Source organism: Lynx canadensis, chromosome B4 (assembly GCF_007474595.2).
Source record: "Lynx canadensis isolate LIC74 chromosome B4, mLynCan4.pri.v2, whole genome shotgun sequence".
Taxonomy (NCBI): Eukaryota; Metazoa; Chordata; class Mammalia; order Carnivora; family Felidae; genus Lynx; species Lynx canadensis.
Window position 1 is genome coordinate 13,302,949 of NC_044309.1, and position 510,116 is coordinate 13,813,064.

General features: G+C 42.2%; 5 protein-coding genes across 6 annotated transcripts; 3 read left to right on the forward strand and 2 right to left on the reverse strand.

The window, feature by feature from the left end:
- Window positions 1–152,455: 152,455 nt before the first annotated feature.
- FAM107B (family with sequence similarity 107 member B) lies at window positions 152,456–388,039 on the reverse strand. The gene is made up of 5 exons (XM_030323365.1): window positions 387,626–388,039; window positions 292,239–292,299; window positions 164,890–165,073; window positions 156,238–156,388; window positions 152,456–155,256 (listed from the first exon to the last, which is right to left on the reverse strand). The coding sequence occupies exons 1-5, from the start codon at window positions 388,037–388,039 to the stop codon at window positions 155,140–155,142; spliced, it is 927 nt and encodes a 308-aa protein (XP_030179225.1). The 3' UTR covers window positions 152,456–155,139.
- A 26,317-nt stretch (window positions 388,040–414,356) lies between these two features.
- LOC115518411 (protein SET-like) lies at window positions 414,357–416,106 on the forward strand. Its single transcript, XM_030321887.1, is given in 2 exon segments — window positions 414,357–414,605; window positions 414,607–416,106. Coding segments are annotated over 2 exon segments (870 nt in total). The 5' UTR covers window positions 414,357–414,371; the 3' UTR covers window positions 415,243–416,106.
- Window positions 416,107–440,502: 24,396 nt separating this feature from the next.
- Window positions 440,503–460,531, reverse strand: CDNF (cerebral dopamine neurotrophic factor). The gene is made up of 4 exons (XM_030322477.1): window positions 460,229–460,531; window positions 448,250–448,377; window positions 446,805–446,946; window positions 440,503–441,166 (listed from the first exon to the last, which is right to left on the reverse strand). The coding sequence occupies exons 1-4, from the start codon at window positions 460,329–460,331 to the stop codon at window positions 440,988–440,990; spliced, it is 552 nt and encodes a 183-aa protein (XP_030178337.1). The 5' UTR covers window positions 460,332–460,531; the 3' UTR covers window positions 440,503–440,987.
- A 183-nt stretch (window positions 460,532–460,714) lies between these two features.
- Window positions 460,715–504,659, forward strand: HSPA14 (heat shock protein family A (Hsp70) member 14). The gene is made up of 14 exons (XM_030321306.2): window positions 460,715–460,877; window positions 462,139–462,219; window positions 462,293–462,375; window positions 470,733–470,781; window positions 470,916–471,021; window positions 472,291–472,381; window positions 473,126–473,230; window positions 474,670–474,831; window positions 475,752–475,907; window positions 482,180–482,282; window positions 498,370–498,582; window positions 498,984–499,157; window positions 502,052–502,122; window positions 502,990–504,659. The coding sequence occupies exons 1-14, from the start codon at window positions 460,821–460,823 to the stop codon at window positions 503,066–503,068; spliced, it is 1,530 nt and encodes a 509-aa protein (XP_030177166.1). The 5' UTR covers window positions 460,715–460,820; the 3' UTR covers window positions 503,069–504,659.
- Window positions 460,723–468,934, forward strand: LOC118517745 (zinc finger and SCAN domain containing 29). 2 transcript variants are annotated; one of them, XM_036064187.1, is made up of 5 exons: window positions 460,723–460,877; window positions 462,139–462,219; window positions 462,293–462,375; window positions 464,394–465,122; window positions 465,636–468,934. In XM_036064187.1, exons 4-5 carry the CDS (start codon window positions 464,561–464,563, stop codon window positions 466,157–466,159), a joined length of 1,086 nt encoding a protein of 361 aa, XP_035920080.1. In that variant the 5' UTR covers window positions 460,723–460,877; window positions 462,139–462,219; window positions 462,293–462,375; window positions 464,394–464,560; the 3' UTR covers window positions 466,160–468,934. The 2 variants fall into 2 exon arrangements, with proteins under 2 accessions (XP_035920080.1, XP_035920081.1); XM_036064188.1 differs by lacking the exons at window positions 460,723–460,877; window positions 462,139–462,219; window positions 464,394–465,122 and having other exon boundaries at window positions 462,323–462,375.
- Window positions 504,660–510,116: the final 5,457 nt, after the last annotated feature.

Consider the following 510,116-nt stretch of genomic DNA (forward strand, 5'->3'; position numbering starts at 1 on the left):
GTCTGCCTCTAACGTGTTGGGAAGACAGACAAAGCGGCTGTCTGGTGGCTTCCCCTGTGGACGGGAAAATAGCTACTCTACATGGTCAGAGCTTTTGAAACCAGAGTATGAATGCCACCTTCACAAAGGGCATGAAAGAGTTAAATCTCAAAACCCGGGACTACCAGAGGGCGAGGAGTAAGAGGTAGGCAGGATTCAACCATACGCCAAACAAGAAACTCCAGAGAAGTGCTGAGATGCGGTCTCTCCCAGTTGACCGGGGAGGTTTTCTCTTCCTGACACCAGCCAAGGCAGATGCCCAAGCTGGCTCGCTCGACACTCAGTCCTGCTTCCTTTTGCACCTTCCTGCATCACAGAGACTCAAATGTCCAACACTGCATTTCTCAGACCCTCCCGCGTCCAGGTAAAGGAGGTCTGGACCCTCAACGTATCTTTTTAGAGGACACAATTTAATCCACGTCGGTCCTTTTTCCTTTTTAAGGGAGGATTACGGTTCACTCCAAAGCCTTACTGGAATGGCTGTGTAGTCTGTGGTCGCTGAGTTAATTGAGTTGAAAAACATTTCAACTTTCACTCAGTAGAATGTGTCCAGCGTCTCAATTTATCCTTTTGTTGCCTTTGAAACAACTCAGACGTTCCCAAGCCCCTATGGTATGCAAGAACTCTACACTCAACACTAAAAACTACGAAAGAGAATATAAAGAAAAATTAAATGAATCAGGGAGCATGCTACGTTCGTGAACTACAGGACGTGATATTATAAACATCATTTTTTCCCCTAAGGAGTCTATAGATTTAATGCAATTCCAAACAAAAGCCCAGAATTTTCCTTTCTTTTCTGTTTCAGAATTTGACAAGCTGATCCTAAAATCGTTAGTGTAAATACAAAAGGCCAAAAAGAGCAAAAGCCATCTTGAACAAGGTAGATAAAGCTTCATAACTTCCACCCCTGGACATTCAGACCTATTTAAAGCTATGGTAATGAAGATAACATGAGAATAGAAGAAATCCAAGAATAGAAAAACCGACCAATGGAGAAGAAGGTCGAGACAGAGCCTTATATAGACAGCCCCATGAAAACATTCTCATGACCTCAAACAGGCAAAGATTTCTTAAATAAGACACAAAAGAAACTGAAACTAAAGGAAGAATTGATAAATTGGACTGTAGTAAAATTAAGAAATTCTGCTCATCAGGGGCGCCTGGGTGGCGCAGTCGGTTAAGCGTCCGACTTCAGCCAGGTCACGATCTCGCGGTCCGTGGGTTCGAGCCCCGCGTCGGGCTCTGGGCTGATGGCTCGGAGCCTGGAGCCTGTTTCCGGTTCTGTGTCTCCCTCTCTCTCTGCCCCTCCCCCGTTCGTGCTCTGTCTCTCTCTGTCCCAAAAATAAATAAAAAATTTGAAAAAAAAAAATTAAAAAAAAAAAAAAAGAAATTCTGCTCATCAAATTTACTGTATAGAGAGTAAAAAGACAGGGGCACCTGGGTGGCTCAGTGGGTTAAGCATCTGACTTTGGTTCAGGACATGATCTTGCAGTTCATGGGTTCGAGTCCCGCGTCTGGCTCTGTGCTGACAGCTCAGAGCCTGGAGCCTGCTTCTGATTCTGTGTCTCCCTCTCTCCCTCTGCCCCTCCCTCGCTCGCATTCTCTCTCTCTCTCTCTCTCAAAAATAAACATTTTTAAAAATTTTTGTAGGGGCGCCTGGGTGGCTCAGTCGGATGAGCGTCCGACTTCGGCTCAGGTCATGATCTCACAGTCCGTGAGTTTGGGCCCCGCGTCGGGCTCTGTGCTGATAGCTCAGAGCCTGGAGCCTGCTTCCGATTCTGTGTCTCCCTCTCTCTCTGCCCCTCCCCCGTTCATGCTCTGTCTCTCTCTGTCTCAAAAATAAATAAACATTAAAAAAACATTAAAAAAATTTTTTTTTGTAAAGAGGTAAAAGACAATTCACAGAGAGAAGTTATTTCCCATACATGTCTGTGTCAAATGATTCATTCCAGAACATACAAAGGATTCTTACTAATCAGTAAGAAAACGACAGATAAGGAGCAGCTGGGTGGCTCAGCTGGTTGAGCATCCGATTCTTTTGGCTTAGGTCGTGACCTTGTGGTGTGTGAGATCAAGCCCTGCATTGGGCTCTGGCTGGTGGTGCAGAGCCTGAATGGGATTCTCTGTCTCCCTCTCTCTGTCTGTCTCTCTCTGTCTCTGTCTCTCAATCTCTCTCTTTCTGAAAAATAAATAAAAAAGAAAAAGATGACCTTGTAGAAAAGCTGGCAAAGACTAGATACCAATGCTTCACAAGAGAAAATTCCAAATGGCTAGAAATGTACTGAAAGTGTTCACTATCACTAGATGTCCAGGAAATGCAAATGACAGCTACATTGTGATGTCATTACACACCCACCAAAATGGCTAAAAGAAGAAAAACGGGCAATATTAAGAAGTGACAACAACTCTGAGCAAGTGAATCCCTTGCACCCTGCTGAAGATGATGTAAATTCAAACAGCCATATGGAAAACCATTTCAGAGTATCTACTAAGTTGAACACACAACAAACACTCCTGGGAGGCTAGTGATGACTCTAGACCTTGATCTAGGTGTCAACTTTAGGACAATTCATGAGCTGAATAACTTTGCTACGTGTACTTTCCTTTACAAATATTCCCTCTGAAAAGTTTTCTTTTTCCTCAATAGCCCTCTCGGATACTGCCAAGCAAAAGCCCCTAAACTTGGAGGACCTAACTGGATGGTCACGAGGACTTCGGAGCCTAGAGACATTATCCCAGGTGTCCCAATTTGGGTGTCCCAAGAAGCAGGTCCTGCATCAGGGATATTTAGCAAGTGGGCCCAGGGAACACTGATAAAGGAATAGGGAAGTGAGACAGAGAAGGGAAGGAAGTCTATAAAGGACCCAGTATCAAACAAGTTCTCACTAAGATCAACCAAAGCTCGTTCCAGAGAATACTTGGAGAGACAGTGAGGGGCAAGAGAGCCAGCGTTTTCTCACCAACTCCCATTTGTCATGGGTTCAGAGATACCCACCCCACCCCCAGCTCAGTAATTCTTGGACATTTCTGCCTTGCCCTGAAAGGAGGTTGAGTGTGTGCCCAAGACCAGGAAGAAGTTCAGACAGAACGTGTAAGCAGCCTTTGCTGTATGAAGCAATGCCAAGGGATATGGGGGCTTCACCACGAGTGTCTGCTTCAGTCTAGCATTTACATCATTCAGATCCATTCAAACCACAAGTTAAGTTGCCGGTGTCCTTAAGATGGTGGCCACCTACAATTAAAAACAACAAAAGAGGGTTTCGACGTGAGGGTCAGTGGGACAAGAGGCAACATCATCACAGTTGGTGTCAAAGCAAATTAATTTTCATCTTCTTCCTGTTCCACCACCTGTTCTAGATGCCTCTCATCCTTGGGCAGCATTTCAGCTGCTCCAGTCTGCTTGCGTGGGGGGAAGCCCCAGCCCTCATTCCTACAGGGATCTGAGCCCCTGGGCACAGTGCCTTTGTCAGGCTGTGCTTGTCACAATTGTCTGTTGATAGTAATCACCAATTATGAGGCACCAAGAGATACCTGGTGAACCCTCTGGGTTCCAGACACACCCTTCCCTGCCCCCTTATGTCAGAACAACCCTATCTCCTCTTGATAATCAGGGTCAAGGTCACTCGTACAGTAACTCCTTTGCCTGCAGGACAATTGGCAGGAGGAGCCCCAAATGACCAGGAGGGAGCCATACCTTTAGTTTTAGTGGTATCCTTTCCAGGCGTGCTCTAGAAGAATCTCCTTACCCTCAAAAGAGCCTGAAGTTGTGGGACTAGGAAGGAAATTCCCCAGTAGGTCACGGAGATTGACAGTTAGAGAGGGGCTAATTGTACATCCACTCCTGATTCTATCTTCCAAGGACAGAGCATCATATAATAACCATTGGTTCAAAGTACCTATTACATCTTGAAAGAAATCTCCCCAAACCCGCAGGGTGCGATCTCCAGGCTGGTACCTTAGCTGCCACTTCAAAGGACCACACCAAAATTCGGGCTGGCAGTCTCTGGCAGATTCAGGACAGCGGGACCAGTGGATCCTGGGTCACTTCCTTTGCAATAAAATCGGTCCTTCATTCTCAGGTTACTCAAGATCCCAAGACAGTTCACCAGACACTGAGGAAGCCCTTGGAGAAATGTAATGTCTGAGGCACCACAGGCAGAAAAGGCAAACACATATCTAGAATATATGTCCACAGCAACCCAGAAGAAGTGATGACTGTATTCTAGAAAAATATATCTGTGTTATAAAGGATTAAAAAAAAAAGGCTGTGGAAATGTTCTAGATGCAACGGACTAAAGAGGCATGACAAACACAACACTTGATCATAGACAGGATCCTATATTGGAAGGGGCATGAACTATAAAGGCCAATATTGGGATAATTGAGAAAACTGGAATACAGATGGTGGGATAGATGCGAAGACTGTATCAATGTCAAATCTACTGAGGTCAACTGTACAGTTTTGTGGAGACGATTTTTATTCTTAGCAAACACATCTCAAGTATTTAAGGGTACATGGCAGTGACATAAACAGCCTATTCTCAGATGATTCAGGAAAAAATAATATTATGAACACAGAGAGGAGGGGAGGGGCAGAGAGAGGCACAGACAAAGCAAGTGCCAACCAATAGGTGAATCAGAGTCCAGAACATACGGGTGTTTTCTGGACTTTTTTTTTTTTGCATCTACTGTGTAAGTTCAAAATTATTACCAACTCAGAGATGGGTTAAGCCCTACTTGAGTTTAGGAAACAGACCGTCACAGAGAACTTTCTACACTCCATGTCTGGGGAATACAAGTGTGACAAAGTCCTGGCCACCGTCCTTCAGGAGCCTCTCAGTCTAGCGCAGAGGGAGAAACAGCCCCCGATTCGGGAGAGTTTGTCTCAGTGAAGTTTGCATTCATCTAGGACCGAAATTTCTCCCTCATTCATAGCAACGGACATTACCCCTCTCCCGTCTTATCAGCTCCTTCTTACTGGCCTGACCTCCTCTTGAATCGTCCCTCTCACAACTTACTACGCGTGGCCACCTTTCCACACCCGACTAATTGGATTTGTCTTTATTGCGGTCATTACCAAGAGGTCACTGGAAACCGAATAAATCAACACGTTCTGATTTGCAACTTCCACCCGCAACTTACAGCAGTGTTTTACAAACCAACTCTGAAATTCATGCCCCTGTCAGGCCTCCAAGAATGAAGCCTTTCTCTCCACGGATTCGCAGCAAGTGACGTGACTGGGCTTGAAACCTGAAACAGGCACTTGTCCGAAAGGATTGTTTGCTTTAAAATGGGGTTCGCCACAGTCAGGTCGTGGGTGCTGAGCTTCCCTCTAGAAGTTAAGTTGTAACTCAGTTTGCAAACAGCATGTTTACTCTACCAGGAGGGTAGCCTTTTCCTCCAGCAGAGGTAGGCCTCAGGACTGGCCTCCCCACCTGGAGGCTGGGTTCAAAGCCATCTGGATCTCACAGGGGCTCATCACTGCCAGCGAAGCCTGAACTCTGCAGACTTCATCGTCCTCTGTTGCATTTTCTTTTTCATTTTTTTAAATGTTTTATTATTTATTTTTGAGAGAGAGAGAGACAGAGACAGAGCATGAGCAGGGGCGGGGCAGAGAAAGAGGGAGACACAGAACTTGAAATAGGCTCCAGGCTCTGAGCTGTCGGCACAGAGCCCGATGGGGGCTCCAACTCAGGAACGGTAAGACCGTGACCTGAACCGAAGTCAGACGCTTCACTGACTGAGCCGCCCAGGTGCCCCTGTTGCATTTTCTTAAAGAAATAACGTTCAATAGCATCCCCATCTGGTACAACACATCGTGACTCTCTCCTACTGTCCAAATGTTTTGTCCTCCAGCTTGCAGATGCGGACTGGGGGACTGCTCAGCCTCCCTAATCATGAGAGCGAGCTCCCATAAGAAGTGTCTCTGTACAAATCTCTATATATTGTCCCGGTTCTTTCTCTGGAGAGCCCGAATGACCCAGACAGCCCCAAGTATTGCACGTCGGAGGCTCTGCTTTCGGCAACGGCTGGGTCTCTGCTGCTCTTTTGTCGGGACCCATCCAGGCTGTGACAGACCACAAGCATGGCGGCACAACAGCAGTCCCCACCACAGTGACTGTCACAGAGCTGCGGCTCCTGGTTCCATGACGACAATTACTACTACTGCTACTACCACTACTGTTACTACCGTTGCTACTGTTGCTACTGTTACTGCTGTTGCTGTTACTGCTGTTGCTTGTGTTACTACTGTTACTACTGTTGCTTGTGTTACTACTGCTACTATTACTACTGTTACTACCATTGCTACTGTTGCTGTTACTGCTGTTGCTATTACTGCTGTTACTGCTGTTGCTTGTGTTACTACTGTTACTACTATTACTAGTGTTGCTAGTGTTACTAGTGTTACTACTGTTACCAGTGTTACTACCGCTACTATTACTATTGTTACTACCATTGCTACTGTTACTGCTGGTACTACTGCTACTTTACTACTGTTACTACTATTGCTACTGTTGCTATTACTGCTGTTACTACTACGGCTGGAGAGCTGCCATATCCCAATGTCCGAGCACTCTGCAAACACATCCATTCAAACTCTATGCTATCAACCCACGTTCCCCAACATTTTCATTTCATTTCAGGGCAGGACCCCTCTGCACACCTTCAAAATAACTGAGGGCCCCAGAGAGCTTTTGTTTATGTGGAGTTTCCATAATAGAACTGAAAACAGAGAAATTTTTTAAAATGGCTACTGAGTTTCCATAATATTTTCCATAGTAGAACTTCAAACTGAGACCATTTTTTAAAAAAAATAGCTACTTATTAATTTATTTAAAATAATGAAAATTTTCCATTATCCCAATGACTCCATTTTTCAATGCAAATATATTTCAGTGAGAACAGTGGTACAGCTTTACATTTTTTACAAAACCTCTTAAATGTCTGCCTTAAAAGGAGACAGCTAAATTCTCCTACCCGCTTTTGCATTCTGGCAGTTGCCATACCACACATCATGGAGCTTTTCTGGAAAACTTCACCATATACTCATGGGAGAAAGATACTAAAAAAGGCAAATATGTCCTAGTATCACTGTAAAGAATAGTTTTGTATAGGGGCGCCTGGGTGGCTCAGTCCAGTTAAGCGTCTGACTTCAGCTCAGGTTGTGATCTCACAGTTTGTGAGTTCGAGCCCCACGTCGGGCTCTGCGCTGACAGCTCGGAGCCTGGAGCCTGCTTCGGATTCTGTGTCTCCCTCTCTCTCTGCCCCTTCCCTGCTTGAGCTCTGTCTCTCTCTCTCTCTCTCAAAAATTAACAAGCCTTAGGGGCGCCTGGGTGGCGCAGTCGGTTAAGCGTCCGACTTCAGCCAGGTCACGATCTCGCGGTCCGTGAGTTCGAGCCCCGCGTCGGGCTCTGGGCTGATGGCTCAGAGCCTGGAGCCTGTTTCCGATTCTGTGTTTCCCTCTCTCTCTGCCCCTCCCCCGTTCATGCTCTGTCTCTCTCTGTCCCAAAAATAAATAAACGTTGAAAAAAAAAAATTAACAAGCCTTAAAAAAAAAAAAAAAAGAATAGTTTTTCCAGAGGATGTATACTAAAAATTCTTGGATTGTTGCCAAGACTCACCAGCTAATTAGTGTAACATGACATCTACATAGTAATGCTAGTTATTATCATTATGTCTGTTTTCTAGATAAAGAAACTGAGACAGAGAGGTTGAACTGTTTGCTAAGGGTCATAATGATAGAAAGTAGGTCATAATGCAAGTATCAAACTAATTTCGTCAGAATTTGAATCCAAGCCTTAACTCCAGGGCATTCTAGGTGTTTTCCATCCCTGCTCTTTTTCTCCACCATCAGGTGCCAATGTGAAGGCAAGAGAATGGAGCTGAGGAGGATGTTCTTCAAAAGAAGGACCCCGGAGAAGGGTGAATTGCTAGCACCTCGTCTAATGTAACTAAGTGACAAGTGGATTAATAGGAGTCTGAAGACGCGCTTCCCCACAAAGGCTGGTATCGCACATCAATCTTAGGAAGCTCAGACTAGAAGATCTTTGATGTAACACCACCCCCTGATGAAACAGATGAGTCAGCGGAAACCCATGGAAACTGCTGTTTACGTCAGATTTCCCCAAGCATGGCTTGCAAATGAGATACTTAAAATAAGTTACGCATGCTTTCTACTTATTTTCTTCTCCTTCAACCCCTGGTAGTTGCCCAAGGAGCGACCAAGAGCCCCACTGAGCCTGCAGGGCCGGGAGAGCATCACGCAAGGGAAACCTTCGCCTCTCTGGCAGCCATGGGTGGCTTCTCCTGTCCTCATGGTACGTTCTCCCCTTCAGTCTTCATCACTCTCTCTCCTGGTCTCCCTTGCTGATCTTTCCTTTCTAGTCCTCTTCGTGGAAACCCACGGAATTTCAACTATATGTCTGATGACCCCAAGTCTCCATCTATAGTCTCAAATGCCCCATGAGCTTTGGACACATGACCGCAGAATACCTGCACATTTTTCCTCCGTTCTTCCACACACACACACACACACACACACCTACTTGTGACCAAAACACGTATTTCATTAAACACTCAGTTATCAAGGGGTAAAGAATTTTACCTTTTCAACAGCTGGCCAGAGGGCCAGATGATCTTCTAATTCCAGACTTCCTCACTCACATGAACCATCACAGTAGACTTCTAACCGGCCCCTTGCCTCCAATCACGTCCTTATTTAACGAGGTCCTTGTGAAGGAACAGGCACAGGCTCAGGGAACAAAAGCCTACACCCTTGTCCTCCTTCACGTCACATCCATCGTGGTCTAGTCTAAGCCCTTTTCGGCCTGAGGTAGTAGAGGAAACTGGTTATGTGGATGGGTTTTAAAGACAAATCCCTGTTCTGGTCACTGACTGTAGAAACCATAGAAAGCTAACTCATCAGTACTTTGGTTTCCTCTGTTATAAAACCGAAGAGTGACTCCTAACTCACAAGGTGACTTCCAGAATTAAATCTAGAAACAGTACATTATAGAGCACATAGTTAAGTGCTCAATAAAAGGCCATCATTATTACTGGCTACTTAAAACCCTTCAAGAGCAGGCCATCCCAACAGAAAGTACCTGGAGCTCCCTGGGATGGCATTCAAGGCCTGCCCCACCTGTGTCCTCAGCCTCGTCACTGTCTGCGTCTGCCACGATCACAGTCCCCACCGGACCCTATGGCTCTCGTAATGAATCTCTCTTCTTAGAATGCTCAGCTCACCTTTCCCGTGTGTGTTCTCTCTCCCCGGTGCCCTGGGTGCCCTTCCTGTGTGGCACTGACCCTGAATGCCCAGGCTGAAACACAGTGGAAAGATCACACGTGCCTACATTGTCTGCTTGGTAAAGGGCTGCTGCCCCAGGACCACCAAGTACCCCCTCCCCACCGCCCCGAGCTCCCTCTCCCCACGACGCTCCTTAGCTGGAGAGTGGTGAAGGAGGGGACTGCCCTCGTGACAATTCTTGCACACAGGCGACCAGATGTCCTCAGGACTCCAGGTACGACCCCCTAAGGCCCCTGTAACCACACTGCAGGAAGGGGTTTAATCCATCTGCAAACCCAGCCCCGAGGCCGTCCTGGTGCCTCAGCAGCACTGGTCAAAACCTGAGCTCTGTGGACTGGCCACGCTCTCCTCCTCCATGTAGGGAGCTGGGAGTTGGCTCCTGGAGCCCAGGGCAGACCAGGAAAGGGGGCCTGCAGGTGTCCGGAGGTCTCATGGGGCGGCTCATCGCTCCAGCTCCTCCCCTCCCTTCCTGAAGGGGGAGGACCCTTCCGGCACGACTGACAGCTGCTTCCCGTCAACTGAGCCCTCAGGAGGTGGCACCCACACAGCCAGGCCACCGAGCTGAACAGGCCGAGCCCCTCGTCATCAGTCATAAACGGAAATACAAGCCATCATCTGGTGCCGAGCACTCTCGGTCTCATCCAATCTACATAATGCCGCCTCCAGGCCGGTCGGCACAGTCCGTTTTAATGCAGCTCGGTCCACGATTTTGGGGACAGATGGAGGTATCTGCTGTTTTCAGATTAGTCTCCAGTGCCATTCTGAAGTCATCAAATCTTTCCCTGCCCAAACTCCTACACCTTAATGTTGAAATATTTCCTGTTTTACCACGTCCAGGAAACAGCCGGTGTCCCCTGAACAGAGTCCGTTTCCAGTCAGTGGTCTGCCCTCCAGCCTGGCTGGTCAGCTCTGCTCCTTCCTCCTTCTACGAAACGCTGTCGGAGCCCCTGGCCGATGGTGGAGGCCCCCACGGCTGGCCGGTTTTGGTGTTCACGACTGCTGTTCCCCGTGGGCACCCTGCAGGTGCCGGGGGAATACTCAGGGACGGTGTCATAGACAAGCGGACTGCTACTTGCCAGGCTTCGGCTACAGCACCGCGGAGAGGAAAGGGCTTTGGTGCCAGACAGACCAGAGTTCAAATCCTAGGCCTGTTGTTGACCACCTGTGTGACCTCAGGCAATCTACGCAATCCTCTCTGAATTCCAGTTTCCGTTTCAGCAAAAACTGACCTAACTCTACCCATCTCACAGCCTTTTTGGTATAAAGATGAAATGAGATGCCCTATATATAAAGTACCCGGCACATAATAGGCCTTAGATAAATCTCCCGTTCCAGGAGTCCTTCCCTTCAACTACAGTGGCATTAACTGGTATCATTAACATATGACTCAAAGGGTCAGACTCTTACTCAAACTGAGTCTCTTGGTGCATGCTGCTTAGTCAATCGGTGATGTAGATGAGGCCTAGACACCAGCCGCCTCCTAAAACATAAGAATTCGTGGCCATGCAAACTCTCCCCCTCCCTCTTGACTGTAGGGTGACCTAGCTCCTCCACTATAGTTGGAAACCTTCACATCCACCAGAAAGATTCTGCTTGAGGTCTGCCACATATGGTTGCACAGGCTGTGCACTGCACAATTAAGGAAGGGCATTCATACAAAAAACTATGTGAATAGTATCTCTGGGTGAATAGTACCTCTGGAATTTTGATCCATGGATCCCCGGAATTTTCCAAGAGGAGAGGGATACACCTTCTCTTCTTAGGTAGAGCCAACAAGAGGGAGAGATACTTCACACTGGCAGCCAGGTGTGATGCTGCAGAGAGCTGACTCGCATGCTGGCCTCCGAAAACAAAGTAGACATTGAGTGGCTTCAGATAGCTACTCAGCCAGGCAAGGGCCACATTGTAACCACCCAGTTAGTGAACAACTATGAAAACTCTACTCTGAGGGACTGTGATAGACTGTTGCAACCTCCCTGTCCCCCTGCCTTTAGGCACCTGCTCTCGCCCTGGCTCTGGGTTTGGCCATGGGACTCGCTTTAGGTGATAGGACAGTAGAAAAATGTGACAAAGGCAACGACTAGAAACTGCTAATGCCGCACTGGTACCCTCGGGCCCTTGCAACCAGTCTGTTAGCAAGCCCAGCCCAGCCCGGAGGATCAGACACCACGTGGAAAGGGACCCCAGTCGACCAGCAGTCCAAGGGAGGGTTGTAACAAAGCCACCCCCCACCCCCGGCTGGCCCTCCAGCTAACCACAGACACATGTGTGAACCCGCTGAGCTCAGCACAGCCCAGCCTGGACCAGAATCACCCGACTCGCTGAGTGCGAGTTGCCCGCCTGCAAAGTGATGAACTCAATAAGCAGTTATTGTTTAAGTCAATAAGCTTTAGGGTAGCTTGTTAGGCAGCAAAAGCTAACTGAGACAGGTACATGGTGGGTTCTGCAGAGGACCTCCTGGGACAAATGAGAGAAGAAAGAAATTCCAGAGCCCGTAATCCAGCAGGGGAGTTAAGATCTGTGCAGGTCAAGAGGCACACCGGATTACAGCCGAGAGTCAAACGAGGGTGAAGCTCTCAGCGAAGGGGAAACTTGAATTGTCCTCAAGATACGCCACTTTGTCAACCCAGCCGACATTGCCCGTGTGTTTTACAGGGTCAGGCACTGCCCTGAGGGCAAACGTCATGTGGAGCCCTGTCCTGCCACCACATCTTCTAGGTCAGGGCAGCGCCGTCACCCCCGTTTGCAGATGAGGTTAAGCAACGCCCAAATTCGCACAGGAGCAAAGCACAGAGCCAGAGTTTAACTCCAGGCAGCCGCACTCCAGGACCCACAGTCTGCATCCATAGTTGCCCTAAATTCAGGGGCAAGGCACGCAAAATCCCACATGTGCCTTCAAAGGCCATTCTGGTAGCCTGCCTGTCAGCTGTGAGACACGTCCATCCAGGAGCCGCCCTGTCATCACGTAACGAATACTTTAAACTCATCTCACTCTTCCTGCTGATGAGAGTAAATGCCAAATCCCCTTTTGCAGCACCAATTCTGGGGGCGGCAGGTAAGGAGAGGCACCACATGGGAACCCAGTGTCTGGAGGTGACAGTAGCCAGGCGGTTGGGGGTGGGGGGGGGGACAATGCTTCCATCATCCGAGGATGGGGAAAAGATAGGCAGTAGCATTAACATAAGAGGTAAGAGGCAAATGCTTTGACGTGGGCCTGTTGGCCTTCAGGGCAAACAAGGAAAAGGAAATCATACCAAAGTCTTTCCCTCACAAATCTCTGCACAACTAGCAAAATCGTTTCACATGTGTTATCTTTAATCTGGGGACGAAACTAGATCTGATTTCTGCTTCTGTCTGTGCTCTGCGGGAAATACAATTTTACTTCTCCATACCTATAAATAGAGAAGGTAAACATAATTCACTCACATGACTTTTGGAGGGGAGGGTGTGCATACTGATGAGCCGATGTTTCACATGTGCTCGGAGACTCTCAAGAACGAAAGACCAGACACACAAGAGCAGTCAATACTTAGTGGGCAGTTACAAGTGCCAAGAATGATGCTATTTGCTCTTCCTACATTTTGTCGGGTGATCCTCTCAACAGGCTGTGAAGAAGGGACTACGAGTTTCCTCATCTTAAAGATGGGAAAGTGGGACTTACTGAGAACAAATAGCTTATCTGATGTCACAGAGCTGGTCACTTTCAGCCATTCTGTAATATGGGCTTGATTGAAACATATGATACCAAGCCTGAACGAGTGGGTTTTTGATGATTCCAAAACCAAAACCTTGTACCAAACAGATAGGAAGGATATGGAGATATCCACTCAAAACCATTGCACAGACTGGAAATATTCACAGGCTAACCTCGGGGTTCCTAGCTTGAGATAGAGCTGGTCAAGAGAAGTTAGATATTGAGAAACACAGTCCCAAACCACTGAGGATAACACACAGTGAAAACGTAAAACCCAAATTAACTGCTATCGGATTTGCCTGTGTGGAACAGCAACAAAAAAAAAAAAAAACCACCCTCTTTTTTTCTAGTGTTTATTTATTTTTGAGAGACAGAGAGAGAGAGAGAACGCACATAAGCAGGAGGGGGGCAGAGAGAGAGAGAATCCCAAGCAGGCTCTGCACTGTCAGTACAGAGCCTGAAAAGGGGCTCAAACTTACCAACAGTGAGATCATGACCTGAGCCGAAACCGAGAGTCAGATGCTTAACCGATTGAGCCACTCAGGGGCCCCAGAACAAAAACTCTTGTTGTGACTTATACTACGTCATAAATTTATTTCTCCCTTACATAAAGGTAGGCACTTAAGTCTCACTGTTCTGCTCACTTACACATGTGTTTTCCATCGGGTCCAAGATGGATGCCAGAGTCTAGCCATTGTATTTGCATCCCAGCCATCAGGAAGAAGGAAAGGAAGAAAAAGGCACACCCCCTCCCTCGAAGGAGGGAAACTTCCTGAAAGTTTCACACATCACTTCCACTTATATCCCATCGGCCAGGACTTACTCACACGGATTCATTCGCAGAGGAGGAGGGGTAATATCATTTATTCCAAGAGGTCATGTGCTAAGCAAAGATGGGAGATGGGAGAAAGGAAGAAAGACTTTGGTAGCACGCTAAGCACCGTATGTCACAGAATGACCAATCAGGGTCTTTAAGCGCGGGTCACTCCTCTCCTGTCTTTGACATCCCACCAACCCCACGTCAACAACTAGCAGCCGCTCCTCTGAGCACCACACATCTGGTACTTTCCCCGCCTGTGGCTACAAGTACAATGTGTTGTCACCAGCTGTTCATTCACCCGCCCCCTCCGCTAAGCACACACACTTCCGGGCAGCTCTCCGATCATCTCTCCCTCTTGGAGCCCCCCGTCCCAGCCCCTGCCAGCCACAGATTGGTGTTCAAAATTTATGTGATTATCACAACTCTTTGCACCTCCCAAGGCCATTGTCGGAAGCCTGTCAAAGAAAGAAAAGAAAAGGAAGAAAAGGAAGAAAAGGAAGGAAGGAAGGAAGGAAGGAAGGAAGGAAGGAAGGAAGGAAGGAAAGAAAGCCAAGCCTAAAGAAGGTTATCTTCTGTGCATTGAAAAAAAGCATCTTTTCTAAGGAAACAGACCATCAAGACAGCCGGGGCAGATGAGATCACTGTCAGTGGAATGATATGTCACACTCACAGTGGACCACAGGAAGCACCTGGTGTGAAAACTCACTCTGGCTTTGCTCTTTTTACAAACACAGTGCATCTGAACCCAGTGATTTTCTTGGCATTTACAAAAAAAGGCCATTTCTGCCTGGGGTTCGTACCAGTACAAAGCTTTTAGCGGAGCTACAGACAAAATGACAAAGTCCCCACACTGGAGGCACTTTCGTGGAAACGTTCAATGCAGCCACACATGCCACTCCGGGAGCTCTGAACACATCTCAGCACATCACACTGCTGGGCCATCCGTGGATTGGGGTCCCTGGGTGCGAAGGGACGGGAGCTGCCTCTCTGGACCTCAGCAAATGTGCTGGGGCGAGGCTGTGGCCCACGTCCACCAGCATTTGCCCAACATACACCGTCTGTGAGCCCAGAGCCCCCATCTCCCACTCGAACGAGCACAGACACCCCCAGCTCAAACACCCTCCTGACAAAAGCTGGTCGTCAGGGAGCATACATATATTTAGTAGCATGTCCAAGGTCATAAAAAGACCAAAGACAAACATGTGTCGAGGTCTAGAAAGACCTAAGAAGAGGGGCACCTGGGTGGCTCAGTCGGTTGAGTGTCCAACCTCAGCTCAAGTCATGATCTCATTGTGTGTGAGTTTGAGCCCCGTGTCGGGCTCTGTGCTGACAGCTCAGAGCCTGGAGCCTGCTTTGGATTCCGTGCCTCCCTCTCTCTCTGCCCCTCCCCTGCTCATACCATCTCAAAAATAAACAAACATTAAAAAAAAAAAAAGATGTCAAGAGAGTCAGTGCCTCCAACTCTGCCACAAATAAGCCTTAAACCCGTAAACTTGAGTGCTGTGGCCTCAGTGAGCAAACACAGGGGACATTTTCCTCTCCGGCTACTTGTACCATTCTGTCCTACTTGGCTTGTAATGTGCATCAAGGCCCAGATGACAGTCACTTATGAAACATTTCATTTCCATGGTGACCTAACTGCTGATACTGTCACAAACAATACACATTATATAATGAAATACATTTAGATATATAAATATACTTCTATATACACACACAGGGGTAGAGATACATACGGTCTATGCACTCATGCTCATGTAAAATATACACACATATATTATTTTGTGTGCCTTCGATGCTGATCACTGCATGGTTTTTCTAGAAAGTGCAAGGCTGGGGGCACCTGGGTGGCTCAGTCGGTTAAGCGTCCGACTTCGGCTCAGGTCATGATCTCGCGGTCCGTGGGTTCGAGCCCCGCGTCGGGCTCTGTGCTGACAGCTCGGAGTCTGGAGCCTGCTTCGGATTCTGTGTCTCCCTCTTTCTCTGACCCTCCCCTGTTCATGCTCTCTGTCTCAAAAATAAATAAATGTTAAAAAAAAATTTAGAAAGTGCAAGGCTGTAACATACTAAACTCTATCTCTCGTCCTAGGTACACTTTCCCTTCAAGGCATAGTCCTGTAGTAAAGAGGGGGTGAGTGAGAAAATGACAACAGCTGTTAACACAACTGTGACGCCCCTGAGATGATGCTGATCAAGGAAGCACCAATAAGCAGTTCAGGGTCTGCAGCTGGAGTAGGAGGAACCAAGGACTGGAGGTCCCAATCCTCAGTTCCAGTTCTTTCTCCCTCCCCTTGCAGCCCAGAGACGTGTGGAGGTGCGTCCCTCTCGGTGACACAGCACGTTTCCCGGGCTGATCACGAGAGTAATCAGACTGATTGCTAGACGCAGTCTGATGTCTTTGCACGACGTCCACGTCTCATCAAAGCTGAAGCAGCCTAGCCTCCCCGGCAACGTAGGAACAAGGAAAGAGGGGGTCACAAGAAGATGATTCTAGGGGCGCCTGCGCAGCTCGGTTGGTTCAGCGTCCGACTGTCGATTTCAGCTCAGGTCGTGATCTCACGGTTCACGATCTCGAGTCCTGCATCAGGCTCTGGGCTGACAGCTCAGAGCCTCCTTGGGATTCTGTCTCCCTCTCTCCGCACCCGCCCCCACTCACTGTCTCTCAAAAATAAACACTAAAATAAAAAGATGATGATTCTATGGGCTCTGATGATATTCCAGATCAAAGTTGCCTGAAGCCTAGAACACCAGGGAACTTCCCAACTGCCTTCCTCTGAAGGTTCCTGGATACGAGCCAAATTAATAGTCTGATCTGAACGGTTATTTGGACTAGGTCTCTGGAACCCAGTCTGGGTTCAGATTTTGCTGTCTGCTCTGACCCTAGTTTAGAGAAAGGACGGAATTGATGGTAAAAGCCTAGGTCTGTTTCACAATATAGATAGCCAGCCACTCCCCAGCTCCTACCACAGTTGTGGTTACTGAACTATTTACAGTCATCTGATCTATGGCCCCGGGAAGCTTGAAGTGCCACTATCCACGTGAAATGCAATAAAAGTTCTCCAAGGTCAGCCATTTCCTGCATTCTCCAAGCAAGGGATGCCAGAGCTAAAGTTCTGCACACTTAAGTCCGGGTCCCCAACCATCGGGTTGCAAATCCCCGGCTCGGTCTCAGCACCCACTCTGACTGGCTGTGTCAGCACGTTTGAGCCTCTCCTTCCAGAAGTCCTTTCTTTTCAGGCCTTTTTGAGTGCTGTCTGCCCAGGATTCCCCTCCTACCTGACTGACTGGTCCTTTGGAGGGATCCTCCTCTCCGAGCCTCTCCCCGTGACGCATTCCTGTTCAGTCCTATAGTCTGAATGAAACCATCTACAGACAGGGGCCCTCCAATTCCTACCCCACACCTCGCTTCTGGGCAACAGGCTCACAGCCCAGCTTTGCCCCTTGGATGTCTCCACCTGGACAGCCCAGGGGCCTCTCAGACTTCAGTCATTCTATATGGCACAATGAGTATCTGAGCCTTACCCAGATGTCCCATTGTAGGAAATGCCACACCCTCCACTCAAACCTACTTAAGCTCAACCTCAGGGTGGGGTGGGGGGGTTATTCCTGGGCCCCTCTTTACCCCAAATTGCACACTGAATTCAGCAACAAGCCCGGTCAGCTGTGCCTCGAGAACATGTCCTAGGCTCATCCATTCCCCCCTGCATTGCGACTACCAGCCTAATGCAAGCCACCAACCCGTCTGCTCTGAACGGCCTCTTCCTCCCCACTGAGCCCCCTGTTCTGATTCCCACCTTCCTTAAGTGCATTCTCTCCCCTCAGTGAGACAGCAATGTTCTAACAGTGCAAACCAGCTCTCTCTTCTGCTTACCCCTTCGGTGGCCCCCAGGCGCTGCAAGAATAAAGCTAACATTCACGAGCGTGTTGAGGGCTCTGCGATCCGAGCCTGCCTCCTGTCCGATGTCCCCACTTTCTGCCCTGCTCCAGCACAAACCCATATCCTCCCAGGCTCTCTAGATTTCCAGTGTCTTCCTTCTGAGCGCCTCTTCCACTGGTGCTTTGCCAGTGGACCACAGCTCACCGTTTTGGGCACAGCATCACCTTATCAGAAAGGTCTGTCCCGGCCACCCCGGGTGACATGCTACATCACGTTGCCCTGTTTATCCGTGCTCTTCACGGATTACCTGGCTTGTTTGCGACTTATTGGTGGCCTGCCTCCTGTACCCAGTGTCTACTCCGTCAGAGAGAGTCCTGTTTCCCTCCTTTACTGCTCTATCCATGCCTAGCACAGTGCCTGGCTCATAGTAGGTGCTCAATAATTATTTGTTGAGTGACTGATGTCAGGCACCTAAAAAAAGAAAAAAAAAAAAAAAACCCACCCAGGTCTTTTGTTCTTCCTCCTCACGCTACATGGTGGGCATTTCTTTCAATAAATTCTCCTAGTATCTCATTAAATGGTGCTTTATTCACACAGTGAAGATAAATGGGACGGTTTACTCTTGAGGGTACATTATAACAGAGCCATTAACAGTTACTAATTATATACCACTTGGCCCCCCTTCATGGCCCCGGGAGGCCCCAGGAGAGCATCCGTCACACCCCAGATGGGCATCCCCACTTACAGCCAAAGTGGCAATGTGAAATGAGCCCTCCTACCAAGTCACATGGACAAGCCCCACAAAACAGAAAACACCCCTAAAATGGTCTCTATCTCCCTGAACCGGCCTTGACCTGGGCAGCCTGGAGCGTCTCCTTGTGGCTCCCCGGGGACGCGGCATATGCTGCCCTCTTACGGTTTGGGGCTCCTACCCCACTCTTTGGCTCCTACCTCACAAGGTTCCCAGCGGCCCCTCCCCCCCCCTCACCTGTGCTTTCTGACGCTCTCATTTCTGCCCCGTCCCTGATGCAGGCTCTCCCTAGCCCTCACCCGGCTGTCCACCCTGCCTCTCGTACCTCATCCATGTGCGTCCAGAATTACCTTCCTAAAGGACAAAGGACACCTCTTCCCTCACCTCGGTCAGGTGTCGAGCGAGGTGCAGTGGATGTCAAGGAGGAATCAGAGACGGCCCTGTCTTCAAGGACGACAGTGTGACGAGTGCTGCTGGCTGCCCCAGTCTTTCTCAGGCAGCCCCTGCTCAGTTGTCCAGCCTGGTTTCTGGCCACGCAGCCCACCTGAGCCACTCCGTTCGCTCTGCCCCTCACTCCCTTGTGTCCCTAAAGCCTCCGTCCAAACCCCATCTTGTGACTGTTACCAACCTTTTTTTTTTGCAAGTGTACTTATTTGAGTGAGACATGGCACAAGCAGGGGAGCATCAGAGAGGGAGAGAATCCCAAGCAGGTTCTGCACCATCAGCACAGAGCCCAATGTGGGGCTCGAACCCACGAACCGCAAGCTCATGACCTGAGCCGAAACCACGAGTCGGACATTTAACCGACCGAGCCACCCAGGCGCCCCGGTGTCCCAACCTTTCAATCTGGGCTAAGTCCCCTTCCTTCTCTGATGTCCGGTGGTTCCTCAACATAATGCTGCTGAAGGTGTTTTCTGGTTGCTTCCATTGTGCATTTTATTTAAATCGCGTGTTTTCTTACCTGTCTGCCCCACTCCGTGATGCGTCTGGAGGGCAAGTCTGTATTTGAATCCCCTGTCTCCCCGGGGGGCTTCCACAGGGCCTGGCAGGAGGAAAGCCTCAGTAAGAAGCGTACTCAGTAAATGAGCCACAGGTCTACAGAGCACAGGAGGACGGGATTCCTCGCCCTGGTTATTAGGTCGGCCCCGTAGCTCCGGCTGGAGCCCCTCAGTTACTTAAAGCGTGTGCCCCATCCAGGGAGCGCCCCTGCTCCCCGCTTGGGTCGAAAACATCACTGCTCAAGCTCTCCAAACCACTACACGGAAGCCTGCCTTCAGTGATGAAAGGCACCGGATCCCCATGCTGGGCTCATCAATTCTACAGCAGGTGAACCTTTCCAACGTGATGCTATTTAACTCCAAGAAAAACGTGTGTTCTCTAGAAACCTGCTCCACCCGTGCGTGCATCCTGGGAGACCCTCACCGTGGCAGGACTGGCATTAGGGGAGGCGGACTCCCCCATGAGAGCACTGAAGACAGCCTCGAGCTCCCCTCAAGCTGCCGATGGGGGTTTTTGGATACAACATTCTACAGTTCTCTTAACCCTGTAGTTTCCGAGGAAACAGCCCTGAGTCTGCACCTCAGCCCAGGCTGATGTGAATTTCTTTACCCACAGTCCTACTTTGCTTTGAGCCCATCAAAACCCCGTGTTGCTTGAATTTTAGCTGAATCCTACCATTTCCCCAAGTCTTATTATAACCTCCCCACTTCCTTTGTGTGATGAGGTCCTCCTTGGCCCCCCCCCCCCCCCGGAGCAACCCCCTGTGAGCTACACTCATCATCAGCAAATCTCACTGTGAGCTACACATTTTTCCCTGGTGATCTTTAGCTTAATTATTTCCGACATTCCAGGGAAAGCAGTCCCTGAAAGCACACAGGAATATGGCAGAAGGTGAAGCATTCCCTCGGTACAGGAGACAGGGTGCAAGACTTATTATATACAATATTTTATTGTAATATGCCGGGGGGGTTGGAGTCTGCGTGAAAGTCCAGTTCCCCCGCTTACTAGTAAGCAGGGTGTTGCTCAAGTTGTCAGGTGTCTGTTACCTTGATTCTGGGGTGTTGTGGGGATTCAATGAGATAATGCCACAGAAATGCCTCTTATGGTGCCTGTCCTATATCAACCACCCGATAATGTTAGCTATTCCTATTTGTAAACTAGACATGGACTGTGAAATGGAAAAAAAAAATCATGAAAAAATAAAAATAGCAGCTCTGCTCAGGTTGTAGGATTTGGGTGGTTTTCTTTTGTATTCCATCTTGTTTTCCTTTTCTTCTGCCGTTTCCTCTTTCTCCTGGGCACAGCGCTAAACCACAGGCCTGCTGCTTCTGCAGATTTCCCGTCACAGTGAACGCAACCGTGTGGCTCCAGCCAAAACACCTGCGGTCAGGCGTGGTCCTCTCTCTCCTGCCTCACATCTAAATGAGGAAATCCTGTTGGCTCTTCCGTCAGAACGCCACTATTTGTCGCCAGCTTCACCTCTGCATTCTGATGCACTTGACCATCACCCTTGCCTTACTTACTGAAACTGCACCCTGACTGGCCTTCCTGCTTCCCCCACCACTCCACTACTGCGCACGCTCCATTCAGCAGACATGAAGGGCCTTTCAATGTATAGATCCTACTGCGCCCCTCGTCTGCTCAAAACCCTCCAATGACATGCCCCTCACCACAATCTTTATGATGGCTTACACGGTCCTACACAATCTGACCCTGGTTACCTCTCTGAATTTCTCTCTCTTCACACCGGCCACACTGGCTTCTTAGCTCTTCTCTGAAATACCATGGGTGCTCTACCTCAGGGCCTTTGCACATGCCGTTCCTTCTTCCTCCAGATTTCCACATGGCTCACTCCCTTCCTTCAAATCTATGCCCAAATGCCACCTTCTCAGAGATGTCTCCCTGACCGTAGTGCGCGCACACACACACACACAAATGGCAAGTTCTCCCACCCCCACTACACCCTATCTCCAGTCTACTTTTTTCCTTCATAGCCTCTATTGCCACTGGACATACAACATATTTAACTTTCTTTTTGTTTATTTCTTATCCCTGCCACTAGAAAAAAAGGTCCCATGTCATCAGGGGCTTTGTTTTGCTCACTGCTGTATCTCCAGCACATAAAACAAAGTGAACATAAAATAGATGTTCAATTAATACTTTTAATGAGTTGTATGCAGGAAATCAAGGTGTTTATGGGCGTTAGTTAATTGCCATGTGCTCCTGAGTAACAGAGACAATATTCTTTTTCTTTGTGATCACATGAAACAATAGAAAGAATGATTTGTCTCCCAGCCACATCAGGACCAGGGACTTTTCAGCTGCTGCTTCTGCACAAAACAGCAATGGTCTTTAACGAATCCCCAGAGGTCATGGGCTCACATGTCTGTGTTCACACGCACACACACCCTGCCATACCATAGTCTGTAGACAAAAAGCTCGCAAAAGGGGGTAAGCAGTCTATTCCCAGGCCACAGCGAGCAGCAGCTACAATTAGTGCTATTTTAAGAACTCTATATCAGTTTGCTCCATGACCCTGAAGAGCTGTGCTTAGTGTCTTCGTGCAGAGACTCTCAAAGAACAGGCCCAGATGAGCAGCAGGAGCCGCGTCTCCTGGGAACTTGCTGGAAATGTGAATTCTTGAGCCCACTTCGGTCCCCCTGCCTCAGAAGTTTTGGGGGATTGGGCCGGGCCCTCTAGATTTTACCAGGCCCTCCAGGTGCTTCTGACGCACTAAAGTTTGAGAACCGCTGCCTTAGTGGGTAAACAGGAGCATATGAGAAGAACAAAACGTGTAAAAAGCATGTAAAATTGTCAAGTGCCATGTTAAGTCTAATGTCACGTTCTGACTTGAATGTATCAGGCTGTATGAAAGTGCAGTAGCATCGGGAGGTGAGGGGAACTGGCTCTCAGGAGAGCAGAAACCCTATTGCTTCCCCCTCACTGATCTCTTACCCCCACCCAGCTGTTCCTGTCGGGCTGGTGTGCAATGAATTCACAGGGTCACCAGCTTCCCAAGGAACCAGCATTTCTGCCATATCACAGCAATCACTACCACTGCCTGTACTAATTGGCCTGCCCTTGTCGGGTCCTTTAAGAATCACAGGGACCAAAGAGGCCCTGGAAATTAAATCGCCTTTCACAGGCTCAGAGCTGTCTCAGACCCACCCCCACCCCATTCCAGCCTCAGCATATGGGAAATATGGGACACCATGGGAGCGGCATGAAAATATAGGCCATTGCCGAAGTTTGTGGGAGGAAAAACAGAACCCAGGCCTTCTGCTCTAGTTACACTACATTTTTAGCTCATAGTGAACAGGGACTTTTGTGGTTAATGATGTCATCAGCATCCACCCACACCGCTTCTGGACCCAGGAGCCAATGCAGCTGAAGAATGTCACACAATCGCCCCGAGTAAGGCGTAGGTTCTTCCTAAAATGTCACTCCTTGCTTGATATCCACAATGCCTTCCTACTGCACTTAGAATAAAATCCTCAACTCCTCAACAATAACAAAACAACCCAGTTCAAAAATCAGCAAGGGGGGCGGGGGCGCCTGGGTGGCTCAGTTGGTTAAGCATCTGACTCCGGCTCAGGTCATGATCTCAGGGTTCGTGAGTTCGAGCCCTGCGTCGGGCTCTGTGCTGAAGGCTCGGAGCCTGGAGCCTGCTTCAGATTCTGTGTCTCCCTCCCCCTTTGCCCCTGCCCTGCTCATGCTCAGTCTCTCTCTGTCTCTCAAAAACAAATAAATATTTAAAAAGAAAAAGAAATCAGCCAGGGAGGTAAATAGACATTTCTCCAGAGAATATACACAAATGGTCAATAAGCATGTGAAAAGATGCTCAGCGTCACTAATCATTAGAGAAACGCAAATCAGAACCATGGTACGATACCACCCCACACCCATTACTATGGTTATTATTATTTAAAAAAAAAAACACATTGTAAATGTTGGTGAGAAATTGGACCGTTTGTACATTGCTGGTGAGAATACCAAATGGTACAGCCATTATGGAAAACAGTATGGTGGTTCCTCAAAAAATTAAACATGGGATTAATATGACCCACCAATTATTCATAATATACACCCACAATAATTGAAAGCAGGGATGCAAACACATATTGGTAACACCACTGTTCAAAGCAGCATCAAACAAAACGGTGGAAACAACTCAAATATCCGTTGACAGATGAGAAATGGATAAACAAAATGTAGTATATGCATGTAATGGAATATTACTCATTTGTAAAAAGGAATGAAATCCTGATACACAGTACAACACAGATTAATCCTGAAGACATCATGCTGAGTGTAACAAGCCAGACACAAAAGGACAAATACCACATGATTCCTCTTATGCAAGTTTCCTAAAGTAGTCACATTCATAAATAAAGAAGGTAAACCAGTGGTTACCAGAACTTGGGAGGAGGAATGGGGAGTTAGTGCTTAATGGATAGAGTCTCGGTGTGGGAAGATGAGAAAGTCCCAGAGATAGATGGTGGTGATGATTGCACAACAATGTGAATGTACTTCATGCCACCAAACTGTATACTTAAAAATGGTTAAAATTATAAATTTGACATCATGAATATTTCACCACAAGAAAAATTTTAAACCTGACATCCTCTCCTAATTGGACCTCTGCCCATTTCTTCAACACTCTCTCACACTACTCTCTCCCTGCTCCCCATGCTTCAGCCACTCCATTCTTATTTCAGCTCCTCAAACATGCCGAGCTCTTTCTTGCCTCAGAGTCTTTGCACGTGTCTTTTCTTCTGTGAAGAATGTTCTTCCCACAATTCTTTGCAGCTATAAGTTCTTCTATTCCTTTGAATCTATGGTGAAAACTTACTAGAGGTTCAGCAAGCTGCTTCACCTTCCTCTGGGGGGCAGAGGGAGACTTTACCACCCAGCCTCCCTTGCAGTTAGATGTGTCAGATGATGGAGGGCACAAAAAGCAGCCATCATTTATGGGCTTACCACCCCCTCTGAGGAAACCACACTGCAGAGGAGCACGGTGACCTCTGACAGGTGTGTTGAAAACTGAGGAGCCACAAGATGGAAGGGGCCAGTGTCCCTGAATCACTGCAGGGAAGAGTCATCTGCCAATTAAATCATTTGGATTTTATGTGAATGAATAAAAAAAAAAGTCTCTGAGCCATTACATAATCTGGAGTATTCCTCTTATGGTTAAAACACTAATCTTTATTCTCAGGGGTATTCTCTGTCCCAACGACAGAAAGCTTTACCCCTCCACCATTCTCTGGATCACTGTGTTGTTTCTCGTCCTCTTTTTGCATTTTGTAATTTATTTATTCATTTTAACACAGTGATGTTGGCATGTCTCTCCCACTAGATATGCAAACTGTGCGTCTGGATTGTTACCCTAGTTACCGCTGCCTAATACAGCAGGACACAATAGCACAACCTGCACGAATGAGCAAAGGTCTCAATTCCAGCCTAGATGTCAGTGGCACTTGTCCCTTCTGTCAGGCTCTCCTCTGCACTCATGCCATCTTACAGAACGTGTCTTCACCAGTCCTCTCCTTGATGGTCATCCCTTAACGGCGAACCGTTTAACACGCTGTTTCATAACGCTGCAGCTCGTGGCCCAGCTGTCTGTCCCCCTCACACTGAATTTGTCCACGCGTGTATCTGCATTCCCAGTGCCTAGCATGTAGGAGGCAGTCAACAAAAGGATGTGAGACTGATTTAATCTCAAGGCAGAGGCAGAGCACAGAATGCAGCATTTGCAAAGTTTGGCCTATTCCTCGTCTAGACGAGTTTCATGAGTCACCGCACCCCAGGGATGGAGCGTAGTCTGGAAAGAGCCCCGGTGGGGGGAGCAGGAGACATGGGCTCAGAGCCCACTTAGTCTCTAGCTCACTGTATACCCTCTGGCAACTCACCTTATCTCTCCCAGACTCAATCTCTTATCTGTAAAAAAAGAAAAAAAAAAGGGGGGGGGGAGGATTTGGGCTAAACAGCATTGAAAGACTTTTAATTTTAAAATGACATTATTTAAATCCGGGAAGCCAAAGAAGAAATCGAGAACAATGCTCTGTGCAAAGTCAGAAGCCACTAACCACATGCGGTGATGGGGTGCTTGAAATGGGGTTGGTCCAGAATGAAATATGTGGTAAGTATGAAATGCATACTGGATTTCAAAGATTTAGTATAGGGGGAAAAAAGTAAATATCTCGATAATTTTTATATTGATTACAGGTAGAAATGATAATATTTTCGATGTAAATTTAATATACCTTCAAAACTAATTGTACATACTTGTTTGTACTTCGTTTTTTAAATTTTTTTTTAATGTTTACTCATTTTTGAGAGAGAGGGAGAGAGAGCATGAGTGGAGGAGCAGAAAGAGAGAGAGAGAGAGAGAGAGAGGGAGACACAGAATCCGAAGCAGGCTCAAGGCTCTGAGCTGCCAGCATGGAGCCCAATGTGGGGCTTGAACCCACAAACCGTGGGATCATGACCTGAGCCAAAGTCAGATGATTAACCAACTGAGCTACCCAGGTGCCCCTGTACTTCTGTAAATGTCATTACTAGAAATTTTTGAATCACACATGTGACTTGCATTGCAGACCACACCATTCTGTGCCATCGTTTATACTGTAATCCAGCCATAATCCAAACTAAATGCATAGATCATTGTTTCTACATCCTTTCTTGAGTTTCCCAGATCATTGTCAAACAAATCCAAAAGAGGTGTACCAAAGTATAGGTATCTGTAATGGGACTCCATTATAAATGTGTGCCCATGTAAACAGTACCCAGTTCTGTTTCATAACCAGTCTAAGTCAAAACTATTAGTGAAAAGGAAAACACCTGAAGCAATGGAAAAACTGTAAGGCTGACACAACCCTGATGTGGACCGTGAATGATCCCAGAAAAAAGGATACCTTTTCTAGATAGTGGGTAGCCCTACTTGCTCTCCCAAGTCCCAGATGGAATATCTGTATTACGGGGAAAGTGAGGAGAATATTGACCTTGTGTTTCTCTGATTTCAGCAAGGACCAAAATCTGAGCTGAGCTGAAGGCTGGGACCAGGGAGAATTACAGAAAAGAGGAAACAGTGATAAGAAGTGTGGGTAAAAATAAGTGTTCATATGAGAAATGAGAAATTTGAGGGAAGCCTTGTCCATATTTTTGCTTCTGTATCCCCAAGCTGCCTGGTTCATATTGGGCACTCAGTAAACATCTGCTAAAGGAAAAACACGTCCAAGAAGTTTGTTATAATTATGAAATAGGTACAAGACTTAGTTATCCACTTGTTTCTGAAAAGAACACTGGGTCTATAGAAGTGTCACGGCCAAGAGGAGCAGACAACTGAGAGAAACGGCCAAGATCATGGAAGCTTTGGCCTCATTTTGTCTGCAATAGCTTGAGAGGTGGGCCAAAAAGCCTGTGAGTGGAAATCAGGGCCAAAATCCCACCTGGCATGAAAGGGAAGGGAAGCCCCCTAGGTGCAGTCATAACTAAAAAAGAGAGGAGAGAAAAACTCCAGGAGTTGAATTTAAAAGAAAAGCCAACACTGATGGTGAAATTTCCCAAAGGCAAATTAAAGAACAAAGTCCTTCCCGCACCAGGTCTAAGTTGGGTCAGTTCACAAATGAGACTCTCAGGTATTTCTTTGATCTTCTTTTCCAAGGCCGCTTGGACAGCTCTCGCCCATAACTTCTCAATCCACGCAGTGTTGTGATCTAAAACCCATTTACCGCACTTCCCGGTGACCATGTTGACACCACACAGCTAATCTCCAGGAATTGCCATGTTGAGGACAGACAAGGCACCAACGGTGACATCTACCACTCATCTACTCCACTTCTACCAGAACCTTCTCACCCAGAGACACCAGAGGAGTAGGCATAAGAAGATACATGTCAAAAAACCCTCAGCAAACAGCTTATTTTCTCCTCAGATCTACAAGCCCAATTGTTCTGCTGGCGGCATTAGTAGGCCACTTCTCTTGTCCTAAATAAATAAATAAGCTTTGCAGAAATGAACAGATGGAGGAAAATTTCAAAGCAGCATGTGGGCGTTTCAGGCTCAAATCCCATTAACAGATACCAAGATTTATAACAGCAGCTCCCACACAGAGCTTTGGAAATTTTAAACTTGTGTGTAATAGACTGGGCCCCTCCTCCCCCAAATTGTCTGCATTGAATTCAGAGACATGATGTTCCCTCACTTGGGTTGAGCCCCTTTCTCCAAGCTAAAGAATTCACGTTGCCACTCATGAAGTACACGTTAGGAGCACAATGGTGGGAAAGGGACCCACCGTGGGCAGCACCAGGTGGCATCATTTACTCTCCTTTTTTGTTCTTTCTCTTCCAGGAGAGTCATCCGATTTCTGGAGGCGTGGCGGGTTGATTGGGGTACATTGGAACCTGACTCAAAGGAATGAATACTACAAGCATGGGTGCTGTCAGGAGCCCAAAGCACATGGTTGCTGTATTTCAACAAAACAGGAAAACATAGACCCAAGTTGACATCAAAATATTGAGGCACCACCTAGCACTCTACCTAGCAAAAGCATCAACACGGTTAAATGTAGGAGCGCTGACAACACTGACTCCATCTCTGGTCCACCATCGTGTTCTCCCCTCTAGCATATGGATGGTGCCACTTTAGATAACTATCCTGTGGCCCCACCAACCATGCCCCCCACTCCATAAAAGCTGGGGATTAAGGTCCAGACTGGGCAGAGAAGAGCTGTGTAGTACAGTCTGGATCGTCTGTCTGCCCATCTCTGTCAATAAGTTAACCTGAATAAAACCATGTACATGGCATGGAGTAGCTTGTTTTGTTTTTCAGTATTAAAGTGCCCTCTCAGTCTGGGAGATACATTACTGACCTTCCTCCACCTTCTAACAGTTAAGAGACCACCCAGCAAGCAAAGTGAGGGGATCACTCCAAGATCATCAGAAAAGAGCCCAGGTAGGCACTCAGAAGTAGATGGAGGAGACCCCAGGGATTCCTGGCTGGCACAGGAAGGATGTGTGGACTGTGTTCACAGAGGGAGCTGTTGAGCAGAAGCTGTTGTTAATAAAACCCATTCTTGTTTCATGTCCCCCTCAGACGGCTATAGGAGCAGAAACCTGAATTGCCTTAGGGTAGAAAGGAAGGTTCCTCGTTAATTCATTGACCTGTTCGGAAACTTAGGATACTTGGGGATAAAAAAAAATCCATAATGGTCATGATTCAAAGTTGAAGAAAGCCTGTAAGATTTCCTTCTAGCCTCATCGTTTCACATATGTCCCTTGGAATGACTGGCTCCCGAAATGCCAAGCGAAACAGTGTTATGGCCGACTATGAGGCCACCAGGGCATAGTAACAAGAGTCAGGGTTCCAGGCACGTCTGCTTTTACACCCAGTAAAACCAGCATCCAGGCTACATACTGATATACAGAGGGTTCCATCCTATTTCAGGTTAAACTTCCTCAAGGAAACTTTCCCTGACTCCAGTCTCCCTGCTAGATGTTCCCAGAGCACCCCGGTTCTTCCTTAGGGCATTTTACCTACCAGTAATCATGCATTTAATTAGCTGCCATTATGTACTTAATGTCTGTCCTTCCTGCTAGACTGTGAGTTCCGTGAGACTGTAAAACATGTCTATTTTTCTCATCCTGTATCCCTAGAGCTTAAAAAATATATGTCAACCAACTCTGTACTAACAGCCAAGAATAGTGTAGGCATTATTTCTTAAATAAAAAACTGAATGAATAAATGAATAAATCAATAGCATTTCATTAAAGGGGGGATGATTTACGAGGTTTCTTCAAATAGGGAAGCACTTTGTGTGAAAAGATATAGCACAAACCCCTAGTCCTAGACCATGGGATCCAAAAAATGTTAACAGAATTTGGTGGGCTGGTTCAGGTCACTGACCTCGACATGTTTCAATAAGAAGCCTCGGGTGAAGGTGGTGAGTCAAAAACTCAACTCCAATGTTTGTCAAATGCATATTTCTCCAATTTAGTGTATCTTCAGCAGCTCAGGGTAAGCAAAGGCTATCTTGATATGTTTTGCTGAACTGGATTCATCAGGGAAATTAAGACATCAGCTTCTAGCAATGATCACTTTTGGGTTTAGTAAGCCTGATGGGTATTGGTCAAGAATTCAGGATGCACACCGCACTGTTTAAATGACATTGAGTCCTGAGGACCACAGGAGTCCTCGAAGGAATTCATTCCACACCAGCACACATACACACTATTTACTAGGCTATATTTATGCTAAAAGGTCTAGAACATGGTAGTCCTAAAGATGTTAGCTGATTATAGCAAATGCCCTATATTCATCATGTAACCTTGACTTCCTGCTGTATTCTGGGTAAAATCAATCAGAGTTCCAGTTGGATGTAGACAGACAATTGACCTATCCACAAATATTAAACTCACTGGGTTTCAGTGAGGCTGTTGTGTCTGATTTAACAGGAAGTATATGCATCTCCTTAGTCACCCACGTCTGCTCGATGGCAGTCATAAAACCAGGTATCAGCGTCTTGGGTTCTGATTGGTAGAATGCATCCTATAAATACAGTACTCTCATGTAAGCTTAAGAGCAAAGTTTGACAGTCCTCATCTTAAACCATGTAAACTCTCCTATATCCTCCTATCATCCAGGAGAGAGGAGTACCCCCAAGAAAGTCTAGACTTCCCACCTGTCTTGGGGTGACAGGCTACCTGTGAAATAATGAGCATTTATGATTGTGGACATAAACAAGATATTATTTTACTTATACAGTTGCCTCTCAAGGAGGAAATTCTGGATTCAAGGAGGTCGATTCTGAAATGTTTTCCTTTTTTTTTTTTAAATCTTTATTTATTTTTGAGAGAGAGGAAGACAGAGTGCAAGCGGAGTAGGAACAGAGAGATAGGGAGACACAACATCCAAGGCAGGCTCCAGGCTCTGAGCTGTCAGCACAGAGCCTGATGTGGGGCTCGAACTCACCAACCGTGAGATCATGACCTGAGCCAAAGTCGGACGCCCAACCAACTGAGACACCCAGGAGCCCCTGAAATGTTTTTCTGAACAGCTAGAGAACTTACGTAGTTTATATTATTGTGGCCGGTAAAACCAGAGAAGTTTAGTTACTAGTGATTAAGTGAAATTTCCTATGACAGAGTTTATAAGTTTAAAGGAACAAACCAAGTTTCCTTTAACAATTATCTTTCAACTTTGAAGTTTATGCAGGCTGATGATTTTAGGTTTCAACCTTGGATAATAATGATCCAAAAATAAATAATCTCTGAAGGAAAAGCCAGATCTCACCTAACAGAGTCTATGCCCTTCATTCATCAAAATTTAGGAAGAACCATCTTTATATCTACAAGAGTCAGAGCATGTGAAAATTTAAACTAAAAGACAAGATTTCTTCCCTTGACTGAGGGTCATTGGTCCATTGTATTTTAAGAACCGCCAAATATAAGCATTGCTTGATTCAATCTTTCTTATCTTGCTGAGAAATGGAATTGCTTAGCCCTGCACTTTGAATTCTTGAACCAGTTTTATCAATAAAGTTCATTCCATTTCAAGTTTTGACCCCATCAAAGCCATCACAACCTTATTTCTTATTCTTACAACTTTATTTCTATGTCTTCTAGTTTTAACCAAGACTGAAATAATGCAATTTTAAGTTGATCTTTTTTTTCCACAGGCTAGTTTTAATTTAATTTGAGGAAATAATGGAGACATGATATTTACACCCTAAGGGCTCTAGAACAGTTTGTACCTGCTATTTTAAAAAGAGCTGCAACATTGTATTTTCCACTAATTAACCTGCATAGCATGACTTTCTGGAAAAGTCTTGCTTGACTTTCATGTGGCATCAGGAGAGCTGAGGAAGGAGGCTAAGTATCCAGCAATGATCTAGGGAATGCTTTGTTGGGCAGTGCAGGGATAGTAGGGAAAAGGAAAATATATTGAAAAGTATCAGGCTGTGTTTTACACTCAGAAGAAAATTGTATAAGAAAGGATCCCTGGAACCCAATCAATACACTGCTGTGTTGGCTGGATGGCTTCCTGTCTCTCTCCAGGAGAGCAGTATTCTGATGATCATTTTCCATCAAAATGTCCTGATTTTCCATCATTCTGTTCATTCACAGTGCCAAGCTTAGCAATGTATATGAACTTAGCCTCCTTCTCTTTACCCTCTCTTATCGATGTCCCTTCTCCTCATTCCTCACACCACTCAGATGTCTCATGCTATCGTTTTCCCTCTTTCATCCTTCCAACAAAATCTAATCTCAGGAAGTGATCGGATAAACTCATGCACATTTAGGTAGACATGCCTGAAAGCAGATGAACTGGTCACCCCCCACCAGGTGCCCTTGCTCTTTGATAAAAGAACAGGTTTAGGTTAAAAGAACGATCCTCTGCTGGTCAAATTTCAGGAGTCCTTGATATATGGTGGCCAGGAATGGACATCCTGGTGACCCTGGCACCACGCGTCAGGAGGCCCCATACTCTATCATCCTCATGTTGACTTGTCTGGTATCCATTTCCCTCACCAGCCAAACTCACAGTGTTATTAGTTACATCAGCTTTGAAGTTCCCTCTAAGATCCCGAAGACTCCAAGTTCTGGCATCATAGAAGAAGGACAGCAAGAAAAATCAGCTTCCTAAGTTTCCTGGATTCTAATCGTGGCATAATCAGTCGCAGAACTGATGACGTCAATGGTTCCCTCCCTTTCTGGAAAAGAGTGGAAAGAAAGCACGGGCCTGGGGAAAGTGATTGTAAAAAGAAAAGTGTTGAGGTCTTACAAAATGTGGTTGTCATCTTCAAGGCCAGGGGTCAGGAAGGAAGGAAGGAAAGAAGGAATCACTTGAGTACTTAAATCTGCATCAACAAGACAGTGATAAAAATGACGCTGTGACCACAAGCAGCAGGCTTAACTGACCCATCTGCTGGGCTCTCCATCCCAATCAGCAGCTGTTCTAATTCAGTGGCTGGCGGTCTACCACCAAGCTCACTCGATGATGTGCCAGGCCCACAGCTGCACAGCTGATGATGTCACGCCAGGAGCTGGCCAGCCACCTCCCCTGCTGTGGAACACTGCCTACAGCAGGCTGAGCGAGGCTGGCAAGGCCGGCCAGCCGGCTGTATCTGACGTCGCTGCTGTGGATGGAGCCCACCTTTCTTTTGCCTCCACCCATCGAGTCTGGGCTTCAAAAGAAAGGAAGATGCAAATTCAAACAGTGCAAAAACGAGAGGATTTAGCACCATGTCTTGCGCCATGCAAAGAGGGGACTTTCTCATAGGAGAGTCCTGAAGGAGGTTCGATGAAAAACGTTTGGTTCATTTTCATGAAAACATGAAGCTTCCTTTCTTTATGTAAGATATGTAAGCGGAGGTTACTTTGTTTGTAGTAGCTGGTACCAGGCAAACACGTGAAAGAAAGTTAGTAATAAACACATTTGAGTCCATTTTCTTTTAAAACTTTAAAACAGGCCATCCTTGTGGATGTATTCTGGGCTTAACTTCACTTGGCCAACTATTGTGTTATCAGAAACACATCAGAAATAATGGCCTCCCACCCCCGGCTCTCACTTACTTGATAATTACCAAAAGGGGAATTTCTGAATGAAGTTCCAGTCACTTATTCAGTCCTAACAAGTGAAGGGACTTTACCAGGGCAGCACATTCCCACGCACTACCTCATCTGATCTCAGAAAGCTTGTGATGAAGGCAGGAGAGATGAGTTTAAGTCCTACAATACACAGAAACAACAATAAATGCTCTACGGTTACCTCAAAATCACAGTTACCAACTTACCAACTTAACAAAACTAGATTTATAACACAGGTTATCTCACTCTCTCTCCAGAACCATCCACCACACCAAGCTGCTTCCCCAAGAATTTTTCAATCTGGCAGAACGTAAAAGAAATGCAAATAATAATAATAATAATAATAACTAAGACAAATCTTTGAAATATGCCTCCATGAACAGTACAGTTAATAGAAGCCAAAGGACATCAGAAGAAACAAAGCCAGTAGAAGGCTGAAATCACACAAGAAGAATTCACGAAGGACACAGAACATAAGTTGGGACTTGAAAATGTGTAGAATAAGTAGAGCTGGAGACAAGTAGAGAATTCTGGTGTGCAAGAAAGCAATGAGAGCGATTTCAAGCTGGTAAGGAACCACTTGGCCAGTCCAGTCATAAAGAACAATTTGTAGGAGAATAAAGTGAGGAGGGTCAGATAGCAAAGGCCTTGTAGAAAATGGGGAGTCACAAAGCATTTTCAACAGGGGAAAGGTACAGAGTCTATAGAGACATTCTGACCCATTGGAAGTCCCATATTATTGTCTGGAAACTCCTTGATTCTATGGCTTATGAAACAAAATCAGGGACAGACCAGACTGAGCTGTGGACAGCACCTAGACATTTCCCACTCAAGTCTAGCACAAGATGATGAGGTTGTGAGGTAAGGTAGAGGTGGTAGAAAGGAAAAGACAAGATGGGTGACAAGGTGCACTGAGAAGTGAGAGTCATCAGGTTTTGGTAATGGATTATATATGGGAGTCAAAGCGACTGACATCAATGTTGCCCTGGTTCTAGCCCCTGCTCTACCGCTGATTATCAGTGTGACTTTGGATAAGGTCAAGAGAGGTTTTATGAGCCATCAATAATCCTGTGGACTCATGTATTTTCCTATCCCACTAATTTCTGTTTAGCCACAATTCTTGACCCACAACACCTTCACTCAGCTTACATGTTTCGCTTTCATCAACATGGGGTTGATGGAGAACTTGTGAAATGCTGTTACCTTGGTTGAAATGAGAAAATTAAAGTTACTGTTAATAGCTATTTAGCACCCATATTTAGGCACTGTGTGCTACCTTGCATAATCTAATCAACTGCTGCCTTTCTCTCCCCAGTCTATCAGTGCCTCCGAGTCTCACTTCCTCTCTACTGGTTTCAACTCTATGGTTGGTCACCTGAGCTCTTCTCTCTCTCACTCAGTTCTTCTTCACCCAGCGCCTCTTGCCTACTTCCCCACCAAACCCTCATCCTTGCATAGGTACCATGTTCTACCTTCTCCGCTTCTAAGCACAAAGGGTAACAGTCAGGAAGAATGAAGATTGGACAGTGTGTCCACCATCTCATGATCCTCACCTGAAGAAGGTCCTTATCTTGGCCAATCAGTCCTTTACTTGTTGGCTCACTTCCTTTCCCCTCAGTTAACAATTCCAAAGGACAGCCCTGTTCACTAATAAGCTTGTCAATACCCACTCACATCCTCCTCCTCCAGAACTCTCCATTTTGACTCTTACTGTACATCTTCTCCCAGTTCAGTCTTCTGACTCTATTTCTGTCATTCACAGGCTCCTCTGCCCGCACAACAGGAATATATGTTCCAAGACCCCCAGTGGATGCCTAAAACCACAGGTAGTACCGAACCCTATCTGTGCTATTTTTTTTCCTATACATACAAACCTATGATAAAGTTTGATAAATTAGGCACAGTAAGAGATTAACAACAATAATAATAAAATAGGACAATTATAACAACATGCCATTATAAAAGTTATGTGAATGTGATACCTGTCTGAAAATACCTTATTTACTGTACTCCTTCTTCTTTTTGTAATGATGTGAGAAGACAAAATGTCTATGTGATGAGATGAAGTGAGGTGAAAGACACAGGCATCGTGACATAGCATTAAGCTACTACTGACCTTTTGACATCAGAGGGAGGATCATCTGCTTCTGGAATGTGGTTGACTGCAGGAACTAAAACTGTGGACAGCGAAACCATGGATTAAGGGAGACAATGTAGAAAATCTGAATGGACCAATTACTAGTAAGGAGATTGAATCAGTCATCAAAAACTCCCAACAAATAAAAGTCAAGGACCAGATGGCTTCACTGGTGAATTCTACCAAACATTCAAAAAAGATTTAATACCTATTCTTCTCAAACTCTTGCAAAAAAAAAAAAAAAACAAAAAAAAACTGATGGGAGATCTTGCTTCTAACCTAATTTTACAAGGATAGAATTAACCCAACACCAGAACTAAACACAGATATTACAGAAAAAGAAAATTACAGGTTAATGTCCTTGATTAACATAGATGTAAAAATCCTCAACCAAATATTAGCAAACTTAATTCAACAGTACTCCAAAAAGATCATACACCAGGATTAAGTGGGATTCATTCCAGGGATGCAATGATGGTTCAATGTCCACAAATCAATCAACATGATATACCACATTAATAAATAAAAGACGAAAGTCATATAATTATCTCAATGCACGAAAAAAAAAGCATTTGCCAAAAACCAACATCGATTTTTTATTTAAAAAAAAAACCCTTAACAAAGTGGACAGAGAAGGAATGTACCTCAACATAATAAAGGCCATATATAACACATAGCTAATATCATACTCAATGGTGAAAAGCTAAAAGTTTTTTCTCTAAGATTAGATAAGAAAACGATGCCCACTCTCCCCACTTTTATTCAGTATACTATTAGAAGTCCTAGCCACAGAAATTAAGCAAGACAAAAAAATAAAAGCCATCCAAATTAGAAAGGAAGAGATAAAACTTTTCACTATTTGCAGATGGTATGATACTATATATAGAAAACCCTAAAGACTCTACACACACACACAAAACTGTTAGAATAAGTGAATTCAGTAAAGTTTCAGGATACAAAATTAATATACACAAATCTGTTTCATTTCTATATGCTAATAATGAATTATCAGAAAGAGAAATTAAGAAAACAATTCCATCTACATTTGCATCAAAAAGAATAAAATACTTAGGAATAAATTTAGCCAAGAATGTAAAAACCTGTACCCTGAAAACTATCAAGATATTGATGAAAGAAACTGAACACAATACAAATAAGTTGAAAGATATTCCATACTCAACAGTTGTCACTGTTGGTGGGAATGTAAATTGGTGCAGCCACTGGGAAAAACAGTATGGAGATTTCTCAACAAGTTAAAAATAGAACTGCCATATAATCCAGCTATTCCACTCCTGGGTATCTACCCCAAGGAAATGAAAACACTTATTGGACAAGATATATGCACCCTCACGTTCACTGCTACATTATTTGCAATAGCCAAAATATGGACACAACCTGTGTCTATCAGTAGATGAATGGATAAAAAGATGCAATACACACACACACACACACACACACACACACATGCAATGGAATTCTACTCAGCCATAAAAAAGAATGCAATCTTGCCATTTGTGACAATATGGATGGATCTTGTGGGTACCATGCTAGTTGAAATAAGTCAGACAGAAAGACACATACCACATGTTTTTCCTTATGCTCGTGACCTAAAAAACAAAACAAGCAAAACAAAATAAAACCCAGATGTACAGGAAACAGATTGTGGTTGTCAGAAGGGAGAAAGGTTGTGGGAGGTAAAGTGTGAAATGGGTGAAGGGGATCAAGAAGTAGAAATTTCCAGGTATAAAATGAAGACGTCATGGGAATGTAATGTATACAATAGAGAAAATAGTCAATAATATTGTATTGACTTTGTATGGTGACAGATGGTAACTAGACTTACTGGTCTGATCATTTTGCAGCATCTACAAAGGTCAAAACAATATGCTGTATACCTGAAACTAACATAATATTTTATACTTCAATGACAAAAGTAGGTGTTTTGTCCTCAACTTGCTCTTATCTTCAAATGATTTAATCTACTCCCATTGTGTGAGCTTATTTGGAAATAGCATCTTTGCAGAGGTGATCAGTTAAGATGAGATCATAGGGAGTTGGGGTGGGAGAGGCTTAAATACTATATGACTGGTGTCCTTATAACAGAAGGATAAGAAACAGATACAGATGTAGAGGAGAAGGCCATGAGAGGGAGATTGAAGGGATGATTCTACAAGTCAGGGGACACCACAGATTGTAGGTAAACACCAGAAGCTAGCATAGAAGCATGGAACAAGTTCTCTCTAGAGCTTTTGGTAGGAACCAATCCTGATGATTTGGGGGTCCTAGCCTCCAGAACCATGAAAAAATAAATTTCACCCAGGTTATGGTTCTTTGTTACAGTTCTAAGAAAGGAATATAGATGTTAGTAACTCACAAAGCTATTATCACCACCTTAGTTCTCTCCCCAAGCCCCAAACTCATGTTTCCAACTCATGTTTGTTTTCACCTGGCTCCTTCAACCTGAATGTCCTATATGTGGACATCCCCAGCAGAAATCGGGATCTTCCTGTCAAAATCTGCTCTTCTCTCTACCCCTCATCCATTCAGTGCCACCACCATTATTCCTGTCACCCAGGCTGGAGATATGGAAGGCAATTTTTAAATATACTTTTTCCTCACAGTATTTAGTAGATAAATTCAGGTCTTCATTATCTTTTGACTGAGTTTCTACAAAATCCCCCTTGTCTGATCTCCTGCCCCCATTCTTACCCCCTCCATTCAGTCTCTTTTCCAATAGTCAAGAGCGTCCTGTACAAAGTAAATCTGACTCTACATTGCTTATAATAGTCAAGAACCCTCAAGGATATCCTATAGGATAAGCATCATGCTCTATAATTAGCAGAGCAAGGCTCTTCATAATCTGCCCTCCTTACTTCTGGGGACTCCGTGAACTCTCCCTGTCTCCCTCTCTGTACTGCAAGGAGCCTGTATTGACTCTAGGTCCCTATATTTGTTGACTTGCCCCTGTGCCTTTGCTCATGCAGTTGGTTGCTCATGAAACTTTTGTGTTCAACTTGATTCCTTCATTGAGATTTGACTCACTGTCACTTCCCTCAGGAAGCCTGAAAGGACATAACCACTCAACGCTTCTCTTTTCTGTACCCCCGCCCCACCCCTCTCTAAACGTATAATACTTTGAAAACAGCTCAAGCTTTGGACTCATTATATTGTTTTATAATTTTTAAATTTTATGTCTATTCCTCTCCAGACTAATGGCTCCACAAGGACAGAAACAATGTCTTTTTTCAACTCTCTATCTCTGGCATATGGCACACAATAAAGCTGGGGACTAGGTATGTCATCAATTCATGTTTGCTGAATGAATAAATGAATGAATGAGGGCCCAACTTATTTACCAGTCACAATACATGTTTCATTTTGATCAGTCAAGTGAAGTTTTTCCAATCACATCATCTCTCTCTTTCTACCATTTTCCATCCCTTTAAGTACCAGAGACTATGGTGGGTTAGTACAAAGTTCAATCAAAGTCAAGTCTATGGGTTGAATCTCTTCCAGCTTTGTTCCATTTCCAGTGCCCAGATATCACCCCAACCAGTTGAATGGTGGCCCCCCAAAAGGGTATGTCCGTGTTCTAGAATTGTGAGCATGAATATGACCTTATTTGGGGAAAAGGGTTTGTGCAGACATAATTAAGCTGAGCATGTCACAATAAAATCACAGAGGAAATAAGTCCTGGGTTATCCAGGTAGGTCCTAAATCCAATGACAAATGTCTTTATAAGAGATATACACAGGACAGTCACATAGAGAACAGAAGGCCATGAGAAGATGGAAAGAGAGTTTGAAGTGATGTGGGAGCAAACCAAGGAATTTTGGAACCACCAGAAAATGGAAGAGGCAAGGAAGGAGCCTTCAGAGGGAGCACAGCCCAGCTGTCCCCATTACTATGGACTCCTAGCTTCCAGAACTATCAGTGAATAAATGTCTGTTGTTTTAACCCACCAACTTTGCTGTAATTTCTTAGGACAGCCCTAAGAGACTAATTTAAGATGGCACAGGCCGGGGCGCCTGGGTGGCTCAGTCGATTAAGTGTCCAACTTCGGCTCAGATCATGATCTTGCGGTTTGTGAGTTTGAGCCCCGGGTCGGGCTCTGTGCTGCCAGCTCAGAGCCTGGAGCCTGCTTCCAATTCTGTGTCTCCCTCTCTTTCTCTGCCCCTCTCCCACTCACACTCTGTCTCTGTCTCTCTCTCTCTCTTTCAAAATTAAATAAACATTAAAAATTAAAAAAAAAAAAAGATGGCACAGCCTATCTTAAATATTTCAAAGAGAACATCGGAGAACCCAGGCTATAGAACTATGGGCTACCCTTGGTGGCTAGGGAGTCCCCAATCCTGGAAAAACAATTAGAGAAAATGTTGAGTCAATAATAAAAGTTATTTTTATTAGCACAACAGAACAGAATAGTTTATATTTATTGAGCTCTTATCAAGTACCAGTCACTGATTGCACCATTTCACACCTAGAATTCATTTAGTCTTCTCGACAATCCTGTGAGGTAGCTGGTGATATTATCTCCATTATACAGACAAGCAAACTGAGCTCAGAGAGGTTCACTCCCTTGCCCAAGTTCTCACAGAAGTGAGCAACAGAGGACACTCGGCCACATCTTTGCATCAAGTATAAAGAAATGCCAGGGAGAGAACATTCTCTCTGAGTTGGAGGGCCTGGTTCTCATCTCAGATGTCCTTGGGCAGGCTTCCCAGCCTCTCTGAGCTAGGCTGAAACTCTGGCCCATCTCCCTGATTCTGACATTCGGGGGTCTCCCAAATCTGTTCTAGTTCTGAAATGTTATGATTTGCAAACCAGGTTTTTCCTATTAACAGTGATTTGCTTTTACATTTGCGCAATGCCCTCCTGCCAGAATCTGGACACCTGGTCTGCTTTGCCACTCAGGGAAAATAACCAGAAATGCAAAAGAATCAGCAATTTTCCAAGCCATACGGAGGGGAGGGGAGAAATGTACCTCACATTTTAAAATGTCCTTCTTCCGCTGCAGCCAGGCCTCACTGACAAAGCCCTAGGATTGCCAGGAAACCAAGCTGCCTCTCATTCTTATATTTAAATTTAATTTAACCGTAGCATTACCCTGCATGTCAACAGTTCAGGACAAATTGATGGATTCTAGTTTAACCATTTAGCTGTGCCAGTGGTAATACATTCAATCATGCATTAAATTAAAAATGACACTTGGAAATATGTATATCCTGGGCCTCGGTTCTATGCACCAAATAGGAAAAGATTTAAAATGCTGTCTAGTAGAGGATTACCACTGAAGAAGCATGAATCTCATTACTTCAGGCTGCATGGAACACATTTGCAAAGCTCTGTTTCAAAGGCTCTCTGATGGTAGCAGCTTGGTTGTCTGGCTGGCTGAACATGCCATTTCCTTCCCATAGGAGAAAACTCAGCTGCTGCCAAAGCAAAGATGTTGTCAGTGTCCCCCACCTCCTCACACCCACCGTGATTCCTGGGCAGCCATCCATGGCTCCTGTGTCACCTGTCCGTGCTATCCTCTCCCCCCAGTACTGCAGTCCTACCCTTCACAGACATTAACGAACTCGGCCACAAACACACATAACTAGAAAATAACAGCAGCTACCATTGATTAAGTGCCTACTATGTGCTAGTCACTTTGTCATTCAACAGCACGACAAAGTAGGTATTATTTGCTTGTTTGGACATATATAAAAATTGATGCTCAGAGAGCGTAAGGTGCATTCTGCAAGGTCACACAGCGCTTAATGGCAACATCAGCATTCCAGTTCTGTCTATTCTAATTTCAGTGCCCAGGCTCTTAATCATGGGCAGCACTGCTATTTAAATCATCATTCCTAAAAATGTGCAATAAAACAAGCTTCTGTTCACCTTTCGTACCCATCCATGAGCCCAGATGAGCCTAGGATACAGGCTAGGTGAGAACCGCAGAGCAAAGAGCATGGGCTCGAGATTCTCCCGCTCTGTTTGCTGTGCCATTTCCCTCTGGGGGTGGCAAGCCTACACTCCTAGACTTTGGAATCTTTATGGGCAAGGACCAGACATTTGTCTCCTGTGCCCAAAGCTCTGCCACATGCCCGGCAAAGAGCAGGTGCACACAGCTAAGTGTTGGGCTACCCTGACTTGGGCACCGGGAAAAGAAGGAAGAGAAGGAGGGGCACCACCACGGTAAACAGGAGAAGGTGGGCAGGGAACCTGCCTATCAGAGGACCACAATCATCAGCAATTTAATGGTGAGAGAGAAAAAGCACATTTCCAGTAGTAGAAAAGCATTTTTCCTGAAAGGTAAAGTAGCTATTACCAGAACGATGGCAGCCTTCAATTCTTTCATTTTCCCAAAGTTTACTTTTTACTTTGAATCACACACACACACACACACACACACACACACACACACACACAGCATGCCTAACAGCAAATTTTCTCAATCTTAAGTACACACTTGGGTCCACAAGTAGGCAAAAGAGAGTACAGAGAGCAAAGGTAAGGACAGATGATCTAAACTCCAACTTGAGTTGTTACTGGGTCACTGAATCACTCAATTCCGTCTGCCTGTTTCTCCACATGGCCACACTGCTGTCACCATGGCAAAATACAAATAAACCTTATTGCTTCATAAAAAGTTCAGTCACAGAACCCAATTAAGTCCGCTGTTCCTGAAACAATCTGATCTTCTAGGAAATGAACACAGATCAAGTCCGAAGACTTCTGTCACCCGACTCCACTTCTGTGCGTTTGTCTCCTATTGTGTGTGCTCTACCCTGCTTTCATCTCCTGCTGACGGGCTGGCAAGCTCTATTCCCAGCAGAAGCCACACAGACACCCAGTTTTTCATTTATTTAGCACACACCCTACTGAGAAATGCCCATTAGCGGGAGCTTTACCATGACCTAACCTTGCACAGTTCTGGGTTGAGCTGGCATTGGCTGTGAGGGGACAGCCGCAGGATGAGGCTGAAATTAACCTGATTGCAGCAGTTGGCTTCTGAGTGTGTTTGCATCTGCTGTCTTAATGGACTGCGAGGGCTGCCAGGTTGTCTTCCAGAACCTGCCGTCAATGTCGAAGGACACAGGCAGACAGCCCAACGGGAGCCTGGATGCTACCCTTGGTTGGTTATCCCACTCTGTCAGGCATGTCTATCTGGAAGAGTTTGGCTTCTTTTTATTTGAAAAATAAAAGAACCCTTTTTTTTTTAATTTTTTTTTTCAACATTTATTTATTTTTGGGACAGAGAGAGACAGAGCATGAACGGGGGAGGGGCAGAGAGAGAGGGAGACACAGAATCGGAAACAGGCTCCATGCTCTGAGCCATCAGCCCAGAGCCCGACGCGGGGCTCGAACTCACGGACCGTGAGATCGTGACCTGGCTGAAGTCGGACGCTTAACCGACTGCGCCACCCAGGCGCCCCAAAGAACTCTTTTTTTAATTTTTCAAAAAATTTTTTAATGTTTATTTATTTTTGAGAGAGAGACAGAGTGTGAGTGGGGGAGGAGCAGAGAGAGAGGGAGACACAGAATCCAAAGCAGGCTCCAGGCTCTGAGCTGTCAGCACAGAGCCCGACGCAGGGCTCGAACCCACAAACCATGAGATCGTGACCTGAGCTGAAGTTGGATGCTCAACAGACTGAGCCACCCAGGCTCCCCTAAAAATAAAGAAACTCATAAATATGGGCTGAGTTGGTTCACTTAGAACAAAACTAAACATTTCCATCAGCTCTGTTTCCTGGGGATCATGTTAGTATCTTATCCTCTGTAGGAAGGCAGCCTCTTCCACAGAAGGAACTCCCCACTACAGAGCTCATTAAAGCCTCCTCATGAGAGCACTTGACCACCGACAGGGGTTCTGTCTGATCAAATTGAAATTGCACATTCTTGGGGCACCTGGGTGGCTCAGTCGGTTAAGATTCCACCTCCTGATTTAGACTTGGGTCATGATTGTACGGTTCATGAGATCAAGCCCTGCGTCTGGCTCTCTCTCTCTCTCCCTGTCTCTGAAAAATAAAACAAACATTTAAAAAAAGAAACTGCACAGCCTTGGTTTCTTAAAGTTGCAGCTGTTATATTCAAAAGAAAAAGAAAAGCAATAGCTATTGTTTATTGAATATTAACTATATTCCAAGCCTTATAATAAATACTTTAAGTAGCCCTATAATTGTCCCCATATTACAGGTGAGACTTTGCCAGGGTTGCATAGCTAGGAATAGAGGAGAAGAGCCGGAATTCAAACACAGGTCATTTGACTCCAGGCATGGTCCTTCCTGGATGGTTCCTGTAAGGGAAACAGCTTCTAGTCTCAGAAACCAAACAAAGAGGTAGAAAGTCTGGAGAGGTGGGTGCTCTTCTGAATCTCACTCTGCTACTCCACTAACTTCCAGCCTTTTCAACGTTAGAATCCCTTTGTGGTTCTCCAAAAAATATATGGTCATCACTATATTCTTAGTACACAGTAAATAAGGCAAAAAGCTACGATAAATTTAATAATGTTTATAAACAAGTTTGTATCTGATTTCTTACAACAAAATCCATGAATCTCACATATGTACATAAGTCATTATTATCCAGGCAACTCACAATGCTTAGGGCACATAAGGATTCTTGGATCCCTTAAGCTAATTTAGAAAGCCACAGATAGCACTGATTTCTAACAGCGCTCCTTGTCTCATGGGTGCCCAAAATAGATGGTGGAAGGATGGAGATGCATTCTGGCTTAAAAATAACTACTCAACAACAATAACAAATGAAACACATTTAAATGTTTAAATAAAGGGGTAATTTAAGGAGACACTGAATTTCCTGTCAATGTTCTCTTCTTAGGATCTGGCACAAAGTCGGCCTGCAGGAGAATTGGAGGTTCTGGGCTAGGAGAGGAAGTATCCCTTTAGAGAGTTTCTAGAGCCTTAAAGAAAGGACGCTATGTCTGAAATGAGCTCTTTCCCTCACCTGGACAGAATGCCCAGGACTACCCACTGATGGCCTGGGGTCAACCTGGATGCTGTTCTATTGTTATGCCTTGTTGTCTTTTGCTAGGACACCAGGATCTGGTCTAGCAGATGAGGTCACCCTCATCGTGTCACCACACTGCGGAAGAAAATCTCGAATCGATACACCCCTTCTTTTGGATCCAATCTGCCATGGCTCGGATCTAACAAAAAGCAAAGAAGCTTCTTTCAAATTGTTATTATTCTCTTGATGGAATGGCTTTACTTTCCCAGTTTCTCAAGCTCAGATGGCTGTGGGGAGGGACAGGCCATCTACCCCCCACACAGCTGCCTGAGCACAAAGACACAAGATCCAGTGGCCTTCCCACTGTCCGGTATTTTGGATTCCCTTATTTTAAGATGTGTTTTGAGTAATTCCTGGCATCAAAAGAATCGCTACCTTCCAAGCAATACATGAATCACTGGGAGGCTCACCCTCTGCTGGAGGTGTAACTATTCTGAAATCAATATGGGCAAGTGAGTGCGTTCTGAATGTATTTGACGAAAGGTCTAGAATTTAATTCCATATTATTGCCAATGACACTTATCCCAGGGATAGGAGGCTAGCAAAGGTGTCCGTGGCCAGCCTCCATCTAGTCATGCGCCTGTGTTCAGAGAGGGTTCCTTCTACAGAGTATGATACACCAGTCCACAAATCATCATGCGAACTCAAAGAACCTTACCTGCTAAGTAGACACCTGGGAAAGCATTTCTGGCCCTATCGCTTCTCACCTCCAATTCTCACACAGCAGAAGTGCAGCTCAGATTTTGAGTTCTATCTCAGCAATGTAACCCAGGTCCCAGTAAACTCTAGACTTGCCATGGCACTCATTTACTGAGGTCCTGAGAAAGACCTCAGGATGATCACAGAAAGGACTCTGATTCTGGGTGACTCTACTAAGTCCTTTTCTCCTGAGCAGTTTTATAGCAGGCCTTGACTTCTGAATCTTCACAAACTCCCTGCGAGACTTAGAATAATAACATTCTTATGTCTGGTTTTGTTTGCTTAGGGAGATCTAAGAGATTTTTAAGCCCCTTGAGTTCAAACAAGCCAGTCGCAGCAAAGCTACACCTAAATTGGCATTTTGTCCCTCACCTTTTCTGCTGAACATCTCATGGGAGAGACTTGTGATCGGGCCCCAGATGGAAGGAATTGAGAAGCGATCCTGAACCCGAAGGCTGTTTAGGATGGGAGGAAAGGGGTCAGGTCTTGGGGTCAGCCCACTGGACATGGGTTATGGGATACGAGCTGTCAGCACTTGGTTAACTTAAGCAGCCTTGCTAAGTTTTGAGTACCTTGCCTGCAAATGAGATTAAATGGCATCATCACTAGACAGTTGTTATAAAGGTTAAATACATTAAGGATGGAACCAATGGGCTTTTGTCCTCCAACATGGATCTAGCTTACAGCAGAGCTAGTCTCCTGTCACTTTGATTTAACAATTCTTACGTAGTCCTGTCCCTCACTGTATAACTTTGGATCAGGGTCACAATGAAAGAAGAATAACCAGATAGGAATTTCTATCCTTGTTTTTCTCTCAAACATTTAAGGCAGGTCAAAAAATTAGTCCATCAACTCTTAATAGGCTACCAAATCTCCCAAGATTCACTCTTCTTTCACACTAACCGAATTCACCCCTCCTGCTCCCTTTTCTGCCCCCAGTTCCCTTGTTCCTCCATAAAAATCGCCTCTATTCCCACCACCTCCAAGAAATATTTTCACAGGAACCTCTGCATGTGGCTTTTGTCCTTTTCTTCCTCGGAAAAGCAGGGTTGGAAAAGGTCAGGGAGTTGTGAACTCCCACACATTAATAACATTTAAACCATCTTAGAGAATTAAAACAAGATGCTTTATTTTCTCAAGTATCATCCTGGTATTATATATAGTTTTTAAATTTCCCAGGAGTTTATATAAAACATGTTATATGGTCCATAAATTGTAATATTAGCCCTTGGATGGCATGGGAAACACTGTAATTTTTTCCTGGCCATCAAAATCATAACTAGTGTCACAGCCAACACAGTGCATTTTACAACCCTCTCTGGATTTTTTTCATTCCAATTCTTATGTATATTTTAACAGTCATTTGACCAAGGACTCCTTTTCCATCTTAACTGGAAACATATTTTCCACTCTTCATATAGCCGTGCTGAACTTTATAAAACAAAAATATTTGTTATTCAACATACCAACACCACAGGGAACAAGCTTGAAGACTAAAAATATCACAGAAAATTTAGATTTGTTCATTATGTTAATTCGCAAGGGAGATGATGACAATAGTCACAGGTGTGTGTAAACAGCACCCCCCCCCCAGTTTTTTTTTTTTTAATAAAAACCAATAACCTACTGCTATTTTTAAATTCTAAAATTAAATGGAAGAAATGTCTTGACCTAAATTTTCTGGAGCCCAGACCCTCTCATTTGGCTTCTTGCTGCGTATTGTTCCCACATGTTGCTTATTTCCTTGATTTCTACCTTTACACCACTCTTGTGAATGCTTCTCACCTCCCTGTCCTTCACCCCATCCAAGGTCTTCAACCCATCTGACTTCCTGTGGGTGACTATCTCTCTCTTCTCTCTGTCTGCCCCTTTGGTCTCGTCCCCTCTAGTGACCCCTATGTCCCTAGAATATTCCCAGGAGATTTAAGGTAAAACAGATACTAAGAACAAAAATATAAACCCTAGCTACATTTTCACCTAAAATTCTTTGCTAAAAACACTAAAACTTTAAGTGGAGACGCTCCTAGGCAGAAAACCCACTTCTCTGCACTACAAAGCGAGGAAGTTACTGCTTTGAGTTGAGATGAAAACAAAAAGAGGTTAAGCCAAGGTGAAGAATTTGTCACTGCCAGAATTCCCAGTGTCAGCCAAGAGGGTGGAGAACCAGCCATGAAGGATGTGGAGTGTCAGGCTCTGGTTTGTCCTAGCTTTGTCCTTGAAGCAGTGTCACTTGTCCAGGCAGCAGCTTATCTCGCGGAATTAAATCATCTTCAGTACCAACACATTTGTTATTCTCGCTCCGTTTCCCTTCGGCCATTGGGCAAAAATGGCACAACCATGCCACCCCACCTTCGGCTGAGCCACCTTCAGCAGGGAGATCGCCGGGAGTGAGTAGCAAATCGGGACGGCTCCTTACCAGCAAAAGCAATCAGCCACATCATCACACAGGTGCCAGCCTGTGTCCGAAAAACACAGATGTCCTTGGAAATAAAACCAGGGAGAAACAACAACCAGAGATTTTTTTTTTTTTTTTTCAGAGTCAGGGGATGATGGACCATGAAAAAAGATGTATTCTCCTTGTGGATTTGAATTTCCTAATTCAAAACAAACTGTAAATAATTTTATGACAGATTTCAGAATATCTGAAGTTGTCAGATAATGGAGGTTTGTGATTGTTTTTTGTCATCACAGTTCTATTCTAAACTACACATCATTTTAAGTAAATAAATAACTTGGTTATTACACCTATGACAGGTGAACTGCTACTGGCCTCTGAGTCTCCCTCAGACATCCTGTGGGTGTGTTCTGATTACAGCAGAACTCAGAAACACAGTTTTTTTGTTTTTTTTTTTTTTAATTTTTTTTAACGTTTATTTATTTTTGGGACAGAGAGAGACAGAGCATGAACGGGGGAGGGGCAGAGAGAGAGGGAGACACAGAATCGGAAGCAGGCTCCAGGCTCTGAGCCATCAGCCCAGAGCCTGACACGGGGCTCAAACTCGTGGACCGCGAGATCGTGACCTGAGCTGAAGTCGGACGCTTCACCGACTGAGCCACCCAGGCGCCCCAGAAACACAGTTTTTAATCAAGAGCATTTGGAGTGCCTATCTGTTCCCTTTGCTACAATTAAAGGCCTGGGAACAATCCCCACTGACAGCAATTATTCCCCCTGTTCAGGTAATTTCAGGGCTGAGCAGACATTTGAGATGCCATGTCTTCCTTCGGATTTCTCCCAAATGACCTGACTTACTCAAAGAGTGAGGATTTTCTCAGATTCTGTGCCCTCCCGTTGAAAAGCTTATGATTAGAAATTTTTTTAATTACTTTATTTTTTAAAAAATTGTGCTTGAGGGCACCTGGGTGGCTCAGTTGGCTAAGCGTCCAACTTTGGCTCAAGTCACGATCTCGCGATTCGTGAGTTCGGGTCTCACGTCGGGCTCTGTGCTGACAGCTCAGAGACTGGAGCCTGTTTCCGATTCTGTGTCTCCCTCTCTCTCTGCCCCTCTCCCACTTGCGCTCTGTTTCTCTCTTTTTTTCTCTCTCTCTCAAAAATAAATTAACATTAAAAAAAATAAAAAGTAATAAAATAAAATAAAAAACTGTGCTTATAATCAAAACAGAAAAATGTTAAATTCAAAATGTATATACCAGACAGTTGTCTCAGATTTTCTCAGACAATGTACACATTGACCCCAAAATATTACAACAAATGGAATTTATAGGGACTGTTAACAGAAAAAGCTGTTGTCTTTACTCCTGTCAGATCTCAGTGTGTGTCTACTGTGCCATTAAGACTCAGAGCACTGGGGCGCCGGAGTGGCTTAGTCAGTTAAGCATCTGACTTTGGCTCAGGTCGTGATCTCATGGTTCGCAAGTTCCAGCCCCACATCAGGCTGTCTGCTGTCAGCACAGAGGCTGCTTTGGATTCTCTGTCTCCCTCTCTTTCTGCCCTCCCCTGCTCGTGCTTGCTCATGCGGTCTCTCTCTCTCTCTCTCAAAAATAAAATAAACATTTAAAAAAAAAAAAAGATTCAGAGCACTCAGGAGCCTGCTGGTTACCTATGGAAGTGCATCAGGGATCACAACAGTACCTATCTCATAGGATCAGGGAGAGGAATCACTGTGTAATTATATACACAAGAGCTCAGAATAACGACCAGCACCTACTAAGCACTGCATGAGTAGTCGTTATTGTCTTGTTGGAACCACAAAGCTCCACAGCTCAGTATCCCCTACTCACACTCCCAGCTCAGGCATAAACCCTAGAAATCTGTATTACAGAGAAGCTGGTTTACTCCACCCCCAGGGTCATCTGGCCTTGGCTTATTCTTCCAACTAAATGCTTATTGAAGGCAGTCTGATCTGGGTTTAAATTTTGGCCTTCTTGCTCCATATTCGGAGCCCAGTTCATCTGTTAAAGGAGGACATGACCTGCCCCATAAGGCTGTTTCGAGCTTCTGAGTCAATGTGTGCAAAGATTACGGTGCAATGCTTGGTATCTCACAGGTGCTTTGTAAATGGCAAATAATAGCATTATTATCATTATGATTTCTAAAGCTAAAGATGGCACTTAGTTTAACGGGAGTTCTTTTGTTTCCCTGATTTCCTCCCCTTGATCTTACACGGAGGGCATTTGAGAGAAGGCTCTGAGAACTTTCCTGCTCTTCCCTAGAGGAAGCAGCCAGTGAGAACTCCTCTTTGGAACAGATAAAGCTCTGTAGGAAGGTGAGGTGTGTGTGGTGACTTTAGTTTCTCAGTCTGAGTCCTGGCAGGTTCACAAGAGCCTTGTAGAGTACCCTTGGGGAATGAACAGCTCGCTAAATGCGACAGTGCCATTGCACAGTAGTGGGAGAATCAAAACAACTACCCAAGTTCAGGCCGCGCTCTGTGTATTACTACGCATTCCCCAAACCAAAACTACCACTCCCAGCTACACCCAGAATAACCTGAAGTCTAGCAAAATAAATTGTACCAGGTGAAGTGCCCTTGGGAAGTTACTTTCTATCTAAGTGTCAGCTTACCTTGTGTGGGCTTCATTTGACTTAATTATTTGATTTATGAATGGTCAATGTTATTGACCGTCTAACTGCCCATAAACCCTTCCACTTAATAAAACAGTGGGCTATTAGCCCGCTCTAGTTCAATAAACAAGCATTGAAGGGGAGCAGTATCTGTGGGCACAACTAACATGAGGCAGCCAGACTACCCCGGCCGCATGAGCTATCTCCCAAAAAGGGTGAAGATTTCACTGTGGATCTATAGGTGCCTCATTTGAATTTACATAAAGAAATGACTGTGTGATTGAACTCTTAGTTCCTCTAAATAGCAGCGAACATTTGAAAGCTTCAAGAACACTGCTGAAAATGTTACCAGGTTTATATACACGTATGTAAAAAGTATATTCATCTTATGAGCTACTCAATGTCCCAGCACCAAGCCAAATACTACAATAGAAGTAATCTACTCACGCGGTGCTAGATTTCCTGCTCCTGTAAATAACGCATGGTAAATACAGAACACAAGGAAAAGAAAGCCGCTGGGGATACAAGAGTATTCAGTCCCCACGAAGGAGATTAGGGGTTCCTTAAGTGGTCATCTCGGCATGAGCTCAAGGTCCGTGTATTTTCTCCCTTTGAAAGTTCACTGGGCTCACATCCTACAAAAAGATGTAACTCTGGGCCATCATCATAATGAAAGTCTCCCCTGCTCTGTTAGGTTTCTACACTCCCATTCCTTCCACTAAAATCAAACCGAAACCTAGGAGTCCTCATTTTAAGCACATACAACAAAAATCAGAGTTTAATAACTTGTCGCTTGCTGCCTCTGAACAGACTGCGAGTTCGGTCTTGCAATATAAGAGCACATTAAAAATTCTAAGTTTCTAAATTTCTAATTCTAAAATTGTAAAAATTCACATGTAAAATTCTAAAAAAATCTAAAACATTCTTCACTGGAAGTGATGCCTGAGACTTGTTTATGAAACCCACGACAGCGCGCAAACAGAAACTCGGTTCTGCCTCACTCAGCACAGGGTCCTGAAGAAAGCCGCTAGCAAATGGCGGGGTGAGAGTGTCCAGCCACACTGCACTCACTACTCGTGGTGGCAAATCCTTGTTCTGTTCTTTTTTTATTCACATGTCTCCCACAAGCCCCTGAGTCTGTATGGGTACCTAGGAGGGCTAGAAAGAGGCTGGGAAGGGGCCAGATCTTGGTGAACATCCTGGCTAGGGCAGGACTACTCCCGTAAGATGGGCTCCATGCCAAGGCAGAATTAACATATAAGTATCACAGCCCCCTGAGAAAACCTGGTAACCTGAAAGCCATTGACATACACAGGAAGCTGAGAATCTCTGAGTATTTTGTTTCCTTTTGCTGAATATTTACAAATTTTATTATTTGTGACATTGTGAATTGATCCAATACTCTTGGGGCAATGATATTCACTGTTTTGTATGGATTATCAGTTAAACACATAATTTGTACCCTAATTTGGGTTTTGAGGTATTACATGGTTGCTAATCATGAAAAAACTGAGGAAAAAATTGCAATGCATGTGACCTATAACACAAAACTTACATAACAGGAAGAGGAGGAGGACGGTATCAGACATGTGTGGGTGATGACATCTATAAACTTCCCATGTTGTCATAAGAAATACAGATTCCTGAAAGTGCTTGGAAGATGGTCTTTTTACATTTAGCTATGCAATACTTTAATTTACTGAAACATAAATGAAACCTTCAAGTAACGGGAATGTTGCTCATTCCACTTCTGAATGGAAGGGTAAATGAAAACAAAGCTCATATCAGGGACTTACTTTATAACTTATTCTGTACTACCCAGAAGTACATGTACGCCATACACATTCCACATATCCAGAACTGTCAACTCTGTAAGATGGTCGGTCTTCAAACATTAAATGAGTGCTAGAACAGATCCCTTTGCCTTCCCAGGATGTGACAGCTTGCCAGAGCATTTTAATTAATCATGACCTTTATGACCAAAGAAAGCCATGAGTACATGTCTGCTCAGTGATGATCCACTGAACTCCACAGGCAGATCTAAAAAGTAATAACCCTATAAATGTCTAGTTCAATAGATGTCCTATAGCTTAATCAACCTGGAGACAGAAACTCATCATCAGACACTAAAAGTGGTAGGCAAAAGCTTAATGAGAAACATGACATTTATAGAAGTCTCATGGTATCTCCCAGAAATTATTTATTCACCACAGAGGGAGCAAAAGTAACATTCAAGGGAGCAACCTCACCTTAACAAGCGAGCAAAATGACCATCACCAAAATTGGGACAAAAAGGCATGTGCCTTCTGATACAATGCACCAGGAAGGTCTCAACATCACTTCTTTTTTTTTTTTTTTTTTTTTAACGTTTATTTATTTTTGGGACAGAGAGAGACAGAGCATGAACGGAGGAGGGGCAGAGAGAGAGGGAGACACAGAATCGGAAACAGGCTCCAGGCTCTGAGCCATCAGCCCAGAGCCCGATGCGGGGCTCGAACTCGTGGACCGCGAGATCGTGACCTGGCTGAAGTCGGACGCTTAACCGACTGCGCCACCCAGGCGCCCCTCAACATCACTTCTGTGCTATTCCTGCCAAAATGCAGAACCCAAATCTAGTCAAGAAGAGATAGAAACAAGCCAAATAGAGAGACATTCTATCAAATAAATGACCTCTATTTTTCAAAAATGTCATAATCAAGAAGATAAAGACAGGCTGAGAAACTATTAGATTATAGAAAAATAAGCTAGCACAAATAAAGGCCATCTTTCTCCTTGGATCATCAGATCCAATGCCAGGGGGAGAAAATGGTTATAAAGGACATTATTGCCACTAATGAAAAATTTGAGTATGTTTGGACTACGGACTAAATAACATTATATAAATGGTAAATTTCCTGATATTGATAATGTATGACTATGTAACAGAATATTCACATTTTAAGGAAATGCAGACTGAAGTATTTAGGGATAAAAGAGGATGGTGTTTCCAACTTTTCCTCATGTAATTAAAAAAATGTGCACACTGCTAGGAATTTACCCAAGGGATACAGGAGTACTGATGCACAGGGGCACTTGTACCCCAATGTCTATAGCAGCACTCTCAACAATAGCCAAATTATGGAAAGAGCCTAAATGTCCATCAACTGATGAATGGATAAAGAAATTGTGGTTTATATACACAATGGAGTACTACGTGGCAATGAGAAAAAATGAAATATGGCCCTTTGTAGCAACATGGACGGAACTGGAGAGTGTGATGCTAAGTGAAATAAGCCATACAGAGAAAGACAGATACCATATGGTTTCACTCTTATGTGGATCCTGAGAAACTTAACAGGAACCCATGGGGGAGGGGAAGGAAAAAAAAAAAAAACAGGTTAGAGTGGGAAAGAGCCAAAGCATAAGAGACTCTTAAAAAATGAGAACAAACTGAGGGCTGATGGGGGGTGGGAGGGAAGGGAGGGTGGGTGATGGGTATTGAAGAGGGCATCTTTTGGGATGAGCACTGGGTGTTGAATGGAAACCAATTTGACAATAAATTTCACATATTTAAAATAAATAAATAAATAAAATATAAATAAATAAATGTGCACATGTGCATGCATGGAGAGAGAGAGAGAGTCAAAGAAGGAATGGGTAAACTGGAAATAATTAGTGATTTCAGGCAAAGGGTATTCAGAAATTCCATGCACTATTCTTGAAACTTATCTCTAAGTTTGAAATGTTATGAAAATAGTGTCAAGGAAGAAGTCACAGCTAAAAACCAATTACATCCACAAATATTTATAGGTGTCACAGTATGCCCACTGGATGAAATTTTAAATTTTCCCTAATGTACTCTATCTCCTTTAGAGGACACTACACATCATCTGAAAGATGTGTAGAATCACTAAGTGGACACTCTTAGCCATGTCAGTGTAGGGTAACACTTCTCCAGGCTTCTCCTAGAGGCCACGATGTGGACAGACCTAAGGGGACAGGATGGACTAAACACCTACTAGAGGAAAGCACAAAGAACTGTTCCAGAGAGGTTATAGAATATCAAACGTCTTGTTATTCAAATTAAATGTCTCGTTTAAATACATTTGGAAAATACCCTCAAAACAATAATGTAGCCCGTATCTTTACAATGTGAATCCCTAAGCTGCCTTCACATAACTTGTAAAAATATAGCTCACAACAAAATGTCTCTGCAGTAGCATTGACATTTTGTTCAAATGCCGAGTTGTAACACGCTTTTCCCAAAGTCAGAAAAAGCACAGCTAAAATCTTCATCTTCAAATTCATTCACTCATTTAGTCAATGAGCTTGTATAATCACCTAGCGAGTGGTCAGTACACAAAGGCTCTTGAAACTCTCTTTCCCATTACCTGGCTGAAGATGCATTTACCGGCTCTCTGATAGACCTGTCAGACTCACACACCCCAGTCATACTCCCTGATCACCCCACCGCCCTCCCATACTGCTCCTCTTCTGTCTTTCCCATCTCAGTAAACAGCAATGTCATTTTTCTAGTTGTTCAGGCCAAAACCTAGGACACAGCCTTGACTCCTCTCTTCTTCTCACACCCAGCACTTAAGCCAAGAACAAATTGCCTCCTTTCTACCTTGAAAATATATTTCAAATCTAACCATTTCACACCTCCTCCATTTCTACCTCTCAGAACTGAGCACCAGCAAATCCCACCTGGATTATTAAAATAACATCTACCTGTTCTTCCAGATTTTACCCTTGCCCCCCACATTCTGTACTCACACAGAGGACAGGATGATCTGTTTTATTTATTTTTTTTAATGTTTATTTATTTTTGAGAGAGAGAGAGAGAGAGAGAGAGAGAGAATGAGAGAGCAGGGGAGGGGTAGAGAGAGAGGGAGACACAGAATCTGAAGCAGGCTCCAGGCTCTGAGCTGCCAGCACAGAGCCCCACGCGAGGTTCAAATTCACAAACTGCGAGATCATGACCTGAGCAGAAGTCGGACACTTTACCGACCTAGCCACCCAGGCACCCCCAGAATGATCTGTTTTAAAAAGAAGGTCAGTGCTTTAGTCTGCCAGGGCTGTCATAACAAAGTACCACCATCTACAGAGCTTCAACAACAGGAATTTATTTCTCAAAGTTCTGGAGGCAGAACATCCAAGATCAAGGTGCAGGCTGGATTGGTTTCCCCTGAGGCCTCTCTCCTTGGCTTGCATATGGCCGTCTTCTCCCTGTGTCTTCACGTCGCCTTTCCTCTGTGTGTATCTGTGTCCTAATCTCTTCTTCTTGTAAGGATACCACTCATCTTGAACCGGGGTCCATGCATATAACATGATTTTACCTAAATTAACTCTTTAAAGGCCCTAGCTCCAAATACAGCCACATTCTGTGACTGGAGGGCTAGGAACTTTAACAAGTGGATTTCAGGAGGACACAACTCAGCCCTTAAGAGCCAGCCTACACACTCCTCTGGAGTCTTCAGTGGCTTTCCTGACCACTCGGCACAAAAGCCAAAGTCCCTAGCACGACCTACCAGTCCTATGGGATATGACCCAAGATCCCTTTGAACTCAGTCTCACCCTTGCTCACTGCCCTCCTGCCACCCCGGCCTTCTTGTTGCTCTACGACATGCCAAGCACACCCCACCTCAAGGTCTTTGCGAGGCTGCCCCTCCTGCCAGGATCTATCTTTCCCCAGATATCCACATGGTCTTTATTTCCTCCAGGTCTCTGAACAAATGTCACTTTACCAAGGGGAGGCCCTCCCTGACCACTCTACATGATATAGCAAACAACCCTCAATATGTCCTACCCCTTCTTTATTTTCTCTGTAGCCTGACCACCACCTGACATTATTTACATTATTCATTTATTGGCTTCTAATCTCTTCCTCCACTCAAATGCAAGTTTCTTCAGGCAGCAAGGAGTCCAGCTTGTTGACCACTGTACCTCTAGCACTTAGGGTACTGCCCGACTCTGAGTAGGCACTTGGTAAATATTTGTTGTGCAACTGAATAAAGTCACTTATTGTATTGGCTTGCATTACACTTTGGGAGAAATATAAAAACAACTCGCACGTTCCTGCTTTCAAGCAGAAGACTTTATAGTCTTGAGTGTTAAGAAATCACTGATTACTTCTGGTTGTTTTTTTTTTTTTTAACGTCAAGAACTACAGAGGGAAAAGCAAAATTCTCTTTAGTTTTGCAAAGTAACTAAAGAGTATTTTCTAGCCTATGCGTTTTCTTGAGACATCTAACAAGTTCTCTGACAGCATGTACTTCTTTATTAGTTTATGAGCCATAGAGGAGACATTTAAAAAATAATTACGCCTGGTGAATGGTGTAATTGTCGCTCACTATCAAACTACATCTGCCACAAAACATGTCACTGCTCTAAGGGTATTTTTAGGTCTCCTTTTTTTTTTAAACTATAAATATGTACAACTCAAATGGCATCCGCCCACTCTTATTCATTCTGCCTGAATAATTCCTGTTTACGCCACTGGTTCCAAAGTTTAATCTCTCTGAAGGGATCTCCATGGGCCCAAAGGGAGCTGTGTGAAAGACCCTAATAGGTTGTATCACTTCATTCAATGCTATTTAGTGGCAGCAAAAGCTGCAAGTCTGAAGTGGAAAGGAAACCCTTAATTCTACCCCTAATTATTATGATTCAGTAAAAGCTCTGACATTTGCTCTGTATACTGGGGACTCTTGCTGTCTTCCACCATTCACAATCAGCATGCTGGGAAGGCACTCTGCAGTAATGAGCTGAACTCCTGGACTGACAAAAGCCATTCTCTCGGCCCCACGCTCTACCTCCAGCCAAAGTAATCTCCCCACTCGTCAGGCCATTTCAGCCCCCAAGCCTTGCCCAGGACGGTTCTGTTACATTGAAGCCTCTTGCTTGCCTACCTGCTCAGCTAACTCCCAATCATTTTCTCCTTTCTCTGGGCTTCCACAGCACTTAACTCAGACCTGAATATTAGCATTAATCGTTGTATCAGTGGGGTGAGGCTAGGTTATGCTACACTAACAATGAACTCTGAAAATCTTGGTTATTGTATAAGCAGAAACTTATTTACCGCTCAAGCAAAGCCTACTCAGGTAATAGCAGGATACTGGTCCACCACACAAACTCAGAGATCCTGGCTAAGAAATGACGAGTCACTTTGGCCCTGCCTAACTGCAAGAGAGTGGGTATGCCCAGGAAAAGATATGGATAAGCATTACAAGTCTGACTGAAGTAGGGCGCCTGGGTGGCTCAGCCGGTTAAGGGTCCAACTTCGGCTCAGGTCATGATCTCATGGCTTGTGAGTTTGAGCTCTGCGTCAGGCTCTGTGCTGACAGCTAGGAGACTGGAGCCTGCTTCGTGTTCTGTGTCTCCCTCTCTCTCTGCCCCTCCCCTGCTCATGCTCTCTCTCTCTGTCTCTCAAAGATAAATAAACATTTAAAAAATAATTTTAAAAAACAAGTCTGACTAACGTTAATTTTTATGTACTCCAGTCATGGTAAATGTCTCCAGCAACAGAGTGTGAGCATCTTAATTGGAGGAATCATAATTCTTCATCTCACTGCTATATCCCCAGTTCTGAAAACAGTACCCATAACCTAGAAGGTACTCCATAAATATTGAATAAATTGGGGCGCCTGGGTGGCGCAGTCGGTTAAGCGTCCGACTTCAGCCAGGTCACGATCTCGCGGTCCGTGAGTTCGAGCCCCGCGTCGGGCTCTGGGCTGATGGCTCGGAGCCTGGAGCCTGTTTCCGATTCTGTGTCTCCCTCTCTCTCTCTGCCCCTCCCCCGTTCATGCTCTGTCTCTCTCTGTCCCAAAAATAAATAAAAAACGTTGAAAAAAAAATTTAAAAAAAAAATATTGAATAAATTAATGAATAATTTATACTAATTAAGATCAATAGCATGGGACTGAGGAAGAGCTCAGTCTCTCCAAAAGCACATGGCCACTCAGTATCAGAAAGAAATCAAGGTTTGTTAGGAGAGTGAAGGAGACAAAATGTCTGTGAAGGAAGCACCAGTGTTGACTCCAGCCCTTCATAAATACTTGTTGATTGAGTAAATGATTCAAAGGATGAGCGGGTAGACAGGTGGGGGAGTGTAAGGGTGAATGAATGGTTAGGGAGACCCAGCCCCATTGCCATTGACCCTAGTCTTGCTCATTATCATCAAATTACAATGGTCGCTGTAATGAACATCACTGTCTACAATCTTTTTTTCTCCCTCTCAATATATTCTCTATATTGATGTCAGAGTCATCCTTCTAAAATTCAGATTTAATCATGACATCACCCTAATTTTCTTTTAAAAATGAGTCCAGGGCACCTGGGTGGCTCAGTTGGTTGAGTGTCCAACTCTTGATGTTGGCTCAGGTCCTGATCCTGGGGTCATGGGATCGAGCCCTCCATCAGACTCCATGCTAAATATGGAGCCTGCTTGGAATTCTCTGCCTCTCTCTCTCTCTCTCTCTCTCTCTCTCTCTCCTCTCTTTCCCTTTCCCCCGATCACATGCACTCCTCTCTGAAAAAACAAAGCAAAATTTTAAAAATGAGCCAGTGATTCCAGCATCTAATAAAAGAAAAATACCCAAAGTCCTTCCTATAATATTCAAGATTCTTTACAATTGCACCTCTACCATCCATTGTCCTCCCACACAGACCAAGTTAGCTTTGTCCATACTAGATTGTTTGTTATTCCCTGTAAAGGATGTGCATCTTCACATCTCTGATTCTCTGCTCATCCCTTTTCCTATCACAGGAGCCTAAGTCAACTGGTATTTCCTTCATGAAAACTTCCCAGGCAAAATTCACCACTCCTTCTGTTTTCTCCCATTACACCTGGATTATACTTTTTAAAAAATACTGCAGTTAAGATAATAAGCCTTGTATTTGCATTACACATAAGAGCTGAAAAAAGGACACGCTAGTTGTGTATGTGAAACTATTAGACATTGGTTTCTTGACAGCAAGGACCATATCTGATTCTCTTCATTAAGACACTGTATTCTGCATTGTAAACACTCCATCACTCATTCTCCATTCAAAAAATACTACTGGGTGCCAATTATGTGCCAGGCACTGAAGAAGACAATTAACATTTCAGAAAATAAATTAAATCCTGAGTAGAGTTCCACACACCCAGAGCCCTTTTGTCATTTTCACATAGTACACAATGCCATGTGATGGTTATACCATTAATCTAATGGCGTCATCATTGTGAATTCAGTGTCTTGTCCAGATGCCTAGAGCACTCTTGATACACAATCTTAAAAGAGTGAAACAGACACCCTCTTTGTGAAATACCTCCCTGATAATATCTTACATTCATTTCTCAGAGGATTAGATTGCCACTCTCTGAATTTTATGGAAGTTTCTATTGGCCAACCAGACCTTTTGGATATGAACTTGCATTGGTTAGAAGATGCAGAAGCTGGGCTCTCTGTTGCTGTGCATTTATTTGCTGCACACAACCCCATTACTCCAGACGAAATGTTTGCAATGTTTTTAAGATGATCCTTAATCTTTTCAATGGCCACATAAAATAGCTCTTGTGCACACTGGGCTTTCATTTTATTTCTTTGTAAGGCATTGATAGAGAAAAATGTGAATGCTTTCAAACCGCTTCTATTTTCTTCACAGTATAGAAGTTGGGTGTCGAAACATACACTGCATTTCCTCCCCATGGATTTAATAGCACAGAGCCGGCACTCACTATAAACCATCCATTCTCCCTTCAGACCAGGCCCCGAAACTCCCATTAAAGTTAATGGAGACAATTATGCCCACAAACCAAAGGGAAAATCAACCCCTTCATTTGTAAATTAGCCTGATTCCAGTAGATTTTCTATGTCAAGCCAAGAAAGAAAACATGAAAACATGTCAATCATGACCTTCTATTTAATTGTCTGAAATAAATGTTCATCTGGGAAGTCTCCCATTCCTTCCAGGAAGGAAAAAAGAGCAAACCCAACAGCTCTTTGGGACATTAGTCCGTGAACTTGTCTACTATTTCCTTCCCAAGCCTTTTTGGTAAATGGTAAATGGCTGTCTGTTGATTGCTTTGGAGACCCCATAAATCTATATAGATCAAGCCCCACTCTCTACAAGCCATTTCCTATGGAGATAGATTGGTTAGCTTTCACTGGTGCCAATTGTTTATTAGAAAGAGTGAAAGTGGACATCTCTTTCAAGATTGTTTTTAAAAAACTGAAAGGTGTGTTTCCCCTTTCCAAAAACAACTGTGCCTAACTTCAGTTCTCACGTATGAACGTCATAAGTTGACTTCCTATGATAGGGCTGAAATATCCAAGAATACTAGCCCAGAATAGTACATATAATAAAGTAAACTTTGGAGTGTGTTTCTTTCTGGGAAATATACTCAGCAAGCTTTTAGTCATCATTTAGATATAGGGACTGCAGGGAGACTTCTGATACAACAGTCAAGACTCACTAATTAGCATTCTGAACAGTGTACAAGTAACTCCACTGTTGGGTATTTACCCAAAGAAAATGAACGCACTAGTTTGAAAAGATATATGCACCCCTATGTCTTTCTGCAGCATTATTTACATCAGCCAAGATATGGAAACAACTCAAGTGTCCATCCGTAGATGTATAATAAAGAAGATGTGGCATATATACACAATGGAATATTACTCAACTATAAAAAATGAGATATTGCCATCTGCAATAACATGGATGGACCTAGAGGGTACAACGCTAAGTGAAGTAAGTCAGTCAAAGAAAGACAAATACCATATAATTTCACTCATATGTGGAATTTAAGAAACAGAACAAATAAAAAAAGGAAAAAAAAACCAGACTCTTAAACACAGAGAACAAACTGGCAGTTGCCAGAGGAGAGGTAGATGGGGAACAGGTGAAATAGATAAAGGGCATTAAAGAGCACACTTAACTAGATGCGTAATGTATAGAATTGTTGAATCACTCTATTGTATACCTAAAACTAATATTACGCTGCATGTTAATTATACTCAATTTTAAAAAAGAGTTTCACCTGCCCATTTTGCCCTTTGAGTACAACTAATATATTTCAAAAGTGAAATCAGCTGTGGAGATCTAGTTCCACCTACAGACAGCGGGAGCCCATGCATTTCCCCTGGGACATTCCGTCTTCCTCTTCCTACAGCTGGCCTTGGCCCCTCTCCTGCATCACAGCAACTTAGGGCATAATGCACAGGTCCGTGCATTTTATTCTGTTTGGGCACTTTACCTTCACTAAGAGATGCTGCCCCAAGTTGGTAAAGGTGCTATAGCTGTTTGGTCCTGAGAGCCAGTGTTCCCAGTGGGTCAACTAAGAAAGTTATATCCTCTTGTTCTCATAATTCTCTTCTTTACACTTCAAAAAAAAAAAAGTTTTAAGGGTGCTTCGTGGTTCAGTTGGTTGAGAATCTGACTCTTGATTTCGGCTCAGATCATGATCACAAGATTGTGGGATCCAGCCCCACATCGGACTCCACACTGAGCTTGGAGCCTGCTTAAGATTCTCTCTCACTCTCTCTCTCTTTCGCTCTTGCCCTCTCTTCCCCATTCATTCTAGTTATCTCTCTCAAAAAAATTTTTTAAAAAGTTCAAATCACATATTAAAACTATAAGAGATAATATAAAATGATATATGTAACATCTTTCCTAAAGATACACAATTGGAATGAAATTTAAGGGAAAAAAAGACTTTCAAAATGCAGTAAAAATGATCACAGCATTATTTACACTAATGAGAAATGGTGTCTGTCATTTTCACCAGTGATGTCCAATGCCTGTGTAAAGTTTATTATAGTCGTTAAATATTTATTAAATTAATGAATGGCAAATAAATTATGATAATTTCCTAGTTTCAAACTTTAAGAAATATAATGCTCCAATGATGCTGGCAGTCAGATGGTAGTTTCCTTAGCAGGGATAAAGTATAGACTGGGAACAGGCATCTTGGTTGATGCTGGAGGTATTGATCTGGGTAGTAGTTACATGGAAATACACACACTATATGTACAAAAATTCATCCAGATGAATGCTTCAGATTAGTATTACATTTTATGTATATCTATAATATCCTCAGTTTAAAAAAAAAGTAAATGATTACAGCATTATGCTTCTGATCTCTGTGAAAATCTGCTTTGTTCTCCATTCAGAAGACTCTTTGCTACTGTTTCAGGGGGATCCTTTATTCTTGAACCTATTTATCGATTTGATTAGTTTTTACATATTGGTCCTATTTCCCACTAGTTCCTCCGTAACATGATTGAGAATTCCCTGATAACTGTTTGAATTTGTTTTGTTTTTCTGGGGAGGGGGGAAACAGTTTGAAGATTCAAAATAAAAACCTGAAAGAACATCAGTACATAAATTTTCAAGCACATTTAGATATGTCACAACAGATTTCTTAAAAACAATATAAAGTTGGGATCAACTGAATGGCTCAGTCAGTCAAATGTCCAACTCTTGACTTTGGCTCAGGTCATGATTTCACAGGTTCATGAGTTCAAGCCCCAAGTCAAGCTCCTTAGAGCCTGCTTGGGATTTTCTCTTTTCTCTTTCCATCTCTCTCTGCCTCTTCGCCCCCTCCCCCTCAAGAGATATACATATATAAAGTTGGTCATCATTCAGTGTTTTTGGAATCCTAAAACATCTAATTAAGGAAACACCAGTTTGTCTCCAGTTTGCAATACTGATGGGCCCTTTTTTCAAGCAACTTTCCCCTCTTCCTAGAGAGCATCCAACAAGCTCACAGCATAGTTATTAAGGGAATAAACTAATCAGGAAAGATATCCCATTACCCATGTGACTTAAAACTCATCACTTAGCCCCTTCATTAGGTTTCATTTTTCTCTTAAAACAACCAGGGACTACCATTAGGTCTATAAGGTAACAATTGACTCTATCTTTCTATATTTCAATGAAAGAAGAATTTTAATTGTATTAGAAGCACTTCTGAAGTCTTCAATTTGATTTAAGGGAATAATACCTAGAAAAACAGACATTTAAAACTTTTTGTCTATGTAAAAATGGTTTTGCTTTTATTCCTAATTCAGTGATGGCAATGATAGTTGTCTCATGTGATTAACATTCAACAAATATTAGAAGCAAAGAACTTTACTGTTTTTTAAATTGCACCAAATTGAATAAACCTCGCTGGATCTCAATAAATATTAATTAATGTCCTTGGAGCTATTAAAATTAATTAACATCTCCAGTGCCCCAGAGTTTATGCATCACTACAAAGTAAGTGGCTTATCTCCATTTTAAAACTCTGCACTATCTCTAAAATTTTCTTAAAGTTTATGATTTGGCGACCTTTGACATTATAAGTTAAATATTAATATTCTGACCAAGCTAGGTGAAAACCCAGAAAAACTCAAAATGAAGACTAAAACTCAGCTTTGAACCTGCTTTATGATCATAAAGGGCCAGAAATAAAGGAAGCACATCAGGTTAAGCTTCTCTACTTCTATGCTAATCTGCTGGCAGGATTAGTTTAGTTGCTTTAGAAGAATAATGAGCTCAAGATAATGTCTTAACCTGAAGCTGGAATTTACTAATATTGACTAAGTGTCACCATGAACTACATGGACTTATGTTGCTGAGCCAAAGACACCCACCATTCACTCCCCATCAATAGCCCCTTCTTAAAGAATCTGCCTCACTGCAGCTTAGAAGATGCCACTCCACTCACCTCCACCATTTGGACTGGGAAAGGCAGAACCTGATCTATGGCCATCAGCTCCTCCCACACCACAAAGGCATGTGCAACTGACAAACAGAGCTTGAATCAGTCACATGGTGTTGGAACTAACATTCATGTCAAGTTAGACCCACAAAAGTTACTGTCTTAGTTCCCTTGGGCTTCTACCACAGAACATTATAGGCTGTGGAGCTTACAAACAACTGAAACTCATTTCGCACAGTTCTGGAGGCTGGCAGTCTAAGACAGAGATGCCGGCAGATTTGGTGTCTGGTGAGAGCCACTGGTTCGTAGACAGCCTTCTCACATCACGTGCTGGAAGGGGTAGGGGAGCTCTCTACTATCTGTTTTCCAAGGGCACTAATTCCATGCAAGGGTATCATCCACATGACCTCATCATCTCCCAATACTTAATCATTACCTCTCAAGACCTCATCTCCTAATACCATCTCATTGGAGGTTAGGTCTCAACACATGAATATTGTGGGGACCCATTCAGTCTATTGCAGCTATGGAGGGCATAAACTAGGAGGCTGGCTGAGAAAGAAGGTTAACAAAGCAGGGACCATAGGAGATACAGAGATAAGATGATTAAAAGTGCCCTCAGGGTGCCTGGGTGGCTCAGTAGATTAAATGTCTAACACTTGATTTCAGCTCAGGTCTTGACCTCAGGGTCGTGAGTTCAAGCTCCCTGTTGGGCTCCACACTGGGTGTGGAGCCTACTTTAAAAACAAACAAACAAAAAAATGTCTTCTACATATTTCCAAATGACCCCAGGGTGGCAGGAGAAGGCTGCCCATGGATCTTGACCTTTGATAAATTGGCTCCCATTCATTGCAATGAAACAATTCCTAATAAAGATGGTGGCTAATAAATATAAGAAGAGCAGAATCATGTTAATTCCTCCCCAAAGCACTCAACTCAATAATATGAGTTATCTATCTCAGAAAGCAAACCTGATGCTCTTTGCTTCATCAGGCATGATGATTGGAAATGAAACCTAAGATATTATCCTCCTAGTCTTGTACAAAATCCTGCACTGAACGTGGGTGATGACAACTGAAATCAACAGGCAGGTGGTAAAGTTAGCCTTTGATAAAGGGCACAGTAAGAGACACTAAGAAGAAAACGGGCCTTGGTCTAAGGATGGGGGATAGGAACAGCAGCCCTGGAAGCTCATGACCTCAGAAACATAGGGTGAATGCACCTTTGTAGCCCATCCTGGAATACCAAGGCTCAGAGCATCACTGAAAGCTGACACTGTGAGCACTGGCTGGTCCAGGCGCTAGTTAGAAGATGTTATACAAGGGATGCCTGGGTGACTCGGTCAGTTAAGGATCCGACTTTAGCTCAGGTCATGATCTCACGGTTCATGAGTTTGAGCCCCTCATCGGACTCTGTGCTAACAGCTCAGAGCCTGGAGCCTGCTTCAGATTATGTGTCTCCCTTTCTCTCTGCCCCTCCCTATCTCTCTCTCTCTCTCTCTCTCTCTCTCTGTCTCTGTCTCTCTCTCCCTCTCTCAAAAATAAATTAAAAAAAAAAGAAGATGATAGACAAGTAAAAGCAAGTACTGCTTCATAACACGATGTCCATAAGAACTGTGGTCCCAATAGAAATACAGTTTAGAAACAAAGAATTGTGCACTTGTCCTTCCTGCTTCCACCTAGGATGCTCTCCTCCCAGGTGAGCACCAGGGGTTCACTCACCTTCATCACGCTGTGTGGAAACTCCGCTTCTCTGGAGGTCCCTCAGATCGGCCCATTTAAAATGGCACCTTCAGGTGGCACCTGGCTGGCTCAGTAGCACACTGTGGACTCGACCTCGGGGTCATGAATTCAAGCCCCACGTCAGGTGTAGAGACTACTTAAAAATAAAATAAAATGGCACCTTCACTCAGAACTTAACTGCCCTTCAACGTGGTGACTAGGAGGATCCCAAACTCACTTTGTCTCACAGACACACCAAATCTACAACTGCCTGCAGAACAATTTTCTCGGAAAAATAACCCAGCGACTAGCTGGGTGACTCCCACATGGAAGCAAGTGGGAGAGGCAGGGACTTGGGGATACGAGCTAGCCCTAAACCTCTCAGTCACAGAGATGATGGCTTGGAGAGGAGGATTACAAGAGAAGAGTGCGTGGAGAACCTAGGAAGGGGAGTTGAGAAAATGTGAGAATTATCTGGCCCAGAGATGTTAAAGAATCAGAGAGCTCTCCCCTGAACAGAAGTTAAATAATCTTCTCCTTTCTTCTTTTTTCCCTCTCTCAATTTTTTCTTAACTGTGGTAAATACACCTAACATGAAATGTGCTATTTTCACCTTTTTAGGTGTACATGTCAGTGGCATTAGGCATATCCAAAGGGTTGTACAACCATGACCACCATTCATCTACAGAGCGGTTTTTTAATCTTCCCAAGTGTAACCCTGTACTCGTTAAACAACTCCCTCCTTCAACCACTGGCCACCCCCATTCTACATTCTGTCTCTATGAATCTGACCACTCTAGGTACTTCATACACGTGGACTCACTATTTTTCCTTTTGGGACTGGCTTATTTCACGTCTCACAAGGTCTATAAGGTTCATCTGTACCACAGCCTGTATCACAAGTCCACCACTTTTGCAGGCTGAATAATATTTGATTGTATGTATTCACCACATTTTGTTTATCTATTCATCTGTGGACCCCTGGATGCTTCTACCTTTTGGCTATTGTCATAATGCTGCTGTGAACATGAGTACACAAATATTTTTAACTTCTTTTGGTATTTACCCTCTGTTTTTTGTTTTTAAAGCCTATAGGTTCATGTTCAAGACTTGTGATGAATTCTACTGGCAGGAAAAGATCAATCAGACTTTGAACCTATGGTTAATCCTTCCCCTTTCACATGGTAGTGATGTTTCACTCATGTAGGGACTTAATGGCTGCATCAGAGTGCCTGGGTGGCTCAGTCAGTTGAGTGTCTGACCAGCGCAAGTTATGATCTCACGGTTCATGGGTTCAAGCCCCACATCGGGCTCTGTGCTGACAGCTCAGAGCCTGAAACCTGCTTCAGATTCAGTCTCCCTCTCGCATTGCCCCTCTCCCACTCACACACTCTCTCTCTCAAAATAAATAAACATTAAAAAAAATCCTTTTTGAGGGGCCAAGATGGCGGAACAGTAGGGAAGTTGTTTTTACATCTCTTGTCCTTTAAATGCAGCCAGATCCACACTAAACCATCCTGCACATCTAGAAAACTAATTTGAGCATTAACACAACAATCTGAAAAACCTGAACCACAGAACTCGGCAGGTATGCGGCCTGGGGAGGTGAACTGGGGGAGAGAGAAGCCACAGAGGGCAGGGAGCTGTTTTTGCTTGTGGAGAGAGGATGGAGATGGGGGGAGAATATGGGAAAAGCAGCTCAAGAGAAAGTGGAAAAGTGGAAACAGCCACAGGGACTGAATAAAAAAGGGAGAAAGGAGAAAGGAGAGGGTTTAAATTCCATTAAGACTCTATAAACAGGGGAGCACAGGGTCTGCAACTCCACAGTTCCATACCCGGTGGTGCTCTGGTGGGAAGGGTGAATCCCCAGGAGCAGAGTGAAGTCCGGGTGGTCCCAGACACGGGGAGAGGCACACGGGGAGAGGAGGCTCCCCTGTTGGGAGGACATCTGGTAGAGGCTGTGCAGCTACCCCACAGGCAAAGTTCTCAGCGGACCTGGGAGAACAACCACATTCTCTGGCACTGGAACAAGGTCCTTAAGGGGGAAGCCTGGCACCGGATATGTGCTGTGATTTTCCATAAACCCTGAAACACTGCTGCTACAAGATGGCTAAACGTTTTCTGGGCTGGGCCAGCACCCAGCTGCAGTCTCTGGCATTGGCAGCAGCGTGGTCCTGTGAATGTTCCTGGGGGCAGGCAAGCACCAGGCCATTGCTCAGTAAGACCCTCCCCCAGAAGGTCTGAGTGGCTCAAAGCCACAATCACTCAGAAGTGTGGGGTCGGGAAACACAGCCGCGTTTGAGATAAAACTCTGGAGGGAGGTGCCACCTGGCAGCCTGATGGCTTGGTCACAGACAGTGTAGAAGAAGAGAGTGAGAAGAAGCCAGAGACAAAGTAGGGGTGCTCAACTGCCAGTCGTGGAGAGCACACAGTTCCAATACTAGAGACTGGGTAGCTGGGTGACGCCATTTTCACCCCACCAGAGCATAGGTGTACACGCCTACAAGCACCACAGCAACCCACCCCAGTAAGCTGAGCAGTGCCATCTAGTGGAGAACGGAGACATTACACTAAGCCCCACCCAACTGTGCCAACAGCGCTCTTGACAAATACAAGTCTCTCTTCCTACTTAGTTTACAGATTATAAAGTGCTTCATAGCTTGACTTCTCCAGAAAACCAGATGTAATTTCAATCGTACTTCATTCTGTTTGCTGCTCCTTTTATTCAACTTTTTTTCTTTTTCATTTCTTTTCTTACTCTTGAATACAGAAAGAGAAAGACTATTTTTGTTTTCCATTTTTATTAAAAAGCTTTTTCTTTAATTTTTTTCTACCATATTTTTTCCTTTTTTGTAAATTTTTAAATTCTATTTTACTTTCATCATTTAATTTTATTCTATTTTATTGTATTAATTTTTTTAACTTTTCAGTTTCCTTTTTTCCTTTTTTCTTTTTTTTTATTTTCTTATCTTTCCATTTATCTCTAATCTATCAGCTTTTTTCAACAACCAGACCAAAACACACCTAGGATCTAACATCCTTTATTTTATTTCTTTGTGTTGTTTTTAATTTTTTAATTTTTTTTTTTAGTTTATTAATTCCTTTTCTTCCCCCAAAATGATAAAATGAAGGAATTTACCCCAAAAGAAAGAACAAGAAGAAGTGACAGCTAGGGACTTAATCAACACAGATACAAGCAAGATGTCTGAACCAGAATTTAGAATCACAATAATAAGAATTGAAATAAGAATTGAAAATAGATTAGAATCCCTTTTTGTGGATATAAGAAGTAAAAGGTAGTCAGGATGAAATAAAGAATGCTATAACTGAGCTGCAATCTCAAATGGATGCCACGGTGGCAAGGATGGATGAGGCAGAGCAGCGATTCAGCAATATTGAGGACAAAATTATGGAGAATAATCAAGCAGAAAAAAAGACGGAGACTAAGGCAAAAGAGCACCAATTTCAGAATTAAAGAACTCAGTGACTCATTAAAAAAGGAAAAAACATCTGAATCATAGGGGTCCCAGAAGATGAAGAGAGAGAAAAGGGTCACAAAAATTTATGTGAGCAAATCACAGCAGAAAACTTTCCTAACTGGGGAAAGACACAGACATCAAAATCCAGGAAGCACAGAGGACTCCCATTAGATTAAAAAAAAACTGGCCATCAACTGGTGTATCACAGTCAAATTCACAAAATACTCAGGCAAGGAAAGAATCATGAAAGCAGCAAGGGAGAAAAAAGTCCTTAACCTACAAGGGAAGACAGATCAGGTTCACAGCAGACCTACCCACAAAAACTTGGCAGGACAGAAAGGAGTGGCAGGATATATTCAATGTGCTGAATCAGAAAAATATGCAGCAAAGAATGCTATATCCAGCAAGGCTGTCATTAAAATAGGAGAGATAAAAAGTTTCCCAGACAAACAAAAATTAAAGGCGTTCATAACCACTAAACCAGCCCTGCAAGAAATTTTATGGGGGTCTCTTCTGAGGGGAGAAAAGAAAAAAGAAAAAAAATACCAAAAACAACAAAGACTAGAAAGGACCAGAGAACAGAAAGAACCAGAAAACTCCAACTCTACAGGCAACATCATGGTAATAAATTCATATCTTTTGGTACTCACTCTAAACATCAATGGTCTAAACACTTCAATCAAAAGACACAGGGTAACAGAACGGATAAGAAAACAAGATCCATCTATATGCTGTTTACAAGAGACCCATTTTAGACCTAAAGATAAGGTTCAGATTGAAAATAAGGGGATGGAGAACTATCTATTATGCTAGTGGTCGCCAAAAGAAAGCCAGAGTAACCATACTTATATCAGACAATCTAGAGTTTAAAATAAAGACTCTAACAAGAGACAAAGAGGGCATTATATCATAATTAAGGGGTCTATCAGCAAAGAAGACCAAACAGTTGTAAACATTTATGATCCAAATGTGGCAGTACCCAAGTATATAAATCAACTAATCACAAACATAAAGAAACTCATTGATAATGATACCATAATAGTAGGGAACTTCAACACCCCACTTACAACAATGGATGGATCATCTAAACAGAAAATCAACTAGGAAACAATGCCTTTGAATGACACACTGGACCGGATGGACTTAAGAGATATATTTAAAACATTTCATCCTAAAGCAGCAGAATACACATTCTTCTTGAGTGCACATGAAATATTCTCCAAAATAGATAACATACTAAGACACAAATCAGCCCTCAACTAGTACAAACAGATCGAGATCATACCATGCATATTTTCAGACTACAACACTATGAAACTCGAAATAAACCACAAGAAAAAAATTTGGAAAGATAACAAATACTTGGAGACTAAAGAACATCCTATAATGAATGAATGGGCCAAGCAAGAAGTTAAAGAGGAAATTGAAAAGTACATGGAAGCCAATGAAAATGATAACACCACAACCCAAAAACTCTCAGAGGCAGCAAAGGTGGTAATAAGAGTGAAGTATATAGCAATCAGGCCTTGCTAAAGAAGGAAGTTCTCCAATACACAACCTAACTTTACACCTTAAAGAACTGGAAAAAGAACAGCAAAGAAAACCTAAAACCAGCAGAAGACAGGAAATAATAAACATTAGAACAGAAATTAATGCTATCGAAACCAAACCAAACCAAACCAAAACAAAACAAAACAAACAAAACAAAAACCAGTAGAACAAATCAATGAAACCAGAAGCTGGTTCTTTGAAAGAATTAACAAAATTGATAAACCATAGCCAGTTTGATCAAAAGGAAAAAGGAAAGGACCCAAACAAATAAAATCAAGAATGAAAGAGGAGAGATCATAACCAGCACTGCAGAAATACAAACAATAAGAGAATATTATGAGCAATTATATGCCAATAAAATGAGCAATCTGGAAGAAATGGACACATTCCTAGAAACATATAAACTACCAAAAGTGAAACAGGAACAAATAGAAAATTTGAACAGATCCAAAACCAGTAAAGAAATCGAATTAGTAATCAAAAATCTCCCAAAAAACAAGAGTCCAGGGCCAGATGGCTTTCCAGGGGAATTCTACCAAACATTTCAAGAAGAGTTAACACCTATTGTCTTGAAGCTGTTCCAAAAAATAGAAATGGAAGGAAAACTTCCAAACTCTTTCTATGAAGCCAGCATTACCTTGATTCCAAAACCAGACAAAGACCCTACTAAAAAGGAGAACTACAGACCACTTTCCCTAATGAACAAGGATGCAAAAATCCTCAACAAAATACTAGCAAACCAAATTCAACAATACATTAAAAAAATTATTCACCACGACCAAGTGGGGTTTATACCTGGGATGCAGGGCTGGTTCAATATCTGCAAAATAATCAATGTGATTCATCACATTAATAAAAGAAAGGACAAGAACCACATGATCCTCTCAATAGATTCAGAGAAAACATTTGACAAAATACAGCATCCTTTCTTGATAAAAACCCTCAAGAGAGTAGGGATGGAAGGATCATACCTAAAGATCATAAAAGCCATATATGAACGACCCAACGCTAATATCATCCTCAATGGGGAAAAACTGAGAGCTTTCCCCCTAAGGCCAGGAAGAAGACAGGGATGTCCAGTCTCGCCACTGTTATTCAACATAGTATTGGAAGTCTTAGCCTCAGCAATCAAACAACACGAAGAAATAAAAGGCATCCAAATCGGCCAGAAGGAGGTCAAACTTTCACTCTTTGCAGATGACATGATACTCAATATGGAAAACCCAAAGGATTCCACCAAAAAACTTCTAAAACTGACTCATTAATTCAGCAAAGTTGCAGGATATAAAATCAATGCAAATACATCTGTTGCATTCCTATACACCAACAATGAAGCAACAGAAATAGAAATCAAGGAATCAATCCCATTTATAATTGCACCAAAAACCATAAAATACCTAGGATAACCAAAGAGGTGAAAAATCTATACACTGAAAACTATAGAAGGCTAATGAAAGAAATTGAAGACACAAAAAAAATGGGAAAATATTCCATGTTCCTGGACTGGAAGAACAAACATTGTTAAAATGTCGATATTACCCAAAGCAATCTACATATTCATTGTAATACCTATCAAAATCACACCAGCATTCTTCACAGAGCCAGAACAAACAATCCTAAAATGTGTATGGAACCAGAAAAGACCCAGAATAGCCAAAGCAATCTTGAAAAAGAAAACCGAAGTTGGAAGCATCACACTCACAGACTTCAAGATGTATTACAAAGCTGTAACCATCAAGACAGTATGGTACTGGCACAAAAACAGACACTCAGATCAATGTAACAGAATAGAGAATCCAGAAATGGACCCACAAACGTGTGGCCAACTAATCTTTGACAAAGCAAGAAAGAATATCCAATGGAATAAAGACAGTCTCTTCAGCAAATGATGTTGGGAAAACTGGACAGCGACTTGCAGAAAGATGAATCTGGACCACTTTCTTACACCATACACAAAAATAAACTCAAAATGCATGAAAGACCTAAATGTAAGGTCATCAAAACCCTCGAGAAGAAAGCAGGCAAAAACCTCTTTGACTTCAGCTGCAGCAACTTCTTACTCAACACATCTCTGGAGGCAAGGGAAACCAAAGCAAAAATGAACTATTGGGACCTCATCAAAATAAAAAGCTTCTGCACAGTGAAGGAAACAATCAGCAAAACTAAAAGGCAACCGACAGAATGGGAGAAGATATTTGCAAATGACATATCGGATAAAGGGTTAGTATCTAAAATCTATAAAAACTTATCAAACTCAACACCCAAAAAACAAATAATATAGTGAAGAAATGTGCAAAAGACATGAATAGACATTTCTCCAAAGACATCCAGATGACCAACCGACACATGAAAACATGCTCCACATCACTCATCATCAGGCAAATACAAATCAAAACCACAATGAGATACCACCTCATACCTGTCACAACGGCTAACATTAACAACTCAGGCAACAAGAGATATTGGTGAGGATGCAGAGAAAGAGGATCTCTTTTGCATTGGTGGTGGGAATGCAAACTGGTGATGCCACTCTGGAAAACAGTATGGAGGTTCCTCAAAAAAACTAAAAATAGAACTACCCTATGACCCAGCAATTGCACTACTAGGCATATCCAAGGGATACATGTGTGCTGTTTCGAAGGGACACATGCACCCCCATGTTTATAGCAGCACGATCAACAATAGCCAAAGTATGTAAGGGGCCACTCATCAATGGATGAATGGATAAAGAAGATGTGGTATATATACAATGGAGTATTATTTGGCAATTAAAAAGAATGAAATCTTGCCATTTGTCACTATGTGGATGTAACTGGAGGCTATTATGCTAAGCGAAATTAGTCAAAGAAAGAGAAATATCATATGACTTGACTCATATGAGGACTTTAAGAGACAAAACAGATGAACATAAGGGAAGGGAAGCAAAAATAATATAACAGGGAGGGGGACAAAACACAAGAGACTCTTAAATATGGAGAACAAATGAGGGTTACTGGAGGGGTTGTGGGACGGGGGATGGGCTAAATGGGTAAGGGGCATTACAGAATCTACTCCCGAAATCATTGTTGCACCATATGCTAACTAACTCAGATGGAAATTAAACAATAAATAAATAAATAAATAAATAAATAAATAAATAAATAAATAAGAAAAAAATTTTTGCATTTCCCTGCTGACGTGTGATGTGGAGCATCTTTTCCTATGCCTATTTGCTATCTGTGTATCTTCTTTGGTGAGGTGTCTGTTAAGGTCTTTGACCCATGTTTTAACTGTTTTTTTGTTTTGTTTTGTTTTCTTATTGTTGAGTTTTAAGAGTTCTTTGCATATTTTGGCAACATTCCTTCATCAGATAAGCCTTTTGCAAATATTTTCTCCCAATCTGTGTTTTCTCTTCTCATTCTTTTGACATTGTCTTTTCAAAAGCAGTTTTACATTTTAATAAAATCTAACTTATCATTTAAAAAAAAAAGCTTTTTTTAAATGTTGTCTGCATTAACAGATGAGGCCCAGAGCCTTGGCAATTTAACAGAATAAAGGACCACTGCAGGTTGCCAGGGACTCTTTTTCACCTGGTGACTCAGGGATTAAGGATTCTGCTATTTTATGGTGCTGCCATCTCAACAGTGGACAAGGTCACCGTACTAGGGAAAGAAAGGGATCATCCTGACTGTCCTAGCCCTGACACAGTCCGTTGGCCAGAACTAGTCACACGGCCCAGCCTAACTGCAAACTGTTCTAAGAAACATACAGGAATAATGAAGTAATTAGTAAGCAGTGGCCACAAGTACTTGGGCTTGGCTCATCATCACTACATCATAGAGACCCATTAAAAGAGAAAATGAACGGGAAGAGCCTTTTCCTTAATTTTTTTAGAGAGAGAGTGTGAGCATGAGCAGGGGGGAGGGGGAGATGGACAAAGAGAGAATACCAAGCAGGCTCTGCACTGTCAGTGCAGAGCTCGATGCAGAGCTTGAACACACAAACATGAAATCATGACCTAAGCAGAGATCGAGAGGCTCATGCTTAACCAAATGAGTCACCCAGGCTTCCAGTTATGCTCCAGTTGAGCTCTAACAGTCCTGTAATTTTTTCTGGATTTCAAAACCTCCTATTTGGGAAAATAAATGAAAAGGCTGAGAATGGAGTTGCAACCAAAAGATTGAAAGAAATCTCATCCCCAAAGCCACGTCAATTACATGATAGTGTTTGTATGTTGCTTCAGGAACCAATGTCCATCTTGGTACAAAGTATGAACTAGGCTAATTCAGACATGAGTGGACATGCATCAGAAAAAAATAACTGGGCCCTGGTGAAAAACAAAATATATTTCCAAAGCCTCAATCCCCTCTTTACTGCACTTTCCTATAAATAATTATGATTCGAATAGTTATGTTTCATTAATAATTGTAACATTTTCCAAAGCTATTATGTGCTTGGTCCAGAGACCACTTTGACCTGCTTCTAGTCATCTGCAGCAGGGGGAGATTTTTTCCTTTGAGGATTTCTTTTTTTAACTGGGATGAGGGCAAAAAGGGATTAAGGTAGGTAGTTAAGCGTAGCTTTCATCCTTGGGGAGAAGTCATGGCTTCTCTAAGTGTCCCCCATCCATTCCTAATGACAGTCATTCAACAAATTTTTCTCGAGTACCCATCAAGCTGATAGATCACATCAGCGATCAAAACAGACAAACAGCCCTGTTCTCCGGGAGCTTCCATTCTGGAGGAAATTATAAGGTTTTATTTTAGACTCCTTTTGATTATTCGACCTACTTCTGTTTAGCAGAAAATTTTGCCATAGTGTTGAGGATCGCAAAAGGGTTTTCAAATTTTTTCTGGCTCGTACTTAGAAATCACCACTAGAAGTTCATCCGAGTTTCTACTCACGATATTAAAAGCATTGTATTCGTACCAGAAATGTAAAATGAGAGAGTCTTCTGTGGTAAGGAACTATGCTAAGAAGCGTGAGGGGATATAAACATATGTATAAGACATCTGCAAACGTACCCTTTGGTGTTTACACCCACACCATGGTTTCAAAGGAAAATACTGTCATCTCTATGTTTCAATAGCTGGGCCATGTCATACCATCAACAGCACCTCCACTAAATTGCAGAGAGTGGTGCTTGTGGTTCAGATGTGTGCACGATGGAAACCAAAATGGGAATCAAAGAGCAAATGGCAATCTTGGTGGCAGTTTGGATGGAGGAACATTTAAGCCTACTCTTGAGAATCAAGGTCCTACAAGAGTGAAGACCCACCCAAGGTCACCAAAAATCCAGAGACAGAAATGAAATGCATACTTCCTGTGGCATCTGATCATCTGAGACCAGATATAATTCTATTTAGATCCATCATTGAGAACTATGCTCTATGACAAAAGGCAGTCCTGGAGGAGGTGACAGGGTCATCTTGGTTTACATGCAGTGCAAGTCAGCCAGAGCTAAAGAGAGTGGCCATGTTTTTGCAGGAAGTGACAGAGTTTGTGCTGGAGGTGAAAGCAGGAGAGCATGAAGTCAGATACCCTGGTTAACTGAAAACACTTGGCCACTTTTTGAGTTCCAAACCACATTCCACAACTTCTTATTTTCAGTTATGTGGCATAATCTTCAATTTTCTATTTTTGTATTTCTTCTAAGTTTTAATTCCAGTCTATTAACATACAGTGTTATATTCGCTTCAGATGTACAATATAATAACTCAGCACTTCCACACATTACCTGGCGCTCATCACAAATGCGCCAATCCCCATCACCTACTTCACCCATCCCCCCCCACCTCTCCTCTGGTAACCTTCAGTTTGTTCTCTCCAATTAGGAGTCTGTTTCTTGATTTCTCTTTCCCTCTCTCTCTCTCCTCTCTCCTCTCTTTCTCTCTTTTATTTTTTCCATTTGTTTTGTTTCTTAAATTCCACATATGAGTGAAATCATATGGTATTTGTCTTTGACTGACTGATTTTGCTTAGCGTTATACCCTCTAGTTCCATCCATGTTGTTGCAAATGGCAAGATTTCATTTTTTATGGCTGAATAATATTCCATTGTATATGTATGTATACCACATCTTTGTTATCCGTTCATTGATCGATGGACACTTCGGCTGCTTCTGTATCTTGGCTCTCGTAAATAATGCTGATATGAACATCGGGGTGCATGCATCCCTTTGAAATAGGGCTCCTGTATTCTTTGGATAAATACCCAGTAGTGTGATACTTGCATCATAAGATAGTTCTATTTTCAGCTTTTTGAAGAACCTCCATACTGTTTTCCACAGTGGCTGCGCTGGTTTGCATTTCCACCAACAGCACCCAAGTGTGCCTTTTTCTCTAATCTCAATTTTCTATTTTTAATGTTGGCAAAAAGGAGTTGAGAATCCATCTGTGAACTTCTGAGGTTTTTCTAGACTTCAAAGGGCCTTAAGAATAATACTTCAATGAGTTAGGAATAAATGACTCAGAAACACGGATTGACTTTACTTTAATATCACAGATTAACACAAAGTGCATTAAAATAGTTGGCCGTACTCTGGGCTCTAGAGTAGCCAAACGTCTGGCAAAAGTATGGCAGCATGAACAACACCGGTCTCCTCCCGTACCACCCTGTGTTCATATGCATCTCTCTCTGTTTTTGCCTTTCATGCTGCCGGCAACACATGCTAGACTTCAAGTACATTTTAAGGAATAATAGCCAACGGCTTGGAGGACCCCTACTTCCATTTCCCTGGAAGAATTGGGATTCCCGCCAAGATGCTGTGTTCAGCAAATATGAACAAACAGAGCAAAATCCACTGTGTTCTCAGCCTCATTGAGGGAGTGCATTTTAGAGTGTTTCACTTAATTCCAGCTTTCTGCTTCTCTGAGAAACAGATCAGGGCAGCTGGTGACAGGATCAGCTCCATCATTTGAGGAGCTCAGAGTAAAATAAACACGCGAGTCCCTTGTTCAATAAGCATGAAGAGTTTCAAGATGGCGAAAGAGAGCATTAAAAGAACTATGGGGAGCGTGGCCGTGAAGCCAGCCCTGCAGGGTGGTGATGCACTGAGATGTTTTCTCCCTTCACATTTCTTATTGCAAATGAAAATAAGATGGAAGAATATTCAGTGCAAACTCAGATTAATAATGAAGCATGACATGAGCTGATGATTTAAGGATTTGAATTTCCCAAGCACTGTTAACTATAATCAAGTGATGGGACCAGGTATCACCAAGGATTTCAAATGGCAGCATAGCAAGTGTGAAAAGAACTGAAGTTGCAGGTGAAACCAACCGGGTTTGAATTAGCAAAAAGGAAAGCAGTTCTGGGAAAGCTTATGGTTCTTCAGGACCTTGTGCTTTTCCTTCAGGGACTCTGAGGAAAGCCACTGACGCAAGGAAAGGAATTCTCTTTAAAACTGATAGCACCGTTTTATGACAACAGCAAGGAATGCCAAATAGCTCTGGGATGCTTAACATGTGGGAAAATCTCTGCTTCTGCAATTTCTTAAAATGTTTTCTTTAATTATTTAGAGAGAGAGTGTGTGAGTGGGGGTGAGGGACAGAGAGAGAGAGAAAGAGAATCTTAAGCAGGCTTCACGTTCAGTAGAGCCCAATAACATGGGGCTCAGTCCCATGACCGTGGGATCATGACCTGAGCTGAAATCAAGAGTTGGACGCTCAACCGACTGAACCACCCAGGTGCCCTGCTTCTGCAAGTTTTAATTTTATCATACTCCTTATTCTCTATTCTTCCCTCATCATTTCCAGAGAGCAACAAATACACAAAGTAACAACTTGGGCACAGAGAAGTCACCTTATAACAATCCCTTGTAAAAACGGTTTTGGAGAATCATAGAAGGTAAATGCAGGCATTACCCATAAGCATGTCTTTAAAAATAGTCTGCACACAGCATAAGTTTATGTATTTGTTTTTGAAAAACAAATCTTTTTTATCCTGTCGATGAAAAATTGAGCAGTAATGTACAGCACAAAAGGTAAGCCCCTTAGTTATTTCACTCTCCCCATTTATAGGAGCCGTTTATATCTTTCCTGTTTTTCTGTAAGATTGGTCATATCACAAAGAACATTTTATAAGTTCCGTAGTTTTCAGTTTATCATTAGTCTTTTTTGTTTGTTTGCCTGTGGTGTCTATTAAGACTTGCTTTCAAACGAAAAAAGAAACAAAACAGAATCTGTTTTACATTCTTTACACACAGTTCTCGCTCATTTTAAAAGAGAGCTGATGCTATTTTTTTTTAGCTAGGCAGCATGAGGTTGGTTGTTAAGAATTCCATTGTACCATGTGTTTCATTGTATTTATTTGTGAAGATGGATGAATCTGTTTTCATGCGTATATCAAAGAATTATCAAGAAATAAGTAACCAGTGCTTCAGGTATCGCAGATAACAAATGTTCATTCAATAAGCAAACTAGAAAAATTCAATATGCCAAAGGCTGGGCTTTAGATAAAATGTCGATTTAATTCTATTCAACAAACATTCATTAAATATCTATGAGCTGCCTTTACCAACATAGGTACCGCAGATCCGAAGATGAATTTGATTTGACCTAGGCCTTCTGCTACTTTGCTATAATTATAGGCATAAAATAGGCTCCTGGGTGGCTGTCGGTTGAACATCCGACTTCGGCTCAGGTCATGATCTCAACTCGTGAGTTCGAGCCCCGTGTCAGGCTCTGTGCTGACAGCTCAGAGCCTGGAGCCTGCTTTGGATTCTGTGTCTCCCTCTCTCTCTGCCCCTAACCCACTTGCATTCTGTCTCTGTCTCTCTCAAAAATAAATAAACATTAAAAAAAAATTTTTTTTAATTATAGGCATAAAATAGCCAAACACTGCAGGCTGAATGAAATACTAGAAAGAAAGAGGCCTGTGCTGCCATAGCGGACCCGATGACTTAATAAGTCTTTCATTTCAAATCTATGCCATTTCATAAATAGCAAAGCAGTGTGTAACAATTCAAGGACTTTATTCCCTCCATAGACTCCACTAGGGGACACTTCTTGGCAGACTGGAAAGTATTTCAAACAACATAATCTACACTTGTCAGATCGAGTGAGCAAGGGCCATGGGAGGACACATTTATTTTCCTTGACTTTCTTCTCCAGAGATTTTTTCAATTCTTTGCAAATTTACAAGATTTGGTAGCTGGTGGCTGACCTCAGAGCAACAGCAATGAATTAGGCAAATTTGGCTGTGAGCACCATGGGGACATCTTCCTTAGACTTAAACCATCCCATTAAACCCTCTAAGTTCGAAGTGAGAGCCGAGTCAGGGAAGTTGAGGATGTCTATCAGTTGCTACAAAGAAAAACTTAAGTTGGAAGTAAACACTGTATCTGAGCTAATCTTCATTGCTTTATATTTTAATAAAGTTAGGGGACATAAATAGAGACTTTCTTCATCACCACAGAATCTACTGCATTTGAAGGCATGTTGGCAAAGTTGGAGGCAGGAGGGATGTAGGAGGAGGGACGGGGCCAATGGGGGGGCCTGTGGGGGTGTAGGGAGTGTGGGCACATGGGTATGTGTAGGTGGTGTGGGGGGAGTGGAGGGGTACACCTGTGTCTTGGGGAAAGGAGGGAGAAAAGTAAGGCAGAGAGAGAGAGAGAGAGAGGGCAGTGATGCCTAGACCTACAGAGGCAAGCTGAGAAGATGGCAAAGTTGAAAGAAGTGAGTGTGCAGACTGTTTAGTTCTATTCCTTTGTGCTCAGTGTCTCTCCTACATCCTTCCTCTGGCCTTGCTTAACCCCCAGGGTGGAGTCTGCACTGATCAGGCTTGAGTAGAGTGAATAGAGCAGAAAGCATATGACTTGCCATCTTAGTCGGGTTAGGCTGTCATAACAAATCCCACAGATGGGGTGGCTTAAAAAATACACATTTATTTCTCACAGTTCTGGAGGCTGTTAAGTCCAAGGTCAAGGTGCAAGTTGATTCACTTCCTGGGGAGGGCTCTCATCTGGGCTTACAGACAGCAACTTTCTCCTGTCTGCACGTGGCCTTCTCTCAGTGCTGACCCACCATGGGTGTCCATCCTCATGACCTCATCTAACCTTAATTATTGCCAAAGGCCCCACCTCCCAATACCATTACATTGGGGGTTAAGGCTTCAACACATGAAATTGGGAGGGACACATTCAACCCACAACACTTGGCTTCTGCCTTCTACTATATTTTTCCATCATCCTCAGACTCCTGGACCTTTTCGATTATCTGGACTTACCTGGAAACATAATATCAACCTTACCCTTCCACAAAGTACTAGTGTTCCCCTGACCATTTTTAGGACACTTTCAGTGAGTAAAGAGAGAAACCAACTAGAGCTGGCTTAACCTAAAAAATCTTACAATTTTGTAAACTATACCTCAATAAAACTAAAAAAAATATTGACAATAATTTAAATAACTAACTAAATAAATAAATGTAAGCATCCTCTTTTTTTCCTTGCATAAATTATTTTATTTATTATTATAATTAGATCTTCACAGAGTTGTCTTCTCACTGTCTGTTTGGTTAACATAAAATTAAATTAAAGTTAGTTGCCGAGGGAACAATAATTATATATTTGCTTTAACAGAAATAAAAGAATATTTGTCTTAAAATGCAAGATCGTTATATAGCCTTTAACCATGCACTTTACAGTATAAAAAATTTTCATTTCAAAAGTGAAAATTACTTGCACTGTTTGAACTTTAAGGATTGGAAAGTTTAAGTGAAATATCAGCTCCTTAACGAAAAAGCAAATTGATCTAGGATATGTCTCCCCTGCAAGAGGGAATTTAGATTACAATTAACACAAAAATCATGTACCAGGCTTCTGCAGGAGATTCTTCAGCATCCCTTACTCAAAATCCCAGTAGGCTGAATCTAAAACTCAACTTCATACCATTAAAAAAACAACTCAAAATGAATCAAAGACCAAAATGTAAAATCTCAAATATAAAACTTACTGAAGAAAACATAGGAAAAACCTATTTGTGAACTTTGGTCAAAAAAATGAAAATATTTCCCAGGTAGGGCACAGAAACATAAACCATCAAAGAACTACAGGATAATTTGATTTAATAAGTTAATTTTTTTTTTTTAATTTTAAGTAGGTTTCACACCCAGTGTTGGGTTCAAACTCACAACCCTGAGATCAAGAGTCACATATTCTACTGACTGAGCCAGCCAGGTCCCCCAATAAATCAAAATTTAATATTTTTACTCTTTAAAAGACACTATTAGAAAATAAAAAGGCAAGTCATATCCTGGAGAAAATAAATATATGCAAAAAATATATCCAATAAAGGACTTTTAATGGAATATATAATGAACTTTTACAATGCAATGAGAAAAATCAACTAGTAAAAAACAATATAGGCAAAAGATGAAAACAAATACTTCACAGCCTTAAGAATGACCAACAGCCCAAAGAGGGGGAAAAATGTTCTACATCTCAAGTCATTGAGGAAATGCAAATTAAAACACAAGAAGGTACCACAACATGGCCATTAGAATGGCAAAAATCTTTAAAAACTGACAATATTTTTACTGGTGAGGATGCAGACAACCTGAAATTCTCATTCTTTGCTGTTGAGAAATCACTTTACACACCCACTTTGGAAAACACGGTTGACAGGGTTTAATTAAGGTAAATATACACCTGTCACGCAACCTAGAAAACCTCCTTCTAGCTATTCACCTAAAACATGACAATGTATTCCACACAAAGTCTCGTATACAATGTTGATAGCTATTTCATTCACAATAGCCTCCCAGATTGGAGACAACTCAGACATCCGTCATGGTGTTAATGAACAAATAGTGATGTATCCATACAATGAAATCCCACTCAGCAGTGAAAAGGCATGAACTACTGAGCCATACAACAACATGGGGAAATCCTGAGAGCATCATGCAAAGTACAAAAAGCTCAGATACTCAAGACTATAATATTATTCCATTTATGTTTAGTTCTAGAAAAAAATATAGAGACAGCAGATCAGCAGCTGCCAGAGGCTGGGGAGGAGGGGAGCAATTGAGTACAAAGACCCATGGAGGAACTTTTTGGGGCGCTAGAAACATTTTGTATCTTGAATGTGGTGGTAGTTCATGCTTATATACATTTGCGAAGACTCATCTCAGTATACACTTAAAATGGGTGAATTTTTATTACATGTAAATCACAGCTCAATAAAGCCCATGGCGCACACACGCAATGTAATAAGTACATGTGCAAAACAAAAGCAAAAGAATACACATTATGTTGTTTAGAAAGGTTGCCTATGAGAAAATGAGGCAAATGGGAGTGGGGAAATGGAAGTAAAAATAACAGAAAAACAGAAAGGGTGGCGGGAAGAGAGGTAGATAATAGAAGAGTTTGCATGAACCAATAATAATATATATTATTAATTATATATTAATTTATATTATATGTAATAATTATATATCATTTAATTATATATTAATTAAATATATAAAAATTATATATATGTGTATATATGTGTGTGTGTATACACACACACACACACACATATATATGTATGTATGTATGTACATATATATATATATATAAAAGCCCAGACGTGCTATTGCAGATCATGGAAACAAAATGGATTATTCAAAAATGGTGGTAGAACATCTGTTATCCATTTAGGGAATAACATTTGACCTATTCTTCACAATATACACAAAAATTAATCCCAGGTAGAATAGCGAATTAACTGTAATGAACACAGTTCCGTAGCTTTAGGCAGGGAAGGCATTCTGGCTCAATATGCAAAAAGGACAAACCATAAAATGAACACTGACAATGCTGACATTCTAATTAAGATGATCTCTTTATCAAACAAAAGTCTAAAGATATTAAACATCAAACCACAAGCCAGAGGATATGCAGTATAACTGACAATTAGTGCTCAGCATCTATAAAAGAACTATATAGGGGCACCTGGGTGGCTCAGTCAGTTAAGGGTCTTACTTCAGATCAGGTCATGATCTCACGTCTGACGGGTTTGAGCCCCAGGTTGGGCTCTGTGCTGACAGCTCAGAGCCTGGAGCCCATTTCCGATTCTGTGTTTCCCTCTCTTTCTCTGCCCCTCCCCCACGCGCGCGCGCGCTCTCTCTCAAAAATAAACATTAAAAAAATTTTTAAAAAGAACTATGTAAGCTATATAACAGCATCTATAAAGAAGTGACACAAGGGGCGCCTGGGTGGCGCAGTCGGCTAAGCGTCCGACTTCAGCCAGGTCACGATCTCGCGGTCCGCGAGTTCGAGCCCCGCGTCGGGCTCTGGGTTGATGGCTCAGAGCCTGGAGCCTGTTTCCGACTCTGTGTCTCCCTCTCTCTCTGCCCCTCCCCCGTTCATGCTCTGTCTCTCTCTGTCCCAAAAATAAATAAACGTTGAAAAAAAAATTAAAAAAAAAAAAAGAAGTGACACAATATTAACAAAGAGAGAACAGAAACATGGACAAAATTATGAACATTTTCCCAGTAATGAAAACAGAAATGATCAATGCTTGAGCATGCAAAAGTACTCAACTTAAATAGTAATCTAGGAAATATAAATAGAAACAACATGAATACCAATGTATTACACACACACACACACACACACACACACACCCCCCAACCAAACATTTTAAAAGTTATAGAATATCAAGTGTTGGCAGGTTTGGAGAGCAATGGAAACTTTTATACCTTGCTAGGGTGTAAATTGTTATATTTTGGGAGGCAATTGACATTATTCGGTAAAGCTGGAGAGGCACACGCTGTATGCTTCTGTGATTAATTCTACTCCTAGGCAATCTACTCTAGAGAAACTCTGGCACGGGAGCACCAGGGAGCCTGGTCAAGAATGCTCCTAATAGCGCTATTTGTAATTCAAATGCACACAACAAAACAAAGAAACTAGAATCAATGTCCTTCCAAAGGAAAATGGGTAAATAAATGGTGGCCCCTTCATTCTATGGAATATAGACCAGTTAAAATTAACTAATTACAGGGGCACCTGGGTGGCGCAGTCGGTTAAGCGTCCGACTTCAGCCAGGTCACGGTCTCGCGGTCCGTGAGTTCGAGCCCCGCGTCGGGCTCTGGGCTGATGGCTCAGAGCCTGGAGCCTGTTTCCGATTCTGTGTCTCCCTCTCTCTCTGCCCCTCCCCCGTTCATGCTCTGTCTCTCTCTGTCCCAAAAATAAAAATAAACGTTGAAAAAAAAATTTTTTTTAAATTAACTAATTACAATTACATACATAAATAAGTTTTTTTAAGAATGCATCTATGAAACATGAAATGCAAAAAAGGCAGCCACCGAAGAATGAAAACAGTAGGATACTATTCATAAAACGCTCAAAAATACAAAAATGAAGCCATTTAAGTCTAGGGATTCATACTTAGTAAAACTGTAATCAAAAGCAAGGGAATGGTGAACACAAACATTAAAACAGTATTTATTGCTAGGGGCTAACACAGAGGAATATGATCATAGAATTCTCATAATGCTCCTTTAAAAAAATTTTTTTTATGTTTATATATTTTTCAGAAAGAGAGAGAGAGATGCACAGAGTGTGATCAGGGGAGGGGCAGAAAGAGGGAGACACAGAATCCAAAGCAGGCTCCACGCTCTGAGCTGTCACCACAGAGTCTGATGTGGGGTTCAAACCCACAAAGCACAAGATCATGACCTGAGCTGAAATCAGATGCTTAACTGACTGAGCCACCCAGGCACCCCGAGTTCTCATAATATTCTCAAACTGGACGATGGGTATATAGTTATTAATCATCCTTCATATCTTAAACAGAGATACAGAAAATCTTTTTTTATGTTTAAACTATATCACACTTTTTATTTTATTTTTTTCAACGTTTATTTATTTCTGGGAGAAAGAGAGACAGAGCACCAGCAGGGAGGGGGAAAGAGTGGGAGACAGAATCCGAAGCAGGCTCCAGACTCTGAGTTGTCAGCACAGAGCCTGATGAGGGACTCGAATTTGTGAACCATGAGATCATGACCTGAGCTGAAGTTGGACACTCAACTGACTGAGCCACCCAGGTGCCCCATCACAATAACTTTTAAATTAGCAAACAAAAATATTTTTTGAAATGAAGGAGGAAATGAATAGCCATGGAATATAGATGGATCAGAAAAGTTTCACTTCTGTACCAAGCCTACCTTCAGAACATTTTGTTACAAAGTGCTATGGGGCTTCGGGCTTTTTCTGTAGACAACTTTTAATTTCTCATAGTCTCAACCTTGGCTTTAGGGCTCTTGGCTGCAGGCAGGAGAAAAACCCAATATTTCCCCTCGTTGACATTTTCTTTTAATCAAAATATATATTTTACGTCTCCTTATAAGAGCAGACCCTGTGTGGGCGCCCCTTTGGGTTGGAAAAGCAGTTTATTTCTCAACGGCAAACAGATTTGTCAGCCATTCCTACATCACAAATGTCAGGGTGCCCATGTGGAAAGAAAGAGGGGAAAGGGGAGATGGCTGCAATATTTATTTGATGATCCTCTTTAATTATTGATATGCTGAAGACCCAAATGTATACAGACTTCTTTTTCAATAATGTGTGCTATGGAAAAAAAAAAAAAAATCCTTGTAGCCTACTCTGTCATTACACAGAAACCATCCATTTAGAAGTGCTCTGAACTCTTTCTTCCAGAAACAGCAATAACTATTTTGTCCGTTGTTTCTACAACCACGAGAAAAAGGAAATGTATATGTAATGGCATACTGTATATAAATTATTTTGAATATATAAAGGGATAGCTATGTAAGCTATTCCCAATTATTATTCCCCCTATCCCCCGGGTAAAATAGTGAGGCCAAACCAAGGCAAGTGAGTTGCCATAGGTTAGACATTGCTTCAGGGTTAGAAACGTATGTACAAGTCTCCTTCCAGATCTGAAGCTGAAAAAGTAATCTTTAAAAACAAAATAAAGCAAGCCCCAGAACTCTTTGTGCATTAAAGTCTTGCAAATTGTTAACAAATCCAATAGAAGTTGAGCGACCCTGGCTGGAGTGTAGAGGATTTGGGGACTGTTAGCTCCATCCCTGCCCTGACAAAGGGGGACCGATGGCCACACCTGGAGACTCCTCCTGACCTTGAAGGTTGCTGAAAGTGAGGGGGAGGCCTAAGTTGGGGGATCTCCTGGCAATCGGGTCCCAAATGTTATGATGTTCTGTTGTTCCCAAACATGCAGTCACTATCTTCAAGGCTGGGTGGCTGAGTCAGGGCAGAGTCCAGGGTCTGACCACCTGGAGCGGTGCCTGGCACAGTGGGCACTCCGTGATTATCCACCGTGAACAAACAAACCAGCGAATGAATGAGTATTGAGGGAGCAGCGCTACCTTCCCCACTCCCCCACGTGGCACCTAAGCCCTGGACCCTCTCATAGCCAGTCTGCAGTGTTTACACCAGGTGAATGAACGTGAAAGCAGGACGCCCCATATGTCTTTTCACACTGTGGTGTGGAAGCAGGTGTCCCCGCATTGGAGGATGCTTTCCTTCACGGATGCTGAATGTGTTTGTTCGCTTGTGGTACCTTATGGCCACCACCTCCTCCCGTGTCGGAGCTTTGAGTGACGGCTCCCAGACCCTTGGGAGGGACGAGGGAGGCTGGTGCTGCTGGCCCACGACCCCCACCGGCTTGCAGGGGGTGAGCGAAGGTTCTGCTCTCGACTGGAATAGGTCAGTGAGGCTGGGCACGGGTGCAGGGACGTGTGACAGGAGCTGGCTTTAAAGCCACAGTAATTGACAGAGAGATCTAGTCACGGGCTGGGTAAGAGAGGGGACAACAGGGGAGGAAGCAGGCAGGACAGGGAGAGAGGCTCAGGAGGAGGAGAGAAGAGGAACGATAAAAGGGAGGGGGGTGTCTGTCTCCCTTTGATCATGCTGAAGACGCCACCTGGGCTGTGGTTCAAACGCTGAGCTAGGAAAGGATGTTGACATCTTTTAAGTTCATTCCAGCCCCGGAAGCTGCCTCACTGTGGAAATTCATGTCACTTGTCTCTCTGCTGCCTTTAAATTCACTACTTGCGCTGGTTGCCTTCCCCTGCCTTGAATCTTAACACTCTACCTCCAGTACACACATGCGCACACACACACACACACACACACACACACACACACACACAGGCACACGCATACTCACACCTGCACACATACACGAGACATACAAAAACACATATACACACACAAATACACATGCGTGCATACATGCAAGAAAACACATGCATACATGGGCCACACATTAATGCATGCACACGCACAAACATACACATAATATGTGTACATGCATGTACAAACACACACATAATCCCTCAAGCACATACACTTACCCACATACGTGAACACACACACACACACACACACACACACACACACACACAAAGAGATACACAAATAGGTGCATACGCACATACTGTGATATTTAATGCTCAATCACACTTCATTCCAGTAAAGGAAACAGAAGAGAAAGCCAAATGCAGAGGAGTTTCTGGATCTGATATCCCAACCACATGAATAGAAATGGGTCCTTTTGATTCAGCTGAGACCTCCCTGGAAGAGCTGTGTGGGAAATCTGTTTCAGGAAGGAACAAGTCTTTGTGAGCCTCCAAGTGGACCAGTCCTGCCTGGCTCGTCCAGTAGAGTCTCCCCCTCAGACATGGAGGGCCCAGCCCACCCAGCAGGACAAGGACAAAGGAGCTTTTTAAAGTCACATGTCGAGGACTTGTAGCCTTAGCTTCCTTGCCTGGAAGGCACACCCTTCCAGGTTGAGAGAGGTCAGCTAACCAATCTCCAGGCCAGCTCAGCATTTTGGTTTACAGTCAATACTGGTTATTCAGAGTGGGTAAGCTCTAGAAAGTCACCTGACCTCTGAATTAGTGAATACTAATTCATTGCCTCTAAGGGAAGTATGTGTGTGTCTATACCTACATCTCACAGAGATTATAATCTTACATCCTAAAAACAATTCACCCTGGTAGATTCTATTTTCTCTGCTTTACAAAAAGAGAAAATGAGGTTCAGAGTGTTAAATGACTTGCCTGAGGCCATCCCATTAGCTGGGATTTGAATTCTATCCACGGGAGTTCCAACATCTGAAACTCCTCCTTCGGGCATTCCTCATTCACAATAGAGACACTCTTTGGTTTTCTGTTGCTATTTTTAATGTTTATTGATTTATTTTGAGAGTGAGCAGGTGAGGGGCAGAGAGAGAGAGGGAGAAAGAGAAAGCCAAGTAGGCTCCATGATGTCAGAGTGGAGCCTGACTCAGGGCTCGAAGTCATGAACCATGAGATCGTGACCAGAGCCAAAACCAAGAGTTGAACGCTTAACCAACTGAGCCACCCAGGTGCCTTGAGATGCTCTTTGGAAGCCTCTGGTGATGGAGCAAGCAGGACGGCTCCTGAGAGAAAGCAAGGATCCCACTCTTCTTCTAAAGGGTGCTGGTCACATGGGCTATGGCATGGCCTCTTTCCGTTTTAGGAAGACTAAGGAAAGAGGCTGAGAGGCATGGGGAGCCTGGGTGACTCAGTCAGTTAAGTGTCTGACTCTTGATTTTAGCTTAGATCGTGATCTCACAGTTCGTGGGTTCAAGCCCCACATTGGCTTCTTCACTGACAGTGCGGAGCCCCCTTGGGATTCTCCCTCCCTCTCTCTCTGCCCCTTCCCTGCTTTCTCTCTCTCTCTCTCTCTCTCTCTCTCTCTCTCTCTCTCTGTCTCTCAAAATAAATAAATAAACTTAAAAAATAAACTTAAAAAAGTAAAAGGCTTTATGAGCAAAGACATGGTAAGCTGGAATTGAAAGGAAGTATGGGGAAATTAGTGAGTAGCTGACAGGGCACCTCAGATCACAGAGTGGCCCAATGCACCCCAACTAAATGAGGGCGGAGAAAACTCTAGCCACCAGCAAGCCTGGGCCTGGGGAGCGTGCCCGTGACTAAATCTCCTCACTTTGTGGAGAGAATTGTCAACAGGCCTGCTCAGGGTGGAGAATCTAAGGGACAGAAGGAGGAAGGGGTTTGCCCACACAACAATTCCCCCTTCGTTCCTCAGGTTCCTCTGAGATCAGGCAGGGATCAGACATACCTCCCTTCGAGCAGCACTTCCTGGGCTGGTTCCTTCTTCAAGGGAAATGTTGTGAACTGAATGCTTGTGTCCCATCAAATTCATAGGTAGAAGCCCTAACTCCCAGTGTGGGGGTATTTGGAACTGGGGTCTCTGGGAGAAAATACGTTTAGATGTGGTCACAAGGGTGAGGCCCCCACGATGGGGTAAATGCCCCTATGAGAAGAGGATCTCCCTCTCTCCTCATACACAAAGAAGAGGTCATGTGAGCATGCGGCATACAAGATGGCGACCACCTACAGGCCAAGAAGCAGGCCTTCGCCAACTACATCTGCCCACACACTGACCTTGGATGTCTAGCCTCCAGAGCCATGAGGAAAAACTGTCTGTTTCTGAAGCCTCCCAATCTGTGATATTTTGTTATAATAGCCTGAGCTGACTAAGACAGGGACCTCTCTGCCATCTGGAAACCAAGGATTCTCCCTACAAGGCACAGTCTGACTGACCACTCAAAACATACACCTTAAGGTTTTAAATCCACAGGTGTTTAACAAAACATTCCTTTCGGTGTCACACCTTCAGCTCTAGCACCACAGAGGGCACATGTGGGCGCACGACACATATTTGTTGAATGAATGCAATAAAGAGAGGCGTTTAACGTCACCAGTTCTCCTAAGACACAACAGTTGGGATGTTTATGGTCATTAGCTCCAAAACTAGATCCCAAGTGAGTGTAGAAAACTAAAAAAAATACGGTCACTGTCACTTTGATGACTGCCATTGTGACCCCCAAATTGGATCCCCTCTTAGATTTGACACATGGCCCATATCAATACGTGGTACCTCAGAGAGAAGGAAAACCCAGCAGCTTTGCCTCACCTGTGATGGAAAGGTAAAGTACCCAAAGGACCCCGGCTATGAAAATTACATTTTAATCTTCATTGCATAATTAATTCAGAGTCAATTATTTCTCTGTCCAGAAGAGTGAATGTATTCTTCGAAACCCTACAGTGGAAAAGCATTCACGACATGCCCTTTTACTTCTAACAAAAGATAATTTGCACATGCTCTTTCCTTGGGAGAATATCATTTAAACTAGAATAAGCTTCCTTAAAAAAAATTAAAAAGGAAATGAAAGAAAGAAAATTAATGAGACAGACATTCAGAAAAAAAAAAAACATCACTGGAAGATTCCCCCATCCATGCCAGAATCATCATATCCATAGGAACTACGCTCAGAGTATCATTATTATACCCCCTACACCTGTCACTATTTAAAATTTAGAAGACTTAATAAAAATCACTCATCAAATGTTCATAGCAGTCACCATGGGCTGAGTTTCCATCCACATCTGTGAGTCTCAGATGGGAGATGGTCCCGTAAGGCCGCAGAGGCCACATTGCTTTATTCATCGCACAGGTCTCTTGAAGGGAAGGTACTATTTCCTTCATGTGATTGTGGTCAGCTGCCTTTGGTGCCACATTTATTCAGTCTGCAGAGCCTGACTGTGAAACAGAACTGCCTATAGAATATATTTCCTTCTTACTCCAATGTCCGAAGTGTTAAAAGAAAATTGCTGACTTTGTGGATGTAAAACGTTGGCCTAGGAGTATGTGATGTTGAAATACGGCTTTGGAAAACTATACCGCTAAAGGAAAATTACATCCTGACTCCACATGGCCAAGGAAGGCAGAGTAAGAACCAGCAAATGATTATCCTTAGAGCAACAAGGAACCATAACCCTGCTGTCCACGTGGTTATACTCATTTACACTTTTCAGATTGTTCTCCAATTCCACCTCCACCACCAGGCCCAAGCTACTACCCCCCTCACCTGGGCTGTACAGGAAGCTCTCACTGACCACCCCACTCCCCATCAGGGTCCAAATTAGGTGAGGCAGGTGCTCACCTTGGATGCAAAACATACTGAAAAAAATGCAGGGGTCAGGATAAATTCTATTTCAGTGCAACAGTTTTTAAAAATCTAATTTAGGGGGCGCCTGGTGGCTTAGTCGGTTGAGAGTCTGACTCTTGATTTTGGCTTAGGTCATGATCACGGTTCGTGGGATCGAGCCCCGTGTCAGCCTGTGTGCTGACAATATGAAGCCTACTTGGGATTCTCTCTCTCCCTCTCTCTCTCTGCCCCTCCCCCGTGCTCTCTCTCTCTCTCTCTCAAAATAAATAAACATTTTTTAAAAATCACATGTATTCATGATGAACAAAATACAAGAATTATAAATAAAGACATGACATAACAGTGCCACACAAAGTCATACTGGAAGCCAGGGCAGAAGGAAAAATGTTCACCTCTATCCACAGGTTTTTATGGAAAAGTGTCAATAGTAATGTTTATCAGAACATTAATGTAGTTGAAAATATTGAAACACTGGAAAGTTAGAGGAATTAAAACTTGCAATGCTATTTAAAGTTTAACTATTTTACTTCTATCCCAAACAGAATTTATTATCACTTTAGCTTTCTAGATATACTGGAAGGGAACACATCTGTAGTATTTTCCAAATCTACTTCTTTGTTCATTTTCTTTTCTGTCGGGAGTTGTAAGCGACACCAAATGGGAGAAAGTGACTTTTAAAGAGTGTTCCGTGAATGTTAAATTTTAGAAAAGATATCAATAAATTTTCCAAATATTTCTATCTAAAATAATCATGTGAGTTTTAGCACACCCACTTGCCCACTTCTCAGCATTTTGCAACTGCTATAATGTCCTGAAAACCTAATCATTAAAAAATATATTAAAAAAATTAAAAAAATATATATATATATATAAAAACATGAACATCAGAGCAACATTTTCCCTTTTGCCTCAGGCCTCAGTATGGCTCAGGGTGGCACCGTTGGATCCTATCTTTACTTAAAATTTGTGGGGTGCCTGGGTGGCTCAGTCGGTTAAGCATCCGACTTAGGTCACGATCTCACGGTTTGTGAGTATGAGCCCCACATCGGGCTCTCTGCGGTCAGCACAGAACCTGCTTTGGATCCTCTGTCTCCCTGTCTGTTCCTTCCCTGCTTGCACTCTCTCTCTTCAAAAATAAACATTAAAAAAAAATTACAATTTGTATACATTGCACATCCTGGGTTTTGGGGGGCATTAATTTTGAGTTTTGAAATTATTGCATCAAAATATCATTTATCCTGATGACTGAGCTTTTTGTACCTCCTTATGTTTTGCACCTGAGGCAGGCCCCTCACTCACCTCACCCAAATCACAGCCCTCCCCACCCACGCTACTCTCCAAAGAGCAGAAAGATGGAATCTCTCAAAATTAAGTAAGAGCACAGTATTCCTATGCTTAAAACCTCATACTAGGTTCCCCGTGTGCTTGGAATGAAATCTAGACCCCTTACCCAGGACTACAAGAGCCTGCACAAGTGAGCCCCTGGCTCCCATCTCTCTCTCCAACTCTACTTCCGTCCTCTCATCACTGTCCAGATTTGCTTCCACTGCTCTGCACACACCAGGTTCTCTGCTTCAAGACCCGTGCACATGACTTCCCCTCCCTGGGGACTTTCCCCCCCGTTCCTTCACATGGTTACACCCTCCTCATCCTTTTAATCCACATATAAATGTCCTCTCCTCACAGAAAGCTTCCACACTCACCTTGTCTAAAATAAGTCTCCTTTACTAAAGTCAGCCCCCACATAAGTCCATTTTATGTGTCAACTTGGCTAGGGTATGGTGCCTACTTGTTTGGTCCATCGCCAGTCTAGATGTTGCTGTGACGGTATTTTTTTAGATACGAGTAACACTGGCAATCAATTAACTTTAAGTAAAGCAAATTACTCTCCCTGGTGTGGTGAGCCTCATCTAATCAGTTGAAGGCCTTAAGAGCAAAGACTGAGGATCTCCAGAAAAGAAAGAATTCTGACACAAGACTGTAACATAGGAATCCTGCCCGAGTTTCCAGCATGCTGACCTGCTCTGTGGATTCTGGATTTGCTAGCCTCTATAATCCCATGACCCAATTCCCGACAATCTCTCTCTCAATAGTATATATATTATACATCTATATCTAACATATATATGAAAGGCATAAATATGTTCTCTCTCTCCCTCTCTCCTCCCTCCCTTCATATATAACATATATATATAGAATATTATACATAGGGGCACCTGGGTGGCTCAGGTCAAGATCTCACAGTCTATGGATTCGAGCCCTGCATCGGGCTCTGTGCTGACAGCTCAGAGCCTGGAGCCTGCTTTGGATTCTGTGTCTCCCTCTCTCTCTGCCCCTCCCCTGCTGGCACTCTGTCTCTCTATGTCTCTCAAAAGTAAATAAACATTAAAAAAATTTTTAAATAGAATATCATATATATTTTAATATAATATTTATATCTTATACATATCATATATTGTTTATATAAGGCATTCATATAATATATTTATATGATATAATATTATGATTATAATACAGTATATTATACTACAGAAATACATTATATATATGTTCTTGGGCGAACCTTGACTAATATACTCACCCTCTCATGTCTCTTTGGTTTTTCACAGGAGTTAAATATTTCATAAACATATAGTTAAGGTGTTCATTGGTTTCAGCTGTGTATTTGTTAGTTTCCTTGATGTTTTGATGCTGTGTCTCCCCTGTGAGACTGTAACCCTCTGCGGACGGGCTTCATGTCTGTCCTGTCCAGCTCGGAATCCCCAGGTCCTTGCACAGTTCTTGGCACAGAGAAGCAGGAAGAACCTGGTGCCACAGGCCAGGGCTCCAAGGACAGGCCCCCTCCCCGGGGTGGGGAGGAGGGATAAGTAAGAGAAGGAAGCCCTGTGGCTCCAGGTAACGTAGGAAATCAGTGTCCAGGCACAGAGACCTGGAGGGGCCGGTCCCCAGAGAATCAAAGAGAGGCAGCATTCAAACAAGAAAAACTTACAGTCATGGGGACTAGAAGGGCAGATCACTGGAGGCTGATCCCCAGAACGCTGGAGCCACCAAACTGCTGGGATGATCTCCCAACCGGTGTCCCTGCTGCTGCTCTTGCCCACTGGTGCCTTCTCCAGCCATCAGACGTGGTGAGCCGGCTTAACACCCTGGATCCTGTCACTGCCCTGCCGAAGGCCCTCCCAAAGCTCTCCATCTGGCAGGGTAAAATTCAGATTCCTTACCGCGGCCCTCAGGGCCCGGCGCCATCTGACCCCCATAAGCCTGGCTCCCAAACGACCACACCCATCCTGCTCCAGCCCCACCTGCTTCCCCGTAGGGCCTCCGGTCCCCAGGCAAGGTCTGGCCTCGGGTCCTCACCGAGAACACCCTCCCTGCAGATATGCCCACGTTCTCTGCTCCCCCGTTCCCCTCAGGTCTCTGCTCACACGTGGCCTTATCAGAGAGCCCCGCCTGACCTCCCTGTAGAAAGTGCCAGTCTTCCGTGACTCCGTCTCCCGTGAGAACGCTATGTGTCCTAAGAGTACTTCCTGTAGCCTTCATATATCCCTCACTCATCCATCTCTCCCACTAGAACGTACAAGTAGGGAGCGTCTTGCTCACTCACGTACCCCCGGCATATAGCACGTGTCTGCCACATCGTAGAGGCCGCATGGCTGCACCTTCCTGCGGGCAAATCCCAGAGGCTGGGGGCTGGATGGAGATGACACTTATAGTATATCTGGGATCACACTTAAGTCAGCTAACCATTAGTTAGGGACTAGTGGAGAACAAGATAGAAACCAGAACATGGGAGAGGTTCCTGGGTCTAGAAGCAGAGGAATGAAGAGCACCATTGGAAAAGCTCCACTGTGACCCTCTATCTCCATCCCCAAAGGATGAGGACAAAATCCACCCTGCACAGGGCACCCCACGCTGCCAACTCCCCTCCTGTCAGGCACTCACCACAGGCCAGGAACCAATGTACCGGGTGGCATGGGGAGCAAAGTTCTGAGCAGAGCAATGGGGCTCCTCAGACGTCATCACACAGGCCTTCCCCGGTGTGGCCAGGCCTCTCCGCCCAGCTCTGCAAGCTCCCAGCTCCCCCTTGGTCATTTCTAGCTGGATAAATGTTGTTAAAGAAAAGGAAGCAGAGTACAAAATGCGGTTGCTCTAACTTTTACTTTCTTTTTTTCATTCCTATTGACAGCCTGAGATTTTGTCAAGCACGAGTGAGAGAAGTCAGGTCGTGCCTACCCTGAAGTCGTGAGCAATCCTGCACTCTCGGGCCCTAACACTTGTAAAGCTTGTGAGACTGTGGCTAAGATAGCACCAGGGTGGTTTCCTGGGAAATGTGCTGTGTGCCCCGCCCCCCAGGGATGAAAAGCAACAAAGACTGAGCTGACATCATTCCTTTCCTGAGAGTATGCTTATTTTCTCTGTCAATCTGAAGGTCAGACTTGGCTGATAGGCATGGGGGAAAATAAAGCCATGGTATTTTGAGGATCTGGAACGCATCAGAACTGGGATCAACCAGGGAGATGGCTGGCTTTGGCCTCACACTTTCCGTTTTTGCTATCCTGGGTTGTTATCTGATACACCTTCTTCAAGAAATACGAGGATGAAAAAGGACCCAAGCCCTACCAGAAATTTCCCTTCCCACTTAAAGCAGATCTGCCAAAGACATAAGCATCAAGATACTGCCATCAAGAATGGCATTTCACTGGGTTTAATTTTAAGGCAGAAAACAAAACCCCAACAATAACACTTGAAATTCAGAATGAAAGAAGGGAAGTTATTTCAGGTAGGTAATGAAAAGGATTTTCTGTCTTGGCGCTGGGGTGATGGTGGTGTCACCGATTTGTTGCATTGTCCTCCCCAGCTGCTGTTCTGGGTTTCAAAGGAGGCAGAGGGACCCATCTGGGCCCTCCCAACTCTGCTCTTGGCCTTGTGGGAGAAAAGGGAGGTGACAAGAGAGTGAGGAATTACTGGGACAGGACCTGGGAGAGGGTAGAGGTCCAGGGACATCAGCTGGTATTTAGGGCTGATTTCCCCTAGAAGTATTTGCCAACTTCTATGGCCATTGCTGAAAGACTGAGCATTGCTTTTGATGGAGAAAAAGGGCTGGGATCCAGAGTCTGACAACAGGGACGTCCTGGTGAATGCCCTCTCTTGGGTCAGGGCTGTGAAAGGCTCCAGCGTCAGAGCAAAATAATGTGGAGACACAGATTGGGAGTCATCTGAATGATCCCAATCCCTGAAATCATAGGGAGAAACTCTCAGATGGTTCACGTCACCCATCCTAGTGGCAAAGAAAGATACAATCCCTCTTGGCCTCACAGTATTTCTGCGAACAAGTCTAAATTCACAATCAGAAATAACCCGGCACAGATAATGATGAAGCAACATGAATAAAAATGAGCAGAAACAACAAACAAGAGAAGCAGACCTACAGGATTCTGGACACTGGAGTTATCAGACACAGACTTTAGGATAAAACCTTTCAAGGGGAGAAACAAGACTGAGAATTTCAACAGAGAAGGCAAAACTGTTTGAAATGTAAAAGGAACAAATTAAAATTAAAGAATTAAAACCTGCAATAACTTAAATTGAAAACTCAAAGAACGTAACAGCAGATGGGGTAGGTGAAGCAAGAATTAACAAATTACACGTAGCTGACAACAAAAGTTCCAGAATGAAACACAGAGAAGGACAAAAAATACAGGAAGAAAAAAAACAAAGGTAGGAAACATACAGGTTGCTGGGTAATGGTCTATGGCCATGTAAGTGGAGTCTCAGAATGAGATTGGAAAGAAAATGGAGAGAAGAAATATTTGGGTAAAACTGTCTCAAACTAATAAAAGATATGGGGCCACAAATCTCAAGCCCTGCAAATTCCAAACAAGAGGATGGAAGGAAGGAAGGAACGCTCGCCTGGGTACATATTAGTAAAACCACTTTAAAACACTATATAAAAATTAAAATCTTAAAATCAGTCTGAAAAGAAGGGCAAATTATCTTTAAAGGAGCAATAATTAGACGGGAAAGAAAAAGAAAAGTAAGGTAGAAAACAAAGAAATGAAAAGGGCTGCCAACTCTGTCCAGTGGAAGCATCCATCGAGAAGGGGAAGAAAGACATTTCGCTGCAAAAAAAAGCAGAGAACTCACCCCGAGCAGGCATGCACTATGAGAGACACCGAGAGCATTCTCCAGGCAGAAGAAAAGTTATCCCAGATAAAGTTCACTGTTGTAGGAAGAAATGAGGCAGGTTGAAAAGGGTAAATCTGGGACGCCTGGGTGGCTTGGTCGGTTAAGCGTCCGATTTCAGCTCAGGTCATGATCTCGTGGTTTGTGAGTTCAAACCCTGCATCGGGTTCTGTGCTGACAGCTTGGAGCCTGGAGCCTGCTTCAGATTCTGTGTCTCCTTCTCTCTCTGCCCACCACCCCCCCACACTCCATCTCTCTCTCCTTCAAAAATAGACATTAAAAAAAGTTTTTTTAAGAGAAGGGTAAATCTGTGAGTAAATATGAGTAACTTTTGACAAGTTATAAACCCAAAAAAAGTTTTGTGGGATAGAAAATAGAGAACTCATATAGGCTACCATGATCACCTATAAGCTGGAAAGTGTTATAAGGACCTTGTCTCACCCAAAGAAAGGTAAAAGCACCAAATATTAATTAGGCTTTGAGAAGTCAAAGATTATGTTGTAAAACCTAAAATAAGCACCAAAACGATAATAAAAAGTATGAAACAAAGAATGTCACTATTCATGCTAATGGCAGGATGTTTTCTAAGCATCTTCCCTAAGGAATTTTCCTGAAATCCAAGCAAAGGTCAATGTACAAACTTGTTCGCTGAAGTGATTATGAAAAATGTTGGATCAAATGTTCAGTGATAGAAGTCTCTGGGATGGATGATGATATAGCCATTTAACATGATGCCCTCAAGTAATATTTAATGGCACTGAAGAGACGCTGTACATATAACAGTAAGTAAAAATAGCAGAAATAAACATTGTCAGGAGAGCATGACCAACCAAATTCAGTTTCTAAAGTACACATACATGCACAGAGAAGACACTATTAAAAAAATAGTAAACAGGGGCGCCTGGGTGGCGCAGTCGGTTAAGCGTCCGACTTCAGCCAGGTCACGATCTCGCGGTCCGCGAGTTCGAGCCCCGCGTCGGGCTCTGGGCTGATGGCTCAGAGCCTGGAGCCTGTTTCCGATTCTGTGTCTCCCTCTCTCTCTGCCTCTCCCCCGTTCATGCTCTGTCTCTCTCTGTCCCAAAAATAAATAAACGTTGAAAAAAAAATCTTTATTAAAAAAAAAAAATAGTAAACAAAATACAGCTATTGTCCCTAGTGGTGAAATCACTAGTGATTTTTCCTTTTTATTATTTTTACTGATTTTCTGCCATAGTGTATATTACTTTTATCATTAGTAAAAAGTTCTTTTTTTTTTTATTTTTTTAAATGTTTTTATTTATTTTTGAGACAGAGAGAGACAAAGCATGAGCAGGGAAGGGGCAGAGAGAGAGGGAGACACAGAATCGGAAGCAGGCTCCAGGCTCTGAGCCATCAGCCCAGAGCTCAATATGGGGCTCGAACTCACAGACCTTGAGATCGTGACCTGAGCCGAAGTCGGACGCTCAACTGACTGAGCCACCCAGGCGCCCCAGTAAAATGTTCTTAACAAGCAATAAACTGATTGGTTTCCTTTAAAAATAAAAGGCATTCAGATACCTCTTCCTCTTAGACAAAAGGGAACTCAGGCAGGATATGTGAAAATAATATAGCTTTCTCCCATTTTGGCTTTTTAAAGCCTTTTTAATAAATTAGGGGTATCCAATAGCAACTATAGCTTTTACCCAAGTAGCTCTCTTTACATGTATATTTAGTCAATTTTGTACATTCACTCAAAGCCTCACCCTTCTTTTTAATACTTTTTTTTTTTTTTTTTTGCTTCTTATACTTTAGGTGAACACAGAAAAAATAAAATAGCTATTTATTGGTATATTGGGATTCTGGGTGCTTATTTTTTCAAATCCCTGTTACTGCTATTGTAACATGGTTCATGAGATTTTTTTTTTTTAATCTCAGCTCAGTTGAGTGGCTCCATGGTCACCTCTGGAAAGGTTAAGTGCCGTCTTCCCTAAGCTCCCATCAATCATGCTCTCAGAGAGAGATCTTTGGAACTGCAAGTGTGACTCACTAGGACCAGCCATCTGTGACCTGGACTGGTGTCCTTCATGGCTCGTGAAAATCAACAGTATGTCATGAAGTCATCCTGGAAGAAGACAGACCGTGTGCGCTGAAACCCTGGAATGGGGCCCAAACTTTAGAAGGGAGCATCGGTCTGCTTTGGTACTAACGTTTTCTCCATTTTCAAGCCCTGCTGCAAGTTCATTTCCAGGGCAGGTCACTGAAGATTAGGAGAAAGACGCCCTGGAAGGGCTCAGAGGTTTTTCTTAACTTCCTGGATTTTTTTTTTTTCTCAATTTCCCTATCCATAATTTAAAAAAAAAAAAAAAAAAAGGACCATTATCTGAAGTTAGATACGTAAACAAAATTGATTTAAAAGCATTAAAAATCAGGGGCGCCTGGGTGGCTCAGTCAGTTAAGCCTCCAACTTTGGCTCAGGTCATGGTCTTGCAGTTCCTGAGTTCAAGCCCCATGTCAGGCTCTGTGCTGACAGCCTGGAGCCTGCTTCGGATTCTGTGTCTCCCTTGCTCCCTGCCCCTCCCCTACTTGCGCCGCATGCTTGTTCTCTCTCTCTCTCTCTCTCTCTCTCTCTCTCTCAAAAATAAATAATAAACACTAATATTCTTTAAAAAATAGAAGCAATAAAAATCAGAATATGCCAAACAGGCATCCTTCTGTCCTCATTGTTCCTCCGAACAGCCAGCAGGAATGTCATACCTGTGATTGCTCACAGTGGCTTTCCTAGGACACAGCATTCCTAACAGAGCCAGTTAGAGATCAAAGAGAACGAGTGGTGCCCACTACCTATTGGACAGACAGAGCAACGCAGCCAGGGTCAAGGTCTCACAAAATGGTCAAGCACGCCCTGGGAGCCAGCCTGGAGAAGTGCTATAGTGCCCCACTTTTCACATGGCTCCTTCCTCCACCTCCCAAGAAGGGATTCATGGGTAACCATGAAAACCTTCACAAAAGAACTACAAATATTTCATTAAAAAGAAAATGTATGCAGGTCCCAGCTTGATCTGGGGTTTATATTTGTTGAAACTATACGGTGACCTGGCAAGACAGACTCACTATTTGCACTGGGTACTGAAGCGTTTCCCGGGAGAGAATTCATTCTGGAGTGGGGGGGTTGGGGGGAGAAGGAGCCAGGCATGGAAAGCAAGGGTTCTAGGAGGGGCACACTGGCTCTTACTTGGGTCTAAGGGAGAAAGAAGGCTACAAGTAAAACCAGATAGCCTTTTTCATTAATATCTTTGTAAACCTTTATGTTGCAAGCATTATAGATTAAAGACACACACACACCACACAATAACAAAGAGAGAGGTGTTGGTTCTAGCCTGTCTTGCCACAGACCACCACACAGCTTTGGCACCAGGAGGGTCCCAGGAATTAAGGGCAGTACCCAGGAAAAGATGTGATGGTAACAAAGGAAGACCATAATGCCCAGCAAAAATAGTAGGACCTCAGATGCACCCAGGAGGACACTGCATGCCCAGAACAGAGACGGTATCCAAGGAGCAGACTTAATCCAAGGGCAAGTATGGCACACCCCAGGGAGAAGGGGAGAACCTTGCACTGAAATGGAGGTCAGTGTGGGCGGGGGGAGCAGAGGGGCAAGGGGGCATCGGTAGGAGATAATAAAATCTGAGTTATGCCTTATAATGTGACCCCATTAGACACACAGGCTGGTGAAGCTCAGGGAAATGCAGGCTATGAGACTATCTGAGGCTGTAATTATCAGCCCATTTATTTTCACTGGTGACAGGGACAGAAGTGCAGTAATTGGACGAGAGTCACACAAAGACTCAGACAAATTGTGTTCCACTCTCTTCCATATTTTACAGGGAACACTTACAAACAGATGAACTCTGGAACAGACTACGGCTCGTTACTTTTGACAGGTTGTGCCAGAAAACATGTATCGCCAAGTGATTCATCACCATTTATACCCAGATCATAAATCTTTATTTTCCAAAAGCTGTGCTTTGGATCCAGGGCGGACCATAGTGTTTATTCTTTTTTGTGGGCAAGTCGGAAGAATAGCCTCTTGACGTCTTTCCCTATGGATTTTATCGTTTCTCTGGGAACCATTTTATGCACTTTCTTGGGACTTGTTTCCCAGCCAACTAAAAAAAAAAAAAAAAAATACAGTTGCTATAATCACGGAAAGATTTTTCACAAGTTGGTTTTCAAATACCTTTGGGGTGACTGTTGGCTTGACACCCTGCTAAACTATAGTGCCTTGGTTCATCTATTACACAGAGTTAGAAACTGCCTAAGCCAGAAATAAACTTTCTGAAATTACTAGGGAAGTGGAATTACTATTTTTAAAACCTTATTTTTTTAAGAAAAAATTTTAAGACCATAAATTATCATAAGACCATAAAGGGAAAGAAATGAACTTCAGTTTATCACTTACCAGCTATCAGGCCCTTCATAGGAATGAAATAAGCCTCATTTAATCCTCCTGAAAACCCTACCAAGGGGTCATTGTCACAGCACTAAGGTTCTTTTCTCCATAGCTAGAGATCTCTGGGGTCCTAGGGTAATTTAAAGATTGAGACCAATCTGGCCCCAAGTGTTCCACGGAGATTTTGTTGATATGATGTCCCCCAACACACACACACATACACACACACATACTCCCAAGCCAGTGGCAAAGCCCTGTACATTTGTTTTGAAAATGCTTTTTTTTTTAAGTTTAGTCATTTGTTTTGAGAGAGAGAGCAAGGGAGGGGAGGAGAAGGGAGGGGCAGAGAGAGAAGGAGAGAAAGAATCCCAAGCACACAGGGCTCAATCTCATGACCCTGAGATCATGACCTGACCCCAAATCAAGAGTCGGACACTTAACCAACTGAGCCACCCAGGCGCCCCTCAATTTTAATTCTAAAACATTCCTCAAATCTCTCCCTTCTCCCTTTGCCATGACCGGACTCATGATTATCTTGTCTGTCCCAAGAGTCTACCCTCCTTTCAGCTCTGTGTGTTAGACCCATATTCTTTCCCGTGGGAGCCAGCCTCCAAGATGACATCCCAATGATCCAGACCTCCCAGTATTCACATGCTTACCAAACCCTTCTCATGCTGAATTGGAGCTGGCCCTGTGTGACCCCTTGACTAAAGGAGTACTAACAATGACCTCTAAGACCGGGTTGTAAAAGGTCTTGCAGCATCTTCTCCCTCAATTTCTTGAATCCCAGACCCAGCAAGTAAGGAGTCAGCCATCCTGAAGCAGCCAGTAATGGAAAGGCACATAGGGAGAGAGCCAATGAAGAGAGAGATCCTAGACGGCCTCAGCTGTTCTAGTCATCCCTGCTGATGCCCCAGATGTTGTGGAGCACAAATGAGTCGTCTCTACTGACTTCTGTCCAAATGGTAGACGCATGACTGTTACAGGCTAAATTGTGTTCTCCCCAAATTCACAGGTGGAATCCCCAAATCCCAGTACCTGAAAATATGCCAGTATTTTGGGGCATCTGGTGCCTCAGCCAGTTAAGTGTCCAACTTTGGCTCAGGTCATGGTCTCGCGGTTCATGAGTTTGAGCCCCATGTCAGGCTCTGTGCTGACAGCTCAGAGCCTGAAGCCTGCTTCAGATTCTATGTCTCCCTCGCTCTCTGCCTCTTCCCGGCTCATGCTGTCTCTCTCTCTCTCTCTTTCCCTCTCAAAAATAAACATTAAAAAAAAAAAAAAAAGAATATGCCTGTATTTGGAGACAGGGCCTTTAAAGAGGCAATTAAGTTAACATGAGGCCATTATGGTGGACCCTAATCCAGTATGACTAGTGTCCTTACAAGGAGAGGAGATTAAGACATTGACAAGTAGAGAGGAGACTGGCCATGTGAGGATACAGGGAGAAGATGGCCACTGAAGAGCCAGGGAGAGCAGCCCCAGAAGAAACCAACCCTGCCTATGCCTTGATCTCTGACTTCCAGCCTCAAGAACCACACACATAAAAAAAATGTCTTCGTTTCACCCACCAGTCTGCAGTACTTTGTTATGGCCGCCCAGCACACCAGTATAGTGGTGATACATGAATATTTTTGTTTTAAGCTACTAGTTTTTGGCATAATTTGCAACATAGCAATTTATAACCAGAATACCCTAATCTCTCAGAAATGATTTTTTTTTTAATTTTAGAAAAAGAGAGAGAGAGAGAGAGAGAGACAGTGTGTGCACGAGTGGGGGAGGGGCAAAGGGAAACAGAGAATCCGAAGCAGCCTTCATGTTCAACCTTGAGCCAGACGTGGGGCTCGATCCTACCACTCTGAGATCATGACGTGAGCCAAAATCAAAAGTCGGACACTCAACCAACTGAGCCACCCAGGAGCCCTAGAAATACTAATTTTCAAATTACCGGCACAGTAGAGGCTCTATGATTCCAAAATATAAGCATTCCATATAGAAAGAGTTTGTAATGTTTTGAAGCCAACATTCTTCTTACTGAGGCTTAATTGTTGCTCTGCTATAATCCCAGTGAGGGGGGAGTGTGGTGGGCTTTTCCAGCGCCTGCCAAACACACAGCTCAGAAGCAAGGGAAGCTGTGAGGGAGAACCCTGCCTTGGGATTCCAGCCTTCCAGCCTGCAGGAAAATGGAGAAGTTAATTGCCAGGCTATAAAAACGCAATGACTGTTAGGTCCCTCAATGTGCTATCATCGATTAGCATCATGACAACAGCAGAATTAGGGGAAACAAATGTGCTTTACAGCCTCCTAGCTGAAACTCTGCAAAAGGTTAATTGGATTCCATTTCAGAATCTGCGCACCTCATAGGAGGTTGTACGTGTTCATAACCAAACAAGGTACAAGATGCTGGAAAAATCCAGCTCGTTCTGGATCCAAGGTTGCACCTTTCCCCTCCCTACATTAATCAGAATGCCACTGTCACATTTGGAGCTTTCTTTCCCCAAAGTTTCAAGCCATTAGCAATTCACAGGTGTTCTTGCTCATTGATTTGGAAATCACAGAGGCCCCTGAGTTGTGTCTCTGTAGGGAAAATAAAAACAGTAAGGAGTCAGCGAAAGAATTTCCTGAGTTATTTCACTACTGTAGGAGGGCCCAGGGTTGCCAATAACATGTGAAACACATTAACTTCCTCCCAGTTTGTGGCCAGGTCACAGCCAGCTAACAGACTCTGCCAAGACCCCAAGCAGAATTCCAGGGTGGCAAACTAACACGTCTATAATCTGACACACAGCCTTTGAAACTAAGGCGTCAGAAATGTAACGTCATTCCCAATGAGAGGCTGTGTCTGTGGCGTCACCCCCACCCTGACCCTTTGTAATTTGGTTGGCCACACTCCAGGCAAAGGGGTTTGGCTTTAAGGGGGTTCTAAAATCCACTTGCAGACCCTCAGCATTCTCTTGATGTAGCCTGGTTTGAAAGTAGTCAAGAATCTCTCTGGAACAAGCCAGGGCACTGGTGATATACTGGCACACCTCAGAGATGCCGCGGGTTCGGTTCCAGACCACCCCGGTAAAGCAAGTGTCGCAATAAAGAAAGTCAAATGAAGTTTTTGCTTTTCCGGTGCATAAAAAAATTTATGTTTACACTATACTGTAGTTTATTAATTGTGCGATAGCACTGTGTCTAAAAAAACAATGCACGTACCTTAGTGTCCAAAATATTGTTAAAAAAAATGTTAGCCATCATCCAAGCTTTCAGGAAGGGATTAGTAATCACTAATCACAGATCACCATAACAAGTGTAATCATGAAAAAGTTTGGAATGTTGTGAGAATTACTAAAACGTGACACAGAGACACAAACAGAGCAAATACTGTTGGGAAAATGGCACCAATAAACTTGCACAATGCAGGGTTGCACAATGCCAGAAACCTTCCGTTTGTGAAAGAACACAGAATCTGTGTCAGGGGGCAAAAATTCCTGTCCCCCTTCAAGGTCCTTCTAGCTGGACTAAGAATCAAATTGGCACAGATTAACAGGAGAAAATCAAATTTAATACCATACATAAGGGGCGCCTGGGTGGCGCAGTCGGTTAAGCGTCTGACTTCAGCCAGGTCACGATCTCTCAGTCCGTGAGTTCGAGCCCCGCGTCAGGCTCTGGGCTGATGGCTCAGAGCCTGGAGCCTGTTTCCGATTCTGTGTCTCCCTCTCTCTCTGCCCCTCCCCCGTTCATGCTCTGTCTCTCTCTGTCCCAAAAATAAATAAACGTTGAAAAAAAAAATTAAAAAAAAAAATACCATACATAAGGCACAAAGGAGTGCAGGACGGGGGGGGGGAGGGGGGAGGGGGGAGGGGGGGAGGGGGGAGAGGGAGGGGGGAGGGGGGGGTAGCTCCTGGGTGGCTCACTCGGTGAAACATCCAACTCTTGATTTTGGCTCAGATCTCACCATTGGTGGGTTCAAGCCCCGTGTCAGGATCCGCGCTGACAGCACGGAACCTGCTTGGGATTCTGCTTGGGATTCTGCATTGGGCTTGCTGCTGTCAATGTAGAACCCCTTCTGGATCCTCTGTCCCCTTCTCTTTCTCCGTCTGTCTCTCTCTGTCTCTCTCTCTCTGTCTCTCTCTCTCTCTGCCCTTCACTCCCTCCTCAAAATAAATAAATAAACTTAAAAAAAATAGTATACATTCAGGGAATCCACATAGACCTGGAAATTTCAAAGACGGGTAAAACGAGATATATAAGCTATTCTGATCTAAGGGGAAGGAAATAGGGGCCTGGGACTTTAAAGGGAAGAAATGCAATTCATAGGTAGTTGAAAAAGAGCAAGTGTTTGGCAAACGAATGTTTGCTGGGCCACTCACAACCCATGGGACAAAGAGAGGACTTAGATCAGCGGCCATGCTAGGCTTCTCCCTGCCCAGCATACCTGGTTTCTATCAAAATGTCGCTATCTATGGTGATCGCTCTCTTCCCAGAGCAGGTCCTCTACATTGTTTTTAGGCAGTTGTGGGGGAAGAGTTTTTCCTGAATCTGTTGGGTTTTGATTGCTTTTTAACTCAAAATAACCTTCATGCCAAAGTGGCTCATCTTGGGGTGACCCTCCCTTGCCACTACATCTGCAAAGTGCAGTAAAATGAGTTTTGCCTGGATATAGAATTGCATTGAAAAGTTGTATAATTTTCTAACACTTCCCGCCCCTTCTCAACTCTCCATCAGAAGAAAGCTCGCCTTGACCAAATATTTGCTGGTTTGTATTTCCTTAGTGACACATATCGTGCCAAGCCCAAAGCCACCGGATTTGGCAAAAATCTTTAAGAACTCAGCCACCGGATGTGGTTAGGTCAGTCATGGGATATTCCCTGGTCCTGAGTTGGGAAGGCTTGAGGTCAGGGAGCACTGAACGTAGAACCAGAAAAGAATGGAGACCCTGAGATTACCTTTAGACCTGGACAGTCAGGGTCCAGGCCCTGAGACAGGGGATCACAAGGCTGAGAGGATATCACCCCATCAGCAACCATAGCTCCACAACTTCTAGGCCCCAGAATTCCATGATCAGATTGCCCAGAGCCCACAAGTAGGGCTGCCACTAACTTCTTCCCCAGTCCTGGGCTCTGCAGGGTAGCCCGTGCTGCCCGTGTGCATCACCGGGGACACAGTGCCAAGGGGCAGGTGCACACAGGGAAAGGGGGGTGTAGGCCCCTTGTGGTACAGATAGAGAAGGGGGCGGCCTCTTTCCCAGGCCTGCAGTGGTGCAACTGGGAGATCATACAAAGTCAGTCCTGAAAAAGCTGTGTTTGCTTTAGCAACAAGGAGGCTCCAGGGAACCCTTCCTTCTTCACCTTTGCCTTCTCTTCCTTACTGACTCCATCAGCACTGAGACAAAAACCTGAAACTTAATTTTCTTCTTTCCTTGAAAGTCATCTTTCTAGTCTTTACTTTATAACGTAAGTTCCAACGTGTCCCGTCGTTTCAAAGCAGTGTTTATCCTTTTCGTGTGCTCCTCTACGGGTTTCTTGTTATGAGTCATTGAGCCTTGGTGGAAAGAATAAGGATTCTTTCCTTGATTCTCCTCTGCAGCACATACAGTTGTATGTCAGTAAAGAAGGTGCAGGGGCACTTGGGTGGCTCAGTGAAGCGTCTGACTTCGGCTCAGGCCCCGATCTCACGGTTGGTAGGTTCGAGCCCCTCGTCAGGTTCTGCGCCGACAACTCGGAGCCTGGAGCCTCCTTCAGATTCTGTGTCTCCCTCTCTCTCTGCCCCTACCCATCGCTCCCCCTCTCTCTCAAAAATGAATAAACATTTCAAACAACATTTTCTTTTTTTAATAATGAAGCGTTCCATGGCTGTGAGGAGCCCTGACTCTTAAGGTGTGAAACCAGCCCCGGATGAGGCACAGCCTGAGCTCTGAGACCCTGGCAACCCTTGAGTTTATTCCTATATCCTTCCTGTCTGAGAAAGTTAACTTGTATGTTGGGACCCGCAAAATGGAGCTTTCCTTCCCTCACCCGCCACCCAAGTGGGCCGGCTCACATCACAAACCTAAACCTAAGTCAGCTTTCACTTATGGGAAACACCTGTCAAGGAAAGCTAACATACACCAGTCTCACTCCTGTGACTCAGCTTTTGGCTAGCTCACCTTGCTGTAGAAGATAGGACCTGCTAGCCTGTCATGCCCTTTCCTAACACTTCATACAACTTGTTCTTGCCCCGAACCCCTCAGCAAGCATGTTCTGTTGTTCGTGAGGCACCGTACTCCCCCATCCATGGACTGTTTTGCCTTGAATAAAGGACATCAAGCTCATTACTAATTGTCTTAGTCTTGTCATTGGACAGTTTTGGTGCCAAGATGGGACTCAGAAACGGCTGCTGAAGTTCCCAGGGACCGCTCTTAGATACAGGTGAAGGTACCTACAAAGCCCTTTTGATTCTCTGCCTTTTAGGCTGCTTTCCAGGATCTCCCAAAAGCTTCTCTCAGATCGAACTCTGTTTAATTTGTATTCTGAGCTCCTTAAGTTTGTCTTAATCCCTCCAACTCCAGATTTTCCAGGTGAGACGTAGTGAACTCACAACACTGGGTTTGTGTTGAATCTCATTTACCAGGTAAATGCCTTCAAGAGGTCCTCACAGATCTCAGAAACTGTGCGCAGGCAGCCACAAACAGTAAATCTAGTTGAATTAGAGAGGATTCTTTCAACACGGAAAATCATGGATACCCCTCAGTCTAAGAAAACAAGATGGCAGCCATCAGAGGACTCACAGAGACTTGAGGCTAAGATCACAGCATAAACTGTTGGGGGACTTGGAGAAATAAATTTAGAGGAGAAATCTGGACATTTTTGACTATGTCAAAATCTAAGTAGGCCTAAGTCAGGACTATTAATAGCCACGAGGGCATCCACCACTATAAAGAAATCTTCTTGTGAAAGAAATAATAGATCTATTGCTCATGGGAGTCTGACAGCCACAGCTGCAGAATTGGTGGGCATGGGTCAACAACTTAAAAGCTGTTAGAGTGTTTGCCACCTAACTTTAAGGTCTCGGTGCTAGAATAAATTGCTCATGAAATGGGTTACATTGACAGTAGGTTACCTGCCAATCTCAAGAAAGTCTTTGTGCAACAGGGTACACTCTAAAACACCACAAAATCCCTAACTCAAGGGCACATCCCCTTACGTATTAAGTTGGCTCCAAGAGACCCAAGGCTTGGCTAAAGAAATGAGGTCCCCAAGTTTCAAAGAATTAAATGTGTCACCTTTGAGCACAACTGCTTATTTTATGTCTAAGAACTGTGGTCCTGGAAGTTGTACAGATCTACAAAATGCAAAATCTTAGCAGAATTACAATGGCTATTATGGGGAATGTTCTAATTAGACACGTTCATTTCAGACGTACATTTAAAACCTACTGAATGGGAGGAAATATTTGCAAATCATACATCTGATAAGGGTTAATATCTAAAATATATAAAGAAACCATACAACTCAATATTAAAAAAATAAATAATCCCAATAAAAATGGGCAGAAGAGGGGCACCTAGGAAGCTCAGTTGGTTAAGCATCCCACTTCAGCTCAGGTCATGATCTCATGGTCCATGGGTTCAAGCCCCACATCGGGCTCTGTGCTGACAGCTCAGAGCCCGGAGCCTGCTTCGGATTCTGTGTCTCCCTCTCTCTCTGCACTTCCCCCAGTCGCACTCTGTCTCTCTCTCTCTCTCAAACGAACATCTAAAAAAATTTTTTTAAATGAGAAGATCTGAATAGATGTTATTCAAAAAAACAAAATGAAACAAAAACAAAACATCCAGATGGCCATCAGGCATTTGAAAAGATGACCATTAAGGAAATGCAAATCAAAACCACAGTGAGGTATCACCTCACACCCGTTAGAATGGCTGTTCTCAAAAAGACAAGAAATAAGTGTTGGCAAGGATGTAGAGAAGGGGAAACCCTTATGCACTGCTGGTGAGGATGTAAATTGGTGCAGCCACTATGGAAACAGTATGGAGTGCCTTAACAAATTAAAAATAGAATTACCATACAACCCAGCAATTTCACTTCTGGGTATTTATGCAAAGAAAACAAAGACACCAAGTCAAAAAGATATATGCACCCCCATGTTCACTGCAACATTATTTATGATAGCCAAACATGGAAATAACTTAAGTGTCCATCAGTGGATAAGTGGATAAAGAAAATGTGGTATATATACACAGTATTTTGAATATTACATAGTATATAAATATTATTCAATATATATTGAATATTATTTAGCCATAAAAAGAGAATGAGATTTTGCCATTTGCAACAACATGAATGGACCTTGAAGGCATTATGCTAAATGAAATAAGTCAGACAAATACCATATGATCTCCCTTATATGTAGAATCTTAAAAAAAAGAAAAAGAAAAAAACAAGTTCATAAACACAGAGAACAGATCACTGGCTGCCAGAGGCAGGAATCAGGGATGGAATGGGTGAAGAGTACAAACCTCCCAGTTATAAAATAAGTAAGTGATGGGCATGTAATGTACAGCATGGCAACTATAGTTAATAATACTGTAGCGCATGTTCGAAAGTTCCTAAAAGAGTAGATCTTAAAAGTTCCCATTACAAAAAAAATTTTTTGTAACTATGTACGATGACAGATGCTAAGTAGATGTATTGTGGTGATAATTTTGCTGTGTATCCAAATACTGAATAACTATGTTGTACACCCGAAATTAATACAATATTATATGTCAATTATACCCCAATTTTTTTTTTGGTTAAATTTTTTTTTCAACGTTTTTTTATTTATTTTTGGGACAGAGAGAGACAGAGCATGAACGGGGGAGGGGCAGAGAGAGAGGGAGACACAGAATCGGAAACAGGCTCCAGGCTCCGAGCCATCAGCCCAGAGCCCGACGCGGGGCTCGAACTCACGGACCGCGAGATCGTGACCTGGCTGATGTCGGACGCTTAACCGACTGCGCCACCCAGGCGCCCCAATTATACCCCAATTTTTTAAAAAGGGCAGTGGTGGTTATACTCAGACACCAGCTGCCTTTTGGCAATAAAGACATTCTGGCCCCGCTGGTCTGAGTGGGTTGAAGTCAAAATACTGCTCGGTTTTTGGTTGTTTCCTGCTTTGTAGATTGATTCATTTCATTCTACTTTCTTCAAATTTTCCTCCTACCATTTTTCAAAAATGAGAAATAAAATATTCTGTGAGATTTCTATTCTGCTTTCTTTTTTCTCTCTTTTCTTCTCTTTCCATCTGTATATTTGTCTTTTATTTTGACACTGACATTGTCCAGTGCCTCATCGGTTTACATCGTCACTTTATTCACTAAAAAAGGTTTTCTACCTTTTTTCAAGAATGCCAATGAAATTAACCTAACTTATTCTCTTAAATAATTCTACTTAGCTTAGGGATGTTTTCAAATTAAAATAAAAATTTTCTTAATAGTGATGCTGAGATAGAGAGAATGAATCAGAGAGTGGCCAGTGATTTAAAAAACTTATCCATTGAAGATCCGACTTCGGCCCGGGTCATAAGCCTGCGCTTTGTGGGTTCGAGCCCCATGTGGGGCTCCGTGCTGATGGGCTCAGAGCCTGGAGCCTGTTTCAGGTTCTGTGTCTCCCTTCCCTCTGCCCCTCCCCCATTCTGTTGCTCTATCTCCCAAAAATAAACATTAAAAATAAATAAATAAATAAATAAATAAATAAATAAACAAACATTAAAAAATAAAATAAAAAACTCAATCTATCTTTTGCTGAAAGTAGTAGAAAGAAACTTGGTTCAGAAAGAATCTGAATCTATAAAAGAATCCACACAAATAGCTGTCAAGTCATTCTTGCTCAGTGTAGAGCAATTTCCTAGAGATCAGGAGACCTAGTTCTTAATTTTGATCTTAGTTCTATCCTTTGGAGCCTTCTAACCCAGTTGACTATATGGACTTAGAGAATCCGTTGAACCATCCTGGGGCTCAATTTCCCTATCTACAAAAGGAGACATTGGATACAGAGTAAAATTCTCTCAGGTTGTCAAATCCTAAATTAGGTCTTTACATTATTTTTCATGGCCTGAAACATGACCTTGATTACCTTTTTAATTTGATGGAAGAATGTAAAATTTTGCTGTGATTAGTTTTGTATGGGGGGAAATGGCCCCTTAAGTACTGGGGAAAAATTACAAACTGCTCCCAAATCAACAACAGAATGGGGTACCTATTTTAGTTGGCATGAAGAAGTTTCCAAAAGGCTTCAAAATTCCAAAATAGCTTCATGGAAAAACTCATTGCAAAAAGCTAATGAAAAATTAAAGACACAAGAGGTATCTAAACCAAAGACCATAAGGCCGATGTGACTCTCAACTCCCCTTTATCCTCCTTTGCCTGAGTACTTACAGACTACTAATCCTCTGTCTCAACTGTCTTTCTACTCTGCAGAGACTACATGACTGTAGTTAGAAGTCTGCCCAGTTAGTGGTCTTACAGGCACCCCATATCTACACTCAATGGAGGGGCCCCATAAGAGCCCTTCTCAGACTGAGAGGACTCCAAGGGATTCTCTTTTAACTGCTACCAGTTATTCCCTTACACAGCCAAGGGGAAACTCAAATTGAAATTAATGGAAAACCTTGCCAAATTCTGGTAGATACCAGGGCCACACTCTCCGCTCTATCCCCCACTTGCTCCAGACCCTATAGGCGAGATCCTGGGAAAACTGGCAGAAGTGGGCAAAGGGTGAGAATCCTTACGAGAGCCAGCTCTCTCAAACCTCTGCTGTACCCAGTGAAGAGGAAGGTAAAATTTCACATCCCTTCCCTTCCAAATTCAGACCCACTGGTTATTGATCCTTTCTCTCCCAGGAACACTGTTGCCTTCTGGTTTGTCTCGTGTTGTGTCCTGAGAACTTGGCTTGGCAAACATCACGTTGGGGGCTCCAAATATAAGACCAGACAAAAATGTGGGTCACAGCCCGCCTGCGGCTAGATTTGGCCAAACAGAAATGTGGATTTTTCTCCATTTGTGGCTGGCGTCCTCTCAACTCTTTCTAGTTCTTGGGGGAATTGTCTAAATCTTTCTTTCTTCAGGTGATCTTGGGCAGTGTCTCTGGATCTCGAGAAGGTACGAACTTGTGCACCCTCTCTGAGGATGCCTCTTGCATCCAAGGGGTTGTTCAATACTGCCAGAATATTGACATTTGTTTTGGGTGAAACCTGACAAGATATTTGAAAGGATTTTTAAATAGCTCTATGGTCAGAAATTGGCCAGATTGAAAGCTGATAATCAGAGCCTAATAGGAACTTTTTTTACATCTTCTTCCCCTAAGCTAAATTAAGCTATGTACTCACCCAGAAGGAAAAAAAAAAACCAAAAAACAAAAAAACAAAACAAAATGAAAACAACATTCCAAAGACAAACAGCTCTAAATCGAGAACATAGTAATGTTTTGATTTCCATCTTACTTGGAGATCTTCTCTCTGATATAAAGAAGCAAACTAAAGATAAAATGTGGAGTCGGTGGGTCCACCTGTGATGTCACTCAGATGACAACCCAATCCTGAGAAATTAAAAATAACTGTCCTTATCTTACTGCATCACCTTAAGATTAAAATTCAGCTCATTCAAAGCCCACCTATGCTTTTTACCAATCCCAAAACCTCCCCAATTCATCTCTAAAGGCTTGGAGATGTTATAAAATTCTGAGTTTAGGGAACAAAATCCTTCTTGGAGGGGCTTGTGTTATTTCCCTGTGCCTTTGAGATGTAAATCTTCTACCCAGTTTTCTCCAGGAACTGAGGACCATCTTTTTGCAATGCAAACTTCAGGGAGGTAATTCTTATGGGAAGGAAAAAAAGAGAGAAGAAAAGGAAAAGGCAATTTGGAAATTTGGCAAATGAAAAATCCTTATAAAGTTGAAGCCATCTGAGCAAATAAGCTTAATTTATTCTATTTGCTAGGAACACAATTTGGATCCAACCGTTGTTTTATAAATTAGTGAGTTTTACATTATCGTACCTGTCTCAGGGTTAAAATTTTAAAACAAGGCTATCAGATCTATTTTCATTTGCCTACTTATGTATGTCTATGTATGTATGTTATAAACATGTGATTTTTCTTCTACCTGGTATTGTCAAAGTTAATTTGCAAAGAATTCTATTTGATTAGCTTAAAGAAATTAAACATTTATATAAATTAAGTATACACTCAGGGCACCAGGGTGGCTTAGTCAGTTAAGCTCAGGTCTTGGTCTCAGAGTCATGAGTTCAAGCCCCACGTTGGGCTCCACAGTGGGCATGAAGCCTACTTAAAAAAAAGAAAAAATCAAGTATACTCTTAGAAATGTAGAAACTAATGCCAATGTTCAAGTTCACATGCTCTAGTATAATCTTCAGTAAACAGGAGCTAGTTTGTTAGTTTAATTAAAACAGGCATGTCTTTAGAGCTATCAATATTAAATATAATCCTGCATGATACTTTTATTGTAGGTTAACTAACAATCAAATAAGTTCATGTTATCTCTGTTACAAAATTTGTCAGCAAAAAAGATGAGTTAAAGTGTTTAGCTGTTTAATGTCTCACGAGTCTTTCATGAGTAATCTAAACATAACTGTTAAGAACAAGTAAATCAAATAGATATAAGTAAGATACAAAGTTTATAAACTTTTCAGCAATAATTATGCTCTTGGGATGTCTACTTTAAAAATATGGTAACTTGAAACCTTAAAGTTATACTGAAATAAATAATTAAAAAAAATTTTTTTAATGTTTGTTTATTTTTGAGAGAGACAGAGAGAGACAGAGCCTGAGCAGGGGTAGGGCAGAAAGAGAGGGAGACACAGAATCTGAAGCAGGCTCCAGGCTCTGAGCTGTCAGCACAGAGCCCAATGTGGGGTTCAAACTCACAAACACCAAGATCATGACCTGAGCCGAAGTTGGACACTTAACCGACTGAGCCACCCGGGCACCTCTATACTGAAATAAGTTAAATAATGAATATTCCTTGAATATCTAGATCATTTCCACATAAGATAAAATACTGAAACATTAATTACAAAACATAGGTTTATCCACTTTTTGGTTTCCTTTTACAGAGGAACTAAAGATATTTGAGTCTATTCATAAACACGTTTTACGCCACATTGAAAAATTTACTACAAGAATGTATTTCTAGAAATTTTATATATATCAATTTGCCAATCCACAGAATTGTAGTTTGATGGTCTACAAGTGCTTACTTTCTGGTTTTCGCTAGAAATTAATGATTCTAAGGGTTAAGAGTTCTCATCAATATATGTAATTAAAACTACTAGAAAAAATAAAGTTATCAACTTTGTGCAAGGAAAGTAAGATGTGTTTTTGGTAAGAAAATGTCTGAGGTATGGGTATGTGTTTTTTGTTAAGGGGAAAAGAGAGTAATTTTGTGCTAAAGTAAAATTACTGATCCAGAATGAGAAAAAGAGGGGAAAATGAAGACAAACTTGAATGGATATTAAAAATAAACTGTAAAGTATTTACGAGAAAGGAATCTTGGGAAAGGAATGCTAGGTGTGGCTAAGCTGGCTAAGGTTGGAATGGATTTATTTAAGTTTTTAAAAACAAGCTTAATATAAAAAGTACACTGGAACAAAATTAGAATTTGGTTTTCTCTCTGTTAAAAGGACAAAGTTCTTGAATTATTGAACTATTGAACTATTGGTCTGTTCTGCATAAGAGATTGTGAAAGTTTGTTTTTTTTTTTTTTAACCTTTTGAGTAATCTACTTGGACAACAAAGATTTTGTGTCTTAGCAAAATAATTCACTGGGCTTCCTATTGTCTTTCTTAGGTAGGATTACTTAACAAAACCCAATCTTCTCAATATTAAAGGAGCTGAGTTTTGTTCATCACTATGTAACCTTCTGTATTTGCCTCTAACATCTTCTACTGTCACTTTAATTAAATAGGCAATTAAGTATTACTTTCTAATGATCTGTGATCCTATTTAGTCAAATGTTCAAACCTTCTGCCATTTGATAGCTTCGCCAAACCAAATTCTGAATGGAGTCTTTCGACCTCAAAGTAACTTTGAGATATCCCAGAGAGTCCCTGGAAAATGTCAAAGGATTTGCCTCTCACCTTGTAAAGGAGAGATGTCAAACTAATTAAATTTATTTGGTATGTTAAATTTCATTGGTAGCATTGTCAAATAAGAAGTGATGATAGACTTTAGGTTACATGCGTTTGGATATATGTTCCTAATATGGGTATTCCAAAAATTGGTTAAAGTCTAGAAATTTGTCAATATTCTTACTGTCCAACTATTACCCTAAATTATTGTATGCCACAGAAATAACTAGACTTCCTTATCAAATGAATTCCCTCAGATTTTTTTTTAATAAAGTTTACCTTTTTTTAAGCGTATTTATTTCTTTTGAGAGAGAGTGTGTGTGTAGGAAGGGCAGAGAGACAGGAAGAGAGAGAATCCCAAGCAGGCTCCATGCTGTCAGCCTAGAGCCTGATGCAGGACTCAATCTCACAAATCATGAGATCATGACCTGAGCCTAAATCAAGAGTTGGCCACTTAACCGACCGAGACACCCATGTGCCCCATCTCCCTCAGATTTTTAACCATGGGCATTTTTAAGTCATTTGTCATTTACAGACAGTTATTGTTTCACTGTAATGCTTTTGCAAAAGTGACATTCATGGAAAGAACGCTACCAAGAGCTCCTGAGCCCTGACTCCCTGCCAAATTACAAGACCTTGAAACTTAGGTACATATTTCGCAGCTGAAGAACGCCCACGTGACACCGGGTCTGGTGCAAACACTGGAGGGGACCTCAAAATCAGGCTCACTAGGATGAGAATCCACTGGAATCACAAAGTAGCCTCCTTCCACCCAAGACATTAGAACAAGAATCCTGGTCCCTTCCCCTCTCATCACAAATCCCCTTCTCCTTTTGGTATCTGCTTTGCTGTTCTTTCTCCTTCCACCACCTGGAAAATTAATGCTGTCATCCACATTTCTGGAGCTCACAGAGAGGGGGAAACCTATCTGCTTGATGGGTTTGCCACCAAACACCCCGGTCAGTCCATAATGCTGGTGATCCCGTTGTTCTGCCTGTTACACACTTTTGTCTGATTTCCAATGGCTGTTTTCCTGGTCCACACCAAGCCCACTCTCTATAGTGTCGGACCCCCCAAACCTGTCCCCTGTAAGTGAATGCCCCTGCTTCCAGTTAAAAACTCCGAACTTGAGAAACTTCCCATCCCGTCTCTGTAACAGAAAGAGAAACTGGTACAATGCCGTCTTGTGGCCTATAGACCCTTCGATCGGACTTGCCTCCAGGGCCTGTAATCTTTCCGGTTCAGAGCGTCGGCTGGTTGCCATGCACTCTGCTGTTTCAACAGCCTCCACCATGGGACACTTTTAGGCACTGTGCTCCTCCTGGGCTTACCTGTATCTGTGGAGGACTATCTCCCCCCTACCTCCCATTGATGGGCAGCTCGATGTTTAAATAGATGGAAATGGTTGGAAGGTTGGTCCACAACCAAACCTTCGTGATGGGCTACACTTCTCAACCCATTTCACAGACTCAAATGGGAATTGCCAGGAGGCATTCATGGTTCAAAATTCACTTCCTTTGGCAGATCCCTACTACCCTGGCTCAGAGTAAGTATCTATGAGGCTATGAGTAGGAACCTCTCCTTAACTCTTGAAGGTATTGTGGAATCTCTTGCTGCAGTAATAGCTGTCCAACAAAAATCCCTAAACTCTCTGGCCAGAGTTGTCTTTGACAATAGGATAGCCTTTGACTGTCTTGTAGCTGAGAAAAGGGGTGTTCTGTGCTGTGGCCAACACGTCTGACTGCACTTGGAGTAACACATCTGGGGAGGTTGAGAGTCCACTAAATGAGATCACTGGATAGGCCATTTGGCTTACAAAAGCGAGTCCTTCAGGGGCGCCTGGGTGGCTCAGTCGGTTGAGCAGCCGACTTCGGCTCGGGTCATGATCTCGCGGTCCGTGAGTTCGAGCCCCGCGTCGGGCTCTGTGCTGACAGCTCAGAGCCTGGAGCCTGTTTCGGATTCTGTGTCTCCCTCTCTCTGACCCTCCCCGTTCATGCTCTGTCTCTGTCTCAAAAATAAATAAATGTTAAAAAAAAAAATTAAAAAAAAAAAACAAAACAAAAGCGACTCCTTCAACAGGGGCCTTTCTTTGATCTATTTGATCTAAGTTAGTTTGGGTCACAGGCACTGTGGCTTCAGAATACCCTCCAAACGTTGGCTATTATCCTGTTTATGGTCATTCGAATAGTCTCCCTGATACGCTGTGTTCTCTCAAAAGTTTTATATGCATATGTGCAGCCACTGGTGACCAGACAAATGATCTCCCTTCACCTAGCATGCCAAAAACAAGATGAAGAAAATGGTCACTTAAAGGACAGAGACCTTGATATCCGAACCCATGATTTCCAGTTGGGGATCCAACCAGACTCCAACATCAACAAAAAGTGATAGCTCAGAGCGGCACTAATATCTTAAATTTTGATCAATACTCTCAAAGGGGGGAATTGATACAGTTAATTTCATATACTGGAACCCACAAAATAGAGGCCACCCCAGTGGCCTGGCCCACATGGCAAATCTAAACCCAAGTGAGCCTGGCTTACAGAAAACAGCTGTCAAGGACAGCTGATGTACAACAATCACAATCCTCTATCACAGCTTTAGCTAGCTCACCTTCTGCTGGCCAGGACCTGCTAGCCTTAAGAGGAAATCCCTGACCTCCTAGTCTATCATGCCCTGTTTCCACATTGCCTCTTCTAAGACTCTAAAACTTGCTCTCGTCCACAATCCCTCAGGAAGATCAATACTCTCAAAGGGGAGAATGGATACAGTTACCGGGAAGAGTGTGCTACCGCTTGTGAGGTTCCATTCTCCTCCATCCACGTCTTCCCTTGAGTAAGGATGCCCAAGTCGTTATCACACTGTCCTAGTTTTGTCATTTGCCATGCCACTATGAGGGACGGGGGAACACCGTTCCTTGCTTATATGCCACCGTGATAATTCAGTGTAAAACTAGCAACCAAACCCAGATTGCCTCCCAGATGGGGATGAGATAAAAAGAGCTGAATAAAGTCACATGGCTAATTCAAGAGCCAGATATAAATAGAATAAAATTAAACTGGGCCTAGGATTTGGGGGCAGAAAATAGTACTTTTCTTGTGGGTCCGCCAGAGCCTCGGCAACGCAGGCCTGATGTGTAAGATCTAATTTGTGATGCCACAAAGAATTTACTGGTTCAAATTTCCTCTGCTCCTCACTTTTTGTTCCAAGCCAGAAGCCACCGAAGTTGGCAAGGATCCTGGGAAGGGCCACTGGATCATATGCAGAGAGGGACCTCTAGTGTTGAGCTACTTTCCTGCTACCCAGCAGGACTAGATCTCCTTGTGGATTTATCTATTTATCTAGGATTATCACAATACTGTTTCTCGGAGCAAGCCTGGCTTTAAAGGTTTAATATAAGCGTTTGTCTGGGGCGCCTGGGTGGCGCAGTCGGTTAAGCGTCCGACTTCAGCCAGGTCACGATCTCGCGGTCCGGGAGTTCGAGCCCCGCGTCAGGCTCTGGGCTGATGGCTCGGAGCCTGGAGCCTGTTTCCGATGCTGTGTCTCCCTCTCTCTCTGCCCCTCCCCCGTTCATGCTCTGTCTCTCTCTGTCCCAAAAATAAATAAACGTTGAAAAAAAAAAATTTAATATAAGCGTTTGTCTTTCACTTCCGGGATAATTTTAAGAAATGTAATAATGACAGAATATAAGTGGTAACATACAATATTAAGGAAAGCCTTAAGCAACCAAACGCTATTTATTAAGGGCCTATTAAATCTTCATGCCTGGGATTGAAACTAAAAGTGATTTCGAGAAGTCTAAGACCTAAGAAGTCAACAAAAATACCAATAGCAAGTAAGTCCCAAACGAATATTAAGTGCATATCTTTCACTTATATGCTCAAAAAACATTCATGGAATAAATCCCATGTTCCAGGCACTCGATCGGGCTCCAAACTACAGAGAGGGAAGATATAGTCTCTATTCTCAGGGACCAACAGATAATCAGGGCAAGGGGGCACATGGCACCTAGGACTGAACCGTATTAAAAAATGGCAGCGCTTCTGGCTAGCGCTTCAAGATCGACGGGAAGCCCATCCCGCTTGCCACTGGTTGTCATTCGTTGTTTCACTCCACTACCTTGCTGAGCATCTTCTGTTATTGGGCACTAGGTCCTGCACAGAGGCCTCCAAGGCAAGCAAGACATGGCCTGAACGCCTCAGAAACTCGTAGTCTTGTGGGGGAAGGAGACAGGAAGGCCGCCACCCACTATCCCATGAAATACATGCCACCAGAGAGCTACGCCCAGGGCTCCAGCACAAGGGAGGGAACGAATGGCCGGGTCTGAGCCAAGGATTCAGAGGAGGTCACCTAGGGGTTGTACCTGAATGATGAATGGTGGTGCCGGAAGCGGACAAAGGCAGGGAGGGAGGAAGAGGGGGCCACTCTGGGGGAAGCCCGGCATCTACAAGCACCACTACAAATGGCTCCGTGTGATCAGAATCCGGCTCAGGAGTCTGCGGTCTCTCTTAAAGGCAAGTGAGAACTACAGAATTACAGCGGGACCAATACAGAGGGCCCCACGGAGAGATCTGGAGACCCTTTTCCAGAGGTCTCTGTGGTAAGATTTTCACTGTTTATTTTTTTTATTTATTTTTTTTTTTAATTTTTTTTTCAACGTTTATTTATTTTTGGGACAGAGAGAGACAGAGCATGAACGGGGGAGGGGCAGAGAGAGAGGGAGACACAGAATCGGAAATAGGCTCCAGGCTCCGAGCCATCAGCCCAGAGCCCGACGCGGGGCTCGAACTCACGGACCGCGAGATCGTGACCTGGCTGAAGTCGGACGCTTAACCGACTGCGCCACCCAGGCGCCCCAGATTTTCACTGTTTAAATAAAAACTGGAGACTGTATGAAAGATGGATTGGGGGGGACACAAGATAGCCCAGTTTGCATTGATCACAATTACAAACTGTTCAGGGATTCTTCAATTCGATTTTGGGGAATTTGGCCAGAGAAGATTTCCAGTCAATTCTGTTTAGGCTAAAATTTCTTCCCATTATTCTCTGGAATTAACGGCAGTAGCAGTGATTGTAAATGTAATTATTTATTGTGCATTTAGAATATGCAAGGCCTGGCACTGAGAACCTTTATCTGAGAACCCACATGACAGAGGCTCCCATTTCACAGATAAAGAAACTGAAGTTTCCTGAAACCAGGTAATTAGCTAAAATTCATAATGCCACCAAGTAGGTAGGAGCTCTTGGATTTTTGGGATTCCCAAGTCCATGTTTTTAACCATATACAGTCTTCCCCTTTTTTAGTCATTAATCAAGGCCGCTTGTTGATGATGTACCCCTTTTGCTAAAATCTATGTAATTGCATTATTTTCCCCAGATATTGCCACTAGACATGGTGGGGGAGGATTCAAGCAGTATCTTTGTTGCCAACATGTTAAATGCAGTCTGGAAAGCGTTAAGGGCTGGGGGTGGAGTGTTACCCGTCTGAATAGGCTGAGCACAAACCAGAAGAACATAAGAAGGCAACGTTAAGGCTGAACTGCAGGCAAAACTTGTATTGTGGGAATCTTTCCATCCTCCCCGATGATAGCCCATCTGTTAACATCACATCTGGTTTTGGTGCCAACAGGGGGCGATCAACCAAGAGGGAATTACGGACTGTTCCAATGACAGGTGGGATTTTCCTGTAACAGAGCTTTCATTAAAACTACCCTTTAAGCTAGTCTTTTTTTTTTTTTTTAATGTTTATTTATTTTTGAGAAAGAGAGAGAGAAACAAAGTGCAAGTGGAGGAGGGGCAGAGAGAGAGGGAGACACAGAATCTGAAGCAGGCTCCAGGCTCTGAGCTGTCAGCACACAAACTGTGAGACCATGACCTGAGCCAAAGTCAGATGCTTAACCAACTGAGACACCCAGATGCCCCTAAGCTAGTCTTAAACTATAGCCCTATTTGGTTCCAATACGGCATCATCAGAGATCAATAACATATCCTGGAAGTCATTCTGAGAGCCAGGGCAGACTCTGGCTTCTTGACATTAACCCAAGACTCTGAATTACTGATGGAAAAAGGAGGAATTCTGGGAGAAGCCATCAGCATGTTTATCACTTCTCTCCCTCGGTACCAGCTTCCCTTCACAATTGGAAGCCTCTCGATGTCTGCTATCTGTGTCCTGAAATGCTGCTTCCAGGCTGAAGATGTCCAGAGCGATTCTGACAACATCGAGCACTTCCACTGATTTCCGTATTACCTCCAGAAGTCAATAGAAAAGTGAGGACCGATTCTTGCCCTACTCGATAAGCGTTCTGGATAGAAGTGCTTATACTGAGGTCAGAGAGCAAAATTCTGTGATGACATTCTATTACTTCCCAACCAAAACAATTTCTTCTTTATTCCTCCTCTCTGCCTCTTCTGCTCCCTCCTTCCTCCTTCACAACGATGATTGTTCCTGGCTTATGTCTCTCTCCTGGAGGACTGTGGTGCCTGCAGGTTGCTGACAGGATGGCTGACTGCTGTTCTGGAAGGCCGGCCTGCCGTGTGCCGCATGCACAGCCCTCTTTAGGACCTTCCTTCCTACTTGAACACTTCTTGGTACTTAAATTCTACACCTAGCAATTACCTTCCCCCTTGAACAGTCGGTTTCCACTTGAACAGGCAGCTGGAGGTAGTCAAAGCACAACTTAAATCATCGTTTACTATTGTAAAGCTCCTTTCATCCATAGTCTCACCATTAATCACACTGGAAAATAATAGAGTGGTAAAGAGTGATGGCTGGTATTAATAAAATCATGTCGGCCGAGGACAGAACCAGCCAAACATAGCCATTGGGAACTGCTCTATCGCCTTATTATCTCTGACTGATTGTCCAGCTGGCAGATCCGAGCTACGTGCTCACGGACAAAAGGTTATACTCAGAGGAACACCGCAGACACCAGGAAGACTGGCGGCAGGGTTTAGACCTCTGACGCGGTGACATCTGTGGGCTCTGCAACTCAGTGTCACAGAGGGCTGATTAGTTAACCACAATGTCGATGTATTATCATGCAGTGAAATGCAAGATACTTTTTTTTCTCCAGAAATGGAAAACTACCAAAACTATAAGGCAAGCTGTTGTGTGAATGTGATATTACGGAAAGGGAAGTGGGGACTGCGGTCCAGCCAACCCAGATGGACTAGTCGCCCTCCTCCACGATCACAGACCCTTATATTCACAAATGTGGATGGAGTACGTCCATGTGCCAGGTACTGTGCTGGGTGCTAGGGATATAGAAGTTGGTAAACAAAGTCCCTGCCCTTTTGGAGTTTATACCTATTGACAGGAAAGGCAAAAGCAAACAGATAAATATATACTATGTCAAGGAGTGATAAGTGCTAAGAACTAAAAATAATAAAGCAAGGAAGGAGAGAGAGGATAAAAGTACTCAGAAACTGTCTCTCCAAGGAGGGCATATCTGAGCAGAGAAGTGAATGAAGAGGAAACAAGCTATGTAAGCACGTAGTGGAAAGGTCAGCCCAGCAGAGGGAAGAGTCATGCAAAGGCCCTGGGGAAGCACGGTTGGTGTGCTCAAAAGACTGGGCTTTGTTTCTTAACAAACATATTGTACCCGACTTGGTACACCCCACTGAGTGCTGCGACCCTCAAAGTAAGCAGAATACACTCCATATAACAAGGTTGCCGTTTTGCAACCGCAACTTACATCTTCAGATGGCCATTCACATCCCCTTCCTCTCAAACTCCTATTGAAATGACCAGAGGGCATAAAAATTAGCAAAGAACAGAGTGCTGGGAAATAGCCAAGCGGACCATCAGCAGGCCAGAAACTTTGGGAGCACTGTGGAGAGGTGTGGGGCAGATGGGGCAGGACCGACGGAAAAACAAATCCGGGCTGAGGGACCGTGAGTCAGCACCTGCAGAGGGAAGCCTGGTTGAGACCAGAAGCCCTTCCCCAACACAGCCCCCGCAAAGTCCTCCAGCTCAGAGCTGCCCGGGACAAGATGGTGCCAAAGGGACATTTGACGGGGGATAGACAGAAAACACTGCTGTGATTGCACGGGCGCCGGGTCCACACCGTCAGCTTCACGCAGGGCCCACAGCTCGCCGGGTGAGGGAGGATTTGCTGGGCAGAATACCAACATGGATGGGGGACCAGCGAGCCAGAGTATGCGGTCCCCAAGGGGGAGCCGTGTGCGTTACAGCGTGCACAGGAGGGAAAGGTGATGATAATGTCTTTGCTTCTGCGAGTTAAGGCCTTCCGGATTTCCCACCACTAGCAACATCCGGACACCTCCCAAGGGGTGCGGGGGGGGGGGGGGGTGGTTGGGAAGCGGGGGAGGGGGGCCGGGCACTGGGAAGGGATGAACCAGGTTTTGCAAACTCCTTTCCTTTGCTACCTGCAAGCTTTCTCAGATGAAGGGGTCTCGCCCCCAGAGCATCGCCCTGCCAGCACCCACTCCCGAGGAGGAGCCCTAAGGGATGTCCCTGCAGTCCCCTCCTCTTCCCTCACCACACCCAGGACTGGCCTGTCCCTCTCCCTTAACGGGGGAATTCGCCTTTGCCGTGCTAGGAGGGGTCATGCTATTCTTGCCTGCCGGTTGTGTTTTCAATTTATATTTTCCCAGTATTTTCCTTTTACTTTCCTAACATACACTGGATTCATTAAGTTTTCCTTTATTCTTTTCTGTACTTTTCTTTGAAGTTCTACATTCTATTTCTATTCCACTAGCTTTACTTCAATTTTTAACTAACTCAACCGGCATTTTTCTAGCAACATCAATAATTGAATAGTATCTATAACCTCTCTCTTCTACTCAAACAAGATGAGATGTTCACAACTGCTTATACTCCCTCATCTTCTTTTTAAAGTTTATTTATTTTGAGAAAAAAGAAAATGGAGGAGGGGGAGAGAGAGAGGGAGAGAGAAGCAAGCTCCACACTGTCAGCACAGAGCCCAAGGCCTGGTTCAAACTCATGAACCATGAGATCGTGAGGGGAACCCAAATCAAGAGTCAGAAGCTTAACCGACTGAGCCACCCAGGCACCCCTACGTCCTCCTCGTCTTAATGGCCCCTGGCCCTTAAGCTTTGTTGAAATCATGTGGACTTTTAGTTTTAATATTATAAATATTATTGGTAGGCCTTTTCTGTACTGTTTTTTCCTTTATTTCTAATAGACTTTTTTTTAAGTTTATTTTGTTTTGAGAGAGAGAGAGTGCGTGAGCAGGAGAGGGGCAGAGAGAGAGAGAGAGAGAGAGAGACAGAGAGAGAGAATCCCAAGCAGGCTCCATGCTGTTAGTGTGGAGCCTGACGTGGGGCTCAATGTCATGAACTGTGAGATCGTAACCTGAACTGAGATCAAGAGTCACACACTCAAACTGACTGAGGCACCCAGGTGCCCCAAATAGACTTTATTTTTTTAGAGAAGTTTTAGTGTCACAGGAAAATTGACACATTCAGAGAGTTCCCATATGGCCCTGCCCCCACACATACGCAGCCTCCCCCATTATCAGCGTAACCCACCAGAGTGGGGCATTTGTGACAACGGATGGACCCACATTGACGCATTATTAGTTTACCTCAAGGTCACCCGTGGTATATTGTGCTCTGTGGGTCTGGACAAATGTATAATGACATAAATCCACCATTGCAGTGTCCTTAGAGTAGTTTCACTGCCTAAATATCCTCTGTGCTCTGCCTATTCATACCTTCCGACACCGTGCCAACCTCTGGCAACTACCGATCCTTCACTCTCTCCATAGTCTGCCTTTCCCAGAATGTGATATAGTAGGAATGAGAAAGTAGGTAGACTTTTCAGAGGGCTTCCTTCACTTGGTAATATGCATGTTCAGTTTCTTCTGTGTCTTCTCATGGCTTGATAGGTCATTTCTCTTTAGCACTGCATAATATTACACTGTGTGGATGTACCACAGTTTATTTACCCATTCACCTACCCATTCACCTAGTCCGAGGAGAGTGTGTGAGGGCCCTCCTCTGGGTTGCACACTTTTGTCTGCCTCACGTGGCAGAAAAACATAGAACGCTGAGTGGGGTTTCCTTACAAGGGCACTAATCCCATCCATGAGTGCTCCCCGTGGCCCCACCTGCTGATCCCATCCCCCTTGGGCATTGGGGTTCCCATATATGAATCTGGGGAGACACAAATATTCAGACTACAACAGTGTTAAACCTCACAACTACATTAACAGCTATTATTTAAATGTAACTTCAAGTATTAATAGTTTCACTGGTCACGGTAGCATTTCTTTCCCTTTGCCGAGTTTATTCACTTAATCCACAAACACTGAATGCCTCGGACACACGCTACACGGAGATCTAGCGATAACAAGGGGACAATGTCTCTGTCTTTCATAGAGCTTACATGCCAGCGAGAGCCTTAAATTATTTTGAGTTTGGCTGGAGTATAGCCTTAAGTAAGTTTGCTTTTTCAGTTGCTCTTCCCGGCACAGTCCTCCGCTGGAAGGAAGCAAGGCTCTTTCGAGCTCCAGGTCTTGGTTCAAAGGCCACCTTCTCAGCGAGCACATCCACATCCACACCACTGAAACCTGCACACCACTCCCTGCATCACCCCCTGTTGTCCTCTCCCGCACGACGCATCTGACACACAAAATATCTTATTTCAGCTGAGGCAGCATGAATTTCAGGGCACGCTATATGTTGTGTGCCATTAAGACTTGCCAGTGAGTCATGGCCTTAACGTGAGGTCGAAACTCTCAAGTTTCCTTTAGCAATTTAGAGGTTGTAAGAGACTTTTCCTGCCTTTGGTTGAATTCCTTGGCATGTGACAGTCCAACCTTCTGCAAATATAGCTCACTAATAAGATGTGACACAGCTTCTTCCACTTGGGGGTACCCCCCACTTTCTTACTGTGTCAAAACACTGCTGGCTGTTTATTAGAAAATATGGAATTGTGATCATTCTCCAAGAATGAGTATTCGCTTCTTGGTGTTCACACCTTTCTGGGTACATGATAACATTTTGTTTTAATGTGCAATTATCATAGAATCTTTTTTGAAGACATTTTATGTTATTTTATTTATTTGATACTTTTATTTTATCTTTATAATGTTTTATTTTTTGAGAGAGAGCTCAAGCAAGGGAGGGGCAGAGAAAGAGGGGGTTAGAAGATCCAAAGTAGGCTCCATGCTGACAGACTGACAGCAGCGAGCCCGACATGGGGCTCGAACCCACGAACTGTGAGATCATGACCTGAGCTGAAGTCAGACGCTTAACTGACTGACTGGGACACCCAGGTGCCCCTGAAGACATTTTAATGTCTTTGTTTGTTTGTTTGTTTGTCTATTGAGAGAGAGAGACAGAGTACAAGTGTGGGAGGAGGAGAGACAAAGACACAGAATCCGAAGCAGGCTCCAGGCTCTGAGCTGTCAGCACGGAGCCTGACGTGGGGCTCGAACCCATGAATGGTGAAATCATGACCTGAGCTGAAGTCTGATGCTTAACCGACTGAGCCACCCCGGTGACCCCCTGAAGACATTTTAAATGGTGCATTAAGTCCTACACATACAAACAACATGCACACCTGAACTGAAGTAGCAACCATATGAACAGCTATCCACGGGCTTGCACATTCACAGTCAATGACAAATACGTAAGGGGAGAGCTGCCTGGCCAACAGAAATTCCAGCGTACCAGTGATTGTAGAAGGCATCTCAACTTCAGAACTGCTTAAGGGAAACTCTGTATTTCCCAGAATCAACAATAACAAAGTACGGGAATTTACTCGCTTTGTCTATTACACGCTCCCTCTGCTAGTTTGCAAGCTCCATAAAGACAAAGAATTTGTCTGTCTACCGATATGTCAATACCTGTGCTGCTCCACAGAGCCCATGGGACCAAGATCCAATTGCATCAGTGAGTAAAGTTCCTAGAGTATGCAGCCAGTGAGCCTTCTTCCCTCCCTCTCTGATCAGAACCTGGCCCAGAGCAGACACTCAAATGTTTGTGAAGTGAATGCAGAAACGAAGCAGGATTTGAGTCTAGATCTTCGTACTTGGAAAACTATGACCTCCCACAGGCTCCGGGCTGCCCAGCACTTCACTCAGGCGTGAAATGCCCTCGCATGGTCACATTCACTGCGGCGTGCTCCCTGAACCTCTAGCTGGCTTGGGGCCATTTTCCAATAAAAGGGGAAGCTGTGACTGGCACATGTCATGCAAAAGATGACAGGTGATTTTCTAGGCTGAGGTGGCGTTTTTATCAAATGCTTGTAGAATCAAGATTCAGAAGATTTGGCCACAACACTCTTGTCTTTATGAATCAAAACAGGAGCATGAAATGGGGCGCCTGGGTGGCTCAGTCGGCTGGGCGTCCGACTTGGGATCAGGTCATGATCTCGCAGTTCACGAGTTCAAGCCCCTCATAGGGCTTCGTGCTGGCAGCTCAGAGCCTGGAGCCTGTTTTGGATTCTGTGCCTCCCTCTCTCTCTGCCCCTTCCCTGCTCGTACTATCTCTCTCTCTCTCAGAAATAAACATTAAAAAAAAATAAAAAACAGAAAGCAAGAGCATGAAAGAAGGAAGGAAATGAAGGAAAGGAAGGAAAGGAGGGAGGGAGGGGGCAGGGGAGAAGGCTCACCTGCCATATATTCTAGGAAGTTTAGTTACTGATGCAATTGGACCTTGGTCCCGTGGGCTCTGTAGAGCAGCACAGGTATTGATTCCTGGGCACTTGGATGTTTGAGAGGCCAAAGAGGTTCTCAGGCAGCCCAAGAGGAGCCACAGCCCTCAGCGGGAGGCAGGAGCCAGGCAGGAAATATATATATATATTTCACACTGACTATTCATTGGCTTAAATTCTGATTTTCCTGTGTTTATTAAGGAAATCTATGGTTGAAACATGACCTATAGAGGTTGAAGCACCTCTATAGGCAGGTGATTTTCCTGTGTTTATTAAGGAAATCTATGGTTGAAACATGATGAGTGACCTCTATAGGCAGGTGCTTGTTTGTTTGTTTGTTTGTTTGCTTGCTTGCTTGTTTTTTCCTCATGACACGGGAATCTGCTTTTACAACCATCAAGGGGAAGTTTCGAGGTTTAATACTCTTCGGACCTAATGCAAGGTTTTGGAGCCTAACAGTACAGGATATGTCTTTACATTACCTTCATAGGCCATCCCCACTCACCCATTATATTTGCATTTCATTTAATAAACCCATTTTAGGGGAAAAGATATGTGCTGTGCTGCTCCGCATTAACTAGCACAACTCCACTTTTCATTTCTGATACAGAAATGACTCAGAATCCTGAGCCCTGAAGATCTTAATACCATAAACTCAAGCGAAGGGTTTTTACAACCTTCGTGCTTGGTGCAATAGAAAATTGTTACTTTTTTTTTCTTTTTCATTCAAAATTCACAGAATGGCAAGCTGGAAAACAAGTCTCTCTTTTAAAAGAACAAAAGGTTTATTTACTTATTTTGAGAGAGAAAGAGTGTAAGCAGGGGAGAGACAGAGAAAGAGAGAGAGAGAAAGAATCCCAAGCAGGCTCTGCACTGTCAGCATGGAACCCAACGTGGGGCTCGATCCCATGAACCTGGAGATCATGACCTGAGTTCCTTTATGCATGGAACTGACTGAATTAAGACGTTGCCACATGGATTTTATCTCCCCAAATGATGTACACTGAGGGCCCTTTGCCACATTTCTACTAGGAACATCCAAAGTTCACCCTCAAAGAACAAAGGAGGCTCCAACTTTGAATGGCCACATGGTCCAGTGCCTCATTGCTCTTGTAGGCAGAAAAGTCTCTTGAACACTTAACTGAGACATGGAAATAGATGTTAGGGCCAAAAGAAATTACAATGGATAAAGAGAGGGTAATAAGCAATTTTTAGGCATGGCTTTCCTCCCCTTCACTTCTGTTTGTTTCATTTTTATAGGGATCTGGTGTTTCCAGAAAATTCCAAGTGAACTTTCCTAGAAGGAAGTGCTCGCACTGCTCTCTCAGCCTCACAACAGGGGGCCAGTAAAAGGGGGATGAGGGGTCTTAGGTTTGCAATGACAGACATCAAAGGCCAGTATATTTGCTACAGATTTATTACAAGTGTTGCCAGTGCTATCGATTTTTAAAAACTAAAAGGTGAAGCAAATCTAATCTGAATCCCTTTGCTGCAATACTGGTGTGCCCACACTGTCTCCCCTCTCTCCTTGGAACAGTAACATTGCATTTCTGCCACTGTGTGCGGGCAGTGGCTAGAACCCACTGGGAGTCCTGGGTGACAGGCGAGACATGATTACAGAGCAGCGGACAACGCCCTGCTCAGAGATGAAACGAGATCCTTGCCTTTGGGGCCATCGTTTGGAGAAAGCCTCCTGGTTGGCTCCTTTGCACTACCCTGGTCTCCTTCTCCTTCCCAGACATGTTAGTGTCCACTTCCTAGATTGCTGAGGCTCTTCTTATAACACCAATCATAAGGCTTCACTGAAAATTCACCCTTTAAAAAAAATTCAATGTGAAATACTTCCTCCTGTGGAAGAGTGTATAAAACCCATGCCTACGCAATAAATAATGATAAAGCAAACACTCATACAACCGTGACCCAGGTTATGAAGTCGAATCAGGACATCAGAAACACTTACAAACTCCCAGCATCCTCTCCCTGAGGCATCCTTTTTCCCAACCACAGAGCTATGTGAAGCGACTGCTTCCTGATTTTTGTTAAGAGTCCTTTATTCCCTTTTAGCGCGTCACCATTCACTAGCTTTTGCCACACAATAGTCTCGTTTTGCCTCCACCTGTACTTTGTATGAAAAGAGCCACGCTGTATGCATTCTTTTGTGAAAAATTCTTTTGCCTAGCGTCGTTGGTGAGGCTTGTCCCTGTTGACGAATGTACTTGTAGTTCACTTATTTTTACTGCTGTATAGAATTTCACCTCATGATTGTATCACAATTTATTCATCCAATGGCAATACGCATTGGGCATGTATTCATCTGGGGGCTATTATGAACATTTTTGTATTTGGCTCCTGGTACCCATGTACAGGAAAGTTTCTCGTAGATATATATGGGGCCGGCAAAAGTCTAAAATACCTCTTGGGACACCTGCATCGCTCAGTTGGTTGAGCGTCCAGACTCTGGATCTCAGCTCAGGTCATGATCTCGCGGTTGGTGAGATCGAGCCCCAGCTCGGGCTCTGTGCTGGCAGCCCACAGCCTGCTTGGGATTGTCTCTCTCTCTCCCTCTCACTCTGCCTATATGTCTCAAAATAAATAAATAAAACATTAAAAAAAAAATCCCTCCCAAGATTTCCCACCCTATTCCCTGAGACTGGGACTGTCAGGAGATAGTACGCCCGCCCGTGATTATGTTAAGTTACATGACAAAAGAGATTCTGCATATGTAGTTAAGGTTCCTAAGGACTTGTCTCTGTATTAATCAAAAGGCAGTCACCCCAGGGTGACTAACCTCACCAAATGGACCTTTCAAGTGTTTAAAGCAGAGTTTTCTCCAGCTGCTTGCTGAAGGAGAAGTCAGAGAAATTCAAAGCAGGAGGACATGGTGTGCTCTAAGAGGGCTCTAAAACCTGCGAGTGGACCCTCCCACCGCTGACGGCAAACAGGAAACGAGATCTCAGGGCTACAACCACAGAGAACTGAATCCTGCCAACAACCTCGATGAGCGTGGAAGTGGATTCTTCCCCAAGATTCCAGACAACAGCCCAGCCCAGCTGACACCTTCGCTTTGGCCTCGCGAGAGCTTGAAGCAGAGAAACCAGCCCGGCCCATCAGACTCCTGACCTACAGAGCGGTGAGCTACTAAGCGTGTGATATTTTAAGCTGCTGTCTATTTGTGGTGGTTTTTGTTATGCAGCACTGCAAAACTAATACACGTCCACACCAGTGAAGTTCTTAGGTCCTAGAGTGGGCACCTGCACAGTGTTACAAAGCAATAGCCTCTGTTTTCCAAACTGCAGCAGCAAAACTCACTCCCACTCTGGTATACAGTTTTCTGGTTGCTCCACAGTCTTGCCAAACGTGTTGTCAGTCATTTAAAATTCCAAATCTAGTATGCATGCAATGGCATTCATTACACTCTGGTTTTAACTGCATTTATAATTACTAAGGAGGCTGGCTGTCCTTCATGTTTTCTGGCAGCCGAATTTTCCTTGATTTGTGCAATATTTGTTCACAGCTTTAATGCAATTTTCTTCTGAGTTCTTTGTCTTTTCTTTTTTAAAAAAAAAAATATTTTTAACGTTTATATTTTTGAGAGACAAAGAGCAAGCGGAGGAAGGGCAGAGAGAGAGGGAGACAAAGAATCCGAAGCAGTCTTTGAGCCGTCAGCACAGAGCCCAGCGTGGGGCCCGAACCCACGAACCATGAGATCACGACCTGAGCCAGTCAGATGCTTAACCGACTGAGCCACCTAGGTGCCACATGTCTTCTTATTAATTCATAAGATTGCCTTATATATTCTGAATGTGAGCCCTTGGTCAATTATTATTTCCCAAATATGTTTTTTACAATTTTTGTCTTAAGAAACATGCCGCCATTCTAGAGTCCTAAAAATATTCTTTTATAAATGCTTTAAACTTTTGCTTTCATATTGCGGTTCTTTAATCCACCAGGAATTGATTTTTGTGTGTGGTATGATGTAGAATCCAATTTTATTTTTCCCACCTGGATAAATAATTGTTTCGGCAACATTTATTAAAATGTCAATCCTTCCCCCTCCAGGTTTGTAAATCAGCTATCTCGTATGACCAATGACAATATCTGTTGCAGATATGTTTTTTGGAACCCATTCTGTTCTGTTGTTCTATTTTTTTTTTTAATTTCTACATCCATACCACATAATCACACAATCTTAGTTATTACATTTGACTTTTGAACACTGTAGGGATTAGGGGCATCATTGAAAATCCATGCATAACTTTTTTTTCCCCAAAAAACTTAACTATTAATAACCTACTGTTGGCTGGAAGCCTTACCGGTCACATCAACAGTCAATTAATATTTTACATGATATATCTATTATACACTGTATTCTTATAATAAAGCAAGCCAGAGAAAAGAAAATGTCATTAAGAACATCTTAAGGAAGATGGGGCACCTGGGTGGCTCGGTCGATTAAGCGTCCGACTTCAGCTCAGGTCACGATCTCACGGTCTGCGAGTTCGAGCCCCGCGTCAGGCTCTGGGCTGATGGCTCAGAGCCTGGAGCCTGCTTCCGATTCTGTGTCTCCCTCTCTCTCTGCCCCTCCCCCGTTCATACTGTGTCTTTCTCTGTCTCAAAAATAAATAAACGTTAAAAAAAAATTAAAAAGAACATCTTAAGGAAGAGAAAATACATTTACAGTTCTGTACTGTATCCAAAAAAATCCATGTATAAGTGGACCTCTGCAGTTCAAACCTGCGTTGTTCAGGGGTCAGCTGTCTAGTTTATACTTTGTCTCGGTATCTGCCTTGGTAAGAACCATCCTAGGATGACCTCTTTGCCTTGGTTGCAGTTGGCTCTTTATTCTTACATATAAATATTGACTCTGCTTATTGAATTATACAAGCACACACATGTGCGCGCGCGCGCACACACACACACACACACACACACACACACCTATTGAGATTACTTTGAGAATCAAAGATCACTCAACAGTGATCAAAGTGATCAAAGATCAACAGTGATCTTTGCTGAGAATCAGTTAGGCATCTGACTCTTGATTTCGGCTCACATCATGATCTCACAGTTCATGGGATCAAGCCCCACGTTGGGCTCCATGCTGACAGTGTGGAGCCTGCAAGGGATTCAAAATAAATAAATAAACTTAACAACAAATTTTAAAGCACATATTATTGAAGAGTATTTTGGTTTTGTAAGGTGATATTTCCCCCATAATTACAAATTATTTCATATAAAGCAATTTTTATTAGCAACCAAATGAACAGGCAGAAGAAAACCTTGGGCTTGCTAGACTTTGAGTCTGGAATTGTTGCACAGGAAGGTCAGAAGAGCCATGAGACAGATGTGCCCAGAAATGAGGGGGGGTGGCTACCAAAGGAAGAGGAAGACAGTCTTTTTTTAGAGAATGAGAGACATAGTTTCTGATGTCACAGAGGATATAAATCTGTTTGTCACCCTAAAGAAAGAAGATTTCAGGTTTCATCTACCTAATTCGTCTTCCCCAAAAGAGCAAACCGGCCACGGTGAGGGAGCCATCCCTTTTAACTTAACTCTGGCAACACTGTGCTCCTCCATTCTTCTCTACATTTATCAGATTTTAAACTGCATGAGCAATTTACATTCATATTTCTCTGCAATGCCTCCAATTTTACTATAAGTTAGACCAGCTCTAATTTATAGGCAAGGAAATTGATTTTCAAAATCAATTAAGTAACTCTCAGTAATGAGGCTGCACAGCCAAGACCTGAACATAAGAACCAGAGGACCGCAAGAGACTTCAGAAATAATGTTGAGACTCCTTCGTTCTGCTGAGAAGGTTAATGAAATTCTGCCTCAGTGAGAGGCAGGGCTCCAGCCAGAACCAAGTACCTGACTCCAAGCCAGGTCCCTCCCATTTCCTGGCAAGGTTTTCCCCCCAAGGAGTCACTTCACTGAAGTTCCTTGCAGCTCTGCAGGGAAGGTCAGGCTTGCTTTTGTGCCAGGTCTCCATAGGGACAGTTTCAAATCTCTTTCTCAGTAAGTAATGGGAATAATCCCCCATGTAGTGAGCCCTGGTTAGAAGGGTAGAAGTCATCCTTAGTTGGTGTAGAATGTGGACTAAAATCAAAAAGAATGTGCTCAGAAACAAATGAACATTTTATATTCCAAATCTGTTTATATGTTATAAAGAAATTTTCAAAGTGTGTGCTGACTTACGGCATTTTACATTTTCAGAGCACTTTCTCCTGTGCTGTTTGTTCCTTTACTCCAATTTAGCAAAACTTCCACGTGCCTGGGTGGCTTAGTGGGTGAAGCATCCAACTTCAGTTGAGGTCACGATCTCACAGTTCACGGGTTCGATCCCCACATCCAGCTCTGTGCGGACAGCTCAGAGCCTGGAGCCTGCTTGGGATTCTGTGTGTGTGTGTGTCTCTCTCTCTGCCCCTCCTCCACTCACGCTCTCTGCCTCTCTCTCAAAATAAGTAAATAAATAATTAAAAAAAAAAAAGATACTTGCACTGCATCAAGGGAAGCAGACATAGGCACGACCTCTGCCTGGCACGAGAGGGCAGGACGCATGCAGTGACCCCTCCAGGGCTGGGGGTGGCAGAGCAGGAGCAGAGTACAGATGTTAGAAGCAGCCTGGTGGCCAGGATATGTGAGCCGGGTCATGAGCAATGAGTGAGACTCAACCAGGTGGCAATGGAAAAGCAAGCACCTTTCCATTCTTGCAGAGGCAGGAAGTAACGTGGCGGCGTGTGTGACATAGGAGTGGCTTAAGGGCATGGGCTCTCCAGGCAGGTGGACCTGGTTTTCAGTTGGCGGGGCTGCTGCTTCGTGGCCGCGTGACCTCAGGCATGTTCTTTCGCCTCTCTCTGCCTCAGTTTCCCCATAGACGAACGGGGGGTAACAACAGGGCTGCCGCGAAAGTTAGCAGATGCCACACCAGGCAGAAGAGCGGACACAAGGTGAAGATCAGCCGCCGTTACTTCAGAAAGCCGCCGACAGCCGGAGGAAGCCCGCCGGTGCGACGGCAGCGCTAGCTTCCGCGACAGGGAAATTGCACTTTGATCGCACAGCAGCCCCGCCTTACCTATGGTTTCGCTTTCTGCAGCCTCAGTTACCCCAGGTCAACCAGGTCCGAAAGCAGATCGCCTCCCTTCGGAATCGTCGGAAGGCCGAGCGGAGCCTCGGGCTGTCACAGTGCCTACGTCCCTCCCCCAGCTCTCCAGGCTTCATCTCATCACGTGGGCATTTAGCCATCTCCCATCGTCACAAGAAGGGTGAGCGCGGCACCATGCGATATTCGGAGAGAGACCCATTCACAGAAGTGTTATTACCGTGTGTTGTTATGATCGTTCTATTTTATCACTGATTATTGCTGTTCATCTCTTACTGTGCTTAATTTATAAATTAAACGTTATCGTAGGTAGGTGTGTATAGGAAAAAAACATTGAACATAAATAGAAATAGAAAACAGAACTAGCCTCAGACAGTGCCGAGCCCTATATATAGGCCGGGTACTGTCTGAGGCTATTTATACTGGGCTCTGCACGGTCTGCGGTCTCAGACTCCCACCGGGGATCCTGGAACGTGTCCCCGCAGATAAGGGGTGACCGCTCTTATTGCCAGAAAGATTTCTGAGCAAGGCAGGAATATGCTCAGGTTCGGGTTTCCGGAGAGAACTCTTACTATGAAAGGGCGAAGACGTGAGCAGAGAATGGAGGAAGAGAGCCTTGGATGAGTCCACGTGGGGAAAGGTGTGGCTGCTCACTTCCCGTGCGCGTCGACTTCCTCCCCGCATCGCCAGCTCCCAGCGGGCAGGGCCTCCCTTCCTTACCCACCTGGGGATCCAGGGCTGAAGGCAGCTTTTTGCACGGCGGATCCCCGGCTGGGAGGAGCGAGGGGGTGAAGCTGCGATCCTCATAATACGGGCCACATCTGGTCAGCCCATTTCCCGGATGAGGAAAACTGAACATCAGGAGGCTCCGTGACCCGCCCCCTGCCTCTCCAGCACTGGAGCTGGAAAACCCGGCATATCGAACTGGGGGGACTGGTTTACATTTGGTTCACCTGAGACCAAGAACAGATTAAGGTTCTGAAAAAAAAAAATTCTGAGCCCCACAGGGCAAATGATAATAAAAATAACAAAGGAATTCATGAAGTACAATGCTAATTTAAAATTTTTTAAAGTTCTGCTGACGCACACTAGGTGGCAGCATCTTGCACTGTTTTCAGGACAGTAAGAGCAACTTTACTGCTATTTGGAGGGGCTGTATAGACCGAGGCAAGGGCTTGAATTTATTTAAGCCTCTCAACCACTCAATACTGTACATTAAAATATACTAGCAAAAAGGAGTTAATCCGAGTTGCAGAAGCCTGACGTCACCGACCTTCCTACTGGAAAGAGGTTTCATTTGGCTGTCTTGCCTCGTCACTAAAGCAGCCCCTCAGAGGAAGCCTTAACTACTACACGCCTTTAAATTAGAGGTTCATCTGAGTTAAGAAGGTGTGGATGCGAGAGTGGTCCAGCAATACTACCGGCCACCTTCCTTCCTGGCCCCTGACATCTGCTGAGCCGGGCTGACCTAGGGCACACGAGAGACAGCTGATGCCAGCCAGTACCCAAGCTGCCTCTCTCCAGGACCTGTTGTTTCATGGTGAGTATTTACTGAGCACCTACTCTACACCAAGCATTATGCCCCAAACACCAGCCTCCAACCCTCAAGTGCCTTTACCTCCACACCACCCACTTCCATTCACACTCCTGTTCCTGGAGCCTCAGGGCTCCTGCTCAGCCTCCCCAGGCCTGACTGCTCATGGCCTGGCCAAGAGGGGTTGTCCTGACTGTTCCCCGTGCTTGAGAATGCACCAAGAGGCCTCCGCTCTGCAGTAGTTAAATGTGTTGGGTCTCCCCAGGTACTGACCTGTTGGAACTTTGACAGATCTAAACTGTTTGGCATTTTAAAGGTTAATGCTAGAGGCTTTTAGAGGAGGAACTCGGGACAGGTAGGTATGGCTAGAAATCCTACTATGCCTAGGAGGGTCTTGTAAGGAACGTCGCCTTGGCCCGCAGATCTTGATTCTGTAGGCAACACAGCCCCACAGCAATTCTACCCCACATAGGTCTCTGATGACTGAGCCTCCACTTACTCAAACCTCAGCAACACAACACAGATAACAAACATAAACAAAGAAGGGCAACAGTAACAATCGCTAATGTTAACTTTGCATGGATGATCTCCTTTAACTGCTACAGAAACTCACGGACTCAAGTACATTCATTACCCCATTTTTCAGATGAGGTGCTACGCCAGAGAATTAATTTTCCCAGGATCACAGAGCTAGAAAGTGGTGGGGCTAAAACTTAAACCAGAGCCTGCACACCTAACCTTACTCTATAGCCCATTCAATTTTTCCAAAACTTCAAAGCAACATCCAATATAAACTCCATCAAACACTGGTTATGGAGAGCAGCCCCTCCCCTGGGACGGACGCGCACGCGCACACACACACACACACACACACACACACACAGCCCTTCTAGTGAAGGCGGCCAGCTCCAAATACCTCCTGCTTCATGCTGTCAGCCAGTGAGAATTAGTCCAACAATTAGTGGCAAGCTGGGGAAAGGAAGTCACAGAGAACCGGGAGTTGGCTGTTACTTTTGGCTCGTGGCATTTTGCTCTTACATAAGCAAATAATTGTGTTCCTATGGGGACCCAGACAAGGCCATGGTACTTCCTTGTGACACCTGAATTTGAACTTGCTTCACACTTATAAAAATGTATGTGCATTTTCATGGCTCCTACACTTTCTGTAGCCACTCTCATCAAGGTCAACATAGGGGAGTCTCCTTGCATGTGGGGGAGTCTCTTGTTTACTGGTAGAGTCTTCTTCCCAAGAATATAAGCTCAAGAATGGGGACTGTGTTCTGGTCCCGTATGATCTTCATCCTGACGGCACACACAGTGGGTGCTCAATAAATGTGAGTCGACACAAAATGAAGTGTGAGAACACACTAGGGAGAGGAGACAGTGGCCTCGGGAAAGAATGAGTCTTCTCTGGAACACCCATGTTGGCAAAAGCTACCACGTGCAGAGTAAGATAGGAGGAAAACTAAACACTGCAGAAAAGGCCAGCACAGCTTGGCTAAATACAACATTGGCAAGAGGCCTCCAGATCCTGCATAAGAAACGTGGGCCATTAGGGGCGCCTGGGTGGCTCAGCCGGTTGAGCGTCCGACTTCGGCCCAGGTCATGATCTCACGGGCTCGGTGCTGACAGCTCGGAGCCCGGAGCCTGTTTCAGATTCTGTGTCTCCCTCTCTCTCTGACCCTCCTCTGTTCATGCTCTTTCTCTCTGTCTCAAAAAATAAATAAACATTAGAAATGTGGGCCATTATAGAAAATAAGGTAAAGAAAGTAGTCACCACAGAAAGTTGATTCATTAGAGCCTCAAGGTTCCAGGTTCGCAAAAAAAGACTTCACCTGGCTAAATAATTTATGAGCAGCAGTCGAGATATCTCTTGTGCCTTGCTTTGCAGTAAGCAGGGACAGATTGCAGGGAGAGTCAGGAGGAGGGGGCGGAGACACAATGAGTTGTATTGGGAATGAGGACAGGAGACTTATTTTTGAAGACTAATAACAGCTTGTCGATAAGTGTAAATAAATAGCTTACATTTGGGTTTATCTAAGCCCTGATTATAGATTCAGCCCCCTTGTTCCGAAACATATGTGGAAGCCTGAGGGCAATCACTGCACTCCGACTCGCACCAGTCAGACTCCTCCGGGGCCTTCCTGACTGTCCGGTCGCTTCCAGTTGGCTAGATCTGTTGGCTGGACACACCCTGTGGACTCACTCACGCTTTCTGGGCTCCTGCGGCCCTGCTGGGCCTTCGGAGCACTCACCCCGGCTGTCAGAAAGGCAGGGGCCGGACATGATTTTGCTCAGCATTGTATCCCCCACATGGAACCTTGTGATAAAAGGGACCAACAGCTCCGACAGGAAATGCACCTTTCACCGGAGCTCCACTCACTGCTGTGGACCCACTTCAGGTACGGGGGGGTGGGGGTGGGGGGCCCAGCCTGCCAGGTGGTGGGTATTAAGCATGCCTCAGCGACCCACACGGTGCTTCAGATTTCATGAAGAAAGACCTAAACACACCCACAGCCTAACCCCGAGCACTCCGGGAAGGTCTTTGGAAATAAATAAGGAGGACGAGCCAAGATGGCAGAACAGCATGGAACTTTTTGTGTGTGTCTCGCGTCCGTGAAATACAGCCACATCAATAACGAACCATCCTGCACACCTAGAAAACCGATCTGAGGATTAACACAACAGCCTGCACAACCTGAACCACAGAACCCAGCAGGTACGCAGCGCGGAGAAGTGAACTGGGGGAGAGAGAAGCCACGGAGGGCAGGGAGCAGCTTTTGCAAGCGGAGAGAGGATGGAGACTGGGAAGGAGGGGAGAATACGGGAAAACACCCCCGCCCAAAGCAGCTGGAGAGAAAGTAGAAAAGTGGAAACAGCCGCAGGGGCTGAACTAAAAAGGGAGAAAGGAGAGGGTTTAAATCCCATTAAGACTCTATTAACAGGGGGAGCGCTGAGTCGGAAACTCTGCAGCTGATACCTGGCGGTGCTCTGGTGGGAAGGGCGAATCCCCAGGAGCAGCGTGACGTCCAGGCTTCGGGCCACCGGGGAGAGGTGGCTCCCCTGCTGGGAGGACATCTGGAAGAGGCTGTGTAGCTCCCTCAAAGGCAAAGGCTGCAGTGGACCCGGGAGAACAACCACATTCGCTGGTTCTGGGGCAAGGTCGTTAAAGGTGAAGCCCCTTTGTGATTTGCCCCAATCCCTGAAACACCGCTGCTCGCAATAGCGTGAACCTTTTCTGGGGCGGGCTGGCACTAGTCTCTGGGCGTGGGCAGAAGCACGGTCCCGCGAACATCCCTGAGTGCAGCCGGCACCGGCCATGGCTCGGTGAGACCCTCCCACAGAGGGGTGGACCGGGTCAAAGCCACAGTCCCTCAGTGATAAGGGCTCAGGAAAAACAGCCGCATCTGAGAGAAAAGTCAAGAGGGAGGTTGCCGCCTGGGGCTTGGTCACAGACGGTTGTAAAGTGGGGAGTGGATGGAAGCCGGAGACAAAGGACAGGTGCGCGAATGCTGATCTGGGAGAACAGGATTCCAATACTACAGGCTGGATAGCTGGGTGAAGCCATTTTCACCAAATCCGCGCATGCGCATACGCACCAACAAGCGCCACAGCAATCCACCCCAGTAGGCTCGCAGCGCCATCTAGTGGAGAACGGAACCATTACACTAAGCCCCGCCAGACTAGGCCAACCTCGCGCCTCAGGAACACAAGTCTTTCCTCCTACTTTGTTTGTGGACTATAAAGGGCTTCGTAGTTTGACCTCTAGGGGAAAACGAAGTAATTTCAATCGTATTTCAGTCTGTTTGCTGGTCCATCTATTCAACTTTCTTTTTTTTATTTTCTGTTTTCTTTTTCTTGAATACAGAAAAAAAAATTTATTTTTATTTTCAATTTTTATTAAAAATATTTTTCGTTAATTTTTTTCTACTATATTTTTTACTTTTTTGTAAAATTTTCAAATTCTATTTTACTTCCATCATTTCATATTATTGTATTTCAGTGTATTCATTTTTTCACATTTTCAAACGATTTCCTTCCCCCCCCCCCCGCTTTTTTCTCTAACAAGCCCCTTTCAACACCACCAAAACACACCTAGGATCTAGCATCATTTATTTGATTTGTGTATGTATGTGTGTTTGTGTTGTTTTTAATTTTTTAATTTTAATTTTGACTTTTTTAATTTTAATTTTTTTTATGTCATTGATTCTTCTTCTCCGCTCAAAATGATGACACAAAGGAATTTACCCCAAAAGAAAAAGCAGGAAGAAACGACAGCCAGGGACTTAACCGACACAGATACAAGCAAGATGTCTGAACCAGAATTTAGAATCACAATAAGAATACTAGCTGGAGTCGAAAATAGATTAGAATACCTTTCTGAGGAGATAAAAGAAGTAAAAGGTAGTCAGGATGAAATAAAAAATGCTATAACTGAGCTGTAATCACGGATGGATCCCATGGTGGCAAGGATGGATGAGGCATAACAGAGAATCAGTGATATAGAGGACAGACTTATAGAGAATAATGAAGCAGAAAAAAAGAGGGAGTCTAAGGCAAAAAAGCATTATTTAAGAATTAGAGAAATCAGTGACTCATTAAAAGGAACAACATCAGAATCATAGGGGTCCCAGAAGAGAAAGAGAGAGAAATAGGGGTAGAAGGGTTGTGTAAGCAAATCGTAGCAGAAAACTTTCCTAACCTGGGGAAAGACACAGGCATCAAAATCCAGGAAGCACAGAGGACCCCCATTAGATTCAACAAAAACCGACAATCAACAAGGCATATCATAGTCAAATTCACAAAATACTCAGGCAAGGAAAGAATCATGAAAGCAGCAAGGGAGAAAAAAGTCCTTAACCTACAAGGGAAGACAGATCAGGTTCATAGCAGACCTATCCACAGAAACTTGGCAGGCCAGAAAGGAGTGGTGGGATATATTCAGTGTGCTGAATCAGAAAAATATGCAGCCAAGAATGCTTTATCCAGCAAAGCTGTCATTCAAAATAGAAGGAGAGATTAAAAGTTTCCCAGGCAAACAAAAATTAAAGGAGTTCTTAACCACTAAACCAGCCCTGCAAGAAATTTTAAGGGGTACTCTTTGAGGGAAGAAAAGATGAATAAATAAATAAATAGATACATAGATAGATAGATAGATAGATAGATAGATAAATGCCAAAAGCAACAAAGACTAGAAAGGACCAGACAACACCACCAGAAACTCTAACTCTACAAGCAACATAATGGCAATACATATCTTTCAGTACTCACTCTAAATGTCAATGGACTAAATGCTCCAATCAAAAGACATAGGGTAAGAGAATGGATAAGAAAACAAGATCCATCTATATGCTGTTTGCAGGAGACCCACTTTAGACCTAAAGACACCTTCAGATTCAAAGTAAGGGGATGGAGAACCATCTATCATGCTAATTGTTGACAAAAGAAAGCCAGAGTAGCCATACTTCTATCAGACAATCTAGACTTTAAAGACTGTAACAAGAGATGAAGAAGGGCATTATATCATAATTAAGGGGTCTATCCACCAAGAAGACCTAACAATTGTAAACATTTATGTGCCAAATGTGGCAGCACCCAAGTATATAAATCAATCACAAACATAAAGAGACCCACTGATAATAATACCATAATAGTAGTTTACTTCAACACCCCACTTACAACAATGGACAGATCATCTAATCAGAAAATCAACTAGGAAACAATGCGTTTGAATGACACACTGGACCGGATGAACATTTCATCCTAAAGCAGCAGAATATACATTCTTTTCCAGTGCACATGGAACGTTCTCCAGAATAGACCACATACTAGGACACAAATCAGCCCTCAATAAGTACAAAAAGATCAATATCATACTGAGCATATTTTCAGACCACGCTATGAAACTCGAAACCAACCACAAGAAAAAATTGGGAAAGGTAACAAATACTTGGAGACTAAAGAACATCCTAGTAAAGAATGAATTAAAGAGGAAATTGGAAAGTACATGGAAGTCAATGAAAATGATAACACCACAGCCCAAAACCTCTGGGACACAGCAGAGGTGGTCATAAGAGGAAAGTATATAGCAATCCAGGCCTTCCTAAAGAAGGAAGAAAGGTCTCTGATACACAACCTAACCTTATACCTTAAAGAGCTGGAAAAAGAACAGCAAATATAACCTAAAACCAGCAGAAGACAGGAAATAATATAGATTAGAGCAGAAATTAATGCTGTAGAAACCAAAAACAAACAAACAAACAAACAAACCCCCACAAAAAACAGTAGAACAGATCAATGAAACCAGAAGCTGGTTCTTTGAAAGAATTAACAAAATTGATAAACCATAGCCAGTTTGATCAAAAAGAAAAAGGAAAGGACCCAAATAAATAAAATCAAGAATGAAAAAGGAGAGAGCACAACCAGCACTGCAGAAATACAAACAACAATAAGAGAATATTATGAGCAATTATACGCCAATAAAATGGGCAATCTGGAAGAAATGGACACATTCCTAGAAACATATAAACTACCAAAAGTGAAACAGGAACAATGGAAATTTGAACAGACCCAAAACCAGTAAAGAAATCGAATTAGTAATCAAAAATCTCCCAAAAAACAAGAGTCCAGGGCCAGATGGCTTTCCAGGGGAATTCTACCAAACATTTCAAGAAGAGTTAACACCTATTGTCTTGAAGCTGTTCCAAAAAATAGAAATGGAAGGAAAACTTCCAAACTCTTTCTATGAGGTCAGCATTACCTTGATTCCAAAACCAGACAAAGACCCTACTAAAAAGGAGAACTATAGACCACCTTTCCTGATGAACAAGGATGTAAAAATCCTCAACAAAATACTAGCAAACCAGATTCAACAATACATTAAAAAAATTATTCACCATGACCAAGTGGGGTTTATACCTGGGATGCAGGGCTGGTTCAATATCTACAAAACAATCAAGGTGATTCATCACATTAATAAAAGAAAGGACAAGAACCACATGATCCTCTCAATAGATGCAGAGAAAGCATTTGACAAAATACAGCATCCTTTCTTGATAAAAACCCTCAAGAGAGTAGGGATGGAAGGATCATAACTCAAGATCATAAAAGCCATATATGAACGACCCAACGCTAATATCATCCTCAATGGGGAAAAACTGAGAGCTTTCCCCCTAAGGCCAGGAAGAAGACAGGGATGTCCACTCTTCCCACTGTTATTCAACACAGTATTGGAAGTCTTAGCCTCAGCAATCAAACAACACGAAGAAATAAAAGGCATCCAAATCGGCCAGGAGGAGGTCAAACTTTCACTCTTTGCAGATGACATGATACTCAATATGGAAAACCCAAAGGATTCCACCAAAAAACTTCTAAAACTGATTCATTAATTCAGCAAAGTTGCAGGATATGAAATCAATGCAAATACATCTGTTGCATTCCTATACACCATCAATGAAACAACAGAAATAGAAATCAAGGAATCAATCCCATTTATAATTGCACCAAAACCCATAAAATACCTAGGAATAAATCTAACCAAAGAGGTGAAAAATCTATACACTGAAGACTATAGAAAGCTTATGAAAGAAATGGAAGACACGAAAAAATGGAAAAATATTCCATGCTCCTAAGAAGAACAAATATTGTTAAAATGTCAATACTACCCAAAGCAATCTACTATTCAATGCCATCCCCATCAAAATCACACCAGCAGTCTTCACATAGCTAGAACAAACAATCCTAAAATGTGTATGGAACCATAAATGACCCCGATAGCCAAGCAAAGCAATCTTCAAAAAGAAAAACAAGGCAGGAGGCATCACAATCCCGGACTTCAAGCTGTATTACAAAGCTGTAATCATCAAGACAGTATGGCACTGGCACAGAAACAGACACTCAGATCAATGGAACAGAATAGAGACCCCAGAAACGGACCCACAGAACATATGGCCAACTAATCTTTGACAAAGCAGGAATGAATATCCAATGCTGTTTCAAAGGAGCACATGCACCCCAGTGTTTACAGCAGCACTATCAACAACAGCCAAAGTATGGAAAGAGCCCAAATGTCCATCGACAGATGAATGGATAAAGAATATGTGGTGTGTGTGTGTGTGTGTGTGTGTGTGTGTGTACATACATACAATGGAGTATTACTCATCAATCAAAAAGAATGAAATCTTGCCATTTGCAACTACATGGATGGAACTGGAGGCTACCATGCTAAGCGAAATTAGAGAAAGACAAATATCATATGGCTTCACACTCATATGAGAACTTTAAGACACAGAACAGATGAACACAAGGGAAGGGAAACAAAAATAATATAAAAACAGGGAGAGAGACAAAACATAAGAGACTCTTAAATTGGAGAACAGAGGGTTACTGGAGGGGTTGTGGGAGGGAGGAGGGGCTAAATGGGTAAAGGGCATTAAGGAATCTACTCCTGAAATCATTGTTGCACTATATGCTAACTTGGATGTAAATTTTAAAAAATTAATAATTAAATTTTAAAAAAGAATGAAAGAAACAAGGAAAGATGTTACCTGGCAATACTACTGTCACTGGGGAGACTGTGGGCTGATCGCCATCACCCCCTCCACAATCTCCCTCCCGCTGCTGGTACTCACAAGAAACAGAGGTTTCAAACTGGTCTTATTTTGGAAGAAATTCTGTGAAGCAGAAAGGAAGATCAAGGATAAAGAAGATTCACATTTAATTTAAAACATTATCTGAACTGGGGCACCTGGGTGGCACAGTCGGTTAAGCCTCCGGGTTCAGTTCAGGTCATGATCTTGTGGTTGTGGGTTGGAGCAGTCGGGCTCTGTGCTGACAGCTCAGAGCCTGGAATCTGCTTCAGATTCTGTGTCTCCTTCACTCTCTGCCTCTCCCCTACTCACACTCTCTATCTCAAAAATAAATTTAAAAAAAACTAAAAATTAAAAAAAAAAACCATTATCTGAACTGATCATTTCCACTGTCTCCCTCAGAGAACATTTATGTGACCATCTACACAGCAATAAAACCATCTGACTTAGTGTATATATTTTCTTAATTTCTCTATGGTTCTTACCTTGTAGGGGTTGATGTGGCATTTTATTTAATGCTTGTTATTATTTATTACGTCTTATGCAATGCCTTATCTCTGAACAAGATTATAAACCCCTCAAGAGCTGGGATCACCTCCCAGCATGATATTTCCTAAACATATTCGGTAAGTAATTCTAGTTGATCTGGCTGCTTATCTTTAGGAACCACTGAAATCATTAAGGAAGGAAAGGGGAATGTAAAGAAAGAGCACACACAGAAAACAACCATCTCTGGATAACAAAGGCACCAACTCATCACCCTGAAGCCAATTTATAGTAGCCAGAAAATCGTCTTTGCTCATTTGAGTTTACACAGTGAATATTCTCCGTGTTAAGGTCCTGGTGTGGCTCTTAGCTCCAGAGAGGCTCCCTATGAAGCCTGATTCTGGTTCCCGGTTCCTTGTGTAACGTTCTGGCCGCCTGGTTATGTGATGTTTTAATCATGCTTCTTCCCTCCTTGTTGGCACCTGCCTGACACGGGTGTAGTCATTCCCCTGGAATCTCTAGAATGAATACATAACCATCTACAAATGCCCAAGGAGGTACCCAGGGGAGTGCACCTCCAGTTTTGAAGGCGAAGTCGGAACAGCTGCCACCTGTGTTCTCTGCGGTGCCTTCCATCCTCAGCCCACCTCTAGCCCAGCTTCTACCAGGCCTCCATCAAAGGCCAAGAGCCACCATTCCTCAGTCCTTGGCTAGCTCCTCTTCCAAGCTTAAATCTTGAGCATTATTCAGGAGCAGAAAGAGACATGGAAGTATTCTTAGCAATATGATGGAGGCCCCATTTGGAGTCAAGGGAGGAGGTGAACAGAAGTTTCGCCATCATCCAAGAGAGAATAGGGGCCAGGAAGGTCCTGTGCGCACAGGGCGCCTTAAAAGTTCATTAGTGAACTGCGTTTCCTCACGTTCCCAAGCACCTTGGCCTTGGCCAATAAAAATAACAGGAGGAAAAATGTAGTTAATCCTATAACCACAGTACCTTAAAACTCCAGTGGCAGGGCAAATATTTTAAAGGGCAAAGTTGTTTTCATGGTGAAGCCTGCAGGTGGATCCCTTACAAGGAGCCACGGCTCAGGTCTCTGTTCCATCACTGGGGGTCGACATAGAGCTGAAACCTTCCTCATTGCCATTCTGGAGCCTACACTTCTCTTTCTTCCTTCACTGGACTCTTTTTCTCTTTGCCTCTACATCAATTATAGGCCTGTGTGCTTAAAATAATTGGATTCTTGACAGTTTCTTAAAACGGATTCACTTTTACTCTGCTATTTTGGAACACTGAAATCATTCTGTTGTAATCTCTCACCATACATACGCTCTCCATGCAAATAATCATGAAATGAATCGCATTTAAATTTTAAGAGATAATTTTGTATGAAGTAGACATATTTTTCAACTCTTTGCTTCTTATGCCCTTTTAAATACTAGCGATTCAAGAACACATTCTTATTGCATAAAAATTTTTGAATATAAAAATATACAGGTGAAACATGGATGCCCCCTTTTACTTCTGATTCCACTTGCCTTCTCTGTCCCATTGTTGACTTGATCGATAAACTTCCAGTCCTAGTTGTAAGCATTCATATATATATATATATATATATATATATATATATATGGGCATATTGCTATATATACATATATATTAAACATGTTAATATTTTCATGTAAATGAAATTATACTATGTGTTGTTCTACAGCTTGCTTTTTTATATACAGGATAGCTTCAAAGTCTTATTCCATATATGTACAACAATATAGTAATAGTCCATAGGCACAAATAGGGAGTATTATACTTAATCTAGTAAGCTACAACTATATAGTTGGGTTGTTTTCCTGAGAATTGCTGCAGATGGCCAACCACCCCTGTGCACATGAATATTCCTGAAGGCCAAATTCCTAGAAATGTAATCGTGTGTCACAGGATATGTGTGTTTTTAAAAGCTTTATTGATGGATTACTCACATACCCTAAAAGTTTGGGGTGGGTATTAGAATATTTATGTTAATATGATTATTAGTATATTTAAAGAGTTACGCAACCATCACAATTTTATTTTAAATCATTTCCTTCACCCCCAAAAAGAAACCTTATGCCCATTTGCAGCCCCATTCCCATCATGCCCATCCCCCGCCCTAGGCAACCACTACAGCACTTCCTGTATCTACTCTGGACATGGCATATACATGTAACCACACACTGTGTGGTCCTTGGTGTTTGCCTTTTTTCACTTAGCTTGCTTTTTCTTTAGATTTATCCATGTGGTACTTTATCCATGTATCAATACTTCATTCCTTTTCATGCTCAATAATATCCACCATTGGGATATACCAATTTGCCTATCCACTCACCAGCTGATAGACATTTTGGACGTTTCCACTTTTTAGCCACTATGAATCATGTTGCCGTGAACATCTGTGTGCAAGACTTTGTACCCACAGATGTATGTTTTTGTTTCTCTGGCGGTTATACTTAGGAGAACTGTGGAGTCATTGATAGATCTATGTTTGACATTCTATGAAACTCCTGGACTTTTTCCAAAGTGGCTGCACCATGTTATATTCTCACCAGTATCCTAGTCAACACCTGTCTTTTTGATTATCTTCTAGAGAATGTGAAGACATGTGTGTTTTAAAGGTGGTTTTACCAATTTGCACTCCCACCAAAGGTGTCTATATAACAGTAACTATTTCTCCACATCCCCAATGAGAGTATTTTGTTTTAAGAATATATATTTTCATAAAGCATGGGCATGTGCTTATTTCTAGCTATGCATACAGTAAAGAATAAATATAGGAAATCTGAAAGATTAAGAAACTAGAAAAAGCAGTACAAGAAGTTAAGACTGATCATCATCAATGGTCATATGTCACATATAATAACCAAGAAGAAAAGCAGTCACTGATCAGAGAGTCACAAACTTACATGGATATAACAGTATGCCCAAGATAATAGTCAGATGTCTCAAAGAATTCACCACAGACTTGATGATTCTTTATAGACAAAATCTCAACATGATCCTACTAATTAACCTCAATATATCCCATGGATCCTACATGACATTGATAAGGCATATCTGAATTTCAATAATGTTAATGGACAAGATCAATGTCTCATACAAGCAGGATGAATTAGGCAATGCTGGCCATGCAAAATTAAAGAATACTTCGTTTCTTGTGGGACACCTGGGTGGCTCAGTCGGTTACGCATCCAACTCTTGATTTCGGCTCAGGTCATGATCTCATGGTTGTGGGATGGAGCTCCACGTTGGGCTCTATGATGGGTGTGAAGCCGGCTTGCTATGCTCTCTCTCCCCCTCTGTCCCTCTCCCCTACTTGTGCAACCAATCAATCCATCAATAAACAAACTTCGTTTCTGGGAAAGACATCAAGTTCCAAAAAATTAAAGTAACGTACATGGTAAGATATTTAAAAATCCCAAGGCAAAGGAAGTAAGAATTATAAAAAGACTTAACGCAAGGCCTGGGGCTCGTGGTTTAGTCGGCGTGGACTATGCAGCCAGGCTCCATGTCCTTAGATGGCGCTCTCAGTCAGTCTGAGGAATTCCTGTTCTCCTAGGCTGTGTGTAAGATTATTAAAAGCCCAGGAAATATAGTGAGATAGGACTGAATTCCCTAGGAGGATATGAAAACAAATACAGCCCTAATAGTAGGAAAGTACTTCCAAAGTAAATAGTTTTCGACATAAAGCTCACAAATTGATTTGTGAAATATGGGAGTTATTTTTAATAATGTGTTAATCACTGTACTCAAGTGTGATGATCAATTTTGCGTGTCAACTCGACTGGGCCACAGGGCACCCAGAATGAACATTATTTCTGGGTTTGTCCATGAGAGTGTTTCCAGAAGAGAGTGGCATTTGGGTCAGTGGGCTCAGCAGGCTGCCCTCCCCAGGGCGGGGGACCTCGTCCAATCCGCTGAGGGCACTGAGGTCCTGGCAGAACAGAAGAAAAGGGGAAGGGAGGTTTCACTCCCTTTCTCTCTCTGCCTGACTTCTGAGCTGGGACATCAGTCTTCTCCTGCTCTCAGACTAGGAGTCACATCATCCATCGGCTCCCCCTGGTCATCAGGCCTTCAAAACCCAACTTTCTCACACCACTGGCTCTCCCGGGTCTCCAGGTTGCAGACAGCAGACGGGGGAACTTCTCAGCTTCCACAACTGCGTGAGCTAATTCCTCATAAGTCTGTCTGCCTGTCTGCCAATCAGTCAACCAATCAGATCTTCCACTAAATCTTTGGTATTTCCTCTTGGCTCTGTTTCTCCAAAAACCCTTGATACATCAAGCATGGTTCACATCCTGTTTCAAGAGCTTGAAGGTTTCAAAATAATTAGGCATACTAAACCTGTAATCACACTTTAAGAGGTTTTAGACAATTTAATTAGTTTATATTTACAATACATGCTTAAATGTCCAATGGGGCACCTGGGTGGCCCAAGCCCCAACCACTCGGGTGATCAAGCCCCGAGTCAGGCTCTGCACTGACAGCATGGAGCCTGCTTGGCGTTCTCTCTCTCTCCCCTTCTCTGCCCCTCCCAAAATAATGCTCTCTCTTAAAATAAATAAACAAATGAAAAGTTAAAAAAAAAAAATCGAGTCACAAAGCCACTAAGCAGCGCCAGAGTGGGGATGGTGGCTGAGCGAAGGCAGGAGGTGGGTGACATATGGGGGGGGGGGGGCTATGAAAATAAGTAGGTACATGGAGAAGGCTTTCACTGCTAGAGAAAGAAGCAACAAGTATGGAAATGGAAAAGCCAGCATGCACTACTGGGTTACATTTGAGACTATCAATGTGAACTCGTAATTTTTGATCACCATAGATGTAAAATAAAATCAATACAAATGTGTAAATACACATTCACACTGACACACACAAATATGTTCCCTAACCCTTAGGGGCCTGGGAACAACACCACTCAGCAGCAATCAACATCGTCTCGATAAATAACCAAGCGTCCTTTTTCCCAGACTCTGGTTGACGATTACCATCTTGCTAGGAGACCTAGGAACAAGTAGGAAGACATTCAAAACAATCTCAACTGATAATCAGACTGCATCTTCTCAAGAGGAGAAAACAAAAAAAAAGTAAGAAACTGTAAATGTGAGGCTACCTCAGAAAGATGTTATTTACCCCAGACCTTAGAGAGAAAACACTTCATTTCTCCTTATACCAGTAAATGTAAGGCCTGGTAGTTGTATTTCCAATACTTTTTAGCTGAAATTAGCATTTTAAACGTTCTCAAACACTTAATTGCCCTCTTGCTTTTTTCACATCTATACTATTTACTCGAAGAAACAAGCAAGCGTAGAGTGGTTCGATGAAATGGAGTTAATGGCCTCAAAACTGCCCCCTTGGGAAACTGCCTGGTTATTCCAAGAATGCAGCTGTAGCTCGAGTCGTGTTTGTAACCCATCTTCTGCACTGCCCTTCAGAACTCATGGTTTACCCCTGGATGTAGAAAATCTTCACTGCCCTGAGTACATTTCATTTTCAAAATAGAGTCTAATACAGCTGGGTAATCAAACTGAGTAATAACTCGGGGCTGGAAAGAAAAAAAGGCACGGAGAGACTGGAATCTCCAAACTATTTTAACTAATAGTGCAGTATAATCAAGCGTACAGTTTCCCAAAGTCACTTTTGGAGGATAACATTAACCTAGTTAAATAAGCGGAATAATTTCATGGTCACACCTCAGATATGTTATATGTACTAGCTCACGGCATTAAAAAATGGCCCTTGCCAAAATACACCTCCCACTGTTCTACCAGGCTACTTAGAATTCAGAATACTTTGACCTGACGGACAGCGAGCTGCTGCTAAAATACCACATATTTTATACAAAAAGTAGCATGATCCCTTACCATGAATTTGTTTGACACAATGAATTGTCAGCCTGACTGAAGCAAGACAGAGGACATACTGATGGGGGCGGCGGGGGGGGGGGGGGGTGTCAAAGAGGACAGTCACCAAAGGAAGACCCTAAAACCACCTTCTACTGAAGGTTAATACAGCAACCCCCCTTCGGTTCCAGATATCCACCTCCAACAGATCAGACAAACACAGCTGCGTGGTCCAAGCGCGTGGTGATTTTTATTAAGAATAACTTTGGTTCTAAGAATTCCACCCTCAGTTCTGTAATACTTTCCATTAAAAACAATTATACAAGAGCAAATACAAAAAATATTAAATTATGAAAACAAATCCATTAAGGCTCCCTTTATATATATTATATACACTCAAACAAGTCAAGATTTTTCAGAGTAGAAGAATAAAGTCAACTGTTGCAGCTTAGAAAGCAACACTACTTTACTACCAGGAGACTATAAAACACTGAACTATTTTAAGAAAACCACAGAGTGGAAAAATGGAGCCATTTCTGTCAAAAAGTGGCTCAAAGCACAAAACTGCCCGGATGTTCAGGAGTCCTAGGGGTTTGGACCGCACAGTATTAACGTGTGGAGGGGAGACTGGCACGCTTTTAAACTCAGGCTTGTGAGCTGAGCTGAGCTGACGGCTTCAGGGAGCTTCTCGACCTGTATATCCCACTGTTTGGTCATAAGACATCACCTCACGCTATTTACAAGTCTTCTGGCCAGACCTTGTACTACTCGCTACACGTAACTGTGCAGACTGGTGAGTGAGACTGGGAGGGAGATGCTTTTGTCCTTTTTCTTCCCAGTGAAGAACAAATTCTAGGTAAGTTCTAGGAACAGAATCGGTCCTTCTGAAGGAGTCTGTCGGGGACCCTTGAGAATTCTATCGAGTGGCAGAATTACTTCAGAGACGCAGGACTTAAGATCCAACATCCAGTTAGGTGAAAGGCTATGAGCTAGTCCTGAATCTTCATCCTGCAAATCTCATCATTAGTCCATATACACAAAGACAGCACTCCAGTCAGCGTGCAATCAGAAATGTACCTTCAAGAGGATCACGTGACATACCTTCTTCTCTCAAAAAGGAGGAGGATGGAAAAAAAAAAGTTACCGTTCCATCCTTCAAAAGTAGACTATGACAGAGCAACATTTTATCTTCAGCATCTCATGTTTCGTTCAAATGATACCCACTGGTGAGAAATCACCCACTGCGGGTGTGGTCGACATGTCCTCTAACTGGCAGTATGTGCTGTCTCTGTGTTTACCTTCATCTTGTTCACATGAGGACTGAGTATGAGCCTGTCAACTATGAAAACTAAAGCATTCCCATAGAAAGCTAATTTCTACTACGCTTATTAGGATTAAAAGCTCGGGATCCAGTTTTCTATGAGCCTTTAAAGGAGAGGACTCTGCAATGTAGAAATTACTGGCTGAATCGTCTGGATGGAGAACATACTGAATCCACATGAATTCTTCCAGATCACCCCCAGTAAAATGTACCAGCGGTAATAAAACGTACTTTGCGTAAGGATTTCGCTGTTGTCCGCCTGGGACTCACTCACGATAGCAAGCTAGCTGGTGTGCGGAAGCTGGGCGGCCTCTCCCTTCGCCTCAGCGTTTCCTGAGGTGCATGCAGTGGTCATCACCGCTGACAGAGCGGCGAAAGAGTCTTTCTTCACCGGGAAAAAAAACAAAAACAAAAACAAGGCAAAGCAGTATGTGATCCTTGATCCGAAATTTCCAAAACTGGGAATTCTAATGATATCCAAAATGTACAGATGCTATCAACCTTCCACCTTAGGCCTCCTGGAGACCGATCTACGTTTGTTTCACATTAGAATACCCAGACAAGTCCTCCTTGCCTGGCTCCCGATGGGAGCTTCCCCCACACTGTTCTCAAAGATTTGGACCCTCTACGTTTGACACTGAAGTTGGGTTATATGGAACTAGTTATTATACTCCAAAGGAGCGGAAGGATTGTTTCATATAAAGGGACTAGGCTCGGCAAGAAATTCAAACACAAAACAAAACAAGATCCTAATAGTTATCAAAGCAAGAACTGGATTTATACAATGTGCCTTCTCTGAACTGGACTGTCACTATGGAGCATTCTAGTATCAGAGAACCAAAAGCAATTAAAATAAGATCAAGATGGACCTTTATGTGTTTTTTGTTTCCTTATGTTTTACGTGTAACTTGTTTGCATATTTTTAGGTATTTTTGTTTCCATGTTTTTAAACCTTCTCACCCTATTTCTGAATCTTAATGCCAACAAAGGTAACAGCTGTGCTCAACATTAACATCAACATTCTCAGGTGTCAACCTAACACGGGTGACAGCAGGACTACACAAGACAATTCTGGATTCTCAACAGAGAATTTACAAACATAAGATGTAACAGATCAATGCCTTTCTATGTGATCTAAATTATCTAGCAGATACCTAAAGGAAAAAACAAATCACGTGTTTTTTGTTTTTTGTTTTAGATTTTAGAAGGAGAAAGGCTCTCTGCCCCACTAAACTTGGACTGAAAGAAAAACCAAGTAGTGCAATTCTGAAGAATTTATTCCAGTGTCCTCTTTCTTTTTTGCTGTTGTGGTTTTGTTTTTGTTTTTTTAAGTCTTTGAACACAGGTTCACTTATCCCAACTTAAGTGCTGGTCAACGTCCTTCATTTGGCGAATAGAAATCAACTGTCACAGGTCATTTATCCACCCAGATTGTAGGAAAACCAAAACCAAATCCTTTTTAAAGTAACAATTCTCTGCTGGCTGGGGTTCTCTCCAGGGGCTTCTGCCCTGAGCTTAAGTGCTGCGGAGACACCTGCACACGGCCTCCCCGTGTGGTGTGCTGGGCGCGCGGTCTCTGTGGCCCAGGCCTACGACTCCTGCGCTTGGGCCACTTCTTGGCCTGTTCTCCTGAGATTGCCTTTAACCTTCACAAACTCTGGGGTGTTTTCTTGTTCTTCTTGCAATTTCTGCTTCTCAAGTTCATGCTAAATGAAATTCAGAAACAGGAAAATTATTTACAAAATGAGAGGCTTTTCGAAACACTCCTCCTCTTTCCAAAGTCCCTAACACCTTCATTTCCCAGTGGAGGAAATTCTCTCCCAGTCTCCACCTTAGGTGTATGTATGTACGGACATGTGCAGGCCCTGGGGACGTCCTGCGAGGGAGCAGCAGCCCCCCCGGGTTGTACTACCAGCAAAACCAAAACCAAAAACCCAAAAATCAAGGCTACGGAAACAAGATCCCGAGACCAATGTGCAGTTGGTTGGTGAGGCTGAATCTCACTCAATTGCTTGAGCTCCCCAGTGCTCTGCTGTGAGTTCAGTGATATTCCCCGGTTTGGGCTTTGCCTCCTGAATCCTTGTCTTTACCTCATTTGAATGTATTTTATGTAGCCCATTAGCTGACATTCTATCTCATAGTTTCCTTTTGTGAAATCAGCATTTACATCTGACATGTCTGGTAAATTTTGCTTGTTCCAACATTCTTACTTCTCTGGACAGAAGAGATAACTTTTGAGAGGAGTCAACCAGAGAAAGTCAAATACTGCATGATCTCCCTTATTTGTGCAATCTAGAGAAACCAAAACTGTAAACGCAGAGAGTAAAATGGCGGCTAGCAGGGGCTGGGGAAACGGGAGAGATGTTGGTTAAGGGTATGAACTTGCAACCAGTAGAGAAGTAATACACAGCACAGCACAGTAATTACAGCCACCAAAACTACACTATGAACATAAACAAACAAAACTACACTATGAACAGAAATATGCTAAGTGACTAGACCTTTAGTTCCCAACGCTGAAGAAATGATAATTACGTGATGTGACAGGCGCTAGCTAACGCTTCGGTGGCAAACACACCGCAATATAAATGCACCAAGTTAGCACGCAGTACACCTTAAACTCACATGGTACTGCATGTCAGATGGATCTGAATAAAGGAAAAAGACAACTTTCATCACACTCTCACCTGCTCCAGCTTCTGCTGCCGTTTTAATAGTTCTATTTCCAAGTCAGATTTCTTCTTTTGTGCTTCTTCTTCTTTCTGCTTTATTACTTGATCTCGTTTTCTCTTTTCCATCACCTTTTGCAGTTCTGGCTTATTCTGAGGGGCAAGACCCCTGCATAAATAAGTAAATAAATAACAAAATTAGAAAGTCTTAATCTTAAAAACAAAAACAAAAGTAAGTTTTAATCTAATGGGCACAGCCTTCATCAACAGAAATTTATGGCGTCAGCCACAGAAAAGGGGTCTACTGAATTGGCAGCATCACTATGATGCCTACTAGCTGCTAGTCAGCACGGGTCGTGTCAGAAATTCACGAGCATGGAAGAAAGACAAGAACAACTTCCAAGAGTATGCAAAATGCATTCATTCAATAAAAATGGACTGAGCACCTACTGTGTGCCAGATACTAGGCTATGTAAAGGGTAGTGAGGATGGTTTGGAGGGGGGAAGGTCGGAATAGCGAGCTCATTCAATGGGTATTATGATCGCTTATGATGCTGATGGAGACGGAGAAGATGGAGACGAAGATGGTGGAGAAGACAGTGATGGAGAAGATGGAGATGACAGAGAAGAGGAGGACAGGGATGACACAAGATGAGGAAGGTGGAGATGGAGAAAACAGAGATGGAGATGATGGGGATGGAGATGACAGAGGAGAACAGAGATGATGGAGATAGATAGAGATGGTGAGGATGGAGATACCCAGAATATGAGGTGCCTCCACCTGAAGTTTTAGGGAAACCTTCCCAAGATGGAGCCCCCGATCCCACATACTAACTATAGCCTTGAATCGAGTGCCTGCGTGGCTCAGTTGGTTACGCATCCGACCCTTGATTTCACCTCAGGTCACGATCTCATGGTTCGTGAGATTGAGCCCTCCGTCGGGCTCTGTGCTGACAGCACGGAGTCTGCTTGGGATTCTCTCTCCCTCTCTCTCTCAAAGTAAATAATACACACACACACACACACACACACACACACACACACACACACACACACATATTGCCTAGAGTTAGGCTAGCACAGAAATGTAAACAGCAAAATGGCCCTGGACCCCTCTTCCAAAATTCTCAAATCTGTCGTAGGGCTCTTGTATACCAGAAGGCACGTCTAAGATTTCATCACTGCTGGGGGGGCAGAGAATTCTGATCCCTTGACTCCTAGTGCTCCATACAGTGGAACTGCTTCAGATGTGTAGTTTACTACTGATGATGCACGGAAATCAGGCTTCAGGGAAATTTTACTTTTCTAAGAGATAAATCAGGCTGCCTTCTTTGCAGATGGGGAGAAACAAAAGCAAAACTTAGACCATTTCCTAGCAACCCTGCACCCAAAATGTTTGGGGTAAGTCAAGGACATTTCCTTAGGTGGAACTTCTATGTTTAACTGTCAGCTAGGACATTGCTGGTTTCTATTTTTCTACCATTTCCTTAAGATTTCTTCAGTCCAGGCTTTCCACGGTGGTGGCTCAGTCAGCCTATCTCCTTCTGTCTTCCTTCTCTCTTTAGCAAGTCTCCACTAGCTCTCAAGTAATCTCAACTTGATACTAACATTTACTAAGAGCATTTAAAATAAAAATGAAACAAACCACAGAACAGGAAGAACATCATCAATTTCAGGCAGCATAGGGTGGAAGTGATGGTGGGCGTATTCACTCTCACGCACCCACACACATGCACACTTGACCTGTCAGTGACCCAGGCTTTTCTGGGCAGCAGGAAGGGCCCTACTGAATCAACTCAGGACTGAGATGGGCCCATGCACCTTCCCACGCACCTTCTGGTCCTGCTGATGGTGACTGCTAGTCTGTAATTCAGGAATGTCTACCTTGGTGGTGGTTCTCTAAACTATTTCAATCAACCAATGTGTCTCAGCATCTGGGAGTCATCTGAGTAACTGTTAAATCAAATAACAATTTCCCAAGTGTGGGCTCTGGCTGCAAGAAACTCGTCAACACACTCCTCTCAATGTCTTTCAAGTTCACACTATTTCATCTGTAAACAAATCCTCAATTTCACACTTCTTCATTTATCTAACTATAATTTTTTAAGATTCTGGCATCTCCCCTATCTCCATTTTTTTAATCATAAATGTTTCAAAGTTGTTTACAGAGTAAAGATCAGTATATGCCATCACTACAGATAAAGGATGCATAGTCAAAATAACATGTATCCTCACTTTCCCAATCTTCATTAGCAGAACTTTTAGTAAAAAAGAAGAATGAAAAACATTAAATTCAGCCAAAAAAAAAAAAAAAAAAAAAGAAGAAATAAAGGAAAGGAGATGAGTTACTTCTGTGATTTAATTAGTGTGTTTTGCAGTTACTAAGATCTTATGATGGGGGCACCTGGGTGGCTCAGTCGGTTGAGCGTCCGACTGTTGGTTTCAGCGCAGGTCATGGTCTCACGGTTTCGTGGATTTGAGCCCCTCATCAGTCTCCTTGCTGACAGTGCGGAGCCTGCTTGGGGTTCTCTCTCTCCCTCTCTCTCTCTGCCCCTACCCGACTCACGCTATTTCTGTCTCTCTCAAAATAAATAAATTTAAAAATAAAGATTAAAAAAAAAAAGATCTTATGGTGTCGACAGAAGTATCGAGGAACTATTCTGGAAGTTAAACATGAAGTGTAATAAAAACTACTTATGGTACTTTGCTCACAATAAATGTAAGTGGCACCTGAGCATAAGAAAATATGTTTGTAAATAATCTGAGTAAAGACCCACTCAGTTCCATGACTATTAAAAAGCTTCAGTAGGATACCACAGACAGAATTAAGGGACTTAAATTTTAGGATTAAGAATTTAGCTATCTACATAATTTAAATTTCAAAAATTTTCCTTTCCCTTTATTTCACTGGCAAAATTAACCTCAATGGTTATTAAATTCTTCTGGATTATGCAAAGGATGCTCAACAACTTTGATGTATGAACACTAAGCTGGCATTCTGCTGCAGCCTATGAATGGGTTTAACTAACATCCAGTATTCATTTTCTAGTCAAAGACTTTACACAATGGAGACAGTAAGATAAAATATTTAGCCACAGAAAGCTCAGGGAAATGGTGCTTATCTGATAAATGTTCTGCACTTACAGCAGTCAAAAAGTCAGGCAAATTTAGTTAATATTTTATCACAGAAGATCACTTCACTTTCTGTGCTGAATGGAAAGTCAAGCACTGCCCATATGATTCTGAGTTGAAAACTGGATCAGCCTGTAGAGAGTGCCCAGAGACAAAAACAAGCCACTCCAAATCTCATGGACTATAGTGTCATTCTTTGCATGCTAACAGCTGATTTCTCTTTAATCACTTCTGACAGATACAATTAACAAGCACTTTCAATTCCTCTATGATTGACAGGTGCTTAAGTCCTGATGGCTTTGAACCACTCGACACCAACAGTTATTTCTGGGTCTAGTTCCTGTGACTATAATGTGACAGAGGGCACCCAAGATAGTTTTTTAAATTCGTAAGTGCTCTTTGCAAAAACAAAACAAACAAAAAAAAAAGGTAGGTAACATATACACCCATATATGTAAAAGTAAAAGCACACCTAAACCCCCTGTTAAGCAAATCTTGGGAGCACCACATACGCTGTATTCTATGTGGTTAGAATTGTACAGAGTAGAGTCCTTGCCCCACGGACCATTTCCCATTCTTACACCCACAGATAACTAAGACTTTGGGCTGTCCTCTTCCATACTTTCTATGGCCTCCTCCTCATTCTTCTGAACATCTGCCTAAGATGTCATGGTACAGAAGTGCCATCATTTTCCCACTCCCCTGACAAACATTTAGGTTGTTTTTAATTGCTCCCTATTAAAAGCAATGCAGCAATGAACTTCCTTACACATGTATACCTGCCCTTTTATAGAACTATTTCTGTTGGCTAGATGCAAAAAAGTACAACTGCTGGCTGACCAGCACATTTTACGTTTCAGTGGATATTTCCAAACTGCCCTCCAAGAGAGGCTCCAACAATTTATCTTTCTACCACTAGCGATGAAATGTACAGACAACTTTTGAAGGTACATTTCACATTTCACATAAACCACTGAATACATCAAAGGGCAGACTGGAAAGGTCTATATTCATTCACTCCACCCCCACCCCAGACACATAAAACCCATAAAGGTGAAATTCCCTCTCTCCTCACCTGGGAGAGCATGGAGCCAGAGGCGAGGGCTGGCTCAAACCCTAACGGAACAGCTCCCCTCCCTACCCAGCCAAATATCTCCTGGCCTAATTTTTTTCTTAGGGTGGAAGGGGAGGGTTGCATTTGGATTTCAAGTCCTTGATCTTTAAATCTTGGAATCTTCTGGTTTGACCTGTCTTTATCTACATTTTTGGCTTGAGTCATTTCTACCTGCATGGATTCTAAACGCAAATACTTCTAACTCAACTTCCCATATTTTTTGCCACGTGGTACAGCAAGTATCTACTGAGGAACTATCTGTCCAGCAAAGCATATAAAATGAACAACTAAAATCACAGGAAACGAAATTGCTGACTGGAAGGTACAAGCCAAAGGACCAATTTTAGAGATGTGTTTAGGTGATTGGATATTCTATATCTGTGGCCAAAAGTACTTTGTAGAGAAGACAGAATCTAAGTTATGTAAGAAATATCCCTATATTTTTAAGACCTCTCAAACACTTTTTTTTTTTTTTTTTTTACATTTTTATGTTTGAGAGAGAGAGCCTGAGTGGGGGGTGGGGGGGCAAAGAGAGGCAAGCAGGGATGGGGGGACAGAGGATCTGAAGCGGGCTCTGTGCTTCAATCCCTACATTTTACAGCATCAAGACTGCTGTGGGGCTCAAACTCATGAACCGTGAGATCATGACCTGACTGAAGTCAGATGCTCAATCGACTGAGCCACCCAGGTGTCCCGAACACTCATCTTTCAACTACAAAAAGTAATTTCTCTTGAAATCTGCCAACTACAAAAAATAATGCCTCTTGAAATCTGCCCTTTGAGCCACTGGGAACACCTACAGAACCTGAGAAGCTGACCAAAGGTCTTCATAATCAGACTTAATGGCAGACTGTAACCAGATCAAAATTTAAAAACTCTTAATCTGAAACTGATCTAGGTCCAAAAGACGGTAAGTAGAGGAGAATTATATCCTTGACAGGGTGTAGGTTTCAGAGTATTTACGAGTATCTACAAGTATTTGTTTTCCTAAACAGTGAATCTGCTTTTATCTTATGATCTCTAAAATGTAACCTGAAAAACTCTGTGAATCAAATGCTCCCGGGTTTTGAGCCAAATTTATGCCTAAGTAGAGCAAAGGTACAGGGCTCCATGGAATGCTTGCTTTGCGTTGATCTCATTTCTGTCTCCCTTTCTTCTCTCCACTTTTTTTTCTGAGTGATACTATTACTCTATTTGGTTTATCTGTATGAATTGCTTTTTATTCTATGTTTATTCTCTGGGTTTTCTTGTATTTATATGTCAAATTAGGGTAACCCCAAGATAACACACACTGGGTTACTGGAAAGATCACTGGTTAAGATAAAATATGGGAAGGTCCTTTACAAATTGTAGAAAAGGAAGCAGACTTTCATTATGATACAAGCCAAAAACCAAGTACAATTATCCTTTAACCAAATATATATATTATCCGTCTGAAACTTCCTATCATTTGGCACAAAAATTTCTTGATTTTCTAAATTTAGAAATTTTATTTCTAAATAAAAACCCCAGAGTCTCTAGTAAGTATATATGATAGAAGATGAATCAGAGAAGAAACTGCTTGAGACATTTTCACTCCACAAACCAACTGTATTTCTAATGTGAGGACCCCACCAAACTAAGATCTTATCTTCAAAAACCTGAAAACATAGGATGAGATACATGCATTGGATTTTGAAACCCACCTTCCTGCCTTTTCGGTTTCTTTTCCCCCCTCTTGATATACTTCAAAAGCCAGGCCACAGCCCTTCAGAGAAAAGGGGGAAGAAGCAATGGAAATTTTCAGAAGATGCTACATGGGAGGTGGAACATGGATGGGACTAACTGAACATTTATTTTTTAAATTTATTTATTTTTAATGTTTATTTATTTTTGAGAGAGAGAGAGAGAGAGAGAGAGAGAGAGAGGGAGGAGGAGAGAGGGAGAGAGACACAGAATCCAAAGCAGGTTCCAGGCTCTGAGCTGTCAGCACAGGGCTCAACTCAGGGCTGAAACTCATGAACCACGAGCTAGATCATGACCTGAACCGAAATCGGACGTTCACCCAACTGAGCCACCCAGGCGCCCCGAATTGAGCATTTGTTATACCCCAGTCATTTTAACAGGTATTCACACATGTTATTATTTAAAATTTTTTTTTTAAGTAGGCTCCATGCCAAGCATGGAGCCCATCGTGGGGCTTCAACTCACGATCCTAAGATCAAGACCTGAGCTAAGATCAAGAGTCGGACATTCGGGGCGCCTGGGTGGCGCAGTCGGTTAAGCGTCCGACTTCAGCCAGGTCACGATCTCGCGGTCCGTGAGTTCGAGCCCCGCGTCAGGCTCTGGGCTGATGGCTCGGAGCCTGGAGCCTGTTTCCGATGCTGTGTCTCCCTCTCTCTCTGCCCCTCCCCCGTTCATGCTCTGTCTCTCTCTGTCCCAAAAATAAATAAACGTTGAAAAAAAAAATTTTAAAAAAAAAGAGTCGGACATTCAACCGAGTCACCCAGGCGCCCCTATTTATTTTGTTTTTATTAAATGTTTTTATTTATTTTTGAGAGAGAGAGAGAGAGAGAGAGAGAGTGCGAGCATGATCAGTGGAAGGGCAGAGAGAAAGAGAGACACAGGATCCAAAGCAGGCTCCAGGCTCTGAGCTGTGAGCACAGAGCTGGACACAGGGCTCAAACTCACAAACCATGAGATCAAGACCTGAGCTGAAGTGGGACACTCAACCAACTGAGCCGCCCAGGTGCCCCATCCCCTATTTATTTTTTGTAAGAAGGATATTTTTATCCCCCATTTCATAGATGAAGAAACGTGTATCAGGAAGGGGGACCTTGTCCAAGGTCATAAAGGTAGGTCAAGTTAAACGGCAAACCAGGATTTAGATGATTTCCCTCTAACCTCAGAGCAACATACTCTCTACACCATGGTACTTGAGGGAACACCAGCATTCTCCCAAATTACTTGAGCTGGGCCTGGCTAAAGAGTCAGCTGTGTAAACAAGGAAAAGAAATCATGGGCCAGAGAAAGTCAGACAGAAGGAAGGTCTATTTTCACAGAAAATGACTATTCTAGAAAATTTGGAACCAGATTCGATTGTACAAACCTATACGTTTTAGATATAACCCAGGGTACTAAGTACATTTTTGTGGAATAATTTGTAGGCTATAATTCAGAGAACAAGTCTGCCAATTTTGGTTTTACCTTTGCCTCTCTTCTGACTTGGAGCCTTTTCATAGATACAATAGAAGAACAAAACCAAACCAAATAAAACAAAAACAGCTTGGGCCAGAATGTCTCTTACTAGAGATCAACCAAGTCCCCTCCTCCCACTTTACAGATAAGGCAACTGAGGACCAAGAGGTAAAAGATGATCAGAAAACCACTCAGTGGCAACGGCTACTCTTTTGGAGTACATCAAACTTTCGATCTTTGTACCAAAATGCAGGCATCATTTCCCAGGTAAGACTGCCTTCAAACTCTGTGGTCTATTTAGGAACGTACAGTTCTGCTTTGCTTTGGGCATGATATCAATTCTATATGTTTTTTCTTTTATGTGACAATGATGGTTAGAAGCTAAGCACTTATTCAAAAAGGATCAAACGTGCATTCAGTTTAATCACCATGAATCTAACAGCATACTGGGGCACGTGAATAATGCGAGGCAGGGGTGCACTAGGGAAGGAGAACTGCCGCCAACATCTCTTCACATTTTTTTATTTTTATTTTTAAATTAGGCCTTCCTGCTAAAATATGACCCGGCTGCTTAACTTGGTCTGTATATCCTTCAGTTCAATGGGTACCTACTAAGGCTGAGTAAAGAGTGGGGCAATGAATGACCCATAAGGTCCCACAGTTAAGATCAAAAGTTTCATTCTGAAGATCCAAGAAGTGCTCCAAAGGAAGCTTAAAGGCTCTTAAATAAAGTAAGTAATTCTGTGTCCTAATAAATAAAAATAATTTTGTATCCTTGGCTCTCCCAGTCAACCTGCCCTGCCCAGAATCACTTAAAAAGCAGACTATACCAACCCAACATCCAAATTTTTTATAGCACACATGGAGCAAACTGTCTACAAAGAAGATAAAAGGTAAATGTTTTCTCTCTTCCAAAAAAATAATAAATGCCCCAAATGTAAGGGGCAAATTCAGAATTTTTACAAATCTAACAAATAAGGTATTCCTCTTCAACTTAGGATACTCTTTTATCCTTAATCGATCCCCTTACATCCAAATTCTAAAGCACGTGTCTATTTTCAAAGAGGACACAGTTCTGCAGAATGCAGAGTCACTCCAGCAGATGATGGGACTTTATGGGGGGGAGGGGGTGCCCTGGCTCAAGGACACCAGAAGGAACAAGGCAGCCTTAAAAACCATCAGGAAAGGTAAACATCTCTGAAGCTGAAGTCCCCAAAAGGAAAATTCTGCTCAAGAGACCACCGTACCTTTTTTGATTCATGAGAAGTTCCCTGTGAAGATCCTGATGGTTGCGGGATGTTTTGACAGGATTGACTAGTTTCTGAGGCCTAATTAGCTCCGGATTGTCATCTTCCACGTAGTCTGGCTCAGCCATGATGTTTCTCGGAATGAGATAGGCGTCCTTGAGGTCACTGTCCTCAGACGGGCCGTCTGAAAGAGAAAGGTGACACGGTCTCTGGTCGTTCCTGCTGAGGCGTGCCATCCCCCAGGGCCCACTTCACTGCTTCACTGAAAACTCCTCTGAAGCTTCGAGAAAGCAGGAGGAGAGAAAAAGAGACACAACAATGGCCGTGGTTTTCCGGGTGACTAAAGCAAAGGGGACCCACGATCTGACTCTGGTCACTACTGCTCACACTTTAAGTTTCAGGTCACACAGGATGCTTCCTGCCAACATGTCAAAAGACCAACTTAACCCCATAACAAGCACCTGGACACCTGACCGGGATCCTTCATTGCTTCTTTCAGCCCCCTCCCCCCACCCCCGCAATGAATGTGCACCAGTAATGGGCAGACCCATGACACCCATCAATGTTGCGAGGCTTCTAGAGCACAGAGCACTGCTTCTGATGTTGCCACTGGCAGGGGTCTCCTCTCCCCTTACATGAGCACCCAGCTCACATTGTCCTCCGCTCCCTCCTCAAACGTCACCTTCTCAGTGAGGTCTGACCTCTCCCTACCCTACTTAAACCCAACCCGGCCACCAGTTCTTCCCTGCTGTCAGTCCTGTGAGTTGGCTTCTTGGTTACTGGCTCTCGAAAGCAAATGCTCCCGAGGGCGAGAATTTTGTCTTACCCACCCCCTCTCCAGCTGCCCTACAACAGTGCCAGGAAAAAAGGAAGTGACAGGAAGGGAAGAAAGAAGGGAAGACAAAGGGAGAATACTTCGCGGCAAGAACGCGTCTGTAGAGGTTTTTGGCAGGGAGGGCAGGCAGTCACTGGAGCACAGCACAACAACTCCATGGAATGCCTGGGCAGAGTCCCCCAGCCTTTCTGGGCTCAGACTCCTGATCAGTAAAGCAAAAGGAACAGAGGACGATCCCTAGGGTCCCTTCCCCCCCCCCCACCGCCCCCACCCCATGTTCAATTCTAGTCATTCATTCTATGATTTAAGTGTGTGTCCCCCCATAAGAGATGCTCAGGGCACAGGTCTCCCCCACACACGCCCTTGTAGCTACGCAGGGGCAGTGTGTGGCGCACAGTGGGCAGTCCGCAAACATTCATGATATTTAATGAGACAGAAGAACAAACTCAGCGAGGGCAAGAGCTGGGAGGAAGAAGGCTGGCTGGGCATCAGGCTGGAAGCTGATGGGTCCAGCCGGCAGGCACTCCATTGCTGTGGACCCCTAGGCACTTTTGGTGTTGACCTCAATCCTGCTCCCCTGCCCCCAAAACAAATCTGTCCAATATTTCAAGATAATTAACATGCCATTTCATGCTTCCCTGTCCCTGTATGATGACTTTATTTCCCAAACCAAAAATGAGATACAGAGTGTGACTATGGCACAGTATTTGACACTGGGCCTTCCCTCAAAGTCCAGACAACATGCTTACTAATTCTCTGGCCAGTTTGACGCCTCTGGACGGAACAGCGACCACAGAACAGGCCAAGGTTGGGGGAAGACCCGCACGTTCATGGGCTCACACCCAAAACGGCCACCTTCCCCCACCTCTCCAGGGACACGGAGAGAACGATCCCCTCCACGCATCCTGGCCCAGCAGTGGTGCAGATGTACTTCCACCATGACACAGAGGAGCCAGGGGTTTCTGCCTATTCTCCCCACGAGTCAGAACCGCTTCTTTTACAGCTCTGAATCCCCAGGCCCAGTAAAGTGCCTGGCACATGGCAGAAGCCGAATAAATGTTAACTGAATCAAAACTGGTCTAAACTAAAAAAGTGGAGAGGTCTTCCAGGGATAATCTCCTCGATGGAAGACAAGTTCCATCTTTATTTCTGCCCATGACATCAACCCACCGAGCAAACATGAAGTAAAAGCACGTATATTCACACAAGAGGGTGGGATGAAGGGAGGAGAGAACACACGGTGTTGTTTCCATGGACTCTGGGCACAGGAGTGAAGGGGCAGGCAGTGGAAAAAATAAAGATGTGTTTTCAACTAAAAATTTTAAAACAAAAACAAAAACTGGATCCAGTTGCAGTCAGTCACAAGCAGGAGTTTTGCTCTCAAGGTCATGAAGATGCTTTCCCAAATCCTGAACTATTCCAAACCACTGGTGTATTCTTCCACACCCAAGGGGAAAAGATGTCCCAAGCAGCAGTCAGCAATCACCCAGGGCCCGTACGTGACCATGTGTGAGCCCAGCAACAACCCAACGAACAGAAGAACTAGAATCTTCACTTTGCAAACAATAAAACGGGGAAACAAAAAGTAACTTGTTCATGCTAATATTACTAGTAATAGGAAGCTCAAACTAAAATGAATGTCTCTGGTCTCAAACCTGTTCTCTCTACCAAATTTGCGATTTTTATAGCAAAATCTCTTGAAGATTAACGTGAAAATAAAGAGATTAAAAATCCAAAGAATAAAGAAATCAGCTAAAATAGAAAAACTGTGGATGCACTATTTGTTTATATATAACGGCATAACTGAGGCTCAGGATTACTGAACACTGAGATGTGTGTAACAACTTACGCCAAATAGTCCTTGAACACTATTGACATGGATCCTTTAAATCAGAATGCCTGCAACCTCACTGACTGGAGAATTACTTGACCGTGGCAAGTCAGCAAGCCCATCACGGCCAGCCTGGCTTTAATACGCTGCCCCACACCAAAGTGTACTCTTTGACTGATATGTGAAAGGCACCGTACACACCTCTGTGTGGCCCCAGCGGTCTTTCCATTCTCATTAATGAGCAGACAAGAAGGCCTACAGGATCCCATAAAAGGATCTGTTTCTCTGCTCCAAACCATGGATAATCTCCATGACACTGAATCAAAACAGGTCACAGCCTCCTAAGGTCAGTATCACCTGGGGGAAGGGGAGCCCTGTGGACGTGGGGCAAAGCAAAGAACTCATGCAAAGGCCACAAGGCAGGAGTGTGCCTGGGGGGTGTGAGGAGCTGCAAAGAAGACAGCGGGGCTGGAGGAGTGAGTGTCGGTGAGGACAGAAAGGTGATGCAGGCGGGGAGGGGTCATGTGTCATGGGGAACGTGAGGGCCACTGTAAGGACTCTTGGCCTTTACTCTGGAGACAGCAGAAAAGACATTCAGGATTTCGAGCAGAGAAGTGACCAGACCGGACTCCTATTTTTTTATTTTTTACATCTTGATTTTGTTTTGTTTTTTTCCGTCTATAATTATTTTTTTATTTAAAAAAAAAATTTTTTTTTTTAACGTTTATTCATTTTTGAGACAGAGCATGAACGGGGGAGGGGCAGAGAGAGAGGGAGACACAGAATCGGAGGCAGGCTCCAGGCTCCGAGCCATCAGCCCAGAGCCTGACGCGGGGCTCGAACTCACGGACTCACGGACCGCAAGATCTTGACCTGAGCTGAAGTCGGACGCCCAACCGAAAGAGCCACCCAGGTGCCCCTATAATTATTTTTTTAAATGTAATTTATTGTCAAATCGGCTAACATACAATGTGTACAGTGTGCTCTTGGTTTAGGGGGTAGATTCCCGTGATTCATCGCTTACATACAACAACACCCAGTGCTCATCCCAACAAGTGCCCTCCTCAATGCCCATCACCCTTTCCCCCCTCTTCCCACCCCAAATCAACCCTCAGTTTGTTCTCTGTATTTAAGAGTCTCTTATGGTTGTTTCCTTTTTTTTACAATTATTTATTTTTGAGAGGCAGAGACAGTGTGAGCAGGGGAGGGGCAGAGACAAAGGGAGACACAGAATCAGAAGCAGGCTCCAGGCTCTGAGCTGTCAGCACAGAGCCCGATGCAGGGCTCAAACCCATGAACCGTGAGATCATGACTTGAGCCGAAGTCAGATGCTTAACTGACTGAGCCACCCAGGCGCCCTAGGAGTCTCATGGTTTTAAAAGACCACTGTAGTTACTGAGTTTAAAACAGCAGCAGCAGGCAGGGAAAAAAATGGGGAGGAACAGTGATACGGGTGACACATGGGTGACACATGGGTTAGACCAGGATGGTTGCAGCACAGGTCAGACGGGTCAGGATAGGTGCTGACTGGAAAGCCTCTGAGGTTTCCTGAAGGACTGGACAAGAGTCACGAAAGGCATGGGAGAAGCACGGGGGACTCCAAGGTCCCTGGCCTAAGCTACGAAAGGGTCGGCGCCATCATGCAGGGGTGCTGGGAGTGGAGGTGGACACGCAGAGTCTGATGTACCTGCTGGACAGACGTCTAGGTGATGACAGCAAAAAGGCGAAGGCAATCAGTGCTCAAACCCTGGCTGACTCGTTTGCCCCACTGGTTTGACCTCCATGGTCTCTCACTTGCCCCCCCCCCCGCCCCGCCCCCCCAGGCCCCCCTCCCTCTGCCCTCCTTTCTCACAATTCCTGCAAGCAAAGGCAAACAAACAGGATGCTCACTCCCAGTCTCTCCTGGATGTCGGTGCCAGGGTACAAAGCACATCTCGGGTCTTGATGCCAAGACAGAGGTAGAGCTTTCAGTGTGCAGAATGGGAAAGGCTTCGGTTCTGAATCTAGGAAACAGGCTCTAGCTTGGAATTTTCTTTGGATTCCTCTCTAGGTTTAGTATCTGGGAAGTGCTGCTTCTCCCAGGGGACCAGGCAGGAAGGCGGGCCTCAGCCTGTCCCCGCCTGGATTGAAGCAGACACCCTGCTGCACACGAAGGTGCAGACGCTCCCCTTCAAACCCTTTCTCACTGGTTTGCCCTTCTGCACAACTGGGGCCAGGACAGGAGACACGAGGCCCCTCAGCCTCAGTCAAGTGTGACCTGAGGCCTGCCTGTGGACCAGGCTAAAGGAGTCCTTGTGGCCCCTTACGGAGTAGACCCTGCCGGGGTCTGGGAAAAGGTCACTTAGTGGGGTGAGCCCTGGGGATGAACCAGCAGGGAGCAACCTCTGTTAACCTCTAGTACTCATGGCAGTGGCGGTGGCCACTGAAGGATCTGGCGTCTGCATTCTGGCCACTTCTCAGTGACTTTCCACCCTCGAGCCATGACCAACACATGGAACGTAAATGACCTTCTTCAACTTTCTTCCCTCTGTCAACCATCTTCCTAATCGCTACTAAGTCAATGGCACTGGAAAATGCCCTTCGGATCCTAAAGAAACTCTTTCGTTTCACGGATCCTATCCACCAATTAAACTGAAATGGAGGGTGCCTGGGTGGCTCAGTTGGTCAAGTGCCGATGCTCAGTTCCAGCTCAGGTCACGATTCCATGGTTTGTGAGGTCAAGCCCCGCATAGGACTTTGTGCCGACAGCGCAGAGCCTGCTTGGGATTCTTTCTCTCCCTCTGTCTCTGCCCCTCCTCTGCTCACTCACTATCAAAATAAATAACTTCAAAAAAAATTTAAACTGAAACGAACACTTACTGCCCCCAAATGTTCACATTTCCCTGCCTTCCTCACCAGCACGCCTTTGCCAGCACCATTCTCTCCAGCAGAGATGCTGATCCTCTTCAAGTACCTACTCCTGAACTGCTGTAAAGCCAAATTTTACTCAACCTTTCAGATCCAGATAAATGTCAAATTTTCCAAGCTACCTTTCCTAATTCCCCAGTTGCGATTAAACTCCCTGACTTCTCAACCCCATAGGAATTTTCTCTGTTCCCTTTCCCTAACAGTCACCAGTCCCCACCTTCTATTACAGCAATGTGTACATAATCATCATCCCTTCACTGCAAAGACCACATCTGGTCTATGTTCACATTCCTCACACTCCCTGGACAGGGTCAATAAATAGTAGTCAAATGAAGTAACTACCAGTAGAGGGAGCCCCTGAGCTGTCCAAAGTCCTAGCAACAAGTTGTGTGTGCAGCGCAGAAAGTGGAGTTGGGAGGTCAGGGTTTCCTCCCTGAGCATCAGGTAATCCTGAAGCCTGACAGACAAAGAGGATGAGACAGAACTGTCTGGAAGGAAAAGTACTTTGTGCATCGACATTATTACTACATGACACATTCTTCATGAAGAATAACACGAAGATATTTTTGTCATACTCCCCTGATCAAATAAACTGATTTGTATTTTTTTTAATTTCAATTCAATAAAGGAAAACCAGTGTTGGCTCAGTGTAGGAGAAATAAAACTGGCTTGAGATCCTGGATAAAACTTAACTTTCGTGACCCTCCGTTCTCCCATCTGTTAAAGTGAGTGTTGTAAGAAATGGTTGAAATGTAGATTTATTTAAGTACTCCATACAATCTCTGGCATGTCTATGGAAATTCAATAAATAGAAGCTATTATTAGATAAACTGTGTGACCAACACCACTAACACAGTTTATTTAGAGTTCTGAGAAACCTTACATACAAAACTCCACCTCTTTAGGCCTTGGTTTCTTTAAAAACATAGGAGTTCAACTAAATGACCCACAGCCCTTCTCACTGGTAACATCCAGTAATTCTAAGACCCATTCATGCTACAAACATTAAGAACCTTCCAAAAAGGGGCACCTGGGTGGCTCAGTGGGTTGGGCATCTCATTTTGGCTCGGGTCATGATCTCATGATTCGTGAGTTTAAGCCCGGCTTTGGGCTCTGAGCTGACAGCACGGAGCCTGGAGCCTGCTGCAGATTCTCTGGCTCCCTCTCTCTCTCTGGCCCTTCTCCACTTGCATGCTCTCTCTGAAAAATAAATAAATGACCATTTAAAAAAAAAAAAAAAAAAAACCTTCTGAAAAGTGTAAGAAGGTCTATCCCACCTTCAAGGTGCTACATGGAGCTGTGAATGGCTTAGCCAGAGGGCAGGGTAGAGCAAGACATAGGCCCCAATAGCAAGGTCCTTTTATGCCACTCAGAGACCAAGGCAGCACTGAAATACCTTAACAAGTTGAGTAATAGAGAACTGCATTTTAGACTGACCCTATTACTAAATACATCTTAGAGATTTGAAAGCAAACCTAAAAACTCTGCCTTGGACCAGGAGGAGACGGTGGCATCATCTGGTACCCAAAGGCATTCGACAAGAACCCAGAAGACCCCCCAAGGCCACAAGCCCAAACACGGTGCACTGAAAAATACCACCTGATGAGAATTCTGCTTTAACTTCTGGAAATCCACAAAGAGAAGTCATTATTAAACTCTACTATCCCAGGAGACAAGAAAATACCAACATTAGAGATGGATTTTGAGTCCTGGCTTTGTTGTCCCGATCAAAAAGGTTCATTCACTCTGGGCCCACTTCATGCCTATTCGCAGGCATTCTGTGTTGACTGCTTTCCAGAGGTAAATAACCATTCCCACAGAAACACGTCACAAGTGGATTAATAAAAAATATTTATTGCATCTGAATTTCCTCCTCACACCGTTTTTGGAGTCAGCAGTTTTATCTGCTATTTCTACATCAGAAAGATAAAATTTAAAACCTAATCCCACGAGATTTAAAAACCACATTTAGAAATTATGCTAAATTTCATGTTTACCTTAATATTTAAAATCAAATTCTACCTAGAAGCACTAATAATTGAAGCCTTTTTGAAAACAACACCCGAAACATGGCAATGTATGCAGGTATACTGTAGGCTACAGGTGTCCTGTGACCAATCAAAGTGAAACAAGTAAACTTCTGAATTGCTACAACTACTTCCGGCAAGTTAGAAGTAATTCCAAAGCACTCTTGAGGAGCAATTGTTTCCCAGGCTGACTCTAAGAGATTCTAGCAACCCTCTAACAATACTCTGAAAGAGCCCGATCACTTAAGATAGCAGGCAGGCCAGCCCCAGGCCTAGGTCACCTGGCAATGGAAAGCCTGCCCTCAGTACCCACTAATCCCAGGAGGGAGGCAGGCTGTAAAGAGGAAGCTGAGAGAGCAGTGAGTGAGTTAAGACAAGAACTGTTCCCCAACAGCCAAGGGTTGCAACGACAAACTCCTGACCTGCCTGGAACCTACAAATTCATCAGGGACAGTGACACCATCTGGCACCTGAAGGCATTAGACAAGAGCCCAGGGGACCTCTGTGGCCACAAACCTAAACTAAGGCTTAGAAATGGCACCCAACCAGAGGGGTCTGCACACAGAAATGTCACTTTTTCACCTCTGCCCGGCCCCACGACTGCCGCCACTTCAAACTCTCGATAAAGTGGCTGCAAATACTCTGCTGTACAAACGCCAAATGGTGACGCCCTTGGGAAAATACCAAACTCATTTTCTCATCAGTTTTTTCATCCCCTAAAAATGTATTTTTATAAAAAAGGCACATATTTTATATTTAGAACATGGGAAAGGAGGCAAGAAACATGGGGAAGACGGAACCCAGGCCATTATCAAAGCTAAGCCGGTCTGGCTGAGGCGAGACCAACCAGAAGGTGGCGACGGCTCCACAAATAACTAGATGTCCGTCTTCCTAACAACCACCAGGAGAGCAGGGAGGCCTCACCCCTGACCCTCAACACTGTTAAAAGTGCAGAGATATGCCACGAAAGCAATCCACTCTGGGGTCCCCATGGATCTCCCCTAGAAGGTATACATTAAGCTCCTCCCCATCATTTAATTCTGGATGAGGCCCTATGAGGTAGGAGTTATTATTCCCTATGGCCTACAAAGGAGGCTCAGACAGCTTCAAGAACATGGGTTCCAGATCGTACTGACTGGGTCTAAATTCTAGATTTCTCATTTACTGTGTCTTTGGGCAGGTTACCTCACCATTTAAAGAAAAAAAAAAAAAAACAAGAATGGCAGATTATCTCATAGGGTTGTTAGGAAGGGTAAATGAGAAACGTATACCAAATACAGTGACTAGAAATCATAAATCTTCAGCAGATGTCATCTGATATTAGCGCCATCACTGGCAATATATAACAATTAGTAATAATAACATTGTTATTCCTGCACTGGGTCACACAGTTACTACAGGACAGGACTAGGATTTGAACTTGGGTCTGCCTGATTCCAAAGGGATGCTCTTTGAGCAGTCCATTCTTCTGGATTGGGATAATGGGAAGGAAGACTTAAGTTTCGCTTTTAACAGGATGATCTTCTCTACCTCTTGAAAAGATTTTAGAAGCCTTTTAACATCACAGCTTTACAACCCCAAACAGAAGACATCTTGCAGAAAATTGCATTAAACTGAGGAAAGAAGTCAGGAAAGACACATGTTCTTTCAAACACAAAGGTTTTTCGAAGAATGTTCGCAGCAGTGCTATACTTAATAGCTCCACACAGGAAGTGATCCAAATGTCCATTATCAGGAGGATGGATAAACAAACTGGGGGCACTGATACACTGGAATACTACTCAGCAATGGGAATGAATGGACGACAAGGTTGAATCTCACAAATGTAACTCTGAGCAAAAGAAGCCAGACACAAGAGTCCATACTTCATTATTCCACATACATAATGCCCAAAAACAGGAAAAACCAATCTTTGGTGTTAGATATCAGGATAAAGGATATCTTGGGAGTGGGCTGGGAGTGAAGGGAATACGACTTTCGGAGTGCTGATAATGTTCTGTTTCCTGATATAGGTTCTGGTTATACAGGTTTGTTCACTTGGAAAATGCACCACTCACTACACCTTTACAGCCTATGTCCTTCTCTGTATATACATCACACTATGTTAAATACTGTACATATCAAATAGCTATTAAAATTACTATCTAAGAGATTATCTGGTTGCTGCTATGTTATTAGAATTTTGTCATTTCATCCATTTTAAACCTTGTTAAATCCTTGAGAAATAATACAGTATAATGGAAAAGAAAACCAGGCTTGAAGACCACCCATCTTGGATTAGAATCCTGGTTACATCATCTACCAGTTATGTGATTTTTGTTACTTAACCTGGGTCTTGATCTCCTCAACTGTAAATCAGAGCTCACATACCTACATTTGCAGAGCAGTTGTAAGCATTAAAAGAAAACTTCTGGAAAACATCCACCACACACGTACCTGCCCCTGCGGCATATGCTCAATAAATTAGACAGTTAAATAGTTCCAACAAATTAATTCATTAATCTACCTCTTCATTAACTAATGTTCTATTTAAGTGAAAATGGATGGCTATATGCCACAGGTATACTAGCTGAGACAAAATTTAATGGATAAACCCAATCTTGGTCTCTGCTCATCTTCTTGATTTGGACTCATGTGACAGAGAGGGATGTGGGAGGGGGGCAGATTGGAGGGGGTGAGGAAAATCCCTGATAGACAAGGCCAAAGCACAGACTGGAGCCTGCAGCTTGAGCCTGCCAATGCCTTGAAAATCTTGATAATTTCCCAATTACTACGCTTCAGTCTTATCTGCAGAACTGGATGGCCATTTCTCTCCAACTTCTCAGTAATCTGTTGCAAATAACTATTCTGAGCATGGAGCAATTATATGAATATAAGGGATCTCCAAAAACATAACATTTCCTAACTTGGCCCAATATAGAGTTTAAGTCTTCAAACATCAAGACAACTTTACTTACGTTCACAATTTGCTTAACCTCCCGTAGCCCTTCAGGTAAGACTTGAATCCTGCACATTCCCTCCCTCTACCTTGAGGGCAGATTCTAGAATTCCCTGCTGCCCTCTGGTACTACCCTAATTCTGTGAGGAGCGAATGGTGGGAGGGAGACATCTCCTCAGCCCTGGCAAACAGAAGCATTCATCTGAAAGAAAAGAGAGTGGCAACCGGGTGACCGGCATCACAATCTTGGGCAATGACACGCAGCACAGCTGCATGACGGCAGCCCACACCACAGGGCATGTCACCACCTGCCAGGCTTCTGGGCCCCGCATGTCCCAGCCTGCTTAGTCCTCTCTGAAGCCCCCAATAGCACAGAATGGTTTCTCAACCAAACAAGCACAAGAAAATGGTGAGGCTCAAGCTCTCATCCAGAGATATTTCAAACTGAGATGGGGGGTCTCCTTATGGGCTGGCTATCAAGAGGGTGGACTGTGCCAGGGGGTCGGTCAGACGTTCTTTCAGATAGGAGGTCCTATGCTCCGACCCTCAGGTCTGTCCACAATGACAGTGATCCATGAGGCAGCCAAGCACAATAAGCTACCAGTGGATCACTAACACTAACAGATCACAGAAAACAAATTCCGTGCACTGTGTTCCTATTTGCATAGCAACCAATGTACAGGGTTCTCCTCAGGCCTCCTGGCTCCTCAGCCGCTCCGTGGAATTCAAAGCTGTTGTCCATGTCCTCCTCGATGTGAAAGCCAGCCCCTTGGACGACCCTCCCCTGACCCTCCCTACCTGTCTGCCCAAGCGTCCTCTTCCCTCCCGCTCTCTCAGTGCCCATTGTTCTACAGAACAGGTCCCTAGCTCTATACTCTTGACTCTGGTGACCCAACATGCCCTTGGCCTTTCTGCTATATGAGCCATTTCTGAAGGGTATACGAAGATTCTTCCTTTCTTCCCAAGCTCCAGGTCAAAAGTTTCAACTGCCAACTGGATACTTCACATCTGAAGCAAACATGTGTCAAGTTGAGCTCAACCTCGCTGGCTGGTTTAATAAGTGCCCCCTTTGGGCCAGATAAGAATAGAACACTAAACAGGACAGAGCCAACCCCTTATATTCTGGCGGAAATCCTCCCTGGCAAATTGGGAGTCGAAATTTTTGTTTTCAATAGCAACAGAGAGGACGCCACACACACCTGTCTCCCACTGTCAGAAATAATCCTGTGGCTGTCCCTTAACTTCCTAACTTCACCATAGGCCAGCCAGTTTTCAAACCGACGTTATCTCTGAAATGTCCTATACCTCAGCCTTGATAGGGAATCAACCAGTCAGTGTTTCTTTCTCAAAATAAATGTCTTTGAGACCGTCACCCACTGCCCCTGCTATAGTCCTAGTTCACGCTTTCCTCCCCTCGTCTCCGAATCAAGCAGCTGGCCCTTCACCGGCCTCCACTCCTCCCGATCACTCTTCCCACTGCACCCCAGCCACATCCGATGCACTATTTCATCAGATCAAGAACCGCCAGGCCAAATATCACTGCCACATCAGGATAAAGTCTTAACTTTCCACCTAGTTCCCAAGGTTCCCTACAATCTGGTCCTCAATCACCCTTGCAAACTTGTGGCTCCTCTCCAACACAAAGCCTCTACTCTGAACCCGCACACATTCCCATCTCCACCCCTGTTCCTCATTTCCTCTCAGGTAAAATTCCCTCCTCAAGACCAATGAAAAGTCCTTGCAAAGACCCAGCTCAAAGCTTGCCTCGCCAAAAATCTTCCCACTGCCACTTCTCAGGAGCCCTCTTCCTCCCGTCTAAAACCGATGTGGGCAATTCTGCTCGCTGACCCCTTACCCCACGAATCTGACACTTACCATGAATTAATTTTTCCTATGTATCCATGTTGTCTCCTTCAAGAACAGATGAGTGTCCTTTGGCAGGGAAGAGACCTTTGACTGACTTAAATCATCCCCACAGCTCTAGCACGGTGCCTCAAACACAAGCCACAGGAAGGAGAGTCAGACACACAGGGACTACATGATGCAAAAGAACCAGAAGAAAGCTGGGGCCGCTAACTCCTTGTGACTTTGGCTGTGGACCATGCAGGCAACAGATCTGTGTTTACTCCCTATTGTGTGCCCAGCACCATGCCTGTGTCACCCATGGCCACTCCATAAAAGTGGACTGAACGATGGGCGAAAACACCGAAGGGTGAGAGTATCCAAATTAAGTAGCTCCTTTCCCGAAGCTTTTCCTGACTCCTCATGAGAATTCCCTCTCTTCTGGCCCAACAGGACACTGTTCCTACTTCTCTGAGGCTACTTAAGTCTACTTCTATTAAAACTGTATTTGAAGTTTTCTTCCCCTCACATTAAGCTCACAAAGGGGAAACCTGACTTTTACTTATTTCTCATCTTCAGAAACATCTCTGTGTGCTTTCCATATATCGTTCAACTAAAATCGGCCAGGTGATATGCAGCAAGTACAGAGCTCAGATTTACAAAAAAGGGGCAAAAACAGAGGGTGGAGGCGAGGTCAACTCTTACTTTAAACAAATTCTCTGTCCTCATCTTATGTTGAAGGAGCACAGAATGAGTTAGAGTGAAGTCTCTTCTCTCAATAAAGATCAGTACAAGGAACCAAATGTCCAGCAGACATTTTCCTAACCCAGATGATTATCCTCCCTCTTGAACAAGATGACCCAATAAAATGCTCACTAAAAGCCCACGCGACATCAAATGCTGTGTGTAAAAAATGAGTCTTTTGCCACAGAAAGCTAACTCAAATTGTTGTCTGGTGAGAAATAAATATTAATACATCGGCTTGCATAAATATTCCCAAAAAGCAATTAGTACTTCATTAATACGCAGCCCATTAATCTGCACAAACCTCTAAGCAACTGAAATGCTGTCCAATTAACAGATTTCTTTAATAATTAATTACCTTAAAGTCATTGGCCTTAAAATTGCCTTAGACAGATAAATTACACTTATCAAGTAACATTTGATACATGACCATTAAGTGACTCAGAGCTTCTCTCTCTCCTACATAAAGCAGCTTGATGAGATCTGAAGTTCAAGGACCCTGCTTTTACCAGAGAAGACTCCTCTGTGGTCTAACAGTGTCACCCAGTGGTAGAAGGCACAGCTTGTGTTCACAGCAGCTGTTGTTTTTAAAAAGAAGCATTTGACACATGGGTTTACTAAAGGGGAAAAAAGAAAACCACTGTTTTGAATTGCACAAAGAAAACTAGTTATGTGTAAATCCTGGAAAACATGGAACTGGTACGGAGAGCTACCCTACAGCCAAGGTTACTTTGAAGCCCTCAGGGACCATACAACACTGTTCAGATCTGAAGAGAGGCACAAGTGAAGTTCCCTGACTCAGGGGCAGTGCACGTTTGACTCTAAATCAGTTCAGTGTCCTGGGGCTGAGCAACAGGACCGCAGTCACCAACCCCCACCCCGCCATCTGCTTTACTGTCTACCCTTCAGCCACTTCAGTTCTCAAAAACAGATCTTCCAGAACAAGGAAAGAATAACCAGCCAATTCTGTTCCAAGGCTGACTATCTGATTTTAAATACTTATGAGGTGAAGTTTAATTGAAAATAATAAATTATTTAACTTCCTTATCTGTAAAAAGAGAAGGCTGGACCAGATGACCCTTGAGATCCCTTACTAGTTCTAACATTCTGATAATACGGAAGAGTTCGGCTTATCGGTTGCTCTAAACCACAGGAGCTTAGAGCCAAGAGCTGCAGAGGTTGGCCCCATCATTACAGCCAGATGGACATGAGAAGCTGCTCCTGTGATATTCCTCACGTACCCCACTTTGGCCTCCACTCTGGCTCACCCTTGTTCCTCAGAACCATGCACTTCTCCACATACAATCCACAGTGAGTAGGTTTTCTGCTAGTGATACTGAATTTCCCCGGATGCAGCCACCTTCACCCCAAGTGCGCCTGTTAAGAGTCTCAACTGCCTGGCCCAGGGCTAGAGAGGTCCACATAGGAATGGAGCATGGGCCAGACTTTCTTAGACCAAAACTCCAAATCAGGGGGGGGGGGGGGGGCTCTAAAATATCACAGTGAAGAAAGAGACCTATACCATACAGGAGAAATAAAAATGAAAAACTATTCCTCTTTGCATAAAGTCTCCTATATCAAGTACGTATTGTACCATAAATGAATAAATTCAAGTCTAACCCCTAAAAACAACAGTGGAATCATGCCACAGTTGACCTTACTCCCCCTACCAGCTAGTTTCTCTTAACACGTCTTTGTCTTCTCTATAAATCCATAGATATTCTTCTTGCTTATTCCCACAAAATTCCAAATACCTGTGACTTTTATAAAGTTATTAACAGTTTTTTCTCCTCATTCCCCTACATTTAGAAAACCAGCATCTACTCTCATGGACCACTTGTAAGAAGATAAACTTGTGCTGCTGAAGAAGCAGCCTTTCTGAAGAATTTGTTGGCAGTCTGTGGCAAAGGCTTTAACACAAAGACACCCTGGAACCTGATAATTTCACTTCTAGAAATTTACTCCAAGATAATAATCAGAGATGTAGACAAGAATGTATAAGAATATTTATCTATGATCTATGATAGCAAAACAAACAAACAAACAAACCAACCTTGAAACCACCTGGGACACCTGAATGGTTCAGTTGGTTAAGCATCTGACTCTTGATTTCAGCTCAGGTCATGATCTCTCAGTTTGTGAGATTAAAGCCCCTCATCGGGCTCAGAGCCCACTTGAGATTCTCTCCCTCCCTCTCTCTCTCTGTCCCTCCCCCCACTCACTCGTGCTCTCTCTCGCTCTCTCTCAAAATAAAGAAATCAACTTAAAAGTGAAACTACTTAAATATCGAATAATGGGATAATGGACTTAACGGACTTAAACATCATATTTTTAGAATACACAATGAAATTGGAAATATTCACAATATATCAAATAGGAAAAAAATATCAGGCTCCAAAACAGTATACCCCCTCTTTTCTAGTATGCCCGTCTGCGTGTACAAGAGCTACTCAAAGTGTAGTGCAAGGATCAGATGTATCAGCACCACCAGGGAACTTGCTAAATGCAAATGCCCAGCCTTTGAGAGACTAAATCAGGACAGCTGCAGGCAGGCCCAGCAGTCTATGCTTTCCTGCTCACTATGTGCCATACAACCTTTGGGGTAAGATACTGAAATTCCCCCTGTTGGAGGAGGGACGGAGACACGGAGGCGCACCGAAGCTAGCTAATTCACCTAAGGCTAAAAGGCTAGTAAGTGGAAGCATCACACAGCTACCTCCAGAGTCCATGCTTTTTGAACCACTTTGCTCTAGTGCTTCCCCAGGTGAACTCACACTTGGAAGTGTGCACAGTGCTCTTTCCCTTAAATTAACAGCCTGATGCATCCCACCTATTGGTTTTTCTTCTTCGTCGTGTTTTAGCACTTCTGTTACAAAAAGCTCCTGACCGGAGTGGGGGTGTTTTGACACCATCACTGGCACCTCCATTAACATACCTCGTGGTGAGCACCTGCCTGACATCTTTGAAGGCTATAAAAAGATCTCTACATTAAATACCAGCCCACAATGGCAGAAACCTCAATGCCCACCAGCGACAGACAACGCTGACCATGATACAGACTAAATATAGAAGGCCCTTGGGGCGCCTGGGTGGCTCAGTTGGTTAAGCGGCCAGCTTCGGCTCAGGTCATGATCTCACGGCCCGTGAGTTCGAGCCCCACGTCGGGCTCTGTGCTGACAGCTCAGAGCCTGGAGCCTGTTTCAGATTCTGTGTCTCCCTCTCCCTGACCCTCTCCCGTTCATGCTCTGTCTCTCTCTGTCTCAAAAATAAATAAAACGTTAAAAAATAAATAAATAAATATAGAAGGCCCTTCTGTTACCAGCTAAAAGGAAGCTGCCACGTGGCAATCCCATACACACGCTTTACAAACCACGTGGTTTACCATTTACGAAATTATGCAACTTTTGATCAATTTCTTTTTCTCTTCTGGCTTCCGCGTTATTTCAAAATTCACACATAACACATTTTTGCATTACGCTATCTTATATTCACAAAATTCAAATTTGAAAAAAAAATGCTACCAGATTTATTCCCAAACTGCAAGTTTCTCAATAAAAGAGACCTCCCTCAGCACTTTTATTGTGTATTATTTTCTAAGGAAGAAACACCTCGGTCATTCATTTCAGGAAACTACAAAGGGAACGGACTGGGAAGATGGTTGATTTAGGCCTCATCACTCCTGAGAGGAAGGAAACTACACAGAACAGAAAAAATGTCCAGCTCTTCTAGTTTTCAAAGCCCTCAAATATTCCTGTCTTCAAGAGCTGAATAATAGCTTCATAAAATTTATGACTTGGACCAACTAACCAAGTATTTTCAAAAGAGAAGACTATCTTTAAAAGGACTTAGTGACAAAAACTTTAAAGGAGCACGAGAGACCATTTTTCCAACTTCCTCATTACTAACAGATAAGGAAACTGAGGCCCAGGAAAACAAAATGGCTTGGCGAAGCTCACAGAGAAAGGGGCAATGCCTGGGCCAGAACCAATATCTGACTGGTCCACACTCTGTGTTCCACATTGGCTCTCTCACTTCTGACAACTCTACTCAACTTTCTCAGTTCATTTTCTACATTTTCTACTGATTTGGCACAATCACTAATACCACCATGAACACTACCTCCTGATCAATAACTGGATAGCATCGTTAAAGATGGTATGTTTAAATTACAAGTATGCTTTAATAACGGCACCAAGACTCTACCTCCTTTGGTATCCTGCCAGATTTCAAAAAAGTACAAATTCATCGTGGTGATTAAAGAAAAAAAAATCCTCTCAAGGTAGGAGAAAACTATGTTTGCCCCCCCCCCCTTTTTTGACCTGATACATTAGCGGTGAACTACAATGTAAACAACAACCACCACCAGTGACTGCTCAGACGCAGTAACTTCGGACATCCCCTTTAGACCCCCATTTACCTTCCCATCCTCTGTCAAATCCCACCCTTCGTCAACTATCAGGATTTAGGATAAAATTTTTTAAAAAACTACTGGAGAAGTGAAAATCTGCCCTACTGACAACTGGAGAAACAAAAGACCAACCTTATAAGCTGTCCCCAATACTGCCACCGGAACGTAGAGTATGCTCAGAATGGAACACAGGCCCACAATGCCACCAGAAACATGACAAGACGTCCCTCTTATCTCACTAAGAGGTGGGACTGCTAACTTCTTCCTAAGTGACAGCTCTCAGTCCACATTCACGTGCTGCCTCCTAGATAAGGGTTGTCGGTACACCCCATCACTGAACTGTGCCTGCTTCCTGACCACATCCAACCCAGGTCTGGCCCCATTCCCCAATCCCGCCTTCAAAACATGCAGCTCAAGCACAAACCCAACTCTGCTTTCCAAGAGAATCCCAACTGGACCACATTTGTCTACATCAGCGAGTTAAATGAACCCACTTTGATGGGACTATACCTAATCCTGGTGCTTGCTGGCTATGGGATTCAACACGCTTTTGTCTTAATAAGTTACAGTAACAAGTGGTAGAGGAAAAAGAACCTGAAATAAAAGGCCCACAAACCTATAAATCCCGACATCACTCTTCTGGGTCTGCTTCCTTACTGATAAAATGACAGCCCGTAATCCTATCATTTTCATCTCCAACTTTTCATCTCCAGTCTGCCACATTTCGGCCACATGTGCGTCCAACAGATTTGTTTCTATGGGAGAACGTGCCCTGGCTTCCGGTCCCTCACCTTACCCTTTCGCTGACAGAGTTTGTCTGGAGAACTTCATTTTTCACCTTTAAAAATAAGGGGGTGGGGAGAGAGAACTTCGGGCCAAAAACAATCGTTACAATGACGTGTTTTTCTGAATGGTTAGAATGTTCCACAATTATAAGAATGTAAGTGGACTTTTATTCGATTCCTGCTTCCACAAGGAAAATGGGGCACGTCTCCCGTCTGGCTCTTGAGAGGATCTTCTGGCTCGAACTAAGCCCCCGAGAGCAGCTATGCACGTGGCCCAGGTACTTTGAATTAAAGCCTGTTTTCCCACTTGCTCCTCTTCAGGTTACCTCCTGGGCTTTCCGCGAACAACATCAGCCGGTCTTGTTAAGGAAGCCACCACAACCAAGACCTTCGGGAATAGTAAAGCACCTGTTGTCAGCAGGGCCGGGGCCCGGTTTCCTCCCGTGTACTTCCGCCCCGTCCCTCCTACGCGTGGGCCTCGCCTCAGGCCCCGAGGAGAGGGAGGGGGCTGCGCTCGCCACCGTCTGGAGCTCGCAGCCGGCGGGGGACACAGGCACATGCCGCAAAGGCAGTGTGGTGTGGTACGTACACCTGGAGGGCGAGGGGCGCACGCACGTCTCAGAGGCAGGGTCTTCCTAAGACCACTTCCTTCCGACTCCAGGTTCTCTCTGAGGGCTACGCGCACATCAGTGCAGAAGCTCTGGGGCACACGGGACGCCGCCCGACTAAAAGCGGCTGAAACCACGGGCGCTCATCTGTAACTCACACAGGAACCTGGCGTCAGATGCCTCGGGGCTGCTCTGACGCTCAGGGGCGTCATCGGGGACCCGGGCTCTCACTGTGGCGCTCCGCCTCGGCAGCCCCAGACGGCAGCTCCAGGAGGAGACGCGGCTGGGTAAGCCTCCCGCTCACAAGTCTCCCCCGCCGTCGGGGGGGGGGGGGGTCACTCCCAGAAGCCCCTGGGGCTCTCCCTGCTCCTGATTGGCCAGAACGAGGTCATGTGATCACCAGAGACAACGGAAACTGGGAAAACGGGAAGACCGCATTGCGGAGGGGGGAGGGGAGCACGAGGTCTGTCGCGTGAACAGTCAATTCTGTCACACACAAGACTGTTATGGGCTGAATGTGTCCCCTCCCCCCCATATTCATATGGTGAAGCCCTATCCCCCAGGATAATGGCACCTGAAGGCAGGGCCTCCGTGAGGTCATGAGGGTGGGACCCCATGATGACATTAGCATCCTTGTGAGAGGAAGAGACACCAGATCTCGCTCTTCCTCCACCGTGTGAGGGCAGTGAGAAGGCAGCCGTCTGCAAGCCAGGAAGAGAGTCCCCATCAGGAACCAAGTCGGCCAGCACCGGATCTTGGACCTGCAGCCTCCAGAACCGTGAGAGACACGTCTGTCGTTTATGAAACCCGGACTGTGGTATTTTGTTATGGCAGCCAGTGCGAACACATCCTGACAAGAGGCTCGCTGGGCCCCTCTGGGTGAGGTCACTCGTGGGCTCCAAAGCTGAAAGGGAAACCACAGCAACGCTAATTTCTTAGAAGTGTGTAGCCCTCACAGCATCAGGAGTAAAAGCTGCAATAAGCAACAAAGACAGGAGACTTCTTAACGGAAACCCTTTTATCCTTAGCTTTTCCCCCTACATAAAACCTCCCTTTTTAAACTGGGGGGCAGCGGGGGTTGGTGGGGAAGTTTGGCAAGGGTTCAAATGTAAACACATTAGTAGTGGGTGTGGGCCCTGGAGCAAGGGAGTAGACTACTCTGCCTCCTAGCTTGCTCTGCTTGAACTCTGCGGATTAATTCAGTTCCCTCCGGAAGCTTGTCATTCTAAGACCCCAGCCCTTACCGTTTCCCACGGCTGTGGCGGAGTCACAGGAAAACAGAACACGGTGTCCCCAGCTCCAGAAAGCATCTTACTTCCCACAAGCCACTACTTCAGTCACCCCATCTCACAGGCACACGGCGTCTCCCACGGGGCTACTCCGAAGCCTTGACTATCTCTGCCTACAGTTAACAGGCAGAGGAAAGCTTTCAAAGTGAGAATGGGGAAAAAATCAGAGCAACCTCCTTGGCAAACCAGGAACACAGGAAAATGTAAGCCTAAAAACAAGTGGCCAGCATTTACACGAGCAGACCTTAGGTGCCGCAATGTCTAAAAAGTGTAACGGCCTTTAGTCTTACTGGAATAGGAAGGAGGCTCACTGTTTTGTTTTAATGATTATATTTATTTTTGAGAGAGACAGAGCCAGAACGTAAGGGGGGTGGAGGGCAGAGAAAGAGGGAGATACAGAATCCAAAGCGGGTTCCAGGCTCTAAGCTATCACCACAGAGCCCGAAGTGGGGCTTGAACCCATGAACCGGGAGATCATGACCTGAACTGAAGTCGGATGCCCAACAGACGGAGCCACCCAAGCTCCCCAGAGGCTGTTTTAGAAAATATTCAAGATTTCAATAATGCATGTATTTCTGGAGTAGAGGCCTTAGAGAAATAATCACTTAATGTTAGTAGTGAGAAAAAGATACTTAAGTCATAATCCAGATCCTAAAGAACTTGAGAGAGTCCATTCATCATTCAAACACAATGCTTTTAAGGCCAATTTATAACTACTGCAATAGTCTCCTATTTACTTGGTAGTGTCTACCCTCAAGTAAATTCTCAAGGTAAATCACACCTTCTTCCCCCGCATGCAACTATGCAAAACTCAAACCACTTACCACTGTCTACACCGCCCCCCCACCCAGCCCCCAAGTACTAATATATCCTCCACTCACTCTGGCATTTCAGTCAAATCTATTACTACCTAATAATACCACAGTCTAATGGTGTTTTCCCCAACCCTGCCATACCGTCAAGCTACTTAAATCCTACAGCTGCAATACTGATTAAGAAAAAGAACAGGACAGGCTGGTAACAGTAAATGCTCTGCCCAACACTAGTTCCACATAAGATGGAGAACTGCTTCTCTCTCCCTGAAGTTGCCCAGGTTTTAAATGTTTTCCTTTCTCTCGTTGCAAGAGGATTCATTACTCAAGAACTCAGCATCCAGAAACCTCCCACCAGATCTCAGAGCCCCTGTCAAGAACTTCAGAACTTGATTTGAACAGTATCTGTTTTTAAATCCACACGAATAGTAGCTACTGTAATTTAATTCAATGAGAAGGGCAAGGACAAATGACATATCATCACATTCACAATGAAAACCTATCCGTTACTTACAGCTGGTTATAAAGGAAATCATTCATTGCTTCCAGAAGAACAATTATGAAATCATTATCAAGAAACTACAGATGTATCACGATAGCTTAACTTCCCTTATGCCTGGGGGGGGGGGGGGGTAAAAACTTATCTGAAAAGCTTAATAAGGATAGGACAGCTTTACCTACTTAGATTAAGTATTCAAAGTTGAGTATACTAAAGGACCATGAAAAATGAGGTAATTTTTTTCAAAATTTTTGCAAGGCAATTCAGGGTTCAAAATCTGGAAATAAATACTCTTTATAAAGTTTGTAATCTTACAAATGTCAAAATGAACACGATTCCAAGTTTTGGGGACCAAAATAGCTAAGATTTCAAATTCAGTTTATAATACAAAATCTGCAAACACAATGGTACATGTGACATATTAGCAAGGACACTAATGACCTTATTTTCCTAATTTTATCCATGAATCTTCAGAAATGAAGTCATAAACCTCATTTGCTCTTTATAAAATGTATTAGTACTAGGGACGCCTGGCTGGCTCAGTCAGTTAAGCATCCAACTATTGATTTCAGCTCAGGTCATGATCTCATGGTTTGAGATCAAGCTCCGTGTTGGGCTCTGAGGTGACAGTAAGGAGCCTGCTTGGTATTCTCTCCCTCCCCCCTCTCTCTAACCCCTCCCCCTCTTCTCTCTCTCAAAATAAATAAACATTTAAAAAAAAACGTTTTGGGGCACTTGGGTGGCTCAGTCAGTTAACATCTAACTCTTGATATCGGCTTAGGTCATGATCTTGGGGTCCATGAGATGGAGCCCCACATCAGGCTCCGTACTGACAGGCTCCCTCTCTCTCTGCCCCTCCCCTGCTCACTCTCTCTCTCTCTCAAAATAAACTTTAAAAAATAAAGAAATTTTTAAGAAAGTTTAAATAAAATATATTAGTTCTAGAAAAGATCTGTTACCATTCTTAAATTTCTATACATCTGATAGCAATATACAAAAACCAATGTTAAAGAGAGTTATAAGCATTTTCCTTCTATGTACTATCAGACTTGCTCTAAAGTTAATAAACTTTCTAAACTACCTCAAATCAATGGCTTTCAAACTTCTGTCTGTAATCCTCTTTATAGAGTAGCCCAATAAACACCCGCACTAAAATCAGCTGAAGTAAAAGTTTCCAGAAGCAATACACTGCCTTTGCTATATGCTATACACTCTGATGTTTTCACTGTTTTATTTTTTTGTAATGCTGGTTGTGACCGACTAAATTGACTTCATGACCCACTAATGGACGCAGCTTGAGAAATCCTGCCCTGACTCATTTACGTGAACTTGCTACAATAATTTAGCAGCACTCTCAAGACCAGAGAAGGCATCTGAAAATGTAAATTGGATGAGCTGCTGTATGCCAACTGTCATCATCCCTTCCAAATAGAAAACACTTAAAATCCATTACCTTTTCAGAATTTTATTTGGAAGAGTATTACTGATACTAGAGTCATCACCTCTCTTCTGCCTAATCTTTATCCTGACTCCAGTCACTAAAGAACAACTTCACATCCTTCTAGCTGTGTGTGAATGAGTAAAGAAAGACAAACTAAAGATTACTTAGAGAATTCTATCTGTTCCCGGTTAGGTAAGTCTTTTTGCCTGCTTATGACAGAACATGGGCAATAGAGGAAGTATTGTATTTTCTCAACTTTTAAAAATATTTTTAAAAAGCAGTTTCAGGGACACCTGGGGGGCTCAGTCAGCTGAGCTTCTGTCTTTGGCTCGGGTCATGATCTTGCAGTTCATGAGTTCGAGTCCCACATGGGCTCACTGCTGTCAGCACAGAGCCCACCTTGGATCTGGATCCTCTGTCCCCTTCGCTGCCCCTCCCCTGCTTGTGCACGCTCTCTCTCTCTCGCAAATAAATAATAAAACACTAAAATTAATTAATTAATAAAATAAAAAGCAGTTTCAATAATTTCTCTACCCACAAATAAAATTATATAGTACATCAACACTTTAATGTCATTTACCTATTTTTTAAAAATGACAGTGTAACTCAGATAATATGTTTCTTAATACCAAAACAGTAATTCTATTTGCATAATCTCTTAAGAGGCAGAACAAAATTCTACACAGGGAGCTAAAGTCAACAATGAGTAAGAGGAAGGGCTGCAGTCGCGGGGACCCAGAACCAAACAAAGGCCATTTAGCCCCACCACAGAGGAAACGGGTCAGAAAATGTAAGGGAGAAAGTAGAATTGATCTATTTCTCGTCCCGGTCAAAGATGGAAAGGCAACAGTAAGGGCAGTAGGGAACAGCAGAAGGAGGTTAAGCTCTAGAGTCTGAGAAGCTCAAACCAGCTCTACCACACATTAGCTGTGTGACCTTAGTTCAACAATAAAAACACTTAAAATAATTGCTCAATAAATATTAACAGTGGGCGGGGCACAGTCTTAAATGTGCACACCCACCAACTCACTGAATTTTCACAACAAAACCCTGAGGCAGGTTCGGAGGACCAGAGAGAAACTAGGAAACTTGCCGACGCTCATACAGTGAGTCATGGGAAGGCCAGAATTCAAACACAGCCCAACTCATCCCAAAACCTCCGTGGGGGTTGCCTTCTGAGCCCCAGGTTTCCTTATCTTTCCCTCTCAGGGCCGCTGTATAGATTAACACCTCCTGCCTGTCAGATAAGGACCCATCACCACCAAGATCCAGTGACACAGCTGCCCCAGCACAAGGCACAGGGTGTCTCACGCAAGCTGACTTCACCTGTTCAGAGTTACAAACTTTATCTCTTTTTCTTCTACCCTCTCATTGCCCCACCCCCTCAGACACACCTCCCCCACAAATACCTTTCACTGACCTTAGGAAATATGTACTGGAGGGTAAAGCAACGTAACCTGGATCATGAGTATATTTACTGAAGGAAAGAAGGCGGGGGTATCTAACGTTTATAAGACGAGCAAAGTTGTCAGGCTTAATTCAGAGCCAAGATAGTGACAGGCTGAAAGCCACAGAGGCTGGGAGTCAGACAGCATAGCAGGAGTGTGCTGGAACAATCCTCCGGGTTATGCTCATTTTACCACTGACAGCATGAAGGCAGGAGGGAGCCTAGGCGGGTAGTGCCGGTGTGGAATAGACTAGGCCAGTTGTGGCTGGGGGATCTGGCAGAAATAAAAGGGCAGGGCCTCAAATATGCCAGGAATTCTGCTGAGGGCAATAAACCACCACACAATGCAAAGCAGGATTGCATTAACATTGGTTTTGGAAACAGGAAGTACCCGTACCAAGTAGCTAGTGTCGACAGAATTTTTCAAAATTGGGTTACCTTCTCCTTTCTTTCCACGTTAGTTGGAAAATGCCCTCCCCTCCAGTTCTTCACACAAAAAAGGTGGGTAAACAGAGGCACTGACAGGCTGTTCAAAGGACATAACCACAGTACTACTATCAAGTTAATCTAACCAAGTTGTTGAAAGACAGGCCAATGATACACCATCACCTGATTACTGAAATCAGACCATTTTTAAAAGTAAATATAGAGTAACTGTGTAGGTATGTATGCTCCTATGGTATAACAAGTCAGCTACAAACGTGACGCTCAATTTGTTGTTGTAGCAACAGCAGACAATGCCTGCTCAGACTAGGAGTTAGCATTTTACCTCTTTGTTTCACCGTATACTTCTATCACTATTATAAAAACCAACTTCTGAGAATTAAGATATCACTAGTTTGTCAAACCAAAGGGAAATACAACCAACAGTGTCACCTGGAAAAAAAGCACCCAGAACCCTAAATGACATAAATTGAATTTATGAATGTTCAGAAAACAAGACATTGTTACTATAAAACTATTTAATAATCTCAAGAGATAAAAAGTTTGTTTTCAGACTCTGGCATGAAACTAACTGCCAGATTAAATAATATTATCTAACAAAAGTAGTTTACTAATACACCTATTATTTTAAGGAAATGAAGGACTGATTACACTGTGAGCTTAGAATCATCAATGTCACTCCTACTGAAGTTATAATTTAATGCCTGATGATAAGATAAACATACAAAGTATCCTAGATTTTGTCTTTAATCTTTTATTTTGCCTCTTGTGCTTATTTTAAGATAAGTTCTATTTCCACCTCATTAGCAAGAAACAAACTTTGTTTTCTCTTAAAATGGTTCACTGCAGAAGACAGAAATATTCGACTCCGTGACTTGGGATAATTGTGTATTATTTCCTTACTAAATCTGTCATTGCCCGTTTTCCCTACAATTAACTAAACATCACAGGTCCAAGAGCACAGGTCCAAACCTCAGAAAAGCCAGGCCCTGTTCCTGGGTCTGCCATCCCTTAGGCTCCATGCATTCAGAAAATGTTCGTGCCCCCGATCTCGCGGTCCGTGAGTTCGAGCCCCGCGTCAGGCTCTGGGCTGATGGCTCGGAGCCTGGAGCCTGCTTTGGATTCTGTGTCTCCCTCTCTCTCTGCCCCTCCCCCATTCATGCTCTGTCTCTCTCTGTCCCAAAAATAAATAAAAACGTTGAAAAAAAAATTAAAAAAAAAAAAGAAAATGTTCGTGCCCCTCAGGATCAGTTTCATCACCTATGAGCCCCGAATCAAGAGATCGGAGGTTCTGGGGCAGTCTGATCTAAACCTGAGACTTTTACACACACACACACACACACACACACACACACACACACACACAATGCAATGCAATGCACTGGGCAACACAGTCAGCCTCCATGAGACAGACTTTTCAAAGCCACACACATTCCCCTATCCCCCCCAAAATAGGAAACGTGAGAAATCTGCTCTTTATCTATCTGCAGCTATAATACAAACAGGGTGACTCCTAAAAGACCTATGACCCATAAGGAATGCATACCACAGCCTGGCTATGAAATGCAGCCCCTCATTGCCACCTTGGGGTTTTCAATAGTCTGAGGTGATCAGGCAGTAAGAGAAAGTAAACTGCAGTAAAAGAACATTACATTCCTTTCTCACTACTCAGGGGCGGGGGGGGGGGAGCACTATTTGATTAATAACCATTACTTCAAATGGCCTTCCAAAGAGCCCTTCCCTGTCATCAGAATTGATGTGAAAGTCAGTTATTTGATCTCAGAGATCTACAACAAAGTAGTCCATAGTGACTCCTCCCAAAAGCACAGAAGATCTACAGGTGCTGATCACAGAGTTTCTGAATTGCTCCTGGCTCCGCCAGGATGCTCTGACTGAAAAAGGAAATACACCAGTCAGCACTCAGCCTGCCAGGTATCAGTCGGGTCACAATATTCTCATCTGTCACAGCCCTGACTCACGAGAGCTCTGCTCTTGACACAACAAAGCTGTGCAGAACCTCCAGCTTGATTAGCGGCTCACTGTGTGTTCCTCCGGACTGCAGTCTGTAGGGTACGTGTGGGCCACGGCCACCGGCCTGGCTGTACTGGCGGCAGTGCAATTTCAGGGTAAAATCGGAGAAGGCCATCCCGGCAGTGCCACTTGTCAGACACACCCAAATACCAACATTTCCGTGGCTAAAAAAGTAGCACCAAGAGGTTCGTTATTAAAAAGAAAAACGCCAGAGCAGGAAGCCTGCACCAAGAACTGACTTTCTTCCCAAGTGTTATCCTAAAATGTAAATTAGGTCGGGTCACTGCACAATAGCTTCTCGTAAACCCTGGCAGCGGCCCCCCACTCCCCCCCCCCCGACTGGACCAGGGACTGCTTCTCACCACACCCCAGGCTCCAAACTCACCTCGCTCCCTGCGCTCCAGCCACACTGGCCATCCTATAACTCTTACCTGGATGAGTCTTTGCACAGGCCATCACCCCCACCCAACAGCATTTCCTCCCAACCCATCCCACCTTCTCCCCACACTGGCTCATTCTCACCCTTTTAACCTCTACCCAAACCTTTCCAGATCACCCCATCTAACCGGGGTTCCTCCACCATCAGTCCCTGTCCTGAGCTCGGGTCCCACCTCTCGCAGTCTGGAACTGTTTATCTAGTGCTGGACACAGGTTACTCGATCATCTCCCCTCCAGATACAGAGCCACCTGAGGGCCAGGGCCATTTCTCTTGTACACCACTGTATCTCCAGGGCTTAGAATATACTAAATGCTCAACCATCATTTCTTAAACTAATTCAGTATCTCAATAAATTTTGCATGGAGAAAAGATGCAGCCCAGAAACCTTTTTATTTGTCCTTAATTGGTCATGATGAAGAAAAAAACTGTAGTCACTGGTATTGGGCTAAATTAACTTCTCTATTTCTCTCTACTAAATACCCACCCTTGGTTGGGTCTGTGCTCTCCTGCAATGTCTTGATTCAAATGGGATTTAAAAAAAATCATTTGAAATGGGTAGTAGAAACTGTATTATCAGTGATGGTTTGGTTCTCAGGTAATCCACAGAAATACTCCTACTACTAACTAACATTTATTCAGTCCTTACTACGTTCCGGGCACCGTTCAAACACCGTGTATTTCATCTCATGTAACCTCCAAGACAGTTCCATGAGGGAGGTATTTTCACGTCCACTGACAGAGTAGGAACTGAGGCACAGAGACTTAGCAACTAGCTCAAGGTCATGCAACAGGAAGAGGTGGGTCAGCCCAGTGGGGGGTGCGGCCAGAGCCTTGGCTTCTTCAGTACCACAGCCGGCTTCTTTCCCTCCTAGAGAAGTCCACTCCCAGGGGAAAGAGACCAGGCAGTGCTGTCTCTTCTCATTTTGGAACCAGGCCATTATTTGCTAAGTTTTTAGGGAAAAAAGACAATTCATCTTTTGACCCACTCGGCCTCAGTCCAGCTAATTCTGTCCTAATTCTTCCAGCTTGCCTTCCTATTCCTCAGCATCTCCCACTTCCCTGAACCCCCCATTCATGCATCTCTACCACTTTGCCATTCATCACACAGTCCGGAACTATTTTCCAACCCAGCCTACGACAAGTGTGTGAGCGTCTAAGTGTGCCCACGCACACGATCAAACGTGCAAACCTCTTACATGCAGATGCAAACCTCTTTCCAAACTCCAATTTGCTCTCTCTAGCTTTCAGAAGTCAGAAGGTACTAAGTTACCTGAACTATTTCAGCCTGAGATATAAAAGATAAAGTAACTCCTTGACCTTCCTAGAGATCCTAAAATGTGTAACTTATAAAAAGTTACTTGTTCACAAAGTACAGTTTGAATTAATACACAGCCTAAACGTGACCAAAATCAGGTGGAAATTTCAAGAAGTGTCCAGGATGATAATTAAATGATTAAATGAAGCAGGCCACTGGCAACAGTACACCTGACTGCGATTTTCCTATCTACAGTCCTCCCTTTCTGAACTCAAGAGTCCAAGTTGCTCACAGGTATACTTGTGGGGAGAACAGCAGGGGGACTAGAAAACTGGGTATGGGAGGGGCACTGGGCAGGGAGATTGTACATTCAGTGTTTGGAGCTGGAGACCACCTACATTTTGCTGCTGAATTTTTAAAAACCCTTCAACACCTTAATAGTATGTTGTGCCAGGTATAATAAAAGTATGCCCAAAGACCTTCAATTCTTAAGCTGCCAAGAGCTAAATGTGAAAGGCAGCCCAAAGTAGCAGATGAAGATGTAAGGGAAAAAAACACTTCAACCACTGAGTTGTACAGCTCCAACTAAAGAGCAGCAAAATAACACATTCCTCAACAGGACATGCTGATTCTGCTTATTTACATGTGAACCCACTGGATTGACTTAACCTCCATTTCCCTTCAAACACTCCACAGCTGTGATTTACAAACCTGGCTTGCACATCGGAATCACCTGTGGCACTTCAAAAACAATACCAGGGTCTAGCTCGGTCGAGAACCATGAAAGGAGAGTCAACCACGATCAGCCACACCCAGAACAGGGTCTGGGCTAGAACACGACCATGTATAGGGGAAAGGCTGGTAAGGGCGGCAAGAACCATTTTGTCCACTCGTCTCCTCTCCCTCCATCCCCAAGACCAGCCACCTGAACCAACCATCCATCCATCTACCCTTCCGTGAGCACCTCTTGTGCCAGCACTGAGTACCAGGGACACATGGCAGACAACACTGGCAGACCTGCCCTCAAGGAGCTTCCATTCTAGTGAAACCACAGCATGGAGATTTAAGTTACCCCTTTAAAAGGAGGGTGGGGGGCAGCTGAAAAGGTCCCTCCAAGCAATTTCAATCGGTCTTACTGAACTTAAGTCCCTTAAGGCCACAGCTTCTCATTCAGTCCTCAGAACTAAGTTTTCTGTTGCGTTAAGCTCTGCTTCAACTGGCACGACCCAACACACTGCTCTACTCAAAGGCTGGATCCAGGTAATCAAACCCTATTTCCTCAGTGCCCCTATGTGCCCCACATCCTCAGAGAGGGTGACTGGAATGTCCCAAAGTCAAGTTTGTCCGGTCAACATTCTGGGTCTTATATTTCCTCGTTTCTTCACTGCCTATCAGGCTTGGGGGATACAAAGGATATACATGAGGGGCGTCTGGGTGGTTCAGTTCCTTAAACATCTGACTCTTGATTTTGGCTCAGGTCATCATCTCACAATTTGTAAGTTTGAGCCCCACATCAGGCTCTATGCTGACAGCGTGGAGACTGTTTGGGTCTCTCTCTCCCTCTCTCTCTCTGCCCCTCCCCCCCCCCACTCTCTAAATAAATAAAAAGAAACTTTTAAAAAAATATTATTTTTTTAAAATTTTTTTAATGTTTATTTATTTTTGAGAGAGAGAAAGAGAGAGAGAGAGTTCAAGCAGGGGAGGGGCAGAGAGAGGGGGAGACACAGAATCCAAAGCAGGTTCCAGGCTCTGAGCTATCCACACAGAGCCTGACGTGGGGTTCAAACCCACAAACCATGAGATCATGACCTGAGCTGAAGTCTGGCACTTAACCGACCGAGTCACCCAGGAGCCCCTAAAAGAAATATTATCTAAAAAAGAAAAACAAAGGATACACAAGAGTCCCTTTTAAACGTCTTTTGGTAAAAACTAAAGAAGATCTGTAACACATTAATATCACACACTGATTCAGAACTAAACTGTGTAAACAGCAGGGAACACAGATTAGTCAGAGGGTGAGCACCCCACTGAAGCAAGCCCTGAAAGAAGGGTTTGGCCAGGCAGGGTCAGCAATGACCAAGCAGGATATTTTAAGGGACACCAAGGGGCCCAGAGGCAAGAGAAATAATGGCAACACCAGCCTGACCAAATTGAGGAGGACTCACCAGGTAAAAAAATGGCAGGAAAGAAGGCTACATCGGTACGAGGACGAGTTTAACAAAGGGCTCTGAATCCAGATGTGGTTTACCTCTGACACTGTATGACCACTGTAGCAGGTCCCTGAGAAGGAGGAAGGCACTGATGGAAACCGTTTTTGTCACTAACTCTCCGATTTAGCCCAACATATATACCTGACACACCAGTTACTTTCAACAAGAACCTCATCAAAGTTGTTCATAACACTAGCATTAAAAAGCAAGTCAAAGTATTTACTCCAGAGTCCAAATATGTAAAAATTAAAAAATCAAACTGCTTCCCACCAATCTCTCGGGCTTTTTCGTGCTCCCATTTGCACCATCTACAGAGCACACTGGTGTTCTGGAAGCCACTGACAGACACAAGTATAAACAACTATCCGGCCACTCACATCTAATTTTGTTCCTGAACATGTGACCATCAACTGCCTGTCCGGGATGGTGTTTGGCACAGTTTGAATCAAGGTATAACACAGCAAGCCTTTCATCCCCTGTCTTTCAAAAGACATATGACATCAGGAAATTAAATGCAATCTGTTTATAGTAGCCCATGACAGAGAATCTGGTGAATTCCTTCTTCCCTTAACTCATCAAGTATTTATTTCGTGCCTGTTAAGTGCCAGACACTATTCTAAACAATGTGGAAGTAGTAACAAAGGAAACAAAGCCCCCGCCCTCAAGAAACCCACATGAGGCAAGCAAATAGAAATAGAGTAAAACCCTGGTTTGCAAGCCTAATTCGTCTGGAAACATGCTTGTAATCCAAAGCACTTGAATATCAAGGTGAATTTCAAGAACCACTCGCTCAGTTGTGATCCTGTGACATTTGCCATCAGGTACTACTCGTATTACAAGACGTCACTTTTTTATCAAATTAAAATTTATTAGAAATGTTTGCTTGTCTTGCAGAACGCTCGCAGAACAAGTTACCTGCATTGCAAGGTTTTACCATATATGTACTTATCAAGGAGTAAGTAAGGACTAGGGAAAGCAAACACAGGGAAGGAAACAGAGAATGAAAGGCTGGGCTATTTGGGATATTCAGGGAAGATTTCATTAAGGAAAGAACAGACACCTGAGTGGTATTTGAGCAACTATCTGAATGAAGTTGCTATGCAGGGAGAGATCCACTCCAGGGAGAGCAACCAGCATGAGCAAACGCTGAGACTAGACACCAAGGGGGCCTGGGTGGCTGCAGCACAGGGAGCCAGCAGGAGGGAAGATGGAGAAGTGGTCAGGAACAGGATTTTGGCATCGATACCAAAGGCAGGCAAGGGTAAAACACCCCTGCAGTTCATGAAGTTTATGATTACGGTAATACAGTAATAACAACACTCCTCCTTCCTTACTTAGCCTGCAAATTCTTCTAAGCCCGCTCTATTACACAAAAGATGATGACAGATCTGAGAAATAAATGCAGTGCAAACAGCGGTTTCAATAACAACACGAAGAAATCACTACCTATATCTGGAGTGCATTCCCTAGCCTCCCAAATGTTCAACTCATAAAATCTGACGGATATTAGAAGATTTCCAAATTTAATGATGACTTTAACCATTAAGGATGCCCCCGAGTAGAATATTCTCGACTGTTTTAGGCAGAGGATAGAATGGCCTTTTAATGTAAAACAATATTAGAATAGGCACTAGTTTCCCATCACAGTTTACACTTTAAAGTGGGCTATGCCTTAGTAAACAGCCCTGGAGAGATTGCAAACACTGCAAGACGTCACCAGCACATTAACTAAAGCCACAGACCTGTATGCTCAGCTGGAAATATCAAAGGGATGTTCTCATCTTTAAGATGATAAGTGGAGGATGCAAAACTGCTAATTTCCTTCTTCGTGGATGCACCGTAGCTTCTGTAGACATCTAATAATCACTTAATTATATCATAAGGAACATAAACACAGAAATGTCCTCCATTTTCAGAAAAAGAGACCCATCAGCAGATTTGGATTCCTGTCCACACACTGAGGACAAAAGCCTTAAAGCAGCAATATTTCTGGACAATACAACATCAGGGACATAATAGCGAGCAAACATCCTTTCTAAATCCATGGGTAAGCAGGGAACTAATCCCCAGATGTGGGCTGCCCTTTGCATTTCTCTGAAGCCACTTCAACTTCCAGCCATAAAACCGTAAAGAGAAAAACGCCACACTCACCTCACTGACAAACTACTCAGAGGCAGTAAATGAGGGGTTAATTACACGCTGATTTCCAGGATATTTCTCAACTATGACAGTAGCTTTATCACCTAGTACAAGATCCTTTTGCCAATTTACCTAGATAAGAAACAGGATTTGCCTGAGGTGTGACAGAAATGAGAAAAAGCAAATTATGTCCCTGCTATAAAATTCAGCAATTAATACTTTCCTTGAATAATTCTTGAATACAGTTTCTTTAATACATCAATTAATTGCCACTAAACTAAAAAGTTAAATTCCTGAGGCTTAAAATAGCCACAGAAAGGTTACATCAGTTCTGTTAAATAGACAAAAACTTGAGAGGAAGAAATGATCTTGCCAGCACCCCAACTATACATATTGGGGTTCTTGTAACAGGTGGTCCAGGGATGAGGAAAATCATTTAATAGATACATTTATTCTTTATTTAAAAAAAAAAAAAAACAAACAAACAAACCCTGGGGCACCTGTGTGGCTCAATCAGTTAAGTGTCTGACTTCTGCTCAGGTTACGATCTCGCCGTTTGTGGGTTCCAGCCCCACATTGGGCTCTGTGCTGACAGCTCAGAGCCTGGGGCCTGCTTCAGATTCTGTGTCTCCCTCTCTCTCTGCCCTTCTCCCATTTGTGCTCTCTCAAAAGCAAACATTAAAAAAAATTTTTTTAAGAAAAAAAAGGCCTTAATTTTTTCCCTGATTTTAGAAGCAATGTGCTGATTGTAGAAAATTTGGAAAATTTGGAAAATACATAAAAGTATAAAGAAAATCATCCATGAATGCATCAGGACACATTCCCATATTTGGCTATTTTCCTTTCAATTAGTACAACACACACCTCTTCAAAATTAGGATCATACTGAGTAGACAATTTATTACATTTAAAAGCATTTCATCTGCGATAAAATACTTTTTAAATATAGTTGCATAATATTTCATTATACAGATGTGTTGTAACTGACTTAATTATACCTCTTCTGTCTATTCAGAATGCAAGATGAACTACTGAATTGTAAAGTAACAGACCAGGAAAAGATCTATGTTATGGTTTCAGAACCTACATTGTACCTAACCTTTAAAAAACCACCACTAGTCATATATTAATGAAGTATCAAAGAATATCCATAGTTATCCGAAAAGGTTATTTCAATGCTCCTACCTTTCCCAGTTTGTTACATATAATGAGGGTATTGCTATTTTTGTCATTTTAAGTACATTTTTTATTTTTTTGAGTTTTAATTTCTAACACAGTAAGAATCAATAGACATTACAACAGAAAAAGTTCTTTGGGGTCCTCAAATACTTCTTAACAGCATAAAGGAGTCCTGAGATCAAAAAGCTTAAAAATCCTGGGCTGTAGAATGAAGGCTCTCTTTAACAAATACACCCATGTACTATTTTGTTTGTGTGTGACTGATTTCTGCTTAAATGAGATTGCTCCAAGGCTTTTGAGAAATTCATCCTATCTGCATTGGGTGGAATTCTTCCTCTCCTGGCCCACGTTTAGTCTCTAAAAAACTAGGCTCCCAGATACTTAATATATTTCAGCATTCTATTGCCAAACACTTTCTTCAAGCAGATACAGCAAGGAAAACAGGACCCCAGAAAGTCAGAGATGTAAGATCTCTAACGACAATTACCTCTCCCTTGCTGGTTAAACACAGTAAGACAAAAAACTATCAAAATACATCTGGGTAAGAGCAGAGTGATTCAGATGATGGTATCTGACACACACTGTTTTTACTTCCTCTTATCAAAATTACACAGGCAATTCTGTGAATTCCACAGACCAAATTATACACACATACACCCTTCCACCTATCAGTGCCCAGAACTCAAGGGAAATAAGAAAACATGCACTTAGTTCCTGTTACAATGTTACTTTCTAATCAACAATCCAAAGCCCCAAAACGATTACAGCACAATAGATATTCCTTATATTCAAGCACTGCAAGGCTACTATGCCACTGTCTTGTTTTTTTTTGTTTTTTGTTTTTTGGTTTTTTTGAGAGTGAGTGAGAAAGAGAGAGAGAATGCACACACGCATGCATGGGAGAGGCAAAAGGAAAGAATCTCAAGCAGGCTCCACACCCCGCATGGGGCCCAGCACAGGGCTTGATCTCACAACAGACTGTGAGATCTTTTTTTTCTTTAATGTTTTTTTAAATTTATTTTTGAAGGAGAGAGAGAGAGACAGAGCATGAGTGAGGAAAGGAGCAGAGAGGGAGACACAGAATTCGAAGCAGGCTCCAGGCTCTATGCTGTCAGCACAGAGCCCGATGCAGGGCTCTAACCCACGAACCACGAGATCATGACCTGAGCTGAAGTCAGACGCTCAATCGACTAAGCCACCCAGGCGCCCCTGTGAGATCTTGACCTGAGACAGAATCAAGAGGTGGGGGCTTAACGACGGAAGCCACCCAGGCGCCCTGTCCTGTTTTTCTGTAACATTCAGTTTCTACAAAGAAACAAAATGATCACACTTTATTTTTTTTAACTTTTTTTTAGAAAAAGAGAGCAGAGGGAGGGAGAGGGAGGAGGGAGGGAGAGGGGGGAAGGAGGGAGAGAGGGAGATGAGAGAGAGAGGGAGAGAGAGAATTCTAAGCAGGTTCCATGCCCAGTGTGGAGCCCCACACGGTGCTCAATCTCACAACGATGAGATGATGATCTGAGCAGAAAGCAAGAGTCAGGTGCTTAACCTACTGAGCCACCCAGACACTCCAAAATGATCACACTTTAAAAAATCAGATTGAAAATTTTAAATACTCTTTCGTTATTAGAATATGTATTTGTAGCAGGTGCCCAGCACACTTCAACACCAAGGTTAAAGCAGTGAACAAACGAAGTTCCTACTCTCATGAGGTTTACATGCTAATGGGGGAAGCAGACACTTAACTAAGGAAGCAGCAGCAATGAACTACATTGGGTAGTAACAGAGGAAGCCCAGGAAACCCTGAGACAACAGGCTGCAGATGTCGAGAAGACCTTCGGGATGAAATCAGTCCCGGTGGCCAACCCTTCATGGACATGTGGCAGCACAGATCTTAAGAAGTTTAAGATTAATCAGAAAAACAAAGAAGGAGCTCAAGGGCAGGGATTTATATACAATGAAATCAAAACTCACCTGGGGAGACAATGAAGCCAGCCACCAAAATGGAGAAACAAGCTTGGTGGATCAGAGAAAATAGGAGTTTTAGACATGCTGCACTTTTGATGCCCATAAAACATGCAAGTGAATGGGTAAAGGAGGCACTGGCGTAAGTGCTTGAGCTCGAGAGTCACAAACAGGCTAGATACACGGACTTGGGAGCCAAAAATCTACAGGATGGGTGAAGAGGAGCCTGCAAAAGAGACCGAAGGGGAGTATCCAGGAAGAGCAGGGAATCCAGGGCTCAGGGCTCAGGGCTCAGAGATAGGCGACTACTGCACAGAGGAACACGTTCTCAGCCGTGGTAACCTGTGTTCAGCAAGAACGCTGAGCGGTCCATCGAGAGCACAAGCAAGCACCCTCTGAACTCAGCAATAGGGAGGACGACTTTCCTTCAAGGCTGGCTTCGCGAGCATGCACCTGGGACGTGGTTTCATGCTTTGCTGCCACCATCTTGAAATTCTTAATTTTTGAACAAGGAACCCTGCATTCTCATTTTGCACTAAACTCAGCACACTATGTAGCAAATTCTGCCTGAGAGCAGTTTCAGTAAAGTGGTGGAGATAAGGGGGAAAAAAAAAAAAGGAATACAGTAGTGTGAGGAGTGAATGGGAATGAGCAAATTGAGACATGAGGCACGTGGTGGAGAGACCAAGGAGGCCCCCATGAACCTCACCCCCCACCTCTCATCCCCTAGTACAACCCCTTCCCTCTGAGTGGAAGTAGGACCTGTGACTCACTTCCACCCAACAGGATATGGCAAAAGTGACAGGATTATCACTCCCATGATTATTACATCTTGCTGGAGTCTCTCTCTTACCAGCTGTCAGGAGCTGCCATGAAGTAAGTGGAACCCCATGGACCATGAAGTACAGGGACCTCTAGGAAAAGAGGGCAACTTAAGTCCCATGACTGCAAAGAAATGAATTCTGCCAATAACTCCGTGAGCTTAGAAGCAATTCTTCCCCAGGTGAGCCTCGGATGAGACCACACCCCTGTACACCCATGGACCGCAGCCTGAAGCACAGAACTCAGATATGCTAGGCCTGGATTCCTGACCCACAGAAATGGTGAGATAATAAATGCATGTCATTTTAAGCCACTACATTTATGATAATTTGTCATCCAGCAGTAGATAACGAAGTACAAACCAGAAAGGAGAATATCCTCTCCAGACATTTCATCAAAGGGAAGGAGACAGAAAGTAGCAGCCAAAGTGCAGGGCACCAGGGAAGGTATGGGTGAAGTACAAACCAGAAAGGAGAATATCCTCTCCAGACATTTCATCAAAGGGAAGGAGACAGAAAGTAGCAGCCAAAGTGCAGGGCACCAGGGAAGGTATGGGTTTCACGGTGTCCGATGTATTCTGTTTTTAAGATGGGAAAGACGTGAGCATTGGCAAATCCTTATGATAAAGAAACACCAGGGCAGAGGTGGAAACAGGAGGTGGGAGAGGGTGGTGGGAGAGAAACTGATTTTCAGGAAGTGAGGGGGATACTTCTTGCACCATCAACAGAAAAATAAGAAAGGATCCAAGAATGGGCAGATTTGCAGAGGGGCAGTGGGAAGAAGAGGGCACAGCCTGGAAATGACCATTTTATTAGTGGTGGAAGGATGATCTGCTGACAGCGAGGGACAAGCAGGGATGTAGCTGACTATAAAATTGGAGATTTGCATGTTGAGAAGGTTGGACAGAGCCACCGTGGAGAGCAGGAGTGCTGAGGAGGAAGACATTTAATTTCCTAGCAGGGCTAAGTCCCTGGTGAAGGTGGGGACCAGGATCTTACAGTGGCATCTGTGACGTGGTCTGGCAGAAACTGGCAGTCCAGGCACAGACATGGGGGCAGTGAGCTGCCCGATCCTCCAGGGTTGGGATGTGCCCTCACAGCAGGCAGAAGGGAAAAGGGGATTTGGTGTACTGAGAAGGGCACCGTGAAACGTTGGCCGTGGAGTCAGAAACCAGAGGCACCGTGACTGACACTGAGGGTGGGAGCAGGACAAGGGGCTCGAAATGGACCCAGAAGGGCAAATATCTGACGTCACCTGGGACAGCCCATCAGAGGAACTGGATTGGAGGTTCTGGAGGCTACAAATTTCAGACCCAAAGCAGCTCACCGTGTTAGCAAGATCTCGGACAGTGACTCTTTGAGGGTGATCCACCCGTTCCAGTTTGAGCATTCAAAGTCCCATGTCTGGGGAAACTGGGATGGTTCTATAACTGAAGGTGATCCCTGAAGAAAGCCCCAGCCCCCAGTCCCAGGCAAATGAGGCCTGCTGGTCACCCACCTTGGCGGCCACTGGGATCAACTGATGAGCTCTAACAACTCCTGAAGGCTGGAGCAGGAGACTGCCGCCCAGGGGCCAAAACTTTGGAGCTAGGACTAGTAAATGACTGCACAGACGGCAGGAGATGATCACTAACCATAGCAAGCCCAGAAGGCCAAGGAGTGAGAGAGGAAGGATGTGAAAGCAGCCACGAGGAGCCAGGGTGCTATCTGGGTGTGGCAGAAGGTGCCATCTGTGCCCACCAGGGCACAGACAGCAGCAAACTCCAAGAGCCGGGTTCCTTTAGGACCAGGAGGTGAAGACTTCTGGAGGATAAGCACGCTGATCATGGAGCAGGGGTCACAGCACGAGGCAAGTGCAAAAATCTAGGGTAAGAAGGGGAAGCACAGGACAGTCCTCAGAGGAAAGTCCCTGGAGTTCCAGGGCTACAGGAGCCCACGGAGGTAACTGCAGGGAGAGGGAATAGGGTGGGAGGTAACCCCGTGTGGGGTGTGGGGTGGCTGCTGGTGACATACGAAATGGCACTCCAAAGGAGCTGGTGTCCCATGAAGTCTGTGGGACACAAGCACAGGTGTACTTTAACACAGTGAGACTGCTATGTGGTATATACACATTTATCCTAAAGGAAAGAAATTAGGAATTTTCTAAGCTCCACCATGGGTTCCTCTGGTCCTTATCTAAAAGTCCTTTCTGCTTGGGACTCAATACTCAAATGTCTGTTTCACAAATAATCATTTTTTTCTGATATTCAAACCTTCGCCCAACCCTGAGATTCTCCTGAAACCTCTCACATTTCACTAATAACTTGTATGTTACCTGAATCCAGAAAATCCTCATGGATTTAACTGATATGGAGGCCAATAACTAATACAGAAACCGAGTACAGAATATATTTCTTGACAATCAAGTGCCAAAGTTATCACATCACCGTGGAACAGAGAAGGAGAGAATATGTGCTATGTTGTGCTGTGCCACAGGGAGTTGTGTTTTCTGGCATGTGTGTGTGTGTGTGTGTGTGTGTTTATGCACATGTGCAAGCATGCATAGGTATTAAGAGTATATACCATCTGGAGATTTAAGTCCTGTAGAAGCTCGGAAAGACTCAATAATAGAACACTGTTTCAACAAAACCTTTTTAGCCTTATTTACAAAAATATATATGCAGAAAAACTTCCTCAACTGAAGAACAATTCGAGTACTTCTATTCAGTCTAACCTTGCTCTCAAGTTCTGGAGAAGACAGAGTTCAGCCAGGCCTTGGGTGGGGCGGGAGAACTAACCAAACAAAAAAGCACAGTGAGCGCACAAGTGACAGGAGATCCGATGGTTACTCAACAGGTTGGGCCTGGGAAGGAAACCGAGGGCCCTTTGCCACCCCTCACACAGCCCACAAACAAGCTCTCTCTCCCCGTCCTCTCGTTAATTCAAGACCAGGCTTCATGAAGGAAAATGGGCCCCTATTCTCATAGGGTAGCCTACGAGCCCCAGCACAGCCCCAGCACAGCCCCCACCACGCAGGCTGGTTAAGCCAGAGCTCCTCAAAAACCAGCACACAGACCCTGAAACAGAAACTCCCACCAACCAGGTTCATTTCCTACAAAGGCAGTTACCAACAAATAAATATTTCTAAATTAGTTTCATTACTACAGAAAGAGAATTCTTTTATAAAGTAAAGCTTTCAAAAGTTAAGCCAGAACATATAAAATTTAATTTATATATAAATAAATGTGAACGTGAACAAGGAAGATAGGAACCCTATGTTAATAAGGGTAACTCATATTTTTTTTCTCCAATGAAAAGACATTGCAAATGCACCTACCAAAAAACCAAAAACCAAAAAACAAAACCCAAACCCAAAAAAACCCAAAAGCCAGTATAGGAAAGAGACAGAGATCTATTGGTCTCTATCAACATTACACTGTCACCAAATATTTGTGCCAGGCAGCAGTGTGGTGCGGGAATAGGTAGCAAGACAAGTCAAAGCCACTGTGAAAATAGTACACCACGATGAAGGAGAGTATTTACATCCCTTGTCGTCTTAGACAGGTATTGACAGAGACTGAACAGTTTCATGATGGACACCCAAGAACCCATCTTTCGTGATCCCACCAAGGAACCAGAAGCAAATTCAACTCGGAGCCTGTCAGAGCGGTTTGCTGTTCCTGCACACGTGTGTTTTTTCTATCCACAACTACTAGGGAGAAGGGGAAAGCAATGAGCAAAACAATTTCAAATCAAGTGCTATTTAGCTAAAATGAAATACTTCAAAATACTTATCCATCCTATAATGTCCATGGAATAGTGGCATTTTTACCAGCAGTGCGTATCTTCCAAAAAATTCCACAGTTTAATCATCGGGGTCCCAAACATTGAATAGGGGATGAATAAATACATGGGGATAAAACATACTGGACACACAAAAGATATTTTTAAAAGGTAAAGGACAACTCATCCAGAGTATGACAGAGATGGTTGGGCATTTGAAGAAATCTTCAGGGGGGAAAAACAGCCTCTTAGGGAACGCTCTCCCTGGCAAAGACATGATGTCCAAAACTGTAACAAGATGTCACTTTTTATTTAGCCTCATATCATACAGGTCTGCGGTTCTGTTAAACCCACAAGTTCAAGTTCACACATTTGAAAGACTAGATTATTCAGTGACCCATGGGAAGATCTCAACATTTATTCCTACCTCAGATACACATTTTCTTGTTTAGGCTTTATTCATGATCAACCAAAGTTTTAATGCTTTTTAAAACAATTTTTAATGTTTATTTCTTTTTGAGAGACAGAAAGAAACAGAGTGCAAGTTGGGGAGGGGCAGAGAGGAGGAGACAGAATCTGAAGCAGGCTCCAGGCTCTGGGCTGCCAGCACGGAGCCCCATGTGGGGCTCGAACTCATGAGCTGTGAGATCATGACCTGAGCCGAAGAAGAATGCTCAACCGACTGAGCCACCCAGGAGCCCCCCCACCCTCCCAATCATTCAAAGTTTAAAAAAAAAACCCAACCTTTAGTAAGACAAAGTTTGCCCAAGAAATTGCACTACACTTGTCACCTACTCAAGGCACAAGCAACAATAGGTTACTGAAAACGAACAGGTTACTGAGAATGAACGCTAAACTCTGGATATTTGCAGGCTCCTCACTCAAGGCAACAGATAAAAAGATCCGGGCAAGAATGCACCTCCCAGTAGCAGTGGTGCCTTGGAGAGGGAAGGAAAAGTCCCCCAAACAAGAATTTACCACCACCACTTGCCCCTCCCCAAGAAGCTTTTTTTCTGAAAATCAAAACAGACAAAGTTCAACTTCAAAGGGAGATGTTGTAGCAAGTCCAGAAGGCGGGAAAGTTGGCATATCCATCTCTGTGTGCAAATGAATGACCTCATGAGGCATAGAAACGAGCAAACAATGCAAAACAAACTGTTCCAACTCTGGTACCAGTTACTGACCTTCCAGACCAATGGAACATGCTGTCTCTGGCAGCACAAGCAGAATGTGCATAAGAGGGCAGCTACTCTGCTTGAAAGCAAATACCTTCTACACACATTCACTGAAATCTAATAACAAAAGCAAACACTTCCACCTATGAATCAGCGCCCTCTTTAAGTGGTGTGACAATACACGTATATAAACAAGTCAAATGCATGGGGGTCTCCCCAAGCCTGCATGTGCACCGTCCCCTGCCCAACACTCACACACCCTAACCATGCTCAGTCACCTTTCCAACTCAGTCACCCTCCCCAACTACAAGAGGTTAGGCTTTAATATTCATTGTAACGCCACCACCAATACCTACAGCATGAAGGCTTTAAGGCAACTAAAACCTGAGCTCCTAAGGATCATAATTCATGACATATGGTCTACTTACGAAATGTGCTGGGAATTTTCTATTGTGGGGGAAATGTTTAACACAATGAAAAACTACAACCAGAGGAAGAAGGGCCTTGAGCTCTGGTCCCAATTCTGTCCAACTACCTGAGTGAAACTCTGGGCAAGGAATGGTCTCTAAACCAGAGACATTTCCTTCTAGGTCTAGATTGTTATTAAATTATTAGGAAATATCAAATCTAGACCAAGGCACAGGATGCGAAATTACCATTGGGGAGGCACACACGAGACATATTTAGTGAGCTAACTTCAGTGCTGGCCCACAGTACACTTGCTCCCCAATCAAGCTTGACACAGCAGTGACACAGAAAGAACCTGAGAGGCAGTACAGAAGGAGGCTCCATGGAAAACCCTGAAAACTGTTTACAAACCATGCTGCTTGGCTCACATGTGATTCACGAGCATTCCTTCCAAATGTATCACTGTGGACATGAGTCAGTCAGCTCTTCCTGCTCCTTCTTTCTATCTGCCCCTCCCACAGCACAGGAAACGGCCCCACCTGCGAAGTGTCATAAGACCTGATACTTAAGATTTCAGGTCTATTCCACCTGTGAAAAAACATGGACAACCAACAGGGTTTAGTAAACCACACACACATTTCGCCAAACCATACTGATCCCTAATACGGTACATATTTCCTGTGGTGTTTTATGTTATAATAGTACTGATTGTGACCCGCGGTATAAAACAAGAGATCCATCAAAAATAGATATGTAAACAAGATGTGTATAGACATACATAGTGGAATATTAGTCAGCCTTTAAAAAGGATGAAATTCTGGGGCACCTGGATGGTTCAGTTGGTTAAGCATCCAACTCTTGATTTTGGCTCAGATCATGGTCTCACAGTTCCTGACACGGAGCCCCGCATCAGGCTCTGCACTGATAGCACGGGGCCTGCTTGGGATTCTTTCTCTCTTTCTCAAAATAAATCAGGAAGGAAGGAAGGAAATTCTGACACCTGTTACAACAGGAATGAACAATGATGATAGTATGTTGACTGAAATAAGGCAGACACACAAAGATGAATACCGTATCATTCCATTTATATGAGGTATCTACAAAAATCAAATTTAGAGAGACAGAAAGTAGAATGGGGGTTGCCAGGGCTGGGGATGAGAGAGAACAGGGAGTTAGTGTTTTGTTTAATGAGTACAGAATTTCCATTTGGGAAGATGAGAAAGTTCTGGAGAGGTATAGTCATGATGTCTGCACAACAATGTGAATGCACTGGGGCACCTGGGTGGCTCAGTCAGTTAAGTGTCTGGCTCCTAGTTTCGGCTCAAGTCATGATCTCATGGTTTGTGAGTTCAAGCTCTGCATCTGGCTCTGCACGGACGGTGTGGAGCCTGCTTGGGATTCTTTCTCCCTCTCTCTCTGCTCCTCCCCCACTCATTCTCTCTCTCTCTCTCTCTCTCTCCCCCCCAAAATAAATAAACATAAAAAGTTTTTTAATGTGAATGTACTAAATGGCATTGAACCATATGCTTAAAAATGGTTAAGATCGTTGTGTGTCAACTATACTCAAAATTAAAAAACCATTTAAAAAATGACAAATTTTATGTTATGTTAGCACAATAAAAAACAAAGCTGAGAGTCAACAGCTGAGAAACTCCCCTAAAAAATGAAAGCCTTCTATACGACATGGTATTAATGAAACTGGAACAACTAGGAAAAACATTTCCAGTAGTATTCTGTAGCATTCGTGTGAGATAGTAAAAAATACATGTATTAGTCTCTGCCCCGACTTCCTGACACAGAGTTCCAAAAATCTAGCACCAGGAGAATCTCTCATTCTAGGAGTTGGTCTTTGACCCCACTGAACGGGGCTCTGAAACCAGGGTAAATTCCTAAGTGGTAAGAGCAATGGAGGCATCTTATGTCCTACTGAGGCAACTCTGGGTGTACTCCTGATGGGGGCTGGTCACCAGAAAGACCAACCCATGATCAGAAACTTGGAATATTCAGCCCCAGCCCTCAGTTCTCAGAAAGTTAATAATTGATCATGCCTCCATGAGGAAGCCTCCATAAAAATTCCCAGCATTCGGGGCTCAAAGAGCTTCTGGGCTGGTGAATACACCCATACACCGGGGGGTGATGCACCTCGAATCTATGAGACAGAAGCTCCTGCACTCAGGCCCCTCCTAGACCTTGCCCTATGTATTTCTTCATCTGGGTTTTCATCTGGATCCTCCACCATATCCTTCAATAAACTGGTAACCAAGTGTTTCCCTGAGTTCTGTGAGCCATTCTAACACATAATCAAATCCGAGGGGGAGGAGGTCACGGGAACCTCTAATGTGTGGCCAAGCAGGGCAGAAGTTGGAGGTAACCTGGGAACCAAATACTTGCAGCTGGTGTCTGAAGCGGGGAGGTGGCCGTCACGTGGGACCACATCCAGGCAGAGAACGTCAGAACTGAGTTAAATTGCAGGACACACAGCTGAGGTCACTGAGAAATGCTTAGTGGGGAAAACCCCCCACACACCTGGTGTCACAAGTGGTGAGTGTGGCAGTCGTGTGTGAGAGTAAAGGAGAACCACAGGAGGAGAGACTGGGCAGTTTTGTTTTTCTTTACAGCTAGAATCCTAACGCTGCAATCAACATATACTACTGAGTCTTAGTTTGCTCCAACTATAAAACAGGAACAGGGATGTTTATTAATAAATTAAAGTTACAATGCCCCAAAAAAATGTTTGTTGATGAAAAAGTTGAGAACACTGCGAAAATTTAGTTAAGAATAGACATTATCAGATCACTAGGAAAAGGGGATGTTATTGGAAAATTTAGAAAAATCTTCCCAAAGTATTCTGGGGTTAATATGTGTCACTGCTATTAAAAAGTAGGAAAAAGAATAAACACCGATTTCAAGCAGGAGCTCAAAAAGTGTATAATCATCCAAGGCTCTCTTTGATCAAAAAATTATCTCTTTTTAAAAACTCTTTTTATCTCAAAGACATGCTGACTGATACCACAGTGTCTGCCCCTGCTTTTTTTTTTAAGTTGAGAGCTGAGGATTTCAGCTCTCAAAAAATGGTAGCAGGGGCCGTGTTCTCTTACCCTGATTTCACACCCAGTGTCCTCAAATGCCAAGTCCTTTAAACTCAGATCTATAAAGCTATATTTATGACAACACACATCCACAGAGGCAACTCTGGATAAGCAGGTCCAACGTCTTTTCCACAAATGTAAATGAACATATGCACTTACAATCCACAATTTTCTATTCACATATAACTCCAATGTTAAAGACATTTTTTCTCCAAATAACCATCTTTGGGTGACTAATGTTTTTATGGCTGCGGGCCAGGAGATACAAGGAGTTAAATTAAGTTTTATTAAAGGTACCAGCATTAACACCAGTAAGAATGGTGGCCCCTTTCCTCAGTTCTTCCCAAATGGTCTCAGTCCTACAGCTGGCACCTATTTCTGTGCTTACACAGGGCGTCACAGGGGTCTCCAACTTTAGGTCCAAGTACATGAAAGTACAAAGCCCTTTTCCAATCAGGCAAGCTCAATAAGCAAAATGGTGCCAACTTCACTTGCAACGAACGAGCAACTACTTTGTCTAACCTATTTGTTAAACCCAAGCATGGGCCTAGCCTCCCTAACAGATGTAAGCTCCCCAAGGGTAAATATCCTGCATACCGATCTGTGCCCGGGACACTGGGTCTTCCATTAGGAGTTTAATAAACCTAAGTTACTACATTTCCACAAACTCAATCCATTTTTATTTATCTTTCCTCACCTTGCCAAATCTCTCTAAGTGATATTCTCAAGGTTAGAAATATACAGAAGAGGGGTGCCTGGGTTACTCAGGCAGTTAAGCATTGGACTCTGGATTTCAGCTCAGGTCATAATGTCACAGGTTCGTAGACTCGAGCCCTACGTCAGTCTCCGCGCTTAGGATTCTCTCTCTCCCTTTTTTATCCCTATCTCAAAATAAATAAGTAAACATGTTTAAAAAAAGAAATATACAGAAGAAAAGCATACAATAAACAAGTTCCTTCCCTATCATGGATACACATTTCTTTCTAAGATGCTGAAATAATACTACCAGCTTATAAATATGACCGGTCTTTACTCGGGGAAGAAAAATCCATCTCAAACATGACAAGAGATGGGATCTTGGCAAACTGTTCACTTTTTGCTCCTTGCTATAAAGTCAATAATAGGATTCTTTATTTAGGATCTATAGTCAGTCCACTATCAGGAAGCAAGTAAGGGCCACTGATAAGGCTAGAAAACAAACCACACCTCAGTCACCAGAACAAAGCGTAGGGAGTTCCTGTTCAAAGACAAACATGACAATTTTGGAAGAGATTAAGATGAGGGAGAGGCAGAAGAGAAGTAGGCACATCATGCCTGACTAATCATTGATAACTAACACTGACACAATCAAATGTCAACTCACAGAAGGCAGTGATTTGATTCACCTGCAATTTACCAACCATCCGAAATCCCTCTTCCAATCACTCTCTCCACATAATAGACCATGTTTTTGTTCAAACGTGCGCTAAAAAGGACAGCCCTGTTCACAAATCTTAAGACTTCACCAAAATTATAACAAAGCAAAAAAAACAAAACAACAACAACAAACCCCACATTCACTTTATATTAATTTCTACAGACATCTCGGAAAAACTCTGGAACCAGACACCAGGAAAGGACACCCACTCATTAAGTTATGCATTAAGCTCAAGTCAGTAAATAAACTGATTTTCTAAGAGAAAAGATATTTCCTTAATGGTTTATGAAACAGTTACCAAAGTGACACACCGATTTTGAAAACTAATTTATTAGAACGTAAGCTTCTCAAAAGTAGGTTTTGCTATTTAAGCATCACTTCTCAACATCCACAGCAACTGACGTTAAGTCTCTAAACACAGGAAGGCACAGAGTTACTGAATAAATGGACTCCAATCTGTTGGAAACAGCAATGCTTAAAGAAACTGTATTTTAATATTCAGAAGCCAGTTATCTGCTTTCTCTATTACAGTGCAGATTCCTTCTGAAGCCTTCTACTGCAAAGTAACCAAAATCTTACCAGATTAAGAATAAACCAGATAAAACCCATGAAAGATTCACCTCCAAACCCCACTCATGACTTACAAGTTCCTACCTCCCTGCCCAGCTGGCAAACTACCCTAAAACTGCTTCCCTGAGCTTATCAGCCGAACAAATGGAAACTCTAAGCGAACACAGAACTTTCCGTCAGTAGCATCACCCAAGGAAAAACACACAGAGGCAACAGAATCTCAAAACCAGATTGACTACTCAATACCTGGGATGAGACACGGATAAAATCGTTTTGTCATTCCCCAGTTCTTCTTTCCAAAGAGATGGGGTACCTCAAAATAAATCATGTGTGCAACCAAATACATGGAATTTAAAAGTCAAGGCCACACTACAGAAGAAACAGCTAAAGTGTGAACAATGAGCGACAGTGTAAACAGCATCCCCTGCTCATTTACCCACAAATAAAAGCCCACGGAACACATGGCTATTTTCAATTTAAAAAAATGCAAACTGTTAAAGGCCAAAGCCATAGGATTATGCTTGGCCTTTAATTCACTGGCCTTTCATTCATTTTAATTTACCAAAAGGAAATGCTAATGTGATCCTCATACTTGGCCTCCCAAGACCCTGACTTCATACCAAAATGGAACTTAAAATAATGCATTCTGCAGAATTTTCTTCCCAAATATTTCCTTCCTTACTGAGAAGACAAACGATTTAGTTATACTTGAGGACTAAAACTTAAGGAACTCTCATGCTGTGTTGCTTGGGCAGTAGAGAAGGCTTAGGCATCGCCTCCAGTGGGAGAACACCTGGGGTTACAGCAAACCAAGAACAAAGCAGAGTCCTTGTTGCTGGAAACACCCGTTTCATGCACTTCATCTTCTACTGGGGGTACAGGGGGAGGGCAAAGACAGGCAAGAAGCAAAGGAGCTTATAAGGTATCCGCAGTGAGTCTGGTCAAGTGTTAGGAAAACGAATAAAGCAGGGTAAGAGGGTGCAGGTCAGGGGGCAGATTTTATAAGGGGTGATGGAGAGGCCTCTCAATATCTGGGATGAGCTTTCCAGAGAGAGGATCTGGAGATCCCCACACCCCCTGGGCAAGCGTGTGCTTGGCCTGTTTAGGAAAAACAGAAAAAAGGCCAATGTGGCTGGAGCGAGGGGAGGAGGAAAGTGGTTGGAAACTAGGTCAGGGAGGTGGCAGGAGCCAGACCAGCTTCTGATGCACTCCAACACTTGGAGAAATGGCTGATTCAGGAATCAGAGTTCTACACCACCAAACGCAGTGGAAATCAACTCCTTACAGCGACCCCCCCTGTCCCAGCATTATAAAGCCCCTGGGAGGTTCCAGGGACCATCTCACTTCAGCTGCACCTGCGGGTGTCCACGCCCATAATAGCTGTGGAACCAATGCCCAGTTCCTGTAAGAAGACACAAAGTAGGGCGCTCAGGATTAATGCTGGAGATTGTGCAGGTTGCTCGCCCAGGTGGGCAGTTTCAGATTTGGCATACTGACCACACACTGCTCGTGATAGCCACTGAAACTCCAGGTTATGATGCATTAGAATAAAATCCTGTCTTCAGTCGCAGAGTACATCATCATCATCCCACTTGCCACAGGTTACCAAAGAGATCGGCTTTTCTGGGGCACTGCCGATCTCAAATACTCTTTGCCGTCGTCCCCAGAAACGCATGCCTCGTTCTCAATTTACCCTGGACATCATTAGCGAATAGACAGTGGCCATCCCTCTAGGAGACAGGTAACAGTTCTTCTAAAAACAAAACCAGAATGGTGAGGCGGGCGTCATTAATAACATACCCACGTTTTTCAACCTTCGCCTGAGTGCTGGCTGTAGGCAGGCACGCTATTAACGTGCTCGTTGTTATTTCTGTAAAACTTGATGAGTGTACACTATTATCCCCATTTTACTGACAGAGCTGTAACCTGAAGACCCGGAAGGTGGGCCCAAGCACTCTGATCCCAGAGGATGCCAAATCACACTGCTTCTCTTTAAAGAACTGGACAGTGAAAAATTAAACATTTGACAAAAGTTACCCAGGGAGAGAGGGGAAGACATAGCTTTCCCCATTTGGCTAAAAAGACAACCTGTGTCTTAAGATCCAGAGTCAGGACTCTTTAGGGAGATATGTGTAACCCAGAGCTAAGCATACAGGAGAAAGAATCTGCTCATTAATGACAAGTGACATGACATGCAGAAAACCACAGTACAGACCGCAGGACTCCAAAAACAGGATGTAAGCTCACCTTTCTGGGCAGACAGCCACCCACCCACCGGCTGCCCTCCTTTTACGTTTCAGTATTCTTTCGTCCGGGGAAGATCGCAAGCTGGCTGTGTGTAGCTCTCCGTTTGTTTTACAAGGGGCCACGGAAGTTGTGGCCTGACACGCCACCCCACCCCAAGTCACAGGGTGAGGGGGGCTGGAGGAAGTAGAAGAGGCTCGGCCAGCCTGCCAACCTGCGTGCTGAGTTGCCAACACCAGCCGCCAGGAAGAAAGGGGAAACGTTCGTGAAGGAAGTGAAGCAACAGAAGCAAAGGGCAGGCAAACCCACAACCGTACATTGTCCACTCACCGGGAGGGCCCTCTGTGTTCCAACGTGGATGGGACAGTCCTCAGGGTATCACTGGGCCCGGGGACACAGCACAACGTACAAGACAGTCCTTTCCCCCAAAAGGATCTGCTGTAAGGGGTGGTGGTGGTGATGGTGGTGGGCGGGGGGAGGGATGTTTCTAGGCTAGTTCTTAGGGGGGAGGGTTTCAGCTCAGGAAATGTGCGACTAAAATGATATAAAACAGGATGTAAACGGAGGCCTTTTAAAAGGAACTTCTTGCTCCGCACTGGCAGTGCAGAGCCTGCTTGAGATTCTCTGTCTCCCTCTCTCTCTGCCTCTCCCCTGCTCACTATCTCTCTCTCTCAAAATAAATAAATATTAAAGAAAATAATAAAGGAACTCCTAGCACTCTGAGTCTGAAACAGGGGCCGAGCACTCCTCATGTGTTTTACAGTGTGAACGGCATGACTGAAGCCAGCCCAGCCCCATCTACACGCCTGAACCCCGTGGGCCCTTCAGTGTCTGACTTGCAACGGCAGAATTTAAGCAGCAGCACTCTGGAGGCCAAGATTAGGATGAGAGGGGCCCCAAACTCAGAGTTCCCAATCAGGCACGGAAACATGCAATCCGTGAGCAGGGGACCTCACAGAAATCCAAAGGAGGAAAAGCACCTGCCAGTAGGGACAACGTGCGGGAGAGCTCTGCCTTCTCACCCTGGGGCGCCCCAGTGCGCGGAACCATCACTCCGTTCCATCATAAACGAAGCAGTCTCAAACAGGACGACGTGCTGTGCGATGCCGGCACCCACATCAAAGGGTGCTTCTGGAACTTCAAGAAGGAACAGCAACTCTTTTGGGGAATGGAGCTCTTAGCAGAAGGGACAGAGAACCCGTGCCAAGGGGAACAAGAGACACACACAGGTACGTTATCAACAGTACCCACATGGCACTGAGTCCTGCTCCCCTGCCATTGCTGCACACCCCAACTGCCAGGCAGCCAAGACTTCCTAAGACCCTTCTAATCAGGCTGAGTAGTAAAAGGAGGCCAAGCGTCCTTGCCTCTCTCACCCCTTTCTGCCTCTCACTAGTCCCAGGCATTAGGTGGAGCTGAGGCACTGCAGGAGGCCCAGGGAAAGCACAGCCCCCCAAGGAGGTCCAGGCAAAGAGGTGCGATGATGGCGCCACTAGGTGTGACTGGATTACAGGGAACAGCTCGTGGACTGCTGCCAAAACAGTCACTGAAAAAAACATAAACCCAGAGAGAAAAGAATGCTGGAAACCGTAATGCAGGATGTTCTTTGGAATCCAAATAATAAGCAGACAAAGAGATGGGAGCCAAGCTCCTCCAATGAGGCAGGAAGCCGTGGGCTTACCAGAGAACCTCATGTCAGTCAACCCTTTAATGGGGACCTTTGCTCAAACACACAACAAACACTTACCTGAAGCCATGGACATGTACCTAGGAAGCTAAATTATTTGTCAATGATACCAGGTCACTTTGGAGTCCGGAGGAAGGCTCTACTAATAATTATACATGACACAAAAGACACAAACCAAGCTTATCCCAGACAAAACAGAAGGTACCTCATCCCTGTGTATGAACCCGGTGGGCTGCTCTCTCCTGCCATTAATCACTAACCCTGGACCCCTCACCCAGCAGTCAGTCCCTGCGCTTTCAGGAGCCCATGACCCACAAACGAACAAGGCAAGGACCTCCACTGGGCATCACTGCCAACTCCAGGTCACTGGTGACCTACTGACCTGATTTTCTCCTCTGCCGGCTGATGTTCCCAGCCCACTCACCACGTCCTCCTTACTTCCACTTTGCAGGCTGCACCACTGAAATCGTACCTTCTCTGCAGAACACATCCTGGTTTCTAAAAACTTTGCCTGTCCACAGATTCTAAACCTCTGTTCAGCTTGGCCGTTGCTCTGGGCTGAATGTTTACATCTCCCCAAAATTCCTATGTTGAAGCCCTAAAGTCCACTGTGATGGTATCTGGAGGTGGGGCCTCTGGGAGGCGTTTAGGTCACGAGAGTGAAGCCCTTGTGAGTGGGATTAGTGCCTTTATAAGAAGAGACGAGAAATGACCTCTCTCACCGCCATGTGACGGCCATCCGTCTTGCATATGTGCAAACCAGGAAGAGGGTCCTCACCAGGCACCATATGTCTCAGCACCTCGATCTTGGACTTCCCACCTCCAGAACTGTGAGAAATACATGTCCACTGTTTATGCCACCCAGTCTATGGTATTTGTTGTAGCCCGAGCTAACACAGCCATATCCATACCTTCAGGTCCAGTGTTCTCTCTTCCACTCTCCAGTTAGGGCCCAGAGTCCAGCCTTGGCCCTTCACCCCCAACTTCCTAAGCCATCTCTCTGTTCTACCAGCACTTATAAAACTGGCTCAGCACTTCAGGTACAGAAGGCCCAGGATGATGGTACAGGTGAAGTGGGCACTCACCCCAAACCTTGGGCAAACTCTAGTGGAGTCCGGTGGGACTGAATATTTTGTTCCACTGCGTGAGTGAAAACAATCACGTATAAGGTCATATCCAGACACCAGCTTGGGGGGAGCACACAAAGGAAGAACACTACCATTTGTGAATACCTACACGCAGGCATGGTGCCAGGGGCTTTACCTGCATTCCCTGCCTAATAGTCACATTGTAGAGATGAGAAAACTGGAGTTCACAGAGGTCAAGGAACTTACTACACTACACCAGGCCTACCTAAAATAAGCCTCATGTTCTTTCTAGTATGCAAGTGTTTGAATAAATGATAACCAACACTTTTTAAAATTTTTTATAATGTTTACTATTTTTGAGAGAGACAGAGTCCGAACAGGGGAGGGGCAGAGAGAGAAGGAGACAGAGAATCTGAAGCAGGCTCCAGGCTCTGAGTTGTCAGCACAGAGCCCTACATGGGGCTCAAACTCACGAGCTATGAGATCAAGACTTGAGCCAAAGTCGGATGCTTAACAGACTGAGCCACCCAGGTGCCCCAATGATAACCAACACTTTACAAAGCCTTGCAGGGAGGTAATGTGAACAGCATCTTTCCACAATCACGGAAAGAACTCACAAACTTGTTCCTAGAGAACTACATTCTCATATATTTACTTACAAAAATACATTCTTACATATTTATTCATTTAGAAAAAAATCATTAATTTATTCACTCCTAGGAAGTTGTTGCGCTCAAAGTCAAAATGGGAACTGGCAAGAGTCCACAATAGTTGTCATACATTCAAACGAACTCCTTGGCTTTTGTTGGGGTGACAAATAACTAGTTTAATATCTCTAAGATTTTATATTAGTATGAACAAGCACTAAGAACAAACACATCAATAAAAAAGACAGTTTCTTAGGATGACAGAATTGTGAGTTGGTTTTTTTCCCTCTAACATTCTTTTTCTGCAATAAAATCGTCACCCTCACCCCAGCAACTAGGAAATTTTGGTTTTGGTTTATATTCTTCTGTGGTGGCAACTGCCAGCACAGGCAGTAGGTGGGGTGAGGCAAGGCAAGGGAGAGCGAAGGAAGCCACACTGAATTGGGGATCAAGGGAAGAGAGTTCTAGTCCTTCACAGGCACTAAGGAGCTGTGAGACGCTAGTCTACTCAGCACCGGTGAGCTTCAGCTGCCCCGTGAGAGCTCCATGTTCTGTGAGGCCTCATCCCCCAGTCAATCCTGTGACTACTGGAAACACTTTAGCAGGGGCTGGTGACTAGAGCCACACACTTCCGAGAAGATGGTGGGTGTGTATTTAAAGAGGATTATCAAGGGAAACATCTATGAGTAAAAACTCATTTGTCTCCATTTAAAGAGTCGTGTTTATCTACATGAGGTTCGTAGAGGGAATATCTAACGTTTTACAATTATTCTGAAGAGGCTATAAATAGGCAGGATGTGAAGTTAGTCAGCTATGCACTAGGGCTCACCAAGAAGCACATGTATGCAACATGTTCCGGACTATTTGTAAGCTGTTTTGTTTCTGGCACAAATGGAGAAAGAAGGGAAAAAAAAGTCTTGGTAGATCCAATCATTACAGATTTCAGCTGTACAAATCAAACAGGAAGCTCATGAAGAATGCAATTTAGAAGCATTTAAATCAAACAAAACAAAAAAATCCCTATTCTGGGCATATATATGGACAGCTGCAAAGCCAACTGTGTTTTTGTTTTACTGCAAATTGTTTAAAGTCACCAACAGAGCAGAGTACAAGAGACATCCAAAGGGACATGTCCCCGTCATTAGCAGTGTCTCCACATTCCCCCTCCCTGCGTACTCAGTTAACACAGACCAACTAGTCTAATGAACACCCCTGTGGCACCCACACCAGGCTCTTCGGGAACAGTGTGGACAGAGAAAAAGGTGAATCTTTCATTCATTAGAAGCAAGAGGCTAATAATGCTCAGAAAACACAACATGGAAGAGGAGGAGCAGGAGAGGGCGAGCCTCTCAGCCCAGAAACTGCTGCTTCCCAGACCCCACCACCAGCCAGTGCCTCGGAGATGTTTTCAAGCAGTTAAAGGATGAGGGGCAATCTGTTGTGAGTAATGATCAAAGGAATTATGTCTTTAAGGCTGTGGGTTGGCACAGGGCACTTATCAAAAGAAAAAAGCCACCCGTTCAAACCTACCTAGGTATCTCTTAAGTCCTAAACAATCTATCACCTAAGAGCTCACCATGCTAAGAAGCCAAGCAGAACTACTTGCTAAATAAACATATTAATTACTTAAATACTTATTAGGGCAAGTGCATCACTTTCCATTGGCCATATCTGCAATAAATTAGAGCTTATAGATTTTTAATGTAAATTTTTAGAGTATGTGGAAGGCTCTAGAATGGTAATGTTTATGGCCCATAAGGAATAAGGCATCCCTTTAGTAAAGAATAATGGTTTAAAAAATAATCATAAACAGGAAGGAAGGAAGGAAGGAAGGAAGGAAGGAAGGAAGGAAGGAAGGAAGGAAAGAAGGAAGAAAAGAAAGAAGGGGTGAAGAAAGGCGGTGCCACAGGTAGCTAGTACACATTCTCTGGAGCAAGTATATAAGAGTTTCATGTGGTCTTGGATTAGTTACTCAAGGTCTCTAGATCCCAGTGTCCTCCTCAGTAAAATAGAGTCATGAGATGAGGATCAAAAGAGTGACACACATAAAGCATTTAGCATGTGCACAAGAAACACTGAGTATTAGTGACTGTCATTCTGGACTGAGCTCAGTTCCGTCTCCACCCATAATGAGCTGTGTGGTCTGAGGCAAGCTAGTTTTCATGGCTGAGTATCAGATTATTCACTAACAAAGGAGGAGTCTGGGTTAGATGATCTCTTGATCTCCATGGCTTCTCCAAGCTCAAACCCTTTCTGACAACGCGATGTGGTTAACAACTTCAAACTCTTTTAGGCTTCTGGTACCCACACCTTTCTTTTAGGATTTATCGTTCACAGCCATGACTTGATTGATACCAAGTGTGTGGTCATAAACACAACTGCACAGTGTGAGACTGTGCCTTATGGGAACCCCAGAACCTGCTTCGTGACGATCCCTCTCACAAGTGGTTTCCGGGAACACACAGTGGCAAAAAAGGAATACGTGGCAAAAGAATCCACGTGTTGCCCTTCCAGTGGCTTTCAAACGTTGAGGCTGTCCCCAAATCAGAATGCTGGTATAGTGTGTCTGCTGTGTCCTGGAGCGATGGAGCATATGTAAATTAAATTCATTTGCCATAACGACCCTCCTTTCAAAGGAGCTCTCAATTACTTCCTGTTGGCAACACTGCAAGAATCTCTCCCTTCTGAGCCTAACAATGAAGTCAAAAAGTTGCCACTAAATCTACTTCTCTTAAATCAGGGTGGAAGAGAAACTAAACTAATTCAGATTTATCATTCTCCTCCCGCTGTTTTAAACTCATCAATGACTTACCTTTTCTAAGGAAAGATGGGGCTTAAACGTCCTTACACGTCAGGAGATTTAAAGTGACTATTCAGAAGGACAATCTGCCATGGTGTGCACCATCACATGGAACTCGATCACAAACCCACGTTATAAGCTCCTAATTTAGGCGGCGGCCAGGCACCCAAGTTATGTAAGCAACAGGACAGGATTTAATGCTGCTGCTAACTAAGCAAAACTTACAATAAAATTAACCTGACGCAGTAGCATTCATAAAAGATTGTGCAAAAGGCAATTCGCTCTAATGATAAGAAGTATTCACGCACAATACCTGGATGAAGCCAGACCAATTTTGCTTCTCTATTAATCCTCTAGACGTCCCTAAGCTGCATCAACATGGCTGGCTTTCCCTGATCCCTGGCCAGTGTAAATTCCATATCCCTCTCACTAACCATGTTCATGAAGAGAGAACAATCAACAAACTCTCATGAAATACGTGATTTGGGTAAGAGTCCTCAACAGGGACTAACAGACATTAGGGGAAAGGACGAAGTGGAAATTCACAGTGGAAGGATCAAGTAGTCACCCCGTGAACGCAGTGACCCGCCACGGTATCACCGAAAGGGAGACACCCGTTTTCCTGAGATGGTGCAACGTGAAATACACAACCCCACCAACAAACTGATCCTACCCAAATAACTGGACATGACTCTAATCCAGCTCGAGGGCTAATTTCCGGTGTACAGACCTACAGAGATGAGTGGAACAGGTTTAATGTTCCAAGTCCAGAATGTGGGCCACTCTCCAAGACAACTGACCTGATTCTTCAACAAATCAATAGCTTAGGGAGAGAAGGGTGGGGCAGAAGAGCTCTCCAGAGTTAAAAAGCTTCAGGATGCTCACAATCAAATGCAAGTGTGGGCTCTGTTCTGAACCCAGTTTGAAGAAACCTACTGTAGAAGACATTTTTAAGTTAACAGGTGGACAGCTACCCTAGGGAGTTGGGGATTCTACAGGTCCCTGGGCTTCCACCACCCTTTGCCGTCTGATGCTTCTGGAACTGCATGTTCAGGCGCCCCGCGATGAAAGGGCACATCGGCAGAAAGTAGGGTACGGATGGCTGGGCCCCACCAGGTCCTGTACAGGAAGAGGAAACTCTCAGGTAGGAAGACTCACAAGATTCACAGTTGGTAGAACAAGAGGCAGTTCCTGGGGTTACCCAAAGAAGTTTACAGGTTCCTCTAGTTAACAATTTTTGCCAATAGGTTTCCAACAGCCCCCAGCTTCATCTGAAACCCATTCATGTAAAAAGCATAAAGTCACTGCTCTGAGCAGGAAAATCAGCATTCGAAGCAAGTTACCTGTGTACTGGGAGAAAACATAGGACCAACACCCAAGTGGCAAACTCCCTGTTGCAGTCTTGAGCGGTCCTCTACCTACCGCCTTGACTCCCTGGAGAGTTCTGTCAAGTTTCTTTTGGCTTCTCGCCTTTGTTTCAATATATCTGATGGAAAGGCACCTGGGTGGCTCAGTCCAATTCTTGGTTTCCGCTCAGGTCACGATCTCACAGGTTCGTGAGATCAAGCCCCAAGTTAGTCTCCACTCTCACAGCACAGAGCCTGCTTGGGAATCTCTCCCCCCCCCCCTCGCTCTCTGCCCCTCCCCCACTTGCTCACTCTCTCTCAAAATAAATAAACTCTATAAATAAATAAATAAATAAATAAATAAATAAATAAATAAATAGATAGATAGATAAATCTATTGGAGGTATAACTTACATAATGTAAAGGGCACACAGCTCCATCAATTTTTACTCCCTGAAATTTTAATTTTATTTGATTGGCCTTTCCGATATAACATCCCCTCTCCTCGAGACTAGTAGGGCCAGTCAGAAGCAAGCCTGGAATGGAAGAACAAACAGGTCAGGGCCTGTTTACAACTCCCAAGCCCCGCATGCTGGTGGCCTCCACAGCTGACGCGTGCTGTCCGGCCAGCCAAACAGTGAGCGCGAGCCAACGGTGATGGCAACTGAAGATGCGGCTTCTTTACTGCCACCTGTGAGTCTCTAACTCTGTCCCCAAACCCCACTTTCCCAAAGCTTCCAGCTCAAGGCACAGGGCTTTTCACCTGCGGCTCCGCGGAACCCCTCCCAATGGGTGCAGAACACTGGCCGTCCCCTTTTGCCAGTTCCAAACACCTGCCATTTCACCACTTAATCTTCTTTTAAAACACAGCAGACGCCCCTGTGGTTCTAACCCTATGGAGACTTTTAAAGATCAGAGGGAAATCTTTTCAGATCCAAATGTAGTATCATTGTTTCACTCTTTTTTTTTTAATTTTTTTTTCAACGTTTTTTTAATTTATTTTTGGGACAGAGAGAGACAGAGCATGAACGGGGGAGGGGCAGAGAGAGAGGGAGACACAGAATCGGAAACAGGCTCCAGGTTCTGAGCCATCAGCCCAGAGCCTGACGCGGGGCTCGAACTCACAGACCTCGAGATCGTGACCTGGCTGAAGTCGGACGCCCAACCGACTGCGCCACCCAGGCGCCCCTCATTGTTTCACTCTTTAAAACCATGTGTTCTAAAATAAAGAGCAGCTTTTATGTTTGCTATTTTGAACTTAGTAAACAGGGACCATAATTAAAAATCCCTAAAAAATGAAAGGTACTACACTTCCCCGCAGTTAGTTTAACGATGCTGTGATCCCATTTTAGAAAGTGAGGAAGCTACGGGGCCAGTAAAAAGTGTCTCCCCAGAAACGAAGGGCAGAATCCTGGTGTAAAGTTAGTCCTTATGCCAAAGAGGTGATCACTCATGATGGCTAAAATTATATAACCAGCTCCTACCAAGCTCCTTGACAATCTAGGGGGAAAAAAAAAAAAAAGATAAACAGAAAAACACATAGGAGGTGTTTAAAACATTTTGAAAATTTTCAGAATATTAGGGATACGCAAAGAATTCTTCAATAGGGAATATGAAATCCTCCAATACTAATTATATGTGAACAGGGAAAAATACTGTTTAAATACAGATTTTGTTACAAAGAGGGGAAAATGTATTAATGTATAATATAATTATATAAACATCTTGAAAAATGCATGATGCCTAATTAAATTACATCCATTAATAAGGCAGTAGCCTGGGGACAGTTTGTACAAAAATGGCATTTCTGGTAAAATAATATTTAAAATACTATTCAAATACACAAGCTCTAATGACATAATTATGTGTTTTTAATTTGGTGCCATCCTTACGTTATGCCTAGAAGAAAGCAACTTCACAAATGAATCACTTTTAGATGCTATAGTTTCCATATGGCAATGCCAAAATAAAAATGCAGAGCAGATATCCTCCTTAAAGCTATAGATTTACCTGGCAAGTGCATTACCCCCACTGGGATCCCAAACCCCTTCTGAGCCTAGAAAGTCAAAAGTGTTACAACAGAGTCCAGGGAAAACAGACGCGGTTCTGCAGACAGAAGCCCCGAGTTTGATCATCGTAACCTTGGGCAAGCTTTTTAATCTCTCTGTGCTTTAGTGTCTCATTTGTCAAACACGAATAATGCTACCTGCCTCACAGAATCACTTAGAAGATCACAGAAGACCATGAACACCACCACGCCCAGCGTAACAGTAAATGCTCAGTAAATGCCAGCTATTCCGATTTTCATCATCTTCTCAAGGCCCATCTCTGTGGAAATCATTCTCATCAGCAAAAAGCACCTCTTTCTGACAAAGGCAAAAAACATTCCTCAAAAGCAGATGCGTTGTGCAACAGCGGGTGAGCTGCAAACACATTCTGTTAAAATATACAAAGCAGGACACAACGGGCCGCATATTGTGTGATTTCTTATGTGTGGATGAAATTTCTACAAAAGCGAAATTTTAGAGACAGAAGAAAGATGAGCGGCTGCCGAAGACTGGGGATGGGAACAGGAATGGACTGCAGAATCCATTTTTAAAAAAAATTTTTTTTAATGCTTATTTATTTTTGAGAGAGAGAGAGAGAGAGAGAGACATACAGACAGAGCATGAGCAGGGGAGGGGCAGAGAGAGAGAAGGAGACACAGAATCTGAAGCAGGCTCCAGGCTCTGAGCTGCCAGCACAGAGCCCAGTGTGGGGCTTGAACTCATGGGCTGCGAGATCACGACCAGAGCCGAAGCTGGACGCCTAAATGACTGAGCCACCCAGCTGCCCTTGGACTGCAGAATCTAAAACGGGTCTGGGGTGATAGTTGTTCAACACATAAACTACACACTATAAAACTGCACACTGACAATGGGTGAATTGTGTGAATGTAAATTATATCTCAATAAAGCTACACTACCATAAAATAAAAGAGGTGTGTTTCCAAAAAGTTTGCACAGGCATTTCATACCACTCCGTGATAACAGCAAATTCAGGTATTTTACAGAACATAGCAAAAACAGTTCAGAATGCAAGCCTGGCAGGATCAGACTTGGATCCCAATCTTGACCCAGCTTCCTTCCAGGGCAAACTTTTCACTTCTCTAAGCCTCAGTTTCCACATCTGTGAAATGGGAATCTAAAAGGATTACTTTCAGAGGCTGCTGTGAGCATTGCATCATCCTCCCTTCCCCTCTGCCCCCACCCCCAGGGTTTTGCATATCAATAAATGGAGTCACCCTTTGTGCAGTTGCTGAGGCTAAAAGTGTGGATGTTATTGAAGATTCCTTTCCCTCTTGAATATTAACTCCAATCCATTAGTGAGTCTTGATGGTTCCATCTTTTTTTTTAAGTAGGCTTCACGCCCAGTGCAGGGACCAACTCCCTGAGTTGCAGAACCCACCAGCTATAGCATGCAAACTTGACCTCACCCACAAGACAGCTCTAAGAGGTAGTCAAGTGTGACTGCCTCCATTTTACAGATGAAAAGCAAATAAATGACCTGCTCAGAAACTGTACTAATTAGTGGGGAGCTTGCGCTTACGATTCTGAATTTTTTTTTTAATTTTTAAAAATTTATTTACTTTGAGAGAGATAAAGAGAGGGAACAGGGGAGGAGGGACAGAGAGGGAGGGGGGGAGGGAGAATCCCAAGCAGGCTCTGCACTGTCAGCGTGGAGTCCAATGTGGGGCTGGAACTCATGAACCCATGAGATCATGACCTGAGCCGAAATCAAGACTCCGGCCGCTTAACCAGAGCCATCCAGGCACCCCTAGGATTCTGAACATTTTAAAAATCTAGGTCTCTCTCTCTCCAACACACTACACTATTCTGTGTGTCCATGAAAAAAAAGGAAGAAAAATAAGAAATCTGACCACAGCATTAGCTATTTTAAATGAAATTAAGTTATAAGGGAAAAGAATATTATAAAGAACGTCTTTCTACATAGACATACCCACCATGACATTCTTAACTTCCTCCAGGACATGGGAATTTTAATTCATCCACATTAGACATTCATAAACAACTTCTGATTATTTACACTGCAGGAGTTTATAACACAACTCATTGTACAGTTTCATAGACTCATCAGCATACAGCAGGCCCAGGTGCCTGGATAAAATGTTAAGTTTTAACCTTAACTCTTATGGAGTGTGCTCTCCGTTTGTTATGTTAATAATGACTCAGAAAGGTTTATACCAGAGTCACAGCCCTCTCTCCTATACACTTCATTATGACAAACCTTGTGTCCAAAAATAGAATAGAACGTGTCATTTCTAATATCAGAGCCAGGTTATCTTTACCAGGAGCCAGGTGAGGACAGGTGAGGAGAAAAGGGAGAAGGAAGTCCCTCCCCCTTCCCTACGGGTCCCTCATCTTGGCACCACTGTGGGGGGAGGGGGGAGCACAAGGGGGGGTGTCCCGCATCTTGGGACCACGGCCACGGAATTACTAAAAATCAGAATTATAAGACTGCAGGCAATGGCACAACAGCCTCCAGTCACGTGTCGGGAACCATGACCCTCTGGGGCTTCATGACCTTGCATTTGCCCCTGCTGTGCCGGGAGGTAGTCTTACTAAGTTCATGTCACACATTGAGAATACCAGAGCTCCTATGGGTTCTGTAACTTGCTGTAGGTCACAAAGCTGGGGCCTGGATTCTAACTTGGACACGTCTGGCTTTAAAGCTCCAAACCTCTCCCCTACCCCACATTAAGAAATGCACCCCACTCCCCAATCCCACCCTCCAGCCCAGGGCCGGGAGTGAGCAGGGTGGTCCCCGCAGAAACTTCGGAGCAACACAAGCTGGCACTGACAACAGCAAAGATCATCGAGAACCCTCCAAATCACATGTACCTACAACCAGCCAGGAAGCAGACAGCTGGTCTCTAACCCGCATTTTCTCATTCTTGTTTTCTGAGGAGACATCACAACACGTCTTCAACTCAGAAAGTTGCCTAGGCTGGGCATCCCCCCTATTTAAGACCTCTGGTTCTAACGACGGAGTTTATGATTCAGTAGCACAAGCAGGAAAAGCACTGTGGGCAGCCCAGAGGCCCCTGCTGTTTCATGGACTCTATAGGAGGGTTTTCTTCACACTGCAGAAGCCCAAGACTTTGCTACATTACTGTCACCAAACCACGCCTCCCTCCTCTTCCCCACCTACACATCACCACAGAGCATAGGCGATGGCTACTGCTTTCCAAGTGCTCTGCGCCCACTGCTTCCCCCTAAATGAAATCTTTAGAACAGCTAAGGTGTTCACCTAGTTTTATTTTATTTTTAATATTTTTAAATTTATTTTGAGAGAGTACACATGCGCACACGGGTAGGGGAGGGGCAGAGAGAGCCTATCTCTCCAGGCTCCACACTGTCAGCACGGACAGGGCTTGAACCCATGAACCGTGAGATCATGACCCAAGCCGAGGCGAGATCAAGAGTCCAACTCTTAACCGACTGAGCCACCCAGGCGCCCCATGCGTTCACCTAGTTTTAAAGCAACATTCCTTTCTCTGAACCTCTCCCCTCCGTTTTCCCTCCTAGAGCTCACCAGAGTTTGGAAAACATTCTTAAGTCTTCCCACAAGTTCCCCACAAACCCCATCTTATCGTCTCATCTGGAACAGAACTGCTGGTCACCACAGTCATAGTCAGTGCCCCTCCCCCCCTCCCCGCATGACACTATCCCTCAGCTCCAGGGAATCCCTCAGGTCAGGACCCCATGTCCCCAAACTGGTTTCTTGAGGTTCACCTCCAACAAGAACATGGGGACAAGACCATCCTTTCCCCGTTTCTCCTGGATCAGGGCCACAAAGTGCCCCGACCCCTCAGCCACACTCCAGACAAAAATGAAAGGTCCTCCTCCTGGGTTCAGCCCCCACCCCTACCACCCTGCTCTTAAACTGCTCAGCCCTCAGCAAAGCACCCTCACTTCCCTCCCATGCCTCTCCCCAGCCTTCGCCTTGAGTTAGCAACACGATCCCTCAGCCTTGGCCGGGATTTAGTCTTTCTTTCGGAGACACCTTAATTCACCAAGAGCTACTTTCCCCTCACAGCCCTTAACATGACTGTCATTAAACCATGTCTGTGTAATGTTGTGCAATTCTTTAAACAGCGTCCTCACCTGTCGCGCCACGAGGACAGGGACCGCATCCGCTGTCAACCACAATACACCCAGTGCGAGGCCAGAGCTGGCACAGAAGAGGCTCTAAGTAAATGTCTGTTATGTGAAGGAGTGAATGAAAAGCAAAGCTTCCCCCACCAGCCTTAGAAACAGCCCCTCGCAGATTTGCCAAGGCTCAATGGCAACCTACACCAGCTTGCCAAATTATTTCTTTTACTAATGGGAAGTGAAATCAGAAAGCTTCAACTCCTTTTCAGCCGAGTGTCCTAAGTATTGAGCATAAGGAAAAGTTCAGATGGATAAGGCCCGGCACTTTCTGCACCAGAAAGGAAAAGGGGAGAAAAATGATTTGCTTTCACAAAGGAAAAGCAAAAATAGGCCAAGATAAGACAAGGAAATTATACAAGAAAATGAAGCCTCATCGGGTCATTTGAGAACCACGTGGCCTTGGGCTGTGGTTCACACAGACTTCTCATTGGCACCGAAGCTTTCTCAACACAGATGCCCAAAGTGAGATGCGAAATAGGCCAGTGTCCACAACTACTTTCTCTAGACTTCTAGAGGGGTGGCCACCCCCCAACATATCTGGGGACTTCCACAAATGCCTGAAATCTAGATCTTACTGAACCAAATTTCCTGATCCATTTTTAACAACATTCTGCACAGAGAATCCTGGAAGGAGGAAGGTGCAGACCGGACGTTAACAAGAACACTAAGCCACAACAGGACTCTACTGTAGACGTTCTTTTCAGAGAAAAGTCTTCTACCCTGAAACCACTCCCACAGAAAACCAGTATAAATCTTTTCCATAAATTCTTTTCCCTTGTGACATTTTAAACAATTAAGAAATCAAAGAAATGAATGAATAAGAGCACCCATCCTACCACAGTTCAGGAACAGGATTTCCCATTAGCACTTCCCTAAAACATAAACCAAGTCTACTTTTAAACATCCCCAAGAATGGTTTCTGCAGTCCACAGGGGCAAGAGGCTGGCCGTCACAAACAGCCATAGCAAGCCCTTAACACTGGACCACTCCCAAATTTTACGCCCCTCCCGCCCCACCCCCAGAAACGTTATTGAAAAAGAACAAAGCTACTCAACTCTGACCTCTAGTCCTGCTGGGTTTACGTTGCGTTTACAGTGCTTATGTAGTCTAAGGCCACAGGAGGGTTGAAAAATATATCTAGAATTCTGAAATGTCCTATTTGAGTTTCTTTTGACTTCTGTACGTGGAAAGGCCCCATTATTTCTGAAGGAACGCTGATCATTACAGCAGACAATGTACTTCTCCCGATAAACTTCACACCCTGACTTACAGGTCACGACTGAGCTGCAAAAGCTCCCTCTAAAGCATGTGTGCAGATAAAGGAGCCCCAAGTTAGGAACAGGAACAAAGAATGCACCTGATAGTTCATAGCCACAACTTCCTTCTCGTAAGTTCTTCTAACTTCGAAAAGGACTGCATCATCCTCACGATCAATCTACTTCTAAACAGTTGTCTCCAAGACCTCTTTTTACTTTGCATGGAGTAATGAAGATGTCCAGAAACTTTCCAAGTGGAAATTGTAGAAATCAAATGTCCGAAAACTTTACAAGTGGTAAACAGAAGTACGTAATAACAAAAGCACTCAGTGCCAAATCTGTGGTTGAACAATGTGTTGTTTTTTGGCTTTTTTTTACAGAACACATGCACTCAAAACCACTCACTACGCACAGGGAAATCCTTTTTTTTTACTTTCTCAAGGCAAAGTCTTTCTGAAGTAAACCTATATCTGGCTATAAAACCTCTATCATTCCTTGTTCTACAAAAAAGGTGTCCTTCCATCAACATTTCTTATGAAATCGGAGAATTTTACTTTTTAAATATTTTAAAAGCTGAAATATCTTTTTTTAAAATAGTCAATCCAAAACTAGTCCTGAAACCTGAGTAACACAGTCCCTAAAACTTTTCTGTCAGTTCATTCTTCCAAATTAAGTGGAAACTACCTTGTTTTTCCTATTTCTTCCCTCCCCCCTTCTGTACAGGTGGTTTCTTGTAAGGCTATAAGAAAATATATTTCAGACAACTTGTTGGTATTAATTCTGTGTGAAAGTGGCTAACCACTATTGTAGACTATGGATATATTTCAATCTGATGTGACTGGTAAAGATTAAGAATCAGTAACTCATTTATTCTCTCTCTCTCTCTCTCTCTCTCTCTCTCTCTCTCACACACACACACACACACACACACACACACACACACACACACACACCATGGCTGCCAAGCCATAAATCAAGCTAAAATGCCTTCATCCTCAGGGTGTGTTTGGGCAGTAGACATAAGTGACCTTCTTTTCTGTTGTTTTTTTTTTTCAATTTTATAATAAACGTACATAATTCTATACTTGAAAGTTTTCAACTTGAAACTACTAAGAAATCTCCAGACAGCCATCCCAGATACTATTTCAACTTAAAGCAACTTGGATAACTAAGATCTCCAAAGTCATGGCCAGGGCAACGTGGTCAGGGGAGAAAACGAACACCCCCGTTGGTGAGAAATCCTCAGGTTAAAGAATGTAAAGTCTAACAAGCATCCCGTTTTTCTGTATTTCCCTTTAATATCATACTCAAATCACAGAACTTTGCTCTACCGTCACTGACTTAAGTCTTTCTGAGGAAGGAAGGGTATGGTATCTTGCCGCTCAGAGTAAGATCTGCAATTTATACCCTCAACAGGATTCCTCTTCATATTTCAGAAGTGGCTCTTACCATCCCCTACACAGCGTGTCAAAACTTGGCCACACATATCCATGCGATACCCGAGGCACCCGAAGATGCTTAGCGAGATACTATGGGAACCAAATTTCTAGGACTTCATGGGTGCAGACGCCGCCCAAGATACATACCGGGTTTACTGGATAAGTAGCAACGGAAAGGGGTCAAAAATGGAAAAGTTACTTGCAGACTGTTTGGAAACAGTGCGACAGTCACCTTTAAAGCAACGGGGCAACCCCCACCCCCCTCGGCCCCTCCTTTGTCTGCCCAGGCACAGGCTCGCTCGGGCCCCGGAGCCCGCTCCGGCCACCCCGAGCGCGCCCGCGCAGCGAGGGGCAACCGGGCGCCGAGGGCTCGGCATCTGGCCGCGCGCGGCGCACCCGGTGGGCAGCGCATCCCGCTCCAGGCAGGGTCTCTCCATTTTCAGGGCCGAGGAGGCAACAATAAGCCGAGCCGAGCGGCCGCCTGGGCTCCCCTTCCTCGCGGCGCCCCCCGCCTCCCCCAGCACCCCTAGGGCGGGGGGGCACGGCACCGGGCCCTGCCACGCCCCAGCCCTGCACCCCAGGCCCTCACCGAGCACGGCGCGGGGCGACCGGGGCTCCCCGCACGCCCACCGCCCTGCGCGTCGTCCTCTCGCGCACGCACGGACCCCCGCCCCACCGCGCGCGCCGCTCTCACGGCCGGCCGCGGGGAGGGAAAGCCGGCGGCCCTTTCCGCCCTGGGGTCCCCCGGGCCGGGGGTCGGGGAAGGGCGGGCGGCCGCGCAGTCTCCCCGGAGCGCACCCGCCTCCCCCGAGCTCCCAGTCTTTGTGTGCAAAGTAAGTGCGGGAGGCGAACCTACCTCGGCGCGCTCACAAAGGCGCGCGGCTCCCTCCCCGGCGCTCGCTCCGGGCGGCCGCGGCGGCGCCCAGCGACCCGGCAGCTCAGAGCGGCCCCGAGGCGGCGCGGGCGGCGGCTCTGACGACGGCGGCAGCGGCGGCCAGTCCAGCGCTGGGCGGCTCTTTCACACCCCGCGGCCCCGCGGCTCCGAATTAAGCGGCGGGGCGGGGCGGGGGCGGGGCGCGACTGCGGAAGCCCCGCCCAGACCCCGCCCCGCCGCGCTGGCTGCGGGCTCCGCGCTTGGGACCGCCGCGGCCCGAGGGGAGTGCGCCACGCCAGGCGGGGAGCTCGGAGAAAGTCTGGGGATTTGGTTCCGGGAGGTTTTCCTTCTGTTGTTCTAGTTTGATTGGCTTCAGAAACTTGGAAAGAGGAGAGGGAATGTTGGGAGAAAAAAAAACTAACTGTCACCAGATGAGAGAGAGAAATGGGAAATCGAAGGTGGCGGGAGCACGTTCCCGGAGCCCACAATTAAAGATCTCTCTCTCCCCCACCTCTCTCTGTCTCGGTCTCTCCCCTGAACTACTCGGCTCTCGGCTCGTGGGTGTCTGGCCTCTGTCTTCACTCCACGCTTGTGAGGTTTAGCGAGACTGTCCCTATTGAAATCCTACAAATATGTCACAGAAGAAATCAGGGAGGAAACAGGTTTAATTGTATAAATTTACTGTCAAACCAGGACTTGAAACCCGGTGACCTGGAAATTTACCTAGATTCCTTCCCTGTCCCCACCCATCAAAGAGTAATTGGAGATCTGATTTGTGCACAAGGAGGAAAGGTTTGTTTCACCTTTTTTTTTTTCCTTCTCTGATTTTCGTTTTTTACAGCTCTCTTACAGCAAATTGCTTCTCTGCCCAACCCTAAGACTCTCAGATTACCACGTGCCTGAATCACAGCAGGTACAAAACTAAGAAATTGAGAGTAGCAAACAAGGACAGGTTGATGGGTTTTAAATCAAAAGCTTTTTAATTTTCTTGGCAACAGATGCATAAGGTTTTATTTGTTGGGAAGTTTTTCAGCCTGAAGAGCGTGGGTCATGATCACACAGAACAGTCATATCAATTATGGATTTCAGTAAGCAATGACTCCAAAGATGCTCTAAATCCAGCCCTTTAAGGGCCTGGCCATCCTTAGGTCCTGAAGCCCCCTGAGGGGTGGAATCACCTGCCACAGGATTTAGAGAGTAAGAGGCTGTGTGAACTTTATCCATAGTGTTTCCTCTGAGTCTTTCTTTTCCCCCTGTCCTTGGATTGTGTTGTTTCTGTAATTAACAATGGGTCCACCAGTCACCAAACCAGAACTGGGGATCCAGACTAGATTCTCTATTCACGCCTCACAAGGGAGCCAACCCCAAGTCCTAGGAATCCTACAGGGATCCTCCCCATCCTACCCGCCCTGCCACAACTGCCTTTGGGGTGTGTAACCATACCCTGGCAGTGGTCTCTCTCCCAACTGTCCCCAGCCTCCAACTACACACACTTTTTCCCTGCAAACTGCTTCCCGGTGAACTTTCCCAATACAAATCTGTTCAAATTTAAACCCTTTAACAAGTGCCCAATTCCTACTACATAATCAAGTCTAAGCTCCTTGCTACAGTACCCCATAGGGCAGTATACTTCTTGATATCGCCTTGACCTCCTACATCCCCCAAATGCCCAGGGCTTAGCTCAGCCAGAATGCTGTATTTGCTGAATGGCCCTGCTCTGTGAACACAAGAATAGAGGAAAGAATCTATCACCTTGCATAGTCTGGTAATTATTGCACTATATTGTAAATATGTGTCTTCCTTGAGCAGAGTTTGTGCTTGATATATACATATATCTTTACCCCTCATGCTTAACATACTATCTGGCATATAAGAAGTGTTAGGAACTGAATTATGTCCCGCCTAAATTCCTGTGTTGAAACACTAACCCTCAATATGACTGTATCTGGAAATAGGGCCTTTAGGGAAGTAATTAAGGTTAAATTAGGTCATAAAGGTGGGGACCTAATTTGGTAGGACTCGTGGACCTTTTAAGAGGAAGAGAGACCAGAGTTTTCTCTCTCTCTAAAACATGCAGAGAAGAGGTCATGTGAGGACACAGCTGAAAAACAGCCATGTGCATGCCAGGGAGAGACCTCACCAGAAACCAGCCCTGCCCCTATGTCTGTTGTTTAAGAAGCCACCATTATGGGGGCACCTGGGTGGCTCAGTCGGTTAAGGGTCCAACTTCAGGTCAGGTCATGATCTCAAGGTTCGTGAGTTAGGCCCAGAGCTGGGCTCTGTGCTGACACCTCAGAGCCTGGAGCCTGCTTTGGATTCTGTGTCTCATTCTCTTTCTGCCCCTCCCCTGATTATGCTCTCTCTCTCTCTCTCTCTCTCTCTCTCACTCACTCTCTCAATCTCTCTTTCTCTCTCTCAAAAATAAATAAACATTAAAAATTTTTTAAAAAAGAAGGCACTATTTATGGCATCCTGAGTGAACTAATACAAGGAGCATGCTTTAAATTCTAGATTCTAACCTTGGAAAAGCACTAACCCACCAGTGAGCCTGTAATGTCCCCTTAAAGCAGCCTGGGACACTTGTATCATGCCAACACAGTGAGAAGAGTGTCTGGATGTGGTAAGTTACTACATGGCATTTCCCCTGCCCTCTGAGAGGAATGGGAATATGTAGCTCATTCCATAGTCTGGGGTATAAATGTCCACAGGTTCTTAGCCATCACCCTACGCTTGTGTCAGGAAACATAATTTAAACAAAAACAGTAAGAGGAGATCAAATGTTTTCTTTGAACTTCTTGAGTCAACGTCATTAAAAGAAAGGACACTGGGGCGCCTGGGTGGCTCAGTGAAGTATCAGACTTTGGTTCAGGTTATGATCTCACTGTTCCTGGTTTGAGCCCTGTGTTGGGCTCTGTGCTGACAGCTTGGAGCCTGAAGCCTGCTTCAGATTCGGTGTCTCTCTCTATGTCATTCCCCTGCTCGCGTTCTCTCTCCCTCTCTCTCTCTCTCTCTCTCAAAAATAAAAATAAAATTAAAAAAAAATTAAGGGGCACCTGGGTGGCACAGTCAGTTAAGCATCTGACTTTGGCTCAGGTCATGATCTCACGGTCGGAGAGTTCAAACCCCATGTCAGGCTCTATGCTAACAGCTCAGAGCCTGGAGCCTGCTTCGAATTCTGTGTCTCCCTCTTTCTCTGTCCCTCCCCTGAAAATACCGTCTCTCTCTCAAAAATAAATAAACATTAAAACAATTTTTTAATTAAAAAAAAAAGAAAGAAAGGACATCAATTTACTAAATCCACTATTTTGGGATTAGCTCATTTCTGCTCCATTCAGTCTTAGTGAGGCTCCGTCATGCATTTGCCAGAGACCAGCTTGTTGTGGGTGGCCTCAAAGTCCAGATGTTGACTGGAGCTGTCTGCTTGGGTACCTCAGATGCCCTGTACATAGCCTCTCGGGGGGATGGCTGGGACTTCCTCACAGGTCAGCTGTGTCCAGTGGGGGTGAAAGAGGAGGGGCCTAGCAGGAGGTCTAGCAGCCAGGTCATTCTGTGACATCCTATCATTTGAAAACAACACAGAGCCAGCCCCAGTATGAGGTTCAGAGAAACAGACTCCACCCCTTGGTAGTAAAAGCAGTGGTCACATTACAAAGGGACCTAAGTACCGGGATCCTAGGACAGGAGGAATCATGGCGGTCATCCCTGCAAGTAATCTTCCCTGGAATCAGAGTTGAGGAACCACATAGAGGAGGGTAGCTGCGACAGCTGAGAGCGGTAGTCTCAAGGGAAATCATTCTTATTTATAAACAGGCAAAAGCCACTTGGAAGTTGAACATAAAGCCCACAACAACAGATTCTATAATTGGTACTGGCCTCATGTACTGAACCGATAGATCAAAGTAAATACTTCAGTTTTGCTTATTTGTCTTTGCTTTCAAATAAGAATGAGATTAGAAGGAAAAATGGCTTTAGGTCTCTAAAGAAGCTAAGCTTGACCCAATTCCAAATCAGTGTATTAGTTATCTATTGCTGCAAAACCAATTACCATAGACTTAATAACATAATACAATACCCACATACCAGCTCATCTTTGCTTTAGTTCAGGCATGGCCGGGCTGGGTTCTCTGCTCAAGGTCCCCCAAAGCCAAATCAAGAACTTGGCAGAGCCCATGGCTCATCTCATCTGGAGCCCAAAGGTCTCATTGGCAGAATTCAGTTCCTTCTTTGTCCGGTTTGTCCAGTCTGTAAGATTAAGGTCCCCGCTTCCTGTTGGCTGTCAATTACCAGCCACTCTCAGATTCTGAAGGCTGCCCACATACCTCCCCATGTGGCCCTCTCCATTATCAAGTCAGCAACAGCACATCAAATCCTTCTCAGGCTTCCTCTCTGTGCCTCCCTCCACCTCCCTCTCCTTCCATCTCTGCCTCTCGACTCAGATTTACAGGGCTAGTGTGATTAGGCCAGGCCCTACCCAGATCACCTCCCTATCTTAAGGTCAACAGATTTGAGAACTTCTTCACCTCTGCAAAATCCCTTCACAGCAGTACCTCAGTGTGTGTACCTTTTAAAATGAGGAGCATCTAGAAAAGATCAGAATGATACATCCAAGTCAAAAAGTATGTGCTATAAGCAACATCATGAGCTGTTACATTGAAATAGCTTCTTTGCATGAGCATTTGTGAGCAAAAAAAGTGGAACCACTTTATTAAATATACTAACGACACCAACAATAAAAATGAATATTCTCCCCTTTAAGAGTCATCCACTGCAAAGCATTTTACAAACTACAACAGAGCCACAATTCCTATTGAAACTGAACCCTCTGCCATTTCTAGGGAGCTTAAAGTTTAAGTTTTAATTTCAAAATCTTTAATATATGTGTTGCCTAAAATACTTAATTTGGCTTTTACAAAACACTTGCTCTTTGTTATTGACAATTTTAAAATCAAAGGGACTATAAAATCGTGATTAGAAAGTTATAACTAAATATCACATCAGAATCAAGAGAAACAGCTGTTAGCCACATCAACAACTCCTGAATGGTGCAAAGATCTGAGTTTTATGTCTTTCTCTTCACATGAATCCAACACCAGGAAAGAGGATTTCCTGAGAGTCTTCCTGTATTGTAAAACAAAAATCTCTAAAAAGCAAAAGGGAGAAAAACCCTCAAACCCTCATCCTGCCAAAAATATTAAGACATTTTAGTAGTAGATATTAATAAGTAAACAAACAACTTCATGTTTGAGCACAATGAAGATAATTCCCATATGTTTCCCAATTCAAATAACTAACATGAAAAATAAAGAGCCAGTTCACTGAGAATATTCTACATTTTGCTCCAACTTTCTTTTCTTGTAATATGCATTCCAGATACATACATTTCTTTTAGCAGAAAGTATTCCTTAAAACTCTTGCATTGGTAATAACTAGTTAAATGCCACTTATATATTCTCATCTACCTTTTTTTTGAGAGAGAGAGGGAGAGAGAGGGCACAAGACAGAGAGCACAAGTGGGGAGGGGCAGAGGTAAAGGGAGAGAAAGTATCAGAGAATCTTAACCAGGCTCCACGTCCAACACAAAGTCCACAACTGTGAGATCATAACGTGAACCAAAATTAAGAGTCTGAAGCTTCACCCACTGAGCCACCCAGGAACCCTTATTCTCGTCTACCTTTTAGGCGATGCATAAAGTTCATGGAGTAATGGAATAAAGACTAAGTTGGACAGAAAAGATTTCAATCATGGCTCTGTTACCAACTAGTTTTGTGACCTCGGATGAGATATTCAACTCACCAGAGGCTGTTTCCTCTGGCTTTGATGGTTAGTGATGGTATAGCAATCTATATCCATATCTATATCTACCTATATCTTAGGTAAACTGATGGTTACCAAAGGGGAGGTAGGCAGGGCGGTAGCTTAAAAAGGTGATGGGGATTAAGGAGGACACTTGTTGTGATGAGCACCGGGTGTTGTATGTTAAGTGTTGAATCACTAAATTCTACACCTGAAACGAATATTACACTAAATGTTAACTAACTAGAATTTAAATAAAAACTTGGAAAAAATTATGGCACTTTTATATACATATAGACAGAGGTGCATGTTTCTTCTATAGAATTTATAGCATTAATGGTGTTTCTGTTGCTGTCCAGTCTTGGCTGGATAGGAAGACTGCTCCATCCACTTTGAGTTGACAACTAAAGTCCAAACTGCAGCTAATGTTAAATCTTGACAGAGAAAGTTTGCTTATTAACTCTGCTTAGAGAATCGTATCACCACACATTAGAAATGCTAAGGATTCCTGGGCTTTAAAAAATGCTCTTCGGGTGATAACATTCTTTAAGTTGTTCCACCAAAATTTAGCATGAACTACAATTCTAACTAATGTTAATGCTCACTGGATAATGTTGATAAATAGCTAAACTGTATAAGGAAAAAGAAAGGAAGAATGAATAACAAAAGGACAAGAGCCCTTGTCCGACAGCTGAAGGCAGTTCCTGCAAGTGTTTTGTAATGCTGCCTGTTCACCTCAGATAGCCACCCTCATAGCTCGGGACAACCTGGCCTGTCCTGATTCCAACTTGCCCCAGTGACCAGCCTTTTGCAAGTCAACAGCTGAGACACATGGCAGGAAACCGAACTTTGACATGCACTTTACCTCCCCAGCTCATTTCTCTCTACAACAACTGCTTATGGCATCTGCCATTGCCTGCATGAGAGCATAAACAACTACTCAAAAGGATAAAAGAGTCTGCAGAAATGTAAGAAACTATCTTTTTGTCTGAAAGACCAATACAATTGACAAACCTCCGTCCAAAGTGATGAGAGACAGACACCCAGAAAACAAGTAAAAAATATATTAGGAATGAAAATGGACACATAACTATTGATACGCAAAGGCTAAAAAGTAAATGCAGAAACACTATGAGCAACTTTATTTGAAAATTCAGATGATATAGAAACATCCCTGCAAAAATACAACCAACTCAGGATTACATAGGAAACTTGGAGGGTCCCATAAACTTCCAATGAATTGAATTAGCAATTAGATTTCTCACAGAATGGGAGGAATCTAGTACTATGGAAATTGATTTTAAGAATTATTTGCTGGGGCCGCTGGGTGGCTCAGTCGCCTGAGCATCCCACTCTAATTTTGGCTCAGGTCATAATCTCACAATCCTGAGACGGAGCCCCGTGTTGGGTTCTACACTGACAGCCCAGAGCCTGCTTAGGATTCTCTCTCTCCTTCTCTCTCTGCCCATCCCCCCCCACCAAGTAAATTAATAAACTTAAAAAATTATTTGCTAATGACAATTCTTAGCTTGGTTAGAAATATTATTAATCTCTTTGACAGTTTATCAATGGGAATAATGAAAAGCAAAACTCCTCTTTTCACTGCTAACTTCTCTACTTACCATATGCCTGTCCCCTTACCAAGAGGACCCCTGATGGTCTTGAACCCACAGACTTCCAGATAATCTTCATTTCCTCTCTCAGGCCCCACCTCTCTGTAGGTCACAAAACCAAACCACTGCTTTCTCTATTATTTATCTCAAATCCCCATTTTCCTCTTCATTTCTATCAAATTCTGCCCAGACTATAGATACTTCGTACTCACTGAATGGACACCCACAATACCGTCCTTCTACCCGCCCCACACAGTGAACACTGCCTCCCAAGTCATAGCTCCAGCAGGCCACATCCACCAGACTAATACAGTACAACAAATTATACAAGGCCTCCACCCTCTGATCCAGACCATTGGCTTTTATTTTACTAAAATTCAAAGTTACTGCTTTCTTTAAGAAATGGCTCTCTCAAAAATAGAGCTACCATACGATCCAGCAATCCCTCTTCTGGGTATATATCCGAAGGAAATGGATTCAGTACCTTGAAGAGATACATGTATTCCACATTCATTGCAGCATCACTCACAATATCCAAGATGTGGAAACAACTTAAGTGTCCATCAACAAATGAACGGGTAAAGGAATATTACTCAGCTATAAAACAGAAGACCATCCTGCCATTTGCAACAACATGGATGAACCTGAAGGTCATTTTGCTAAGTGAAATAGGACAGACACAGAAAGAAAAGAACTGGATGGTCTCACTTATATGTGGAATCTAAAAAAGTCAAATACCTAGAAGCAGAGAGTAAAACCATGGTTACCAGAGGTGGGGAAGTAGGGAGAGAGGGGAGGTGTTAGTCAAAGGGTACAAAATTGCAGTTATATAGGACAAGTAAGTCTAGACATCTGATGTACAACATGATGACTATAGTTAATAATACTTTACTGAATACTCGGAATTTGCTGAGATAATAGATTTCAGATGCTTTCATCACACACACACTCACACACACACACACACACACACACACACACACACACAAACGGTTTAAATGGTTTAACTATGTCAAGAGATGAATTAATTGGTTTGACTGTAGTAATCATTTCATTATGTATATGTATACCAATCAGCATGTTATACACCTTAAATATATACAGTTTTTATTTTTAAAAAAGAAATGGTTTTATTTTTCCCTAACCAGTTGTCCTGAAAGACAATGCTAACAAATTCAGCTGAGCTGAATCTATAAAGGCAGGGGAAATTCACTCTTATAGAATAATGAATTCTCCCATGAATTATAGTTACTGATCAGAAATGAGAGAAGAATTCCACACATCCTCAGAAATAGTAGCTTCTTAAGGGTTTAGAAGGAGCTGGGTCTCTAATATTCTTACTTATAAACAATTATCAAAACATGTCTAGCTAATGGGTTCTGAATTAGCTCTTTTCTTTGTATGTTTAGGATGAAAATAGATGAGCTAGATCATGAAGAATTCTGAATATTTCTTCTTTCATGAAGCTTTTTTGATCTATTTTACTACTTTGGATAACAAATTTAATTCAATTCCTGATTTTTCCTATCTGAGCAAAATAAAACTGAATCACAAAATAAAACCTTTAGTAATCGATAATCATGTGGATTTGGAATGAATATTTTCTTTTATTGTCCTTATTTACTTTTGAACAAGTCGATACTCCCAACAATGGGAAAAAATCAAATTTTTTCACAATCATAGAGAAGTCATCAAATAAGATAATACAAAATGCCTTGGAGAACAGTGCCACATTTTGTGTAAGATAAAGATACTTGGTTTGCCTACAGAGAGCCAAATATTACAGTGATTAGGTCCACAGTCCAACAGATTTGATTATGTGTTGTGTATCCCCTGTTCCCCAGCTGAGTGAACTTGGCCAAGTTATCCACTTCTCTAAGATTCAGGTTCCTCATTCGTGAAGTGGTGATTTATTCATTTATATTTTTAATTTTTTTTTAATGTTTACTTATTTTTGAGAGACAGATAGAGTGTGAGTGCGGGAGAGGCAGAGACAGAGGGAGACACAGAATCCGAAGCAGGCTCCAGGCTCTGAGTGTCAACACAGAGCCTAACGTGGGGCTCGAACCCACAAACCGTGAGATCATGACCTGAGCCGAAGTCAGACCCTTAACCAACTGAGCCACCCAGGTGCCCTAATTTACTCATTTATTTATAAATTTTTTTTTTTAACGTTTATTTATTTTTGGGACAGAGAGAGACAGCGCATGAACGGGGGAGGGGCAGAGAGAGAGGGAGACACAGAATCGGAAACAGGCTCCAGGCTCTGAGCCATCAGCCCAGAGCTTGACGCGGGGCTCGAACTCACGGACCGCGAGATCGTGACCTGGCTGAAGTCGGACGCTTAACCGACTGCGCCACCCAGGCGCCCCATTTACTCATTTATTTAACAAATATTTCTCAAGCATGTTCTTTGTCCCAGGTACTATTCTACTCCCTGAGAATACAATAGTGAACAAAGCATAAAATATCGCTACGATTATGGGGTGTATATTCTAAAAGAGGGAATCAAGCAGGAAAGGGAGAAAGGAGGAAGGAAGGAAGAAAAAAGGAAAAAAAAACCAGAAAAGCATATAGTATGTCAGATAGCATTCATTATTGCTATGTTAGAGAAACACATAATAAAGCTGAGACAGGGATGAAAAGTGGCGGTAGGACTGTGTCATTTTAAGCAGGATGGCAAGGAAGGCGTCTCTGAGACAATGCCATTTGAGCAAATACCTGAAGGTCGTGAGGGGGTTCCTTGTGCAGGCTTCTGGAGGACAGGCCCTCTGGGCAGCTAGACTGGTAAGTGCAGAGGTTTTGAGGCGCCCACGGAGCAAATTCCAGGCGCGGCAGGAGGCCAGTGTGGCTGGAGAGCCAGAGCCAGGAGGGATGATAGATGATGAGGAAGGAGAGGTGCAGAGGAAAGCAGAACAGATGGTATAAGGCCCTGTGGGCTGTGGCCAGAAGAGCCTGGCCTTTTCTCTGAGCAAGCTGGGAAGCCACTGGCAGGTGCGGAGCAGAAGACAGACCTGTTCTGATGCACACTTTAAAGGGATCACCAGGCTGCTGGGTTGAAAACAGACTGCAGGGGAGCAAAGGTGGAAGAACACTTAGAAGGCTTGTGTACTGGGAGGCTGGGTGGCTCAGGTCATGATCTCCTGTTCCCGAGTTCGAGCCCCCCTTGAGCCCCATGTTGGGCTCTGTGCCGACAGCTCAGAGCCTGGATCCTGTTGCAGATTCTGTGTCTCCCTCTCTCTTTCTGCCCCTCCCTTTCTCTCTCTCTCTCTAAAATAAATAAACATTAAATTAAAAAAAAAGAAGAAGAAGAAGAAGAAGAAGAAGAAGGCTTTTGAATTAATCCAGGAGGGAAAAGGTGGTGCTTTGAATCAGCATAATGAGAAGTGGCCACATTATAGATATTTTGAAGGTGGAGCCGACAGGATTTGCTAATGGATTAGATGTGGAAGACGGGAGGGGGAAAAAGAGTCAAGGGTGATTTCCAAGTTTTCAGCCTGAAGACCTGAGCGAATGGAATCCCTTTTTCCGAGAAGGGGAGGCTCTGAGAAGAACCACTTCGGGAGAGAATATCGGGAGTTCAGTTCGGGGTGTGCTGAATCTGAGGTGCCCTCAGTGAGCCAAAGGTATGAAGCCAGTGGTTGGAGAGGAGTTGATAGCCGAGAGAAGGGTGAGGCCAGAGCTATACATTTAAAAGTCATCAGCGGGCACATGATACTGAACGTGAGACTCCATCTATCACCCAGGGAATGACTGAGGTCTGGGCCTGGGCCACCCCCACATTTTGGGCTCAGGGAGATATGCGGAAACAAGCACAAGAGAATGAGAAGCACCTTGAGAAGGAATGGCCGTTGAGAGAATGGAAACCAGGAGAGTATGGACGACAGGTGAGGCCGGGATCTGAGGAGGAAAGAGTGGTCGCCTGTCTCAAACAATGCGGGCAAGTCCTGGTCCGGGGAGATGGGAGCTGGGGCCTGACGGGTGGATTTACCCACCCAAGTGTCACTGGTGGAGCTGTGGGCACAGAAGCCTTACCGTGGTGACTTCAAGAGAGTCAAGGGCGGGGTAATTGGAGGCAGCTGGCGACTTTTTTTTTTTTTTTTTTTTTAGGGAGGGGATTATAGAGCCAAGAAAGGTTCTGTTTCGTTTTGTTTTAAAAATGGAAGAAATTGGGGCACCTGGGTGGCTCAGTCGGTTGAGCATCCGACTTCAGCTCAGGGCATGATCTCACAGTCCGTGGGTTCAAGCCCCGCATCAGGCTCTGTGCTGACCTCTTGCTCAGAGCCTGGAGCCTGCTTCCGATTCTGTGTCTCCTTCTCTCTCTGCCTCTCCCCGGCTCACACTTTGTTTCTCAAAACTAAATACACGTTAAAAAAAAAAAAAAATTAAAGATGGAAGAAATTAATGGCATATCAAGGCCTGTGTGTAATCCTTGGTATGCTTTTTCTAAGCTGATGGGAATGATCCTGTATCTAGAGGATTAGTGATTATCTTTATTGGCCTTCTAAACATTAAACCCCGGCGCAACGCTCTGCTCCAGCTGATTTTCCTTTTACCTGCTCAACATACACGCTCCCACCTCTGAATCTCCTTCGTGCTGTTTTCTCTGGCAGGAATGCTGTGGCTCTCCCTTTAATAGAGCTAATTTTTACCCATATATTAAGTTTCAGCTCAAGTCCTATTTCTATGAGTCCTTCCCTAACTTTTGTAACCCAGATTAATTGCTTCCTTTATTTCCTTTCTATTTACTTTATTATTTTTTAATGTTTATTTTTTTAAGTTTTTTAATGTTTATTTTTGAGAGAGAGAGAGAGAGAGAGAGCAGGGGAGGGGCAGAGAGAGAGGGAGGCACAGAATCTGAAGTGGGACACTTAAGTGCTGAGTCACCCAGGCGCCCTTTTATTTCCTTTGTATAACACTTAGTATCTCTAACACACTTATTAAGTATCTCTGTGTGTAAAGGACTGAGCTAGATTTGGGAGGAGAATAAGTTAAATGGAAGGCACAGTATCTACCCTCAGGAAGCTAACAAACGTGTTATCTGTTGTACATGATATTTTTTGTGCGTATCTTTTTTCCCCTAATTCTCTCATGAATCTTGAGGGCAGGCAGCGTTTTCACCCCCTTGGGGCTTAGCACCATAAGTGGAGCTATAGATTTTTGTTGAATTATATTAAAAAATCATTATGATAAAGTACTATTAGATCACTTCCCAATTATATAAAATGGTCACAAAAAAACTTTTCTTAACATCTTATTTTTTCAAATATTTTTTTAAAAAATTTTTGACGTGTATTTATTTTTGAGAAAGAGAGAGAGCACAAGCAGGGGAGGGGCTGAAAGAGAGGGAGACACAGAATCCAAAGCAGGCTCCAGGCTCTGAGCTGTCAGCACAGAGCCTGACACAGGGCTCAACCCACAAAGCGTGAGATCATGACCTGAGCAGAGGTTGGATTCTTAGCCAACTGCACCACCCAGATGCCCTCTTCAAATATTTTTATAATCATTATTTTAAACCTTTCTAAAGGATGTTAGGTATTTCCCTCCTGTGTTATTCAAAGGTCCTTAGAGACATTATTTAAAAAAATAAATGATTGCAATCTGTTTATGGAAGGCAGAACTGGGTGTCTTTACTGGGAATTTTGATAAAGCTGAACTTAGGGCACATTGCACGTTTGCTAGAATAACTGTTCTTAAGACTCAGTTTTATATATAAGAGAAGGATCTGATTAGCGGTTCTATGGAGCAATTGGAAACTTGTGCTTCAAAAAATATCAAAGCCAATAAAGAGACAAGGGGCATTGTCTTAATTGAGATTCCCACTATTCTCAGTGCTCTCCTGATGACACAGAGTAAGCCCAGGGGACTACTAATGAGCTAGGAAATATGAATATGCATCAGCTGGAACCTGACCAAGAAGCTGATAAAGGGTATTGTTCCTCGCCTAGGTCTGCCTGGTATAAAAAGTAGAAGGGTCCCGTGAGTATACTGTGGGCAGGTTTGTGGAGATTTTCTGCTGCTTATTGGAGAACACCAAACTTTAGTAAACAAGAACAGCACTGATGAAAAATACGCTTGAGTCCCTCATCACAATCAGTTTAAATACACTGGGGAGGGGAGCATGGGTGGCTCAATCGGTTAAGCATCTGACTTCAGCTCAGGTCATGATCTCACTCCCCATTAGTTGGAGCCCCGTGTTGGGCTCTGTGCTGACAGCTCAGAGCCTGGAACCTGCTTCGGATTCTGTGTCTCCCCCTCTCTCTGTCCCTCCCCCACTTGTGCTCTCTCTCTCTCTCTCTCTCAAAAATAAACAGTAAAAAAAATTAAATAGAGTGGGGAAAATACAAAATACAAAGCAAACACAAGATGGTCAGTGAGCAGGAGGAGGAAGAGAAGTGAGGGGGGAAGGAAGGATAGAGAAAAGGAAATGAGAAGAAGGAAGAGCTGACCCGGAACAAGACGGGGGCCAAAGGGAGGAAGAGAAAATAGAGAGGGGATGAGGAAAAGGAAATTGGCAGGAGAAAGGCATAGGATATTTTAAGATGTTTTTTGAAGGTCAATCCCTGGTTTTCACTATGGATGAAAGCCTCAGGAAACAAACCTTCCTGTTGAGGCATGTGTGTGATTCTTGTTAGGTTCCTTCTCAGCAGTTGCTGAGTATTAAGAGAAGGGTATCTGTAAAGACAGGGGGGTTGCACCTGAAGGCTGGGCCCTCTCTAGTTTCAACCCCTAAGGAAGACACAGGACTTTTTTTTTTTTAATTAAAGTTTATTTTTGAGAGAGAGCAAGACAGAGCACAAGTGCGGGAGGGGCAGAGAGGAGGGAGACAAGGGTCCCTCTTGGGAGAGAGAGCCGGAAAAGGGGCTCAAACCCACACACTTTGAGATCATGACCTGAGCCGAAGTAGGACACTTAACTGACACCCACGACGTGGGTGGAGCCCACGACACAGGAGCCCCACGACACAGGACTCTGAACCTTGGAATGGAAAGTGAGAGAGAGCCCTGGGCTTATTCAGAAAGGAGCCATGCTGTTCAGGAGACACAGTCTTTTTTTTTTTTTTTTTAAATGTTTTATTTATTTATTTTGAGAGAGAGAGAGTGGGGAAGGGGCAGAGAGAGAGAGAGAGAGAAAGTGAGAGAGAGAATCCCAAGCAGGCTCCACACTCAGCGTGAAGGTGGACATGGGGTTCAATCTCACAACCATGAAATCATGACCTGAGCTGAAATCAAGAGTCAGATGCTTAACCAACTGAACCACCCAGGCACCCCCAGGAAACAGAGTCTTAAAAAAAAAAAGGCCCATGTCAAATATGATTTAACATAAAGTTGTGCATTCTATCCTGTGAAGCTTGATGTATCATAATTTCACAATAGATAGGAGACATGAAAGTCGTTTATCTATATTTGAATGCAGACAACAGCAGAAGGATAAGGCCAGAGCAAGACGGATGAAAACCGAGAGAAAGTTGTCCTGGTAGGGAGCGCAGAACACAGCCATGTCCCAGAAGGACTGTCTGCAGAAATAGGAAGGAACATTCAGGTAAATGCCAAAGAAACAGCCTGAGGTGCACACAGGAGCCAGTGCTGGGGGTCTCACTGCTGTTCAATGTGTAGGTTTTCTAAATCTGATAGTCTAGAAGATACAAGGAAGGATACTCCCCTACAAATTTCGGAGGGGGCTCGGCTCTCCTGACACCCTGATTTCACCCTTGCAGCTGCCAGCAGTGTCTGTCACGTGATAAATTTCTGTCGTTTTAAGCCACCCAGTTAGTGATCCTTTATTACAGCAGCCTAGGAAGTTAATACACACGGTAAGTGTGTGTTTTGCTTGATAGGAGCTGCCAACTGTTTTCCAAAGCACCTGAATTTACATTCCCACCAGCACTGCATGAGGATTTTGGTCATTCTACACTCTGTCAGCACTTGGTGTTGTCAGTGTTTTTTATCTTAACCATTCTAACAGGTGTGTAGGGATAGCTCAAGTGGTTTTAATTTTCATGTCCCCAATGGCTTACAATGTCAAACATCTTTTCATGTGCTTTCTTGCCTCCATATATTTTCTTTAGTGGAGCATCTGTTCAAATCTTCTATCCTGTTTTTATTGGCGGTGTGTTTTCTTAGTGATGAAGATGTAAGACTGTTTAAATCCCTTATTAATTGTATGTCTTGCAAGTATTTTCTCCCTGTACGTAACTGTTCTTTTTTATTTTTGTAACAGTGTCTTCCAGAGAAGTAAAAACTTGAAGTGTGATGTCATATTCACTCACTATTTTCTTTTACGGCTTGTATTTTCTGTGTCCTAGGTGAAAAAGACTTTGCCCAAGCCAAGGTCCCAAATAGTTTCTCTTATGTTTTCTTGTAGAAATTTGATAGTTTTTGTTTTTACATTTAGGTCAATGATCTATTTTTGCATGTGGTGGTAGGTAAGGGTGAGCTTGTTGTTTGGGCTTTTGTGGGGTTTTTTTTTTTTTGGCATAGGGATGTTCAATTGTTTCGGCTTCGTTTTTGAAAAGACCATTTTTCATACGTTGAATTTCCTGGGTAGATTTGTGGGAAATCAATGGACTGTATAAGTTCGGGTCTATCTCTGGAATTTCTGTTCTATGCTACGTGTCTATGTATCTCTCATTAATTTTATTTTATTTGCCTTGCCTTTACAGTAAGTCTTAAAATCAGTGTGAGTCATTCAAATTTGTTTTTCCACAAAATTATCTTGGTTATGCTAGGTCATTTGCTCTTCCATATACATTTTAAGATTTTTTTTTAATGTTTATTTATTTTTGAGAGAGAGAGAGAGACAGAGCGTGAGTGGGAGAGGGGCAGAGAAAAAGGAAAGCACAGAATCTGAAGCAGGCTCCAGGCTCTGAGCTGTCAGCACAGAGCCCAATGCGGGGCTCAAACTCATGAACCGTGAGATCATGACCTGAGCTGAAGTAAGATGCTTAACCGACTGAGTTACCCAGGCACCCCTTGCATACACATTTCAGGATCAACATGTTGATTTTTTTTAAATTTGCTGAGATTTTAATTGAGATTGTATTAAATCTATAGATCAATTTGAAGAGAGCTAACATCACAATATTTAGTCTTATAATCCATAAACATGGTATATCTCCCCATTTATTTTGGTCTTTTTAGATTTTGCTCATCAATTTTTATATTCTTTGGTGCATAAAACGTGCACGTATTTTGTTAAAGTTATTCCTAAGTATTTTATGCTTTCGATGCTATTATAAATGATATCTTTTTAAAAGTTTCAGTTTTCTGGGCACCTAGGTGGCTCAGTTGGTTAAGCTTCTGACGTCGGCTCAGGTCATGATCTCATGGTCTGTAAGTATGAGCCCGACATCAGGCTCTGTGCTGACAGCTCAGAGACTGGGGCCTGTTTCAGATTCTGTGTCTCCCTCTCTCTCTGCCCTTCCCCCGTTCACTCTCTCTCTCTCAAATAAATAAAACATAAAGAAAAATTTTTTTTAAGTTTCAGTTGTCAATTACTAGCTGCTAGTGTACAGAAATACACAAGTTGATTTCCTTGTTTCCTATGAACTTGATAAGCTCTCCTATTGGTTCCAGTAGCTGTTTCTGAGAATCCTTTGGGATGTGTGATGCAGCTAATAATGTCATTTGTAATACAGAGAGTTTTATTTCTTAGGTTCTCTGTTTTTTCAATTTGCAATTGCTTTCAGGGGACGCCAAGGGAAGGGGCATGCCTGAGGCAGATGAGAAGAATAGGATCCATTCCTCCTTTCTATGCTTTGAAAGCACACCTTAAACTGTTGCTTATATTACAAAGACTCATTGTACAATTTTTCTGTTAAACTGTGCCTATGTCATCGGTGTCTGTGACTGACTCCTACCGCAGACTATTTGGTTCCAAGCTCTTCAGTGTTCAAACTGTAATGCTCACTTTGGATGAAATATTTCCTCTTGCTGGCCACTTTTTAAAAACGTACACAAAATGGAACATTTTGTGGCTAGACATAAGCCAAATGCCGCAGGGCAAGGGGAAATTAAAGCAAGACATTTGATTAAAGAGTTAAGACCAAAGAATTAAAGAATGTAAAGGACAAAAAAGGAAGCTAATGCTTAGCTTAATCATGCTACAGGTCTATTAAAGGAAACAGATACAGAGCCTTGAGACCTCCCCCGGATTCCCAAACTAGAAGCATATGTTGATTTGAAGTTGGGGAAGACAGAAGGAGAATAAACAATATTTGAAATGGAAGGATTCAGATTCTTTGAGGTTTTCCCAGCTGATATGGGGTGGCACCAGCCCTGTTCGGCAGCTTGCTTGTTAGCTGCTGGAAATAATATAGCACATGGGGAGCTAAAAGAAAGAGGAAGAAGAATCCTGCAGGGTGAAAAAAATACATACCAAAATACCTTGCAGTTGAGAGGAGGTGTGTCAAGACAACATACACTGACAATGAAGTATATTCAAGTTGCTCTGTGATCCCCAGGTAGTTTCTCTTTGCTCATTACATAACACATCTTAAACACAGGAGAAACAACCCCCTTATACCCACATAATTTTTTCATTAAGTAATACCTGGTTTTTCAAATCTTGGTTATTTCATAAACACCAGTAATGAAGTCTGTCTTTCAACACGCATTTCAACGAACATTTGTGCATCCACACGGGGGCCATGCAGTGTTTCCAGAGAATATTAACATGAGAATATTTTAATAACACCAAATTAAAATATGTAGAATATTACAAATGAGGTCACTGGCCTCAGCAAGCTCATGGTCCAGGGGAAGAGATAGACAACTAAGCAAACCAGTTATGAAGTAATAAAATGCTGTGATGGACAAACAGCTGGGAGCCAGGATGAGGGATTTTGAATCCAGATTGGAGAGGAGAGTCAGAGAAAGCTTCTAGAAGGATCCAGCACATAAGTATGTTAAAGGATCTGTACACTAGGAATCCTCTTATTGGCTATTGGTTCGGATAGATGGTCAGTTGATCAGCACAGGGAATTCTTAAAAAAGTCATCTTTGCCTTACACACTTAATTTAGTGTAAACATAACTACGGGGCATTTGTTCACTCATTGACTTGATTGTACGGTCAAGGATTCCTTTTAAATGTAAGCCTTTCTAATTGGAATTCTCTTGTTTTCTTTCTCGCACAAATCATGCTTACAATGCATTAACTACACAATTTCCCATTTGTTTCTTCAAATGGGAGCAAGAATGTGGAGAGAATTGCAAAGCAATCTGAGTAAAGAAGCCTTCTTGATTTTTACTACTTTGCTCGTTTTATATAATTCTCTTGCCCACACCTAATTTGACAGCAATTTGTCTCTCTTTTTTTTTTTAAGTTTGTTTATTTACTTTGAGAGACAGCACAAGCAGGGGAGGAGCAGAGAGAAGGAGAGACAGAATCCCAAGCAGGCTCCATACCTTCAGCACACAGCCCCATGCAGGGCTCGAACTCACAAACCGTGAGATCATGACCAGAGCCGAGACCAACGGTGCAACGCTTAACCGACTGAGCCACCCAGGCACCCGGACAGCAACTTGTCTTAAGCAGCTCATCTTCGTTCTTTTCCAAGCACTTGATCTGATTTTCATAATAATAACCCTTTCTTCTGACAGTCATGTTTTGTTGATTTACTTAATGTTTAATCATATTACAGTATTACAATAATAAGTACTCCAGGTGTAAACCAGTGTGAAGCAAACACATCTTAGTAAGCAGACAACTCAATCAGTAGAAGCAGAAGTGTGTGGAAAAGAGGGTTATCAGCTGCAAGCATCTAGCCTATACCGGGCTCACCCGGTACATCCTACAGGGAGAACTTAGTGACAGTTCATCCATGAGGTGCTAAGTTCACGTTCATTAAAAGGATATCTACTAGAGAAAAGGCACAGACATCCCAAGTAGAGTGAGGAGCACAGAGATATGGAGACGGGCACAAAAGCGACACAAAGGCATGTGCAGGATGGTGGTGGGTTCAGACTTCAACTAAATATCTCACGATCGGGCTTTGAATTGTAAAGGCATATAAGACAGTCCATTTTCCTTAATATTTCTATCATCAAAAACCTCATCTTTCCTTAATATTTCTATCATCAAAAACCTCATCTTTCCTTAATATATCTGTCAACAAAAACCTCATCTTTCTCAGTATTAACGCTCAACATTGCTGAGGATACCCATTTTTAATGAACTTGCCAACATCAGTTACAAAGCATTCTTCTGAGTAATGGAGTATTGTAAAATGTCAGTTGCCTGTGTCATCAACTGCCATGGTACGAAGTGGTACCAGACAAACAAACATAAAACAATGTAGAGGCTGGTGAAGCCAGCGCCCAATTCAGAAATGGAGGACCATTAAAAAAACCACTGGAAGTGCTGAAAGAGACCTCTAACAACACAAACAATCTAGTGGTCGTAAGAATCAGGACACCTGGGTGGCTCAGTCGGTGAAACGTCCCACTCCGGATTTTGGCTCAGGTCACAATCTCACGGTTCATGAGATCAAGCCCCGCATCGGACTCCACGCTGACAGTGTGGAGCCTGCTTGGGATTCTCTCTTGCTCCCTCTCTCTGCCCCTCCCCAGCTTGTATTTATTTCTCTCAAAATAAATAAATAAACTTTAAAGAAAGAATAATAAATACAACCATGAAACCTATCAGAAGATGCGAGAAGCGTAGAAGAATTCAAACATGGCTTGGAAAGGCTGCAGAAAAAATAGAGGAGCCAGCTCCAGGGGGACCATGGAGTTGTTTAGCCTTTATTTCAAAGTAAAAAAAAATAATAATAATAATATACATATATATGTATGTATAATATATGTATATACATATAATATATGTGTATATATGAGTAATATATGTGTATATACATACATAGGGGTCAACTCCCAAGGAGCTTGAAGTGCCCTGAGTAGTCTTCCGTATTTGGGACAAGCTGCACTTCTGACCAACGCAGTAAAACAACACAAGCAGCTGACGATGTAGGGAGAAGAACACAGGATAGTGGAACTATTAAATCAGTAACACAGACATCTTACAAACCCAAAGCACACACATAAAAAAAAGTGTATTAATCTTGATCAGTAAGTAATCAAGAGTAGGAAACATTTGTTCCTGGTGGCCCATTGCCCTTGACACAAGACAATAATTCTGTTGATCGGAAAGTCACTTCCATGTGTGTATGTGTGTGTGAATGTCTTCCGGCCCTGCCAGTTTTCCAACCTGGCACTAAATCTCTGCCCTGTCTCTAGGTCATCCTTCACTCCTTCTCCTTTGACCCTCTGACAGAGCCTCCTGTAGCCCCCACACCTCCCCAGGACAGCGAGCAGAACTTGGCCCTGGCTCTGGAGAAAGGACTTTGTGACTGCTCCAGCCAGGGCCTGACGGTCATCAATATGACTGTTTTGGCAGCCCTTCAGGGAGCTCATAAGAACAGGCAAACAGGAGGGAACAGCCCTGTTTTGCAGCTGTGACATGATGTGCCAAAACGGGCATTAATGTCGCGTGGAAGAAAAACAGGCATAAGGAACAGAAAGGATTTGCTTCCTGTTAGAACTGAGCTGTGGTTTACAATCCAGATCAAATTTCTTGGTCATTTTTATGGTGACATTCTAGTTTCAGGATCTAGTGCTATTGCTTAGAGGAAGAAAAAATCGACACAGAGGAATAATTGAATTAAATAAATATTCAGCAGTGCTTTAGCCCAGACCCACTCAGTTTGACACTACAAGCAAAATCGTCCAACCCCGCATGCAGCTGCTTATGGATAAATGAACAGCTAATTTCAACAGGGCTGCTGAATAATCAAGGCTTAAAAGGAGACGTCCTAATGGAATCTGCTCTCTTGCCTACCTCATTAGAAAACCTCCAGCTGTACATCAAAGGGGCGCACATCCTCCTCTCTCATTAGGGCCGGGGGGAGGCTGGGGACACAGGGTCCCCCAAAAGTACACTCGGGACTCTTTTAAGACAGTGGCTGTTTTGAAGCCGGCAAAGGAGAAGAGAAGAGAAGAGAAAAGCGATCTCCTGTTATGGTGATGATTTTGTTTTGTGTTTTGAGGGCTGGTCACTGCTGGCCACTGCCAGTCCCTGGGTGGCCTTGGATTTATACAACACTCTTCTTGTAGCATGAACTAGCCGAGACTCCCCTCCCCTCTCCTCTGTCTTCAATATACAATTCATTAGAGAACAATAAAAACAATGCTGTCTTATATTTGAACGGCCATTTAGAGTTTTCAATTGTACTATATTATCCAAGAGCTGGAAATCTTGGAATTTAGATGCAAAAGTGTGTATTCTCCTCTAACACTTCTGCTATTTGGTTTCTCATTTGGGGTCACAGTTATCACTGGACCTGACTTTCATGGGAACAGATGGTGGCATTTGGATCCTTTTATAGCTTTAGGTGTCTTGTAAGTCTTTGTGTACCTTCGTAAAGCTCTTTGGGCTGTGTATAAACAGTACCACTGAACCCATGTGGTTCATGTGGTTTTTGATCTGCTCTGATATGACGTATTTGGACCTTGCTCTGTCTCTTAGCCGTCACATTATAAATCCTCACGTACACAGATTTTCTTCCCTACCAATTGCCTATGCTCCCTGTTCTCATCATCATCTCTCTCCTCACAAGACACTCCTAATTAGATATGACCATGGCCTGAAGGTGATCTTCAGAAAGGATATTTACGAAGCAGGCACCAATTATCACCCAGGCAATTTAGATAAATTGCCACTGCTCAAACACTGTAGTCTAAAGTGTGGTCATATGATTAAAAAGGAGAATTTCTGAAATGAATGGTTATTAATTTATATAGTACGGCAATCTGATTGTACCAAAAATATTTTTACCACAGTCCAAAATTTCCTACCTCCCAATATATTTAATATTATATTTAGAGTATTATAGTTAGAATGACTTTAGAAATTGATCACATAGCGGAACAGACAGCAGAGACATGCAGAATCTTAAGGATGTCATCCAAATACCAGTTTAAAGTAGCAGCTTTGCCAGATAGAAAGACTGCACAAAGAATGCAGAGTAAAAGGCACATTAAACAGATTGGTTGAATCCAAATAGGTTGTGAGGCAAAGAGGGGGAACAGAATTGGGGTTTGGTGGAAGGGTCACATGATATGCCTTAATCAGAGGACACAACTGAAAGTAATTAGAAAAGAATGAGCAAAGGGGAGTCCGGGTGGCTCAGTAGGTTAGGCGTCTGACTCTTGATCTCAACTCAGGTCATGATCTCAAGGTTCATGGAATGGAACCCCACATTGGGCTCTGTGCTGACAGTGCAGAACCTGCTTGGGATTCTCTCTCTCTCTCTTCCTCTCTCTCTTCCCTTGTGCCGCTCTCTCTCCCTCTCCCTCTCTCTCTCTCAAAATAAATAAAGGAACTTTAGAAAAGAATGTGCATGAATTCAGGGGACCTAGAACATATGTAGGACATCCACTTGGAGTCCCATGGTGGCAGAGCCATTAATAAGAAAGTCTAAAATATCATTAGTCATCTGAAATGCAAATCCAAACCACCATAAGATACCACTTCCCACACAAAAGGATCACTATATATACATATATATATATATATATATATATATATATATATATATATGTTGGAAAATAACAAGTGCTGGTGAAAATGTGGAGAAACTGGAACACTAATATGTTGCTAGTAGGGATGTAAAAGGGTTCAGCTGCCGTGGAAAACAGTCTGGTGGTTCCTCAAAAATCTAAACCATCTGGGGGTGGGGTGGCGTCTGGGTGGCTCAGTCAGTTAAGCGTCTGACTTTGGCTCAGGTCATGATCTCACTGTTCGTGGGTTCTAACCCCCCCGCCCCGTTAGGCTCTGTGCTGACAGCTCAGAACCTGGAGCCTGCTTCGGATTCTGTGTCTCCCCCTCTCTCTGCCCCTCCCCTGTTCACGCTCTGTCTCTTTGTCTCTCAAAATAAAAAAAAATTTTGTTTTTAAATCTAAACCATCTCTTTAGCCATCACATTATAAATCCTCACTTACATAGATTTTCACCACATGACCCAGCAATTCCATTCCTAGGTATGTACCCGAAAGAAGTGAAAACAGATATCCACACAGATTCCTGTACAGGCACATTCATAGCAGCATTATTTGCAATAGTCAAAAGGTAGAAACAACCCAAATGTCTATCAATGGAAGAATCAATACACAAATTGTGGTATATTCATACAACAGGATATTATTCAACCATAAAAAGAAGAAAGGACTGGCACATGCTACAACACGGATGAACTTTAAAAACACTATGCTAAGTGGGGGTGCCTGGGTGGCTCAGCCGGTTAAGTGTCCTACTCTTGGTTTCAGCTCAGGTCATGATCTCAAGGTTTCATGGGTTCCAGCCCCATGTCTGGCTCTGTGCTGCTGGCACAAAGCCTGCTTGGGATTCTCTCTTCCTCTCTCTCTGCCCCTCCCCCACTTGTGCTGTCTCTGCCTCTCAAAATAAATAAATAAACTTAAAAAAAACCAACATTATGCTAAGTGAAAGAAACAAGACCAGAAGTTTACATATTGTATGATTCCACTTATCTGAAATATCCAGAATAGGGAAATGCATAAAAATAAAGGGCAGGTGGTGGTTACCTGGGGCCCGGGGGTCATGAGTAATAGGGAGTAACTGTTCATGAGGACAGAGCTTTATTTTGGAGTGATGAAAATGTTTCAGAACTAAATACAGATGTCACTGTATAAAGGTGTAAGTGCTAAAAATACTTTATTTTTTTAATTTTTAAATTTTTTTAGAATTTTTTAAAGTTTATTTATTTTGAGAGAGAGACCACTTGAGTGTGCACACAGGGAAGGGGCAGAAAGTGAGGGGGAGAGAGAACCCCGATCTCACGAAACATGAGATCATGACTTGAGCTGAAATCAAGAGTCAGAGGCTCAATCGACTGAACTACCCAGATGCCCCTACAGTGTAAGTAGTTTAAGTAAAATAAGGACAAGGGTGTAAATGTACTAAATGCCACTGATTTTTTATTTTAAAATGGTATATTTTCTATAAGGTGAATTTCACCTCTTTTCTTTTTTTAAGGCTCAATGTAGCAGTTTATTGGTGAGAAAAATTATGCTGAATTTCTATAGTTTTTCATTGCACACCCAAGCTAGTCTCTCTAGTTTATGTGTGGTCAGCCTCTGAGAAGTTCGCCCCAATGCTCCTGGGATGGAAATCCCACTTCCTTGGAGTAGCATTCCCCAGAATACTTAGAAAAAAGCACTTGGAAAGAAAAATGACATCTAAGTGGTCTACTGGAATTGGTTCTTCAGTGGATATGTTTATTTTGACCGCAGGCCAGCTTAGAACTAAGTCTAAAGACGATTACATAAGTAGAAGTCATCGTATTTCTAATTTTTTGTTTACTTTTGTGTACCTTCTATTTGAAATGTTTGTATTGTTTAAAAGAATAATTGGCACGGATAATTGATTTAGACTTATGATTTTTAAAAAATTATTTTTTAATGTTTATTTATTTTTTTGAGAGAGAGAGAGAGAGAGACGGAGCATGAACAGGGGAGAAGCAGAGAGATAGCGAGACACAGAATCAGAAGCAGGCTCCAGACTCCAAGCTGTCAGCATAGAGCCCAACACGGGGCTCAAACTCAAGAACTGCAAGATCACGACCTGAGACAAAGTCGGACACTTAACCGACTAAGCCACCCAGGCGCCCCTAGACAAGGTAAAACCTGGTTTGTAAACAGCATAAAAAATTTAGAAGAATTTAACATTATTCGTATAATTTCTATATTATGCTATTATGTGTATTAGGTTTATATTACTTAAGTAAGTTTTGGGAAGATTTTGGTGTTATAGAGACAAGGCAAGGCCTGAGAAATAAAGCTAAAGACATAAACAGTAAAAATATTAAGTGTAACTTAAAGGATTTAAATGGGATCAAAGATTAGTTGAAGAGCCTTTAAAGTGACTTTTTTTAGAAACGTATCAGCATTGGGGCGCCTGGGTGGCGCAGTCGGTTAAGCGTCCGACTTCAGCCAGGTCACGATCTCGCGGTCCGTGAGTTCCAGCCCCGCGTCAGGCTCCGGGCTGATGGCTCGGAGCCTGGAGCCTGTTTCCGATTCTGTGTCTCCCTCTCACTCTGCCCCTCCCCCGTTCATGCTCTGTCTCTCTCTGTCCCAAAAATAAATAAACATTGAAAAAAGAAACGTATCAGCATTATATATTGCAAAATGAGACTTATAAACTTAATCATTACTTTTAAATTTACTCTTTTAAATCGAGTATTAACATTAAAAAGCACGTAAATCATAGAAATGCAATCTTTTTACCTAAGATGCATGAAAATACATACAGTATGTTCTTTGAGGTCTCACTGTAAATGAACAATGTGTATCATGGTGAAACTCTTTGATGGAGCTTTATCTTCTTCCACAGGATGCTGCATATGGATAGGGGTTTCCTTGGCTGCAGAATTTCCTGTTCTTTATGCCTCAAGCTCAGGACAATAATCAAGACTTTTAAGAAAACATGCAAAACGCACTTATCTTGCTCACGTCAGCAGGTTGTATTAAATTTAGCACTTTACGCCCCAAATGCAAAGTTAAAACTTGGTTGTTGAGTTCAATACGCCATCACTTCTCCCTCAGTGTTAAAAAAAAAAAAAAAAAAAAAGACTCACTGGAAACAGACTTGCAGAAAAAGATCTGAATTGCAAGACTGACCATCAGAATCGTTAGCAAAATACATGATTGCCTACAAATGCCTACTGCTCCCAAAGAATCCCAACCAATAAAAAAAATAAAACAATGCACCTGAATTTTACATACATATGTTTTACTTGGTGCCCATTTTCAAAACTGTGTTTCATAAAGAACTCTCTCCAAGAGCAGTCAATTCTGTGTATTAAAAGAAATAACTTCGGGGGCGCCTGGGTGGCGCAGTCGGTTAAGCGTCCGACTTCAGCCAGGTCACGATCTCGCGGTCCGTGAGTTCGAGCCCCGCGTCAGGCTCTGGGCTGATGGCTCAGAGCCTGGAGCCTGTTTCCGATTCTGTGTCTCCCTCTCTCTCTGCCCTTCCCCCGTTCATGCTCTGTCTCTCTCTGTCCCAAAAATAAATAAACGTTGAAAAAAAAAAAAAAAAAAGAAATAACTTCGGCAAAGGGCTTTCGAATGCTCTGGTTTGAAACTCCCTGAATGGGATCTAGTCTGTCTGAAATGGTTTACTTCATGGATGGTTATTATCATTTAGCATTTATTGAGAGCCAGCAAAACGCCTGAACAAAAGGAAACGGAAAGGCATGAATCTGCAATCTCAACTCTGCCTTCTGTCCTGTTGTACAGATCATTACAAAGCCCTTTCTACTTAAATTGAAACAGCCCATCTTTTTTCTGGGACAGGTTGCAATGATCTCACATATGTTCCTTTATTTCCTTGTCACATATGAATCTCAGCGTTTCCCCCCTTCTCTGCCTGCCCGCCATCCTACCACTTCTTCAACAGATCACTTCAACAGATCCGCACCTTGATCCTCTCCCCAGGCAACTCTCCCAGGATTTCCTTCCTGAACCACCACAACATCTCCTTACAGCCAGCATCCATAAAAAGTGCCTTATTGCCATTGTTCATTTCTGCAGGACGACCTTGTGCTCATGGGATGAACTTGGATAAACTTGGGCTTCCTTGTCCATCTTTTCTGTTAAGTTACCTGTTTAGATGAAAGAAATGAGCCGGCGTGTATATACTATGGGGGGGGGGGAGCGCTTTTAGAATCTATCCATTTTTTGAAGATAAATTCCTTTTCTAGAATTTGGCACGGATTCCTCAAGAGTAGATCAGATTGACTATGGTCATGTGAAAAGTTCCCTGATTGACTTACAAGAGGGCTACCACCATGCCCTCCCACTCTGGCCTTTCAATTTCAGGAGATTCCCAGAGAAAGGAGAACATTCCTGAAAGATGATCCCATCCTTCCTCCTTCCACGACATCTTTGTCTCCCACCCTACTGACATCATAAATAATCCTGATTGTCCCTTTTCCGTCCCTCATTTATCACACACTCCTAAACCCATTGAGCACTTCTAATGCAGGACTGGCTACATACATTGTGGGATCCGGTGCAAAATAAAAATACGGGATCCCTTGTTTTTTAAAAAAAGATGAAGCATTTCATTTACATTTTTTTTAATGTTTTATTTCTGAGACAGAGAGAGACACAGCATGAGTGGGGGAGGGGCAGAGAGAGAGGGAGACACAGAATCTGAAGCAGGCTCCAGGCTCTGAGCGGTCAGCACAGAGCCTGATGCGGGGCTTGAACTCACAAACTGTGAGATCGTGACCTGAGCTGAAGTCAGTCGCTCAACTGACTGAGCCACCCAGGCGCCCCAAAAATGAAGCATTTCAAGACGGCCACAGTACTGCATGAAGTCCAGTGCAGGGCCCTTCTAAGCTCAGGCCCCTATCTGACTGTGCAGGTAGTATGTCCATGAAAATAAAAAGTGTAGATTTCTGACCATCAGAATCAGAATCCCCTCCATAGGATTCAAAAATGGGCATATGAAACTAATTATGTAAAGGAAATCCAAAAGTAACTTTTTCTTAGGGAAAGAATGGGGAAGAACAAAGGCCACGAATAGAGGACGGCAGAGAGAGAGAGACGCAGAATATGGCAGAGGAACGGAGAGCCTGGTCAGCAGAAGAGAGACACGAGGGGGTGCAGGAGAAGAAGGGCCAGACAGGGGAGGGGTTCAGAGAAGAGCTGGAGGTCCATGTTCAGGAACAAATAACCCACTAGTCAAAAGCACCTTAGTGAATGAAGCCCCCCCCCCCCAAGAGACCACCGGTAGTTTAAATAGATCTCTAATTGTGAAACTGACTGACAGACAAGAGAAACTTTACTTTATAGTGTAAGAGAATCTATATGCATACTACAGGTGGGCTCCTGGCTCTCGAATAATAATGCAAGAAGATACAAGGATGCCGAAACTGGCCCAAGCAAAACAGTCAACTTTATATTACAGGAGGCATGATGAGAACTTGCAGTGCCTTGGCATAGAAATTCATTAAGTGTTCATTGATGAATTACATTTTTTCATTGATGGATTCCTAAATTAACTCAATTAAATTTGTGAATTCATTTCTTGATGAACGAAAGTGTGAAACGACCAGCTAATGCCTAATCCACGAATTACTAAATTAGCTTCCACCGAACAAATGAAATTAAATAATATATACTAAGGCTCCAGCAAATAATTGTTGAACGAATGAATAAATGGCTAACCTCAGACAAATCCCCTATTAGCCCCCAAGTCTCAGAATTGTAATTTTCCATTCTGAAACGCGACACCTTCTTTTCACAAGGCAGCCAGAGAAAATATTGATTCAAAAGACGTTTGATTGGCAGCACTAACCTCCTATTTCTTCTACTTCCCACACGGCGAGAAATTTAAAACATTTCTGGTCAATCGTTGTGCCACTTTGTGGCGCAAATATAAAACTTAGGGAAGGGATGAAATGAGTAGAAAGATGAAGCCTCGGCTCACATTCCCAGAAGTCAGGAATGTGAGGCCTTGCAGCGTTCTTACTGAATGGGAAGAAGCAGACTGTGATGTTTTTTCTGTAATTGAGTTATACTTTTAAGGCATCGTTAATTGATTTTCTAAGCCATACAAGACAGCGATCAAGGTTTCAAAATATATGCCCAAGTGTCCAAAATTTGGAGACCAGGCAGATAAGCCGGGGTTTATTCCCACAGCAGTAGCAGCCTTGCAAGAGGATGAGAGTGGGTAGTGAGAGAGGTGAGAAGGTTCTGCTTCTCGGAATGGCGGAGTCACATCTCCCAACGCAAACAACTGTCAACTTCAGAGAAAACCCAAAAACAGCCCCCCCTGAAGGCGTGGCGAGTGACCAAAAAAGCGGGCAGAACTTGGAGAGAGGTCTACATTTGAGGAAGGAAAGGCACCAGCTGACTTTCCCCTTCCACAGCTCACAGCTTCAAGTTAGGTGGTGCCTTTGGGATGACGGGGAAGGGGGAGGTGGCTAACACTTGAACAGACACCCACAGTCTTTCTGGCCCTGGGAACCAGAGGACAGAAGCAGGGGAGCCACGGCAGGTGCAAAGTGAGGGGAAGAAACCTGAGAAAGGAAAGCAGGAGAGAGGGAGCCTCGATTTCTCTGCATAAATGCTGCCCGTTATCTCTGGGCTGAGCCCTGAACTCTGTCTTCACCGTTAGACTTCAAGGCTCAAAAGAACTAAACAAAGATTTTAGCTGCTGCTCACTACTTTGGGAAACAAAAAATCAATATTCTCTGTCAGTGGTTCTCCACTGAGCGGGCTGGGGAGTGGCTGAGATGTTACCTCCCGCCTGTAAGAGACAGTGCTACATACCGAAGTACTGTTTCACTCAAACTGTCAGTTGCCACTTCACAGCCGTGGGGTGGCAGAGAAGACAGCCACAGGTTATCACCCTATCTGCACCCACAGATTATCAGGAAAACAGAAAACAAGTGTTGGCAAAGTTGTGGAGAAACTGGAACCCTTAGGCATTGCTGGTGGGAATGTAAATGGTGCGGCTGCCGCAGAAAACAGGCTGGTGCCTCACAGTTTGACAGAGATTACTACAGGATCCAGCAGTTCCACTTCTGGGTGCATGCCCGAAGGAACAGGAAGCAGAAACTCGAACGGATCCTTGTACTCCCATGTATATAAGCAGCATTATTCACAATAACCAAAAGGTGGAAACAACCAAGTGTCCGTTAATGGATGAGTAGATGCACAAAATGTAGTCTGTACAGACAATCGAATGTTAGTCAGCTGTTAAGAGTAATGAAACTCTAACACCTGCTACAACGTGGATGAGCCTTGGGGACCTTATGCTGAGTGAGATAAGCCAGACACAAAAGGACAAAAAGTATATGATTCCATTTATATGCGGTATCTATAATAGTCTCAAATGTATAGAGACAGAAAGTAAAACGGTGGGCACCAGGAGCTGGGAGGAGGCGGTAACAGAGAGTTAGTGTTTAATGGGTACAGAGTTTCAGTTTGGGATGAGGTCTGGAGATGGGTGACGGTGACAGTTGCACAACAATATGAACGCACTACTGTCACTGAACTGTGCACATAATAGTGGTTATGATGGTAAATTTGGGGCACCAAATGGTAAATTTTAGGTGGCTCAGTTAATTGAGCAACGAACCCTTGATTTTCACTCCAGTCATTTTCCCAGGGTCGAGGGATCAGGCCCCGTGTCGGGCTCCGTGCTGAGTGTGGAGCCTGCTTAAGATTCTCTTTCTCCTTCTGTTCCTCCCCTGCTCTCATGCTCGCTCTCTCTCTCTCTCTCTCTCTCTCTCTCTCTCTCTGGAAAATTAAATAAAACAAAAATTTTTTAAATGGTAAACTCTATGTTATATACGTACATTACATTTTTTAATACACACATGTCAGTATCTCCTTAAATGCTGCTCTAAGATTCAGAGAAGTTTCAGACCTCCCTTGTTAGAACTGGGACGTATTTTCCAGGTGAAACATTGTTATGACAGTTAATTCTGATTTACGCGCAAGATGACTTAGCCTTTAAACCAGGTCTAGGGGCGCCTGGCTGGCGCAGTCGGTTAAGCATCCGACTTCAGCCAGGTCACGATCTCGCGGTCCGTGAGTTCGAGCCCCGCGTCAGGCTCTGGGCTGATGGCTCAGAGCTTGCAGCCTGTTTCCGATTCTGTGTCTCCCTCTCTCTCTGCCCCTCCCCCATTCATGCTCTGTCTCTCTCTGTCCCAAAAATAAATAAAAAACGTTGAAAAAAAATTAAAAAAAAAAACCAGGTCTAGAAACAATACCATTAGTTGTGATGTTGCTTCTATGTGAGAATACATTCTGATGTTCTATTTCACACAACTCACTTTGAAACATCGGGAACATAACTATGTATTAGATGCTGCTTCTGCTTCAAGCTCAGGTACGCTCACCAGTTTCTCTGGCCATCCCCTCTGATCCTGAACACACAAGAGCATCATCTCCTACCCAGTCAGGATAGAATAACTATGCTGTCAGGATTTTGCCATAACGTTACTCTCTGAAAAAGAAAACAACCCAAGTGTATGTTTCAGACAGAGAAGTAGAGGAGAGAGAGACTTACTATCACATCCCCACAGAACTAAACTTATAATGCATTCTGCCGTTTCTCTACATGTCTCCAGCACCTTTTGGAGGGAAAGTATATGATCTATTTAACAACTCAAAGTAATTATTTCTCTTTTTAAAAGAAGAATCAGTAGTGGGGCACCTGGTTGTCTCAGTCAGTTAAACATCCGATGTCGGATCAGGTCATGATCTCCTGGTTCGTGGGTTCCACTCCCACATCCGGCTCTGTGCTGACAGTTCAGAACCTGGAGCCTGCTTCGGATTCTGTGTCTCCCTCTCTCTCTGCCTCTCCCCTGCTCATGCTTTCTCTCTCTCTCTCAAAAATAAACATTAAAAAATCATAATAAAATAAGAATCGGTAGAGAAGCAAAGCATTGAACACTGTGCAAAATCAAGTTCTCAACTTAACTCAATTACCTCGCTCCCAACTCATCTGTTTCATTTAAAAAAATTTTTTTTTTCAACGTTTATTTATTTTATTGTTTGGGACACAGAGAGACAGAGCATGAACGGGGGAGGGGCAGAGAGAGAGTGAGACACTGAATTGGAAACAGGCTCCAGGCTCTGAGCCATCAGCCCAGATCCTGACGTGGGGCTCGAACTCACGGACCGCGAGATCGTGACCTGGCTGAAGTCGGACGCTTAACCGACTGCACCACCCAGGCGCCCCTCATCTGTTTCATTTTAAATAGTCCAGTGTTACATTTGAATTTACTCTCATGTTCACCAATGTACTTGTTTGTCTCATTCTTACAGTTTATTCTTTCTTATTCTTTCCTCCAGTTTAATCTCCTTCTCCCTTGAACTCGTCCAGTTGCCCTTTTAGTGCTGGTTTGTAGCAGCAAACTGTCATTGTTTGCCTAAAATGTCTTTTATATTTTGTCTTTATTTTACCCTCACAGTTGAGTAACAGTTTACTGGGATTCAAAATTCCCGGTTGACAGCCACTGTCTCTTATTCTCTTAACACATTGATGATATGATTTGTTTGTTTCTTCTTTCTCTCCTTGTAATCAATAAGTCTTCCCCCGGTTTAACAGTGGCTCCTTTTTAAGTATCTCCACCCCACCTCCTCCCCAATTTCTCTGGTTTATTTCAAGACCTAGTTGTTTTTAGTGTTCTGCATTTTCACCTTCATATGCCTAGGTGTAGGCTTACTTTTTGTTATCTTGCTTAAGACTCCTTTTGACTCCTGCATCTGAAGATTCATGTCTTCAAACAATTCTGGAAGATCCTCAGCCCTATCTAACTCCGCTGCACTCCACAGCCCAGTACAGAGTGCCTATAGGTACCTCCTATCTTCTCAGGCTCCGTTCACTCCCTCTCAACCTCTCTTTCACCTTCCACATGCCGTCATCTCTCAGTGCTCTACATTACCTGTGTAATTTCTTTAGATTTATCTTACTATTCAGTAATTCCTTAATCATAAAATCTGTTAACTCATCCTTTTCAACAGTATGTTGCATTTACAGAAATTCTATTTGGTTCTTCAATAAATGTGCCTATTCCTTTTTTCCCCTCGTCTAATTCTTGTGTTCTTCTTATTCCTTTGTTTATGCTCTTAATCATTTTTTTAAATATTTATTTATTTTTGAGAGAGAGAGAGCACAAGCAGGGGAGGGGCAGAAAGGAAGGGAGACACAGAATCTGAAGCAGGCTTCAGGCTCTGAGCTGTCAGCACAGAGCCCGATGTGGGGCTCGAACCCACAAAGCGTGAGATCATGACCTGAGCCAAAGTCAGACGCTTAACTGACTGAGCCACCCAGGCACCACCACCGCCCCCCCCCTTTTTTTTTTTGCTCTTAATCATTTTTAACATTCTTGTTTTTTAGCCTTTCCCATATTGTATTAATTTTCCAGGACTGTCATAATAAAATGCCACAGACTGGGTGGCTTAAACAACAGAAATTCATTTTCTCACGGTTCTGGAAGCCAGAAGGCCAAGATCAAGGTGCTGACAGAGTGGATTTCCTCTGAAATCTCTCTCCTTGGCTTGTAGATGGGTGTCTTCTCCCTGTGTCCTCACATGGTCTTTCCACTGTGTGGGTCTGTAGCTTGTTAAAAAAAAATTTTTTTAATGTTTATTCATTATTGAGAGAGAGAGAGACAGAGCACGAGCAGGAGAGGGGCAGAGAGAGAGGGAGACACAGAATCTGAAGCAGGCTCCAGGCTCTGAGCTGTCAGCACAGAGCTGGATGCAGGGCTCAAACTCAAGACAGTGAAATCATGACCTAAACCCAAGTCAGATGCTTAACTGACTGAGCCACCCACGTGCCCCTGTGTGGGTCTGTATCTTAATTTTGTCTTCTTATAAGGACACAATCAGGTTGGATTAGGGCCTACCCTAGAGGACTCATTTTGAACTAATCACTCCTATAATGGCCAAATACAGTCATCTGCTGAGATAGTGGAGTTAGAACTTTAACGTATGGATTTGGGGGGTGCCTTGGTGGCTCAGTCGGTTCACCGTCTGACTTCGGCTCAGGTCATGATCTTGAGGTTCACAAGTCTGAGCCCCTCAGTATATGTACAGCAGTATATGTAAAGATTAAGTGTATGTGATTGGACATACATGATGACATGTGCGAGATTCTAGGATCCATCCTGTGGGAGGCTGACAGTCCCCTCCTTTGAAGAAGCCAGCTGTCCTGTTGGGGCTGTCTCTATGAGGAAGCCCACACAGCAGATGAGGGCAGCCCCTGGCTGACAACCAGGAAAACCCTGAAGTCCTGCAGTCCTATAACCACAGGAATTGAGGTCTGCCACGTGTGGCTTGGCAGCGAGGACCCCTGTGGAGACCTCAGCCCAGCCGACACATTGAGGACAGCCATTGAAGGCTCTGTGCAGAGGACCAGTTCAGAGGCTTAACCCACGGAAATGTGATTTAACAAATGCATGTCATTTTTAGACAGGTCTGGGCAATTTGTTACACGGTAGGCAATAACTAACATACCCCACGCCTCCCCAGCTCATGTAGGTGTCCAGCCCAAGTCCTGAGATTCCCAAGACCTCCCAGCCCTGGGGCACCCACAGCACCAACTTACACCTCTGCTATCTGGTTTTTTGTTGCCTCTCTTCACTCTGGGCTCCTAGGACTTCCCGTTATTTTAACAATTAGCTGACCATTCACCAAAAAATCTTTGTTATTTTTGGTGCAGCATATTTAGGTTGTGTTTTAAAGTTTGTTTGTTTGTGTTTAGGCTGGATGGCTTTGGGGTCATAGTCCTCCTTGTGGTTAGAAATGGAAGGACTCCAGTCAAACCGGAAGCTCATGTTCTTTTCTCTTTACATTCTTCTCACAGAACATGTATCTGCTTCCCAAGTTCAAATATGGCCTCTCCGGGGAAGACGCTCAAACTTTCATCTCAAAGTCTAACTTTTCCCTCAGAAACCCAATCTATATCTTCTTTTGCCTTTTTCAAATACCTTTCCCTTGGAAGTCTTATCTTGACATTAAGGCAGCTCACTTCTCCATTTTTTTTTTTTTTTTTGGCCAGTCCTTCGGATTGATTATCTCCTAATCAGATTCCAATATACCCTTTTATTCACCCCTTCACCCAGTTGGCGGCCAAGAGCTCTTTATTTGTCTTTACAACACTTCCCACATCTGCTTCTTCCCTTTCACAGCTATTGCCAACCGCTCACTGTGGGCTCACTGTCTAGATGCCTGTGGTATTTTCTCCGTGCTTCCTCATTTCCTCACCTTGGCTAACGCTGCTACCTCCATTCAGTCTGCTCAGCCTGTCAATATCTTACCTATCTTTAATTTTTTCCAATGTTTATTTATTTTAGAGAGAAAGAGAGAGAGAGAGTGCGCACACACAAGCCGGGGAGTGGCAAAGAGAGAGAGACACACACAGATCAAAAGCAGGCTCCAGGCTCTGAGCTGTCAGTGCAGAGCCTGATGCGGGGTTCAAACCCATGAACCGTGAGATCATGACCTGAGCTGGAGTTGGACACTTAGCCAACTGAGCCACCCAGGTGCTCCTTCTTACCTATCTTTAAACATCCAGCCCAAAGACAGCTTCCTCCAGGAAGCCTTCTCTGACTCCTCGGCACTCAAACAGTACCTGAAACCTTAGATCTGGGAACTGCCATGCTTTACTTCCCTGTGTCTTTGCCTGGTAAAGTGCCTTCCAGAGACTGTGACTCAGATGTGAAAGACTACCTGATCCCTGGCTCAGAAAAATTAGGAAGTGAGTCAGGAAATCTGGTAGTAGAAAGGGCCACAGAACTGGGATTCACAAAATATGCAAAAAGCCACAAGATTCTTACTACCACCAGCCTAACTCAGGGATCCACCAGACCCTGGGTCCGAGCCCAACCCCATGTCTGACTTCGTTCTTATTCCAATTCCAGCCCTGCTCCCAGAGTGGCTCCAAACCAGAAGGCTTACTGATTCTAGCCGAAAACCCCAGCTTCAGTGGCATAGAGTACCCTCTTTTACGAAGCCCTCCATAACCTCACCTATTCTTCCAGCTTTGTCTGCCACGAGCTTTTTCCTTTTTCCTAAACTCCAGCCATTGCCAACACAGGCATCTGAATGTAAGGAGAATTTGCACCCTCCTGCTTTCACTGACACTGCCTCTACAGCCTGGAATGACCTTTCTCCTTTGAACCACAAAGGCTTATCTCAACATTAAGACTCAGCTGGAAAGGGAAGGGGAAAAAATAGTTACAAAGAGAGAGGGAGAGAGGCAAACCAAAAGAGACTCTTAAATACAGAGAACAGACTGATGGTTGATGGGGGATGGGGGGTGGGGGAGAGGGGAAAATGGGTGATGAGCATTGAGGAGGGCACTTGTTGGGATGAGCACTGGGTGTTGTTGTATGTAAGCGATGAATCACGGGAATCTACCTCCAAAACCAAGAGCACTCTGTACACACTGTATGTTAGCTGATTTGACAATAACTTGTATTAAAAACAAAAGACTCAGCCGGAGTCACCTCCTCCATGAAGTTTTCCCCAACTGCCACTCCCTCCCTCACTTACCTGTCTATTGCTATCTTGTCCATCTCTCCGAGTCTCCATTTGTATCCAGCATAGAGCATGGCCACGGTAACACACAGCACTTATTGAATGATTTCTATGTGTCAGGCACTATTATCAATATTTTACATGTATTAACTCATTTATCCCTGACAATGAGCTTTTGAGATGAAGACTACAGATGAGGAAACAGAGCAATTAGTAGTTTCCTTCAGGCCACGGAGCCTTAAGGAAGGCCACTAAGAAGTGGTCGAGCCAAGCTTTGAACTGAAGGCATCTGACTCCAGAGCCGGAACCATTAACCACACACGATCCTGCATCTCAGGAAGTGTTGACTAAACAAATGTGTGCACCGATGAATGACTTCTCTAGAAAGATGGGAGGTAATCGACTGTTCTTTTTCTTTTGCCTTCATTGCTCACGTCAGCACATCCTACATGACCTCTTCTTGGATCCACATCTCTCAGGGAGGTTCTTATTCAAACCTTTATTTCTAAGTTCTCTTGGGAATAAAGCAGAGGACTGACCAACTGTAGGCCACTAGAGCTCTCAAGTGCCCAATGTGACCTGGACGGATGTCCTCCCAAGTGAAAAAAAAACAGCGAGTTTTTTTTTGCTTGCTGAATTTCCTAGGATAGCACCTTGTATAATTCCTAGCTAGGATTATAGAATTTTTTTTTCCAAGAGAGAGAGAGCAGGGGAGAGGGGCAGAGGGAGAGAAAGAATCTTAAGCAGGCTCCACATGCAGCATGGAGCCAGACGCGGGGCTCAGTCCCACAACCCTGTGATCGTGTCCTGAGCCAAAATCAAGAATCAGATGCCCAACCAACTGAGCTACCCAGGTGCCCCAAGAATTATGGAATTTGAGAGCTGGAAGGGTCTTATAGATGATGCATTCCAATCCCTTAATTTAATGACAAGGAGGCCAAGGCTCAGATCAGCAGTCATCAAACTTCCCACAGCCACAAAACTAGTTAGTGATTCCCAGGCCAAAGGCCAGAGGAGACAAAATACTCCAAAATCTGACATTATTTCCCTATCCTTCTTTTTTTTTTGAGAGAGAGACAGAGTGTGAGCAAGGGAGGGTCAGAGAGAGAGGGAGACACAGAATCCGAAGCAGGCTCCAGGCTCTGAGCTGTCAGCACAGAGCCCAATGGGGGGGGGGGGCGGTGCTCAAACCCACCAGCCATGAGATTATGACCTGAGCTGAAGTCGGCCACTTAACCGACTGAGCCACTCAGGCGCCCCCCCCCCCCTTTTTTTTTTTTAAATAGAAAACTTGCTTCAGGGCACCTGGGTGGCTCAGTGGGTTAAGTGGCCGACTTCAGCTCAGGTCATAATCTCATGGCTGGTGGGTTTGAGCACCGCCCCCCCCCCCCCATTGGGCTCTGTGCTGACAGCTCAGAGCCTGGAGCCTGCTTCGGATTCTGTGTCTCCCTCTCTCTCTGACCCTCCCCCACTCATGTTTGCTTTCTCTCCCTCTCTCTCTCTCTCTCTCAAAAATAAATAAACATTAAAAAAAATTTTAAAAAGAAAACTTGCTTCAAAGGAGTTGTGATCCAATTACAATGATTTCACCCTTTACTTAGCATAATTTGCTCCCACTTCCAAGGGGGCTTGGAGTCAAAAGATTTATGGTGGTTCTATAATATCCTACGAGAGGAATGTTCTTTTGCTTCACAAATGAAAAGGTTACTTTTCTTTACTTCAGTAGCTCTAGCTGAAGGGCAAATGTGTTTTAACAAAATGTGCTTCCTTAAATAATATAATTAATCATCAACAAAGTTCTACCACACTCTGTAGTTTCTTCTTAGGTAGATAAATAACGAAGTTGATACTTCCTAATGGCCCTTATCCAATACCCCCCCACACACACACACACACAATGTATTACTGTACATACAATACTTGTATATTATCTATAATCGTTATATATAATATACATAATATACTATTATATATAATGAATATGTGTTGTATATAATAAATACCAATAATACAATATAGAGTAACTACCAATCATGTATAATAACTACGATTTTGACAGGTAAACCAATAAAACACGTTTTTGGAGTTTGTGGCCCTCTGCCGCATGAGACCCCTGAATAACTGAAGCCAGCAGTGGTTTGGGAACATATAAGTTGCTGCACTGAGGACCAACACTGGGTTAGACAAACTGACGCAAATCCAAGTTAGGCCAGTTTTAGATGACTGACCCTCGGGTACAGGACCTCAGCAGACATTCCAAGCAGCCAGGAAATAATTCCAAAGGGCAATTTAAGGTCACCGTGGGCAAAGACATAAGAAAACAGCTGTCCAATGTGAGATTTTTTTAAAGCTGTTATCATATGACTTATTTGGAAATTACCTAATAGTGCCAGTAAGGAGGAGGAATACGTACCCTCCTTTGTCTTCTTATTCTCTCTCCCCCTGTCTACCCAATCCTGTTCTGAAATAAGGCAGAGCTGTGAAGGGAGAGGCCAAGAGGTACTGCGAATCTATAATGATTCAACAATAGTCATAACGCTGGCTAACATTTATGGAATGCCTAATATTCCAATTTAATTCTCCATTTAATCCCTTACTGTGTACCTGGCATTGTGCATTCCATGTATTATATTGTGTTATCCTCATACCTCGCCAATGAGATGGTTTTAGTTCTCCAATTTTAAACCTAAGGAAATTTCCTGAAGTCAAACAACAAGCCAGAGGTTGAGCTAGGAACCATAGCCGCCTTGTCTGATTTGGGGACTCATGACCAGGTGTCCCACTCACTCTGCCTGCCACTGCAAAGCCCATCAGCACCGTCCACATGAGCAGACACACATACGTACATACTGCAAACATGGCCAATGTTTTCCTCTATGCTAGAAGCCAGAAAATGTGAGGGTCTTGTCCTGTTTTGCTTCAACTTTGCCATATAATCTTAAGTCATTTACTTTCTCTATGACTCAGTTTCTATACCTGTACGGTGAAAATTACAGTGAATTAAATTATAATTCTCCTCTACAGTGAAAATTTACCTGTCCTACTCTAGGTCAAGGTATTTTAATCACAGATCGAATAAAATAATTGTGAAAGCATCATGAAGGATGTAGCACATATACAGCATTGGTATGATTGTGTTTACTACAAAACACAAAAACAAAATACAAAAACCTTTCTTTCTCCTTGACAGACAGGAAAGGTCTTTCGTATATACTTCTTCCATCCCATTATTTTAATGACTAGTTACACAAAGCTGGCAATAAATTACCCCTTATTTATAAGAAGGAACAAATGCAGAGTGTCTGGTCTAGTAGATGTTCAATAAATATTAACTTCCTTACTTTGTTTGAACGGGCCTAGGAGGCAAAGCTTGTGCAATGGTTAATTATGTGTCAACTTGACTAGGTGAGAGTGGCCAGATATTTGCTCAAACACTATTCTAGATGTTTCTGTAAGGTTTTTTTTTTTTTTAATATATTTTAAGTTCCAGTATAGTTAACCTACAATGTTATATTAGTTTCAGGTGTACAATAAACTTTCAACAATCTGTGAAGGTGTTTTTAGATGAGATTAACATTAAAAAAATTTTCTTTAATGTTTATTTACTTCTGAGAGAGAGAGAGAGAGACAGGGACAGAGCATGAGCAGGGAAGGGGCAGAGAGAGAGGGAGGCACAGAATCTAAGGCAGGCTCCAGGCTCTGGGCACAAAGCCTGACGTGGGGCTTGAACTCACCAGCCGTAAGATCATGACCTGAGCTGAAGTGGATGCTTAACTGACTGAGCCACCCAGGCCCCCCATAGATGAGATTAACATTTAAATCAGTAGTCCCAGCAAAGCAGATTGCCCGATTGAATGTGGGTGGACCTCATCTAATCAGCTGAAGGCCTGAAAAGACCAACAAGTCTGACCTTCCCCTAAATGACAGGATTTTTTTCTACCTTTGAACTCAAACTGAAAAGTCAGCTCTTTCTGGGTCTCCAGCCTGTTAGCCCTGGACTGGCACTGACCCATTGGCTTTTCTGACCTCTAAATGACCTAAAATAACCGCTGGCCATTTTACCCTGCATAGCTTCTAATCTTGGGTCTTACCTCCAAAATCACATGATCCAATTCTTTATACTAAATCTATCTCCTCCCCCTGTCTCTCTCTGTGTCTCTCTCGAAACAGACACAGACACAGACACAGACATAGATGTATCCTATTGATTCTGTATCTCAGAGAACCGTGACTAACGGAGCCTGCTACAGGCTCATTGAGTGCCACGGGAAAATATGTTTGCAACATTATAAAACAATCATCAGCCACGATCTTCCTGTATGCCATTAGGTTCAAAGTTGAAAATCCTGAGGGTGGTGGAGGGGGGAATTATGCCCTAGGACTCACTTAGCTATATCACAGCCCTACCGTCATGATTCAGGACATATCCTTGGGGAATCCAGTTCTTTTCATGGCTAGGACCTCACTGTCCTTTCTGTCCTAGGGTGCAAATCACTTATTTGGCTGCAAAAGACTCTTTTATTGCCTGTCTCACATTCTCCACTTCATCAATCTTGAATAGGTGTCAACACCACAGAAGGCAGTGGCTTGATTCAGTAAGTCTAAAATGGTCCCCAAAGGCTTGTCACCTGGGTACATTATGAATGACTTTTAGATTTTTGCTCTCCTTTGGTCTAAGCTAGCCTGAGAAAGAACACACCGTGGTTGCCAGACTTTGGCGCTTTCTTCCCCTCCCCCACATCTCCACTGATTTATAATTCATTTTTTTTCTGGTTAACCGTGACCATGGTCAAGACCACGCACAGTACCCTCAATAGACTCCTCAGCTTGTTGGAGGGGATATGGCTATTAACAAGACAGCCTGGCTCCCAGAGGGTTTGGCTACTGAGATGCATTTTTCTTCCTTTCTCAATTCCTAGTGGAAAATAATGCCTGAGAGGAAAATAAGACAAACAGTGGCAATTCAAATTTCCCCTGAGCTAGAGTTTATTTTTTATTTTTCCCAGATCCCAGATAAATTTTCTTCCTGGTTTCTGTTTTATGTCACATTGGCTGACATATGTCAAGCTCTTAACATTGATTAAAAATAGACCACTCGGATAGAAACAGACTATCGCAACACAAGGGAATTTTGCTGTTTCATTCCGTTGTTTTAATAAGTGTAAGGGTAATAAAAGACCTAGATAAATAGTCTTGGAGACCGAGTCCCCTGTTTATCTACAGAACAGATGTAACTTCTCAGCTCCCCTTCCTTACACTGTAGTTGATTACTCAGAAAGGTAAGGTCACCCTACCTTCACCTCTGCCCTCTCGTAGAAAGAGTCAATTAAAGAGAATGTCTAGAATTGCACGGATTATCTTTGTTTAGGCTACGATCTTGCTTGACAGTTGTGTGGGTACATAACTTACTTCCTCTGTTAGATTGAGACCTCCCTGAGGTTACAGACAGTGTCGTTCATGTCTTTCCCACAAGACACAGCGTGGTCTCTTGACACACAATAGGAGACAACTGGCTGCAAATATTTGTCGGTTGAACAAATGAGTGAATAAAAATATTTTAGTAGGTGTAGATGACAAGCCTTCTAGGAGCTGTTAGGCTCAATTATAATGAGGTGCAGGCTATCATTCGTCACCAGCAGTCTTGGCCAGATATTCAGGACTGCGAATTATACTAGCCAATTGGTAGGTATGGTTGTATAACCACTTCCTATAAGATCACTATTCTCATCCCGATTGCTGTTTGAAAATGAACCAAGACATTTCCACTGTAATTCTGACTCCATGCTAGCACTATGTGATACAGTCTGTGCAGATTTACTTTCTCAGATACCTCCTGGGGCTGGAAAAAGAACAGGATCAGTGCCCCACCCCCCCCAGTAAGGGTATCTATTGCTAGAACCTAGCAATATTTTGCTAGACTGAGGCGATGTTGTAAGGAGATACTTTAGGGGCACCTGGGTGGCTCAGTCAATTAAGCGTCTTACTCTTGATTTTAGCTCAGGTCATGATCTCACGGTTCATGAGTTTGAGCCCCAAGTCATGCTCTGTGCTGATGGCTTGGAGCCTGCTTGGGATTCTCTCCCTGCCCCTCTCCGCCCCTCGCCCACTTGCGTGTGCACTCTCTGTCTCTCAAAATAAATAAACTTTTTTTAAAAAAAGAAGACACTTTATTATTGGCCCAATCATCTTGCATATTCACTATCATATTGAGATGCTGACATATATAAGGAATGAAGAATTCATTGGGCTTCTGTCGACAAACAAAGTAAGAATGGGGTGAGAATAAATGCTTTAGAAAGTAAAGGCCTACTAAACTTTTTCTTAAGAGATTTAGCACATTTGAGAAAAATGTACAACAACTAGATTTTTGTCCAAAAAACACTCAGTTAAAATTTTCTTCAGGCATCTCAATATTTTCCATTTCTGGTCAAGATCTGAACAGCAAAAAGGAAGTATGATCTGAGGTAATTATGGTCTGCCCAGGAGCAAAACAGGCCCCAGACCTCATGAGGAAGCTTGACCAAAAGAGGAACAGAGCCGTTTGACTTAAAAAAACTGAACTGCTGGAGTTTTTTACTGACTGGCCCTAATTCAGAGCAGGTGCAATCACTCGGGCTGTTTGCTGACAGGCAACATGGAGGAGAGAAAACAAAAAGCAGGGAGAAGCACTGAACGCTCAGAGGCTTTCAGAGGCTCCTGTTGCTAGGGAACCACTTCCTCTGTGCTCATACCCAGCTAACTCAAGCTATTCAGATATCACTAGAATAATCTTTCTTAGGCTTAGGAAGAAAGGAAACAGCTCTCAAAGCTCAGACGTCATGGTAACACCAGGCAAGGCCTGGCTTTTCCAGCAGACGCTAACGAGCCAAGGATGCCGGGAGAGGACAGAAGTGAATGGGCATCTTGTTTTTACTCAGACGGTCAGGGGGCTGACTCCCTTCTCTCCTCTGCCTACCTAGGTATATCAGTTGCAAAGCAGCGACAACATGCGCACACGAGCACATCCAGCAATTGTATCATCAGTCAGAGCGGAGAAAAGGTTTTATTCATCTTCAGATGCCGACATCATCCAACGCGGTGCTTTACGCTCAGTTCTCCACGTGCGTTGAATTCAATTCTTTTCACAGAGATGACTGAGGATTTGGTTCTATGTGCACTGTGTGGCGTGCTATGCTGCGTACAAAAATGAACGGATAGATTCCTCCCCGCGAGAAGCTTCCTGGTCTTGTAAGAGAAACACAAGCCTGGATGGACTTTGGCTACAAATGGCAGCAACACACACAACAGCAGCGTGAGGAAGATAGAAAGGTTTTTGTTGTTGTTGCTGTTCTTACACATAAAAGAAGCCTGCAGAGAGGTAATCCAGAGCTGGTATTGAGCCCCCTGGTCACAGAGACCCAAATGTCTCCTGTGTTTTTCCCCCACTATCCTCAGATGGCAGTTTCATCCTCACTCACCCTGTGGTCCAAGATGGCCACCATGAGATCCGGTCAACATTCTAGGCAGGAAGGAGAGGAGGAGGGTGCTCTCTTGAGGGAGATTTCCAGAAGCCCCACAGTAGTAGACACCGCATTTGAAATCTTTCTATAAACAACGTGAAAGCCCTCTCTCCCTGTGTTATTGTTTGGGGGGTGTGAAATCAGTCTTATTTTGTACAGTTATATATTTTTTTCATTGTGAAAATTATAGCATCGTATTATAGCAAATTTGGAAAATAGATTAATTTGTCCCCAAGACCAACATTTATTTAAGAACAACAAATACTTATTGCACACTCATTGCACTAGGAGCTAAGGCTGTGAGCTGAAAAGCCACTACAAGCATTCAGGATTTTCTTCTCCATTTTGTAAAACTATGCATCAGTTTTTGTGTTTTGTAGTTGTAATAAGAGTAAATAATTCTATATTCTACTTTTTGCACTTCACATTAAATCATTAGCTTTTTTTCCATTTTATTATATAACTAAATTTTAAATAAGTAACATATGCTTATAGTAAAAATGAAATGTTATTTTAAAAAAAAAACAGCCACAAAACAATAATGAGATGCCACTAGACACCTTCAGAATAACCAAAATCCAGAACACTGACAACACCAAATGTCTGCGAGGATGCGGACAAACAAGAACACTCACTCATTGCTGGTGGGAATGCAAAGTGGTTTAGCCATTATGGAAGACATTATACTCTAACCATGGAGTCCAGCAATTGCACTCCTTAGTGTTTACCCAGAGAAGCTGAAACCTTATCTACCAACTTCATCCACATAAAAACATGCACACAGATGTCTATTGCAGATTACTCATAACTACCATAACTTGGAAACAATTAAGATATCCTTCAGTAGATGAGTAAACTCTGGTCCATCCAGACAATGAAATATTATTCAGTGCTAAAAAGAAATAAGTTATCAAGCTGTGAAAAGACAGGAAGGAATCTTAAATACATAGTACTAAGTGAAAGAAGCCAATCTGAAAAGGCTATATACTGTATGATTCCAACTATATGACATTTTGGAAAAGCCAAAACTATGGCGATAGTAAACAGATCAGTGGTCACCAGGGGTTGAGGAGGATGAAGGGATGAATGGGCAGAGCACAAAGGATTTTTAAGGAAGTGAAAATACTCTGTATGATGGATATATGTCATTGCACATTTGTCCAAACTATAGAACGTACAATACCAAGAGTGAACTCTGATGTAAACTATGGTGTTTGGGTGATTATGATGTGTCCGTGTGGGTCCGTCAATTGTAACAAATGTTCCCCTCTGGTTGGGGATGTTGATAATGGAGAAGGCTATGCATGTGTCAGGGCAGGAGACATATGGGAAATATCTGTACCTTTTGCTCAATTTTGCTGTGAACCTAAAACTACCCTAAAAAAAAAAAAAACAAAACTCTATTGAAGATAAAACTCAGCCATATTCCTTTGCTCGTACCATCTTACACACTGTCCCAACTTGAAACCGCCAGCACCTGAGGTACATCCCATAGTTCCCTGGTAGGATGAAACTCTAGTCACCAAACATGATTATTTTCTTAATAACCAACCCTTGATTGACTGCCTACCTTATGCTATTTCACTTCCCCTCCCCACTACCTATGCTTCCTGGGATCTCCTCCAAAGAATTTGTGCTAGAATCCTTGTCCCAGGATCTACTTCTGGGGGAACCAAATTAAGGTAACTCCTGACAACTTAGCTTATATAACATTGGCAGCCCTATCTGTAAGGGAGGCTGGGAAACGTAGTTTTATAGCTGGGCATAAAACCACACCCAACAATATCACAATCCTGTGGCTAAAGAAGAGAAGATGAATATTGGATAAACAATTGGCAGAGATAAGTCATGTCCACACATAATTATAAGTTATGGGCCATAAGAGAGGTGTTGGGGAGATTACTTCTCAGTATGTACTCCATTATTTCATCAAGACCTCAGAATTTGATTTGGACCTTTTAAGCCTAGGTATGATTTTAATAGATGAATAAGTACTCTGACAGTGATGTGTGGGATGGACAAGAGTAGGTAAGATCCAGAGGCAGAAAGATCAGTTAGGAGGAGCACTTGGGTGGCTCAGTCAGTTAAGCATATGACTGTTGATTTTGGCTCAGGGTCGTGAGATCAAGCCCCGTGTCAGGCTCTAGGCTGGGTGTGAAGCCTGCTTAAGATTCTTTCTCTCCCTCTGCCCCTCTCCCACATTGTGCGTGAGCTCTCTAAATAAATAAATAAATAAATAAATAAATAAATAAATAATCATTAGGAAACTATTAAAATACTTTGGGCATGGGGGTGGGGGAATAATGACCTAAACTGGAGTGTGACAGCAGGACCGGAAAAGTTGGAATAGATGTGAGAAATACTGCAAAGAAACTCAATACAGAGGTTAAGTGGAAAGTAGGAATCAAACATAACACTGAAGCTAAAAACCAAGATGGAGGGAAACAGAAATTATACAGTTGGAGAGAAGAGTCAAGTTTGGGGGGAGTTTGTTCTTATCTGCTTCTTCTAGATTTCAACATAATATCTTAATAGAGTGAAGCAGATTAAAAAACAAAGATCCTCAACTTCGCCAAATCTTGGGCAGGGTGGGGGGGAGTCAAGATTCATTTATTTCATCTCAACCAAAGCATGACTTCATATACCCAGGGGAAATTCCAGGAACTTGCCCTACTCCAGGGTGCCCTCCTTACAGGAAACCAGGAGCATTAGCCTTCCTAAAGGGCACCAGATCTAAGATCCCTGCTGATAAACGTGCTCAAAGCAGAGACAAAATCTACTCACTCAGTATGGTAGTGCTCAGAAATTCTCAACTCTGTTCAGAAGACATATTGGTATTTGCAGAGTTGCTGAAATGGCTAAGGGTATAGGGCATTGGACTCAACTGGGCTTATGTTGGGATAAACTAAAGTTTTAAGGTTGAGTTTCCTTATCTGCAAAGTAGGGACAATGTAGTACCCACTCCATAGGGCTGTTCAGAGGATTACACAAGAAATTCACATAAAGCACTTAGCATAGCACCTAATGCATTGCAAGTACTTAGTAAATACTAGCTAGTGTCATTGTTAGAGTATCCGGCAAACATGTGTACCAGACATTTCATGTTCAGTTGTTAGAAAAGGACAATTGAGAGCATGCCATCCTGAATACACTCAAATCAAAAATGGCAGCTGGACCAGATGAACTCCGGATACACTCAATGGGAGCAGAGAAAGTGTGGACACCTGAAGGAAGTAACACGATGTTCCATTTTCCTTAAACATTTTCCAATGGTTGGATGGACCTGCATCCTATGAATCCACTTTATAGCAGAGCAGCCATGAAAAGAATGCAGACACAAGAAAAATGTTAAAGCTTGAACTTCTGGAAACGTGGCTGTTAGGGCTGAGGGCATAAAACCAACAAGGCGAGACTTGAGGCCCTGTATCGGTGCTCAACACAGAGGGCAGGCTCCAGAATGTTCGTTGAACACATGGATGAGTTAACCATGTAACCAAATGAACTGATGCCACAGTATTTACAGTGACAGCCAAATACTAGCACTGGGCCTCTGCCAAACGTGCCCTGACTTTTCAAGTCCTTGATCTGGTTCTGCTTCTAAAAGCCAAGGGGGCAGTGTGTCCCTCTTGTCAGTTTCTCCTTGGATAGGAAAGCTGAAATTTTCCACGATTACTATATACACTGGAGTCATGCTTGATCGAAATCCATCTAAAAGGTGCCAGGCACACGGCCAGATGAGCAAATGCTCACAAAGGGAATGTGACATCAGTCTTGCTGAGCAAGAGCAGAAACAGAAGTCCTTTACCACAGCCCTCTCAGTGGGAACACCGTGACCCCTTAGCTCCCGTGAAAGGAAAAGGACTAGAGAGGCAGGTGTGGCCCCAGAGCTGTCCCTAGTCCTCCAATGTCCTGTGTCATTAAGGTGTGAGCTGGGGCTGCACTTAGAGCTGTTCAGCCACACCCATCCATTAAGTGGTTCCCCTTCCCGGTGGTACCCTTCAGAGTCGCAAAATGTTTGTACCACTCCATTATCGAAATCATGAGAAGCCTCTGAAGAGTATGGAATTAGCCTCTGACCCAGAAGAAAATGTAACTGCGGGGAGCTTCAGGGAACTGTGTGAAGATCGCTGGCCGAGGTCAGCATTCACCAGCTTGATGCGAGCTAGCATTTCCTGCCCTGTTTCCATGGCAATGGCCCCCACACAATCTCACCTGCTCCTCAGAAACAGGCAGGATGGGGATGTAACCTCTCAGGGATGCGACACCAGCTGATTATTATTTTTTATCACTTAGGAAGGCAGGCCGGGTTTGGCCAGGTTTTTCAATTTCTCAAGAGATATCAGAACCTAGATTTTTACAGGAAATTTTCCAGGCTTTAAACACTGGCAATCATTTTTTTTTTTAATTTTAAAGACTGCAGGCCAAAGAAAACGTATCTGACTTTGCCCTATTGGTAACGCCAGTCCTAAGCAGTTAAAAATCACCATTCAGGCTTTCAGAATTACTCACTGTTTTTGAATAGCTGTGTGGAACACAGACCACATACCAACCCTCAGCCATAATTTGTTACAGAAAATTCACTTAACATTTTACTATGGTATTTTATTGTCTCTTTCTCATCATCTCTCTGTGATGAAGGGTAAGGAAGCAGAGGTGTTCTTTTCTAAGCTGTTTTTTAAAAACAGGTTCAAAATAAGGTAAATGATTATTCAAGTTCACATAGATCCAATCAATAACTCAGCTGAACATTAGAGCTCATGTTTGGGACTCAAAAATAAATGGTTTTGTGACTCAAATCCACTCTTCAACTCATGTCAAGTGAGTTCAAAATGAGTCACAATGTGGCAGTATCTAAGCAACTATGCTTTGTGATAGTCAACTTCGAGATGGAAAAATCTTATTCCTTCTTAGTAATCATTCAACACCCCCCAATTAATGGGTAAGGACAGAATGCTGCATTCAGAAAAGGTTGGATAATTTTTTTTTTTTTTTGAGAGAGAGAGAGAGTGCACGGCCACACAGGGAAAGGGGAGGGGGTGGAGGAGGAACAGAGGGAGACAGTGAATCTGAAGCAGGTTCCATACCCCAGGTGGAGCCCAACTTGGGGCGGCACCGCATCACCCTGAGATCATGACCTGAGCTGAAATCAAGAGTCAGAGGCTCAACTGACTGAGCCACCCAGGTGCCCCAAGGTTGGAGAATTTTTAAGAAGCTTAGGAAGGCCACCATTTTGACCAGTTAATGAGGTAGTAATCAAAGCAGCTAGTTTGCATTTACATTAAAAACAATATTTTCAGATTTTTTTTGTTTGTTTTTTGGTTTTTGTTTTGGTTTTGTTTTGGTTGTGAGATCTTAGGCTCACTGATTATTTTGAATACATTGTGGTGTGTTGAACGTGGTGCCGGTGCCAGGGGCCCCTGTCTCCTTATGGATGCCCCCAGAAGCCGTGTATGTGGGAGGTGAGGGCAACAGCAGGGGGGGCAGTGGGAGGAGAAGCTGGGAGGAAGGGCCACCAGCTACTTCTGTGGGTGACAGGGGGCTTGGCGCTCGGCGGCAACTCTGGGGCTCCAGGGCAGGGCGTGTGCCCCACAGCTGGCCTCCCCAAGGGGCCAGGGAGCAGAGGTATTGCTTCACTAGGTTGCAGGAGCGCTTGCTTGAGGGCTACCGAGGGGGGTCAGAGCAGGTTCTGGAACAGAACCCCTGAGGCAGACACCTGCAGGCCTGGAAGTGGGGCGTGTCCGCAGAAGTGGAGGTGGGGGCACGGTGGCCACACCCCCCAGCTTCAGCAATCCTGCACTGCCACCATCCCCCCTCGGAATCTGGATGATGGCATTTTCTCAATGAAGTGCCATACAAAAATGACTTTAGAACAAATTTTTTCAACCATATGGCTTGATCTGTGCTCCTCCCATATACAAATTCTGGAGCAGTGGCTGACCCACCAGGAATCCTTAAGTGGGTGGTGGGGTCTGACTGCCATGAAGCCAAATTGAACCCGGCTGAGTGAGGGAAATAAAGACGCTGACCTTAGGGGACCCCCTAGGACCAAAGAGCCACTTCATTTAAACGTTTGCAGGGATGGCACAAAAACAGACACATAGACCAATGGAATAGAATAGAAACCCCAGAACTAGACCCACAAGCGTATGGCCAACTAATCTTTGACAAAGCAGGAAAGAACATCCAATGGAAAAAAGACAGTCTCTTTAACAAATGGTGCTGGGAGAACTGGACAGCAACATGCAGAAGGTTGAAACTAGACCACTTTCTCACACCATTCACAAAAATAAACTCAAAATGGATAAAGGACCTGAATGTGAGACAGGAAACCATCAAGACCCTAGAGGAGAAAGCAGTAAAAGACCTCTCTGACCTCAGCCATAGCAATCTCTTACTCGACACATCCCCAAAAGCAAGGGAATTAAAAGCAAGAATGAATTACTGGGACCTTATGAAGATAAAAAGCTTCTGCACAGCAAAGGAAACAACCAACAAAACTAAAAGGCAACAATGGAATGGGAAAAGATATTTGCAAATGACATATCGGACAAAGGGCTAGTATCCAAAATCTATAAAGAGCTCACCAAACTCCACACCCAAAAAACAAATAACCCAGAGAAGAAATGAGCAGAAAACATGAATAGACACTTCTCTAAAGAAGACATCCAGATGGCCAACAGGCACATGAAAAGATGCTCAACGTCGCTCCTTATCAGGGAAATACAAATCAAAACCACACTCAGATATCACCTCACGCCAGTCAGAGTGGCCAAAATGAACAAATCAGGAGACTACAGATGCTGGAGAGGATGTGGAGAAATGGGAACCCTCTTGCACTGTTGGTGGGAATGCAAATTGGTGCAGCCACTCTGGAAAACAGCGTGGAGGTTCCTCAGAAAATTAAAAATAGACCTACCCTATGACCCAGCAGTAGCATTGCTAGGAATTTACCCAAGGGATACAGGAGTACTGATGCATAGGGGCACTTGTACCCCAATGTTTATAGCAGCACTCTCAACAATGGCCAAATTATGGAAAGAGCCTAAATGTCCATCAACTGATGAATGGATAAAGAAATTGTGGTTTATATACACAATGGAGTACTTACATGGCAATGAGAAAGAATGAAATATGGCCCTTTGTAGCAACGTGGATGGAACTGGAGAGTGTGATGCTAAGTGAAATAAGCCATACAGAGAAAGACAGATACCATATGTTTTCACTCTTATGTGGATCCTGAAAAACTTAACAGAAACTCATGGGGGAGGGGAAGGGAAAAAAAAAAAAAGAGGTTAGAGTGGGAGACAGCCAAAGCATAAGAGACTCTTAAAAACTGAGAACAAACTGAGGGTTGATGGGGGGTGGGAGGGAGGGGAGGGTGGGTGATGGGTATTGAGGAGGGCACCTTTTGGGATGAGCACTGGGTGTTGTATGGAAACCAATTTGACAATAAATTTCATATATTGGAAAAAATAAAAAAAATTAAAAAAATTAATAAACGTTTGCAGGGAAACGTGGGTAAATACCAACAAGAACACCACCACCAACAACAATCTTTGAGATTTAAAAACTTCACCTTTTCTCTCCTACCTAAGAGCCTTTGTGACAATGACCAGCTGGAACCTCTACATGATGATTTCCACTGTCCGCAACCTGAGAACAGGAGGAAGGGGACACCCCAAGGACAGAGTGGGCTGGGCATCCAAATGCGCAGCATGTGACACAAGCCCCAGCTTTCTAGTCTGGGGACAGGACATGAGCGGTAGAAGTGGGGAGAGAGGTTCCTGCAGGATGGAAACACTGGAAGACCACCATTTTGTGGTCTCGTGTATTTCCTGTAAGTGCTGTTTCATCATTGCTGCTTTTGTGTATTAGTGTTGCCTTCACAATCCTGTCTGCTCTAAGGGATTCTTACAAACACCCAATAACAAATTTTAAACAAACAATGAAATAATAGAGGAAAGTAAAATAGCATAGAAACATCTTGTGACACACACACACACACACACACACACGCACGCACGCACACGCACACAAATTAGGCAATTCTGCTCCAAGTATTGCCACATTGAAAATTCATTCCTAGTAACTGATTCATTTTATGACCTGGATAAACTTCTGGAAAGCCTCGTGTCTCCAGAAGTACTGAGGGGACTAGTACTTGATAAAGCTACCAAGGTGTCTTCTGGGGTGCGTGGGCACAACACCAAAACCAGGCATTGCCTCTGCAGGTGCATTTCAGCTCCTCTTCAAGAAACAGGTGCCTGGTCAGTCAACCATACATCAAGGGTGCCTTGAGCACAGAGACCTAAATCAAACTCTCACTTTTATTTATGTTTGTGTTTTCTCATTTATGAGCAATAAATGGTCTATTTAATTTCCTGAATAAAAGAAATCTGGAAATTATTAGCTCTCTGCCCATGGAGAGGGGAGAAAAACCAGAAACTGCTCTTGGGTGACCCTGAGGAGGATGGACGCTGTGGTTTCAGAGCTGTGGGTGGTAGTATCGCTTACTGGCTGTTGCCTAGGACAGCGCTGAGAACTCAGAAACCGGATTTCTTAAGTCTGACACGTTCTCAGTGCAAAATAATATTGAGCTAGGAGCAGAGTGGTACATCTCTAACAGGCAGGCCAGGAAGTGTCCTTTCCTGCGTGAAGGAAAACCATTGCTGCCTTGTGTTGCCAAAGACAAGAATCATCCCCACTCCCTCCCCACCACCGCCCACCAGAGAAGCATGTTCTTGGATTCGAAGGCAAGGCCAATTGATTTAACAGCAAAGAAAATCTAGCTGCACTCTCCCCCCACCCCATGTCTTTCTCCTACTTACACTGATAATGCAGGACCTGTGAATAAATTCTAGAAACATCTTCCTCCTTACGAATATCTGTTAGAGCCCAAACATGGCCTCCCCACCCAGTGGTGTTTTCGTTTTTGGATTAGGGATTATATCACTTCTGCAGGTGCTTATTCCTCTGATAGACCATCACTTCTTGGGAAGAATTTATATGACAGTGAACATTCAGTCAACTAGTATTTGAAGTAGAGACAAAATAGTGGGACTCCTTAGGCTAAAACAAAAGCATGGTATCTAGGTCCCACACAGGAGTGTAGGGATCAGGACTTGGCTGGAAGTCATCTGCAACCCAGCAGCATTTTCTCTAATAAAGGGCCTCCCAGAACCCACAAACTGTCCTACAGGCAAGGGAACGGAAAGAAGGTAAACTCAGGCACAGGAAGTACATTTAGCTCCTTGAAGGCAAGCCTCATGTCTCCCTCATCTTTGACCACCACCCCCCACCCATGGTTCTCTTCATGTTTGTTAGAGCCCCAGCTGAAAAACAGTTTTGATATTAAAAGTTGTACTATAAGCCAGACTTGATCATTCATGCATGCACTCATACTTTAGTCAAACAACCATTTATTTTGAGCTCTTTCATATTCCAGACATTGTGTTGAGAGCTGGGGGAAAAAAAAAACAAATAGAAAAATGCACTCAGCGTTCAGATTCTGGCTGAGCTCATTGCTTCAGCGAAAGTTTAAAAGAAAAGAGCAAGCATTCCCTCTTCGTCCAACAAACATTTATTGAGCACCCACTATACATAGGGCTCTGTTGTAGGCATTCATGATGTACACAGTGGCCTATAAAATGCTCAAACACTGCTGCCTTCATGGAGCTCATTCTAGAAGGGGAAGACACACAAAGAGTAAATAAAGGACATGGTGCGCCAGAGTGGTAAGTGGCTTTCAGACAAGCAAGATGGGGCAAAGAGGTTAGAGTTGAAGGACAGATCACAGTTTTTTGCTCAGGGTGGTCAGGGAAAGGCTTGCTGAGAGCAGAGCCCTAACAGGAGGTAGGGACGGAAGCCATGCAGACCAAGACATCCAACCATCCCATATAGAAATTTAGGGATCAGGTCATCTACAGCCCCCAGCAGCATCTTCTGTGATTAAAAGGCTTCCTAGGACCTCAGACTGTCAGTTCTAAGGTCAAGGGGATGGAAAGAGAGTAAACCCAGGACAAAGGAAGTGTACAGCATCTTCTGTTTTCTAACTTCCTTACCTGAACAGTCCTCTATTCATTCTTTGGCCCGCACCTCGGAAAAATCGGTAAGGAAAATAAATAACCTTTTTTTGCACAAAGTGGGGTGTGACTGAAATACAGTTGGCTGGGTGGAAAGCTCATTTTGACTGTTCTACTGTGACATGAAAGTTAAGACCAAACACTTTATTTGTCTGAATTGCCAGAGAATAGGTCATTTTCTCACCTCCCAAGGCTCCCCGCCAAAAGTGTCGCCTTCCCACAGGGGGCCAGCCTCACACACATGCACACACACACACACACACACACACATGCACACGCACACGCACACACACGGCGACATCATGTCGCTTAAGCAGCTGTTCAGTGGAACCCTGGTCTCACTTCCTCATAAAGGTTACAAAAATACATACATTTTTTTTCCTTATTGCATTCATTTTTAGTTGAAGAATTTTAACCGTTTGGGGTTTACTTCACACACAAGAAACCTACAAACCACAGGAAATGAAAACTTGACAAAATGCAGATGATACAGACAGCCAACTCTGAAAGCGTGCCGGGCCCCACTCAGCCGCAGGTGACCTTTAGCAAAAGGAGTGTTCCAATGAAATGTTCTGACTGTCATAAAATAGCTTCGACTTACAAGATTCTCCCATTATGATCTAAGTGTTGCAATCTTGGGGCCCCCAAAAGCCCCAGCTGAGTGCAACCAAAAAGATGATAAGGATTCAGCAAAGTGTTCTTGAATTTTAAACACATTTGAAAGTTGCTTTAGCATTCAAAAATATTTGGCCTGCTTTTAAAGCAACGCACGGGCAAGAAAAATGGCAAGACAGAGCCAACATTTTAAAAAACACATTTTACTTTCTTTTTGAAATATAGCCACCAGAAAGGGTGCAATTCATTAAAAAAAAAAAAACTCTCTCAAGAAAGCATAGCTGCCCATTCATCTGTCTCCCCGTCCACAAGGGAATGAATGAATAAATGAAGATAGGATGTGCTAATCTCCGAAAAGTGGTACTACATAATTTTTATCATTTAGCTAAAGATAAGATTAGTTTGGGCAAGATCTGGAGTTTCTTTATGTCAGCTTGTAAACCTGAGTCTCTGTACTGAAAAGGTAATGCTCAGTTTTAACCTTGCTCAATATTGATGCCTTTTATAGGCTGTTGTGTGTATGTGCAGTGCTTGGCTTATTCCAAGGGCCCTTCCATGGAATAGAAAGAGATTAAATTAAGCCTCATGGCAAAACTTCTCCATGGGAATGCAAGCTGGTGCAGCAACTCTGTAAAACAGCATGGAGGTTCCTCAAAAAACTAAAAAAAGCACTACTCTATGACCCAGCAATGGCACTACTAGGCATTTATCCACGGGATACAGGTGTGCTGTTTCGAAGGGACACATGCACCCCCATGTTTATAGCAGCACTATCAACAATAGCCAAAGGATAGAAAGAGCCCAAATGTCCATCGATAGATGAATGGATAAAGAAGATGTAGTATATATATACAATGGAGTATTACTCAGCAATCAGAAAGAATGAAATCTTGCCATTTGCAACTACATGGATGGAACTGGAGGGTATTATGCTAAATGAAATTAGTCAGTCAGAGAAAGACAAAAACCATATGACTTCACTCATATGAGGACTTTAAGAGACAAAACAGATGAACATAAGGGAAGGGAAACAAAAATAATATAAAAACAGGGAAGGGGACCAAACAGAAGAGACTCATAAATATGGAGAACTGAGGGTTACTGGAGGGGTTGTGTGTGTGTGTGGGGGCGCTAAATGGGTAAGGGGCATTAAGGAATCTACTCCTGAAATCATTCATTGCTTCACTATATGCTAACTAATTTGGATGTAAATTTTAAAAAATAAAAAATAAAATAAAAAAAAAAAACTTCTCCAAAAGTCAGAGCAACCACAGAAGGTTCTGGGAAAGGAACACCTCTCATGGCAATGCAAAAGGGAAAGAAAACCTACAGAAGGAAAGATCTGGGAGCAGATGGCAAAGTGAGCCATAGAGACTAAAATGTCTGCCAACTGTGATGTAGCAGCCGAGAAATGAGGCACCAAATCAGGTGAGAACATGTAAACCCTCCCCCTGTCCTTGGATACTTCCAATAACTGACTTATCTTCAGAGGGTCATATTGTCAGCTCCTTGCTGACATATAGATCCTTCTGCTTGGAATTATGTTGTCCTTCTTGTCACAATTAGTAAAGTATCATTGTTTTTCTCTGTTTTTCACATAACACCATGGCCACCTCAAAGGAACTGTTACATATGGAAATCTTTCCTTCACAATATCTCCACTCATATCACCATTTTTCATGGGTCCATTACCTCATTCTTCCTTTTCCCTGTGCAGTTATAAGCAGAATGTTGTAGGAGAATGATGCAAGATATCTCCAAAATTGCACCTTTGCATAAAGGATCTAGCCTCACTTGTGCACAGACATAAAACTTGGTTTTAAGGAACACACAGTCTGATGGAATCTTCACTGAGCATCCCAATGATTCAAGGCCTTACTCAAGTCAAGAAAGTGACTAACCATACATTGTGTCTGTAACCAGAAAGCACTCCTCTTCTTACCTGTTTGCTAATGTTTAAAGTCCTTTTAACAGCCACCAAATTTTTTCATTCCATAGGTACATTTGCACCATAAAATACCAATAGGCTGTAGAAGAGGCAACATAATCAGGTAAATTAATTACGTACCAATGTATACATGCCTGATTGCATGTTCTTTTCTTTTAAAGCTTATTTATTTATTTTGAGAGAGAGAGAGTTCACATGAGCAAGGGAGGGGAGAGAAGGAGGAGAGAAAGAATCCCAGGCAGGCTCCATGCTAGCAGGTCATAGAGCCTGATGTGGGCTCAATCTCATGAACGGTGAGATCATGACCTGAGAGGAGACCAAAAACAAGATGCTCAAACCACTGAGCCACCCAGGAACCCTGCATGTTGTTTTGATGGTAGCAGAACTGGGGACCAAAGGTAGTGAGGAAGGAACCCCACTGTGGAGGGGCAGGGCCTGGAAAGGGCAGTCTTGAGGCAAAGGTAAATTTTATCTATCTGATGATGAACATGCCTAGCACTGGTCTTGCTAAAATGAAGCACCAGCTGACAGCCACTCATGGTGTATCACATTAAAAGAGACTTATTATAAATGGGCACTCTATCCACTCAGCTAATATATCCATAAAGTCAAGGGGAAGTGCTCCCTGATTCTGAGTAGGCATTAGGGTTCTATTACACACAGGTCACTTACTTAAAAAAAAACCCTCAAATATACACAGACACTGAATTATTAGAGAGCAAATGACAGGTAATGATGATGGTAAAGTTTAAACACACTCCCAATTAACCTGTTCTAGCCCCTGGGTGGACCCTGCAAGTATAAATTATAGATCTCAGGATAAAGTGACTGATGCTTGAGGATTAGGTCAGCGGCCACAAAAAGAGGCTGAATGCCAAATAGGTATTGCTTAGATTCATTATATAGTATTTGTTTTTCACTTTATAAATATCCTGGCTAATGTGTCTTTCTTCACAAAAGGATTTCATATCTATTCTTCAAGACCCAACTCGTATGCTGCAATCCCTTGGATAACTTCATGGATCCGCCAAATTGAGTTTCTCTCACCTCATCCCCCCACTCCTGTCTGTGTTTTAGCATGCACTGTATCAGACCTGTTGTCTTAGCCCTCTGTGTCCATGTTTTAGAGACATTATTTAAGTACAAGCTCTAAAGGCAAGACATCCACAGAACACTGCTTTCTCTAGAATTTACATTTTACTTGTTTTTTAAAGGGTACAATTTCTCCATAATTTACATTTTCCTTTTAATTTTTTAATGGCTGCATTTCTCATTTCCCCACAAACTCCATGAAACATGGAGTCACGTCTGTCCTAGTTACCACTCTAAATATGGCATTATACCTAGCACAATGTCTAGCACATAGTAGGCATCCAATAAACATTTCTTAGTTATTGTATTTTATGTTCATACTTTTCAAATAACCTGGCAGACACAACTTACACATAATATGATTTCAAAGAATGGTTAATAAACACAGTATATCTGAACTAATGGACGAAAACTAGAGGCAAAGTACACTAGTGCCACAGTGTAGAGATGCACTTTTGGGAGTAAATCCTGAATAAACGAAAGGGGCTCTGTAGTAAGTCCCAAAGTTGGTGAACCCAAGAACTTTTTAGAAGTAGTGAGAAATTTTTGCATTTTCTTCTAAAAATTTCTACTTAGAGAATAGCATTATTTGGTGTTTTTTAAGAAAACAGGTGAATATTTACTCACAATCCAAATTCTAAAGCCATACAATTCAATCACAAAGAAATGTGGATTATAGATTTCTAACTAAACTGTGTCCCTCTTTTTCTGCAGAATTATGTTCATTGGGATCTCTGACTCCAAATGTATTTCTGGAGGAAAATCTTTACCACTATATACATTTCTAGTAACACACTCGAAGGACTTAAAGATTGAAGAATGCTAGCAGACTGTTTGAGAATGGGATCCCTGATTTCTCACTCAGAGGTGTCATGTGGGATGTGTTGGAGTCAACTCATGTCTTAGAAAAGCTTTAGTGAGTAGTTGTGCCTTCACAACATGTGAGGTAGTCAAGTCTTTGGATGTGAACAAATGCCTTCAAAATCTAGTGGGCACTATACCAAGAGAGCAAGTGATACCATTTATAACAGCAACCAGGAAACTCAAAATCTCTTGGCCAAATTTTCATTGACCCAGCAATGGCCATTATCCCAGCCTTCTCTAGCTGAGGAACTGAAAATCAAGAGTGAGTGTGCAAAAGTAGCATTCAGAACAATTTTCATGGGTATGATACACAAGCTCCAACTCTGCCCACTCTATACCGCTACTTTCAAACTCCAAAACTCCTTACAAGCATCATCAGCTCAAGGAAGCTTCTTAGATTCTACTTCCTCAATGTAACCAGAGGGCTTTGGTTGTATCAGTCTTTTCACATTATTTCTTGTGTTCCAAACACATCTATGCCTTAGACTTTTGTTTTCTTGAAGGCATGTGTCATGTCTTATGCTCCTTTATAGCCCAATCTAAAGGGTCTACATCTAAAGTAGCTACAGAGTTGGCTCACATCAAACCCACCCTACCTGTATCTCCATTATACAGAGAAAGAAAATACCTTGCATATAGTGGACACAAAGGACTCAAGTAAGAATTTACTGAATGACTACCAGGTTCCAGCCACTGTCCAAGGTGCTAAGATACTGTTAAATAAGACAGGCAAGGTTTCTACTCTCTAGGGAACAATAAGTAACCAAACCAATCCATAGAAAGATAATTTTAGATTGTCATAAGAGTTATGAAACAAATAAAAATGGGCAATGACATGAGGAGTGGTAGGAAGGAATGACAAAGTGGCCTCAGGGAGTAGACATTTCAGTGGATACCTGAATGATGAGAAGGAGGCAGCGAAGCAAGGATCTGCAAGGGGAGAGTGTCCTAGGGAGAGGCACCAATATAAAGCAATGTTTGTTATTGTTGAGGATAGACACTTGGGAGGGGTATAGAGGGAGATGGTGGAGATGCTTAATTGTTAATTCTCTTTCCTCCATCTATATCAGAGCAGGGTGCCACCTCTCCCCCCACTTTGCATTTTTTTCATTACCATTTCCATTTTCTCAATCCTGCTCTCTGATTTCCATTAAAATGTAAGAACACGAGCCTCTGCCAGCAGCAAACACATCTGGATCCCTCTTCTAACCCCTAAACATCTAAAACACCAAGCTAAAATCCATTTGAATACAGAAGCAGAGACTTAGCTTTCATTATTGTTAGGTCCATTCAACTAATGTTTGTTTTTGTGAGCATTGCATGTCATTATCCTTACTGATCATAGTCAGAAACTAACTTATGAATTTACTCATCACTGTTTCTTTCCATAGTATCTCACAGGGAGTCCTATTATGGGGTAAATAGTCTTAGCAAAGCAGCGTATTTCACTATGCACTAACATAAAAAGAAACCCAGCAAATGCAACTAAGTATCATTTCCCAAGGTAATCATAAAAACTTCAGTGAACAGCTACGCTACTTATTTTAGTATTCCCAAATTTGAAATTTCTTCATCATTATCATCATTTACTTCATTGCAAGTATTTGTTCATCAAGAACTGGAATCAATAAAAGAAAGAAGAGAAGCAGCTAGTTTCGGCATGATGACCAGATTGTCTAGATATCGTGCCTGGAATACATCACAAGCGACATTTCTAGTCATGTTTCCAATCATTTGGAAAGTCACACAGACTTTCTCTGGCAACATGCAAAGCTTTTGGATGCTGCAAGCCCTGCTGTCAGCAACAGCAGCCCAGAAAAGGAGGCGTCGCACTGAATGTACTCTACCTGATGCCATCTTCTGTTCCAACTCGAGACATTTAGGTTCTTCTAAGGAGTCCTCTTCTTCCTGAGTTACAGCCCCACAAACCAGAAAAATAGGGAGACATTAAAAATATGCACTAATTTACATAAACACTTTCTGCAAACCTACTGAATTAATATGAGTTCAAGATCTGAAAAAAATTAGACCAAACACTTAACGAACTGAGTCTTTGGACAAGCAACAAATTCAACACCAGATGTTGCGTAGAATAACTACAGGGGTGCTGGGTTACAAACTCTAGGGTGCCAGCACAGGGAAGTGTCTATGGATGTGGTCCCTGAAGCAATACAATCCAGGGGCCCTCAGTGGCTAACATGTTTGGGAGCATCGATTACTTAGGCAAAGTTGTGGTAGGTTCCCCCACAAGTCAGATATTCCACCAGCATGGTGTAACAAAAAGAATTATGCTTTACTCTTCAATATTCAAAGAGCTGATTTCACCTACTTTTGAAAAATCTATGACCATTCAGTTATTTTTTATCTCTGGGAAGTTGAGTAAACACATTCTTCTCTGAGTTCCGGTATGGTATTTTTTAATGACATTGTGACTCCTGTAGCATTGCTGAAGTAGACCGAGCTAGGAGTGAGGGAGGTAAATTAAAAAGAATGTCTACAAGATGCCTTTCTAATTCTGTCTGCAAGATGACTTTACACTGATTCCCTCACTTATTTTTTTCCTTCCTTGAACAAATATTTGAGTGCCTCTTATGGGCTATTTCTGTGGGACCTTAATTTCTATGCAAGATCCCTTCAATTACACTGCAAGCAGTTGTCTACTCAGCATCCTTCCCAGACTGGCACACTTTCTGCACATATTTTGTTCCTCCAAAGAATGTAGCCCACTAGAAGATGTTTTGGACCACAACAAAGCATGGGGGTGTGGAGTTCCATAAGTGATAACCTAGGCTACTCTGTAACCAAAGTGGAACAATGGAACTCAAAAATTGATATTATCCATGGTAGAAGTACTCCCCCATTTGTTGTGAGTTTGCAGCTCCTAAGTACTATCTCATCTAGATGAGAATCCATCATACTCTCAGGCTTAGTTAGTAAGATAAAGAAGTGTTCTTTTCAACTCATGAAGAATAGTTTCTTTAAATTGTCATCCAACTCAACTTACAAGGGAATTGATTTCACCTATGTTGGGAACAAATGCTTTTCCAGAGATCAAAAATCATCTTCAAATGTTCATCAGGGAGCAGTTCCAAAAACTTATTCTACTTTTGAAACCCATGAACCAGTATTGGCATGGGTGATGTGAGTAAACACGCGTTCAGTTCAATTATCTCAAATTTAAAAGTTGTAAGAAATTTTAATGATAATTGCTTCCAAAATTATATTTCTAAAAGGGATGTGAATTAATACTACACCAAAGGGCATGTAAATGATAGAAAACCCCATTATACATAAACTAACTACAGCACCTAATTTCTTATTTCACAAGGCCAAACAGGACTGTATATAATGAAAACACAGGAGTTATTTTATAATACAGCTACAGGGAAAGTCTCTCAAAATGCCCAAATAACCAAATAAAATTGTTTCATAGATGAAAGTATTCTCCTTTGAGCCTGTAACAGTGTTTACTTTTTATTGCTTTGAATTCCAGAATTGTGAAATAATGTAGCCCTTCAGCTTTCCTCCGAACATATTATTTTATTTTAAAGTGGCCCTCCCCCAATTTTTCTCATTAAATAGTAAAAATTGCAAAGCCCTGGAATGATCTGCAGATGGAAGGATATTTGGAATCTTCTTGGCTGGAGAGTTCTCAGCATAGAATAAACAAGCATCTGTCTTCGATAGTGTAAACTATGTTCTATTTAGAGAAAAAAGACTGAGCTTCTTAGATTCTTGTGTTTCTTCTCTTCAGTGCAAGTCTGTGATTTGCTGAATTTGTTCTCACTGGCTTTTCCCCAGAAGAGCTAGAATAAAATGACAACAGTCCAACTGTAGTAGACATCTGTTGATTTTGCTGCCTGGCATTCACTCACTCTATCTAGTAAGTGTGACCCGGTTTCCTCTTTAAAGTCATCCTCTTCCACTCTTCACCAACTGTGGCTCCTATGAAACCAGCCCAGAGCTCCATGGACCTCCCTCCATACTACTTACTCCAGGGGTGGTCATGTGACTCAGGGCAGGCCCATCAGTCCACTGCATTTCCGTGTGATTGGTTCGCAGTAGTCATGTGACCCAATCAAGGCTAATGATAGATTTCCTCTGGACTTTGGAATAGGAATTTGACTCCTATTCTTACCCAGTAAAACCTGAAGCGACTTTGAGGTTTGGAGCTGGTGCTGTCACACGCAGCTGAGACAGACATCCACACAAAGAAAGCCAGAGCCAAGGGATGGACTGATACCGAGTCCCGGTGATATCATTAGAGCCCCAAATCCAAGCATTCCAGAAGAAAGCTTAACCTTGGACTTTTCAGCCTAAGTCAGCTATTATGTTCCTTTTTCCTAAACACACACACACACACACACACACACACACACACACACACATTTAGGGGCACCTGGGTCCTCAGTCAGTTAAGGGTCAGACTCCATTTTGGCTCAGGGCATGATCTCTTCCTGGGATGGAGATCTGTGACAGACTCTGTGCTGTCAGTGTGGAGTCTGCTTGAGATTCTCTCTCTCCTTCTTTCTTTCTCCCCTTCCCCCCCACCCCGCCTCAAAATAAATAAATAAATAAATAAACATTTTTTTAAAACCACGATGATTTAAAAAAGAAAAACCCATTTCTATCAGGTTTTCTGTCACTTCTAACAGAACCAGCCAATGCACCTCAGCTCTGGGCAGCCAGAGTGGCTGCGTTGGTCGATAGCTTCTGTGACTCACACACTATCTTGTATTTTAATCTATTTTTAAATGGAATATGACAGGGTTGATGCACTGACAAAGTGCTCAGAGGAAGTGCTAATACAATTTGGCAAACAACTGAGCTTTTCATCTATTTCTTCTGAGGTCTAATTCCAAGATGTTTTACTGAGAGGTCATGAGTTTTGTATTCTTTATGAGATGGTCAGTCAGGCTCGACCACAAGAGGAGTCAGAGGAGAGGAAAAGCGGGAAAAAATAAGTCTATCACCCTCACAGGTCCTAGAAAAGAGGCTCAGCCCACCTCGGAGGGCCACATGGGAAAGACACCAGAGTGGTTGGGGGCAAAAGACAGGAGCTAGGGGAGTCTTTAGGACACGGACTTTATTGGGGTTTCCACAAGGGAAAGGCAAGGCAGGGTGCAGTAAATAGCTTAGGATTGGCTACTTTAAATAATTTCAGTGGGCTTTGAGCCATAGGGATGGTCGCTAGTTGCCTGGTACCTGGCGCTGAGATAATTAAGGCAGAGGGATATTGCCTCCTGGGGTACACAGGCCAGACAGAGAAGGTCCAACTCTGGATTGGTTAGTTTGCCTCGTGCAGGCACAGTCCAGGCTGGACCTTTGTGGTCTCTAAGAAATGGCTAGCAGAAAGGTTTTTGAGATATGTCAAAACATTACAATATACAGAAAATTTAAAATATTTGCAATACATCACACTAAACCACAACCTGAGTATGTTTACAATGAGTGAGTTCCAGGTATGTTTTAGTACAAATAAGTTTTTTTCCCCTAAGATTCACCTGTTTGAGCAATAGAAAATCAGTCAATCAACCAATCGATCAATCATTAACTGTATAAGCTCAGTGACATACTTTGAGTCATTTTAAGCTGGCCTCATAGTGCAACACTGACAGCTGGCATTTCACTCTAGGAGAGCAAGTTTAGAAACAAGATGGTAGTTCAAGAGAAAAATAGCATTCTTGACCAAGAATTAAGGAGATTTAGTCCCATTCGTCTCCACCTGTTGGAACAAGTACATGACTGACTCTTGGCGTCAACTTCCTCCATCTGGAAAATGGATTCCAAATATAACCATCCCTTCCCAAGAAAGTTGAATTCTAATTTTAAATAACTGCTTCCCTGTCACCAAACGTTTGAGGAGTCTTCAAGTTTTCTCTCTTATGGACTGTACTACAAAGAACGTCTTTCAGTGTAAGGGTTTTTGTTATTTCAAATTATTTTGGATTAAAGTTTCAAGGGTAGGATTTTGGATCAAAGATCATGAATGTTTTTGAGGCTCTTGATGTAAAACTCCCCCCCATACAAAATATTACAGTAAATTAATGTGTTAAAATGTGACAGTTCTGTTACATCCTCTCTAGCAGCATCTAAGTCCACATTTTGATGGATATGAAGTCTCCCATTGGAGGTAATTTTAGAAATGGATATCCAACACTCACCATATTCCAGTGCCAAGAGTATCTCTCATTTCACTTGTTTTATTTTGGCACTGCATTGCTACTAGTAAATACATTTTTAATCTTCCATGGAATCCCATATCTAAGCCTTATCTATCCCACTATTTTGTAGGATCTTCCAGGGCAAAAACTGTTTCCTCTTCAAGCTTCATTCAGGCTCTACCCTCTTTGTCAACAGGTGCTTGTCAAACAATTGTTGAATGGATTCAATTGTTCCCCTACTTTACACTTTTGTTTAATATCCAACCCAGTAACACAACCCACAATGAAACTTTGAACATTGTCCCGCCTAATAACAAAGATCAGGTCATAGTTTCTATAAGAAGGCCTTCCTGAAGCAGCTCCCATCTCCATCCCAAACTCTACCCCACTGTGTAGCAATTCATTAGTCCTCAACAACTCTCTGAGGTAGGTGACCTTATTATCATCAGTCCTGTTTTATGGATGGAGAAACAGAGGCTCAGAGTGGCTCATTCACCCTGTAGTGGATACTATGATGTGACACCTGGAGGCTCCCTCAGGACTGAAAGATTTATTGTCAGAGCTACAAGAAATGTGGTTAATAGACAGCACTCAGCTGTCAGCATCCTAGAAGAGAGTTGCTAGGGCTGGTGGCACTTGGACTTGTTGACTTGAAGGCAGAGAGGCCCAGCCCCCTCACTTGATCTCAAGACAGCTCTGAAGGACCCTCCTAGCTCCAGAGCTGCCTGTTAGTGGAGGGCTTCATTGAGAAACTTCATTGTATCCCATCATTTCTCTCTGCCTAATCCTTCATCCTTCTCTTTCTTTCCACAAGGGTTGATCCCCAAAGCACTCCCTAATGAACTTTGCATATGCTACTCTCCATTTCAGAGTCAGCTTTCCAGGAACCCACCAACACACCCAAAGTAACATTTCCTGGAAGTGCCAAGAGGGAATTCAGACCCAGGTCTACCTGGCTCCAAGTCCGATGACATAAACCACTATACTAAAATCCCTCCTTAATATCAATCAGTGTCTCACCCTTGTTCAAGCTATGGATGCCTGGGCCCCAGCTCAGTTTCTGATTCGCTAAGAATGAGGTTTGGGGTGACCAACCATCCTGATTTGCTTGGAACTGAGGAGTTTTCCAGGATGCAGGACTTCTGGTGCTAAAACCAAGGAAGTCTTAGGGAAACTGAGATGAATTGGTCACACTAATTGGAGTGTGACCCTGGTATCTGCTATTTAAATGACCTCTAGATGTTTCTGATGCACTGAAAAAGCTTTAAAAATATCGTATATTTGTAAAAGAGAGTTCTAATTATGGATGAGTGTTTTTAAGCTAATATTTTGAACTCTCTGTTAGGCACTGCCTGTAAGAACTTTACAATCTGTTTAGCAAATATTATTGTCCTCATTTTACAGATGAGGAAACTTAACAACAAAGATCAGAGAAATTAAGGAACTTTCCCCAAGTCACACAGCTAATAAGTGAGCCTGCAGAAAAACCCCGTTGGTCTAGAATCTATGCTCATAACCACCTCTCCATAATGTACACCAAATGACTTGTTCTCTCTAAATTTCCTCATCTGAAGATGAAGATAATATATATATCCATGGGTTTTTGTGAGGATAAAATAAATCTGTACAGCATCTATTCCAATGCCTGCTGCAGAGGGAATATATATTATGCACCTTTCCTTTTCTTCCAGTGTAAACACTTTGTTGGGTTGTATGTCCATTTTTTTGGTCCACTGGACCACTAAGGAAAGGATTACAGGTCATTCACCAAAAGCTCTTTCCTGACTATATTTAGAACCTAGAAAAATTCCATTTATGTCAATATATATTTACTGAGGAACCTCCATGTTCATGGAACTATGCTAAAAAACATGGGGAATGCCACAGTGAATAGAATATAATCTTGGGGCTCCAGGAACTCATAACCACAGGAGAGACATATGACATTGATCTTAGTTTTCTTAGGGAATGAAAAATCCTAACTCTAACAAATAACTTTCTCTCCCCTCCTCTTCACGTGGTGTTGTGTGTAAATCATGTAGGATAAGGAGTAGAAAGAATTTCAATATTGGAACGTGAGAAAAAGAGCTTGGTTAGCACTTAGGACTAAGGGAAGGGTAATATAAATAAGTTGGTTCACCCATGTCCTCAGCTTCCTCTTTCTGGGTGGGCAAACACAATTCCAAAGCTATGAACAAGTCTTTGAGCCTTCAGAGAAGTGACTCTGGACCCCAGTGCACAGGTGAGGTGGCAGAAGCATCCAGTCAATTTTAAGACATGCTACACAGTTGTCATTTTAAAGAATTAATGCAGCAGATACAACTATTCTGAAATGTGCCAAGAACAATAGAGCAAGTGGGTGCAGACAGAAGCAAAGCCCATTGTCATCTCACAGGGTGGTGGAAGGATGTGGGCCTTGGAGTTAGGGAGACCAGGGTTCAAATCCTGGCTGTGCCTTGTAGGAACTCTGTGAGCCTCAGTTTCCTCATCAAAATGTACAAGTAATCACTTGATGTCCTTGCAGGACTGCTGTGAAGGTTAATGAGATGACAAGTGTAAGAATATCGTACTAGTCACTACTAACATGAGATAGAGTGGTGACTGTCTGCTCATCCAGCATCCACCCACCCCATCTGGTAAGAGCTGCCATCTCCTGGCCTCAAGGATTAATCTAGGTAAGAGGATGTAACTTAATTTAGGCTAGTCATCCTGACTTTACTGGGACTTCTCTGCTTGGTTGATGGATGTCTTACAGTCTTAGGTAGGAGCCTCAGAGCCAGTGACAGTCATATCCTCTGAGATAGCCTAAGAGAATGAACCCAATGCTCAATGAGAAGCAGAGGCAAAAGGCAGAGTGGGAGCTATAATGGATGGTGGTCCTGTGTCCTATTCTGTGGTTTATTATTTCTATATTCCTCTGCCAAATCTATCAGTTTAGGCTACCCCTAACTTCTTGCAGCTCAGAGAATGCCCTTTCAGATAATTGTAGATGAAGGGGAGCCCAAGAAGGGCTGGGCCCATAGAGGATATTCTTCAGGAGCAAACACTGCAATTCACTAAGTTACCTAAGATCAGGGAGGCTCTGGGACCTTGACCAGAGGCTTGGTTCATTTACAGCCTACCCTACATGGTGCCCTAGAGTGCTAAGTGCTTTTCTGCTTTTCTTCATCTCTACTTATAGGAAAACTAAGTAGTTACAGGGAAAAGAAAAAGAAAAAGAAGAGGTATTAGATCTCATGCTTGTAAACTTGTAGTTCTCAAACTTGGGTGTGTATCCAAATCATGTGGAGGACATGGCAAAAATACAGAGAACCCAGCCCTTTTCCATTTCGACAAGCCTGGGTCTCTGGATTTTATTTTTATTTTTATTTGTTAGTGCTTTATTTGTATCATATTAATACAGTGGAAAAGCATGCACATTGGCGTCAGACAAATAGGTACAAATCGCAGCTCTCCCACTTGTGAGTCATGGGATTTTAGCAAGTTCCTTACGTCACGTGTGCCTGCATTTTCTTGTGGGACAGTGTAGCTAATAATAGCTCTTCCTTCGGAGGGCTGTGGTGTGGTGAGTTTGTTAGTGGGTGTAAATGGAGCGATGCCCGGCACGTGAGGTGGTGGCGGCGCATGGTTTCCCCTTTTAGGGAAGTGACTTCCTGCAAAGGCACCAGCTCTATGTAAGAACAGTTTTATGTCAGCTCATTTATCCATTCATTGTTTCCACGAATAGGACCCTGGTCAACTGCTTAGTTGTGTTTAAATATATACTGACAGGGGCGCCTGGGTGGCGCAGTCGGTTAAACGTCCGACTTCAGCCAGGTCACGATCTCGCGGTCCGTGAGTTCGAGCCCCGCGTCGGGCTCTGGGCTGATGGCTCAGAGGCTGGAGCCTGTTTCTGATTCTGTGTCTCCCTCTCTCTCTGCCCCTCCCCCGTTCATGCTCTGTCTCTCTCTGTCCCAAAAATAAATAAACGTTGAAAGAAAAAAAAAATTAAATATATACTGACAAACGCTTTTAAAAATCTGGTGTTTTATCTCCTTTTGTGGTCCTTAAAGAGATCCCTGAAAGATGACAGTACAGATGGAAAGATGTTAGGAGTCATCTGACATCTCCAAGCGAACCTGTTTTCTTTTCTTGTGTATTTGCCAGTTTCTAAAATGTCATATTCAAAGGACTTTCCTTAATTCATTTTAGGTACATGGTTATAGTTCAGTTCATCTTACCATCTGGAAAGTTCCCTAACAATCAAACTAAAATTTCTCATGTTAACATCTCATTACTTCTTTTTTAATTTTTTAAAATTTTTTAATGTTTGTTTATTTTTGAGAGAGGGAGACAGAGACAGAGCACAAGCAGGGGAGGGGCAAAGAGAGATAGGGAGACACAGAATCCAAAGCAGGCTCCAGGCTCTGAGCTGTCAACACAGAGCCCGACGCGGGGCTCGAACCCACAAACTGTGAGATCATGACCTGAGCCAAAGTGGGACACTTAACCGACTGAGCCACCCAAGAGCCCCTCATTCCTTTTTTAAAACATATCCTAAATTTTTATTAAGTTTTTAATTTTAATTCCATGATAATTAACATACAGCGTCATATTAGTTTCCAGTGTACAATATAGTGACTCTACACTTCTATGCATTACTCAGTGTCCACATGATAAGTGTCCTCTTAATCCCCTTCATCTACTTCCCCCACCCCCACCCTCCTCCCCTCTGGTAAGCATCTGTTCTTTATAGTTAAGAGTCTGTTTCTTGATTTGTCAGTCTCTCTCTTTTTTTTTCCTTTGCTTGTTTGTTTCTTAAATTTCACATGAGTGAAATCATATGCTATTTGACTTTCTCTGACTTATTTTACTTAGCATTATACTCTCTAGATCCATCCATATTGTTGCAAATGTCAAGATTTCATTCCTTCTTATGACCAAGTGATATTCCATTATATATATCTATATCTATGTGTATATTTCCACATATATATATCTACATATATCTGTATATTTCTACATATATGGATATACCACATATATCTATTTATATCTACATATGTAGATATACCTATTTATATCTATATCTATATCTAATCTGTATCTATCACTTCTTTATCCATTCATCTATCCATGGACACTTGGGCTGCTTCCATAATTTGGCTATTATAAATAATGCTGAAGTAAACATCAAGGGTCCATGTATCCCTTTGAATTAGTGTTTTTGTATTTTTTGGGTAAATACCCAGTAGTGCAATCTCTGGATCATAAGGTAGCTTTACTTTTAACTCTTTAAGGAACCTCCATACTGTTTTCCCCAGGGGCTGCACCAGTTTGCATTCCCACCAATAGTGGACGAGGGTTCCTCTTTCTCCACATCCTCACCAACACTTGCTGTTTTTTGCGGTTTTGATTTTTGCTGTTCTGACAGATGTGCTATCTCATTGTAGTTTTGATTTGCATTCCTCTGATGATGAGTGATGTTGAGCACCTTTTCATGTGTCTATTGCCCATCTGGGTGTCTTCTTTGGAGAAATGTCTGTTCATATATTCTGTCCATTTTTTAATTGGATCATTTGTTTTTTGGGTGTTGAGTTGTATCAGGTCTTAATAGATTTTGGATACTAACCCTTTATCAGATATGTCATTTGCAAATATCTTCTCCCATTCAATAGGTTGCCTTTTTTTTATCATTTTATTTTTTCATCATTATGAGTATATTTGATTAGCTCTCCTGATGATGCTAATACACACCCAAGTGTGAGAATCACTATTGTAAAGGTTGGAAGTTTGGCCCAGAACTCAGATATTATCATCCAAGCCCTCTCTTTTTCTGTCTCTCCATTTGTCTGTTTCTATGTGTCACTTCTCAGGCCCCTCTTCACTGCACAGTCAAGACCACCAGGAGCTCTGGGGCTACATCCTTTCAGCTCATGCTTCAAAGGGGGACAAGGAGTATTTTAGTCCCTGCGCTCACATTCAGAGTTCTAGGGGAAGACTGTGACTGGTCTATCTTGATTCACATAGTCACAGCACATGCCTATCAGGGAATGGGGACTATGATTTTCCAGACCCATACTATTGCCCCTTCCAAGAGCTGCTAGAGGGAGAGGTACTGTGATTGCAAGCCTCACTAGAATCTCAGAAAACAGAAAGGCACAGTTCCCTAAGGGAAGGAAGGCTGTGTCCTGAGGTAGGGGAGGAAGGATACTGGCCACATTGCTGTTGAAAATATATACTCCCAAGTAGGCTGAATTCTCCAAAGCCACAGGACTAAAAATGCCTACCATGTGCCAGGAGCTTCATATATGTTACATGTAACATGAGACAATATTTAAAACATTTAACAGTATGGATTAGCCACCAGCTAACCAGAATGGGGAGGGTCCTGGAGGTCCCAGAGGGAGAGGCCTTACTTAGCCCTTTAGTTCCTGGACCGTGCAGTTTAGAGGTCCAGGAAAAGGGGTGATGTGGAACATGGATGCCACTTAGGGATTGGAGAACAGTTATTTATCAGTCAACAAAATGGTATTTTGATATTGGAATAGCCAACATGTTCTTCCTGATGTATACCTGCTGAACATTTTCAACCCTCAGTATCATCAGCCACGCTTCTAAAATAGAAGTACATCGTGGAAGTAAGCTATAATACACCAGAGGTATGCAAACCTCTCTCTAGAGTACCATTACACTCAAAGATTTGGGAAGGAAAGGGGCACCTGGGTGGCTTAGCTGGGTAAGTGCACGACTCTTGGTTTCAGCTCAGGTCATGATCTCACAGTTCATGGGATCAAGCCCCATGCTGGGCTCTGCACTGATGCTGTGGAGTCTGCTTGCAATTCTCTTTCTCTTTCCCTCTCCCCCCTTCAAAATAAATAGATATTTTAAAAATATTTGGGAAGGAAAACATTCCTTCCCAAACAAATCTGATGACATTGCAGAAGGGTGTGTAGAACAGACATAAATGTTTAGGATGATCATGAAATGTCAAAAGAAGTTTGGATGCAGGGTCACTGACTTGGGGTTACTTCTATAGACAAGATTGGAAAGCATTGTCAGGGGAACTGCAATGTTGATATTTGTGCCCCCATTATACAGAAGGGGCCCTGGCAGGTTGAGGACTTTGTCTAACGGTGCATGTTTTAAATGGGGGCAAGAATTCACACCATCTACCTGGGGCAGAGGCCCAGGTCTCTCAGCAGTATCACACTACCTTTAAAGTCTGCTCCTTGATGGTGTTATTTTTAGAAAATTCCATCTTAAGTGGCAACAGCTAGTTATCACCTAGCTATACTTGTGAAAGGACCAACTGAAGAGAATTTTGGATAAGGAAGAACTTTGCAAAGGAATGAACAATTGTTCCTCACAGTTAAGGAGGGCCATTTAAAAGACAGGCCATTGTCTGTTTCAAGGTCTAGAGAGCCCCAGGCCAAGAAAACCACAGAACTACACTACGATACTACCTTGTCACATGGTGGAAATTTCAGAACCAGGAGCAGAGGGAAGTTTCACACAGTCTTTACAACTGTAATTCAGCACACTGGTCCAAAATTTAAAGCTGCAAAATGAGTGCAAAAATATTCAAATTAAAATAAACTGTCAGACTCCTGGCAAATGGAAGGAGTAAAATCTGGTTGCCTGTACATGTTGCTATAGACTGAATGTTTGTGCCCCCCTCAAATTCAGATGTGGAAATCCTAACACGCAAAGGGATGGTATTTGGAGGGGAGGCCTTTGGGGGTGATCAGGTCATGAAGGTGGAACCGTTAGAGGAGATGAGTGCCCTTATAAAAGGGACCCCAGGGAGTTCCCTTGCCTTTTCCACCTGTCAGGACATAGTCAGGAGAAGGCCATCAATGAACCAGGAAGCAAACTCTCACCAGACCCTAAATCTGCTGGTGCCTTGATCTTGGACTTTCCAGTCTCTAGAACTGTGAAAACTACACGATCATTGTTTAAGCCACCCAGTGCATGGTAGTTGCGTGAGCAGACTAACACCCTAAATTACTGAGGGTTATTATACATCCTGCATAGAGATTTGTATTACAGATCTTGAATGAGTGACAGGAGAATCATAAAACTCTTCAGCTACTTACAGCATCTAGTTCTACTCCAGAAACACTTGTTGAATGAATAAATGAATAAATAAATGAATGTTTTTTTAAGAAAAAAAATTTCCAAAATATCCTTCCTTCCTTCCTTCCTTCCTTCCTTCCTTCCTTCCTTCCTTCCTTCCTTCCTTCCTTCCTTCCTTCCTGTAAAACTGAAACTCCAGGAAGCTATGCGTCTATCATGTGGCTTCAAGCACTAGGAGGCACACTGCCAAATAATCCTGGGAGAAGATGTAAGTTTGAGAGATCACGTACCAAAAGGATTTCCTACATACGCTGTGAATGAGAGAAGCAGGATTTATGTTGGAAATCAGGGCACTAGTTTTTATTCTTGTCCATACTGGTTCACAAAATTAGCAATATCTCATATCTGCCTAGTACCTCTCAATTTATAAAGAGCTGTCCAATACATAGTTTTATTTGACTCCTTCAAAAACTTTGTGTGCTGGGCAGAGCATTATCTCCCTGTCTAGGGAAAATGTACTGTTTCCTCTGCTCATACTTACACTTCTGACCCAGATGTGTGGGTTTTGTCCCACACTGAACAATTCTCTGACACCAGCTCGGTATTCACAGTTCACTTCGACACTAACCAGAGTTAGCACAGACCCCCCAGGTTAAGGGCTCAGACCCTCCCCCGCCCCAAGGTTGGTCCCACTTGAAACTCTAATCAATAGTAGGTCTCCGTGTTACCTACAAATTCTGTTCAACTTGGTTACAAATTGGAGGTTCCCACAACTCCCTCCTTGGGCTTGATAATTTGCTAGAGATCCCAGAACCCAGGAAAACAGTTTACTTACTACTGCTGATTTATTACAAAGGATATTTTAAAGGATATACATGAACAACCAGACAAAGAGGTACATAGGGCAAGGTCTGAAAGGGTCCCGAGTGCAGGAACTTCTGTCTCCATGGAGCTGGGGTGCACCACCCTCCCAGCAGGTAGATGTATTCACCAACCTATAAGATTTCCCAAACCTGTACTTTGGGGATTTTTATGAAGGCTTCATCATGTAGACATGATCAATTATTAACTCCATTTCCAGCCCCTCTCCTCTTTCTGGAGAATTGGTTGGCAGCAGGGGTGGAGGGGAAGGGAGCGGGAAGCTGAAATTTCCAAGCTCCTAATCATGGATTGGTCTTTCTGGTGAGCAGTCCCCATCCAGGACCTCAGCTAGTGTTGTCTCATTAGAACAAAAGGTGCTCCTATCAGCCAGGAAATTCCAAGGTACTTAGGAGCTCTGTGAAAAACCGGGGCAGAGAACAATATCATACACACGTGTGTGTGTGTGTGTGTGTGTGTGTGTGTGTGTGTGTGTACATATATATTTCTTACTATCTCACACCCCCATTTTCCATTTGAGGAATTTGGACTCCACAGTCACAACTGTAAAGAAAGGCAAGGCCAGACACTGTTCACTAATCACTAGAGTTTTCCAGAGCTCCCATCCATCCCTCAGAGTTTAGGCAGAGGGATCAGAATATAGGAGGGGGACCCAAAAGCAGAGAGGGGGCAACGGTGCTACCAGAAACCCACACTGAAGCAGTGTGAACATGTTCTTAAAGCTATCACAAGAATTCTAGAGGTGACTTCTCAGCCCTGGGTTTCATGTCCTGATCAGCCTTACTTGCAGAACTTATTCTAGGCTGAGACATTTATGGAAGCTGGAATTATGTTTGTGTAGAGGTCACACCCCTAGGTAGTGACACCCAACAGCTCTTTTGATTTCCTGTAGAACCTTCCAGAATAACTGAAAATTTGATGGTGGACTTTTTTTGGGAAACCTAAATTTTTCTAGTCCTAGCTGAAACTGAAGCTGGTGGTAAGGAAATTTAGGCTCAATGTCCGGCACCCAACTGCTTTTCCTGAAGCTTGAATCAACAGAGAGTACTATTTATAAATTGCCCAAGTGAACTTAAAATTTTGTCTAGATTCATCCTGGCGAAAAAAAGGCTAAATTGGGGGTTGCTTGATGTCAACTAAGGAACGGAAGAGAGGGAGGAAGGAGAAAGCAGACCTGCTGTCCTGCCTTCTCCTGGGCTCCAGCACTATGCAGGGTCCTGACTAAGCATACATCTTTTTTTTTTTTTTTTTCACTTATATGCTCAAGTTTTATTTTATTTTATTTTTTTTTTATGAAATTTATTGACAAATTGGTTTCCATACAACACCCAGTGCTCATCCCAAAAGGTGCCCTCCTCAATACCCATCACCCACCCTCCCCTCCCTCCCACCCCCCATCAACCCTCAGTTTGTTCTCAGTTTTTAACAGTCTCTTATGCTTTGGCTCTCTCCCACTCTAACCTCTTTTTTTTTTTTTTTCCTTCCCCTCCCCCATGGGTTCCTGTTAAGTTGCTCAGGATCCACATAAGAGTGAAACCATATGGTATCTGTCTTTCTCTGTATGGCTTATTTCACTTAGCATTACACTCTCCAGTTCCATCCACGTTGCTACAAAGGGCCATATTTCATTTTTTCTCATTGCCACATAGTATTCCATTGTGTATATAAACCACAATTTCTTTTTTTTTTTTATTTTATTTTATTATTTTTTTTTTTTATGAAATTTATTGACAAATTGGTTTCCATACAACACCCAGTGCTCATCCCAAAAGGTGCCCTCCTCAATACCCATCACCCACCCTCCCCTCCCTCCCACCCCCCATCAACCCTCAGTTTGTTCTCAGTTTTTAACAGTCTCTTATGCTTTGGCTCTCTCCCACTCTAACCTCTTTTTTTTTTTTTTTTTTTTCCTTCCCCTCCCCCATGGGTTCCTGTTAAGTTTCTCAGGATCCACATAAGAGTGAAACCATATGGTATCTGTCTTTCTCTGTATGGCTTATTTCACTTAGCATTACACTCTCCAGTTCCATCCACGTTGCTACAAAGGGCCATATTTCATTTTTTCTCATTGCCACATAGTATTCCATTGTGTATATATACCACAATTTCTTTATCCATTCATCAGTTGATGGACATTTAGGCTCTTTCCATAATTTGGCTATTGTTGAGAGTGCTGCTATGAACATTGGGGTACAAGTGCCCCTATGCATCAGTACTCCTGTATCCCTTGGATAAATTCCTAGCAGTGCTATTGCTGGGTCATAGGGTAGGTCTATTTTTAATTTTCTGAGGAACCTCCACACTGCTTTCCAGAGCGGCTGCACCAATTTGCATTCCCACCAACAGTGCAAGAGGGTTCCCGTTTCTCCACATCCTCTCCAGCATCTATAGTCTCCTGATTTGTTCATTTTGGCCACTCTGACTGGCGTGAGGTGATACCTGAGTGGGGTTTTGATTTGTATTTCCCTGATAAGGAGCGATGCTGAACATCTTTTCATGTGCCTGTTGGCCATCTGGATGTCTTCTTTAGAGAAGTGTCTATTCATGTTTTCTGCCCATTTCTTCACTGGGTTATTTGTTTTTTGGGTGTGGAGTTTGGTGAGCTCTTTATAGATTTTAGATACTAGCCCTTTGTCCGATATGTCATTTGCAAATATCTTTTCCCATTCCGTTGGTTGCCTTTTAGTTTTGTTGGTTGTTTCCTTTGCTGTGCAGAAGCTTTTTATCTTCATAAGGTCCCAGGAATTCACTTTTGCTTTTAATTCCCTTGCCTTTGGGGATGTGTCGAGTAAGAGATTGCTACGGCTGAGGTCAGAGAGATCTTTTCCTGCTTTCTCCTCTAAGGTTCTGATGGTTTCCTGTCTCACATTTAGGTCCTTTATCCATTTTGAGTTTATTTTTGTAAATGGTGTGAGAAAGTGGTCTAGTTTCAACCTTCTGCATGTTGCTGTCCAGTTCTCCCAGCACCATTTGTTAAAGAGGCTGTCTTTTTTCCATTGGATGTTCTTTCCTGCTTTGTCAAAGATGAGTTGGCCATACGTTTGTGGGTCTAGTTCGGGGGTTTCTATTCTATTCCATTGGTCTGTGTGTCTGTTTTTGTGCCAATACCATGCTGTCTTGATGATTACAGCTTTGTAGTAGAGGCTAAAGTCTGGGATTGTGATGCCTCCTGCTTTGGTCTTCTTCTTCAAAATTCCTTTGGCTATTCGGGGCCTTTTGTGGTTCCATATGAATTTTAGGATTGCTTGTTCTAATTTTGAGAAGAATGCTGGTGCAATTTTGATTGGGATTGCATTGAATGTGTAGATAGCTTTGGGTAGTATTGACATTTTGACAATATTTATTTTTCCAATCCATGAGCAGGGAATGTCTTTCCATTTCTTTAAGTCTTCTTCAATTACCTTCATAAGCTTTCTATAGTTTTCAGCATACAGATCCTTTACATCTTTGGTTAGATTTATTCCTAGGTATTTTATGCTTCTTGGTGCAATTGTGAATGGGATCATTTTCTTTATTTGTCTTTCTGTTGCTTCATTGTTAGTGTATAAGAATGCAACTGATTTCTGGACATTGATTTTGTATCCTGCAACTTTGCTGAATTCATGTATCAGTTCTAGCAGACTTTTGGTGGAGTCTATCGGATCCATGTATAATATCATGTCATCTGCAAAAAGCGAAAGCTTGACTTCATCTTTGCCAATTTTGATGCCTTTGATTTCCTTTTGTTGTCTGATGGCTGATGCTAGAACTTCCAGCACTATGTTAAACAACAGCGGTGAGAGTGGGCATCCCTGTCGTGTTCCTGATCTCAGGGAAAAAGCTCTCAGTTTTTCCCCGTTGAGGATGATGTTAGCTGTGGGCTTTTCATAAATGGCTTTTATGATCTTTAAGTATGTTCCTTCTATCCCAACTTTCTCAAGGGTTTTTATTAAGAAAGGGTGCTGGATTTTGTCAAAGGCCTTTTCTGCATCGATTGACAGGATCATATGGTTCTTCTCTTTTTTTTTGTTAATGTGATGTATCACGTTGATTGATTTTAAGCATACATCTTAAAGCAACATCATTTTTAAATATAATTGCACCAGCTCTTTTAATTACAATAGTGTTTTGGAACTCATGGCTTTTCAGTTTCCCTCACAGAAGCTTTATGCTCAAAAAAGACCTAGCAAAGCCAGAGAGGACTAAGGATTTCCCTGGGTCAATATATACCTCTCATCTTTCCGGCTGTGGTCCCAATAAGAGAATTTTTGGAAAAAAAAATTTTTTCTTTCACACGTCCTCACTAATGTCATTTTAGAAAGACAATGACATCTGGTGGGAAATGAGAGCCACCTGCCAGTCTCACAGAATTGTGTGAAGTTGATGAGGTTCACACGGCCTTGGCCTTCACTTCCTCCTTAACAAAATGGACAGAAATGCAGCCCCCTTGTCCAGGCCAGGGCAATGCTTCCAGATCAAATAAGGGAGGGATTGCGAAAAGCATCCCGAGCTTTTTTACATAACAGAAGGCTCAACATTCTTATTTGGAAAGAGAATTATGAAGGTCAGTTATCTTTTTGCTTCATTAAAGCCCAGGCACTTCCCTGTATATACAAAATCAACACAAATGGATAGAATTCTGTCACCTTGCACACAATGATCACTCAGCAAATATTTATATTTTGTGGGCTAACCTCACCATATAGACAATTGCAGGTCTGCTTGGAATGCACAGAAAACTCAGCAGAAGGAACAGGTTGGGGGTAGGGCAGATTATAATGAAAAGTGCTGCTCAGAGTTCTTTTCTTCCCTTTTCATTCCCTTTTCTGCCTATAAATGCTTCTCTGCCCAATTCTTACTTGTGGATAGAGCCTGATAGACCCACTCCAAGACCATAACGGTCAAGGTCATACACATGCACACTCAAACATAAATACACACAAACACACACATAGACAAACACATAAACACACACATACACAAATACAAATACACAAGTATATCCACACAAATGCACACATATGCACACAACTGAAACACACTCACATATACACATACTTAAATACACAAACACACATACATGCACACTTAAATACACATACATACACATAAACATAAACACACAAATGCACATGTACACACGTACACAAACACACACATAAACACACATACACATACTACTCAAACACACATACATGGACAAATATAAACACAAACACACACATACATACACACACAAACACACATATATAAACATATACACATAAACACATATACATGTACTGACACATGCATGCATGTACGTACACAAACAAGTACACATACAAACATGCACACAACCTACCCAGAGTGAACACAACAAGAAATGACCTGGTAACGAAATCCTTCGGTTGCTAAGCCTCCCATGCCCCCTGCCCTGCCTCTGACCTTCATATTGGGAACCATGTTGTCTATTTCAGCATCTCTTTTGTCAGAGCTTCCAGAAAGAGGAGTTACTGGGAACTTGAGTGTTAACTTAAGCGATGCCCAAAGTTCCTTTACAAGGAATTAATAACCAGAGTTCCCTTCTTCCAGATGTTCCTCCACAGTCGGGGCGCCCCTCCACCCACCTTCCTGCTGGCGGACGCTTCCCACAGCCGCTGCAGACGTGCTCCAGATGGACCGCTGCCCCAGCGCTCTCAATGAGCCTTGCCTACTCTTCTAAGGGAGAAGAAATGTGCTTCCTGGGGAAGGGGTCAATAGTGGGCTTTAATCTAGAAAACCAGGGAAGAAGTACTATAGTCGAATGGCAAGCATTTTTAATTTCATGGGAAACTGAGTCATTCAACAAGCAGTGATTTGAGCACCCACTCTGTGCCTGTCAGTGGATTCAGTGTGGAAGAGACAAGGGGGACCAACGCATGGCCCTGACCTTCAAGGACTCCCTAGAGCAGGAAACCAATCATTAGAACAGGAGAAGCACTAGGGAGGGTAAAGAGGAAGGGACCCAGGAGTCTGCACGTGACAAGAGGGGAGAGAAGGACAACTTCTCAGGGGAGATGACACCACGTGGGAAGGGGTGGTTTTCCAGGTAGGGAACCACTTTGAGAAAGAAAAAAAAAAAACACCTCTGATATTTTTTGCTTTCAACTTCTTCCTAAAGTTTTTAAAGTATATTTATACCTTATATCTCAGAGACAGCCTATGTACCCTATGTCTTCCATGGGTCCCATTGTTCTCTGCCTGCCTGAGGATAAATCACAGGTTCCCTTGCCCTCTGGCCCCCCACTGCAGTCCTGGGAAACAAGGTGCAGGAGGACTGAGGGAGGATGGTGAGGTCAAGGCTCTTATTCCGCTCTCCCATCAAGGCAGTCTTCTCTAGGAAATGTTCTTTTTTTCTGAGTTCCTGTTGCGGCTTCCTCTCCACCCTCATCCCTTTGGGTTTAGGAGCAGTAACAGCTCTTGCCCTGAGACTAGTATCCCTTGCGGTTCCTCTACATCCCACCCACACCTAACAAAAGTTGCTTTATTAAGCTCTCCTTGAATTATTCTAATTGGAGGGCCATCTGTTTCCTGTTGGGATCTTGACTGATAGAGCAAATAGCAAATATATCAGGGAGGGCAGGATGCAAAAACTATATAAACATGTGTGTGTGTGTGTGTGTGTGTGTACATATATGCCAGTGACAGTAGTGATAGTGTCTGATTTAGTCATTTATTCCACAGCCATTTATTGATGACCAACTATGGGAAAAATACAATGGATAAGGAAACCACACTTTCTGGATTTTACCAGAGTGTCAGTTACAACATTTTTTGTTATGGTCAGATTATGTATTTTAATTTGGAGTTCATTAAATATGATCTCAATAGCCACGGGCAAGGGGAAGATGAGTACGATAAATCAGTTCTCTTAGTGTTTATACTCAAGCATAGCTTAGTTCTCTACAGTTCAAGTCAATAAAAGAAGAAAGCAAGTGGAGAAAGTCTGAGATATGATCAAGTACCATATGTACATTTTTCAGGTTACACTATGGGTAACCTCACCTGCTAGGAGGTAAGTCTGTTGCTTTGGGGTCAAAGCAGTGGTGAAAATGAAGTCTCACCATGAGCCAGACAGCAGAAGCTTCACATACAATATTGAATCTATTCTTCAAGGAAACCCCTATAAACCAGGCATGGTTTTTCTCATTTTGCAGAAAGCTGAGGCTTAAAACATTAAGCAGTGAGCAGTACTAGTTAGCATCTGGATTCAAATTCAAGTCTATATCCAAGACCCATTCCTCTTTATTCTACGTCTCTTCCAGGAATAGACCACTCACGGCCAAGACCAGAGGGTATTTGGTGAATAAGAGACAATTACAGCTTTGAAGGCAAAGGGCTATCCTGCAATTTTGGCTTATTCTCTGTTATTATATCTGCACAGTGAGAAATGGGCTGGGAAACCAACCTTACAGGAATTTCCTTTTGACTCTGCATGGTAGAAATAGACCTCAGCTAACAATCTGCTCTGAGATCAGAAAGAAGGTCAAGGGGCAAACAAAACAAGCTGTACTCCAGCGGCACACCAAGATTTGTTTCCGTGGAGTCTATGGCTCCCTTTGAACTATCTAATAATTATTAGTTTCAGGAGGTAGTAGAGTTTAGCATGTCAATGGGAGGGTATCTAAGGGACACATTTGAAACTTAAGGCTGTCCTGGGGCGCCTGGGTGGCTCAGTCACTTGAACGTCCAACTCTTTACTTTGGCTCAGGTCATGATCTCATGGTTCATGAGTCTGAGCCCCGCATCAGGCTCTATGCTGGCAGTGTAAAGCCTGCTTGGGATTCTCTCTCTCCTTCTCTCTCTGCCCCTCCCCCACTCATTCTCTCTCCCTCTCTCTCAAAAATAAATAAACATTAAAAAAATTTTTTTAAAGAAATTTAAGGCTGTCCTACCTGTGATTAGCTACACTGGGGCTAAGAGTGAGCAGCTTTGCTCTCTGCTTCCTTTGGGTACAGGACAGCCAATCTAATCACACAAGAGGATTCTTATGAGTGGCAAGTAATACAAATGCTTATAAATTTAAAGTAATCCATAAATTTTGAAGAATTCAAATTTAAGACCTGTTGATGCGCTTATAAAAGCCTACCTTCCCTTCCCTTTAAGTACCCATATACCATGGTTTAAGTACCCATATACCACGGTTTATGCCCATTGTCCCAGAATGATTATTAATGCTGTCTTCTTTCCTTCTCAGAAGTGTTGTTTTAGATGATAAATTATCACTCTATTTTTGCTATATATAAGTGATTGATAAAAGAAAGTGAGGCAGTGGGATCCTGAGCTTCAAATACCCCAGGTCTAGCTTCAGAATAAGTGCTGTCTTGCTGCGTGTGCCTAGGTTATTCAATTAACCTCTCTGATCCTTTATGTGCCAAATGAGAAGAAAACAGGTGGCCAGTGACTTTTATGAGCAATAACAAGCAGAAATCGTTCATAAAGTTATACATCTTGGAGCCAGAAACAACCTGGAGAGATCATTTAGCACACCGGGGCTATGAAGAGCCATCCAAAAATCACAATGATCTAGTCAGTTTTCCCCAAAGATTTCTACTGTTTTGAAGAAGTCTAGCAACTCAACCCAGCCAAGGTAAACCAAATGATGGAGAGCTGATGGCCTGGTGACTCAAGTCTTTTATCAAGTGGAATTCTAACTACTAATCACGCTTTGTCTGTTTGTTGCATTTGCCAGAAGAAAATATCTAGTGGCCCCAGTGCCCTATTAACAAACGTCAGAAAGGTGACCGTCCTGGATTCAGCAGCGGGTTCTGAATGGGGATTGTACTTGCCACTTCGTGAGCAGATTTCACAGAGAAGGGTGGGATGGGGGGACCCCAATCCCAAGGGCCTGTCAGGTGTAACCAGGGGCACCATGACTGGATCCAGTGATTTGTTTCTTCAGTGTCCCTGAAGACTGTCACAGTCTGCTCCTCTCTGTCTTGTTTGCTCTTGCCTCAAGTCAGCTAAGTGGGGAGTCCAATCCCCACTCCTCAACAAGTCCTAGCAATTTTATTCAGATAATGTCTGATAAATTATCAGTTTAGAGGGATACCGGGGGTGGGGAGGTACAACGAAAAAATAAGCCACCAAAGTGCATGGTATTTGGCCCAAAGCCTAGAAAGGGAGCTGATCCCATCCTTAGGCCTCTACTGAGGGTATAGACAGAAAGGATACAATACCTCAGCCACTTAATGGACAAACTAGAAAAGGCTCCCCTGGTCCCTCTGCTCCTTCATCTTCTTGTAACTTCTCCTTTCCTCCTTGTCCTCATCCTAGACCCCCAACCCTGCCTCCTCCAAGCCCACCTCAGTCCCAGAAATGACACTGGGAAGTTCCTTAAGATTTGCCATGGCTGGAATCTGGAATCATTTCCAGGGCAAGAGTCCTGGGTTTTTTAAATAACACAGGGGTTTGCATTTGTGGAATTGGAAAGTCTGCGATGCCTGCACAACAATTAATCATAGGCCAAATTCAAATTCGTGTGCCAAAAATTTACAAAGTACTGTGTTACAGAATCTGTTTTTCTCCCTCTTATGACAGCTTTAGAGGAACGGAGGAGGGGCAAATAAAAATAGCCACTTTCCAATGCCTCTACTTCTAGGGTAACATAAAAGGGTGTCCTTGAAAGCTATATTATCCTTCTGCAAAATGGTTGCCTGTGGGCTTCAGTGTGAGCAACTCCTGTTTGAGCATAGAGTTTGTGACATCCATCTCAATGTACTTTCATCCAGACTATTTCTACGGTTTTGTGCCTTTATCGCCATGGGGTCAATTGCCACACATTGGCCCAGTCCCAGTTCAACTTGTGGTCTTGAAACACAAATACCAAGATTAAAAATAATGTCCATAGTGGGACACTTGGGTGGCTCAGTCGGTTAAGCATCTGACTCTTGATTTCGGCTCAGGTCATAATCTCAGAGTTGTGAGATCAACCCCACATTGGGCTCTGCGCTGAGCATGGAGCCAGGTTCTGCAGTCTCTCTCTCTCTCTCTCTCTCTCTGTCCCTCTCTCTCTCTCCCCCTCCCCCACTCACGCATGCTTATGCATATGCATTCACTCTCTCAAAAGAAATAAACATTTAAATAATAATAATAATAATGTTCACAGTATTTTTAAAATCCATAAAAACAAATCATTCCTATAGTAATACTCCTAAGCCAACTTCGATCATGGTGGATTTGCCAAGAGAGAGGCAGAAACCCACTGTGGGCAGTTCCCTGTGTCTTTTTAATTTAGCAATCAAACACCCAATTGAACGAGTTATTTGAGTAAAAGAAGAAAGAAGGGATAACGTCAAGTGTAGGTGGAACTAATGCAGTACCTGGAGGGCTATTGGAGAATATTGGAAACTATTCACCAAAAAGTTACCGCTTACACTCACACGTCTATCATACTTAACAATTATAAAAGATAGTTCACATACGTTATCTCACATGAGCTGTGAAACAGCCCTTGGAGGAAAACACTATCATACTCACTTACCACTTGGACATGCTAGGGCTCAAAAAGGTTATTATGTGATTGACCAAGATCATAGAGCTAATACTCAACTCCAGATCTGTCTGCTTTCCACTCTGGGGTTTATCTCACTATAGTCTGGCTATATGCTCCTGTATACCGTGTATAAACTAGTACGCCAGCTTTCAGGGAATTACAGATTAGAAAGCATTGCCCTGCCCTCTTTGAGGCTAAGTCGTAAATGCAAATAACTCTAATACAAAGCAGATGTGACCACTGCAAAAGTGGCATGAACACATGCTGTGGAGGTTTTGAAAGGATACAACCGTAATTTTGGGGGAGATTCGGAAAATCTTGGTGACAGAAATAGGTTTGCGTTGAAGCATGGATACCCGGCATACTGTGATCAGGGAGGGTGGGTAGGTCGTAGAGTCAAGGGACAACATGAGGAAAAGCAGGGAAAGTATGGTGTGTGACGAGAATAGTAAGACATGGGTTCTACTCACAGAGCATTTGTACCTCCTAAGGCTTTTGTACCTCCTGAGCATGAGCACCTCCTAAGGCTTTTGATTTAATTCTCAAGGCGTGGGAAGCCCACTTTGGAACAAAAACATTGTCCATCCTGAAGATTAGTCTGCAAACTGTGTGCAGACTGGGTTAACATGGGGAAAGCCTGTAAGCGGGGAGGACAGGGAAGAGTCCATTAAAAAAAAAAAAAAAAAGGCAGTAATGACAACTGTGATGCAGGGGCTAACTAAATGAGGTCATGCAAAATCTAGAGAAAATCAACAGAGTCAAGAAATAATCCCCAGTGGAAAGGCTATTCTTTGAAGGTGAGCCATTTCTTTGGGCAAGTTATGAAGCTGGAGGGAAGCACCATCACAATGAATGGCCATTAAGCCTGGCATCCCCCAGGGCACCTTGCGAGATAAAGGAGCCTGGCTCCCTGACTTGTAACTTTCAGAACTCCAGAAAAATTGACTGGATGGCTTACTTCCATATGGAAGCCTTGGGGGCATTTCAGTGTCTGCAGAGAATTTAACGTAGGGAGAGTAATTGGTGCCGACATCAGACGAGATCCAATAAAAAGATGAACGTCCTGATTCTAAAATGACAATAAAAATGAGGGTGAAGAAGGGGGTGGCAGCTAAAAAAACAAACAAACAAACAAAAAAAAAAACCCAGCCTGGGCCTATCTCTGTATCCTGACCTGGATCCATGAAGCACAATCTGCTGCAGCTCCCAGGGCATCCATTTCCTGCCATAAACAGCAATGACACTCTCCTTCCCAGATGTCGAAACAGACTAAATAACCTCCACTTGCCACTGGCAGCTCTGACAGCAGAAGTTACCTGAAATCGCACCAGCCCTGGATGAACTCTCGGCCCAGCCGGTCACTTGGATGCTACAAGCAGGCCGGAAACAAATGGCGCTGGGAGCGGGCACAAAAATTTAGCCGTGCTCACTACTAACTTTCACCTGGAGGTCAGGAACCCATCAGACGGTGACAGACGCGTGCGGCGCAGGCGCCTATGCACGCGGACGTGCACGCGCACGCACGCGCTTACGTACGTTCCCGCATCCACATCTCCCCTCCCTCCTGACGTGGCCTCTCCGCGTGCTGTAAAGCAGCGAGCGCCTCATGTCCTCGCCAGGCTGGAACCGGAAGTGGGACCCAGTCATACTTGCCCTGGAAAACTGCCCTCTGCTGCTCATTTCTTCTGGAGGTGAGCACTGAATTCATCTCATCTGAGTGGTATGAAAACATTCGTGGGACACCTGGGTGGCTCAGTCGTTAAGCGTCCTTCGACGTCTCCCTCAGGTCATGATCTCACAGTTCGTGGGTTCGAGCCCCCCCCTCCCCCCCCAGGGCTCTGTGCTGACAGCTCAGAGCCTGGAGCCTGCTTCGGATTCTGTGTCTCCCTCTCTCTCTCTCTCTCTGCCCCTTCCCCACTCGTACTTTGTGTCTCGCTCTCAAAAATAAACATTAAAAAAAGAATTAAAAAAAACCTTTAAAAATTAAAAAAAAAATTCTTTAATGTCCTAGTTTAACCTCATGTTTCCTGACATCTCGTTAATCTCTGTCGACTCTAACAGACTTGTTTTTAAAAACCCTGGGGCCAGGCCAAGCCCTCCATTGTAAGTGGTAAGGACAGCCCAATCGTATTTTCCGACTCTCCCAGGATCAGCGAATGTGGGAACAGAGAAAAAGAAGACAGCAAAAGCCTTCCAGTCCATCAGCTCGGGCTACGCGTCAGGAAGGGGAGACCTAACGGCGTGGCTGATCCCAGGCAAGGAATTACTTAAATTATTATTATTCCTAACACAATGTGTGAGAGAAGAGGGAATTGTGTGGTGCCATAGCGGTGACCTTCAGTAACACTAGCCCATTGCAGACTTGTCCCTCTGGCGGTGTTTGGAGACTCACATTAATGAGGGAGGGCCGAAAAGGTGTAAGGAAGTAGGTAAACACACTCAAACGTACCTCTTAGCAAACGAAACAGAATTTAAAACTGTCATACCATCAGCAGTGCTTTAAAGCTGACTCTTAGAGGTCCACGAAAAAAAAAATTGGCAGAAATAAAAACTCTTCTAATTCTTCTTTTCAAATGAAGAATAAAGAATACACTGGTAAGTAAATGCAAGAGGGACACCTGGGTGGCTCAGTGGGCTAAGCATCTGACTCTTGATTTTGGCCCTTGATTGGTGAGTATGAGCCCCATTTGGGGCTCCATGTGCTGACAGCGCAGAGCCTGCTTCGGAGTCTCTCTCTGCCTCTCTCTCTCTCTGCCCCAGTCCTGCTCATGCTGCTCTCTCCTTCTATCTCAAAATAAATAAACTTAAAAAAAAATAATTATGACCACCGGTCCCACGAAAAGTGCATTTGTTCTTAAGGAACAAAGAAATACATGGTTTGTTTATGTATGTACACAATATTATATGTACATTTAATATATATAAACATGTATGTGTGTCCATGTCTAACCCATATGTGATCAACCTTCTGTCATAGATCCTCAAAGAATGTTAAGTGGTTGAACGAAATCCACCTCCCCAAATCAGGATTTGAGAGATATTAAGGCTTAGAAAGAGAAATCTAATCACTTTATTTTCTCTAAATTTGTAAATATTATAAAAGACTAGTAGTAAAGTTTTCAGTAAATTGCTGGGCAAAATAAGTACAATAAATGAATCATCCAAACAAAGTAACAGGTTTAAATGGATAGCTAACAAGGTGTTCGAAGTCATAGAAGAACCTGCTAACAAATGGTTTTCTAGTCTTTCCTCTAAAAATGTTGAGAAGTTACAGCCCATCCTCAGGAAAGTGGGTCCCTAGAGATAAGTCCCTGACAAAACCAGGAAAAAATACGGGGGACACCTGGCCCAGTTGGGTGGTTAAAAATTAAACTGGACGTATCTGAAGTGAAATCAAAGCAGTATAGCCCATTGAATGGGAGAAAATATTTGCAAATCATATATCTCATCAGAGCTTAATGTGTATGGAACACCTGCAACTCAACAACAAAACCAAAAACTAATAACCCAATTCAAAAATGGACAAAGACCTTGAGTAGATATTTCTCCCAAAAGATATACAAATGTCCAATAAACACATGAAAAGACGCTCAGCATCATAAATGATTAGAGAAATGCAAATCAAACCACAATGAGATACCACTTCACACTCACTATGATCACTGTTATCAAAAAAAGAACAAGTGTTGATTTGGATGTAAAGAAATTGAACATTTGTACATTGCTGGTGGGAATGTAAAATGGTGCAGTCACCATGGAAAACAATATGGTTGGTCCTCAAAAAATCAAATGTAGAAGTGTTACATTCCTCAGCAATTCTCCTAGGTTTATACCTAAAAGAATTGAAAGCAGGGACTCAAACAGACATTTGTACACCCATGTTCATAGCAGTCTTGCCACAATAGCCAAAAATGTCCATTGATGGAGAAGTGAATAAACAAAATGTGATATATACATACGATGGAATATTATTCAACCTTAAAAAGGAATGAAATTCTGACATGATACAACATGGATGAACTTTGAAGACATTATGCCGAGTGAAAGGAGCCAGACACAAAAGGACAAATACTGCATGATTCCTCTTATATGAGGTACCTAGAATCGTCAAATTCATAGAAAGCAGAATGGTGGTTGCTAGGGACTGAGGGGGAAGGGGAAACAGGGAGTTAGTGTTTAATGGGTAATGAGTTTCAGTTCCAGAAGAGGCTCTGGAGGTGGATGTTGGTTATGGTTACAAAACAGTGTGAATGCACTTAACGCCATTGAACTATACACATAGAGTGGTTTAGGGGCCCCTGGGTGGCTCAGTCGGTTAAGCATCTGACTCTTAATTTTGGCTCAGCTCATGATCTCATGGATCATGAGATAGAGCCCTGCATCAGGCTCTCTGCTAAACATGGAGCCTACTTAAGATTCTCTTCCTCCTTCTCCTCTGCTCCTCTCCTGCTTGCATGTGAGCACACACTGTCTCTCTCTCTCTCTCTCATAATTAAACAAATAAATGAAAAAATTCTGAAAAGAGTGGTGTAAATGGTAGGATTTAAGTTAGCTATATTTAACCACAATAAAAGAGTAAAAAAAAATAATTTTACACATTCTAGCTCCGATTCTGTCACAGCCACTCCGTATGTGAGTTCGTAAGCTGTCATAGCTACCTCTCTCTCATCTACTTCCCTTCATTGTTGCCACAGTGAGATTCTTCTCAAGGATACAGAGACCGGACCTCTGGGTCAGGTGCTCATCACATGCAGCAGCTCAGAGAATTTGTGCCTCCAGGTGACTTCCAGGAGCTCTCTACTTGGAACCAGGATAAAAAGAACAACGATCGCCATCAGAGTGTCCCTGAGATTGAAGAGAGGTGAGCCCAGTACCGCAGAGGAAAAGGCTCTGTTCTCACGGCTGTGATCTCCACGGGCTGCTCTTGCAACTGGGGGAAGTCCGGTCTCCCAGGACATACTCCCCTCCCTTCTGTGAGCTGTGGCATCTGGGATAGATTAAGGAGCTACATTACTGCAGTAAGTAGGAGGCCCCCATATTTGTTTTCTTTTTCATTTTTCATTCTCTTAAAATCACTTTATTCTTTCTGTCCTTAAACATGGCTTCCTGCCCTCACTTTACCATAATAATGAGATACCAATACATTTTGGATTTTTTAAAACTTCAAGAGTATCTCAATGAATCCCATCTTGTGGAGGAGATGGCAAACTTATAAGGAAAAAAAAAAAAAATACAAATTCAGACCAGGCTGTGGAAGACACAGCACATGTTAATGGCTAGGAATGGCAGGGCCTTCAGCCCCTGGAATTGCTGAAAAACATTCCAGCTGAAACACTCTGTCGCATTCTCCCTTCCATTTCCCATCGTGCCATACCTTTTTATGACTCCCCAGTCTCTCCACCTTAGGAAGTTTGAACCCAGATTGATTCCCACCTATTTCAGAATCTATGGAACTGAATTTCCCATGGAAACAGCCTCTTCTGCAAAGAGGCAGCCAGGCCATATTTACTCTTTTCTTTAGGCATCAGATCTCAACCCTGGCAGTATGTTTGAAGACAAATATGGGTAAGTTGGACTTAATTAAAACGTAACTGGTTGCAAAAGCCACTGCTAGTAGAATGAAAAGACAAGCAATAGCCTGGGAGAAAATATTTACAAAACACACGTCTGACGAAGGACTGGTATCCAGAATATACTCTGGATAAAAGTACTCTTAAAGCTCAACAATAAGAAAACAAACAACCCCATTTAAAAATAGGCTAAAGATCTAACTATCTGAATGGAAACCTTTCCAAAGAAGATATCCAGAAGGCAAATCAGCACATGGAACATATTTCATCAGGGAATTGCAAATTAAAACAATTCAGTACCACTATACACCTATTAGAATGGCCAAAATCCAAAACACTGACAACATCAAATGCTGGCAGGGATTTGGAGCAACAGAAACTCTCATTCATCACTTGTGGGAATGTAACATGTTGCAGCCATTTTGAAAGACAGTTGGGCAGCTTCTTACAAAACTAGACAAACTCCTATCACATTACCCAGCAGTTGCACTGCTCAACATTTATACAAATGAGTTGGAAACATGTCCACATAGAAACCTGTACATGAATGTTTATAATAGTTTTATTTATAATTGCTAACACTTGGAAGCAACCAAGAGGTCTTTCAATAGGTGAATGGATAAACAAATTGTGGCACATCCAGACAACAGAATGTTACTCAAGTATAAAAATAAATTAGCTACCAACCCATGAAAAGACGTGGAGGAATCTTAAATGCCTATTACTGAGTGAAAGAAGCCAACCTGAAAAGGCTACTTACCGTACGTTTTACTACATGACATTTTGTAAAAGGGCAAAACTGAAGGTAGTAGAAGATGAGTGGTTTCCAGGGGTTCTAAAGAAGGAGGGAGAAATACGTGAAGTACAGGGAATTTTTAGGGCAATGAAACTCTTCTGTATACTACTTGGTGGATACATGTCAGTATGCATTCTTCAAAACTCATGAAATGTACAACACAAAGAGTGAACCTTAATGTAAACTATGGACTTTAGTTAGCATAATGTATCAGCCTTGGCTCATCAGTTGTTACAAAGGTACCATGTCAAAGCAAGATGTTAGTGGGTGAAGGGGGGGTGAGGAGAGGGGGAGGAAGGGCCGGGAGGTATGGGAACTCTCTGCTTTCCACTCAGTTTTTCTATAAACCTAAAACTAATCCCCCAAAAAAGTTTATTGATTTAAAAAATATATATACATATATTCGGGAGTGTTTAAAAAATACTGATTACTAGGCTCTAATCCAAAGATTCTTATTTGACACATGGGTTTCCCCAAAGTAGTCTTAGGCTTAAATCCACAGTTTGCTGCCAAAGAGCAAGAAATCCCCCAAGTTACCAAGTCAGGAAGACATGATTTTCCAGACTGGTCCATCAGCATCACTTAAGATAAGTATACACATCTACTGATATTTTAGGAAGTCACAGAAGGAAGGGGGACTGACTGGAAGCCAAGGCCATTGGTACAGAGTCTGAGGCTTAATGATTTATAAACTCATTGCTGGAAAAAGGTTTAAGGAGCAAAATTGTCAGAGCTTCAGATGACAAGTGGCTTTTATACTAAATTCTTTCTCAAGTTCTTAAGAAAGGCTTTGTTTCAGAACATGAGTCCAGAATTCATACTTGCTTTGGGCTACAGTTTCTAGACATGTCCTTAGTGGTGACTGAGACTAGCAGCGTGCCCCCCTTTCCCTTTAGGGCTTCTTATCTCCTTGGACTTCTCTTCCTAAACACTGGGTTTCTGGTGCAGCCCTGGTCTTGGCTGCTGAGCCTCAGGATGGCCCTTCCCTCCTCCCACCACTCCCCCAGAAGTAGACACTCTGCTGCTGCTTACTGTACAGACAGGGTTAGAATCTCACTCAAATCCATGGTCACTTCTGGCTAACCAGATTAAGTTAACTACATTGTTGTAATGGGGGATAATGGACTATTATGTTACTCTCTGTCAACAATGACACTATGCATCAAAAGCCTCTATATGGTTCATGTCCCTTGGCCCTGCAATTCCATAAATGTCAGCAAAACTTTAGCTATAAGGATGTCTGCTTTACAGCGTGGTTAATATTACACAGAAAACATTTTGAAAATATTTTACAGGGGACTCCTTCTCAAAAACTTTACCTGTAACCATCACCTTTATGGCCCCAAGGAGAGGAGAGGAGGGAGGGAATGCTACCTAGAGCTGGAGGAATTTGTGACAGGAAAGTCTTTGAGCAGGAAAAAATAATGCAAATCACTTGACATTTCTGGAGGAGAGGGAAAGAGAATAGGGAACTTGGGAAGGGGGGTTGGGGATAGGCAGATGTGGGTATTCTGTTTTCCCTATTTTGCATCGGAATTCTGGAGTAAGACTTGTTAAATGAGTTGAGCAGAAAAATCAGAACATCAGGGTTCATGGTTGTCTAGCTTAGGGGCTCCTGCAAGCATTTGGGAGAAGGTTCTTATTCAGTCATGTCCCAAATGGGGCTGGAGAGCTGCCATCTCAGCACTGGTGGTAGGAGGGGGCTGTTGGGGTACCCCAAGGATATATTCCTGGACTCCTTCAGTCTGTTAGCCCAGAGACTTTACAAGTGTCTATGTGCCTTAATGTGGGCACAGAGGATTGGTAGGCTAGTGTTCTTGGCTCAGGACACAGAGGTGACAATGTGCTGGGACTTTAACATAAGATTCAAATGGCTGGTACCAGGAAATCCAGTAGTAGGAGCCACATAATGGCTCCAGAGGTCATAAGAGACTGTTACAGCTCAACAGACATCAGGCCCAGGACAAATCAAACCCACTAATCTTCGTTAGAGGGCAATATGGATCCAAAGCCTTAAACCACAACCCCACCTGTCCTACCAGAAGTCCAGATTCAAACTCAGGGAGGAAACTTGGAAACTAAACATTCATTCAAAGAAACTGACCTGAATGGAATTACTTAATCCAGAAAAAACAGAATTTTCATTTTCTTCCTACAATAGTGTTGGAGGCCAGATTACATCAATGATGGAAAATAAATGACATTTCCTGGCTCATCTGTGTAGTGCTGTGTTAAATTTTCAAACCACTACATTTACCATATAGCCAAGTTACCCTTAGGCAGGAGGTTGGAGGACCCTTCTTCAGAGACCTAACCCAGGGAAGGGAACATTGATTATTGTTGTTGGAGTGTTTATGATACAAAACTGGTGGTCCACCCATTATCCTGTAGTGAAATCACTAATTGGCAAACTCCAGATCTCACAAAAAGAGTTTCTGACCTCCTTTTTACTACTTTCTTGTAACTATGAATGGACAATCAAGGCTCAGCAAAGCTCACTTGAGAACTTACAACATGAGAGAGAAACAAACAAAAAAAGATGGGGAACTCAGAAGAATCAGAGATAATACAAAGAGTAGGGGGGAAAATTTTTAAAGTCATTAACATCTTCAGAGAGAAAGGAGAAGATCTTTAAAACAACAGATGATATGCAGAAAGGAAATAATCAGAGCTCAAGAAAGAACCTTTAGAAATTACAAATATGACAGTGAAATTAAAAGAGGCCAGAAGGTAAAAATCAAAGGTATCTCCCAGGAAATGAAACAGAAAGTTCAGTAGGATAGAAAAGTAAAAGAAAAAGATCAATTCAGGGCTGTTTTAGTTACCTATCACTATGTAATTAGTTACCCCCAAATGTAGTGGCTGAAAACAACAATAAACATTTATTATCCCACACAGTGTTTGTGGGTCACCCAGTAGTTAGCTGAGTGGTTCTGGTTTGGGGTCTGTCCTGAGCTTGTGGTCAAGCAAGATGTTCGCTAGGCCTGCAGTCACATAGGGCTTGACTGGACTGCAGGGTCACTCCCAAGATGGCTCCCTCATAGGGCAGCTCGTCGCTGGCTGTTGGCAGGCTGTCCCTGGTCATGTGGGCCTCTGTATAGAGCTTCTTGAGTGTCCTCGTGACATGGCAGCTGGCTTCCCCCGGAACAAATAATCCAAGAGAGAGAGCAAGTAGGAAGTTGCAGTGCCTTTCAGAAGTAACATACCAATCCTTCCATCACATTCTGCTTGCTAGAAGTGAGTCACTAAGTCTGTCCCAGGGAAAGGGAGCTAGAAAGGATTAATGGTAATGAAATGACTCATAGTTTTGCCAGGCAGTGGTTCATGAGGTGGAAAGAACACAGGTGCTGATGTCAGATGGTCATGGGCTTGAATCTTGGCCCCTCCTCAAGCAAATTAACCTCTCTTCAGTTTTCTCCCCTCTAAAACGCATATGATACCACTGTACTTGGTCTTAGTGAGTTGAGAATAAACCATTTAAGGTGACTTGCACAGTGTCGGTGACCAATAAATTACAGTTACTATTATTAATATTGTAATGCCTTTGAGTAAAATAGAAAGGATGTGGTTTATTCTGATGTCCTGGCTACATCCCAAACCAGAACTCAGAAAAACAGCAAAACCCCCTCTGGATGGCCTCACTAATCAGCAGCTAAGCAAGTGCAGTGCTTTGCTCTATCATTTCTGAATGATGATGTGGATTCTGCCTAGAGCCCATAAAAAAAGCCCTCTGGCATATGGGTGTGTGGATTTGGAGGAAACTTTTCAGCTAGTGAAGGTCATGTTTTAGTTTTTAGTTCTTGGCAGGTCTTTTGCCAAAATATGTTTGAATCTCCAACCTCACAGCAGAGTCAATAACAGCATGGATTAGTGAGTGGCACAAAGTCATCAACCATCCTGACATCAAAACTCCCCTAGTGAGACCAGCATTCATTGGTAAATTTAGGCCTAATTTTGGTTCTCCATCCACCCCTCAGTAAACGAAGTGCATTCCTGTTTATAACCTACCTGGCTTTTATGAAATCAGTGATGTGGGACATGGAAAAACAGTACAGCTTTTTGTGACGTTGGTTTGGATTTTTGAGGTAGGTGAATTACATCAGTAATAATTCCAACTTTGGTTTGTGTGCACCATCCCTATTTTATGCGGCCATTACAGTTGTTGATCAACAACTTGAAAAGTGGGAAGAATTGAAATTTTCATTCCTAGTTCTACAGATGAGGAAACAAACGCAAAAAAAAAAAAAAATATGAAGCAACATTCCTGAAATCATACTTGTTTGTGCAGAACTAAGATCAGAGTTCAGGTCTTCACAGGGTCCAGTGCACGTCCCATCACCTCCCATCCCATGGCACTTCACTAGTGATAGGAGGGGAGGAGCCTTCACTATCAGATGGTGCATCAAAGCAGGATCCCTGGCCCTCTGATTTGAGGTTCACTGGACAAAGCCTGCCCCAGTGACACATGCTCAGGCGTGGGCCTTAGGCCTCAGTTTAGCCAGGGACATATTCTCTTTTGGCCATGGTTTCTTGGCTCTAAAATGAGAATCCTGACCTACTTTGTTCGACTGTCCTCAGGGAAGAGATAAATATTTTTAGAGAAAATTAGAAATGTGTTTGTAAATGTCCTGATACAATATAATAATACTTTGCCTTCAGTGACGCATTTTTTTTCCTCTTGAGAATCTAAAAGAAATTCATAATATTTCCATTAACATAAGTATCTTGTGGAGGATGAAAGATACAAAAGTGTCAATAATTTGCTTTGGAAAAACCACACAAGTCATTTGCCCATTTGTTTTCAGATTCATTCTGTCCTCTCCCCACTACATTTTTTGGGCTCCCTTGCTCTCTAGGTGGGAGGGACTAATGGGGACAGTTTATACTCCCCCTCCACCATGAAAGCACAGACCAGTACCATAATCAGCCTGCCATTTCAGTAAACCCTGGAGTCCTAGCCCACGCCAGCCCCAATTGTCCCGCCAAGATAGCCACAGGGCAGTATACCCTGTGGGTATACCAGGGCAGTATATACACAGGGACACCCCTGGTTAGCTCCCACTACAACCCCAGCTTTTGCACCAATGTGACAGGTGCAAAGCACCCAAGAACTCTCCAGGACCACCCTACTTTGGCTTTAGACAACTTGCTAGGGTACCCTCAGTACAGAGCACCCCAAAACATCTTGTTTGACATCTGCTTCAAATTCAGCTGCCTTGCTGGGGTGCCCCTTGTGAGGAGTGCCCCAGAACCCCAGGCCCATGCCTGCATAGGTTTCAGCTACCCCACAGGACACCCCTGTGGAGAGTGCCCCAGAACACTCTCTCCCATGCTGGCCTCAGATCCAGCCACGCAGCTAGGCTGCCTGCTGTGCTGAACAATTTGGGCCACTCCAGCTTGCACCCAATTCAGCTTCAGCTGACCTGCCAAGACACCTCTGTGGAGAGCCCTGGGACACCTCAACTTGCACTTAATTCAGCTTCAGCTGTCCTTCCAGGGCACATTTTGCACAGAGAGTCCTGGGACCACATTGGCCCATGCCCAGTTTAGCTCTAGCTGCCTGCCAGGACATTTCCAGTGTAGAGTGCCCTAGGACGTCCTGGTCTGAACCTCACTTCAGCTTCAGTAGCCCCTTCAGGGCACCCTCAGTGTGGAGAATCTAGGAACACCCTGGTTTATATCCACTTCTACTTCACCTATCCTGCCAAGATGCCCTGTGTGTGTAAAATGCCAGATCTCTCTAGCTTGCATCCGCTTTAGTTTCAGCTATCCTGCAAGAACACTCTCTGTGCAAAGAGCTCAGGGACTTCCTGGCTCACACACGACATCAGCTACCCTACCAAAGCACCCCCTGCGCATTGCACCCTGGGACAATCTGGCTGGCACTGGTTTCAGCTTCGGCTTTTCTGTCAGGATACCCTCAGTGCATAGACCCTGGGATACTGCAGCCTATATCCACTTCAGTTTTAGCTGTCCTGACAGGGCACCCACTATGTGCAAAGCCCAGGACACCCAGCCCATGCCAGTCACAGCTCCAGCCAGCCAGCAAAAGTCACCGAGCACATACAGTCTACATATGACACAACCAAACACATGACCATTCCTTCAAGTTTAGGAGAAGTAGCTGTTCTGCCTAATCCGTAGAAAAAAACAGAGAAGGGCAAGTAAAATGGGGAAACAGAGGAACATGCTCCAAAAGAAAGAACAAGAAAAAACTTCAGAAAAAGAACTAAACGAAATGGAGGTAAGCAGTATGTCTGATAAAGAATTTAAAGTAATAATCTTAAAGATACGCACCTGGAGAGAAGAGTGGAAAAACTCAGACCTTCAATAAAGAGAGAAAATGTTAAAAGGAACCAGTTAACATTGAAGCTTACAATAACTGAAAAAAAATTCTAGAACACCTAGAGGGAATCAACAGCAGAGGAACGTATCAGCAGTCTGGAAGACAGGGTAATGGAAAGCACCCAAGCTGAACAGCAAAAACAGAAAAGGACCTTAAAATTTTTTTTAATAGGTTAAGGGATCTCTTTGACAATATCAAGCGAACAAGCATTCACATTATAGGGGGCTCAGAAGAAGAGAGAGAGAGAAAAATGGGTAGAAACCTTACTTGAAGAAATAATAGCTGAAAACTTATCTCATGTAGAGAAAGACATAGACATCCAAGTCCAAGAAGCACAGAGTTCCAAACAAGATGAACCCAAGGAGGTCCAAACCATGACACATAGGAATTAAAATGTCAAAAGGTAAAAGCAGAATCTTTTTTTTTTTTTTTTTTTAAATTTTTTTTTTCAACGTTTATTTATTTTTGGGACAGAGAGAGACAGAGCATGAATGGGGGAGGGGCAGAGAGAGAGGGAGACACAGAATCGGAAACAGGCTCCAGGCTCTGAGCCATCAGCCCAGAGCCTGACGCGGGGCTCGAACTCACGGACCGCGAGATCGTGACCTGGCTGAAGTCGGACGCTTAACCGACTGCGCCACCCAGGCGCCCCAAAAGCAGAATCTTAAAAGCAGCAAGAAAGAAACGAAAAATTACATACAAGGGAAAACCTATAAGGCTACCAGCTGATTCAGCAGAAACTTCGCAGGCCAGAAAGGAGTGGCATGATACATTCAAAGTGCTAAAAGGCAAAAACTTACAACCAAGAATACTTTACCTAGCTAGGTTATCATTCAGATTTGAAGGAGAGATAGTTTCTCAGACAAAAAATAGTTTATCACCACTAAACCACCCTTACAAGAAATGTTAAAAGCACTTATTTTTTTAAATTGTTTATTTCTGTTTGTTTGTTTGTTTTGAGTAATCTCTGCACCCAATGTGGGGCTCAAACTCACAACCCCAAGATCATGAATTGCACATTCTACCAACTGAGCCAGCCAGGTGCCCCCTTAAAGGTACTTCTTTAAGTGGAAAAAAAATGGCCATAATTGGACATAATAAAATTACAACTAAAAGGATGTAAAATATGACAACATCTACATAAAATGTGGAGGAGGGAATAGAGAGGAAAAGAACAATAGAGGAAAAAGAAAAATTATTGAAGAAAAGAAAAAAAATGGCCATCAAATTCATATAGACTGCTATTTACTTAGTATGGTATATATGAATCTCATGGTAACCACAAATCTAAAACCTGTGATAGATACACAAACAAGAGAAACAAAACCAAACATAACACTGTAGAAACTCATCAGTCACAAAGAAAGAGCAAGAGAAGAATAAAGGAACAAGGAACATAAAAACAACCATAAAACAAGTAACAAAATGGCAATAAGTATATACCTATCAATAATTACTTTAAATGTAAATGGACTAAATGCTCTTATCAAAAGACATAGGGGAACAAAATGGATAAAAAGCAAGACCTGTCTATACGCTGTCTATGAGAGACTCAACTCAGACCTAAAGACACATACAGACTGAAAGTGAAGGGATGGAAAAACATTACCATGCAAATAGAAGAGGAAAAAAAATCCAGAAGAGCAATACTTGTATCAGACAAAATAGACTTTAAAACAAAGACTGTAAGAAGAGACAAAGATGAGCATTATGTAATGATTAGGGGGTCAGTCCAACAAGAGAATGTAACAGTTGTAAATATCTATGCATCCAATACTAGAGTACCTAAATACATAAAGTAAATATTATTGGACATAAAAAGAGAAATTGAAGGGGGCACCTGGGTGGCTCAGTCAGTTAAGCATCTGACTCTTGATATCTGCTCAGGTCATCATCTCATAGTTCATAGGATAGAGCCCCACGTTGGGATTTTCTCTCTTCCTCTCTCTGCCCCTCCACTGCTCACTTACTCTAAATAAATAAACAAGTAAACAAACATATATAAAAAAAGATAAAGTGATGGTATTGATGGTAATAAAGTAATACTAGAGGCCTTTAATATCTCACTTATATCAATGTATAGATCATCCAGGCAGAAACTGAACAAGGAAACTGTGTCTTTGAATGATACATTGGATCAGATGGACATAACAGATATATACAGAATATTCCATACAGAACCAACAGAATATACATTCTTTTCAGATGCACATGGAATGTCCTCCAGAATAGATCACATATTAGGTCACAAAATAAGCCTCAATAAATTTAAGAAGATTGGAATCATACCATATATATTTTCTGATCATGATGGTATGAAACTAGAAATAAATTACAAGAAAAAATATGGAAAAAACACAAATACATGGTGATGAAACAACATGATACTAAACAACAAGTGAGTCAACAAAACAAGAAAAATTTTTAAAAAATACATGGAGACAAATAAAAATAAAAACATAACAGTCCAGGGACACCTGGGGGGATCAGTTGGTTAAGTGTCTGACTCTTAATCTCTGCTCAGGTCATGATCTCACAGTTCATGAGACTGAGCCCCACATTTGGCTCTGCACTGACAGCATGGAGCCTGCTTGGGATTCTCTCTTTCCCTGTCTGTCTCTCTGTCCCTCTCACCTGCTCATGCACACACACTTTCTCTCTCAAATAAAATTTTTAAAAAGAAAAAAAAGAAGACACAACAGTTGAAAATCTTTGGGCCATAGCAAAAGCAGTTCTAAGAGGGAAATATATAAAGATACAGTCCTAACTCAAGAAATAGGAAAAAGCTCAAATAAACAATTTAACTTTATAGCTAATAGGACTAGGAAAAGAAGAACAAACAAAGCCCAAGGTGAGTAGAGAAAGGAAATGATAAAGAACGGAGCAGAAGTAAATGACATAGAAACTAAAAACAGAAAAAAAAAAAAAAAAAAAAAAAGAAAAAACATCAATGCAACTAAGAGCTGGCTCCTTGAAAAGATAAATAAAATTGATAAACCTGCCACCACACTCATCAAGAAAAATAAATAGAAAGGACCTAAATAAATAAAACCAGAAACAAGAGGAGAAACAACATCTAACACCACAGAAATACAGAGAATTATAAGAGAATAGTATGAAAAATTATATGTCAACAAATTGGACAACCTAGAAGAAATGGACAAATCTTAGAAACATACAATCTTCCAAAACTGAACCAGGAAGAAATAGAAAATCTGAAGAGACGGATTACAAGTAACACAATTGAATCAGCAATAAAAAAAAAAACTACCAAAAAATGAAAGTCCAGGACCAGATGGATTCACTGGAGAATTTTACCAAACATTTCAAGAAGAGTTAATACCTATTCTTCTCAAACTATTCCAAAAAGTAGAAGAGGAAGAAAAGCTTCCAAATACATTCTATAAGGCCAGCATTACCCTGATATCAAAACCAGACAAAGACATCACACACACAAAAAAAGAAAACTATAGGCCAATATCCCTAATGAACATAGACGCAAAAATCCTCAACAAAATATTAGTAAACCGAATTCAACAGTACATTAAAAAGAACATTGACCATGATTAAGTAGGATTTATTCTGGGGATGCAAGGATGGGTCAATATTTGCAAATCAGTCAGTGTGGTACACCACATGAACCAAACAAAGGATAAAAATCATATGATCATCTCAATAGATGCAGAAAAAGCATTCGAAAAATTCAACATCCATTCATGATAAAACTCTTAACAAAGTGGGATGAGAGGGAACATACCTCAACATAATAAAGGCCATATATGAAAAATCCACAGCTAACATCATACTCGGTAGTGAAAAACTGAGAGCTTTTTCTCTTAGATCAGAAACAAAACAAGGATGTCCATGCAGAAAAATGAACCTGGACCACTTTCTTGTACCATACACAAAAATAAACTCAAAATGGATGAAAGACCTAAATGTAAGACAGGAAGCCATCAAAATCCTCAAAGAGAAAGCAAGCAAAACCTTTTTGACCTTGGCCACAGCAGCTTCTGACTCAACACATCTCCAGAGGCAAGGGAAACAAAAGCAAATATGAACTATTGGGACTTCATCAAAATAAAAAGCTTCTGCACAACAAAGGAAACAATCAAAAACTAAAAGGCAGCCAACAGAATGGGAGAAGATATTTGCAAATGACATCAGATAAAGTGTTAGTATCCAAAAACTAGAAAGAACCTATCAAACTCAACACCCAAAAAAACAAATAATCCAGTGAAGAAATGGGCAGAAGACATGAATAGACACTTCTCCAAAGAAGACATCCAGATGGCCAACCAACACATGAAAAAATGCTCCACATCACTCATCATCAGGGAAATACAAATCAAAACCACAATGAGATACCACCTTACACCTATCAGAATGGCTAACAGTAACAACTCAGGCAACAACAGATGTTGGCAAGGATGCAGAGGAAGAGGATCTCTTTTGCACTGCTGGTGGGAATGCAAGCTGGTGCAGCCACTCTGGAAAACAGTATGGAGGCTCCTCAAAAAATTAAAAATAGAACTACCCTACAACCCAGGAGCTGCACTACTAGGTATTTATCCAAGGGATACAGGTGTGCTGTTTCGAAGGGACACATGCACCCCAATGTTTATAGCAGTACTATTAACGATAGCCAAAGTCTGGAAAGAGCACAAATGTCCATCGATGGATGAATCGATAAAGAAGATGTGGTACATATATACAATGGAATATCACTCAGCAATCAAAAAGAATGAAATCTTGCCATTTGCAACAATGTGGATGGAACTAGAAGGTATTATGCTAAGTGAAATTAGTCAGGGAAAGACAAATATATGACTTCACTCATATGAGGACTTTAAGACATAGAACAGATGAACATAAGGGAAGGGAAGCAAAAATAATATAAAAACAGGGAGGGGGACAAAAAACATAAGAGACTCTTAAATATGGAGAAGAAACAGAGGGTTACTGGAGGGGTTGTGGGAGGGGGGATGGGCTAAATGAATAGGGGGCATTAGGGAATCTACTCCTGAAATCATTGTTGCATTATATGCTAACTAATTTGGATGTAAATTAAAAGAATAAAATAAAAAATAATAAATTTTAAAAATAAAATTAAAAAGATGTGGTAAATATATACAATGGAGTATTACTTGGCAATCAAAAAGAATGAAATCTTGATATTTGCAACTACACGGATGGAACTAGAGGGTATTATGCTAAACGAAATTAGAGAAAGACAAATGTCATATGACTTCACTCATATGAGGACTTCAAGATACAAAACACATGAGTATAAGGGAAGGGAAGCAAAAATAATATAAAAACAGGGAGGGTGACAAAGCATAAGAGACTCTTAAATATAGAGAACAAACAGAGGGTTGCTGGAGGGGTTGTGGGAGGGGGGATAGGCTAAATGGGTAAGGGGCATTAGGGAATATACTCCTGAAATCATGTTGCACTATGTGCTAATTAACTTGGATGTAAATTAAAAATAAATAAATTATTAAAAAGAGAAAATAAAGAAATGAAACAAGGATGTCCATTCTTACCTTGTTTTTATCCGACATATTACTAGAAAGTCCTAGCCACAGCAATCAGGCAAGAAAAAGAAAGAGGCATCCGTATTGGTAAAGAAGAAATGAAAGTGTCACTATTTGCAGAGGACATGATACTAATATATGTAGAAAATCTTAAAGACCACCAAAAAATATTAGAAGTAATAAATGAACTCGGTAAAGTTGCAGAATACAAAATTAATACCCAGAAACTACCAGTGGTTTTTTACCCACATAACAAAGGAGCAGAAAGAAAGATTAGGAAAACTACACCATTTACAATTGCATCAAAAAGAATGAACTACACAGAAATAAACCTAACCGAAGAAGTGAAAGACCTGTACTTCAAAAACTATGAAACATTGAGGAAAGACATTGAAGATGACACAAACAAATGGAAAGATTTCCCCTGCTCATGTATTAGATGAATTAATACTGTTAAAATGTCCATTTACCCAAATCAATCTACAGATTCAGTGCAATCCCTGTAAAATTACCAAGAGCATTTTTCACAAAACTAGAACAAATAATCCTAAAATTTATATGGAATCACAAAAGACCCTGAATAGCCAAAGGAATCTTGAGAAAGAACAAAGCTGTAGAAATCACAATTCCAGATTTCAAGATATACTACAAAACTGTAGTAATGAAAACAGTATGGTATTGGCACAAAGATAGAAACAAAGATCAATGGAAAAGAATAGAGAACCCAGAAATAAACCCACAATTATAAAGTCAATTAATCTATGACAAAGGCAAGAATATACAGTGGAGAAAAGACAGTCTCTTCATTAAATGATATTGGGAAAATAGGACAGCTACTTGTAAAACCTTTTAACACCATACACAAAAGAAAACAAAATGGATTAAAGACCTAAATGTGAGACCTGAAAACATAAAAATCCTACAAGAGAACACAGGCACTAATTTCTCTGACTATAGCAACAGTTTTCTAGATATGTCTCCTAAAGCAAGAGACACAAAATCAAAAATAAGCTGTTGAGAATACACCAAAGTAAAAAGCTTTTGCATAGCAAAGAAAACCATCAATAAAACAAAAAGACAACCTACTGAATGGGAGAAGATATTTGCATGTGATATATACAATAAGGGGTTAATATCCAAAATATATCAAGAGTTTACACAACACTGAAAAAACAATCTCATTAAAAAATTGCCAGAGTACCTGAAAACACATTTTTCTAAAGAAGACATTCAAATGGCCAACAGACACATGAAGAGATCCTCAACATCACCAATCACTAGGGAAATGCAAATCACAACCACAATGTGATATTACCTTACAGCTGTCAGAATGGCTAGAACAAAAAAGACAGGAAACAACAAATGTTGACAAAGATATGGAGAAAAAAGGACCCTGTGTACTTTTAGTGGCAATGCAAATTGGTATAGCCACTATGGAAAACTCTAAGGAGGTTCCCCCCAAAATTAAAAATAGAATTACCACATGATTAAATAATTCCACTGTTGGGTATTTACCCAAAGAAAACAAATCACTAATTTGAAAAGATATATGCAGCCCTCTGTTTATTGTAGTATTATTTATAATAGCCAAGACATGGAAACAACCTAAGTGTCCATAAATAGATGAATGAATAAGGAAGATGTGGTATGTAAATGCAAAGGAATATTATGCAGCCATTAAAAAGGGTGAGATTGTGCCATTTGAGACAACATGGATGGACCTAGAGGGTATTATGCTGAATGAAATAAGTCAGACTGAAAAGATAAACACCATATGATTTCACTCATAAATGGAATCTAGAAAAAACAGTAACTACAACAGAAGAATAAATAAAAAGCAAAATCAGACCTGTAAATACAGAGAATAAACTGATGGTTGACAGAGTGCAGGGTATAGGGGGTTGGGCAAAAATGGGTGAGAGGGAGTGGGAGATAGGGACTTGCAGTTATGGAATGAATAAGTCACGAGGCCCAGTATAGGGAATATAGTCAATGATATTGTAGTAGCAATGTATCAGGAGAGATGGTAGCTGTACTTGTGAAGAACATAACATAACGTGTAAATTTGTTGAATCACTATGTTGTACACTTGAAACTAACATGACATCGTATGTCAGCTATACTCACATAAAAAAAGAAAATCAGGAAGTGTGAGCCTTCCAGCTATATTCTTTTTTAAAAACAATTGTGGGGCGCCTGGGTGGCGCAGTCGGATAAGCGTCTGACTTCAGCCAGGTCACGATCTCGCGGTCCGGGAGTTCGAGCCCCGCGTCAGGCTCTGGGCTGATGGCTCAGAGCCTGGAGCCTGTTTCCGATTCTGTGTCTCCCTCTCTCTCTGCCCCTCCCCCGTTCATGCTCTGTCTCTCTCTGTCTTAAAAAAATAAATAAACGTTGGAAAAAAAAATTAAAAAAAAAAACAAAACAAACAAACAAAAAAAAAAAACAATTGTTTTTGGTTATTCTGGGTCCCTTGTGTTTTTATATAAATTTTTTATGTTTGTTTATTTTTGAGAGTGAGAGAGACAGAGTGTGAGTGGGGGAGGGGCCGAGAGAGAGAGGGAGACACAGAATCCGAAGCAGGCTCCAGGTTCTAAGCTGTCAGCACAGAGCCCGGCATGGGGCTCAAACCCACAGACCATGAGATCATGACCTGAGCCGAAGTCGGACACTTAACTGACTGAGCCACCCAGGCACTCCCTCATTTCTATACAAATTTTAAGATCAGTTTATCAATTTGTGCAAAAAATGTGGCTAGAATTTTGATATTGGGTTGAATCCATAAACCACTATGGGAAGTATTAATGATATAAAGTCTCCCAATCCATGGACATGGATGTCTTTCCATTTGTTTAGATCTTCTATAATTTTTTTATTTTTTATTTTAGAGAGAGAAAGGAGACTGAGTGGAGGAGAGGAGTGTGGGGAAGTGGGGGGGAGAGAGAGAGAGAGAGAGAGAGAGAGAGAGAGAGAGAATCTTAAGCAGTCTCCACGCTCAGCACAAAGCCCAATGCAGGGTTGAATCCCACACCCCTGGGATCACGACCTGAGCCAAAATCAAGAGTCAGATGCTCAACTATCTGAGCCACCCAGCTGCCCCTTCTTTCATCTTTTTCAATGATATTTTGTAGTTTTCAGTGTACAAGTATTGTGCCTCTTTTGTTTAATTTACTCCTAAGTATTTTCTTGATTCTCTTATAAATGGAATCATTTTCTTAATTTCATTTTTGGAGTGTTGATTGCTTATGTATAGAAATAATTTATTTTTATATATTTATCTTGTAACCTGCAACCTTGTCATACTTACTCATTAGTTTCAATTGTTTTTTAGTGGATCAGTTAGATTTTTCTATATACAATATCATGTCATCTACAAATAGAGATTATTTTACTTCCTCCTTTACAATCTGGATACTTTTTATTTCTTTTTCCGGCCTAACTGCCCCAATTAGAACCACCAGTACCACGTTTAATAGAAGTGGCAAGAGTAGACAGCTTGGTCTTTTTCCTGATATTAAAGCAGAAGCTTTCAGTCATTCACCATGAAGTGTGATGTTAGCTGTGAATTTTTCAGATGCTTTTTATCAGGTTGATAAAATTCCCTTCTATTCCAAGCTTTTTTGATTGGTTTTCAGTGTTTTTGTTAAAGGAATATACTTTTGTGCCCTGCCCTAACCCATAAATCTTTTAGTCTCTACTACTCTAAATTATTCTTCTAGTTCCATGGAAATGACAGCAAATAGCTACATTTGATCTGTTCCCACTAACTGGCTTATTCCCTCAGATTGAACAAAGCAGTTAGGCTGCTTAGAAAGGTATTTAGGATGTTCTGTAATGTATAAACCGTTCATGGTACTAAAATGTAAAAAGGAAAGTATACTGTGGTAAAACTGAATCTATTTATTGATACCACAAGTCTTTTGGTGCTTGAGTCCCTTCTTCCTGTTATCCCACAGCAATTGACATTAGTGTGCCTTTCTCTATATTTGTGGAAGGTGGGTAGGGATTGGGGTCATGCTTTCCTCGCTGTGTAGCCTGGAGCCAATTACTTAATCTCTCTGTGCTTTAATTTCCCCATCTGAAATGATCTGAGTATAACTTGTGGAGAGGCGTACATCTGGGTAAAGTACTTAAGTTAGTGCCTGACACTTGGACAGTTAGCTCCAATCATCATTATTCTTACCAAGCTTCCCAAACTTGGCCACATCTGAGCTCTGTGTCTCTATTTCACATCTCACAGGCTGTTTGGCATTTGCATAGGAATAAGAACGAGTCATTTAGAAAGCAGAAAGGAAGTCCGTTAGTTAGAGTCTAATAACCATCACGACAGCCCCCACTTCCAGTTACCGTAGCTTGTCAAATGTTCCACCAGATCTGAGTCTGTGGGTTTGAAGATCAACTTAGACACAGAAAGAATATTTGAAGGTCATTTTGAAAATCCAGGCCTACAGCAGTTTTACTTTATCCTCAGCATTTTAATGAGCTTAAAAAGATTTTCTAGAAATAAAAGAAAAAGTAATGTGCTGTAGATACTGCTTCTCAACGTTATTAAGTAGACAGAGACATTGAGCATGAGCCTCTTTTCCTGTCCCAGAGGGAACAGTTCCTCCCACAGACGTGCTTCCCGCCACCTCAGAGGTGGACCCCTTGCTGCCTGCTGCTGCTGTTTGTGCAAGGCTGGGAGTGCGGGGGAGGGGTCACGGACTGTCCTTGGGAACAACCCATTTTCAAGCTCTTGTCTCTTCTATTTTCTTAACTCTCAAGGTGGGTACTTTCCCTACCACCCCTTATGGGAATTCGGGCTGAACTTTTCTTGACTTTTTTTTTTTTTTGCAGAGACAGACAGTTGTCCCCCCAAAATACATGCTCCCTTTCCCTCGGCACACTTGTCCCTGGAAAGTGGCTACTCAGCCAGGCACCACCGTTCATGCAGGTGGGTGCCACCGTGTGACTGAGTTCACTAATGGAGCGTCCACAGAGGCGATGCCACTTCTTGGGCCACTCATAAAACGTTGTGGGGGCTCTCCATACTCTTATTTCATCCTGGATGGAATATAGATCGATAACTTCTAGAGAGTTAAAGGTGGTAAATTGCATCACCCCTGATCCCTGAACAACTCTTCTACCAGCACTGTTATCTGAGGGAGAAATAAAAGTCGGTTGTGTTAAACTTGTGGAAGTTCAGTGTTTGTGTCAATGGCTGGCATTACCCTAATTCAACTTCTCTCACTTTAACAAACCCTGAATATTTATATAATCAGGGTTGTTTTACACTGGGCATTTGTCTTAGTCCGTCTGGGCTGCTTTAACAAGATACCACAGAGTGAGCAGCTTACAAACAACAGAAATTTACTTCTTGAAAGTTCTGGGGTTGGAAGTCTGAAAGCAGGGTGCCAGGAAGGTCCGGTGAGAGCCCTCTTCCAACTCAGAGACTCCTTGCTGTGTCCTTACATGGTGAGAGGATCTAGCTAGTTCTCTGAGGCGTCTTTTTTTAAGGGCACTAACCCTAGTCAGGAACGCTTTACCCGCACTGACCTAATCTCTTCCCAGAGGCCCTCAGGCATTAAGTTTTCAATATATGAATTTTGGGAGGACACCAGCATTCAGACCACAGCAGCATTTATACAGGGAGAAAGTTTTCTTTTTCCCTTAATAGTAAAAAATTTAAAAAGAAGAAAGTAAAAAACCCTGATTCATTTTAGAACCTAGGCTTACTGGAACATGTTGAGAGATTAACATGTATAAAAGCACATGCATGAATATGTATTTGTAATCATATATGTTTATATGGATTTCTCTTACCTTCTGAGTAGTCATCAGTTCATTCTTTAAACATAAAATGCCTACAGTATGCCAGGTAGTGTCTGCACATAGTAGAACATAAAGGTTAGTAAGATATGGTCCTTAGCTCCAAAGAGATCACAGAGACCTAGGCTTAGGTTCCAGAGACCTAGAACCTAGTCCTGCAGCGATCCCATGTAGTCAGATAGTTCATCTAGAGTGACACAGAACTCCAGCTCCACTCCATATTTTGGATCAACTTTAGAAATTGTCTGGAGCGTGTGCTCACATTTCATTTTCAGGAGGAGAGTATCCTCTAGGATGAGAAGCCTATACCAGAATCCTCCCAGATGGAAAATTGGCCCTCACACAGTCTTAACACAAATTCCCAGGAGGCCAGTACTAGTGAAGACAGGGAGAAGAGTAAAGGAGGAGACAATAGAAACTCATCCACATCTGAAGAATAGACAAGTCCTTGGGCCTCAAATACACAGAGGCTCCAGTTTCTTCCGTTCCAGGGTCACTGGCTTGACAAAATGAAGCATGGACATTTGTAAAGCTAGTTTGAGAAGGAAATCACAAAAATAAACGTTGTGGAATCTATGTATAAGGCTCTCATAACTTCAAAGGGTTGTAAGGAAACAACATTGCTATGAATTTGTTGCAAGTGAAACAGACACATATGATTTAGATTTCCATGAAAATAAACCCAGCTCCACAGAGGGAATAGAAAAAGCACCTGAAGGCCATATGCCTTTGGGTGGGCCTTTGTGTTTGTAAACCCATAAGCCTTACAGAAAGAGTTGGGATTCTCAGACCCTAAGCAATATTCTAGCTCCCTGCAGGGCCTGTACTGCCTCACTAGGCTGGGTAATGAAGCTTGGTTGGGTTTTCTAGGGGCTAGAATCTTGACTTGAAATGAGAGATTCTTAGGGGGTCTCTTAAAGAAGACAGTAAGATGGGGGAGGTGGAGAAGGAGAGATTGAGATTTACTGCTTAAAAGGCAAGGTTTATGAACCACAGAATATCTTTTACTCTAGATTTTATGATCAATCAAAGCTGTTAATCAGTTTGGGCTACTATAACAAATACACCATAGATGGGGTCGCTTAAACGACAAATATTCATTTGGAGACTGGGAAGTCCAAAATCAAAGTGTCCACAGATCCAGTGCCTTGTGAGGACCTGCTTCCTGGTTTGTGGATGGCCATTTTCTTCATTGTATTCTCACATGAAGTGAGGGGTGTAGGGAAAGGAGGAGAAGCTCTCTGGAGCCTCCTTTTATGAAAGCTCTAATCCCCTCACAAGGGCTCCACTCTTAGGAGATAGTTACCTCCCAAAGATCCCACCTCCTAACACCATCATATTGGAAGTGAAGATTTCAACAAATGAATTTTGAGGGGACATAAACATTTAGTCCCTAGCAGCTCCCAATTAAGTCTGGTGGGAAAGTGAACACAGGAAAATGTTCATTGGGAGGTATCTTCTGTTACAAAGCAGGTACAATGGTTTGATGTGTGTACTGCCTCAGAGCTGAGAAGGGAAATATAGCAGGATTGGATGTCTGGGCTACCCTTAAAGAAAGAAAGGACTGAATCCACAGTATAGGATAACCTGGAACCAAATTGTAAACAGTTCTTTGTTAGATCTTTGAGGGTACACTTTTTAAATAACATTCCACATTTAAGGACAGTAGTGTTACACTTCTCCCTAGAAACCATGTTACCTGCATGGCAGCTAGAAATCTGTACAAACTTTCTGCAAATGGCTTGATCCTACACAGGAGGTATTACTCAAAAGGACAAGTGCAGCTTAAATGACTCTTTAATTCTTTCTTTTTGTGCCTTCTTCCATAAAAAAGCCCTGTAAACTGTGATCATTCTCTGATCTTCAAAAGCAGAGGTGTATTATTCTAAAGATAGCACCATCATGATTTGGGCTTTGGTTGCATTGCTGGAGCCATGTCTCTTGAATCTTAACTATGACAGTTTGTTCCAGCCTGGACTTCCAACTGTCAGTAGATGTATCTCAGTGCCATGGGACTTTTTCTAGAACTAAGGCATACTGTAGCCTGAGACTCAGCACACCATAGTTACCAGGCAATCAACACCTCCCATTAGCAACTCTCAACTGATGACTCTTGGGAGTTGATGTATATATACCCCATCTCCCTCAGTGGGATCATGCTGAGTCATGTGTTTTACACACTTCCCAGACTTCCTCTGCGGTATTAAACTCCAGTTTGTCCACTGTGGTAGTTAATTTAGTGTCAGGCTTCTTTTCCTTGGATCACTTCCTCCACTTTCTTCCTGGGGCTTCTGGGGAAAACCTACACTAAAATAGGCGCTAAAATGCTTAGCTAAATCTCCATACTTTAGCAGCCCAACTCACTTCCTAATTTTAAGCAAGAAGCTTAGAAAGTGATTACAGATGGGGTGCCTGGGTGGCTCAGTTGGTTAAGTGTCCAACTCTTGCTTTCGACTCAGGTCATGATCTAACCGTCTCTCTCTCTACCCCTCTCCCTCTGCCTCCTTCCCACTTGCATGCTCGCTCTCTCAAAGAAAAAGAGAAAAGAAAATGATTACAGCAAATTTTGGGTACATCAAAAAGCTCTAAGCAACTGTAAGAAGACAAAATATCCTCTAGAAAACTCTTAAATTCCAAATAAGTAAAGAGGGCTGGGCATGGGCATTCCCAGTCATCATTCCATCATTCTCTCTCTCTCTCTCTCTCTGTGTGTGTGTGTGTGTGTGTGTGTGTGTGTGTGTGTCTTCCCCCTGCTTTCTTATTCACTGCCACACTCACCCTCATATGGAGCAAGAAAGCTTTACTGAATAACCCCTAATGTAAACTTAAATGTCCAGCCAACACAATGCTTGTGAGCTACTGGGTGGTCTGAGACCTAAGCTCAAAGCTATGGTCTGGGTTATTATTTAAACCTTTAAGATCAACTTCATTTGCACTGTTTTCTTTAGCAAAGGTTTTCCATTGATCAAAACTCCAGTCTACCAACTTTCTTAAAGAATAATCGACAATTATCTTTCTCCCTTTTTGGTTATTTCTTTGGTGTTGCGGTTTTTACTACGTGTGTGTGTGTGTGTGTGTGTGTGTGTGTGTTTTCTTTTTAACTGCCAATGGTAGAAGTCATAACTTGAAAGTAAAGCAGTGAGAAATATAAAACAGAACACACTAAATAGAGATGAAGGAGAAAGGAGAAGAGAACCACCCCGAGGGTATTAATTCCAAGTGGTGTGGACGCCCAGCTGGGCCAGCAGGGGTCATTTATGTGGGCCATCCATCACTGAGGGCCTCAAGAAATAGATTTCTTTCTTTGTCAACAGCTTCGCCACCCTGATGTATCCATATAGACTAGAATATTGGATTAGGAGGTCATAGTTTCCTTTCACTGCATGGTAATTTATTTGCAAAATTCTGAATCACATACGAGCTTGCAAAGCAATCAGCTGAAGAGGACAGATGCTTTTAAAGTGTCCAGTGATCATATAACACTACTTACATTCACCTACAGCTTTTTTTGGAACATGCTCACTTTCCAATACCCAAGAGAAAATCCAAACTGTCGATAATGGTATCCAAATACCAGTCAATTTATTGATTTATTTACTGAACACCTACTAGGTGCCAGGCACTGAAAAAACAAGACAGAGAATGCCTGCCCTTATGGAACTCTCAGCCCAGTGGAACAGAGGAATTAAATCAATAACTTCGCAAAAAATATTTCTTTCTCAACACATAACATATACTCCTCTGTTTTTACCGCATCATTCCCCTTTATCCCATTATATCTAAGGTGACCAAATGTCTGGCTTCCCTGGAACATTACCAGTTTACTCCTGCTGTCCCAATGTAATTATTAATGATGACACCTTCCACTCTCAAAAGTGCCCCAGTTTCTGGGGTAAATTACATGAAGACTTAACTGTAACTACCCTCTCTACACCCCTTCAATCCCACTATTGATTTTCTGTGTTCCATTTTCTTACAACAGCTAGCTCTCCAGACAGATATCATCATTCAGCAGGTATTGACCACATTCTGAACACCTCATGAGCAAGAGTGAGGAAGCAAGGCAAATCTCTTTCTTCACTCTATAAACCAGTCTGTCCCACAGATAGACAATTAGTCAACTTGTCAGGCAGGCAGTGCTGTGTAGCGGGAAAATATTGATTGGGCCAGGAGTCCAAGAGCTGTTTTCAGTGATCGCTTTGCCATTTACTAGATGTCATTAAACTTGCTGGAGCCTTAGTAAGTGGCCTTATCTTCAAAATGGGGATAGTAACACCTGCCTGGACTACTTTTAGAGGGTTGTTTTGAGAAGCAAATATACGAGAAAGTATCTCTAAACTGTAAAGTGCTATACAAATGTAAAGTGTTATAAATATGCAAGTAGAACACACTTGATATTTTATGTTGCAATTGACATAGTTAATCCAAATTATGATTCTTGCTAATAAAAACATATACTGTCTGTGTATAAAGTACAAATATTTTGCTGGCATCATAATATTAAAATAATATTAAGAGAAATTTTGATATTTAATATATTACATATAATATATAACATTAGATACTCAGAATAAATTACTGAATCATACAGTATTCTAACTAATCACAGCCATTATGCCAATTTCACAGAAAAAAATACAAGCGATAGTATCAGCAGTCAACCCCACCCAACTTTTTAAAATAAAATAGCCCCAGAGTCAGTCTAATATATCTTATTTAGTTTTGTCAAAGGACATCACATTTTTTTTTCCATCTCTGTCAGCCGCATGCAGAGATCTGTAAGGTATTTTGTTAACAAAAATGCCATCAAGTTGTATATACACTTGACTAAAGTTTCATGTTAAGCAAAAAGGATATTCACTAAGATAGTATTTTTGACACATGATGACAAACTAGTTCCTAGATGCAGGGTATCGTGACAACAGTCTGCCTGTCACAACCAGGAAATTACACTGGCAAGTGATATATCATGGGGCTCTTGAAATACTAGAATAGATACACATAGCACTGGAGAAATTTGTTCATATGAATGATAAGGCAAGACTGTGGTAAATTCAGCTTCTGTTATCTCACTTATTTGTCTTACCACCCTGAGAGGTGGGTTTTATAATTCCCATTTAACAATGAGAACACTGCGGTTCAGAGAGGCTGTGCAACTTGCCCAACATCAAACAGCAAGTAGCCAAGCCAAGATTCAACTTCCAAGTCTTTCTGATTCCAGCGTTCATGTTCTTTCCAGAAAACCACACTGCTTGTCAACATTTTCTTCTTCAATAGATGTCTAATTTGATTATATTAACTGCATAAACTCTTCAGAATTAATTTCCATGGATGTCCCTATATTAGTCAGGATTTTCTAGAGAAACGAAATCAATAGGATGTAAAAAGAATTGGTTCACATAATTATATAGGCTACCAAGTCCCACAATCTGTCATCTGCAAGCTGGAGACCCAGGAAAGCCAGTGGGGTGATTTGGTCTGAGTCTGAAAGCCTGAGAACCAAAGTTGATTTAAATCCTCACCGAAGGGCGGGGATGAGATGAGATGAGATGTCCCAGCTCAAGCAGTGAGGCAGCAAAGGGGGGCAATTTCCTCCTTCCTCTAACTTTTTTTCTGTTCAGGCCCTCAACAGATTGGATGATGTCCACCCACACTGGGGAGGGCAGTAATCTACTCTACTAAAATACTGGTTCAAATGCTAATCTCATCTACAGACACCCTCACAGATATACTCAGAAACAATGTTTAACCAGGTATTGGGATATCCCTGATCCAGTCAAGTTGACACATAAAATTAACTATCCCAGTCCCTGAAAATACTGGTCCCCTGGTGTTTATAGAGGACTTTGGCAAGGAAAACTGGTCCTAAACCAATGTTGTCATCACTTGAGCCGTTGATTCAAATAAATGGACTGCTAGCCACCCCCATAAATTTGGGACTAGATTTGTTCAGGCACACACACTTAAATTCATTTCAATAGAATCTTCTTCACTGAAAACAACACTGATTCATTTGTAATGAATTAAAATGTTAACAAGGAGAATAAATGTCCTGCCATACATAGTCAAAAATCCATTGTTTTATTGCTTATTAAACAATGGGAGGGAGGGGAAGTATATTGAATGACAAGATGAAGACTTTCCCTGGAGCGCTCACGGATACCAACATTGTCAAACACAAGCTATATAGCCATTACACTTTTCTTACATTGGCCCTTCTGGATCAGTAGGGAATTGGAAGCATCTACTAAAATGACTGTCAAGGTGATTATTAGGAATTAGCAGGACTTGTTTCCCAAAGTTTAGGCCACATCTTCATTGTTCAAGCTGAGTAACAATTTGAGTCTGCAGATTTACCACTGCTCTTGGCATTTCCTTACAGCTCTGTGCTTTTAAATAGTTCACTTTCCGGTACCTTAGTAGTGAAATGCAGTGGGTATGGTTTTGCAAATCTCTCAAAGAAAACAAATTAATATACGTCATCTCCCCCTGTGGCACATGGAAGCCCATCTGTCCCAGCCTAACCTGCCAAGTCAGCTCAGTCCTGAGCCAGCTAGTATTGGCTGCCGTGCAGGCTGGTGTCCAGAAAGATGTCGCCAACCTGCTGTCTCGAGGCTTGTATTGCAAAATTGGGTTGTATTTCGGTGTTTGTTCATTCTAAAGTCCTGTGTGTGCTGGCGGGAAAAATAGGTGGAATTCATCCCCCCAAATCCAATGGCCTTTCATGATGGTCCAGATACACACATCTGTTGGAGCTATTTAAGGGTGGTCTTGATTGAAAACCGGGTGATGGCTGGTTAGATGACTCCTCAGGGTGTCTGTCTGTTCAGTAAAGGAAAAAGAACTTGAATTCCAGATCCAGAGAAATGAAGCATTGAAAATTAGCAAGAAAATTTGGGGCAAAAAGACTGTGTTCTTAGAATGATTATAGGAAGAATTCCCCAGTTTCAAGGGGCTAACACATTGTAGTGCATTATTCAGGGAGAGGAGATTGAGAAGACTCCTTTCCAGAGGGTTTAAAGCAAAAGAGCATCTAATGTTCTGTCAAGCTTCTCTGAACCAGGACATGGACTGAAATGCCATTCATATTCAGCTTCCACAGATCTGTCGATATCTAGCTTAATAGGATTCTATAATCCCTTCCTAGGAAATACAGTAATGCTAACATCTAATTTGCATATTACTCTATAATTCCCCAAAGTACCATCAGGAAACCTCCGAGGAAGGTAGGGCATGATAATAGTTTAAATGAGATAAAATACTGCAAGAGGGGGAGTAGTATGGAGAGGGAGCAGAGAGCAAAGATAACAGTCCTCCAAAAATATTCCTCTCTTTGGCAAAGCATGTGTGTGCCTCTAGAGTATATTAGGAAAGCCAGTCTTAAACTGGACAAGCTGAAAGGGACCTGAGCGATCATGAAGTTTATTCTTGTTTTTAAGTAAAGAAATGAGTCCATGAAAGGGAAGTGATCAGACCAAGTTCACATGTCAAGAGAGAAGCAGAACTGAGGAAAAACACCAGTCTTATAACTTCCAACGCTCTACTCTCTCCACTTGTCCACACAGTCTCCCCTGTAATCCTGATGTCTTTCAGTTTCATACCTCATTCTTACCAGGAACCCGAGTTTAAAACTGATCATAAATGATCAAGAAATCATTTTAACCTATTGCCTATAAGAAAAATACTGCACGCATCACTTTAACTTTTAAGTGCTAGTTTTAAAGAACAAATAAGTAGGAAAAATAGTTATGGATAGTAAGACTGATAGTAAAAATTACAAAAGCCAAGAAGGTTTTTGAATTAGAAGGCAATACACCCACATTCACTATTTTTATTCCATGATAAATTTATTCAGCTAGTCATTAAATATTTCTGAGTGCCAGGCATTTGCAGCAACTATGTAAGGTATAAAGGATGGAACAAGACAACAATGAACAAGATAGGTCCCACTAGAGGGACATATATGTGCAAAACCACAGAAGTGTAGAGGAACAAAACACTCTTGGGTGTGGCTTGGTGTTACTATAGCCTAGCAAGTGTGAGTGTAGCAAGAGATAGGGCTGCAGATGTAAGTGTGAACAGATCGTGGAAAACCTTCACTGCCACTCTAAGGGATTTGATGTTGACTTTTAAGGAGAGACAGATATGGTCAGATTTATATTTCACAAGGAATAATACAGTGATGGGGGTAGGATGCACTGAAAGACTGGAGACTTTTTGGAAGGCTGAGGAAATTGTCCTCTAGATTCTTTGGCCATTCCTTTTTGGTGGCTTTTTCAGCCTCCTCCACCTTATTCTTGACATGGTAGAGAATTTATTGCTCTGTCCTTGCCATTTTCTTTTCTCTAAGTCACACACTTCCTAGGTGATCTCATCCTGCTCTGTGATTTTTAATATCTTAATATTACTTTTAATATTTAGTAATATTTCTGTGCTCATGATCCTCAAATCTTTATTTCCTATGAAGACATGCTCAATGCCATTGGTCATTAAGAAAGTACAAATTAAAACTACAGTGAGATACCAGGTCACACCTACTAGCAAGGATGTCTATAATCAAGAGGATGTACATTAACAAATATTGGCAAGGATGTGGAGAAGTTGAAATGCTCCTACATCGCTGGTGTGAATAGAAAATGGTGCAGCCATTTTGGAAAACAGTTAGTTTATATGATCCCGCAGTTCCACTTGTAGGTGTCAACCCAAAAGAAATGAAAACTTACATTCATACAAAGACTTGTGTGTGAATTTTCATGGAAGCCTTATTCATAATAGCCTGAAAGTAGAAACAAATGTCTTTCAACTGGTGAATGGATAAATAGAATGTGGCATCATAATGCAATAGAATATTATTCAGCAATAAAAAAGAAAGAAGTATTGATGATTATTGATACAAGTTACAGCATGAGTGAACTTCAAAAATATCATGCTAAGTCAAAGATGCCAGACATATAAGACCGCATATTATACGGAAATGTCCAGAAAAGACAAATCTATGAATATAGAAAGATTAGTGGCTGCCTTAGGCTAAGAATGGGAACAGAGGTTAATGTAAATGGGCATGAGGGATCTCACTGTGGTGATGAAAATGTTCTGAAAATGGGTTGTGGATATACGACTTGGGTAAGCTTCCTAAAAATCATTGAATTGTACACTTAAAATGGATTAATCTTACGATATATAAATTATACCTCAATAAAGTTAACTTGAAAAAAATCTGTTTCCAACCCTGACATCTTATTGGAATACAGACTTCTACATCCAGTCAATTATTTGGCATCTTTAGACACCTAATAAGTATCTTAAACTAAACATCGCCCCCAAAAAAGTATGTTTTAAAATGAGGTGTAGGGGCGCCTGGGTGGCGCAGTCGGTTAAGCGTCCGACTTCAGCCAGGTCACGATCTCGCGGTCCGTGAGTTCGAGCCCCGCGTCGGGCTCTGGGCTGATGGCTCGGAGCCTGGAGCCTGTTTCCGATTCTGTGTCTCCCTCTCTCTCTGCCCCTCCCCCGTTCATGCTCTGTCTCTCTCTGTCCCAAAAATAAATAAACGTTGAAAAAAAAATTTTAAATGAGGTGTAATTTATATAGTGAATACAATTCAAGTGTATAGCTTGATGAAGTATACCCCTGTAGAGCTACCACCTAGATTTCATGTATTTCTGTCAGACCAGGAAATTCCTTCATGTCTATGTCAATAGACAATAGACAAATAGAAATAGACACATTTCTAGTCAATATTTCTGTCCCTCCAGAAATCATCGCTTTTCTGATTTCTGTCACCATTGATTAGTTTTGCCTCTTCTTGAACTTCTTACAAATTGGGTTTGTGTTCTTTCACTCAATATAACGTCTATGGGACTCTTTCAGGTCGTTGTAGTACCTGTTGTTTCATCTTTTTCATTGGTACGTGTACTGTGTGTTCTGCATGTGATTTTATCACAATGTGTTTATCCGTGCTCCTGTTGATGGGCATTTAGGTTAACTACACTTTCAGTTATTACAAATAAAGCTGCTATGAACATTCTCATACATGTGTTGGTGGCTATAAGCACTCATTTCTGTTGGATATTTTCTTAGAAGTGGAATTGCTGGACCAAGGGAGAGAGATCCTTGATATTTCCCCCTAAGCCTATCTTTCTTGAATTTCCCCCACATCATAAATGCCACTGTACCTACCTAATTGTTCAAGCTCCAGATGTAACTGTTATCTCACCTTCTACCCCATTACTTTTGTCCTCAACTCCTTCCCTGCATAGCAGCCGAGGTTTTAGAAAAATAAGTCATACCATATCATTCACTTGTTTAAAACCTTTTTGTTTTCAAACTTCCAGTGAAGTCTAAATTCCTTTCCTGATTTACACAACCCCACTTTTTTATCTGGCCATTACCTACTTTTGAAACTGTATCTCTTGGCATGGTGTTCCGGCTGCCTCTGGACTTCCTTTTTGAGTACACCCAGCTCGTTCCCAGGGCATTGGTACCAGTTCTCTTCTTCAGCTAAGAATGCTAGTCCTCTGATCTTTGCATGACTAACTCCTTCCGTTCGTTTGGGTCTCAGCCCCAATGTCACTACATCTGAAAGGACTTCTCTGAACACTGAATTTGGGATAGCTATTTGGTCACTGGATTTCACGGCAATGTAGTATAATTCATTGCTGGGAAATTATGGCTATCCTATTTTTATTTATGCCTTTCTTTATTGTTCATTTCCTCACAAGAATGTATGCTCGGGAAAAACAGGGACTTCATCTGCCTTGCTCATCGCATGCCTGTGCTTAAACCATGCCTGGCATGTAGAATGAATGTATGATGTTAGTGACAACGATGGTCCAATTGTCACTTCCTTCAACAGTCCTCAGAAACTCACATATAGAGCTGGAGAAAGTAGATGGTTGGAATAATCCATATTGTGGATCTTCCAGGTAGATGCACACTTTGTTCAGGAAATGAGGGCACTGAGGGTCTTGTCAGGAGAATGCCAGAAGTGACCTACCCCAGAACCCAGGTTGGATAATAAAGAGAAGAAGCTATGTGGGGGCAAAATATGATACGGAGGAAACGAAGGCAGTCTTGACACAGTAGCAGAATATTTATATCCAGATTATGTTCACAACTGAGTCAGAAAGTGAGGCCCGAAAGACTGAAGAAGCATTGGGACTTCATTGCTCTGTCCGTGGTTCAGTAACATGATTGAGTCTTCTGTATAAACTTATTCTATGTGGTCAGTGCTTGGCACTAGTCAATAAGTATTTGTTGAATGGTTTGATAAATTAATTGAAGGAAAAAGAAAACAACAAAGAGATAGTAATAAATGAATGAATGATAGAATACAAAACTCATGCTCTACTATGTTGCTTGCAGAAGTTAAAAGAAATAATACCTTGCCACAAATTTGTCAACCTACTTTCAGGTCTCTGATGATATGCATAGTCTCTCCCTCCCCACTCCCACTCAGTCTAAGGGACAAGGCAAACTGTTTGGGATAGCTTTCTTACAGACTCATGGATAAGACTATCCATTTGTATATTCTTTCACTTCCTATTCCACTAAATTGAATAATACTTTATATAAGTACAGTAAGTCTGCTGCAAAATAAAAAACCCAAACCCCATTTTCACTCAATTCTCCTTCACTGGCTCTATAAATCACCGCTATTTTCTGAGTCCAAGATACACTAAAAACATTTACTAAGTACAAACATCATAAATCATTAACTGTTCATTTCCAAAAATTTATTTTAACTCCAGCCAGGGTTAACTATTACTTGGATTTATTTTTACTCACAAGCATGCAATATTATTTCAGGATAGTCAGTGCTGTAATGTCGAAAAGATCAACTAAAAATAAATTTTAAACGAATGCAATGGGAAATGTTGGCAGTAGAATACAGAGTGTATGTTATGGCTTAAAGCTGCACAGAACCCACTGGAGCCTTGATAATGTCATCCCCCAGCCCTCAGAAGGCAGCACAGGGTAGCTCTGTTGACATCCTGGGGAAAGACTTCACTGCCTGAGAAAGAGTGAGAAGCAGGAAGTTCTGTGAACTCACAGAAGGACAAAGGAATAAGGGAAGGAGAAATAAAGGAGGCAGTAAAGCAAATGAGCCCAGAGGAATTCCCAGAGCATGATGGAGCCAGAGATCTTGTCAGAGCTCTGAGAAAAAAGCAAAGAGACTCCATTCATTTCTGCTTTACAGTAGGCTTTTTTGTTTTGCTCACATGGTTTCTTTTTTATTCATATGTCACAGAGTTGGAGTCAGGATGACCTGAGGAAAACAGGGAAGTAGGAGAGAGAGGAGAGGGGATAAGAATGAAGAAAAGCACTTCCTTTCATCAGAAAAAAGCATTTTATTTCCACAGGGAAATGTTCTAAGATAAATTTATCTTTCTCAACCAAGAGACTTCTCTGAAAATGCTCCCCAGGCCAATAGGCCAGTCCATCCCTGTGGAGTACAGTTCTTTCCAGCTGGCTCCTTGGCTTTACTTCGACTAGGTACCAATTCAGTGCTTCGGCTTATCTTTTTTCTCCATCTGAAAATGTAACTTACACCACTGACTGGGGTGATGTTGTAAAACATGCTGAACATTTTGGAACATAACTTGTTCATGGACAAAAGCTCTATCTCTGGGAATTTCATTCTCCTGACACTCCGCACCAGCTAGTGCCACCCGTGTGGAACATTTACCGTGTGCCAGTATTGTGAGGAGCAATTTACACACAAAGCCTCGGTGGAATTGAACAGTATACACACAAATGTGTAACAACCAGGGAACAAGTTTTCCACATTCTGCAGCTAAAGAAGCTGAAACGCAGGAAATGTAACTAACTTATTACAAAGGTAATAAATGTCTGAATCCAGACTGGTATCTACATCTGACTCTAGAGCCCAGGCTCTCTTCAAAACAGCCTTAAATTATATGAGATAAAGCAATGAGAATAATGGGTTTGTTGGGAGTGAGAGATGAAGTCTGTTTCAAAGCAAAGCTGGAATTATCCATCCCACCACTGAGCACATGCATTTGTACAGAAACTTGATTATTGACTAGACCGTGATGTAAGTGATGGTTTTCTTGGATGCCAGGCCAGGCTATTTCTCCTGACCACAGCCACGCCTCTTAACCTCCTTAGTCTCCTTAAATCTTATCTGTAAAATGAGATGGTCTCTCAGGGCCCTTTCAGCTCCCAAACATTCCCTTAGGATTCCCAGGGGTAGCCTATTTCTGGGTAGCCAGAAGCATGTCACACACCATTTGAAAAAGGAGGTTAGATGCAAAAATACAAAATTAGGTCAACAGCACTTGGAGGACCTATAGGACTAGTGCATACAGGGTGTCCGGACATTTAGACTAACAAATTATTTGGGCTGAATGGGTTGGTGTGCTAAGTTTCAGTTGAATGTGTTGCTATACTAGTTGCTGTCTGTTCTGGATATTATTGCTGTGTAACAAGCAACCCCAAAACTAGTGGCTGAAGGCAACTATTTTATTTTGTTCACAATTGTGGAGTCAGAAATTTGGAAAGGACTTGGAATGAGCTGTTTAACTCTGACCCACATGCATCAGCTGGGGTAGCTGGGGCTAGAGGATACCCTTCCCAGATGGCCTTCTCATGCACATGTCTGGAGTCTCTCTCCACACGGCTTCTCATCTACTTGGGCCCCTTGCTCTGGCTTAGACTTCTTCTAGCATGGTGGTCTCAAGTTATTCATACTTCCAATATGGCAGTAGCTTCCAAAAGACCAAGACAAACCTGCTAGTATTCTCAAAGGCCCTGCCTTGAAGTAGAATAATGTTACTGTTTTGTGAATCAGAGTAATCACAGAGTAGTCCAGATTCAAAGGGAGGGGAAACAGCTTCCACCTTTCAATGGCAAAAGTGTCGATCTCCCACGGTGTCTCACCTGAAGATCTGACCAGAAAAGAGCCAGATAACTACTAGATTTGGAGGAAGTGGAGTGATCCAGGACAAAGAATTACAGCCACCCACAGCGTATGGCATGCTTAGCAGTTTTGGCTGCCTGGCATTCTTGATTCAACCAGCTGTCTTCTGGCAGCAGCACTTTGGGGAACCTGACCTCCTCAGCTCTCAGTTCATATGGTTTGGATAGAAGATAGCTTTTACCCCTGAAACATGTGACTTGGGCCTGACCAAGCATCATCAGTGCCTAGAACAGTGCCTGGCACATAGTAGGTGCTCAATATGAATGAATAAAAGAGGAATATTGCATTCCTCTGGCCACAAGGATTGTTTCAGGGATACGTGGTTCAAATTCTAGGACTTCTTCTGGAACGACTAGGAAAGAGGTATCCTCCTTATGCTGGACTCGGAATTTTAGGCATGTAATGCAAAGCTAGTGACAGACACCATGAGGTAAATCCCTGCAAGGGAATGGAACTCACCCAGGGGAAACAAAAGCTGAGAGATGAAAAGAGACAGAGTCTTGATGACATTGTTTGACATCCAGCTGTGCCTAAAGTTAGTCTGACCCCTAAGACAATTCAGCTAACTGGCTAAAATCCACAACACTGACACCACCAAATGCTGGCAAGGATGTGGAGTGACAAGAACTCATTCATTGCTGAGAACGCCAAATGGTACAGCCACCTTGGAGAGGGGAGTTTGGTCACTTCTTAAAGACCTGAATATCGTCTCACTGTACAATCTAGCAATTTTGCTCATTTACCCAAATGAGTTAAAAACATGTTCACACAAAAACCTGAACATGAGTATCTATGACAGATTTGTTCATAATTGCCTCAAATTGGAAACAAGATTTTCTGTAGTAGGTAAATGGGTAAATGAACTGTGGTACATCCATACAATGGACTGTTTTTCAGAAATAAAGTAAATGAGCTTTGGAGTCACAAAAAGTCATGCAGGAAACTTAAGTGCATGTTGTTAAAGCAGTCAGAGTGAAGGGCTAAGGGCTGCATACTGTATGATTCCAACTATATGACATTTTGGAAAAGGCAAAATTATAGAGGGGTTCAAGTGGAGAGAGAAAGGAAAGTATGAATAGGTGGAACACGGCATTTTTAGGGCAGTGAAAATATTCTGTATAACACTATATTGGTGGATATGTGCCATTATACATTTGTCAAAACCCATAGAATGTACAACCCAAAAAGTGAACCCTGAGATAAACTATGGACTTTGTTAATAATAGTGTATCCATACTGGTTCATCAGTTTTTACCAATGTACCACACTAATGTGAGATGTTAATATTAGAGAAAGCTGTGTGCAGGGGACAAATAGTGTAAGAGAGGTTATATGGAGATTCTGTAATTTCTGCTCAATTTTTTTGAAAACTTAAAATTTCTGTAAAGAATAAGCTGCAAGTCAATAATCTCCTTTTTAGCTTAAGCAAGCTTAGGTTAGTATTCTGTCACTTGCGATTTTAAAAAGTTCTGATAGGGTTTTGAGATAAAGCCTAGCTTAGTGGCCAGGAAGTGACATGAGAAGACTATGACAAGACTTGATGGAGCCACAACAGCAGTTAGCATGGGATGTGAGGATTTCCCAACAATAAGGCAGCACTATGGTGGGGCTCCCCATGGCTTTGGTGATTAGACAGTATGCCAGCCGGAATTAGGGTGCCGAGTCAGGGGTGGGACTCTGGACTAGATAATGGAGAATGGAAAGAGCAAGGTGGGAGCTGAAGTATTGAAGAGATTGCCAAGACAGGCCCAGGGAGCAGAGCAAAAACCAGATACCAGGAAGTGAGGGCAGCTTAGAGTGACAGAGTAGTGATGCCTCCAGCCAGGCCCTGATCTGGAAGTGGAAGGCCAGTGAGCCTGCAAGTTGGGATTGTCTGCCCCACCCTCAGGGGGAGGGAGGAACAAGGGAGGAGAAGAGCTCTATGTTTTAGGCCAGGCAGAGAGCATCCAGTTTGATCGCCACACTAGCCTACAAAAAAGTCTATTAGGGAAAGCAAACTGGATGGAGAAAGATGTGAATCTCTGTATCTCCAGAAAAATCAGAGGGCACCCTCTGGCCCACCAAACACAGATTCCATAAGAGTCCCCTTTAAATAGAATTCCTGAAAACCCGCTATTTCCTTTAAACCCAGATTCCAGCACTGTTCGTTCTTTTCTGATGTCACATGTGACATGTTGATATTATTCTTCCTCTTGTCTTCTTTCCACACTTAACTCCCCAACTTTCTGAATAAATTTTGTGTGACTTAACAAATGTTCTATAATCATCTGTGAACAGTGTTTTAACTCTTTCTTCAAAGAAGCTTGGACAGTGAAAAGAAGCTGGATCTCAGGACCAGGCTCAATGTGAATTTTGACATCAGGTGATGCTAATAAAGTGTGTTATTGATCTTGGTTGTAATTAAGAGCTCTCTCTCTGTAGGCAGCCAAACTGATCCTCTCTTCTTTCTCGTTAATGGGTTTAATAAACTGATGGTCATCTTTAGAGAGATAGGTCAAATAGCCCATCAATCCCTCATTCTTTCCTTCCCAAAAAGAACTGAGTCCAAAATATAAAGACACACACACCATACAGATTGAGTAATGTAGGCAGGATGTCTCCAAGTGAAGACATAGCTTAATCAACAAGGGGAAGCTTGACCTGAATAGAAGTTCTTCACATTTTAAGGTTGAGGCATTTTAAGGTTGTGACATGGTTCCCCAGGGAGCTTGACTGCGTAACAAAGGGAGCTTTGGGTCCCAAGAGTGGCTCTGTTTTTGTCTGTTTTATGTATTGGGATTTCAAATAAAATTTCCTTTGAAAAGAAGGTTTCCCTAATTTTCCTTGGAAAAAAATTTAAAAGACATGAAAATCACTGCCCAAGACAAATTAGTTGAATAAAGACACATTGCTACTGAAATTCAGGAATGAAAATGAACACCTTTCTCAATGGTGGTCTTCTTTGAGTCAGTAGAAGCACTGGCACCATGACCTTCCATCCATTCTTTGACTTCTGCTACCTGTCCAGTGACAGTTAAGTTTTCCTGAACTTGACTCACCTTCAAGGTTTTGCATGAATGTCACTTCTCAAAGAAGCCTACTCTGACCAGACCATTTAACATGTCAAATGCATGTTGCCCAATAGGGACTCCCAGTTACATTACCTTGCCTACTTTTTCTTTTATTCCTTAGCATTTTATCGCTAACATACTGTATAATTTACTTACTTATTATACTCCCCTTGGGACAACCTTAGCTTAATGAAAATAGCAATTACTGCCTGTTTTGTTCGTTGGTGAACCTAAAGCAGTGCCTGGAATATGGTAGGTTCAGGGCACCTGGGTGGCTCAGTCAGTTGAGCGTCAGTTGAGCGACCTGACTTTGGCTCAGGTCATGATCTCACAGTTTGTGAGTTTGAGTCCCACATCGGGCTCACTGCTGTCAGCACAGAGCCCACTTGGATCCTCAAAAAAAACAAAGCTATATATATATATGATATATATGATATATATGTATACATATATATATGTATATGATATATATATGTATATATATATGGTAGGTGCTCACTAAATATTTGTTAAGTGCTGGATGAGTTGTTTCTCCCTTGGCTGAATCATGGGAGAGTAAGTGAAGAGTGATAGTATGTTGTATGCATTAAGAGCTCAGTATCTGGTCAGGTAATAAAATGCTGGATTGGTTGTATGGCCAAACTTTAGCAATTCCTCCCTGGATCCTATATGACTCCTTAGCTCCTGTTCTCCTTCTCTCTCTCTCTTTTTTTCTCTTTTGTAATCAAACTTCCTGAAAAATATTCTGCATTTCTCATCTCCACTGTTCAACCCTCCTTATCTCCTAGACTCATTATAGTCCTTGCAGCCACCACTCTAATTGAAACAAGTCTCTTAAAGGTCACTAATGATGTCTTTCTACCAAAATCAAGTGTTACTTTTTATCTCTCCATCTCTTGACCTTTCTACTCCCTCCCTTTAAAAAGTATCTCTTCTTCTGGCTTTCGTACTCTTCTGGTTTTCTTTCTGTCTCTGTTAGTTTGACCCCTTTCACATTCTTCACTGGCTCTTAAAATAGTGATAGTTTAAGCCCATGCAGTATCCACAGACCTCCTTCCTCTGTCTGTTCTGTTTCTCCCTAAGTGATCCAGCCACTCCATGACTTCAACAATGACCAAGATAATAATGGTTTCTAAACTCTATCTCTGGCTTAACCTACCCTTCTAAAATTCAGTTCTACATGCTTCTCTGCCTCCCAGCTGTCTCTACTCTAGTGCCTCAGAGGCACTTCAAATTCAACATGTCCAAATTCAAACACATCGTCTCCCTCCCAAATCTATAACATCACTTTCTCCATAATTGTGCAACCCTTAAGCTACAAGTCATCTATAATTTCTCCTCCTCATGTAAATACCATATTTAATCAGTTTCCAAGTCCTGTCAATTCTGTCTCCAAAACATCTCCTTAATCATATCATTCTTGAATCTATCATTATTTATTCCCTAGGTTTCTATAGGAACTTCCCAAGTGATCTCCTTAGCTGAACAATTAATTTCCCATGATGAAGTGATGTTCCTAAAATGATTTTCCTTAAAATTCCCTAGTAATTCTCTATGATCTTCAGTATAAAATCCAGTCTCGTCAGTAAGGCATGCAAAGCCTTCATGATCTGTCTCTACCTGTCACTCTACTCCTGTTCCCCACCAGATTCCTCCATGCAGCCATATGCAGCTATAGTGAAGTGTTTCTTTCTGAAACACCCTCACCCACCTTTGCTCTGGCAATTTCCACTCATTCTTCAAGATTTCATTTATGTGTCAGCTTCTCTGATTAAGTACCTCAGTGCTTACTTATGTCAAAACACCTATTGTTCCTTCCTTTTTTTTTTTTTCTGTTTTGTCTACCTTCCCAACCAGATTGGGGGCTATTTGAGAAGAACATCATTCTCTTTTCCCTGCATATCCACCTCCCCCCTACCCCCATGCCAAAAGCAGTCACAATGTCTTCCTCTTAACAAGTGCTTAATAAATGTATGTTGAATGAATTAATGTCTTCAAGCTAGGATAAGTACAGGGAGGTCAAGGCAAGATCTGACAAAGGGTAGTGGACATCTGTTACTGTTTTTGGCCACCCAGTATCTGAACCTTCCTCCCATGTCTAGAGAATTTCTCTGATTCTCAGTGGGAGTCAGAGCCTACCTCACACTCTTGATGCTGAAGATATCAGTAGCTCACTCTCCAAGTCTTGTAGCTGTGGCAAAGGCTCTGGTCTGACTTCCTGCAATCCAGATGGACACCTTCTCCCCCAAGACTTTGAGTGGGAAACTAGCAGCTTCAGATAGATGGAACTGGAAACAGTGGCCATTAGGCATAATTTGCATTTCAAGGCCACAACAGCAGCAGTGGGAGTAGCCACATGGAGAGCCCGGAACTGGCAGAATCAGGAGTGGCATCTACCCTAGCAGTGCAGTAGAGCTATCTTCCCAGGACAAGTTTTCCAGCACTGCTTGGGATGTTGTTCCGGGCTGTGTAGCTATCCCTTGGTCAGTTTTGTTTAAATCAACCAGAGTTTTTTTCTGTTGCTTGCAACTACAAACACTGACTGGTACCTAAAGCTTTCAAAGGTACAACATTTAACCAAGATGCAGCACAAAAGAAGGCCCAAGTAAAATTCCAGGGGCATCAAAATCTAGCAGTACCCAGTGGGACTGCATAACCTGCTTGCTTAAGTGGCAGCTGGCCTGGATTTTACCCCTGTCCTTCCTCAAAGCAAGGTTAAGAATAGATTTGATTATACCTTTGGGATCTAGAATAACTTTTCTTTAAAAAAAGAAAAAAATCTGAATGCTTGTTGTAGAGTCAAAGCCTGCATGTTCCGTGGCATGCCTAGAGTTTAGCACCAGATGAGACCTATTAAACGGCTACAAGACAGATGGAATTTGGTTCCAGGCAGCCTTTCTGGGAAGGATGAATCGCTGAAGTAGAGTGGCTATGTTTGTAAGCCAGGGAACAATGCCATTAAGAAACAAAAGCCCAGACAGACCATGTGATCTGCCAGCCCTTTGGAAGCCAGTTTGTCTGAGGACTTGGAACTGAGTGACACTCCAAGGGGTGGCTGGTAAGTGAAGTATTTCCGTGCTCACATGACCTAATGCATTGTTTGCTCAGCACACCTCAGTAAGATCCTCGTGTTTTGACATTCCCCTGACACCCCCCCTTCCCTATTCAGTCAACCTGGCTTCATACACTAGTGCCTTCAATACTAGTGCCTCATTCCTTCTTCCTGGTTAAAATCCACTAGGTAGATCAAAACTACACTGTGAGTTCATCTGCTAAGTAAAAAACATATTTCATCATATAATAATTTTCCCTAGTACCAGCACCCTTACTCCCTGGCCAAATGAATAATGCAGTGGCCTTATTAGAGCTGAGGTATAACCAAGTTCACATCTTAGTCTTAGTAACGTCTATACAGAGATGTGAAATGAGTTAGAAAGACAGTAGTTGCAATATACCAGTATTACTCTATCTGGAGCATTTATCAACATGGGGCTCTGCCATCACAGGGAGCAGAGACATCAAGGGCCCACCCTCTCCAATAATACACACTCTACTGTTACACTGCAATGCCTAAAATCAGCAGCAATAATGTCTTTGAGACAATGCATAGCTCCAAAGCTACTTATAACAATGCAAATGTGTTACGGGAGGAATCATTAACAGCCACTGACACATCCACAATAGTAGACCTTGAGGGAATGAAATCTAAGATAGGGAAGAGGACAACCTGAAAAAAGAAAGGTCTAATCCCATCATGGAAGCCAATCATGGAGGAGGTATCTTAGTGATCATCTTGAAGAGCCCAGGCACTTGAGAACTCAGAAAGATGAGAGTCAACAGCTCAAATAAGGAGTACTACCTAGGAAAAAACCCTGGGGCCAGGAGAATGATTTGGAGACAAGACCAGTCTGAAAATCCATTGGTAACATCTCCAAGACCTTTCTTATGGAAGTGAATGGGTTTCATTCACAAATGTCTTCTAAATACATCTTCCCCAGACAACTACTGACTGTGGCCTGAGCCACATCTTGGGATATAGGACGTCTGAGATGCTGGAGGAGATCATCAAGAGGAATGACCACCAGTTGACCCAAGAGCTGGACCTGGGTAATTGGAGGCTCCTCACCCTATCCCTTCCCTTGAAATGTACATTCTGCCCACTGTTGCTGCACTAGGAGCCACTTCAAGGATGCATTACTTGACAAAGTAATGTGTTTTGGCACCATCTAGAATGTATACGTGGCTGAACCCCACTAAGGCCTTTATATAAACTCTGAAGAGTCTGGCTCCTGGGTGGGGAGATCTATTCTTCTTGCAGCTGTCAAGACCACATATTTAAGTTCCTTTGCTTATTAAAATGGCCAACTACCAATCTGGAATGGCCTGCCTCTTTATTTGGTCTCTCCTCGCCCTCCATGTATGGGGACCAGTGTCCCCATTGGATTTCATTTGGGGAACTCCCAAGCTTGTGAACCAACAGAGGAAACCATGGAAACTGTATCATAATGGAAAGACATTACAAAAAATAGAATTCCCTGAAAAAGCACTTTGCAAGCACTGTAAAGCTATCACAGGTGACAACATTCAAGTCTATGAAAAGTACAAACACAGCTTATGACTTTTGCTGATACTATCCCACAGATAGCATGAAACTGAATGTGTTATGAGAGGAATCATTGAATTCATAGGACCCTGAATCTAGCCCTTAGACCCAGGCATCAGGTCCTCTGCCTGCAACACTTTGCTCTGGAGAATTCCACTCAAGGAGTCCTAGGCCAGGAGATGTACCCATTCAGCACCTCTCCCCTTCTAGATCATGATGCAGGTTCTTGGGACCCAAGAATTCCTGAATAGGCCATCCTAGGTGGAGCCTTCTTCCACAGGCCTATACTACTGAAGGACCACAGGGCAGGTATGTGCACTTCTAGTCAGGAAGAGGCAGGATGGGAGAGTAGTAGGACCTGCTTTGGGGCAGGATGGGACAGCAGTAGGACCTGCAGGCTGAGGAGTACAAACACATGTGCTAGTGGCCCCTCAAGGTACAAGACAGAATCAGGGGTGGCACAAAGAGGGAACTTGGTCTCAGGCTCTTTTTAACTCTTGCTCAAGTCCTGCAAATATTAGGACAGATCTGCCTAAGGCATTATTTCTGTGTCAGCACATCTGTTAAGGGACCAGCTCCGTGCCGTTGGACATCCGCTAGGTAATGAGAAGGAGGAAGATGACTGACCTCAGCTGGGTAGATGGGATGTGCACATCTGCTCCCTTCCTTCCTTATTGTGATCTCTGGGGGAAGGTTAAATCTAAACACAAAGACTCCCCCACCCCCAAGTCTTCCCAGGAGAATGTTCCAAAGCAAACCCATAAATGTGGATTTTTAAGGAAACGCTCCTTGCTGTTAAAACTAGAGAACATTTAGGGAAACTATTCAGTTTTTCTATAATTTCTGATACATGGCCCTTGTCCTGCAAGGAGCAGAGCGTGCTATGATAGCTTGTCTTCTGCATCTCTTTTTGAGCTTACCAATCAAGGCTGGGAAACCACCAGGGAAAAGGAAGTCTGAACAAGGCTGGGATATTAAACATAGAGCAGTGTTCTTTTTTTTTTTTTAATATGAAATTTATTGTCAAATCGGTTTCCATACAACACCCAGTGCTCATACCACCAGGTGCCCTCCTCAATGCCCATCACCCACTTTCCCCTCCCTCCCACCCCTCCATCAGCCTTCAGTTTATTCTCAGTGTTTAAGAGTCTCACATGGTTTGCCTCCCTCCCACTCTAACTTTTTTCCCCTTCCCCTCCCCCATGGTCTTCTGTTAAGTTTCTCAGGATCCACATAAGAATGAAAACATATGGTATCTGCCTTTCTCTGTATGACTTATTTCACTTAGCATAACACTCTACAGTTCCATCTACGTTCCTACCAAAGGCCATATTTCATTCTTTCTCATTGCCAAGTAGTATTCCATTGTATATATAAACCACAACTTCTTTATCCATTCATCAGTTGATGGACATTTAGGCTCTTTCCATAATTTGGCTATTGTTGAAAGTGCTGCTATAAACATTGGGGTACAAGTGCCCCTATGCATCAGCATTCTTAAGGGAAGCAAGTCGAGTGGAGTGACCTGATATGCTAACCCTTTGAAAAACTGTGGAAAGTCCTAGAACATTGGTATTTCCCTAGACCATCCCAGATACCCCCAGAGTTGTCCCTGGGTGTCCCTCTGCCCTGGTCTGTGGCTCTGAGAGCTGCAGGGACAAGTGGGCAAAGAAATGCCAGGTTCTTGGGGCACCTGGGTGGCTCAGTTGGTGAAGCATCTGACTTTGGCTCAGGTCATGATCTCACGGTTTGTGGTTTGAGCCCCGCGTTGGGCTCTGTGTTGGAGTCAGAACCTGGAGCCTGCTTCAGATTCTGTGTCTCCCTCTCTCTCTGCCCCTCCCCTGCTCATGCTCTGTCTCTGTCTCTCAAATAAACATTGAAAAAAAAATTTTTTTAAGAAATGCCAGGTTCTTAAGAGAAGATTATAACATACCTAGACTGAAGTCTACCTTCCCTGTGCCCCTGCCTCCACCTCCAAAGAAGGTAAAGACTTGTGAATAAGACCAGAAAGCTTTTCCCAGTGGCTGGGAAGAGAAAGAGCTTACAAAAATAATGAAAGGAATTAGAAGAGAGATTTAATCCACAACATCTCTTGCTCTGAGCTCCAAATGTTTTTTTAAATACCCACCAGTCTCCCTATTTTAATATTTACAGGGCCACAGTGGATTTTTCCATTTCAGGTTGATGTCATTCCCAGGCTACAGGTTTCCCGATATCCCATCTGCTAATGCAGTTGACTCCTGCAGACACAGGCCCATTCACTCTGGTCTGAGAGGGCATCCTTCCTTCCTGTTTTTGCTGCAGCCTGGAAAGTGATGCCTGGAAAAAGGGACTGAACTTATTGCCCATGAAATCTCCATGACATCAGAGTTTCTTTCCTTTTGCTCCTCACTCATCTCTTCAAAGGTGGCCCTCTGAACCACCCTGGCCCATGTCCCTGGAAGGAACAGAGTGCCTGGAATAGACCCAGCTTTACACTCCAATGTTTCCCTCTTCCATTCTACCTGCAAAAAGTCTAGACAAAGAGTTTTACTTCCTCTCAAGGGACAAGTCCAGATGCAAAGACATATAACTTCTAGTAAACCGTGGTTGTTGATAATATGAGTATGACATAGGAGATAAACATCCAATTCCAATGGAACTAGACTTGTGCCGCATTTTATAATCCCATCATGTGTTTGGAGACCCCCTTGTGTGTGACAGTACCTGTTGACGATTCTAAGATGGGATGGATAAGGCCAATGCAAACTTAGCCATTAAAACAGAATATTATATAAAAGAAAATTTTAAGAATAAGCAATTTTTATCAGCCCAAGTATAATTTTAATAAAATACAAGTGCTCCCAAATTACAAAGCTGACTCTTTAGTTTCTAGTTCAAAAGCTACTTATGACATTATCAAAAGAGTAGCAATGAAAAGAGTGGTAATAGATGTCCATTCATGTGCTCACGCACACACAGACACACACAAACACACGCGCCCACTGAGACATGCATGTAGAGTTTTTATGATTACCCCTTTCAAGCTCTACTATTTGCCCCTAATGAGGATGGTGGCAGAAACTACAAGTTAGGAATAGGAGTTTAAATTCCTATTATACTGGAAACATGGGATTCCATTACAAAGTAAGTTCTCCCTCCGGATGCCCACACCTTAACTGTGGGCAGGTCTTCCTCAGACTTGATGCTTGGCCAAGATTCACAGCATATAGAAGGAACTTTTACATTTACCGTAGAGAGCCACCGTAATTATCCAATACTTAATGGTAAAATAAAATGCTGTTTAAGTTTTCCCCACACTCATGTTAAATTTCCTGTGTGTGGATGGATGGAAGAAATGAGAGGAAAGGAATGGAATGAAGGGGTGAGGATAAATATTTAAATGACTGACTTTTCAGTTTATTCCAGTTTTTTACTTCACATATACTCTTCAACTTTTCCATTTTGATAACCAAAGAATGTATTTTGTGAGCCACTTTCCAAATGTTCAACATCTTCCTCCCCCATATAAAATTAAGGTATGTAAAGACTAAAAAAAAATTACCTTGAATTCAACTAACAAATTTTTTCATATTTTTTAAAGGAAAAGTGAATCCAAATAATTTCTGAAAAATATGTGTCTGAGACATTGAGCCTCCCTTGAATTCATTGTGCCCCTCTGCTAATGAGCAGCAACATGCTGTTGAGTAGGATGGCCTCATATCCAGCCCAGAAGTAGGACTTAGTTTGTCAAGTCAAGCAGAGTAGTTCGATCTCCTTCCTTGGACATCGGGGTAATAAAACTCCCAAGACTTGTTTTATGGTGGAAAAGAAATACTCCTGTTCCCTGCCTTTCTCCTCCAGCTAAATGAGGATGGGAAAGCCTGAAGCCCGGGCAGCCATGTGGTGACTATGGGGAGCCAGCCTTTAAAACCAAATGACATTGTGAAAAGCAGAGAGGCGACATGCAAAGAGCTGATCCTTCATGCACTTTGAGCTACCATATCAGCCATTGCAAAGCCTGCCCTGACTCCAGACTGTTCAGTGATAAAAGCTGTACTTTTCTTTAATCATTTGAGTTGGGGGTTTCTTCCACTAAGACACAAATGCACCATCCCAGATAATAGCATATCTGTGTGTTGGCAACCATGTGGGTAATTTTAGGAAGAAATCCACTATATACTGAAAATGATGAACTTCTTTCCTTTTAAAGTTATTCAGTCAAAGATGAAATGCAGATCTGGAAAAAAAAAATGAAAAATATTTATCAACACCAAAGGTTGAATTAAATTTAAGGACACAAGGTAGTGAGTAAACAGGCCTGAGGTAATCTTTGCTTGCCAGGGCCAGGGCTTGAGTTAAGAGCTGTTTTATGACAGTTTAATTGATATGCCAACATTTTCCGTGTCAGGGGAAAGCATATGTTAGAGGAACAGAAACTTAGGAACTGACCATTTGAACCAAGTCAGCAAATATATATAGGTTTGGCGACTTGTCGCTTCCAAGGTCTTTCTAACCATGGTCTAAATTAAGCTTAAAATGATTCAGCGGTCCTAGAGAAATCATTTTTGAGCAAGAACAGGTGAAACTAGGTAAAGGGCCCACTGTTGACTCTAGGAGAGTAAAGTTACCAACAATGGAAAAAAAAGAACTCAGAGATTCCCAAAACAGAAGTTCTGTAGTCACACTGCTACAGCATCATCCTCAATGGACATCCATCCAATCAATTCCTGCTTTCTCCAGGAAGCATTCCATCAATTCCTTTTCCATCCATTCCTCCCTGGAGAACAGCTTTTCACCCACTACAAATTCCTAGTGGTAACTAGCACAAAATCTGTAGCCCAAGAGCAGGTGTACTTTTAAGATGACAGTGGGGGAAACTTTCAGGATACTGAATAAGCTTGAAAGGCTCTGAGAGTTTTAGAGACAAATGGGACATCACTGCCTTAGAAACTCCCGTCTATGCCCTACCCTCAAATTTCCAGAAGAGCAAAATCAGGCTCTGAAAGTTTGTGAGATGTGCTCAAGACCCATTCAGCAAGTTGATGGGTGAATTTGGACTAGAGACCAGGTCTTCAGACTCCAAAATCTGATGTTTTTCTCTTTATCAAACTTTTTGTGGTATCTTATGTGTCATCTTGGTTAGGATATGGCCCCCACACATTTAATCAAACACTAATCCAGGTGTTTCTGCATAGGTATTTTGTAGATTCCCTTAACATCTACAATCTCTGACTTTAAGTAAAGAATATTACCTTTGGTAGGGTGAGTAGGCCTCATCCAATCATTTAAAAGCCTTAAGAGCAAACACTGAGATTTCCCAAAGAAAAAGGCATTCTGCCTCAAGCCTGCAGCAAGTCCTTCCTGAGTTAGCCTGCTGGCCTGGCCTGTGGATTCAAATTTGTAAGTCCCCACAGCTTTCTGAGCCAATGCCTTAAAATCTGTCTACATAGATAAACAAATAGATAGATAGATGATAGATATACAGAAAGTAAATAGATAAATGATAGACAGAAAGTAGATAGATAGATGATAGACAGAAAGTAGATACATAGATGATTGATGGATATATGAGAGATATATAGATTGATAAAATACATAGATACATAAATGGATAGATACTGAAATAGATATAAGTATATAAATACAACACACATGCACACACGCGTGCACGTGCACACACACACACACACACACACACACGCCCTGTTGGTTCGTTTCTCTGGAGAACCCTGACTTATATACTATTCAATAAGCGAGATAGGGCAAATCCAAAATTGCCCTGATGAATATCAATAAATTGAGAGAGAATCCTTGGGATGGAAAATGGAATATATGAGCTCCAAAGGCACAGCTGTCATAGGGATAGTTCAATAATACCTGGGGCCCCAGATTCTTTCTGTTTTTCTGCTCTGTCATCTCTGGCTCCTTTTTTCTTTTTTTTTTTTTTTAATTTTATTTAAATCCAAGTTAGTTAACATAGAGTGTGATAATGGTTTCAGAAGTAGAACCCAATGATTCATCACTTCCATATGATACCCAGTGCTCATCCCAACAAGTGCCCTCCTTAATGCCCATCACCCATTTAGCCCCTCCCTCCCACCTCCCCTCCAGCAACCCTCAGTTTATTCTCTGTATTTAAGAGTCTCTTATGGTTTGCCTCCCTCTCTGTTTTTATCTTATTTTTCCTTCCCTTCCCCTATGTTCATCTGTTTTGTTTCTTAAATTCCACATATGAGTGAAATCATATGGTATTTGTCTTTCTCTGACTGATTTCACTTAGCATGATACATTCTAGCTCCCTACACGTTGCTGCAAATGGCAAGATTTCATTCTTTTTGAACACCAAATAATATTCCAGTGTGTGTGTGTGTGTGTGTGTGTACCACATCTTCTTTATCCATTCATCAGTCGAAGTGCATTTAGGCTCTTTGCATAATTTGGCTATTGTTGATAGCACTGCTATACATCAGGATGCATGTGCCCCTTCAAATCAGCATTTCTGTGTCCTTTGGATAAATACCTAGTAGTGCAATTGTTGAGTTGTAAGGTAGCTCTATTTTTTATTTTTTGAGGAACCTCCATACTGTTCTCCAGAGTGGCTGTACCAGTTTGCATTCCCACCAGCAGTACAAACGTGTTCCCCTTTCTCTACATCCTCACCAACATCTGTTGTTTCCTGAGTTGTTAATTTTTGGTTCCTTTCTTAGAGGCAAGTTGTGGAACTTGAAGGTAAGTTTTGAAAGATTTCCAGTCTGTTGCCTAATATATAACTGTGCTGTTGAGCCTAATATTTGAAGGATGCCATTGATTCTATTTGCAGAGTAGGAGTGAAAAATACATCTACATAAAGTGCAGATAAGGCAATTTTTGTTTTACATTTCAAAGATGATTTGACAAGGCATGACTTACTGAGTGTGTAATAGTCATTTTAAAGCACTTAACACATCACAGAAACTTCCTTTCCCCTTCTTACTTTGTCCTGCCATTCACTTTACAGAGAAACTACCAAGACTCCTTCACACCTGGTAATGAGCATTGTCTACCTTAAGGATCTTAGAACATTGAGGGTGCAAGAACATAAAGAAGAACATCTTGTTGCAGGATGTTGATTGGTTGTTTTTGTTTTTGTTTTCATTGCTTATTTCACAGAAATGCTATCAGCCAGTTCTTAGATTCTGGCTTTCACAAATTCTTTGGTCTCTATGAGGTAGAGCAGCTGCACATTAGAATTGCTGGAGAGAGCTTTTTAACTACCGATGCAATATTCCCAGCTCTGATCAATTAAACTCAGGTTTCTCAGAGTATCAACATTAGTATTAGTAACTTTTTAAAATTTCCCAAGTTTTCTGGATGCAAGTAGGGTTGAAAACAGCTGGGACAGAGAATGGGATCAAACTATCAGTTAAACAAGAGCATGAACAGTAAGAATGGCAGCAGCCGTAAAATGGGTATAATGTTTGTGTGCCCCCAAACCCCTAAAATGCACATGTTGAGACCTAACCCCCCATGTAGCAGTATTTGGAGGTGGGGCCTTTGAAAGGTGATTAGGCCATGAGAGTGGAACCTTTATGAATGGTAGTAATGCCCTTATAAAGAAGACTCCAGAGAGCTCTCTTGCCCCTTGTGAAGACACAGCAAGAGGTCTGTGGGTGGGAAGCAGGCCCTCACCAAACCATGCTGGCACCCTGATCATGGACTTGCAGCTTCCAGAACTGTGAGAAATAAACTTCTGTTGTTTGAAGTCACCCAGTCTGTGCCATTTTGTTATAGCTGCCCAAAGGGAATAAGACAGCCATCAACCCAAAGTAAGAGAGAGAGAATTTATGGCCACTCTCCTCAAAATCTCTTCACCCACTTACTTCAACATTTTATATCCTTTCCTTAAGTTGCTAATTTATCTTATTTATTGCCTGCCTTCCTCAGTAGACTAGAAGCTCCACAAGGGTGTTTCTTTACAACTGGATAGATTTCCAACTCCTAGGCCAGTGCCTGATCACATTTTATGTTCTTAACTATTTGCTGGAAAAAGGAATGAATGGATGGGAATTATGTCTGGTTTGGGAACTGTCTGTGTAGAGCAGTTGGAAAATACAATGGTGACTGAAAAGATGCTCAACGTCCTTCCTCATCAGGGAAATACAAATCAAAACCACACTCAGATATCACCTCACGCCAGTCAGAGTGGCCAAAATGAACAAATCAGAAGACTATAGATGCTGGAGAGGATGTGGAGAAACAGGAACCCTCTTGCACTGTTGGTGGGAATGCAAATTGGTGCAGCCACTCTGGAAAACAGTGTGGAGGTTCCTCAGAAAATTAAAAATAGACCTACCCTATGACCCAGCAATAGCACTGCTAGGAATTTACCCAAGGGATACAGGAGTACTGATGCATAGGGGCACCTGTACCCCAATGTTTATAGCAGCACTCTCAACAATAGCCAAATTATAGAAAGAGCCTAAATGTCCATCAACTGATGAACGGATAAAGAAATTGTGGTTTATATACACAATGGAGTACTACGTGGCAATGAGAAAGAATGAAATCTGGCCCTTTGTAGCAACGTGGATGGAACTGGAGAGTGTGATGCTAAGTGAAATAAGCCATACAGAGAAAGACAGATACCATATGGTTTCACTCTTATGTGGATCCTGAGAAACTTAACAGAAATCCATGGGGGAGGGGAAGGAAAAAAAAGAAAAAAAAAAGAGGTTAGAGTGGGAGAGAGAGCCAAAGCATAAGAGACTCTTAAAAACTGAGAACAAACTGAGGGTTGATGGGGGTGGGAGGGAAGGGAGGGTGGGTGATGGGTATTGAGGAGGGCACCTTTTGGGATGAGCACTGGGTGTTGTATGGAAACCAATTTGACAATAAACTTCATATATTGAAAAAAACCATTTTAAAAAATTAAAAAAAAATACAATGGTGACAATGCTAATGCTATGCTTGGGAGAGCTGGTCAACCTTAGTTTGGGACTTGTCAACCATCTGTGTCCTGAAAATGAGCCACACTGGAAGATCCCTCAGGAATAAATAACCTAGTACGTCGTTCAACAAGGAGCCTCTGGAACTCAAGAAGGAGGATTTCACCTTTGGCCTTTGGAGGAAATTAATAGACTTCAGATGGTCAAGCAAGAGAGATGGTACCACACAAAAACGTGAAATGTACAGAAACTCTTTCTAAAGTGAAGAATTCACCAGAACAACCAGCTAGTGATTATCTTAAGCAAATATAGATTTTAAAACTAGCCTGGGACAAGAATAGTTTGTTTCAAAGGCCTGAAGCTGATCAGGCATTTGGGAGATAGGCTAGTGGTGGTGCCTCTCTAAGAATGTCTGCAAGGGAGAGGAGTGGAGTGATGGACAGCTTGCCCTGGGTGCTGGGCATGGGGTCCCCATCTGCAGGACATGCTAGCCGGCTGGTTGCCGAAGAAGTGAGCAATGCAAAAACTTTCATCTAAAGTTAAAAGTCTGTGCTGGGCTGCTGGAGCTACTGACATGCATTCTCAGGTTAGTTGAAGAAAAACATACAAATAGTGCCAGCAAATGGATTAAAAAAGAAAATCTAAGCTCTCCAAACATTCAACACTGTCTGTATTTGTTTCATTTCCCTTAACTTCTTTTTTTTTTAATGTTTGTTTATTTTTGAGAGAGAGACAGACAGACAGACAGACAGACTGCAAGTGGGGTAGGACCAGAGAGAGAGAGGGAGACAGAGAACCCAATGCAGGCTCCAGGCTCTGAGCTCGAACCGTGAGATCATGACCTGAGCCAAAGTCGGACGCTTAACCGACTGAGCCACCCAAGCACCCCTCCCTTAATTTCTTAATAAAATTTCATTGAAAAAAATCTAGCCATATGTTTTGAGATAGGTTTATATGCCCCAGGGTGCTAAATGGGCTGAGACTGCAAGCGGGGGTCTGCTTGAGAGCCTGTCTGTGCTATCTGAGTACCCTGATACACTGTACAGAGCACATGTCTGTTCACAATTCTGCCCCTTTGCTTCTTTCAGCAACTACGAAGGCAGCTGACCTCTGGACTTCTAGTTCTGTGAGATAAGACATCTCCTTCCATTTAAGCCAATCAGAGTCAGGTTCTTGGTCACCTGCTGCTGAAAATGCCTCTGTCTTTTTCACCTAGTGAACACCTTCTCAGTTCTGAGACCCTGCTCTTGTGTAGCACTAATTCACTGACTCCCTTCTTAGTGCTCCAGATTTCTGTTGTGGCACCTCTGCTCTATCAGCTGGACAGCAAGCCCTTAAAAGAAGGGCTTTCCCCCCAGAACTGACAGAGTCCCTGACACAACAAAGGTGAATGAATGAATGAATGAATGAATGACCTTGGAGAGAGAGATTCTCTGTGACAGCAGAAATGCTGAAACATAATTATGAGTCAAGAGAAAAAGAGAAAGGAATGATAAAGGAGAGTGTGGAAACAGGACGTTAGGAGAGAACAAAATGGGAAAAATATGAGACTGTGAGTATGAGAAGCTGATATATGATCAAATTAAGGTTTATGAAAATTTCATTGGATGGGAAAGAAAAATCTGTGTATAATTGTATAAATTATTTTAACAGTAAGCCATAGAAATAACCATTAATGCCATTTTGGCATTTGTCACCTCATAATGCAGCTGTCAATTTGCCTGAGTCCTGTCCTAATGGCAAGCAACTCAAAGGCAAGCCTAATGCTTGGGTCTTCATGGCATGCCCAGCCCTGAACCCAGCACGTGTCCAGCGCCCATTAAGGGCTGTTGAACTGAGGACTGAATGAAGACTTGAAGGCTTCAGAGTTAGATGTCACACCGATTACTGAAAGCACAAAAGAAATAACCTGCTGAACATTTTATTTGAAATTATTTTTCCCCATTAAATCGAATTACTTTTTTTCTTCTTTAACACTCTCTAGCTTAACAATAACATGTAAATCATGAGCTTTTATCTTGGATTTAGAAAGTGACCCATTAAGTAGGAAATCATGTGCTTGATACTTAAACCAGATTAACTAAAAAGGTCTTTTAGATATTGGGTTCTCTGCAATTCAACAGAAAAAAATTTTTTTTTTTTTTTTTTTTTTTTTAGCCAAAAGCATTGTAAAGCCAGAACTAGGGGAAAACATTAAGCCATTCTTAGCAGTGTCTTCAGTACAGCTTGGTGTCTTATTAATGTGAACAGTATTATCCATACACTTCTCCACATGCTATTAAAGTCACACAGAGTAGGAGGTAAATGCATCCCTTTGTTCTCCTCCCATTTTAATGGCATCATTATTTATATTATTAATATCCTATATTTTTTCCTGTAATGCTTGAAGTTCTATATAAATAGTCATTCTTTCTAATCTAGTACTAGAATCATAAAAGCTCTCATCCTCATTTTGCAAATAGGAAAACAGAAGCATGAAATGGCTAATGCTTTGCCACATGGGAGATTCACTGAGAGGTTCAAAAAATGGACTACAAGGACAGTTGAAAGGAAACTTCCTCTGGCCAAGTTCACTTCAGAATAAATTTTTCTGGGTCTCTTATCTCAAACCTGAGTAATAAACAGCTCGTTCTTCAAGGGGAAATATCTTGAACCCTTCTCCCTAGTGTAGTCTTAAATTATTTCCATCAATTTCTAAAATAATAGATAGACCACAAATATATTGGCAATACAAAACAAAATACCCATGGTAAAAATACATGAAGGCTCATAAGCCTCTCCCCTAATTTTTATTTTATTGATTCACCCTTTATTTAATAAACATTTGTTAAGTGCCTTCTATGTGCCAAGTACAGTTTTAGATGCCACCCATTATAGATATAAAGAAAAAAAAAAGATACAGCCCCTTCCCTTCAAGCTCTTCACAATGAGAGTTAGACACATAAACATGGGGCAGTTTAATAAGTGCTCACATAAGTGAGGTAAGCACCAAGTGCCAGTAGAGGACAGGATAGGGCACCAACTGGGAACTGGTGTTGAGGATGGTGTCAGAAATGGGGGACAGAATAGGAGCAGAATGAGCAGGACATGCATGTCCAAAGTGTCTGGTGGGGCGGGAGGGAGAAAGCACATGGCCCGGCTGCTACTGGTAGTCATTTCATAACCACAAATGGAACCACTTGTAGGGTGAAGCCCATGTTATGGATGGCTGAGCAGAGAGATGGAAGAATCTAGGTGGTCAATGGCTTCATTGAACTGAACTGCTGAATCAGTCAACACTAAAGTCACCCTATCTCAGAGCTTGTTTTTAAGTGAAAGAATACATTTCCATATTGTCTAAATTTAAGTAGGGTTTTCTGTCTCTTGCAGCTAAAAGCATCCTAAGCGATTATGTAGAGGAGGTTTAGGGGGAAAGATAGTTCATTTCTGCACACATTGAATTTGAAATGGCTGTCTGTCCACCTGGAGATTTCCCAGGGACAGGTGGGTCTGACCGTCCTTGTCGAAACAGTCATTGTTTTAAAATAACCTCAGCATAGGGGAGCCTGCGTGCCTCATTCGGTTAAGCCTCCGACTCTTGATTTCCACTTGGGTCATGATCTCACGTTCATTAGATCGAGCCTCAGGTCGGGCTCTGTGCTGACAGTTGGACCCTGCTTGGGATCCTCTTTCTCACTCTCTCTATGCCCCTCCCCTGATTGCGCTCTTGCTCGCTCACTCTCTCTCTCAAAATAAATAATAAATTTAAAAAACATAACCTCTGCATAAACACTTTGAATATCTATCCCATAAGGATAGTTAGTTGCACTTGAAGTAGCTCCATGGCATCCTCAACAACCCAGATGCTTTCTTGCCTTCCTGCCCTGCCATCTCTAGATTACTTGCTTTTATTCATAGGTTTGTTCTCTCCTCTCACAAGATGGTGACAGCAGCACTAAGCATCCCATTCACACCCCAAAATGTCCAAAGGCCAAATTTGGGCACATTTTTCCTTGTTCTTTCTTGAGAGCAAACAGTCTCGGAGTTGATGCTCAGAGGTTGTCAGTATGTGAAGGACTCTAATCAGGGGTCTGTATTCAGACGAAGCTACACCAAGCACTTCAAATGAGGTTAGCTACGTCTGAACAAGAGGATCCACCAATTAGGATATGATTTTGGAAATCATTTTTCACTTGTGAAATGAATGGTATTCAAGGTATGTAACTGATCAGCCTTTTTGCCTTTGCAAAATGAAGTATAAGAATGTGGCAAGTTCAGAAATCCAACTCCCTTATAGTAAAATCCTGGATCTTGAACTCCATTTGGTCCTGGACTCTGATTAGCAGAGGGCACCTTCACCCCCTCTGAATAGAGGATTTGTTGGTTTTGCCATTAGAATATTATTGTGTTCCTACACATCATTTTAATTGTGCAAGGGGCCACTGTGTAAAAGAACAGAAACTGGGGAACTTCTTCCAGCTCACAGGATCAAGGAATATGCCTCTTTTGGGGCCTGCTTGGCAAAAAACATCTGTACCTGTGGCAGAATTCATGTGAAGCTTTCTTTATTGCAACATATCATCACGGAGCAGGTTGTGAATGGGTAGGCATAGCCCCTACCTGCCTCTAATAGTTGGAGGATACCAATGTTTACTGGACAATTTTGAATGGTCAAAAGAACTCAGAATAACTTGTAACTCCACTACGCCAAGTTACTTCTCCCTACAGAGACTCAAGTATTATACATCCAGGTCAGAGGAGTCCTGGTAGAAGTTCAGGCATAAGAACAATCTTTCCTGCAGGCAGACCTCCCGGAATCCTAGGAAAGGGCCTGAGAATGAGAGCCTTCTGAGAGAGCCATGGCTTCACTCCATACCAGGGTCTAATCATTTAGTCTTTTTTTGTCCATCGCTGCTTCAGGTGTGTTTCTCCTGAAACACCCAGATCAGTCAAAAAGGCAAACAATTCCCAGATAAGAGGACTCTTACTAGTTCAGGGTATGTTCATGGATGTTCCCCCTCAAGTTCTTCCTTAAATAGCCTCCCATGTACCCTTTATGGGGCTTCTACTGCACAATTTTCTCACGCCCTCCATTCACCATCAACACTTCCTGGCCAGCAACTGCCCAGCTCAACACCTCCCCTTATCTCCCCCTAGGTCTCCAGAACTTACCCACTTTATAACTGAAAGTTATACTTTTCCCACCATCCCCAGCCCTTGGCAACAAGCACTCTGTTAGTATGAGGACAACTTTTTTAGCTTCCACATATAAGTGAAATCATAAAGTATTTGTCTTTCTGTGTCTGGCTTATTTCACTTAACATATGTCCTCCCCGTTTATCCAGGTTGTCACAAATGACAGAATTCTACTCTGTTATATACCTGTGTGTGTGTGTGTGTGTGTGTGTGTGTGTGTGTGTGTGTGGTTATATTTTCTTTATCCATTCACCCATTGACAGACACTCAAATTGTTTCTATGTCTTGTGTACTATGAATAATGCTGCAGTGAACATAGTGCAAATATCTCTTCAACAAAGTGATTTTATTTCCTTTGGATATGTACCTAGAAGAAAAGATTGACGGATTATATGGTAGTTCTAGTTTTAATTTTCTGAGGAATTGCCATACTGTTTCCCTTAATGCCTCTACCAGTTGACATTCCCATCAACAGTGTGTAAGTGATAAACATTACCTTTTCTCCTCTCCTTCTGGCTTTTTGATAACTGCCATCCTAACAGATGTGAAGTGATATGTCATTGTGGCTTTGATTTGTATTTCCATGATGATTAGTAGTACTGAGCATCTTTTCATATACCATTGGCCATTTTTACATCTTCTTTGGTAAAATGTCTATACAGGGCCTTTGCCCATCTTTTAATTGGGTCATTTGGTTTTTTGCTATTGAGTTGTATGAGTGCCTTATATATTTTGGATATTAGCCCCTTACCAGATATATGGTTTGCCAATATTTTCTCCCAATCTATAGATTGCCTTTTAATCTTATTGACTATTTCCTTTGCTATGCAGAAGCTTTTTAGTTTTATGCACAGGCGTACCTTAAAGATATGTAGGTTTAGTTCCAGACTACTGCAATAGAGCAAATAGCACAAAAAATGAGTCAAATGAATTTTTTTGTTTCCTAGTGCATATAAAAGTTAAGCTTACACTGTACTGTAGTCTATTTACAGTGTGCAATAACATTATGTCTAAAAAAACAATTCCATACTTTAATTAAAAAATACTTTATTGCTAAAAAATGCTAACCGTCATCTGAGCTTTCATCACATCATAATCTTTTTGCTGATAGAGGGTCTTGCCTCGATGTTAATGGCTGCTGACTGATCCGGGTGGGGTGCCTGTGGCAATTTCTTAAAATAAGACAACAATGAAATCTGGCACATTGATTGGCTATTCCTTTCATGAATGATCTCTCTGTATCTCGTGCTGAAGTTTGAGTGCATTCTACCCATTGTGTATTCTTGGTGCCTTTGGCAAAGATTTTTTTGAACATACATGGGCGACTTTTAAAAAAAGAGATAACTTTGAATTAGCTCTAATGACAAGTGTATATATATCACATTTGAATTTTTATAAGAGTATGCATTGTTTTATATAAAAAAAGTATTAAAGGCAGTTTATGATTTCCAAATTGCAGTACATTAATTACCCTTAGTAATAAGTAATGTACGACACATCTTTTTGAGATTTGGTGCTTTAAGTTACAGAAACTGATTCTCCTTATGGGGGTGGTCTATTTGAGGGGAAGTTTCTCTTTTTCTGTGGACAACCAAATTATGCCAGTGTATTTAGTTTCTAACGGTTGCCTGAGTTGTCATTTTCTCTTTAACTAAACGGGGGATACCCACAAACCATCTTGCCACAACCAAATCATAAACACTTCCCATGGCAGTCCTGTGCCCCTTGTAGAGACTCTCCCCCTTCCTCTAAATCCCCAAATTTCCAAACTCTCACCTCCCCTGGTACAGAATTACAAAACCACGTGTGTCAACCTCACATCAGGAGTGTTAACTTAGTGAGCTCTATTTTCTTTGGAAAGGAGGAACTATGAATGTAAAACTAAAGGCAGTTCAGATCAGGTTAACATGTGTCCTTGGCTGGGGGAAAAAAACCACCTCTAATTTACCATGATTAATATAGCACATTCTTTCAACTAGCCCCTGTCCTGGAGCAGAAAAAATGTTCATTTCCAGCATACCCAGTGAGTAGAATAGTGGAATTTTTTTTAACTGAGGTACAATTGCATGTTATACAATCAAGAGAATGGAAATTCTAACACTACAGATCCAAGTATTGAGGGAAAATGGGTCTAATCAATGAATTGGCATCTTTTTGGTAGCTCTTTGGTGTGACACTCCAGGCCAGTGACTATGAACAAAGTAAACCTTGCTCTTTTGTTAACCACCTGTGAAAATGAGGGCAAAAGATCAAGTAGGTCATGGGCAGATTGCCAGATTCTCTCTGATGAGCTAGAAATAGACGCTGCTCAAAAGTGGGCTGACCTCTTCCTTTTGTACTTCTCTCCCTCCAACGTATGTACACCTACTTAGATAGTATTTATCATTCTTATTTGAATTGTAAATTCCAGAGTAACCTCACTTGAAAATTATGCTTTAAAATTTGATGAAATTATACACTCAATTTTTATTTCTTAGCTTGGAATATATATGCCCCTCAGCTCTAAATTTTCCGAAAATTTTGCATTTTTACCATTCTCTGTAGTCTTTTATGGACAGTCTCCAATAGTCAAAGCTGTGCAATGTAAATTTTCATGGTGTTATGAGGATAATTTATTTTCTTTCATTCTAAGAGAAGCCAGGAAGCTATCTCTTTTCCAGTTGGGATGAAACTGAATATCTGGATTGGAAAATTCCTAAGTACACTGGGTATATCATGCACTGTCATGGCACTGTGTTTAACGTCTTTTGAAAGTAGAAACCTAGTGTAAGAAATTGTCAGACCCTAAAATGAATGGGATGGAGTCCCCAGCAGCTCATATCCCCCCTTGTTGGGAGGTAGGAAGCATGAAAATGAACTAGAAAAGAATATTTGCATGGATTTATAAGTTTTTTCTATTAAAAAATGTTTATATAAAATTATCTGCCTAGTAGAGAACTTCCTTAATAGGATATTTGTTTTTATACGTAGTCTAAAATTGTGTTCTCTTCTATTTTGGCCCATAAGAAAAGGAAGGGAAGATTTCCTTATAAAGAAATGCAGGAAAACTGGTTTGTACCAGAAAATGGAAATGCAGCGTAGCAGAATTGCTACCAATAATGCTTATAGAAGGGGGATGTGGAGTTAACAGTGGGATGAGGGATGATAGATGTTCACACACAAGTTTAAAATTTGCTTCTAAGTAGTACTACCCTCTGCAGATGGTACTCTCAAGGATCAACTTCAAGATAACTTTAAGACATTAAAAATAAAAATAAATTTGTTGAATGGGATCACTTGCCTGTAGAGGTGAATAGCTCCAGGAGCTTTTCTGTTAATAGGTATCCAGGAGTCTCTCCAACACCAAATTCAAATTAGCGTGGCCTTGATGTAGCTCCAACAGAACATGACTGGAATCTGATTCTAACCAAGGAAGCTGAAACCCAATTAATTAAACTATCTCAGGTCTTAACAAAGACTGTGCCAAGAAAAGAAGGGTGGGCATGGAGCCTAGACAAGGAGAGCTGAATAAGCAGCTATTTAGTTATTGGTAGCATGAGTTCTGCACTGGCCAAGGAAGTCTTGCTTTGACTGGTTTAATTGAGCTTCCTATCCGCTAAAAAGGTTACCCTTAGAGTGGGAATGATTCAGATTTCTTACCTCCACTGAGTCCTAGTTTCCCCATCAGTAAGAACAGTAGGAGATAAGTTCCAAGAGGCAATAGGATATACTTTGTATAGGATCTGCGGGCCACCATGAAGACATGATTAATATTTTAGGGAACCGCAGAGGCTTCGGAAAGTTTTGAGTAGAGGAGTGATTGGGATTATCAGGAACTAACATTGCAAAAGGATTAGAAGTATCAAATTAGCTAATCCATGTAAGGCCTTAGCACCATGCCTAGTCTATTAATAGTGCTCAATAACTGGTAATCATGATTATAATTACCATACTTCAGTGATGCTATCAAAGTAGCTCCTCTTCACCAAGACTAAATCATGAAGAAATAAAAAATCTGAATAGACCTATAACTAGTAAGGAAATTAAATCAGTAACCAAAAAACCTTCCAACAAAGAAAAGCCTTGGACCAGATGGTGTCACTGGTGAATTCTACCAAATGTGTAAAGAATTAACATCAACCCTTCTCAAACTCTTCCAAAACAAATTGAAGAGGAAGGAACACTTCCTAAATAATTCTGTGTGGCCAACGTTACCCTGATACCCAACTTAGACAGAGGCATTGTAAGAAAAGAAAACTAGAGGCCAATGTCCCTGATGACAATTGATGCAAAACTCCTCAACAAAATCATAGTAAGCAGAATGCCATCCACATGTTAAGAAGATTACACCATGACAAAGTGGGATTTATCCCTGGAATCTAAGGATAGTTCAACATACAAAATAGCAATCACTGTAACACACCACATTAACAGAATAAAGAGGAAAAATTATCATATCAATTGATTCAGAAAAAGCACTGACCAACTTTAACTGTCTTTCATGATGAAAATACACAACAGAATAGGAATAGAAGGAAACTACTTCAACACAATAAAAGCCATATTTGAAAAACCCATGTTGTGCTCAATGGTAGTATCAGACCCAATGATGAAAGACTGAAAGTTTATCTTCTAAGATCAGGAACAAGACAAAGATGTTAACTTTTGCCCTTCTATCCAACACAGTATTGTTGAGTAGCATTCCAAATTCCAGTCAGAGCAATTAGACAAGAAATAGAAATAAAAGGCATCCAAATTGTAAAGGAAGAAGTAAAATTATCTGTTCACAAATGATATACGCTTATATGTAGAAACCATAAAGATTACACACACACACACACACACACACACCATTAGAAGTAATAAATGAGGGGCACCTGGGTGGCTCAGTCGGCTAAGTGTCCGACTCTTGATTTTGGCTCAGGTCATGATCTTGTGGCTCATGAGTTCGAGCCCTGCATTGGGCTCTGCACTGGCAGTGTGGAGCCTGCTTGGGATTCTCTCTCTCCTCCTCTTTTCCTCTCTAATCCTCCCACTCCCCCACTCTCACACACACACTCTATCTCTCTAAAAATAAATAACTAAATTTTTAAAAAGAAATAATAAATGAATTCAGCAAAATTTCAGAACACAAAACACATGGACAAAAATCAATTGTATTTCTGTACACCAACATGAGCAATCTGAAAAGGAAATTAAGAAAACAATTCCATTTACAATAGCATCAAAAAGAATAAAATACTTGGAGATAAACTTAGCTGAAGAGTCAAAAGACTTTTATACTATAAACTACAAAATATTGCTGAAAGTAATTAAAGAAGACACAAATAAATGGAAAGATAAACTGTGTTCATGGATTGGAAGACCCAATATTGTTAAGATGTCAGTACTACTCACAGCAGTCTAACTAGTCACTGTAATCCCTGTCAAAATCCAAATGATGTTTTTTTGCAGAAGTAGAAAAAAAAATCCATCCTGAAATTCATATGGAATCCCAAATAGCCAAAACAATCTTGAAAAGGAAGAACAAAGTTGGAGGTCTCACACTTACTGGTTTCAAAACTTACTACAAAGCTATAGTAATCAAAACATTGTGCTACTGACATAAAAAACAAACACATAAACCAATGAAATGTAATAGAGAGTCCAGAAATAAACCTTCATATATATGGTGAATTGACTTTTCACAAGGGTGCCAAGATCATTCAATGGAAAAAGGACAAATTTTTCAACAAATGGTGTTGGGAAAATTGGATATCCACATGCAAAAGAATTCATTTGGACCCTTACTCAAAATGGATCAAAGATCTAAATGTAATAGCTAAAACTATAAAACTCTTAGAGGAATGCATAGAGAAAAAGCTTGATGGTATTAGATTTGGCAGTGATTTACTGAATGTGACACTAAAAGCATAGGCAACAAAACCAAAAATAGACAAATTGGACTTTGTCAAAATTAAAATTTTTGTACATCAAAAGACACTATCCACAGAATGAAAAGGCAGCCCACAGGATGGGAGAAAAATATTTGCAAATCATATATATCTGACAAGGCATTAATATTAAAAATATTTAAAGAATTCCTATAATTCAACAACAACAAAACAACTCAATTTTTTTTTTTTAATTTTTTTTCAACGTTTTTATTTTATTTTTGGGACAGAGAGAGACAGAGCATGAACGGGGGAGGGGCAGAGAGAGAGGGAGACACAGAATCGGAAACAGGCTCCAGGCTCTGGGCCATCAGCTCAGAGCCTGACGCGGGGCTCGAACTCCCGGACCGCGAGATCGTGACCTGGCTGAAGTCGGACGCTTAACCGACTGCGCCACCCAGGCGCCCCAAAACAACTCAATTTAAAAAAAAAGGCAAAGGCCTTGAATAGACATTTCTCCAAAGAAGATCACACGTGACCAGTAAGCACATGAAAAGAAGCTCAATATCACATTAATCATTAGGGAAATGAAAATCAAAACCACAAGATACCACTTCATTCCCATTATCATAGCTATTGTCAAAACAAATGAACAAAAACTTTAGAAACAAGTGGTGGCATGAATGTGGAGAAATTGGAGCCCTTGTGCATTGCTGGTGCATTTGGTACAACCACTATAGAAAACAATATGTCCATTCCTTGAAAAATTACGGATAGAATTACCATGTGACACAGCAATTCCACTTCTGGGTACATACTCAAAAGAATTGTAAACAGGGTCTTGAAGAGATATTTGTACATGCATGTCCATAACAGCATTATTCCCAGTTGCCAAAAGGTAGAAATGACCCAAATGTCCATTGACAGATGAATGTGTAAACAAAACGTGATATATACATATGATGGAATATTATTCAGCTTTAACAGGGAAGGATATTCTGACATGTTTCAACATGGATGAACCTTGAGGACATTATGCTAAGTGAAATAAGCTGGATGCAAAAAGACAAATACTGTCTGATTCCACTTACATAGGTACTGAGAATAGTTGAATTTGTAGAGACCGAAAGTATAAGGGTGGTTGCCAGTGGATGAGAAGAAGGGTAAATGGTGAATGGGGAGTTAGTGTTTTATGAATACAGAGTCTGAGTTGGAGAAGATGAAAAGAATTCTGGAGATGGATGGTAGTGATGGTTGCACATCACTGTGGATGTCCTTAATGCGACAGAACTGTATATGTAAAAATAATTAAAAATGTAAATTTTATCTTACGTATATTTTATTATAATAAAAAAAATGTAGCCCCCACTTCCTCTGAGTTCGTACTCTCCAACAGATTTCTGGTTATCATTTCTCTTTGTGTATAATTTTCCTGTAGAGAAAATAAATGGATGGCTTAGTAAGCCCTACCCTGACAGTCCTCCAGGCTGACAACTAAACAGTCATTCAGATTTATACATCAGGCTCTTGTAAGGGTGGGTATCAAGGAACTAGGTCTTACAGAAGGATGACTGCAAAACTGTGTTTCTTGATGGCATAACAGAGACTCAGACCCTAAAAAGCAGTGACAGCCTAAGCCTGGGGTCTAGGGATATCTTGGCTACCACTTCTCTGTCTAGCAGCAAAACCAGCCTGTTACTAAAAGCAATGGTGTTTTCAACTCCAAGATAGGCCCTGTTTCCCTTCCTTTTTATAAAACTAAATTTTTTTCATTTTATTTATTTGAGAGAGAGACAGAGCAAGAGTGCACAAGCAGGGGCAGGGGCAGAGAGACAAGGCGGGGAGAGAGAGACAGAGAGAGAGAGAGAGAGAGAGAATATGAATCTTAAGCAGGCTCCACACTCAGCAAGGAGCCAGATGCAGGGCTCAATCCCATGACCCTGGGATCATTATCTGAGCTGAAATCAGGAGTCAGATGCTTAACTGACTGAGCCACCCAGGCATCCCCCCCTAAAACCAACTTTTAGTTAAAAATACCCAGGAATGATTTCCCAAACCACAATTATTTTCTCTTCCTGTGTCAGGCAGGCTACTTTGTTGAAGTAAGAACTAGATAAAACTTACCACTGCTGTAGAAAGACTTGCTTAGTGTGGGAACTGTGTCCTTACACTGCCAACATTTAAGGGAGAGGGAGGGAGGAGGAAAATAGCACCTTTCAACTAGGAAGCAAAGTTTAAAAGAATAAGGTAGAACCCCTTCTTCTCTGTATATTCCAGCCTCCCTTGTCTTCCCAAGGGTAGGAAAGGAGTCTCTTCCTTGTGTTCTTATGATGTCTATTGTTGACCCATAAACCTTCTCATATTGCATTGACACCACCTGTTTACTGTATCTCCCACTGGAATGGAGGGAACTTCATAAACTCTGTCTTCAGTCTTTGTTTCCTCAGAGCTAGGGCTGTCCTGGCACACAGTAAGAACATGATAACTCTTGGCCAGAAAAATAAACAGCATACTGCTGTGTTTCATTAACTCTACAATCCCACCAGTTATTAGACACTTCAATTGCAAGACCACCAAGAAAGAAAAAAAATTACAATCAGAAGAAAACCAGGAGTCATAAAACATTCCAATTTTAGGGTTATTATCACCTTGATTGCAGGCCTGGAACATGGAAGAGATGGCCACAAAAGGATTGAAGACTAATTGATATCACTTCATAAATACAGATATGTGCACATACATCTACACCACCAAAAACCTGCTTTTTTATTTTATTTTTTTTTTCAACGTTTATTTATTTTTGGGACAGAGAGAGACAGAGCATGAACGGGGGAGGGGCAGAGTGAGAGGGAGACACAGAATCGGAAACAGGCTCCAGGCTCCGAGCCATCAGCCCGGAGCCTGACGCGGGGCTCGAACTCACGGACCGCGAGATCATGACCTGGCTGAAGTCGGACGCTTAACCGACTGCGCCACCCAGGCGCCCCAAAACCTGCTTTTTTAATTAGTTCACTTGGCCTCTCTATCTTCAGCTTTTCCTCTCAGACAAGGCATTGTTTCAGATTTTTAAAAATCACTTTCTTGTCTGAATACCAGGTAACTAAAAACAGATAGAGGGACTTGTCCCCATTTCTTAGCTTTGGTTATATTCTGAGGCTCAGCTCTAAAAAAGAGTATTATTTGTTGTTTCCACCAAGGCAGCTTAAATGATGAGGATCAGTGTATCACAGTGGGAAGTACTTTTGCCTCCAGGCAAGACTATAATAAAATAAGCTCATTCGTCATCTGCCGAGGGAAAACATGTCACTACAAAATTACTAGGTAATGAAAAATCTGGGCAGTCATATGGCACTTTTAATCAGAAGATCTCAAAACAGTCCCACACTATCATCAACAAAGTCTTGTCATCAGCAGGATACAAAGTGGAAAGTGTCCCTTTGTGTTATACACCATGAATCTAAGTTGTTTTTTTTTTTAAAGTTAAGCAAATGAATAAAAAGCAAATAATAATGATGATGATTATATACATAGATACATTTACATATAAATACACATACACACACATGAAATTTTAATTTAATTGCATGTCTAGTGAGATCATGGACGAATATTTCATTGTAAATCCTCAAGCACCACACCAGTAATAATAAGGATCTGGGCTTCAATCCTGGCTCTTCCTCCCTTCATGACCTTGAGCAAGTGTCCTACCATCTCTAAGTGTCAGTGTCCTTATTTGTAAAATGGGACTCATAAGGATATGCACCTCACTGTAACTGGGGTCCATGGAATATTCCCTGTAAAGCAGAAATACGGTGAGTGCTCTATAAATATTAGCTCCCCGCTACAGAAAGAACTACAATAGAGGCCCATTTACCATGCCCGCAGACCCACTTTCCCCCCAACAGCCCAGTCTTAGTTTCATAATGTTTTCATTTCGCCACTGCCAGTTTGGTCTCACTTCCCTCCCCACCCAGTTTGGGACCTGGGCAGCTACTGAATTTACTACCCTAGGGTCCATTCTTCTTTGCCCCACCCACCTCACCTTCCTCTCTTCTTTCTATGATATCCCTCAGGCCAGGATTGTTATGATGACCTCAGCTCCAGTCTTCTCAACTTTAATCCATCCTACATAGCTGTACCTGTTCATGAAATCCTAAGCATGACATTTCTCTGTTCAAAATTCTTAAAGCTTCCCCACTGCCTACTAAATTCAGTTCTGACCACAGCATTCAAGACATCCCACTTTTGGCTTCAATCTACCTTTCCAAGGTACCTCTCCAATTTAGCCAATCTAATGTACTTATCCCTATGCCACATTCCCCCACATCATTTTACTCACACAATTTTCTTCTATTGTAATGTCTTCCCTTTCGTCTCTACCTTTAAAAATCCTAACCCACCTTCTAAAAAACCAGTCTCAAATTCGACCTCCCCTGCAATGTACCTTTCCAACCTCCTTTCAACTGTCTCATATGTGTCTTCTTTGGGACACTTATATTTCATCTTGCACTGAGGTTGTTTCCATCATAAGGCCTGCCTCACCTCTGTAGTCTATCCATGCCTTTGCTCATACTAGTGGGCAATTAATATGGATGTTACTCTGCTGTGTTTAATTGGTTATATTTGAATACACGTATTTACTTTGAGTCCCTGTATCACATATGCCACTAAAACAGGAAGATAAAATAAAATCAACCCTTTGTATGTGCTGCTGTATTTAGCAATATAGGGTGGGTCCTAGGTTGCTGGAATCAAATGGTACATCATTGGTTCCTTTAACATGCAACAAATAAAAACTTGGCCATGATGTCCACTCAGCTAACTACAGTACTACTAAAAATATCTTAATGTGCATGTATATATAAACTGAAAATTGACCAACAAATGTTTTGGTTTTTGTTTATTTTTTGAGGTTTTGATTTAGTGGTGCTAGGGGAAAAACAAAAACAAAAACAAACCATTACAGTTCTTGCTATAACAGAGGGTTTGGTGAAATCCTCTGTCCAATCTCAGAATAGAAGGATGTAGAAAATAGAGCTGAGCTTCAGTAATTTAAGATAAGCATGTAAAATATCAAATGAAACTATTTTTAAAAATATGTTTTAACCCTATCTTCACTGTTTTGCAGTTTTCAATGCTAATGAGTCTTCTTGGTGAGCAAGTCAGACAAAATATGTTAGACTAGATGGAAAAAAAATGATTTTTGAAAAATCAGAATGTCTTAGTAATGGATCCCCAAATAGTTCCCAGTTTTTTAAGTCTGGTCCTAAGCTTCTTGGCCAGGAATATAACCAAAAAATGCTCAAGAGGTATCTCTAGAAAACACTATTCAAGAAACCCTGCCTCTTGGGATTACCAAGAACTTTGACATGGCTGTGCAGCTAAATCCAATCAGAATATTCAACAATTAAAAATTCAGTAATGCCTCTAAAAAAAAATAGATAAATATATCAAGATTATGCCTTTTAAGAGCAGCAGCACTTTTTTTTTTTCAAATAACTTCCTTCTCCTGCCTCTAAGTCTTGGAAAACTGTCAGAGGAACACCCATATTATGAATAGTTTTATAGGTCGCTTCCTTTCTTTACTGCTATGCATAGGGTTCATCATTTCCAAATTTTCCCAGACTGCTTTGATACCATGTGATTCCTTTTAAGTAGGGACAATTTCTTAATTCTGTGATCAAATCTTCTATATTGTGGGTTTTCATATAAATAAATTCATGTACCAGTTAAAGAAAAGAAAAAGCTTTCCCAGACTACCTTACCCTTAATCTTTTATTGAGACACCATTGGCTCTGAAGCACCATGGGCAGTTAATTAAAGGCCAATTTTGGCCATTATTAAGGCCCCAGTGCTTATTGTCATTGCTTCCCTCTACATCCTTTAAGAACCTTATGAGAATTTAAAAGGCTTCACACACTTCCTCTCACTACTAAGAGTTCCCCTCAACATCTTATTCACTAATAACATTAACCATGTTTGTTTCCTGAAGGAATCCACCAATGATCAGAACTCTCCTCCAACACTATTCCTTCTATAACAGCATTGGGAAAACTCACCGTTGGCATTTCAATAATTGATGGTCTGGGGATAGAAGTCTGGAAAGTAACTGCTTCACAGTCCGATTTACCTTCTAAGGACCCAGACGAATCCTCAGGGGTCTCAGCAGGCTTGTTGGCACTGTGATTACTTGAACTCAGATTTGCACTGCCATTTCTCTCTGAACGGATGCTGGAATCTCGCCTTTTCTCTGGAGTTCCTTCTTCCCCTCTCGAGCGACTTGGGTGCTGGTCTGCTTTGGCCGTGGGCTGTACATAGATGGTGGAATGAGGATCAGCTGTGCTGGGCTGATCAAAGGGCGCATTCTCCCTTGTATTCCCGAAACAAGCAAGCAGAGCTGAGCATGGAAATGGATGCATCCTTCTAGATGGAGATTTCAGTCTCTTGGTGAGCCTTGCTTTCCACGTGGACATGACCTGCAGTGAAACATTGCAAAGTTCAAAGTGGGGGAAACTTTTCCAGGGATTCAGATCACCTCCGGTTTCCTTCTAATAAGTATCTCCTTGTCTGAGAGAAGGACTTGCTAGTGGTTACTCCTAAATACAAAATTAAGAGATGGCAATTCCACCCTCCCTAGGAGTCACTTAGCAGCCAACTCCCCTTCGGAAGCATCCATCCCATCCCTGGTGATTTCACGCTCTTCCTTCCTTGATGCCGTCAGTGGCTAAAGAAAGCTGCCTGTGAGGCATGTGTTGGCTTGGGTTACAGTCCCAAGGCTGGGCAGACGCTCCAGTGTAAGGTAGTGCCAAGTCAATAGACAGTTGCTTCAGGTTACCTTGGAGGCATAAAGATAACGTAGCCTGATAGCTACCATAATAGCGTTAGCCCGTGTATCAATAACATCATAACAGCAACATAACCTTCTTCGGTTACCCCCTTCAAATATTGATTCCCCCAAACAAAACAAACACCACCCATTTATCCATCACAAACGAAGACCCCCAGAGGGTCCTCGACCCTGGCAGCTGTTTCATTATTAAAATAGGAGGTACGTTTGAATCTTTTGTCTGGAGAGATCCATGTTTTTGGGGATTAATGTCACGGGGACTTATCTGGATCTTTCTCCAAACAAGCTTCCTGGCTTCAGGATCCATATTACTCCTTCTGGTAACTATAAATGAGTCTTTGTTAATTTGCTTTTTCACTACCCATCTAGGTCCTTGATTAATTTTCAACAACACCGAAACAAAAAACTAATTAGCCCAAATGAACAATTAACACAAGTATTATGTGTGAATGCGTGTTCCATTCATTTACTGTATATATTACTTAATTTTAGAAAATAACCCCCTTTGGAACATAGATCTTCTATTTTTCAGTGCATCAATATGTGAATGGTGAAAAATAACAAATTATAACCATATTCTAAGAATACGCTCAAAATTGAGATTTTTCCTTAGCCAAACATCTGCTAGAAATGTTAGAGAAATATAATACTGTAATGGTTTTACCATTAATAGTGACTTTCAGATCAAGATTTCAGGGTATATTACCCATTCTAATTTATTCATTTTCTCTCTCTTTTAATTTAATGTCAAGATGTTCTTTTAAGTCAAGACAGGTGGTGGATATTATAGCACTAATCCTCCATTTTACAGAGACAGAAAACAACTCTTTGAAATTTCAAGAGACTAATGCTAGTGTATACTGTTGAGAAGGGCTGGTAAAAAGTCCGAGATCACTGCTCCCTATCTGATCTGTGAGTCTCATTCAACCTGACAGTCATCGACATAACAGCTATACTGGGAACATTGCTCTGAATGGGCAGTCATAGCCAACATACACCAAGTCAGATATGGCTTGAGGAAGGCAGATGCAGCATCAATGCAGACTTTGCTTTAGTCTTTACCAAAATTTAGAAATAAATGAGGCCTCTGGGTGGCTCAGTTGGTTAAGCGTCCAACTTCGGCTCAGGTCATGATCTCGTGGTTTGTGAGTTAGAGCCCCATGTTGGGCTCTGTGCTAACAGCTCAGAGCCTGGAGCCTGCTTCAGATTCTGTGTCTCCTTCTCTCTCTCTGCCCTTCCCCCACTTGTGCTCTGTCTCTCTGTCACAAAAATAAACATCAAAAAAAAAATTTTTAAATAAAAAGCCACCATTTTTGAGAGGTTACCATGCAGCAAGCCTGTGCTAACTCGGGTATACCAGATTTCCCAGTCTTGAGAGATCATTCTCCTTTTAATATCCAAGTACAAGCAGTGTAAATCCCCCCTCCCCATGATAGCAAGAAGTCCAGGCTTTCAGCAGGCTCCCTCACCAAGTGTTTTGTCTCATTTCTACCATGGTTGCTATCGTCCCCTCAGGCAGGGTGACTCCAAGATGCGTCCCTCACATGGGGCCTTCTTGGTCCCCTCTCTACCAAGTATGTTTACAGTCAAGCGAATATGTAATGATTAACAATGGTTTAATGGTTTACTGAAGGCTTGTGGATGATAGGAGGAATTAAAGAGAAGTAAAAATCATTCCTAAACCTGGTCTCATTCACTCATTCATTTATTCCCTCAACTACATGCCAAGCACTGTCTAGAACTAGAGAGACAACAGTTAACAATGCAGCTTTCAAGTGGCTACAGTTGGTAGACTTCTGGGCAAAAAAGTTCTGAGCCTTCCTCAGACCCATTGTATCTCTCTTCTTGGCCCTGAGTTTGCAGCCCGGCCACAAGGACCACCTCGTCTCCCTTAAGGGGCACACCCAGGAACTCTGGCCAAAGTGCCAGCCCCAGCCCACGAAGAACAGTGACTTCTTTTTAGCTAGCATGGTGGCTAAGTCTTACCTAAAATAACAACATTTACAGATAATGGTTATTGAGTGTTTATTAGCAGTCATGAGTCTCAACAAATTAACTCATTTAATGCTCACAACTCTAGGAGAAAGGTGATATTATTAATTTGCATTTTTACCCATTAGAAAAACAAGACACAGAAACTTAAGTAACTTGCCCAAGGTCACAGCATTGCTAAGGAAGAGAGCCAGGATTATGAGCCCAGGCAGCCCGGCCCCAGAGTTCATGCTGTTAATCACTATACAATATCACTTTCTAAAAATACACATCTGCCCCAAAGAGGAACTTTCCAACAGGCTTCAATCCCATACTCACCTCTAGGAATTATTCTACAGATATACCTATGCTTAGAGATATGTCTAGAAATGTTCATTGCAGCAGTGTTTGGAATCACAAAATTAATTGTTAATCAGTGGAAGACAAGTTAATACATATTTTAAAAATGCAGACAATTGAAAACTATGCAACTATTAAAAAGAAGGATGTAGAGACTTCATTTTTAATGTGGTATGCTAATTAAGTACATGGATTTATATTCTTCCCTTTCTAAGAAATCATTAAGATACTAGTAATAGAATTTTTTTAAAGACTTGAATTTACAATACCAAAGAGAATAGGAAGGAAGCTGTTAACATACAGGAAAATGCAACAAATTCCTATAAAACAAAAATCAGATGAAATATTAATTAATGAAAAGAAAACTCGAAAAACAGAAAGCCAGCATGCTGAGCATAACCACATGGAACCTCTTGTCTTGGGCAACAGGTACAATGGAACTTAAGAGAAGGTCTGGGGCACCTGGGTGGCTCAGTTGGTTAAGCATCCAACTTCAGTTCAGGTCATGATCTCACAGGTTATGAGTTTGAGCCCTGCATCGGGCTGGGCTCTGTGCTGACAGCTCGGAGCCTGGAGCCTGCTTCAGATTCTGTGTCTCCCTCTCTCTCTCTGCCCTTCTCCTGCTTACACTCTGTCTCTCTCTCTCTCTCTCTCTCTCTCTCTCTCTGTCTCTCTCTCAAAAATAAATAAACATTAAAAATTCTTTTAAAAAAGAGAAGGTCTGAAAATGTGAGCTTAATTGAAGGTCTGCCTCTGAAAGTCAAATTTTTCTATACCTTCCTATACCTGCAAAGAGGCTACAAAATGAGTAAGAGAATGAATAAATGAGTGAATGAATAAATTAAATCAAATAAATAAGTAAGCATGAATAAATAAAATAAAAGTTAAGGTATGGGGATCAGGGTTTTATTTAAATTTGTCTTCAAAAAAAGGTTTTTTTCTAATCAGTTCTTATCTACGGTTCTTATCTATTTGATGAATTGTCTAGTGAACTAACAAGGCCAGCTAGTGTGGATGTCAATGTCCAAGAATAAAGGCCCTCTGCTGCTTTATTTCGGCCCCAATATAGTAGCTGAGAGTTCTCTGCCTATCCATTTATTAAAAAAAATTTTTTTTAACGTTTACTTATTTTTGAGACAGAGAGAGAGACAGAGCATGAACGGGGGAGGGTCAGAGAGAGAGGGAGACACAGATTCTGAAACAGGGTCCAGGCTCTGAGCTGTCAGCACAAAGCCCGACGCAGGGCTCAAACTCACGGATCATGAGATTGTAACCTGAGCCGAAGTCGAATGCTTAACTGACTGAGCCACTCAGGCACCCCATCTGTCTATCCATTTAAAGTGAACCCGTTAGTTACAGAGTCTCGTCAACATTCACAGAGCTCCCGATCCTCAAACTGTTCCCTCATGTGAAAATACAAACAGATCATAAGACATCACAAGACATTTGAGAACTGCCAACATCAAGGGCAACAAGCAAGGCAGAAGAAAAGATCCTAGCAAGGAAGAATGAGGGAATGGCAGCGGGATAGGCAGCAGTATCTGCCATTTAAAGTGTGGTATGCAGTCAACACCTAGCAGCTGAGCTCTGAGTGACAGGAGGAGAGCAAGGAGGGGAGAGTCTTTGCAATTTGATCCCAGGAACATGCCCTTCGGGTGCCGCACAAGTCATGACAGGGGTCCTAGAAAACGTGAAAACATTAATTTGCGCTGCCATAAAAACTGTATACGTAGCTATAATAAAATAAATACTATTCCCATTCTTTTTTTCGACTTTCAGAAATAAATACACAGACCAAGAGTTGCGTACTGGTGATGCTCAAACAAAATTAGGCCTAAAGATGTGTTTTGTTTGGCTAATGACATTTTAAAAAATTTATTCCACCACTGTTAGAGCACAGAAACCTCCACTCTCTGTATCTTTCACTGAGTCAGTTCACAAGTTTATGTAAACGGAACACTACAGACATTAGAGCTTGTGGTCTACGGTGGGTATTTGCCCAGCATCCTTTCCCCCTTTCTTTTGGTAACAGCACCCTGATTTCCTTTTGGGGAACTCCTCCTGTCCTTTGGATAGAGCTTTAGGCCTGGCTCTAGCAGTGGGAGGTAGGTGACCAACATCCCCCAAGCCCCTGATCACAGTGATGGGTTCAAGGATATACAGGAGAACATATTGTTCCAATCAGAATAAATCCCCAAATTTGACTTGGAAGAAACTTCCTCTTCTTTCCAGTGGATTAACTCAATTTCAACTTGAGAAAGTAGAAGACTGGAGCAGCTGCCAACATCTTGTCTTTTTGAGGGGAGACAAGCAGGGTAGAATCAGCACAAAGCAGGATTTAAGAGATGGAGAGAAAGAAACTGGGTCCTGAAAATACTTTTGAATGAAGCTTTGCATAGTCTTCATTTCCCCCTGGATTTCCTTTCCTGTTTCATTTGCGTAAGTTGAGTTTTCTGTCACTTGCTGCGAAAGACTCCTATTCAATAAATGGCCCACAAGTACCAGCAAATCACAGAAGACTTCATTATGATTACAGAATAGGATAAAAACATTATCAACTTGACAATGGCAAAATAAAGGGAGAGCTGGGAGATTTTGAGAAATGAACAAGTTGTAAGGTGGTGATGTAGTTGGAGAGAAGGATAGGTTTGCTAATATTGTTATATTTCAAAGTCAGAAGGACTCCCTATGGTTGATGCAAAGAGGAATGGACTTGGGGAGCCTGGGTGGCCTGGTCATTTGGGCTTCTGGCTCTTGTCTTTGGCACAGGTCATGACCTCGTGGTGCATAAGATCGAGCCCCACATTGGGCTCTGCACTGAGCGTGGAGCCTACTTGGGATTCTCTCTCTCTCCCTCTGCACCTCTTCCACTCATTCTCTCCCTCTCTCTCTTTCAAAATAAATAAATAAATATAAAAAAAAAAAAGAGGAATGGAGTTACATGTCATGTCTAAAGCTGCAGAGGTGACCAGAAGGAGAATTTAAATAGAGATGGAACCATATCAGGAAGATATAGGGCGGAGTAACCAACTAAATCTTCACCTGCCCTATTAGCAAATCAATGGTAATGTCTAGAATTGATAAATAAAGACAAAACCATATTAGCGGGATAGATGGTCATCTATCATAGCAGAATCTCAATAGATAATATTTCAGGTCAATAAATTAAGAAACAGAAGTATAAACCTTTATAATATGGTTCCATGCATCAGAAAACCAAAGACAGAAACAGATAAAAATCGGTTGCCTTTAAGGGAACAGGGATAGAGGTGAGGATGTGAGGCAGATGATTCTCTTCCATTATAAATCTTTATGTATGGTTTATACTTAAATCATATGTGAGTTTTCCAATACATTTTTTAAAAGAAAGGAATGTGGCTAATTTACATATGACAATATGGAAAATCTCCAAGATTTATTTTGAATGATAAAAGCAAATTGAAAAACAAGTTATATTGTATGTTCCAAATTGTGTTAAATATGTGCACACATCTATAAATATGCCTGTATAAATATATACATATATGTGTTTATACTTATATAGAAAATTTATGGAAGTATGCCTAAGAAGTATCTGTCTCTGGAGAGAGAGCCCTAAACATCTGGACTGGGAAGAAGACACTTTTCATGGTATGTCCTCTTGTTTGACTTTTTTGTAACCATATGCAAATATTAATCTTTCCATTTAAAATAAAAAGCTAGCATAGAAACATTCCAAAGTAACATGGTACCAACATAATTATTTCTAGGGTCACAGATATAAGTCAAAGGTTTGGCCCAAACGATCTCTCCAAAGAGAAGACTAACACAGCTGATCTAAGACCTAAGAGCGAATGAAGTCATTTGGTGCCATTGTCAGAATGCCTTAAGAATATTAGTCATGGTCCATATAGAACTCAGAGGTGAAACACTAAGAGTAGGACTCATTTATTCAAAAGATATCTACTGTGAACCCATGACACTGAAGATTCTGAGGTAGGGGCTGCTATGGGGATATGAGCAAACAAGACAGAATTCTTGCTTTCTTAGAGTTCAGAGACCAGTAGGGCATATGAGCAAGTATGCTAAGTACAATAAGGGAAAGCTGCTGGCCTCCAGAAATGAAATAACTTGCGTGGGGAAAGATGGCTGCTCTTACAGCCCATGTCTTTGTCTGCTGACATTCACTTTCCCTTTGGGGATCCCACTCATCCCTGTCCTGCCACAACAACCTTGGGAGGCACTGCCCTCCCCTTTATACATCAGCCCCAGAGAAGCCACACCTGTCGCCTCTCCTCCACAGTTCAGCCGAGTCGACTGGGTGAAGGGATGCCCAGAGAGCCGGTGAAACAATATTTCTGGCTGTGTCTCTGAGGGTGTCTCTCGAAGAGGTTGGTTAGCATTTGAAGTGGGGACTGAGTAAAGGCCACCCTCCCCAAAAATGGGTGGGCAATCCACCAGGGCCAAAATAGCACAAACAGGCAGAGGAAGGGTGAATTTGCTCTCAGTGCTTGAGGTGAGACAACCACCTTCACCGGCCCTTAGGTATCCATGCTCCTGGTTCTTGGCTTTGAGATTTAGCTGGGGTTTATACTTTAGCTCCCAGATTCTTGGGCCTTGGGACGAAGACTGAATTACACCACCAGCTTCCCCAGTTCTCCACCTTGCAAACAACAGATCTGTGGGAGCCAATTCCTATAATAAATCTGCTCCTATGCCTATCTATCTGATTTTGTCTATCCCATTGGATAGGACGCTTCTCTGATGAGTCCTAATATAGTGGCGTTTAAGCAGACTATTGATTACAAAAGAGAATTGCTCCTCTTAAAAACCTGGGTTTGTTTTTTGTTTTTTGTTATTGGTTTTGTTTTGTGTTTTGTTTTGTTTTGTTTTGTTTTGTTTGTTTTACTGGCTGCATAGGTAACATCATTGTCAGTGCCCCAAAGCCCTAACTGATCCCTACCGTGTCCCCCAGCGCTTCCTCACTGCCTCTTTACTGTCCAGTCTCCAACTAGTAATGACCATCTCACCTCCCACCCCCCTTGCCCATCTAGACCACATTAGAAACTAGGATCAAGAGACAAGACCGTGAGAGAAAGGAGCTGTCTCTCCTTTGACAACTGCCTTTCTAGGCTCATCCTATCCCAGTGTGATTGATGCTGGGAGCATCCCCTGCCCTGAGGGGAAGACTTCCCTCGCCCCCAGGCCAGAGCCCATATCCCAGCAAGACAATCACAACAAAATTCAGGGATCCAGTATCAACCCCTGAAAGTAGTAGAAGATGCAGGAAACCAGTCTAAGACCCACAAACGTAGTCATGGTTCTAGAGCAGGCCAATAACAGTGTCATTGTTTGATTTCACACACCCCCCTCATATTTATTTTAAGATCAAAATGAATTTAAAATGAGGTTACGCTTCCTTGTTGTCATTAAAAATTTCTCAAACATTTCTGAGACTGTTGAAAATGCCCTAATTGTTGCAAAACTAGATTTGACTGTCCCAGGATGTGCCTCAAACTAAGACTGGCCCTCCCTCACATTTCCAGAATTGTTTTTACCCCTCTTTTTAATCCTCACGCAGAAATCCCAGCTGATTACAAAGTAACCTTCCTTCGAGAGCATAAGCAAAAGCTTTTCTGCTTCCACTCAGAAGCACAGGTGAAATTTGATGGGCTGATGTGTCAGACTGAAAAAAGCAGACATTGTCTGTTCAATGCCCAGCAAACCTCTAAGCATCAGGATTATATTTATATCATTATAGCTTCTTCCAGTACATCTGAGGTAATACTGATCTCTCACGTTCCTACTTAGCTTCTTTCAATGGGCCCCTAATCTTTGCATGGATTCAGAGATTCCCCAGATGGGCTCATTTCCCAGCCCGGTTCACCATTCTTCCTGGTCCACAGCCTGCAACTCAGGGGTGTTTTCAGCACCCCCAGGGGGCAGCCACAAGAACAGACAGCGGGTACTGAGGGCAGTGCTGGTGAGTGAATCAAGGCAGATAGAATTGTATTCTTCTATAGTCCATCTCACTATACAGTGATTAGGATGTCTATCCATAGAGAGTGGCTAGATAACTATAAAGTTTTGCTCCACGCAGTTTCAGAGTAAAAAGGCTTCTTTCCTAAACCACATGTGTTATGTTCTTTCTCAGTAGCTGCGCCTAGACAATGGTTCATCCCGTGCTCACATCCCTCCTTACTTAAAACTTACAGCCCCTTGTAATTCCCCTCCCCTGAGGGGGCAGGTGTGGTAACCATACCCGTTTTCCTGCATGGCGCATACCCCAGGCAGGTGGTGACAAAGGAATGAGGAGGGCAGATGCCCTGGTAGTTTGACTACAGACTAAAAAGCTTTACACTGTACCAAAAAAAAAAAAAAAAAAAAAAAAAAGATTGTAAAGCATCATTTATGATCTCATTTATTAAAGAGACACTGAATTTGAAATTCAAGTGGGGCTCCGAGGCGGCTGACTTGGTTAAGTGTCTGACTCTGGATTTTGGCTCAGGTCATGATCTCACAGTTCCTGAGATCGAGGCTGATTCTGGCTCTGCACTGTCAGTGCAGATTCTCTCCCTTTCTCTCTGTGCCTCCCCTGCTCGCATGTGCTCTTTAAACAAACATTTTTTTAAAAAAGGAAATTAAAAGTGGATATGTTTCCTGATATGGTTCAAAGCTTTGGTCCAAGTTATAAACAACTAAAGAATAGTAAAATAACAGTAAAAGAATTTAACAGTAAAACAATGTCTTAGCTCTGACTGCTATAACAAAATACCCTGACTGTGGCTTCAACAGCAGGCATTTATTGTCTCACAGTTCTGGAGGCAGGGAAGTCCAAGATCAAGGTGCCAGTCGATTGGGTTTTTAGCTTACAGAAGGCTGGCTGCCTTCTCACTATGTCCTCACCTAGGACATAGCAGAGAGAGAGAGAGAGAGAGAGAGAGAGAGAGAGAGAGAGAGAGAGAAAGCTGGAACAAGCGAGATCTGGCCTCTCTTCCTGTTTTTTCAAGGACACTAATCTCATCAAGACCTCACCTAAACCTAAATACTTCCCAAAGGCTTCACCTCCAATACCATCAGATTGCAGTTCAGGGCTTTGGGAGTACACAAACATTCAGCCCATTACAATGATTTTTTTTAAGTTTATTTATTTATTTAGTGAGAGTGCAAGCAAGCAGGGTAGGGGCAGAGGGAAAGGGAGAGAGAATCCCAAGCAGGATTCACACTGTCAGCGCAGAGGCCCGTGTAGGTCTCGAACTCATGAACTGTGAGATGGTGACCTGAGCCGAAATCAAGAGGCGGGCACTCAACTCACTGAGTCACCCAGGTACCCTCCATAACAATAATTTAAAGGGTTTAAAGCCATAAGGACAAAAAGGACAGAAAAGGAGAACAGAAAATCAGAGATAGTAGAGGAAACTGGAAGGAGAGTGATAATTGTCTGAGCTGACACAGAAACCCACACGTTAAGGGATACAGGATGGTCAACCAGCTAATCTCCATTAAGCCGTTATCCACCTCTCCTCTACCACACTTCCCAACCCTCTCAAAGGCTTAGAAACCGGGGGCACAAAACAATCTGGAGGTTAGGAGTGGGGGATTATTTGGAAATTTGTTAAAGAGCACTTAGACACCATGTCCTTTCTCTAGTCCAGGCAGCCACGTTGTTGCTCTCCCCCCACCTCCCTGTGACCACCCCCAGGGAAGACTAACTTACTTTCTGGAGGAATTGAATCAGAATGTTTGTGGAGTTGAGTCTAGGGAAAGAGGAAGGTGTGAAAATGAAGAGGGAAGACAGAAAAAAATGAGATCAACCCATAAAGTTCAGTATCTGGTGAATAGAAATTCCAGAAAGAGAGAACACTGAAAAGAATGGATAAGAAATTACCAGAAAGAAAGGAAGAATAAAAGGAGGGAAGAAAAAAGAAAAAATGAATTACTATCAGCCTGTCATTGTCTTTCTCCAACTCATTGATTTTCTCTAGCATTAGCTACCTAATTCAGTATTCCTTATCATTAATAATGCCCACTTTTCAAATTGCCTAAAACATTGCACTCATACCTCCCTCCAGTGCTATCCCATCACTAGCTCTGATCCCTATTCCGGGCTAGTAAAAAGTTTAGCAATGGTAATACTGCTGCACACCAGGGGTTATCACCACTCCACCATCACCAATTATGCAGCTATTGCCAGATGGCTGGTAGGTGACCCGCCATCAAAATTCAATTCCAGAGTCTGTTTCCTGAACTACTGGGTTCCTTGGCAAGCCGACTCTGAGCTGGAGTTTGATGTGTGGAAAGCTTATCAAGGAGTGCTCTTGGGATTGATTCCTGCTGGGAATAGGTGATCCCCCTGTGTGACCAGCTACTGAATCCAGGCTGCTCCCAGAAAGGGGGCAGGGCTTTGGACAGGGCAGCTCTTTGGCAGAGGGCACTTCCGGGAAAGGGACTCATCTGAGAACTGTAGGCCACCAGCACTCCTGACATGGGGGGGATGAGTGCCTCAGTCCTGAAGGTGGTAGCACATAACATTATTCATATGCACTCCCAACAGCTCTTGGAACAGTTAGAGAACAATTTGAGGGAGGGGAGAAGGTTGGGGTTGCTATATAATGGGTGGTAGGGGTACAGAGAAATATTATTATGTGGATACTATTGTTACCCTATTCTTAGATCCCAAGAAATAAAGATTACATGTGGCTTGTTATTCACCTCTATGTCGCACAAAAACTCCGAGACTGATAGTTGAGAGAAAATAGAAAGCGTAAAATCTTCTATCTCTCAGGCTCAACGTTTACATTTGGCTCCATAAGAAACAAGCACTTGATTGTACAGAAAGACACATCTCACATTAAATTACACTGGTTCTGTTTCTGGTGCACTCTGGTCTCACCGATATTATACTTAGTAATAACGCTCTATAAATGTCATGAAGGATGACCTTAGCTTGAGCTGCAGCTTAGACTAACATCTTTCAGATCTCTGGTCATCAACACGTGAAACTTTCTGCCTCCTACCCTATAAACTTGGACACAGTTGTGAATTCAAAATGTCCTATAAACCCCTCCCTGGGACCAGATGCCTGATGAATTGAAAACCAATGGGAACAAGCATTGAGACTCATGCTGGAATGTAGAGCAAGAATCAGGGCTTGGAAGTTCCCTACCGGTAAATACCACACAATGTTGACAATTTCATTTGTGTGTGTGTCAGGGTTGGGAGGGGTGTTGCTATAAAATTGAAATAACATTTTTACTCTTCTTATTGTTGCTGACTTATTTCTTAAGAGAGTGGAAACTTAAATTTTAACTTTCAGAAGGTTCAGTGGTGTATAGAGTACTTAAGTAATGACAACCTTAGCTTGAAATTTACTTCTAAATTACATGCCTGCCTCCAACATGGCTTCATAAGAAATAAGCAAGTCATATTCACATGAGAGATATAAGGAAGACACTCCCAAGTGTATAGAAAGGCCTCAGAGAGGGAAACGAGTGACACGTTAGGACTGAGGGAAAGTTAAAGCTCAGGCAAAGCCTGTAAAATGAAGGGGAGCAATGAATTAATTAGATGAGGCTACACTACTTTGCAGAAATGTATAAACTTTAAAAAATCAAGAGTTTAATCCAATAAAGGTTGCTTTCTCTTTCTTGCCACAGTCCAATGCAACTCTTCTGGACAGCTCTTCTCCAAGTGAGGACTCAATGACACCCGTTTGTCTCCATCTTGTAATTGCACCATCTGGAATATTCCAAGATGGTGGCCAATGGTTTTCCATTTGTCAAAACTCACAGAACTATATTTGAAAAGAAGAAATTTTACTGCATGTAAATTATACCTTAATAAACCTGCATTAAAATAATAAGATATTGGTATCTCAGGGAATCTTCAAGAAAGCCAGAAAATCATATTTTAAGCCTATGTAGGTAGAAATAATGCTAAAATGGGACACCTGGGTGGCTCAGTCTGTTGAGCATCTGACTTAGGCTCAGGTTATGATCTCACAGTTTGTGGGTTCAAGCCATGCGTGGGGCTCTGTGCCGACAGCTCCTTCTCTCTCAAAAATAAATAAACATTAAAAAAAAAAAAAGAATGCTAACATGGCATCCATATCCCATGGACATACTACCACACCCAGCCTGAGTAAAGGCACTCTAGCCCGCACCATTAACAGTGGCCTCCACCGCCCCTGTGGCTCTCTGGCTATTATACCTGTAATCTTATATTTTATTTATTCATATCCTCTTTCATTCTTAATTAGTTTTGCCAGAGTTCCTTCCATCTTATTAATCTATTCAAATAATTCATTTTTTGTTTCGTTTATGTGCTCTTTTATTGTTGATTTTGCCCTTACCTCTATGAGATAAGGGCTTTGCTTTTTCCCAACCCTTCTTTAGCCCCTTTTTTTCAACCTTTTTAAAATTTTCTTTTTTTTTAAATTTTTTTTAACATTTATTCATTTTTGAGAGACAGACAGAGCACAAGTGGGACAGGGACAGAGAGAGAGGGAGACACAGAATCGGAAGCAGGCTCCAGGCTCTGAGCTGTCAGCACAGAGCCCGATGCGGGGCTGGAACCCATGAACTGCAAGATTGTGAACTGAGCCGAAGTCGGGCGTTCAACCAACTGAGCCACCCAGGCGCCCCTAAAATTTTCTTATAAGAACATTTAAAGGCACAATTTCTCTTTCTGTGTGCTATACAATTTCGCAGCCACTCTCCACATGTAGCTATTTAAGTTCGTTAAAATTAAAACTAGTTTAAAATTTCAATTTCTTTGTCACACTAACCACATTTCACATACTGGAGAGTGACATGGAGTTAGTAGCTGCCATATTGAACAGAGCACATATGGAACATTTCCATTATCACAGAATGGAACAGCACTACTCTATTGTTTTAGATGCAGCCAAAAATTTTTTGACGTACAGTTTTTTCAGTATTTAATAATTTCCTAGACATGGGGTGTTTGTTTTAAATATCTGTTTATTACTAATTTCTAACGGGTTTTTTTCGTAATAATCAGAGCACAAGATTTATATGATATTGGTTCTTTGGAATCTATTGAAGTTTCATTTTAGGTCTAGTATGTGTTTGCTTTTGTATCTACTCTGTGTACTTGGGAAAGGAGTGTATTCTCTGCTTGGTGTCAAGTTTCCTGGTTTTTTCTTTTTTAATGTTTATTTTTATTTTTGAGAGAGAGAGAGCTCATGAACAGGCGAGGTACAGAGAGGGGGGGGGACAGAGGATCCAAAGCAGGCTCACAGTGACAGCAGAGTCCGATGTGGGGCTCAAACTCCCCAACTGTGAGATTACAACCTGAGCTGAAGTCAGACGCTCAACCGACTGAACCACCCAGGCGCCCCTGCTTGGTGTCGAGCTTTAATTCTGTGTCTATGTTAGGCTGAATAATGGCCACAAAGATATCCATGTCCTCTCCCCAGAGCCTGTGACTATTACCTTATATGGCAAAAAGGGACTTGGCTGATGTGATTAAGGACCTTGACATGGGGAGGTTATCCCGGACTGTTTGGGTGGGCCCTACATGCAATCACAAGTGTCCTTCTGAGAGAGAGGCCCAGGGAGATTTGAGTACAGAAGAGGGGGATGGCATGTGACAATGGAAGCAGAGGCTGGAGGATACATGGGGCAAATACTCCCCCTCAAGAATCTAAAGGGAAGAAGATTGAAGACATCTTGGCTTCAACTTCCTAAAACTCTTAGACTTGCGGCCTCTAGAACTACAAGAGAGTAAGTCTGTGTTGTCGCTTTTGTTTTCAATTTGTTTATTTTTGAAAGAGAGAGCAGGGGCAGGGAGTGGGGGTGGGGGGCAGTGAGAGAGGGAGACAGAGAATCCCAAACAGCCTCTGGGCTGACATCAGCAAACCCGATGTGAGGCTCAAACTCATGAACTGTGAGATCAGGACCTAAGCCAAAGTCAGATGCTCAACTAACTGAGGGACCCAGGTGCCCCAAAGTCTGTGTTATTTTATACTAGGTCTGTAGTAATTGTAATACCACCTAATAGTTCAAGTTTCTTAATTTCATTATTCTGATCTGTATCTTTCCTTACTTTTAGTCTGCTTGTTTTATCAATTTCTTTTAATGATATTAAATCATATTTATCATATTTATATTTACATATCATATTTATAAATCATATAAATCATATTTATCAATATCTTTTAATGATATTAAAACTTTTAATTACATGTGTTGACTTAAATATTTCTCCCTATGTGTACTATCTCCCCCAAGTGTACTATCACTTGCATTTTATACTTTTAGGGTATTTTTTAGGTGTCTGTATGTTCATGACAATTATATCTTCTTGCTCTGTTTGTTCCTTTTGTCAGGATATAACATCCCTGTTTGTTCCTTAATATATTTCTTGTTTATAGTACTATTTTATTGGATATTAAAATCACTTCTCATGTTAAAAGTATGATGCCTTTGGCTACCTTCACTAGAATAAATTTGAGGTGGCATCTAATTCCTTACCCCACCTCCTCCCAATTCAATCTCAATATATAAATTCAGTATATAATATTATATTGAATACACACAGAGAAATAAATGTATATATGTGTGTTTATATTAACCCATGTGTGTATATAGTATACATTAGTATAAATACATACATTTCTTAGCTGTGCCAGGAGAGGACCTAGAAGCAGTGACACCTGGTGGCAGTGTGCACACCTAATTCCAACATCCTGGTTTCCAAATACCCATTCTCCAATGAAAGGAAACAGGGCTTTTAGAGTGATCAGGACAAATAAAATAATCTGATTAGTTTCAAGTACCTTATGATGCCAGAAAGTACAGATGTACTTAAAAAATGGTGGCATGTTAGGGTCTCCTGGGTGACTCAGTCGGTTACGCAGCTGGCTTCAGCTCAGGTCATGTTATCACGGTTCATGAGTTTGAGCCCTGCATCGGGCTCTCTGCTGTCAGCGCAGAGCCTGCTTTGGATCCTTTGTCTCCCTCTCTCTCTGCCCCTCCCCGCATGCTCTCTCTCTCAAAAATAAACACACATTAAAAAAAATTTTTTTTAATGGTGACATGTTAAAAGGACACAAAATTCAACCTGAAAGAACTTCCAATGCCTAAAGCTGGAACAAACTAATCAACAAAATAAATAACAATAATATTGGCTTATAAGCCAAAGAACAGAATTAATATGCCTGAGAGCATATGATATAAATAAGTAATTGAGTAAATAAGTTGGGGATAAGGGATAACTCTTCCTTTCAGAAAATATAAATTAATAAAGATAGAAATGAGGGAAATAGAAAATCACTGCAGGAATACCAGTGGACTCCGAATTACTCTTCAGTAAAGGACCATAATTCTCCAAAGGGAGGGATTGTCCACCACAACGTTTACATTTCCCTAAGGCAATAAATTTGGATATTATGTCATTCAAGGTCTTAGCAGGCAACAGATGGAACACCCAAAATCTTACATTAAAAGAGTTAATGAGAGACTATGTACAGGGATTTGGGCAAGTCTAAAGGAACCAATAAGGAGAGGCATCCCAAGCCATGGGTCTGAAAAGTCAAGAGGAGGGTACCACAGACCCACAGAGGGATGGAACCCCAGACGCAGGGTTGCCTGCCAGGAGCTGTCGTTGTGGGGAAATGAACCCCCTGCCAAAACTGCAGCGATACAAACAGGGCATGGGAAAACAAATACCCAACCTCTCCCTCTCCTGCCTTCTGATCTCCCCTGGTGCTTCTTCCCATTGACCAAACCCAACCAAAAGCCAAAATACAGAAATTTACAGAGCTCAGCCTCCTGGAACCCACAATAGAGCAAGAAGCATAGAGAATTATACCAGGGAACAAATGGAGAGTATGTTTACATGAGTCAGGAAAAAAAATCACAAATTTTAATTTCATTTATATGTTTTGTGGGTTGAATTGTGTCCTCCAAAAAGATATGTTGAAGGCCTAACTTCCAGTACCTCAGAAAGCAACCTTATTTGGAAATGAGGTTACTGCAGATGTAATTAGTGAAGATGAGGTCATACTGGAGTAGAGTTGTCCCTTAATCCGATATGACCTGTGTCTGTAAAAAGAAAAAAGAGAAGAGACACAGACACACAGGGGAAATGTCATGTGACCAGAGAGGTAGAGATAGCAATGTGTCTACAAACCAAGGAACACCAAGGATTGCCAGAAAATGCCAGAAGCTAGGAGAGGCAAGGAAGGATTCTCCCCCAAAACTTTTCAGAGGGAGCATGGCCCTGCCAACACCTTGATTTTGGACTTCAGCCTCCGGTACTGTGAGACAACACACTTCTGTTGTATTTAAACTTCGAGTTTGTAGCACTTTGCAATGGCAGCCCTAGAAAACAAATACAACATGTTTATGTCAATTGCAAGGGAGATCATGAATTTTAATTTCCATCACACAGAAAACTTTTGATTTAGTGAAACCCACAACTTTCCCGACAGTCTTTGTATTGCACTTTTGGATCACAATATTTGAAAAAAATAAACAAATGATTTCAAGGATTCCTTTTTAAACCATATCATCTCCTAGGTCTCGGATGTACATCATCAATGCTATACAATGAGCATCGATGCTGACGTAGACTCTTACAGAATCCTTTGCTTCAAAGAGCAAACTGTCATTCATGTACTTCATTTACAGAAAATGGGCTGATAACACATTGAAAATTTCAACAACTAAAACAAAAATTTTTTCAACAACTGATCAGATCATAATAAAATGCCTTTTTACATTTACCCATAAATAACCAGTAAATTAAAATTTTTTAAACAACTTGCAAGCAGAAGTTAATAAAATTTAATATATCACAGTTATCCTCACCCTTTCTTTAATGAGATGTTACTTTTACTATCCCATGTGTCGTCTGATATCTGAGAGCATAGCTGAAAGACAGCAAGCTGTTGACAGAACTGAGACAACCAGGCTGTGCCTGCTACCAATTGGAAAGAATCAAGGAGCAGAAAACTGCAAATCGAGAGGGAACCAACCATGCTTTTAAGATTTCCCAATAGACTGTCATTTGCTGGTTGGAAGATCACATCTTTGTATGACCTTGTTTCCTTTTACTAGGCCAATGAGGGATAAAACAGGTGTGTTTGGGTACATGTCAGATGATGGTGGGCTGTGTCTCATCTTGTCCCAATTCTGTCATTGTACAACTACGTGACCATGAACAAATGATGAAGTCTGTCTTGACTTTCATTTCTTCAGGTGGAAAATAAAGATCTAGACCTATTTCTGCTATGGGACCATTCTGGAAGGGTTTCTCTGTCAGAGATCAATGAGGTAAGGTCCATTATTAAATAATTTTAATTAATAAAATGATATACAAATCCCTGATCTGTAAACATACCACCTCTCCATTGTTGTAATACATAAGGAGTTTGGGGATTATGATGCACATTGATTAAGATGCTTAAGAAATGATTCAGATACAGCAACCGACCTGCCCTGGGTGTAGAATCACTGAGAGTGCCTTGTCAGGGGTAGTTGTGAGTTCATCCAGGAGCTCTTTCTCTGTGAAGCTTTACCTTGGAGGTTCCCAACTTCCCCCTGTCTTTAGGAACAGGCTGTCAACTGATTAAGTCTGCTTTTCAAGATCATATCACCTTTACTAGTTGAGCTCAGAACACAGTAATAGAAGCCCTTTTGCTTTGTTTGAGTCTTGATATCCTTGGCTTTTTCTTCTTCCACCTGAGTTAATTGGACTAACCAGAGGCAAATTCAGGAGGCTTCAAGCCTCTTAGGCTAGCCTGAGGCTAGCTAACAGAGACTGTAAGTGGATGCAACCAGCATCTATTAAATTTCCTCCCTCTTCACATTACTGTATTTCAAAGTCCTGTTCTCCACTGCCTTTGTAAATGTGTTTTGCCCTGCATATTGGAAGGTCATTGTATCAGTTTTCATAAGCATCAGTCGTGATGGCTTAGTAGCATGAGAAAGACAACTCAAGATAAAATGGTTTTAGCAAACTAAGACATTTGTTGTTTCACATAAGGGAGTATAGAACCGGCTTTGGGGAAGGCTATACCTGGGGCTCAAATGGTGTTTTCAGATCTTGGGGGCATGAAGAGTGTCACAGAAGTGTCACCCAAGAGAAACATCTACTATAACCCTGAGAGGTCAGGCTTCCAGGAGCAGGTGACATTACTAAATCCTGAAAGATGAGTAGGATGAATTATACGGGAAAAGAGGGAAACTGGGGGAAGGAAAAAAGGACATTCCAGGTAGACGTGGAGCACATGGTGAGGTCTTGAAGCAGGAGAAAGCAAAGTTTCCTTAGGGCAAGGCCAACCCTTCAAATGGCTGAAAGGTGGGACAGGTGAGAACTAATGCTCTAACAGTAAGCGGCGTATGGATGAAGTTGGTCTTCCGTCACTGAAAATCTGAGGTTTATCCCGAAGGCTCTGGGAAAGCACTGAATAAATAAGGACAGCTTCAAAAATAGAAGGCATCATGAAAACTGAGCCTAAAGTAACGTGAAATGAAGAACAGGCAGCCCTATCATCTGGTCTAATGATTATGGTAGTTTAAGGCAAAAGTAGGTATATAAATACCTAGTCCTGAGAACTGCTTTCCAGTCACTTTCCCTTTAACTGCTTCTATAGAATTTATCAAATTATAGTCTACTAATAGAATCTTTTTTAAATTACTATAATGGGAGTAATAGGAATAAACAAAAGACTTTAGTCTATGCCAGACAAGAATCCCCATGTGACAAGTAGGAATCAACTGTCTGAATTCATTTCCCCAAAAAAGAGATGAATTTATGGATAACCATGCAGTGTATCATCCAAGCTGTGACAGTTCCTTAAAAACCAGTTTTCTTGAGTAACAATTTACATACAGTAAAATTTGCTAATTTCAAGTGTTGGTTTTGTTGATAGTAAATGGCTGAAGTGATGTAACCACCACCATAGTCAAGACATGGTGTCACCAGTGACCCTAAAATTTCCCTACAACCCTTGTCAGTTAGTCTCCTCATCCTGTCCTTCAACTCTGGCAACCACTGATATTCTCTGTGTATAATATTGACTTTTCTAGAATTTCACATGAATAGACTCATCTGAATATAGCCTTTTGTACTTGTCTTCTTTCATTTAGCTTTTGAGATTCACCCACGTTGTTAATTTCAGTATTTTGTTTCCTTTTTAATACTGAGTAATAATTCATTGTTTGGAGATACCATCAGTTAATGTTTATTTTTTCCATGTGGGTAACTAAATGTGCCAGCACAGTTTATTGTAAAGACTATTCTTTCTCCATTGAATTATTTCAGACTTTTTGTGGAAAAACCATTAATTATACATGTTTGTCTATTTCTGGATTCAGTTCTGTTCCACTGATCTGTGTGTCTAAATTTATGCCAATACTACACTGTTTTGTTTACTGTAGCCTTGTAGTAAGTCTTGAAATCAGGTAGTGTGACTTGTCCAACTCTGTTCTTTATTTTCAAAATGATTTTTTAGGGGTGCCTGGGTGGCTCAGTCAGTTGAGCTGAGGTCATGATCTCACAGTTCATGGGTTTGAGCCCCAGGTTGGGCACTGTGCTGACAGTCAGAGCCTGAAGTCTGCTTCAAATTCTGTGTGTGTCTCTCTCTGTGTCCTTCTCCCACTCATGCTTGCTCACTCTCTCTCAAAAACAAATATTAAAAAACATTTTTAAAAATTATTTTGTCTATTCTCCCTCCTTCACAATTGAATATAAATATACCATCCATTTGTCCATTTCTACCAAAAAATTCTACCAAGACACTGATTGGAATTGTACTGAATCAATAGATTTGGGGAGTACAGTAGGCTAAATAATGGCCACCCAAAGAACCTGTAAATGATGCTTTTTATGGCACTTTGTACATATGATTAAGGATCTTGAGATGGGGAGATTATCCTGCATTATCTAGATGGGCCCTAAAAGCAATCGCATGTATCCTTATAAGAGGAAGACAAGGGAAGACTGTAGGCAGAAGAGAGGCGGGGAGACTGAGGTTAAAGTGATGGAGCCACAAACCTAGGGATTACAGCAGCGACCAGAACCTATGAGAAGCAAGCAGTGATTTCCCTACAGACTCTGGAGGGAGTGTGGTCCTGCTAACACCTTGCTTTCATCCCAGGGATAGATTTCAGACTTTAAGCCCCCAGAATTGTGAGAGAACTTTTAAGCCACAAAGTCTGTGGTAATTTGTTATAGCAGCTGTAGAGATCTAATACAGGGAAAATTAACATCTTAATAAAATTGAGCTTTCCAACCATGACAATGTGTCTCCATTTATTTAGGTCTTATTTCATCTCTATCAACAATATTTATAGTTTTAAACACACCAATCTTGCACATATTCTGTTAAATTTATCCCATGTCTTACATATTTTTGAGGGGCTACTGTAAATATTTTTTAAATGTCAACTTGCAATTGTTTATTTCCAGCCCACAGCACTGTGACTGATTTTTGCTTATTAACCTTGTACCTTGGGACCTTGCTAAATTTATGTATTAGTTCTGGAAGGTATTTTTGCTGATTCCATAGGGTTTTATACTTAAATGATCATGTCACCTATGAATAAAAAGTTTTACTTCTTTCTCTCCAATTGATATGTCTTTTCCTGCCCCTCACTCCTAATTGCTTTGGCTAGGAACTATAGTATAATGTTGAATTAAAGTGTCAAAATGGATATTCTTGTCCTGTTACTGATCTGGAGGGGAGTGCATCCAGACTCATTCCATATTATATCATGTTAGCTGTAGGTTTTCTATCAAGATGAGGAAGTTCCCTTCTATTCCTGGTTTTCTGGGAGTTTTTATCATAAATCTGTGTTGAATTTTGTCAAATCTTTTTTTTTTCAATGTACTAAATGATCTAATGGTTCTTTTCTAGTCTAATATGGTGAATAATGTCGGCTTTTGAATGGGAAATTAACCTTGCATTCCTGGAATAAACCCCAAGTGGTCGAGATGTATTATCCATTTTATAATCTGCTAAATTTGGTTTGCTAGAATTTTGCCAGGGTTTTTTGTCTCTGTTCATGAAGGCTATTGGTTTATGATCTCTTTTTCTTGTAATGTCGATCAGGCTTTACAAGAAGATCATAAAAACTGAAGATCTCTGACTCAGGGCCAATACTCCAATTAAATTTTTTTAATTTAAAAATGTTTACAAAGCATAACATACATATAGGAAAGGTATATATCATAAATATACAGTGTAATCTATTTTTATAAATTACACAAACCCTTGTAACTGGCACCCAGATCAAAAAATATTACTAATGTCCCAGAAGATCCCCTTGTGTCCTCTTCTTTTTATTACCACTCCTCAAAGTTAAACAATTGTCTGACCTCCAGCAGCATAAATGTGGGGTTGTGTTTTTTTTTAACTGTATGTAAATGTAATTGTATAGTCTGACTTATTTCACTCAACATCATGCTGTTGGATTCATCCATATTGTAATCATAGGTTGTGAGTACCCTGGACTGTCAATACAATAAAATATCTATTTTACTGGGAATTTGGGTAGCTCCCAGTTTGGGTTTTTACAAATAGTGATGCCATGAACATTCTAGTACATACAGTCATTTCTGTCAGGCATAACTAAACATTGCTTTATGTCATAAATTGTCACTAATGTAGAAAAAATAGGCATGAATGTTTAAGAAGCTAAAATTTTTTAAAAGCTAAAAAAAGAGAAATTAATCAACTTGCTTTAAGTACTAAGTAAATCAAAATTTACCCATCCTTTTATTATTCTGTCTTTCATAATGTAACGGTGCCCCGTACCAACCCCTTCACTTGTGCTGATCTGTTTCCTCAAACGTATCGCTCTATCCACGTTCTCCTACCCCCACCACTCCTCGTTTCTTCTCACTCTCTACTGGCCACTTCCTACCACCATCTAAAAGTTCTTGACCCATTCCCATAAGTGAATGAACTCAAAATCTTATACTTTGAGGTACTTAGTGGTAATGCACCTTCTAAAACTGTCTTGGGTATCCAGGATTTAAATATATTTCTTTTGTGTCTGAAACTCACTCATAGAGTGTTCCATTGGTTTAGACTTTCTAGATTTTGGTCATCACATCAGTTAGCTTAGAGCAATTTATCTTTGTTCGTACAATAACAGACCTAATTTCAGATGTTACCTATTGTGACCAAGATCGTAAATAATTCCATGTACTTAAAACTATTATTTAAGAAGGTAAGGAATAATACAATCAAAAGAAGGCTGGCAACCTCTAGCTTTATTCTCATCCATGACAAGAACTTGTACTCAAAATTCAAAAAATCTTAAAGTCTTTAGCAGATAATGTGGAGAAGCACTCTGTTCTCTGATCCTGAAACACCAACCTAATTTTAAATATATATACATATTTTTATTTTAAGTATGTTAGTACATATATATTTTATATATAAACTTAAAGTTTATATTTTTAAGTTTTAAATATATATTTGCATTTTCACGTGCAATATTAGAGAATATTCGGAAATACTTAGAACCAAAACACATCAGACATAGGATAGGTCACTAAAGGTTTCTTAAATTGTTCCTATTCCTTTGCAGCATATGTTGCTTAAAATGTTAACAGAATCGCTCAAATTAATGCCATGAAACCCCCCCCCCATTCATAAGTACAGTGGTTTTGCTACATAATTTATAACAGCACCTTTGCTTCTTAAAGCTTCCCACTTTCTTAAAGAATTAGTTATTTTGAGGTACCTGGGTGGCTCAGTCGGTTAAGCATCCAACTTCGGCTGGGGTCACGATCTCACAGTTCATGGGTTTGAGCCGCAAGTCAAGCTCTGTGCTGACAGCTCAGAGCCTGGAACCTGTTTCAGATTCTGTGTCTCCCTCTCTCTCTGCCCCTCTCTGCCCACATTCTGTATCTCTCAAAAATAAATAAACATTTTTAAAACATTAAAGAAAAGAATTAGTTATTTTTAGTAAATTTTTAAATTATTGGTTATGCATTTAATGTTACACAATCTAGGGAAATATTGAAAATTTTTATAACTTCACCACACTAAGACTAATATAATTTCTAGTCTTTTTATTTGAATATGTTTTCCTACATCATACTGCTACAAAGTCTTCACATTATGTTCAGTAGCTATCTGTTCTATGTTGTATGACTACTTTCTGTTTTTCACTATAATAAACATACTGGAGAATTTCCATGAATACAGCTTTTTCCCTATATTTTCTATTAACCTACTAAGAAAGTAGCACAAATAATAGAAATATTTTCATGGTTCTTGAAATTGTCAAATCTTCTCCTGAAAGAGTGAATTTTATTTCTTCTTTTTAAAAAATTTTTTAATGTTGATTTATTTTTGAGAGAGAGAGAGAGAGAAAGGGGAGGGGGGCAGAGAAAGAGACACAGAATCCAAAGCAGGCTCTGAGTCATCAGCACAGAGCCCAACGCTGGGCCCTAACCCACAAACTGTGAGATCATGACCTAAGGCAAAGTCAGATGCTCAACCGACTGAGCCACCCAGGTACCCTATATTTCTTCTTAACAGTAATCACAGGACTCCCTGGCTAAGGAAGATGCAGTAAGCAGAAGATTGTAATACAAGATTCTGTTAGCTGATAATGCTTTTTTAAAATGTGACTCAAATTCTAGGTTTTGAAAATATGGTCTTTTTATTAAAAATAATAAAACATTGGGGGCGCCTGGGTGGCTCAGTCGGTTGAGCGTCCAACTTCGGCTCAGGTCATGATCTCACGGTCTGTGAGTTCAAGCCCCAAGTCGGGCTCTGTGCTGACAGCTCAGAGCCTGGAGCCTGCTTTGGATTCTGTGTCTCCCTTTGTCTCTGCCCCCCCACCCCCACTCATGCTCTGTCTCTCTCTCTGTCAAAAATAAGTAAACATTTAAAAAAACTAAAAAATAACAATAATAATAATAATAAAACATGTATTATGTTTCTTTGAAATTCAGAGAGATAAAAAGGGAAAACAGCAAGCAAAATTAGGCTACAGTTTACCTGCTCAGATTATTCTGGTTAACATATCATATTTTAACAAAAGTAGTAAATGTATTCAGTTAGAAAATGCAAACTTCGTAGAATAAAACATGCCACATCAATCCTTCAATCCTTGTTCCCAAAGCTATTTACAGCTTAAATTTTAGTTCAAAGTATAGAATCTATTATCTCTTTGGAGCAAAGGGGAGGATTTGAAACAGTTATTGTTCCGCGGGTACAGAGGTTGAGTTTTCAAAATGAATATAGTTCTGGAGATGAAAGGTGGTTGTGGTTGTACAACAATATGAATGGACTTACTGCCACAGAACCACTCACTTAAAAATTAGTAAGATGGTGTATTAGTTTTCTGGAGCTGCGTAACTAATTACCACAGACCTGGAGGGCTTAAACAGTAGTCATTTGCTTTCTGATGTTTCTGGAGGCTAGAAGTCCAAGATCAAGGTGGAAGCATGTTGGGTTTCCTCTGAGTCCTCTCCTCCATGGTTGGCAGATAGCCACCTTCTCTCTGTACGTTCACATCTTCTCTCTCTGTGGGCATCCGTGTCTTGATTTTCTCTTCTCATAAGGACACCTGTCAGATTGGATTAGGGCCCACCCTGATGACCCCATTTTAACTTAATCACCTGTTGTAAAGCCTTTCTTCAAATACAGTTACATTTGAGGTTTTGGGGGTCAGGGCTTTGACCTGTGGATTTGGGAGAACACAATTCAGCCCACAAAAAAATGGCACATTTTGTGTTGTGTGTACTTCATCACAACTAAAATTTATTTCTAACCAGCCTATTTTTGTGTTAATGGAAATGACCCAAAAGTGGAGAGGAACCCAAGGATGCAGGAGAAAGGAGGGTATGGAGCTAAGTCCTGGAGTAGGTGAGATGGGATAAGCATGATGTTCATCATTTGTAACAAAAGAGAAAACAAAGTGTCTTGGGTCCAAAACCAAGTAGGGTGGCAAATTTGGTGGGAATCTGGTCAAGGATGTTCTCTCATTACTGTGTTTGCTTTCTCAATTGGAATCAAGGTCATGAGCTAAGAGGAAGATCAGGGCAGGTGCTGAAATTTTAAGAAAGGACAGAAGATGTGAACTGGTCTTCTCTTTAAATAGAAGAGTTAATTGATTGGGGAATGAGGTAGAACTGCCAGGTGCAATGAGGGCTTCCTAAGGTTGATAGTCATGCAGCTAATGTGAGACAGCCTTCATAATTGGGGGCCTCCAACCACACTTAGAAGCTCAGGTGCAGGGACAGAGATAGCCAGAGATAGATTTAATCAGTGTTTGCCAGGAGATTGCTGGGCAAAGATCAAAGGAATTAAGGATATATGTAAAGCAATGATTGTGATTATAACACTGGTAAGCTTGGTGGAGAAAGGAAGTAAGGCATGGGATGGGAGTGATGAATTGAAACAAAATAAAGAAATAAGCCCAGAGGACATATCTTGACTGTGTGACTCTGGAGGCCAGGACAGCTTACATTCTTGGTCCTGTGGAACTGTTATAATCGATGTCACCCAGAAAAGAGTTCATACCCCTGTCTGGCACCCTGATTAAAAGGCTGCTGGCAGATTTAAACCCCTGCCACCTGGGGCTGCCTCAGTTCATCAGAGCTTCTTCCAGAACGGTGTCTGCCCGGGTTTTGTGGACTTCCTTCACGGCATGGCCCCCAAACGCCAGTCTTCGCTCCCACCCCAAACGAAGAAGCCGAGACCGCCTGCTGCCCCCAAGCCAGAGGAGACGTCCACTTCTCAGCACTTGCCGAAGGGAGAAAAAGAACAGCAAGAAGCAATTGAACATATTGATGAAGTACAAAATGAAATAGACAGACTTAATGAACAAGCCAGTGAGGAGATTTTGAAAGTAGAACAGAAATATAACAAACTCCGCCAACCATTTTTTTCAGAAGAGGTCGGAATTGATCGCCAAAATCCCAAATTTTTGGGTAACAACATTTGTCAACCATCCACAAGTGTCTGCACTGCTTGGGGAGGAGGATGAAGAGGCTCTGCATTATTTGACAAGAGTTGAAGTGACAGAATTTGAAGATATTAAATCAGGTTACAGAATAGATTTTTATTTTGATGAAAACCCTTACTTCGAAAATAAAGTTCTCTCCAAAGAATTTCATCTGAATGAGAGTGGTGATCCATCTTCAAAGTCCACTGAAATCAAATGGAAATCTGGAAAGGATTTGACGAAACGTTCAAGTCAAACGCAGAATAAAGCCAGCAGGAAGAGACAGCATGAGGAACCAGAGAGCTTTTTCACCTGGTTTACTGACCATTCTGATGCGGGTGCAGATGAGTTAGGAGAGGTCATCAAAGACGATATTTGGCCCAATCCTTTACAGTACTACTTGGTTCCTGATATGGATGATGAAGAAGGGGAAGGAGAAGAAGATGATGATGATGATGAAGAAGAAGAAGGATTGGAAGATATTGATGAAGAAGGAGATGAGGATGAAGGTGAAGAAGATGAAGATGATGATGAGGGGGAGGAAGGAGAGGAGGATGAAGGAGAAGACGACTGATGGATTCCAACCTTCCTTTTTTAATTTTCTCCAGTCCCTGGGAGCAACTTGCAGTCTTTTTTTTTTTTTTTTCCCCCTCCTCTTGTGCTCATTCGCCCTGTTTTTTGAAGTCTCTTTTCTCTCCCTTTATACCATGGTTCTCAACTTATTTTGGGGGGGAAATACCTTGAGCAGAATACAGTGGGAAAAGAATCTCTACCCCTTTCTGTTCCAAATTCATTTTTATCCCTTCCTGTCTCAACAAAAACTTTATGGAATCAACACCACCGTGCTCTGTGGGAAAAAAGAAAAACCTTCTGCTCCCTTAGCTCTGCTGGAAGCTGGAGGGTGCTAGGCCCCTGTGTAGTAGTGCATAGAATTCTAGCTTTTTTCCTCCTTTCTCTGTATATTGGGCTCAGAGATTACACTGTGTCTCTATGTGAATATGGACAGTTAGCATTTACCAACATGTATCTGTCTACTTTCTCTTGTTTAAAAAAAAGAAAAAAAAACTTTAAAAAATGGGGTTATAGAAGGTCAGCAAAGGGTGGGTTTGAGATGTTTGGGTGGGTTAAGTGGGCATTTTGACAACATGGCTTCTCCTTTGGCATGTTTAATTGTGATGTTTAACGGACATCCTGGCAGTTGAAGATGACACTTTTAAAATAAAATTCTCTCCTAATGATGATTTGAGCCCTGCCACTTGATGGGAGAATCAGCAGAACCTGTAGGATCTTATCTGGAATTGACATTCTCTTGTAATTTTGTTCCTGTTTATTTTTAAATTTTCTTTTTGTTTCACTGGAAAGGAAAGATGCTCAGTTTTAAACGTTAAAAGTGTACAAGTTGCTTTGTTACAATAAAACTAAATGTGTACACAAAAAATAAAAATAAAAAAAAAAATAAAAGGCTGCTGGCATGGAATACCTCTACATTGACTGGTTCTGGTGGCCAGTGGGGCTTATGTTCTGGGTCCCACAGGTATCTAATTAATAACAACAACAACAAAAATTCCTAAACAGCTACCAACCCCCAGGGCATAGCAAGAGGCCATAAACCCAGGAGCTCAGTCTTTCTGTGAAGGAAGCCTATTGGCTAATCATCATGGCGGCAGGCTGAGGGTCAGGCTTATAATTAAACATGCATGTAGGGGTTGACTATAATCCTTTCCAGGGACCTCAGAGGGTGGGTGCTATCCTTGCAGTCTCCCTCTGCCATGCTCTAGAACACCAGTGTCTCCTGGAGGGCAGTGTTACGTGCAGTTGGTGCCCTAGTTTTTATGTCTGGTGCCTCAATTTTTGCCCAGGGAACACTGCTTAACCACCCAGCTCTAGTGGCCAGAGGGGCTTGCATTCCTGTATCCCACAGGACTGGCAATCAGAGAGATGGTTCTAGGCATGCTACCACTCCTAGGGCACTACACAGATAAGAGACTGAGGCACCATCCCCAGTCTTTCTGTGAAGGAGGCCCCTTTGCTCGTCCTGGAGATTTGACCAGGTTTCAGGCTTGATACACATTTAGTAGCCTCCAGAGCTTCTCTCAAAGAATGTAGGCTGCAGATGCCATCTGGGTTCTCTGCCTTGTTCCAGTTTGCCAGTATCAAGTACAAAAGAGCTTGTACATTCATCTGGAGACCAAATTTTTGCAACTACCACCCAGTGGACACCTCCAGATCAGCAGACCAGCAAGGCTTATGCTTGTAGTCCCACAGGACTGTATATATTTGCATGCATTTGAAAGTTGCTGCCTGAGGGCCTAGCTTACAAATAGCCTGAATCTAGGTGCTGGAGATCCTTCCCTTAGAGACGCTGACAGTTCTTGGTGCATCCTTAATACTGGGGGCTATTAAAAACGTAATAGGCGATGCTTGGAGAAGCACAAAGGTTTGAGAGACAACCAAGAGCTGAGGCAAGGGTGAGCAACAGGTTCACCTTCTATAAGAGACCACTCTTTCAAGACTGGGAGAGGTGGTTGATTCATCTTACACAGAGAGTTAAGCAACATGAAGGATCAGATTGGAATATACTCCAATTAAAAGAACAAGCTAAAACCTCAGGGAAAAAAAAACTTATGAAATGGAAATAAGTAATTTACCTGATAAGAAGTTCAAAGTAATGGCCATACAGATGCTAAGCAAATTGGGAAGATGGATGAACACAGTGAGAACTTTAACAAAGAGATGAAAAATATAATAAAATATCAAATAGAAGTCACAGAGCTACAGAATACAATAGCTAAATTGAAAAAATACTTTAGACAGGCTCATTAGCAGACTAGATGAAGCATAAGAAAGGATCAGTCTACTCAAAGACAAGGCAGTGGAACTCACCCCATCAAAGCAGTAAAAAGAGAAAATAATTTTAAAAAATGAAGATAGCATAAGATAGCCTATGGGACAACATCAGAAGGACTAACACTCATATTATAGATATTTCAGAAGAAGAGATAGAGAAAGGGGCAGAAATTTTAGAAGACATAATGGCCAAAAAGTTTATTAAACTGGGGAAGAAAATAAACGTCTAGATCCAGGAATCCCAGGGAGTTCCAAATGAAAGGAACTCAAAGAGACCTACACCAAGACACACTATAATTAAAATATCAGAAGTTAAGGACAAGGAGAGAGTATTAAAAGCAGCAAGAAAAAAACAACTTGTTACATACAGGGGATGCCCATAAGGCTATCAGCAGTTTTTCAGCAAAAACTTTGCAGGGAAGGGAGTGGCATGATATATTCAAAGTGCTAACAAAAAAGGAGAAAAATAAAAGAAAAAAAAAACTTCCAACCAAGAATACTCTACCTGGCAAAGTTATCATTCAGAATTGAAGGAGAAATAAAGAGTTTTCTAGGCAAGCAAAAGCTCAAGGAGTTCATTACCACTAATCTGAACCTTATAAGAATTATTAAGGGGACTTCTTTAAGCTGAAAAGATAGGGTACCAATTTAGTAACAAGAAAACATATGAAATAATAAATCTCACTAGAATTGTAAATATATAGCAAAGATGGTGTATTAATCACTTATAAGGCTAATATGAAGGTTAAAAGACAAGCATAGTAAAAATAACTATATTTACAATAATTAGCTAAGGGATATCCATGATACACAAAATAAAAAGATGTGAAATGTGACATCAAAAAACATAAAATGTGGTTGGAGGAAGTAAAAATGCTGAGCTTTAGAATGAGATCAAACTTAAGTTGTTGTCAACTTAAAATAAACTGTTATAGGTATAAGTTGTTTTATGTAAGCCTGAAGGTAACCACAAACCAAAAACCTATAGTAAATACACAAAAGATAAAGAGGAAGGGATATAATTATACCACTAAAGAAAATCATCAAACTACAAAGAAAGAGAGCAAGAGAAGAAGAAACAGAGAGGAACTATGATAACAGCCAGTAAACAATTAACAAAATGACAATAAGTACATACATATCAATAATTAAATTTAAATGGGCTAAATTCTGCAATCAAAAGACAATGAATTAAAAAAACAAGACCCTTCTATATGCTGCCTACAAGAGACTCACTTTAGATAAGGACACATACAGACTGATAGTGACAGAATGGGAAAAGATATTCCATGCAATGGAAACTAAAAGGAACCTGGAATAGCTATACTTATATTAGACAAAATAGACTTCAAAACAAAGATAGGCATTACATAACAATAAAAGTATCAATCCACAAGAGGACATAAAATTTATAAATATTTATGTAGTCAACATGGGAGTACCTAAATATATAAAGCAAATATTAATAAATGTAAAGGGAGAAATAAACGGTAATACATTAATAGTAGAGGACTTTAGGGGTGCCTGGTGGCTCAGTCGGTTAAGCGTCTGACTTCAGCTTAGGTCATGATCTCATGGTTCGTGGGTTCGAGCCCCACATCAGGCTCTGTGCTGACAGCTCACAGCCTGTAGCCTGCTTCAGATTCTGTGTCTCCCTCTTTCTCTGCCCCTCCCCTGCTCGTGCCCTGTCTCACTCTGTCTCTCAAAAATAAATAAATGTATTTTAAAAATTGAAAAAAATAGTAGGCAACTTTAATATTCCTCTTACATCAATTAATAGATCATCCAGAAAGAAAATCAGTAAGGAAACATTGTCCTTAAATGACACATTAGATCAGAAGGACTTAACAGGAATATACAAAGCATTCCATCCCAAAGCAAAATACACATTCTTCTCAAATGCAGATGAAACATTTTCCAGGATAGGTCATATGTTAGGCCACAAAACAAGTCTCAATAAATTTAAGAGGACTGAAATCCTATCAAGCATCTTTTCTGACCACAATAGTATGAAAGTAGAAATTAATTACTTGAAGCAAGCTGGAAAAGCCACAAATATGTGGTGATTAAACAACATGCTCCTGAACAACCAATTGGGTCAAAGAAGAAATCAAGAGAAAATTGAAAAATACCTTTAGAAAAACATAAATGGATCTATAACATACCACAATTTGTGGGATGCAGCAAAAGTAGTTCTAAGAGGGAAATTCATAGTGATAAATGCCTACTTGAGGAAACATGAAAAGCCTCAAATAAACAACCTAACTTTACACCTAAAGGAACAGAAAAAGAAGAAAAAGCCCAAAGTTAGTAGATGGAAGGAGATAAAGGAAATAAATATTAGAGCAGAAATAAATGAAATAGAGACTAAAAGGATGATATAGATCAATGAAACAAGAGCTGGATTCTTGAAAAGATAAACAAAATTGATAAGCCTTTAGCTAGACTTAACAAGAAAAAATGAGAAGACTCATATAAATAAAATCAGAAATGAAAGAGGCAGTGATACAACTGATACCATAGAAATACAAAGGATCACTAGAGACTACTATGAGCAATTAAATGCCAACAAAATAGACAACATAGAAGAAGTGGATAAATTCCTATAAACATACAACCTACAAAGAAGGAATCATGATAAAATAGAAAATCTGAACATACCAATTACTAAAAAGGAGATTAAATCTGTAATCAAAAACCTCCCAACAAACAAAAGTCCAGGACCAGACTACTTCAATGATAAATTCTACCAAACATTCAAAGAATTAGTACCAATTCTTCTCAAACTGTTCCAAAAAATAAAAGAGGGAACTCTTCCAAAATCATTTTATGAGGCCAGCATTACCCTAATAACAAAACCAGATGAGAATGCCAGAGGAAAAAAATATTACAGTGCAATATCCGAGATGAACATAGATGCAAAAATCATTGACAAAATACTAAGAAACTGAATCCAACAATATACTAAAAGATCATACACCATGATCAAGTGGGATTTACTCCAGGGATGTAGGATGGTCCAAGATCTGTAAATCAGCCAATATGATATATCATATCATAATATGTCATATTAACCAAGTGAAGGATAAAAATCATATGATCCAGATATTCAGATCAATGGAACAGAATAGAGAACCCAGAAATGGACCCACAAACGTATGGCCAACTTATCTTTGACAAAGCAGGAAAGAATATCCATTGGAATAAAAACAGTCTCTTCAGCAAGTGGTGCTGGGAAAACTGGACAGTGACATGCAGAAGAATGAACCTGGACCACTTTCTTACACTGTATACAAAAATAAACTCAAGGGGCGCCTGGGTGGCGCAGTCGGTTAAGCGTCCGACTTCAGCCAGGTCACGATCTCGCGGTCTGTGAGTTCGAGCCCCGCGTCAGGCTCTGGGCTGATGGCTCAGAGCCTGGAGCCTGTTTCCGATTCTGTGTCTCCCTCTCTCTCTGCCCCTCCCCCGTTCATGCTCTGTCTCTCTCTGTCCCAAAAATAAACAAACGTTGAAAAAAAAAATAAATAAACTCAAAATGGATGAAAGACCTAAACATAAGACAGGAAGCCATCAAAATCCTCGAGAAGAAAGCAGGCAAAAACCTCTTTGGTCTTGGCCACAACAACTTCTTACTCAACACGTCTCTGGAGGCAAGGGAAACAAAAGCAAAAATGAGCTATTGGGACCTCATCAAAATAAAAATCTACTGCACAGCAAAGGAAACAATCAGCAAAACTAAAAGGCAGCTGACAGAATGGGAGAAGATATTTGCAAATGACATATCAGATAAAGGGTTAGTATACAAAATCTATCAAGAACTTATCAAACTCAACACCCAAAAAGCAAATAATCCGGTGAAGAAATGGGCAAAAGACATGAATAGACACTTCTCCAACCAAGACATCCAGATGGCCAACCAACACATGAAAAAATGCTCCACAGCACTCATCATCAGGGAAATACAAATCAAAACCACAATGAGATACCACCTCACACTTGTTAGAATAGCTAACATTAACAATTCAGGCAACAACAGATGTTGGCAAGGGTGCAGAGAAAGAGGATGTCTTCTGCACTGCTGATGGGAATGCAAGCTGGTGCAGCCACTCTGGAAAACAGTATGGAGGTTCCTCAAAAAACTAAAAATAGAACTACCGTACAACCCAGCAATTGCACTACTAGGCATTTATCCAAGGGATACAGGTGTGCTGTTTTGAAGGGACACATGCACCCCCATGTTTACAGCAGCACTATCAACAATAGCCAAAGTATGGAAAGAGCCCAAATGTCCATCCAGGGATGAATGGATAAAGAAAATGTGGTATATTTATACAATGGAGTATTACTTAGCAATCAAAAAGAATGAAATCTTGCCATTTGCAACTACATGGATAGAACTGGAGGGTATTATGCTAACTGAAATTAGTCAGAGAAAGGCAAAAATCTTATGACTTCACTCATATGAGGACTTTAAGAGACAAAACAGGTGAACATAAGGGAAGGGAAACAAAAATAATATAAAAACAGGGAGGGGAACAAAACAGAAGAGACTCATAAATATGGAGAACAAACTGACAGTTACTGGAGGGGTTGTGGAGGGGGAATGGGCTAAGGGGCACTAAGGAATCTACTCCTGAAATCATTGTTGCACCATATGCTAATTTGGATATAAATTTTAAAAAAACATTAAAAATAAATAATTTAAAAATCATATGATCATGTCAATAGAGGCAGAAAAAGCATTTATCAAAATTCAACATCCATTTATAATAAAAACTCTCAACAAATTGGGTATAGAGGGAACATACCTCAACATAATAAAGGCCATATATGGCAAGCTCACAGCTAACATCCTACTCAGTGGTGAAAGCTGAAAATATTTCTTCTAAAATCAGGAACTAGACAAGGATGCCCACTCCTGCCACCTTTATTCAACATAGTATTGAAGAAATTGAAGAAGACACAAATAAACATAAAGATATGCTCATGGATTGGAAGAATCAATATTGTTAAAATGTCCATACTACCCAAGTCAATCTGCAGATTCAGTGCAATCCCTATCTAAATTCCAATGGCATTTTTCAAAATAATACAACAAATAATCATAAAATTTCTATGGAAACACACACACACACACACACACACACACACACACACACACTCCAAATAGCACAAAGTAATCTTGAGAAATAACAAAGCTAGAGGCATAATGCTTTCTGATTTCAAATGATATTACAAGGCTATAGTAATTAAAACAGTATGGTATTGGCATAAAAAGATACCTAGGGGCTCCTGGGTGGCTCAGTCAGTTAAGCATCCGACTTCAGCTCAGGTCATGATCTCAAGGTTCGTGAGTTTGAGCACCACATTGGGCTCTGTGCTAACAGCTCAGAGTCTCAAGCCTGCTTCAGATTCTGTCTCCATCTCTCTGCCTCTCCCCCACTTGCATTCTCTCTCTCTCTCTCTCTCTCTCTCTCTCTCTCAAATGTAAATAAAACATTAGAAAAAAAAGACACATAGATCAGGGGCACCTGGGTGTCTCAGTCGGTTAAGAATCCAACTTTGGACTTAACAGAAACCCATGGAGGAGGGGAAGGAAAAAAAAAAAAAAGAGGTTAGAGTGGGAGAGAGCCAAAGCATAAGAGACTCTTAAAAACTGAGAACAAACTGAGGGTTGATGGGGGGTGGGAGGGAGGGGAGGGTGGGTGATGGGTATTGAGGAGGGCACCATTTGGGATGAGCACTGGGTGTTGTATGGAAACCAATTTGACAATAAATTTCATATATTGGAAAAAAAATCCAACTTTGGCTAAGGTCATGATCTCACAGTTCACGAGTTCGAGTCCAACATCAGGCTCTCTGCTGTCAGCGGAGCCCACTTTGGATCCTCTGTCTTCCTCTCTCCCTGCCCCTCCCCCACTTGTCCATGAGCACGTGCACACACTCTCTCTCTTTCTCTGTCTCAAAAGTAAACACTTAAAAAAAAAGACACATAGATCAGTGGAGCAGTATAGAGAGCCTAGAAATAAACCCACACATATGTGGTCAACTAATTTACAATAGAGGAGCCAGGAATATGCAATGGGGAAAAGCCAATCTCTTCAATAAATAGTGTTGAGAAAACTGGACAGCCACATGCAAAAGATCAAAACTCGACTACTATCTTACACCATGTACAAAAATTAACTGAAAAGGGATTAAAGGCTTGAAAGTAATACCTGAAAATCCTAAGAGAAAACATAGGCAGTAAACTCCTTGACAAACGTCTTGCCGATTATTTTTTAATCTGACACCAAAAGCAAAAGTAACAAAAGCAAGAACAGATAAATGAACTGCATCAAACTAAAAAGCTTCTTCACAGCAAAGGAAACCGTCAACAAAATGAAAAGGCAATCTACTGAATGAGAGAAAATATTTTGCAAATCCTATATCTGATAAGATACTTATACCACAAATATGTAAAAAACTCATATGATTTCACTTACATGTGGAATCTAAAAACAAAACAAACAAAACAAAACAGAAACAGACTCATAAATACAAGACAAAAAAACTGGTGGTTGCCAGAGGGGTGCTTGAAGGGGATGGGCAAAAGAGGTGAAGAATATTCACAGGTCAAAACTTCCAGAAAAAAATGAATGAACAAATAAATAAATGTAAAAAGAAAATAAAATGGACTCAAAAATTACAAGAGATAAAGCCCTAGGAATTAACCTAGCAAAAGCTATGCAAAAAAATTAAAATTAAAAATAAATGTTTAAAAAGTTATGTAAAACATTTGGGGAGAAAACATTTAGGGACAAACTATTAAGTAACATAAAAGAAGACCTAAACAAGTGGATAAATTTAATGTTATTTTGGAAAAATCAACAGCAAGATGATAATTCTTCCCATATTAATCTATAAATTCACTGCAATTCAAATAGAATTTCCAATTGCATTTTCCATGCAACTTAATGAGGAGATTCTTAAATTCATATAGAATGGAAAAGGACCAAGAAAAGCCATACAAATATTTTTTAAGGTAACAGTGATAACAATAAATGTATTTCCATATCAGATTTTGTGATTGGACAGTAGCAGCTATTAAAATGGTAGGATTTCACCCATGGAAGAAAATAGAGAATGCAAAATTAGACCCAGACAGATGTATATCATAAAGGAACTATCATTATAAATTAGTAGAAAAAGAAAAAACTGTCCAAATGATAACAATGGAGAAAAAGATAAAAATTAAATCCTTACCTGACACCATTAAAATTTTTCTGTTTATTAATTAATTACAAGTAAAAAGAAAACATTTCTTTTAGAATAATAGATAGGAGGGGCACCTGGGTGGCTCAGTCACTTAAGCATCTGACTCTTGATTTTGGCTCAGGTCATAATCTCATGGTTGGTGAGTTTGAGCTCTTTATCAGGCTCTGCACTGACAGTGCAGAGCGTGCTTGGGATTCTCTCTCTGCCTCTCTCTCTCTGCCTCTCTCTTTCTCTCTCTCATAAATAAATAAATATTTTTTAAAAAGAATAATAGGAAAATATTTGTATGATATTAGTGTAGGAAATAATTAACATGATAGGAAAAGCATAAATCTTAAAGGAAAGCATTGCTAAGTGTGATTACATTAAAAGGAAAAATTTTCTGTATGGCAAAAGGCAACACAAAGACAAAAGCAAAGCTATAGATCAGGAAAACAAAATACTTGTAATGCATATAACTGACAGATAAATAATTTCTCACTTATGTAAAGAATTCCCTAAATCACTAAGAAAATTAAAAACAGGGTAAGAGACAAATGGACAAAAGGTAAAACCAAGAAAAACACAGAATAGGACACATAACCGTATGAAAAGATAGCCAACTTACTAGACGATACAAATTAAAACAATAACAGTCCATAACATACTCAACTACATTGAACATTTTTTTCAACATTTTTTTCATTTTTTTCATCGAACATACATTTCAAGTCCAGTAAAACCAAGTGTTGGTGAATAATGAGTGATTTACATAGATATGTACTGGAAAAATTCCAGCAGTTAGGAGGCAGTGATTAGAACCCCATGGGCACAGAATGGTGTCCTGGCCATATGAGGCAGGAGGCTAGCTCTGAGACCGTCATGAAACCAGTGTGCTCTATGAGACCCAGAAAAACTCCTCTCACAGGCCAACAAGCACAAAGGAAAATCATCACTGCCAAGGATTCTGAGTGAGGATAAAGTCCAATCCTGTACCATATTTAGGTGTGGACACAAATGTTTCCTATTTATTACTAGGGTGCAGAACTCCCCAGTAAATGCACCCAAAAAAAAAAACCCTGTGCACAAGTGTTCATAGCAGCATTCATTATCAGAGCCTAAAGACTATAACAACCCAAATGTCCTCAAGTCACAAATGGAGTAAAAGAAGTGGTATATCCATATGGCAGAATATTACAAAAGGAATTAAGTACTGATTCATGTTACAACATGAATAAACCTTGAAAACAGTATGCTGAGTGACAGAGGCCAGATCAAAGGCCATGTATGGTATGATTCTGTTTGTATGAAATGTCCAGAATGGGCAATCCACAGAAACAGAGAAGAGACTAGTCTTTGCTAGGGTTGGCGGTCAAGGGAAAAGGGAAATGATTACTAATGGGCACAGAGTTTCTTTTGGGGGGTGAAAAAATGTTTTAAAATTAAGTAATAGTGACCGTTACCTAATCCTATGGTCTGCTAAACCACTGAATTGTATACTTTGCCAGGTTACATTTTGTGGTATGTGAGTTATATCTCAATAAGCCTGTTATTTAAATATGTATGTACTTATTTACAATTTTAAAACATAATTGATGGATTAAACAGCATAATAGATAGATTAGATATAGTTGAGGAAGGAACGTACTGAAAGACTGAGCTGCGGAAAATGATCAAGGACTCGCTAAAGAGAAAGAAAGAGAAATACAATAGGAGAGGTAGGTTATGAGAAATGTAGACTAGAAAACAAATTCCAACATGATGGTAAGATTTACAGAATAAAGAATAAAGAGATGTAGAAAAGATATATTTTAAAAGATAGTAATTTTGTGATTAATTTTTTTCAAAATACAAGCCTATGCCCAATCTTCACTTGTATAACCCTCCAATTTATATTTTCCTTATCCCTTTGAATTTCTCCAAGTACATGTTGCTTCTGAAGTGGTGTTCTTTGCAATTACTGCATATTTAAAAATACGTTATGTATCATTGGTCTAGATTACATATACAATAGGTATCATATATTTACATCTTCATTCAGCAAAACAGAATTATTTTTTATTTTCAGAACGAGAGATCACATGGACATGTGTGTGTGCAAGCTGGAAGGGGGCAGAGGGAAAGGGAGGGAGAGAATCTTAAGCAGGCTCCGCACTCAACGCAGAGCCCAATGTGGGGCTCAGTCTCACGACCATGAGAGCGTGACCTGAGCTGAAAGCAAGAGCCCGATGCTCAACCGACTGAGCCACCCAGGCGCCCTACAGCAAAATAGAATTATCTACTTAATATGAATGATATTTTTTATGAACAATATTTGTCTTCTCTTTCAGTTCAATACTATTCTTTTTGGTTCCATTTGTAACCCCTTAATAAGAAATAATTTTGCTTGTCATCAAAAATTATCAAACATACAGTTTCTTGAATTTAGTCCTTCTGTAGATGGTTTCACAAAATGTCATTCTATCAGTAATAGTTCCTGTTACTATCTTCTCAAGGTTTGCCGTGGCTCTGGAAGCTGGCTCCTGTGAAGGTGTGCAGGCAGAGCCAAGAATGCATGTCTTACAGTCCTTGCTTATGCAGCAGGAAAGCCAAAGAACCCTGAGAGCCTTTTTCACATTCATTCCCTGGACCAGTGTCCTACCCATTTGCTCAGAAACTGCACCATCAACCATCGCCAGATCCCTAAAATGTGCCCTTCCTCCCAGAACTATTCCTTCAACAGAACAGTGAATACTGTTTCTATAAAGTGCCATGCATGGTTAGGCCCACTCCTCTAAGAGTCAAAAAAGAAAAAGAAAAAAAAAAGGAAAAGGAGAAGAAAAAGCAACAAGCTATATCCATATTCTTGCTAAATGATGAAACCAGCAGACTCCACAAACGGGCTGGGATGATGCTTGGCTTTCGTTCCTCCCGGGTCCCGTGTTACCATCTCCCTTGGTATGTCCCCCTCCTCCTTCCCTGACACAGAGCTTGTATCAACGGACACGGCACACTGAAATAGCTCAGGGGTTATTTATGTTTTATTCAGACACTTTCTTTTTGGTGAATAAAGTCTTCCAGACACAAAGATGTCAGATCTCTAAGGGTGAAATTCCAAAGCACTAATAGATAGCGAGGAACAAATTTTGGGCCAAACACATAGCACGTATTAGTATGTGTATTAAATGACTGAAAATATCAAGATGGAAGTGCCAGAAGAGTGCCCAGACTGGTGAGTTTTGGGGGACGTAACTGATGGAAGATCAGTGAGTCCTTGGAGGAAGTACTCCAAAGTTCCATAGAGCCAACGTGAACTCGGACTAGTATCCTTTCATTGGTTATGTGGTTAAAAATTCGGAGGGGGAAAAAAAAAAAAGCTAACTTTTACAAATTCTTCTTCCTCCCGTTTCTCCCTAAGCACAAACATAGTGTTATGGAATGTTTGAGAAAATATTTACCAAATGGCCAAGCATATGGTCAGTGGATCCGCCAGATAAGCTGACACCAACATCAAAGGAAGGGCAGGAGGGATGGGAAGGCTATGAGTCAGTGTGTCCACATCTCCTAGCGAGACAACCCCCCACATCCTCTGAATCTATTCTAGAGCCACACTTGCTCTTGCAAACACCTCAGCGCAGAGAGCCACAAAGGAATAGAACTTGAATAGAAAATGCTTGCCCTGCTGTTTCCTCTGGAAGCTGGACGCAGCCAGCTTCCGCAGTAGACAAGCCGTTATGATCAAAGAGAGAGGGAACCTGTTCCCTGGCCTTCTGCACCTGGGAAGGAAGGAGAGCTTTATCTGAGGTTGCTGCTGTAGACAAAAGTGCCCACCAGGAGGAGCACATGATGTATTCTCCACTGGGGGCACGCATGGACCCTGGCCTGCACGTCGTCGACTGCTTTATGGAGCATTGTACTGCTGGGTTCAGCCAGCAAGAGGCTCAAGAAAATTAGACAGTGGTACCTGGAGAGAATCTGGTTCTCACCTCGCATAGGGAGAAGAGAAGAAAAGGAGAACTCCATGTTAGTGACTTATACTCGATGTATCTAGAAACAAGACTGGGGGCACCTATCCACAAATGTAAATAGTTGTTATCTTTGCCTGATGGGATTATCAGTGATAGCTGTTACTTTATTTTTGCTTGTATCAGTTTTCTAAATGTTCTACAGTGAATATATGTTACTCTTAAAAGGGGGGGGGGGTAGGTGGTGGGAAATGTTCTCTAAATGTCTCCCACTTCACACACTGGAGAACATTAGCTCAGTTGACCGTCACACAACAATTCTCTAAGGTGGGAAAACCCACGTCACCATCTTCAGTTTGCAGATAAAGAAAATGAGGCCCCAAACTTCATCATTCTGCACTGGGTTATACTTATGCCAAGTGAGCTGACGTCACAGGCAAGCCCTGTTTTTGATGGCTAATACAGCCACCCACTGCCCTGAAGCCATATCACACTCTCCACTCCACCCCCTGTGACCTGCTGAAGGTTGCTGCTCATTGTTTAATCAATGGCTACTTGATCAGAGAAGGCAGCTTCCTTTATTCTGAGACTCAGGATCTATACCCATTGGTCAAGAAGTACAGTGTGGCTTGCTTTCTCCTGCTTATGGCCTCCCTTTGAAAAGAGGAATCTTAGAGAACAGAAGAGGTTAACTAGTGTGCCCAGGATGGCACAGCTTCCAAGTGGCATAGCTACTATGTAGACCTGACATTCTGACTATAGAGACCTCGCACTTAACCATTAGATTATAGTCCCTCAATTAAATAGTCAAGATTCATTCAAAACAATACAGGTGTGGAATTCTCAGCTGGCATACCACCGGAGCTGGGGGGAATCTCATTGTTCTTGACCTGCACTGGCCAATGTGAGTCAGAAGCACTAGAGATAAGAAGATAGCATGAATGGGAGATTGGTCACATCCAAAAGAATTAATCAAATACATTGAGGATAATGGAAGTCAGTCTTCTCACCATTGAAGAAGGGAGGTACAAATATGGAAAAGGCAAGACCCATGTGATATTGGATTGTAATTAGGGTCATTGGCATGAACATAGGGTTTCTAAAAGATATTGCTACAGATATAGATAACGTGTGTGCGTGTGTGTGTGTGTGTGTGTGTGTGTGTGTACCTCTACCCACTGAGAGGACCCAGATTCGATGACAGTCTGGTAGCACTGAGCACTTTTAATGCCTAAATCCTGATTTCTAAATACCATTCTCAACTAAAAAGAACTAGGGCTCCTGGCAGACATGGCTAAAGCATCAGATGAGCCCAAAATCTCTTATTGCAGAAATGAGGAAGTTCTCCAAGAATCATGTAACTATCAAAAGTCACAGGAGTTTGTAAAGGCACTCATTGGCCAAATCTGGGTCAGCTTGAGCATCACAGTAAATAATACTAGTAATGGATTCTAACTCATTTAATAAAAGAGGAATCCATGCATCCATGCTGATATAAACAAGGAAGAGGAAGCTCTACCTTATGCCAACTAATATGTGTAGAAGAAATGGTACCATTACATAATTACTTGTCCATAATATTAATAATAATTTGGGCAGGCATAAGCATCTGTGGATGCCACAAATAATGGAGAAAGGTGTAATGAGGAACCAGGTATTTATACAGTCTTGAGGTATCTCCCCACAAAATACGTATTAACATCTTAATGAATACTTAACAATACTTATTAATACCCCATCACAAAGTACTCATTAATTAACTTTACTATGGAGAAACCTGATAGACACCATCTTAACCAAATGACAAAAGTCAGTGTCACCAGTAATAGGTTAAATCAACATCACATACCTGCTGATAGTGTGCACTGAGAACACACAGTCATTTCTGTGGTGCTCTCGAGTTACATTTGAACCTAATCATGACAAAACAATGTCCAAATTGAAGGATATTCTTCAAAGTAACGGACTGGGACACTTCAAAACTGTCAAAGTCACAAAACATAAGACTGAATAGCTTGTTCCAGATTGAAGACAACTGAAGAGACACGCTAACGACATGCAGGGCATGATTCTGGAACTATAAAGGACATCACTGGTACAATCGGGGAAATTTCAGCAGGGATTTGTGAATTAGAAGATAGTACAGTATCAGTGTCCATTTCCTGATTTTGATAGGTGTCCTGTGGCTATGTAGGGAATGTTCTTGTTTTAAGGACACACACATTGAAGCATTTAGAGGTAATGGAGCACTGTGCCATTTGCAACTTAATTTCAAATGGTTGAGATGAAAATGGAGAAATGAAAAATATGGTGGAGTATCAGCAATTGGTGACTCTGGGGAAGGATATATAGCGCTTCTGTAGTCTATTCTTGAAATTGAATTTTTTTCTAGGTTTAAAACTGTTTTAAAGTAAAAGTTCCCAGGGTGTCTGGGTGGCTTGGTCGGTTAAGCGTCCGACTTCGGCTCAGGTCATGATCTCGCGGTTTGTGAGTTCGAGCCCCGCGTCGGGCTCTGTGCTGACAGCTCAGAGCCTGAGGTCTGCTTTGGATTCTGTGTCTTCCTCTCTCTCTGCCCCTCCCCTGCTCATGCTGTCTCTCTCTGTCTCAAAAATTAATAAAACATTAAAAAAAATTAAAATTTCCCCAAAAAAGTGTATGATAAAATTCAACACCAACTTTGAGTTAGCAAACGAAATAAATAATACGTGTAAAGAAGAAAGAGACAGACCAAGACAGACACAGATACAGAGAAAGCTCTAGAGAGTCATTATTTGAGACAATTTTCTATGTTTATGTACATACATAGGGGCTTTATTGATGTTTTTGAAAATAGGATTGTATTGAACAAATGCAACTTGCTTTTTTTACTTAGAAATATATGTTAGCAATCTTTCCATATCAGTGTAGATAAATCTACCTCAGTCTTTTTTTAAATTATTGCATAGAATTTCTTTATATCGCTCGTCCATCATTTTTAAGCCAATTCCCCATCGGCAGATATTCAAGTCGCTACCTAGTATCCTTTAAAACATTTATTTCCTTTTTACACTTTTACTACCAAATAAGATCACATGTTTAAAATCAATATGTGAACTACTGCATGTCATAGAAGGAAAAAAAAAAAAGCCTCAGACTTGTCATGCAAGTATTCAAAAGTAATGTTAAATTCAAGGCAAGGTTAGTGCCAATGGACAAATCATTAAGACCCTTCAGTGGGGCCTGAATTTCCCATACGCCCACTCTCTAGCAGTGCATCTGGAAAATTTTCAAGGGGTCTCCCTCATCTTATTTCTTTCTTTTAAAAGCAAGTGTTTTGGGGCGCCTGGGTGGCTTGATCGGTTGGGCGTCCGACTTCGGCTCAGGTCATGATCTCACGGTCCGTGAGTTCAAGCCCCCCGTCGGGCTCTGTGCTGACAGCTCAGAGCCTGGAGCCTGCTTCCGATTCTGTGTCTCCCTCTCTCTGCTCCTCCCCAGTTCATGCTCTGTCTCTCTCTGTCTCAAAAATAAATAAACGTTAAAAACATTTTTTTGAAAAAAAAAAAGCAAGTGTTTTGATTTTACTTTGATTTAGGAGTCCTCTTTGTCAGTCTTCTTAGGAATGGGTGTTGCAATTTCTTCCCTTATCCTACAGCTATAAGCATTTTCCAGAACGCCTGCACATGTGAAATTATTCAGACGTATTGGTAATCAGCAAGAAAAAAAAAAAAAAAAAACAGAATCAGAGGAAACCATTTTGTCTGCTGTATTTGTTTGTCACTAAAGAATGATTCTTTCTTGATACACTTGTTGGGGATGGCAGTTTCTGCATACATGTCATTATTCCCTAATTAGAAGAGGGAAGTGGTGGGGGGGGGGGCATCCCTGAAAGAATGTAAGCTTCTCAAAGCAAGATAGGGTTGGGTCAGACATATCCAAACCACCACCACCCTGCCAACATCCTGGGGGGGACATTAAATACAACAGAAGCAGAGAGCTTGGCCCAGGATGAGGATTCAGAGCCTTGGACATTTCTCTTGCAAAACTGACCCCCAAAACACTGGGGAATTGCTGGAAATACAAGGTAGGATCTCTGTGCATAAACAGAAAGTAAGCTTCTGTGTGGTTATTTTTGTGAGGCTTTTGATTTTGTTCAATGGGGCTAGTGAAGCTAAGAGAAAGGGTATCCTAGGAGTCCTTCCTGCTTGCTTCCATTTCCTAAGAAGTGACACTGTCATCGAAGACTCAAGTTCTTAGGAGTGAAAAGTCTATAAGTGTCACTGCCACAGTCATCCTTCCACTTAAGCCACACATGATGGTCACTTTAAAAATATTGAATTTTCAATTCATCATCATTCTTACAGCTGGGGTAAAAATTTGATTCATGTTAACTGCACTGATTAGTAAAAGCACTTAAGTGTCCTTGTCTGTTAACTATAGTATTGACTCATGAAGTTTTAGGCTGAAAATTAAGGCACAGGTAGGCTTTTTAACCAAAGCACATTCATAGATACTCACTGATTTTCCCAAGCACTATATTACCTATTTCCCCCTACCTCCAGAAGAGAGTTATATAGAGTCTGTTCCAATAAGCATAGGTTAGATGAAAATAATTGATACTACTAAGAAAACAGGAAAAGGAAATCAACCCTATATTTTTGAACAGTTGAAACAAGTGAGAAGCAACTCTTCAAAACAGCACAATAAAATATCACATTATAGTATATTATTTTTTTGTCTAATAGAAAAGGGAAGACAGGACAATTACTAATAGTCAAACTAGTTCAAAGAAAGCACAACTCAAAGGTGCTTCATCTGAGATGGCTGGGTTTCAAGAGTGTTAATAGGCATTCCAGAGACATGCTGACGAGTAAATTTCTCAGGCGTTTCCAGACAACTGGTCCATGTGGCTGTAATAAAAAGATCCAGGAACGTATTCATCTGGCTTTTTGTTGTCTGACAAGACAGTTGGCCTAAATTCTTCTGCATTTCACATGAAGCAATAGCATCATGGAGGTGTACAGAATTACAGGATGCTTCAGAAACATCGAGTCACCCCACACAGAAGAGATAGCTCACTACTGATCGCAGGTGCCATTCTAGAACACATTATGGCCATGACTGATTGAAGTCCAATCACTTCTGGTCATTTCTATTTGACGATTCCTTGCAACATCTTCAAACCCAGAAGTGTGTCATGTGAATGTGCCTGCTTCTCAAAGATCACTTTAAAGTCCTAGTTTCCAGATCATCAAACTCTCTCACCCTGCATTTCTCAGCCTAGAAGTTACATCCAATCCAGAAGTCAAGTGACCTGAATTCATTTCCTGGCCATGGTGAGCAAGTCATTAAGTGTCCCCTTTGCTTTTACTTCCTCATCAGTAGAATGGCCCAGTGCACATGATGCCTCCATTTAGAACTCTGTGACATGAAATCTTTAGAAGAAAAGTGCCATTCAGACTCAACTAATATCTACTGGGATATCTACCCTGAACTGGGCATCTGTTATATATTTTACTTATATTTTTCCATTTAATCCTCACAGTAGCCCACTTAGGTAGATAGACATTATTAGCTACAACCTAAGATTAAAAAAAAAAAAAAACAAAAACACAAAAAACAAAACAAAAACCACGAGGGCCAGACAAGGTGAATTACTCTTCTCAGTACAACTAGCCCTAGGCGAATCCAGGAATCAAATTCCAATCTGGTGCTCTTTCCTTCTTACTATTTCTACTTCTATGTTTTTATAGTCAAGATAGTATTACAGTAATAAGAATTTCCAGGGGCACCTGGGTGGCTCAGTCAGTTAAGCTTCCTACTCTTGACTTCAGCTCAGGTCATGATCTCACAATTGTGGGATTGAGCCCCATGTCAGGCTCTGTGCTGGGCATGAAGGCTGCTTGAGATTCTCTGTCCCTCACAAGCGCCTCCCCCACTTGTACACTCGCTCTCTCACTCTCTCTTTCTCTCTCTCTAAAAAATAAAAATAAAGATTTCTCAGTAGAATGAAATTTTTAGGAACCACCAATAAATTGTATTAGAGAAAGAAAAGGAGACTGCAAAACTCATTTGCAAAGTTTGGGTCTGAACCAGGCTTTTGAGCACTTACAGGCCGAGGTCAAATACATAGATATTGGGGAGGCAAATATATATACCTATAACCTGGAAAGGAGAAAACTCCAGAGTCCTTTCTGAAAGAAACAAGGAATTTATGAATTTAGGATTGAGGAAGAATAGAGATACAGGAGAAGGAAATATATGGCTGGCAGTGGAAGACTCAGAAACGACTGAGACTGAGTCAAAGACTCAGAAAAGACTTAGGAACAGCTGAATTCCTGGGAGAGACATTCTTAGCTAATATCCGGCAGGTGAGCAAGCTTACCACCTGCTAGAAACCGCACAGCCCGGATCCCTCGCAATGTATTTATAGCTGCTCCGTCACTAAGGCGCCAACACTTGATCTGTTCTTTCCAAAATAGGTTTTAAAAAATTCAGAAGGAAAAAGGCAAGAGCCCTGTAAACAACGTCTCTGCACCCAGTTGTAAACACTGCCGCCACAGAGGATCGCGGCCAGTGGCGTGCAAAGTGTGAACAGACTTGCAGTCTGAGGAGAGAGAGGTCTTGAGGGTGGGGGCTGCAGAAAGGAGGAGCGGCTTCTTTCGGCTTCCTGGCTATCGCAACCTGAGGAGGAGAAACCACAGCTGACCCACCTGTTTGGAAGGACAACACGGTGAGCGAATTTCCTCGATGGCTATTTAATGCTGACCCTGTGCCATGGTCCAGAAAGGCGTGTGGCCAAAAGAAGGAAGCAAGGCTTGGGGCACCTGGGTGGCTCAGTCAGTCATGATCTTGCGGTTTGTGAGTTCGAGCCCCGCGTCGGGCTCTGTGCTGACAGCTCAGATCCTGGAGCCTGCTTCTGATTCTGTGTCTCCCTCTCTCTGCCCCTCCCCAGCTTGTGCTGTCTCTATCACTACAAAAAACAAAGAAAAAGAAAAAGGAAGCAAAGCACCTGGAGTCCTAATTTTGTGAGGCTCTCAGGTGCTTTTCAACTCCTTCCTAGGAGAAAGAAGTTCTGTCCGAGAGAGACTAGTCTATGGGAGGTAGAGGTTTTATCAGAGAAGACCCAAAGTCTTAATTAATGATTGATAACACCTAGATTGGAGTCACCACAGAATTACTGTGCCACAATCTCTCATCCAAGATCCAGAAAAAAGGCTGTGAAAATAAAAGGTACTTTTTCATACCTCATTTGACAAGCAGCACCTGATTCATCTCCTTCAGATGACAAAGCCCGACCTGGGTCTATGAGAGGGTTTTGTGGGCGCTGCCCCAAGCCCCTAGATGATTATGAAATAATTAGCATATGCCCCATACTGTCTTTCCAAAATCTGACAAATGGTGGATTCCAAGAACACCTAGCTCCAAGTATTTCGGTAATGGATTGAACACCTGTATTGATACGTCTTTATGTGTTCTTTTTTTTCCTTCTTTTGTTCTAAATGCAGATCAATCTATGTCTATAACCAACTAATTAGTATAACCAACTAATGCACAGTATCTTAATAAGCAGCTATACGTTCCCAGGTGTGGTAGCTTGCAAGGTCAACTTGAGGAAGAGCCCCTCTGCACGGGGTGAGTGTCCCACACCACCCCGGCTGGGAGGGAACTGCCAGAATTATCTGTAAAGTACCTAGACAGCCTCACAGGGAAATCTTACCTGAGAAGTTAAAAAAAAAAAAAATAGTGCCCTGAAGAAGGAAACGTAAGATAAGGAGAGAGGGAGGCAAACCATTAGAGACTCTTAAATCCAGAGAACAAACTGAGGGTTGCTGGAGGGGAGGCAGGTGGGCATGGGCTAAATGGGTGACGGGGATTAAGAGGAGGGCATGTTGTTGGGATGAGCACTGGGTTTTATAGGTAGGTGATGAATCACTGGGTTCTACTCCTGAAATCATTATGACACTATAAATTAACTAACTTGGATTTAAATAACATTTAAAAATTTAAAAAAAACAAAAAAACAAAAAAACAAAAACAAAAAACACTGCCCTAAAACTGATCCACCTCAGTGGCAAGTAACAACCTTACCTCTGTCAATTCTCACAGTTTAATTTTTAATTTTTCTGTCTCACACGTTACAGCTTTCATTCAAATCCTGGTGAGCTTTACAAACTCAGCACCAAGAGTGCCTGCACAATGCCAAATTCTGAAAATTTTTATCAGTGAAAAGCATACCGAAAACAACCCCAAAACGCAGTATATGCTGCTAATCCCCCTGTTCTGTTTCATGTTTGGTGGAACTGTTTTATTTCAAATACCCTGTGAAAGGACAGGCACTTGACAGTCACTTCTTCTGGATGAGTCTGGAAGATAACAAACTGAGCCGTCTGCTTAGAAAAGACACTTCCAAAGAGCTGCTCAAACCCGTAGATGGAGCTTCTGGATCACAACAGGCTCTGCTGTTTTTTAAGGATCTGATAATCAAATATTTTCTTATCCTATACACCAATCTAATTTGTTCTAAATTTAACAGTCTTTAGTGGAGTGTGGATGACAAATATCCGTACTCAAGAAACTACACCTTATAAATGTTAGATCTCGTCTCCCATGTGTATTTGCCATCAAATTAAAGGGTCATCTGCTTGGACGTTTTGAAATCCAGAATAGATCAGGAATAATGTCTGCCCCAGACTGCTGCTGTTTAAACGAACGTTTTTAGTCCAGAGTTTTGTCACTTTTGTCAGAATGCCCAATTTGTAGATTTTGTGGGGGGTGGGGGGGACACGCCTGGGTGGCTCAGTCTTTAAGCATCTGACTTCAGCTCAGGTTGTGATCTCATGCTTCCTGAGTTCGAGTCCCACATGGAAGAACTCATGCCCCAATCTAAGTGAGCCCCGCTTCTGTCTCCCTCTCTCTCTCTCTCTCTCTCTCTACCCCTCACTCGCACCCTCTCTCTCAAAAAAAAAAAAAAAAAAATCTTGTGTGTTTATCGATTATAGCTAAAAACAACAAAAATTGCACATGTATACACACACAATGAGAGAGGAAGCAATTTAAAATGAAAATAGGGGCACCAGGGAGGCTCAGTCAGTTGAGCATATGACTCTTGGTTTCAGTTCAGGTCATGATCTCCAAGTGTCATGGGTTTGAGCCCCCCATCAGGCTCTGCACTTACAACGCGGAACCTGCTTGGGACTCTCTGTCTTTCCCTCTCTGCCCCTCCCCTGCTCATGCGCTGTCTCTTTCAAAATAAATAAATAAACTTTAACAAAAAATGTTTTAAAAAAATAAAGTGAAAATACAATAGAAAAACAGTAGTTGCTTCTTGTCACACCAGAAAGAGAAAGAAAGACATAATTGCCTACATTTACAAAAGAAGCAAATAGTAAGGAGGAAGAGTTATTCAGGGTCTAATAACCAGGAATTACAACCAAGATTCATGGGAACAAAATATTTATGCTGTGTGGCAGAGATGGCTTGTGGCCACAAACTATTTCTTCTTCCTCAGTGAAAAAAGAATCCTGATTTTACTTGGGCAGCCATGAACTCAACCAAAGGATGTTATTTCCCAAACTCCCTTGCAGCTAGGTTTGGCAAGTGCTTAAGTTCTGATCAATCACCTATAAGCAAAGTGCTGAATGGAAGTGGACCTTCGGGTGGGGAAGGGGTGAGAGGAAGGGAAGGGCTGAAGGCTGCCCTCAAAAGTCTGGCTCAGCTTAAAGGCAGTTCTTTGCAGCCTTCTCCCTTCTGGAAAAAGGAGCTCCAGAGCCAACTCGGACCATGGGTTAAGAATGGAACATGCCCCTCTGATGTAAAGCAAAAAGGTAAGAACTAAATCCCTAATAACTTCGTGGCACTGCCGTGTTTACTTAGACCAGCTATCTCTGGACTTCCACATAAGAGAACCAACTCTTGTGCATTTATTGTCATTTGTTTTGTTGTTGTTGTTGTTGTTGTTGTTGTTGTTGTTGTTGTTATATTCAGCTCTGTCAAAAACCTAACTGATTGAGGTTGGCGGTTGGAGACAATAAATCAACGGCAGGGTCCACTCAGTGTAACAGAGCAGCAGAGGCATCACTTAGGGGCTTGTTAGAAAAGCACAGTCTAGGGGCAGCTGGGTGGCTCAAAGTCAGTTAAATATCTGACTTCGGCTCAGGTCATGATCTTGCAGTTGCTGAGTTCAAGCCCCACATTGGGCTCTATGCTGACAGCTCACAGCCTGGAGCCTGCTTTGGATTCTGTCTTCCTTCCTCTCTCTCTGCCCCTCCCCTACTTGTGCTCTCTCTAAAATGAATAAATGTTAAAAAAATTTTTTTTTTTTTTAAAGAAAGAGAAGCAGTCTCAGCTCCCCCCCCACCCCATGCCCAGGCCTCCTGAATCAGAGTCCACATTTTAACAAGATCCCCCCCAGGTGACTTCTGTGCACAGTTGGAAAGTTTCAGTGGCACTAACATAGAGTAAATGCTCTTTGAAAAGCCAGACCAAACATCATGGATTTGAATGAACTGCTGGGCCATGTTCTGATTACCTAGATTTATATCCTGAAAAAATGACACTGAAAAATATGCCCTGATTTTGAATTCAGACATCAAACTGCTTTCAAATGATAAGTTTCCATTTTCAAATGATAAGTTTCTCAAAATGCACTAAAGGAAAACAAATATAAAGGTTACAAAAAGTAAACACCTAAATTTGGGCTTTTTAAGAATATAATTCATAATAAGGTAGAGTCATGTACACATAATGATCAAGCTGCCGAAATTCAGAAACAGGAACTAAAGTTTTTTTATTCTCAATTTTAAGTTACTAACCACCATTTCTCTGACAAGTTCGGTTATGTCCTAGCTGCCCAACTGAAAATTTGTTTAGCTGTGCAGCACTTGAACCTGAAAATTATACTTTCAACATATACATTCAGTCTGGAAAATTTCTCCTCCACTCACCAAAATGACTCCCAGTAAGTTCAATTCTTTATTTATTTTTTAAAATTTTTTTCCAGTTTTATTTATTTTTGAGAGAGAGAGCATGAGATGGGGAGAGGCAGAGAGAGAGGGAGACACAGAACCCGAAGCAGGCTCCAGGCTCCAAGCTGTCAGCACAGAGCCCGACGCGGGACTCAAACTCATGGACCGTGAGATCATGACCTGAGCTGAAGTCCAAGGCCCAACCGACTTGAGCCACCCAGGCACCCCTGTAAGCCCAATTCTTTAAATGAGCGAGACGTTTTGAATCAGTAAGTCCAGGGAATTTTCAAATACTTTTTTAAAGCAGTATTTTAGATAAAATTTATATACAATAAAATGTCCAGATCTTAATTATACTACTGGATGAGTTTCACAGTCATATTCATCCATGTCACCACCACCCCAGTCAAGATATACGACATTCCCGTCACCCCAGAAAGTTCCCTTGAGCTGCTGTGCAGGCCTTCCCTGCCTCCACCTTCCACGCAGGGGTCAGCCTCTGTACGCTGGGGTTCTTGCTCTTAGTGGCCAGAAAATAGAGCCAAGAACGATTTTACAATTGACAGCTGATAAAGAACCATAGAGCTCTATGTTGCCTGCAGGCCCTTTTCCCAGGCTTTAGCCCTCTGGCAAAAGCTTGTCTAACACGTGGTAGAAAGGAGTAGAAAACACCTTGAGCTTGGTTCAATCAATAGCCTGAGCGTTGATACGGTTTGCTGAAACGTTGGCTATACTTGCTTGGATTCTCCATCTATTTTCTTTCGGTAGGTTTAAATAGGTATTCTTTTGGGAAACCCTCATTTCAAGTAGTGCCTCCTGCCCTCCCACATCTGATACCAAACAGAGCCAGAATGTAGACTGATGTGCAGTTGAAAATACACAGTTTACTCTTTGAAACCTTTTGATTATGCCGTGTTACTGCTTAGGGTTGAAGGTGGGAGTTAGGTAAACCAAACATTGTTCTTTTACCCTAAACCAATATATTTAATTAAAAATTAGTGCACAGAGGGGGGACGTCTGGGCACTGTCTTCCTTCTTGGACTCCACTTCATCCATTTTTCAGTCGTTCGCGTTTCCCAATTTTAAGGAAACGGACGATGACATACATACAATCCTCCCAAACATTATGAGAAAGGCACTTTCAGGTTTTCGCACACTGCAAATGTAAGATGCCACTGATATTACATTTTAATTACAACCCCCGTAAGCAAGTCTTGATTGATTGTATTAGCAAAACGAAAAGTATGAGACCACATACAGCGCAGCTCCCGGTTACTCCTAACCCACATGTCCGTATCCTGGAGAGTCACTGTGTCTCCCATCAAGGGCACATCGGCGGCGCCCGAGGGTCAGAGCTCTGATTTGGGGGGCGCCGCTGCATACTTGGGGGCCAGTTCTGTGATCAGATCCACATAGTCGGTTTTTTCCGCACAGGCTCTGCACTCCTCGCCCCAGCTGCGCAGTATCTGTTTCAGCTCTGCTACTCTCATCTTTGAGAGGTCCACTGATGCCAGGTCCAGCTGCTTTTCTAAACGACAGAAAGGGATGGGGGGTGGGGGTGGGGGGAAGCACAGTTTTTAAAAAACCAAAACAACTGTGAAACACCTAGAAAGGCCAGTGGTGTTACTTATCTTGGTGCCGACTACCCTTTGTTCCAAAGTGGGAAACACTTCCGATTTCTATGGAAACCAAGTTCTACCTAAGGAAAATGTGTTATCTACAAAGCTAGTGGCATCATTTGCATTCTATTAAACTTGCTCTCCAGGAAATTATAACTTGCTCCAAGACAGGGGCGTGGGTAGATTTGCAGTATTTGCGACCACTCCATGGCTTCTCAAGATCGTAATTACTAAAACCACTGTGCTGCCTCCTAACTGTTCTTCCCCAGGAAAAAAAGAAGGGGATTGATAAACTGCAATGCCTTGGGGTGGCCTTGAGTGTGGCCGATCGAAAGCCCTCCGTCGTAATTAACTAGAAAGTGACGGTTCACTTTCTGTACGAAGATATGTCTGCATTAAAACAGACGGGCACACCTATTACAAAGCACTGTCAAGAGTTTTTAAATACGAATGCAAAGAAACCAAAACGCGTGAATAAAATTAAGAACATTCTCATTGATCTTTAATTGTTTCGGTTCTCTGCTTGAACTCACCTGGTCCTCTGCCCCTACTGGGATTACAAAATCATCACAGCATTCCTTTCCGGTCCTTTGGGATATACCCACTTCTCCCATGCTAGTGCCTTAGTGCCGGCCAATCTGGTTCCTTACCTTCTTGCTATCGACTCTTGTTAACAACTAACTCCTGGAGAAAGACTACTGTTTTCATTTACAGACTATCTGCAGAGAATGTCAAGAACTCAACTACTTCTCTATTGCCAAACTCAAAAAGAAAAAGAAAAAAAAATAAGCTCATCTATGACATACTCATAATTTCCCCATCAGAAAGAGGAAATTCTTTCCTTCCAGCGGCAAATCCCCTTCCCCCTGCCCCATGACAGGCATGTGCTTGAACATGGATACAACATTTAAGCTTGCTTATTAAACAATTGGTAGCAGCACAGGAGTTTTACAGCTTGACTTCTCTTGAGTAGCCCTTTCCTTTTTCCCTGCATAATAAACACAGCATTTAAAAGCCTTTTAACAACCTAACATAGTGGTCAAGTGATTTATCAAAAATTTCCAGTAAGTGTGCTCAAGTGTAAAAGTGGGACTTTATACTTAGGAATTAATTTAACCAAGGAGGTGAAAGATCTATACACTGAAAACTACAGTACTTTGATGAAACAAATTAAAGAGGACACAAATGGAAAGACATCCCATGTTCATGGATCAGAAGATTAATATTGTTACAATGCCCATCCTACCCCAAGCCATCTACAGATTTAATGCAATCCCTGTCAAAATTCCACTGGCATTTTTCACAAAAGAAAGAAAGAAAAAGAAAGAAAGAAAGAAAGAAAGAAAGAAAGAGAAAGAAAGAAACTCAATTTGTACGGAGACACTAAAGACCTAGATTAGCCAAAGCAATCCTCAGAAAGAACAAAGCTGGAAGCATCACACTTCCTGATTCCAAACCATACTACAAAGCTATAATAAAGCAGGGTGGTACCGGCATAAAAGCAGACACATACACATACCAGTGGAGTAGTATTGATGAGAGAGCATAAGGCAAGCTGAGGGCTGGGCACTACCTAACAATACCCCCTCCCCCCAGGTGGGATATGCGTGATATTCCTCAGGCACTCCTGGCTGCCCAAGAACAAAGGCAAAAAAAAAAAAAAAAAAAAAAAAAAACAGTGGTTAACTGATAGAGTTCACAGTCATGCGACACAGGACAGGAGTCTCCATCAGTTTATAGATGTCTTAGTAAATTAGAAGAAAAAGGTAATCTTATCAATAGCTTAGCCTCCAGAAACCCATAGACTGACTCCGTTTCCTGGAGCATTAACATCACCCTCCCCTCCGCAGTGATATGGGGAACAAAGAAGAAGAAAATATAAATGACATTAAATTTCTTTATAACCTGCAGCCCATTGACAAATACTTGAAGCAAATACAGAGTAGAACATTTCTCCAGGAACTCCCTGCTGTCTTAATGTTAATGCCTTACTAGAGGGAAAATAACCTTAGCTTGACAATAGCAAAGCCTCAGGTATCTTAGGAGTCCTCTTTAGCATATCAACGTCTTTCTGGAGGCCTCCCTTTTGACTTTACCTCCCCCATCTTCATAGTATATAACCAGTCACTCTTCACAACCCCAATGCAGCTCTATCTGCCCACAGGTCCTGTCCCCATGCTTTAATAAAATCACCTTTTTGCACCAAAGATGTCTCAAGAATTCTTTCTGGGCCATTGGTTCCTGATCCCCACCATCACTCCAAAATCCCATCAGTATCAAAAGCCCAGAAATAAGCCCTTGCATATACAGTCAACTAAGATTTGACAAAGGAGCCAAGAATATGCAATGGGGAAAGAATAGTCTCTTCGATAAATGGTGTTTGGAAAACTGGATAACCACATGAAGAAAAATGAAACTGGACCCTTGGCCTTCACCACTCATGAATATTAACTTGAAATGGATTGAAGAATTAAACATCAGATCTGAAACTATAAAAATCCTGGAAGAAAACCTAGGGAAAGTCTCCTTGATATTGGTCTTGGCAGCGATTTTTTGGATATGACACCAAAGCACAACAACAAAAGCAAAAATCAGTAAGTGGGACCATATCAAACTAAAAAGTTTCTGCACAGCCAAGAAGCCATCAACAAAATAAATAGCAAGTTACAGAATGAGAGAAAATATTTGAAAATCATATATGTGATAAGGGGTGACTATCCAAAATATATAAAGAACTCATACAACTCTACAGCAAAAAAAATTTAAACAATCTGATCAAAAAAATTGGCAGAGGAACTGAATAGACATGGACAGTTTTCCCAAAGAAGACATACAAATGGCCAACAGGTACATGATAAGGTGCTCAACGTCACTAATCATAAGGGACATGCAGAACAACACTACAATGAGATTTCACCTCACACCTGTTAAAATGGCTGTCATCAAAAACCTAAGAGACAGCAAGTATTGGAAATGATTTGGAAAAAATCACCGTTGGTGATAGTGTAAGTTAGTACAGTCACTATGGAAAATGGTACGGTGGTTCCTTTAAAAATTAAAAGTAGAACTACCAAGTGACTCAGCAATCCCACTTCTAGGTATATATCAAAAGGAAATGAAAACAGGATATGAAAGAGAGATCTGCACTCTCATGTTCGTTGCAGCATTTTTCAGAGTAGCGAAGATATGGAAACAACCTAAGTGTCAATAGATGAATGGATAAAGAAGATGTGCTCTGTGTCTGTGTTTGATACAAACGTATATACATACAATGAAGTGTTATTCAGCCATGAGAAAAGAAATGCTGCTACTTGCAACAATATGAATGGACTTTGAGGACATTATGCTAGGTGAAACAAGACAGAGAAAGACAAATACTCTGTGGTATCACTTATACACAGAATGTCAAAAAGCCAGACTAACAGAAACAGAGAGTAGAATGGTGGTTACCAGGGGCTGGGGGGTGGAGAAATTGGCCGAAGAGGCTGGCCAAAGGGTACAGACTCTGGGGATCTAAAATGTACATCGTGGTAATTATGTTAATAACATTGTATTATACACTTGAAAGTTACTAAGAGAGTACATCTTCAATGTTCTCATTACAAAAAAGGTATGGTTATCGTAAGGCATGATGGAGGTGTTAGCTAACACAGTGGTGATACTGCAATATATAAGTGTTTCAAATCAACATGGTATATGCCTTAAACTTACACAATGTTTATGTCAATTAAGTCTCAATAAATGTGGAAAAAATAAATAAAAATAAAATAATAAAAGCTGACATTTTCAAACTTTTTTTTTATTTGGAGGGTCAGCTACATTCTGTGCTCCCGAGAACGCTTATATTTTTATAGTGATCCCCATTCTTAAAAAAAAAAAAAAAAAGAGAGAGAGAGAGAGAACTAGCAAAAACCTTCTTTCGGGTTAAAAACCAAATGACACCTTTCTAATTGAAAACATAATCCACTCTACACTTACCTTGTTTGTTAATTTCATGGCTGACTTAACAAAATACCTTTAAACATAGAAGCTTTGATAGCTCAAATTATTAATATCCCACAATTCAAAGACCCTGTTCAATCTCAACTTTCCTGCCAACAATAAGCTGGGAAAGAGAATTTAGAACTAGTAGTCCAGTCAAAATAAATGATTGAAAAAATAAATAAATAAATGACTGAGGGGGAGAAAAAACTTTCTTGCTAGTGTCAGTAGTATCTTTGAGTTTTTCTAGAGAACTTGGCTTCTGACATTAATTTTAAAACAGGAAAAACTCTGTAACCCTAAAACAGTAAGGAAAATGTTGATACCAAAATTAAAGCTAGTTTATGGCTCCCCAAGGGCCTCTAGTGGCCATCACTGCCAAAACATTAGTAAGTATGTGTTTCTTCTCAATAATATCTGATTGATTTTTCTATTATTCAAGGAGCCAAGTAGGATCCCTTGAATATAGCAGACATTGTTCAAAATACATCTGGCAAATGAAAAAATCAGCATAGTTTGTCCCTTCTGTGAATATTGTTTATATGGACTCAATGATTCCTGCCTCTACTTCATTACTTGGAAGCCAATAAAAATGGATGCCTTCCCCATAATCACTACCTTGGAGATGAGAGACTGTCCTTGGCAAAAAAATTGAGAAATAGGTTGCCTTTGGTATCTTCCGACCTTAAACCTAGTTAAAGCCAGCTATGTTGCTATGGTGCATAGGCATGTTACACAGCTATCTTGGAAAATAAGACTAAGGTAATTCAGAGTTGAATGCTAATTACTTAGGTAGTTTACAATACTACAGTGGATATGCAACATAAAAAAAATGACTTAAGCAAAAGAAATGAGTCTCGCCTGGTAGAATCTCAGGTGTTAAGGATAGACTAAGGGAGGGATGGCTTTTATCACACCTATTCAGTCTACCCAAAAGGCTGGCCCAGATACAAATCCTCAGTACTGTGTAAGAATAGATCTATATCTGTGGAATTCATAAGGCCAAGGATACTGTTTTAAATAGGACATCTTCTTCTGTTCTTCACTGTTTATTTTAGGCACCCTCAATAAGGTTACTTCATCAAGCAAAACCTGACTTGATGTGAATAACCTATTTCCTAAAATGTAAACCCGGCAGAATGGCAGACAAATCTAGGGGAACAAGTCATAGTCATATTTAAAACCGCAAAGTCCTGACATCACCTTGGAATCGATGCAACGTTTTGCCTTCATAGGTTACCAAGAGCTAAATCACCATAAGTAGCTGCTCCCTTTACATTTTGAATTTTTCCTTGACAGACATAGTTGGCCTTGCCTTGGTGATGTAAGAGATTAAACGTTGCTATCTGGGTTGGCGGTTCTACCTAGTGCTGATTGCGCTTTACTCCTTTCTGTTCCCCCAAAGGAGCTCGGATGTCGCTTGGCACCATTCAGCAGCCCAGCGACCTACTGGCCAGTGGAGAATGCCTTCTCTTCCCACATTCACGTTTTAGAAACAGGGCCCTCGGTGTAGAGAATTGGCAATGCTCTGGACATAGTGGAAAAATACATTTGACTCCATTATACCATATTTCAGCTCACAGATCTGGCTGTCCATCTTCTTAAGCTTCTCACAAATCTTTGTTGCAGGCATATGCACGCTCATTGGGCGAGCGACCTCACTTAGGATCTTTGTGGCTGCATCTTTCGTCGCTCCCAGATAATAGCACTGACGGAGAACAAAGATAATTTAGTGTCGCTGGGTGATGGAAAAAAGTTAATATAGTTCAGAGAAGTGAGAGAGAGGTTAACCTAGTTTTCATGGCCCAGCTATTAAATTTTAACCCCTGCTGACTAAGACACCAGAAAACAAATGATTCCATCCCCGTGATCATGTTAATTAGAAGTGCCCTGCGATTCACACGATGCTCAAAGACTAATAAGGGCTGACACTTGCTAAGTGTTTTCTCTGTGTCAGGTGCTGCTGCTCTCACTGCTCTCGGGGCTTTAAAGGTCTTAACTTAGTGAATTCTCACAACGATCCTGTGAAGTAAGTACTATAATTATCTCCATTTTACACCCAAGCCAACTGAAGGTCACCCAGCTGGCAAGCAGAAGAGACAGAATGGAAAAATCTACCATTTTGGCTCTAGAGTCCATACCCTTCCCCATCATGCTACGCTGCCTTCCCAGCTGCCCAACTTAAGCACTTTCATTTAAAAATATGAAACTTAATGGTACAAATAAATGCTGAGAGGTTTACAATGTGTTAGTGGTGAACAGTCAATAATGCAGATTTAACTGACAAATTCAACACGAAAATTCTAGGCGAAATGGATTGGCCTACAATTATCTGTAGTGAAGTGAAACACTATGTTGAAATAAGTCATCTTTGTATACTCAGAAAACACCATTATAAAATAATACAAAGAATTAGTTATGAATGATGTTATAAAAATGTTTTGATAGGTTTCACTAATAGTCTTTTTTTTTCAATTTTTTAAAATGTTTTTATTTATTTTTGAAGGAGGGAGAAAGACAGAGCATGAGCAGGGGAGGAACAGAGAGGGAGGGAGACACAGAATCCGAAGCAGGCTCCAGGCTCCAAGCTGGCAGCACAGAGCCTGACACGGGGCTCGAACCCATAAACTGTGAGACCATGACCTGAGCCAAAGTCGGACGCCCAACCGACTGAGCCACCCAGGCACCCCTGTAATAGTCTTGATAAGAAAGAGAAAGTCTACCCACTCAACCCAGGACAGAAATTTGTCATTAGGAATTTGTGTGAATTTACTTAAAACGTGGAACTGGTTGCCTATGGTTTATTCAGAAAGCAAAATGAAACCAGATATGTTCTAGATGAAAATACATGAGTACACTTCACTGGAAGATCAATTTCTGCTTGCTATCTACAGTGAACATCCTTGAGGCAAGCATCTAAGCAGGAGACATTAAGACTAAGATGAGAAACGAAGCCATTAACACTTTTCTTCAAGCATAAGGGAAAAATGAAAGGTGAAAATGTACCATACCAGGCGGTTTTCTTTTCCTTTGACATCCAAGCAAAAGCTGACCAATTCCTTTTCTATGGTGTCCAGGGAAAAGTTGACTCCTCTGGCTATCAGGGAGTTATAGAATCGGTTCAGGAATTCTTTACATACTAGAAGAATCAAAGAAATTATGTATTTATGTTTAATATAAATATTACCACACCTATGTGGGTGTCCCACTCATCAAATAAAAAAGTTAAATATGATTCAACACATTATGACAATGGATTCAAATTATAAGTAAGAATGGTTTGGGGCCAGGGGCACCTTGGTGGCTCAGTCAGTTAAGTGTCTGGATTTTGCCTCAGGTCATGATCTCATAGTTCATGGAATCAAGCACCACTCTCAGCACAGAGCCTGCTTGGGATTCTCTCTCTTCCTCTCTCTGCCCCTCCCCTGTTTGTGTGCTCTCTCTCTTTCTCTCAAAATAAATAAATAACCATTAAAAAAAAAAAAGAATGGTTTGGGGCCTATAGCTATTAACTTAGTATTGGGCCTTGAATAATACTTACTGAATCAATCAATAAATGAATCAATCTTTGGAATCAAGTTGAACCTAAAATGAGAATTTTCCCTCAAAATTTAACCCTAAAAGAAAATATAGCTTTATGTAGGATATGATGCTTGGGACAGCTTTGTTTAAAGCACAGAGGAAAACCTGAATACATATCTTATATGAAACCCCTTGGGCGTCTGCATATGTCTGTATGTTCTATCATCATGGACCTACATGAGACTCCAAACTGAACAATCATATTCAATCCCAGCATCCAGAGCCAGCGAAGGGGTGGAGGGAGCTGAGAAGTGGCACAAGCAACAACAACAACTGTACTTAACGTTGTACTTAACAGGTGTTAGCACTGTTCGAATGTATGTTATTAACCCATTCAAGTCTCACAACAAAGTGTGGATATAATTGCATTACTATCCTTATTTTACAGATGAGATAGCTGAGTCAAAGAGTGGTCAGTTAACTTGCCTAATAAGTGCTAGAGAGGGAATGAAATCCCTGTTCATCTGACCTGGGCCCTACACACTTAGCCAGTAGGTACCTCTGCCCTAGGAGGAAGCTGCTTTCCATGTGGCTTTCTCAGATGGGGCAAGTGTCTGGTCCAAGTAGGAAAGAAGAAAATGGAGGCCAGAAGCTTATGCTGGAAAACAGTGGCACTAGATTTAGAAAGAATTCTAGAGAGGGGCACCTGGGTGGCTCAGCCAGTTGAGCGTCCAACTTCAATTCAGGTCATGGCTTTGCAGTTTGTGAGTTCAAGCTCCCCGTCGGGCTCTGTGCTAACAAACAGCTCAGAGCCTGGAGCCTGCTTCAGATTCTGTATCTCTCTCTCTCTCCCCCTCCCCTGCTCATTCTCTACCTCTCTCTGTCTCAAAAATAAATAAATGTTAAAAAAGAAAACTTAAAAAAAAAAAGAGAATTCTAGAGAAACATACTAAGGAAGAGAGGAGAGCGCTAAGGCCCTGGGTGCTCTCTATCCCACTCTTGATTCATGGTATTAACAAAAACCAGGTAATGTGCTCTGTCCCCCATCCCTAATAATCAAGTGTCTGATTATCTAGCAGTCTGGTAAATGAGGCAAGATCTACCGATCACCCTAATATACAAACTAGACACCTAGTGTAGTTTAAACTATTGCATTTGATTAAGTTAGTTTATTTAATAAATATTTATTGAGCATCCTATATACAAAGCACTTTAAGAGCCCCGCTAAAAGATAAAATGCAGGAAGAAGGAGGCAAAATCCAGAAAGGAGAAACACATCACAAGAAGTAATGTGAGAAAAGAGAATGGCAAGTGGGAGAAAAATCTAAATCAAGATTAACTATGTAAACAATAATAATGAACATGTAGGGGTATAAACAAAGGGTAAAATCCAAATGCAGGACAATCCCAACACATAAGATGGAAAATAAAGGAGAATTCATGCGAAACTTCCTAAGATCCTTTACCACCCAGGAAGAGGGTAGAGAAACATTCTTGTTAACTCAGAATAATTTTTAGCCAACTAATCATGTTAACAATATAAGGGTAATAACTAAAAGTATAAGTAATATAAAGATTACTTTCAGATCAGTATTGGTGCAGGGCATGGGGAAGGATTGTTAAAACATTTATCAGTCCACTAGAAGGCAGGAAAGAGAAAGAAGAGAGAAAGAAAGGAAGGAAGGAAGGAAGGAAGGAAGGAAGGAAGGAAGGAAGGAAGGAAGGAAGGGAGAAAGAAGCACAATAAGTTTTTAAACACTCACAAAATTAAGTAGGAGAAATACATCCAAATATATCACTGATTACAATAAGTATGAATGTATTAAACTCTCCTTTATAGAACAGGATTTTTCAGAGTAAAACTATTAAAAATTCAATTATATGCTGAATATAAGAGTCACGTAAAAAGTATGAGGCTACAGCAAAGAGTTTGAAAAAAAAAAAAACAACAAAATTGAAGAAACTTTAAAAATAAAAAGATATGCCTGAAAAAGGCTAACCAAAACCTACTTTAGCTCTGTAAAGCACTTTTTGAGAATAACAACAGTCACTACTAATCAGAAAATGAAGCACTTACCAGAAATACCAAAAAAAAAAAAAAAAAAAGTTCTGAACTAATGGACAGCCAATAACATAGCCTAATAATATAGAAAATCCTTATAGAATTATAAGAAGAAATTGACAAATTCACAATAAAAATAGATGGTTGAACACTCTCTCAGCAATTATTTGATCAAATCGACCAAAAGTTAATAAGACATTAAACATTTGAGCACTATTCACAAATTTGACCTTATAACATATAGAACTCTACTCCCCCAAAGTAGAGAAATTCTTATTAAGAAAATATGCAATATTCACATTAATTTGCCAGGCAGTAAGCCAAAAAGCAGGTCTCAACAAGTACCAAAAACTCTGTACCAAGCAGGCCACTTTCCCTGAATATAATTAGAAATCAGTAACAAAAATAACATGATACAACTCAGTGTCCATCCTCTTGTATGCCTGGAAATTTTTTAAATACACACTTCTAACTAACCCATGGGTCAAAGAAAAAGTAGTGATAGGAATGTCCAATTTTTAGTACTTAATTCCAATAAAAATGCTGTATATAAAACTTAAGGACTATAGTTAAGTCAGTACTTCTAAGGAAATTCATAATATAAAGTATGTACCGTTCAGTAAAAAAAAATGGAAAATTAATGAGTAAGCATTCAACTTAAGTTTTTAAAAGAAAACCAAACCAATAGACTACCTGATGTAGTTAACATGTTCAGAGATGATTTTCAGTTCTATCAGGAAAAAAAAATGTGAAGATAAATTAATGATTGAAATAAAAATTTTTCAAAGAAAAATTGAGGCTAGTTTCAATTCAAGGGGAGAAAGATGTTCATGAAAGATGAAATCGTGGTGCACTAGATAACTCACCTGTGAATGATATTTACATGGGCACAACAATATAAACCCTGAGATTTATTTTTATCCAAAATGGTGATATAAATGTATGTAAAATGGGGGCACTTGGGTGGTTCAGTCAGTTAAGTGTCCAACTCTTAATTTCAGCTCAGGTCATGATCTCATGGTTTGTGGGATTGAGCCCTGAATCAAGCTCCTCACTGACAGCACAGAGCCTCCTTGGGATTCTCTCTCTCTCTCCCTCTGGCCTCTCCCACCCACCATTTCTCTCTCTCTCTCTCTCTCTCTCTCTCTCAAAATAAATAAACATTTAAAAAATGTATATAAAATGGGGGAATGGGTGTGCAGGAGACAGACGTGGGTGGGTATAATAGATCTAAAACTTCATTTTCCATAGGTAACTAAAACTGCAAACCTGAAAAAGAACACTTTAAGCAGTTTAGTTAGATTAATAAAGATATGTGTCAGGGACATCTGGGTGGCTCAATCTGTTAAGCATCCGACTCTTGATCTCAGCTCAGGTCATGATCTCACAGTTTGTGAGTTCGAGCCCCATGTCAGGACAGAGCCTGCTTGGGATTCTCTTTCTCCCTCTCTTCTGCCCCTCCCCCGCCCCCAACTAAATAAATAAACTTTAAAAAATAAAAAATAATAAAATTAGAATAGTAATGCAATTTATTATATGATCATCTCAATAGATGTGTATGTGTTTGATTAAATCCAGTTTTGGCTCATGATTAAAGTATGACACATACAGACACATAGCAAACTCAGACTAGAAAAAAACTGCATTAAGTTGACAAAGTATGTCCACAAAAACTCTACAGCAAGTGTCCTACTTAGCAATAAAATGATCCTTTATCAACACTTGTATTCAATATAGAACTGGATGTCTTAGCTCACAGAACAAATGTTTATTTAGAAAGGAAAAAAATTTTATCATTTGCAAATTATATGATTGTCTCTGTAGAAAAACATTCTTAATAAGGAGAACATTATGCAAAATCGCTGAATTTCAGAGTGATAAGAAGACATGATGAGGAAACTGCAAATTTAAAATAAGGTATAATTTACAATCATGATAAAAATTCTAGTGTAACCAGGAATAAATTTAATGAAATGTATCAAAGCTTTAGGGGAAAAATTACAAAACTTGATCAAAACTTTAAAGTAGACCTCAGAAATGAGAAGATAAAGACTTGTTGTTCATGGATGGAAAGATTCAATATTATGGAGGATAATCATTTTTTTGATGTTTATTTATTTGGAGAGAGAGAGAGAGAGAGAGAGAGAGAGCACACGCACACCAGCAGGGAAGGGGCAGAGAGAGAGGGAGAGAGAGAATCCCAAGCTCCATGCTCAGCAAGGAGCCCAATGCAGGGCTCAATCTCACAGCCACAAGATCATGACCTGAGCCAAAATCAAGAATCAGATGCTCCACCAACTGAGCCACCCAGGCGCCCTTAGAGGATAATTACTTTTAAATAAATCTGTACATTTCATGTTATTCCAATCAAAACCCCAATAGGACTTTTATAGATTTGACAACCTGGTCCAAAAATACATACGAAGAAACAAGAGCAAATCAAAGCCAAGAAGTGTTTGAAGAAGAAAAAAAGGGGGGAGTTGGTGGAGTAGACGTTATCAGATATCAAGATTCATTTCTAGAGCTGCAGCACTGAAAACACTGTGGGAATGGCACAGAAACAGACCAAGAGAATTAGTATAGAAACAGATGCACAAAAAGAGTCTAGAAACAAATAGACACCTTTAGAGGAGGTTGGTATAGGATGGAAGTGATGCTAAAAATCAATGGATGGAAAAAATGGACTAGTCAACAAATGATATTAAGACAACTTACTGCGGAAAAAGATAAGACTTAGATCTCTACCTAAAATGACACACGAACCTGAACGCCAGGTGAATGAATAGAGATTTGTATGGGAAGAGCAACACTACAAAACCTCTAGAAGAAAAACCAGGGAAGCATCTTCATGACATTAGCATGGAGAAAGATTTCTTAAAGGTCCCAAAACACAGGTCACACATTTGGTGACAGCAAAAGTGAACACTTTTGTAATGCCAAAAAAATCATAAACAAAAGATAAGACAGGCCACCAGCTGGAGGAAGATATTTACAACTTCTATAACTGACTAAAGATTATTATCTAGAAGACATGAAAAATCCCTATGGTCGTATTCTTAGGTCCAGTCATTACCAATGAGTATAACCTCTATAATCTCAGCTGAAGCGTCCCGTTGTCTGACCATCACCTCCTATCCTCCCAGCTCATGTCCTCTAACACCCAACACCCACCCACATGTACAATCCATTGATTTTTCCGCCTTGTCACCACGCTTCCTTACCCAGCTTAGGTTCTATGTTCAACAGTGTAATTGCTCCTTTGCACACAAATTCAACTCCCTTGCATCTCCCTCCCTTGCTGTATGCACCCAGCAAAACCCCAACCCTGGTTCAAACCATCTCTCCACCCAGTTTGTACCTATGCTGGCTGCACGTGGCTGGAGGAAATAACACAGTGGTGCCCACTGGTCTTGCTTTAAATTCATGACCACTAACTTCCAGTGAGCCATCAGAGCTACTCAACAACCCTACTCCATTGACCATTCTCACACTACATCCCACACCCCAAGGGATGATTGCAAAGCTTCTCTCTCCTCAAACCTTGTCTGATACCTCCACTCCACCTCATGATCCTACATCCTATTTCTCTGAGAGGACAAAAGCAACAGGAGGGAACTCTCCTGCTTCTGCCACCACACCTACCACACCTGTCCTTGCATGTTCTATCTTAATTCTGTGAATGAACTTTGCCAAACCTGCTACTTGCCGAGGAGATCCTATCAACTCCCTGCTCCTGCGTCCTGGCCTCTCCCTCCGGTCTCCTTTCCCATTGGCCCACGACATGCTGTTACTTCTCACATCTTAGAAACAGCAAAAAACTCTCCCAACACCACATCCCCCGTCACCACCAAATACCACCCGATTCCCCCACTTGTCTTTAACAAAAACGCTTAAAGAGTGTTTGTGGTTTCCAAGTCTCTCCTCTCTTCCTCTCCCTGACACTCCCCACACCTAGTTGAAAGTCAATGAGTTATAAAAGGTTTGTTGTGAACAACAGAGTCCTTGACCTCCCCTTCATACTTGATTATTTCTTTGCTGCTTATTTTGTCCTGCATGACACTTAGAGTCACTTGAAATGTATTTGTGGAGATTATTTGAGACCAAAAATGAAGATGCCTTATGTCCATAAAGGGATTGTGTTCATATTTATCAGGCTTAGGAGCCACTAGCTGGGGAATACTTTAAACTAAATGGATAGCTTGATAATTTTTTGGACCCCTGATGTGAATTTTTTTAATGTTTACTTATTTTTGAAACAGAAAGAGAGCGCAAGCAGGGGAGGGGCAGAGAGAGACGGAAACACAGAATCCGAAGCAGGCTCCAGGCTCCAAGCTATCAGCACAGAGCCTGACATGGGGCTCGAAACCCCGAACCACGAGATCACGAGTTAAGCCGAAGTCGGACGCTTAACCGACTGAACCATCCATGTGAATTTTAGCTGTAAACCCAACGGAGAACATCTTGTGATTATAATCTCTCAGAAATATATTTATTCCTTTCTTCTCTTCTGGTCAGTGTCAAGGAAATTTTCCTTACAGTCTCTGTGGGCAGGGATGGGTTAGATTTATTGTTTGTCTGAGGGAGTAACGCTTTGGGAACCCCAGATTAACAGAGAAGAACATCCCAGTAGACTCCCCCTTTAAAACAAGTCTTGGGCTTTGACTTCTGTCCTCCTCACACCAAAGATTAGCTTTACTTTGGCCAGTGTCATCCAGGCAAAATGACCATAAACTCCGTTTACCATTCAGGATTGCTTCTTCCCCTTTAATTTTGCCCTAGCAAGTCTTTTTATCTTGTCAGCTCTTGGTTCCTTTATGATATTTTTATATTTTCTCCTGCATTGTTAGAATTTCTTGGCCGGAGGATTGCTATAATCTGACCCACTGAATTCCCAACATTCTAACCAGATTCTTTAAAAATATAAGTCAAATTATGCTACTGCATCCACTCAAAACCTTCCTATGGTTTTCCATATCACTCAGAGTCTAATCCAGTCTTTAGATTGTCCCGCGGGCCCTGATGACCCGACTTTCTACTGCTTCTCACCCCTCAGCTTCTGTCACCTCTCCCACTGACGCCATATTGCTCTGTCCTCAGTGAAGCACTTAACTGGATGTGAGGCATGTATTTTTTGGGTGAATAAAAGAGCTCCTGCATATCTGTAAGAAAAACACAGTCCAGTAGGGAAAAGTTAAGTTGGAAATGCATATAACTTATCACCCAGCAATTCTTGTTCTGTGACCTAGAGAAATCATCACATATGTGCTCAGGGAGACATGTATAAGAATATTCAGAGCACCGTTGCTTAAAATTATGTAAAAGTGGGAAGAACCTAACAGAACCTCAGAGAGAGAATAGTTACACAAACTGTATTTCACTCAAAAAGTGGAATTCTAGAGACAAGTTAAAAAGAATGAACCACATCTATAGTTATTAATGTACATAACTGCCCCAAAATAATGTTGAGTGAAAAAAGTTGCAGATAAGTATGTACAATGTACAATCATATACATGTAAGATCACAAAAAATTACATAGATTATTTGTGGATACGTACATTTATAGTAAAAGCTCTTTAAAAATGGGAAAGAAAGTCACATTAAGTTCAGAACAGACATTTCTCCTGGAAAGGATGGAAAGAAAATGGTAGCTAAAGCCATTGTATTTTATTTTTTTAAAGACAGAGAATGGTAGCAAATGTAGCGAAATATTAACATTTAATCAATCTAGATACTAAGTATATGTTATATAAAATGTTTTCTGTATGTTTGAAATATTTCTGAATTTATGTTAAAAACTCACCACAATATCTTTGACTCTCACAAAAATCCCCAACATGCTCAATACAATATCTGGTAATATCGGGACACCTGTGTGGCTCAGTCGATTAAGCGTCCCACTTCAGCTCCGGTCGTGATCTCACAGTTCATGAGTTCGAACCCTGCATCAGGCTCTGTGCTGACAGCTCGGAGCCTGGAGCCTGCTTCAAATTCTGTGTTTCCCTCTCTGGCTGCTTCTCCCCCGTTCATGCTCTGTCTCTCTCTCTCTCAAAAATAAATAAACATTAAAAAAAATTTTAATTATTAAAACCATTTGGTAGTATTAATGAAATTGAATTTAGAATTTTAAAGTGTCATCACACATCAATTAAGCAATTATCAGTCAGGGCCCAAAAGGAAAAAACAGTATTTTAAAAATAGCATAATGCCACCTGCAGGAAAAGAGCTACAATTTTTTCAGAAAGATAATGATAAATGTTTAGAGTCAGTTTAGTGGAATAATTAAACTACCAGTGGGCTAGAAACATTATTTTCAACAGTTCCATCCACACCTTCTAAAACTGAAGTCAATCCCACATTATTTGCTTGATTTGGGAGGGGAAAAAATTAAAAAGGCACCAGATTAGTCTTGGCGCAAGGCTAAGGGGGAATTACTATCTACAAACATAACACATGTTATGAGGAGTTAAGAGTTTTAAGAATAGCCAGAACTTCCTAAATAATTTGTATACAACTTCATTGTTCCAATTTTATTTGTAAAATTTCCTTAAATAATTTAGTTCCCAACACCACACCAGAAAGGAGTATAGGTAGTAATTCAGTGCATGGGGCTCGGAAGCCAGACCCGCTGGGTCCAAATCCTGGCTTTACTAATTACTAGCTGTGTGGCTTTGGGTCTTTCACTGTTGAATCATCTGACAATCTCATTGCCATTCCTATGAGGGTCATCGGTCTTTTTTCTCTGGCTGTGTTTGAGATTTTCTCTTTTTTTCCTTCTTTCTCTCCCAATGATTCATTTGGAGACAATTTCTTCAATCTTCTTACTAATTCTTTTATCAGCTATATTTCATCTGCTGTTAATCCCTTCAATTTCTATTTGTAGATGTTTAATCTGGTATTTTTCCAAATATGGGTGGACATTTTAAATAGTCTTTTACCCTTTATTCATATGTTCAGTCCCTTCCTTTCTTTCTTTAAACATCATAAATGTATTTTCTATTCTGTGCCTGATAATTCCAGTACCTGAAGCCTTTCCACTAATCTCTGCGTTGTGTCTCCCACTAGTCTCCACTTTTCTGAATGTGAGCTTTATTTTTTAGACTTTGACTCTCAGAATTATTTGCAGACTGGGCTAAAGGTGGATTCCTACAGGTAAGAGCAACATCTGCCGATGCCTGCTTAACACCCCTTTAAAGTAAAATTTCAGTTTGAGATGCTTCAGACTACTCAGGTTGTGTGCATTTGGGCCTCCATGCATTTGCAGGCTATGTTGTGATTATGAGTTATCTGGACACATTTTTGTTTTCCCTTTTGGTACAAAGTTCAAGAACCACAAGTCCTTTTAGTCTCTAATCATGGGGGTAGAGTTGTGGTTATTTCCAGGTCACCTTTTAAAATGAAGGTCTAACTCTTTGGGGTTCCAAATGAATTGGGGGAGAACCTACTATTACATTCCTACCTTGGGAAGGTCCTGAGCTTTGTTTTCATTCTCTTTATTTTACCAAAGCCATGAAAACCTAAATTAAGATTGTCTAGGTAACAAATGCCCTCATGGCAAAAGCCATCTTTCTGCTCCTTTTCCTTCTTTTAGTTTCCACTTCCACCTTGGCTTTGGCCTCTGGGTATGCCTTACTAAGGTACACTTAAAAAATATTTTTACATTTTTATTTTATCCAGTGTTTTCAGCTAGAGGAACAGTCATGTTCTCTTTTAGAGCTTGAAGTCCTACTTGTTCTTAATGCTGTTAATAGGAACAGAACATTAAATATAACAGCCTCTCATTCATGCTTTTAACAAATATTCATTGAGCAATTATTAAGTACCAGACGGTGGTCTAGGCTGTTGAAAAACAAAGTCCTTACCCTCAAGGATTACATTCTGGGGGAATAAATAAAAGTATATTGTGGCTGCGAAGAAAAAGAAACATGGTAATGAGGATAGAGGGTGACAAAGTCATACTATTATCCTAAATGGGATGGCCAAAGAAAACCTCTTAGATAAACTATTTGAGCAGAGACCTTAGTTAAGAAAGGGAGAGAGAAAATTAGTGGACTGCCTGGGGTAGAACTCTCCAGGCAGGGCAGTGCAAAGGCTTTACTGCAGGAGTGACCTGGGTGGGTCCAAGAACAGTCAGGGCACCAGACTGGTGGAAGCAGACTGAGCAAGAGGGGCAAAGACAGTAGAAAATGAGGTCTAGTCAGACACACAATAATCACAATATGCTTTAATAAATCCAGGAAAGATGGCATAAGCTTCACATTTAATAAGTCCAGATGTTCTGGCTTATCTGAAATGTTTTCAGGTAGACACTCCAGAAATTAAATTGGTAAGTAATCAAATCAGTTGTTAATGTCTCACAAATTCTGCTTTAAATGTACAGGACACAGTTATAAGAGATCTTTAAGCAAAATTATAACCTAGCCGAACAATTATCTATATCTATACGAAGTTTTAAAATAACATCGTGTAGATATTTTAAATTTCTGAAGAGAAGTTTAATTATTGCAGGGCCGACATAAAACTGGACTCCAACCCTTAAGATTAAGTTACTATACAAACTACGGTCATCCAGTATTCAGTGTATACTGTGACCCTGTAATTTCCTGGTAAGTAGGGATAGAGTTCCAAGGTCATAAACGAGTGAGGAGGATATACACTTATATAAATTATTTCAGTGAATGAAAAATGGAAGTGTTACAGTAGACCCGAAGCAAGGGGCTAGCATAGCTAGCATAGCTATTATCTTTGATCTTGTTAACCACCCTCTGAAGTAGGTATTAGCGCTCTGATTTTGCAAGGGAGAGGCATGGGGGGCGGGGGGTGCAACCTAGATTCACGTGTTCAGACTGCAAGTGCACAGCTGAGGTTCTGCCAACAGAAAAGGAATCATTGCTGGGTATTCCTCTTAAGGAGTTAATGTACTCCTTTGTAAAGCAACTTTTCTCTGTAAAGCCCTAAACAAACGTTAGTTATGTTCTCTGGTTTAAGCCACCTCAACTCAATTACAGACAATTTAGCGTTTTATTTTTCTTTTGGGAATCAGACATTTAAATTTGAAAGACATCTGTGCAGGGAGAGGCCAGTCGCGCCCGTCAGCTGCAGCAGAATCAATGCAGCGTCAGGGTCTTCGGAAGCTAGGGGGTCTGCACAAGATCTAATCCAAATCCAAACCCTCCACCTTTGACCGCAGTTCAATAACCTCAAAACCAGAACGCGGCCTCAAGGTATCACTGGGCCAGGATCGAAGTTTTGCTTAGGCTTGGGAGAAGGCGATGGGAAACCAGGAACTGGGCCTACATTTCCGGAGTTAAATGTTATTTATAGCCCAGGCCGGGAGAAGCCAAAGCCGACAACAGCTGCGCTGCAGCGCGGTGCCACCGCCATGCAAGCAGGTCTCACACCGCTCACCTTCACAGTCGGCCCCGGCCTCCTGGCCCAGCACCGGCCCCAGGTTAGAGACCCAAAGCCCGGCATAAAAGGCCACCATCGCGGCTGGGCCCGCGCACCGCATGCTGAGCCAGCCGCTCCAAACGCCTCGCCACCTGCGTCCACCAACAGCCACGCTGCTGTCGGCCCGGGCTGTTACAGGACGCAGAAGAGCCCGGCTAGTCGTTGGGAAAAAAATCTGCCCGGAGTTGCTAGGACAAGTGACGCAACTCAATCGGCAGTTTCCATTGGCTTCCAGGAAGGGGCCTAGAAAGAGTCCGCGCCCCTTCCAGTCCCTCCCTCACTGGAGCATGCGCACTATCGCCCACGCTGTGCCTTTCCGGTAGGGCGGGGGATTGGGGGACGCACTGAAGCTATTCGCAGACAGTCCGAGAGGAAAGGCTAAACCTTCACGCTGATTGGCGGCGACGCGGGAGGCCGGGGCGGATGGACGGGACGCAGTGGGCGGGCGGGAACGTGAAATTTCCGCGGTGCCTGATGGGGCTGTTCGGAGGCCGGGAGCTGTTGGCACAGGGGGATCCCTCGTTACTGCTGCCGCCGTATCTGCCGCCTCATGGCGGCCATCGGAGTTCACCTGGGCTGCACTTCAGCCTGTGTGGCCGTCTATAAGGTGAGGGCCTGGGGGAGCTGGTTTGTGATTAATGTCGGCCACCCAGTTCTCCCGGTGCGGAGCCAAGTCCTTTGATCTCCTGCGGGGTTTGTGAACGGCGTGTCGCCGGCCTAGGAATGTCGCGTGGAGAGACATTACTGGGGGCAAGTTTGGAGGCGAAGCGCCGGGCGGACCGGCCTCGTCACCCGCAGCTCCTCCGGAAAGTCCACTGCGTCCTGGCGGACGGTTGTGACGACGTGGGCGCGCGGGGTCTGGAAACGTCCCGGCCGCAAAAGGCCTGGTGGGGGGCGGTCCTGGGGACGTAAGGGCCGTTGGAGGCCCAGAGGGATCTCGGGGACGGCTGGTCCCCGGGGCGTCAGGCCCGCAGGTGGCCCGGAGGGTCTCGGGGACATCAGGACCACAGGAGGCGCGGAGAGGGGCGGTTCTGGAGACGTCAGGGCCGCCGGAGACCCGGAGGGGGAGGTCCCGGGGACGTCTGGGCAGCTGAGGCCTGGGAGGTCTCGGGGACATCAGGGCTGCAGGGAAGCCGGAGAGGGGCCGTCCCAGAGACCTCAGGGCTGCCGGAGGCCGGGAGGGGTCTCGAGGATCTCCAGGACACTGGAGGCCCGGAGGTGGGCCTGAACGTCCGACACCGGCGGCTTCTGAATGTTTGCCGCGAAAGGACCGGGTGGTCGCGATCTGAAACTGGAGTTGCTAATCCCTCGAAGCGTGTGAATCGAGTTGGTGGCATGCTCTACTTGACCTTTCTTGAATGAGAGAGCTTAACAAGGAGTTGTAGCTTCTTGGCATCAGTGGGGAGGCGAGAGGAACAATAATAACCAACTCCCCTAATACTAGTCTCGCACGTAAATGTCAAGTAACTTGGAAGGAAAACCAAAGAGATTTAGTGCTACTTCATCATACGTAGAAAAAGGAAGAAAGATGTACCTGTCGGGGAAGAACGAAAACTAGAAAGGGTGATGTCATAAGGCTTGTTATTGTATATAGAAAGATTATTATGTTTGATCCATTTATCGACTGTATAGAAAAAATGAGGCAGTTCTTTGTGGAACATTGACCTTGTATAAAATCTAGGAAATTAATAACGGCCATTGAATCTACAAATTTAAAATATTGATGTAATGATTTTTCTTTCTACGCATGTGGCAAGATAACACTGGTCCACGTATGTCTGATGGGACTATCTATCTATCTGTATATGTCTATATGTGTTTTGTTTTCAAAAGACCTAATAGAGTTCTATTTTTTTTTTTTTTTCCAGGATGGCCGGGCTGATGTGGTTGCAAATGATGCAGGTGACAGAGTTACTCCAGCTGTAGTTGCTTACACAGAAAATGAAGAGGTACTATTTCCCTCATTTTTGTATTTTGAAAAAAGCAGAATTACATGCATTGTAATATACTGCTCTTTTTCAGGTTGTTGGATTGGCAGCAAAACAAAGTAGAATAAGAAATATTTCAAATACAGTAATGAAAGTAAAGCAGATCCTTGGCAGAAGGTACGGAATAAAATAATAATCTTACATATGGGAAGAAAATGTGTTTATACATTCTAAACATAATGTGCAATGAAACTGGAAACACCAGTTTGGTTTTCTGTTGCTTTTTATGATTGAGTCATTTCAGAGATTATCCCAAGTAGGCTCTTTCTTTTGATAATTAGTGTTGAATCTTATCAAGGATGGGATTCACTCAGATATTTGTTTCTTGCTGACGGGTCTGTTCTTACTGATGAATGCCAACATTCATATAGTTTGATAATTTGTGTCATTTAGAAGTGGTAATTTGGACTTTTCACCTTTTTACGTCACTGAAAGAATTTGAAAGATTTTGTGGGAATTTGAAGATTTTTCTGTACTGAAGTCGAATTTTGCAAAATCTATTAGAGTTGGTCATAATGTATATAGAAGCTATTGATTTTCTTCCTCGGGTCCTTTTGTGACACTCTCTGGGAACTAACTTTTCCAGCTGCATTATGAATTTAATCATTAAAGAAACAGTTTAATTAACATCTTAAGAATCAGGTTAATCATCTGTTGTAACTTTAATTAAAAGATTAAAGAGGCTTGCTTCTCCAGACTTCTGTCTCCTCGAATTATAGATTGACATAATAATTAGAGGTTTTCATTTTCACTGGAGTAGTAATACTTGATACAGTGTTTTTAAATTTTCAAAGTGCTTTCACATCTATTATTTAATCCTCTCAAATCCCTAAAAGATTGGAAGGGCAGGTTTTATTTCTTCCCATTTGTAGATGAGAAAATCAAGACACGTAGAAGTTACAGTATTACTCAGTTAGAGGGGTGAGCTAGATAGGACTGTGGTTCAGGACTTCTAACTTAGCCTCAGGTTCTTTCTACTTCTGAGAGTTTAAGTAGAAATGTCCTGTATTGATCTTAGGATTCGAGGGTTATGGATTAAATCTAATATTTATTTCTTTTATATGTATAGGTATTTTTTTTTTTATTATCCCTTACACGTATTTAAGTTGAACTTGATAATTATTTTTCCCCCTTAAGGTATTTATGCACGAAGTCAAAAATGATAATATTTTAGAGAGAATTAAAATTTTTGTGATGATAAATATATTCCCATATCCATTTATGTGTTGATAAAACTTAGTATTGAGCATATTGAAAATAAATTAGCTGGTGTCAAAAATTTGCAAGTTAAAAAAAAACCTCTAAAAAGGCGGGGAGCCGTACATGGGCCTTGAAGCTAGATTCGCTATAAGCAGCCAAAATAGGGCTTTTTTTTTTCTATTAAACTTTTTATTTTGAGATCATTGTAGATTTACATACTGTTGTAGGAAGTACTAACAAAGAAATCCAATATATTACTGGATTTACCACTTTCTCTCGATGGTAACATCTTGGAAAACTATAGTACAGGGGCACAACCAGGATACTGACATTGATACGATCCAGATACAGAACATTTCAGTAGATCTTTGTCCTGGTAGCCCTTTTTTAGGGCAGATGATCAGAGTAATGATATGGTTGTCTTCTGCCATATCATGCAACATCTTTGTATTGTCAGGAACAACTTAAGTGTACTTTTCTCGCCCCCAAAGTTAACCTTTTAACAAAGTGCAGTGGTGACAGTCAGATGGGTATTATATAGCCCCAGGGCTAGTAAAGGATGAGCGCTCTTCAGACCTGCTGTTACACCATGATCTGCGCGCACTTCTCTAGAGTGAGCTGCGTCCTGGTCCACATGTTCTGCCCTCAGTCTACTTAGAACACAAGGTGATTTTTACAGATATGCACTTGTACCAGGTCTTGACCTTAGAAGCACTCTGTCTTTTGTGGAGGAGCCAGTCCCCTTTTATCAAGCCAATAAGACCCCTTGAAGCCCCTGGTCCGGTACCTGTCCTGGGCAAACTCCCAAAGTTGGGCTTTCTTAGTCTTGGCATCCTGCCTGTTTGCACCGTACTTACAGGGAGCACCACTTAACTTGCTGCCACGATTATCCTCACGACCCTCTCTGTAACTCTCATTCCCCTGTGGCCTTCCAGCCAGAAATGCGGTCCTTGGACCTGGCTTCTCAACAATTAGCCCTGAGAGGGAAGAATCGGCTGGCTCCTGGAAATACACTGAGAGCACACAGAGCTTCCCCACACCTTCAGATTTGCACCTTGCTGCCCAGGAGCTTCCCACAGCTAATCTTCCTTCCCAGTCCACTATGGCCAGTTCCAATAGCAGTGCGGGCATCCGGTGGTCCAGACAGGAGACACGAACGCTTCTCTCCATACTAGGCGAGGCAGAGTATATTCAGCGCCTCCAGACTGTGCATCATAATGCAGATGTCTATCAGGCTGTGTCTAAGCGAATGCAGCAGGAAGGCTTCCGCCGCACCGAACGTCAGTGCCGCTCCAAGTTTAAAGTTCTGAAGGCGTTATATTTAAAGGCGTACGTTGCCCATGCCACGAGTGTGGGGGATCCGCCGCACTGTCCGTTTTATGATACATTGGATCAGCTTCTCCGAAATCAGATAGTGACTGACCCAGACAACTTAATGGAGGACACTACTTGGGCCAAGCACTGTGATCAGAACTTAGTGGCCTCTGACACCCCAGGGGAAGAGGGACCCAGCATTCTCAGAACAAAAAGGACTCAGGCAGCAGATCATCAGCCTATCTTGAAAACAGTTAAGGAATCAGATGAGGATTGTCAACTGAGAATCAGTGACCAGATGCGAGAAACCAGTGACCTTGAGGACTCCTGGGATGAATCCTCGGGTGCAGGTAACTCCCAAGCATGTGAAGGATCGGGGTGCCAGAGTCACTCGGTTCTAAACAGCAGGATATGTTTGGATGGTGTTTTCTTCAACATTGTCTCCATTTCTGCCCCATGCCCTCTTATTTTTTAAGCCTCGTGGTCAGATAAAGGGCTCCAGGTTTTTAAAAGCAATGACCTTAAGTATCTAAGGTATTAGAACTTTTTAAATGTGGACGAAGTATTCTTTAGAACCAGACTAGTTTTGCCATTATTTATAGTGGGTGTGTAGGAATTCGTGACTAGAGATGGGGCTGGCTGGCTGTGTGGAAAAGGGTTCAGGAAGGCAACAGGGAGGTTTTAGAGGTAAGACTGCAATTGGCCAAAGTGTCCAGATTAAGGAATTGAGATCTTCCCAGTCCCTGGTGGAAAGAGGCCTTTCCAGCCTTAGTTTTGTAACTGTCTTCTCAACTCCGCTGCTGGCTCCAAGCATTCCCCTAGCAGGAATGTCCTCTTTGCAACGTTGTTGCTTTGTTTTTCAGGGTGCTCTCAAGGGACCCCCAGCTACAGCAGCTCCCACCACCTTTTCAGAGGTGCGGTTGCTCCCTGTCAGAGCAGCCCCATGACCCGCCTGGGTGTGTCCGGTGAGCCCAGTCCATGCGCCAGCACCAGCCGAAACACTCCTGGGGTGGCCTCCGCACCGCGGCCTCCGGTCTACTCCACCACAGTTCCTTTTGTTTCTGGTGGGGATAGGCCTTTGACCGGTGAGCCCCCTCCACGGTGGGCGAGGCGAAGAAGGCGGTCAGTGGCCAGGACTATTGCGGCCGAGTTGGCAGAAAACAGGAGGTTGGCACGAGAACTTTCAAAGCGTGAGGAAGAAAAATTGGACAGGCTGATTGCTATTGGTGAGGAGGCCAGTGCTCAGCAAGACACTGCCAACGAGCTCCGCAGGGATGCCGTGATCGCAGTCAGACGCTTGGCCACGGCGGTGGAAGAGGCCACCGGTGCTTTTCAGCTAGGGCTCGAAAAATTGCTTCAGAGGTTAATTTCGAATACCAAAAGTTAAGAATTGATTACAAAGAGGCTGTTTCCTAAACTGGTAGAAGCCCAGTTCCAACACCTGCCTTTTGGTACCCTGGCTCCTTTTACACGTCCTTAGGAATAAAGGAAAGAAAAAGCGGATGAACCATTAATATGCAGAGTAGCGGGAACGTATGAGCTAGTTGCTTTTCCAGGCTTCTTCACGAATTGGAAGACCTCTCGGGTATGCGAGGAGTGGTCTGACAGAACAGATGGAGTCGAGACCAGAGAGGGGGTTAGCTGCGGCCTCGCTGCTAGTGTGGGGCAGTTTAGTTTACCTCGACACCAGTTTCCTCATCTGTATGGGGGCCCGGTAATAACTCCTGACCTGCCTACCTCACAGGGTTGTTGTGAGGACCCAATGGTTAGTAGATGTGAAAGGGTTTAAAAGTTTAAAAGCACTACACACTATATACATGTAAGTTATTAATGCATATGACCTTGGCCGAGGTATGGCTAGGGTGAGGCACGTTAGTTGACAAAGAATTATGTCTGCCGTGACCTCATTGCTTGAATCTTTACCAGTTTAACTTGACTGCTTCTTAGAAGTGTAAGGTTTTCATTTTTTTAATCCCTCTCTGGCTCATTAGACTGATCTAGATCCATGTGTTTATACCTTTATCTCTTATATTTTCACTGCTGTGTCTATGACATACTTACTAGTAAGCACTCAATGGTCAAACCAGCTTTCCTTCCCTTTCACTGGTTTTTAGTGTCTTACCACTCTAAGGATATAAATCAGAACGGACAGGGAGCTACAGTTGTGTGTTACGATTCATATGGTCTTCGATATGATGAGGTATTGGCTGTTTTATAAAATATTAAATGTAAGTAAATTCTTTGCATTCCACATTATTTGGGTCCCTAATATACATAATTACATGTCTTCAGGTTTAGGGTGTCACTTGGAACAACATGTGGAAACAATTTGGAATCTGTTTTCCAAGTGCTTTCAGCTAATTTCATTCCTTTCTTTTAGCCTTTTTTCTGTCTAGTATGTTACAGAGGCAAGCCCTAGAAGACTTTGCTTCTGGGGAACTTTGCAAAGTCACTTTTTCTCATACAGTGTAGACAAAAGTTCACCATGTTAATGGCCTGTGGTGGAAGAGGACAGCGGGAACAACTGAGGATGGTGTGGATAAAGACCGCCTGCAGTAGATGACTCCTTTTAAGCACAAAGCCCTCAATAAATACGTCCTCCTTTCCCCCAAAACATCCACGCTTCCTTTAGGAGATACGAAGATGTTGAGCCATACTTCCAATTTACCTTAGAAAGAATGCCATTATTGGCCGTCATGAAACCAACAAACTTCAAAGCTTTTAAGTGGTTTGCTTAGTACTTTCAGGAAATACAAATAAGAGCCTTGGAATTTAAAAGGCTTTTCTCCAGTTCTACAGGCTGAAAAAAACAAGTGCAGGCATATTTGAAGAGGTTTTGTTTTATATTTTGTAGGCTTGGGTGCTTACCTATGTGCTGGAAATGCAGGTGGGTGGAGAAAGAGTCAAAACAACACTAGGAATATAGCCAGAGCATGAGTCGGAGGCAGGCAAGCTGCACTGACGAACGGGTGATGCGTGTAGAAGGCAGCTGATGTGCTAGAGCACTGGATTCTAACCCTGTCACGGTGTGTGACCTCGGGCAGGTGACTTGCCCTTTTGGTGCCTCAATTTCTTTAAAATGATTTGTACTAGATGACTTTTCTAGTACCTTCTAGTTCTAAAACAATTCTATAAGTGACATAACAAGAAAAAGGCAAAGTAAACTTTTAATTGTAATATTTTCAGTCACAGTAGCATATTGTATGTTTGAAATACTGGTAACAGTTGTATTTTAAGAGAGCATTCTACGGTATTAATATTTATTAATATACTCCACTTACATAAGCACCACACCAGACATAGGTTCCTTGCTTTAAAGAAGCCCATATTAAGGCAGTGAAACGGATATATATGTGTGTGCATTTTCTCCATTGTTTTAGGCCTTTGTATGTGTCTGTTTTAACTGGGTAACACTAATATAAGTACGTAGACTTTCTGGAAAAACAGGGGAGTACTCAAAGGAGAGTTAGGCCTGTACTCTATTAACCTGTTAATGGTAGCAAAGTACGTAGGCAGGGCTTTATTTGAGATAAGTGCTACAGAACAGAAGTGGAGCTAAACTTAGGAGGTAGTACTGTGAAAATCTTTTGGGTGAAATAACTTTAATGTGAGAAGAAAAGGAAAGTTCTTAATGAAATAAACAGAAAAAGAAAATACTGTTAAGAGGAGGCCATTCTCATTGAAAGAGAACAAGCTCAGAAACCCTGCCTAGGCTCTGGGCCCCGCCGTTCGTGCCTGCCCACCCTTAGGCAGGTCACCTTACCGCTCTGTGACTCCCATTCCTCACCCACAGAGGGAGACAAACAACCCTCCTACCTACCTCGTGGGAGTGTGGTGAGGGCCAGATGAACAGATGAATGTAAAAACGCTTTCAGATGTGGAAGGCACTGTCTTGTGACAGTGATGGGGAAGACCGCCCTGGAGCACATTAGTGCTGCTGTGTGCCAGCTCCGACAGTCTGCTGATGGTGCAAGAGACATTTAAGGAAGGACGAGGAAGAGAAAGCGGCAGTGCTTGTAAAGGTTGTGGTACGACGGTGGGGTTAACACTCTGCCTCCTGAAGACCGTAAATGAGGTGCTGTGTATGCCAACCTCCCACCACCCTTTGTGTTTCTGTTAAGTGATTTAATCCTGGTGTGGACAAATAAAGTTTTTACTTGTATGTACTTGTGGTCAGTCCGCTACTTTCTGGCGATATCCACGACCATTTGTCGTCACCTCCACTCTCTGCTTTCTGCTTCTCTACTAGCTAATCTCCAGGGTCTCGCCTTCATACGACCCTGAGAGCTTCGTGTGCTTTCTGTCCTCACATGAGAGGGGCCCTCTTCGCAGGGGAGTTGAGAAATAATTTTCCATTTCTAAAATGTCTATAAATTCCATAATATAGGCTTTTTGGCAATGAGCTATCTTGACTTGGGTAGCTTACAGGATGGATAGATAACAGGATAAATTGTCCTGGTTGACCACAACGCTTGTTCTAAAGAGAACAACTGGTAAGTGTCATGCTGAAATGGTATTGGTGCAAATAAATAAGTATGGGCACACTTCATCTTTTTTTTGGCGTACTCTTAAAATAGTTATCCAGGATCCAGTCGAAATACCGGATTTAGAGAAAGGGAGGAAAAGAGGGCTTAGTGAAAAGAATACTAAACTTTGTATTAAAGATCTGGATTCCAGTCAGTTCTGCCATGAATTAACCATGGGACTTTGGGCAAGCTACTTACTTAACCTGTTTCCTCTCTTAGCAGTTTTTAGGTGGTAGAGAAGTGTGAGGAATCTGCAAGTGTTCTAGACAGTTCTAAGCCGAATTAGTCACTTAAACCCTTCTGTCTTCCTCTTATTTACGCAGGTTAGGGTCTTTGGATGCCCAATAACTTCAGCAGTTAGTCGCTATTAATTTTCAACTCCTCTTTTTAAAGACTGGTCTCTGAATGGAATAGTTGCAACCCCTTGGAAGAAGGGTTAAAGTGGAAGGGTTTCCTTTAATTTCTAGATGAAATTATATCAAGAATCAAGGACTCCTGTCACTGCCCAAAGAGGCAGAGGTACTTTAGTCATTTACCTTGTAACTGGGAGGCAGCCGGTTAGATGTAAACAACACCAGCCTGATAGAGAAGCCTGGAATCAAGTACCAACTGTTCCTTATTAACTTGTAAGGCATTGACTCTCTATGAACTATTACCTCCAAAATAATACCTGCCAAATTAACCCCACTGAGGTGTGGTGAAGAGCAAGTGAGGTAATACACGTGAAAACATTTTTTAGTCTGCACAAATTGGTATTTTGAGCAACATCATATCCATTGTTCTAATTTTTCATTGCCGTACACATTTATCTAATACCTACTTTGGGTAGGACGTTATAGATCTGTCTACTTGCAGTACGCTGCACCTTTCCACATAGAACATTCATACTTCAGCTCAGTTTTTTGTTTTTTTGTTTTTTGTTTTTTGCTTTGGGTGTTGATTCATGTTCACGAGCCAAGGAACAAAGATGGTGTTAGGTATTCTGGTCTGCCCTTATTTTGACATCTTTCTTTTCGTCCTTTTTATCTCAGTGATTGTCTGTGATGAGTCTTCACCATCACAGATGGGAGTATATATGACATAAAATCATTGATATTCTGAAAAATTACCCTCAGATGTATAGCATCTGTTAATAGCAAGATCAGAACAAATAAGAGCTATTTACTTCCAAACATGAAGGTTAACACGTGTGTTTGTGTGTGCGCGTGTGCGTGCGTGTGCACGCAGGATAACACTTTAATAGGATTACTATAACCACTAAATAATTGTGTCCATTTAATCCTATCACTTATATCATGATTTGTTAATATTAAGCAACTTCATGATTTTGTTTATATTTTTATATTTGTTTAGTGATATTAAAAATATAGTCTTCTTTAAATATTACTCATCAACAATACTGATTTTAATAATTATCTTTATCTTTACGGACAGCTCTGATGATCCGCAGGCTCAGAAATACATCACGGAAAGTAAATGTTTAGTGAGTATGGTTCTATTATTACCTCTCCGTTACACAAAGTCGTTGCCAAGGTCATAACCAATTATATTATTTTGAAACTTTCTATCTTTATTAAAATCATTCCTTATGTAACACACCTACAATTTCCTTTATAGGTCATTGAAAAGAATGGAAAGTTACGATACGAAATAGATACTGGAGAAGAAACAAAGTTTGTTAACCCAGAAGATGTTGCCAGACTGATATTTAGTAAAATGAAAGGTATTGAGCAAAAGAGACCTTTTAAAAGTTGACCTTAAAGAAACGTTAGAGGTGTTTCTTGATCTGGAGAGAAGCAGGGTGATTGAGCAGATTAAGGAGACCTAACACTAGACCTGACTGTGCCACTAACTGTCCATGTGACCTTGGTTATTTGACTAACCTTCCCTGACTTTGGTTTCCTTAGAAGTAATGTAAATGGGTTGGGCCAGGCTCACATTTTCACAGCTTCTTAAATTGAAGTGGCCAAATAAGTGTGAAGAGTTTCTTTCTCTGCTCAAGATTGACAGTGCTCTTTGAACAGTTCTTTAGGTAGATTAAGTAGGTCTGGCTCATTAACACTTCCAAGGAAGACTCAAAACCGAGTGGCAGTGCTGCGAACAACTTGGGAAATTCGGGAGCAGGTGATAAGACTCACTTCAGCTCTGGAATTGTTACGAATTTGTGGGATGGAAGGCATTCTTCTAGTGTGTTGAACTAACATGCTGTTTTGTCTTCACATGGACACATGAAAGACTCACTGTTAATGGAAGCAGTCTAATTTGGGAGATGGTTGAAACTTTGAAGCCTAAGAGCCAGGCTTTTTGGAAAGTACCTGGTTCTGTGTCCACAGATTTCCAAATCCACAAAAAATTCTGCACGATTTAAGAAAGCCAGAGAAGAGGGGCGCCTGGGCGGCTCAGTCAGTTAAGCATCAGACTCTTGGTTTTGGCTCAGGTCATGATCTCACAGTTTTTGTGAGTTCAAGCCCTCCTTCGGGCTCTCGGCTGGCAGTGTGCAACCTCCTTGGGACTCTTTCTCTCTTCCTTTTTCTCTGCCCCTCTCCCACTCATGCTGTCTCTATCGCTCCCAAAATTAGTAAGTAAACTTAACAAATTTAAAAAAAAAATTTTTTTTTCAACGTTTATTTATTTTTGGGACAGAGAGAGACAGAGCATGAACGGGGGAGGGGCAGAGAGAGAGGGAGACACAGAATCGGAAACAGGCTCCAGGCTCCGAGCCATCGGCCCAGAGCCCGACGCAGGGCTCGAACTCACGGACCGCGAGATCGTGACCTGGCTGAAGTCGGACGCTTAACCGACTGCGCCACCCAGGCGCCCCTAAACTTAACAAATTTAAGAGAGCCAGAGAAGAACATGAATGGGGTGGTCAAATAAGTGAAATGGAAAATCTTTACAGTGAGAAGATCATGGTACAAATTAATAAACCACAAAGTATCATGACATTTTTCTTGTGTCATTAGAATTTATTTTTATTTATTTTTTAATACAGAAACAGCACATTCTGTATTGGGCTCAGATGCAAATGATGTAGTCATTACTGTTCCATTTGATTTTGGAGAAAAGCAAAAAAATGCTCTTGGGTAAGTTTATCTTGTTTGCTTAGAGCAAATATAGATTTTATAATATCACAATGTAGTAAAAGGTAAAACTGTAATTGAAAGTACCTTAGGCAATAAAACTGTATTTGTAAACAGATGTATATATTTACATATGTAATTAGTATGGTAAAAAGTATAGTAATGATCATTAATATTTCCTATCTGTAATACCAAGAGAACATAAAATTAGATGTACCTTATTAAGCTGTTTTGATTGGAAATATTTTTAATTACCAGGTTAAGTTCATGTTTATAAGTTGCTTTGCCTTACTTTCATATAATCAAGGTTTATGTTGGAATTATATAAAAATATATACAGTTTTAGATATATTTGTAATTATTTCTTCACCTTATTAGATCTTCACATCTAAACAAAAAGTTGCGTTTATTTTTTATAGGTCATTATGAAAATGTAATTGATGAGCATGTATACCTTTGTTTTGAGGATAGAGTTTCATCTGGCACTTTGGCAGTCATCTGAGTTGCTTGTGGGACAGATAATTGCTTTATTTACTTGAACTTGTGGGATGTTAAAAACTGACCCTAAATTAAAGAAACTGGAAAATTCCAAAATGTATTATCAATTTGTCTTAATCTCTTTCTAACATTTATAAGCATGGACATTTTTGAGACTTTCTTCGTTATAAGCACGTTATTTTTTTTTTTGTCAAGAAAATACTTGAACGTGTTGTGATATTAAATTCATTGAAAGCAAATTGTCCACAGGGAAGCAGCCAGAGCTGCTGGGTTTAATGTTTTGCGGTTAATCCATGAACCATCTGCAGCTCTTCTGGCTTATGGAATTGGACAAGACTGCCCCACTGGAAAAAGGTAAAAACCATATTTGCAGCTTTAAGTTTTTCAGTGCAGAAAACATTTTTAGATTATAGCAATGGGGATCATTATATAAAGCAGTGGGTTCCAACCCTTTATGGATGAAATGACATTGAAACTCTCACCTGGCGTTTTTCAAATAGATGAGAAAGACTTCCTAGGAGAGCAGAGAAAGGACATAACAGGAGGGAAGATTGAACTTTGCTGTCCTCTTAATACTCATATTATTTGTCTTTTTTTTTTTTTAATGTTTGTTTATTTCTGAGACAGAGGGAAACATAGCGCGAGTGGGGGAGGGGCAGAGAGAAAGGGAGACACAGAATCTGAAACAGGCTCCAGGCTCTGAGCTGTCAGCAAAGAGCCCGATGCGGGGTTCGAACCCACGAACCATGAAATCATGGTTGAGCCAAAGTCAGACGCTCAACCGATTGAGCCACCCAGGCGCCCCTCTCATATTATTTGTCTTTATTGGAGGAGGATTTGAACTTTATAAGCCCAGCCAAATTCCAACTCAAGCCAAGGCACTGTTAATTTTTCTACCAATTCCAATTATTAAACATGTTTAGAAACAGTCTTTTATATACATTTTTCTTGGCAGGAGATGGGGGGAATCCAGCATGGGATTTAAGGTGTTTTTTGATAATGAAATAGTAAGACATGCTCCTAATTTAGTTGTTGAAACTTCTAATATATCTGACACAGACACCTTTAGGGAGATTAATTCTGATGTGTTTATTTTCCCTAGTTGTTTCACCTTACTACTATTTCACAGTTAAAGAAGTTAGTGTGTATAAATCAGTAGGAAATTAGTTTATGTAGAATATCAGAAATGAGCTTCTAGTTTTGCATATGTTTGATTTTTACATAATGTGTCATTGTAGTAGTAACTTGGATAATATTAGCACATAAAGTTTCTGTATTTAATTCTGTTATGATTCATTATAACCACGAAAAGAAAAGTTAGTGTTTTGAACTCCAGTTACTCAAAAGAATCCAGTTTACATATGCAACTAAATAAAAACAGACTTTGGTTTTGATTCAGAATATAGGGGTTCCAGGCTTAATTCAGCACTAATCAACTATTTGTTGTTTTTTTGTTTTGTTTTTTGTTTTTTTTTTTAACGTTTTATTTATTTTTGAGACAGGCAGAGACAGAGCATGAACAGGGGAGGGTCAGAGAGAGGGAGACACAGAATCTGAAACAGGCTCCAGGCTCTGAGCTGTCAGCACAGAGCCCGACGCGGGGCTCAAACTCACGGACTGTGGGATCATGACCTGAGCCGAAGTCGGCCGCTTAACCGACTGAGCCACCCAGGCGCCCCACTAATCAACTATTTGTGACATAAAGGGATTAAACTAAGTGACTTCCAATGTCCAACCTGCCTTTAAAGTTTTGTGATTCTCTCATAACTTACTTACGTTTTCTTTCTTTTAAGCAATATTTTGGTGTTTAAACTTGGAGGAACATCCTTATCTGTCAGTGTCATGGAAGTGAACAGTGGAATATATCGTGTTCTTTCAACAAACACTGATGATAACATAGGAGGTACACATTTCACAGAAACCTTAGCACAGTATCTGGCTTCAGAGTTTCAGAGGTAAATATTAATGGACTTCGTGATATATTTTAATTGAAGTTTCTCTTCTGGGTTTTTGTACTGTTTTAAATTGCCTTGCTTCAAAGGAGGATGTGGGTTTTTTTTTCAGTGCTTTGGATATTTTTGTGTCTAGAGTTACAATGTCCTCTCCAGGCATTTGCAGGGAAGCAGAGGGCAAGTTGTCCAGCGCAGTGGGCTCGGATTTCTCATTTAGTGTGAGGGCCTGCCAGATGTTGAACTTCATGAACGTGGGTCTCAGTTAAATTTCTTAATACCTCGGGTGCTGCTATTATGTCTAGATAAAGGAGTGTACAAGCACTTGAGGGCTCAATACCTTCTGAACAATTTTTAAAAGTTTAGATCTGATGAAGGTTACCTTATGTTACAGTCACATCCCAGTGAATTAGTGTCTTATGGAGTGCTTATTTAATTACTAATCTGCTATCACAAGCAGCATTTTGGTTTTGTTACTAGATGTAATTATTCCATTCAAAATCAAGAGTCAAATAGATAAAGGTTCTATTTCGGACATTGCCACTCTTAAAAAATATTTGGCTGAAATAGTATTTTCATCAGTTTCACTAAACTGACTAGGTAAAAAAAGTGTTGAAAAAGAGGTAATTACTTACTTGTTTCAAAAAGACCTATACTGGGGTGCCTGGGTGGCTCAATTGGTTATTATTATGGCCACAGAATTGAGCAGTTCTAAGTATCAAATATATTTGTTACTCATTTTTTTTTAAGGAGGCCCTTCTTTTAATTGCAAAGAATTTTCTTCAGAGATTTTGGAGGGTTTGAAGCCTGTAGTAACATCTGATATTAATATTAATGTATGGGCTTATTGTCCTAGTAGGCATTATCTACATAATTCTAAATGGCCTAGTAATTTTTAAACTTCAGAGAATATATTTTTAATCTAGATCCTTCAAACATGATGTGAGAGGGAATGCCCGAGCCATGATGAAGCTGATGAACAGTGCTGACATTGCAAAGCATTCTTTGTCAACCTTGGGAAGTGCCAATTGTTTCCTTGACTCATTATATGAAGGTCAAGATTTTGACTGCAATGTGTCCAGGTAAAACTGAATGAAGTCCAAAGAACTTTAAAAAACAAAATTCCAGGGGCGCCTGGACGGTTGGGTTGGTTAAGCCTCTGACTTCGGCTCAGGTGATGATCTCACAGTTGGTGAGTTCGAGCCCCGAGTTGGGCTCTGTGCTGACAGCTCAGAGCCTGCTTCCAATTCTCTGTGGCCCTCCGTTTCTGCCCCTCCCCGACTCATACTCTGTCTCTCTCTGTCTCTCTCAAAAATAAGTAAACATTTAAACAAACAAACAAAAAAAATTCCAGGCTGGGGTGAGGCAATGCCCAGGCGGTGGGGCCGCTGCTGCCTCCCTCCAGTGCCAGGAGGGTTGGGAGAAGGAGCGGGAAGCCCATGGCACCTGCAATCAGGGCAGATCCCGCACCTGCCCCTTCTGCATCTGCTTCGCGCCCCCGTTCCCCTTGGTTCTGCGACCCTCCCGCCTCCTGCCTCTGGGCTCCTGGCCACGTTGGGCCAGCTGGGCGGCCCCGGTGAGCCCTGCAGGACAGGCCTGGCACTGGGTCGCCGTGCCTGGCATTGGGTTGGGCCTCTGGCCCAGCACGCCTTTGTTTCTCCTGCCCCGCAGCGAGCCTACCGCCAGGCAGAACTTTGGAGCAAAACAACCCCCCCCCCCAAAGGAGGCGCTCCTGAGCTTGCTAAGTCGCCAGCCTAGAGCGGAGGGGACCAGCCTGCAGGGGTGGGAGGCCTGCCGGTGGGAGGCCGGGAGCTGCGAACCAGAGTGTTTCTGGTCTGCACAAGTTCCCCTGAGGCACTGAAGGATGACCTGGACCGTGGGAGGGGAACAATCCCCGCTTCCCTTAAGCGTGCACTGACGGCGGGCTTTGTTAAGTTGCAAACAACGTGCGGAATCGTTTGCCTACTTTGAGTTTGGGCGCAGTTCCCAGTGTTCTTGGGGCCCAGCGGGCATCCTGGTGCTTTAGACGCACTCCCAGGAATCCACAGAATCTACCAGTTGGCCTTGGTACCCTCAGAGAGATCTCAGGACTTGCACAAAGATGCGGAACCTAGGGGCTTTGTGGTCTGGGCTCCACATCAGGAAACTGACAGACTTGGGCCTGGATAGTATTGCACTTGTGGGTGAATCACCCAAATCCAGTGCTTCTGGGCAGGCACCTGCTCTACTGATCCTGTGGGATGGCGGCCATCTGCCGTGGGCCTCCTGGAGTGTCCTTACGGATCAGTCCTAAGGAATGGTAGCTGGGCCATTCCCATGGGCCTTCTGGGCTCAGGTCTCTGCCTGGCCTGTGGAAGAGAGCTCTGATGGTCACTGGGCTCCCCACAGCCCAGGTCCAGGTGAGGTGGGCCTCTGCTTTTTCCTGAAGGACTGTCCTGTTCCCTGGGGTGACCAGGTTGTCTCCTGCCATCCTAGCTTTGTGTTCCTCAGTTTATAGCAGCTAGACTTTGCATAAAGAAAGAATCGGGGGGCGCCTGGGTGGCGCAGTCGGTTAAGCGTCCGACTTCAGCCAGGTCACGATCTCGCGGTCCGTGAGTTCGAGCCCCGCGTCAGGCTCTGGGCTGATGGCTCAGAGCCTGGAGTCTGTTTCCGATTCTGTGTCTCCCTCTCTCTCTGCCCCTCCCCTGTTCATGCTCTGTCTCTCTCTGTCCCAAAAATAAATAAACGTTGAAAAAAAAATTAAAAAAAAAAAAAAAAAAAAAAAAAAAATCGGCCAGAAATTTAAGGCTTTCAGGGCACAGACAAGGAGAATTCAGACAGTTTTCTATGACTTGGAGCCACATTATCGACCAGCCTGATCGCAGTACTGAGCCCCGGCGATGCCATGTGTTATTTAGGTGGAAGAGGGGCAGCCCCTTTGGCCGACAGCACCCCCCCTTCCTCCTCCCACCTTACCTCATGTATTCAGTGCCTGGTTCAGGTTGATGCTGTCCTGTGAGCTGTGTGCTTGCTGGGCAGGGAATGTGGACAAGTTCAAGCCCTGGTCCCGAGGAGTTCTCAGTCCCCTTTCCAAGGTGGTTCCGTCAGCTACCGAGGCCTCATGGCCTGCGGGTGCTGCGCCTGTGGTTCAGGACACGGGCCTGAGATGCTTAGGGAGGCTCCAAGCCTTGGGGGAGCTGAGCCCAACTAAGTCCTGGAGAAGTGGGAGACAGTCTGCATAGAGTCCCTGGGGCACAGAGTAGCTGGAGTCCTTCCGCTCTGGGGAGGGACACTGTCCGGGAGAGATGACGCACTTGCTCCAAGAGGTGAGAGGGCTGCACCGGTCTGTAAGCAGGGGTCTGACCTTTTGTGGCACCGTCCGTGTGTGTTGGGTGGAGGTGGGGGCGCTGCACGACCGGCATCTGGGTGAAGGCTGACCCTAATTAGAATTCAGGATGGAGAGGCCAGGATGAACCCAGCCAGGCCCTGAATGCCTGCTGCGGAGCCAGGGCCCCATCCTGGTGGTAATAAAGAGCTTCCTAAGTGCAGGGAGCAGGAGGCGCCATTGTCTAAAATGTGGCTGGCAGGGTGTCTCTGGCAGGAGTGTGGGGGGAAGGGGGCCATGGGAAGCAGGCTAGCATTTCAGGTGTCAGTGTGACCAGGGCCCGGGAGCAAGACCTTGGAGGTGTAAGGGAGTCGACGCAGGGGAACTTTGAGACTGTAAGGGCGTGAGGATGGGTCCTGAGAGGGATATGACAGCAGAGATGATATGGAAAAGGTGGTAGGAAATAGGATAGCAGAGTTGATGATACTGGACTGGTGTCATCTCACTTTTCTCCTGCCCAGCCTCTTCATTAGAGGCACCCATTTAAGAAAAACAAATTGTTTTAATGACTTTATTAAAATATTCAAATACCATAAAAGTGTATAGTTCTGTGGACTTTTGTATATTCACAGACTTATGAAACTATTACCAACCAGTATCTGTTTCTGGTTCTGCTTCTAGAACATTTTCGTTCCCAAAAGAAATTCTATACCCATTAGCAGTCACTTCCTGTTCCCACCACTCTCAACCTCTGGCAACCACCTATGTACTTTCTTTATGTTTTTGTCTACACTGGACATTTCACATAAAGGAAATCATACGGTATATGACCTTCCATGTTTGGTTTCCATCACTTAGCATGCTTTTAAGGATCGTTTATGTTGCAGTACATAATCAATATTTTATTTCTTTATGTGATTCAGAGGCAGCCATTTTTAACTTACTGTTTTTGGTTCCTTAGAGTTGTCTCCGTATTTCTAAATGAGAGATTTTCACCCTGATTCATGAAATTTACATGTACTCTATTGACTCCCTACAATGAAAGATGAAGAACAGTAGTTTCTTTACCATATTTAGGTTTTTCTTTTCTAAGTTAAAATAATGGATCAAGCAAATGTAAGATACTGAGGTATAAAAATTATTAATAACGTCTCTACGTAACTTTATGCCTCCTCCTGGAGTAAAAATATGTGATGAAATCTCCCACGGTTTCGAAGCCGACTGGTGAAGTGCATCGCAAGTATGCTGTCCCCACATAGCAGCACGGCTGTTCCCGGGGAGGCACAGGGCCTGAACCCCGTGGAGCAGAGTGGTGGTTGTCTGGCCTCAGAACTCCGTCAGCTGTGGTGTTGGCCGCGGTTATGTTATACAGTCATTTTCAGGTTCTGTAAAAGAATCAGCAGCGGGGCTAGGCTGAAAGATGGGCCCTGAATCAGTCGCTTGGGGACAGAAGTTAGTTGTAATAAAATGCTGTGAAGAAGCCTTAATAACCACTGGGCTGCACCCTGCTGTTAATTTATAGAGGGTTCCTGAGAATTATTAGGGTTAATGCTGAGAAAATGGAGAATTAAAATAACAACAAGAACAAAATTCCAAATACATTTATATTTAGGTGTAATTTTCTCACCTTGGGTTTTTTTGTTCGTCCTTTTGAGATTTATCAGCCATCAGTAGAAGGAGAGCCCTCCCGTGTTTACTTGTGAGGTGTAGTTCTTGTCAGACTAAATAACCGTTCCCAACGTTCCCAAAGTAATGACATCAGTTGTGATTGCTTGCGCTGCTGTTTACAGCTACAAAGAGTAGTGTGTGAAAAAGCATCCTAGGTCTTTGAAAGAAAGGCTTAAATTGTTGCTTAAATTTGATGTGGGGCTTGCACGTGTTTCAATGGTATTTAACTTACTAGTGAACACAGTGTAGCAGGAGTCTAAGTAGTAGTACGTGTTAACTCCTCAAATCCCGGTAACAGCCCGTGAAGTAAGTAGTGGTCTTTTCCGTATTTTACACATGAGGAAGCTGAAACAGATGTCTCATTCTTGCCCAGGGCTCCAGAGTAAGAATGTGTAGTGTTGGCTACGGACTGGGTGTTCAAACCCAGCTAGTTTGACTCCCGATGTCCATACTGTCACTGTCATACTCTAGTGAAGATTCATGTCGGTCTTGGTTTTGTTGGCTCTGGTCATCCATTGGCAACCTTTTTAAGTTTCGATGGTGTTCATGATATTTAGTGAACACAGGTTTAATGTACGTAAAATTGTTTTAAATTCCCTTATCTTTTATAGAACCCAAAATATTGGTTTCAAGTGACTATGCCTTTACCCGGAGAGAGTCCAAAGAGAGCACATTGCCCTATCATTTTGCCTGGCATGTTACTAACAGTAGTAATACCTACCAATGGTTCACTATTCAGACCTTTCAACAACCTAATAGGTAACTTGGAAACATAGTGAAAATTTCCAGAATTACAGTATTATTTTTAGGATTCTACTGACTTGACTGTATTTGGTTAAATTTACTCCTCATCTGGCCCTTAGAGTTTAGCTTCTTCACCCTCCTGGGCTTTCCTGAAGATTCTAGATCTGTGTGCCCAGCACTATAACCAGTAGCCAGTGGCTATTTAAATTTTAATTAATTAGAAATAAATCACAGGGGGAAAAGGAAGAGCAGTAAAAATTCAGGTCCTCAGTAGCACTAGCCACAGTTCAAGTGTTCAATAGCCTGACATGGCTGGTGGCTCATAGAAAGTTCTATTAGCACTAAAATAGCTCTTTTAAGAGAGATTTTAAACTATAGCCCCAAGGATAGAAAGGTATTAAATTGAACAGAAATCTCTTTGTGGGCAGAATGTTGTGTATTTTTTCTGTTTCTAGAATTTCTAACTTAGTACTGAGTTAGTCCAAGTTCTCAGTGTATGTTTGTTTATTACTGCTTATCTATTAGGAATGAAATAGAATTTGTAATGTTTCATTAAAGAAATTTTGCCTTTATCACAAAGATTTCAATGGTAAAGTATATTTCAGTATCTGCAGATAGCACAAAAAATAAAAATCAGTGATCTGCATTTAAGCTTAGCATGAAATTAGGGAGTGCGTTTTTCATAAACATAGATTTTTAAAAAATTTTTTAAATGTTTTTATTTATTTTTGAGAGACAGAGACAGAGTACTAGTGAGGGGAGGGAGGGACAGAGAGTGAGGGAGACACAGAATCCAAAGCAGGCTCCAGGCTCTGAGCTGTCAGTACAGAGACTGATGCAGGGCTCGAACTCGTGGACCACAAGATCATGACCTGAGCTGAAGTCAGACGCTTAACGAATTGAGCCACCCAGGCGCCCCAAACATAGATCTTTCTTAAAATTATATGCTAGCATTCGAGCTTCTCAGAGCAAGAGAACTAAGTTTATGTACAGCATAGTCTCAGATTATAAAAAAAAAAAATAATGAGAAATAATCTTTTAAACTTTTAACATACAAAAATAGCAAAAGCTTGTAAATGATGGTTTGATTTGAATCTGTGGCTTTGTTGGGAATGCCATACACTGAGTATTTATTTATTTTTAGGTTTTTTTGAAAGCTTACAAGTAAGCCATGGGTAAGAATCTTCCAACTGAATTTGACATTGAATGCCTTCATACATTTGTAGATGAATAATTCAGATGTTTTCTCCCTGTGGAGTTCACTGCTAGGTGTTAAATATCTTGTTCTGTTCACAAACCTGTTCTTTTTTTTTTTTTTTAAAGTTTATTTATTTATTTTGAGCGAGGGAAAGAATATATGGGTGCGAGGGGGTGGGGAGAGGCAGAGAGAGGGAGAGAGAGAATCCCAAGCAGGCTCTGTGCTGATGTAGAGCTCGAATCCACAAACCGTGAGATCGTGACCTGAGCCGAAATCAAGAGTCAGAGGATCGGCCGACTGAGCCACCCAAGTGCCCCTACAAACTTGTTCTTAAAACATCACATTAGGCTTTGGCATTACCCTTCACAAGAAAACTTGTTTCATTGTATTAAGCCTTTCTCCTTGCTTTTTCCTCTGTGTGTGTGTGTGTATGTTTACAGAGCAAGATTTGAACTTCTCTGTTCTCCACTTTTTAATAAATGTATAGAAGCAATCAGAGAACTCTTAGAACAAAGTGGATTTACAGCAGATGATATCAATAAGGTAATACTTTTATATTTTTCTTATTTATTTTAGGAGTAGTTTCAGACTTGGGATTTAGGAAATGGCCCCTTGGTACTAAGATAATATTTTTGTTAATTTAAATATTTTCTGAGCTTGTGTTAATGAGCAAGGAAAATTGAATTTTTTATTATTGGCTCCAGTGGTAAATATTTACCAGTTTCCTAGCAAAAAAGAATAGTTCCTTTCCAATATGTATATATTTTTTTCAATGTTTATTTATTTTTGAGAGCGGGGTTGGAGCAGATAGCGAGGGACACAGAGGATCCGAAGCAGGCTCAATGCTGAGAGCAGAGAGCCGGATGTGGGCTTGACCCTACGAACTGTGAGATCATGACCCAAGCTGAAGTTAGATACTTAACTGACCGAGTCACCCAGGCACCCCTACAGAATATTTTTTAATATGTAAGCAAAAGCTGACAGGTATTTGCATGTTTTCTATGTGCCAAGCACGGTTTCTAAGTATTTTACATGGATTAACTCATTGAATCGTCACCAACAACACTATGAGGCAGGTGCTTGTATTTAGCCCCATTTTTTCAGTGAACACACTGAGGTACAGAATGATGAGTAACTTCTGGGCGGTCATGTAGTTAGCGGTTGAGCCAGGATTTTACACCGCATAGTTCCCAAGTTTGCTGTTAACGGTACACCAGACCGCTTTTCTCTGCTCGCATAAGAAAGTATTTTGAGACTTTCAAAAATATTCAAATCGTTAATATTTCCTTTTCCCCCAAGATTGTTTCTACCCCTTTAAAAAAAATACTCATAAAAGAAAATGCAGGCAATACCAAAAGGCAACCACTGTTGTATTTTGGAACATTTCTAACTAATCCAATCTGTACGATTTTGAATTTTATTTTCTTTATATAATATTATAACCAATTCCTTTCCCCATATTACTGTAGAATATTCATAACACAATTTTAAATAGATGCTTAATATGCTAGGAAGGGAAAGGCACCATAGATTATTTCATTGATCTGTTGTGGACACTAGGTTGGGTCTCCCCCTCATCACCCAAAAGTGATGCCCACCTTTGAACATCGGCTTTTACCATATTTGGGGTGGATTCCTAACGTAAAATTATTGGGTTGAAGAGTATAAATAGTGTAAGACTACCTTTACCTTCAGTTACTTTCTAACAGAGTTGCATCATATGTAAATAACTTGGATTTAAATTTAAAAAGAAAAAGTTGCATTAACTAATACTCATTATCAGCAGTACCTAAAGACAGGCATTTTCCCTCCCTGACTCTGAGTCTTATCATTTAAAGAAAGAATTGTTGAAGAAAGATAGTCTGAGTATTTTATTGATACCAGAGGATTTTCTCTTAAATGTTTAATTTTGTGTTTCCTTTTGCCTAAATACTTCATTTTCTTTGCGTATTTATTTAAATCTTTGTAGTTTTTAAAAAACGTATTTATACAAATGCTTTACATAATCAGAATATTGACTGTAATATACAGTATTATGTAGTAATATACTACAGTCTTCTTTAGGGTTGTTGTGAGGGTTAAGTGAAATATCGTGTGTACCATAATAAGTGATCGGTTAACCTAAGTTCTCTCCCTTCATTAACTGGTCATAGAGCCCTGACATTTAGATATCACGATATCACAAATGGTACAGTTCTCAACTGCCTGAATTCAGATCAAATACATTCCTTGGATAAAGAATGCTGTTAAAGATTCACTCACCAGATATTTCTAAAATATAAGTTTTCGAGAACTTCAAAAGGGAGTTGTCTCTAGTTTGTTGACCTTACAGTAACAAACAACCCCCAGCTGCAGGTGGGCAGCTGAAGGTGACTGTAGGTCTGTTGCTACAGCTGTTTTCTAAAACGGGCTTCTCATTCCGTGACCCCAGGCTGAAGGAGCGGCTATCTGGGACGGGCATTTCTCATGGCAGAGGGGAAAGGAGAGAGCTTGCGAGAACATGCACGGCTTTTAAAAAGCTTCTGCTTAGATACAGTGCGCTTCAGTGGACTCCCATTCCGTTGGCCACAGCTAGACACATGGCAGGCCTGACAGCGGGGCCGGGACACGTACCCCAGCTGCGGAGAGGGCTGCAGCGCCAGGGCAGTGGCAGTGGGTGTGGAGGGAAAATTCTCCTATGGAGAGGGAGGAGGGATTGACTGGACTTTTACATGCCTTAAAACAGTGAATGCTCACAGCAGCACCACGAGGTAGGCATCATCGTCTCTGTGTTCAGATGAGGAAACCATGGTTTCCCAAGAGGTTAAGCACGTAAGTGGTGGAGCCGCCGTGAAACCGGGGCTGGAGCTCAGGCAGTCTGCCTCTGTGACCCGAGCTCTTTCTTCACTCCTCATTGCGCCCATCGCCTTTCTCATCCTCCTGTCTGCAGGTCTCTTCCCAGCAGGATTTGTTTCCGTCAGAGCACTCTTCTGATCTCTTGCTTGAGCAGGACGTGCCTGGTTTCTGGCCTGTCCTTTAGTGTGGACACTTCCCCTTACTGACCCTGTTTCGGTGTCCCCTCCTGCCCGGCCGGACCCATACCTGGTCCAGGCCCCCCCTCTCTGAGTGTGGGAGGAGGTGCCGGTGGCCCCCTTCTGGCTTAGGGGAGGGGCTTGGGGACTCACTGCGTGTGTGTCCTCCCTACGGGTCCTCCTGCTTTCACACCTGTGCTTCCCCCTCACTTTCTGTGGTGCTCGCTGTTCCCAAGTCCTGAGCCACTTAGGGATTCTGAGAGTCAAACCGTCTTGCTTTCTCTGGTTTTCTCAAACTTCATCTAGTCTAAGACAGTTACCTCTTTTTTCCAGCTTCCAGATCTTGTTGAAATCCCAAACTCAAGATCTCGCTCTCATATATTTTGCCATTATACACTTATATCTTCGATTTCTTTGTGGTCGGTTTTGTGGGCTTATGGAAGAGTACTTTGATGTAGTTAATCCTTCCATTTTAACCAAGCTCCCACATTCTACAGCTGCAACTTTAATAGCTACATAGTATTTTTTGGTATTGACATACCTTAATATATAAAACCAATTGTTTATTTTGGCTATGTAGGTTACTTTGGTTTTATAAACAGTGCTCTTTGTGGCTCTGTGAGCATCCTTAACTCCTGCAGAATAAAATTTAGGAATAAATCCCAAATTTTAAAACTTTTAATATTCGTTACCAAATTGCTCACCAAAAAACAATTTACTTTCTGAGTAGGTGTAAACATTCATTATTAATATTGCAATTTTTCAAAACTCCATTTATTCATACTTTCTTGAAAGAGCTTTAGAGTTATTTTTTAGCTTCTTATGTAAAATCCCACTGTGATTGCGTTAGTTTCATTAAGTCTTTAAAATAATTTGGGATGGTGGTGTAACTTCATGGTGTTTTGTTTTCCTAACCATGAAGTTGATCTCTTCCTCTGTTCAGATCTTCTTAAATTTTACATTTCTCAATACTTACATTAAGTTATCACTATGTGTGCTGTGGAATTTATGGCTATTGTGTATGAGAGGTCTTCTGTATTTTTATTTTCTAATTTGTTTTTGCTATAAACAGAATACTTAATTGGATTTTCCTTATTTATCTTATATTTTGCCATGTCATGAACTCTTGGTATTTCTGTTTTCACAACGTCTTCTAAATTTCCTCGGCATACATTTAAATTCAATTTTCTAATTAATCTCCAACTAATTATTGAGCACACCTATTCTGGGCAAGCAGGTTTTAGGCTCTTAAGATATAGCAGTAAATGTAAGAAAGTCCTTGCCGAAGTAGAACTTAACATGCTAGTAGGGATATTCTGGTAATACGTAAAGGAACATATAAAGAAAATAATGTCTAGGGGCGCCTGGGTGGCTCAGTCAGTTGAGTGTCTAACTTCAGTTTAGGTCATGATCTCACAGTTCATGGGTTTGAGCCCTGCGTCAGGCTTTGTGCTGACAGCTCAGAGCCTGGAGTCTGCTTCAGATTCTGTACCTCCCTCTCTCTCTGCCCCTGCTCCACTTGTGCTCTGTCTCTCAAACGTGAATAAAGGTTAAAAAAAAAGGTTTGTTTCTTTTTTTAAAGAAAAGAGTGCCCAGTTGGGATAACTGCTGTGAAGAAAAATAAAGCAGGATAAAGGCATAGCTATTGGCAAAGGGTGATTTTTCAGATAAGAGCTCCATCTAAGGAGGTGACTTTTTTTTTTTAATTTTTAATGTTTATTTAGTTTTGAGAGAGAGAGAGAGAGAGAGAGCCAGCACGCACGAGCGAGTGGGAAAGGGGGAGAGAGGGAGGGAGACACAGAATCTGAAGCAGGCTCCAGGCTCTGAGCTGTCAGCACAGAGCCTGACACAGGGCTCGATCTCACAAGCCCTGAGATCTTGACCTGAGCCACAATTGGACGTTTAACCGACTGAGCCACCCAGGACCCCCTAAAGAGGTGGCTTTTGATGAGAGACCTGAATGAAGTGGAGAAACCGGTTGTGTGCATATCTGCCGGTTTTACAAGCAGAGGGAACAGCAAGGCGAGAGCAAGCTTGTGTTTGAGGAGCAGCATTGAGGGTAGCGGGTGGAACTGAGTGAACCAAGTGGTAAGGGAGATAGAGACCGGGATCACATCACAGTTCGGATGCCTCTGGCTTCAACGTAAAGAGTGCAGTGTGGCTGGACATACGAATCTGGATTTTAAGAGAGAGTTCTGAGCTGGAGACATACTTATCAGTGTCCGTGTGCACTGAGAGCCATGACTGGATGAAATGACCTATGATATAGAGCCCCAACAGAGAAGACACCTCAGGACAGGGTCCAGGGGCTCTGGACATTTACAAGCCTAAAAGGGACCTAATGGTAGCGGCTTTAGGACTAGCCAGTGAGGAAGCATGAGACCCAAGAGACAAGTAAAACTGGGTAAGGGAGCAAAACATCAACTGTCCTGTGCTGCTGGAGGTCCAGCAGGTGAGGCCCGAGGATTGACCACTGACTGGGCTTGACAATATGCAAGTGACTGGTGCAGGTGGTTTTAGTGGAGTTATGGAGAGAAACACGTTACTGGAGTGAGTTTAGTATAGAATAGAAGGCAAGATCACGGACAGTCAAGTACAGAGAACTCTCGAGAAGTTTTGCTATAAGGGCAGCAGGAAAATGGGCGGTAGCTGGGGTAGGCTGAGAGTTCTGGGAAAGGGCTGTACAGGAGTGGTAATACTTTTCTCTCACAAATATGTATCCCTCACTCTTTTTTATTAATTTGAGAGAGAGAATGAGAGTGTGTGCAAGCGGGGAAGGGGCAGATGGAGAGAGAGAGAGAGAGAGAGAGAGAGAGAGAGAGAGAGAGAATCTTAAGCAGGTTCCACACTCAGTGCAGAGCCCAATGTGGGGCTTGATCCCATGACCTTGGGATCATGACCTGAGCCAAAATCAAAGAGCACTCAACCAACCGGCTGAGCCACCCAGGTGCCCCCCCTCACTTTTTTTTTTTTTTTTTTTTAATTTGGTTGCCTTGGTCAGAACGTCCTTCTTTTGTTCTCTTTTTAGTAGGGATATTATTATTAGTCTTTTTAACAAAAAATGTGATTATTGATAATTGGGTTGAAATAGATTCTCTTTCTCATAGTAAGTATTTTTCTTCCTATTTTTAAAAGAGTTTTAATAGGTGGTGAGTCCTTACAAATGTATTTTTGGATACCTGCAAAACAATCTTATGGCTTCTTTTACATTTGTCTTAAAGTTATATGATATATTACTGATAATTTTCTAATGTGGATCTGTCATTGTATTCCTGGGACAGACCTCATTTGATTACGGAGAATTCTTCTTTTAATATATTACTTACTTTCCTGTGATAATGTATTTATTATTTTCACTTTATGTGAAGTTAGCAGGCGCTTGGGTGGCTCAAGTCGGTTGAGCATCCGACTTCGGCTCAGGTCATGATCTCACAGTTTGTGGGTTCGAGCCCTGCATCAGGCTCTGTGCTTGCTCAGAGCCTGGAGCCTGCTCAGATTCTGTGTCTCCTTCTCTCTCTGCCCCTCCCCCGCTCACACTGTCTCATTCTGTTTCTCAAAAATAAATAAATGTAAAAAAATTTTTTTTTAAAAAACAAAACTCCTGAGAGTGGCACCAGGGTGGCTCAGTCAGTTAAGCGTCTGACCCCTGATTTCAGCTCAGGTCATAATCTCACAGTTTGTGAGTTTGAGCCCTGCATAGGGAGCCTGCTTAAGAGTCTCTCCCTCTTCCTCTGCTGCTCCCTGTTCATGCTGTCTTTCTCTCTCTCTCTCTCTCTCTCTCTCTCAAAAATGAAAAAATAAAATAAAAATAAATAATACTCCCAAGAGACGCTCAATATGGGTGTATTGGAATGTGACTTTAGGTTGCCACTTTAATATCTGTAAGTTTAATCCTTTTGGCTCAAGTGCTTGCTTAGAATGACAAAATACCACGATATATCTGATTCATTTACTCAACATAATACCTTCTAAGCCAAAACTTCCAGCACTTTAGCTCCCTTTTATGCCAAAGTAATACAATCCTACACAGTGTTCTTCAGGAAAGAGGCTAATATTACTTTCCTTTAATTCATAGCCTGAGGCACTGTGTGGGAGAGGTTACCCGCTCAAGCAGTTGTAGGGGCCAGGAGTGAAAGTGAGTCACGTTGTCAGGTATAGGAAAAGACAGCTGCCAGAAATTATCAATCTGAACTCAGTATAAAAATACAAGGTTACAGCCGGGCGCGGTGGCGCGCGCCTGTAGTCCCAGCTACTCGGGAGGCTGAGGCAGGAGGATCGCTTGAGCCCAGGAGTTCTGGGCTGTAGTGCGCTATGCCGATCGGGTGTCCGCACTAAGTTCGGCATCAATATGGTGACCTCCCGGGAGCGGGGGACCACCAGGTTGCCTAAGGAGGGGTGAACCGGCCCAGGTCGGAAACGGAGCAGGTCAAAAATACAAGGTTACATTTTAAATTCCAGCTTGAAAAACATAGCAAATTGACAAATAGAAATATTTAATAATTAATGCTTCTTCTTTCACAACAAATTTCTCCAGATTTGGAACCTGAAACCCCTTTTCTTCTGTTCCACGATGTCAGTGTCAGATCTTACATTTTGAGTTAATGTTTGATATGGAACTCAACGTTAGATCCTTTAACTAGAAGTAATATTTCAATTTTTTTCATTTTCATCATGAAAAATATCTACTCACAAAATAGGTTTCTCTAAACAAGGACAGAACCTTTGTACAGTGTTTTTTAAATATATAATTAGCATAACTACTCCAAAGATATATGTAGAATTCTAAAATCAATCTTTGAGGCATCTGGATGGCTTAGTCAGTTAAGCATCTGACTCTTTTTTTAAAGAGAGAGAGAGAGAAAGAGAATCCCAAGCAGGCCCTGCACTGTAAATGCAGAGCCCAGCGTGGGGCTCAAACTCAGGAACCATGAAATCATGATCTGAGCCAAAACCAAGAGTTGGACGCTTAACCAACTGAGCCATCCAGGCGCCCCAAGTATCCGACTCTTGATCTCAGCTCAGATCTTGATCTCAGGGTCATGAGTTCAAGCCCCACCTTGGGCTCTGTGCTGGGCATGAAGCCTACTGAATAAATGAATGAATCATTGAATCAATCTTTAACCACATAATGTGGGGAATATGATTTTACGTTGTCATTTTCATATCTGTAAATTAAGTTCAACACAAGAAAGTGTGTCACGTCCCTTGCAAAGTGAGTAGTCCAAAGTATTCATTTCTCTAGGAGCCAGCAAATTGAATCTTTTATAGGGAACAGAAGTATTGGTAGTGTTTATGTAGAATATGTCAGTTAGAAAGACCTTTGATGTATCATACCTGATGCACCAGTGCTGAGATTTCTCTCACAGATGGTATGAAAAAAGTCCATTCTTTCTACACATAAATTATATGAATATCTTTTAAGTTCTATATATACCACAGTTAAGCTGCCTGATGGCCACATAGAATAGCAGGTTGACTGTACCATACCATTCTTCAAAAGGAAATGCGTTCCCCACCATTTTTCTTGAAACCTGTAATCCTCATGGTCTTTCTTTCATCTTTCTACTAGATTGAAAAATGGGTTTGATTTTTGTTTATTTTTGAGAGAGAGACACACAGATCACGAGCGGGGGAGGGGCAGAGAGAGGGAGACAGGGAATCTGAAGCAGGCTCCAGGTTCCAAGCCTGTTAGCACTGAGCCCTATGTGGGGCTTGAGCTCACAAACTGTGAGATCATGACCTGAGCCTAACCTGGGCGCGTAACTGATTGAGCCACCCAGATGCTTTAATTTTTAATTTACATGTTTTATAGACCTATTTCATGATGATTTATTTCTTAAGTTTTTAACATATGACTTTGTATAATCTTTTTTTTTTTAATTTTTTTTAACGCTTATTATTGAGAGACAGAGAGACACAGAGCATGAGCAGGGGAGGGGCAGAGAGAGGGGAGACACAGAATTGGAAGCAGGCTCCAGGCTCTGAGCTGTCAGCACAGAGCCCGACACGGGGCTCGAACCCACGAACTGCGAGATCATGACCTGAGCCAAAGTTGATCGCCCAACCAACTGAGCCACCCAGGTGTCCTTGACTTTGTATAATCTTATGATTTTTTATTTTTATGTATCTTTTGATACTAAAATTTATTTTTTTAATGTTTATTTATTTTTGACAGAGACATTGAGCAGGGGAGAAGCAGAAAGAGAGAGAGACAGACAGTCAGAATCCCAAGCAGGCTCTGAGTTGTCAGTGCAGAGCCTGATGTCGGGCTTGAATTCACAAATCATGAGATCATGACCTGAGTCAAAACCAAGAGTGGGACGCTTAACCAACTGAACCACCCAGGCGCCCCTTGATACTGAAATTTAAGAGTATACAGAAGTTTTTGAAATTAAAACCAGCCAGTTTCTCTATTTTTTATTTTTTGCTTTTTGAGTGTTTCTGTTTTTCCTTTACTAGATTTGACAGATAATTTGTTGTGTGTGTTTGTTTGTTTGTTTTTTGCTCAAACTTCTGTTACTACTATCCCCAGAAAAACTTCTTTAGATTTTTTCAGGTCATGTTTTTCTCTTCTCTAATTGGTTTATTTCTGATTTTTTCCTATTTCTTCCAGTCCTTTTAGGACACTTGTATTATTTTCCTAAATTCCTATATTGAATGCTAATTTATTTTTTTCATTTATTCTTTTCCCTAATAAAAAAGTTAACTACAGTTTTACTACTTAATAGCTTTGTTTTTATTCCACGGGCTTTGACAGATTTTGTTGTTTTCATATTTTCAGAATAATCTGTAATATTTTTTATTTTCTTCTTTGTTGTTTAAATTCATGTTTTTAATACCCAAGTAGTTAAGGTAGTTTGATTTTCCTTAACAGCAGTTTTATGAAATTACTGTGAAAGTTATATTTGAAAAGCTTTTGGTAAGAGAAGTTATTTATGTTCCGAATGTATGTATTTTGTACTAAAATTTAAGTCACAAAAGAAATCTACAGACTAGGTATTTAAAGAATTTATTTAAATTAAAACTTGCTGGTTACCATCAGCATTAATAGTAACACATTGTTAGTATTTGTTACTTTTTTGTTTTTATTATTTTTTAAATTAATTTACATCCAAGTTAGTTAACATATAGTATAATAATGATTTCAGGAATAGAATTTAGTGATCTATCACTTATATATAACACCCTCCTTAATGCCCCTTTCCCATTTAGCCCAACCCCCCCCACCCAAAACCCCTCCAGGCACCCTCATTTTTTTCTCTGTATTTAAGAATCTCTTATGGGTTTGTCTCCCTCCCTGTTTTTATATTGTTTTTGTTTCCCTTCCCTTATGTTCATCTGTTTTGTATCTTAAATTCCACATATGAGTGAAGTCATATATTTGTCTTTCTTTGACTAATTTTCCTTAGCATAATACACTCTAGTTCCCTCCATGTTGTTGCAAATGGCAAGATTCCATTCTTTTTGATCACAGAGTAATACTCCATTGTATATATATACCACATCTTCTTTATTCATTCACTGGTCAGTGGACATTTGGGCTCTTTCCATACTCTGGCTATTGTTGATAGTGGTGCTATAAACATTGGAGTACATGTGCCCCTTCGAAACAGCCTTCCTGTATCCTTTGGATAAATACCTAGTAGTGCAATTGCTGGGTCATAGGGTAATATTTTTTACTTTTTTAAATGAAAATTCCAAAAGCCAAGATTTTCTAGTTTGATTTTTTTTTTTGCATAGCATCACTTAATTGCTTATTAATAAGGCTTTTTGAAATTGACTATGAGAAATTTGAAAGGGCATATTTTACATTTTTATTCTCATAGTGTTTATCTGGGATCATAACATTTTAGAGAAGACTTTTATGTTTACTTATCTCCCAAACTTTTAGGGAAGTCTTAGGGAACTTTGCCAAGGCAACCCTGCTTTTCTTTTTTTCTTGGTATCATTCAGCTGATGTTCCTCATGCCCTCACCTGGAGATCAATATGGTATTATTCATCAATTCACCCCTAGTGTTAAAGAGACCTGGTTTTCATCAGTGGATCCTTTTGTCTAAAAAGACTTCGAAGTCAGAAGTGGTTATTGATGATTTCCCTTCTTGGGGCTACCTATTTATTCAATATTCTGAATGCTTCTGGAGTTGTAAGTGTTAAATGTATGAACTAATAAGGAAATTAAAGTTATTTATAAAGGAGTAATTTTATTCAGCTCTACTGAGGTGTGATTGACAAAAACAATCGTAAGATATTCCTAGCAAACAGTGTGAGATTTGTTAGATGTATACACTGTGAAAGGATTCCCACTGTGGAGTTAATTAACACATATCTCACACCATATTTTTACCTTTTCGAGTCAGGGGTGAAAACACTTAAGTTTGCTTTCTTAGCAAATCTCAGTTGTGTAGTATGATTATTATCAACTATAGTCACCATGTTATACATTAGATCCTCAAACCTTATTCACTTACAACTGAAATTTTGTACCCTTCTACTAACCTCTCCCTATTTCCCCCATGCTCCAGTTCCAACCACTTTTCTGCCTTCTTTATGAGTTTGACTTTTTTTTTTTCAGATTCCACATACGAGTTGACACCATGAAGTATTTGTCTTTCTCTGTCTGGCTTATTTCACCTCACATACTGCCTTCCATGTTCACTCATGTTGTTGCAAATGACAGGATTTCTTTTTTTTTTTTTTTTTTTTTTTTTTTTTTTTTAGCTGAATGATATTGCATTGTGTTTATATATATACCACATCTTTACCCATTCATCCATCAACGGACACTTAGGATATTTCTATACCTTGGCTATTGTGAATAATGCTGTAATCAACGTGAGAGTACAAATATCTCTTTGAGGTAGTGATTTCATTTCCTTTGAACATATACTCATAAGTAAGATAGCTGCATCATATGGTAATTCTATTTTTTTATTTCTTGAGGAATTTGCAAACTGTTTTCCATAGTGGTTCTATCAGTTTACATTCCCAGCAGTGTACAGGGGTTCCCTTTTGTCTATATTTTTGTCAGTACTTGTTATCTTTTGTGGTTTTTTTTTTAAGTTTTTTTTTTTTTAACGTTTATTTATTTTTGAGACAGAGAGAGACACAGAATGAACGGGGGAGGGGCAGAGAGAGAGGGAAACACAGAATCGGAAGCAGGCTCCAGGCTCTGAGCCATCAGCCCAGAGCCCGACACAGGGCTCGAACTCACGGACCGCAAGATCATGACCTGAGCCAAAGTCGGACACTTAACCGACTGAGCCACCCAGGCGCCCCTATCTTTTGTGTTTTTGATGAGAGTCACCATAACAAGTGTGAGGTGATACCTCATTGTGGTTTTGATTTTCATTTGCCTGATGATTCGTGATGTTGAGCATCTTTTCATGTGTCTCTTAGCTACCTGTATATCTTCTTCAGAAAAATGTCTCTTCAGGTCCTTTGCCCATTTATTTTTTTTGATCAAGTTGCTTTTTTGCTGTTGACTTTATGACTTCCTGGTATATTTTGCATATTAACCCTTTTCCAGATAAGTGGTTTGGAAATATTTCTTCCCTTTTTATGGGTTACCTTTTCATTTTGTTGATGGTTTCTTTTGTTATTCAGGAGCTTTTCAGTTTGGTATAGTCCTACCTGTTTATTTTTTGTTTTATTGCCTTGGCTTTAGCTGTCAAATCCAAAAATCTCATCGCAAAGACCAGTTTCAAGGACCTTCCTCCCTATATTTTCTTCTGAGAGTTTTATAGTTTCAGGTCATAATTCCAGTCTTCAATTTGAGTTAATTTTTGTGTGTGGTGTAACATAGTGGTCCAGTTTTATTTTCTTGCATGTAGATGTCCACTTTTCCACATTCCATTTATTAAGGAGACTGTCCTTTCTCTGTTGTATATTCTTGGTTCCTTTGTTGAAAATTAATTGACCATATATGCGTAGGTTTTTTACTGGGCTCACTGTTCTTTTCTTTTGATCTGTGTGTCTGCTTCTATGCCAATACCATTCTGTTCTGATTACTGTGGCTTTGTAATATATTTTGAAATGAGGAAGTGTGATGCTCCAGCTTTGTTCTTTCTCAAGATTGCTTTGGCTGTTTCGGGTCTTTTGTGGTTCCATGTGAATTCTAGGATTGTTTTTTCTATTTCTGTGAAAAATGCTATTGAAATTTTGATAGAGATTGCATCGAATCTGTAGATCACTTTGTGTAGTATGGACAAATAATACAAATACAAATGGACAAATACAAATATTTTAATAATATTACTTCTTCCAATCCATGAACATGGAATATCTTTCAACTTATTTGTGTCTTCTTCAATTTCTTTCATCAATATCCTTATAGTTTTCAGTATACAGATCATTCACTTCCTTGGTTAAATTTATTCCTAAATACTTTATTCTTTTTATTGCTTTTGTGAATGGGATTGTCTTCTTAATTTCTCTTTCCAATAATTTGTTGTTAGTGTACAGAAAATAATTTAATTTTTGATAACTATAAACTTACTATTGCCATTTGTTAATTGTTTTCTATTTTGTAGCTCATTTGTTCCTTTCTTCCTTTTGTTCTTTCTTTGTGATTTGATGACTTTGGTTTTATTGGTATGCTTTGATATCTTTATCTTTTGTTGTATCTATTATAAGTTTTGCTTTGTGGTTACCATGAGACTTACATAAAACATCTTGTAGTTATAATAGCCTATTTGAAGCTGATAATAACTTCAACACATGTGAAACCTCTACATTCTTGCACTCCTTCACATTTTATGTTTTCGACATCACCGTTTACATCTTTTTATATTACTTGTCCATTATCAAATTATTGTAGTTACCGTTATTTTTGTCTTTGTTTTTTAACCTTCATACTAGAGTTACAACTGACTTATCCTTTACCATTACAATATTAGAGTATTCTGAATTTAACCACAGTTGGCCCTTCCTTGAACAACACAGGTTTGAATTGCACAGATCCACTCATAGGTGGATTTTTTTTCAATACACACAGTGCAGTACTGTAAGTGTATTTTCTCTTCTTCATGATTTTTTTTTTTAATTTTTTTTAATGTTTCTATTTATTTTTGAGACAGAGAGAGACAGAGCATGAGCAGGGGAGGGGCAGAGAGAGAGGGAGACTCAGAATCCAAAGCAGGCTCCAGGCTCTGAGCTGTCAGCCCAGAGCCCAATGCAGGGCTTGAACTCACACACCGCGAGATCATGACCTGAGCCGAAGTCGGACGCTCAACCGACTGAGCCACCCAGGCGCCCCTCTTCATGATTTTCTTAATAACATTTTCTTTTCTCAGGCTTACTTTATTGTAAGAATATAGTATGTAATACATATACAAAACATGTGTTTACCGACTGTGTTAATGGTAAGGCTTCTGGCCAACAGTAGGCAATTAATAGTTAAGTTTTGGGTTAGTCGGATGTTGTACATGGATTTTCAACTATGCATGGGATCGGTGTCCCTGACTCTCTAATTGTTCAAGGTCAACTGTATATATTTACCATTACCAGTGGTTTTATAGTTTCATATGCATTCATGTTATTAATCAACATTCTTTGAAGGACAGCTTTGCTGGGTAGATTATTCTTGGCTGACAGGTTTTTCTCTTTCAGCACTTTGAATATATCCCTCCTGGTCTCCAAGATTTCTGTTGAAATATCTGCTTATCATCTTACAGGAGTTCCCTTGTAACAAGTTGCTTTTCTCTTGGGGCTTTTAAGAGTCTCTCTTTGTCTTTAACTTTTGACACTTTCATTATAATGTGTCTCATTGTGGATCTCTTTATTCATCTTATTTGGTAATTTTTGTGCCTATTGGATCTGCATCTTTCTTTCCCCAGGTTAGGTAAGTTTTCACCCTTTTTAATAAGCTTTCTGCTCCTTTTTCTTTGTTTTTTTCTTCTGGGGCCCCTATAATATGTGTGTTAGTGTGCTAACTATTGATCCTGTAAGTCCCTTAAGCTATCTTAATTCTTTTTCATTTTTTTTTTCTTTTTGCTCCTCTGTTTAGATGAATTCCTCTATCCTGTCTGAGTTCACAGATCCTTTCTTTCATTTGGTATAGTCTGCTGTTGAACCCCTGTATGGAATTTTTCAGTTCAGTTATTGTATTCTTCAGCTCTGTGATTTCTGTTTGGTATTTTGTTAACATTTTCTGTCTTTTTGTTAAAATTCTCATTTTATTTATGCATCACTCTCCTGACCTTAGTGATCATCTTTATTACTCTTATTTTTAACTCTGTTGGGAAAATCACTTACTTTTGTTTTATTAAGATAGGTTTCTGAATAGAATTCTTTTGTTACTTTGTTTGGAATACATATATTGACTCTCTATGTTGGTTTCTGTGCATTACATAAAACCGTCATCTCTTCCAACCTAGGTACACTGGACTTACATAGGAAATGAACTTTGTCCATCAGCCCAGCCTAAGTTCCTGGTTGCCTCTCAAACCTTTATGCCTAAGCTGCCATCCCTGTTCTTAGCGGCTCTCAGTGGTTGACATTGTGCCAACCACTGTAAGTGTCCCAAAGAGGAGGATCGTAGTCGGGACCTCCATACCGGCTGATTGGAAGCCAAACTCTCAGGTGGCACCTGGGAAGTATGCAGTTAAACCTCTTCCAGGGAGAAATTGGAAAATGGGTATTTTTGCCTGGCTCTGTCTGTGCTGAGCCCAGGTATCTAGCCACTGGGCACAGGGTGCTGCTTCACTGATTTAAAAACTGCTTCTTTGTTTTGGATAGTCCTGTGGGACTCATGAATGCCAGCCCCTCTGACTGGCAGAGCTGGGTGATTTGGAGCCCCATCCCCTCACATGGCAGCCATAAAAGTTGGGGTGCTGGATGTGTGGACAAGCTCATAAAGGAGCAATTTTATATAAAGTTCTTTAGAGACAACGTATTTAATCAGATGGCACCAAGAGCTTAAAATATATTTGTATAAAATATCTTTTTCCTCAAGAAAATTTAGTATTCTTCCATGGTGAAGACAGATTGTCACAAAAATGCTGTAAGATTTATGCAAACATTTTTTTTTTAATTTTTTAATGTTTTTATTTATTTTTGAGACAGGGAGAGACAGAGCATGAGCAGGGGAGGGGCAGAGAGAGAGAGAGACACACAGAATCCAAAGTAGGCTCCAGGCTCTAAGCTGTCAGCACAGAGCCCGACGTGGGGCTCAAACTCACAGACTGTGAGATCGTGACCTGGGCCAAAGTCGGACGCTTAACTGACTGAACCACCCAGGCACCCCACAAACATTTCTTTTAGAAGTATTGGAATAATACAAAGTATTAATATATTTCCTGTTTAAATGAGATTTAATGGTTAAGCCTCATATGCCCAAAATTAATCACGAGCCATGTGTATGTGGCTGTACTGTACTTCTAATGTGTGGTGAGATTGCTCCTTTTTAAATTTTGTGGTTTATGAGTAAAGAATTTGTTAAATACCAACAATGTATTAAATATATATTTATATATATTTTAAGCACAATATAATGTATGATAAAATAGGGCTTGTATTTACCATTATATGTGGTAAAGATGGCTGAACCTATAACACTTAATTCTGAGAAACAACCATTGTTCTAAAAGTAAAAACCTAAAAATTATTTTTAATTTTCTAGGTTGTTCTTTGTGGAGGGTCTTCTCGCATCCCAAGGCTACAGCAGCTGATTAAAGATCTTTTCCCAAATGTTGAGCTTCTGAATTCTGTCCCTCCTGATGAAGTCATCCCTATAGGTGCAGCTATAGAAGCAGGGATTCTTACTGGCAAAGAAAACCTTTTAGTCGAAGAGTCTCTTAAGATAGAGTGTTCAGCCAAAGATATTTTAGTTAAGGTATGTTTAGCTTTTCTTTACTTTTCCATAAAAGTAGTATAAATTTATTGCCATAGTTATTTATATATACCTTATTTTTACAGTAAAACCTTGTATACTGGTAAAAATTTTAAATTTAGATTTATAATTTTACGTTTAATGAGTTTCTTATGTTCTTTAAGTTAGCATTTACCTAGCATGTTAATTTCTTAATTGTAATTTTAATCAGAAGCTTCACATACAGATAGAGGGATACATGTTTCAATTTATTGTTAAGTGAAGTAGGTTGGGATTCAGGATCATTTCTGTGTTCTTTGCCTATGTTGTCAGTCAGGAATAAGTATTACATTTATAATAGGAATGGCTTTATAATTGTAATGGTAAATATCAAAGGATACGTATATTACTTTTCTGCTTATTAGGGAGTCGATGAATCAGGAGCCAAAAGCTTCACAGTACTGTTCCCATCAGGGACTCCTTTGCCGGCTCGAAGACAACACACATTACAAGCCCCCGGAAGTATATCTTCAGTATGCCTTGAACTCTATGAGTCTGAGGGGAAGAACTCTGCAAAAGAGGAAGACAAGTTCGCACAGGTGAATACATAAAATTAGACAATGAATTAGTCATGTGAAGCTGCTTAACTTTTCCTTCTGCATTAACTCAACTTAATATCTATTAACATAAAATGTATATAGGGTATCTAACACATTTTTATGAATGAATTCTTTTTAAAATTTTTATTTTTAATTTTTTTAATATTTTAGGTTTTTTTTAAGTTTATTTATTTTGAGAGAGAGACAGAGACAGCACCAGTAGGGGAAGGGCAGAGATAGGATCTCAAGCACACTCTGCACTACCAGCGTGGAGCCCAACGTGGGGCTTGAACCCACGAAATTGGGAGATCATGACCTGAGCCAAAGAGTCTAATGCTCAAACGACTGAGCCACCCAGGAGCCCCTACTTACTTTTTTAAAAATTTTATTTATTTATTTTGAGAGAGAAGGAGCGTGAGTGGGGAGGGAGGGAGGGAGAGAGAGAAAGAGAGAGAGAGAGAATCCCAAGCAGGCTCTGCATTGTCGGTGCAGAGCCCCACATAGGGCTCAAACTCACGAACTGGGAACTGTGACATCGTGACCTGAGCTGAAACCAAGAGTTGGGTGCCTAACCTACCGAGCCACCCAGGAGCCCCACTACCTAGAGAAGAAATAAGCAATTTTAATTTCAAAAAGTCACAAGAAAATAAAATACAATATGTATTTTTTTCTGTTTATCTTTGTACTCTTGGCCCTCCTTGGTAAAATGTAAGCAGTAGGGAAAATGACTTTTTTTGTTTACTACGTGCCACGTGCTGATTAGGCAATTTACAAACCTAATCTCAAAGTGCTGTGAGATAGACATTATTATGGTCATTTTATAGATGACTGAAAAACAAGCTCATGGCAATAAATACCTTGTTCTTTTCCTGGTTGAGCTAAAATTTATCCTCAGTTGGTTTTATTCCTGGGCGCTTGCTCTTGCCATTATTACCCTTCTGCCTCTGATACAGACACCTTTGCTTTTTCAAAATACCACATTCATATTTCATACTATAGAGTCCTCTGCATCCTTTAATAGGAATGAAATGGAGCCACATTATCTGCTTAGAAACATGCCCCCAAAATATAATTACATTAAAACACACATACAAAGATGGCAAAGCTTTATTTACAGTATGATGTCATTTGTGTTTAAATAAAAAGTTTGAGAGCATGAGTGTGTGTGAGGGAGGTGGTGTTTGTGAAGGTGTGTGTATAAATATCCAAGCATAGATAGAGAAAATATCTATAAGTATTTCAACTATATTTAGGAAATCTAACAGTGGGTAGATTTGAAGGTACCAAGAGGGTTTCTTTTTTCTTTTTTTACTTGTTACCACTTTGTACTGAGTCTTTAACAAGCAGCACAGGACCTGAGCATGAAATACTTCTATAGTGAAAAACAAATGTGGGTAACTGAAGAGAACGTGTAGTGTCTTCAGCATTATATCTATTCTCTGATTTCAACGAAAGAATGATGAAAACACACACACACATACATAACATATCTGGGCTGCACCTCAGACATCTTAGAATCTAGTGGAGTGGGGCTCCTTCGACTAGTCAAGCTTTCAAAAGCTCATCCAGATGTTTCTGATGTGAATTACTCTACAAGCACTTTCCTGTGTACTGTATTTTTAAAAAATTTTTTATTAGTTTTTTTATTATTTTTGAGAGGCAGAGAGAGACAGAGTACATGTGGGGGCGGGGGGGCAGAGAGAGAGGGAGACACAGAATCGGAAACAGGCTCCAGGCTCTGAGCTGTCAGCACAGAGCCCGACGTGGGGCTTGAACTCATGAGCCGCGAGATCATGACCTGAGCCGAAGTCAGACGCTCAGCCGACTGAGCCACCCAGGTGCCCCTGTGTACTGTATTTCTAAACTCATTTGGCTGTCTTAGTATTCCCTCAGCTTCTTTCTCCTGTGTATTTATTTCCCTTCATACACTCGTCCAAGGCTGCAGCTGTTGTCACCGTATCCTAACTTACAGATGCCAGGAGCAGAGTTAGTCACCTAATACTGAATTTGGAAGATGTTCTTTTAGAGATCCCATCTGTTCTAACCTCCTCATTTTACAAATGAGTAAATCAAGGTACATGGTGCTTGCCTAAGGTCATAAAACTTGATACTGGCATATCTGAAAAGTCACTTCCAAACTTGGTTTATTGGTATACCTTTTTTTTAGGAAACCAAAGCATTTTATAGTAAATTCATTAATATCTCGTTTGTACAAATGTACAAGTGTAATCTTAGTTGTACAAAAGAATTTGCTGTGTGTTTCTTTAAATTGGTTTTCCAAGTGTATTTAAAATATTTGAATTTTTAAAAGTACATGTAGTAAGTGTACACCAAAATATCGGCACCTGGGTGGCTCAGTTGGTTAAGCGTTTGACTCTCAATTTTGGCTCAGGTCATGATCATGCGGTTCGTGGGTACGAGCCTTGTGTCGGGCTCTGTGCTGACAGTGCAGAACCTGCTTGGGATTCTTTTTCTCCCCCTCTCTCTGCCCCTCCCCTGCTCTCTCTCAAAATAATTAAATAAACTTATATTTAAAAAAGTATATACCAAAATATAACTTACATGTTACTGGAAATGGCTTAATTATCAAAAAGGAAAAGCAGTCTTTATTTTCTGAGACAAAGAATATTTCATAGAAACAATCATTTTAGTCTAGGACATGACATTTAAGAGGAACAGATATATATGTTGTCCTTCTAGAGGAGACATTTCCAGTTAGGAAAGCTTAATCCTTTTTTCAGATTCTGGTAAATGGTAGAAAAATTGAGAACTGCCCTATTTGAAAAGGTTTGTTCCAGTAATGAGTAAAATTTGGTCTGTTGGAATAATTGATGCATCAATTTATTAATATATCAAAGTACTAAATCATCTTTGTATTATTTTTACATAAACAGGTTGTACTCCAGGATCTAGATAAAAAAGAAAATGGATTACGTGATATATTGGCTGTTCTTACTATGAAAAGGTACAAAATTAAACTACTTCTGATATTAAGAAAATTTACTTTGGGGCTTGACCTTTTTTGTTCATTTATTGATTCTCCACCAGGAACATCATGTATTAGAAGCTTACAAAGATTTTATCAGTGAATTATATTTTTTGCCCTGCACAATGACTGTATTTTACAAAAAGAAGTGTATCTCAAATCATTTGCATTCTGAATTTTTTATGAATTCTGTTTTGGTGTGGTGGACCTAAAAACTGGTCCATGCAAGTTTGAGATATAATTTTTATCAATTTTAAATATAATTTTCTAAGGTTTACATGATTCATATTATTTGTCCTATGAAAGGATAAGTTTATTTCAGTATTGCTACAGAAAATCTCTAGGAAATAAATTACTTATTAAATCCAGCTATTACCGTTTCACTAACAACTGACCATCCATAACAATATGTCTTGCAAGTAAATTGTTTCCAAATTAACATTAGGAACAGACAGTTCATTCCATGAGCATACTTATTTAGCAAGCATGTCAAATTCATTAGGGTAGGTTTGCCTTGGCCTGTGCTTGAAAATGGCATGATGCGTCTTCTCAGTTTGCATAAAGTCTTAAACTTAAGATAGTTATCATTGTGGTTTTCAAAGAATACAACTTCTGTCTCAGTGGTGTAGGAAGAAATTTTTAAGAACAACTACGTAATTATAGCATATGACACTAAGTTTAGACTCTGAAATTGTTTCTTCTTGATCTCAATACTCTTCTTTCTAAAATTAAAATTATCTCTTGTTTACTCAAAGTCCTCAAATAATTTCTTAAGAGCTTTCTGCTTTTATGAAATGAGCTTATGAAATGTTATTTTTTGTTTGTTTGTTTGTTTGTTTGTTTTAGGGATGGATCTTTACATGTGACATGCACAGATCAAGAGACTGGAAAATGCGAAGCAATCACTATTGAAGTGGCATCTTAGTGTTTTAGAGAAACCAGGAATTTTTTAGAACTAGAATATCGTTATTATTTGGTTTTGTCTATAAGCGATGTTTATATTAAAATACTTTTTTGAATGAACTATATATGTTTCTATTAAAATACAATATATTGGTAAGTGTTGCAACCTTTTTTTGTTTTCCACTTACGATGGGAAATATAAGGACCTTTAGTAGTGAGAAATACAAGGAACTTTTTCTATCATGAAGCTATTTAGAATTAAATTGAGTGGATTGCAGGAAATTTTACTGGAAATTTAACATTGTGTTTTTTAAAAACTTTTGTTTCTATAACTTCAAGTTTGAAGAAGTCTTTTATTCTTACTAGATCATGAATTAAGAACAATTTAAAAGTCTTTGATAGTAGATGAAAAAAGTTGGAGAACCATGTGCAAAGTAAGATACCATTTTTGCTTAAACAAGTAAATTCATAAACTCAACAATTGTGTATAGATATGTGTGTGACAAGCATAGAATACAAAGTCTAGAAGGCTACCCATCAAACTCCTCTAACAGTGGCCTTTCTGTGGACAGAAATATTATAGGGTGGCACTTTTACTTTTTACAGTTTTGTTTAATTTGATTTTTCTAACAAATATGTTTTTCTTTTGAAATTAAAAGGTTGTTTTTGAAGAGACGGCTAGCCACATTCTGTTCAATAGAGAACATTCACTAGTGCATTGAGATACTCACTGGGTTACTAATGAGAAGGTTATTCATTCACTAAGTAAAACAAGACAACTAACCTGTGAATATTGAAAAAAGAACTAGAAGGTGAGCAGTGCACATCAGACTCTATTATCAAGAGAGAATTTTCCATTCATTTCTTTCCTTGGTTCCCAGAAGATTTGAGAAGAGGAAATATCTTTACTCAGTGGTCAAATTTAAAAATTGTGCTGTTTTTATCTTTTTCAAACTGTGGAGGTGCTTTTTCATTATAGTTTATTTCTATGGACTTACATGGCGGTAATATTCTATTTCTAAAGATACAGAAACCAAACTCAAGGTTTTTCATTTATTCTGTATCAAATTATTGACAGAAAAAGAATTCAGATACGATTCTGAGTCCACAAAGAAGCAGGCTCAAAGGCATACACTTTTGATTAAGGATGAGTACTTAGTTATTTTTTAGGATCTTTTCCAAAGTTATAAAAACTTTGAAATCAAATAAATAAATATAAATTATTTTCAGAAAATAGGAAAATAGCATCTGAACTAGTTGAACTGCTAAGTCTATGCTTTCAGTTATGCTTTGGAAAGTGCTTTAGGATTTTATTTTGTAGTTACTGTTAGCTCTTTCAACTAGATCAGGCACTGGCAAACTGTGGCCAGTGTGTCAATTCTATGCCATTCCTATTTTTGTAAATAAAATTTTATTAAAATATAGCCAGGCTTAATGGTATATGTATTGTTGGTGGCTGTCTTCACACTATCATGGCAGATTGAATAGTTGCAACAGAGACTGTGTGGCCCACAAACTCTAAAATACTTACTGTCTGGCTCTTTACGGAAAATGTTTGTCAACGCCTGAAGTAGATTAATGAAACCTGTAGAATAAAATATCATAAAGATTTATTCAAGAGTTTTCTTTTCTTCCATATCCATGGAATAATTTACTTATTTGCTTTCTTTACTAGATTAGTAAGTATTGTGAGAGCAAAGACCATCTTAGTCACTATTATGTCCCAGCCCCTAGGTCACTACCTGAACATAGAGGTGTTAAGTAAAGGTCTATTGAATAAGTGAATTACATGGAAGAAAACAATAAGTCATCTTTGTATTCTATAGGACAATGGCCAGTAAGTACATCTTTTACATATTTTATGGCTTGTTTAGAAACATAAAAAAGGAAAGGAATACCACTGCTTCTGGCTTTATTAGTCAGCTTTGCATGATTTTCTTCCCGAAACGTATAAGATTTGAAATTGTCACCAATGGTGCTCTGGCTAATGAATGTACTCCAAATTTCCTTGCGTCCTCATGTGACAGGATTTTTTTCTTCTGAGTGAGGGAAGGTCTGCCAATTAACTTCTCTTGTGTTTCACTTTTTCAAGGTAAAAATAGCTTTAGCATTCTTCTAATTCTAAAATGATACACATCCATTATAAAATTCAAATTGCAAAAGAAGAAAATCTAAAACATCCTATATTCTACAACCCAGAGTAACAACCATTAAGATTTTTTTTTTTTTTCAACGTTTATTTATTTTTGGGACAGAGAGAGACAGAGCATGAATGGGGGAGGGGCAGAGAGAGAGGGAGACACAGAATCGGAAACAGGCTCAGCCCAGAGCCCGACGCGGGGCTCGAACTCACGGACCGCGAGATCGTGACCTGGCTGAAGTCGGACGCTTAACCGACTGCGCCACCCAGGCGCCCCCATTAAGATATTTTTGATGAACATCTTGATAATCTTTTCACGCACTTACTAGTATCACGTATATTTAAAAACATGAGCACTTTTACCAGTAAAGCAAGAGGTTATGTCAAATTATAATTTTGCCTATCTACGTGTCTGATATTGTCTAAAGGACAGAGCGAAGTATACAAATAGAAATAAATGCCAATATATAATACTGTGAAAGTCTTGAGAGGACACAACATACTTCATCACAAACTGAAAGCTTTTATATGTCGGAATTTTTAAGGATTAAAATAAAAAAGGATCAGCACAAAACAAAGTGTGGTAAAATATCAGGATTTCTAAAATAACAGTGAGTAACCATGTCACAAACAATATCATTGTCTGCTTTAATTCATTATCTCATTTTTTAATTTTTTTAACGTTTATTTATTTTTGAGACAGAGACAGAGCATGAATGGGGGAGGGTCAGAGAGAGGGAGACACAGAATCTGAAACAGGCTCCAGGCTCGGAGCTGTCAGCACAGAGCCCGACCCAGGCCTCGAACTCATGGACCGCGGGATCATGACCTGAGCTGAAGTTGGCCACTTAACCGACTGAGCCACCCAGGCGCCCCCATTATCTCATTTTTTAATTGTGACCTCACCATAACTCCCTGAGTAGTTGCAAAATGCACAGAGCAATATTGCCTCTATTATTTCTGTGTTCTACATGTGGGAAAAGATTCAGAGAAGTTAAAATAATTTATCCAAGGTCTCAGTGAATGTGAATTTTGAACTCATATTCATAATGCTTTTTTGGTAAACTTAATTTTTCTTGACTGCTTCTTATTCTAAACACTTTATGTGCGGGGCGCCTGGGTGGCGCAGTCGGTTAAGCGTCCGACTTCAGCCAGGTCACGATCTCGCGGTCCGTGAGTTCGAGCCCCGCGTCGGGCTCTGGGCTGATGGCTCGGAGCCTGGAGCCTGTTTCCGATTCTGTGTCTCCCTCTCTCTCTGCCCCTCCCCCATTCATGCTCTGTCTCTCTCTGTCCCAAAAATAAACGTTAAAAAAAAAAAATTTTTAAAAAATAAAAAATAAAAAAATAAACACTTTATGTGCATTATTTCATTTAAATTTACATTTTCCACTGTCCATTCTATTTTCTGCCTCTTGAAGAACATTCAAATGAAACAGAAGACAGCCCATGGGTCTCCAGATACTATGTTTGCAGTGGTCTTCATGAAAAAAGACAGGGGGGTTGGCATAATTCTGTCTGTTTTCCTTGAGAACATGGATGTAGGCCTCTGGCTTTTGATTTCCCTCTCCATTTATAGCCAGAATTTACCAAGATCCTCAAACTTTTTAGTCTCAACTCTTCTACACTCTTAAAAATTATTGAGAACGTAAAGCTTCTATTTACATTGGATTTACATATGTGTAGTTTTAGTTATATTTACCATATGGAAGTTAAAACCTAGAGATTTAAAAATAATCATTTTTAAATTAAAATTACATGTTAACGTAAGTAACATTTTTATGAAAGATAACTTTTACAAAAGATGAAGGGCCAAGTGTGGAGGTTTTCTTGCTTGCGTGTGGGAGGGGCAGAGGAAGAGGGGGAGAGAATCTTATGTGGAGCCCAACACGGGGCTCCATCTCACAACCATGAGATCATGACCTGAGCCAAAATCAAGAGTCAAACGCTTAACTGACCCAGGTGCCACCCAGGTGCCCTATGTTTTTTCAAATCTCCTTGATGTTGCCTTGAGAAGATCCTCTGTTTCTTCATTGAGTCTGTTGCAGTATCTGAGTTGTGTATCCTCTGAGAAACTTCACTATATACTTGTGAGAGGAGAGTAAAGAAGGTAGGTAACATTGTGCTGTTATTATGAGAAGTTTTGAACTTACTAGGCCCCTGAAGAGCTGTTCCTAAAATAGTAGACACAGTGGTACCTCTTGAATAGAAAAGGTCTAATCTGTCCCCTGCAGTTAGTGGGATTGAAGACGAAAAAATAAAGGAAACATGATTTACAAAAAAGTCTAATGCATTCTATAAATTTGGATCTGAAATTGATCAAGATCCAAAACCAGACAAGGTAACTATAAAATGTGGGAAGTGCATTTAGTGCATAGGAGAGAATGGAAGGCAAGAGTTAACTGCTTTAGATAGGGCAACCAGGAGAGGCCTCTGAAGAAGTGGAAGAAGTTAAGACCCAAGCGATAAGAAGGTAGCCATGTGAAGAGAGACAAGAGCTTGTCCTCTAGAAAGTAATTTAGAGTTGCCTTAAGATACTTACTTACTTATTATCTGCTTCTCCCACTAGGATATAAATTCTATGAAGACAGAGTCTTTCTTTCTTACCTATTTTTGGTACCTCAGACAGTGCCTGGCACATAGGAGATGCACCATAAAAGATCTCTTCATGGGTGGAAAAAGTCCTAGAGAACAGTGAGAGTGGCACAAAGTAAGGTTAGGGTGGCAGCGTTCCAGTCATTTAAGGCTTGGTAAACTATTTAAGGTTTGGATTTTATTCTAGGTACACTGGGCAGTATTTAGAGCAGGAGGACATGTTCTGCTTCATGACCTTAAGGTCATTCTGCCGGCTGTATGGAAAAAGGATTAGAGGGGAAGCAATAGTAGAAGTTAAACCAGGTAGTCAGTCTTTTGCAGGACTGCAGGTAGGAATGACAGCCTGTACTAAAGTCATAGCAGCGATGGAGAAAAGGGGCAGAATCAATGTGTATTTTGGACATCGCATTGACAGGACGTGCTAATGAAATTATGGAATGAGGGGAGGGTAAATCAAGATGACACCTAGATTTCCTTCTTGGACCCCTGAGTCAATCAAGTGCCAGTGTATTGAGAAAGTTTGGGGGGCCTGCAGTGGAAAGGATCAGGTCTGGAAGCAAAAATCAAGGGCCTTTTTACGAGCGTGTTCAATTTGAGATGTTTGTGCAAAACCTCAGAGGATATGTCAGCTAGGCACTGTGGATATTCAAATCTGGAGTTCAGGGAAGAGGTCAAGGCTGGAGACAAACAGTTGAGAATCTTAAGTATAAAGATGGTATATAAATTCATGGGAACCGAGGTAGTCCCTTAGGGAGAGAACCTAAGAGAGGTCTTGGGGCCAAGCCCTGAGCAACCCTAGCAGTTTAGGTTAGTTAACGGGAGCCAAAAATGGGAGTGAAGAGAGGTCAAGAAAACCAAGAAAGAAACTGAGTCAGGATGGATGCTCCTGGGGTGTTGTAAAAACACAGGACAGGCAGTGAATACACTTGGGGAGGGAAGGAAGGCAGGCAATGTGGCTGTATCTAAGACTTAAAGGGTCTCTAGGAGTAAATCTAGCAAAGATGGAGGAAAGGAGGCATTTTCTAGCATCAAGAGCAGAATCGAAGTCCTGGGGACAAGGAATATTTGAGGAGGTCACAAACTAATATAGGCAGGAGTGATGAGCAGTGAGGCTTGAGAAGCAGACAGGAACCACCATGTGGCAAAGGGGCTTCCATGTTATAGGGCTGGATAGGACCTTTTATTCCTTATCAAGGTAATAAGATGCTCGTTATAGAAAATAGTTAAATATGTGAAAAACGATAAATCAAAAAGGAAATCACTCCCCAGAGATTTTATATTTATCTTCCTATATATTTTTACCTAGTTGAAACTTTTATAGGTTTCTGTTGTTGCTTTTTTGCTTCCCCCATGATACTAAAGGCTTCATAAACACCTGATTAGATGGCTAGACAGTGTTTCAGAACGGAATCAAATACATTAATTTCTTTAATGTTCTATGTTTATAGTAGTTCGAAGTTATACATGATGCTTTGAAATATTTTTATAATTTAAGACAAATTTCTTTTAAAAATCCTTGGTCGATGTCAAACGACTTTCTTCCTGTTTTCCCAATTGACTCTTCTAAGATTTCTGCATTAGATTGTTTATTTCATTTTTGAGAGAGAGAAAGCACATGTGGGAGAGGGACAGAGAGAGAGGGAAAGAGAATCCGAAGCAGGCTCCACACTGCCAGCGTAGGGCCCTATACGAGCTCTAACCCACAAACCATGAAATCATGACCTGAGCCAAGTCCAATGTTTACGGGACTGAGCCACTCAGGTATCTTGCCCGCTGCGTTAGATTGTTTAGAGTAATCACCATGGATGCGGTATGAAAAATGGAAGATGGAAGGGGGGGACGGGGGACCGGTTAAGAGCTCTTAGTCATCCAATTCAGAGAACCTCGAGTCCTGCATCCTTTCAACCAAGCTGTGCGCAGACTACCTGGGAGCTTATTAGAAAGGACAGAACCTCATGTCCCAACCCAGACCGACCTAATTTGAATCTGCATTTTAACAAGCTCCCCAGAGGATTCCTATGCCAATCAAGTGTGCGAAGCACAGATGGAGACTGGTGGTTTCAAACTCCTGCACACGAGAATCACCTGGGGAGCTCTAAAAAATTCCAATGCTCGGGTCACACCCCCATACCAAATAAACCAATCTCAGCGAGTGGTACCAAAAACCAAAACGTCTCCAAGCGATCCCAACATGCAGTAAAAAAGAAAACCTTTATCTAGGGGTGTAGCGTGGAAGAAAACAATGGTTACTGGGACTCAGGTGGCCGAAGAAAAGGCACCGAAGGTAAACCTACTCTGCACCATACAGCTCCGCTCTATGTTTTGGATTTTGCACAAC

Bases quoted from the DNA above. Each gene is read 5' to 3' on its own strand.
- FAM107B (XM_030323365.1), bottom strand. From the start codon at position 388,039: ATGTCCACGTGGAAAGCAAGGCTCACCAAGAGACTGAAATCTCCATCT. The intron at 165,074-292,238 runs GTAGAGTACATT...TTTCTCTTTCAG, and splicing joins GGAACAGAAGATGGCATCAG to ACGGCCCGTCTGAGGACAGT. The intron at 155,257-156,237 runs GTGAGAGTGTGA...AATTTCATTTAG, and splicing joins GGCAGCAGAAGCTGGAGCAG to CATGAACTTGAGAAGCAGAA.
- CDNF (XM_030322477.1), bottom strand. From the start codon at position 460,331: ATGCGGTGCGCGGGCCCAGCCGCGATGGTGGCCTTTTATGCCGGGCTT. The intron at 448,378-460,228 runs GTGAGCGGTGTG...TGATTCTTCTAG, and splicing joins GGCCGGGGCCGACTGTGAAG to TATGTAAAGAATTCCTGAAC. The intron at 441,167-446,804 runs GTATAATGGAGT...TCTGTCGTTTAG, and splicing joins GATCTGTGAGCTGAAATATG to AAAAGCAGCTGGACCTGGCA.
- HSPA14 (XM_030321306.2), top strand. From the start codon at position 460,821: ATGGCGGCCATCGGAGTTCACCTGGGCTGCACTTCAGCCTGTGTGGCC. The intron at 472,382-473,125 runs GTAAGTTTATCT...AATTGTCCACAG, and splicing joins AAGCAAAAAAATGCTCTTGG to GGAAGCAGCCAGAGCTGCTG. The intron at 482,283-498,369 runs GTAATACTTTTA...TTAATTTTCTAG, and splicing joins CAGCAGATGATATCAATAAG to GTTGTTCTTTGTGGAGGGTC.
- LOC118517745 (XM_036064187.1), top strand. From the start codon at position 464,561: ATGGCCAGTTCCAATAGCAGTGCGGGCATCCGGTGGTCCAGACAGGAG. The intron at 465,123-465,635 runs GTAACTCCCAAG...TTTGTTTTTCAG, and splicing joins GGATGAATCCTCGGGTGCAG to GGTGCTCTCAAGGGACCCCC.